Source organism: Podarcis melisellensis (genome assembly GCF_964234715.1).
Source record: "Podarcis melisellensis genome assembly, chromosome: 5".
Lineage (NCBI taxonomy): Eukaryota > Metazoa > Chordata > Lepidosauria > Squamata > Lacertidae > Podarcis > Podarcis melisellensis.
This window is the reverse complement of record NC_138537.1, coordinates 39,709,794-40,204,486: the sequence shown is the minus strand read 5'-3', so window position 1 is coordinate 40,204,486 and position 494,693 is coordinate 39,709,794. Positions and strand designations below refer to the sequence as shown.

The following is a 494,693-nucleotide window of genomic DNA, read 5'->3' as shown; positions in this document are numbered from 1 at the left end:
TCTTTGACTAATCCCCTACTATAGGGTCTTATGTCCTTATCATCCCAAGCCAACAAAACCTGTCCCAAAGGACTATTGGGATCTATGGGGTCCTTGGTCCCATTACTGGGGCCCCTTCTACATGTACTCTGACTCTTTCCCATACTCTATTATGTCTCTTTTTCGTTCACTCACACAATCGCGCGGAATCGCCTGGCCGTTTCCCTCGTGGGAGAACGGAACCGCAAGCTAATCCTCCCGCCGGGGTCCCAGGCCCCCCGGTCCACACTCACGCGTCCGTTTGGAACCTCTCTTTCATACAGAGACCACACACCAACAACACCCAATATTCCCCTTCCCAGGGATATATTACCAAGATACTCACCCCCTTCAGTCTAGTGCCTCCTTCTCGGTGGCTGGTAAACTGGCAGGCGTCCCTGCAGGGCGAGGCAGTCCCCGACTGCGGCGGTCCCAGACCACCAGTCTTTCAGAATATCTTAAGTCGGTTCTCCGTCCTTCCAGCTCCCGGAACCTGTCACCGCGGGCCCTGAGCAACAGATCTCTCCGAAAGTCGGAGTGCCGGCTGATCCGTTCCCCAGCCCCCGCCGAGCAGGTCGTCGAGAGCCCCACGTTGGGCGCCAAAAATTGTGAGAAGTTTCTTACGTGGACTTACAATGAGACAAGGAGACACCGAGATAAGGTCTATTACTTCCCTTTTATTATAACGCGTTTGCAAAGGCGGGCTCCTCGTCCCAGGGTGGTACGAAGAGCCCCGAACAATGGACGGGCAAGTGTATTTATCCCTATTGCTGCCGCCCTTCATTCGAAGCTTGGCTTACAATCTATCTAATCATCAAAGACATGGTACTAATACATCATCCATTCTACGCTCTCTAAACCTAACCTTATTTAGAGACTCTTTCTACTTCCTTATCTTGTTGACCTGGCTCCCCCACCGCTGGAATTTACAACAGCCCAACGCTGGAATTTACGACTGAGTTCGAGGCACACCTTTTTACTCCTTCTCACACACCCCTGCAACCTAACATTTCCGCCATAACTTGTTTGCTTTGTGGCAGTCTCACATATGCCCAAAATGAAAAGACTGACCACGAAATGGGAGCATGAGGAGGGAAAGACAAGGGATACTTCCTATTTCAGATATATTACGTCTGATGAGGAGTAAAATGATTAAGTGTTATTTATTTATCTTATTTGAAAAATGTACTTGCCACTAAACATTTCTGGCAGAAATCCCTAAGTAGTCTACATAAATTTATAAAATAAAAATGCCAAAAATGCAATTAAAATACAAACAAAAGTTCACATACATACATTGTTCTGAAAATGAGCCACACTCCCCCCACCCCCAAAATAATCTGGCTTGTATAATTGCATTTTTATATAGATAGAGAAGTGGTGACTTGAGACCTCAGGAATTGTGCAGCATTTTGGTAGTTTTTGTAAAAGGATCCCCCATGCTTCTTGACAAGGTGGTGCTGGTTGCCCAGTGAGTTATTCATTGTGAGATAAGTCTAGAGGTTGCATGTGATTTTAAGATTATAAAAAGCACTGGATGCTACCAGAGATTTATGGGTGTGGGTGCGTTCCATTTAACAATACCTCATTATAGGGGTGCAACCTATATTCAGGTTTGGCTTAAAATTGAAACAACACAGTACATTTAAGACCCATAATTTAAAACAAGTCAGTTGCTGAACAGGATAAGACTCTCAAACTTCCAAAATAGGCCTGGGGAGACAATTGGGTTTTTAGGAGATGTTTGAAGGACATTCCAGAATATCTTTTTGGCGAGGGCATTCTACACAGGAAAAGAAAGTGTCTGAGAGGCTGAATGCAAAAAAAGAAAAAATGAAATGTATTAGCAGAAACTAAAATCCCCAAAGGGAAAGCTTTGCCAAATCAGTTAACCCATAAGAAGTCAGGGGCGAATTATACTCCCCTAGATGGTTGCTGCTCATCAGAGGAACACACTCATTGGCATTTACTTATTTTATTTTTTATATATTAAATTTATATACCGCCCTTCATCTGTAGATCTCAGGGTGGTTCATTGTAGGGAGGCGATGAAAACCTGAGCTTCTTGAAGAAAGGGTGGGGTAGCTAGATTACACAGCTATTTACGAAAAGGCTGAATCCTACCTGGTTTTTAAGGGGGAGCACAAACTCCTCCAAAATAAGCCATTTACTTACTCCTAGATCACTAGAATCTTTGTCTTATCTGGATTAAGTTTCCACTTGTTTGCCCTCAACTAATTCAAAACTTTGTATTAATTCTGGATGTTCAAGATCAGGAATGTAACCCAAAGCTGCTTATGAGGCAATGGTAATGCTGCAGATCCTCATTTTTATGAATTTGGTATTTGTGCTTGCACTCTCTCACCTTGGCCGTGTAGCGAAAAAGCTGTAACGCATAGTAGTAGCTGCTCTTGATTTAAAGACCAATATGCAGGAAACCTTAATAGACCATTCTAGGGGTACATGCAGAAACGCAAGAACTGTGCATTTCCTGTACCGAGGCCTAATTTTAATAGAGATCACTAAGCGCCATTTGCCTTTCTTCTTTGTTAATTCTCCTAACTGAAATGTCATTTCAAACCACATGGAACAAATGCGTCTCCCAATTTCAAAACACTGCTGGGAATTCCCGGTTCAACAGTGCAAGTGCTCCACCTACAGTCACCATGGACAATACTGTATTCCGATGAGCAGAAATTCATGGAGGTGTTGCTAGCCTGTGTCCTTCTCCTTGCTCTTCTATGCCCACAGCGGCCCCTGGTGTGTAGAGCAAAATGCCTGCCCAAAGATGTTCAGTGCTAAGCCCCAAAACAGTTTTGTTTTGATTGTCTCACTGGAAATAATTGAACAGATTGTTCCATAAGCCTCTGGCATGCAGCTGGGAATCATGTGTGGTTATCAGCAAGTCAGGAAAGACCAGCAAGCTGGCACAAACAAGATGGAGAGCATATAAGTCACATAACCTGTACATGATGGGTCTAGCTCTGCAACTTGGAAAATGGACCTAAATACTTGATGATAATGGACCTACTAAAAGACAGAAATTCCTCCCAAAACTGGATCTATATGCAGGAAACTGGAAGATTCACAGGCTAGCTGTTAAGATGCCACTGCTTAAATACTGGTGTCTGGAAAACAGAGCAATAGAAACACTTATTTCCTGCTTTGCAATATTTAAAACTCCAAATGAATAATCAGCAGTGCTTCCAGCCCTTGACTAAGTAGAGCAGGAGAGCAGACTTACCAGTGTACTTTCAATAGTTTATGGTTTCAGCTTACAGTTAGCTATATTTTAGTTAATATACTGGCAACTGGGTAATCTATCCCATCTGGGTAATAAAAGTGAAACATTTAGTTAAAGCCTATCTTGGACATGAGCACTTCATTGTGTAAACTCTTCATATGACAGAATACACCGCATATAGTTACCTTTGGTTGGGTATCTAGGGCTGGGAGCTGGCATTTTCTGCCTACACATACTCTCTCTGAAAAGGTAGAAGTAGGAGTGGCATTTGTATAACATGGATGCAATTCGCAAATGTACACATGCTTATTAACATGAGAACTAGATCCTGGCTACAAAGCATTAATGGCATGCAATATTGGGCAATGTAATGAAGAACAGGTAACCCAACACCTTGAATATTTTATTATAATCGCTGAATGGGAAACCCCATGATACTTTTGAGTTCCCTGCAAGAACTGGGTAGAAGTGTGAATTCTAAAATAATTCTCTCTGCTCTTTTATGGTTATATTCCATCATTTGAAACCTGCTCTCATGTGTTCTGTCAAGTCATTTACTCATTTAAATAGTAGTCTGAGTTATGCATTCACCCTGAGCCCATGACACAGCAAGGACAAAAAACAAATAAAACGTCTCACCTGAATGGCCAAGTTCCTTTGATACAGTGGGAAGGACAACCTTTTAACTACTGGAATACCTCATACCACTTTTCAGTGGCTAACAGAAAACCCTGGCACACTGCAAGGCTTTCTCAGATAGAGTTAGATTCTGTAAATTCTGCAGACCCCAAACTTAGTACATTATCAGAACCCAATAAATCAGAACAACATTTGTTAAAGAGGAACAATGAAAATAGCTTTATTGTGTTTAGCAGACCTGGGAGGATAAATTATAACCTGGTAACATTCTGAAGGTACTGAACATTTTGTACATCAACAGATATGAGGAGCTTCACTCAGCACATTATTATTGAATGGGGACACAGCTGAAAGAGAAAAAGGTATATAAATGCTGCAAAAAAACCTTTGCTCATTCCCATTTTAAGCCCAACAGCTAGCTAACAATTACTTCCATCTCTGACTTTCATGCTTTAAAAAGAAAGGGTGGGGGAGAGAGAAAGGGAACTGCTGGAATTTCTTTTGGGGTGGGCAGGGGAAAGAGAAGAGCAGAAATTACTACAACACAGGCAATCTTCAAAACAGAGTTTGCAAAACCAGCTTGATATTTAGGTCTCAAGGACATTAAAAGTACAAATAGGGACCTGTCTATTTGTGCTTACAGTATTCTGTACAATGAAGGTTCTATAGTGCTTTTGTAAGCCAGCATTATTCTTCAACCAGTGTGATTTAATTATTACTAGTGCCGTTTTTCCAGGTCTAACAGATAGGGAAGCTTATAAATGAGCCGATATAAATAGTAATGTACTTATAACCCAAGTAACCCAGCAGTGCCATCCTTTTAGGAGAGAATGGTTTGTGCAGGGACATGACCACCATAAGCTGTGTAACTACTGTAAACCAAATTGCTTAATACAGCCATCTAGGTCCCTTAGCTTTGTTATCCCTTTCACCCCTCCAATACCTGAGCCAACCCACTTTATCTGATGGGCCTCCTGATGGGCATAACTACTCCAGGTTTCTAAGCTTCTCCTCCATACTTAAGGGAGAGAAATTGAGCATGAAAAGCAATGACCTTATGTGGATCCCTTATCAGCTTGCCTCACCACCACCCTGCACACCAGATATCCCCAGAATCCCTTACTAGCTAAGCACCTAGGTTCCCCCTTCAGCCAGTTGTCAGGATGCAGTAACCTAGATAAGGAGCCAACAAATACAGATAACTGTAGCAGATTTCCTATGAAATGCTTACCTTATTTTTCAGGCAATGCCCTAGATTTAGAAATAAGTTAAGCACTAAGGTTTAATGTGTGTAATTATGTCAAAATAACACAGATTTTATCTATAAGTCAGCCTGAATATTTGTGTTCTGCACTGACTGGCAGGGGCTGGAACTTTGTGTTCTCCAAAATCTTTAGGTGAAGGAAGTTCCCTCATTTGGGGAGAGCCCTCTTCATATAGCGTCATAATGCACGGATGGTGAACAGAGACACTTTCTGTTGAACTTCAGTCTTATAATGGGACATCGAGGTGGCTGTGAATCTGAGCAAATATGAATGTCTGCTACCTTTCAGTTGCCACAGATCCCATGTGATGCAGAGGAAGCAGAGAGAACATGGAAGAGGCAACTGCATCAATAGCCTCTCTCATTCTCTCTTTCCTTTGTTCAAGTTGTGAAACCTGACAGAGGAGTTGTCATCTCTTAAGGAGCTTCAGAACCCACAAGTCTAAAGACAGAGCATTGTTGCTTGATCACCACCCAAACTGGGGGCAAATGAATGTTAAATAAGGGGGTGGGGGAGAGAATCAAACTGCCAATCCTAAAGAAACGGCCGTTTAGAAAAATATTGGTTTCCATTTCCTTATTTTTATACTTCGATTTTCTGGAATGCTAACACAACCTTCACACACAACTGGAAAACATTTCACAATGAACTTTAAAAAATCCTCTTTATGAAGCTAAGCAAGCATATAAAGCTGTCTCAATAGCTGCAGCAAGTTTAATAAATAGCTTTCCAAGTGCCTTTCTTTAAAATAGCACCGTAAGTGCTATACTTTATGCTCTATTGGTGGCGCACATGTCAAGAAAATGCAGTTCAATTCTGTTCTTGTTGAAATCATGTCACCCCTAGCTCATTCAAGAGCTAGAAAATTACACATTTCTTCTATAATTATATAATTGCTCACAACTAGAGGGTTTGGCATATCACCCTGACTAGAGCATCTGCAAATCTTCACACTGGATCATGTACACCATATTTCAGAAGGTAACTGTGTTCCTTTACAATCAGCCCTCCTGGTGTTTCCATAAATTTAGCACTACATCAAGTCATTTGTGTACCAGCTGAATTACCTTCACTGAAAGTTGGATACACCTAAGCCTGAGCCACCTACGCTCCACACTCTTTCTGATGTGCACGGTCTGGTATCAATCAGAAAGGCATTTGGCAGCAAGGTGACATAGTATCCATGTTGTGTAGAGAGTATCAGGTGTGGTGGTGAAACTATTTTGACCTTCACGAAACTGAGATAAGCAGCTCTATGCAGAAGGCGAGATTTAGGTCCATTTTACAGGCTACTTGAGAAGCACTCTATATTTACTGCTTAAGTCCTCCACCCTCAGCCCAATATGGAGAACCTGAAGAACTTCTTCTCCATTATCAATGGACAAAGAATTTTTTCACCCACAGTCAGTGAAGGCTCATTACAGTCTGTTTTCTCAAAGAAGCCCTGCTCACTGGTCAATCTTTTGGAAACAGCCCAGAAAAAGAGCATTTGGGTAGAACATATTGGAGAGGGTCCATGTTCCTCAAGGCTGTGGCTCACCACTTTGGGAGCCTAACCCTAGGGATATTTCGGCTCTTGTATATCCCCACTTGTGTAAAGATTGTCCTTTGGATTAAAAAAAGAGACTGGGTAAAACAAAAGCATGAATTCTGGGCATCCAGAGGGCTGTCTACCCTATTTGGCCTTGGGTGTTTCTGGCCAGCCCTCACCTTTTGCAAGCAAGTGTGTTAGATGTCTTAGGCAGCTCCTGGGAGGTAGGGGAGGAGAGACAGCCCCTGTTCTCTTTTGGAGGCATCTCCCTCTTTGCCTCATTTATCTTCAGAAAACTCTGGCCAAAGAAAAAGCCCATCATGCCCTTTGTTACCATTAATCTCCCCTGAGTGTTCTTCTTTTCCAGCTCAAATCAAATAGGGAAAGGGCTATATGATCCGCCTCAATCTACGGGATCCTTGCTACTGCTGAGCAATTTATTTGGTAGGCATGGAATCCCCAGCAGGGGTAGGGATGTGAGACCAGGTCTACCTGTGGACTTTCAGGATGTTGTGCTTCCTACACTGTGCCTGGATCTGGAACGCTCTGATCTGGACCCAGGTAAGCTAAGGGAACTCATATGGAAGCTGCTGGATGTTGAGTATCAACATGATGTTTTTTGTCTGCTGCCCATCTATGTGGGAAGCGGCTGGTGTGTTCAGTCCAATATTCTCTTCCCCAGCTGATGGGGAAGGCAGAACCAGATGTCAGGACAGAGGGGAAGATGAAGGAAGAAGCTGCTCTCTAGTCATCTTAAATTTATTTAACCCCCATTATAATTTCCCTTCCCCAACCATCTGGTCGCACTGAAATAGTGGGGGGAACAATAGCAAGTACTCAGGGAAAAAGTGAAAAAAGGTGAAATCCGAAGACAGAAGATGAAAGAACTCTGAAAAACACCCTGCTTCCTTGCTATGAGCCAGGGCCAGTCAGGGAAGAGGAGCTTCTGCCCTTAGTGAAGTTAAAAGAATGACCTGGTTTGATAATTTTTGTGGTGATTTGACAAAATTTTTACAATCACAAATGGCTGTTTAGTACATCTCAAACATGGTGGTTTTGTGCCAGACTTGCCTACTTCATATGAAATGGAGATTGTGGCGGTGGAGGGAGAGTTATTGGAGATAGAAAACGAAGTAAAGTACAAGGTTGGTTATCTCCTTCAAAGGTCAGTTTTCTAGAGGGAAATGTTTTCCGCAGCTGGAAACCTGGCCCAAACAGAATTTGGAAAGTGTGAAAGCAAGAGAAGACTGACATTTTATAGTAAGATGCATTTAAGGAAAAACTGAAATGAAGCAATTAGGAAGGGCATGGAGCCCACGAGAGGAGGATTAGAGTGTAAGATTTAGGAACTCTAAGGCTTTATTGACCTGAAATCACTCGTGTTTGAGGGAAAATAAACTTATGAAACTTACAAAATCAAAAAGCTTCCACAGTTTTGCATAAACAAAAGTACATTCATGAGAGCCACAAATTCACAGAAGTCTTAATGCCCTACTAATTTTGCAGTCTTCAATAACAACTCTCTTAGGTCTGCAATGAAAAAAATATTAGATGCCACACACAGTTTGCTTCATTAAAATATGCATTCATTTGTAATGTATATTTCTTGAAGTTGGCTGGGTTGCTTTGAAATTTTGCCTTACAACAAATGAGTTATTCACAATGCATTTTAAATAGAAGGAACTGTAGTTCTTCCAGAACTGAAGGTGTAATTTTCTTTTTTAAAAAAACCTGAATCCGTTTGACATCTATACCTGTGTAATTCGATTCAAGGCATGACAACAAGCCCTGTTCAAACCTGAAAGAGTTGGCCCTACCTCAATCCACAAAGGAGGGCAGTGCCTGTGTATTCTCAAGGTTTTACCCTCTCAGAGTAATACCTTTCTTCTGGGCTCCTGAGAAAGGCAGAGGTGACCCAGAATCTCGATGTCCAGTGGTGCAGTAGCCAAAAAATAGATGAAGAGACTTGCTGCTTTTCAGCATACATGAATCATTTACAAAACTGTATAGTCCTCTGTGGGCTCCTCCATCTCTTGCAGGCATAAAGAAAGATAGTTCCGCTAATCCCAATAATCCAGATTCTATTCCATCAGCCAAAATCAAATTCGAATCATGTGTAATACAGCTTGTCACCCTCCCCTTCAGTTTTTCTTAGCAGTCTTGCGAACATACTAGAAAAAACTAGCATTTGATAGAAAAATTGTCTATGAAATAGTCTCACATGGTGGGTCACCATAGATCATAATTCCATATGCGCTGCCATTTCTGTGGAAGAGAAGTGGAGAGGGGGAATATGTATGAAAGTTACATAACCATGACTTTAGAACCACTTTTTAAAAAGCAGTTAATATACTGATTTTCCAAAGGTCAAAATAACTGAGGGACTGACTACCATTTCTTCTAGTGCAGACGTCTCACCTTTGGCACAATAAAACCTGCATAGTCAGTTATCACAGGTTGAAGTTTAAATGGCTCACTATAGTATATTTTCTGCATTTATGCCTTAAAATGGTCCAATTTGAGCTTTTGTGTCTTAGGAAATGGGCAGACAACTCCATCAGCAGGCACACCTGACCTCAGTGTACAGGTAACAGCTGCATCTTAAAAGCAGTGAGGGAAACCAATTACCTTCTCGACTTTGTGGTTTAGTTTCATTTGTCTCAAAAAGCGCTCCCGATTCTTTTTCTTCGTGGAAACGCCTAAAAAGCTGCTTAATTTCTTGATCGTAGTCCTGCCACTCAGGGACGATTCTCATCGCCGCCTGCAGCTTTGGCTCTTTGGTCATTGGGTTATTGCACTGCAACACAACACATAAGTCATTGCCAATAAATCTGTGGCCTTTCATACATACAGGGTAAACTTACTGAACAGTGCCTGTGTAGCTCAAGCCCTGAATATGATTGGACAGCGAAACTATGCTGCTCATTCTATTTTAATTTCACTGTTATTGGTCTGATTCACATGCCATGTTAAAACCATAGTTAAAGCAAACTATGGTTTAATAGGAATACCTGGCGTGCTGGGAAGCAAGTCAGAGTCTGGGCTTGAGCTTGTGGTTTGTTTCTTTCCAAACAAACCTTTGTTACTAAATTAAACCATAACTTGTATTTAAATATGGTCTAATGTGATATGCGAACCAGGCCACTAACAACAGTTGCAGTTTTTCCAATTTAAACACTGTAGAGTTCCACAAAATTTAGGGGATGGGTCTGAGATCCCTGAACATAGTTTCAAACATATGCATTGCTATGCCAGGTTGCATATGGTCCACAATTGTGAAGCACTCACTGCCAGAAGGCAACAACTTTACAAAGAGGTCACAATTGATGCTTTTGGTCCCCAGGCCAGTCTTTGGAGATTAAATTACCTCCTGGGAATGCAAAATCTGAACACAACACCCCCCTTATTTAACTTATGAAGTTTTTCTTTGAAAAAGTATGAAAGCAGGAAAGCTAGAGAAAGTACCCTTACTGCTGTGATAAAATTACAGAATTTAAACACACTGAAATCTTACTGATATGTGGCACGTGCCCCTTCCTGCTTTGTTGTGTACAAAGGAGTCTTACCAGATCAATGGTTTTTGCTCTTTTCTTCGAAGCATCATCGCACCACGTTTCACACCAAAGCCACTCTTGCGGGAGTGATTTAATGGGCACCTGATGGATCATGTTGTTTGGCAAGTCCTTTTGGAAGGAAAACAAAATTGCAGTTCTTTTAACCCAGTAATCATATGAAAACTAAGAATAGTGCAGGCACAAGAAATCCTGGAAAAGCAAGCATGAACACAAACAAACAGCCCTCCAAACTTTAACAGCAAAAACATGACCAAAAAAAATTATACGCTGGAACACAAATCTAGCTGAGATCACCCCATGTGGTTTTCAGACCATAAAAGATTCATGAAGAAGAGACAAGAATGATGGATTACAGTTATAACAACATGAAGACATTGGACAGAATGAGAATTTGTAAGCCCTCAGTATCTAGCTGTTTTTCTTTTTCAAGCCTGGCAACTATCAAACCATAAATTATTGGCTTTTAAAAGCAAAGAGCTCTAGTTCCGTCTAAGTGACCACGTTTCCTCCTGTCCCACAACTGATACACTTGGTTGTCACACCGGTCCTAGAGCCCACATGCCACAGAAGGTCCCTTCAGTTTATGGTTATTGAGTTCCACTTGGCCATTCACCTGCCACTAGTGCTTTATGTGTCCTATTTTGCCTCCATACCAACCTCAATATGTGTCCTCCCGCCATCAAGCACCCATCTTAATTACCGTATTTTTTGCTCTATAAGACTCGCTTTTTCCCTCCTAAAAAGTAAGGGGAAATCTGTGTGCGTCTTATGGAGCGAAGGCAGGCTGCGCAGATATCCCAGAAGCCAGAACAGCAAGAGGGATCGCTGCTTTCACTGTGCAGCGATCCCTCTTGCTGTTCTGGCTTCTGAGATTCAGAATATATTTTTTCTTGTTTCCCTCCTCCAAAAACTAGGTGCGTCTTGTGGTCTGGTGCGTCTTATAGAACGAAGAACACAGTACCTATGTGCTGACCCTGCAGCTTTCCAAAAGACAGAATTAAGTTGTTTAAAATTATTTTAAAAAACACAAAACTGTAATGAAAGCATAACAAGTACCTGATCAAGGTTGGAGAGACTGTTGGGATCCTGGCTCAGGCCTTGATATTGTCCTCTAAGCCGATCCCCAGCAGCTATCTTCCGGAACTTCTTCAAATCCACAACATAGAGAGCACTAAGAACAAAGAGAGCAACTGTTTCACTGACTGCTACCTTAGGCGGTAAAATGCAAAATGCACAGATAATATTCTCAAAATAAATATATCACAAGCAGGCAAATTGGATGAATGTTCTAAAAAACAGAATGCATCACATTAATCTATTTGCGTTTGTTCCTGTCAAAGGTAAACCCATATGTCTTATGATAAATTAACCTATGACAATGAAGATTTTGTGTCTACAAAAGGAAAGCATACAAGAAATAGACTACTATTGTCTAAAATGTCAAATGGGCACTCTTCATTTTGTGATGGAACTTCCAATACAAGAGGCACAAATCCTACACACAAACACATGTTTTCAACACCATTTCACCATCACTAGACAGCAGCAGTTGGATGATGCAGCGCTTTCAAGTAGTACTATAAAAAAAAGCAGAAGCAAACAGCAGCACAGTATCAGGAACAACAAACTTCTATCACCTGATGTGGTATTTTCTTCCTGCCAAGTGACTTGCCCAGTATCCTGACTTCCAGAATCTGTATCCATCCATCTCTCTGCGACTTTCACAGAATGGTGTGTAACCGTAAGGGGCCCCGTCCAAGTTGAAATCTCTTAGCTCCTTGAGGTCTGTACGCACAATCTAAAGAAAAGTCATTCATACCCCACTTTCAATTTCAGTTCTGTTGAGAATGTGGGACTACAACCTCCAAAAGTTATGAGAGTTATTAACTAAAGGCCCATCAAGATTGACAGGTGAGATACACATGACAGTCCTGGCTTCTCAACTTCGCTTTCATCTCCACTACCAAGGCCACTGCCATAGATGGGAACAACTCCAGACCCGCTTTACCAAATCAGGATCTGCCCTCTGTTTCTCTGACTGAACATGACCCAAGATGGCAATGAACTCTTCCTTCCCTCCTCCTGGGAACTGTACAGCCTCCTTCCACCATCCTAACATGGGCTCTGGGTGGAGAGAAAGAGCAATCAGCCACAAGCAGATGTTGGTAGAGATATGGGATAGGCCTAACATCTGCTGAAGGCACAAAACTTGCTCTGTTTTGCCTCCCAGAGCGTTTATTCCCTGGTTGCTAATTTCTCCATTTTACTGCACTTTTCTGAGAGTACCCTCTTGCATGTGCCAGCAAAGATGTATGGCACTGACCTGGTAATTTTTGAAGCTTGAAGACCACTTACCTGGTCAGCATCTACAAACAGGAATTTATCAACAGCAAGGGGGAACAGCACATCCAGAAAAAGAATTTTGTAGCCCCAGATGATGCGCTGCTTCTCTGTTTGCTGGTGAAGCCATCGTGGCCATTTGTACTGGACTAGTTCATACTGGAAATTGTATTTTTCAGCCATATATGGGATGAATTCCTGGAACAAAATAATGCTTTGTGGTACCAACAGTTTCTGATACAAAATGATATTTAAAGTACAGTCATACCTCAGGTTACAGACGGTTCAGGTTGCGTTTTTTGGGGGGGTTGCGGACCGCCAAAACCCGGAAGTACTGGAATGGGTTACTTCCAGGTTTCGGCAATCGCGCTTTGTGCATAAGTGCCGCATTGCAACCCGCACATGCGCAGACGCGCCGCTGCGGGTTGCGGACGCTGCAGGTTGCGAACATGCATCCCGAACAGATCACGTTCACAACCCGAGCGTCCACTGTACTTTATGCTTATAGCAACACAAAAACAAAACCCAATAAAAACCTTAAAGGAACCAGATATTTATTCCTCCCCGGGCTGCTTTGGGAGGAAGAGCAGGATATAAACATGACAAGAAGCATCTATTGTCTCTTGTATATTTTAAATGCTTTCTTGTTTTTGAGAAAATAACTTAAGAAATTTAATAAATAAAATTACTACCACTAATCTCTCAATGATAAAGGTGCACGTGCAAGTAGCTGAAGATACACAGAAACAGACATAGTAGAGGGAGAGGGGCTGGGAAGCTTCGGGCTTCCAACAAATAAAATATAAAGCAAGTTCTTACAACAAACCTTAAACGTAGGTGACAAATAGTTCTTCAGGAACCAGAACTTCACTGGAGTTTGTGTGTGTTTCAGCACAGATAGCATCATTATCCTGTTAAGGCAATAGACAGGCAAAGGTGATTTAAAAATAAATAAATAAATCTAGAACTAACCCAAATTAGCAGCGTACAGTGTCCTGCTCTCACATCTCGCTCCTTCAGGAAATTTGTATTCATGAAATTACTGATGGCACCACGAGAAGATCAATATTATATGACCCTTGCTATATCAGCATACTTTGACCAATTGTATCTTAATAATACATACCACAAGGCAAGTTATGTGTTGTTTTTTTTTGGTGCTGCATTATGGCTATATTCATACAGGGGGGGAAACCCACAAGGTTTTTAGATATATGGTCTTATATTCCAGGTACACAGAACCATAGAGTTGGAAGAGACCCGAAGGGTCACCTACTCCAACCCTCTGCAATGCAGAAATGTAGCCTATAAAGGTTATCTACAGAGTCTCTTAAACTGTGGTTTACAAGTAGTAGTAATATGCTTTCCAATTTGAGTCATGCACTACTGATTCTAGACTAACCGGAGAAATCTCTCATATAGATGCCCTGATGCCACAGAAAATATGTTGATCACATCATCCTTTTCCTGCTTCACCTCTTCTTTCTTCTGTCCGCCCGTGAAGCCCCTTAAAAAGGAGGGGGGGAGAGCAATGTTTATACTGCAACATCACATAAGACAGCCAGGTTTACACTTCCACTCTATATTCTCCACCTAACCAACACTTGTTGGGACTGTAGCAGGCATTGCCTGCCTGCCTGGGATGCTTCATATTATCATAACCTCAAGATGGGAAACCTAAAGACAGAAAATCCAGCCTCTTTTGAATGTGAAACATTCCATTCAAAAACAAATGCGCTGATTTCATAGAACTTTCCAATGGAAGCTCCTGCCACCAAACGTTAATCACACTCGCTGAAAAAACAATGAACAATTCTGCAGACAGCATTACAACTCTTCTCAAATTTATTCACATTTGATTTAGTGGCAAAGCAATACCTACTCCTATGAAAGGATGGCATCAAGTCATTCTTAATCAAAAAATTAAAAAGTACTCTAAATTTAGTGATGTGGTATTTAATTATAACGAGACACATCAGGATTATATGTATTCTGTAGCAGCTACAAGGATCAAGGAATCTTTCAGGTTAGCAAACTTGAAAGGCAGTGAATGAAGACAGCCATGCCCACCATTTAAGAGATTCCCAAAATCCAGATTCGTTTTCGTTTGTTCCATCACTTAGCAAATCTTCATTCAGCATATCCAATTTCTTCTGAACCTGTGAAGAAAGAACAGTGAATTAGCTTAAGCTTCTTACTAAAAGCTTCTTTTGAAACACCATCTGGCTTGATACATTTTGTGTTTTCCCCCCAATTAGAATTGTGCCACACTACCAAGTAAATTGTAGACAATGACACCTTGAGGGGCAGGGAGGATATGTTTGACTAAGAAATCTCAAAATGAAATTCCAGCTAGTTCTTTGGCTTGAAGGAAAGGTGAAACATTCAATTCGAGTAAACTGCATCTCCTACAATATCACTTCCGGATTACCTCGCATGATGAGAAATACTAGAAGAAAAGATGGGCGCACTTCCTCTTTAATATATGTCAGGGGTGGGGAACCTGTGACCTCCAGGACTGCAGAGCCTTTCATCCCTGATCTCTGACCACGCCAGCTCGGGTCGAAGGGATTTGGAAGCCATCATCTGGAGGGCCACAGTCTCCCCATCCTTGATGTATACAAGTAAACTCAGAAATGCAGGTTTGGCAACTATATTCAAACACAAAAGGTTATTAAATATATTCTAGGACTTGCAGTGTGTAGTTCTGTATATATAGGCCACCCTTCCGTTTGCATCTTTCCCTACCCCCTCCTGTTCATGGGGTGTGTGAAAGCTTGGTTTCCAATGACCCCTTCTCCATATCAGCATCCCATTCTGTGAGTTGGCAGAGCATTTGTAGGGCAGATGCTCCTACCTAACAGACAAATAAGGAGCCAAATGGAGCTTCCTTTTGCTCTTCTAATAAGCTGGGAAGTATAAATTCTAGGAAGAGGTGTTGCATTACGGATGATTATTCAGATGTTGTCCCATCTCCTAACTTACCCGAAACTTTAAAGGATTGCATTTCTCTGTTTTGTCCAGAAAGCCCTCTATAGGAGGGCAAACATTGTCATATTTTTTTATAAATATGCGGTGAGTGTGTGCATTTAAACAAATGTTGCTGTAATTACTACTTTTATTGTGTCTTTTTCAAACTCACCTTCACTTTAATAATTTTGCTCTTGAAGTTGTTGATAACAACAACAACATCACTGGCATCTGGTGGAGAATCTGTACCATCGTGGCTAAAATTGATCAGAATAATTAAATTAAATTAGCTCAATAATCACTGTAGGAGGAGTGCTGTTTTGTTACTAGTTCTGCTAATTCTTTCCTACTTTTCATCATGAACCTATATCAAACAATGCTTTTCCTTCACAGTACGCCTCCCAAGTATTTCAGAAATAAATATAAACTGAAAACATGAAACACATTTCACACAATTCCTAATTTGTTAGCTTCGGGAGGTGAAGAGAACCCAGATGTGAACTCGTGTATTGCCAAGTAAGAGAGAAAAAAACCCTGCTCAACACAATGCCATGCTGAAAGACCATACTAGCCCAAATGGATTTTAACCAAAAACATACAAACCCAAGAGTTATGCTTTTTACCACCTCACCTGTAAATTCTGTAGATATCATCAGACCTTCCCTTTCTAAGTCTCAGGAACCAGGAACCAGGATTGGCTTTCAGCTGGAAGTAGCCCTGTGAAGGGAAAAGAGAAAAGACAAATACGCGTGATAGATAACTTGCTTAGTACTGAGCATCACATCAAGATGAGAGAGAATAAAATGCTTCCCTTAATTAGCAGTGGTTACACAGCAAACAAGCTCCCGAGAATATGATGGCCAACCCACAATCAGAATGCTCTGTTAACTCTGTCTTCAAATTAGACCTTAGGAATTAGGCACTTCCAACACCAGAAAATTTAGGCTTGCCTCTTCCCATATTAAAAGCATAAGTCACTTGAGTGGCCAATTGGAGCACTCAGATCCGTTTCAACAGGTTTTCCACTTTAATTCAGTGAGGAAAATAGTCGCTTACTAAATTGGCCATAACAATGGTGTCGACAACCACGGGGTTTGTTGATGTTCCCAGTGTGAACTGGAGCCCTCGCGGGGGCTGCCCTGTCGTGATATCATAGCAGTGCCCTTCCAAAAGGAGGTGCTCTAACTCGTACTCAGCTGCCACAACACTCTCCACCTGGGAAAAGGAAAACCTATTTTTTAAGCAGTCAAGAAACATAACAAGGTAAAAGCTGAGGCTGGTGGCAGATAAAGTCCAAGAGCACCTGGAGGTCCCCAGGGCCCCCACCCCTTTCTTAAAACTAATACAACAGCAGCAAAATGGCTTATTAATAAGAACTCCCATATGCATGGTGAGGAAACCTCATGCAAGAAAATGATCTGCACTGATTTCAACTGAGCACAACTGGCTTCAGTTGTTTGTGGTTCTTGCTGCTATCAGGCAAGGCACAGTGGTCTGTCCTGAAACAAACAAACAAACAAACAAACAAACAAACAAACAAACAAACAACATTTGGCAAAGGGAGGAGTGTGTTTGTGCAGTTTGCTCTCCAAATTTAGCCGCACCAGTTAATTAGAGCAATTTTAACCTGAAATTAAGGCTAAAGTTGATTAAATGGTTTTGTTTGCAACCCAGCCAGATGCATGGGGTATAAATATTTTTATTTATTATAATTACTAGTAGTAGTAGTAGTAGTAGTAGTATAAATTCTGAAATATACCCTCCTCTTCAGATTGGGACACACACATTGACTGGACTTACCTCCGCTAAATAAATGTTGTCAAGATCATACGGTGTCCTTACTGACTCCACCATCCAGCTCTCAGGCGTGTTTAGATTCAAAGTAAACAAGGGGGACTGGGGCATATCCAAGAATTTGGCTACTGGGCCAGGAACGAAGAGTTTCTCTGCACTGAAAGTTATTTCTGGCTCCAAAACGTAGCGATAAAAACTAAAATTTAAAAATGACAAGTATCAGAATGTTTTAATCTCAAATCCTGCAGGTGTCACAGTCAATTGTCTTTATGTTATGCCTTTCAAATCTGTAACCTTGATAGCCTCTGCATGCCTAGCATTTAAGATACACGGCTTTGAAAAAGCATACTGTTGGAACCCCACAAGCAAACAACCTTCTAGGTTCTGGTGCTTGAAGATGTGCCTCAGCTTTTCCTTTTCCTAACAAAACTCAAGCCAAGCATTTTAAAAAACTATGCACCTCTCATATTACTCATTCCTTTCTTCGCCTTTCTGTGCTTCTATTAAAAACAAAACAATGACTGGGGCGTAAAATAGAGAATTGAATTCCTATGTTAGCAACAACACCAAAGCATCAGAAAGTAGAAGACCGAAATGAGTCAGAAACTTCACTCTCTTTCAGCAGTCTCCTGAAATGCCATCCTGAAGATTGACATTCCATTATGCACAAAAAAACTGCAACATGAAGAGAAAAGTCCCAACCCCCATTGCATGAACCTTTATTGTAATAAGGATTAATTTTCGTAATTTCTGCAGATCTACTACAAAGCTGACAGAACATAGGATGGCTTTTATCACTGAAAAGAAGCCTAAGATCACAAAACAAGATTTATGTGGAGGCAATATTCCTTTCAATATGGAAATCACACCTCAATTGAAGGGGAGGCTAATGCAGCTCTCTTGAAACTCACACAGCCCTGGCCACACAGTTTGAATCTACAGTTTTCCAACAGTAGTATCAAGAGGCAAACTTGCAGTATTTTTTAATAAGCAGTGTAGTTTTGCTTCCCACTTGATTACATTTTATAAAGTTAGCCATTCCTCACCTTTTCAAAGGCATGTCAGAGAGTTTGGACTGGCAATTCATAAAAACTCTGAGGTTCATGTTTATTAGTTTGTTCAATACCTTAAAACAAAACAAGGGACATAGAAAGTTAAATTCACAGCTAATTGTGTACATTTCTTGCAATGCCCTGCAAATCTGCAAATTTGTCTCTTTCTATTGGCTAGCTAAAGCTGAAATGCTCAGATAACTTTCTGTGCAGCAGCCACACTAAGGTTATTTAGAAACGATCTGGGATGAAAGAGAAAGGTTAGAAGGATCGATTTTTAAAAGGAAGAGATTAGAGGGGTGAAACAGAAAATCTTGTTACATGATGAGCTGAGGTTCCCATTAAACAGGTTATATTTTATTTAAATAACCACCTTAAATATTTTAGTCTTCTCCATATTGATAATAATTACTTTCCAATGTAAAACAACTTAAGTTCCGGATATTAAGCTTTACACAAAAGGCAATGTGTTTTCAAGAGTGATGAAAACAACCTTCTATATCAAGATAAGGAAAGGTAATGTTTGGTATATTATGAAACATTCTTCAGCTACTGGTTATACTGCAAACTAATAACATATTCACACCATTAGTAGTGGAGCAAGTCTTTGTGCATCTCTGGTAGCAGGGTCCACAACAGCCACAACGTCAAAATACGTCTCTCCTTCCTTTGGTCTTAATTTAATTGCGCTAAAGAAAAAGAAAAAAATACAAACTGACATTTGCATGTTATGTTTTAGCCCATGAGAGAAATATAAGCAACGCCTACCCCCAATCCCACCAAGAAGTGCATAATATATTCATCAATGCCTTCTATAAACAGAGATTGAATTGTCAATGCATAGGAAGAAGCAATCAATTTCCTATTTAGTCTTACATCCCAAATGATGTATTAGCATTCTCTAATTCTAGCAAATAAAAAAAACCAAGTTAATGTGAAGCTTTTTGAAGATTATAAAGCAATTTACATAACCCATATACATAAAAGCAGAATACTGTATATCCATATATTTACCTGTATCGGTCCTCAAAGAAGTGGTATTCAATTCTTGCCTCTCCTTTTGGCTGAGCAGACAGAAGAGCATCCACCTTCATTACAAGATCACTTGCACTACAGAGACAAATTCCATCTGCTCAGATATTTGCTTTCCATGCTAAAATGGCCTAATCAAGTGATATTTTTAATATGGAAGCCAAGGACACACTAGATGCTTTAGCAAAAGATAAAATAGTAACTAGTTTGGATCCAGCAGTGTCACACACAAATACAGTGGTGCCCCGCAAGACGAATGCCTCGCAAGACGAAAAACCCGCAAGACGAAAGGGTTTTTCGGTTTTTGCGTCGCTTCGCTAGACGATTTTCCCTATGGGCTTGCTTCGCAAGAAGAAAGCCCATAGGGAAATCTCCGGGGACCTCTTTTAAATGCTGGCGGTGGGGAGCAAAGCCTTTCCCCCCCCCCTCCGGCCTTCAGAAGAGGTCCAGGAAGGCCGGCGGGGGCCGAAAGGCTTTGCTCCCCATCGCCAGCATTTTAAAAGCGGTCCGGGATAGCAGGGAAGCGCTTCCCGCTATCCCGGACGGCTTTTGAAGGCAGGCGGGGGGGGAGCAAAGACTTTCGCCCCCCCGCCGGCCTTCAGAAGAGGTCCTGGACCTCTTCTGAAGGTCGGCGGGGGGCGAAAGTCTTTGCTCCCCCCCGCCTGCCTTCCCGGGAGAGCGGAAAAACGCGCTGCGATTCTCCGCTCTCCCCAACGGCTTTTGAAGGCAGGCGGGGGGGAGCAAAGACTTTTGCCCCCCACCAGCCTTCAGAAGAGGTCCAGGACCTCTTCCGAAGGCGGGCGGGGGGCAAAAGTCTTTGTCCCCCCTGCCTGCCTTCCCGGGGGCTTTTAAATTGCCCCGGGACAGCGGAGAATGTCCCGGGGTTTTTTAAAATGCTGGCAGGCGGCAGCGAAGGATTCTTTAAGATCGCCCCGGACAGCCTCCGCTGTCCCGGGGTTTTTTAGAATGCTGGTGGGCGGCAGCGAAGGCTTCGCTGCCGCCCGCCAGCATTCTAAAAAACCCGGGACAGCGGAGGCTGTCCGGGGCGATCTTAAAATGCTGGCGGGCGGCAGCACTGTCGCCCGCCAGCATTTTAAAAAACCCCGGGACAGCGGAGAAGTCCTCTGCTGTCCCGGTTTTTTTTTAAAATGCTGGGGGTGGGAAGAAAAGCCCTTGTCCGCCCCCCCAGCCTTCAGAAGAGGTCGGGGGACAGACTGTCCCCGGACCTGGTCTGAAGGCGGTTTCCATAGGAATGCATTGATTGATTTTCAATGCATTCCTATGGGAAACCGTGCTTCGCAAGACGAAAAACTCGCAAGACGAAAGAACTTGCGGAACGAATTAATTTCGTCTTGCGAGGCACCACTGTAGAATGACCCTGCCTTTGTACTTGCACAAGAGTAGCCTGCTTCTGTGAAGATAAACCTCCCCCCCTCCAATGCTGCAAACCCCACCTGAAAGTTTCCCAGTCTTCAAGTATGGCTTGGGAGGGGAAAGGCAGAAAGGCCCTGTTCTGCAAGAGGAAGTCTGTCCTCGGTTCATAGAATCCAACCCATTATGAGAACTTACTTGGAACCTAAAAACTGGTATTTTGTACTAGTACAAAAATAAAAAGAATCTCCCTCATCTACTCTGTTCCTACTTATAGAAATCAAATGAACAAATGGAATCCCCAAGTTTCAAACTGTCATTGGCTCATTTTTACTTACAGATCTTCCTCCACTCCTAGCTCCTGAACGTGAGATTTTATTTTCTGCCCAGAAGTCTTTAAAATAATATTCTCCAACAAGTGAAAGTCATCCTGGTTAAAAAGCTCACCATCTTCCAATGGCCCAATGATCTAAAGATAAAATGGAAAATTAGGTTGCATTAGAACAGTAAGACGGTCAAGGAAAGTGAAGAAAACTGTGGCGGGACCATAATTACTCACCCCCTATGATGCACACAGTAATCCAACTCATATTACTGTTCAGAATTTAACCAGTCAAATATTCACTACTTCGAAAGTTCACATTGTCCGTCGTTGCACGAGCAACTGTGTCAATTGCTTCCTACCATGTGAACCTTCCCAATGAGGTCAACATCTGAGGTCTTGGCTTTCACTTCATGAAAGTGAAGTGGTCACACAAGACAGGGCCATTTTGGTGCTGCCTCAAAGGCTCTGTAATGCGCTCCTGCGAGAAGCATATTTGTGCTTTTCTACTACCACTACTACTCCTGCTACTGCTACTATTATTAAATTTATTACACACTCTTCACCAGCAGGTCTGGGATGGGTTACAATAATTTAAAATTCAGTATTAAAAAGGCTTAAAACAAATTATAGTCACAGGGATGAAACACACATCTCAAGTGCTAAAAACACACATCTCAAGTGTTGAAGGCCAGAGATGACAAGACACACCTCTGTGGGGAGGGAATTCTACAACTTAGGGCTGTCACAGAGAACGCCCTCTCCCAGGCCATCTTTGTCTTACTCCCTGCCAAACGTCTGAGGAGGCAGAGGTACCAAGAGGGCCCCCTCTGCTGATCTTAACATCCAAGAAAGTCCACAGGAAATGAGGTGGTTTCTCAAACATTTGGGGCCTAAGTCATTTAAGGTTTTAAACACTAACACGAGCACCTCAAATTGGGCCCAAAAACTAACTGGCAGCCAGTGCAGCTGTTTTAAAACAGCAGTTACAGATAATGCATTCTTATTTATCATCTGGTTGGTTGTTGTTTTTTGCAAAAGTTTTTTTTATAGTACAGATATTGTCAGAAGCCCTGGGGGCTTTGTTAAACTGAAAAGTATTATATAAATGTGGCAAGGAAGCAAATTTTCTTATGATCAAAACCATTTCACTGCCAATCAGTTAAGAAAAACCGAATTTCAGGGAAAGCAAAATAGACTGCTTATAATTGACACTGCTGCCTTTTTTATTCTTGCTGCTAAGACAAATGCAGTACATTAGAACAGCCACCCAAGTGCTCTTTGGATCCATTAGTTATGCATTCCCAGAGGACTGCTGTGGGAAAGTGTTTCATTCTGAGAAGCTGAATGCTGCTGTTAATTATTCAAGGTGGCTTTCACACACACACACACACACACACACACACACACGGATGTGGGGCTTATTAGGATAAACAGGTGTAAACAATAAAATTCCAGGCTCCAAGATACATTACTCAAATATATGGAAAACTCTGTTCATTTCCCAAAGTATGAAATCATACACTTCTATGTAAAACAACATTCAACCTTTTTTGGGCCTTCCATTACAGAACTTTAAAAATTATATAGGAAGTAGCTCAATGAAAGTAAAGTGAACCCAGCTATTAATGCCACCCTAAACAAAGACCTATCATGTACTAGTAATTTTCAACTAATTTTCAAAGACATCTCAAATCAAAAGACTGGATCCCATTATTTTTATTGACTAATATGCAAAGTTAAAATTCTCAACTCCCTCAAGTGTGGAGAATTAGGCGGGCTAAGCATGTTGAAACAGTTTCCTGGAAGTGAAACAGCTCTCTTTGTGGGGGGGGGGGGAATCCAGCTTACCCTGCCATTGCTGATCACTGCCCTCTGCCCTTTCTTCAGTTTAAGAACATCCCTGGAGTACATGGTATGTGAAAGAACAAAATCCACTTTAGGAGAGTCAAAGGCTTCCTTGAAAATATCAATATCCATACCCTGAAAGAAAAGAGACCCTGAGTAAAAGTAAGTTCAGAGACAAGACAGGAAAGCTGTAAATTAAAAAAAGAAACGGGTACTGCTGCTCCATTTTACTAGTGTACCACCTCACAGCAAAAGCCAGCTTGTACTTACTCCAACGGCAAATTCCGTAATATCAGCTCCAGCCTCCAGCATCTTTGCATTCTCTTCCTTGGCTAATTTTGTGATGAAGTTCTTGGCATTGTTAGATGTCTGCGTCTGTAAGGCTGCCCATATAGCCCTAGCAATGATTGTGTTGTTGCTGGTTGGGTCTTCACTGGGGTTGCTGATCACGCCAATCCGGACATGGTTACTGGATTTCTGCATAAAAACAAAATGTGCATTAGAACACAGTTTGTCCAAGCACCAAAGGCCAGCAAACAAAGGCAGTGTTTAAATGTAGAGGAAAGCTGATTGTGCCTGCTTCCTGCTTGTGCTGGGTAGAAACAAACCATCATTCCTGGGCTTAGCACTATAGTTGAACGAGGGTTTGTGCAAACAAAGCACGATAAACAAAAGTTTGTTCTCAGTTTATCTGTTTTTCTTTGCTACGAGAAAACAAAGTAAACCCTGGCTGAAACATAATGCTAAGCCAAGGATTGTGGCTTGCTCCTCTCTGGTACTCAGATCTTAGGGTGAAGCAAGGCATGGTGGCATGAAAGAACAATGGGTTCCTCTTCCTTTAAACACAGAGAGCCTAGCGATTAGTCATACCTGTCCCTCAAAGGCACAAAAAGCAATCAGGTGGTGTAGCTCAGTTCCCCAGGTATGCTGACAATACTGCTTCCCTTCCTTCCCTTCTTCAACAAAGGCCGCTACATACCTGGTGTTTGATAGCATCATACAAAAGCTGCCTTCCAGATGGCTTGTCAAAGTCTCCCACAATCCAGAAAGTCACTGGTCTAACAAAAGAATCGTCTGTAAAAGGAACAACAACGCATTCAAGAAAGAAAATTGAAGCTGATAATATCATAATGCGCATTTCAACATGCAGTGTTTCGAAAAGTCATTCAGGCAAGATACAAAAAGATCGCAATGGTATTAGTATTTATCAAGGGTAACAGCATGTGTATATATCTCTGTTAAAATTAAGTTTATCTTTTAAGGTACACAAAATAAGGCACATGCATAATTCTGTTTATTATCTGGGGTTTATTTCGCTATTCATTTAAGATTTTTATTCTTTTTATCACAGAATATTTAAGCAACTTCAGTTTTCCTGTTAGCAAATAAACAAAACTTTTTAATGTGGACTCAAATTATATTTCTGGAAATATTTTAAAACATGCATCTATTTTTCATTCCCTACAGATTCTAAGGTCAATAACTAAGGGCTCTGAGCATGGTTTAATGTATTTAAATTAGTAATGCAAAAAAGGAAAGAAATGCACTCAAGCTCATTACCATAAATTTCCTTGGAGGACATGCCTGACAGAAGTAAAACAGGAAAGAGTGGGAAAAGATATAATTAGTTTACAGAATAGACCTTGCAAGTACCCAACAGCCACAGCAGGGTATGCATGACCCTTGTAAACAGTGACTAATGTCAGAGGCAACTATGAATTAATTCATTTCCAGCAATAGGAAACCACAACATCTCTAGTATTTCTCTAATTTTCAGAAGTCACCCCTTCCAAATGAAATGGATCTGTCATGCCTTGTCCTCTTCACACTGAAGCCTAGTTGATACACCTGACAAGATCCTATATGACACATGATTTTCCAAATACCTCCAGTTTTCAGACAGCTCTAGTCTTTAGCTGTATGTTCACAAGGAGTGAATCATGATGGCAGGTGTTAATTATCAATAACAGGGCTTATTGAGAAGGCAGTTGGGCCACAACTGGCCCCCGGGCCTTAGGTTGCCTACCCCTGCTCTAGAAGGTAAGATTGCTCGCGCAGGGGCAGTTTCATGGGGATGGTTTGACTACACACGTTTTTGCATATACGCTCTATAACCCCTGTGCAAGATGCATACTGTATACTGAAGATACTGAAGTCAAAATCTCTACCACATTTCTCACACTGATTTTATGTAGTTATCAAAAAGCATGGGTGACAGAATAGAACCCTATCCCATCCCAAAGGGTAACTCCCATAAGCGCTCCCCACACTGCCTTCTGAGAACTATCCAACAGGCTAAGTGGGACTGTAAAAGTTGTGTGTCCTGCATTTCCAATCCCACCAGGAGGATAGCATGGTTGATATTAAGTCATTGAGGGATACTGGAAAATGAACAGGCGCACAGTGCCCCATGCTACCTTGCAACAAAGATGATCCACTAGTGTGACAAGAACATTTTCTGTAACAAACCAAGGCCTGAAGTCAGGTTGACTCATTTAATCAAACCTAGAGCTAGCTGCCCAGCTACTATCTGCTCTTATCACCATACCTAGACAATACACATTAAACTTGCCCATAATTGCCAGGATCTAAACTTTAGACTCTAAAGGTTCCAGGGAGGCTTTAAAGGTAAAGGTAAAGGTACCCCTGCCCGTACGGGCCAGTCTTGCCAGACTCTGGGGTTGTGCGCCCATCTCACTCAAGAGGCCAGGGGCCAGCGCTGTCCGAAGACACTTCCGGGTCACGTGGCCAGCGTGACATCGCTGCTCTGGCGAGCCAGAGCTGCACACGGAAACGCCGTTTACCTTCCCGGTAGAAAGCGGTCCCTATTTATCTACTTGCACCCGGAGGTGCTTTCGAACTGCTAGGTTGGCAGGCGCTGGGACCGAACAACGGGAGCGCACCCCGCCGCGGGGATTCGAACCGCCGACCTTTCAATCGGCAAGCCCTAGGCGCTGAGGCTTTAACCCACAGCGCCACCCGCGCCCCAAGCGCCCCAAGGGAGGCTTTAGCTGTTGCCTAACTGTGGCTGTGTAAGGGGACCCAAAACCACATTTTCACCACAGGAGGAGATTAGAACCTGCCAAGTAGGACAAGGTTCTAGATTGCAGCTTGCTGGTCAGACTATTCCAAGGTTTTCACCTAGATAGTTGGAGATCAATATCCGAAACAATTCAAAAAACCACTGTAAGATGAGGCCAAGGGCACCTCTAGTAATGAGTCTTAATGAGCGGGTTCCTTAATGATGGATAAAATGTTTAGTTTACCCCTTTTTTAAGTTGTTGGTGTTAAAAGCCTAGACAGGCAAGAAGACTTGGTCAATCATTGATAAATCTACCAAAACAAAATCCCCAAACTAAGCTTTTGTAGAATGTCTCAAGTGCCCTCCCTTAGCTGTTATATTCAAAGTGACTTCTAGAAGAGAACTAAATAAAACCACACACACACACACACACACACACACACACACACTACAAAACAAACACATTAGATACTCCTACATCAAAAGCCAGAGAGGATCAAGAATGTTTTCATGTGTTGTTCAAAATCAAACAGGGAGCATGTTCTATATTTGTGGTACATCACTAGAATGAAGCAAGGAAGTCTGTTTCTTCAGAAGAATTGCTGAAGCCCACACACACAATCCAACACAGAATTTGACATATTTATGCTTCCTCTAATTCTTCATCTCTTACTTGCAACTTCACCAGGGTTATGAACAAGGAGAAATTTTTTTCAGGATTTATATTAACCAGGTTGTTGAGATTAGCTTCAATCGCAGTCAATAGCAATCTCTGGTTCGCATTATCTGTAGCTAAAGTTGGTGCCAACATAAGCCTTAGCAGAGAGACAGAAGAGAGGGGCTAAGGTTGGGAGCATGTGACTCCCCCCTCTCTCCCAGACTCATTACCTAAGCTGTGCATGGTTTGCAAAGGCATAATAAATCAGAATAAAGCCTTGATTTGACAATTTTATATGAAAATCCAAACCAAAAAAAGCCCATAATGGCTATAAAAGCCCAAAGTAATAACTTACACATATATGCAGAATTGCAATAGCACTATATTTCATCCCATTTTTCTCCTAAGCTTATTTGCTCCTTTGGCATATATTCAGTCAACTTGTAGTCTTTTATTGTTAAGCAATAAATAAGAAATGTGGTAACGAAGTGAAGAATTAGTGATTTTAGGGTGGGTGGGTGTGTTTTAAAATGTCTTAGCAACAGCTGCAATACTATTCTAAGCCCAGCAATTACCAACTACCATTGGCTGCTATTGGGCTATTTTCTAAAGCAATTAACACTTGCATTTTCTATAAGGAAACATATTGCTCATATATCCATATACATTAATAAACTAAGTGAAATTAAATGGTGAAGTTCCAAGCTAACATTTCCCAATAAACAAGACTAGCATTTGACTACTGTTGGGTCTACACAGCAAATGCAAGAGAAAAGGAGACTCTGAAAGTCTTTGCAACCTGGTGCGCTCCAGATGTTTTAGATCAAGCATGGCCAAACCTGGCCCCCCAGATGTTTTGGGACTACAGTTCCCATCATCCCTGACTACTGGTCCTGTTAGCTAGGGATGATGGGAGTTGTAGTCTCAAAACATGTAGAGGACCAAGTTTGGCCATGCCTGTTTTAAATGATAATTTCCATTAGCCCCAGCCAGCACAGAAGGCTGCTCTGCAAGGTGGTAGAAAATACACTCTGTGAGTAATAAACTAGCATAACAGGGAGCAGGCTGAGCAAGAACCTCTTGCCCTGCTTCAAGTACAGACCAAGCCTAGCAGAGGAAATCAATTAAGACAACAGAAAATATGATGCTTCCTGGAAGCTAGACAGGCCAAAGAAATGCCATGCAAATACTTTTTAACATTATGAACCAATCTGTACTGTTTTCTTCTACAGTACCTGGTTCTTCAGATTATGGCAAAGCCATAATGACATGCTAAATCTATGGAGCCTTTATGAACAACCGAAGAACTTGATCAGATAAAACTGGGTATACATTTAAGGATCAAACTGGAGGGCAAAGTGAGATTACAACTGGCACAAAGAAGGAGAAGTAACATGGCATCATTAGAAACATTTTTCAAATGCCTTGCTATGATTCACAATGCAAAAGGAACATTCATGTGAAGACTACAAAAGGGAAAGAGACAGGACTCCGATAATTGTACCTTTCTTGGTCATGTAGGTCATGCTGTTGGCTATAGCAGCTGTCTTGTGCTTGGAATCCATGAATGTAAATCTAGCATAATCATCCACAAAGAAATTATCTGCAAGAAAAATATTAACTCATCAACAATCACCACTTTAAATCAAATTCTATTAATTTTATTTTAAAAAGAAAATTACCCTCTTTGGTAGAAAATTCCCAATAAAAATGTTCCTACAGGGCATGTTCCTAAATAATTCATCGTAGAATTTGGACAAGGACAGAGATGAGCAAAGGCTAAGAATGATAAAGCACAGGCAAGAACAGCTGCAAGGTCAAGGAACAGGGGCTAGGAGTGAGAAAGGGCAGAAAATCACCCAATAAAAGTACGGAGCCCTTGTATTTCTCCAATACAAAATGCCTGAAAACTTTCAAACTCTTAAACAACATTTACCAGTATACCTGAAGGAGCATCTCCACCCCCATCATTCTGCCTGGACACTGAGAACCAGCACCAAGGGCCTTCTGGCAGTTCCCTCACCGCGAGAAGCCAAGTTACAGGGAACCAGGCAGAGGGCCTTCTTAGTAGCGGCACCTGCCCTGTGGAACGCCCTCCCATCAGATGTCAAAGAGATAAACAACTATCTGACATTTAGAAGACATCTGAAGGCAGCCCAGTTCAGGGAGATTTTTTAATGACTGATGTTTTAGTGTGTTTTTAATCTTTGTTGGAAGCTGCCCAGAGTGGCTAGGAAAACCCAGCCAAATGTGTGGGGTATGAATAAATAAATAAATAAATAAATAAATAAATAAATAAATAAATAAATTGTTTGTTTATTATTATTTAAATACAATGCTTGAATACAGTGTTGTCTGCAGGAGGCTTCAGCTAGTGAATTCCTTCGTCTCCCCTCCTACTCTGCCACATCCATGAGGAGGAGACTGGAAACATTTATTTGCTTCTGTTTTAAGATTAGAATAATTCTATTTTTTATTTGTCTTGACCAACCACAGTTTAAACTAACTGCAGTTTGTCCAAGTTTGGACAAAACAACAAACTGCACACTTAGTTTAACATGGAAGTGGGTATTTCTGAACAGCTTGTGGCCATGCCAGAAATGGGGGGGGGGGAGAGTACAAACTAGTGTCCAAATCAGATCTTATTGTCCACTAACAAGTTATTGTTGTTGTTATTAAAATTTTGTATGGATTCAACAGCAAGTGTGCCTTACTAGTTGCGGTTAAATCTAGGTACTCTCTGTCAGACATCAAGATCCGTGAGTTGATTCTTGGCACAACATTAGGCTGGTTCATGATATATTCAACCACATCTTGATCATTTGATAATTCACCCTGAAAAAGAAAGAAAAAATCAGATCTAATACCCTCAAACAAACAAAAAGCATGTTTTGGAACTGGTCTGAAAATCAGAATAATATTGAGAAGTCAAATCATTTTTTAAAATTTTTAGTTTTATTCCTTGTTCTCTCAGAACCTCCCCTTCAAAGAGGTCATTTAAAGACACAGTAGCATCTCAATATTTTGTAAGATGTTAAATTGCTTCTTATGTGCAACCCTTTGGATTTTTACAATTCTTGGAACAGCAGAACTGTGACATAGTAGGTTCCTCTGTGGCAACGAGGGGCTGCCATATGGGAAAGGTAAACCTACAGCCTGCTTAGAAGCACAAAACTAGCTGCACAGCTCTTTGAATCTTAGCCATCATCTTTAAGCACCGAAGAGGTCTTTGATATCCCAGACTACAAGCAACATGGCTTACCAAATACACAGCCCTCTGGAAAAAGCTGGTGGTTTCTAGTATTTTATGCATTGTCACAGTTTCTAGTTCGTCGGGATCTAGTTGTTCCTTTTGAAAGGGCATTCCGTTGAAAAGCACAATAGGTAAGGGCCCCACACCTGTCTGTTCATAATAGCCACGTCCTTCCTGAAATGTACAAAAGATACAAATAAGATTTTTTTCTTTCTGCCTCTACTGACTTTATCTATTGCAACATAGTCCATATTTCCAAAACAACCTATGCGAAAGCAGGTTATGGGGGGTAAATACTGCTGTAACTGGCCCAGAAAATCCTGTTGGCACCTCTGATCACTCCAATGAATAGTTTGGCAGAAATTTTATTCCACAAAAAGAGTTATGGGGTTTGAAATCGGATAAGCCAGACATATGAACGCCTTACCTTCCTATTGTGATCATAAGCAGAATCAACTCCTAAGATGCTGTTCACTTCTACGTAAGGATACTGCTTCTCAAGAACACTAACCACATGCTCCACCTTGAGTTTTTCTCCTGTATTTACTTTGTTGTATATCTGTCAAGAAAACATTGACACATGCACAGTTAAAAACATTACCTCTTCTCCTTACACTTCAGAGGATCACCAATAAATCAGCTGTTCTCTCAATTTCGCTTTGCCTGCCCTTATGTATCAAACTCCCTCCAGGAAGACCTCAGCAGTGCCTCTTCTCTCTTTCTACTAACCCAATTTCAAAACCCACATTATCCATGAAGCGTTTGGCTTAGTCTTTTTGTCCCATCATCCCCAGGCCTAAGGTAAACAAAAATGACAAGTAGCAGCCTCATTTTTTGCTCATGTGCAGTGTTTTATAGAGCAACGTAATATCACTACAGCCCAACACTTGGTGTAGGCTAGACCTGCAAAGCTGATGTCTGCAGGAAAATAATTATACATATCATACAGTACAGACAGATAGATGGCTGTATGCATGCATGCATTACAAACTGCTTTGGTTATCTATTTTACAAGGTCTTACAGTGAAAAGTTTCTCATGAGTTCTTCCAATATCTTTATTTTCCCAAGATGTTTAAGTGCCCAGCAGAATGTCATGAGGGGAAGTAAATTACTGATGGTGGCATGGATGAGCCTCTAAAAAAGGCCGATCACTATTATGAACCAACTTTGTTAAGAGCGAGTTGAAGGCTAAAATCAAACTGCAGGGACAACAGGAAAGGGAAGACAGCACATGGCACACAATGTAGGGCAGGAAGGATGGAGGAATCCACTCTTACCCACTCCCCCCCCAAACACATACAAGCCTTGGCCAAGAGACAAGTATGACTGTGGCAACAAGCTCTCAATTGCACAGGTACATCAGCAATAAGGTAGAGGGACCAGAGTGGAGACAGGAGCAAGGGAAGGGCAGCATTAAAAGCCTCATTGTGGTGCCGAGGATGATTTCTATTCTGCCCCCCTATCTTCCAATCCCATGCTGCCATCCCTATAGTTACAGGATAAGGAGAAGATGTGAAAATGCACAACAGTGTACCAGATTGTTCCTCACCTTACCTTTCTATTACATTTACATCAGGAATGCACAAGAGGGAGCACATGTAACTTCGATTTTACAGCTTAACTTGGAGAACAGTGCAGTGGGAGAAAAGTGGCTTTGGCAAGAAAAGTTATCCTTCCAGGAAAGAGATGGTCAAGAACTCACAACAGAACCTGCCCTCATGTCACTGACAGCAAGTACATTACCACTTTCATAATCATTAACCCAAATATTCTGAAAAGGCAAACTGCTGCAACAAGAAGTGTCTCTTCTTGTTGCAACAGCCTCAAGGCTGACGTAAACAAATACAGCTGCATTAATTCTCTCCAAAGCACTCACAGATATAACCGTCTGGAAGGCAAAATTATTATCAACTTCTTGCGCAACGTAATTGTAGGCTCGAAGGAGGGCGACCCCAGCATCTTGTAAACCATCAACATCTTCAGAGTCATTAACCACAAAAACCAGTCCAATCCTATTAACGAAAGAAAAGAAAACAGACTAAAATCCAAATCAGATATTCAAAAGCACAGCATCTGCAGTGGAAATGTTTAGGTTTGTGAACACAAGTGACACTAACCACCACTAAATACTACCGATCCTTTATCAGTGGTGGAAGGGATGTAGGAATGCGCTGTCGGATTGTGCCCTTTCCCCTGCAACCCCTTCCTCTCTTGATGCACAAACTAACCAAGGTTAATGCTAACCAGGGTTCAATCCTAACCAGACAATGGAACTAACATCAAGCTCTGGTTTCAAATCCTGAGATAGGAGCCAGACCTGGTTAGCATTAACCATGGCTGACAGTGGTGCAGACATGGACTGAGCCATGAATCTGGCTGGTGTGAAGAAGTCATCCATGAGGAGGAGGAGGCATTGTGGTACACAGTCATTTAATGTTACATCTGCATCATTCCTCCCTGTCTGTGGTATTTCACATGTGTGCAAAACTCACATCATAGGCATAAGCATGTGCCCCATATCAGATTTCCCACAGCCCCTTGGTACAAACCAGGACCTCCAGATACCTCCCATATGTGACCAGACCCAAAAGGCTCCTCTCTCATACAGTTAGGAATAAGAGGTAGTGGAGATGGTTGCTCAAGAAAAATTCCCATCATGCCAAATATGTACTTTTCATAGGTTCGGAAAGGTGATCAGCTGTGAACATTAAAGGTAAAGGTAAAGGGACCCCTGACCATTAGGTCCAGTCGTGGCCGACTCTGGGGTTGCGGCACTCATCTTGCTTTACTGGCTGAGGGAGCCGGCGCGCAGCTTCTGGGTCACATGGCCAGCATGACTAAGCCACTTCTGGCAAACCAGAGCAGCACACAGAAACGCCGTTTACCTTCCCGCCGGAGCGGTACCTATTTATCTACTTGCACTTTGACGTGCTTTCGAACTGCTAGGTTGGCAGGAGCAGGTACCGAGCAACAGGAGCTCACCCCATTGCGGACATTTGAACCGCCGACCTTCTGATTGGCAAGCCCAAGAGGCTCAGTGGTTTAACCCACAGTGCCACCCGCGTCCCTGTAGCTGTGAACATTACTCAGCTTCAAAAATAAAATTCTAAGTTACACACACACAGAAACTGCAGCATTACCTCAATGGTATGTGGTTACTAAGGAACATTTCAGCCACGCTAAGCAACTCCGCCGAGCTCTCATGGGACGGGTCTACGATGAGCACCTGAAAGTCATAGCAAAGTAGGGATTCAGATGCCATTACATCACTTCAGAAGGACTAGAACTATGTTTCACAATTTTAATTTTAAATATGCTTTAGATCTCTCTATGGATTCTTATTTGAATGGGTTTTTTATATTGGAACAGATATACTAAGCTAAATATATAGGATTATCTTAATTTTAGTGGAAAACGTATAATAGAAATTAATTAAAACATTGCATACAAATAAAATCTTAAGTTGCCCAACTCTGGAAATCTTAGAGTGACATTCATAGACCAAAATAAGATACCACTTACAAAATTATGGAAGTTTTTCCTTATTTGTCTGATTACACCAGGGAAAGTCGGGCGCAGCAGCTCCTGGACACTGGAAGGCCACAAATTGTATCTGCTGTCAACTTCAAGATTATTGATCCACTAAAAAGAAAAGAAAGTCAAACAAGATAAATTAAAAATACTTGTTGCTTGGATGATTAGAACTTATTTCAATTTAGGGCCACTATTTAGCGATTCAATTGCAGTGGAAGTAACTGAACTGTATGGATTCGTATGTTGAACTAAAATAAGGTTCAAGACTTGCCTCAAAGAATTTACACTTCAGTAAAGCATGTGCACAAGTGTTCCAGGATATATAACATACTGTGAATGATTTTTTTTACTGATCGATGGAAATCTCACCCCACATACTCACTGAAATAGCAGGACTTCTGATATCTACAGCATAGTCAGAGTCCGATGGCTGGATGTTCAGCTTTAACACATTGTGCATGGAAAGGCCAACAATTCCCAAACTATGCAGCCCTTCCATAACACGAGCTTCGTTCCTCAAGACATCAAACAAACTAGAAAGAGCACAGATCAGATAAAACTTTAGAACGCCACCGGCTGATAATACTGTAGCATTTTATATTGCTATACTGTAACCTAAGTTAAGAAGAATCTGAAGAGTTCATACCTAAATATGTCCTGTGTGTCTAGATCTATGTGCAGCCCATTGATGAACAGAGCAGAATCCCCGGATTGTAAACCTAAGGTTCCTTTGAAGTACTGTGGAAAAAGTGCAACAAAGACATTAGTAGACTTTTTAAAATACAAGACTTGAATAATACATAACTTAAGATCAAATCTTTTCAAAGATGTGCATTTAAAATGTTAACTGATCCCAGAAATGGAAATTCAGTTGGTCCTGCCTTGACAGCAAATCAGCTATCAGTATTAATCTAATGCAGCACAGAGTGTGGATTATCTTATGATAAAAATAGAATGATGAGGTATTAATAGAGCGATCCAAACCCCTGATCCACCACACAGGAAGGAGTCTGGATGAGGAGGTTTCCCTTTACCTGTATTCATGCTCTGTCATTAGCAGGGCTCACCTACCAATGAAGTTTCAACTGAACTGGAGTAGCCAAGTACAGGGGTTCCATTCCTGGCCCCTGCGCACCTCAGCGGAGTGCGCATAAACCCAACCCAAACCCTGCCCTGTTCCAAAAGGACCCACACATTGGTGGATGCATGCAAAATGGTTGCTGCCTGTATTCATTGGTGTCTAAGTAACTCCAAGTTAATCCAGGCCTCTCTGTTGCACAAACCTGGAGCTGGTGCCACTGAACTAAACTATTTTCCTACCCATCACACCTTGCACCCTGCCTGGCACAAGCAGAGAGACTCCAGATGCTATTGTAGTACCTGTTAAGCCCTGCTGCGAACCACCAGGGGTTTGGATTGCATGCTAAATAAGGCCTGCTGACTGCCCATTCTTTGATGATGTGGAGCAATTACAAGCTGTGCTCCCATTTCAATTACTGCTCTTCTTTATAGCATCCAAAGTTCTATGCAGACACAGGGAAGTAAAATGGATCAACTACTTACTTGACCTCAAGCAATCTGCCTACACACTTGACCGATAAATAAATTTAACAAAGTGGTTTTATCATACTCTAGAATCATGTTGGCCATTTTAAGGAATATTTAAGGAGGTATGATATATGGCTGATATATGATATGGGGGAGGCAGCTTACTAGCTGAAAGTATAACAGAAACTGATGTGAAAGGGATGTGAAAGGAATAAAGTCAGTGTACCATAAGCAAAATATAAAGGCCACTATCAGTGGCCATCATTTGCATTCAAGCCCAGATGAAATCAAAATGTGAGCACAAAGCTGTCAGAGGTCACCTCTGGGGGCTAAATCAAGCAAAGAAAAATAATCTTACCAAAGTTACTTCTCTCACTTCAACCAACCTACGCTCAAGACTGAGATTCATATATAATACTAATAAGCATTTTTTTGTGCCATGGAAATTGCAAAGTTCAGTCCTCAATGTAGATTTAGAGCAATCTAGGTTGCAATCCTATACCCACTTATTTAGTGGGGCTTACTTTTAGGTAAACATGTCTGGGATTGCACTGTTAAATCCTGTTATGCTGAACTGTTAAGTGGTATTTGTATTCTGATATCTGAACAACATTCTGCCCCATTGTTTCTTTTCTAATTGTTGTGACAACCCAGTTCCTCTGAGGTAATTCTTTTCTAGAATGGGACTCTTCTGGGAGCTTGTTAAGACAGCATTCCTGATATTTTGCACATTCACCCTGACATTTCTTACAGTAAATAGATATGCAGATAGATACATTATTCCCTTATAGAGAAAGTTAAACAGATATTCTGCAGCAGATTCAATTACACTGTGATTTCAGTCTTAAACAGAGATAAAGAAGTCAATTGAGGGGATTGTACTGCTCCTGCTGTGCCAATTGTTAAAGTTTCTATTTGTTTAATCCCCAGAACACATCACAGAAGCCACTAAGTTTCAAGTTTGACACGCAGTGGGACTTATTCAAAAGCAAGGCAAAACCCAAAAGGCCAGGTTCTCCTTGAGCAACTGCTTGTGACTATTCCCTGGGAAATATCCAGGTAAAACCAGTTAAGAGCCACTTGGCTCATAGTTTCTGAGCTTGTGGAATATAAACCTTGCACAGAACAGTGTTAGGGTTCACTGGAACAAACTCCCTCAGAAGGTAGTGGACTCTTCTTCGCGGGAGGTTTTTAAGCAGAGGTTGGATGGCCATCTGTCCTAGATGCTTTAGATGAGATTCCTGCATTGCAGGGGGTTAGACTAGATGACTCTTGGTGCCCCTTCCAACTCTACAATTCTGTGGTTCTATGATATGATGAAGAACCTTTCCTTCTAATTCTGCCCTAGGCTGTAGCTAGTACAACAGTACAACCAGAAACCAACAAAACATTCTGGACATTCTGGAAGAAGAACAGCACTTCAAAGTATTTAGAGCTCGATAAAATGTACTTTTTAAATACAGAGAGGCAGTGTGGCTTAATGGCTAGTGTCAGCCCAGGAGACCTAGGTTCAAATCCCTATTTTGCCAAGAGGCTCCAATACAATAAGGCTCCATACAATTACCTTTTGGTTCTCTTCAATTTCTGATCTGAGTTCTGAAGAAACAACTGTTTTTGTTATTGCCCTACAGAAACCAAAAGAGTCACATGTTATCATTAATTGCCTGTCCTACCTCTTCTTTTGTTTTTATATCTGTTCCACTCCAACATGTCCCACTAGGGCATACAATTGTTACCAGTAAACAGATATTGGAATTCATACAGTATAGAAAACACTGCAACTGCAAGGTCAACAATTAATCTATTTCATTTAAGCTCTCTAGTGCAATCAATTGGGGGGAGGGACTCCACATATTAAACCCTACAAAGTTTGACATCTTCAAAATTTGTGCCAAAAATGGTTGCACAAGAATTAAGTGCTTTCAGCTTTTAAATCCAAAAGGACACATACCAGGAGGAAGTTATTATCCCTTAAAAGAGATAGGTAATCTGAGCCAACTATGAACTTAACATCTCTTATTTAATAGAAAACACTAATATGCACTTAAGATTACAAATGCTGTAGTACCGATGATGCAGAAATACTGACTTTTCTGATATAGCCTGCCCCCCTAACTGCAGATATGATCAGTGCAGGTTGTTGTTGGCTGTATAGCTGCCCGGTTATGTCTTTCCTGCCCCCGTTCTTCACAAACTGATTATGAATGGTTTTCTTATTCCTGGCTGAACGCAGGCATTTTCTCCACCTCCAGCACCTTTCTGTATATGTGAATTCTTTCTGCTGTCAAATTGTCTCTACTTTATCAGAGAAACACCCTGCATTTTCATTGAACTTCCAAGGTGGCCAAATTTAATATTTTCAAATATGCAAGGGGTATTTCACTGCGAATTCATACCAAAGTTTTCAAGGTATTAAGAGCAAAATTATAGCAGAGATGTTGAAAAGCAAGTTTTCCCTTTTAAAATGATCTAATTCCACAATTGCTCGTTTCTAAACTATCAGTTAGCTGGTAGAAGCTGGATGGACCACACTGGGGCAACCATTTCCCCACAAGTAAGGGGGCCAAAGTAGTTTGTTTCCGTTTCAACAACCAGGATCCTCAATCTGCTCTGAGAGCTTTGATCACTTTCACCAAAGTAAACAGCACAAAAAATTATATTTGCTTAGCAGCAGCAGCAGGAGTTACCTAGCCTTTGTGGGAAAATTCTGACTTAGATCTTTCATGACCATCAAAGCATCCACCGTAGGAGCAGCCAGAATACGGGCAGCAGTTTGGAAGCTCAGATCTAAAATTGAAAAGAGTTCAATCATAAGGCAGTCCTCCAAACCTGGAACATTATGAAGCTTAACTCTGCTAGGTGCCGAGATCAGCCTAATCTCTTGAAGCTCTTAAACACCCAACTATTCCTCTCACACACTTTGATGAAGTTGCTCACATGGCTGAAGCAGAGTTCATGCGTAAGGGCATCCCTGGATCAAGCTAGCACATCCACCAATGTTCTGTTCTTAGCAGAGTACACAATTCATACAACTGGATATAATGCTGAGAAGCATTCACCAGGTGAAAATGAATCAGAAGGATTCGGGAATTTTACCACGCAGGTTTACTCAGAAGGAAACGCCACTGCATCCAATAGGGCTTACTCCCAAGTGTGTTCAGGATTGCAGTCTTTTGTCACCTTATCTATAATGCAACTATGAGCCGTAATTATAAGGCAGCTGCGAAGAATGCAACTGGCAAAAAGAGAAGGAAGAGGCACTGAAATAAGAAGAATGCAAAAGGAGGAACTTGTTTGCTTAATGCCAACTAACAGAGCAATCCAAAGCCCTAGCAGGCAGTGGCAGGGTTGTGTTGTCACCACACTGGCAGCCTTCTTGCTTCCGCTGGCCACAGCAGAAGAGGCAGGCAAATCACTGTGGCAGCCTGGAGCTGGTGCAATGATTTGGCTCGAAGACATCACAAGGCAGCAGTGACAGTCATGGGGCTGGCTCAGTCCCTTCTCTAGAACACCCCATATAGGGGCTTTCCATGAGCTACCACCAGGTGGAATGAGGAGCTGGGAGTTGATGCTGGTATCATTCTGTGGGTAGAGGGGCACCTTCATCTAATCAAAGTCCATCCCAGCCAGGCACAATGGGGTTTTGGATTGAAGACACAGAAGATGAACTCCAGGTGAATGCTCTTAGGGGCAAAGTTTTCTTCTTCAAAGTATGCAGAAGAGCTGAAGCAGTTTGCAGAAATATTGTACTTATCTGGCACCATGTGGAAACTACTTCAGCTATTCTATGTAATTCAAAAGTTTAAGATGGTTGCTGAAGAAGGAACCTGTGCTTTGAAATATGCTGGCATGTAAAAAACGCAACTGCATTCAACTCAATGCTTTGCACAAAGGGAAAATGCCTTGGGGTGGTGCTGATGGAAAGTGTCTTCGTGCTTCTATCTCTTCCAGGAACGGTTGCATTTATGGATGCTTCTGCTGACACAGGAGCACTTCACAACGAGGTCATAATAAATTTATTTTAGTGTGTGTATATAAGGACTTAAGTGCAGCGTAAGAGCTCCTAGGAAGTTGAAGTTCACATTTCAGATTTGCAGGAGAGGGGTCTAATATGGATACTTACCTTGTAATTGCCACACTTTTAAGGGTGCCATTTCATTGGTGCTTTCAACAAGATGTTTTCTTAGTTCTTTCAGTTCTTCTTTCAAACTGGGGTGCAACTGCCTGGAATAAAAAATGAATTAAGGAAACCTATTTTATTAAAGGTAAAGGAACCCCTGACCATTAGCGGATGACCCTGGGGTTGCACGCTCATCTCGCTCTATAGGCTGAGGGAGCCAGTGTTTGTCCGCAGACAGCTTCCAGTCATGTGGCCAGCATGACTAAGCTGCTTCTGGCAAACCAGAGAAGCACGGAAATGCTGTTTACCTTCCTGCACAACTGCCCTTAATAGATGTGGATTTGGGTCCCTTTTCTTAATATTTTGTAGGCTTTAGTCGGAAAATGCAGCTAAAAGTAACAGAGGAAGCTGCTGTATACAGTTTAGTTGGCCCATCTAGCTCAAGATTGCCAACACTGAATGGCAGCAGCTCTCCAGGGTTTCAGGTAGAAGTCCTTCCCATCCCCACCTGCTGATGCCGGGACCAAACTTGGGACCTTTCACAAGCAAAACGTGTGCACTATTACGGAGCCCCCTCCCTGCAGTGTTCTTTATGTATTTCCTTGCAAGTCATTTCTGGAATGCTTTAGGTGGAAAAGCCAAGGAAAATGAACACGTTTGTCAAGAGTATGACGTACCTCAGTTTTCCAAATAGAAATCCCTGCACTTCATCAATGGGGTCATTTTCACCTATTACGGTTGCATTCACATCCGCACCTATAGAAACATGAAAAAACTCCTGGTTATGATACCATTTAGGAAACGATCAGTCATAAAGAGTCTGACAAGCTTTGCAAGCCTTCAGCACACAATATTAGCACTGCAGACAGCCATGACAGCAAGCACATCTTGTTTCTAAGATAAGTAGACAATTGCTGCAATTTCTTACAACAGACACCAAAGTGTAATGGGGTTATTCCCTGGTGAGGGGGGAACAGTGACATTCCTTGACACTCATTCCCTTCTGTCAACCAGTGAATAATCTGGTGCTGCTCTCCACTGCCACTGTGAAGAGTCTCAGAGTGAGACTCTCCTCACTCTGGCTCCAGAGGGAGCAAACGTCAAACACTTTTTTCTAAAGAAGTGGCTTGTCGCACAAAAAAGGGCAGAACGATGATGACACTCCTCATTCTGCCTCTGCATGTTTTTACTTAGTAGCCAACACCATGCTAGTAGCATTTGAAGCCAACAAACTGGTGGAAGGGAGGGATTAACACAAAGTAGGACATACAAAACACAGATAAAAATTATAATGGCTTTTCCTTCATTTAGAAAATGTGCTACTTTTCATGCACCACAGCTTATTATCATAAAAAAGGATCTGGGAGTAAATTAAACATGTGTGTAAGAGGTTAGGCAGCTTTGCAAGGAAAGCAGAAGATGAAGAATGAAGTGTGAGGCAAGACCCTGAAACTGGGGCCTGAGGGGAAATTGGGCACACAGATTGCTAACAGCCAGGGAGAGAGCAAGTCCAGACAAGTTTCCCACTCCAGCTTGAACTGGTAACCTACACAATCCTGCCACGTCAAGGGAAGCTAATGGGTTGCCTGGGCAAGTTGCCTCATCTTAAAGTACATCAATATATGCATGAACCTTCCAGTCCTTAAGAGTATCAATCCAAAGGTTGCCTAATCTAGCTTCAGCAGCTCCTGTCAACGTGCAATCAATTCCAGAGTGATTGCTACTCAGTGGGTTTTCAATTATTTTTATTTGGCTTGTTACAAGCCATTTTGAGCAGAATTTCCTTGTGGAAAGGTTGTATATAAATAAATCCGAATGATTTAGATTACTGCAGCGTATTGCTAATATACCCTGAAGAAGTGATTCAATTCTAAATAGAATAACAGCGAGAGCATATGAAGAGAATTTTAAAAACAACTTTGGAACATATGCCAGTTCATGGTGGAACCATCACTGCTCTTAAGGTAGGAATTCACCTTTCACCTGGGTATCATCCTTGGCCTTATATTCTGTGCTTTTAATGGCCAGCTCCACACCATAGCCTGACAGGTAGACTCTTTCTTTACTTGGATTCTGCAAGAGAGGAAGGAGTAAAAGCAAGGTAACATGGGCACAACAAGGCATTTGCTAGGTTTATCTCTCCCAACTTTGCCAGACCATAATCACAGGCAGTTGGACCATCTGATTTAAACTTGGAACAAGTGCCCAGCTGTGTTGCAGCTCAGCTATAAACACCCACCCACCCACCCTCTCTGTGATAAGAAAGTTGCAGCCCAATTCAGAACTCCAGCTGGTAGGAGGATGACAAATGTAGCTTCCATCTAAGAAGCTCTTGTAGTGATTCCTGCTGTCTTGGCAATGCTTCTCATGCTGGCATTTACATATCTGGAACCTCAAATTTCATTGCACATTGCCACAAAAGTCATAAGGGGCAGTAAGACTATAAAAAGAACGGTAACCAGAAATATCCTGAAACTATTACCTCTTCAAATTGAGACCTAACAGCTTCTAGATCTTTAAAACAGTGAGTCTAGATTCAGCTTCACAGTTGTCTTGTACGAACAGAGGAATAAATCTTTGAATATAATCAGAAAAGATAAACCCCTCTTCAAAACACATAAATGTTGCAATATTGAAAGCAATCAAAACCCGGCAATATGGTTTATATAAAAACACACACGATTTTAGAACTCAATGCAAAATATTCTTGAAGTGGCACCTAAATAACTAATATTGCTCCTGAAAAATACTGGAAATCATGTGGACTTTCCTAAAATTGTTTTAGTACTTACAGCGATGTAATGCCTAAGAATGTAGATGATTTCTCCAGCATTGACTTTTGATACAAGTAGTCTGTGAAATCTAGACATCTCCTCAGAGCCAATCTCAGCATACAAGATTACCACAGGACTTTCAGGGTCTGAGACTGGGTATTTGTGGTCGCCTTTGAATATAAAAGGCTTTGGCCTGGAACAAGACAAACACTCCAATATAAATAATGTATTTAAACAAGATTAGATAACGCTTATGACTGCACTGAGCATATAGAAGAGACATAAATAGGTAACTATGACAGTCCTTATACTAATGCTTGAATCATTAAATGTGATTCATGAAGAATTAAAATAAGATTTCCATATGGAAATCCCAGCACTTTATTGCTCTGCTTCTCACAATTGTGGAACTGAATGAATTCCTAAAATGTTGTAACTTACAAAGCCATTGCAAATGGAACTGAACAGTATGCATTTTATAATTGTAATAGTTTTATCTATTTGTATCTTTGTTGTAATCTATTGTTGTAACCCACCCCAGAATCTTATGATTGCATCCCACTCTGGGACCTTATGTCCAAAGTAGCAACATGTTAAGATTGTAATCAATCATTTAATCAGAATATTTATAAATCACCAACTCATAAAAAATTAGCAAAGCAGTGTACAATAAAATTATTTAAACATCATGAAACTATGAAATAGAATTATGTAATACAGAACAAATGACCAACACTGAATCAGATTGCCCTATTTTAACAAAATAAGCAGCAGCATAGTTGATGCCTTGGTACAAAATAAAACTACCTTTCTGAAGCTGTTTGTAGAAGCATTTTGAGTTTGTCAGATTCACAAGTCTTCTCTCCGTGTACAACAAAAAATGCATTACATCCCTCTGGTGGGGGCTCATCAGCGGCTATCTGTATTAAAATGGATCTATTATAGTAAGATGTCAACCTTTTTCAGAGGTGGGGAAAATGGCATCATGGTCATAGTAACAGGATCACAAGATACTCTGCTTCTAATAGATTCATCTGTGCATTGTCATTTTTGATCCATATGAATGAACAGTACAGCACTGAATCACATCAAAAAAACTGGCCACGACTTGTGGAATGGGAGCATTTGCACAGCTTTTCTGCTTCCAGCCCAGATGGATACCAGCGAGGAAGGTAGAATAAACTTCTTAGATTCTTTCAAAGACAAATACCACACAAAATAAAGATCGCTCCATTTTATAATCAATCAAGAAAGGTCTCCTGCCTTGGAGCTAAATGAGAGAAAGAGGGATAATCTTACAGCAACTTTATTTGTTCCCTTCCCTCCCCCCCATCTCTCTCCCCTCTTTTCTTTCTCTCAGCCTTGTTTTGTGTTTATTATTATTGCTGGGTGAGCAGCTATTGAGGAATCGTGGGCGAACAAGATGGTGGGCAGGATACTGAAGCCATTCCTTTTAAATTTAAGTTTGTTTTTTTTAAAGGAACGTAAATATCCATGTGGTAACTTTTGCAGCACTGGTACCATGCCCAATACTTCTCTGGGCAGTGGTCAGGAAAGAGGTGGAAGATTGTCAATGCCTAGACACCCCACCTAACCTTGGTGTCTAGGCTGGCAAGCAATCAGGGAAGGGGATATTATCTGTCAACTCAATAAGGTCCATCAACATATTACCACTCCCAATATACACAGTATAGTCAGTCACTGTCAAAAAATTAGTTATTGTAATATGGTCAAACACAAGGCTTAGGTTGCTAGTTCAGGGAGAGGAGACACCCAGTGTTTCCTTTTTGCATTACTGTCTGTATGAAAACATCAGAATCAGAAATGTTCCAAAAGCTATATACTAACCTGCTGGAAGGCTTGAACCGTAGCTGAATAAGAGCGCAAAGACAAGGCAAATTTCAACAAGTTCTGTTGCAAAGGTGAAAGATTCTGGGAAGCTGCTTGCAGCATTGCATAGTAAGAGGAATAATCAATACCTGCCAACCCATAAAGTAAACTATTTAGTTTTTTATGCAAGTGCAGAGGGATTTTAAAAATCAGTGATAACTGTCGTCGTGGTTCATACTACAACTGTACACAATTTAAAACAACACAAGGAATCAGCATCCTGTGCAGTCATCAAGTTGGAAATATATGACTACAAGCTGGTAAACACTGTGATCCTAGGCTACCTCCATATAACACTGCATACAGAAAATCTCTTTCTTTCTTTCTTTCTTTCTTTCTTTCTTTCTTTCTTTCTTTCTTTCTTTCTTTCTTTCTCTGAACTTGATTATTCATACTCATTGGTCACTACTACAATTGCTAAGCACATAACTGCTTTTAAGATATACTTGGAATTCATGTGCATTATAGATATGACTGCTGGAATGTGTCTGATCCGTTTAATGAGATATCCTCAATAGTAAGCAGTTCTATTATATTACAACATAATTCTATTACAACAAAATATTATATATTTTCATTAATAATAATGATGTCTTAGTTACTTTAGCTTGTTAACCTTGCAAAGACATATAAATTATAAATTACAGTCATTAGGCTCTAAAGAGGTGGTGAACTATCTCCCCACCCCTGCAAACACCACGTTCCCTCATAGACAGTGACTGGGGCCAAAGCATACATACACAAAGCTCTCTCTCCCCCCCCCCTCCCCATGGCATTCACACCTCTCTCACATACATATCCAGCTGCACAATAAGAAAATGGCTCCTTCTTACTGCACAGCACTGAAATGATAGCCAATCAGAATGGCAAAGCACAGAACTGTCACTGCTTCCACCAGTCTGATTGGCTTCTGTACTAGATATTTAAAAGTGTTTTGTCCACAGTTCAAGTTCTGGTGCACATGTAAAGGGGGAAATGGAATGGGCAATTAGCATGTGGGAAGGAAAGAGTGTATCATCCTATACCTAGTTTTTCATCCCTTAAGAGTAGGCTTGTATAACTTGTGACTCAGCAAGATGAACGCTGTCCATTATGTATTGTGGCATGTCAAAATATATCTGCTTTTGAAGACCAAAGTAGGCAGCAACGCAGATAAAGGCTCTGAGAGTGGGGAAATGCAGCTAGCAGGTTTATTTGGCTTGGTCAGTCACTAAGTTCTACAGATCTGCCTTAAATGGCCAATTTATATCTGCATAAGCTTTCACTGGTTACCATTTTCCATTAAAGTGTAAAGCATAAATGAAAATCTTTACTATTTTTATATTTAGCATTATTCTACAAATGGAAAGAGAAAAACAAGTTACAGTCGTACCTCGACTCCTGAATGCCTTGGGAGTCGAACGTTCCGGCTCCCAAACGATCAAAAACTGGAAGTGAGTGTTCTGGTTTTCGAATGTTCTTTTGGAAGCTAAATGTCCAATGGGGCTTCCGTGGCTTCTGATTGGCTGCAGGAGCTTCCTGCAGCCAACCAGAGGCCGCGCTTTGGAAGTTGAATGTTTCGGAAGTCAAATGGACTTCCGGAACGGATTCTGTTCAACTTCTGAGGTACGGCTGTATTAAGTGTTTGTCATTTATACCAATGAGCCTTTACAAAGAATTTAGCACAGAGTACCCTATCTGATTACAAAGCGACCAAGGAATGCAGTAATTACCATCATGATTGGATGATCCAAAGTCCTGACAGGTTTCAACAAAGCTCCAAAATTTCTCTTGACCCTCTTCTGCTAAAAATTCACTGAAGAAAGGAGGGGAGAGGAATCGTTACATTATGTTAAGTTTTATTTGTTTGGGGGTTTATTTTTTAAAAAAAAAAAACTATGACACTGCATTTCACAAGTCCAGATTCAAATTCCATTCAGTAATTAATTTACTGGGTATTTTTAAGGCAAGCCGCTGTCTAAGCATCCCTCATTTTTAACATAGGGACACAAATTATATGGGAGATTACATATGTAAACTATTTTTTAAAAAAACCATTGAGTTAGCCATCTTGCTTACCTTGCTTCAAGTAATAAAGGTGTGGAAAACCACTTAGTAGTCAAAGAAGTTGTCACTGCTTTTGAATCTGCTTTTACCAGGGAGAAGCTCACCCATATTCCAATAAGTGCAATTAGAGTTCCCATCTTATAAAAGAACCTGGAAACAAATGAAGACATTTAACTTAAGCATTGTATTTCAGCAGAAATAGTTAAGCAAGTGTATGCTTCTGTAAATCCGCAGGTGTGCAATCAGTTCTAAGGTATATATCTTGACACAAGCCATCTTGCTGAAGCTAAGCAGCACCTGGTTGGATAACCACCTGAGAATAAAATGTGTGCCACCTTGGGTTCCATGATGGAAGAAAGGCAGCATATAAGAAAATAAATAAACAAAATCTGGGAAAATAAAGAGGCAATTCTAGGACTGATTCAGAGGTAATGGGCTGATTCACATGTATTGGGGGAACACGTGTTGAAATGCCTACACTGCAGAGGGTTGGACTAGATGACCCTCAGGGTCCCTTTCAACTATACAATTCTATGAGTCTATCATGAGCTAGTGAATAAACAGGTGTTCCAGTCCCGCTTCTTATTTTCCCCTCCTGATTCCAGTTTCCTCTTCTGTATCATGTCAATTAGATTGTAAGTCTATTTACAGGGACTGACTTCTCTCTTAATACATGCACAGCCCTTAGAAAATGCAGGCACTTTGTAAGTGAATAATACTAATTTTACATTGCAGGAAGCGCAATATTAAAACACATATAAAAGCCTCATGGCAATTCTAACATCTGTGAAGTTGGCCTGAGAGAGTAGAGAAAGGGAGGACTCAGAAGAATGAATCCTTCCCAAAAACGTATCAAATTTGTCCCACTTGTACTTCATACTGTAAAGGTAAGAAGTGGCACTGCAGAAATTACATAAGAAGCTGCTGAGTCAGACGCTAGTCCATCTAGGTCATTATCATCCAACCTACTATCTCCAAAATCCTCAGCAGGAACGTGTCATTCTCAGCCCTGCTACTCAGTATTTTTTTAAAAAACTAGTGCTTCCCCCTTGATCTAATGCATCCTACTGTGCATTCACGGTCTACTCTTAGCACCATTATGGGACTCCACGACGCAGGCATGTCCAGATATGGCAAATGATGATACTTCTGACCATGCCAATTGCTGTCACAAATCCCATTGTGCAGGTAAGATTTCAGAAAGGCGATCCTGTCCCTCTGCTGCAATCCAAACACCGAATCCAAGAGCCCTGGGGCTCACACCCTCGTTTGTTAGATCTTCCTTTCCGTGCATAGTTTTAGCAAAAAAAGGATTCCAAGGAGCTCTGCGAATAAACACCCAACTGCCAACCGCATCTCTGTCCTTCGGTTCGAGATATCCGAATCCTTGGCAACGCCACAAAGTTGCCGGAATTCGGGCTGCAATCCTAACCCTGCTCGCCTGGGGGGTGAAACCCAGGGGATTCAATAGCACCTGAGCATCAGAGCCGACTCCGTCAGGATTGCAGCCTTAAAATCGCGCGGCTGTGTTGCAAGGCTGGAAACACGAGCTTGCTCTGGTTAACCACCCCGAATTCTCCGCGCCCCGGTCCCTTAGACCTCCCGCTTTCCCTGCCCGTATGGACTCCGCCTCCTCCGCTCGAGCCCCAGGAGAGCCCGAAAAAGGAGAGGCGGCGGCGGCGGCGGCGGCGTCTTCAGAGGCGGGTGTCCGGGAACCCAGGCACCCCACTCACCGTCCAGTGCTGGGGAACCGCACGGGGGGGGGGAGGCGATGGTGCCGGTGCCGCGACTTAGCCAGAGGGCGCCTCCCGGGGCTCTCGCGCCGTGCGGATTATTATTGCGCCTGTAAGCTACCGCCACGCTCCTTTCCTGCTTCAGCCGCCGCGGCTCCTTCGGTTTCCTGACAGCTCGCTTCCGGTTCCGGCCCCTCGCCGGCTACCAGGAAGAGCTGGGGCGAAGCGGCTCTTTGCCCTACGGAGGGAACCAGTCTGGGAGCAGCCCTTGACGCTCGCAGCGCCATTTTGGCTATGGGCAAACAAAGTCCCGCTCAAGGCGACGCTCCAGTCGCCCAGCAGGGGCGCTGTTCCCATCACGAAGCGGAATGCAAACTGCAAGCAGGCGAGCGGGGGGGGGGGCAGGCAGCCGACGGTACCGTGAAGCTGTACCCTACCCTTCCCGCTTTATTGTCTGCCGACATAATAACATCTCCCGCTTCCACCTCGCCACTGAATTATTATTATTAGTATTAGTAGTAGTAATATTTCCCCACCCTACGCACAAATACGCACACGCACAGTCCGCTGCAAGAGACTTGTGGCTTTTTCGTTTCAGGGTAACTCGATTAGCGTTAGATAGTACTGCACAGGCTCCAACCCTAGGAAGATCCTCTTTAGGACCAGGCAGGAAGTCGTCCTCCCGAGCCCTTGCCAGGCTACAGTACAGCTCTGCACTTTCATAGTTCTGCATCGTGGAGGAGGCACCTGTTCTCCAAAGGTGGTTGAGACGACAAGCGACCGACGTCCTCGTGCCTGGGCTCCAGCCATTATAGGAGTTTGAGTCCAACAGCATCTGAAGAGCCTCACGTTTCCTTCGCATCCCTGTTCTACGCTGCAACATTGTTTCCTGCAGGGCTTGAGACTGCAGGGCTTGAGACTCCTTTAATAGCAAAGAGATAAATCACTTCAATAGGGACCTTCTGCCCAACTGCACCCTTTTTCAGGATACAGTACTTGATTCCATCTCCTATCCCCCACAACAGTCTGCATGAGTACAGAATCCAAACCTAGTATCTACGCTACCCCTTGCTTGAAAAGACATTCCTTCTGCCTACTTATGGGCCCCCAGCTGTGGAAAAGAATCAGTCAAGTCATCTGGTCTAAACGCAACCCAAGCCTCACCCATATATTCAAAGCCAGTCCCAGGTTTTCAAGTGGCAGAGCCCTCAGCAAGATTTATTCAGTGGGACTACCAACTTCTGTGAACTAATTTTTTGACAGGACACCATCTGTAGTAGTGTCTCCTCTTTGTCCCCTTGCTGCCCCTCCTTCCTGCTATACCTGGCCCTTGCTTATATCATATGTTTATGATATTGTGAACCCTCTTGAGCGGGATATGCCCCCAAAAGGCAGCCAATTACTCACCCACCCAAGTGGGGAAGTAAGTTTGTGGCAATGACAGCAAGGAGCACTGGAAGTAGGATCAGTGGTTATTTATTTATATTTTTTCGCAGGACTTTTTAAAGGGGAAACTCACTGAAACTCACAGCACCTCTCAGGTGGGCACCATTGCCATTCTAAGAGAATGAGGGAGGTGTTCATGGTGAGTTCCGGCACCTCTTTTTCTAGAAAAATAGCACTGTATTTTCTTTATTTAACACTTTCATTCCATTATTCAGGCACAAAGACTCCCACAGTCCCTTACAGATTAATTAAAAAAAAAAGCACCACAAGACAATTCCTGCCTTACTGTTTAAAATGCATGATGCCAAAGGGGGGAAAACAAATAAATTCAAGCACCATTTTGTAACAGTTACAAAGGTCATAAGGTTGTTCAAACTGAAACCAAAAATGAGCTGGTCTCTCGGAAGATCCAATGGAGTTGACCTGCTTCCCATTGCTCATTTTGCTGCAACCTGATAGATGACAAAAAAATTAAAACCTTGTAGATCATATAATATGATATGCAGTGCAGACTGTTGGTCATATAGCCATAAAATCTGGATTGCTTATTATTATTTTATTTATTGAATTTATGTACTGTGCTATACCCGGATGTCTCAGGGTGGTTCACATATCAATATCTAATAGTACCCATTGTCATTCTAATATTGCTTGCCAATATTCATTCACCAGCATTGCCCACATCACCACCTCCCCTTCTATGAACTTGAACAACCTATATATATTTGAAAACTTCCCACCGAGGCTCCCCATTAGCTCCATATCTAAAATCCTCTCACGTGCAACACCACCTAGTCCCTCCCAATCCTGCCAGCCACAGTGTTGCTTCACACAAGTCTCCTTTTTTCATAAAGGAACGGCCACCTCCACCATTTCACATTCTTCCCCATCATTAGAAGTGTTGGCAGATCATGTACTCTCCACCCTCCTTAAAACTGCTGGTGGTGGTTTAAAAGAAGGTCTTGGGCTGGGGTGTTTGGAGTTTGTTTTTGTTGCAGGGGGTTGTTGCTGTTGCTTTTTTGTATCTTTATTTTCGAGATTGTGATTTATGTGAAAATTGTTCAGTTTGGTTGTGTATTTTCTAATGATTTGTTAATTATGAGTACTTTTGTTATGTTGTTGTTATGTATTTTTCACGTTGTAAGCCACCTTGAGCATGGCTAAAACTGCAGAAAGGCAGCATACAAAGAAAATAAAGATAAAAAGTAAATGACCCCTGGACAGTTAAGTCCAGTCAAAGGCAACTATGGGGTGCAGTGCTCATCTCACTTTAGGCCGAGGGAGCCGGCATTTGTCGACAGCTTTCCAGGTCATGACGCCAGCATGACAAAACCGCTTCTGGCGCAGAACTTCCCTGCCCTAAGGAACCATTTACTGGGCTGAAGTTGGTTCAGTATTTATTACATTCCTCCAAGGAGCGCAAAGTGGTGTACAACCCCCCCCCCATTTATTCCTACAGCAACTTTGTGAGGTAGAATATGGAAATTAGTTTATGGAGCTTCACCATTGAGAAGGGATCCGAACCTTCCCGCCCACCCTGGCTTTCTCTGACACTGTACTGGCATTGCAATATACTCCAGTGGGTATAAGAGTGCCACAGGCTGCACTAGGGACCATGAAGGCCCTTCCATTGTATATGACAGCCCAGTGTTGACAATAGTCCAACAGTACACGCCTGTCCATTATATTACATGCATTACAATATTATTAATATTAGCTCCGTTCATAACCAGTGAATGAGATGCTGCTAAAATGCAGAGAATAACAAGAGATCACAGCAACGGGGCAATAATAAACCTTTTATTAAGGGTCAGGCAGGTACCGTTAAATGTTAGGCAGAGCGGGAGCAATGCGGCTTCGGGGCAGCTCCGCTTTTTGTTTTCTTAGCTTGGGTTCGGAAGTGGGAGCTGGAAAAGGAACTGACAGCTCCCAGGTCGGTTTCCCGCCATCTCACCAAGCAGCGGACCGTCCCGTTCTCCATCTAGAAGCCATTTACTAAAGCGCTCCGAAGAAAGCCGACCAATCCTAATCTTGGTGGGCGGAGGCAGCTAAACGCTCGTCCCGCCTCCTTTCAGGCGGCCAATCGGGGCCCTCTCGCTTCCCCCAACCTCTCGCGGCGTTATCTATGGGCGACGCTCAGTTCTCGAACTACAGCCCCCAGGAGCCTCTGCGCAAGCGCCGCCTCAGCCAATCGACGCGCCTAGCGAGGAGAAATTATCACCGCTGTGGGCAGGACTAGGCGAGACCCAATCAATCGAAAGGGGGGAGGGGATGCTTTGCTGCGGCAGCGGAAGCAACACTCCCGACTGAGCCCCCTCAGCGTCGGCGAAAGAAGCGGCTCTGGAGGCTACTCCGAGAGGCTCCGCCGCCCCCTCGGCTGCAGGTAACTCGGCGGGCGAGGGGAGGGCTCGTTCTGGGAGCGGGGCGCCAGGGAGAGGCGCCGCTCCCTCTGGCCAAGCCCCGCCGAGAGTTACTCGAGCTGGGCGCCCGACTCCTCCTCACTCACGGCGGCTGCTTGGGGCGTTCGCGGCGGCCGCCGCAGCCTTTTTATTCTCGCTGAACATCCGGGTCCCTGGCCCTGCGCGTCTGTTTCACATAGTGATCAGGGAGGGAAGGGAGGCGGGCCCTGGCTACTCCTGATTAGCCATTACCTGTTTTCCCATTGGTAGTCAGGCGTAGCCTGTGCGGGCTTTCCCATTGGTTGGCAGGTTGTGCTGCCTTCTACGCTGGGCTGGCTCGCCATGGGGAAGTGAGGGGTTCCCATTGGCTGCCCGCAGAGGGGGGCGGGCCTCGGGCATGCTCTAGTGGGCGGAGCTTATGCCGAGAGGAGAGCTCCGCCCGAAGCGAGCGAAAGGGGAGGGGCCTCGGGAGCCGCCCCTGACCGGCGACGGGCGCTGCTCCCTTTGCCGTCTTGTGCTGCGCGCTGCGGCGTCTCCGCTGCTGAGTGTCGGCTTCTCCCGTCAAGATTCCGCACTATACTCGCCCCGATCGCGCCTGTCTCGGAAGCCAAAAGTTTGCGGCGGGTTTGCGGGCGGGTGAGCCGGCCCAGCTGTTGCAAGCGGCGCTGTTATAATCGTATTGATCGTAGTGGCCCTTCCACGACCAGCGCAGTTTAGGGTCGGGGGTGCGGGGTGGGGCGAGGTATTAGGCTTGTTTCCCAGAACAAGGGGAAAAGAGAGCATCCCCGAATAAGGAGCTGCTCCTGGATTCCCCTAGATCTCGCACTGTGCACGTGCAGTCATTATCCCTGATGACTTCATGCTAGCTGCGTTCTGCTGCCAAGCAGGTAATTGAGATACTGTAGGTGTTGCCTGCAATTGATGTTAAAAGAGGGAGACAAACACATGAAAGTTGAATTTACGTTTGTATTGCGGTGTCATAAAGAGATTTTGGAGTTGATGGTGATGTAGAAGTTATGATCGTGAAGGGTGTGAAGACTGATTTAGTCTTCCCTAGCTTGCTACCATCCAGGTGCGGTTTGACTTTATCTCCCATCACTCCTGCTAATTGGCTATTCCAGCTGTCACTGATGGGAGCTGGAGTTCAGAACTGGTTTATGTGATTACTGTACTGATGTCAGGATCCAACGCCTAACACTCCATTATGCAGCCCAAGATTTGCTTATATGGGAATAAGTTCTCTGTTAAGTGGGGCTTTCTCTCTGGTAAGTGTGCACAACAGATGCTTAGCTGTTCAGTGTAGTTGCATTGTTCTGCGTAGTTGTACACTTCCTCTGGTTTTTGCATGGCTGCTGTCAACAGAAGTATATAGTAGTTTGTGTAGAACTTTTGAGTTGTTTGGAAGCCCTCTGCCTGAGATCTTGGAAACTAGACAGTAAAGTAAACAATGCTGATATAATTAGATCAATGGTCTGGTTTTACAGTTATAGTCACTTTCAGTGTTTCTATGTAGCTTGCTCAGCTGTTGCACAGAATTAGCTGAGTCTTTCTGATTGCATTTGGGTACCTGTGTGTGACAGCTGTGTTGCTCATCATTACATTTACTGTCATGTGTACATGTGCAATCTTTCAATATAGATTTAGTATTTAATACCAGCCTCACCTCCTTTGGAACTGCACGAGGAAAGAGTATAGAGAATTATAGCCATTTACAAAGTACAAGATAATTACATCTATCATTTCATTTATTTAAAGCATTTCTGCCCTGGTCTATAATCTTTAAACTGTATTTGTTTTGTGTAGTTGATGGTATGTTTAATTGATGTTCAGTACACGATTAAAATACTTTGATATAGGTGTCTTACACAGATGTTTGCATACTACTAATGCTAATATTGAGTCTTAATTTCATAATTATAGCCCTGGTGTTTTTTTCAGATAGTTAGTAGAGAGGTCCTAATGTCAAAATATTGGAAGGTTAATATCCTCTGTAAACATTTCTGGGAGTGAGATTCATTGAAGACAGTGGGACTTATTTCTCAGTAAGCATAAGTTGGCACTGTAAACACTGGATTTGTGCCAGGCCTATGTATTGGTACTTTATTATTTGCATGTGGTGGTTGTCACTTGAACCTGTGTTACTATTTTTATATTTCAGTATATTAACGCACCAACATTTGTATATTAAGTTACTGAACTTGGCTGAACTGTTTGTATTTTGTATTTTAACCAGATGGAGAGCTTGCATATCATTTGTCAGTGGCTACTCTGTGCAAACATACGTAACCTAACTGAATTTGCTGGGATTCCTCAGTAACAAGGGCTTCAGTAATGTGAATGTATGAATTATTTGTAATTCTGTGTGTTCCATAGGTGGAAATGAGTTCTCAGCAGTTTCCCCGTTCAGGACCCCCTCCTGCAAGTCTAGGACCAGCTCCAGCTCCGATCTCTACCAGTGGATCTACTGGATTGATAAACCCAACAACTACAGGTAAGGCAACTACAGGATTTCTACTAAGGCTTCAGTATACTTTTTTTGGAAGTAAGTTCCATAGCAATCAAAGACAGCATTCCTGTGCCTTGCCTGTTTCTAGTCCTGTTTTCTTTCTAAAATTTCACACATTTTTCTATTTAGTGAGTGATGAACCCAGCCGAGAAATGGAAGTTGCTCCCAGAGATCATGTGGTCCCTGGTGGCTCTCTGCAGTCCCGTGAAGAGAAGCAGGAAACAGTGGTAGTCCGGCCATATCCGCAGGTGCAAATGTTGACTCAGCACCATACGGTACAATCTGGTGTGCCAGTTACAGTAGCAGCTCCTCCAGCACATTTAGCTCCAGCAGTGCCACTTTCTTTTTCTGAAGGTCTTATGAAGGTAATGAGAGCATTGCTTTTCAAGTATGGAATAGGGGTATTTAATAGCACAAATTTAATGCAATGGCAAAGTTAGCTCAGGCTAGATTTAAGTTTAAGTGCAACTTTCTCTTCATTTTAGCATGTACTTGTTTATATATTGCAACTGCCTTTGATTCCCTGGGACAGAGAAGGTTGAATACTGTTATCTGGTGCTTTCTAAAGAAAATCTACTGAAACCTTTACCATTGAAGGCAGTCTGACAAGGGATTGGACTAGTACATAGTTCACAGTGATGGAGCAAATATGTTTTCTGTTATGCCAGAGGGGTAGGACTTGAACCAATAGGTTGAAATTACAAGGAAATGCTCCCCATTGGTACAAACTGTGCCTCAGAAGATGGTGGGCCCTCCTTGTTAGATGTTTTAAAGCAGAGGCTGGTAAGCTAACAGTTATGCTATAGCAGCAGATTTTCTGCATTAGCAGGAGGTCTACGTGGTGTTTTCAAGTCCTTTTCAACTCTGTGAAACTATGAAAAACTCAGTCAAAATATCCTACTGCCCATCTCTTAAACATGCCACTAAATTCTTCCTAAAAAGTGCTGGGCACACTGGTCATGCCCTTGCAAGAGCATTGTAATTGTCAGCTGTGCTGGCTGGGGCTAATGGAAGTTGTGATACAAAACATCTGGAGGGTACCAGTTGCTGAAGGCTTCTCTTTGCCATGCATGAATAAGAACTGTCAGAGGAGGAGGAGGAAGAGGTTCTCAGTAGTTAATTGGAAAGAGGCATCTTGTCCCTTGCATCATCTTCCCCGTACACTGAGGCTGGCGGTGAAATGATAATCATTGGTAATCTTAATCCTAAACAGTTTGGCCCCACAGGTTTCGAGAGTTGACTGTCTCTGTTCCAGCACAACCAGTAGGGAGTTGCATAATTTCAAACCCTAGACCTAATTTTTGTTAAGCGGGAGAGAACAGAATTACAAAACGTTTCAAGGGAATTGGTTGATGGGGTATGTCTGTCTGTATAATTATTTGTGTACTAACTCCCAGTAGCTGTCTCCAAGATTAAAGCTTTTTGTACTAGTGGCTTGATCTTAAGAAAGCAATATTATTGCACAATGATTCATCTTTTCATATGATTCTCTTCTGAGGAATAATGTGTATAGAGAAATTCAAAATAATTTAATTAGACTCTGGCTACCAGTAAATTTGTTACAGGTTTTCTATTCCCCTCAGGGTAAACTAACTGGTGCATACTTGTGTTGTTTTTATTTGTTCTGTTGCCACAGATTTCTAAGAACCAGTAGTTGTATCTTTATGTTCTTTGCAGCCTCCCCTGAAGCCTACCATCCCTAGCCGCCCTATTGCACCAGCTCCACCCTCTCCTCTCTCCTGCCCCACCAAAGTCCCAGGGCAAGTTACTGTAACAATGGAGAGCAGCATCCCACAGGCCTCTGCTATTCCTGTAGCAACAATCAGTGGACAACAGGTAATCATTTTCTTCTTCTAAAGTAACTTTTTTGTTTGTTTAAAGTCATGGAAAGCAAATGAAGCACTGTGAACCACAGTAGCCACAGTCTTGGTTTGTATCTCCTACCATAATAATTCATATCTAACCTGTACTTTCAAACGGCTTAACTGTAGTGTGTGGTTGTATATGAAGCCTTTCTTGTAAATTACATCTAGACGATTTCCCCACACACAATCTGTTACTGTCTGCAGGGACATCCCAGCAATGTGCACCATATCATGACAACCAATGTTCAGATGTCAATAATCCGAAGTAGTGCTCCTGGACCACCATTACACATTGGAGCGTCTCACTTACCTCGAGGTACTTAACATAATACTTTCTTGGGATGATTGATTATGTAATAAACTTATTCTGGACAATGTTTATACTGTGGTTAATGCATGCGTCAATACCTTGGTAGAGTAGCTATAAAGATAATGGCTGCAATCTAAAGTAACTATTTTTAGCTTCTTGGTCTTGGGAAAGTGTAGGATATAATTAGGGTTACAGTAGAATATGGTGTGTTGATCATTTTTTAAAAAAACAACAACACACACACCCTCATATGTTTTAGAACAGGGGTGCCCTTCAGACATTGTTGACTACAAATCTCATCATCCATAGCCAGCAAGGCCAACAGTTCAACCAGTGGGCAGGGTTGATGAGAGTTATAGTCCAGCAACATTTGGAGGACACCATGTTGGCTGCCCCTTGTTTACAATATGCTGTGGATCACATGCTGTCTACATTCTGGGCAAATCCACCATCTCTAACTGCAGTTAACATTAATACTGGTGTCATCTGCAGTTCAGATGAACCAGATTAGATTAGGCTCAATTCAATATTCCTGTAAAATAATCTGCAGTTCAAGCCAGCTGGATAAACTTGATGCATCTGAAGGGAGCATGAGAGAATGCAGCTGAGGGATATTGCAGCTATACAACCCTGGTTGATGTTACCACTTTTTCTTTCTTTTATGCAAATTGCTTTGTTTAGCCAGCACTACTAATAGCACTCTTAATTCTTTGTGTCATGCATAAAGAGTCGTGGCTGCTCTTACACTTTTTGAAAAGTGGACTGTCTTAGGGATTGTCTCAGTTTTACGTGGGATTTTCCTCAGGTGCGGCTGCTGCTGCTGTGATGTCCAGTTCTAAAGTGACAACTGTCCTGAGGCCAGCTTCACAGTTGCCAAATGCAGCGACAGCTCAACCAGCAGTTCAGCACATCATTCACCAACCTATCCAGGCAGGTGACAATTGTGCAGTATGATTGTTGTTGTTGCTTTCTGATTCTTTTGGGCTTTTCTTAAGTGGGAAACCACTTACATAGTTAAATGAACTGTGAAATCTGACAACTGGTTCTTGTGACTCAAATTCTTCAGCATCGCAGGCCAAGATTTAAAGAACCTGTAAAGGGAGCAAACTAATAATATTATCCAAAGAGTGAACTTCAGATTAACTCCCCCAGTTAAGAGCTTTCCATTTTGTTTGAAGCCCTCCTGTTAATGGTTGGTTGGCTTTTAGCTCCATTTGTGTGCAGTAGTGGCTGGCGCAGGTGGGGCTGCATTGCTTTCCTGACTTCCCAGTGCTGCACTTTGCTGCCAGTTACTAAGGGGGATAAGCAGGGCAGCTGAGTGTGGTGCAAGCACAGTTGTGGAGCCTACCATGCCAAGCTCTCTTTATATGTAAAATAGTTCCTAGTTTGTAAGGTTGCCAACAGTTTTTCTTTATAATATGTTTACAAAAATGATCTACATATTGCTAAGGGAGAAAAATGTGTCTGGCAATCAAATTACCATATTTTTCGCTCCATAAGACGCACTTTTTCCCTCCTAAAAAGTAAGGGGAAATGTGTGTGCGTCTTATGGAGCGAATGCAGGGGGAGGCAGGCAGGAAAAGCCCCCAAGAGCCAAACACAAGCTCCGCGCGGCTCTTGGGGGCTTTCCCCCAGGAGCGAGAAGGGACTGATGCGGCTAGTCAGTCCCTTCTCCCTCCTCATAGAAAAGCCCGCAGAAGCCGTGCGCTCCTTAAAGGGTGCGCGGCTCCTGTGGGCTTTTGCGGGAGGTGGGGGAATTGCCATAGTCAAGCGCAGCCTCTCCCGGCCGGAGACGTTGCGCGCAGCTAAAGAGAAAGCCAAGACAGTGGGCGGGATGCATAATAATTTTTTCTTGATCTCCCCCTCTAAAAACTAGGTGTGCCTTATGAGTGAAAAATATGGTATCTGACCCTTAGGAGACTCAGAGGTCCATTTTTACAAAGTTTTGCTATGTGTATTTTCTTTACGTTTTAGGCAGTGAATGATTTTTTTAAAATTATTGGTTGAAAGCCCTAATGTAATACTTTTTCCTTACCTACCACAGTCCCGGCCTCCTGTGACAACTTCAAGTACCATCCCTCCTGCTGTAGTAGCAACAGTGTCGGCCACGAGGGCCCAATCACCTGTTATTACAACAACGACAACACATGCCACAGAAGCTACCCTCAGGTAACCAGTATACCCATTAATAGTACAACCATAGATATGTTTATTTGGAAGTAAGTCACTCTGTGCTCAGTGGAGCTTACTCCCTAGTAAATGTGTCTTGGGATTGCTTTTTTAAATAAAAAAAGGTACATTTGGTGATTTAACTGAGGGCCACTTTACACAATATGGCCATCTAATGGGAGTTGCTTCATACTGCCTCCCTAGGCAGCTGCTCCATGAAAGGAGCCATTCTGTGTGCACCATCTTGCTATGCAGCTAAGCACCCTTTCACATGGTGGCCATATAATGTGAAACAGCATTGATTGAACTGTCCAGAAGAAATGCTGTTGGTGCATTAATTCATGTAATGCACAATGAAGAATTCTAAGCTCCATTGTGGTGTCTCTTCATAAAATGAGTCGACGGACTGTTAAGTGCTTTCAGAAAAAGAACCTTAGATTGTCTTTTCCAGCCGGCCAACACTGTCAATTCAGCAGCACCCACCTTCTGCACCTATCAGTATTCAGCGCCCTGCACAGCCACGGGATACAGCAACCAGAATTACCCTGCCGTCCCATCCAGCCATAGGTACACAGAAACAGCAGCTTCACACCATGGCTCAGGTAAATATTATAAGTGAGATCAGCGCAGTTTCTTCCATGTTGTTGTCTGACTTTTACCATATGGTTTTATAAGGTAGTTGAATGAGGTTTCATGACATAGCATGAAACATATTGTTGGCCTGGACAGGGGGTGGGAAACTTCCAACCCACAATCCTCCATTCCTAAGTCTGGAGCTTCTTTCCTTTCGGGAACACAGTCTGCCTCCTTGCTTTCTTTAATCTGCCAAGCAAGTCTAGCCTTCCTTTCCTCTTCTAGGCTGCTGCTTTTCTACTTGGTGTTTGATATACCTAGCATCTTTCTTTTGCTCAGTCCTCTGGTGTAGCTGTAAGAGGCTTAAAAAGCCCTCTTGGTTCATGGCATCCTGCTATGCTGTGGCTGATAGTCTAGGTAGCTTGTGGACTCTCATGAGCTGGTCACTTAGACCAACAATGGAAGCCCATCTACTCCAGCTCCTCTGTAAAGCATCCGATCAGGGGAAGTGCCATCTCTGTTCCAAGATGCCAAAATATGCCAATCATAGTTTCTTGACAGACAACTTTTTTCCCCTGCAGAAAACAATATTTAGTACTGGTGCTCCAGTGGCAGCAGCAACTGTGGCCCCTATTTTAGCAACCAATACCATTCCTTCGGCAACTACAGCTGGTGAGTATCTACAGCTCAGCATTTCTTATGCACAAATACAAAAACCATTAATAGGGTTGACGTATCCTGCTTTAAAAAAGCCCTTTATCTCTGATAATTATTGAGTGGCACAATAAAATTAGTGTATGATTTTAACATGTGATTTTGGAGGCTAGACACACATGAAAAACACCACCCCAGTTACTGCAGGAGCAGGCTAGGGGTCTAGCTGTTCTACAAGGAGCAACAGAAATTTCCCAGCTTAGAAGTGATATACATTTTCTGTCAAAGGCACAGATTCTGAAGAATGTTTAATTGTGTGTGTCCTTTTCTTCCTTTCAGGTTCTGTATCCCACACTCAAGCACCTACAAGTACAATTGTCACAGTGACTATGCCCTCGCACTCCTCCCATGCAACGGCTGTGACCACCTCAAACATCCCTGTCGGTAAGAGAGCATTAGTTCTGAGCGTCATTGTCCTTTGATCTATCATTTTATTTTCTGCTGGGGCAGAATGGACTAGGTACATCAGGGGTGAGGAAACTTCTTTGCTTCCCACAGGGCAACTTTGACAGGTGTCTGGTTCCACCTACCTGCTGAACCCCCTTGTGTGGGGTTTCCAAGCTTGAGAACTACAGCACAACGGGTGTTGTCAGCCCTGTGCTTTGCAACCCTCCCTGTGCTGCTCCTTTCCGCCCGTCTTGTTAAAGGTGAAAAGTAGCCGCACTGGGTGGCTTCAAACAGTAGTGCTGGGCAGGAGAAGCAGATTCCCCTCCTTGAGCAAGCCATACTCCTACTACCCACCAGTTGAATGGAGGTTGGGAGTGCATCTTGCTCCAGCAAAGGAACAATCAGTATCTGTTTCCTAGTATGAATCTACTACAGTTTACTTTGTGAATAACTGGGATGTCTTTTTTCACTGCACAGCTAAAGTAGTCCCACAGCAAATTACGCACACTTCCCCTCGCATCCAGTCTGATTACACTGCAGAGAGGAGTAATCTCATTCCTATATCTGGGCACCGGGCATCTCCAAACCCAGTTGCCATGGAAGCTAGAAATGATAACAGGTAACTGAACGAATTTACTCACATAGGATAGGTACTTTATCATCTTGGTTATATTGCATGTATGTTATACGTGAGGACATCTGCAAAAATATAATGAAATGTGTTTTGATCTCTCAGTTAACTTCAGTATCCAAAGCTAATCCTATGCGCACACATATCTGAGAGTAAGCCCAGTTGAACTTGGTAAGATTCGTTTCTGAATAGATGTGCATAGGATTGCGCCAGCTAAGACTTTACATATTTCTGATGAAAGAAGCGCTTGTGATTTTGGATTGATTTGAACCAATCGGGCTGAAAAGACATCTAGGTAACCAAGCCACAATTTATGCTTCCAGTTCTGTGAGTTATGGACAGTGCTCTTCAAATTCTACAGTTTGTTTAAAAGGGTGTGGATTCAGAGAATTGTCAGGTTCCTGAGGAGCAAATAATGCTGCTTGTCAAATTTGACTCCTGCATTTCAGGGCAGCTGTAGATGAAGGGAAAGGAGCTGCATTGTTAGGAAGTGGAAATAGTGTCAGGTGTATACATGTTCTACAAACAGACTACATAGTGACATGAAGTATGTGCAAATGTAGAAACTCTTTCACTTCACTTCTTCTGTTTACTCTTTATTGAATTATACTGTTCAACATTGTCAGGGTATAGAAAGAGGGTTTGAATTTGGAAGCTTTTTGGGTGTCCTTCCAAGTAGGTAAATGTGATGACGCACAAAGAAGCTAGCAAACCAGAACAGTCAATTGCATTGCAACAAAGGTTAATTAACAATCACTGCTACAGTTCATTTGAAGGCTACAATTATACTGTTGTGTCTAACATTTAATTTATCTTCATTCCTCTAGACAGTCAGTACCTGTTCAATTCCAGTACTTCTTACCAACATATCCACCTCCTTACCCTTTGGCTGCCCACACTTACACACCAATTACCAGCTCTGTATCCACTATACGCCAATATCCTGGTAAGGAATCTCCAAGTTTGATTTACAGAAGAGTTTTAGAGCAGCTAAAGTGGGGTTCCAAAGTACTTTGGGAAACAAGCAAAGTTATCTGGCAAATTTAATATTTAAATAATTAAAAAACCCTCTCTGCAAAGCTTGCTCAAGTCAAGATAATGATGAAGCAGATCATTTTGCTAAAGACTTCCGGCTTCGCAATGGGTTTTTCTCTCCCTCTCCTCTTCCCCATGCCCTCCACAAATCTGCTCACGAGAATTGGGAGAATCCCCAGAAAATACTGGGGGGTGCACTGGGGGCCGAGAAGGAGAGGAAATTCCATTGCACAGCTAGAGCTCTTTGTGCCAACAGAACTACTTTGGTGGCTACCGCATATGGTCTGTTTTTTTGACCCCAAACATAGTGACTACCAAGGGGAATTTTTAATCTAAATGATTTGGGGAATTCTGCAGTTTTTAAGTTTTGGTGATTTGCTGTTCTGAAAAATTGGTATTTTGTAATTACTCTCAAATTGACTTGTTTGTTTCTTGTGATTTGTATTACAATGGCTACTGCTACAAACAATAACAAAAATCCTCCTGACAGTCCTCTTCCACCCTTCTCTTGGATGTCCTGTTGTTTTTGGAAATGGGGGTTTGCTGTTAAATCTAAATTGGCAAATTGTGGTTTGTGCAAGCTCTCCAAACCAGGACTGACAGTGTGAAATAACTTCTAATAGCTTGACAATTGAGGTGAAAGTTTAACTGGCGAGTCTCTGCTTTGTGTTCTCAGCCAAACTATTGGAATATCCAGTAATAACCACTTCTAAATTACCTCAGCTAATCAGAAAACTTGTTATAGCTAGACCCTAGCTGTGAAAGTGCCATATGTTTTCCTTGGAGTATTGGAATACATCTTTTTCTTTGCATATATAACCTCAACAGTCCTCATGAGGATTATTATAATTCAGCTTTAGCATTATGAAGCCACTGTTGCTGCTGTATAAACGTAATGCTGGAAGGGCTGTCTTATGAATCTTATTTAATCTGTTGGCATCTTCAGCAGGACCACAGATGTGTGCATAAACTACAAGTATTTAAATACAAAATCTAACAATGCTGCTTGGCAACACAAGATAATAAATTGGCTGTTTTGTGTGGAAGTAATTAAGTCTATTGTTTGGTATTTCCAGTTTCAGCTCAGGCGCCAAATTCTGCCATAGCAGCTCAGACTGGAGTAGGAGTGGCCTCCACAGTTCATCTTAATCCCATGCAGCTGATGACAGTGGATGCATCTCACGCCCGTCATATTCAGGGCATCCAGTCTGCACCAATTGGTGCACAGGGTATACAACCAGCACCCATCAGTGCACAAGGAATACAGTCTGCGCCAATTGGAACCCAAGGGCTACATCCAGCTGCCCCAATTGGCACACAGGGTCTTCAGACTGCACCAATGGGTGCTCAACAGCCACAAACTGAAACCAAGACATCAGGTAACTAGCCAAGAATGCTTGTGTTGCGAGCAAAATTGTCCATAACTATTCCTCTTGGGGTTTGCTTTTTAATTAATCGTGTAATTATGGCTGCAATACTACTATGAACACCTGCTTAGAAGTTCTGTTGAGCTTGGTGGGGTTTATGATTAAAAATGCATAGGTCTGGGCTGTCACTAATGTGGACAACTGCCATTTCTGTTTCTGAATCAAACACACTGCTAGAGTCACTTAAGCATTTTATTTTGTTTACCAGTATCTGCTGTTCCCTATCTCCAAAAATATATGATCAAGTTTGTGGGTGGTTTTCTTAAGCTATGGCTAATTAGAGTTTTAATCCTGTGTATACATTTTTGAGAGAGCCCCATTGAACACCTTGAGTTAACGTTTGTAGAACTGAGCAGCAGATAGTTTTAAAACACTCAGCCTGCTATCCAATTTTGGTTATACTCTTAGTAGAGCAATGTAAAAAGACGGACTCAAGTCTATTGAGTTCAGTTGTTCTTCTGCTCCTGAGTATCATTTGGATGGCTGTCTCCTTAAATTTGGCATTTGTTGAGCAAGCATAGAATGGAACAACATTCCCACTTCTTATTTTAAGAGAAAGAGTTTCTGGTTAAATTTCTCTTGCTTTTGTCTGCTACCTCCCTATAACCTTTTTGTTCCTTCCATCAGTGGTCTTGGCAGATGGAGCCACTATTATGGCCAATCCAATCAGCAATACATTCAACACTGCTCCAGCTTCAACTACAGTGGTACAAACCCATAGTCAGAATGCCAGTTCTAGTACACCAGCCCAGGGTTCATCCCCTCGCCCAAGCATTCTCCGGAAGAAACCCACTACAGATGGGTGAGTAAAATTGCACTTGCTTTGATGATGTGCAATCTGCTTGCCACTGTACAAGAAATAGTGTCGTATCTAATAAAACCATCGTGTTGGTGCAAGGATTTGTGCCTGCGCGACGGGATTTCCTCTCCCTCCGCAGCCCCGCCCCATGTCTTCTGTGGGTTCTCGTCCTCTGTAGGAGATTTGGGCCAGGTTTGCAGGGGTGGGAGAGGGAGAAGTCTCATTGCACGGATGAAAGTCCTTGCACCGACAGTACAATATTGTTGGATACAGCCTTGTAGCATTTTGTTCATCAGTCATCTTATGTATGCTGAGCATTATGACAGAACCAATAAAACATGTGAGAACTCATGGAATATGTATTTATTAGTGAAGACTTATACCCTGCCTTACCTCCAGTATGTAGCTCAAAGCAGCTTACAAAAACAGAGAGGTGTGTATTTTTTAAAAAATTCAAAACTAAAAACAGAGTAACAGATCAGTAAAATAGAAGAGTAAAAACACTTCAACACAGGGACCAGGCAATTTCTTAAAACTAGCCACTGCAGGGGGCAACTGTATTTCTTCAGGAAGTAATTTTCATAGTCTGGAGTTAACGGTGCAGGGAGCACTACAGAAAATGCCTCGTCTCATGTCAACAGCCTCCCAGCATTTTATGTGTGTGTGACCATAATCAGGGCCTCAGTGCTGACTTCAAGGCACAAGTTGGACAACATAGGGAGAGCTGTTCTTTTAGATAACTAGGTGCCTGGTTGTTCAGGGCTTTATATGCTAATAGCAGAACTTTGAATCAGGCCCAGTAACTCACAAGAAGCCAGTGCAGAACCTTAGAAATTAGTGTTAACATGACCCAGGCTGTCCAGCAGCATTCTGCACCAGCTGTAGTTTCGTAACCACCTACAAGGAAAGAGCTCTGTCACCTGTGTTTGGTCAAACCCGCTTTACATCTTAAGTAATCTATGCTCTAGCCATCTTCTGACATGTTTCATTGCCCAAAGTCTCTTGGGAAACCAGGACTGGAGAGGGCCCCTAGGTGCAATTGTGTCAGTGGCCTATATCATCTTGCTTTTCCACAGCAAGACTAGGGTCTTGACAGGAGAGGCAGCTGTTCTGTTTGGAAAACTTCCCTGCGAATTCAGGAATCTTTTGGATTCCATTAATCTGCCGGAGCGAACAATTCTAATCAGCCCCCCAGCTGGAGCCTATATAGGATAAATACAGCAAAGGAGAATAATAGTACACCGCTTTTAAATTAAGCACCCTTGGCAACTATTGTAATAGTTTTGCTTTTCAGAAACTACTATATTCATGGCTATTTTGCAGGTTGGCGGTTAGGAAAAGCCTCATCCCTCCGCAGCCATCTGAGGTATCTGGCGCTCGAGTGGAAAGCTCAATGAGGAGTGCATCTGGATCGCCAAGACCAGCTGGGTAAGATCTCATAATAAAAAGATATGTAAAATACTGTAATTCTAACTTGGCAAAAAGGTGAAAGAGATGCTGGCTGTTCTTACCCATTGCAAAATAATAAGCTCCGTGGAGACACCTGTTGCATACTTACTTCTGGGTAAATGGGAGTTCAGTGAAATATTCAGTGATGATCACTGAGCTGTGCAAGCAGATTAGGACCTGGGGAACATAAAACAGGGAGCTATTTTAAGAGTATTGAATTACTTTTTCTCAGATCACTACAATATGCACATATTGGCCATGTTCAGATATAAGCCTATGCAAAGCCATAGTTAGGCAAGATAGTCTTGCCAATGAGCCATATGATGCTGCCTTCAGTTTTAGCATCCCTTGTTTTTCTCTCCCCTTCTTTGAGTGGGAAAACATACCACAGAGCAGGCGGCTTAGTGGATCAGACAAAAATGTGTCGTCCAAAATGGGGTCCAGTGTACTTTCTTATCTTGATGGTTTTTAGCATGTAAATTTGACTGGCTTACTGTCAAATTCTGTCCAAACCAGCACACCTGGTTCCTTTCTGCATTTGAAAAAAAACATGACCAGGAAGCCAATGTTCTTGGTTTCCTGAATGTGATTTCTTGGGGAGAAGCAAATCAAAGGTTCTGATTCAGGCATAATGCTAAAACCTCTTTCATTTTGTACCTCATTTTTTGATATAGCACTGGAACCCTAAGCTTGTTGCTTTCTGATGTTTTTACATGGTATTGTCAAGATTCTGAAGAAAAGGCATTAAACTTGGTGACTGTATTTCACCATTTCTGGTGGGCTTGTACTACTTAGATTCTGGAAACCCAGACTTCCATCTACTTATGTGATGTCACCATATTGCAAGATATGTTTCTAGAAAACTGGGGGGGGGGGGGAAACCAGAACAAAATTAGGCTCTGCATTTCTATACAGTCATGGTAGTAGGATCTTGAATAAGTGAACCTGCTAACTTTTTCCTTTTTTCCTTTTGGTTTGTTTCATCTAGTGCCAAGCCAAAACCAGAAATCCATGTGTCTATGGCCACTCCAGTGACTGTATCTGTGGAGGCAGTATCCATTCAGAGCAATGAACAACCTCCAATTGCAGTCCCCACTTCCCAGCAGCCACCAGCTGCCATTCCAACCATCATCACAGCAGCTAGTCCACCTTCGCAGCCCACGGCTGCCCTGTCAACCATTCCAGGAACTGTTCCTGCTGCTGCACCGACTTCAACCACAATTGTGGCAGCTCCTCCACCTCCACCAGCCATGGGTGGCGTCCTCTCTACAGTATTGGGCCCCGTTGTGCCAGAGATAAAAATAAAAGAGGAAGTGGAACCCATGGATATAATGCGGCCAGTCTCAGGTAGATTTCTGCTTAAGCAATCACAAATGAGATGCTCAAAGTAGGTACAAAAGCTCCACAGCAGATAATAATTAGAAAGATTGTTAGCAGCTTCATTTTTAATTATATTTTGTTTGATTTTAGTAAAGAGGTTCAGAGGTTATTAAGAGCAGGGCCATAGCTAGCATGTCACTGAAAGCTACAAGAGTTGCATAGTTAAAATGGCAGGTAGAAATAAAAGAATACAGTGGTACCGCTGGTTATGAACTTAATTCGTTCCGGAGGTCCATTCTTAAGCTGAAACCATTCTTATCCTGAGGCGCGCTTTCACTAATGGAGTTCCTGCTGCGTGATTTCCGTTGGCATCCTGGGGCAAAGTTCGCAACCAGGAGCAGCTACTTCTGGGTTAGCGGAGTTCGTAACCAGAAGCAATCATAACCAGAGGTACCACTGTACACTTGCTATTAAAGTTTGTGGAGAGATCAAACATTAGTGCTTAATTCTGCTCTGTAGTAAACACTAAGAGAACAGTTGTGCAGCCTTATAGTGAGAAGTCTCTGTTCAAGGCTTTCACTCTTAAATTCAATTTGTTAAGGAATTTCCTAAAAGTTACTTTTGCCGTAGTAGTTTGCATGTCAAACACAAACTGCCAATCGATTGCACTAAAGGTGCCTTGCAGCCTTCTTGGGAACTGAAAGAGCCCAAACGCTGTCATACTAACCATAATCCCAGAAAAAAAGAGACCAGGGAGGACTGAAACAAAAGACTTTGTTTGCTTAGCTCTGCTCACTCTTATTCATGACGTAAGGCCAAACCATTCAAAAGAAAATCAGGGGAAAAGTATATATAAAAGCTCTAAGATCCTTGAGAGGAGGGACTCTAGAAAAACAATGTTCTCCTCTTACAAAGGCACTGCACTGGCAGTTAGCATCTCGTCTCTAGCATTGCAGTCTTCGGAAGACAAGGGTGTTGGCTCTAAAGCTGCCTTTGTTTTACCTGTCAGTCTCTTAAAACTTGTCCCTTCCTGTCTTCTCTTTCAGCAGTTCCTCCACTGACTACAAATACTGTCTCCCCGTCTCTTACACTGCTGGCCAACAACCTTTCAGTGCCCTCAAGTGACTTGCCACCTGGTGCCTCTCCAAGGAAAAAACCACGAAAGCAGCAGCACATAATCTCTACAGAGGAAGGGGATATGATGGAGACTAATAGCACTGATGATGAGAAATCCACTACCAAAAGCTTGCTGGTAAAAGCAGAGAAGCGCAAGTCACCTCCAAAAGAATATATAGGTGAATGGAAATAAATAAATTAAATAATAGGTTGGTCGTCGTCTTCTCCAAGTAATACCCATCCACCCAAAATGTAAGATTGCCACTAGAAAAGGAATTTGAGCTAAAAATGATCAACTTTGGGTCCGTCTGTCCCCCACAAAGATCAGTTTTTCATGGCATATTATTATTGGGGTGGGGGGAGAGCTGTTGGAGCTGAATTAATCTCTAATTCAAAGTATGCCGGCCCTATCGTGGGATCACATTTTCTTTCCTAGCTCAAAACGCAAGCACCTTAAAAGAGGCTTTAGTTATTTTTCTCAATCTTGCTTTAGATGAAGAAGGTGTGAGGTATGTGCCTGTACGTCCTCGGCCACCCATAACACTGCTTCGCCACTATCGCAACCCATGGAAAGCTGCCTACCATCACTTTCAGCGGTATAGTGATGTCAGAGTGAAAGGTATGTCTTCCTGTCATTACATTTTGCATGGGTCGGTGAACAGATGTGTTACAATATTAGACAGGTGTCTACTTGCAAACATTTAACCTCTGATATAGGATGTGCAGCAAATTGCCTAGAAACATATCCACCATCTAAAGCCACTGTAATATTTGTACTGCAGAGGCAGTGCTAATACATATCAGTTTTCCTATTGTTACTGAGGTTTAGTTATACATAAGGTAATCGAGAACCTCAACTGACAGGAAATAGTCCCCGTATAGTTGCTTGCTCTCTGTGTGTCTGACTAGCAAAATGAATTATGCAAGAAAAGTGGGTGCAAGGAGACTTGCTTACTTTGCATTATGTATTTATTGAATTTGACTTTTGGGTTTCTACATATATAGTCCCTGGCTATTAGACAAACTAAGTTTACCAACACTAGAATACAAAGATTCAAAGCAAGCCCCACTCCACCCCTGTTCAGATCACAAAATTTGGCTGTTGCATTATTGCACATCTGACCCTGGACCCCTGTTCCTGCATTCTACCAACATCTGCGGTCAGGTTTCACATACCAGGTACACAAATGACTGCTGCAGTAAACTTAGTATTTTTGTAGCTCAAGGAATAAGGTACATTTCACCTTTTAAAAACTCATTATTTGCTTGTGTCTCATATTTGACTCTTGTTCTAGAAGAGAAGAAGGCTATGCTGCAAGAGATCGCTAATCAGAAAGGTGTATCCTGCCGTGCGCAGGGGTGGAAGGTCCACCTTTGCGCAGCACAGCTATTACAGCTGGTAAGTGGGGGAAATGGGGTAGTTTCATATAAAATGAGGAAGAGATTCCTCCACGAAAAAGCCTTAGCCCAGGAAGCTTTCTGAAAGGTGATACAAAACTATATACATATATATATATATAGCATTTATATTATTTTTAAAAATTACCACCAGATTGACAAGACTATTGGAATTGGATTCCCTTCAAGATTGAGGGATATGTTGTAGGTTGCAGTTGAGTATATGTATATCAGGTATGAATGGAGGGCTTGATTCAGGCATAAGAACGGATGCATTTTATACAGATGCTCAAAACTGGCAAATCCCTCTGGGATTGTGCTGCTGACTGGAGGAGGCAGCACTGTTCCACATTCCTGGATGCTTCTGTTTCAGGTTGAGGTGATGTAGGTGCTTTGTATTCTAGCACCAAGCTCCCAAGGCCATGAGGAGTACTATGGAAATGTGACATTACATTGTGTATGTAATTTAGGAGTGCTGGGGCTGCTGATGGCATGTGAAACTAGGTTTTGATCTAAGTATAAGAGATGATGGTAAGAGGACTAGAACCTCAAAGGATATCTTTCTCAGGCATTGGATGACGGTTACTTGTATATAATAGGGAGTTACTGTTTCCCTATTTCCTCATTCTGAAGTGGGACAGCCCTGCTTCATTTTGAAGCATATTTCAGAGAGCATCCTACTGCAGTTGCAATAAAGATGACATTGTAACCTTAAGAAGAGGAGCACTGTTCTGTCAGCAGTGAATAATAGTAGTGAATCTTTTGAAAGCAGTTATATGAGCAGATGGAATTTTTATAGCTTATATGAAACAGTGAGAAAATGTTAGGTATTCTTGCCAAATTCTAATATTTTATAGACCAACCTGGAGCACGATGTGTATGAACGACTCACCTCCCTGCAAGAAGGGATCATTCCCAAGAAAAAGGCAGCAACTGATGATGATTTGCATCGAATAAATGAACTGATACAGGTAAAGGCTTATTGTTCACTCCTTCAGTCTGGTGATTTGCAGTTGATATTTTTTCTTAATTTAAATGGTGGGACATGTTTTTTAAATGTGAAACAAAGAACTGTTAAAAGAGGGAAGTAGAAAATGAAGCAGACTAAACAAACCACACAGTATTTTAGTATAGCCACTCAAAATATTAAAAACAACCACACATATGGTTATTTTTAAAAATGAATAAATAGATATTGACAGGTTCCATGGTCCCATGTATCATTCATAGCCTGAGCATAATATATAATTTCTAAAAGTGAGGGGACACAGACACGTGGGGGGAGACAGAGAAAAGAAGAACTAGTCCATTAGTCACAGAAACCTCCATCCTCTTTGTGGCAGCCATAAGGAAGATACCCATTTTTAATTAACTGCAGTTTATTATTCCATTCAAATTCTAAATTATGATTAATATTAATTATGGTTAGGGAAACAAGCCAACTTAATCAACCATGGTTTGAAATTGGCTTGTTTCCCTAAACCATAATTAAAAATAACTGTTGATCCAGGTTTGGACATGACTCTCCTCCTTGCCGATATGCAAGAAGTGGAAAGGGGAGTGGGAGAGCGCACAAGCTTCATCCAAGCAGCACTAAGTTTAGCATTGCGTCCAAATGAGGTTGCTTTCGCCTTGAAAGTCCACCATTATTACTATGTGTCTTGAAATGCAAATGTCTTACATAATACATTTGATGTAGAGAGTCTAATTTCCCAGATTATTATTAGCAGAAAGTGGAAACATACTTGTTCATCTGTTCCTAAACGGCTGTTTGTTTTAAAATTCTTTAGGTCATGTACTCTCTGACATTTCAATGTGGTTGTTTAAAGATTACTTGTGTGCCTGTGAGGCATTCAGCTGTTTAATATCAGTCCTGTGTTGTGTTTCAGGGGAATATGCAGAGATGTAAGCTCGTAATGGATCAAATAAATGAAGCTCGAGAATCCATGCTAAAGGTCTTGGATCACAAAGAGCGTGTTCTGAAGCTTCTCAATAAGAATGGAACTGTCAAGAAAGTATCCAAATTGAAGAGAAAAGAAAAAGTCTAGAGCCAGAGGTATAAAGACTCTGGAAACAAAGGTTGTACAGAACAGTGTTAAGGCTCTTTTAATTGGGGGTTTGTTTTAGAGAGCTACATCTGAGTAAGAAGGACGATGGATGGATACGTTGGAGCCCAATGACCTTAAGGGATGATTATTGATCTATCAAAGAAACAAAGATTTTTCTCAGGCTTGTCCCTGTTTAAACTCTTCACAGTCACATTTTGTTTAGCCCTCTTGATGTGCCAGTGCCTATTAATTGGAACCATTGATGCAAACGTGATAGACAGTCCTCGCCCTTCCATCCTACAGTTTTAGAGATAACTTCACAGGTTTGTACAATGGATTCTGCAGCAGACCTCAAGAACCATCTGTCTTGAAACTGTTTGAAGATGACACTACTTCCACGTAGCCAACTCAGTTTTTTGCTCCTTAAGATCTTGCAGTGGCTAGAGCAGCCTTCATAAACCCAGTGCCACTTGCACTGGTGGTTCTGCTACATTTAGAATCTTAAGTGGTTCTGAAGTCTCTAGCTGTCTATTTTTTAAAAAATACATTTCAAAGTGATTTGTAGTGTTGTGGAGTGTGTGCGTGTGCCCATGTTGGTGCTCTGGGATATTGTTTTCAAAGTACTCTCATACAGCACAGTACTTCCTGTAGCTGGTGTGATGCTCTTCATTGTGTTACATACAATTTGTGCTATATGACATCCTGGAAACATGAATAAAGGATTTGGAGGATTTTGTATAATAACAGGTGCATCTAATTCTGTGCTACAGATCCCAGCAAAGAAAAGCCAGATAAGAACTATAGGGAAGTAGCTGCTTTTGTTCAGGACATTTAAAAAGAACAGATTGGTAATATGGACAACAATTACACTTTTAGCAATCTAGGTTAAACATATTTTCATCCACATTTGCTATTTCTGTAATAAGCTGCTATCAGTTCTCTTAGTACCATATATCCATATAGGATATAACAATGGCAAAATCCAGCACGTACAAATTCCATTCAGTGGAAGGGGCCACTACCAGCCAAAAGAAAACAACTGCAGTGGGAGGAGTGCAAAGGCACACACATCCATAGCAGTCCCACTTGGAGCACCCAGTCTAGATGCAGCTCCGAGCAGGTACAATATCACCTACCATGCACACTGCTGGCCAGGCACCCAATAGAGCACCCACCCATACTAAGGCAGAATGAGATGAGCTACCATTAGCAAAAGCCAGTGGGTCAGAGCAAGCCTGCTAGTGCAAAGATAAGGCAGGCCAGGGGGAGGTTCACTCAAGTGTAGATTGCCCCTTGACTACAAGCTCCTCAAATTCTTCAATTTCCCTTGAAGCCCATATCCAAATAGTAGCAGCGGGGGCAAGGGGATGTTTCTGGAGATCAGGACAGTGGTGCTCCAAAATCTGGGGGAAGGGGCCTGGCTAGGCAGTCAGTGGGAGAGTAGCCGCAACAGTTGATGGACCTTGGAGGAGTAGCATGCCTGTATAAAGAAAGGCAACTTATACCAGGGATGGTTCACAAGCTCATTGCACTGGAGCATTGCCAAGCACACCTTTTTACACCTTTCCAGGAGTGCTGAGCAAAGCCACCTCCAGGGTTCGATGACTTTGGGGGAGGGGATCTGCAGCTGGGCCAGCTGGTCAGCCTCTTAGGCGCTGCCAACTCCTTTCTCTGCTTCTCTTAACATGTCACCACCATGTCCATTTCCAACCTATCGGGTCTGCTCCATACTAATGGTATCAAGAATGTCCTCCTGGGCTTGCATTACCCAGTAATAGGGCATTTCCAATGGAATGTGGCATGGGTAGTCAGTCCACCCTGTGTCCCATGAGGCTGCACTGCCAGGCTTCTGTGAGGTAGAGCGTGCAAAATTAGATATGTGTTCTATGAAACTGTTAGCTTCTGTCTACGCAATCTACATGATGGTGATATGCAATACCCAGTGTCCATCTCAGGAATGCCACAATGCCAGAAAATGTTCCTAACTTCTAGATTCTTAGTTTCTAACCAGCTACATCTGCTGGAGGACCACAGGGGGCTTTTGGGTAGATGTGTGAGATGGATTAACACATAGCAACATCCAGACAGGAGAGGCCATTGATAACCCTTTTACTTCCCCAGGCACACAGCTGAATACCCATGGGTACTCAGTGAAGCCCTTTATTCAAATAGTCATTGGGGACACTGAAGATGTGATTCCATGGCCTGCATCACATGGTAGGGCAATGTGACCCACTCTCCTGAGAAGGTATCCAAAGTTGTGATGGCCCGTGCTATTCTCTATATTGTCATGCATAGAAGGCTATCCAAGGGCAAGGATAGTGCTGGGCTGCCACACCTCACTGTGGAAGGAACAGACATGATTGACAAGAGTGAGTTGCATAGGGTTGCAAACTTCATGCTGCTGTTACTTGGGACCACATAGGTAATTCATTTAGAGACAATCCACTTGACTTGTGCAGCCCTTGCATGCTTTCCTTTCTCCCCCCATGCCCACATTATCCAGATTTTAATAACAGGTTTTGCAATTACTTGCATTTCTTTCTAACAGACATATTCCATCAGCAGTGTGGGGTGGTAACCAAGTTAAGTATCCCCAGAGTTCAGGATGATTACTACCAAAATGCAAGTGCGTAAGGCCTGCAGCTCCTTCCAACCTAGCAGTTCGAAAGCATGTCAAGTGCAAATAGATAAATAGGTACTGCTCTGGTAGGAAGGTAATCGGCGATTCCATGCGCTGCTCTGGTTCACCAGAAGCGGCTTAGTCATGCTGGCCACATGGCCCGGACAAACGTCCGCTCCCTTGGCCTATAGAGTGAGATGAGCGCTGCAACCCCAGAGTCATCAGTGACTGGACCTAATGGTCCTTTACCTAGCCATCTGTCATGTATGATCTAGTTGAGATTCATGCATTGCAGGGAGTGAACTAGATGACCCTCGGGATCCCTTCCAACCCTACATTTCTATGATTCTTTTAATTCTTAGTGTGAGCTGCCTTGGCTGTTTGTTTACAAATACAGTAAATCAATCGATAAATCCTTTGGCCTTTAAGCTGCTAAAAATATCTTTGTGTGTGTGGAGATATTTCTGCCTGCAGCAGACAACCACATGCACCGCACTGGAGTGCCTTATTCAGGCTGCAGTTGTAAGCACAATTGCTGGAGACCAATTCCCCTTGACCTCAACTGAACCTCCTCCTGACTCAAGGCGTTTGGGCGTCAGAAGTACACGGAACCCCCGCTATAAACAACAGAACTCAGGCGACATTTCTAACCCATGGAGAAAGACATCGCGTTTCTGAAGCGAATGATAGCGCTCCCTCTGCCTCGAGCTTCCTTCTCCGTCTAAATAACCCGATTTGGGGGGGGGGCAGGCGGCACGTTGAGTCACGTGACCTATTCAGACCTTTCCCCCCCCCCCTCCCTCAGAAGACGGGGGCAGGGAGGAAAGAGAGGCGGCTTCTATTTCCATTGGTCTCTTTCGCGCCTTCACGGTCTCACATGACCCTTCCCCCCCCCTCCAACGGATCAGGCGTCGGCGGGCGGAAGTCCCTCTGCTCCCGAGGATCTATGGTTTCTTTGTAGGAGGCGCTCCCCGCTGCGTCTATGGTCCTCGCGGGGCCGGACGGGAGGCTGGCGGATCGGCGTGCACATTCCTCCCCCATTACCTCACACTCGGCGAAGGGGCCGCCGGGATAGTGGAGGACCTGCGCTCTGTGCCGCCTTGCTTCAGCTCTCTCTGTGTAGCCGGCGGCGAGCCCGGGATTCCTCTTCCGATTTCGCTGTGCGGTTTCCCCCCCTTCCCCTCCCCCCGCCCCCGGGCCGCCTCGTCCTCCCCTGCCCCGCTGGGTCCACTTCTCCGGCTCTCGCCCGCCTCGGCCCATGGCTCCATGAAGCGCGGGGCAGTCGAGGTGGTGGCGGCGGCGCTGGTGGCGGCGGCGGGGAGGCAAGAGCAGGAGCGGCGGCGGCGGCAGCGCTGGTGGCGGCGGCGTTGGTTGGGCTGAAACAGCGAACTGGGGAAGGGAGCCGTCTCCGCTCCGGGGAGAGAGAAGGTGGGGGCTCTCACGTCCTCGCCGCGGGGGGGGGGGCTGCTCATATATTACCCCCCCCCTTGCGGGCTCACCTCACATTCCCCTCACCCCCCCCCGGGCTTCATCCTCCTTTGCGCCGCTCTCGCTCCTTCTCTCTTCAGGTCTCGACTCTGGGGCGTCCCTCTTATCTCTCCCCCCCCCTCCCGCATCTTCCTCTTCCTCACGTCCTGCTCGGCAGCCTCCCCCCCCCCCCCGCTTTGTTGCTTTCCCCACGCTCGTGCACGGGGTCCTTCAAGCTACTTATTCGCCGACTCCCGGCGTGGTGCAGCGGCTACAGACCGGGGCTTTGGACCCGGTTCAAATTCTCGGTTCACCCGCCTGGGTAGCCTTGGGCAAGCCCGGCTATCCTTGTACATCTGTTGTGAGGATAAATGAGACATAATACCTTGTTACGGCGGCGGAAATGCTTATGGAACAGGGCTAGTCACGTCCTCCTCTTGCATTCAGTACAGTCACGTAGGTCGTCTCTTCGCTCCTAAACAGGTTTACTCAGCTATAAGCTCCGTTTCAGTTCAGTGGGACTTGGTGCCTAGCGTGTCTTTTAGGATTGCAGGCTGTAGTCTTTTGCCATAAGGTCCTGTGTATTTGTACCATCCTGTTGTGTCCAGCTGGGTTTTTGCTTCCAGATAAGGGAGCGTAGGATTGTGGTCTTAATTAGGAAATAAAGTTCATTGGAATTAGGAAGTAAATTATTAGGATGTAAAGTGCATTTTGGAATATATATGCTTGCTCTGATGGTTTTCTGAAACTATTTCCGTAAGACATTCAACTGCTGGTTTTGTCCCCATCGACTACTCCAATAAGTGTGTCTACCCTTTGCTGTGTCTTCCTGTTGCTAATCATTTTATCTATGTAATCTGCCTTCTAACGCTATCAGTGCCATCAGCTTTGTATATGTCTGAGTTAAAATAGTGAAAGAGTTGGATCTCATACTTGGAGATGGCTTCAACATTTTATTCAGCTTCACCAGAGCAGACTACCCCTGTTTTATCTTCTCTGCAAGTGTGGCTGATGTGCTAGAGGAGATAATTAGCCATGCTGGTGTATTCTATCCCAGTGTCAGTGTGGTCTTAAACTAAGTGAGCTAAGATGACAGTACATGTCTGGTGAGGATCATCTGTAGAGGTTCTCCTGGTTATGCCAACATGCATCCATTTGGAAGTGTATGTTTTCTGTAGTGCCACACGCTATGAAATGGTCTCTCCCCATCACCCCCACCCCAAAATAAGGCACATGCCAACAGTAAAGCAGTTCTGGCACGTGCTGAAAACTTTGCTTATCATGACATTTGCTAGCTACTGATGCCAGCCATTATAAGATTCTATAAGGATATTCTTATTGTCTGTCTGAAAGTATTTTAATGATTTTGATTGCATTTGTATAATATTTTATATTGTTGTATATCTCCTTGAGATGCCTCTGCCAAAGGCAGTATATAAATATTTTAATAAATAAGGCCCAAGCACCCTGCACCTAATAGTTCTAGGGTATTTCTTCCTGTATTAGCTCTTTCATTTTGCTTCTTTCACTATCTTTTGTACACTATCTGTACAAAAGTTCCCCCACCCCATAAGGAAATACAATAACATTGTCTTTCAATGGTTTCATAGCAGTAGTTTCTCTGAGTGCATGTCATAGTAGGAGTAAGATGGACTTTGGGTCAAGAACAGAAAAGATAGAAAAGCCCACATTTACTTTGTGTCTTGTACACTGTGTTAACCTAGTATGCCTCTTTCCATCTATTTCACTAGCAATGTGGTAGTGCATTTAGGTAGTGCAAGTCGTAGTAGTAGTGAGGTAGTGCAAGTAGTAGCTGATTCAGTGTTTAATTTTGATTCAGTCTTAATTCAGTGTTTAATTTTGCCTAGATATTATTTTATAGCCCTTTTTTCCTGAATTTTTTTTTTTCAGAATTGGGGAACAGGAATGGGCCGTGAGAAAAGAAAATTCATTCCAGATATAAAATAGCTTCCCCTTCCACTTGTCCATCTCCCCCCTTGGCAATACAAGGTTTCTGCTTTCAGTAAGTATTATCTCAAGCACAATATGTTGAAACTTACGGCACAATGATGCTGCGAATACTGGTGACTGGTATTACCAAAAATCATATGAAAGGGGAGAGCTTTACCCACCTTACAACCTCCAATGTTACTGTATTCTTTCTGCACCCCGCCCCAACCCCTAAGCTTGGTGTGTTTTTTACAATTGCCACCCAGTTCCAAAGTGATGCCAAGGTTAGATAATATCCTATATATTTTGCAGCCCTGTTTCAGTAACAGAGCTCAAACTGAGATGAAATAGGGTGTTCAACCCAATAATTAGCAAAGCAATAAAATTATTTGATGTAATGTTACAAGAAATCGCTGCCTATAAAACCCTTTTTCCATATGCTGAGGTGACTGTAGTCAGGTGGGGATAGGATGGCGAGTTAATTGTTGGATAAAAAAAGAACTGAATAGGTGATTCATTGTTAAATTGTTTCTTTCTCTTTGCTGGTATTTACAAAATGTTAGCATCTGAAATGCACCTGCCAGTTTCATCTACATTTGCTTTCTGGCCATTTGCACATATGGAATAATAATTTTCTTATAAAATCCCTTGCAAATATCATACATTCTGTGCATGCTTTGGATTGACTTCTGAGTAAATGCGCCTAGGTTTGTGTTGCAGTTCTGGCCAGCATGCTAACTAGGCCATTGACACAGGTGCAGCCACAATTGTAGAATTCTCCCTCCTCTTTCATAGCCATTGTATAACCTTCCATTTACAACTAACACTTTTCAGCCCCAAACCAATACAAGGGCATTGGTCTCAACATTCTCTTTATGTAAAGAAGACTGAGGCCTACACTCAACAGAGAAAATTGTCCTGTTCAGTTTTTAATTTGAATTTAAGATAGTAATATGCAAGAAAGTTCAAAATCTAAGGCTGAAGGTCTCATTTCTATCTGTAATCTGTGTTTTGTTAGAGGGATCTTTGATCTCCCTGGTGGTTATTTGTATTTCAGTGATAATGGGCAAATTGCACTAATTCCTAAGAAAGGGTGGCAGCAGTAGACCTGCATATGGGAATGTCCAAGAAAGGAAGACTCACCCTCTTGACTCTACCAGGCTAATAACTAGCATAGGAGAGGTGATTGGCATACTGCCTTCTTCCTCCAAAGTATTTATGACACTGGGAGCTTTCTCCTACTCTTTTTGCCCCAGTATATACCTGTCTCCTGCTGGTGGGTATAGGGGCTAGCTTGTACTATCACTGCTGATTAGATTTTCCCGAGACAGGTGTGAGCAAGGAGTGGATAGAAAGAATAGCCTCTATGTTATAAGATTGCACATCTAGAAGATAGTGAAATGGCTGCAGCCTTTGTTTCAATATCTGAAAGACTTCACAGTTCCCTGTGCCTTAGGCCTTCTTGGACATAGTATTTTGCAAGTGAACTGAACCCCTAGGTTGAAAGCAAACTAAAATTGCAAGCATACAGTGAGCACTTTGTAGCACTGTGGCCGTTCAACCAATTGTATGTGTGATGATATCACTGAGCACATCTGGAATGTTTTTCTTGGGTTTATCTAGCAGCATTCTGCCTTAATGCAAAGATAGTCCAGGTTGAGGACTACTCTCCATTCCTATTGCTGTATGAGGTACTAAAATACGCAAATGGTCTGCAGTTACATTTAACTTTTGGATCACATGTTGCTCATGCAAACTTCACGGTAATGTTCCTTTTCATAAATAAAGTCTACATGACCTTTGTAAAAAATGTCTTCATAACTGTGCGCATCGGTCTGCTTTCTATTTAGTTTTCCAGTCTTGTGCAGTCATATGTGAGCTTTCTTATGGAACTCGGGTTTTTAATGTGAGAGCTGTAGTTTTCTTACTGTGGAAAAAATACATCCTTATAATTTGCTTTTCTTTAAGTATAATGCTATGTGTTGCATATTGTGTGTTTTGCCAGGGTTCTACAGTACTCCAGACAGCAAGTGCTGAATCAGGATGGGAAAAAGACGCTGTGTTCCTCCACTTGAGCCCAAGTTGGCAGCAGGCTGTTGTGGGGTAAAGAAACCCAAATTGTCTGGAAGTGGAACACACAGCCACGGGAATCAAGCCACAACCGTGCCAGTCTCTAGTTCAGGTCCTCTTCAGAACCACCAGCATGCAGATGGGGGCAATGGAAGGGAGAACGTATCAGATTTGACTTTATGCCCTGGAAACTCTCCAATTACGCGAATGAATCCCACTTCAGGAGCATTGAGCCCACTCGCCCGGCCTAATGGAACTGCCAACAGCACCAAAAACCTAGTGGTGACAGCGGAGATGTGCTGCTACTGCTTTGATGTACTCTACTGTCATCTTTATGGTTTCCCTCAGCCAAGACTTCCTCGATTTACCAATGACCCCTAGTGAGTAAATCCATGGGCATGGGAGGGAAACTGAAAATTCATCATCCAAAGTTCTTATGTTGTAGGGCTATTTGGAACATAGGTAAACTGTGAAGAAGGAATCTGCAGTGCTGTTTTGATGTTTGTAGGATGACATAAAATTTGAAATGAAACTGTTTTAAATGGTGGAAGCATAGGTAGATTGATCTATATTAGGCAAACATTTAAAATGGGCATGCACATCCTACGGGGCGCATATTCAAGCACAGGGCCTTTGACATTGTAGCACTCTCAGTAACTAAAGAAGGTTAAGGGATTGGGAGCAGGCCAAAGGATATAATGCTCCTTCGCTTCTCCAATGCAAATTCCCCAGCCAAAGCAAGCCTTATGGTAAAGGTTTATCATGACACCCATCTTATCCATAGTTAATGCTACTCCACAGTCGGTATTAACCAGACTTGAGATCAGAGGGGTCTGTTTTCCACCCTTAAAAGAACAGAGAAGGGTAGTGTTTTATACTGAAGTCTGATACTTTGTAGCTGTGTTATATATACTTTACAATATCAATATCAAATTCAGTATCTTTCTTTGTTGCAATGAGAATCTTCACGTTTGCACAGCATAATTTGTAAGTGGCTCCATTATAACATGACATATTCTTTATTATTGAGAAAAGTTGCATTTGGTGTAAAGGTTATATTTGGGGAACTAGGAAGCAGGAAAACAGCTTTTAGAAGAGGTTTGAAGTGAAATGGAATGAGGAGGTAGCCTTGCTTTGTGTGGCGTAGGTTATGCAGTGCATGATATACCTTATACTTATTAAATGGCAGCTCTTTAAGAATATTATGAAGAAGATTGGAATCTGCTCCCCTAGAACGCCATTCCAATTTTTGCTCTAGCTTGTTGTTTGAGTGATGTGAATATTGTGAGTCTCCAACAGAAAAAATATGTGGCTGCCTGCTAGAGCCAAGGGTGAAGCAGATATTTCAAAAGTAGCATGGCTGTTCCCGCATTTGGATCCCGTCCTTGAAAAGATAACTCGTGTCTTCTTAACACTTCTTAGCTTAGATTGTGGTTTTCAAATATTTAGATCATTTGCCTCTAATGCAGATTTCACTGGAATTTTGTTGAACCATGACATGATTATTTTTTTGGTAAAGAGTATTTGCCCCACATAGCTGTCTTTTAAAACAAAAACAAAACTATGCTTTCCAGCCATAGGCCAGCCACTACTGGCTCTGCATGATCAGGGTTGGTCTTGACTCATGGTCTGAAATCTTCTATTTTCCTAGGAAAATGTATTGAAATGACTTTAAGGGATCCGAAATCCCCCCCCCCCAAAAAATCAGAAGCTTGATAACTTGAGATTTAAGCCAATATATTTGCTGGGGAAATAGTGATTGATCACTTTTCCTGCATTATTTTCTCTACAGACAGATTGGTCCAGTCTGGACAATTATATATTGGCTTAATAAGCCAAGATATGCCCCAAAATTTTACCCACGCATGCAGCTTGCCCTTTATGGTGTACCTGAACACAAAGTGGATATCATCAGTTAACCATTTTTTCTCATTTTGTCTGAACTGTAAAACTATGATTACCAAGTCAGGAACAAGCCAGAAAAATCAAACTGTTGTTGGCAGTTGGTTTAAGATCTTGGCTTGTTCTGAACCTGGTTGTGGGAGTTCCCAGTTGGAAGAGATGGACACTGTTGCTAATTGAAGACTTGTACCTTGCATTCAGAAACACCAATGAAGGAAGTGGCTGCTTGCATTGGTACCAGCTTTATTCATATCTTGGTTTATTAAGCCAAGATATGATCATCTGAATACAGCTAAAAATAGAAATAGGTATTTCTGAAGGTGATCATTGAAACCCAGCTTTATCACAGTAACATCATATTATATCACATCTGCAGGCATATCAGAATGAGTGTCTTTGCCTGTGCTTTCTGTGGAACAAATCTGGATAAACTGGCTAGAAAAATCATATTGCCCTAGGTTCCTATAATCTGGAAGCTAGTGTTGAAAAATGCTGATTTCTCACATCTTCCCCATTCAGGAGCAGTATCAAAAGTTTGCTGCACATTCATAGGAATTTGAGTTTAATTTTTATAGCCATACTGTAGTAGTATGTTGAAATTATGGGGGGTGGTGGAGAGAGAGAAAATCAGCGAGTAAAAGTCCAGAGTTTTTGATTAGACTAAACAAGCATTTTTTTTCAACCCTAGAATTTGGAGTTTTTCTTGAGAGTGAGAAATCTCGTGTTGTTTGAGCCATCCCTTCGTCTTGGCTCCCCTGATTTGCCCTCCCTTCTCTTCCAGAGATTTGTGCCTGTGGAATTAGCACAGGAACAGAAAGTGGATGTGGTCATTCTATCTTTAGTATTCACTTTTTTGTGTGTACAGCCTAGCTGTACATGCTCAGACCCCTGTTGAGAGGGAAACAAAACTTTGGAATAGTTTACCACATAGCAACACAAGACCACAAAGGGGTATCCTGAGGAAGTGGCATCTTAAAGATCAGAAGTTACCACCAGGTGGGTAACAGTGCTTCTTACCAGCTAATCTGTGCTCTTATCTGTCAAAGTTTGGAGCAGTTAACTCAAGATCAATCAAAAGGATTACTGAAATTTTCACACCTTCTCCCCAGAACTGTCCAGTGTACAGTCTTCTGATAACAACGTGCTTGGAACCAAAGTGACCATCCATCCATGACCCCTATGGTGCTTTTAGAGCCTCTTTGAAGTGGATTAGTCACTTCTAGACTGCTGATCAATGGAACCTGATCTGATCTCGTCTATCCAGAAATAAGTATGCACCAGCTGTGCACTCTGTCACTTCTCTTGTTTTTCCTGTAGTTTTGATGTGTGTAATATATCAAGAAGGCTGACTGAATGCTGGGCTAATCATCTCCCCAGTAGTGGGAATCTGAATACAGCAGCCAAGTTAAACAGTCTGCCCAAGGACATGCCAGCAGAGAGTGATATGCTTCTGCTGTGTCAGATTGTGTGTGTTGTTTTCTGTTTTAAAGGCCAAAGACTGTAACACAGAATGCCTTCCCCAACCTGGTGACCTCCAGATGTTTTGAGCTACAACTCCCATCATCCCTTACCATTGATCATGTGGGCTGGGGCTGATAGAAATCCTGGAAGGCACAAGGTTGGTGAAGGCTAGCCGATAAACTCATGTGCAGTGTGATACTGAATTGGCAACCCTGATTGCCTCTCTTATTTGTGTGTGCAGTTGGTCTCTACATAAGGCTGTATGTATGGCGTCAACTACATAAGAGTTCGACTTCTCCCTCTAAGATGAAAAAGCATGCATCACGTAGAGGGAGATACCACTACATATTTCAGCTTTCTTCAGCTTGGTGTCCTCTAGATATGTTGGATTAAAACTCCCATTATCCTTACAATCGGGCATGCTAGCTGTGACTGATGGGAAGTATACCCCAACAACATCAGAAGGGCACTGGGATTGGGAAGGGATGGTTTATTACTCAGGTGCTCTCCTGGGGAACATTGCTGGTTGCAAGAGGTGGCATATTAAGGTTTCATTTTAGTCACAATTATTTAGAACTTGAAATAACCTCCTGAATATTTCTTAGGAGAAGCTTGTCTTTTCAGCACTTGATAAAGCTGCACTGTGCTGGAAATTGCATTCCTTTAATACATCTCTCTATTCTTCCAACCTAAATAACCAGATGATGCCTCCTAGATCATAGTACCTGTAATGATTTACTAGTACTTGGGTCCAGGAGAATCCTACACATTTAAATAAAACATTTTACCAATTGTGTCATTATTTTAATACTTGACTTCAAAAGTCAGACCTGTTCCCTGTGTGGCTTTGTTTTTTGCATTAAAAACAAGTGCTGATACAATTTGTTTGATGAAGGGTCATGGATCCAGTTTCAGGTTTCTAAGTATAGGCATGGCAGATTTGTTTGTATGAAGTTTATGTTCCAGGGTAATACCTGAACTTACCATAGTATAATTTATTAGGCCAGCTGAAATATCCCAAAGGTAGTGTTCAAGCTTTCAGGTTCACCAGATCTCTTTTTCAGGCTGGATATTAAGTCAAAAGGGATGGGGGAAGATGTTGATGATTGTGATGAGAGAGCTCATGTCTGCAACTGAACATTTAAGATGGAATAGAGAAGATCCTAAATACACTTACCGAGGAGTAAATTCCATTGAACTTAGCGGGGGCTTACTCCTCATGAAATCAGTTAGCGTTTTGAGATTTTATTTATTATTAAATTTTCCACAGTGCTTTTATCATTGCAAGTGCATCTCTGTCACTGGAGGAGCCAAAACTGGATGGTGGAATGGGAGGATAGGAGTGGTGTCAAATTCTAAACACCCCTTGTACCTACTACAGGTACATCAGCCTGGCATCCTGCGTTGCAGGGGCTTGGCCTAGATGACCCTTGAGGTGCCTTCCAACTCTACAATTCCATGGTTACACCAACAAAAGAGGTGCAAGCCATAACTCAATTAACCCATTAAGCTCAATGGAGACCAAGAAACTACCCTACTCTGTCCTGGCATAGTATAGGATTCAAACTAAGTTTGCATTTAGTCACAGCACATCCCCACCAACATCTAACACCCAAACATAACTCAGATGATAGCATTTGCTGCATGGAGCTGTACGGCTCTGGTTCCCGCATTAAGGGGGAACTAGCACTTGTCACGAGCATCTTGGACTCAGAACACATTGCCGATACTTGTTGTCTTAGAACCCATACAGGTATATCGCCTCAGGACACAAGCAGCCAACAACACCTCTCATCTGTAGCCAAGGATGCAAGAACAAAGCACCTTGAAGAGGTAAGCAAGGGGAAAGGGAAATCTTTTCAAAGTGTAACTGGTGCAATCTTGCTATATCTTGGCTAAACTATATTGGTGGAAGGATCCTTTTTCTCGTCATACCTAGAAACACCTTTACAAAGAAGCACAAGGCTAAGCATACAGAAAGGGGTGCCCTGGTGGCCATGAAACCCCCATATGCAAGAAAACTCTATTAATGAAGGACAGACCATAACCACACATGCTCATGATTCTTTTTGTCATACAGGGTCGTGACAGCCTGGACACATGGAACAAGACAAATGCAGTACCCAGAGTTCTGTTGTAACTCCCTAAGAGAGAGGTAGGTATTGTCTCAGTTTCTACACTTTCTCACCCAACAGAGGGAGGGAGGTTAAGGCTAAGGGTATTGGATGAGCACCTAGGTGATAGCACTCACTCAAATCCCCTCCTCACAAACACCTATTACACATATAGCTCCAGAGACTATGCTGACTATTACTTTAGTGCTCTCCTTTGTCTCTTCGATTTTCCAGGTGCAGAGAGAACAGGACACATTCCACTCCCAGTGCCATGCAGATCTCAAGTGAAGCCTAAAGCGAGACCGGCAGTTGCGACTATTGTGATTCTAGCCATATATATCAATCCAGCTACCTTGAGTACTATATGTAGAAAACGAGATTCTGTAAATTGAAATACCTGATACTGTGCAATAAAAGTTTTCATTTGCAGCAACAAATGTCTTTGTTTTTGTCAGTGTGGATGGCACTAATCCCATCTGCCAGTTCTCACTGGTCTCAAGATGGGAACTCTGACCTGGAAAGGGTTGGCTTATTATTAGAGCTCAGGGTCTGTAATGGCTCCATGCTCAAATTATGGTAGTGGGTACGCTCCTCAGAGTTTGCAAATGGCCTGATTACTACAGTAAGTGAAGCAGTCATTTGGCATTGAGGGCAAAATGCATGATGAGGTCTGGTACAATAAACAGCAGCTGGCTAATTATGCCGATCAATTCAGCATTTTCCCTGATTGGATGACACAGCACTTACTCAGGTGTTCCAGTCTGAACATCTCCCAACAGTGACTGCTGAGAGGCTATATCAGTGGCTTGAATCTGGAACTCCTTGCATACCTGAGTAGTAGAGCATTGGAGTTGCAGGCAGAAGGTTCTTGGGATCTCCAGGTAGAGCTGGGGAAGACTCCCTGCTTGAAATCCTAAAGAGCTGTTGCCAGTCATTATAGACAATAATGAGCTTGGCAGATCAATGGTCTGACATGTTATAAGATAGCTTCCTATGTTCCTTCAGCTTTTCCACAGGGTATGGATTCCTTATGTAGCCCATATGCTCCTGATATAAATGGATTCTAATTCTGTCTATTCCTCGCTCTTGCATCTGACATGATTGAGAAAGGCCAGGCATATTGACTACCGCAGTATGTACAGTCCATCAGCCTTGCTTAGCTCATACACAAAGCACTTCCATTTCATCTTAAATCTGTTTAAACTAGACAAGTTTTTTCATCTTGCTTTCTTTCTCACACATGTACACACTCTTTGGTTGTTATTTGCTTAATATCCATCCTGGAGAAAACATCTGGTGAACTCAAAAACTGGCTTGGTACTTTGTTGTCTCTCAGTTATTCCTCACAAATATATTACACTGTTGTTGAATTTGGTTCTTTCAACACAAACATGTTTTTTGTCTGCATTGTACGGTAGGTTATTTTAAAAACAAGGAATACTATAATTGAAATGTATTTTTTAAGATAACATTATTTTGATTACATTTCTGTCCACCCTGAGTGGGATTTTGTTCCATTAAATTGTTAGTGGAATGTAACATAGGGTTTCCCTGCTAATTTTTTAATTCTAGAAATATCCAGATTTTTACCCATTCTGCACCCTATTAATTTTTTTGGCATATCACAATTCTTGCAACTTGTTCAGATTCAACTACATAGCTGAATCCGCTCAAGAGATTTGCAAGTTCATTTGGAGAACCAGATCTGATCTTAGGATCCGTTGCTCTTTTCTGGTGCACACATAACACTCAGGTATAGCTTGTTTAATGAACCACAAGTCTCATAGGTCAAACAAATCATGACTAGTTTCTCCAAAGTTTGTCCGCCCCCCCAGCTGCTCTTTCTGTCATGCCTTTGTAGCCTGGTGAGGATTTGTGGTGCGGTGATTTAGGAGGAGTGCTGGGTTCACACACATCACCAAGCCATAGTTATTACAAATCAAGTTTTAGAAGCCAATAAGAAAATACAGCTTTAAATCATTGTTGGCAGTAAATAAACCATGGTTAAGTTGCTAGCCAGGGTTCACACATAATGCTAGGTTATGGTTTAATAGACCATGGTTTAGCATTACGTGCAAACCAGCCTACTGAAAATTTCTCAAATGCCTTAGTAGCCCAAAGCCAAAAAAATCCTTTTCCCCAGCCACAGTCCCAATCCTGATATGCCAATCACAGTTCTAATCTGGGGCAAATAACAGCTGTGGAGAGGGGTGATTGGATTGGGACCATAGCAGGGAAAGTGTATACTTATAATTGAATCAGAAAAAATGGATGTACACTATTGTTTTTAGTTTTATTCTGATTTGTTCTTTCATTGTGGCCCATCATATATTCTTTTAGCCTCCATATGAGATGCCCCTTGAAATCCTGCTTATACTGCTTTATAAGTTCTATTCAGTGGTTTGTGGCTGGAGCAGTAACTGAGTTAGGCATTCTCAGTACTAGAGTTACGGTTTGCTCTCTAATGTCATCCTGCACACTGCCTGCATGTGACTTAAGTACTTTCAGAATTGAGGCAGGGAATACTGTGGTCTTTTAGTATAAGCTTTATATGCAAAATAGGGAATGTTATTGGTACCGTGGTTAGCACTTGAGGTTAGAGAATGTTACCTCCAATTTTGTATGCATTGGGGAAAGAGAGATATGAAAATGCTAGAAGAGATTTGAAAGTGTACCTATCTACCTACCTGCAACCCAGGATAACACTTCATGTATCTGATAGTGGACTGTAGTCTGTGAAAGTTTATGACATAATATACAGTATTTGTTAGTCTTTAAGGTGCCACAAGATTATTTCTTGAATTATCCTCATTGAGATAACGTGGGAGCTGCATCCCAACACTTGTGCCTTAATTATTTACTGTATTTTTACTGGTGCGATCTGTATCTATTCAGAGCAACCTTTATTAAGCTAAAATACAAAATACTCAAATAAAACAGCAGAGGGCATAGCTCTCAAAAAGTACTGCCTTTGGAAAGAAGACAAAATAAGAAAACTGAACATTTCAGAGTTCAAGGATGACTACAGTAAAGGCCTTGTCCTAAAAGCAGATTTGTCCCAAGACTACTAGAAACCAGATCAAAATGAATCCAGATAATCAGCTTCATCCAGGAGTCACTAGAGTTATCTATCCCCTACCCAACCATGTTCCCCCAAAAGACAAATTTGAGACATATGCTAGTTGTGTAAGAATAAAAAATAATGTTTTATTACGGAGAGGCCTCACAGCCACCTTAAGTGTAGCTAGGAAGGTCTTCCACATTTGTGGACAAAGATTAATTTGTAATAAAATTAAGTGTGAATGGATTGGGTGTGTTTAACCTGGAGAAGAGATTATTAAGAGGTAATATTAAAATATTTGAAAGGTGCAGCAAATTTATTATTTTGCCACTTCAGAGTGTAGGACCTGAACAAATAACTTCCTATCAGTATGAGCTGTTTTCTCAGAGGCTGGATGGCTACCTATCAGGAATGCTGTAGTAGTGAATTATTTGAAGATGGAGTTTTTGTGTTATGCATTTTCAGTCCACTCTTTGTGACATGGAAGACAGGGCGAGACAAGAGACTTCGGGGCTGCATCGGAACTTTCTCTGCCATGAATCTTCACTCAGGACTCAGGGAATACACATTAACCAGGTAAAGACATCATCCATACTGCCTCAAGTCTGATGGGAAACCAGGCACAGTGGGGCATCCATGTTGTGATTTCCTATGTCTTGTCTGAGGCATCATGTATCCTGCTGCTCAGGCAGATGTTCTCCACCAGAATTTTCTGCTACCCAAAATTAGAATTGAGGAGTCACTGTTGTAGCTGGCTGTATATTGTACTATGGCTTCCAGTTAAATGGTACACTGCATTCTTTTGTTTGGGGCTGAAAAACCATCTTCAAAGCATGGTATAGCAGTTCTTTGATTAGCAGTGCACTGGATTCCTATAACCTACAGGCACAATGTAAGTTAGTGGTTTATTGTTTTCACCCATGATGGGGGTTTCAAGGGTGCACACCCACTTTGCAAAAGCACCCCTCCTCCAGGGGGAATATGGTTGGAAGAAGGCATAAGGCTGCATAGCAGAACCGAATAGCAGGCAGCAACCCTGCTGCTGAGATAGGCAGCCACGTCACTAGGTGGCCAGTTCACTTGAGCCAGTAGCCTGCATAAGGTCAATAGCCTGCATAAAGTAACGGTATGCTTGTTACTAAGGCAAGGTATTTTCTACTAGCATCAAATCCAATTTGTCTTGGTTCTTGGCAGAATGTGAGTGTTTTGGGAAAGCATTTCAATCTCTTCCCATTTCATCGTTGTAATAGTCATAGACAGAAATCTTAGTGCATGGCTCTACCTTTGGTTTATCTGGTGTTCCATTTTATATTTTATTTAATTCTCCATGTAATGTGCTTCAACCTGTTCTGACCTAAAGTGATGCCCCTTGTCCTGGGATGAAATGAGGCTGCAAATGTAAGAAAATGCTTGATTTAAACCTTATGGTGCTTGTTTTTGGTTGTGTGTGTGTGTTCTGTTCCCCTTCTATAGTGCACTTAAGGACAGCAGGTTTCCACCCCTGACTCGTGAGGAGCTGCCTAAACTTTTCTGCTCTGTCTCCCTCCTCACTAATTTTGAGGATGCCACTGACTACTTGGATTGGGAGGTGAGAACAGGTGCATTTGGATCTCTGCATCACTGTCTCATACCATTTGGGTTCGGGTTAGTATATGGTAATGTGTCTGTTTTATTATCAGGGTAGATTGTGGTTATATAGCTAGAAAAATGAGGTTGGAAAGATGGAAGACTGACAAAGAATGCAAAAGTGGAGTAATATATCAATATTACTTCAGTTAAGCGTATGAGAAGGGAAGGTAATTATTAGACTAACGTTGCAATCCTAATTCCACTTAACTGAATTCAACAGAAGTAAGTCCCATCAAAGTTCCTGACATGATTAGGATTGCACTGTTCAGGGTCATCCTGTGCACATTTATATGAAAGTAAATTTCATTAAACGCTTTGGGACTTGCTTCTGTGTTACAAGCATAAGACCATACTGTTATAGTGGCATATGGGGTGAAGGGCATATATTTTACGTTTTGAAATAGTGGGGCTTGCTGAAACTAATTAATTTGGTCTGCCTTGGAGAAATTGCCTCTGGGGCCAAAAGAGATGGCAGTACACAATAGAGTTGTCCTAGGAAATGACTTATGATATCGCAGATGCAAGAAATGGAAGCAAGGTGGAGGCCTTTATCCTGACAAGGTTGGACTGCTGGTAGGATGCATGGCAGCTGGAAAATGTTTTGTACATTGTTACAGGAACTACATCTCAGTTGACGTTTATGTTTCCATTGCTAGGTGGGAATCCATGGAATCAGAATTGAGTTCATCAATGAGAAAGGTGTCAAACGCACAGCAACATATTTACCTGAGGTTGCTAAGGAACAAGGTGAGTTTGAAACAATCTACACTGAAGGAAAGTGGTCTAAATATCAGGATTTGGATTGTGGATTTTGGCTTATACAGCAGCAGTGGAGGTCACCTAAAGCCATTAATTATATATGGCTGAATTGTTTTTAAAATCTGCCCTTTAAAATGCTCAAAAGGTACAGTGCTAGTTATTCATTCAATGGCACATGTTTTTCCCCCTAAGACCAACCATGTCTTAAAAGCAATTTTCTTTATTACTGCTAAGACTTTGGTGTTCTTCCTCCCATCCCCTTGCCATAAAGAATGCCTGGCTTAGTTTACTGTTGAATCAGGTTTGGCCCTTGTGAGGTTTTTTTCAACATTGTGTGTGGGTTTCCTCTTCAGCCTCACCTGATCGCACAAGCACAACGTCAGATGACCCTTCTATCCTCCCTCAGCACTAGGTTTTGTGCTGCAAACATGGACAACAGTTGACGAATCCAGCAGTTGCCACCACTGTAATTGTTCAAAACATTTCTTCCACCATTCAGAGGATCACATCTCCTCCTGGAATTGAGTCAAAAGACCAAAGTGTAATTCATTAAATCAGGTCTCCGCACTGCACCATTACTGGAGAGTAGTGGATTTATACTGTGTTTGATGTGCAGCTGTGTCTTACTTTGAAAATGTGACTAACTTGATTGCTATATATGACTAAAATAGGATAATTGGAAATGTCATATGACTTTGTTAACTAAATTGTTGTTTTCAGTTGGAACTGAATTTGTTGGAACAGTTGGAACAGTAATTTGAACTTGCTTATCTTTCTTTTGAGAGCATATCCCTTTTTCTTGAAATGAGCCTGTATTTAGTTCACTGCTGCTTGCTTTTTTTTTAACAGATTGGGATCAGATTCAGACAATAGACTCCTTGCTCAGGAAAGGTGGTTTTAAGGCTCCAATTACCAATGATTTTAGGAAAACTATTAAACTCACCAGGTAAATGACATATTTCACTTTTTGGTAGTTGTCAGCAACTAAAGTCATTACTACTTTCATTGCTGATGGTAAGTTTTAAGATTGCTCTTTGTGCTCCAGATCCTGCAGTTTTCTGAATTTCCTCATTGCCCCCAACAGTGGTGCCTAAATCATGTTGTTTTGTTCAGTCACTGTATTTAAATTGTTGCTTTTAATTTTCACAATAACAAATACTGGCTGCCAGAGCCAACTTTGTTTTTGCCTGGGCAATGTGTGTGTGCGCGCGCACACACACACACACACACAGGTTACTGGGCTGGCTGGGACACACTCCTCCCCACTGCTGGCAGTGATGGCTGCTTTCTTTTTCTCTGCCATCAGTTACCATTTCCTCCTTTGTATGCTTTCTTTTTGGGCCCACTGGTGTGATGGTTAGGCAGCAAGACGAGATGCAGCATCTACTTCCAGCTCCTTATGCCTGGAGGGAGAGAGTAAGGAAGCAAATGGAAGCCGCTCCTGCTTCTCACCTCTGCTATCAGCAGATTTAGGCAAATAGGAAGACGAAGCAAGCACAGAGGAAATGAGTGAGTGAGGGATCTGGCAGTGAAGAGAAGGACCTGCCATCACTCTGCAGCCATTTAGAAGGGCTCCAGTCGGCAATGACTACTGAGCCCCTGTGGATTGTGGGCCTCATCCGTATTAAGCTGGAATTGAAATAAATAATTTGAAAGGTTAAACAATTTTTGTTGCTACAACAGAATTCCGAATACAGCTGTTGGTGATTTGCTGACTTTGTTTCGTTGACAAATATATATTTTTTAAAGATCCAATGCTTTTTTCTTTCAGATACCGCAGTGAGAAGGTGACAATCAGTTATGCAGAATACATGGCTTCTCGTCAGCATTGTTTTCAGAATGGCACTCTTCATGCCCCGCCCCTCTACAATCATTACTCCTGACACAAGGCTGCATGACCAGTCCCGCCCCCCAGCTACCACTAACGGCTATGACATCATTGGGGCAGATGCCTCCTCTTCCTGGTCCAGTTACTTCTATTACTGCACCATTTTATGATGCTAGCTTCCGTTGCCAAGTCTGCCTTCCAGCTGACTGAGGGATGGGGGATACCAGTGAGTGCAACTGAACTTCAGGGGCCCATGCCTTTCCTCATCCTTCCTTCAGAATGAGGGTTCAGTTGGACTGAGGCTCCAAGACTAACAGTTGCAGTTGGGTAGAGAGAACCTTGAGGAACGGCAGTACCGCTTCAGATTGCTCTGTGTGTTAAATTGCACTGTGTTCATTTGAATTGTTAATTGTGGCAGCCCCCTTGATTAAGTAGGAGAGTTCTCCTGGCAGTCTGGGCAACGGAGTACAACAACATATTTTTAGGTTATTTTTAATTTTTTTAACCTCTGATATTTATCTACCATGAGCTGATTAGTCCTTATACACCCCAGGCGAGCAGATGACATGACGTGTTACAAGGATGTATGTCAGCAAAGATTCCTCCCTCCTCCTCTTCGCAGAAGATGGCAATTGAAAGGGGAAACAAAAATTATTGCAGATGAAATTTACTGCGTGCACAAATCCAGGAGGGTTCAGTTCGCACACCTAGCTGCTCTTGGTTTTGACGAAGAAGGAAAGTAGCCCACTAGATAGGACAGTAATGCATAAATGAAGGTGAACTGTTCTGGGTTATGTTTGGGAATAGCTTGCTTTTCCTTGTCTCCTGGAAGTACAATCTCCCTCTCCTTTGGGGGTTTTCCCTGGGTTTCTAACTTGAAATACAAGCAGCATGGTCTGCTGTTGGATTGGGGCTGATATTATTCCCCACAAAGCCATCGTTAAAGCAATTCAAAAAGGACGTGAAAATTGTGTATAGGAAACACTCCATGGGACCTGTGTTTAACTGGCAGCAGTTTTATTTAGCATGACCCTGATATCCAGGTAATGAAATACACAGTAAATGTTAGCCTATAAGTGGTTATCTAATATAGGTGCCATCGCTGCACTGGTGCTTCAATACTAGATACATATAATTGGAAGTCATTCAGATTGATTTAAAAGTACATAGCCTCCAGATAAGTGTACTTAGAACTGGAACCTAAGGAATATTTTCAACCCATACCTCCCCAACCTACCCCCGCAAAGTTAACTCACAACCATGTTTAACTATCCTGTGGATTTTAAAATTGCCCTTCCTATTGTTGCTGAATAGCCGGTACATCAAATCATAACTGGAAAGCTCTTTTTTCCCATTCAACTATCCTAATTCTCCTGTGTGAGTCACTATGTGTTATCATGAATGCAGGCATTCTTAAATGAATCCACAGGGACTATAAAATGGTAGTGCAGGACTTGTGGAAATCTTGGTAATCAGCATTGATAGATTAAAAAAAATGCAGGCGGAGAGCACAGCATTATGAGAATTTGATACCTTATATGCAGTATGTGTAAGGACAGTAGCTTTTATGGACGGCTTATGGGAAGCCAGGAATTATCTGGGAATTATCTTTTACTGTGGGATGCAAGTTTCCAGATTCTTGGTGAATGAACATTACCCTGGTGGGGAGGGTGAGGGGAGATTAATGCCTTCTATCTTGAAGCAAAGCCTCAAAGGCAGACTGAATAGATGTTGGATTACTGGAGAGGTAGACATGAATAGCCCATATGAACTGGTGAGCACTATTTGCCAGTATCTGGCTTGGTTGCATCTAAGTGAACTGCTGGCTAGAAGAGGGCAATCATATTATCTTCCTGGCAAAAGGACTGTTCAGAGAATCTAGGAAGCCTCCAAATTACTTACTTTTCTACCACTATTCCTCCTGTCTCAGAAGAAAACCTAACCTTAAAATTTTGCTTGTCAATGAACACATATCTAGATGGTTATGGGTGGGAATGAGAGAGAGAGAGGAGCTCATATTCCAGATATCTGCAGTACTGCCCCAGCTTTGGTTTTGTATCAGATCATTTGTATGGATTACCACTTTTTTCCCTTCTAATGATGATGAAATGTGTTTGAATGTGAAGGGACTGTTTCATGATTTCCTGCTACTGAGAATAAATCAGTCTTCTTACAAATTAGAGTGATTTGTAGTTAATGTTCCAGGTGCCCTGGACTGATGGGAGATTGTAGATGGGAGAGGAGAGTTCAGCTGTGGTCATGCCATCCATCTCTGCTCTCAGACAGTATTGAAACATAGGGCTACACTAATTACTATTCAAGTGTTCTACTTTAGAATTTAAATTGTAAAGATATTTTTAAAAGCAAAAAGGAATAAAAATGGTGCTAATCTTTCACCCCTGAGCACATTCGGTGAGACTGGTCATGCAGGCATATAGTGCCAGGCTATTCAATATTGCTTTTTTAAAAAAAAAATGTTTGCCCTGTTACGTGTCTTCAACAGTGTATAGTGTTAATTACTTGGTTTCATTTTAATGGGTGTGGGAGTTCAGGAGCCAGGTGGGGACCTTAGTTGCCATTTTAAAGAACAGACTTTTAGGAGTGACTTGACCTACTTGGTTTAATTTAACCATTTCACTGAAGTAAGCTAAATTGGTTTTGGAGTGAGAGGTGGTCTCATTCCCTGCCCTTATTTCCATCCAACCACCTAGTCTGTATAAATGGAAATGCCTCTGTTAAAGTTGGATTGTGGTGTTTTCTTGTACTAAGTGGAACAGCAAGCAGGCCATGAAGCACGAAATAGTCCTGAGAAATGGGAACATTCAGCGTTGGTCTCATAATGGAGTTCAGTTACAGTATCTTTGAACAAGTGTGTTAGTTGTGTCATTCCTGCAAAATGTATGGGGCAGAATAAGTCGTCTGCAGAAGATGACACTATATCTGGCTCATACATAGCAGTGATGCACCAAGATGAGCCAACACGGATATTTGAGTGATGTGGGAACCAACAAAATAGCTAAAAGAGAACAGCCTGTTCTGGAGCCGTAACCAGTTGTATTTTTCAGCTGATTAGTGAGTAGCAGGATTGTATAAAGACCTTAGCAATAGTCTTCTGGTCTGATTGGGAACTGGCTCATCCTTAGCTACAAGCAAGTGCCTTTTGGTCTAGATGGGTTTATTTCAAGACAACTGTAGTTGGGAATCTTCCTTGCTGCAGCCATGTATCTTTAGTGTATGGTTTTTGTTTTTGTTTTTTCTCTCCAGCAGATAATGTCTTTGATCACTGGAGTCTCACTGTTCCCCCCCACCCCTTTTCATAATGACAACGAGCCTATCTTGATAGAGGCATTTTGGTCAGAAAGATTTTATGGTCAGTATATCAGATCAGCAGAAAACTGCACCTGAAGACCATAAAGGCGAAGTAATCTGTACATTTCAACCAAAATTTTAAGTTTTGCACATAATTGTTTTCCCCGATTCATTGTTAACATTGCAGTCTTCATTGACTGAGTGCTGTTTTGTTTGATTTCTAGCACCAAAATGAGTGACATTTTGGGGTTGTTACTTTTCTTTTCTTTTTCCTTTAAAAGCAAGGAATTTCTTTTGACCTTCAATGCAGAGATGTCAGACCAATTCTTTGTTATTACACTTGGTTGCCTCCTAGCTATATAACTTCTGGGTGTAAATCATTGAACTTTACCCTCTAATGAAGTATTGTAGAAAATAAATTGTAATGGATACATTTTTATCTTGTTCCTCTTTTATTGGTGTCTTTGCCGATTTTGACTTTTCACATTACAATCTAATACTAATAATTCATTTTGTGTTGTTTCTTTTTAATCCTACAAGGAAAATTAAAGTTGAAAGGCAAGCAGTGTGGATTCTTTAACAAAATTAGGAAATGCTCAGAAGTAATGAGATTGGAACTTGTGTTTTTTTTTAAATTAAAACTTTCATGCTTATCTGGTTGTGGTGAACTGCCTGTTCTCATTAGTTTGAAGATAAAAAGTGATTTCAGGGTGGTCATTTTGAAATTGACATTTACCAAAATTATGTATGCAAAGTGCTTTAAAAGCACAGCTGCAACATAAATGCTGAGAAAGCGTTTACAGTTCTGTATCACTTAGATTATGCATAGCAATAGTCTTAACTCAATATATCTGTAAAAAAAGAAAGCTGAGCCTGTCAGACTCATAGGTAGCAAGTGCCATAGGTATTTCCTTTGTGTTTTGGTAAAGAATGCCAGCAACAGTCCCAGATCATCTTCAGTTGATAATACCAACCAAAAAATCCCAACAGGAAAAGACTATTGTGATTTTATACCAATTAAGTGTTAAGCGGTTCTTTCTTGCTTGAGGGTGTTTGGCCTGAAGACAAGTACCACTAACCTGTCCTGATGTGCAGAATGAGCAGTAATGTTTCTAATGGAAGGATACATTCTGCTTTACTGCTGCTGCATTGATTTGGAATCAAACATTCTCTAATAAATAGATTATTCTATCCCTTAAAGCAGTGTTTTTCAACCACTGTTCCGCGGCACACTAGTGTGCCGCGAGATGTTGCCTGGTGTGCTGTGGGGGAAATTGAAAAATTCAAAAGATTTTAAAATAAAGTATTTTATAATTTTTCATATTTCTGTTTACTGACTATTTCATAATAAAGTAATTATAAAATACTTTCTTTGTGTTTATTTGATTCCTATTCAAGAGAATTACTTTGTATATAGTCAATATAGGCACAGAGTTAAATTTTTTAACATTTTCTAATGGTGGTGTGAAGGGACGCAGGTGGCGCTGTGGGTTAAAGCCTCAGCGCCTAGGACTTGCCGATCGAAAGGTCGGCGGTTCGAATCCCTGCGGCGGGGTGCGCTCCCGCTGCTCGGTCCCAGCGCCTGCCAACCTAGCAGTTCGAAAGCACCTCTGGGTGCAAGTAGATAAATAGGGACCGCTTACCAGCGGGAAGGTAAACGGCGTTTCCGTGTGTGGCTCTGGCTCGCCAGAGCAGCGATGTCACGTTGGCCACGTGACCCGGAAGTGTCTCCGGACAGCGCTGGCCCCTGGCCTCTTAAGTGAGATGGGCGCACAACCCCAGAGTCTGTCAAGACTGGCCCGTACGGGCAGGGGTACCTTTACCTTTACCTTTAATGGTGGTGTGCCTCGTGATTTTTTTCATGAAACAAGTGTGCCTTTGCCCAAAAAAGGTTGAAAAACACTGCCTTAAAGCACTTAATCTTATAAGACAATTGGATTCTACTTGGGCAAGCTCTGGAAAGTTTTGTTTTTCAAAACTAGTAAAGTTATGAAAGTATGGTGTTTTGTGATCCGAGTGTTCACCTTCCCCAGTGCCATGAATGAACAAGGTAAAATGTTAAAAGTGAGTAAAGAGTGTTTCATCAAGCTGCTAGTCAAAATTCTTTGAATCTAATTTCTCATCATAAGCTACAATATATATTTGGGACCTGTGATTTACTGTACGTTACTTTTGCTTCAAACACAGACCTGGATAAGCCAGCAAGAGACAAAATACAGTATTATCTAATATCTATTGTTCACAATGGGAATGACCCATTGGCTTCAATGCCTCAGTTACCATGCAGAATTTGAGCCTGGTTATTGCTGGGGTGGTCATGGCTATTGCAGAAAGACTCCTCATTTATGCGTGACTCTTGGATAACAGAGAACATTTGTGAATTCACATAAATAAAATGTGAATTCTGGCTTGTATCAATTGATAGCTGAATTTAAACCTCTCGAGCACATTGTGTGCATGAGACACAATATCCAGTGCATAGGGCTATTGATGATACTATTTTAATGCACATTTGACCAACAGACCTATTCTATATATGTTTACTCAGAAGTTAGTTCCACTGGTTTTTAAAGTGGGCTTATTTCCAAGTAGGGCTGGAACAATAGGGTACTCATAATGCAAACCTAAACATCCTAAGGATTGAGTCCCACTGAACACATTGGGAGTTACTTCTGAGTAAAAATGTTTAGGATTGTCAGAATTACTTCCCGACCCTTTGATTGTTTAAGCAATCATATAAATATGCATGCTCTTGGAAATTGTAATGCATCATGCTTTCCTGAACTCAATGTTATTACAGGTGCACACTTGCTCAAAGGCTGCAATCCTAACCCCACTTACCTGGGAGTAAGCCCCAATGAAATCAGTGGCACTTCTCAGCAGATATGGTTAGTTAGGAGCGGGATTTAAATGGAAGAATTGACATCTGGGGGGGAATTACCAAAAGGCGGCACTTGGCACTTTGTACTGGATCTCAGGCAAATAGGTGCTTTCGTTTAAAAAAAAAAAAAAAAAACTCAACAACTTTTGGAGTGTCCTGGCAACCCTACCTATTGTTGCCTTTGACTGGACTTAACTGTCCAGAGGCCCTTTACCTTTTTACCTATTAGTGACTCCTTCCACTCCCATTCAGAGGGAATTGTGAGTTAAACTCTTTAGGATTATATTAACAACGTGAATAAGTTTCTGCTCAATGAGGTGCATGCTCACTTGGGTTTTTTTCCTCTCTTATCAATGGGTAATGCAGAGAGTGAAATGTGTTTGCCACTTGTCCATTTTTCACCTGGACAGCATGGAAATTGCACATCAATATTTGACGTCTAATGGGTGCCTTCGCTGCAAAAGGCAGTTGGGTTAGGGCAGGGCTTTCCCTTCTCTGCTGTCACTTTAGCAGCAGTGGTACTGCTCAGTTCCAGTGGCGTAGTTAGAGAAGGAGAGAGAAACAATTGGTTAGGGCAATGTTTGGGTCTTGACTGTCACTTGGATGCACCAGGGCCTGTGGTTCACGCAGCTCTGCTTGCTGGCCTAGAAGTATTGAGGGGAGAACCCCTTCGCCCGTATGCGCCCTAAGCAAATCAGTTGCAAACGAAGGAAGGTGAGCTTGAAGCAGACAGGGGGGACCCACAACAAACAGGGACCCTTCCAATGCCACATTCTCCCTCTTGCCAGCCTCCTGGCCTACCTGCGGGTTCTGAACGTGGGTCACGCTGTTGCATCTAACCCAACATTCCGTTTACGAACCGGCTCCCTGCCAGCTAGGTAGTTTTGAGGAGGGATGGGGGCCGTGAGCACACAATTTTGCAGGACTCTAACCCCTGACTATCGGCCATGGCGGCTGCGCTTGAGGGGAGTGCAGTGCGATACCTCGAGGGCTGCTTATTACCCGTCGCGCTTTTAAGCGCCTTTGGGGGGCTGCCCCATTTCCTAGCCTGCAGACTTTGGGTACTCCAAGACGCTTCAGCGGGGTTTCAGCTCTGCGTTGCTTCCTGGCCTAGAAACCTGCTTCCCTTGTGAGGAGCACTAAATATATACAATTTTAAAAAATTATGGTTGCGGGCGATCGGGCGTTGTCTGTCAGGTCTGGAATCATTTACTGACAGGATCTTGCTAACAATCGCGGGAACCGTGTAAACCCCACTGGATTCACGCTTCGCAATCCTGAACACACTTGCTGGGGAGTAAGCCGTTCTGAACGTGATGGCATTTACTTCGGAGTAAGGGGATCCAGTGGGAGCGGGCGCTTTGAGGCCTTGCGACCCTATCGCTCTCCTCCGCGAAGCTGCTCCGGAGAGAGAACTCGCCATGTTCAGTATAGCTCGACACACTTTCCCCCCTTTCTCTTTCCTTCAGCACAAGCCGAGGCGGCATCCGGGCCGACTCTTTCCCCGCCAGAGGGCGTCGCGGGCACCTGCTCAGGCCTCCTTCCTTCCTTTTCCGGCCGGCCGGGCGCTTCGGGTTTCCGGGGCTGGCTGAGGCGATGGCGGCCGGAGGCGCCGATGCTGTGGATGTGGAGGAGGATGCTTCTCAGCTCTTATTTCCCAAGGGTGAGCGGCTGGGCCCTCGGGGGGGCGCAGGAGACGCGTGGCGCTCCCGGCCTTGTCCCGGAGGAGACCTCGGCTTGTGAGGGAGCAAAGAGGCAGCAGGAGCCTTGCCTGGAGGGGAGCAACATTCCTCATTCTTGGCTGTAAAAAGCGCTCGTGTATCGCTAGCCTCACTCGCACCATACGTTGAAAGCGACATGGTACCGCTTTAATAATAATAATAATAATAATGGTTCCCCGCCGCCAAATAATTCGGGGAGCTGTGGTTTGTTAAGGGTAATTAGACTGGTTAGGAGACACCCCTATTTCGCCTCACGGAGCTACGGTTTCGGAGTGATTTTAACCAACAGTTCTTCACAGGGAACTATGGAAATGCTGATATGGGGAATAAGGGTCTCGGCGCCCTTAGAAAAACTACAGCTCCCAGAATTGTTTGCGGGAAGCCCTGTTTGCTTAACGTGGCACCATACTGGTTTTAAATGCACGGTGCGAATGTGCGTTTCATGCGAGTCTTCCTCTCCGCTCCTGTTATCCGAGGGAAGTGTGCAGCAGTTTTGAAGTTGAGCATCTCTGGCCCTTCCCTGGATGGGAGGCTGTTTAGTATTCTGTTGTATGCTACATATACAATTGTTATATAAACTGTAGATAAATATATGGCTCTGTTTCTGGAGTCCATGCCATGCAGTTACTTTGATTGTTGGTTTATAGTTCACACTCTCAGAACAGCTGCCTTGAGCAAGCAACAAAACAGTATGTTTGTTTGTTTTGTTTGCTTTTTGTCTTTCAAAGCAATTTGAGGCCCTTTTTTAAGATTCAAGTTTTATATATGCTAGTACTTTGGAAATATTTTCACATTTACATGTGTGTTGAAGTATTCTGGAGAAGCATATGACTGTATTGCACAAATAATTGAGCTGGAGAATGATCTCCTTTTTGTAAATTTGGCAGGATGGGCCAGATAATTATTATTGTTTTTACATCAAGAGGCATAATCTGTGTATAACTGGATCTTAATATGGGGTAGTAGAATAAATGGTACCACTTCAATCACATGTTTGAATGCTCCCACAGGTACAGCAAAGAGAGGATTCATCTAGAATCTTTCTTTCATATGTTTTCTCAATTGAGTGAGTCGGTTTTATGTGTCAGATCATTCAAAAATAGTATTCTCTACCCACCACCTGAAGTGCTACCGCCATATGTGTACCCCAGCTTAAGTGTTACCAGTGGTGGTGTGTTTCTCTGTGCCTTTTGAACTATCAGTTTCTTCCTCACCCATCTTTGCATATAGAATTTGAGACTGCCGAAACCCTTCTAAACTCAGAAGTGCACATGCTTCTTGAACATCGGAAACAGCAGAATGAGAGTGCAGAAGATGAGCAGGAGCTCTCAGAAGTATTCATGAAAACCTTGAATTACACTGCTCGCTTCAGCCGCTTCAAAAACCGGGAGACTATTGCTAGTGTCCGCAGGTGAATAATTTTTCAAATAAATTATTATTTTATGTCAAAGCACTCAGATAAACCCTATGTTTCAAAGTTGTTATAGGCAATGGGTTGATACTTGTCCAAGCAGTTTCTTCTTTGTAATTCTGTATATTTCCTCAGAAGTAAGTCCCATTGAGTTCAATGGGGCTTACTCAAAGGTATGTGGGAACAGAATTGCTGCCTAAATAGATGTAGAGTTGGTACTTACTTACATTTATTAAAAGCAGTGTGAATTGACAGAAACATTTGGAAATCTAGTGGGTTCCCTCTTGTTGATGGGAATGCCATCCTTCTGAAATCCTAACCAGATTTGTTAAAGAAGTAACTTTCAGTTAAAGTGATCTATCTAGGAATACTAATTTTGGTGGAGTAAATAGTAAGCTACTGTTACTTTTTCTTTGAAGCATGTTACAATATAAAGCCATGTATTTACTTTTAGTATTTTTGTGATACTTTTCTGTGATCTTTTCATAGACTATATATATACACCAGGCATAGGCAAACCTGGCCCTCCATATGTTTTGGGACTACAACTCCCATCATCCCTAGCTAACAGGACCAGTGATCAGGAATGATGGGAGTTGTAGTCCCAAAACATCTGGAGGGCCAAGTTTGCCTATGCCTGATAAAAATAAATCCCTAATCCTTTTTGAGTAGCTGTACTGTTTTTTCTGCAACTTCTGTTCTCTTCTGTATTCCATTTTTTACATACATAGTTTATTTTATTTGTTCCTGCAGTTTGTTACTCCAGAAGAAGCTCCATAAATTTGAATTGGCGTGTTTAGCTAATTTATGTCCTGAGACAGCTGAGGAGGCCAAAGCTTTAATTCCCAGGTGAGTCACCCCAGGTGAAAGGATTCACTTCATGTTCCAAAGGGTTTGTAAAGCATGAACAACTAAAAAGTCAGAGTAATGGTTCTACAGTTGGATTTAAGGTTAGCATACCAGCCAGTTAACTGGTCAATATATTTTCAATTGACTGCCTATTATTTTGACCATGATCAAGCATCTCTTGAAGCCCTGATGCTTGAAGAAGTGGCCTGCTGCCTATTTAGCTCAACTGTCTTTTAAAAACTCGTTATCTTTTTTAAATAATTGCTGCTACTATGTTTTGTTTTTATTTCTTTTTTAAATGTAATTTATAGATTTACCTTTGTAGGATAATGCCCAAAAGTACAACCCACATTTGCAGAAATCTTACCTGCCATTGGCTACACCGAGACAATCCTCCGGACCATAATCAAATCAGATATGAGCCCTGTGCTCTTAACACTCCCCCTCACCATGCAACTTAATACATTATTCATAGTTTTTCCCTTTCAGGAAAGCTTGAGCATTAACCCTTAAAAAAAAAGAGAGAAAAACTTAACCATTGCTTGCTCCTGTCTTTCAGCTTAGAGGGTCGGTTTGAAGATGAAGAGTTGCAGCAGATTCTTGATGACATTCAGACCAAGCGAAGTTTTCAGTATTAGAAGGAACAACCAGACCCTCCAAACTCTGAACATGGAAAAAGAGAAATCTAAGAATGTTCATTTGTTTCTATACATCTTTGGATCAGTCCTGACTTATCTCTCAATAGAAAAGAGAAGCTGGTGTAGGGTGATGACATGCTTTTAAAAAGGGTTTCTTAGCTCTTTGGACTTGTTGAATGAGTTGGCAAGACTAATGTGGCATGAGCCACAGAACTCTGAAAAGTTTGCCTTGATTAGTTTAATATTTGTTTCCAAACTTTGTCTTCCTCCTGGGAATATACAAAATGTTTATGGGGCAGACAGAATGAACATACATGGCCCAGAATGAACATACATAGGAGAAACTTTTCCTATTATGTTTTGAGAATTGTAATAGTAGAATCAGGATAGATAAATTTGTGTGGTTTTTTTTATCAAAAGCCTGAGTTTTTCTTTTCAACAATAATTTTGTACAATTGTTTGTGAATTAAAGTATAGTATTTCTAATGAGGGGTCTGTGATTTGTGAATGTTCTCATTCACTCATTGTTTATACAAAAGTCCTGTTGCCTTGAGGAAATACTCTGCACACAAGGAGCTGAAGGAATTTGTTGGATTATTAAACTGCATATAATATTTTTGCTGTATGTTGGTAAATTGATGTAAAGTTATTTATTGTATACATACGTTGCTATAAACAATAATTGCACATACAATGTATGTATGTCGGAGAGAAAAAAATAATACTTTTGTGTTTTGGGAAGTGTGACTGGAAATGTCAAACTGAGTGAATGAGCTACCATAAGTAGCACTTCTTAGTTTTGTAGTGTGAAAGGAAACTGCTGGCAGAATCATGGGGCTCATAAAGGTAGAAACATGATCCATTCCCTACACTTAGGCGGAAATGCACTAATGCTGCAGAAATTGCATGTTACGTCAGTCAGCTGTCATAAATGATAAGATGTCCCTCATCCAGCTGGCAACAGTGACTGAGGAATGAATTGGCTTACTCCATTCCCTCCACCTGCAGAATCACTTCTAATGTTATTTTATTTATTCATTACTTTTATTTATTAACAGCATTTATATGCCACCCAATAACCTTATCCTACAAGCATTAAAACATTAAAATACAGCAATAAGCTGTTAAAGGTTTGTTGAACTAGTCTCTTTACTCAAACCTGACCAAGTGAATAAAACAGGCGAAAGTCAGGAGTCATAACCTCAGCATTTAGTAAAAAATATCAGTGTGTACAGAAGCAAACAAGTTGAAGCAATCTTCTTTCTGCTAGACAGTAACCAATAATCATCACTCACAAGCTGCAGCAGTGGAATGATTACACTGGAAAAGCTTATATATGAAACCACTTGTTTTTGTACCAAAAACCTAGCATTAATTTGTCAAGGAGTGTTAAGATTTTTTTTTAAAAGACGTAAAACCTTGTAAAATTCGGTCTGATCTCAATCTACTGAGAATCACATTGAATTTTCCCCCCCGTTGAATCTTGCTTGAAAACTACTCATGCAATACCACCAGTCATAACATCTTCCATAAGCTTTTTATCTTGTGCCTGAAATATGTGGGGTTTTTTTTGGGGGGGGGGCTGCCCAATTGTTCTGCATAATGATTTGTAAACATAAAATCCTAAACTTCTTGGATTCTACCTTTTCCACCTCTCTTAGTAAAAGTTGGAACCCTCTGGGCTATTCCAATGCAAATATTAAACTAAATTTAGGGAATGAGAGCTACTTTATATCACACTTCTAGTGGCCAGATTCTTTTGCCCTTTTGGAGATGCTTCCTATTCTCTTAGTTCCCTTTCCAAATTGTGTGTTGTGACACATTAGTGTGCCAGCTGCAGCGTGTAGGTGTGTCCCTATACATTTCATTATTAAATTTATGTATGTTTCCGTATCTCTTATAAGGGATTAGTTTAACCTCCAGTTTGCTAGTAAAACTGAATTACTGTGTCACGAAATGATGCTTGTATAAAAAGTGTGTCACCAACATGAAAAGTTTGGAAAGCTCTGCATTAGTTCCCAGCCATACCAAGCTGAGGCTTTTAAATTGTCTTGTGCAGAAGACTGATTACCAACTGACAGAGTAGGCAGCACATCTTTTTACTGCCATGGAAAGCAGGGATTGCGTAGTTTGACTGCAATAGAAGACAGACCAAGGGCTGGTGTAGATTTGTGCTCGTTACTGGAGCATATATAAGGGATACAAAGAGACTTAGAATGTGGCAACCTTGCACCGCCCTGTCTCACTCCATTGGCAATACACACCAAGTTTCCATAAGCAGTGTGGTCTTGATACTTCACCTCCATTTGCACTGGCTACCTATGGCCCTTTAAGCTGTTTTGTTAGGGTTACCTTTACCTTTTTACCTGTTATGGTTAGGATTGGATCCTTAACCCCCTAGTTTTTATCTGCTGCAGAAAATTGTGCAAATTGGCCTTCCTTCCCATCTTGTATTTTTACATCCCAAACCTATGGAATTATTAGGCTTGCCTAAGTCTACTGACTGCATTAGAGATGATAGAAAACCATTGAGGTATTATCTTGATTTCTTGTGATGATTGAGATAACGCATTTATTAAACTACTTTGCGGGCTTTTTTATTGCACCATACAACCCTCTCCTCTTTAAAAACCGCTTTTATGTTTGCTTTCTCTCTTCTCTCTGCACCCCCAATCTTGGTTTTTCCTGCCAGGACATCAAGGGAGGGGGGCCTGTGGTCGGTCAGGTGTCATTGGGCTCCAACTTCCACCATCCCTGGCCATTGCCATGCTGGCTGGGGCTGGAATCCTCCTTTTCTCATTCCTCTTCTGGACTATAATCAGCACAGACATAATCCTTCTAAAAGTCAAAGAATCACCACTATTTGGAGACCTTTTGGGAAGTCTAATAAGGGTTTCAGCTGCCGCTCCGGCTCCCCGGCCTGCTTTCCATGGTAAGCCCTTCCCTTTCCGCCACAGCAGCCGGAAACCCGTCTCAAGAAGATGTCGTCACTTATTCAGAAGAGGCACGCGCATGCTCAGCGCCTTCGCTCTCCTCCCTCCCTTTGGCTGGCCCCTCACACGCGCGCGCGCGATGACGTCGTTCATGTGCACCGCCTCCGGTCGCTGGTGGGGAAGATGGCGGATGGTGGCGACGGCTCGTGAGGCAGCAGCTTCCGGGATAGACGAGCTCTAGGTTTTTGGGCCCCGCGTACGGGGCTCTTGTGAGCGGCTGCTTTGTGAGTTTTTCTCCTTGAGGCGATTGGCGGTGGGGAGGCGGGGGTGCGGGAGGGAAGGAACCCCGGCGACCCGGAAGACCGCCGCGGCTTCCGCCATCTTTAGGCCGCGAGAGGTGCCGCTGTTACGCTATTGGCGGCGGAGGGGGCCTGTGGCTGAAAGCCGGGGTAGGAGGAGGACGTTGTGAGGAGAGCGGGAGAGAGGCCGGCGTGGGGTTAGGAACGAAAGTTTCAAAAGAGCCGCAAAGTCTTCAGTCGAAGCCCGGTAGGGGAAAGCCGACCATCCATCTGCCCTGCTGTTTCGGGCGCAATAAGTAATTTCGGCCTCGCCCTAAGATCCACAAGAGTAGCTGAAGAGTGCCTTGGGTGCAGGGTAGCAGCTGTGTGGGGGATCGGCGCTTTGGGATCCTTTCCACTCAGAGCGCCCCTCAGCCACTCACTCGCTAGGTGTCCCTAAGATCAACGCCGCCTTACCAACCTCATCTCGTTTGCAAAGGACGGGTGTGTGTGATTATGATAGGCCACCTTACAGGGGTGTTGTAAGGGCCAATCACTTGTAGATGTGTAGGACGCTTTAGGGACCTTTAACGTATGCTAGGTAGATGATAAATACAAGCTTCATATAATTATTTTGGAGTGTAACTTCTTGGTGTACAAACATGCAGGGTTTCATTTAGAGACCTTTAATGTATGCTAGGTAGATGATAAATACATGCTTCATATAATTATTTGGGAGTGTAACTTCTTGGTGTACGAACATGCAGGGTTTCAAGTAGCATTCGATTTAAGCAAAACAAGTAGCACCTATAACTGTAAGAACAAGGTCAGGCTGTGTTCCCGAGTGCACTATTTGGCAGAAGCTCAAATGATTACAATGGGACCTAATTTGAATAAGCATGCATAGGATTGCGCTGTTGCTGTCAGTTGTTAGTTTAAGAGCCGATAAGATGTATTAACAATGCAAACATATTAGATATATATTTCCATTGTGCAGGAATCTTATGAATATGTTAGGAAAGACTAATACTTTTGCATTTTTTAAATGTTAGAACAGCATATGCACTGAGAAATTCAATGCAAGTTCCAGAAATTGGTTAGGATCAGATTTTTTACCAGTTACACTCTTACGTTGAATAAGTACTTGCTAATTTATTTTATCAAGAAGTCATGATTCCACAATTTTCAAAAATACTCACTGTGTGAGTAGGGCCAGTGTGTGAGTAGGATCATGCTCAGACAACATTCCTGCCATGTACTACTTGACATACATGCATTTGTTATAAAAGTTTGTATATAAACATTTGTTATAAAGCCTGTAACTTTCTAGTTTCTAATATATTCAGTATTAAAGTAAATTTCACATGTTCTCAGAACACAGGTATCTACTTTAGAATTAACTGAAACTTAATACTACAGAATGTTTCAGTTGTGTGAAATGTTTCAGTGGTGCAGGAAGTTAGGATGTAAGTTTACTTTAAAACTTACATCCTACCTTCCTGTACCACTGAAACATTTCACACAACAATGTTTGAGATAAACATTACATTTTTGCTGGTAAGCCATAGTTTTGTTCATTTCTAATGCTTATTAATCATACATAGCTTACACTTCAAATGGAATAGTTTAATCTGTTAGTTGAAATAGTAGCTAACATCTCAAATATGTAAATATGATACCCTTTGAAATAGTCATGTATTAAATTCCATGTTACATAATTCTGCGAAAGGAATTAGTTTGACTTCTTAATTTTGAGCTTTTATTTTTATTCCTGAAATTTGGATATAAAGCTAATTTGTATTAATTGCATGAACAGTTTTCAGTTGTTCTGCAAACAAATCCAATGGGAAGTGGAATGCCCAGAGAATGCATAGTTGGTACACTTACTGAGCAATCCTAACTAGGCATGGATATATGCAAGGATTTCCAGGAAACAGACACACTGATGTCTATATTATGTAAGTTGAATTGCACCCTAACTGCTGCTGGCCATGGTGGCACAGCCAGAGTTTGGGGGTCCAGTATAAACCTTCATTTTCTGACCTTTCCTTGCCTCTAGTAATTACAGTTGCTTTTTTGGTGGTGTAAATTAAAGCAAATTCTGTGCATGGGACAAATGAATGAATGAAATTAGGGCACCATGTAACTTTTTTATCTCTCTGTTCAAGACATCCATCCGCACCCTTAACATACACTATTTTGTCCTTTAATTCTGGTAGCTTATTTTGCCTCAATAGGGCTCTCCCTTTGCCAGAGTTAGTAGATATGCCAGAGTAAGTAATGTGCACTGGCCAAAGTGTGCAGTCAGCAAGTGGAGAGTTATGTCTCATCCCAATCTCTCCCACCTGGTGTATCTGAGGGTTAGGATTGCACATTTAAATTTTGACATGTTGAAATATTCACTTTGTCAAACAAGCTATGATGAATACCATCACATTGCATGCTCTCTTTAGTTATCCATATGTTAAAAAAAAAGCAGGAGTATCAATACTATCCACTTGAATCAAACTTGCTCTATAATTTTTTTAAATTACAAGTTTGCTGCTCATTAAGTTATGCCTTCACTTTACTGAAATATTCTAACAATGCCGGGCAAACCCAGTAGTGACTTTCTGCTCACAGAGGCTTGCTTTCTATGAATGGAAGGAATTTTGGTCCCACAGAGACTTTCGTAATGGGAGAAGTGATTTTTGATAGTTCTCCTTTCCCGCCTTCAGTGCCCTTTCAACTGTTCCAGAGGGATCTCCAACCCTCTTGAATATATTTGAATGGGGAATTGGCAAAAAGTTCTTACCCACCCCTTCTTCAGTCAGTGGATGATAGGAGCACCCTTCCTGTGTCCAGAACTGGATCTAACCTGCTGGTTTGCCTCACAGACAGTTCCTCTCTGCTTTATGGAGGAAAAAACCATGCATATATTTACTCAAACTAATAATAATAATATTTACAGGATATCTAAAAACATCATAAAAGCAACATCATCAAATAAAACCCTGATACAGGAATGCCTTCAGGTGTCTTCTAAAAGTTGTGTAAGTCTTTAAAAAAAAGGAATATTGTTTATTTAAGTTGTGTAATTCTTTATCTCCTTGACATCTGAAGGGAGGGCATTCCACCGGGAGGGTACCACTACCGAGAAGGCCCTCTGCCTGGTTCCCTCTAACTTCGCTTCTCGTAGTGAGAGAGCTAGCAGAAGACCCTCAAAGGAGAACCTCAGTGTCCGGACTAAGGGATGGGGGTGGAGATGCTCCTTCAGGTATACTGGGCCGAGGCCATTTAGGTTGCCACATGCTCTGTTACTGAGAACTTTATCAGTTGGAGTGCTGCTGTTCCTGACTGATACTTTCAAAATGTCTTCTGTTTGGAAGTCCCTTACCAATGGTTTGCTCCACTCTTCACCCCATCCTGCATCAGAATGCAGAAGGAGTTGAGGGTGATTCAGGGTATACCATTGTTTGGTCCGGAAGATGTCTAACTTTTTTCTCTATTTTTTGTTGTGGTCTTGTGGGTCACCTCAAGGCACACAGGAGATCAGAGTCATTGTTTATTTTAAATAGAATTACTTGAAGATCCAATTAATTGCAGAATTATTTTATTATAAGCACAATATCTTTAAGACTATAATCTGAGCATAAAAAATTAGAAAGGCCCAACTAATTAGATGAGGAATCAAATCTAGCAGATGCATATTACAATTTTGAAATTTGTCTCACAGTTTCATCATTCCCCTGAAAATGAGATTTGGTGTGACTTCTTAAGTAGTTGTCTTCAACAGTGTATTGAGACACTGTGAAGTGAGGTGATTGTTGTACTAGGTTTGAGAAGATCCAGTTTCCAATCCCTGCTAAGCCATAAAGCATTTTAGACCAGTCACTTTTTTTTTTACATTTTTTTTTTTTTACATTCCAGGATCTAAAGGTTTTAAATAAAAACACATTACAACAAATTTCTCTGAATAGAACCAGTTACTTGAATTATGGCTTTGCAGAAAAGCTGGCTTTCTAGCAGTCTTCAAGGAGCCTGCTCCAGAGTAAGAAAGAAGCCCTGGGAGTTGCAGTCTGTAGAGATTTAAAACCAGTTTGCTTCTAATTGTAAACAGTTAGTGTCTGGGGGAAATGCCTGGCTTTCTGAAGTTAGATGGGATTCATTATCTTCCACCTCATTCTACAAATATTTTGGAGAGCTTCATAATTAAGTTACCTTCTGCACTCTGGCGAGATTATATGAGGGCACGTACATTGTTCCTAAGACATGCAGGGTTTATAATAAGAAAATGACAAAATTCAAATTGTCTGCAGAACAGTTCATTGAAGAATAAAATGGGATATTTCACTTCGGACATTTGTCTGCGTAAAATTCAGGTCTATTTCTATTTAAAGAAAGTGATTGCACATGAAGAATAAATATTAATACGCGAGAATCCTGACTAGCAGCACAACCCTAATCATACCTATTCAGAAGAAGGTCCTATTGAATTTAATGGGGTTTACTCTCAGGTAAGTAGGGCTAGGATTGCAGCCTAAGCAACAAGTGCTAGGATTTAGAAATATGTTGAACTTGCTCAGGTGCAGATACCAGGTGTGTTAAACTATGCCATGAACACTTAAAGTCAGATTTCAGTGGTACAGCATCCCACACTTAACCCCTAAAATGGGACTTCTCTCAAGCAGGAAATGTGAAACATAGTATTCATCGGTGGACTAGCTTATGTGCAATCAAATTACTGATTACCGTATTTTTTGCACCATAGGACGCACCGGACAATAGGACGCACCTTTTTTTAGAGGGGGGAGAACAAGAAAAAAAATTCTCCCCCTCTCTGCCCAGCGCCCCTTCAGCGAAGCGGCAGGAGGCGCTGCGCAGAGAGGGGGAGAACTTTCCCCCTCTTGTTTTCCCACTCTAAAACAAGGTGCCGTTTAAGGTGCGTTCAGGCGGCTACCTTGGAAGCCTGGAGAGCGAGAGGGGTCGGTGTGCACTGACCCCTCTCGCTCTCCAGGCTTCAGGTTCCTTTCGACCTGCTCTTTGGGGCTGATGGGGGGAAGCCCACCACCAGCCCCAAAGAGCAGGTCAGGGAGCAGTGGAAAGGCGCAGCGGAGAGGCTCCTGCCATAGCTGCGCGTCACCTCTCCAACCGGGAGAGGGTCGCAGGGGGCTGCTTTAGCCCCGCACGTGCTCTCCCGGCTGGAGAAGTGACGCACGGCTATAGAGGCTCCTGCCATAGCCGCACATCACCTCTCCAGCTGGGAGAGGGTCGTGGGGTGCTTCTTTAGCCCCGCGCGCGCTCTCCCAGCTGGAGAGGTGACACGCGGCTGTAGAGGCTCCTGCCATAGCCGCACGTCACCTCTCCACGTCACCTCTCCAGCCGGGAGAGGGTCGCGGGGCTATGGCGTCTTCGCTCCATAGGATGCACACACATTTCCCTTTCATTTTTGAAGGGGAAAAAGTGTGTCCTATAGAGCGAAAAATACGGTAATCTGTTGCAGAGAATCTGTTCGAATCTGCAATATTTTTACTAGTAATATTCATTATAATCCATCAATATTCATTTATAGCAGGATGCTAAAACCATGGCTTGTATAAGTGCCCAGAGGCAAATTAGTGTCCTAAGGTCATTGTTCAGTGTCTTTATAAACTATTTGGACAAAGGAATTGAGAGGATACTTGTCAAATTTGCAGATGACACCAAACTGGGAAGCATACCGTAGCTAATGCCACAGAAGACAGAATCAGGATTCAGGATCACCTTATCAAATTGGAGAACCGGGCCCAGACTAACACAATGAAATTCACTAGGGGCCAATGTAAGGTTCTAAAGTTAGGTAGGAATAATCAGAAAACAAAAATATCAGATGGGCACATGGCTTACCAGTAGCACATGTGAAAAGGATCTAGGGGGTCTTAGTAGACAACAAACTTAACATGTGTCAATAGTGTGATGCAGCAGAAAAAAGCAAATGCTATTCTAGGCTTACCAACAAAAATATAATGTCCAGGACAAGGGAAGTAATAGATCACTCTATTCTCACACCTGGAATACTGTGTCCAGTTATGGGCACCAAAATTTAAGTAGTACATTGGCAAGCTAGAACGTTTGTAGAAGAGGGTAACCAAGGTGACCCAGGGTTTGGAAACCAAGCCTTATGAGCGAGAGCTGAGGGAGTTCCAAGGAACCTGAAAAGGAGGAGCCTAAGAGGAGACTTGATAGCCACCTATATATCTATAGGGGTATCTCATGGAAGATGGAACAAGCTTGTACTCGAGCTAATGGATTCAAGTTACAAGAAAGATTCTGTCTAAACATCAGAAAGAGCTTTGTGACAGTAAGAGCTGTTTCACAGTGGAACAGATTCCCTTGGGAGGTGGTGGGCTTTCTTTCCTTGAATGTTTTTAAGCAGTGGTTGGATGACCATCTGCCACAAATGTTGTAGTTGAAATTCCTGCATTGCAGGGGTTGGACTAGATGACGCTCGGGATTTCTTCTAGCTCTACAATTTTATGATTCCATGATTCAAAGGAACAATTCTGTGTACTTTGGCTATAATTTTACTATCTATATGGTGCTACAAATGTGAGGTCCAAGCACCTCCTTTCTTCTCATTTTTGAATTTACTTATTTCTGGTTCTCAAAGACCCAACAAAGCATCTTAAAAGGAAAATATACTGTGCTATATTCGTTCCGTTCCGGAGTCCCATTCACATCCTGAAGCGAACGCAATCCGCGACTGCGCGGGTCGCAATTCGCCGCTTCCGCGCATGCACGTGACATCATTTTGACCGTCTGTGCATGCGTGAGCGGCGAAACCTGGAAGTAACGCGTTCCATTACTTCTGGGTCGCCGCGGAGCGCACCCCGAAAGCGCTCAACCTGAAGCAACTTCAACCCTAGGTATGACTGTATGCAACTTTCACACAGGTGTTTTTGTGCCCTTGCTGATGCAATTCCAGGATTGATGTTGGTAACACTGGTTTTTTTGGAAATTTTTCTGGTGTTCTAAATATATTAGAGTCTGAGTTAGCTTATTTACACAGTACATGGTATAATAATTTTGTTAATTACCTATTCATATATTTAGTAAGCATAACTAAAAAGAAATTCTGATTTTATGTGCTATATAAATATATCAAAAAAATCAATTTGCCAAAAAATATTTTAACTGAAAATGCACAATCTTATTTGAAATTTATATTTAAACAAATCCAAAACTTTAGTTGGAAATTATTTTTACTGTAACAGTTATAAATATTCCCCAGAATGGAAACTCTGTAGTACAGTGGAACTGTTCGACTTCCAAAACATTCGTAAACCGATGATCAAGGGGTGGTCAGCAAAATCCATTGAAAAAATGGATAAACATGCCTTGGAAGCCGTTCAACGAAAACATTCACTTCCGGGTTGTTGATGTTCAGGTTCTGAATTGTTCGTCGATGGAGACGTTCAGGAACTGAGATTCCACTGTATATACCATAGTTACTTTAATGCACCATCAAATCTAATGCGCACCTCAATTTTCAGAACCTTGAAACCAAAAAAGTATTTGCTGGCGAATGTAAATGTGCCATTGAATCTAATGCACACTTTAATTTTTGCAACGTTATTTGGCCAAAAAAGGTGAGCATTAGATTTGAGTAAATACGGTACTTCCTTATATTGATTACAGTTTGGGGGGAAAAATAAGGCACAGGAAACTTATCATACTAATTTCAACATACTTAAAAAAACTACTTCATCTTCATATTTGACTCTTAAAGCTAGTAATCTGAAAAAGTTATTTAAAACTTTGAAACTGCCCAATTTTCCTATACAGTATCAGACATTGCTTGAAATAGAAAAATCTCTTTAGGATTTTTTCCATTACACACAATTTTATGTGGGAACTTTGGTGGTAGAGAAGGAAAAACTAAATAGCAGTAACCTGAGTAGTGAAAGAGAAGATCACTAGTCACCTCTGCTTAATTCTTTGTAAGACAGTTCAGATGAGTGTGATTGGTTGGTCTGCACTTAATGCAGGTAATGTTATGTAAGGCTGTTTAGCAATTATTTCTGTACTGAGTTTGTAGGCTGTAGAAAGCCAGTTCTAATACTAGTGTTACATGGTTTCCAGCTTCATTGAGATGTTAAGTCTGTGTGAGCAGCTTGTACACATTGCTCCATCCCTTTGGATACTCTACCACCAAAAATGAATGCAAATAATAATAATTTGTTATTTTATAAAAAGTAAATGATATATATAAAGCAAATACATAGGGTGTTTCTTCCCCCAAAAAACAGATTGCCTAACAAAGTTTTCAAAAATCTACAAAAAAATCTTTTACAAAAAAAGACTTTTTTTTTTACTTGTGTGTTGGCACTTTCAGCTTGCAATCGCAACAGTGTTGCGCAGAAGAAAATTTGCCACTACTACATTTTCCATTGACAAAGACTTGTATAAAAAAGTATTGTTGCAAAAAAAGAAATAAATCCATAGCATAATGAATGAATGATTAATTTTTGTAAAGAAATGGTCCCTAGGAAGTATGTATGTGGTTGGCCTGGGTGACATATTGATACATCACCCAGGACCAATTTGAGGGCCAGAGTGTGATGGTGCTTTCACCTGGTGGTATATCAGAGGTGAAACTACCACTGTTCCTGAGGTTTCACTGGCAATGTACCATTGGGTGAAGGTGCCATCACGCGCTGGCCCTCAAACCGAGGGAGGACTAAGCCATGAGGTACCTTGGCATGCCAGACATTGGTGGTAGAGGGAGTCCCTCCACTGCCAGAATGCGGAGGAACAAGCTCCACCATGGCTTAGCATGTCATCTGAACCGAGGCTTATGGTTATCCTGTGTTTGAAGTAACCACAAGCTGTAACCTCCTGGTGTGATATTTATGCAACATATCTACAATGGAAAACACTATAAGGCAGTGGTGGCCAAACTTGGCCCTCCAGCTGTTTTTGGACTACAACTCCCATCATTCCAAGCTAACAGGACCAGTGGTCAGGGATGATTGGAATTGTAGTCCCAAAACAGCTGGAGGGCCAAGTTTGGCTACCACTGCTATAAGAAGTTTCCTATGTTCCTAACACAATGCACTTTTTATCATTTATAAACTGAACAAACTAAATGAAATCTCAGTTTATAAAGGACAGCATAATATTTATAGGAAGATAGTACTGTACTACTGGTACTTAGTGTTCATCATTTATATAAAACTTTTAATTTTATAAAGTACTCTGTAATCTCTATTGACACATTCACAACAGCTCTGATCAGGACACTTGTTTCTTTGCTACAGATTGGAAACTGGGGAAGATTATTGCCAGGGAACTGCCATCAGCTCAGAGGCGAGAGATAGAGGGGGAGATGTGTTACAGAGAGCCTCCGAAAATCTTGTAAAGCAGTTCCTCTTCCGGTGAGGAGGAAAGCCCAACCTCCCATGGAGAAGAGGTGCCAGGGGCAGAGGATGCTAGAGAGAGCCTTAACACTGTGCCTGAGCAAGCTGGAGAGGAGGGAAGCACACCCCTGCCATCCCCGGTCATGCACAGTAGTTTGAGGCGCAGGGAGGGGCGGAAAAGGCGCAGGGTGATGAAACTTATATGTTGGGGGGGGGTAAAAAAAAAGATCGCTCCTGGATTCTGCTAGCAATTGAGCCAGACATAAACTTATGACGCTCTTCACTGTAAATAGTTTGCACAAAATAAAGCCTGTAAAAGACAGGTCGGAGTCCTGCCTGGTTACTCTTGAGCAACCACAAGAGCATCTGACAATTATCTTCCATGACCAAGGTGAAGCTTGAACCCAGACAAGACCTTTGGTATACCCACTGGCTTCTTAATCCATGTTAGCTATATTTTAGCTAAACAAGTAGCCTCTTGCAGGTCTTTTACATGACATCAAAGTTGTTGAAATTTGACATCTGAATTTTCAAGCAGAAATACAGCAGATGACTAATTTGGAACTTAGGCATTTTAACACTGTTGTATTGCAACAGATGGTTAAATGGTTTCATATAAATAATAACTGCAAAATTATTTCACTCTAGCCTGTTTCTTGAATCTTGTAAATTCTGTAATTATAAGCTGTTTAGAACAAAGATGGGAAATGGTACTTGTACGTACTAAATAACTGGAATTATCATTTTTATAGTTTGGTTGCAAAAGTAGTTGTAATGGTTCTAGGGGTTGCTCGTGCGTAAACCGGTGCCACACCTGGCTGGGTAGCCTGAGTGAACCTCTTCTGTCTGGACAGCCACTTGCCCGTGGCTGTCTCAATCGCTGTCAGAATCCGTCAGTGGGCGTTTCTTGAACTTCTTCCAGCAAAGAAGCTCTTTGATGCCTAGTCTCCTCTTACTCTCCCTGCGCGGAAGCCTTCTGAGCAAGGAGGGTGTGGGCAGTGAAGGACCCTTACTCTCCCCGCTGGTCCCCAGCAAGGAGTCATGGGACCGCCTCACCGATTCCCCCATCTGCCCCCCTTCTCCACTGGTGGTATGCTGATTCCCTTCCCCAGAAGATGGGCTGCCTCTCCCCATCCCGGGATGCTCTCTGGAATCCCTCTGGAGCCCGCTCTCTCCCTCCGGCCCTGATGTCAGTTCCCTGACAGTAGTCTAGTCCCTTTTGTTTAGAAATGGCTTGCCATTGATATTATTGGGGTGACCCAGAAGTTTAGTTTTCTTACTTATTTCTTCTTACCAGTTTTCTTTCAAACATACACCTTAACATTTGCTCCCTGAAGGTAAAATAAAGGTGGCTGTCACAAAATATTCTAGAGAAATGCCATTTTGATTTTGTTGGTGGTTCTAAAGAGGGTGTCATTGTCCCCATATGGCCTTTATATATACAGATTAGGCAGCATGGATGCATTCCTGTGCCAGACTATGAGACAGGGGGAAAGTTAAGTGTGTCCTGACAACCTTTACTTACCGGGCTGTAAGGGAAGGGGGAGGAGCTGAACTGGTATGTACGAGTCACTAGATGCAGCCCTTATAGGATTCAAGCACTCTGACCAGGCAGTTGTAGCTGGCTCCTTCCTCCTCAGCCCTCTTCCAGATACAGTGTGTCATAGGATCTAATACCATCGTTTGCTACCTCTCTATCTTCCAAGAGGCGTTACAGTGGTACCTCGGGTTACAGATGCTTCATTTCACAGACTCTGCTAACCCAGAAATATTACCTCGGGTTAAGAACTTTGCTTCAGGATGAGAACAGAAATTGCACGGTGGCAGCGGAAGGCCCCATTAGCTAGAGTGGTACCTCAGGTTAAGAATAGTTTCAGGTTAAGAACGGATCTCCAGAACGAATTAAGTTCTTAACCCAAGGTACCACTGTATCAGAGTACGAGGACATGTTCCAGCCATGCAACAACACTTAGATGTGATACGGCGCCAGTGAGGCGGGTGGCCTTGGGAGAGCTCAAAGGCCAGAGAGAGAGGCCAAAGAGCTGCATTTGGCTCTGAAGCCTGAGGTTTCCCACGACTGGGCTAGATAACGTCCTGTATTTTCTTAGGGGAAAGATAAAAGGCCAGACTGATGAAACCATTTTTCATATGTATTTTTATTGATTTAAATTTGTATTCCAGTTCTTCACTGAAGTCCTTGAAGTGGCTTATAACATCCACAGTTCTGTTAAAAGCCTTACAGTGTAATAAGCATAAAAAATAAGTTAATCCAAGAGAAGTGAGTGTGAGTGGGGGAGAAAAGACATTAGAAAACAGGAATACCGAGCAGAATGGAAATGTTTTTTGTTTAAAAATAAAAAAATCCTGCCACACATAGAATATGTTAATTTGGAAGGGAGCTGCAGAAGGGACTGCTTGGAGCTGTTCAGAAGTAGGTGTATAATGGGACCTTTGCCTGCAGCCTCATCCCCTGAGTTCTCTCTTACAGTGAAGCTAGTGCTGCTGTGATGGGGAAGGTGACATCATAGCTGAACCCAGGAGCTTGTAGTGATGGTGTATTTGCCTGCCTGCCTGCCTCCAACAGAAACATTTTAAATTAGAAAAAATAGCCTTAATTTAACACTGACAATTGTTTAACAAACAAGAAATGAGCTTTCACTTTACAAGTGGAGTGTAAGAAAATTCATACGTTGTCCTTCTCAAAAATCGAAGTCAATATTTGTCTTTGGTTGTAGCTAAATACTTATTTAATATAGTATTAGTAACTTGTGCATTGCCACCTACAAGGTAATTACTGTGTTACTTTGCTTCTGTGGTGTGTGAGATCAGTTACTAATCGTTTTAATTGACTCACAAGGGAGTACAAACCTATTCTGGGAAGCCATATCCTGTTTTCAGTATTGCATTTTACATTAGTTGTACAATAGGAGGCCCTATTGATTGTTCCACCACTCTCAGAAGCTGGGGGATAAGAGTGGGAGAGGACATTCTCTGTAGCAACCCCTAAGTTGCAGAACTCCCTCCCTGCATGGATGTGTCTGGCATCTTCTTTATATAGCATTTGCAAATGCTGAAGACACACCTCTTTACCCAGACTTTGGATAGCTGATATGTATATTTTTAGGTCCCACCTTATTTCTGTGATTGTAAGTTGTTTTAATTGTTTTTACTATTGCGTTTTAGTTGTTGTAACAGCTCTGGGGCCTAAGGTGAAGGGTGGATTGATGATGATGGATGGATGAAATATTTTTTTCATAAGTTTTAAATTTCCTATTAATGATGGGCTAATGTTGCACATGTTAAAAAAGCTGCCTTATTTATGTTAGAAATTATAGTACTATTCAGATTTCTTATATCTTGGCATTCCTAGCTGAAACCTTCACTTTTAATTGCTTTATTTTAGATCTTCCAAAGCAAAAGACACCATGGCTACAGAGATTGGATCACCGCCGCGGTTTTTCCATATGCCAAGGTTTCAACACCAGGCTCCTCGACAACTGTTCTATAAGAGACCTGATTTTGCTCAGCAACAGGCAATGCAGCAGCTCACTTTTGATGGAAAACGTATGAGAAAAGCTGTGAACCGAAAAACTATAGACTATAATCCTTCTGTAATCAAGTATTTGGAGGTATGTTCAGATCCTGTTGTACCTGCAATTGTTACAAAATATTTTCCCTTAAAAGGCAAAATAAACAAAGAATTACTAAGCATGAATTTCTAGTTAGTAGAGATTTTGCCAAATATTTTGTGAAAAATAGCTTAAAATGTTGAGAGTAGCTATGGAAAAGGAGGGATTCTGTTAAACATTTCACACCAAAAATGCCCTAGAAAGAGGGCAAAAATTATACTTATTGTCAGCCCTCAGAAGACTAATAGAAACACCAGTTCATCTTTCATTTCAGGTATGTGAAACCTAGGGAAACGGTAACACTTAGGACTGTTGTTTACTTTTCCTGCTAGTGAGAGGTTACTTTCCTGCCCTCACTAATGAACGTTTAAGACTCAAGCACTAAGCTTTAACTGGTCTAATCTCTTTAGAGCACAGGTGTCTTAACCTGTGGGCCTTCAGATGTTGCCAGATTACAGCTTCCATCATCCTTGACCATTAACCATGGTGGTTGGCCTTGGGAGTTGGATCCAACATATATATTATGTGTCACAAGTTAGCTACTCCTGCCCCAGAACAGGACATTGAGTTCAAGTTCTTGAACTGATTTGCACTGATTTGAAGAAGGAAATTGCCTGTTCCTTTTAGAAAATGAAACACGCTGCTTTCCTTTTCCAAAAATAGCACTACCCTGCAGGCACAAATAGGCAAACATTGTTTCTTATTTGGTACAAGCGAGCTAGCATGTTTTAACCAAGAGTATAAATGAAAATGTTTTTTCATCTTTCCAGAACAGAGTATGGCAAAGAGACCAACGGGATATGCGGGCAATTCAGCCTGATGGAGGGTATTATAATGATGTAAGTACACATGTTTATTTATCCCCTGGACAGTAAAACATTTTTCTTCTTCCTGAAAGACTGAAAAATTGGTTTAAGCTGTAATTCTCTATTTGAGTGTGGGGGAAGTGAATAACAACGTTAATTGTACTATAGAAACTTGATTTCACAAGTGGGTTTGAAAGAAGATGAATTCATTTAGTCATATTCTAGTACAGTGGTATCTCGGGTTAAGTACTTAATTATTTCCGGAGGTCCGTTTTTAACCTGAAACTGTTCTTAACCTGAGGCACCACTTTAGCTAATGGGGCCTCCTGCTGCTGCCGTGCTGCCGGAGCACGATTTCTGTTCTCATCCTGAAGCAAAGTTGTTAACCTGAGGTACTATTTCTGGGTTAGCAGAGTCTCTAACCTGAAGTGTATGTAACCTGAAGCGTATGTAACCCGAGGTACCACTGCATGATGATCCTGCTAAAGCTCTAGACATGGATTCAAAGACCCTATTATGTGAGCAGAAGCCACTTTGGCTCTGTGTGTATGTGTGAGAGAGGACTGCATAGGAGGACTACTTCCTTGGTTTTTATCGAAGCAGAAGTGCCTTCTGTTCTCATGGTGGGATTTCTGGATCCAAGCCATATTGTAATATATTTCTGAAGATCAGAATGATGTTAGGTATGCTTTTGTAGTGTCTCCACCAAATTGAGATTCTTTGGCTTACTCATTCAAGAACATAAGCTTGCAAACAATTTTTTAAAAGACTGTTTCCACGTATTAAGTACCAAGAATAACTTTTAACAATTTTTCCTCTCTTTTAGCTGGTCCCTCCTATAGGAATGTTGAACAATCCTATGAATGCTGTAACAACAAAATTTGTTAGGACATCTACCAATAAAGTAAAATGTCCAGTATTTGTTGTTAGGGTAAGTATAGTGTTACACTTCATGGCACAGTGATGAATTGCTAAGAATATAGCATGCCAGTATTAGCTGTTTTATGGATTTTTTTTAGTTCTCTTTTTGTTTTAATCAGTGATATAATTCTGTTGTTTATCTTTTGTTGTCTGTTGGCGTGTACTACATTGTGATTTATAGATACAATAGATACTACTACTACTTCTAATGTTAATAATAATAACTTTTCAGAATGGATATCTTTTTATGGGACACGGTGACAGTGCAAAGTATTTTTGTTAGAAATGGACAGATTATTCATCCAGCAGTATTCAAGTACTGGAAGCAGGGCATGGGGCAACAAATAAATACCAGAATGTGGGATTGAGGGGTGTACAGACAGTGTGTAAGTGAACCCAATACAAGCAGAGCTGCAGAACTGCACACTACATGTTGTCTCCTCCTTGTGATAGACTCTGCTATAGTGTCAGGGCAACAATTTGTGTTCTAATACATCTTAATTCTTGTCTTCCAGTGGACTCCAGAAGGGAGGCGCTTAGTTACTGGGGCTTCTAGTGGAGAGTTCACCTTATGGAATGGGCTTACTTTCAACTTTGAAACAATATTACAGGTAAATCACTATCAAAGCTGTCTTGATCAGTATTTCTTTCAGTAATCTGCTTTCTTGCCACTGTAAACAGATGGAGAGTCAGCACCGTTTAGAGATTTTTGCTTCTTGCCTTTGGCTATTGAGATTTTGATTGATTAATTTAAATCTTAGCATTTTTGTCATTCTCTGATATGAGAGAGATTTCCATTCCATTGGTGGGGGGGGGAAATCAAATTTGTAGACAAAATACAGACTCATTACTAAGTAATACTTACTATAATGCTGCTGAAGCTTTGATAATAGTCCTCATAAAATGAATGTATGGATCTATATATAAGGCATTGTCTTCATTCTTATATCTACCTAAATTGAAATTAGAAAAAATTGTATTAAAAGAAAAGTGATGGTGCATGATATCATTTGAGTATGCTCACTAGAGGTCTTCCTTTATTTTTGACTTTGTAGGCTCATGACAGTCCAGTGAGAGCTATGACTTGGTCACATAATGACATGTGGATGTTGACAGCAGACCATGGGGGATATGTGAAATATTGGCAGTCGAACATGAACAACGTCAAGATGTTCCAGGCACATAAGGAGGCGATTAGAGAGGCCAGGTTTATACACAATATACCATTTTCTGTAGTTCCTATTTCCATGATTAGACTGTTCTCTAAGTGTATTCTGGGTGCAGATATGCATGGGTATTGTCAGATTCTGGGAAATGTTTTGCACCACATACACATATTTTCTTTTGTTTCCACAATTTCACTGATTTGCTGGCATATCTCTGAAATAGTGTTGTCCCGGTATCTGCCTCTGCAATATGTTAGAGATGTGTTTGTCTGCTGCATTTTGCACTGGTATTGGTTTCTTTTTATATATGATCACAATGTGTATCAGTTACTCTCTTTTTATGCTCACTTGTGTACGATGACAATTTCATTCCAAATAAAGAATTCAGTATTTAATAATATAATTGAATAAAATATAATCCAGAAATAAAGCAGCTGCATAGTTCTCACAACATAAAAGAGCTAAATAAAGTGAAGAACTGCTTGACTTGGTGAGTCCAAGATTTACAGTAGCATGTAGGACCCACACCAATTTCCACATCCAGGTTATGATTAATACTGAATGGGTTATTCAAGTTTGGAATCTAAAGCTGACAAGGCAACTTTAGGACATCTACCTGGTTCAGTGTCAAGTGTTCCAATTGTGCAAATGTATGCTCAGTATAACAAGTGAACTGAGATTTCCTTGCTGAGATGCATGTGAAGAATGCTTACAGTCTTTAGCAAATAATGCAAGTGGAAAAAATCTTACTCATTTAAAGTGTGTCTGAAGAGGAGCTGAAGAGGAAACTAGACCTACCTCAAAAGTTTTGGTGCTGTCCATTGGAGAAGAAGATTCATTACCACAGAAGCACTTTCTGCTGAATTTATCATTTTTCCTTTTGATTCAGGATTTTCTGGCAAAGTTTAACAAGATGTGCCCTCATAGGTGTATGCTATTGTATCTGTGAAGTGGATTTCTCCAAACAAAAAGTTTATCTCATATATAAAACGTTCCAGCAATTTCAGGGGGAATGACTGTTTGAATAATCTCAACAAGAGCATTACTTGATTCTTCACTGCATCACAAAGGATGCGGCTCCCCATCTGTAACTGATGATGGTCCAACCAAATGCCTAACATAGCTCAATAAGAAACTGATGTCTGGCTCTCCACAATTTACAACAAGCTTTTCAAGTTCTGAAGCATATTCTGTGACTCTAATGTTTCACTGGAGTGGCAAATCTCTTCTCAGTAACTTTTTCTGCATATATAGGCCATATGATATGTTTCTATTCTTATTTTTAGTAAGCAAATACTTTTACCTGTCTTCCCCCACCCCCTTGTATTTTGAAATGTTATCTGTGGATGAAGAAATAAGCTTAGTATTAACACTCTTGGGATTGCCTATTTCCATCCTTCTTTCAAAAGCATGGAATGCATGCTTTTGTCAGTTTCACATTTTATACAGATGATGCAGAGAATTGCAAATCTATTCAACTGCGGGTGGAACAGTGCAAAGTGTAAGTTCCCCTTTGGTTGGGGAACAAAATGCAGGAAAAAGTGCTTTTGCTGCATCAAAGTACAAAGCTGAGCTCTCAGTTATGCAAACGGACTCAATTATGTCAACGGATTGAAGTATATTTTTCCAGGCACAATATGTTCCAATTTCTCCATCAGTATATTAACACCTTAGCTAAATTTTGCCCTGTCTGAGAAGTTTAGATATGTTAAATGCTGACTTCTTTCCCCTGCTGTGTGTCTTCATGTAACAGTTTCTCACCCACGGATAATAAATTTGCTACATGCTCTGATGACGGCACTGTTAGAATCTGGGACTTTCTACGTTGCCATGAGGAGAGAATTCTTCGAGGTATGTGTACCAGAAAGTACTGATTGAGATATATGAATAGAGGGAAATTATTTGTAGTTGCCTACATAAGGACTATACAAAAACCTCCAATTCCAGCACCCCATCCTTAATAATTCAATCAGTTGTATCACAAGGTTTACAAACCTATTAGTTACTGTTTATGATCTGTTTAAATTGCTTTAACATTGGAGCATTGTGTACTATGATTATTCCCTACCCCTAGGACTGTTGAAACATCTGTGTAGGAAAGCAAGCTGAATGCCCAGTTTCATGTGCCCATTTCTGTATATAACAACTGTAATGAGTTATACCAGAAACACTTTCTCAAGAAGAAGGGGTATTTTCCCTCAAAAACGTAACTTGTTGATGCTATCCATTTTCATGTGCCTGTATCAGACTGTGCCACCTTATGGAAAGTGCAGCTTTTCATCAAGTAAATGCCATATAAGCACAGCATCCTTGGAATTCCCTGACTTCCCACATGGTGTGGACACTACAAAGTTTTAGGGAATGAATTACTGTTTCTAAGTAATAGCATAAAGTTAGGTAAAATACATCTTTTACTGAGAAGAAATAAAGTTGTCAACATATTCATAGACTTATTTATTTGACAAGATTTATATACTGCTTAATTAACAAAAACCTCTTAAGTGGTTTACATTACAAAAATTTGAAATATATACTAGACAGCGAGGAACAGGGATTGTAGCAACACTGCTTTCATTTTCATTATATCACATGGTATTTTAGTATTCATTCATTTTGTAGGAAAATTTACCTAGTAATTCTTTTAGCTTTGTAGCCTGACTTGATGTCAATACAGAAAACAAATAGCACACATTCAGAGACTATTACACTTTAGGAAGTAAAGAGTTTGTGGTCTGGTTTTGTGTTTGACTTTGGATGCATTATTACCTAATAGTTTAACTCTGAAGAAATCCTGAACTCTAAACTTTTATTTTGGGCTTCAGTAAAGTTCTCCTGTATTACTTTAGGAAATAGAAATCATTCATGAGAAACATTTCTTCAGAATTATATCTGAAACAGCCTTCCTCCAGTTTCTTAAGTTTTCATAATTGTCAGATAATATACACACACAGGATACAATCCATACATTGAGCTCTGTCTCACTTTTTGTAGGCCATGCATATACTACCTCTATTTGAAATACAAAAGTGGAAGCAAAAGAAATAAACATGCTAAATTTACAATGCTGTAAACCCTACTTTTGTTCTTAAAAACTTTGGGGCAGTAGACAGAGAAGCATATGCAGATGTACTTCCTCCCTTATCTTCTTAGAGCCTGATACTGGGTTCATTCTGCTACAAAATAACTTGTAAAAATAATACCTTACAATCTAATTCTATGCATGTTTACACAGAAGTAAATTCAACTGAGTTCTGTAAGACTTACAGAAATGTGTAAACATTTGAGGCTTGAAAGATGCAACTTCATCCTACTCCCCCAGCCATTAGCAACCTCCTGCAGCCTATCCTGCAACCATTTCCAAGCAGATTTGGGGAGAGGGTGCTGATGGGTGCAGAGGGAAGGAGAAGGCTGGAAAGCCCTGTTCCATGAACAACAGAAATTAGAATCTAAACTGTTGGGATTTGGCATATAAGCTTTATTCTCTCCCCCCACCCCACCTTTATAAATTAAACAAAGATCCATTTAAATTGGGGTTTAGGCCCAGTTTTGGCACATAACTGCTTTGGTGGCCCTGTATGATGACCTCTGAGTTAGGGATGGGTTGCACCACTTTGCAGTGCTTCCTGTTCCTACTTGGATGGACATTTCCAGAGGGTGATGCTTGGGGAGTTCTTTTCAGCCCCGTGGAGCCTTCAGTGTGGATTTCTCAGGGTTCAGTTTTATCCCCTGTGCTGTATAACATCTACATGAAACTACTGAGTGGGGTCACCCGGAGTTTTGGAGTATGTTGTCAGCAATATGCTGATGACACACAGTTCTACTTCTCCTTTACATCTGCAGGTATGGCAGTTGTCTTGCCTCAGTAATGGACTGGATGAGAGACAACAAACTGAAGCTGAATCTAGATAAGGCTGAGGCACTATTAGTGGGGTGGGTTGGAGGTTTCCCTAGACTGGATGGATGGGAAATTACCTGCTCTTGATGTGGTTACACTTCCTCTGAAGGAGCAGGTATGCAGCTTGGGAGTACTTCTGGATCCTTTGCTGTCTCTTGAGTCTCAAGTGGCCTTGGTAGTGCAGAGTGCCTTCCACCATCTTGGGCTAGTGCCCCACCTTCACCCCTGTCTGGACAGGGATAGCCTAACTACTGTTGTTGAGGCTCTGGTAACCTTTAGGTTAGATTACTGCAATGTATTATACATAGGGCTGCCTCTGAAGACAGTTCAGAAACTTCAGCTGGTGAACAATTCGGCAACCAGGCTGCTCATCGGGGCAAGACGGTTTGAGCATATTGCACAGATCCTGGCCTAGCTGCCAATTAGTTTCCAGGCCCAGTTCAAGTGCTGGTATTGACGTATAAAGCCTGAAATGGCTTGGGACTGCAGTACCTCAACGACCACCTCTCTCCATATGAACCTACCTGGACCCTGCAATAATCTCGTGAGGCCCTTTTTCATGTGCCTCCTGCGCAGGAGGTCTGGTGGGTGGCAACACAAGGATGGGCTTTTTCTGCAGTGGCTCCCCATTTGTGGAATGCTTTCCTCAGGGCAGGGTTTGCCTGGCACCTTCATTATACACCTTTAGGTACCAGGTGAAAACATTCTACTTCAACCAGGCCTTTGGCTGATTAACGTCCTATTTTAAATGTGCAGGGGGTGGGGGGGAGCAGGGGTTATTGGTTAATTTTGTTCTTTTTTTAATTACGTGTTTTTGTCTTGTATTTTTATGCTGTGAACCACCCTGAGATCTACAGATGAAGGGTGGTATACAATTTCAAAATAATAATAATAATAATAATAATAATAATAATAATAATAATAATAATGGTAGTTGATGCAAAGTTCCATCAAATTGTGTTAGACTGTATAGTCTGTGACCCTTTAGGTGTTGGATTTCCAAGTCCCAACTTCAGTCCCATTCAGCATCAGCAGACAGAGATGATGGGACTTGGAGTCCAACAACATACATGGGAGAGGCACAAAGGTTCCCCATAGTTAGCTACACATAAATTGTTTTTGTTTAAGGAAACTTACTTGGGTCATAAATAGAACAATTTGTGTTTATTAGAGCCTTCTTCATATATGTATGTAATTCCTGCTAAGTAAAAAAAAAATCCTGCTCCTTCCTACTTGTGAGTAGAAAAGATTGACCTTGATAGAGGTCTTCCTCCATGCTTTTGGTATATAACGCCTTTAAATCAGGGATTTCTAACCTTTTTGGGCTCAAGAACATTTGGAAATATAAGGAACTGTTGTGTGCACCACAGAATACCTGTTTTATAGAAGAAAAACTGACAATGCTCAGAACCCTGCAAAGCTGCCAAACCACACCCCCCCAAACAAATAAGACACAGACAAAAAGTCAGACAGTATTCTCCCAGACAGACAAACCCTCAAACAAAAAGCTTTCCATCACTATCTTTTGAAAATAAAAAATGAGGAGGGGCAGGGGAGTTTGGCAGTCCCATAGGGTGTGTCTGAGGGTGACAGCACACACTGTGTTGTGGACTCCAGCTTTAAAAATTGTTCAGAACGTTGATAGGAAAACTTAAATAGGTAACTTTAAGCAACTTCTTCCACCAGCCCCAAGGCACTGAAAGATGGCACAGTTTTATTTATGCAGGTGTTAAAAGTCAGCTCTCCCTACTTGTTGCTGTCCAGTGGTCCAGAACATTGGACCGCCTTCTTCACTGTCTGGCAAACAAGTAGAAGGAGAATTCTCAGGTAAGCAAATTATGTTTTTAATCAACTATAGATTAAAACTTGTATAGTGAAATCATAAGTATCTTTGTTCAGAAGTGACTCACACTCATTTTACTCCCTATTAAGTTTGTTTGGGGTGCAGCCTTAGCATAGATGTTAACAGCCAAACCTACATAGCACAGCTCTACCTAGTTCTATTTGTGTGGACTAAATGACTATCAGGGATGGTGTACTATGATAGACCCAGTCTCCAGAAATCCATCATACTCAGCTAGCTTATAACTCATAAAATTCCTTAATGTACCAGTCTTTTTTTATATTAAACTATAAATACTGTTTTGGGTACTCCATATGAATCTGTCAACAAACATGACATTTGATACACCAATAATCTTAGATCACACAACTTTACCTAGTAATTCTTTTAGCTTTGTAGCCTGACTTGATGTCAATACAGAAAATAAATAGCAAACATTCAGAGACTATTACACTTTAGGAAGTAAAGAGTTTGTGGTTTGGTTTTGTGTTTGACTTTGGATGCATTATTACCTAATAGTTTAACTCTGAAGAAATCCTGAACTCTAAACTTTTATTTTGGGCTTCAGTAAAGTTCTCCTTTATTACTTTAGGAAATAGTCTGTTTTTATATTAAACTATAAATACTGTTTTGGGTACTCCATATGAATCTGTCAACAAACATGACATTTGATACACCAATAATCTTAGATCACACAACTTAGGTGATACTACCTGCATCATAGAACAAAGAGTTTCTCCTAATCTTCCATGAGATTCCCAACATCTCATTCAAATATACTCTTGAAAATCTGCTTTGCTGAAGTATTGCAATTTAGAACTTAAAGTAGGAGAAACTGTGGAGGATAAGGCTCAGAGATCTGGGCTGTTACAATAAAACAGAAAGTTTTTCACTTAGGACCAGACAGAAAGCCTCTTTAAGGATAATATATGTTTATGAAATGGAAGCTTCAAACTAAGCCATCTGTAGTATTATTTGTATTTCATGATGGGTTTTTAAAAATTACCTTTCTGAAAATTGCCTTGTTTGATCCTCAGCTTTCCCTCTTGATTATTTTTATAAGTAAACTAATTATCAGGTAAAAAGAATTTTGTCCCGTGAATTCCCATCTAAAATTACCTGTTGGTTTTTTTAAAAATCCTAAATCCATTTTTCTACCAGCTTTGAAAAAGTATAATTATAAAAAGAGCATAGAAAAAGCAATTAGTTTGGTCACATAAGTGATCATGCTGGTTATGTGAATAGTGATGGATCCTATAAATGCATTCTAGCCATTTGTACATGTTTGGATGCCCCAAACATATCAAGCAGTGGTGTAGCTACTGTATAGAAAACTACAGCTACTTCGGTTGGCAGATTATTTGTGTAACAAATCATATTTTTCTGTTTCCCTATCTCCAATAATTCATTATGGGGAGTTAGTAAATGCATTGCTGCTGATTTAAGGCAATGAATTTCAAGCTGTGCCCAGAAAACCTGTTTTCTCAGAAATTTGTTGAGATTCCTCAGACATTATCAGCCAGGTCCTTTGAAAGATGCCATGCCCACTACTTGCCACTCACCTTTCTCTGCTGTCACTTGTCATTTTATACAAGGCGATGGTGGGACCCACTAGATTTGACCAACATGCTTCATGTATCAAGTATGTGCTCTAAAACACTTTCAAGAATCCTCTACAATGCACAGTGGTTCCTTGGCACAAAAGTTGATGTGGAAGGGGTTCCCTGAAACTAGAAAGTCTGAAAGCCAGACTGAAGAGATGTTTAAGGTAGTAGCACCCTCATTGTTAGACTAAATGGTACATGCAGGATCTACCTTTGAGGGGTTCATAAATTATACAGGTCATATTGGGTGTGGAATGTTATTTTTATGATAGTGCTCTTCATATGAGTTCACTAGGAGGGATTAAAAAGGTAGAAACAAATGAACTTTTTATAGGCTCATCCAGCCTCCAGCAGATATGAATTCTGAGGTTCTGGCTAATATAGTCAGTGTTGCACAACATACGCTTTTCTCCTCCCAGTAGTGTTTTAAATACTCTTTTGTGATTTTTTTGTGTGATTATTGAGCCTGTTAAACTTGGGTTCTCTTCATTTGGAGTATGAAATATACTCCATACATCTAAATAATCTGGATTTGGCATGACTTGATGGGCATTAGTTTGGGCTCAGATCTGTCATTGTATGAATCCATTTAACTAGGTACTGCTTTCCAGGTCAGAAACAGAATGTGTCAACATAGATAACTGATAGCAAATTTGATCACAACAGTCAAATACTGCTAAGAGAAATTTGGGTTGTTGGCTGGTTGGACACCGAATCTTCCTTTTAGGCTGGAGGGTGTCCTGTGGTCTAAACCACTGAGCCTCTTGGGCTTACTGATCAGAAGATTGGTGTTTTGAATCCGCCCGGCAGGGTGAGCTCCCATTGCTCTGATTCAGCTTCTGCCAACCTAGCAGTTCAAAAGCATACCAGTGCAAGTAGATAAACAGGTGATGGGAAGGTAAATGGTGTTTCTGTGCACTCTGGTTTATGTCACGGTGTTCCGTTGTGCCAGAAGCAGTTTAGTCATGCTGGCCACATGACCCGAAAGCTGTTTGTGGTCAAACGCCGGCTCCCTCAGTCTGAAGCAAGATGAGCACCGCAACTCCATAATCACCTTTGACTGGAATTAACCATCCAGGGGTCCTTGTCCTTTACCTTTACCTTTACTTTACCCTTAGGTCAGATGTTTTCTGGCTGTTTCCAGAAATCCTATCTTCATTAATTCCTCTGACAATGAATGGATTCATTCCCTTTTGGATAAGGTTTTGAAACAAGGAACTGTCTTACATCTACATGTCATGTAATTCTTTGCCCTTTTCCAAATAAGTGTTCAGAGATTAGCATGATAAAGAGATACGGCTTGTAGCCATGGTCAGCTGTTTACATTTTGAATTTGGAAGGACAAATTATCCCTTTTAATTTAGTTTATCTTTATACCATTGATGATGTGACTCTTGGATCTGTGTAGTACTTGCAGGGCCACAGCCTTATCTTGAGCTAATTCTTATATCTGGTAGGGAGATCCCAGACTATACACAACCTCTTCAAGACGTCCATAGCGGAATTATGCATTTTCATCTCCTAATCACTGAGGCTTACAACCTGGGGTACTTCCAACTGCATCATTTCTCCCTGGAGCTCCAAGATTGCAGTAGTGACAAGGGACATTTATGCCTTTCTCAGAAAGGACAAAAAAACCAACACCAGTTGGACTTGCCTATTGACATTCATATTTCATAGTCTTGACCTTGCAGTCCTGGGTACCCTTGTTGAGTTTGCAGGTGCTGAACATGCATTGCTTCTCCAGGGCCTGCAGTTTCCTTTAACCTCCCAGAAACATTTCAACGTGCTGTTTTTAACTAGTAAAACACAGCAATAAGTGTTCATATCATGGACATTACTTCTTTGTATGTGTGTATGACTCTGACCTGTATTATCTGCTGGGATCAAGTGCTTGGCAGTAAGCCTAAGCGGAATTGGTCCCTATGTAACAGGAAGAGACAAAATGGTTGTTTAGGTGATTTGGGAAGATATGCAAGTTCCAAATGAAAGTACTGTTCATTAATCTTTCCCAGGATAGATTAAATTTCCCTTTCTCGTGTTATCCTAGAACTGTAAAAATCAGATGCGCAGGGTCACTGAAACGTAGGATAGTCTAGATGTAGGTCCATTTTCATGAATTCTCAAATCCATGAGTAGAGGCATATAGAGAGGTATTCTTGGCTTTAGATTGCCTGACAGTCTAAACTTGTGGATACAAAAGCATTTTTGTTTAAGAAGGCAGTAAAATAATAGATACACAGGATTAGCTGAATAATTTCATTGGATGAACATTTAAATATTTGGAATTTTGTTCATTTCCCTGAGCATAATAACTTAAGAAATCTAAATAATTCTCAAACATTTAAAAGAGCTGCAATTCATGATTGTTCTTGTATTTTCAAAATCATAAGGCTGCTGTTGTTGGTAAAGCTGCTCACATAAGAGTAATACTTCTTGATGCAAATGTGTCTTTCAAGTTCAATTATATACATATTATTTATATTTATAAACTGCTACTGCTACTGCTGCTACTAACTTTGTAAACCACCTTGAGGTTTTTTCTTCAATCAAGGGGAATATGAATTTTGTGAAATAAATAAATAACTGCTTTTCTGCTGCTAACTACTGCTACTACCAAGTACTTTTTGAGCTGAAAGTCTCAGACACTTGATGCTTGTTTTTTGCACAAGTATTGATTTATCCATATGATGGATGACAAGTTAGCACAACAACCGCAGTTACTTATATGGCTGGCAAACCAGCATTTAGAGTTGGACTTGACTTGCACACCTCGAATGTTTTGATTAAAAAATCTACTCCTAGAGCTTCAAAACACACGGCAGGATTCACCTAATGTTCCCTGTCAGTGGAAGCAATTCTCTCTGCAGGCACCCCCAAGTTGGCTGAATGTGAGGGGTCAGAAGAACACCCAGAGCAACTTATGAGGGAATTGTGCCATCTGGCAAACTGCAATGTTTGCATAGACAGGGTGTTTGTTTTAGCAGAATGTTGAATTCCACCCATAATCCTGAGTTTCATTTCTATGAAAAATAAAAACTTTAGAATGGCCAAGATTATGGGACAGATATATGGAGCTCTAGGGACGCGGATGGCGCTGTGGGTTAAACCACAGAGCCTAGGACTTGCCAATCAGAAGGTCGGCGGTTCAAATCCCTGCGACGGGGTGAGCTCCCGTTGTTCGGTCCCTTTTCCTGCCAACCTAGCAGTTCAAAAGCATGTCAAAGTGCAAGTAGATAAATAGGTACCGCTCTGGCGGGAAGGTAAACGGTGTTTCCATGTGCTGCTCTGGTATGCCAGAAGCGGCTTAGTCATGCTGGCCACATGACCCAGAAGCTGTACACCGGCTCCCTCAGTCAATAAAGCGAGACGAGTGCCGCAACCCCAGAGTCAGTCACGACTGGACCTAATGGTCAGGGGTCCCTTTACCTTTACTATATGGAGCTCTAGTATCCTTTTCTCACCTGTGTAAACATGGTGATTGAAAGTGCTCACCCCCTAGATGCGGAGATCTTTTGCTGTCATAGCTGGGGATCAAGTAGATCAGGGGTGGGGAACCTTTTTGGACCAGTAGACCAGATCTTTATCCCACCCCCCACCGACATCGAGGGATCACCCAATAGTCAGTCATCTGACATAATTACATCAGGTGATTGACTGCTGTCAAAGTGCATCACTTTCCACAGTGCTTCCCAAATGTTCAGCTATCAACTGGTTGTCAGGTGCTGGGGGGCGGGGCTGAAAAGGCCTCACAGGACAAATTGAGAGGTCTTGCAGGCCAGAGGGCGCCTACCCTTGAAGCAGATGAAGGAAATTTATTACATATGATTCTATTCATGTAAAGTTAAGTTCTAAATGATCAAGTCGGCACAGTATTGTAGGAAACCGTATCTATGTATACTTGAGGGACGCTTTGGAATAAGGTACATAGGTTCTCCTTAAATATGATAATAAGATGAAACTTTTAAAACAATGCTGTGTGGTATATAACTCCTGAAGTTATAAGCAAAATAAATAAAAAATATTTCAAATACATATTGGAAACGTCAGAAAGAACCAGGAAACTATTCCCACATGTAGAAGTGTAATTTGTAAGCAATATAGGGCAAAGTTAATAGGTTATTTATTTATTTATTTATTTATTTATTTATTTATTTATTTATTACATTTGTATACCACCCTTCATCCGAGGTTTATGAAATCCCAAATGACCCTGTACTCCTGTTATTAAATTATACTAATGACTCAGTAAAGAATGAACAAGGAAATGGAGGTCTCAAGTCACACCTAGTATTACTGAATGAATAGATGAAATTAGGCACTTCACTTTACTGTCTTTTTGGCACATTCTTCTGAAGTCCAAGGAACCAGGACAAAGGTGAAATGATTCTGTAACAAACGGGATCCTGTTTCTCAAGTATTGTTAAAAGAACTTTCTTCTCCCAAAGATTCAGTACAGCTTTGAAATGTTCTGAATTTTAAAGAACCAGTTTTGTTTTCATTTATCAGTCTTGTATTGTTACTCAACTTAATTCATAAGCACTGTATTTAATGAAATTTCCCATTTTTTCCACTTTATAAAAAAAAGCGCCAAACCAAAAACACCCTGAGTAATAGTCTCTGCCTTTTAGACATTACCAGAATGCAGACATCTCTTCAATCTAAGGAGAGAATGAAATTTCTGCCAGACTTATCTTCTATCTTATTATGAAACAGCTTCATTATAGGGGGGACGGGACTCAAAGTGTAGTAGAATCCAGCAGATAAAGTTTTATCAGACCTTTTGGTGTTCAGTTTACCACTCTTCTGCTAGTATCTATACCCTGTTTTCTGATACTTTGTCTGTCTACCTAGTCCTCTGTTTTAGGACACTTTCCATTGTCATTGAGTTATACATGAGTGTCAAGGTCCTCATCGCTTCTTATTCTGCAAGCTCTACTTAGCCACTGGCTGAGATACGGTGGTGTCTTGGACTATCCACAAACATAATTTCTCAAGGAAAGATGGCAAAACAAAAATCAAAGGAGCAGAAATTGGAAAGTAATAGAGAAAAATAAATTAACCATCTTTCCAATATGTCCAGTATTTATATCACAGAATACCAAGTATTATACCTTATCGCTGCCCATTAATGCCAGTTTCTGGAAGATGTAGATTCAGGCTTTGGGGGAAAGAGTGAAGGTTGAGGAACAGCCATTGGGAATGCCTCTTTATGTGGCTTTGCATACTTGATTCTTGGATTCTTAAAGTTTATGACAGAACATGCGTGTACAGACAGTCTCATGAATATGCTTAGTCCAGACCCCTTAGAATTCTCTATGCACAGCCAGTCCAGACACTAGAGCACTTGTTCTGACAATTAATCCCTTTAGAAGGTAGTCTTCCAAACTGTTGCACAAAATTAATTAAAGGGGTTTAACCTTGAAGTTATGAAGACATGAATGAAGATTTCTAGGTTTACATCTGTGCAAAAAATACCAGTTTTTCCTCAGCAATTAGACTGACAGAAAACACCCATGTCTCTAGGTTCTGTGAACCTGAATGCTCAAATGGAGCCAAAACACTGGCAGTGCTGGGAATCCTGATACCCTCCCATGTCACAAAGCCTGCCCATTGACATATGTGCAGTCTTACCTGTATCCAGTCTTCAACCTTACCCAGATAGTTGGAGCGCACAGAGACTGTTCAACCCAAAACAAATGAAAAGGGGAGGTGGGAAAGCTGAATCTGATTAGCATCCTAATGACGTCCAGTGCTATGCTTCCATATCATTTTATTCGGAAATATCAAATGCGTACTGAGCAGGAATGACAGCTAGAGTAGTTACTCATCAGCACTCTCCACTTCCTGCTAAGAACAAACCAAATATATTGTTTTTCTATTATGGTTTCTATGAGTTATCTCCCCTAAAAAGAGCAATTTGCTCGAAATGCATTGGGAACTGGAATTGTTCCAGCAAACCTCTGTATACTTATAGGTGTTCATAGCTATTCGCCAAGTATAGCAATGCTTCCATTTTGCTCTCATCCTACATATTCACAGAGCTGCATGCGTGCAGGCAGAATTTAACTGCATTTAAATTCTCATTTTTTTCAGGTGACTTCCCACATGATGGTTGTAGCATACGGTTAAATAAAGGAGAATAGTGATCTAGTTCAACAACATTTACAAATTTCAACTATATGGTTCACAACATTTAGTGATTTTTAATTTGGATAGATGAGATCCATTTACTTTTGTGAGTGTCCTGTTTCAAAATGAACTTCAAAGAGTTATTTTAAAACTTGCAGTAAATGTCAAGTGTGTATGAATAGTACTCTGTTTGGAATTTTTTTCTCAGTGGTAGTTATAATGACCACAAAGGACTGCCATCTCATTAAAGAAATCTTAGTTGCTTTAAATTTGCTTATGAGTAAACAGTCATTCTGAAGAAAAATCCTGCTTACTATGTTCTAGATACTGTGTATTCACAGTATAGGAAGGAAGGGAGAATATCTCTTTTAAGACAGTCATTGATAGCCATGTTTTTGTACATCCTTGTGTGAAAAAGAAATATTTGGGTGCTCCAGATAATTTGATTAACCCAACTAGTTGGAAAAACACTGCAGTCTTGGCATATTTGACATACTAGGGCCAATAAAATTAGAATTTATGTGGAGAAAAAATATATTTTAAACATCAACATAAAAATCAAAGCTGTCCCTAGAAATACAGGAAGCAGTCTTATACCAGGTTATGTTATTTGTCCAATAAGTCCAGTATTATATACACTGACTGGCCATGGCTCTGTATGGTCTCAAGAAGAAGTCCTTCCCATCAGCTGCTACCTGATCCTTCTTGCTAGAGATACCAGGGGTCGAACCTGAAACTTTCACCCTGCAAAGCTGAATGGTGTGTATGTACATACAATACATTTAAAGCATGTAACTGCCTCAAAACGATCCTGGGAACTGCAGTTTGTTAAGGGAGCTGGATATTGTAGTTCTTTAAGTGGGAACTACAGTTCCCAGGATTCTTTGAGGGAAGCCATGTACTGTAAACATAGAGTATCTACCCAGCCATAGTGTTTATTTTTTCTTCTGTTTGTCACCACCCAGTGACCCAGAACGCGGAGGTGCTACCCAGTTACAGACATTGTAACCTGTGAAACACTCACCCTTTTTTATTTCTCTTGCCCCCCTTCCCAGTCTCTGCTGGTTTATTGGGGGGTATTATTAAATAATTATTAAATATAATTAAAGAAGCATGGATTGGGGAAAACAGACTAAACACTGAGGAATGCATTCTATATGATAGTTCCTGGTGATGAGTAATACACTTTTCTTTTTCCAAGTGCTTCTATTGAATCTTCTTTAGAATTTCAGAGGAATGTTGAGTCAAACTGTTCCCACTCAGTTGCTAGGTTTCTGGAGTATAGGATATCCAGAGGTATTTTTGGAGGGGCGTACCTCGGAATGAAAGAATATTTTCAGGTTTGACTTTTTTGGCTTATGATGACAACACCGTGCTAGACATTGTAATGGAAACCCTGAATTCTAGTCATTCTGCTAGGACATTTTCACATACTTACAAGTATTTTGTCATAAGGGAACTTTTTGCTAGCCACCAAGATCAAAACAACAAACCAAGGTAACATGAGGGTGAGAGCAAGTTTTCAAGTCTGCTCTGTTAAACTACTTTATTTTTTATTTTAATATTTTCCTTCCTACTCTGCTTTGCAGCCAAGATTAACTTACAATCATTCAAATCTATCTTAAGGGTACTATGTCTCTTTGGGTTATTGGCAATTTAGTATATGTGCTGCCGAAGTGAGCACAGGTTATTGGCAGTCAATAGGTTTCAGGCTCATTTTTCAAGATGGGAGAGGGTAGAAGGAGCTACAGGTAGATTCAGGGGCTGGCTGATGATAAAGACAATAATAGCCCACAGAAGCAATCATTCCATTCATCTGCAGTCCTTTTACATATAAATATATTTGTTTTTATCTCGATGTATTCTGTTTCCATGCTTAGGCTATTCTAGAGCTTAGTTAAAAGGGCAGCAGCTGACTTCTGCAAATATTTTCACACCCTCAGAAACCCCTTCCCTTCTTGGTCATTTAGAGGGGTCATGAAGAGACAAAAAAAAGTCATGAGAGAAATCAGGCATACTCATACTCTCACTGCATAGCCAGTCAGGTTTAGTAAAAGGGCCATACCATTTTGGATAAAAAATGCCCTCACATTGCCCTCCTTATAAATTATGGGGAGTGGGGGAGAGGAAACATGTGAGTATGTTGTCTGGTCAAGTGATGCTCCATGTCCTGCCACATTACACTGCAGTGGTTTCATTGCACGCTAGCACAGCCCAACAATACAATAGTGTCACTCAAGACTATGCCTTGATAGTGGCATAGTCTACATTTTCCCTCTTGCTCTATTCATAGTGCAAGGGCTTTTTTTGCCATTAGCGACATTACCGTGTAGCCATATTTGATGGATTTTTGTGACATCACATTCACTATGTGGTCCCTGATTGGTTGGGATCCTATAGCTCCTGAACCTTTGGGGTATCCCAACAGTGTAGTGGAGCACACCTCCTATAACTCTACTGGACTGTCCTTGGGTACACTAACTACAGTGGTGGAGCCACTTTGTCCAGGTAGTGCCTGTGGCTCAAGTCCCAGAATCCCAGGGTCTGGCTCCACTGGCTCAACAGTCACAGGTTTTGTTCCCTCAATACCTCTGCAGTTATTCAGAAAAGAACTAAAAAACCCAGTGAAAATGGAACTGAAGCAGCTTGAGTTTGGAATGCAAACGGGTGCCGAGAAGTCAATACCAAAATAGGAGAAGTGGGGATTGGAAATCACTTTACCCCTAAAAATCACACTTTTTATTTCATAAATTTTGGGAGTAAAAATTCTACATGGCCCCAATTTCTTTGGAAGTTATGTGCACGCACAGTCAATAAGATGCTGGGGACGTTTAGGGTACAAATTGCATTTTTTCAGAATTGATGGAAATTTGCCACCAACATTAATAGATAGGATTTGTACCAAACTATTCTTTATAATATTGGGATCTTTTAACACATTTTGTAATGGTTCTTTGATTTTCCTTTCGGTTCACTGAATATATTTAATTGAGGAGTTGGGGTCTAGTATATTAGGACACATGGCAACCCAGCCTTTTTGCTTCAGTGTTGGGGGCAGCTGCTAAAACAGATTTCCACTGCAGCAGCTCAAACAGCATCCTCTTACTTGGTGTAAAACTACCTATCAAGCTCCCAGGTCTTTTTAAAGAGCTAATTTATGCCAGAAGTAGCAATGACATCCCCATCTCATCTCATTCTGGAAATACCTGCTTATGGTGCTTATGGTGCCACCTTAAGGGGCACGGATAACTCAGTTCTGGAGCAGGGGACTAAGGCAATACCTCTGTTTTGTTAAAAAAAAAAAAACCAACTGGAGAAACAGTCATCCTACATTGTACTGAATGCATTGTCAGGTGTAGAATTAATTTTATTTAATGTTCTGTGACTTGATTCTCCAAATCCTTTGTATAATTACTCTCACAGTACTATTTTGAGGTAGATCTTTGCAAAAAGCATACATTCCTAATTATAATAGGAAGAGACCAGTGAGACCTACAATAAAATGCTGCAGTGTAGAGTGCATTTGTTTGGGGTTCCAGCCATTCCGCCCCATTCCTCTTGCACCCTCAGCAGTGAATCAACATTCCATAGTATTAAACCATTCCTCATTGGACTGTTTTGGGCACACCTCCTTGAGACTTTTTTCCTAAATATTTTGTGGTGCTTATGCAAACCTTGGAGTTCCCCAGAGCCTGTTCTTGTGCCTGGATGGTAAGTGTTGTTTTAGCTATATAAGCGGCATTGCTTACAGTCGTCAGGAAACAGAGGGAACCAGCCGTCCTCATAGCCTGAATATTGAAAACAGAAGGAATGAAGTAAACATGTTACCATGTTTTATTCCCTTGTTTCATATACCATGTGTCATAAATGTTCTCCTTCAGGCAACATGTATATCTCTTGTTCATGTGACTAACAGTAGATTGTGTGTTCGCCTGCTCACTCTTACAACAGCAGCCTGAAGTTCCATTCCCAAAACACGGGGGAATTTGTGACATGTAGAGTTATAAAAAGGCAGCTCATGATACATTGAACAGCACATGTACATGTGTAAGAAACTTGGTTTGATTTCAGACTTTGCTAAACCAGGGAAGGACAGTCAACAAAAAAGCAGAGAAATGTTCTGCATGAATTAATGTTGTGCAAAAGTGAAAACAAAATATAGTGTGGTTTAATTCTAAAGATTCTAAACATGCTAAAGAGAATGCTGTTCCTGTATTTGCAAGAAGCTACAAACCTTATCTTAGGCACTCAGAGCTGGCAAGTGGTCATTTCGTTGCACTGGGAGCTAAAAGACTTGTGCTCAGGTTCTGCACACTTGCCACTATCAAAACTGCATTTGAAATATCAGACATTATTGACTATCAACATATTAACCTATTAATATGTCTCTTGCAGACATGTATCTCAAACTTTCTCTCCCAAGCCACTTGAATCAGAAAAGACCATGAGTTGTTAGGGATTCTTTATTTTTGATTTCTGCATTGCAGGGGGTTAGACTAGATGACCCTTGAGATCCCTTCCAACTCTACAATTCTATGATAAAGGATGGTCCTGAAATTCCGCTAACTACTACTATTTAATAATTATTACCACTTTAATTACTGTTCACAGTTAACTGGGATACAGGGCCTGTTTTGAGTTTGTAGGTTAATTATTCCTTGTCTGTGTCACGCTTTAGTTTAATTACTGATAAATCATAAGATAACACATTTTCCACTGACTTGTAAACTTTTATTGTGAAAATACAAAATTGTTCATAATTTTAATCTGCGTATTTCCCATATAAAAAAACCTGCAAAAAATTAAAAGTAACCATGAAGCTTATTCTTTATTTTAAGTTTGAGACATAAAGACCGTATTTAAAGTGAAAAATATGGTCCCTGCTTTGCCAGCATCGCTTAAAACAGGGATGGTGAGTTTGTGCCCCACCAGGGGTTGTTGGAAATTATGTTTGGAGGATTCTTCTGTCAGAGTAAGCCATTTCCCTGTGTGTTGTGCTGGGGGGTTCTCTTGACCATAAGAGTGAATTAGTTCTTTCTGGCCCTATGGATCCAAAGAGTTACTTTAGGTGCACCCAAGGCTGCATAATGGACCCCCCCCCCCATTTTTCTTTAGTGGCAGACTCTATGTCATATCACAAGCAGTTTTGAAAAATTCCGTCACTTTCAAAAATGATTTCCTTGCTTTTGGGGGGAGGAGGCTGATGGATTCAAACGATGAAGCCCATAATATAAAGAATCAGATATTGATTTTTTTCTTCTTTGTCCTGTCTGGGTAGGTAAAGTGATCTCAACCTATGGATGTTTTCTGAACAGTTGTTTAGATCTCTAAGATCAATTAACAGTTGTTGTGGTTCTACCGCAATAATTCATCATTAACCAGTTAATGTTCTCCAAGAATCTAAGAACAGTCACCACTGTAATACCTCAGGGTTGTAGATTTGATCTGGTGAGCACACAAACCATTGCATTGCTTATGTGAGTGTGTCCAGGGGGCACTTCCTGGATTCACTTCCTGGCTTTCGCTATAAAAGTAGATCTGAGAGTGGAAGCAAGACCCAGTTTGCATGCAGGTATTGCAGTGCTGTGGCCCATGGAGTGCTGCTTATAATCCATGCAAGCAAGAGCTTTCGAAATTTGCACCTGTGCGGGCTGCTGTGGGCCATCAGACTAGTGCACCATCTGTACAATGAATTGAAACCTTTCCAGTCGCCACTGCCTGGCTTGTTGATGGCATACCAGCGCTAGCTTTGAACTTTAGTGCATACTGCTTTGAATATAATTCTCTGTTTGTGCATGTTTGTGTGGTTTGGTTAACGCGCAAAGAACTTCATTTCTGCATCTGGGTTTTTGTTTTGCCTGTGGTAAAGGAACTATGAAGTACCTGCACACTCCTTGTTCACATTAAACCATAGTGTATCGTAAAAAAAGAATAGAAAACCTAACAGTTTAACGTGATGTGGAAACTGGTTCAAAGTAGGGAAAACAGATAGCAAAGAAAATAATAAAGATCAACTTCCTGCGTTTATATCTGTGGTCTGCTTAGATGATCCAGTGACCTAACCTTTTGGTATTGTTTGAAAGTTCAAAAAAAAGGATGTTACCAATGAATAAATATTGATCTGATAAGAAAAGTTTTTAGGGTTTTTTGTGGGGTGCAAGTGGGGAGTCTAGAACAAACACTAGTTGTAAAATTATTCATAATTTTGCATGGAATTCATTCCTCTTCAGTAAATAAATAGATTGTTTTGTGTATACTTTGATAGCTGTCCAAAAAAGAGCAAAACAAATATTAAAATGAAAGAGAGCTTATTAATTTTGGCAGCTGTAGATTGAGTCATAGCACAATATTATGAAATGTTTGGTTTTAAAGTAACTTTAAAATAATCTCTAATGTCCATGTCACTTAATTGAATCATTTATTGCCTGTTACCATTAGAATACTGTAATGTATTTCACGGATGGGGAAACTGTGGGCCTCCAGATATTGCTAGATTACAATTCCCATCTCCCTGAATGTTGGCCGTGCTAGCAGGGACTGATGGGAGTTTGAATCCAACAGCAGCTAGAAGGGTCATTCCTGATTTATATGCATTATTGAAACCGATATATGAACAAATGTTATTCATGTTTAGATTCCAATAAGGAATCTAGACAAAGTTCATGTTAATACATCTTCCTGCTCCAAACTAGTTTTTGAACATCTATTGAAAGGTAATCACATATTTAATATAGTACAGCATGGACTGTATCCAAAACAATTTTGTATAACTTTGAAATCCTTGAAGGAAAACGAGCTGTCTTTTAGGGCAATAAAGACAAATCAAGATGTAACCTGTCCAAACAATTATGTCATTTCATAGTTGGGATAGATTGTTTCATTATTTAATTTTCTGTGTGAAGTCTCTTCAACAACAGTACCTTTGTATTTTCAACAGGCCATGGTGCTGATGTCAAGTGTGTTGACTGGCATCCGACAAAAGGTTTGGTGGTTTCTGGAAGCAAAGATAGTCAGCAGCCAATCAAGTTCTGGGATCCAAAGACTGGCCAGAGCCTTGCTACACTGTAAGTGCAAATGCAGTTGGTGCCTGGGCTCTTGTTGCCAAAAATTTCTGGGCTTTCAGCCTGTATAGATTTATTGAGTACTTGTTTAGAATATTATTGCTCAGTGCATTTGGAATAATGTGTGAGATGGCTGCAAAAAGTGTTGAAACAGCAATTGAAACAAGGGTTTAGCACAGTTTCACTGAGAAAATGCCAACGTGTTTAGATCTGTTTTATTTTTTATTCATTATGATGGGGTCAGGGGACACATTAGAAGTTTCAAAAAATTATGCATGCTGTGGAGAAAGTGGATAGAATACTTTTTACTATCTGAACGGTTTTGAAGACAAACAGTGGGTTGCTTTAATTGCTCATTTCTTTAAATTATGCACAGTTTATTCTTTTTATGATATATTCCAGTCATGCTCATAAGAACACTGTGATGGAAGTCAAATTGAACCTAAATGGCAACTGGCTACTTACAGCATCTCGTGATCACCTCTGCAAACTCTTTGATATTCGAAATCTGAAAGAAGAGCTTCAGGTCTTCAGAGGTCATAAGAAGGAGGCAACAGGTTAAATATTACTTTTGTGTCAGTTGTTTCTGAACTTGGTGGTTGGATATTCAAAACCCTTGAAAGTAACTATTCAAAGTCTGCATTATATCACGCCAGTTTCTATATCTGTAGTTGATAGGAAAGATAGCTAATACCATTGCTCAAATCAAGCATGCCCAAATCTTCTAGATCCTTAATCCGTTTAGAAAGCTTATAGCTTCTCCCTCTCTACAACGTTTTCCTTCTCCTAATCTGTCTGCTACTGTCTGCTACGTTTGAAGCTATTGATCACACTATCCCTCTTGATGTTAACTCTTCAGAGCACTCCTGTCTTTCTAGCAGCACCTTTTGTCCCTGCTGACAATTCAGTCTCCACCTCCCATATTACCCATTTTCCTACCCATTGGCTCTGCCATGCTGTGTGTGAACTTCAAGTTTGTGTATTTATTTCTCCATACCATATCTATTCTCTTGTATCTCCTCTCTTCCAACATCCTACTTGTTTTTGCTTTATTCTCTGCTTCCCACCAGTGAGCCTTTTGGCAAGCTGTTACTTAAGTAGCCTTCTCTTCATTCATTAAAGGAGGTGCCCCTCCACAGGTCCTCCCATGAGAACTCCAAAGGCTACTCTGAACTTTCAGTCTCTTTTCCTGCCCCTCCACTGATGCCTGTTGTCCACTGCTCATCGCTGCACTGTAATCCATCCTCTCTCATCTAGTCAGATCCTACGTTACTTCTGTTCTAGTACACCATTGGAAAAATGTAAATAAGTAGTATTAATTGTGAATTTCTTCATTGCAGCTGTGGCCTGGCATCCTGTTCATGAAGGGTTCTTTGCCAGTGGAGGGTCCGATGGCTCATTACTGTTCTGGCATGTTGGGTAGGAACCTCTGATGAGAAATTACAACTGAGAAGCCATCCATAATTTAATATTGTCTTTTGATACTATAGAATTATCCTTGTGATGATTTGTGAATGTCTCCATCCTGAGCTGAAGGGCTTTACTTTAAGAAAACTAAGTAAAATATTTATTAATCCAGAGGTTAGGGACCCTCTGACCTGCAGACCAATATTGACCCACCAGGGGGTCCAGTTTGGCCCACAAGGCCATTTCCCCCCAACCACGTCCACCTGCTCATCAGCTGACATCACTGGTAAAATCCTGCTTTGGTTGTGCATGCCTTTTACCAGCAAAGAACAGATGCATGCGGCCAAGCCAGCAGGGTTTAGTCACAGTTAAAGCCTGCTGAGTTCAAGAGAGCCCATTTTCAGAAGTTGAAACCTGGGCAAATAGCTGGCTGAAAGCCCTTTGCGAAACCAGAGGCAAAACAGAGGTTGGGGAGTAGTGTGAAAGTACTTTGCAAAAGTGCTTTCAAGCAGCCCAGCATTCCTATTGATGCTGTTTGCAAAGGGCTCTCAGGCAAGCCACAGTGCTTCTGTTTGAACCTCCAGGTTGAGCCTCAGGCTCAAACAGGAACCCTGGGCTACTTGTAAGAACTTTTGGAAGGCACTTTCAAACCTCCCTTCATGCCTGTTGCCTCCAAGACACAAACTGGTGGCTCAGACAGGAACATTGATGTCGCCTGAGAGGCTTTTGCAAACAGCATCCCTTGGTTTCATAGCAACAGTTGATTGACTGGGGGGGGGGGGTGACTCCCCACCGCTCCCCTGATCCTTGTGGCGATAATCATTAAATATATTAATTTTCTAGTGCAAATATTTCTGCCTGAAAGAATGTGGATATGGCTTCTCTTGTTTGTCACAGCAATCTTCCTAATTAAAACAGCAGTCAAAATAAGTGTGTGTGTGTGTACACACACACGTGCACACACATACAACCTCTTCTAAGTTTTCACATAAATAATAACTTCTGAACAAACAAATGCAGGTAAACGTTAAACATTAAACAAAATAAGTTTCATTGAAAACGTTGTATTTAAAAAGAAAAGAAAATAGGCCTTGATGCATCCTTGTTCATCCATTTAAACACTATTTTTGTATTATTTCAGGGTGGAGAAGGAAGTGGGAGGTATGGAAATGGCCCATGAAGGAATGATTTGGAGTTTAGCTTGGCATCCTCTAGGACACATTCTGTGCTCAGGATCAAATGATCACACCAGGTATTTTTATTTAAATATTTTGCTTTGCACTCATTTGAGCTCAGTAACATTTTGTTTTTCATTGCTTCACTTACATTTCTTTGTCGTCATCATGCATTTGTTTGTACCCACACGAACATATCCTGCCAAGAAGCTTCAAAAGAAAAATTGTAGTTTACTTATGCAGTGGAAGAATAAAATACTAAGAGTGTTGTCAGAAACTAGCACTCATTAGCTTTTAATATAGTACATTCCACTTACACATTCATACTAATGCAATCAGCTGTTATTTGTGGTACTTTACCTTTCATCATGATTAAAAAGAATACACTGTGAAACGAAATGAAATCAAATGTGATCATTCAGCAAGCTGGAAGATTTAACTAGTGAAAGAGATGGGGTGAAATATAGTACATTAAACATAGAAAAGCTGCAGGAGATGATTGTCTTGCCAAAGGCAAGGTGGTTTTTTTAAGATAGATTCAGAAGCAATACAAAATACAGAAGAAGATTACAGATTTTATTCTTTGACAACAAGCAATGTATACATACCAAGCAAGCACTTCCCTCTGCCCTTGGAAGCCCTCAAGAAGTGGCAAAGTGACTTCCCCAGGTAGCCTCAGTTTGCACGACGCAGGATCAGTCCCTGCACGAGCTTCAAAAAAACTCTGCCCAAACAGTCTGGTTTTATAGGTAGCCTGTGGCTTCCAAGACTGACTACGTGCAGATCATCCATTAGCCATCTCCTCCCAGTGCCTCACTTTCTCAAAACAATGTCCAACATCAAAGAAGGTACCCAGCACTATCCTCCGAATTGATTAAGGCAGCTGTGTGGGGGACTTCACCTCCTCCCAACATTCTCAGGACATTAAAGACTGTTCTCACACCATCAAAATACTTAACAAGAGCGGGGGAGGGGGCAGGAAGAGTAACCGTGTCAGATCACTAACTCCTTGATACATTTTTGTCTTCCGGATGCATTTCCCATACAATGATTTGACTGTTTTGAGAGTTTAAAAAAGACAAATTTATTGTATCATTACCACTGATACTTTGTGCCCCTTCTTATCAAGGTGAAAAGGACTACAGAATGGCCATTGTGCTCAAACAGTTATACACACCAGGGCAGATATTCAACAGCACAGTTCCCTTAGCATGGGGAGTTCCATTTGTTTAATGGAAGTTTCCATCCCCCACCCCCACCCCGCATCTGCTCCCGAGGATTGGGAGAACCCCAAGAACAGATTTGGAGGGGGGGCACAAAGCGAGATGAGGGAAAGAAAATTATGATGTGCAATAAGAACTCCTTGTACTAATAGGACTACTTCACTGGATAGCAGCCCAGATGTAACACATTATTGAACTAGATTATTTCTTTTGGCATGGGTATTGCTGAACGTAATGAAAGAGTAACTTGTAAGTCTGCTTTATTATAGTTTATTATTGTTTTTATCTCTTTTGATTGCTCTGATAGTATTCATACTTAAAGGGTGAAGTGTAATTTTTTAATATATACATTTTCAAGATATAGCAGAGTTCTGTACAACCCTGTTGGCACCCAATAATATGTGAAACAAACCTATTGGTTAAGTACAAGTTTACACCATTGTAAGATGTTACACAAATTGTATTATTAGTCTGGTTTTGGCTGGTAATAGTTTTCTACTGTGGCTGTTGATGCAGAACAGATTTCCCTTTTCTGCCTTAGAAGCAACTTTAGAAGCTTATTTAGGTTTCTTGGAACTATGTGCACAGCAAGGAGTGGGTACTATACCTCTACTCTCTACTACTGGCAGATGGTGAGGGACCACCCAATTCAGTAGCCATCACAACTTGAAGTGGTCCAGTAGAAAACAAGAAGAAGCTAATACACATTTAAAATAACTTTTTAAAATAAAACTTCAGAGTTAGAGGATGTTAAGAGTTACTGGCTCTGAGTAATGAAGGCTTAACTTATAAATCAACAGAGGATACTATCTCTTAGTTTTATTTTAACAGCAAATTCTGGACCCGGAATCGTCCTGGAGATAAAATGCGAGATCGTTATAATCTGAACTTGCTTCCAGGAATGTCAGAGGATGGAGTTGAATATGGTATATTTATTTGTTACACTTACATTTCGTCTTTCTTCGAAGGAATTCGTGGTGTCATACATGTCCTCCTCCCCTTTTTTACCTTCTCAACAATCCTGTGAGACAAGTTAGGCTGTGAAGTGGTGACTGGCCGAAGGTCACCTGGTGAGCTACATAAATGAGCAGGGATTTCAACCTGAGTCTCCCTAATTCTAGTTCAACACTAACCAATATGCCACACAGTTGCTTTCTTGGCCATTTGTACGGGAATATGAAAAGACAACAGACTCAAACTTAAGCAGTGCTTAAGGTAATCTTTAAATCGTTGTAATGTAAAAACACGTAGTTCCTGAAAACTCTTTCCCCCTTTTCCTTTGGTATTCTGTTTCTTTCAAGTGAGTTATGCATTCTAACACAACAACATAAGAACCATGGTTGTGGTCTTATTTCCAAATGTTTGTTCTCTTTTTGTCATCGCAGCACACCTAGTTGTTACCTTGTAAACACATATTTTACTCAATATTTATTTCAGCAGAAAGTTTGAAATGCTATATAGGTTACAGACTTTAAATTAGGGATGGGGATCTCAGGCCGGCGGGGGGGGGGGGGACAAATATGGCCCTCTAAGGTTTTCTTTTTGGCCCTCAGGACTCTCCCTACACCACATACCCTCCCCAGCCACACCTCATTTCCTCAAACCCTAAGATCCTGTGAGGAAGGGTGGTGTATAATAAATTTGATAAGTAAATAAAAATAAAAAGTCCCACCCTCAGATTGCAACCTACTAGAGTCCTTTTACCTGGCTTGATTCTGTCCTTAAACTCTGCTAATGTATTTTGCTTGGCTGAGTGTGGTTTAAAAGAGGATATTGAAATTAACCTACTGTATAAAGGTAAAGTTTACATATTTTATGCGAGCCACTTTTCACTGTGGCCTCACCCATCAAAAGCAACACTAGCTGAAAAGGGTTCTCCAACCCTGCTTTAAATCCTTGCCGGTCAGTAAAAGAGAAAATAATGAAATGGTTGATTGTAGGAAATTAAGTAATAGTGTTGAAACATCGCTGAATGGGACCTAAGAAATATCAAATATTTTGTTGATAACAGTTTACTCTCCCTTTCCAGATGACCTAGAACCCAATAGTCTTGCAGTGATTCCAGGGATGGGAATACCTGAGCAGCTGAAACTAGCCATGGAACAAGAGCAGATGGGTAAGAGAGAAATTGTGGCTGCCGTATTATGGATACTTTCCTTGGCGTAACTCCTTGAACATAGTGGGACTTGCTAATAACCAATAGCAAGAGAAATACCAATTGATAGGAAGAGAATCCCAAATAGGATTGTGTTGCTTTTCTGAAAATTTGCATGAATCATAAAGAAATGGGTTGGATCTTCTTTTCTGTTCCTTTTTGGCATCCTTTTGTGCCAAGAAAAATTTAAAATCAGCTAAAGGATTCTGCAAAAACCCCACCCCACCCCCCATCTCTGGACATGAAATTAGGTTTCCTGATGACTTTATTTATGAAGACATAAGTTGTTCATCATACTGTGTAGAAACCACTATTCAATTCTTTTCATTGAAGGGAAAGATGAGACCAGTGAAATTGAGATGACTATCCCAGGATTGGACTGGGGAATGGAGGAGGTGATGCAAAAGGACCAAAAGAAAGTACCACAAAAAAAGGTCCCCTACGCAAAACCAATCCCAGCCCAGTTTCAGCAGGTTAGTAACTTCTTTATTTATTTCCACGATCAGCACCTATTAGAATGCAAAACATCTTTATTTATTTCCACAATCAGTAACTATTAGAATGCAAAGTCCTCCTTGATGAATTCTTAAAAGGAGCAAATAGATGATTGACTTCAGCAGCTGGGCCTAAAATATAGTGCAGTTGACATAGTCTACTTTCATCAAGTCTCCAGCGTAAATGCACTTGTGGATTGATTCATCCAACAGGTTTCATTAACACTGTAACCATGCACCTTTATTATCCTATTCAGGCTTGGATGCAGAATAAAGTTCCTATTCCTTCACCAGCTGAGCCACTGAATGACCGAAAGGAAGATCTTAAACTGGAGGAAAAGAAGAAGTCACAGGCAGAGATTGAGCAAGAAATGGCAGCACTTCAGTACACCAACCCACAGCTTCTAGAGGTATGTGAAAAGTCAGGTCACTGATAATGTTTGCATAAATGCACTTACTCCCACCAAAAATTAGAGGAAACCAGTGAGGATATTGATAGGCCCTATTTGCAACATCACTGCAGCTATGGGTAACATAAACTTTTCTGGCTTAATGAATGGTCCCAAGTTACATGATGCTGTAAGTGGGTCTGCCCTTGAGTACTGCTTGCATGAGAGGCTATCTGGGAACCACATATAATCTGATCTGTGTGCAAGGATAAGAATAATGAATAAATGATTGCCACAAAACCCTCTGAAGAAAGTGGCTTTTTGTTTTGTTTTTTTGCTCCTGACCAGTGTCTAATCAAGTGGTGTATGCTGCTGAAGTAAACATTCTGTTTGAGAAGGTTATTGCCTTCTAGCTACATTCTTCATTTTGCTTTCGTTGAAAAAATAATTAAAATTAGAAATTGCCTGGTTAGTACATAATGATAAGCCATAATTTGTTTAGCCAAAGTGTGGCTTGTTTGAACATCTGAGTTCAGCCCAGAGAATAATTATGGTTTGTTTTCCAGTAACAAACTACTATCGGCAACCATGGTTTGTATTTGAGAGTCTAGCCATATTTTATCCTTGGATCGGCATTATCTCCAAACCCAGCAGTCTTGCTTAACTGTGGGTGGCCACCCCACTCCAGGCACTCGCCAAGCTACAGAGGCAACAGGCAAGAGCAGCTAGAGAATAAATCAAGCATTGGAGAAACAAGTCAAGGGATGTTTACTTTTCTGTGAGGCTTAATATTTGTTGAGCAAGCCATGGCTTAATACTAAGTGGAACAATCTACACAGAAAGTGTCCTTTGGTTTCCAATAGTTTGTCATAATTGTGTGGGTGTGTAAATTATTTTCTTCTTTTTTGCAGCAACTGAAGATTGAAAGGCTTGCACAGAAGCAAGCAGAACAAGGTCAGCAGCAGCCACCTCCAGGAGGACCTGTTCATGGACCCCAACATTTCCCAGGACAAAGTCCAATGTCTCAGGTGCCTCAAGGCTTTCAGCAAGCCCATCCACCTCAGCAGATGCCAATGAATATGCCTCAGATGGGACCACCTGGGCCACAGGGACAGTTCAGACCTCCAGGACCTCAAGGACAAATGGGACCCCAAGGTCCTCCTTTACACCAAGGAGGTGGTGGACCACAAGGATTTGTTGGGCCTCAAGGACCTCCACAAGGACTGCCAAGACCTCAAGAACTTCATGGGCATCAAGGAATGCAGAGACATCCTGGCCCTCATGGACAAATGGGCCCTCCACCTGGAGGGCCACCTGGTCCACAGACAAATTCTGGACCTCAGGGTCACTTAGGCCCACCAGGCCCACAGGCTCATTTAGGTCAACAAGGTCCACCAGCACCACAGACCCACTTAGGTCCTCAAGGGCCACCTGGGCCAAGAGGAATGCAAGGACCTCATGGAGTGCAAGGAGCTCAAGGGATACAGGGTCCTGTATCTCAAGGGCCCTTGATGGGACTTAACCCAAGAGGTATGCAGGGACCTCCAGGACCAAGGGAGAACCAGGGTCCTGGACCACAGGGGATGATGATGGGCCATCCACCTCAAGAAATGAGAGGGCCGCATGGTTTACTGGGGCATGGTCCCCAGGAGATGAGGGGTCCTCCACCTCAGGGTTCAATGATGGGACCTCCGCAAGAATTGCGTGGGCCACCAGGTGCACAAGGACAGCAGGGACCTCCGCAAGGTGCTATGGTAGGGCCTCAAGGAAACATGCAAGGGCCACCAGGGCCTCAAGGACAGCAGAACCCTTCAAGGGGGCCACATCCTTCCCAGGGCCCTCCACCCTTTCAGCAGCAGAAAACTCCCTTGCTCGGTGACGGTCCTCGGGCCCCATTCAATCAGGTATGTCTGGGAGGGATACTCTTCATGAGAAGAGGTCTGGTAGGGAAGAAATTAATACCATAATAAATTGCTGTTAATAGCATAATAAAATGATCAGGCAGGGCAGTGATTTCAGTGGTGTAAAACTCTTTTAAGAACAAAATTGTGGCTGTTGCTATAACCCTAGTGTAAATGAAATTTGATGGATTTGGGGACACATGCTGGTGTTTTTTGTTTTTTTTTGTAATCTCAGAATATGGGTGAAATCCAGCGTTGCACCAGCGAATATGACTGAATTCCCCTTCCTCCCTGCAGTCTCCCAACTGATTTATGTCAGCAGAAGTGAGATACCAAAATTGCACGTCACCTCATTATTTTCATAGTTCCAACAGACTGTTATGAAAATGGGGTTCACAGATATCTCAAGCAAGTTGAAGTACATAATGGCCAGTTTATCAGGAGATTTCAATAATTTTATATATTCACCAGATTCCCCCCCCCCCCAGGAAGCAGGTCTTATTGATGACTACAATCCAGAGTGTCATAGGGTGACACATTCCCACCTGGGCTGACAAAATTTTCAACAGCAACCGTTTTGCCTCTTTATAAGCCACGGTTGATTTTTTTCAGTATTTGATGCAGTATGAGAAGGTCTCTGATTCCTTATAGTGAACTGGAATGAAATATTTTTGTGTTATTGGGGGGGGGGGGCTGATAGAAGTGAAAAGAGAAGGAGGGGAATCTCATATATTACTCCATCTGCACTGTTATATATGAGTTGAACTACATCACCTGAGTTGTGTGAATGCTTTCTTAGGAACACTCACTCCCCCATTGGCAAATACATTTTTGTAAATTCCTAAACCTATGAGTTTGTGTATAGGGTGACAGATGCCAATGATTAAAAATAAAAAAGCTTACATACTTTTAAAAGGTATGTAGAAGAGGGAGTTCTAGCAGGGCAATTTGTTATTAAGGGCTGAGGAAAGCTGCACCAGCCCAAAACTCCTCTTCTGTACAATCACTAAAGTCAAGAAACACCCTTTTGCTCTTAGTCGGTGGTAAAGAATACAGGAATGTTTTTTGGTGGGATCTTATCCACATGGTAATTGCTAGAATAGGCTGCAATAAAACCTAAATGTTTCTTTGATTTTTACTTCATTTGTCCTACTTATCTTTTTTTGTCCAGTGTAGCCTGATTCCACAGTTCATCTTTTTTTTGTTTTGTTCTGCTCTATTAGCTGTTTCTAGCTAAAGTTATTCCAAAACTGGGAGAGAATTCCATTTTAATGTTGTTTGGATTTACCCTTAGAGCAGGCATGGAAAGCCTCCAGCCCTCAAGCCAAATTAGGCCCATCAAGAGTTCTGTGTTTTCCAAGCCATGCCAACCTGCCCCACACCTGATATTTTAGATCAGTTGGGAACTCCTAAATACAGTAGAACCAATCCCTACTGAAAGTTGCCATCAGTCAGCTGATCAGTGGTGACTTTAAACCCTGCTGCATTTTTTTTTTGGTGGCATAGTAGGAACCCAACTTACACTTACATAGGAACCTCCTTTGTAGCTGGGCTTGAGTTCAAGCAAGGTTATAAAGGAAAAATGGGTCATCTCATGTCCTGGTAACAGGTGATTGACAGATGGCCAGTCAAAATGGCTTGCAGGGGGTGGGAGAGTTCAGGACCTGGGTTGCTGGCCCCACTTCTGCCTCATAATTAGAGGATGAGAACCATATACAGTGGTACCTCGGGTTAAGTACTTAATTCGTTCCAGAGGTCCGTACTTAACCTGAAACTGTTCTTAACCTGAAGCACCACTTTAGCTAATGGGGCCTCCTGCTGCTGCCGCGCCGCCGGAGCCCGATTTCTGTTCTCATCCTGAAGCAAAGTTCTTAACCTTAAACACTATTTCTGGGTTAGCAGAGGCTGTAAACTGAAGCGTATGTAACCTGAAGCGTATGTAACCCGAGGTACCACTGTATTGCCTGTTCTACGTAGTAGACACAAGGGATTTCTGTTCTGTTCTGCTCTGCTCTGCTTTGTTCTATTCTGTTCTTTCCATGATTCATTAATTTCTAGTTTTTCTTTCTTGCAGGAAGGACAGAATCCAGGTCCTCCACCATTGATACCAGGACTGGGACAGCATGGAGGCCCAGGCCGCCATGGCCCTCACAACCAAGGACCTGGTCCTAATAAAGGTAATTAAATTTAGAACAAATGGCATAAGCTCACTATTATTGCAAAGCAAGCTTTAGCACAATTCAGTGCTTTATAGTTCTTTGGGGCTTTAATCCATAGACTAAGTCAGGCAACATGTGTCTTTATTTTCTCTCTTACGATACGCTGGGTCTGGAATTCTCTCCCCCTGTAAATATGTTCATTCTCTACCCTAATGATTTTCTGTCATAGGTGAATATTTCCTTGTTTCTTCAGGTCTGGAGCAGTGGGTGGTGCTGATTTAGGAGAAATTGTGCTCTTTGTTGGGTTATAGTATAATGTATACTGGTTTTAGGTTTATATTTTATGGTTGAAGGATTTCATTTTGTGATTTTTTTTATTGTTACATTTTAGTGGAATAGTTTAAGGTGCTCTGTGAACCTTTAAGTTGAAAATTAGGGTACAAATTTACAAAATTAAATGATTAGTAGTGGCGCCCACCCGGTGGAACGCCCTCCCATCAGATATCAAGGAAGTAAACACCTATCTGAATTTTAGAAGACATCTGACAGCAGCCCTGTTTAGGGAAGTTTTTAATGTTTGATCTTTTATTGTGTTTTTAATGTTCTGTTGGGAGCCGCCCAGAGTGGCTGGGGAAACCCAGCCAGATGGGCAGGGTATGTATGTATGTATGTATGCATGCATGCATGAATGAATGAATGAATCATTGCCTTTTGGCACAGTAGGGACCAGTGCGACAAATAGCACTCATATACTAATATATAATATACTAGTATATAATATACTAGTATATAATATAATATAATATAATATGATATGATATGATATGTGTACCATTAAAACGGGTAAAAGTTTTATAAGAATATTTTGCTGATAGTTGTAACTTCATTGTCTGCACTTACGAAGTACATTCAGTTATACCTTTTATATTATTAATATTTTGTTACAAAGCACACACACATATTTCCTTTATCTTAAGGTGATTCTCGTGGGCCGCCAAACCATCACATGGGCCCTCTCTCAGAAAGGCGGCATGACCAGAACAGTGGTGGTCCTGATCATGGCCCTGAGAGGGGCCCCTTCCGAGGTGGCCAAGATTGGGGTGATGGTAGAGAAAATAGGGGCATGCCAGACAGAAGAGGACCTCATCCAGAGTTCCATGATGACTTTGATCGACCAGATGAATTTCGTGAAGACTTCCATCCAGACAAGCGATTTGGCCATCGCTTACGTGAATTTGAGGGACGGGGAGGCCCACCCCAAGAAGAGAAGTGGAGACGAGGTGGTCCAGGCCCACCTTTCCCCCCTGACCACAGAGAATTCAATGAGGGAGATAGCAGAGGTCCAAACCGTGGACCTCCTGGGCCTTGGGAGGGACGGAGACCTTCAGACGAGAGATTTCCTCATGAGCCTGAGGATGCACGGTACCGAGGAAGAAGAGATGAAAGGTAAAAATCATACAGTTTTTATTATTCGATGATGAACAGTTATCTCTTGGTTTCATTTTAAAAGAAATGAGCCTCATTTAAGTGAATTTGTACATTTTATGAAAAAAACTTCCTGTTTGTAGGAACTCATCAAATCATTTATTAATAAAATAAAATTATGAAAATGACATTCTACAAAGTTCAGTTTTACTAAAGTGGGCACTAGGTCACAGCCAAGTGGACTTATAGAATCCAATTGCAGAGTTGGAAGGGATTCCGGGGGTCATTTAGTCAAAAACCCCTTTATTGTAGTAATCTCAACAAAAACATCCATTACAGATGGCCATCCAACCTCTGCACAAAAAACCTCTTGCACAAAAAACCAAGCTTGCTCCATCTTCCATGTGACAGCTCTTCAAATATTTGAAGATGGCTATCACCTCTCATCTCACTCTTCCCTTTTGCAGGCTAAACATACCCAATGCCCTCATAAGACTTGGTTTCCAGACCCCTGTTCATCCTTGTTGTCCTCCTCTGCACACATTGCAGCTTGTCAATATCTTTCTTAAACTGTGGTGCCCAGAACTGGACACAGTATTTCAGGTGTGGTCTGACCAAGGCAGAATAGAGTGGTAATATTACTTCCCTTTATCTGGACACTATACTTCTGTTGATGCAGCCTATAATAGTAGTAGCTTTTTTTGCTGCTGCGTCACACTGTTGACTCATGTTATGCTTGTGGTCCACCAAGACCCCTAGATCCTTTTCACTTGTACTGCTAGTAAGCCAGGTGTCCCGCACCCTATATTTGTGCATCTGGTTCTTCCTGCCTAAGTGCAGAACATTACATTTGTGCCTATTGAAATTCATTTTGTTACCTTGTGCCCAGTTCTCCAATCTGTTAAGGTCATTTTGAATTGTGATTCTGTCTTCTGTGGCATTAGCTACCTCTCCCAGTTTGGTGCCATCTGCAAAATTGATGAGTATCCCCTCAATTCCTTCATCTAAGTTGTCTATAAAGACGCTGAACAATAACGGGCCCAGGACAGAACATTGCGGCACCCCACTTGTCACTTTTTTCAGGATGATGAGGAACTATCAATGAGTACTCTTTAGGAGTGAGTAGCAAGAGGCTTGGGTATAATAATTTAATTAGGATGATTGAAAAGCCGCTTTTATAGATAATGACTTTCATACAACATAACATGTATTTAAATTTGGCTGATTAAACAACTGGAAACCAGACAGCTAACTAAATTATATTCAACTGGTTGAAAACTTTAGTTTCTGATTCCTGGCAAAGGTACAAAGTAAATAATGTTTTTTAATAATACAATCCCTTTCCAGCAATGCGGAGAAATTGGGCATTTTTTTTAAGTAGTTGGAATTTCTGAATAGACAATGGAATTTTTCAGCATGGAGCTATATAGCTTCAAGTATATTCTTATGCTAATTTATATTTCTTTGATTCAGCTATAGGAGAGGAACACCCTCAAGACATGAGGGCCGGGGATCCAGGGGAAGGGACAGCTTTTCTGGGCCTGATGACTTTGTGCCAGAAGAAAAGTTTGACTCCTCAGAGGATAACACAAGAGGAAGAGATCATGGTGGCCGGGGGCGAGGTCGGGGTGCTGCTAGAGGTAAGAGAGCTTTGATGGATAATTTATACTCAGCTGAGGAATGTATTGGTGCAGTTAGAATTTTTATAATTGTTCTTTCAACTTCTTTGCATCCTTTGTCCATTCATTATACAGGGGGACGGAAAGGTCTGCTTCCAACGCCAGATGAATTTCCTCACTTTGAAGGAGGCCGTATGGATGGAAATCGAGAACCAGGTGAAAATATATTACTTTATGCAAGACTGACCACCATCAAATGTGCTGTCCCTTCTATTTTCCAGTTGCAGCTTAATATAGTTGTTACTGTACTTCATAAATAGCCTAATGGCATCTAGAAGCACTTCACCAGATTTTATATTAGCATTTATCTGAATACTGTATTACAAAAAGGGGTGAAAGCTGAATAGGCTACCATATGATCTTTCTTACTGCTTTTAATTCCTAGATAGATACAGGTACAGGTACAGATACATGGAACTACAGATTAAAACTGGCCTGGATTTTCCTATCATGATCCGATGGTCCTCAATCTGTTTTAGATTTCTCCAAAAAGTTTCTCCAGCAAGCCCCTTCAGTTCCCTGTCGGGTAAGGGGTGGGAAATATTTAGCACTCTGGCTGAATCTGGCACACAAATTTCAACCAAACCTCACACATAAGAAGTTAATCAGCAACAGATTGCAGAAACTATCCCATTCTTACAGAGAAGGCAGATTATTTCAGAGAGACACATTTTTCCTTAATATAATGGACTGTACAGTTCAGATAATTGGTAATGAGACAAAGTTGCTTTCCCATCCTTGCTGGGTGCTGCAAAAGAGGTTTCCCTTTCTCAGTGCCCAGCATGCAAATGCAGAGGAGGTTCCTGTAAAGGAAGAATGAGGTCTGCTGCTTGAAGTTTTTGATAAGGGAGGGGTGGAAAGAGGTACTCATGAACCATAGAAAGCCACATTTTTACCATAATCTACTCCCCCAGTCTCCTTCAGTAGCACCAAGAGCTTGGTGATTTTTCTGCAAGCACTGTTCTTGTTCCTTTCTCACAAGAAATATGTCCATTGCCTGTTTCCCTATCAATCTCTATCCCTTCTCTGTCTAACGAAAGCAGAAAGTACAATCTCTACAGCAGCTCGCCTGGGGTGGAAAGGGGGTAGAACCTTCACCATCAGAGATAGTGGAACAGGAATTATTTGTGTGCTTAACTAAGAAAAGACAATGAGCCATCTTCCTGAGGTAAATTGGACGCTACAAAACATTTATTTCGTTGTAATATTTACAAAAGATATTGCTAGAAGGGGTTCCAAGAAGAGATTCATTGCTGCACTGTACCAACATTTGTCTCTCTTGATTTTTTCCCCATCATGGTTAGGTCCCCGCCAGGATCATCCACCTCATGATGGTCATTCTCCAGCAAGTCGAGAACGTTCTTCCTCAATCCAGGGAATGGACATGGCATCACTGCCACCTCGCAAGCGTCCTTGGCATGATGGACCAGGAACCTCTGACCATAGAGAAATGGAAATTCAAGGCGGGCCTCCAGAAGAGAGGGGAAAGGGTAAAACATAATTCTTTGAGATTAGAGAATTGTCTCTAGAAATTTTAATTTCAAATATTAATGGAAATATCAATTTGGAAAAGGTTGATTTATTTTTTACTGCATTGATATCAAAATTCCTATACGCAGTGCTAATTTTCCCTACCAATTATCTTTAACTCTGCACTGTTTCTGCAGTGGAACAGGAGCCAGGAAACCGAGACACCATACTTTGATCTTCTGTATTGCATGACTGGGAGGCAAACAAACTAGTGCATTTTCTTATTTTAGTTTGCAATATTTTTATTCCAGGGCGTGGGAAGTCAGGACCTTCACAGAGAATGTCAAAATCTGGGAGATCCAGCTCTTTGGATGGAGAACACCATGATGGATATCATAGAGAAGAACCCTTTGGAGGACCTCCAGGAGGCAATAACCCTTCCCGAGGGAGGAGTGGGAGTAATTGGGGAAGAGGAAGTAACATGAACTCAAACCAGTCAAGGCGAGGAGGTTCTCGAGGTGGCGGAAGGGGTCGATAGAAGAGGTTATGACTGGGCAAGTCCCAGTCTTTCTAGGACAGTATTTAAATACACCTATTGCAGAATCATTGAGAAAGTAATTCTGCAATCCCACAAACCTGGACTCTATGAATGGAGATAAATGAATGTGCATTAGTTCCTAAGAAGGTCTATTCAAAGATTAAATGCCAGCTAGTAATGCCATCACAACTACCTTTGTTTCATTCTCCTTGCCATCCCAGTCCCTCATCACTTCCATATTTCTTGCATTGATTTTTGAAGATAAAAGCTGGATTTTTTTTAGTGTTGTGAGACATGGAGCACCTCCACAGATTTCAGTTCATGTCCAGAAGAACTTGTTTCTATATGTACAGTTGTCAGGAAAAAGTTGAGTTGTTTTTGTATGAATACAGAATGCAATTTGTCCAAAAATTAACAAATGGAGTTTGTGATTTTTTATATACATATTTTCACATCTTCCCTCTATCATTCCCCACACAGTATCTTTCATGTAGTATAAACTGATGCATAGACTGCATTCTTGTTTCTGGATACAAAAGCATCCAGTTGTCAGAATCTTGGCAACTTACTGTTATACTGATCTTGAGGGATATCAAACAGAAGCAAAATTTCACAAAACAAGACGTTATTTGAACAATCAGTTCCCCCAAAATTTGTGTGAATGTATGCAGTGTCTATATTTGTTATTCACTGTGGACACAGAGTCACTGGAATTAAGGTATGAGTTGCAGAAACAATTCCTTGAGCAATCTTCTGACACAATCTTGAAAGTGCAATTTCAACAGCTAATATTACCAATGTTTTGGATTCTGGCTAGTAAAGAATACCCAGAATTGGCAGGTGAAGCTATTATCCATATTTCTCAACAATAAAAAAGGTAAAGGTACCCTTAACCATTAGGTCCAGTCGTGACCGACTCTGGGGTTGCGATGCTCATCTCGCTCTATGGGCTGAGGGAGCAGGCGTTTGTCCGCAGACAGCTTCCGGGTCATGTGGCCAGCATGACCCTTAAAAACAAAACAAGAAACAGTTTAGCTGAAGGAAAGGAGTTGCTTTTCTAATATCACCCCTTACTGGAATGAAATCTGGAAGAACAAACATGCTCAGGTGTTCCACTGAAAGTGTCTTTAAAAACAACAACATTGCTTTTCAAAAGCTTTTCTGTCTTTTTGCTAAAAGTCATTAGTGTTATTATTATTATTATTATTATTACTACTACTACTACTACTACTAAATAAGTAAACCATATATTGCTCTAAATTATTTTAGGATTATTAATGTACATTATTGGCATTATTAAGTATAAATCAAAAGTGAAAGTGGGTGCCATGTTGCAGGTTTGGACTTGGAAGTGGGTCTTGGGTCTGGACAAGTTTAAAACCACTAAGGGTTATACTGCATACCAAACATGGGGGGGGGGGGGGAATCACTGAGCCTTAAGACTTCTGTCACAAGGAATCAAGACTCCTTGGCCTAGGCTTTAATTATTCAATTTTATTAACAAAAATGACACACTGCACATATCTGCAAAGCAAGTGAACGTAAAGCACATACTGTACATGTTTCTCCATTTCTCTTTGGTAGACAGTTTATTCCAATAGTGAAGCCTACCCAACTGCAGAAGAAAAGAACTAGAAAACAGCATTCTGGTGAAGTTTATTTTGTGCTTTTAAGTTTTGTTAAGTCTTTGTAGACATATGTCTACAGGGAAGCTTTGCAGTCTCTACGTTATGCTGGTACATTTCTCAAGAGATGATCTGGCAATATTAAAATATCTGAAAACCTTTTGGATGTGGCCAGTGCAGAGACAATACTGGTTCCAGCTAGCTCTGGGAATGCCTGCTCCTTCCACCTCAACCACAGTTAAATGGGAAATACACATAGCAATCTTAAGCACAGTTATAACCAACCATCTAAAAAAAACCACACACACACCAGTAAAATATTGTTTTCAGCCCCTATTTAGATCTGAGGTTTTTTTAATGTCATTCAAATCAGTTTCACTTCTGAAAGTGCTATCAGCTAGTTCTGTAAACACTTCTACTGAGACCCAAAATACTTCAAAATAAGTTTGCAAAAACTGAATCTAACCATTTCTTTCAAATGACAAGGGACTGAACAACTATGTATCAACATGAATACAAAAATGTACACTAATACAAAAACCAATCACTTACAGCCCAAATCTAATGTGCCCTCCCAATGTTGGTGGCTTGTGGGAAGATAGAATACTATGCTTGTTACTCCCTGACGGCAAAGAGATGTGCTGCTGGTTTACAGGGTGGGGGCTCTACTATAGTGCAGGCTCCACCTTTGATGGGTGGAAAGCCAGCAATAAGACGTGAAATGGGTCAGGATGCCAGGGCTCTGGATCCTGTGCTTCCTCTGAGAGGCTTGATCTGCAGGCTTCTCAGCTATGCTAGCCTGGAGCTGGCACAGCAAAAATTTAAAAAGAAAACCCCCTTCCACCCTGGCAAGCAAAAGCAGCAGAGTATGAGATAAAGCACCCTCTGCTCTATTAATATCAGGGCAGGGTTAGCCTACCTGTTAGGCTATGTACCTCGTTGTAAGTCCCTTTTAACTCAGCAGGGCTTCCTTCTGAGTAAACAGGATTGCACTGATAAATGTGCTCTACAATGTGTCATGCTAATTAACACTATTTTTTAAAGTCCCAATTAAAAGATTTCAGAATATTTTTATCACACAATTTAACAACACTTAGCACCATTTTGATTCAGATCTGCGGCATCTGCCATAGCCTGATTTCACTACAATGCAGGACCCACAAATCTCAAGTTTGAAAATGTAAACAAATAGGCCATCTTAATAGCAGATCACAACCTAAAGCCATAATCCTATGCATTAATTTTTTTAAAAAGTCTCACTAGGACTTGCTTCTAGTAAACATGCACAGGATTGGGCTGTACATCAAGTAGTCAAAGTATCTATTCAGACATACTAGCTACTAAATTACTTTCAAGTTTTACACTTCATGTCCCCCACTGATGCAGCATTTGTGTTTGACGATAGTGCTCTAACATTCCCACTACAGCAAGAAGCCTTTCTCAGTAACGTACTTTTGAACTGGAAGTTATTTGCATATCATTTTTTATTGTTGTCAAAAATGTTTTATTGAGAGCTACAGACTTTGAAAAACTAATACTTTAACATTTGGCTGCAAACTCTAAGCCATTTTGCAAGGCTTACTTTACTGACTTCAAATAACACTAAGAGCCACAATTAAGAGGCAGCTTCAATGGTTAGTTTTAAAATTACATTATAGCAACTTACACCGCCAAAGTGTAGTGCTTGCAGCTGCTGTTGGTTTAAGTGGTTTACAGATTACATTTGTGGAGCAAAATGAACTTTACTCAGGTGATTTTGGTAGTGCATATTGATATATTAAATATGTCTATGTGATACCCATCCATCACACCACTTATCAATACTTCTAAGCTGTAGCAAGAACTAGGAGCCTGTGCAGTTCAGATTCAACCCTTGGGCTTACAAAATCTTCAATGCAAACATGGAATAAGTTATGACAGAATCATATATGGCAGATAGCCCCATGATCCAAAGAAGTTGAGGATAATATATTCAGGCACAGCTTTTTCACATATATTGTGATTTCCCAAAGTCATAACGAAAGCATTATGGCAGAATTAGGCCCCATGTCTATATTATACTTGTCTTTAAAATCACTGGTGTGAACTTCAGCAGTCTCATGGTCATGCCGTTTTGAATATGATCAGACATAGAAGTCATTGCTTGAATAGGAAGTATGCTGGAAGTCAGCCCAAGAAAGAACTTGTGTTATGGGTAAACAAAGTACTATATATACTGATACTGCTGACTTTTAGTAAGGCAAGAGGTTACATGGCAATTGGGAATGTTATGATGCTAGGGAACTGAATGGAAGCAAATCACAACAGCTTCCAAATTTATTTCCTGCTCTGGCTCTGAAAAGATGAAGAGACAAACTGATGATTTAGACCATCTCATTTTAAAAGAGTTTAAGGTTCAACTACTCATTACCAAAATCACACTTTTTGAGCAGCTTCTTCTGAAGGAAAAAGAGCTGATCAGGCAAGTAGTAAATAGCAACTTCTCTTTCCCCCTATAATGCATCAGAGGCTGGAAAGGGTAAGGAACCATCCAGTCAGTAAACCTCTAACACATACACACCAGAGTAGCCATCTCATCCTCACTCACTTGTGCTCTTCCTCTGGATGGTGCAGAGATGGGGACTGAACCCAGCATAGTTAATAGCAAGTGGGAATGTCATTCTTGCTACTATCATATAGTCTTTCAGCCACTCCACTCTAAGCAGCAAGAGACAGGCAAGTGAGGCTTGCCACTACTTGGGACAGACCATTCCAGAAGAAATGAACTATCTGCTTGTACTCTCTCTTTAAGCAGCGCAACAGACTGGTTGCTTCTTCAAAACAGAAATGACATCATTGAAAACACTTTCATAAAAGCCTGTTTGATATATTATGCAGTTGGGTTCTAAGACAAAGAAATAGGTCTGGCATCAGTGTGCACCCTCAGGGAATCTGCCAACACATACTTGTACACTTGGCTGGATCTGCCTGTTAAAAAAAAAAAAAAAACCCTCATCACCTGCCGCTGAGAGGGAATCTGTGTGGTTTCAGAGAGCAAGGGGAGACACAAAAAAGACCTTTACCCAATTAAAGCCCTTAATTGGTTCAATTGCTTGAGTCGCTTGTTCAGCCAAGTTCATACACCTTTGTTGCAATTAACTTCAACTATCCTTTTCAACTGCCTTGTGCGAAGGATGCAGTGTCCCGGTAAGGTTACTCAAGTGCTCCTCTGCCCTCGATTCGAAAAGATAAACAGTAAAGAAACGTTATCCTACAAAATGCCCCATGGGCAGTCGGGTCTGGCCTGGAGACGAAGTCCCGTGCTGCGCGTTGGTTTGGAGGCGGGCAAGGGGCTCTTTACCACAGACATCGATCTTGTTTTCCATGAAGGGCTTCGCCTCGACGACCGTCCTCACACGGGCAGAGTTTTAGACACGCTGCGCCGCACGGCGCCGCCCAAGAACCCGCCGACATAGCGCAGCCCGGTAGTCCCGCCAGGTACCGAAGACAGCAAGTAGACTCCGCCGGCTCCCAGCTGGACAACGGCCCCCAGCGTGGTGAGCAGGGTGCTGCGGAGCCCAAGCGCCGCGTACAGAGTGCCGCCCACCGAGGCTAAGTAAAGGAGGGCCAGGCCGCGGCGGTCGGGCTCGCCCAGGAGGCGGCTCGGGCCCCGTAAGAAGCCCGCGGCGCCCAAGGCGAAGGTGGAGCCCAGCGACCAGAGCAGCGCGAACTTGCGGAGCAACAGGAGCGACCCGTAGAGAGCGGCGAGGCCGAAGCAGAGCGCGGCCAGCAGCAGGCACAGCGCGCTCCCCACCAGCCGCTGCCAACGGGACAGACCCGTCGGCAGCCACGGATCCGGCTCCGGCTCGGCTGCCCACGGCCACGTCTCCGTCGCGGGGAAAGGGTTGATCCGGCCCAGCCAAGTCCCCAACCCCGAGCCGGGCTTCTCCGCCTCATCTCGCGGCGGGTTCTGGGGCGCCGAGAGGGCCGCCGAGCTGCCGCCCGCCTTGGACTGAGCTAAGTACTCCTGCAATTGCCGGTTTAGGTCCGCCATCTTGGGGAGAAGGCGAAGGGCCTTTTGGGAAAGCGCCGGGGTGGGAAGGCAGTTGCCGATTGGTCAACTGTCGGCCGGAGTAATGCACTTCCGTGGTTTTTCTTGTTGCCAAGGGAATAGGGTTTGCGTCATCAAGGACTTGGATCTACTTTTTCCTTTAGAGACGCTGAACTATAGAGATATGAAACTTAGAGAGTGGCCATCATCCGGAGAAGAAACGCCAGTCTCTTTGGACCTTGTTTTCCCCTTCCCCAGGGCGGAATTGAGAGCTGGCGGGGGCGGGTTCTAGAATTTTACTATCGCTGTGATAAGGCTGTGATTCAGTCAGAAACAATTACGTAGCGGTAACAAAGATAGATCACCTCATCTGTCTCCTGAGAAATCTCTATGTGGGACAAGAAGCTACAGTTAGAACTGGATATGGAACAACTGATTGGTTCAAAATTGGGAAAGGAGTACGACAAGGCTGTATTTTGTCTCCCTGCTTATTTAACTTATATGCAGAATTCACCATGCGAAAGGCTGGGCTGGATGAATCCCTAGCCGGAATTAAGATTGCCGGAAGAAATATCAACAACCTCAGATATGCAGATGACACAACCTTGATGGCAGAAAGTGAGGAGGAATTAAAGAACCTTTTAATGAGGGTGAAAGAGGAGAGCGCAAAATATGGTCTGAAGCTCAACATCAAAAAAACGAAGATCATGGCCACTGGTCCCATCACCTCCTGGCAAATAGAAGGGGAAGAAATGGAGGTAGTGAGAGATTTTACTTTCTTGGGCTCCATGATCACTGCAGATGGTGACAGCAGCCACGAAATTAAAAGACGCCTGCTTCTTGGGAGAAGGGCAATGACAGGCCTAGACAGCATCTTGAGAAGTAGAGACATCACCTTGCCAACAAAGGTTTGTATAGTTAAAGCTATGGTTTTCCCAGTAGTGATGTATGGAAGTGAGAGCTGGACCATAAAGAAGGCTGATCGCCGAAGAATTGATGCTTTTGAATTATGGTGCTGGAGGAGACTCTTGAGAGTCCCATGGACTGCAAGAAGATCAAACCTCTCCATACTGAAGGAAATCAACCCTGAGTGCTCACTGGAAGGACAGATTGTGAAGCTGAGGCTCCAGTACTTTGGCCACCTCATGAGAAGAGAAGACTCCCTGGAGAAGACCCTGATGTTGGGAAAGATGGAGGGCACAAGGAGAAGGGGACGGCAGAGGACGAGATGGTTGGATAGTGTTTTCGAGGTTACCAGCATGAGTTTGACCAAACTGCGGGAGGCAGTGGAGGACAGAGGTGCCTGGCGTTCTCTGGTCCATGGGGTCACGAAGAGTCGGACACGACTAAACGACTAAACAACAACAACAACAAAGATAGAAATGCTTGCTCTATCTTATTGTAAAAGTACTGTAATGGTATGCTAGTTTAATTGAAGTCATTTATTACTACAGCAGCTCCTCTTTGGGATGCCTCCCTGATTTCATTTGCCATGTCAAGATCACTATGAGCAATTTGGTCATGGGGCAGGGGTGGCAACTTTAATAAAATATTGGGGGTCCAGGTAAGCCCTGCCCCACATATGACCCGGTGAATGCACACTATTTGAATGGTAATGCCCATCAACTTGAGGCCCCCTCTATAGTTCTGCGCCCTTCTCATTCCTATAGAGGTTGGGTTTGGAGATAAGTGACCCACTGATTCTCTCCATTACATCAGGCTTCTGTTATGCCCACAGTGCTGTCCTGCTCACTCCTGCTTGCTCATCTTGGCTCAGAGGCTTCCAGCTTTTGGCATATAAATGGTGTCTTACCTTCAAACGTATTTACCAGTTGCATTTCAGCCCTCTCTGAATTGCAACCATGTCCCCTTGCACTCTCGATATCTGCCACTCCCTAACTTGAGGATGTTAAATAAGAAGAATGCGCAAAGATTAGTTTCAATAAGGGCAATAAGCTTGTCCTGAGTAACGGCTGCAGATCTGAGAGGTTTATTGTTGAAAGGATAGCGCAGAGATTCTAGCATAACATTAGGTGGGAGAGGCATGTAATACAGTGGTGCCTCGCAAGACGAAATTAATTCGTTCCGCAAGTCTTTTCGTCTTGCGAGTTTTTCGTCTTGCGAAGCACGGTTTCCCATAGGAATGCATTAAAAATCAATTAATGCGTTCCTATGGAAACCGAACCGCCTTCAGACCAGGTCTGGGGACAGTCTGTCCCCCGACCTCTTCTGAAGGCTGGCGGGGGCGAAAGTCTTTGCTTCCCCCCCCCCGCCTGCCTTCCCGGGACAGTCCCGGGGGCTTTTAAAATGCTGGTGGGTGGCAGCGAAGCCTTCGCTGCCGCCCGCCAGCATTTTAAGATCGCCCACGGACAGCGGAAGACCTCTTCCCAAGAGGAGGACCTCTTCCCAAGGCGGGCGGGGGGCAAAAGTCTTTGCTCCCCCCCACCTGCCTTCAAAAGCCGTCCGGGATAGCGGGAAGCGCTTCCCTGCTATCCCGGACCGCTTTTAAAATGCTGGCGGTGGGGAGCAAAGCCTTTCGCCCCCGCCGGCCTTCCTGGACCTCTTCTGAAGTCCGGAGGGGGGGAAAAGGCTTTGCTCCCCACCGCCAGCATTTAAAAAAAGGTCCCCGAGATTTCCCTATGGGCTTTCGTCTTGCGATGTAAGCCCATAGGGAAAATCGTCTAGCGAAGCGTCACAAAAACCGAAAAACCCTTTCGTCTTGCGGGTTTTTCATCTTGCGAGGCATTCGTCTTGCGGGGCACCACTGTAGACTTCTGTGACTGCCCCTGAATGACCATAATAAGGATAAACCGAACAGCTTTAGGATGGGGTCTTCATAGCCTCCGATGTCCCTTTGGGGCTGCTCCCACTGCGGTGCTTACACGATGGGTTTCCATTCCCTACTCAGCCTACGGAGCACCAACAGCCGCGCCTTTAGCTCCCTACACGTCCCTCTCTTTCCCGCAAGCTTGGCTCGTGCCCTGCCGCCCAAGCGCTCCCACCGCCTGGCCCGCCCACCGGCTGGCCACGGCTATTTCATTATTTATTATTTCATTCCCTTTCTAGGAAAAGTATGTGCTGGGCCGAGCCGAGGGGCGGGAAGAGGAGGCAGCCCGTCTTCTGGAGGCGTTGGGGGGGCGGCCCGCCACCGCGGCTGACCCAGGGCGGAGGACAGGCGAGAGCCAAGCGGGCCGGGCGCTGCTGCCTGAGCCGGGGACCGAGTGGCTCTAGAGCGCGGGCGGGTCTCGCCCTCTCCTCACTTGTCAGGACAGCCGCGGCCGCCGCCTCAGCGCGGGGCCGGGAGCCGCCATGACGGGCAGGTAGGAACTGAGCAGCAGGAGAAGCCCTCGGGGTCCCCTCGCCAGCGCCGGCGGCGAGGATGGGCGGAGAGCGACTCCGCGGCCTCTGGCTCTCAGAGCGGGCAGTTCAGCCCCGTTTCCAGTCGTGAGCCTTCCCGCCGCCGGCAGCCCCCTCCTGGCCGGTGATATTATCACTTGCACGCTCGGAGCAGCCCTTGGGAGTGCCCAGAAACCGGCCAGCTTAGCTGCTCAGGCTTTTCGCCCTTCCCTTCGGGATAAAAAAAATGAAATGATGTCAGGGAGGTGTTTACGAATTGGGCTTTCCACGGAATTTGAGGCTGTCTTTTTTTTATTGCTGCAAACCGCTTTGTTAGGCCTTTTCAACATACAGCCCCTGAAAGATCCCTGTTCCACAATGCGTCCTTTTTAGGGTGCCCAAGACTCGCTGTTGCTTCTGCTACAACAGACTAACCCCACCCTGGAATGTGTGATGCTTGCCATTTTTGTTTTGTTTGGTTCAGTAGTGTACTGTATATATATGCAAAGCCCAGACACTTAGCTGCTACTAGGCATGTGAAGGAAATAATGAAGGGAGCATCTCTCCATCAAGGGCAGAGTGAATTTCCCTCAAGGAGGGACCGCAGAGAACTGGCAAAACAAAAGATGGTGTGGTTTGGGTACAGAAATATTGTAACAATGATAAAACAATCAAAGAGCCTTGTGGCAAATTAAAGACTAACAAGTTTATTATGACGGGAGGTTTCATGAACTCAAGCCCACTTTGGCAGATGCATGAAATTTAGTTGGCAGGTATAAAGGAGAAAATTTCAAGGTGGGAGTTGAATAGCAATGAAATGAAAAAATTTCAGTCAGTGAAAACTAGAGCAATTTTATTCTTTTTATACCTATCAACTTTCACTTTATGCATCTGAAAAAGTGGGCATGAGTCCCAAAAACCTTATGTCATGTTACATTTGTTATTCTTTTAAGGTGCCATAAGATTCTGATTGTTTTCTTGTAAGGAATTAACACAGCTGCACCTCTGTAACTGTAATTAGACATTAATTGCTAGTGTGAGTGACCATCCTGTGAATGTTCCCATGTTATCTGTGCCTTGAACAGATGTAGGTAGGAAGAAGAGTGGATTTCGAGATCCCAATGAAGTTTTGTGTTTTATGTATGAGCTGCCTGTGTGTATCCCATCTATTGCTTTCTGCATGGTTTTCTGTGATCCCTAACATTTTAGGGCAGGAGGAATCAGAACTTCTTATTTCCCACTCTGTGTAAAACTAATCCGGACAAATGGAGCACTGACCACATAATGCTATGCATGTTAACTCAGAAGTAAGTCCCACTATGTTCATTCGGGCTTACTCACAGGTAAGTTTGTATAGAATTGTATTTGAATGTGTTTCATAACATGATATTATTTCCCAGTTCTTTGGGCTCCCTGTAGCCCAGGTGGAAAAGTTATAACAATTGATTGTGACCAGAAGGAATTAAAGGAAGCACGTGTTTCACTTTCTCATACTCACCTGTTTGATTATATGGCTATTTTGTTAAGTAACTAAAAGGAGGAAAAGCTATAATCAGCAAACTGGATTCTTCAACAAACTTATATTTTCAAAGTCTTTCATAGGACCTGTTTTAAATAATACAATTTAAAAACAAGACATGATTGTTATAATTAGATTCTTAACAGTGTATTATTTAAAACAGGTCTTATGAAAGGCTTTGAAAATATAAGTTTGTTGAAGAATCCAGTTTGCTGATTATAGCTTTTCCTCCTTTTAGTTAACAAAATAGCTCAGGTGGAAAAGTTATGATGATTGATTATGACCAGTGGTCCTTGATTATGACCATTCTATGAGATGAACTGATACTCAGCTGTCCTTCCATTTTCTCCCAAAAGCAACCTTGCATAAGCAGTGTAAGTTCAAGATTGATAAGTGCTTGAAACAAGTTCAGGTATTCAGGGTCAGGTGAATTTCTTTATAGAATACTAAAGGAACTGGCAGGTATTGTCTCAGAAGTTATTTGTATCACCTGAGAAATTGTGGAGAACAGGTGAGGTGCCACAGAACTGGAGAAAAAGTTTGTTGTTGTTGTTGTTGTTATATCACTTATATGCCAAAGTGGCATGTTGTCTCAATCCTCAAAAATGGGTGAAAGGAAAATTTGGACACTCTATAGACTATAGGGTTGATTTTATAAGGTTAAAGTCAGATCAGTGCCTGGTTGAGATACTGCTTGGGAATTACAGAAATGCCACCTTGGGTTGTAGGATGGAAGAATGCAGGATATAAATGTAAGAAATTTAATATATCAAGAAATCCATTTGTGAGCACTTTGATAATGCAGTTAATAATAGAAGACAGCATTGATTTTTCAAAAATGTATATTGTTGGTTAACTCAGTACTTTTTTGAACATATTACTAGTTTAGTGGATTGTGGGAATGCTTTTGCATATAAATTATCTTTATTTTAGCAGAATGTTTTACAAAGCCGATCATGATATTTTCATTAGCAAACAGCTTAATGTTGGCTAGATGATAGCACTGTCAGGTGATTCCCAGAAGGTTGGAAAATTGTTCAGAGAGGGGTAATGGAAAGAAATTTCAAGTGGGGTGCTGCAGAGCTTTTCCTTTGACCCAGTACTCCTTAATGTTGGAATCAGTGACTTAGATGAAGAGGTAGAAGGCATGCTTATCAGATATGTGGATGACACAATACTGGTGAGGATACCTAACACATCAAAAATAAAATTCAAAACGACTTTTATCAAATATCTCACCTGGTGTCTTCATTAAACATTTTTAGGCACCAGGTGAAAACATTCCTCTTCAACCAGGGCTTTGGCTGGTTAACATTCTAGGTCCTTTAAATGTGTTTGTAGAAGGGAGGTTATTGGTTTGTTTTGGTTTTGCTCTTGTTTTTATGATGTATGTTGTACTTTTGTTTTGTATTTTTATGCTGTGAACCGCCCTGAGATCTTCAAATAAATGGCAGTATATAAATTTAATAAATAAATGGAAAACAGAAAAAATTACAAAATGAAATTCAATAGCAACAAATGCAAAATTGTAGGCTAAATAAATAAAATATCCAGGTACAGGATGTGGGATATCTGACTTGTCAGTGGCACACGTGGAAATAATATTGCAATTGTAGTCAATCACATGTTGAAATGAGCTTTTTGTGTGCTATGGCTGCACAAGAGGCTAACATGATTTTTGGCAGTACAGTATTAACAGAACCATAATTTCCAAGCCACAGAAAGTAATAGTTCTACTTTATTCTGCATGAGTCACACTTTATCCTGAGTACTGTGTCCATTTTGGGGTGCTGCACTTCAAGAAGAACATGGACATACTGAAAAAGGTTGAGAAGGGCAACGAAGTGATCAGTAGTGTGGAAAATGAGGAATAGATGAACTAACTGTGTATGCGTAGTCTGAAGAAGGAAAGACTGAGAGGAAACGTTGATAGGGCTCTTTCAATACCTGAAAAGCTTCCACATAGAAATAGGAGACGTTCTCTGCTTCCTTAGAGAACAGGGGTAGACCTAATGGGCTTAAGTTACAGGTGAGTAGATTTCAGCTGAACATTAGGACAAATGTTTTGATGGTAAGAGCAGTTTGACAAGAGAACTAAGGTGGGTTTGACCTCACTGGAGGTCTTCAAGTAAAGGCTGGACAGTCATCTTTTGGGAAAGTTGTCACTCTAGATTTCCAGGCACTCACCAGCATCATGATTCTGTGACTAATGGATTGAGAGAGGGATTAAGGCTGCATTATTATATGCATAAGCCAGGTGCACTAGGCCAATATCATGTTCACCTCCATATCTGTGAGTGGAATTTCAATACTCCCTGCTTGAAATATTTGGACCCATTGCTCTGAATGATCATGAAGAAAGCTATTGTTTCCGTGTTAAAAAGCAGGTAGAATATAGGAGGGAGTGATTTTGCCAGTACTTTTTTGTCTTTTTTATGAAATAGATTTTGGAATTGTCATTTCTTACTTGTAATACATCTAATTATACATCTGTGCTTGGCTGGGATACTGGGGAAACTTTTCTGCTACTTGTTTGTGCTTCTTGGTTTAAAGGACTGGTTTTCTGCATTGTTGAATTTTGCTACTTTTTCTTTTTTTGGCTTGGATTTTTATAGAGCCAGAATCAGCAATAGTAAGCATAATCGCACATAATTTTCAGTATATGAAAAAAGTTGTTTTTTTAAAGGAGAAATAAGTTGAGGGGGGTTAGACCTAGATGACCCTCATGTCCCTTCCAACTCTACGATTTGATGATTCTGAGGTTAGGGAGGTCTGGATCATCCAAACAATATAAACGCTAGTCATGACTCCAGCTTATGTAATGTGATCTCCCTAAAGTGGGCGTGGAATTAGTTGTGTAAAGGAACAGCTTGAGTCTGTAACACTACTGCATCTCAGAGAGAACATAGTGGGGAATGGAATGTAAAGTATGTGTCTTTTCTCAGCTTATTGATATTCTGACTGTATGTGGCTTTTGAAGTAAGCTTCAAAGCTAGCCTGCTGTTTTCCAGCATTTGTTTTCCCAAGTGGCAATCCGATCACTAGGTAATATAGAATTGTGATGGAATTGGTCAAAGAAGACTGATACGAAGTCTATTTCAGCAAGTAGTCTTCAGTATTAATTACTAAACAAATTTGGTGGGGGGGTTTTCTCTCAAATTCAGTTTTTTTGATTCTGTGATTTTAGTAAAGGAATCAAGGTTAAAAAAAAAATCAAGATTTTTTAATTTTAGTTCTTGTTCAAATGACTCTGAACAAATTACACTAATTCCATACTTGAAGAAAAGAAGGAAGATGCTGAATAGTTACAGAGCAGCAGCTGCCACATAAGAAGCACGGACTTGTTCTTGTAGTATTTCTGATAAAAGCAGTTATCCGAAGAAACTGCTTCCTTGAACCTACAGTGTTATTTGTGGACTGCTCTTCAGTTATCCTCATACAGCTTTTCTACCCAGAGGTAATGAATTCCATGGCTGGCGTGAAACTTCGGGGGCTAGCATCTTCCAAACTCTATCAACGCCGGCAAGATCGTCTGAGTGGCACAGGGTCACTATGGAATGATGGGAAAGACAGGGCAGCTGGGATATTTAGGTAGGTTATTTGGATAGCTGTTTTAGATTAATGGTCTCGGATTATTGGAATGTTTCCTTTGAAGCAGGAAGGAAGGCAAAACTAGACAGGCTGACACGACTGTGTTTCAGTTTCCACTCTTTGTTTGAAGAGGTATCTTTGGCTCTGGTATTAACAGTTCTGAACAATAGCAGGAAAACAACCATGGGAACTTTTGCCTCCTTGGTGATGCTGGGCAGGCTAACAATGTGGGAGTTGTAGGCACCACATAAACAAAAGCTAAGGCGCTGTGTAGTCTTAATAGTCTTGTGAAAGTTCAAGCTTTTGTTGACACCTGGAACAAACCAATACTTTTATACCACCCGAAATAAGTCTTTTCCATTGTAAATAGTTTTCTATGTTATTTTTTTCTTTCTTTTCATCATACTGTATATTGAATTGTCATACTGAAAAAAGAATAGGGATTTGCCCTTCCCTTAAGATCTCTAAAGCAGGGCAAAGTTCAGCAAGCACAGTGTTTCCTGTCTTTGTGATATGTCCCCATGGAATTTCGGTGGTATTCAAAATTCTTACAAGAAACAATACCCTTATCCCCTCTGGAACATGATCATATGCAGGATAAATTAAATAAACATGTTGATACCTATCATCACCTAGAAGACTCCTGCTCAATTAGGCTTTTAATTTTTTTGCCAAATAGTCGTCAACTCATGTCTATTGCAGGGTTGCCATATTTCAAGTGAAATCCAGACAAAAATAAAATTCATTGAGCTTTTATTGGAAGGGGCAAAGTTGTTGAGCTTTTTTTTGGGGGGGGGACCATTGTTTCGCATAACATAAAGCTATTTCTGCTCCAAGGGTTCACTGGATTGCATTTGGTCTGGTAGTAGAACCAGAAGGCTTTTCTTTTGTTCTAAGCAAATAATGTCTGGTCTGAATTGCACTAGGCTGTAGGCTCTGTGTCTTAATCTCATTTCCCATAGTAATTCATACACTAAAACGTTTCTGTTTTCGTGACTCGCTTACATCCCATATGAAAATGTGTGGTTTTGGTTCATGAGAGGGTATTGCTTTGGATGCAGGGGAATTAAAGGGGAAGATTCTACAATAGGAGGCAGGTTCATTTACTGAGATACTCCGGAAGAATACTGAAATAATTCAGAAGGGGAAGAATTGTAGATAAAATGGAAAGTGTAGGGCAGTGCTTTTCAAATTGTTCCACTCTCTGAGAGGTGTTTGAGCATGTTGTAGAGAATAGGTGGCATCAGTTGGGTCCACCAATTCTGTCTGGCATCTCAGAACCCAGAATCCTCAGCCAACTAACTTACTTAAATAAGATTTGTTTATGTACATTAAAGGTGAATCAGAGACTTGGCTCCTGAGCTCTTGATTTGTTTCTCTCAGACAGGGACGTGGGTGGCGCTGTGGGTAAAACCTCAGTGCCTAGGACTTGCCGATCGCATGGTTGGCAGTTCGAATCCCTGCGACGGGGTGAGCTCCCGTCTTTCAGTCCCAGCTCCTGCCCACCTAGCAGTTCGAAAGCACCCCTAAGTGCAAGTAGATAAATAGGTACCGCTTTATAGCAGGAAGGTAAACGGCGTTTCCGTGTGCTGCGCTGGTGCCGGCTCGCCAGAGCAGCTTTGTCACGCTGGCCACGTGACCCGGAAGTGTCTCCGGACAGCGCTGGCCCCCGGCCTCTTAAGTGAGATGGGCACACAACCCTAGAGTCGGACACGACTGGCCTGTACGGGCAGGGGTACCTTTACCTTTACCTTTTACTCCTGAGACGTGAACACTTACATCACAGCAGGTATGTGGAAGTGTTGTAAGTGCAAAGGTCTTTCAATCAACATGGATAGTGAGTATCTGTGAGGCAGAAACAGCCCTCCCCCAATTTTCTTGTCTGTATTGAAAGGTAGAATTAAGAACAGCCCCTTCTGAATTCTCAGTTGTGCAAACAAGACTGATTGTTTAACACAATGGCAATGAAATACAGTCCATATCTACAGGAAAAGGGGTGCCCCCACCCCAAGCATTATCTTCTTAAGGAATTAAATATAACATTGGTATGTTTAAGGAATTAAATATAACATTCACCACGCTTTTATGCTACATTGCCAACTCATCTTTTACAAGAGACAGAGATACTGTAATTCTTTTGTTAGAGTTCCTAAATATATCAGAGATCAAAATAAATTCTGGTTGTGGACTGCCTCTCTTGTGCCATCAAGCTCCCAGCTGAGTTGTCACAAGGACCTCCTGAGCAGCTGTGAATTTCAAGCACTGCAAAGCTCCAGGAGAATTAATAATAGTGATGTGTTTGGGTGTGTACTTGTGTTATTTCTAATGACCTCTTCCTCATGCTGATTTCCATGTATGTGTGAGCCACAGTGTGAAGAAAATTCCACAGACTTAGAGGTCTCTTTCGTTGTTGCCTTTTCTTGCTTTTTGTTGATCTTGACTGGCTAATTTGCACATGAAGACTTTTATACCCAAAACAGAATACCTTCATTGTATTAATTAAAACTGATGACTTTAATTATAAATCTTTTAAGCTATGCATATCTGATTATGCTTTGACATTAGACATCACACTTAGTAAACAGCCTTTCTATGCTATCTACACTGTGCTTTGGTTATGAGTCATCTCTCTGTTGATCTCCAGTGGATCGATGGGATGTGTTTACCAGTCCAGCACAATCCCAGGGACAATTACTGCTACAGAGCTTATGTTGCTCACTTTCAGTGGTGGTGCAGGTGCTGTATTGTCCTGTGTTGTCCCACTCCTTGGTTCTCAGGCACAAACATATGAGCTTTCTTTAAACCATATGGCACAGTCCTTTTGAGATATCTCCATTTCACTGCCTCTAGTCTTGTCATTAATAACTATTACTGTCCTGCAGTTTCTCCAGTGAAGCCTCAACATGAGTATGGAGTTGCTATCTGAAGCAAGCTGTCCTCCACCAAACTTTGCTACCAGCTTTGTGGCATGAATAAGTCTGAAAAGTTTATGCTGTTCATATAAAAGTGGGAAATGGATGATTGCTAGAGCTGCTGCAAAGGCTGAGCAGTCTTAGCAAGGGGCTGGCAAGCACAGTTATAAAAGTAATTAATAGTCTGGTTGATGGAGATGAGTACAGTACTTTAACAAGGTAGGAACAATAATGGAAAGACCTTTTGTAGGATCAGATGAGGGTAAGGTTGAAGAGTTACTTCCATTTGGAGATGGAGATGTATATTTAAGGGAATTTTATAACAACATCTGTGAAGTTTGCAGTTTTAGATTTGTCAGTGGCCAGGATAATAGCTCATTCTGTTTGATTTCATAATTATGTGTAATATTTTCTGAATTAATCTTGATTAATTTACATCAGGCTTTCTTTAAGGCACTGTGACTTCTGCATGGCCTGACCTAGCCACTGTGATCCACGCGACGGTCACCTCCAGACTGGATTATTGTAACTCGCTCTACGTGGGGCTGCCCTTGAGACTGACCCAGAAACTCCAGCGGGTGCAGAATGCCGCGGCGAGACTCCTTACGGGGTCTTCGCTGCGAGATCATATCCATCCGGTATTATACCAGCTGCACTGGCTCCCGGTGGAGTACAGGATCAGGTTTAAGGTGCTGGTTCTCACCTTTAAAGCCCTATACGGCCTAGGACCCTCGTACCTACGGGACCGCCTCTCCTGGTATGTCCCACAGAGAAATTTACGGTCTGCAAATAAAAACTTCCTAAAGATCCCAGGCCACAGAGAGGTTAGGCTGGCCTCAACCAGAGCCAGGGCCTTCTCGGCCGCGGCTCCAATCTGGTGGAACGCTCTGTCACAAGAGACTAGGGCCCTGCGGGACCTGACATCTTTCCGCAGGGCCTGCAAGACAGAGCTGTTCCACCAGGCCTTCGGTCAGGGCGCAGCCTGACCCCCCCTCCTCTGGCAATCGGCAATCTACACAGAATTTGCTTGATGGTTGCCATTAATTTGATTTTAATTTGGTTTACTTAATTTTTATAATGAATGTTTTTAGAATGTCGGATTATTTTGATTGTTAGCCGCCCTGAGCCCAGCTCCGGCTGGGGAGGGCGGGATATAAATAAAATTTATTATTATTATTATTATTATTATTCGTACTTCTCATTACCAACGACATTTTTATTTATAACATTCACTTATTCTGTTTACCCTTTATCAGTTTTATTACATCTCCGTATATCCCAAGATAGTTTTGGGATGTAGTACCTAATTACTCAGTTTCATTATAATTTTTCCTGTGCTCTCATAAGATTGTCTGGATAGCTGATGGTTTGTAAGATTCTGCTGGGAGTTATGAAAGCCTGCTGCCACTATGATGTTAAATATGATCAATCCTCTCACATTTGACATTTTTAGCCTGTTGTGTGTGGGTGGATGAGTGGGATGGATGAATTTAAGACCTGCATAGCTAGAATCCAGAAATGTTTCCAAGGACAAAAACATGGGCCTGCAAGGACACAGATTAATTATTTTGTCTCCTGGTGGGAGTTTTCATTTCTGTTTCGTAAAGCCCATTAGGACTCCTTCAGCTCTTGCATAAACATTCTTTCAATTGTGTTTGTGTCCTGTTCAGTATGTCCCACATTATCTGTATTTACCCATGCTTCCCTGGTAGTTTTTGCACTTTTTGTATATAGTAGCATAGGTGGCCTTGGGTGACTCTGCTCTGCCAAGGCAATGATAGAGGGCAACTGCTGATGTGTCAGGAGCCCTGGTGGCTGATTCCGTACTAACAGATATGACTTTGGAGTTAGATCTCTTGAAAGCATAGTATTTGTATTTTGCCTTTTGCACAGTTATCCATGCTTCAGAAAGTGCCTATAGGCTTAACTTTTCACATTAAAACTCTGGAGGGGTTTGTTCACTCTTTCACATCTGTTGAAGAACACAGCATCAAGGCTATCTCCAAACGCAGAAGATTACTTGTGAATTTTTATTTGCATGAGTGATGTTGATTAATAGTGTCTGGCTCTGTGACCCAGTAGCATTTCTAAGCCATAGATTATCTGAAGCAGATATGGCTGGAAACAAGACTGTCCAGATCAAAGAATTCCACACGCAGTCAGAGCATGCTTTAAAACCAGCCAATGGATTCTAAAGGTAATGTAAAGCACTTATCTGAAAGTGGACATTCAGTTATTTGTTTTTTCATTCCATTGTCTGCTTGAGACACTGGCATCTAAACACATTTACTGTAAATTTCCATTGCTTTCAGTGACATTTAAGACAAATCTAGACATCAGCAAAGTTGACTATTACAAAGAATATTCTGTAAAGGGCACAGAAAATTTATTGAGTTTTCTTGGTTTTCTTGGTTTTCTACTTGGTGCTAGCAAATGCCTTATTCAGTCCTCTTATGCAGTTTGGATTCAAATAGGCTCATAATTGAAGTTGACAGAAAATATCCCACTGACCTACTGGAAGATTTGGCTTTCTAACATGGAGGGGTTGATGAGCATATATGGAACCCTTCAATATATAGATTTTGTATATGGTAAAACATAAATAAATTTGTAAGCATGGACTTCTCATTGATTTGATTAATTTGACTTAGGTGGTTTTGATGGCTTCAATATGTAATTGTGATATTTCTTTTTCTGTTTTGTTCCCCAGTAACATGTCAGATGCCCTTGCCAATGCTGTGTGTGAGCGCTGCCGAGCTCGCTTTGATCCAACTGAGCGAATCGTGAACAGCAATGGGGAACTATATCATGAAAACTGCTTTGTCTGTGCTCAGTGCTTCCGCCAGTTTCCAGATGGACTCTTCTACGATGTAAGATCAGCATCTTTCTGATAGTGTGAAAAGCTACTTGACTTTTTCCTCCACTTACATGATTTTAAGAAGCTTTACTGAACTTTCTGTGGGGTTTGATTATCCAAAATTCATTTGCAATTCTTACATCAATGATCCCATTCCATTTCCTCCATGTATACAGTAATTTAGCTTTGATATGATTCAATTATTCAGTCATCAATGAGGTGTTGCTTTCCTAGGCAGGACACCAGTATTGTCAATAATGCCCTGCTTCAGACATAATGCTGAGTTATTGTTTAGTGTTATGTTATTGAGCCAGGGCTTGTTTGCTCCATCCTCCTCTAGAATAGCCACAAGGATGTGATTAGAAGCTTTCATTTTCATTCTCAGTTAACCACAGAGAAGCATTAACATCTGAACCCTAAACTGTGGCTTGTTTTAACTGTGGTTTATTGAAACAAACCAATTTCATAAACCACAGTTCAAAGTTGACTTGTTTTGATTAAGCATAGTTAAGACTAACCGCAGCTTGTCCTATATTGGGATTAGATGCTAAACTTCAGTTAGTTAAACATGGAAGCAACAGTTTCTGTTCTTTTATTTGGAGATGTATTGGAGGAAGTGTGTGGGGTGGGGGGAAGTGAGTAAGCTGATGAATTCAAGGCCCATTCACCTGTGGAATGCTGTCACTGCACTGACCCATCTCAACAAATGCAACATTGCCTGGTCCATAAGGGTACCCTGTTGCTCTGCCGCCCATCATGCTCTGTTCTGCAGCCATTATAATTAAAACGAGAGAGTGTTGTAAGAGTGCAGTACATGCTTATAGAACAAACATATTGTTATTAAAATGTTGATCCAAAATAGGTTGCATTAGGGATTAGCTTTCCTAAGAATAAATTGCTTCAAAGGAACACCAAAAACTGCAGTGATTGAGATAATGGTGGTAAATAGTTTGTAGAAGCTAGAACTTTGCACTTACATTCTGTGTAACAGTAGCTTCATACGCACCACACATTTAAAGCCCACCCCCTTCCCAAAGAATCCTGGGAACTGTGGTTTAAGGGTGCTGGGAATTGCAACTCTGTGGTGGGCAAACTGGAATTACATAGTGGAAATTTTGTAAAGATATGTTCTCCTGCATCTTTTTTTACAGTTTGAAGGGAGGAAGTATTGTGAGCATGACTTCCAGATGCTGTTTGCGCCATGCTGTGGGGAATGTGGTAAGATGCAGATCACTCAAGCCTTCTCTCTCTCTCTCTCTCTCTTTAAGGGAAGCTACACAAAGGTGAAAAATTATTAATGATGGATGTTGTTCTCATCAGGCACTCTGGTCAAGAGCAATAAAATAATTAGTTTTGAGGTTTTAAAGCCAAAGTTCCTGAGATTCAGAATATAGTTTTTTTATGTTTCAGTGGCATGGATATTAGTCCTGAGTCTGAAAAATTTGGGTATGAATTATTCAGTGGCCTTCATTAAGTCACTCCCACTCAGACTCAGTTTCTTCGATAATAGTTAATTGCAGGCTCATTCTGAGTCTAAGATAATTGTAAATTGCAATATAAATGATTAAAATATATCATCCATGGAGTTCTCTGTGGGGATGGCAGTGCACATAGAGAAGAGTCCTGAAATAAATCAAGTGCTTTAACTGAAGTGTGGTGCTTCTATTCTCAGGTGAATTCATCATTGGCCGTGTTATCAAAGCAATGAACAATAACTGGCACCCAGAATGCTTTCGTTGTGAGCTCTGTGATGTGGTTCTTGCTGATTTGGGCTTTGTGAAGAATGCTGGCAGGTAAGAAGGATCAGAGGACGGGAACATGAGATAATTCTTTGGATGTCAGGACCCCTTCACACTCTAGAAGGAGAAATCCCAGGGTGTGTAGTGGGATCTGCAAATGCATGCTTTAAATATGTGCACACCCAGAGAAGAAGATGCCAAAAAATCACAGGCACATATGCACTTTTGCAGAGCTGATAATGTCTTCTGAAACACACATTCATCTCTTTTAAGTATGATGGTTTAGCATGTGAACTGCATGCATATATGAAATGTGTGAAATGTTAAGCAGTCTTCTTGTGGGATAAGCAAGGAATCTGGACCTTGCTCTTAAATGCATTGAGGCATATAGTGGAAATGAACTGGGAAGGTATTGGCAGAAAACTAGAGAATGAGTGGAGAACCATCCTTAATTGTAAGCAAATTACTTTTAGACAAAATATGAGGGAGTAGATGTAAACATGAAGATTAGAGATTGGATAATTACTCACCAGAAGCAACTTGGTGGACAGACTGAACACACCATATAACTTCGTTTTTTCCTCTGAATTTAATAGTTTTTGATGTTTAATAAGTATAAACAATTTTTTTTAAAAGAAAGTATAAAATATGAAGCTAAATGAAGTAAAAATAGACACCCAAGCAAACGCCCTTCAACAGGGAAGTAAAAAAAACCCAGCCTAGTAACTGCGCCACAACATTTGAATCTTAACTTTTGGCATCACTGCATGCGATTTCTAGCTAGAAGAGTCTCTGAGTTTATATTCTCACTTCTTGGGTGGGCAGCGAATAGAACAGCTATGAAAGAGTGATGCAGTTTATCTGGTCATAGTATAAACCTTCTGAAATGGCCTTATACTGATACATTTCCTATGTAGTCCTGATGACTAGCCTAGTAGAACTGAGCTAATTAAAAGGGAACAACTTAGTATGATTTGTGCACCTTATTTCATTGTTACAAGGTATCTGTAGTGAATGCAAAGTCTGTTATAGGAAAGCAGTCATGATTCCATAGTTAACAGGCAAGTTGCAAGACTTCATAATATGGTAGCTGAACATTTGCTTTTCTTCTAAATAAGGGTAGAATGGGGTAATTTTTAATTACCTCACTGAGGACTAAGCTAGACTGGTAAAGAAAAAGTGATTTATATGTGTTGTATGTGTGATATAACATTGTGCCACCAGATGGCAACATAGAGCCCCATTTTTCTCTACCTGTTCTCCCTGTTTACAACTCTTTCAAATGAAATGCTTCTTTGATGTGTCCAGATCCAGCCAGGGCCTCCCCTTTCAGGTAGCCATGTGCATTACTACAGTTGTGACGCATACAATTCACATTTCTCTTCTCCCCGGCCCCTACCCTGGCCGTGCTATGCTGTACAACTGCTTTGTTAGAGCATCAAACTATCGGTTTGCCAACCTGATTTAGAAAGAAGAAATACTCTGAGCATGTGCCATTTCACATCTTCATGACTACAGGAATAATATGAGGTTTGCTTATGCTTCCCTGATGATAGACTCATTTACCTGTAGAAAAAGACAATGTATATTTGAAATACAAAATAAAGAATGAGCTGTAGCTGTGCATATGGCTGGCCAGCCACCCTCTCACTGTATAACTATATATATATATATATATATGCTTTCGTAGATTTTCACGGGTACAGGAATGCAGGTTTTGGTGTCCTCGGGTGTCTTCCCGTGTAAAAGTTGGGGTGTCTAGGCGACGTTTCGACGAGGTCTCACTCGTCATCTTCAGGCTGGTGCTTTCGGCTTCTTGTTACTGGAACAGAGCAGGATCTCAGTGTTTGAGTTCCTATAAATACTGTTGAGGGGGTGTGGTGTATAGCCTCCAATGTTCTGGGCAGAGAGGAAGTTCCCAGGCTAGTGTGCCTTTTCTTCTTTTGTTCCTTAATTACTTGAGGGATATCTTGAGTGATTTCTTGAGTGATATCCTGAGTACCACTTAGGTGGGTCATTAGGTGTGGATTAGTTGCTAAAGTCTTTGTGTCTTGACCTCTTGAACTTTGTGAAGAGTTTTTCTGAGAAGATGGCTGTACTGCACTTAGTTGTGCTCTGGCTTGGCTTCGTGTATAGGGGCGAGCTGTGGTTTTGTGGCCTGTGTCAGCCAGATCTGTGTAGGGATTGCAGGGGGGTGCAGCATCCGGAGGTGCCACCATGGTTTGGCTACTGGATGGTGTCTGTAATTTATTTGTGGAGAGGGTCTGGGTTTGGGTCTGGTGTGGTTGATTGGTGATGGCGTTCTGTGTGCCTCTGGATCTGGTGTCAGTTTTTGTGGGGAGGGCTAATTTCCAGATGTCTGGCAAGCGGGATGTGTCGTCACGCTTGTTCATGTTGTGAGGGTGTTTCTCTATCTCGATGGCTTCCATGATTATTCTCTTGTGGTGATGTTCCATGTTAAAGAGCAATTTGGAATCTGCAAAATTAATTTCGTGTCCTGTTTCTTTCATGTGTTGGAAAAGAGAGGAAGTTTTTTCTTCTTTTTTGACGGCATTCTTGTGTTCTGCGATACGTGCATTTATTCGTCTGTTTGTTTGTCCAATGTACGTGGCTGGGCAGACTTTGCAGGGTATTTCATAGACCCCTTGGTTTTCCAACTGGATTTTATCCTTGGGGTTTCTGTACACGAAGCCAAGCCAGAGCACAACTAAGTGCAGTACAGCCATCTTCTCAGAAAAACTCTTCACAAAGTTCAAGAGGTCAAGACACAAAGACTTTAGCAACTAATCCACACCTAATGACCCACCTAAGTGGTACTCAGGATATCACTCAAGAAATCACTCAAGATATCCCTCAAGTAATTAAGGAACAAAAGAAGAAAAGGCACACTAGCCTGGGAACTTCCTCTCTGCCCAGAACATTGGAGGCTATACACCACACCCCCTCAACAGTATTTATAGGAACTCAAACACTGAGATCCTGCTCTGTTCCAGTAACAAGAAGCCGAAAGCACCAGCCTGAAGATGACGAGTGAGACCTCGTCGAAACGTCGCCTAGACACCCCAACTTTTACACGGGAAGACACCCGAGGACACCAAAACCTGCATATATATATATATATATACACACACACACACACACACACACACACACACACACACACACATTGAGGTGACCACCATTAGAATGTATACTCTGGCATGTCAATACCTGCCCAGGTGCTGACGTCCGGTCTACCCATTTGCTGCTGTGCTGCTGCCCTCATCACCTTCCATTCTCCGGTGATAATTTAGGGGGTTGCCGGACTCCAGGGTCATAGATTTAGGCCTAGCTGTACCACTGCTTCCAAAAAAGCTATGGCACCAAGAGTATAAATGATTTCTTGTACAGCACGTAAGTGCTTAGGATCTGGGTGTAGCAATTATCAAAAATTACAGTGCAGACTTGACATACCAGAGTTGTAGCAACTTTACATTGAGACAGCAGGCAAAGGTTCTGGTGAAGTGGCTCTTGACTGAGGATTTTTGTTCTGTTAAGGTGGATATGGTAGGTACAGTCTGCATTAAGCAAGGGCAATTGCATCAGTAAGGGTTGCATCCTAATAGTTAAACTGAACTAGATTACTCATTTGTAGCAAGCTCCCTAGAAATCTTTTAGTCTTGTGCATGTGATTCATGAACCATATACTTCATATAAAAACTTACAGATAAAATGAAACAAGTTGTGTCATGTCATTGTTTCTAAATGTTACTGAAAATAAGAGCTGCAGCCAAGGCTGTAACAAAAGAGAGTTTTACGTTGTAATGTGGTGTTTATATCAAGTTTAGTGCTGTCCGTAGTCAAAAGGTCAACAATGAGATGATTGAGCTGTCTAGAAAATCAAATTGTTCTCCCTTCTTGCAGATGTGTTGGAGGCTTTCCTTTTCTTATCAGGTCATGTCAAAATCTATATGCACAATCTTCTCAAAGCTCTGCGGATGTAAATTTCGAACACCTTTCTTAGAGAATATCAGGACTATTGAATCTTAGCTGTGCAGTTTGCTTGTTTGATAACTGTGAAGACGGAAGTATTTGCCTCAGTTATTTCTCAGTACAAAAATATTTCATGGAGCAATCATAGCTTTATTAAGCAAATGCTTTCTTCCTTTATTTTTCATGTCTGAAGGCATGCTGGTTATATTTGTATACATTGAGATTGCAGTCTACCTTCTGCTGAGAATTAGCACTTGCTGGTGGTAGCTGTGCAAAAATTACTATCTGTTACTCGTTTTCTCAAGAAAGAAGCGTAGATCAGAGTGTGCTCTTGGAGAAACACAGTTTTGCTATCTTGGAGATTTAATTGTATCAGATAGAAAAAGCCTTTCTTTTAAAAAGCACTTGATTTCATTAGTTACAGTTCAGTTTTAGTGCTCAAGGAGCTGTCATTTGTTTTCCCATCATAACTTGAAGGTAGCCTTGCAGCTTTTCTGCTGCAAAATAAACCACATAAGGCCTCTCGGAACTTCTCAGCTACAAAGAAATACATGATGGGATCTAGGGCACCGTTCAGGCTGGTGAGGCAGGAAGTAATTCGGTTGCCAAGAGCCAGAATCCGCTGCATTTCACAGGAAGTCTTCACACCATCATAATTGAGAATGTAAATGTAACGGTTGATATGGTAGGGCACGAAACAGACCAAGAAGATCATGAGAACCATTATTATCATTTTGATGGCTTTTTCCTTTAGATGGTTCTCAATTCGGTTTCCTTTTTTCAGGCTGCGTATGATCAGCAAGTAGCAGGTCACTGTAGTAAAAAATGGAAGAGTAAATGCCACAGCCAGTGACACAAGAGCATGGCGTGATGCCTTTTCTCTGTAGAGCTGCAGGCAGATGGTGGTATTGTTCATCTCAGCCGTCTGCACACTGACCAAAAGAGGCGCCATGGCCACAGCAACTATAACCCACAGGAAAGCACAGGCCAAGTGGGCATAGAGTGATCTGCGGAGTTTGAGGGACTTTACAGGGTGCACGATAGCTAGGAAGCGATCTACACTGATGCACATGAGGAAGTAGATGCTGGCATACATGTTGAGGTAGAAAAGGAAGCCTGTGAGTCGGCAAGGGATCTCTCCAAACGGCCAGTGATTGCCGGAAAAGTGGTATACTAGCCGGGTTGGCAAAACTAGCACAAAGGACAGATCGGCCATGGCTAGGTGCATCAGGAAAACGTTGGCTGGGGTGTCTGACTTTTGGTCCCGGATGAAAAGCCAAAGAGCCAGAGCATTGCCAACAAAGGCTAGGATGAAATCCAGAAGGTAGAAAGTAGCAAAAAGGATGTTCTCTGTATTGGTCTCTTTGCCACATTGTTCTGAACTTTCCAGTGAAGTGTTGAAGAACAGGCCTGAAGAGTCAGCTAGGTTGTTCATTCCTCACTGTGGGACTTGAAATATGAACCTGAAATAATAAAGAAGAAAAAGCTAGAGAAGAATATTACAACATAGAGGAGGCAACATGGAAATCAGCCAAGCCTGCTGGTTTGCTTATGTTTGTAATGAATGTTGGCCAGGATCCAAAGCATCCTAGGTTATGTTCTGCATAATTTAGAGGGGTTTCCAGTTTTTCTCCTGACAGCTTCCACTCTTAAAAAGCCACCCCCAAATAGTGAGGGGCTCCTTTAAAGTAGCACCCCGTGAGATAAAAGGGGCTGCCATCAGAAGTAAAAATTGGCCAAACCTTGTACATACTCTGTTTGTATGCACACAATAGCCTTTCTAGATCTTAGCCACACTTTTTCTGTGCTCTCCATGACCATTAAAAGTGTATGTTCTCTACTTTGTTTTAGTAAGTTTAGTTTTTAAAAGTTTTGCAGTATAATAAACTGGTTCTTAGAATCTCTTAATTGTTCATATTGTGGGGGGGAGGCTAAAGCTGTAAAGTTTACAGGATGATATACAACAGACAGGCATACATCACTTTATTGCGCTTTGCAGATCTCGTATTTTTTTACAAACTGAACTACTGGAGGAACAGCTACTGCTGGATTGCAGACAAGGCTGCAGGAGCCTGTCCTTACCACACAGTGGCTTCTGCTGCTCCTTACAAGAGGATGCGTAAGATGAAATGAAGACTCAGATAATGGATAGCATTTTTAGCAATAAAGTACTTTTAATTATGGTGTTTACATTTTAAAAAAAATAATAATGCTATTGCACACCTAATAGACTACAGTATATATATATAACTTTTATGTCCAATTGGAAACAAAATAATTGTGTTTCTCGCTTCATTGTGATATTTGCTTTATTGCAATATCTCCGAGGTATGCCTGTACAGTGGTACCTTGGTTTACAAACTTAATCCGTTCCGGAAGTCCATTCTTAAACCAAAGCCGTTCTTAAACCGAGGTGTGCTTTCCCTAATGAGGCTTCCCGCTGTCGGTGCCCTTCAACTGTTCAGCTTCCGCTCGTAGACTGAGGTAAAGTTCGCAAACCAGGACACTCCTTCTGGTTTTGTGGAGTTCTTATATCGAATAGTTGGTAAACAGGGCTGTTCTTAAACCAAGGTACCACTGTATACCTTTTGCAGACTAATATACTATGAAACCAGGTTCATCCCTTCAAAGGAGTGATACTTTTCATGAACAACTACACAGTGTATCCATACTGTCACTTTTAGATGGATAATAACTATAATGGCTGCAAAGAGAAGTATCTTTCAGGTACAGTGGTGCCCCGCAAGACGAATGCCTCGCAAGACGAAAAACCCGCAAGACGAAAGGGTTTTTCGGTTTTTGCGACGCTTCGCTAGACGATTTTCCCTATGGGCTTGCATCGCAAGACGAAAGCCCATAGGGAAATCTCGGGGACCTTTTTTTAAATGCTGGCGGTGGGGAGCAAAGCCTTTCCCCCCCCCTCCGGACTTCAGAAGAGGTCCAGGAAGGCCGGCGGGGGCGAAAGGCTTTGCTCCCCACCGCCAGCATTTTAAAAGCGGTCCGGGATAGCAGGGAAGCGCTTCCCGCTATCCCGGACGGCTTTTGAAGCCTGCCTAACCGGGGGCTTTTAAATCGCCCCGGGACTGTCCGGGGCGATTTAAAAGCCCCCGGAAGGCTTTTGAAGCCTCCCCCCGCCGCCCGGCTTCGGGGCAGGAACGCCTCCCCCAGCCGCCCGGCATCGGAACGATGTCCCGAAGCCGGGCGGCCGGGCGGGAAAGCCTCCCCCCCGCCGCCCGGCTTCGGGGCAGGAACGCCTCCCCCAGCCGCCCGGCATCGGAACGATGTCCCGAAGCCGGGCGGCCGGGCGGGAAAGCCTCCCCCCGCCGCCCGGCTTCGGGGCATCGTCCCGATGCCGGGCGGTGGGGCAGGAACGCCTCCCCCAGCCGCCCGGCTTCGGGGCATCGTCCCGATGCCGGGCGGTGGGGCAGGAACGCCTCCTCCAGCCGCCCGGCTTCGGGGCATCATTCCGATGCCGGGCGGTGGGGCAGGAACGCCTCCCCCAGCCGCCCGGCTTCGGGGCATCGTCCCGATGCCGGGCGGTGGGGCAGGAACGCCTCCCCCAGCCGCCCGGCTTCGGGGCATCGTCCCGATGCCGGGCGGTGGGGCAGGAACGCCTCCCCCAGCCGCCCGGCTTCGGGGCATCGTCCCGATGCCGGGCGGTGGGGCAGGAACGCCTCCTCCAGCCGCCCGGCTTCGGGGCATCATTCTGATGCCGGGCGGTGGGGCAGGAACGCCTCCCCCCGCCGCCCGGCATCGGAGCGATGTCCCGAAGCCGGGCGGCCGGGCGGGAAAGCCTCCCCCCGCCGCCCGGCTTCAGAACGATGTCCCGAAGCCCGGCGGCGGGGCGGGAAAGCCTCCCCCCGCCGCCCGGCATCGGAACGATGTCCCGAAGCCGAGCGGCGGGGCGAGAAAGCCTTTGTCCCCCCTGCCTGCCTTCCCAGGGGCTTTTAAATCGCCCCGGACAGCGGAGAAGTCCTCCGCTGTCCCGGGCGATTTTAAAATGCCGCCCGCCAGAAGAGGTCGGGGGAAGGCGGTTTCCATAGGAACGCATTAATTGATTTTCAATGCATTCCTATGGAAAACCGTGCATCGCAAGACGAAAAACTCGCAAGACGAAGAGACTTGCGGAACGAATTAATTTCGTCTTGCGAGGCACCACTGTATACATCTTCTCTTAACATTTTGCAAACAAAACGTAAGGGCACAGTATAAGTGAGAATTACAGGATTGTTTAAATGCCAGACTCTATCATGACCCATTAGAACAACAGCAACAGCTGCATAAAATGTTTCATTAGAATTAAGTAAAAACATCACAAAGCAGAGTGTAACTCAAAAGGATGGAATGGAAGGATCTGTCGAATTCAGTTCTCTGTATCTCATTTTTCCAATCTTAAATTATGTGATCCACCTTACTGCAGCAACTTGCAATTTAAAAAACAAAACCAGCATTTTAGTGCAGATTTCTCTTAATGAACGCATGTTTGTATGCAGTTTTGTCAACATTTACATGTTTGCAAGCTTTTCTCTCTAATAGGCATTTTTACATTTCCCCCCCACAAATGTATCCATTTTCCTGCACAATATTCCCTAATATGTGCATTTTTAAAAACATTGGTCAGAGAATTGTGTCACATAATTCAGCTAAGTATGAATCCCAGAGGATAGCTTTATTGTGGTTTGTGCATTGTTTCAGGAAGTGCCATTTTGGTACATAAGAAAATGCAACATCCTAAGAGCCTGCTGGATCAGGCCAACAACCCATCTACCCTGTTTCCCCGAAAATAAGACAGTGCCTTATATTAATTTTTGCTCCCAAAGATGCGCTAGGTCTTATTTTCAGGGGATGTCTGATTTTTCCATGAAGACAAATACAGTACACATTTATTGTCTAATTGTGAGTCAGCCAGACTCCGTCAGGGCAGAGCGAGCAGCAGGCGGCAGCTTGTTCTGGCGGCGGCATGGGCTCTCTGATTTAAAGAGACCTCGCACTGCCTGAACAGCTCCGGCTGCGCTGCGGCCACTCAGTGAGCTGCGTGGCGGTGCCCGCCGCTATGGTCCAAAGGACTCAGACGCCTTACAGTAGCTTCAGGGGCCTTATATTTTGGGGAGGCCTTATTATCGGGGAGGTCGTCTTTTCGGGGGATGCTTTATATTACAGCGAGAGGCAAAACCTGGAAGTAGGTCTTATTTTCGGGGGTGTCTTACTTTCGGGGGGAAACAGTAGTCCAGCATCCTGTTCTTACAGTGGCCAACCAGTAGATTAGCCTTTAAATGTGAACAGAATAAAATGTCTCTCACATCCTTATATGCCAGTCCTATTGAACTCAGTGAACATGGTTAGGATTGCACTGTTCATTAACCTATACCATGTGTGGTGCAAAGCACTCTCAGGTTGCTGCAAAGCATGCTGGGGTAAAGGTCCCATGGCTCCTGCTCTCTGAATACAGTGGTACCTCGGGTTACATACGCTTCAGGTTACATACACTTCAGGTTACAGACTCCACTAACCCAGAAATAGTGCCTCGGGTTAAGAACTTTGATTCAGAATGAGAACAGAAATCATTCAGCGGCAGGCCCCATTGGCTAAAGTGGTACCTCAGGTTAAGAACAGTTTCAGGTTAAGAACGGACCTCCAGAACAAATTAAGTTCTTAACCTGAGTTACCACTGTATGTAAAAGCTGAAAATTGTTTGAGATCTTAACTTGAGCTCTAATTGGGACAGACTGCTCTTTTGTAATAGACTTAAGTGTAATTCCTTCATCTGACCACAGAGTGCTCTCTTGTACAGCATTTTTAAAAAGAGGCAAAATAAGGAGTTTCTTCCCCCTACACACACAAGAAGTCAGCCTTCCCCTTGTTCAGAAGAGAAAACTTTCCCTTCAATGTTGGGCAACAGGACATCTCCATCAAATGCTTTAGAAATTCTCTCCACCTGTTTTTCCCAAAGTTGCAATAACACAGCAGGCTTTTAATTCCTCATTTTTCATAGACAATTTTGATGGCTGACATTAAACAATCTTCAGTGTTAACTTAAAATTATTTAAAATATGTATATAGCAAATATCTACAGCACAATTAAATGTCACACACAGGAATCTTGCTAATTATTTCCATGTGATCCCTAAATTAGGAGCTTGTTATCGACATGAAAAATATTTGGCAGTGTACTCCCTAATAAACCTATTTGTTTAAACTGCATCCTTATTTGACTTGTTTATCTTAAAACTATTCCCTGAAAGGGCTGGCACATGGAAGCTCGGTAACATGGTACAGTATTTGTCTAGTGGCTGCCTCTATGCAACGACTCTGGAGAATTTTTCACCATGAGGCAGTTTTGTCTCCACTGTTGCTTCTGGACAACTTGTTTAATCAGCATTCAGCCTGATTTGTCTGCAGAGAGTTTAGGCAACACTGGCTATTAAATGAGCATTCAGCTTTATTTGTTTATGGGGAGATTAGACAATGCTGTGTCAAGCAAGTGTTATCCCACACTTTCCAGTACACTTGCAATCCCTTCCTTATCGCAGAAAGTCCATTATTTTAGGGAAGTGGGTTTGTTCTGCAAGAGCTCCAAATCAGCTTCATTTGTGCAACTTGAATCTGCAAGTTGTGCAAAAATAGCAGTAGTCTGGAAACACCCCCATACCATCACCAAACAAACTTATCGGTGATGTGGAGAATGCTGAATGGGGGCATCTCCTCTTTGTGTTGAACCGCTGTACCTGCACAGTTCTTCACTGGATGCAATTTCAAGCAGCCTCCATTTTGTACCTTTCCATGTGAAATAAACAGAACCTTAATAACTGTCTGAAAGATTTTTGTGGAGCAGCTACCTCTGTAGAACACATTGAGATATTCACATGAATAGTTCTTGTCATCACTTTCACTGTCTTAAAGAACGTGATCTAGAAGAGGTTTTAAAAGCACTCCCTCATTCATGTCTTTGACTGGTGTAGTTAATGCATTTGCGGGATTTTAAGAATATGACATATAAAACATTTATACTTTTTGGAATTATTCGTATTGGCTGAAATAATAAATAGGAAATAGGAAAATGACTGGCCACCTTCTCTTAGATTGTGTTACTAGTGAGTTGTTAGGGTCTATAGCAACAATTGCTTTATCTATCTATCTATTCAGTTCTGTTTTAGGAGTAAGTTATCCACAATTTTCCAAATTGCATGAACAGTAGGTAGAAGTGTAACTTGGCACACAGCTGCTCATTTGTTTTGTGTGCTGTGCATTCAAGTCTATTTTATGCAAACTCATTTTGTGTGTGCAGTCTTCTGGATCATTGCTACCGTTTTCACAAGAGTCTTTACGTTCTTACTAGTATTCCAACATGCTACTTCTGTTAATAAACTTCATTTCCTGTCAGGGTTTGTATATCATTCATAAGTGTATATCTAGGTGACTTTGAATAAATGAAAGTAACATCATTACTTGCACACGATAACATCAATCCATTGTTACTAGGCCCCCAGAAATCATAGTTTGTGAGATATCAAGGAGAGTCTGCTTAGGAAAGCAGAATGATTTTTCAAAAGCGTAGTGGCAAGAACATTTTGTCAACTGGAAAAATCCCAGGCATACGCTATTGTTACAGTGCTGTTGCTCTGTTCTTATGACTTTAAGATACTGTATATGTTCATCAGAGGAGCTTTAATTGGCTGTTGCATGCTGTTTGTGTCTAGTTTCTAACTGCTAGACCATTTTCACACAAGTTGCTAAAAAGTGCGTCACTTGCACTGTCTGTGCAATGCATACCCATCATTAAATTAAAGGCAGAATGCAAAAGAAAAGTGGAATGCACTGTCTGTGTTGCAGAGCATTTTGAGCATAAAACTTCCAACGTCAAAACGTCCTTGCAACTCCTTGTACTTTCCCTTCTAGCTTGTACAATCTGTAAGCCCTGGGGAACACTATGGTGCTCTGTGAGAACGTTCTCAATTTTCACACCCCCACACCCCAAGGTTGTAATTCCCATTGAAACCAAAGTGCTTACCTCTTGCAGCTTGCAGTCCTGTAGAAAAGAGAGGTAAAGATCTTGTTAGCTTCTTAGAGTGCCAGCAAATGTAGGTAAGACAGAAAGGCCAAAAACAGTGGTGATCCAGAAGATGCAGACAGTGGCAGGTTCAGTGGAAGGGTGAGTTGCACTATATAGAGCCCTGTTGGAGATGATAGTCCATTATCATCTTGCTCACATGAGAGGAGGGTAGATAACACATTTGCTGTGAAAGACAGTTTTCATTCCAGCTGGGCTGTTCGGAAGGGGGGAGTTGCTGTGGTATTTATGAATATTCCAATGTTTCTCTAGCACTCTCTCTCTCTCTCACTCTGAACCTCTGCCTTTTACGCTGACTCTTTGGATCCCTCTGACCATTTTAGAGAGTTTGGAAAGCGTTGCAGAAAGGGAGAGGAAATTTGGTGTTGCAGACACAACAGGACATTTCAGAAGGGGATAATTCCATAATAGTGGGAGTGGGGGTGAGAAGGACGGCTGCCATAGAAACGGCTCTGTGATTCTAAGACCTCCCTTTGCTTCCAGTGGAGGAGGGTCTATAGGATGGTAGGGGGGTGCTTCTGAATGAGCCTTGCTGATAATGGGTTGTCAGTGGAAAGGGCTTAAGGCCCCTTATTCAGTTGAATGAGAGGGGGCTCTTTTTAGGACACTTGCTATAGGGGTCTCAGTGTCCTGCCCTGTATAATTAGACTCCGTTCCACAGTGCGGAATAAAATTGAGGCCTTTATCCTGAGATGAACACAGCTGCATGCCCCCATTTATAAAGGAACGCTGTCTGCTTTCTTTCTAGGGACTGTGGCTCTTGTCTGGGACAGCAATATCTTCAGCTCTAGGGAGGAACAGAGTAGAAGACTTGTGAAGAGGGAGTGTTAATAACATTCCTTTCCACTTATGCTCACTGGGACTTTCTATTTGAGGCTTGTAAAAATACAAGGCTGTACAACAGCCTTGTGACACTGAGATTTATTATTAGCTTTATTTTACTGGTAGGGACCTGGAGGCTAAGTGACCTGCCTGGAACTCTCAGGAAGCCAGTGAGACTGCCTGGAATAAGCCCAGGGTCTCTCTGCTCCTTTCCCAGAGGCATTTGCACTGTTGCATCTACCAGCTGTCCTCTGTGACTATGCACTTCGCTCCGCAGATAAGCAAACCGGGTGGGTCACTGGAGTTCCATATGTACAGAGGCATACATTGCATTTGGAATTGCACACGCTGGCATTTCCAAATTGTATGTACTAAAAAATGTGTATTTGGAATGGTCTAACCATTTATGCTTCTTTTTGTTATGGATATCTAAATTGTACTAGGAGAGCATGAGTAGGGGAACCAATAGTTTTGGTCATGAAAAAAAAATCAGCTTGATGCTTGCCATCATTGCCAGTTTTAGACCATTCATGCAATCTTTTTGTCTCTAAATATACCCTACTGGTTGCATTCACAAGAAGCTCTGTAGCCTAGAAAGCAACCTTGTGTAGCTTATACCTGTATGATGTCTCCCAACTTTTTTCTTTAATTCTTGCTCTAGGCACCTCTGTAGGCCTTGCCATAATCGTGAGAAAGCCAAGGGCTTGGGCAAGTATATTTGCCAGAAGTGCCACTTGATAATTGATGAACAGCCTCTGATGTTCAGGAATGATTCCTACCATCCAGATCACTTCAGCTGCACCCACTGCGGGTATGTCAACTCTCTTTCAGCTAGGACTCTGGAGCAAGCGAAAAGGCATAGAATGAGCAATTGTGGGGTCTTGCAAGGGACCTGAGTGATCTTAAGAATAAGCTTTACTGCATTTCTGCAGACTGACTAACAAGAATGCGGAAGTTCAAAAAGCATTTGAATAATAAAAAAGAACCCCAGAGGAATGGTAGTGATTGTGCTGAGCTGTAATAAACTTCGCCTTATACAATTCATTGTTCAGCTGGCACTATTCCTGACGGGTCTTAACATCCTTGGAAAGAGCCAGTTGTGAAGGCTCGTTGTTACAAAAGCAATGGCATTCGAACTTAGCCGCAGCTTGATGGGCCCTACAGTTTACAGTATTTTAGAATCCCTGCCATTTCTGATGGAGCCTGCTTATCTAAACAGATTTCAAACTGGATTCACAAAAACCAAGAGCCTCATTATAAAATAGCTTTTTGTATGTCAAAATCATGTTGATCAGCAGGCAAAGGAAGGATGTTTGTGTTTAATGTTTCCTTTTGAGAGCTGCTCTTTATCCCTATTTGTCAGGAGAGTGCCTGGTTTATTTGGGCGGAGTGACCATCAGCATGATAGTGTTGAGGACAAGCTTTTTCTGCTAAGGTCTTGATTATTCCGTCTGTTGTGTGCAGGAAGGAGCTGACAGCTGATGCCAGGGAGCTGAAGGGGGAGCTCTACTGCCTGCCTTGCCATGACAAGATGGGCATCCCAATCTGTGGGGCCTGTCGCAGGCCCATTGAGGGTCGAGTGGTCAATGCTCTGGGGAAACAATGGCATGTGGAGGTGAGAATTCTCCTGTTGTGCTACTTGCTCTGGGATTCATGTTACAGAGAGACTCCTGACACAGCCTGTGTTAATAAGTAGATGCTGCCACAGTTCCTTTGAAGCCATAGGAGCTGCATGCCATTGTTTCAGGTGGCTTATCCATTATTATTCTGTTTATTTAGATCTCTAGCCTATTCCCCAAAAGATAACATTTAGGTATCAAATCACATATCAAACATATTACAAGTAATAAAGCCACATCCCTGCTGCTGCTTCTTTTGCAAAGCATTACATTTCAAAAAGATTTAGTGAGTCATCAAAGAAAGGAGCTTCACAGTTGTGGGGCAGTCACCGGGAATACATTTCGGTGTGCCAAACAAAGATATAAAATTGACACAAATATTAATCCCAGTAGGACAGTCTTAGTTTATCCATAGGTGAGAAAACAGTATCTTTAGTATGCTTTGGCAGTATATTAAATTACTCTATAGAGGTTATAAGCAGTGTGGCTGGGAGAAAATCTGAAGCCAGAGCTGATGCTAGAGGGTTGATATAATACACTCCAGTGACTAATCCCCATCAAGAGGCAAGCTGTGCTGAAACATCTGTCCACCACATGCTGATCATTCATATTCCTAAATGCTTTATACAGTGGTACCTCGGGTTACATATGCTTCAGGTTACAGACACTTCAGGTTACAGACTCCGCTAACCCAGAAATAGTACCTCGGGTTAAGAACTTTGCTTCAGGATGAGAACAGAAATCGTGCTCCAGCGGCACAGCGGCAGCAGGATGCCCCATTAGCTAAAGTGGTGCTTCAGGTTAAGAACAGTTTCAGGTTAAGAACAGACCTCTGGAACGAATTAAGTACTTAATCCGAGGTACCACTGTACTCAAACTATTATTAGGAGTCTGTCTAAGGTGTGGTTCATATTTGCTGGCAAATATTTGCATACTACTTATTTTATCCAGGCACTTTTTTGGCACAAAACTGCCTGTAGCACAGACCCCTGGACCCTGACATGTCTTTTAACCTTCCAGCATTTTGTTTGTGCCAAATGTGAGAAGCCATTCCTGGGACACCGGCACTATGAGAAGAAAGGTCTGGCTTACTGCGAGACTCATTACAACCAGGTAAAATCTGCTCTTATTTGAACTCTGCACTCCCAAACCCCCACTCCCCCCCCAAAAAATGAGCAAGAGATAAGAGGTTGTTTCCCAATGAGGGATTTAAGAAATCCCTGCTGTTTGAACTGAAAACACCTACAAATATGAGGCGTAAGGAATTTCAAACTTTTAATATCTTAAGAGATTCAGCTGAGTGAGGCTGCTAACCCTAGCGGTATCAACATGCAAATTTAAAGAACTTAAGCAACCTTAACCATAAATAAACATTATTTAAATTGACTAGAAGAAGCTATACCCAATACTGTAGCCTCTAGCACTCAGGAAGTGGGGAACATGTAACAGTACATACCTATGCCCGTTTTTCTGTATCTCGCTGAGCTTCAGATACCATGCAGCCTCATCACTGTACGGGATTATGCATGCGCTGGAAGGCCAGTGTCAGAAGGAGCCAGTTGAGAGGGGAGGGAAGACAATGGGCTTCTGCCCATTAAGCACAGGGGTGGGGTGGGGCTCATTGTCTCTTCCTACTTCTTTGCAGGGTCACTCAAAGTTCTTTACCTTACCCTGCTTAACTTGTAGCTGTAAAGCTGCATTTGGAAATACTTGAGATTGGAGCATGTGTGAGGCTTTTATTCCACCTCAACAGTGCCATTAATTGCTGCACATTTCCTTTCTCTTACAAAAGTTAAAGAGAGACACATCCACTTTGGTGGGAGAAAGTAAACACAGACTGTCCTACTGATGGCACTTTGCTAGCACTCCATGTAAGGCACTTAGCAAATCTGTAAGGGGAAGAAAACAGACAACTGGGTACACACCTGCAAATTGTCTTTGATGCCAGGTTGCACTGCACTCAGGATGGAATGAAGCAGACTGTATAACAAAATTGCTTGGAGGCAGCATTTAGGGACAGCCCATTCCTGCCTCTTGCAGATCAAACACCTGTGTTAACATTAATTCCTGAGTAAGTGAAACCCTGAAGAGAAAACACAATAGAAACCTTGTGAAGATGGATCGCAGGCACGTTGCCCTCCAACAGATCCTCGGCCTGTCCCTTACGGATTAACAGATTCAGAATGAGCAATAGCCACTATTTTGTAAGTCCAGAAAACCCAGTACACATCCTCTCTTAGACAGATATTTCTGGTCCCAAGGAACTGGGTTGTTGTTGTTTTTTAAGCTCACATTTCCCCCCTGACAGGTATACCCTACACAATACTGTGGTGTGCCATTCCTATCAAAGGATGCAAAAAGCAGCCTTGGGAATGCAAGTTTGATTGTTATGCAAATGTGTGAGAAAAGCTATTTAGGTGCCTGAAATGTGTAAAGTAATGTGGGGCACTATTGTAGAGGCACTAAATTAATCCATTGTTGGGACCAAGTTGTCTGATTTGATAAAGAGGGGCAGACAGACCCCCTCCATTAGTTTAAAAAAGCTCATTTTGTTTTGCTTTTTTGTTTTTCTGCACAGCTCTTTGGAGATGTCTGCTATAACTGCAGCCATGTGATTGAGGGGGATGGTAAGTTTAAGCCTGTTTGTCAATGCAGCTGTTGCAGCCCTGCACGGACAAGGCCTCAGTGATTGATTTCCCCCCACATCTGTCCTTGCTCAATTTGGTACAGTTCTGCAGTTTGATAACCCACCCTTGTTTGATATTTTCCACTAGTGGTCTCTGCTCTCAACAAGGCTTGGTGTGTGAACTGCTTCGCTTGTTCCACCTGCAACATCAAACTCACATTGAAGTAAGTGGCCAGCAAAGGCTGCCCTGGGGGGGAAGGTAACATGACTCAGGGAGTTACTGCAGTCTGGCAGTGTTACATTGTGGTCAGAGTAACTGGCTCAAGTTTGGCAAGAGAAGCGTGTAAATCAAAGGAGACACTCCTTGAAATCACTGAGAAAATATGTATACAAGTCAGTGGCGTAGCGTGGGTTGTCAGCACCCGGGGCAAGGCAAATAATTTGCGCCCCCTAACCCGTGGATTTGCACCCCTAACCCTAACCCCCAGATGTTGCGCCCGGTGCGGCCAGCCCCCCCTGCACCCCCCACGCTACGCCACTGAAACAAGTATACACTCAAACAAGTGTTCCATCACCAACAAGTAGTTTGACATTTCTTTTTGGGACCAGATAGTCCAGACTGCCACTCCTTATCTTGCAGTGTTCCTATGCTAGTCCTGTTACATTTGCAACTAATGTGTGATGGGAACAGTGCCATAATTACTTTCAAGGAGGGGACATGTCATGTCAACTTGCAAGGTGGAGGGCTCATTCATAAGATTTGCTTTCAGATAGTCACTTAAGCCTGCCAGTAGGGTCACTGTATGCATACCTGTAAGCAAATCTTCTATCAAGATAGGCTTTATTCCATTGTGTCGATTGGCTGGCCGTGGCACTTGCTCACTACCCAATCTGCTTGTATTTTGATTTCTCAGTTTGTTGATTGACATGACAGGCTGGAGCTTGCTCCACCAGCAAATTTTGTTTTAGAAGAAGTGCCTTTCCCCCTGCCCCAGGCCTGCTGCTTGAAGTAGCAGGCTGGAGCAAGCATCTAAGAATATCTAGTCACAATTGAGCACACTTACCTGGAATTTCAAGCACTGAGTTTATGAGACATATTCATTTTATGAAAAGATGTGAAAAATGCAAGAGAAAGAAGCAAGCGTTAAACCGATACCCTTTCAGAAATCATGAAAAGTCCACACACTCTGATCCTAGCCTTCTTCCGGAGCAGTCACGTTTTCTTTCTTTCTTCAGAGAAAGCTCTGATTGGGATCCTTTGTATCTCAGACAGAGAACAGAAATGGACAAGGGAAGCAGTCTGCATCCAGTACCTGGCAGGCAGTGGCTCCCCAGTCTCACTGGCAAATATATTTGTTTGTTTTACCCTTTTAAACCTGCGATGCTGAAGACTGGACGAGAGATCTTCTACTTGCATAGTTCTAACTCATTCATTTGGAACAGATTTTATATTGGCAAGTTTTTTTAAAAAATGAAAGGAATGTATACCACATACCTTACTCACTTAGATGTTAAGCCTCACATGACTTCCTAACTGAAAAGTAAATCCTTCTGTATTTCTTTGAAAGGAATAAGTTTGTGGAATTCGACATGAAGCCAGTGTGCAAGAAGTGCTATGAGAAATTCCCTTTGGAACTGAAGAAGAGGCTGAAGAAGCTGTCTGAGTTGGCCTCCAAGAAAACTCACCCAAAAGCTCTGGACTTAAACTCCGCTTAAACAGGTCTGTACCCTCTGCTGACTGTATGCACCCTCACCAGCTACAATCTGCCTCAGCTACTGATCACAAAAGGAACTTTTAAAAATGGTTTCAAGGACTCAAGACAAACAAAAGCTCACCAGTTATATCTTGCACTCTGAATGTTTATTCTGCTCAGGTATAGTGTGTGCAGAGGCTGTCCTCCAGAAGAGAATGGTGGCAATATGCAATAATGCACTATGTATAAGTTGTGTATCATGTTCTCTCACTATTTGCCCATTTTGTTTTGAGATTCAGGTGCATGTTACACACTTACTTGAATTCTTCTGTCTTCTTCCCCCTTCTCTCTCTCTCTCTCTCTCTCTCTGCTTTTATACCAAAATTAGCCTGGCCACACTGCAAGTGGGAACACAGGAAGGTTGGGTAGAAAAAGACTACTTAGCCCTTTTCTTCCAAAAACAGCACAAAACACATTTATTTTTCATTTAACATGCCTCTTGAACATTCTCTTAAAATTGCAATGGACTAATCAAAACCAAGTAATAATTTTCCTTGCAATTGTTAGTTAACTCATTTTAATAGTTTGACATTATTTAGCATAAGCCTGGATTGTTTTTATTATCTGGCTGACCTTTCCTGCTGTAGTAGCTAAGCTGCATAGGCCAGGATTGCATAATATAGAATCTGGATGGACCAAAGTAGCTGAACTGTAAGCCTATCATTTTTGAAAGAGACTGTTCATTTTTTAGATTTCTGAGTGTTTAGACCAGGCTTCCTCAACCTCAGCCCTCCAGATGTTTTTGGCCTACAACTCCTATGATCCCTAACTAGCAGGACCAGTGATCAGGGATGGTGGGTAGTCTCAAAACATCTGGAGGGCTGAGGTTGAGGAAGCCTGGTTTAGACCTCTCCTCCATATTAGCAAGCACTCTTTTTTTGTCTGTTGTGACAAAGTTTAAGTAAATTCCTGGAGTCTTAACCCAAACGTAGTCTTCCTACAATCAACATTCATTTCAGTGGAAGTGGGAAAGCAATATTTTTAATGGTCTCTGAAGCTGGAACTATTTATTACCTCAGCAAATACATGTTCCCAAACATAGTTGATCTCAGCAAAATACATATTCTAGGACACATCTGAAAACAGCTTTGTGTGCTTAATCCTTTTCTCCCAGCCACTTTCCTGTCATTTCCAGTCTTGGAGCTCAGGGTATGTGCCAGAGGAGAGGGATGGTATGGTGCAGGGAGGGAGAGGTTGCTGGGTATGGGGAAAGTGGCAGACAGTGGAAGTATGAAGCAGTCCTTCACCTGCCAGTTCTTCACTGTGTGCTCCTTCCCACCCTATCATTAGCAGTACCAGACCATGTGAGTTTGGGAGCCCTGTGTTTCTCCATAATTTTGTCATTTCAACCTACGTTCTCCTCAAATTACACCATAGTATTTCCTTTCCTGTAATAGGAAGATAAACACTAGCACAGAACAAGACTGTTTAATACAGAAAAGCATAAATCTTACTTACGGTATTTACTACTATGACAATGTAAGTTAAGAATCATGTACTGCTTCTACTGATGGGAGAGGACTGGTTTTTCTATCCTCTTCTCCCAAACTAGTCCTCAAATACCATTACTTATCTGCTACTTACTTACTAGCACTAAGTTTGTATTGTCACAACTAATAGCACAAGAGGATTGCCCATCTCTTGATTTGAGACTATCCTCCAAGCACAAATATAGAGGAACATGTTTCACAATGTAGGACACAATTTTCTTAGGTCTCTAGGATAAGTACTCCTAAATTTGGACTCGCACTGAATTGGTTGTCAGTCTCATCCAGAGCCCTCTATGTGCTCCATTTAAAATGGTACACATGTATATCTGCTGTCATATTTAAATGGAGTTAAATACAGAACTTTGAGTCTATGTGGTTTGCCCACAACACTGAAATGAAAGTGATATCCCTTGTGAGTGGAGAAGTTGTGTGAGAGCATTGTGGTTCCCATTCTTACTAAGGCAGTGATGGATATGGCAGATCGCACTGCTGTAGGAACAAAGCACAGGGTCTACTGTCAAGAAGTCAAAACACAATTCATGCAGAATCTTCCTCTGCAACATACCTAGACATAGGTGCCAATTCCCTGGGGCTCTGGGTGCCGGAGCACCCACAAAATTCCCCATGAAGGGGCTGGACACCCACAAATTTTGGGGCCAGGGCCATGCATGCTGCATGGCACCCATGGCCCCAAGCATCCATGGTTGAAGGGCCAAGCTGGCATTCCTGTACCTAGAGAACACAGTTCTAATGCCTTAGAACAATGCTGGTTATGCCTTAAAATGGCATATATGTGACTAGTGGAGATGCATATTTGAAAGTAAGTAAAGCAATGTAGATTTATGATACAGATTCCTCATCCAGCAAGTGATATAGATCCGCTTTAACGATTTTAATGTAGTGCTCCATAGAAAAACAGATTTTATTATACTATTCTTCCTAATGCAAATATGCCAAGACTGGGTGCCATATCAGATAGGCTTTCAGGCCAGCTTTAACAGTTTAAGAAATCAGTGCTATCCTTTCAAAATGAAATGTTAGGCAAATACATTAAAACATGAAATTTGTGATGAATGGAAATGTCCTGTTACAAAGATGGATTAGGGAGAGATATTTGAAATGCCATAGCTCAAATTAATCTTAGGAGACCTTCAGGAAAGTAATCACTGTGGTACAAATCTCCAGAGTTATCTAATATGAAGTATCAATTGTTTGCAGTTTTGTCACAATGTTCATCTTCCAAATACAGCATCTGTCCATTGAAAAAGCAACAAAATTGATTGGCTGGGAAATAATTTACTTTTGGGGTAAGTAAATGGCTGTTTCAGGGCAGCCTAGTGAGAGTGATTAGAAGAGCTGAACCAAACCAGAAGCCTGAGTTTGTAAATATTTTGTGCCCCTTGAAAAAGGACCCCATCTTTGGGTTAAAATGGTGTACGTGTTAAGGTGGCGAGCAACATTGAACTTTTACAATGAAGTACTATGAAAAAGAAAGTATTGGCTGGATGTGCAATGCAATGTGCATCCAGCAGTGAGTGTTGTCTGCTGGAATGTGTATTTGGGTGTGTACTGGAATGTGTAAATCCAATATAAGTTCTTGTGTGACTGTAGCTTGAATGAACTTCAGAGGGAGGGCACTACAGTCTCATTTGCTCTCACTGTTGTCACCACAGAGTCTAATCAGACTGATTCCATGAAGACATATTGTTCACAATGTGGTTTCTCATTGCCACTCACTTGGTGAATGGTGGAAGAAGCTGCCTTGTTTAAAAATGGCACAGAAGCAGCTCATCAGGGGAACCAGGGCTGTGAGCAAGCATGAAAAATGGCATGTAAAGGCCAAGCATTTACGCAGAGATGCTGCTGTGCATTGGTGTTATCAAATGTGTATATTTATTATTAAAATAAGTAATGGGGGGGGATGGAAAGTAAGGGTGGAGTTGCTTTTTTGCAACTGTTGAAAGCACATTTTACATCTTAACTATAAACAAGTATTAGTTTGTTACAGCTTTATTGACCAGTCTATGACAAGCGACTTTTGCTCCATCAAGGCAATCTGAAAGTGCCAAAATTATAGGTAAATAGCAATTTAATTCATATTACGTATATTATCCTTCCAGTAATTGCACTGAATGTAGATTTAACTACTTATAATATATTGTTATAATGATATAGTTTTTGTATTAACATATTTTATATCACTTGCTACTAAAAATGACTCATTTTGTATAAGATCCCATTCATACAATAATGCATAGCATCACACTTTTGTAAGACCTACGTAGTTTCCTGCCAGTATTTTGCTCCAGGATCTTGTAATTTCACTAGCAAAAGGGTACATCCTGATGATTAAAATACTGTATTCCTCCATTTTACCATATACTCTTGAAATGACAACTCACTGCTATATATCTTTTAACTCTTCACAGTAAAGATTATTTTAAAACTGCACATCTTGGATTGCTTTTATTTGGTGCAAGAACTTGCTGCAGTAAGTTATTTTGCAAAAATGTGCAAATGTTACTGAAATGTCATTAAGACGTCTAAGTAATGTAATAGTAAAGGTATAGCATTGTAAGCTGCTCTGGCCAACAGGTGTTCTGCTGTAGTTACTGGACCATTTGTTTGGTCCTGATGGAGCTACCAAATATTCAGCATAATATGGTTAAATGCCTGCCAGCTTTCACTAGTAAGGAAATGAAAGAAATGCTTTAAGATATAGTATATATTCCAGAGTGTAATGTTGCATCTTTCTTCTGCAATGTGCAAATGTACGTATTTACATCTAATGTAATGCCCCATAGCTGTGAGACCCTTATCGTTAGAGGATTCCAGCTTTATTGTGGTGTCCAATTACTTGTGAATAATCAGTTTCTGTGACAAAATACAGTTCCAGCCCCCAGGCCACTGTGTGGAGAAAGAGTAGCCCTCAAGAATACAGAAGCTGGTCATCTCCTTTAACTAAAGCAGAATGTTGATTTTACTGCTTAATGTATTTCACTGGAATTACAGCTGTTGTGCAGGAAGGATTCTTTGACCAAGCTGTAGCCTTAAGCATTTTGACAACAGAGGACTGAGGTAAGCTGTTCAAAAGTTTGATTTATTCTTAGATATACATTTCTAGAAGAAAGCTGACAATATCACTCCCATTACTTTGCAATTCTCTTTAGAAAGTGGAAACAATTTGGCTGTTACCATTAACAGAAAGCGGACACTCAAAATATTTTAAATCAAAAACTTCAAATTGAATTTACATGAAGAATTCAAAAATACAGTACAATCTTGAGCCCAGGTAAGCATTCCCTGCCAGCAATGGATGCTGTGCATGGAATGTATGGATGTTCTTTTTCAAAGGTCAAGTACTCTGAAAGGTGTGGCACTCATTTAGCTGCACAAAGTTACTGAAGCTCTAATCCCCCAATACCCAAGCAGGAAAAAACCTTCATTGCAAAACCGTGCACCTTCTCCTAGATTGAACAAAGACTAACTATTGTGACTACTTTGGCAAATGACAGGGGGAAGCCAACAGTAGTCTTTCCTCATCTGGGGAAAATGTGAGGACACTAAAGGCAGCTTCACTGCTGAAACTGACAGAACACAATCCTACGCATGCATCCTAGCAGACAGCAGAAGCATGTTTCTTAAGCTAAGGCAACAGTCACGGAGTAGACCGACACTTCACATCATGAAGATGCTGCTTCCATTCATTTGTAGTACTTCTCCACGACTTAAAAGGTAACAGCCACCTTTTGCCATGTGTGCTGCAGGTTTGTGCTGATGCCTGGCACATGCCAGGACTGTCCTGCATTCCTGTCCCTGCTCAGTAGGAAAGGATGGCATAATTTAGTACAGGATGTACTTCCAGAAAAGCAGGGGGAATTGGAAGCTAGCCTTGTTGAAATCAATGAGTCATAAAATGTTTTAAGCTGTAGTTAGTTTATAAACAAATACCTTTTTGCTACAACAGCAGCTTTTGGTTCACTCCCCCTAGGGTCAAGAAGAGGTAAAAATAGAGACTGCGCTGACAAATGTAAAGCTAAAAATGAATTCCTTCCAATATTTGACATATTTTCAGTTTGGCACAGCCTGTGAATGATGGTCTCTGCACATCCTTAGGCAGGGAGATGCGAATCCTTCTGTTTGTTTGCAGCGTTCAATAACAAGTTCACATATGACGTCAACAGGTCATCCATTTTGTATCCCTGAAGGAAAAATAAAAGACATTTAATGACCTACCCTGGAAAGAGCAAGACAGACATGAGATCCTTTAGCAGTCATGGAATGTTTCACAATAGTAGACCAGCCAGCAGCATTGTGTTGCTACTCCTGCAAGTACTGTTGGCTTAAGATATTAACACTGCTAAGCAGTGTACAAAAAACTTATGTTTTCCTCTGATAAAATTGGAATCCGGTGGTTTGTGGAAAAGCAACATAAAATATAAGTCACAGGAGATGGGTTCTAAACTGGTTATAAAACATTAATTGGGCATTTCAAGGGTGAGGTAAATGATGCCCTTCCCAACTAATTTGGTGACTGCACAAGTAGTCTTAAGGATGGAAATTTATCTATCAGAATGTCCTGGTTGATCATGAGACAAAGAAAGCCACTTTAAAAATAAATTAAAAGTTAATAATGGTTGCTGATAGACAGTTTTTTAAACAAGATGTATATATCTGTCAAAGTAGTTTGAGGCATTTTAATTTAAAACACAAAACATTTCTCTGTGTATGTATTTTCCCTTTTGATTTAGAAGGTTGACACTATGGCACAGCTGTGGGAGCTTTGACTCCACAAGAAGTGAATCTTCTACCCCATATACTTTTTGTAGTAATATGACATGTGCCTGAGTTCCCAAAGCCACCAATATGCACATAATACAAGCCAGTTCTGTTTCCTCCACAATCCAAGCCCGTTGCAATTACCGTATGTTTTGCTCTGTAGGATGCACCTTGTTTTATGGGGGAGAACAAGGAAAAAAATCTCCCCCTCTCTACCCAGCACCCTTTCAGCGAAGCGGCAGGAGGCGCTGCACAGAGAGGGGGAGATTTTGCCTCCCTTGTTCTCCCCCTCTAAAACAAGATGCCATTCAAGGTGTGTTCAGTCACCTTCAGGCGGCTACCTTGGAAGCCTGGAGAGCAAGAGGGGTCAGTGTGCACCGACCCCGCTCGCGCTCTCCAGGCTGCGGGAGCTCCCACTGCGCTCCAGAGGCTTCGGGTTCCTTTCGACCTGCTCTTTGGGGCTGGTGGGGGGAAGCCCACCGCCAGCCCCAAAGAGCAGGTCAGGGAGCAGCAGAAAGGCGAGCACCCTTCCCACAGCTTCGTGGGGCTGCAGTCCCCCCTCCCAAAGAGCAAAGAAGCCAAGACAGCGAGCAGGACGCATCCCGCTCTCTGTCTTGGCTTCTGCCATAGCCGCATGCAACCTTTCCAGCCGGGAGAGGCTGAACGGGGCTATGGCTTCTTTAGCCCCGCACAACCTCTCCAGCAAGGAGAGGCCGCGCATGGCTATGGCAAAACCCCCACCTCCCGCAAAAGCCCACAGGAGTCGCGCACCCTTTAAGGAGCACGCAGCTCCTGTGGGCTTTTCTACGAGGAGGGAGAAGGGACTGACTGGCCGCGTCAGTCCCTTCTCCCTCCTGAGAAAAAGCCTGCAAGAGCCGCGTAGAGCTTGTGTGCAGCTTTCAGGGCTTTTCCTGCCTGCCTTCCCCCTGCATTCATTCCATAGGATGCACACACATTTCCCCTTCATTTTTGGAGGGGGAAAAGTGCATCCTTTAGAGCGAAAAATACGGTACATCTTTCTGCTGTTTAACACACACACATACCCTGTCGTCTCAAAATAATAGGACACAAATATCTAAGGCAAGAAGAGACTTCATCTGTTTCAGGATTTTCCCCCAACTACCCCCAACTAGCTGTTGAACTACCCAAGGCAGAACTATTACTCAGGTTTGAGAAAAGTGGAGCAATGTGTAAATATTTGAAATAGCTCTTGGTGACATTTACTCAGTGCACCATTAGAGGAAGGAGAAAAAGGGTTAACCAGTAATTACCAGGTCCTTCCTTCCTTAGTGGATGGTCTTGAGCAAATCTGAAATCATAAGCTTTTCTTACCAGGGAAGTCTCACAAAGGATCCGGCTCCCTCGTACCAGGTTCCCTATGGTCATGTGGAAATATGTGCTACCACTGCTCCAGTTGGAGATTTTAGTGAAAGGGTAAACTGTCAAGATCTCCTGCAATTTAAAATCAAAATAAATGCTACATGTAAGTTTTATTAGAAGGAACAACTCAGGTATTTCTCTACAAAAAGAGACACGTGGCACATCTGGTTTTCCAGGAAGCAGTTCTGTGCTGATGCCTCATCAGATTATCTTCTGCAATGTTGCCTGAAGGATCCTTCCAAGAAGATACCACCTGAGTTTCTCCTTCCTGGGTGTGCAGGTCTCATGTTTATCCCTTCTTTATAAAATTGTTTTCATTTCCCTTAATGCTTAAGGGAATACTAGATAAATGTCTTGAGGCTGAAAACTAAATTCTGTTGGCCACTGTACAGTTCTGCTTCTGTTGAAGAAAAGTACATTTCCTGCTGGAATCCACAGCTCTCATCACATCTCCCTATGCCTTTACCTTAAACGGTTTTTTGAAAGAAACTTATGGCATAGCTCAGTGTGTGTCTACCTTTTCCAATGGGTAGGTATGCTGTCAAGTATCAAAATATGACTCTTACCTTAGACTTCATATGTATTAGAGAGACGCCTTGTTTGTTGATAGCAATCAATACAATGTCAGGGATATTTGGCTCCGAGGTTTGCTAGTAAAGAAGAAGAAAAAATGAGTGATAGCTGTTGAACTATTTTAAATCACCAGCTGTCAGTGTCCTCTTATTTGCACAATAATCTAAAGAATTATCAGTCAAAATGTATGTAACAATAAGAAAATCAAGTGTGTGTGTCATGGGAATACTACACGCTGCAAATAATGAATGTTCTTACAAACACTCAGTGCCTTACTCCTCCCATATTTGGCTTCAGACACATGGGAGCTATTTGGAACTGGGAACCAGTTAAGGGAGAAATGGTTGAGCTTCATCTCCTCCTGCAATTTCAACCCACTCCCAAAGTGGCTTTTCTTCAGAATGGAGGTAGCATCAATGCTGAGGATGCCACATCACAGGAATGGGCCCTAAGTAGACTCAAGAGCTTTAAAGAAGCAGGACAATAGAAGAAGCTTCTACTCTGCAGAAAGCAGCTTTCCAAATGGAGGCACACATAAAAACAGCACCTTTGAAACTCACCTTCACTTCGAAGAAGGCTGAGCCAAAAGTTGGCCAACGATGTATGTACTTCAAGAAGGCAATCTTGGCCTCGTCCACAGTCTTCTGTTCATGTTTGCTGGCGGCAGAAGTAATATTCTGCATAAAAATACACACGAGTCAAAACGGAGGGGCATCTTTCTCTCACAGTAATGAGTCTCAAGTAATTGCTCCCAGGTATGAAGAATGCAAAACTTATCTAATGCTCCTTGTTACATAAATTTATTTACTGAAGCACCTCCCCACCCTTGGATTAGAATGATAGAAAACACCCATCCTTTGGGTCTTCAGGTTTGAGTGAGTTAAAATCCAAATAAAGTAAGTACAGCATGATGCCTGCCATTTTTAAAGAGTTTTAGCAACTGTGGTGACTTCAGAGGGTCTCTGAAAGGACTGCCATCAGTAGGAAGCTTTGTGGACAGCAAAATTGGTTTTATTTGCTCATAAACTGGGAGGGGGTACTATTGAGGCATGATCAGTAGCCGCAGAGTGGTCCCAACCCAAACAAAAGCCAGGACAAATATAAATTTATGACACTCTAGAGTTCTCAAACCTTCAACCCTCAGGGCCTACTTGAAAAAGTTACTGAGGCCACCAGAAACAAAATGGCAGTGCAGGAACACAGTCAGTGGCAAATGGAGTCAGAGGGCAGGCCCACTGATGGGCCCCAGCCCACTGTTCATGAAGCAACAATCAAATGATTCTTCTTACCCGTTTCCACTCCTCTGGAGATGCTGTTCGGATCATGTTCTCAGGCACTAGTTCCTTCAATATTTTGGGAATTGCTGCAAATTGCATTCGATCATTGTTATAGTTAACCTTGAAAATCAGCCCAGCTAATTGGATGGCATCCTCTTTTGAGCACTTGTGATATCCGCGTAGATACTTTGGTTGCTCCTGAAAGATACAATTGAAGACACATTGATCTGTTAACCCTACTCTCTGCAGTGTGTGTGTGTGCGTGCGAGAGAGAGAGAACGAGTGATTGTGCTTTGCTTTTGGTTTCAGGGTAGGCGCTCTATTTGTCCCTGTAAAATTAAAGCAAGGAACTTAGTGAGAGTGAGGGAAAGCATTAAAACATCTTAAATTTTAAATCAAGAGACCACACTCAGTGCTTTATAACATTTACTGGTTTGATGATGAGACATTTTCCAGGAATTGTAAATAACCACTGTCCACAAATCATGTGAATCTTCATCTCATATCAATTCTCCACAAATCTGTATGACTCAGAGAAACTACAGTGGGTTCAGCAAGGACAGTCCTTAGTACATTCTATCTGCTCTGGGCATTGGACTTGCAGCCATTCCTATCCAGCAACAAGAGGGAAATGATTACAGGAGAATCCCAGATATCTCCAAGATTAATCTCACCTGTGTATTCCAAAAGATCTACCTCCTTCAAACCAAGTAACCCATCAGTTCCTTTACCTTTTAGTATGATGATTAGCCTTCAACAAAAGCACTTGCCAAGGTAATTGTGCCGCCCTCCCTGCTCTGGAAAGTTAATGAAGTGATAAAGAACCTTTGAAGTTTTACTATTGTTTGGAACAGTTAAGCTCAATTTCAAATGGTGGAGAGACAAAGGAAGCATCCTTAGGAGAATTCCTCCTTAGGCATCTTATCTATGCTAATCAATTAAGCAAGCAGAGAAACCAGATCAAACATACATTGGGGTGGAATTCAACTAGAAACTGGAAATTAATGATCATTACTAAAATAGGTCTTCATTTCAATGGGTCTACTCTGAATAAAACTTAGTTGAATACCACCCATAGAGCTTGATTCCTTCTACCTGCAGCCTCTGAAGTTGCTGCTTTGCCCTGCTGCATCTGCCGCTGGTAGAGAACCATCACCACCATCAGTGCTGATTTGGGGAAAGATTGGATTGATTTTGGGTGAAATCTCCCTCTCCCCCCCCCCCCCGCCAGATAGTGTGAGATTTTGAGTGCTCTGCAAGCTCTCCCCAAATGGATATGATTCTGCTGATGGCGGTGGTGGGGCAGGTGGGGCACCCATAGGCATGCTGCCTGCAGGGCCTCTGCCGCTTGTGTGTTGTGATGGGACAGGACTTCACAGTTGGTTAGTAGAAACTAGGACATTACTATCAAAACTGGCCATGATTTGTAGACCTCTCATCATTATTGTTATCGTTACTGTCAGTGGTATGCTATAAATATCAACCCTGTTAATTACCTGATGATAATGAAAGATGCAGTCAGCCTTCAAGTCCTTCCCAGGAGTCACATTCAACCATAACTTTCTCATGAAATACACCTGGTAATTCACAGTGGTGGGAGCCACTAGGAAAACAGTGTTATTTACATTTAAATGGGGAAGAAATCTTGTAACACTCATTTATATAGTCTGATTATGCATAAGTATTTTTTTATGCTTCACATTACTCTCAAGAAAGCCAGGTGCCAAAAATACGGTCCCTAGCCCACCCAACAATGAAACTGAATCCAAATTTAGAAGTTGGCATATACAACAAACGAAGACAACATGGACTCAAAATTTAGCCTTAAGTGAAAGACTAAGGAGAAATTGTGAAAATAATTGGCTTTTTAAAAAGGAGAGCATTTTCTTCTCCTGCTTCAGATAAGAAGCAGTCAGTATAAATGAAGGTACAGTAGGATTATGTTGATGAGCAACAAGATTTAGCTGAAATGGAGTGCACTTTTCCAGAACAGTTTGATAAAAGGAGGGGGGATTTTTGTGGGAACAGTCTCTGAACTGGGGGCAAAATGTTTCCATCCTTCACAGTGACAACTGCCACTTTAAAAGAGGTCACTGTGTACAGCACAGTCTTCCCCTCCCATGGCAAGTGCTGGGGGTGGTATTGGGATCTGCATATTGCTGTGGATGGGGCCTTCCTCAAAGAGGCAACTCCTGCTACTTGAAGGAAGGCAATTTGCTGCATTGCAAGCCATGGGATCCTTCTCCTTTCTTGACAAGTATTTTGTCAGGAGATAGGAACAGGGGCCTCAATTTTTAAGGAAAAGGTGAATCCACTCGCTTTGGAGAATGCTGCATTTTCAGAGAAAACTTGCACCTTTCTATGCAAAAAACTAACTGCATGAAAATTCAGCTCAGCCCTTTAAAGGAATATTTTTACCCCCTTTTTAGTAACGGAACAGTGGGTGGGAGTCACCTAATTAGCACCATCAGCAGAAGCTCTGTGCAGGGACTTCCCCACATGTGCAACATGGCTCCCCCTCATTCTCCCCTGCACCCCCTGAAGTTGGCTCAGGAGTGTGCTCCATCAGGAGAACCCCCAGAGCAGCACATAGAGGAAGGAGATCATCCCATTCTGCAAGCTGCAATGTTTGCACAGATGGAATGATTGGAAGAGCACAATGCCAAATTCCACCCAATGTGCTTAGGGAAGCTGTAGAATTGTGATGCTCAAACGTTTTAAAAAAGAGGATGGATAAGCATCTGAGGGATACAATAATACATTGAGCAAGTCCTGCTTTACCTGAAAGATTTAAACTGAATAGCAATGCTCAAGGTTGTCGGCAAACACACTAAGAGTTTTAGGTTTGTTCAGGAAATGGAATTGTGCTGTCTCCTTTGAGGATGTGGGGGCTTATGATCTCTTATCTGGCAATGAACAAATTTCAAAGTGGAACAAGCAGTTGCCAGATCCACCAACTAATGTGGCAAATGAAAATTATTCAGTTATTTAGTGTGTGGACTCATTCCACTATTTTTAAATGAGCCTTTTTGTCAAGCTGAGCCAGCTAATTCATGCCACCAGGTGTAGACACAGAACACACACCAGAGAGCAATGATAACAAAGAGAGAACTGATTAATTATGGCAATAAAATGGGTTGCTTCCTGAACTCTTCCTGTTTCCTAATAGCAGAGCTGTCCCTGGTAAACAAACACCCAAGAAGCCATCCACCCATTTCCATACCCTCTCTGCTCGGCCTGTTCTTCCGCGTCCAATCAGTCACCTGTCTCAAAGAGTCAAAGAAGTAATCTGCTTCATTCTGGCTGATCACCTAAGAAAGAAAAGATGAATGAGAGGGGAGTTTGAACAAAGAATCAGTTCAATCCCCATAGTTCCCGTTGCAGTAACTGCAGTAGCTTATGGAATTAAACACGAGTGATGCTGGCATGTGTTACACCATGGGTCTTATTAAACAGGTACAGTAACCCCGCAACTTACAAACATTTAACTTGTGTGCATTCAGCTTTGTGTGATAAATAAAAGGGGTGGAAAGGGGCAGCATCAGATTTAGGGCAATGCACAAGGCGCCGAGCCAAGGGTGTGCAAAATTGAGAAGATCCATTTGGGGGTGCCAAATTTTGGCCTTGCAAAGTGTGCCATAATGCAGGTTTGCCAAAGTCCACTCCTGAAAGGGCAGGGTTCTGGGGGAAATGACTTTGGCAATCCCACCTGCCACTGAATGTGTTTTTGAGTATACACAATTTTGGCTTTAGGTGCGATTCCTGGAATGTAAACCCTGCATAAGTTGCAGGCTTCCCATATGAAGGAAAGAAATTAAGCAAAAAAAGCATTATTCTTTAACCCAGAAAAACAAGTTGCAGCATGCATTATTAGCACACAGAGCTCACAGTGGATATGTGATCAAAAGGGCCCATCAAAGACACTCGCTTTATATGGCTGCCCTCTCTGCCAATTACCTTGTCTGCAGTCTTGACAAAGAGGCTGAATCCTTCCCAGGAACTCAGTTCCATCTGGCTGGCGATAGTCTCACACAGAGTCCGTACTTTTGTGTTTGTCCCTACCACAAATGCCTGGAACATAACAGAGGAGGGACCAAAGTGAGTAGACTGGAAGGAAAGGGAACGGAGGACAACTTGCATGATGCACACAAACCGTTAAGAGCGGGCATCTGCCTCCTTGGCTCCAAGCTGCACTAGAACCCAGTGAAGGAAAACATGCAAGTCCATGCTGAGAGGCAGCACCTCTCTCTATGTCCACTGGATGCTGAAGGCAAACGTGAGGAACTGGCTGTCACTGCAACCCAGTTTCTGAGATCTTCTCAAGGGCATCTGGTTAGCCGCTGTTGTCAACAATCCTGACATTATTGTTATTAGCGTTTATTGTCTGCTTTTGTGTCCATAGCATTTTGTTTAAATACATATTTTTAAATCTTGCAAATATAAGAAAAAGAAAAGCAACATAGACAGCTCACATTAAAAATAACCCATCAATCCTGATTTAAACATATAAATATAAGCAGCCCCAGTGGCGGAGCTTCATGCTCCAGCACCGGGGGGGGGGCAGAGAGCAGGCGGGGTGCTGGTACGCATCCTGGGGCGTGGCACGCCGCCTGTGGGGGCATGGCGCTCAGCGCAGGCGGGGGGGCAGCTGTGATGACACCACACCAGGATCGCGCTGCCAGGGGCGATGCGCTCACCCTGCACTTCTCTTCCACTGCCAGTGAGCAGCCCATGTGTTCAGACAGATGCCTGAATAAGTGGCCATGCCAGTTATGAAACATTATTAAGGAATGGTACCTGAATTTGCTAATACGAACAGTAAGCCCACAACCTATACTCATTTAGCCTGTGCACATTCAGCTTTATGCACCTGACAAGGGTGAAAAAGGGGCCGGGCTCCAGGAAAAATAACCTTGGCAACCCTCCCACCATTGACCCAAATGGGTTTTGATGATAATGCGATTTTGGCTTTAGGTGTGATTCCCCAAAATGTAACTCCCATGCAAGGTGCGGGCTTACTGTATTCATTCCCCCCCCCCCCATGTCCCCTTTTTCTGCAGTATCAAGTCTATTAGATTGTATGTAACTGTACAATCTGGGATGCAGGTGGCGCTGTGGGTTAAACCACAGAGCCTAGAACTTGCCAATCAGAAGGTTGGTGGTTCGAATCCCCGTGACAGGGTGAGCTCCCGTTGCTCGGTCCCTGCTACTGCCCACCTAGCAGTTCGAAAGCACGTCAAAGTGCAAGTAGATAACTAGGTACCGCTCTGGCAGGAAGGTAAACGGCGTTTTCGTGCGCTGCTCTGGTTCGCCAGAAGTGGCTTAGTCATGCTTGCCACATGACCCAGAAGCTGTACACCGGCTCCTTCAGCCAATAAAGCGAGATGAGCACCGCAACCCCAGAGTCAGTCAGGGGCCCCTTTACCTTTACCTTTACAATACAAAGAACAACCTTCCAATACATTTAACAGATACGGGTAGATCGCAGAGTTGGCCTCACCTGCTCTGTATCATTTGGAAAGTAAACCTTGTGGGAAATCTTTGTGATATTCTTCTGGATCGCCTCCACTTCCACGCTGTGTGGGGCCCACTTCCGACAGCCACTCCTGGAAAATAGCATTGCAGGTAGAAATCTCAGAGCTGGGCATTTGTTCATGGGCAGCTGCCATCCGTCTATTGCAACTCAGCCTTATGCCAAGTCCAAAAATTGGTCCACCTTGTTCAATCCTGTCTACACTGACTGGCAACAGCTCTCCAAGGTTTCAGGCAGAGAATTTTTCGCAGCTCTACCTGGAGATGCTGGAGAATCTGGAGACCTTTGCATGCAAAACAAGAGCTCTACTACTGAGCCAGGGCCATTCCTCAAGTTAAGCCACTAAACAGCTATTAAGAGAGCAGGAAACAGAGGCTTCTGATGGAAGAGTAACAGCTACCCTGACATGAATTTTTGTGCTCCTAGATGGCTCCTCTCTTACCCCAAGTTCTTCCTCCTACTAAGGGCTGCACCCTAAGACAGGCACAGGGCTCTGAGGTACCTGTTGCTTCAAGTATAGGATTTGTGATGAGGCTTCAGCTGAGGAACCAAACTGTCATAGAAACCACAGGGCTCTCATTCCTTAAATGTAATTATTTTGAATCTAAAATGAACCCCACTAAAGCAAGAGCCCTCCGGCATCACCTGCTATTCAGAGGGAGCTGCCTGTGAGTTCTGCAGAAAAGAGAAATGTGTGTATGTCTTGAGCACACCTGCATTATGCCCACATCTGTCATGCTATCAATCTCTCCTGGCATGGAAGGAAGGTTAGTCCCTTTCAACTTCTTTTGTACATTAGGTTACATGTTGCATATGCTTTACTGTATATGTTTTACATTTCCTGCCACCTTGTAGAAGGTGGGACTCTGCTGTTACCTTAGGGACAGAGGACACAAAACCTTCTCAAAGGATTGATAAAGCCTCTGTACCTCATCACCCTTTGCATCCTACGCCTGCAGTCCACAGCCAGGTTCTCCTTCAGACGAGTCTCCATAAATTTCTGAGCGTGACTCAGCAGGGATTTACTAGGAGGGAAAAGGCCTGTGCAGAGCCAGAGTAATTGCCAACCACTGTTCAGGCTGTACCTGTAGTTTTGAGGGAAATAATAATAATTACTTAGAAACATTAATATATTTTATTTACTTAACCCAACAGCTCTTGAGACTTAGGAAACTATCCATCCAAGCTGGCTTCTTTGTGACCCACCCCCTCCATTGTCACCATAGGGGTGGAAATGGCTTCCACTGCTGGATTTGGAGATTCTGGAAGCCAGATACCTCCGAAGTGCTAAAAGCTCAGTAAGTTCCTTTTCTGACAATGGCCAAGAAATACGGTACATTGATATAAAAAGGAACTGCCCTGTAAGAGATGGTTGGAAAGGTCTGGCCCTTGGTACCTGTTGGTGTTCTCTGTCAGCTGCTTCATGATCTGACAGTAGATCTCATCGCGCAGAACTTCCTCCTGAATTGCCACTACAAATATCTGGTCGGTGAGCTCCGCAGGGGACCTCTCCTGCTTTGAGGGGTAGTCTCCCATGTATCTCATGATAGGTGAGCAAAGAGGTAAGGAAAAGTTTGCAGAGGTGATGTGCAATTTCAAGCACCTCTCCTTTTTCAGAGAACTCCTAGTGACTGAGCCCTCCGGTGACAATTAGGCTGTGCTGCCTAGCAAAAGCAATTAACAGGTCACCTTACCAATTAGCACTGCCTTCTGTGACTTCTCTTTTGGGGGTGTGAATGCTATGAACCCCTCCATCATAGGCTCAGATTGTATATAGTATGAACCATTTATCATAAGGACACCACAGTCTCTGCTGTGCCTCATTTCCAAAGGAAACATGAACCCTGGAATATGGCACCACTTGGAAATTGGGGTGGTATGCAACCCTATCACCAGCATAAAGGATATCAATGAAGGACTGGCAAGCAAAGTCCCAGAGGTCAGAGTTGGTGCACACCTTCTTCAGCAAAGGCTGTTTTAGGGGTTCCCTAGAGTGAGCCCATAGGTGACTCCGCCCACGGGACTTGTGTAAGACCGCCTTGCTGATGGACTCCTTTTCAGGAACTCTGGGAAAACAAAAGAACATTTTCTTAAAGCACTGCCATTTGGACTTAACATTTGCTTGGGATAGGATAAAAAATGTAACAGAGAAAATCTATCTGGACAGGTATAACCTGGCAGCAGTATTCTTTGCTCTGGTAACCTCAAGCTTGGATTGCTGCAGTGCAGTACATGGGGCTGCCTTTTAAGACTGTTTGGAAATTGCAGCTTGTGCAGAATGCTTACCCCAGTAAGCAGGGGTAATACACCTGCGAAAAAGCTAGGATTATGGCTGTACCCTGCCTGGCATGGAGCCAACCTAAAATTCCCTGCACCTGCTAACATTTACCAGTACTGAACAGGTCACCCTCTAGCACAGAGATGGGGGACTGGACCCGGCCAATGGGCCAGGTGCCCCCCCCCACACTCTTGACAGCGCCATCTGCTGAACAAGGGAGTTCCTGATAGGCAGCTCCCTAGTGCAGTTGATCCCAGCAGCGCTTCCTATTGGCACCAATCAACTGAAGAGTATTAAGAGTGACTTCTGCTTGCCTTGGAACAGTTGGGAGTGCATGTTGAGCATGTTGAGCTCATGAATGCAGCCACACCAGATGACACATATGGCTTAAGGGGGGCATAGAGAAACAGCCTCACAGGCCAAATTATGACCCTTGCAGGAGCTAACTAGACCCAAGGGGAGGAGGTTTCCATTGTTTCTCTTACACTTCTGAAGATTAGGCCCCTTTTTTCTATGTTGCCAAATGAAGATTGGTGCCAACTCTGATTTGCATTTGAATATGGGGAAAATCCTGGCTGGAACAGTATCTCAGTGCCCATCAGCAGAGGAGTGGTCGACCTTCACTGTGTCCTCTGCTTCACTGCAGATAAGGAACAGCAAGAGGAGTCATTTCCATCACGTGGAAGATGGAGTGGAATGAATAACTAAAACGGGTTTAAGCGCAATAACATGCAACTGTTGGTTGAAAAAGCAGCATGACTTTCAGGAAGTAAGAGGCTCTGGGAGAAACTGAATAGGAAGCTGCAAGGCACAGGAATAGATATACCTGAAGTGCTCGTAGGAGAATTCTTCCAGAGTATATGGCTTCACTTTTGCTTCTTCTTCCTCATGCTCCTCTGTGCGAGAATTCAGTGACGCCAACCTCCGTTGTTCAGGCGACATCATCAGCAGGCTCTGAAAAGACACAGCCCCTTGAAGGCTACAGGCTCCTTGCCAAGATGTCAGACACCGACCACCCGTGCTGATGCTTCAGGAAAGATTTGTGGGCAGGATACTCATTTCCTGCCAGGTCTGCTTACAGACACTTCTTCAGAGCAAGGAAGGACTACCAGGCCTGCCAACATTTCCCTTAATGAGGGGAATAGTTCCCAAAGAATTCCCACAGGGACAAGCATTGCATTAGAAGAGGCCCCAAGAGAGCACAATGTCAAATCCAGAAATCAAGTCAATGTATAACTGGAACTACTGTTGCTGCTTCGATGTACTTGAAACTCGCATGAAACTGCTAATTGAAACAAATACTGTACTCAAAACAAAAAATATTCCTTCCAGTAGCACCTTAAAGACCAACTAAGTTAGTTCTTGGTATGAGCTTTTGTGTGCATACCAAGAACTAACTTAGTTGGTCTTTAAGGTGCTACTGGAAGGAATATTTTTTGTTTTGACTATGGCAGACCAACACGGCTACCTATCTGTAACTGTACTCAAAACAGAGAACAATGTTAAAAATGCAATTTAAAGTGCTTCAATAATAATTACAGTCCACAGCAGATCAAAAGTTCCCCTTTATGGGGGAATAACTTCCAATGTTCTGGTCTCAGTTTTAGTTTTAATAAGCATGTGAAAATTCTGAGCATGCTCTGCAAAAGATTTAGGAATTCAAGAGGAAGCCTGATTTCTACTCAAGCTCTAAAACAGGATCAGAGTTAGCTTTGACAATTTCCCCAAGGCTCCAGCAAGCCCTTGTTCAGTACAGCTATTTTCTTCCATTCCTCTGAAACACTCTCTACGGATTTTTTTGTGAGTTTCAGCATGTTACCTTAATAGAGGTCATATCCATGCCATACATTTAATGCACATGGCTCCCCTGAAGAATCCTGCAAACTGTAGTTCACAGAACTACAATTCCCAGCACCCTTAGCAACCTAAAGTTCCCAGGACTCTTTTTGGAAGGGGAATATGTGCTTTAAAAATATGATGATGATGTGAGCAGAGATGGGATGGAAGCCATTTATCTTGGTTATCCTTACCAGTAATTGACTAGAAGGTTTCGTAACGGTGGGGATGACGTAGATTGCATCTTGTGACACAAGCCCAGATTTACCAGTTCGCTCATTCTGAGCATAGATCCAGCCTTGGCTTCCTTCCAGTCTTCTGCCACGGGCATGCACCCTGCCTTGGCTTTTTTCTAGTCCTCTGTCCTTGGCTAAAATCAGCAAATCCCCCTTCTTAAAGGCCAGAATTGTGGAGTCATCTGGGAAGCAAAAAAAGAGAGAACTGCAGTAATGCTGTCCAGCCATTGCACATCAGAGAGAAAATCGGGGGGGGGGGGGGTTCAGAGTTAGACCAAGCCATGAGTCCTCATATTTTCTCACATGATCGGTTATGCGGGATCGGTTATGCAGCCATTTTGTGCAAATATTGATATCTGAGTTTGTATCAGGGGGGCCACTTTCTAGAAGCTGAGCCCTTTTGGTCCCCCTGTGATATTTTTTGGAGGGGGAGAGACCTGCCCTCTGTGGAGGAGGCCAAGTGTGGAGCTGAGCACAGTGCAGCTTCAATAGCCAGCTCCTCCTTCTCCTCCTCCTCCTCCTGCCACAGAGGGGAAGGAGCTGCTGGCCATGGAAGACATGCTGCCGACATGTTCCTCTGTGCCCCCAGGTCCTTCGATGTTGGCCCCTCATTCTCCATCAGAAGCTGGTACCTCTGGTTTGTATCAAGCATGTGACAAGTGAGCCATGAGAGTAACTTGCCATGAACAGCAAATCACATTTGTTTATCTTGTGAACTGCCTAAGATCTTCGGGTGAAGGGTGGTATATAAATTTAACAATAAATAAATAAGGAATGTCAAATTGTGTTTTGTGCTCATAAGGCTGTGTACATACCATACACTTAAAGCAGACACATCCTGCTCCAAAGAATCCTCTAGACTGTAGTTTAAGCCACACAAAGCTACAATTTCCTGCACTCTTACCAAGGGTTCTTTTTGGGGTGGGGTGGGGTGTGTGCTTTAAATGTGTGGTGTGTACAGTTTCCCTTCTTTCCCAATCTTGTTTTTACCTCAGTGACCCATCTAGTTTTTGTTCCATTCTTCTGCTACATCATTACCTGTTTCTGCTCACGTTTCTCACTGACAATTTCTCATGCCACCTCAGGGGATGTGGGAGATTTGTGACTGGATCTCTCAACACTTTCCACTTAAGAGTATTTATTAGAATCAAGTGGTATTTAATTGTGTTTAATAAATCAAGAACATGTTTTTCCTTAAAAGAAGGCAGAGAAGCTGAAGCATTTGAACTCAGACTGCAGGAAAGACGAGGAAAATTTGCCCTCAGTTCTTCTAATAGCAAAAGTCCATCCTCATCAAGAGCTGGGTGTAAAGCTAGGCGATTTGCTGTTTACGAGCCAGGAATGCTGCCTCATTTTGGTAAACAGTTCAATGACATCTTTCACTAAGAGGAGACAAATGATGCACACAAGTTTGGATGGGACCACACCAGCAGCTGATGGGAAAGTCATAATCTGCACCTGACATCTATCAGCAGAGAGAGAAGCCCAAACCAGCCCTCCATTGGACACACTGATTCAGTGTAACCTGACCCTTGGAAACTTCTCCATCTCAAAGCACCCTAAGTTACCTTGCTGCTTGTTTTCTTGCATTGCCACAGCATACTGTGACCTCTCTTTCAGTCCTTGCAGGAACATAACCACCAGCTCAGCAATGACAACGCTGTTGGCCGATGTCAAGACAAACTCTTCAGCACGCAAGGTGTTGAGGGTGCAACTTTGTCCGAATGCCTTGACTGCCCTGTGAAACACAGAAGTAATTTGTTACTTACTCTGGGAGATGCAGGAAAACAAAGCTCTACATCTACCTACAGCCTTCAGAATAAGAGTCCAAATGTCCTCAAATCCATTAATTCAAAGATACAGTAGAGTCTCTTAACATGGATCAAAAAGCAAGGGGTGGGAAGGACGAGACCTGATGTTTTCCAAAGCTAGAACAGAATCACCAACTCCTAGTGGGAGGTCAAATTTGTACATTCAGCCCTTCCATGTCTCCTTGGAGAGACATCTTATCCTGCAAGACTCATTCTCAAACAAAGGGGGAACAGGAAGCACAGTGCTATAAGGGAACAGTGAGAAGATATAAAATTTCATACTCTGAGTAAACAGAACTCCACACCTGCTCCTTGAAGAAGAGGATGCTTTTTAAAACTTTGGGGAAGGGCCATAGTTCAGCAGCAGAGTCTGACAGGACTAGGAAAGAACACTCTGAAATCTTGGGAGAGCTACTGCTAAGCCACTGTAGGCAGTACTGAGCTAGGTGGACCAGTGATCTGGCTCAGTGTAAGGCAGCTTCCTGCATAAAACCTCCCCCAGCATAATTGCCGAGGAAGGAAGACAGAAGAATCAAATGTGGCCAATGATATGAAGAGGAGGTAGGAGCTGAGCACCCTTTGGTTTCTTGAGAGTTCCAAGAAGAGACTCTGCTGCTCTGCTATGAGGGAGCACTCTGTCATGTCACCTGCCTCACTGCAATAGTCCCAGTGGAGTGCCAGCCCCTGCATGGTGTTTTTGAACCCCAAGTTCACAATCCCACTGACAATGGAAGACTTCTAGCACTGTCTCCCACTCAGTTCTTGACCTTTCCTTGCATGGTCAATAAGGGATTATTTCTCAAGCTTCCTACGATCAGAATGTGCACTTATTCCAAAGTTTCCCAAGAGGGTCCTGCGATGATGAAATGCATTTCAAATATTGTACAGAATGTCGGTGAGGATGCAGTACCTACACTCTCATGGGCCCACGGTGTCCCAGCAGACTTACCTGTTTGTGTGGATGCCAGTGATTTCTGGGAAAGACAGGTCTAGAAGTCTCTTTTCTGACTCATCTAGGAAGCAGATCCCTTTCCAATTAATTGCCACTATGAAATGGTTCTTGGGCAGACTTGGCCCTGTAAACACAATTTTTAAAAAGGTAGTGTGGTGACCTTTTCTTACCTCAGATGTTCCTCCCCTCTGTACCCTCACCCACACAAAAGGGGTTGACATTACCTGAAAATTTGGTGACCTCAAAGAATCTAGAAAAGAGCAGAGGCCACTGAAAGCGGGCAAAATCCACCAGCTGCTCCTTCACGTTCTGAGGGGGAAGTCGGTCCTGGGTATAAGGGGCCTGCAACATAGAGATGGAGAGGTGACTAAGTCTGCTCCCTTCCAGATTTCCCTTCAGTGACAGCCATCTCTCTTCTGTGTCTATGTAGACTTTTATGGGGAAAACCCTCAAAACTCTATTCAAGCCCACAGATTTAGAAATACTTTAAAATCCTTTGAAGTGGCAGAGCTATCTTTAAATACCTCCAAGCTGCCAAAGGCTAGATATGAGCTGTCTCCTTTTGACTTAGCAACAGCTGCAGCCACATATACAAATAAGACTGCAATTCCCTTGGGAAAACAGGTACTGACGATGCACTTCTGCTCTCAAGAGGAATTGCAGATGTGCAGGAACGTGGATATTTCCATGGGCATGCATGTCATCACTGCTCTTAGAGACTCTGGGATGCTTGACCACCTGATCATGGAATGTGGACCGAGTGTAGATTCTCAAGCGGACCCATGTCCAATCCATATTTCAGCCTGGAAGGTATGGATCAAGTGAGTCCAGTTTGGAATTCATGTTTGCTGAATTCCTCCAAATGCTCTGCAACGCATAGGCGATACAGGGGATTTCCTGGTGAACATCCACCGAGGATAAAATACTGAAAGACGACCGTCAGTTCTCCCCAAGTGTTTCAAAGACTGTTCACATCAGCTGCTATTGCCACCAACGCAGAGGGGGAAGGGCAAAGGGAAAGAGAAAAGCTGCAGGAGAACAGAAGAGGTAAGAGGGAAATCAGCAGCAGCAGCAGCGAATGCTCAGTGAAGTGAAAGAAACAGGGTGCACCATTAGCAATCCGTCACCCCTGTCAGGCCCATACACAATTTGTCAACTTGTTGAAACCTCTCAATTGTCATAATTTCATTCAGTGGGCCACCCCGCTCAATCCTCCTTAGTAAACCATAGGGGGCAAATATATTGGTCCTCTTTTCCTCTGCCACACTCCTCTAGGACACTTATTTTCTGTTCCAGAAGAAAGCACAGGAGGACAAATGCATTATAAAACAAAGTTATGTAAGATAGAAGCTATGGGTTATGTTAGTCCCAGTATGTACCCCTGGGTGTTCTTACCTTAGCGTGAGCATATGTGATGAGGCTCACCCACTTCTCCTTGGATTTAGACTTCAGCAGCTTTGCTGGGATACACTCCTGGAGCATGTTTTGAACCAACTCATTTTGGATGGACTCTCCAAACTGGACGTAGCAATATTTGGCTCCTATCTCCACCAAGTCCTCTTCCTATGACAATTAATCAGGTTTGGTGATTTGCTAGAAGAGGCTTTAACCTAATGTCAGTCATTGCCCAGGCTAGACAAATTAGATATTCATCTTCTCCCAAGCAGGTTTGATCCAGAGGTTTGTATAACACACATATACAGAAGAATGAATTGCACTAATGGCATTGAATAGAATATTGAAACAGTAAGGAAAGATCCATTTTGTCAAAGAAACACCGCTGGGAAGACTGATTATGTATACCCAAATCAATCCATTTCCCAAAGTGCCTTTGGACTCCATGTATTAGTGAATTAAAAACCCACCTTCTCACAGCGGTATTCTCCATATCGAATGCCACGGATGATTTGATGATAGATGAGCTCAGTGCTGACAGGATCTTCCTTAGAGTTGTGCCAGGGAGTGAAGACCTCTTTCCTGAAGTACAGACGCCAGGGAGTGTGTCGTTCGTGGCCACCCTTCTCCTTTTCCATTTGTTCACACTGGGAAATGGCATCCATTATGTGTTCCCGTTCGCCACCAAGCGACCAAGCCTAACAACATCAACATCACCCATTTCAGAGATAAATGAGGTTGTTTTCCTTAATGGATAGTCTAATAATCTCGGGAAAATGCCCCCAAGTCATCTCATGTAAGGGGATAAGTTGTGAGTGAAAATTACACAGTAAGTTATATTTCACCAGGATAATTAATTAGCAGCATGGTGTAAGGCAGCCTTCTCCCCATATGCCCAGACCCTACAATCACCATCTGATACCCTTCCTCCTGCACAAGAGGTACAGAAGGCGGCAACTTGAGAGCAGGCCTTTTCTGAGGTGGCTTGTGGAATGCTGTCCCCAGGGAGGTTCGCCTGGCACCTTCATTATACAGTGGTACCTCAGGTTAAGAACTTAATTTGTTCCAGAGCTTCGTTCTTAACCTGAAACTGTTCTTAACCTGAGGTACCACTTTAGCTAATGGGGCCACCTCCTGCTGCTGCTGTGCCACCGCTGCACGATTTCTGTTCTCATCTTGAAGCAAAGTTCTTAACCTGAGATACTATTTCTGGGTTAGTGGAGTCTGTAACCTGAAGTGTATGTAACCCCAGGTACCACTGTATATATCTTTAGGTGCCAGACAAAAATGTTCCTCTTCAACTAGGCCTTGGGCTGAATAACATTCTACAGCCTTTTATATGTGTTTGTGGGATGCGAGGCTATTGTTTTGTTGTTTCTGTTTTAACCAGTGCTTTTTTTCTGGGGCTTGCGGAGAGCTGCCTGTTCTGGGGGCTGGGGCTGGGGGAAACTCGGGCTTCCCCCGCCCCAGCCAAGCGCCTGGGGGGGAAAAATAATTCCCCCCCTTTATTTCCCCCCCCAAAAAACTAGGTGCGCCCTATGGGCCGAAAAATACGGTATGTGGGAAGATGGCAAACAATCAGGCTTAGAATATGGGAAATTGCATTTTCACATGTGAAGAGTTGGGCTACACTGATGGCAAAGAGCCCTCTCCCCCGCCCCGCCCCGCCACCCACACACAAAACATAACTGAAATTTAAAAGAGTTGTGTAGATGCCCCCCACGCCCTAATGCATTTTGGCAGATTTCACCCCACATGCTATGTTCTTTCACCTTGTCATACAATGCAATATAGAGAGAGAAACCAAATGTATCCTTCAGGTTAGTTTTCTCAGCAACACGCTGGCAAATTTCCTTTGCAATGGAGGCTGAATCTGCCGAGACTGTGATGCTGCTGCCATTCATCAGGGTCACACTAAGTGTAATCGGCTTCTTATTCTTTGTTGCCTGAAAGCCAAAGAAACACAGGGACAGAGTCACACAGCAACTTTCTCCACACTTGCTCTATATTGCAGCTATAATGAGAATCTTAAATCGTTACACAAATATCCACCTTTCAGATAAAGGGGAGAAACCTGACTCTTCTAGATGCTATTAGACGAAAGTAATTACCTATGTAGTAACATTCAGGCTTCTTCTACTAAGCCCTTTAGTACTGCAGGCACATTGCTTCTCTGCAATTAACTGGAAGTGTTTAATAATGAAAGTTCAGCACACCACTTAATTCAGCAGTGCTCTTGCTTGTGGCCAGCAAAGATCCTTTCCAATATTAATTTTTTAAAAATCTTCCCCATGATCCTGGATATAGGATTAGTAATATATACTGCCTTAATTGTCCCTTGAATAGCTTATCTTAACTGCCTTCATTGTTCTTGCAGGTGGAGTTGGGGTTTAATTACAAGTATTCATTTTAAGAGCAAAATATCAGTGCTGAATTTCACAATAAAAACTGAGATTCTACATAGCAAGATAGCATATTCACCAGAAATGCACTTCCTCATGGCCAAACTCCAAGGACAAAAAGAGAATAAATGAATACTTAAAGACTCGCCACTCCTGCCACAGGAATGGAAATTGGTACTGGGACAACCAAAAGACGCTGTTCAGTGGCTGGGGAGCATGCGGGGGGGGGGGGGCGGCACGAGACTCAGCAGTATGTTGCCTATCCACACTAGGAAGGTTGTTGCTGCAATCGCGTTTTATTGAAAAATTATATGTTTTTGCCATCTATCAGAACTGGAAAAACAAGCAAAGGAGACAAGACACAAACCATCTACTGCAACAATCTGCCAATGGAATCCACTGCTTCCACACTGGACACTTTCTCTGACAAAGCCACACTTTCCTCACTCACTTTTTAACGTGCATCTGTATGACATCATGAACAAGACAGGTCTCCCTCTCAAATTTTCCTTGTTCCGCTTTTCACATTTCCCCCCAAAACTCAGAAAAAAAACTTTTTTAAAAGCCCTGAATTCAATAGTTGCCCTATTTCCGCAAGTGCAGATGCCTATTGTGCTGCTGTTCCAGCTGATTAGACTGCTCTGGTCATTTCTTAGCTTGCACTCTGTCCCGTTCCTTCTGTATCATCTGTCATCAGTAGGAATCAAAACTATCACTTTAGCCTTTGTCTAAAGAGTAAGTGAACAGAAGGAATCAATTCCAGACAGACTAGTGCAGAAAGCAGTAAAACGCACAGACCCCTTAAGGAGGTTAACTGCCTTCTGTTACAACCCAGCAAGATTAATGAATGTGGGAAAAGGATAAAATGATGGTTACCTGCAGCTCCAGCCAACTAGGTGGGTCAGATCGTGTTCCATTCATATATGTGCGCTTCAGTCTTTCAGCACAGTATGGGACATATAATGTTGGTCCACCCTGGATGAAATTCAGTAGGTACTGGAAGTATAAAGCAGACCACAGTATTAGAAAGCAAAGAATATCCCCAAATCCTTATTAACCATCTAATACAGGTATGTAGAACTTGTGAAAATATTTACTCATGGTTTACACCTCTTCTCTTTCTGGGTTTTGAATATCATTTCCCAAACAACATGATATTTTTTGATACTCCTTGACCTCAAGGGAAGTGACATTTTGTTTTCTAGGGTTGTTAATGTGAAAGGAGGAATTTCTACCTACCCTACACTGCCACAACCACCATCTCCACTGCCTCCTCCTCATTCATCCCCTCTTCTGTGGTTGCCAGGAAAGAAGCCCCAAGATGGCACCAGGATCCAGGAGTGCCAGCTTGGCCCTGTGACCATGGGTGCCTGGGGGCTGGGGCCATGGGTGTCATGCAACGTGCATGGCCCTGGCACCGAAAGTTGTGGGTGCCCGGTCCCTTCATGGGGAATTTTGTGGGTACTTGGGCACCCAGGGCCCCAGGGAGTTGGCACCTATGCCAGGATCTTAGCGTTGCCAATGAGGTTATTTTAGGGTAACAGCATCTCAAGATGGTGAAGTGGTGGAAGGAGACAGAGTGTGGGGAGAGAAGAGAAGAGAAGAGAAGAGAAAAGAGGAGAGGAGGAGGTGGGGAGGCACCATGAGGGTGAGGGCAGCGGAAGGTGGTTGTGAGGGGCAGTAGCTGTGGGCTTTTGTCTTAGGCACTTTCCCCTCTCTATGCACACCTATCACAGACACAATCCGGTACATTCTTGATATTCTAGATTCCAACATACTGTAAAAAAAACAAAACCCCGCACAATAACTACCTTCACAAACTTGTCTGAAGGACAGAAGGAACTAAGACAGAGAGACAGCAGAATCCAACCTCTCAGATAACTGGTTTGGTTTTTATTCTCACTGAGTTGCTTGCAGATCTGACAGTAAATTTCATCCCTGTGAAAGAAGACTAATTAGCAAAATAATCCTCATCCCCAGTGACAGACTTTTTGCTAAACAGATCCATGTACAATTTCCCTGCTACAAGTGGGTGTACTTGAAGTCTGTTTGATTACATTGTGCTTTTTGTTTTGTAAGAAATGCTGCACCTAGGTACCTTATGCTCAATCTGGTAGAGATCTACACAATTTTTAATACATTTTTCTAAGGGCTATATGCAGGACTGGCTCAACACATTTTGCTGCCTGAGGCAAAGGCCCTCGTATCCCACATATGAGCCCTACCTATGCTACACTTCTACTTCATTCTTGTTCTTCCAAGAATGCCTAATTCAGGGGTTGCCAATGTGGCACCCATAGGCCTTGCAGAGGGCTTTCCTGGCACCCACAGGGTCCTTGCTCCCACCCCTCTCCTTGCTGAAATTAGGCTGGAAAGAAGCATCCCATTGTCACCAATTAAAAAAAAGCTGGTGTTCTGCATGTGGTGCCCATCTCAGTTTGCAAATGGCCACAGACCCACAAATGTTGGCCTAGTTAATATACCAGATATACAGAATGTTAAAAAATGGATGAAGTTAAGATGAACCCGGGCTTTTCTACCAGGTCATTTGGATATACTCTGTACAGTGGTACCTCTAGTTACGAACCTAATTTGTTTTGGAGGTCTGTTCTTAACCTGAAACTGTTCCTAACTAGAGGCGTGCTTTCACTAATGGGGCCTCTTGCTGCCGCTGCGCTGCCACACACGATTTCCATTCTCATCCTGGGGCAAAGTTCTCAACTCGAGGTAACTCTTCCAGGTTAGTGGAGTTTGTAACCTGAAGCGTTTGTAAGCTGAGGTGTTTGTAACTTGAGGTACCACTGTAATCTGAAAATGTAAGCTGCCCCTTAATATATAATACCTGATGGCAGGACGCTGGATAGCATTGCCAATAATGAAGTGCACTTTCTCAAGATTAGACATAGGTCCCTCAGACACGGTGCTTTCCTCCCGAAACATATCTTCCCCATTGCTCAGCTGGTTGGCCACCTAAAATGAAGCAGGAAACCATTTTCCACCTCTTGCCTGAAAGGTTATTTTCAATAAATACACTTAATTCTGGGATAGGAAATTGTTACATATAACTGATAACATTCTCTTCTATGGAACGATCCCCTTGCCTCTACACTCACACATACACAAATCTCCTATATATAGTTAATTTTAATTTTATTCACATATAGGAGCATAGGAAGTTGTCTTAGACTGTCAGTCCATCTGGCTCAGTCTTGTCTGCACTGAATATCAGCAACTCTCCAGAGTTTCAGTCTGGGGCATTCCCATCCCTACCTGGAGATGTCCAGAATTGAACCTGGGGCCATCAAAAACAGATGCTCTGCCACGGAGCTATGGTACTCCCCCTCATTTTATTTTGTCATTTATATACCTCTCCATTAGCCATGATCTTTGGGCAGTTCAGACATTGAATCATGAATGAAAACAACCAAATACAGAAGTAAGCACCAAAACAAAAAGTAGCACAAAAACATACAAAACCAATAGAAGGGGGGATAGCAAGGGGGGAAACACAGGAGTTTTAAAAACTAAAATACATTTAATCTTAATTATTAAATAACCTGAAAGGGAAAGAAGGGGGCTTAACCAGCCACTGGAGAGATCCTAATGCAAGCGATGGATGAGTCTTTCCGGGGAGAGCATTTCATAACCAGGGTGCCACCACTTAAAAAGTCCTCTCTCTAATAATCATAGAATTGTAGAGTTGGAAAGTACCACCAAGGTCATGTACCCCAAACCCAGGCAATGCAGGAATGTGGGGCTTGAACCCACAGGCCCTCAGATTAAGAGTCATGTGCTTTACCAACTGAGCTATCCCAATTGACATAATCTGACTCATTTCACTAGACGGGAACCTGGTTGAGGGCCTCTGATGAAGATCATATAGAAGGAAGTGATCCTGCCTCCAAGCCATTTAGGGATTTAAAGATTCAACTCAATGTTCAGTGAATGACTGAAGATTCAGGATAGACAAAATAAAGTGCTTCTTTACACAGTGCATTGTTAAACTAGAGGCAGTGATGACCACCAACTTGGATGGCTTTAAAAGGATTAGACAAATTCATGGATATGGCTATCAATGGCTACTAGCTGCATTCAGTATGCTTCTGAATACCAGTTTCTGGAAACTGCAAGAAATGCTATTATGCTCAGGTTCTGTTGTGAGCTTCTCATACACATCTGGCTGGTCACTGTGAGAACAAGATGCTAGACTAGATGGGCCCCTGTTTGCTCTCACAGGACTTGTCTTACGTTCTTAATTCTTAATTAAAACTGATGCACTATGAATGCTTATTTGGAAGTAAATTAATCTGTCCAGTCATATTTATTGCTGATCAGAGGATCAGCGCAAAAAAAATGTGTTTGGTGGGACTTGGTCCTGCAGCCTTCATTTCCTTTTAATTCTTGAGACATAATCCTCCCACCACCTATTGCAGGGGTCAGCAAACTTTTTCAGCAGGGGGCCAGTCCATTGTCCCTCAGACCTTGTGGGGAGACAGACTATATTTGGGGGGGGGTGAACGAATTCCTATGCCCCCAAAATAGCCCTGAGATGCATTTTAAATAAAAGGACACATTCTACTCAAGTAAAAACATGCTGATCCCCGGACCGTCCGCGGGCCAGATCGAGAAGGTGATTGGGCTGGATTCAGCCCCCAGGCCTTAGTTTGCCTACCCATGCTCTATTGTCTTTGTGCCTTCTTTATAGTGTTCAGCAAGGGGGTTGTGGTCCTTTTTGTCTTTTGAGTTCTGTGCAAGCAACCAAATTGTCCTACTCTTACAAACATTTCTTTTTTCGTTTAACATCAAGTCTGGTCACTTGACTCAAAGCACCAGCTCCCCGTGCTTTCAGAATGGACATGTTTTCATATGCAATTTTTCTATTAAATTACTGTTGCCCAGAGTACTTATTATTAAACAATGTAGTTCAATCCCAGGGCTTTTTCCCCAGCTGGAACTCATCAGAACTCAGTTCCGGCACCTCTCAGGTGGACACTATTGCTATTTTAAGAGAACAAGGGAAGCATTCGTGGTGAGTTCTGGCACCTCTTTTTCTGTAAAAATAGCACTGTTCAAATCCAATGTCAAAACATAGCCTACCTTTCCAGTCAGCTTGGAGTTGCGTGTTAGTTTCACAGATGAAATGACATTGGAAAACTTGTCCTTCCTGTTGTCCCTCTAAGACAGAAATGTTCATTATGAACTTTGATCCTCAAAAGTCAGTGGCAACGGCTAAATTAAGGGAAAATATTCTCTACAGTCTCAAGCACTGTTTCCTGAGAACTTTCCAGTCAAGTAGTACATGCAGGAATTCTGATGCAAAAGAAGAATGATTTGTTGTCCACAGTATATGTTATACTGGTGATTCTGGATTCCACAGTATGAAAGACACATGTGGATGACATATCAGACTATTGCAAACTTTCGGATTTAACAAGTTCTTCATAAGGCACAGGTAATCACACAAAGAAGTGGAGAGAAAAGATGCTATGGGAGCATGTGGAGCTTTTAGGCATGCATAGGACAGCCAGGCTCCAATAAATTCACCAGCAGATCACCTGGAATCAAAAACACTTTCTAGAATGTTGGGAAATTTTCATATTAAACATTTGGTTGAAGAAAACACTTTGAGGAGCAGAGCCAGGTTGTTCTCCAGCTTAGCCAAGGATTTTCTGAAACCACTTTTTCTGAAACCCGAACTCTGCTTTCACTGTAGTCAGAAGCGAGACAAGGGTCTTGCCAAGTACTTTGCAGATTTTTATTTTTAAAAAAGAATCAACACACTAGACTATCTCCGCCTCCCAGCACTATAAATCATGTACTGAGTAATGTAGATGGAATGTAGGACTTTCTTTTCACACAACAGAGTACTAATGAACTATGACCCAGTTTTCTTCCAAACCAAAATGGGTTACAATTAACAATGGTCCAATCATAGACAACTAGCCTGTCCTCATTAATTATACCAATTCAAGTCTGCAAGGACTAATTGCAGGAAATTAACAATTAAGCCCCAGAATCCAGCTACAACATGGAACAACCATCTGCAAAATTCCTTTCATCTTGGCCAATCAAACGCAGACCCCCTGGTCCATACACACTGTACCAGTTATATTAATATAGCACTTAATGACCCTCTTGGCTTTGCATCTCTGTGATGGCTGCAAAATCAGGATAATTATCAAGCATTCTTGGTGAGTGTGTTACTGGCAGGAGTTGCATGGGTTTGAATTAGGAGATTTGGCTCTAGTCTACAGCTGCCTGGTGTGTTGCACCTACATGAAGGCCATTTAGCATCTCCCCGTTCTGGGTAGACATCCCTATCATCTAGGTGGGTCATCAGATCCTCTAGGAAAGGAAGAACTGTAAGAGATTTCCCCTTTCTTATTAGGTCTTCCATGAGCAACATGGTTTTCCCAAGCAATGCTGTGTGCCTGTATCCTTTGGTTGCTTTTAAGTCCTGCCTCCTAGTTTCTCCTTTCGTCTGGACTTACTCCCCATCCCTGCTCTCCCAGCTCACCTCAGGCTGCTCCCCACAGCCCAGCTGTGACAGCCCCACATACAGCTTGGGAGTTTGGGGAGGTCTGCTTCAGTTCTTGAATGTAGCAAATTAAAATGCAGACCTCTAGCCTCCAATTATCAAGGTCAAGCTCAACATGCATTTGTAACTTAGCATGCTTTTTTCGTTTTATAAAACAGTTGTGAGAGTCCCTCAGGCCAGGCCAGGTTTGCAACACTTGGGGTGGGGTAAAAGGTCATCCTTCCTATACACTGACTTTCCCCCTCTGAGATCTTTCCCCACCCCAAAGATGCCACTGCAAATACAGTAGTACCTCTGGGGGCAAATAACAATTTTCTGGGGGAGAACAGCACAGGCGAAAAGGTTAAGATGCAAATACTTCAAGGGGAGTGATCTAATTTTCGTAAGATTATAGCTGTGAAAAACAATGCCTTCGTCTTACCACATCGGGACTATAGTTGCCTGTGGGCTGCAGCTGGTTTTTCTTGCCAAAGGTAAGATAGACCTGAGTCACTTCAGAGCTGCTCTTGCTGTTGGTGTTTTTTCCTAGCTCTGGTAAGTCACCCATGAACTGCAAGATGGTGGTCCAAACGGCTAGAGATGCCTAATACAGATAGGACACACAATGAGATAATTTTGCATAGTAATGGTAAAACTAACGTGTCACATATTTTACCGATGCACTTAATTCCCACAGAAGTTTGTGAGGTTCTGTGTGCCTGTACTGAAACCATAACAACTTTGTGATATAATCTGCAATAGTAGCAGTAGCTATGGCAGCAGCAGTTCAGTCTGTAGTTGGTACTGGCTTTTGCTAATATTGTAAAACCAGCTTGTTAGTTTGCCCTGTGTTGAGACACAATATGATAGTTTCTTTTATGGAGGATTGTAAACAGATTCAGTAAACCTTAGTCAATCTTATAAACTTATTTTATTAAATCTGCATATGAATAAATACATATTCTCCCTTTGTTTTTAGATAACGACTGCATAAAGCATTCCCTCCCACATGCGAGAGACGGTGGTATTTTTTAAAGTACCTGTGTTTTAAAAAAAGTTCTTTAAAAATTGCTTCCCAGTAAATTAGGTTTTTGCTTTTAACTGAACAAATATATTGTAAATCAATTAGTCTAGCAGTTGTATTGACGAAGGCTGCATACACACCATACATTTAAAGCATGTGCCTTCCCAAAGGATCCTGGGAACTATTGTTTGTTACGGGTGCTGGGAATTATAGCTCTGTGAGGGGTAAACTACAATTCCCAGGGTAATAAGGGGGAGAACATCCTTTAAATGTATGGTGTATACACAACCTAAATCTTGCATTCTAGCATCGGTGTTCTTTCTATTTTATTTCTAGAACAGCATTTTGTGGCCTGCAGAAAACTAAGGGGGGAAAAGAATAAGATCTAGGGTGCTCCTAGTGTTGTCAGCAGAACTTAAGCAGCACAGCGAAGAAGAGTTACACTACCAGAATATCATCCTTCTCCTCATGGTAGAGCAATGGGTGGCGCAGCGGCCGTCGAATGTGCGTATGTGTAGAGGAACCTTGGAAGTAAGTGGCTGCAAATTTTGGGAATGAATATTCTGCAAGACCACTCGTCTCCTCTTCCTCTTCCTCCAGCTCCATGGCCATTGGGATCATATCCAGGTCCACCTCATTCAGCTTGTACATTTGTGTCTTTGTCTCTAAGTCCTGCAGGGCAAAGAATCACAGAAACATCAGTGCTTACTAGTCCTGATGGCTACATTACCTCTGGGATCAGAGGCAGTGTTTGGAGAACATGAGTCAGAGAGCGTTGCTGCATTTATGTCCTGACTGTGAGCTCCCCACATGCATCTGGTTGGCCACTGCAAGAACAGGATGCTGGGCTGAGCTAGATGGACCTCTGGTGTGACCCAGCAGGGCTCTTCTTATACAGAGGCTCCAGCAAGGCTGTTTGCTTGTCTGAGGCATTTGTACCCTGCCTTTTAGCAAAGACACTCTACAAAACTGTGTCAATGTCGGCTATTAATAAGCATCATTTTAAGGTGTGCGTAGTGGACACCTTCATAATAATAATAAATATTTTATTATTTATACCCCGCCCATCTGGCTGGGTTTCCCCAGCCACTCTGGGCGGCTTCCAACAAAGTATTAAAATACAGTGGTCTGTTAAACATTAAAAGTTTCCCTAAACAGGGCTGCCTTCAGATGTCTTCTAAAAGTCTGGTAGTTCTTCTCTTTGACATCTGGTGGGAGGGTGTTCCACAGGGCGGTGCCACTACTGAGAAGGCCCTCTGCCTGGTTCCCTGTAACTTGGCTTCTCGCAGCGAGGGAACAGCCAGAAGAGCCTCGGCACTAGACCTCAGTGTCTGGGCAGAACGATGAGGGTGGAGATGCTCCTTCAGGTATACTGGACCGAGGCCTTTTAGGGCATTAAAGGTCAGCACCAAAACTTTGAATTGTGCTGGGAGATAATATCTCCAGGTGGCCACTTCATATGCTGTTTTCCCCCTGGGGGTGAACAGGCCTATGCAATACAGACTTTACAGCTGCTTACCTCAAAGCCCAGAGGAGCCTGTCCTTCTTGGCCTCCGATTAAAGAAGGTAAGAAACCAAATACTCTGTCCACCATTTCCTGGTCACTGATGACATCATATATTGCTTCATGTTTGTCGTCAACAGCATCATATTTCCTTAGCTTCTCAGCATCCTTTTCCAGCTGCTCCTGTGGATAAGTTATATGAATCCATGTAGCCAGCACTAGGAACTTGGGGGAATGAAAATCTGAACACATGCCAAATCCTCATAGGCACAAAGTGCAAGTTTGGCTTTCCATGGCCAGGAGGACAAACAGGTTTACAAAGTAAGTTACTAGAATGCATATGGGAATTCTCAGGAGCAAAGTATGCCAGCTACTCAGAGCATACAAAAATGGACCAGATATTTTCAAATGTTTCTAAATCTCATCTAATTCTGTAAGCAATCCATTCCTTATAAGCCTAATTTCTGTCACCTAGTTTTAGATTTCCAGGGACAGGCACAGTGGTATCTTGGTAAAGCAGATCTAAGTAGTAGATATCTGACCACATACAGTATATAATTATATACAATTAACTGTGTAATCTCACTGTATACAAATTGTACAAGTGACAATAAAGTATTTCAATATAACATGCTGGAACTAAGCTTGCTGAGACCCAGCATATGCTCTTGGATTCCAAGCAAATTATTTCATTTTCAAATACGTATAGGGAACAAGAAGATTTCATGGTGAAAATAATTTGCCTGGCTAGTAAAGGTAAAGGGAGCCCTGACCATTAGGTCCAGTCGTGACCGACTCTGGGGTTGCAGCGCTCATCTCGCTTTACTGGCCGAGGGAGCAGGCATACAGCTTCCAGGTCATGTGGCCAGCATGACTAAGCCGCTTCTGGTGAACCAGAGCAGCGCACGGAAACGCCTTTACCTTCCCGCTGGAGCAGTACCTATTTATCTACTTGCACTTTGACGTGCTTTCAAACTGCTAGGTTGGCAGGAGCAGGGACCAAGCAACAGGAGCTCACCCCGTCGCGGGGATTCGAACCGCTGACCTTCTGATCGGCAAGTCCTAGGCTCTGTGGTTTAACCCACAGCACCACCCACGTCCCAATTTGCCTGGCTACTTCTGACTTTAAAAAATCAGATGACCTTATAAGGAAAGGTGTGGGGCACCTTTAACCCTCTAGATGTTGATAAACTACTACTCCTATAAGCTCCAGCAACCATGGCCATCAGGGATGATGGAAGATGTAGTTCAGCAACACCAGGCAGGCAAAGGTTCCCCCCCCCCCAACCTGGTATAGAACCATAACACATGCGTGAAATGAACTTCACTTTCACAAATGGCAAAGTAGTGACAACAGGTACAGATGGGAGGACATTTGTTGTGTATGATGAACTTTCCTAATATTTCTGCACAGACAGAACTCTCCATCAACATGCATGTCTTTCTGCTTTGGAAATGTGTCCACTTGCATCACTGTATGTGACCTGCTGTGGAAGCACACATTTCTTCTGTGGGAGTTTCTTCTGCCTGAATGCCATCATACATGAGAGCCCGGCGGCCGAGAGAACCTACCTTTTCTATTCTAAGCGCTTCTTCCCTTGCTTTCTTTGCTCCAGTTATTGGAAGGAGATGCTTATCTTCCTTGAAGCGTAGCTGTCTGGCTTCCAGTTTGAGTTGCTGCTGCGGGTAACAGAAACTTACTATTGTTGTCTTTAGCCAGGTTTATCACTTTGCACTCCCTCGTTTCCAAATGATTCCCAGCCTAACATTTGCATATAGCAAGGGCAAAGGTCTCACTGTGGCTGGGGCCCCCTTCCAGACAGCCTTTCTATTATATGCATCCATGATGATTAGTGCTCATGATGATTAGTGCTCATGATCTTGTGGGGGAGCCACATGTGATCTCAATTTCAATACTCTTTGCACCTGGAAAAGTTTGGGGCTGGTCACACTGCTTCATTTCCATTCAGGGCATACCCAGTACCTTCCTGCTGAAATCCTGTAACTTTTTACACCAGGAACATTCTCGTTTATTTTTGTTCTGCTTTTGTTGAGCTATATCCTCTCCAGACAGCAATAATATGGTAGCAGTGGGGAAGCATCACAGAGCAACTAATAAAGCAGAACAAATGCACCACGAATACACTATTATTGCATCAAGAATCGTAGAGTTGGAGGGAACCACGAGGATCATCTAGTCCAACCCCTGGAATGCAGGAATATTTTGCCCAACGTGGGGCTCAACTTCATGATCATGAGATCATACTCTACCAACCGAGGTATCGCTGCAATAAAACACCAGTTTCACCTTTATAATTAGTAAATACTACTGTTAGAAACTAAGTATCTATAAAGGTAAAGGTAAAGGGGCCCCTGACCATTAGGTCCAGTCATGGCTGACTCTGGGGTTGCGGCGCTCATCTTGCTTTATTGGCCGAGGGAGCCGGCGTACAGCTTTCAGGTCATGTGGCCAGCATGACCAAGCCGCTTCTGGCGAACCAGAGCAGCGCACAGAAACGCTGTTTACCTTCCCGCTGGAGCGGTCCCTATTTATCTACTTGCACTTCGTGCTTTCAAACTGCTAGGTTGGCAGGAGCAGGGATCGAGCAACGGGAGCTCACCCCGCCGCGGGGATTCAAACCGCCGACCTTCTGATCAGCAAGTCCTAGGCTCTGGTTGGTTTAACCCACAGCGCCACCCATGTCCCTTAAGTATCCATACTGGTGTCCTTATAAATCAATAGCTTTCATTCTGTATTTTAAAGTTGCATTTGATTATGAGGTCTCCAAAATATTTTGGAAAATTAATGTCTTTTAAAATCATCACATAACATTTTGGCCGTGAATGATTTAAAACAAATTATTGCAAGTGCTAAAGGCAAAACTCATTCAGTGACATCCTGGTAAACCATAGTTAATGGTTAGTGTGACTGTGCCTAAGAGGACTTTTTCACTTCTCCCTGCTAGTACTGGGAGGAAACAAACCATGTACTCTGGATTTGCAATACATCCAAAACAAGGATTACATCTTGTTTCACTCCCAAAAAGGCATGATCGGCAGCCAAGGTTCACTGACCATAGTTTGTTGCAGTAAAACATAGTTCAGGACATAAAGCAAAGGCAAGAGATTGTGGTTTGTTTCTTCCATGCTCCAGTGAAGAGCAGCTAAACAAGTCTCTTAACCATGGCTTGTGACATGTGAACGAGGCCAATATATCTAACCCTGAAGACAAACAAATTGAATTGATATGTATTTTAAATAATTCTGTTCTTGTCAAGAGTTCCAAGACCTCACCCTCAACTGTAGTAAGCAGGGGGTCATGATTAAATGATTATGTAGTGTTCAGTTATTTTGTACCTTGAGGATACTAAAATCATCGCTAGGCCAACTCTCTATTCGCAGGATTTGGCTGCTGTCAAGCTTTCCTACTATGATGCATCATGTGCTGATTATGATCCAACTGTACCCACCTCTCTCTTCATTCTCTGGAAGCTCCTACGAGCAAACATTCCTCTGGCATAAGCTTGTATCACACACACAGCTTTCAGCTGCTCAGCTGTTTTCTGGCGCATCAGGTAACCTCGACACAAAGCTTGGAACTTAATCACACTTGCCCGGGCGGCCTCATATTGCTTCACAAGCTGCCTGCTCCGGAAAAGGGCTTGCAGGCGCTCAAAGCCCAACATGATCTAACCACACAAGAGAAGAAACGGAGAAGGTGAATGAACAGCAGGTTAAAAATGCTTCAAATAAATAAATATTCCATTGTCTTTGAAAGCATCTCATGGAGGTCCTTGCTACAGTGACAAAACCAAATTTATCTTATCCACCTCTTATCTTATCCATACACTAAAAGCACATCAGGAATACATGCAAGCAACAGTCGTCCCCCCCAGATAAATCAGCCATCTGTTAGACCTTAGACAGTTGTTGTGTTAAAAACAACAACTGAACCAAGGCAGGGATCCAAAGAACTACAGTGGTGCCCCGCAAGACGAATGCCTCGCAAGACGGAAAAACCCGCAAGACGAAAGGGTTTTTCGGTTTTTGCGACGCTTCGCTAGACGATTTTCCCTATGGGCTTGCATCGCAAGACGAAAGCCCATAGGGAAATCTCGGGGACCTTTTTTTAAATGCTGGCGGTGGGGAGCAAAGCCTTCCCCCCCCCTCCGGACTTCAGAAGAGGTCCAGGAAGGCCGGCGGGGGCGAAAGGCTTTGCTCCCCACCGCCAGCATTTTAAAAGCGGTCCGGGATAGCAGGGAAGCGCTTCCCGCTATCCCGGACGGCTTTTGAAGGCAGGCAGGGGGGGCAAAGACTTTTGCCCCCCCTGCCTGCCTAACCGGGGGCTTTTAAATCGCCCCGGGACTGTCCGGGGCGATTTAAAAGCCCCCGGACGGCTTTTGAAGCCTCCCCCCGCCGCCCGGCTTCGGGGCATCGTCCCGATGCCGGGCGGTGGGGCAGGAACGCCTCCCCCCGCCGCCCGGCATCGGGGCATCGTCCCGATGCCGGGCGGCGGGGCAGGAAAGCCTCCCCCCGCCGCCCGGCTTCGGGGCATTGTCCCGATGCCGGGCGGTGGGGCAGGAACGCCTCCCCCAGCCGCCCGGCATCGGAACGATGTCCCGAAGCCGGGCGGCCGGGCGGGAAAGCCTCCCCCCGCCGCCCGGCTTCGGGGCAGGAACGCCTCCCCCAGCCGCCCAGCTTCGGGGCATCGTCCCGATGCCGGGCGGTGGGGCAGGAACGCCTCCCCCAGCCGCCCGGCTTCGGGGCATCGTCCCGATGCCGGGCGGTGGGGCAGGAACGCCTCCCCCAGCCGCCCGGCTTCGGGGCATCGTCCCGATGCCGGGCGGTGGGGCAGGAACGCCTCCCCCAGCCGCCCGGCTTCGGGGCATCGTCCCGATGCCGGGCGGTGGGGCAGGAACGCCTCCCCCAGCCGCCCGGCTTCGGGGCATCGTCCCGATGCCGGGCGGTGGGGCAGGAACGCCTCCCCCAGCCGCCCGGCATCGGAACGATGTCCCGAAGCCGGGCGGCCGGGCGGGAAAGCCTCCCCCCGCCGCCCGGCTTAGGGGCATCGTCCCGATGCCGGGCGGTGGGGCAGGAACGCCTCCCCCAGCCGCCCGGCTTCGGGGCATCGTCCCGATGCCGGGCAGTGGGGCAGGAACGCCTCCCCCAGCCGCCCGGCTTCGGGGCATCGTCCCGATGCCGGGCGGTGGGGCAGGAACGCCTCCCCCAGCCGCCCGGCTTCGGGGCAGGAATGCCTCCCCCAGCCGCCCGGCTTCGGGGCATCGTCCCGATGCCGGGCGGTGGGGCAGGAACGCCTCCCCCAGCCGCCCGGCTTCGGGGCATCGTCCCGATGCCGGGCGGTGGGGCAGGAACGCCTCCCCCAGCCGCCCGGCTTCGGGGCATCGTCCCGATGCCGGGCGGTGGGGCAGGAACGCCTCCCCCCACCGCCCGGCATCGGAACGATGTCCCGAAGCCGAGCGGCGGGGCGAGAAAGCCTTTGTCCCCCCTGCCTGCCTTCCCAGGGGCTTTTAAATCGCCCCGGACAGCGGAGAAGTCCTCCGCTGTCCCGGGCGATTTTAAAATGCCGCCCGCCAGAAGAGGTCGGGGGAAGGCGTTTTCCATAGGAACGCATTAATTGATTTTCAATGCATTCCTATGGAAAACCGTGCATCGCAAGACGAAAAACTCGCAAGACGAAGAGACTTGCGGAACGAATTAATTTCGTCTTGCGAGGCACCACTGTATGTGAAAAGCACATCCAGGGGGATTTTTTTGATACTTTCCCCTTTGCACAGCAGAATGCCGTGCCATAGCACAACTTGCAACATTTCAAAAGCAGCCCACCATATATTTTGAGGTGTGTGAAGTTCCATAAATAGTTCCATAAGTAGCTGTGCAGCTGACTCTTTGAATCCCAGTCAAAGTAATGTTTGAGTGTTCTAGGTCTTTTAGTGTAAGAACCTATGAATAGTGTGCCTGGCTATGCAGAGCCCATTTTGATAACTGTATCTGAAAGATCCACGCAAGCTTTTTACCATCTTGAAGTTCTTCCGACAGCAATATCCCCTCCAGGCTGTCTGAATAACCACAGCACAGCGCCTCTGCCTCAGAAACTGTTTCCTGCAGGCAGAAGAAATTAAAACAAAAACAAAACAAACCTCAATATGCTAACATTAACCCCAAAATACAGTGGTACCTCAGGTTAAGTACTTAATTCATTCCAGAGGTCCGTACTTAACCTGAAACTGTTCTTAACCTGAAGACCACTTTAGCTAATGGGGCCTCCTGCTGCTGCCGCGCTGTCAGAGAACGATTTCTGTTCTCATCCTGAAGGAAAGTTCTTAACCTGAAGCACTATTTCTAGGTTAGCGGAGTCTGTAACCTGAAGCGTATGTAACCCGAAGCGTATGTAACCTGAGGTACCACTGTAGTGGGTCTAGTGGAATAAACCCAGAACTGCACCCCCTCCTCCCCACCTCACACAAAAAAGCCACTTGCACCGAGCCCAAGAAAAATGCAATTCTCTCCCCATAGGTAAAATACCCAAAGGAAATTAACAATCTGATTTCATTTTTACCTTTCCTTGAACCCTCTCAGCACTTTCTGAATTAGGATGGCTTTCTCTGTGAGTGCTTTGTCTCGCTGCACCTCCAGTACTGTATCATGATAGTCCTGTTAAAGAATGGAAAAAATAATAATTCACATGTTTATCACCAACCAATCTAATCTAAAAATGACCACATATAAAAGGGTTGTAACAAAACAGAACCAATCAGTCTGTATATAGGACAATATACGAGTTATTCTATTGCTCTTAGCAACAAAATGTATTAGAGAATCTGTGATGGAGATGGAGGAAACACTTCTGCTTTGTCATCTAGTGTCAACCGATTTAGATCCAGGTGAGGGAAACAAGGGGGGGCAAGTACAAAAATTAGGCTGGATGTTACAACAGCCATGAGGTCAGCTTGTAGACTCAGCTTCAAGATGGAGAGTAAGTTCCTCTCAAGCATGGGTGTCCACAGAAATAATTTGGGCAGGAGAAGACAAGGTCTATGACTTGTAAGTACAAGTTACTGAGTTGTGACTGAACTCTGTGCACCACTACATAGTGCTGAAGGGAAGTGATGAGAAACAATTCATAGAAGATCAGGCAAACAGACCTGAGGGAACAGTGCTCTCACATAGGCCCTATCTGCGCTATACGTTTAAAGCTGTGTCGTATCACTATGATCTGTCATGGCTTCCCCCAAAGAATCCTGGGAAGTGTAGTTTGTTAAGGGTGCTGAGAGTTGTTTGGAGACCCCTATTCTCTTCACAGAGCTACAATTCTGAGTGGTTTAGCAAACAATCCCTTTGGGGAGGGTCACTCTGTGAGGGAAATAGACGTCTCCTAGCAACTCCCAGAGCCTTTCATGATCTAAAGTTCCCAGAATTCTTTGAGGAAAGCCGTGGCTGTTCAAAGTGGACAAAACTGTTAGATTAAGCCAGTAACTTACTTTCAGGAATACTTTGGTTCTTCCAATTTTCCACTCATCATCTTTTCCTATCACCTTCTCACAGATGTAAATGCAGCACTGGCGAGCATCATTCTTCAGCTGAAATGTAAATCAATTGTCACATTTATGTTTGGTTGGAAACTTAAGAGGCCTCATGATAAATAACTAAGAAATGGGCACCAGATTCTGGTCATACTCTGAAAGTGCTTTTTTGAACTATAATTGGTGAGATTTATATCACTGGTAATATTGCCATATAAATTCTTGCAACTGTTAAAGGATGACTTAAGAAAAGCATAAATAAAGCAACCCCCTTCTTGGTGATGTGCTTACTGGATATGTATATAGCAGTAAGAAGGGATTTGAGTTTTACAAATCAATATGCCTCTTACTGCAGTAATAAGGTTGATCAGTCCTGCTAACTTGCCTGCTCACGAGAAGACACTGGCTGCAGAACTCGGTATCTCTCAAAGAATTCTGCAAAGCCATAGCGAATTGGGTAGCCAGCTTTCCTAATCCGGATGGTTTCCATCATTCCAGAGTAGCGCAGCTGACGGATACAGAGTTCTCGGTCAAACAGCTGAAAATAAAACACGCAGCAAAATTTAACACAAACAACCTCGGTTCTGTATCATATGCATTAAATGTTCCTGTTTATTCTTTTCACACCTCATCTTGGGTCTAATGAAAAATATATTTATCTCTTTCACATTTTCAGTCAAGTTGGGATACCAGAACAAGCACAGCAGGGAACAAGGGATGTCAATATTGCCGTACATTTGCTAGAGTCACCCACTTGCTTGCTTCTTATTCGTACCTGCCTATTAATACACATTTTCACCAAAATGAATGAGCCAGCCTATTAAACCCTGGAATGTCAATCACATAAAGAAAATTAGATCTGAATGTGCCATCTGCGGGAAACTGCCTCATTTAGAAGCACCCTGTCACACGCACCGCCTTGCCCCCGTGACTTGGGGGGGCAGGCAGGGCCACACGATGTCAGCACACCGTGTATGCATGCCCTGCTGCGTGCACGCATGGTGAAAGCATGCCCTGTGGCATCCTGGCGTGCTAACATCACCCAGTGGCATGCTAACATCACTCACACATGCTATGGTGTGTGCTGACATGTTGTACAGGTGCCCCGCAGCTTGTGCTTGTGACACAAGTGTGCCCCGCAACATGCAGGGAGGCTGGCCCTTCCATTGCAATTTTTTTTTTGAGGGGCTGGCCCCCACCCCCGCCTCTGTTAACTGTATACTTCCTACCAAACGAATGTCCTTTCTCTTCAAACCAACAGATGCTACAGACAAAAGCTTGATCAAGATATTTGAATGAAATATTACCATTGGCCTCTTGTAGTCATTGGGTTTGATACAGCGGATAAAATACGGCTGGCAGTTACTCAGGATTTTCATCAGCTGCTCCAGGGACTGTTTGAACTGCCCCCCTAACGTAGAGAGACGCTTGGTGGTATCTGACCCCTGGGAGAGCAAACCACATGTCTTGAATATCAATTCAACACCCACATGCATTGAATGACTATGCTGCGTATATATATATATGTACTGCCTCGATGACTGAACACCCATTCACAGTGCACTCCTACACAAGTTTACTCTGAAATAATAAAATGCTGATGAGGAACATTTTGCCTGATGTTGTGGTGTAGACAAACCAATAATGACAATGCTAATACAACCATACAGGGAAAAGCCCTTTCTTACTGCTTTGCATTCACATTAAAAACAATCCAAGCAATGCATTTTCAGAGAAAATGTGTTCTTAATATTGCTGGCAAATATGCCCTTAATAAAAAGCCATACTTTTTATGACTGACACGTTCTCTCTTTGTCTACTGTGTCCCCCTAGCAGACGTTTGTAATGTGTGTCTGAAGCTGTGGAGCATATACTGTATACCCATTGCCTCTCCTGTTATGTTTGTAGACCTGAGGTTCCCTTTTCAACATGTTTGTGGGACCTATTGGTTTTATATGTGAAGTACTACTGCCCTCCAATGGCCAAAATCACAAACCAAAGGAAATCATCCTTTTATAATACCAACAGTCAACTTGCTCAGAATTCTTCAACAGGCATAGATGTTTAATGGAAAAATTACAAATGTAAAAGAGAGGGTGGTATTATGTGTGTCTACTGGAGCTGACTTGATACTTATTGTTGGATATTTTGACTTCTTTAAACAAAGAACAGAAAAGTTTAAAGAAGAACTATGGGTAATATCCAGCATTACTCATATTCAGAATAGACCAATTAGTTAGAAATCACCCTCTATGAACTAGGTTACAAACAAACATTTAATTATCTCAACACTGTAATAGTGTTATTGTTAATGCCACAAAATGGTGGAGTGGCAACTCAGATGAGCAAATTCAACAGAGTAATAACATAAGGGTAGCTCTTGCCTGCTCTGAGGGGAAAAACAACAACTGTTGACAGAACAAAAGTCTAAAGAAGAAAAGACATGCCAACCAAGAGAATAAAGGAGGTAAAATGAAACAAAATTACTATGAATAAAAACATATTACATATTTTAACCATAGCAAGAATTATGCATGCTAAGGCATGGATGAACATTCAAAAACCCCAATGAACTTGACATAGAATCATAGAATCATAGAGTTGGAGAGACCACAAGGGCCATCGAGTCCAACCCCCTGCCAAGCAGGAAACACCATCAGAGCACTCCTGACATATGGCTGTCAAGCCTCTACTTAAAGACCTCCAAAGAAGGAGACTCCACCACATTCCTTGGCAGCAAATTCCACTGTCGAACAGCTCTTACTGTCAGGAAGTTCTTCCTAATGTTTAGGAAGTTGTGGGAACAGGTAAATACAGGCAAACTAGTAGCAATGTTACAAAATAATGGTAATAATGGTAACTACAGGATACATTAAAAAGTTAGGGATAGCAAGACAAGAGGACTTTTTATCGTTTACATAAAATTTTCCTATAACTTCAATATTTAATGTTTATATATTTTATTTTGGAGGAACTGATGCAAAAGAATTGTGATTATTCAGGATGTATTTACTCTATTCTGGTAATTTCCTTCAGTTTTTGAGCACTGGAAAGCTATATAAGCTTGAAAGTATCTGAATACAGTTGTGTATGTACCAGGAGTACAAATGTGGATGAATAAAACAAAACAAAACAGGATCTTCCATTCTGTATTTCAACGGACATCTATGCCCAGGGATGGCAAACCTTCAGTCTATAGGTCTAATTAGGCCCACCAGTCCTCCTACAGGAGACCATGTAGGCCAAGGCACAACCAACTGCCCAACACTTGACATCATATATACTATGTACAAGCCTGGCTCGGCCAAAGGGAGGTTTGCAGGCACCACCAACCAGCTGACCGTTGGTGCCTGTAATGCCATATGCAAACTGCTGGGGAAAACAGCACTTGGTAAGGGGCTCCTGGTTAAATTTACTGATTAAAATCTATCTTGCCCTTCCTCCCAAAAGAGCCCGGGTTCAGGTTTCAAACCCCCCAAAAAACACAGAAGCAAAAGATAAAGGAGCAGCTGTGTGTATACATAGATGAAAAATATCTGAATAGGGCAGGTGGCAGCTGCTTTTCAAGCAGCCTTGAAACCTTGCAATTATTCTGGAAGCTGCTGTTTTCAGAGAGGGATAAACACACAAGGTGCTTTCCTGCAAAGAAACAAGGACATCTAGGCATGGGCATATCTCTCAATGTCAGTTTCTCTCAGTGTCTTATTTTTACAAGCTTAAGTTCAGTTAGCATGAGCTTATGCTCCAGAATGGGGAAAATGTGGCTAACAGGACATGCACGTTCTGCAGGTAACTAACTACTTAGCAACCTTTGTCAGAGTTGCAGGGGAATGCCTGGAATTTTCCCAACAGTAGGCACAATCCAAAGGAAATAATTCCCATTCCAGCCTACTGAAATAAAATAGGAATTGCACAAACCCACAGCTGCTACAGAAATAATTAAAGCCAGGTGATGGCTTTAGGGCTTTTTTTTATTATTTCAGTCGTGGCATTTCTTCTCCAAGCAGTTTACCTGTCCAAAGGCAGCAGGTGATGTTCTGGATTGCACAAAACCCCGGCAGGACAATGACTGGTGGCAAAAGGACATCAAAAGGGAGAGCAAAAAGAGTAGAATTTTGAAAGAATAAAGGAGGAAATGAACAGATGGATAAGTACAGCAATTATTTGATGTTTCATTAGTTAGATTGAAGGTAGTACAGGGGGAAATCTGAAAAGAGCATTATGTGGATAAATCCTAAACACTTGCATTGGCACAACACCACAATAATGTCCCTACAATGCTATTACAACACGGCGGTTGTGAATTTACACAGCCACTGCGTATCCTTTCTCCAAGTAGCTGAGGACAATGTAAATTGATGTTATCTCATTTTATCCTCACAATAACCTTGTGTCTGAGAGATGTTGGCTAGTTCGAGATTACCCAATGACCTTCACAGGTGAATAGGGATCTAAGCCTAGGTTTTCCTGGTTTAGGGCCAATATTCTAACCACTTCATCACACTGGCTAAATGCTTAGAAATGCTTCATCCTGATTTGCCAGTGCTATGACTGCAAAATTGTAACACCTGCACTAGTTGGACTGGGCTTGCTCCTCTTCAGCCACTGTTTTGCAGTCAATAAACATGCAGATCCTCCCCATACCTGTCATACAAGAATTGCAGGGGACCCCATCCCCTCACAACAGGCCAAGGTTGTGTACAAACTATAACTTCAAAGCACATTCAAAGCCCCCCTTTCCTCTCAAAGAATTCTGAGCACTGTAGTTTGTTAACGGTTTGCTGGGAATTGGAACTACAGTGACCAGATTTCCTGGGAGGGGGGGAGAAATATGCTTTGAATGTGCTTTAAAGATATAGTGGGTATGCAGTCTAGGAGTGATTGTAACTGTAGAAGATGCTTTGCTTGCTATATATTTCTACTCTCCTGTTTTGAATCTGGTAACCCTAGGAAAACAAAACTGCATATTCTGAGCAAACCACTCATTCTAACTAGGAAAGTATTTTCTGAATTATAGGATAAAGCAGCTATATCTAATATAAATAGCTCGGGATCATTCCTACTATTATACATTTAAAATATGGCAAAGGCTTAAAATTGACACAGAAGGCAAAGTGCAGCTAGAATGTCTAAGAAATAGAGGCTGGGAGGACATCTACATTTCAAGTCAGTGCTGGGGGGCAGCTAACCTTGAGGGTGGGATCCACTCCTAGATGCCTGATGCTCCCACGGCCAAAAGGAATCACATTAACGGGTGTCTCCACCTGAAAGACCTGTCTGAGGAATTTGTTTTTGGATGAATGAATCATCTGCAAGATGTCAGAGCTAAGCATGTCACGGTTTTTCTCGAGAAAACCTATAACAAAGGAGAAGCAAGGTAAATTAATTTTTTCTGCTTGATGCTAATTTCCGTATTTTACTGAGTTCCCTTGGCCATTCTCCCTCCTCTCTCTTTGATAGTGGCCATTCCCACTCCATTGAAATGGATCCTGCCCACCCCTCCACTTCCGTAAAGTAATGAAACAGCTGTTTATGAACCAAGAATTAGTCTGACAGTATCAATCTGCAGGATTTGAAACTGGAAAAAAGGAACTCTTTTTGAATTGATAGAAGATATACTGCTGGGACAGGGAACTTTTATTATTGACTCACCTTTAGACTGGTAATAAACAACACCAGCAAAATGGTTGATACCAAAGACTGTGTCATGGACGCTTCTTGGTGGAATGTAGATTTTGCTTCTGCAGTGATGATTGTTGATTTTGTGCAACATGGTTGTGTCTGTTCCCTGGAAGCAAACCACAACATGAGATTAAAATGGGTCGGGGAGAATGCTTTACGTGCTCAAATGTGTGGCAAAAGACTTCCTGAGATGCGACAATGTGGCAATAACATTTTTAGAGTCAGGAAATATTTTAGAGATACAGAAACCTGAGGGGTCTCTGTTAGGTCGCCTGCACAGCAAATAGCTCCAGATGTTTAAAGCAAGAGAGCCAAGCTACACAGCTAGATTCACAACATGCAACACAAATCAATACAATATAGCAACAGAAGAAATAAAAACAAAGCTAATTCCCTGTGGCAGCCTGGAGAAAAACCACAATACTCACCTTAGGGAACCTGCTTTCTTCATCAATGAGTGACACAATATTCATGGGTTTGAGTGCAATCACTTCCAAGGCGGTACAGTTATCCGTGAAGTCAATGTGACTCCAGGTGATATGTTCAGCCAAGTATTCCTCCTGCTCTAGCTTGAAGACATGCGCTACGAAGAACTGCTGGAGATGCTCATTGGCAAAGTTGATGCACAGCTGCTCAAAACTGCAGGGACACAATTATTTCTTATTTATCGGGAACATTTATATTATTAATATAATCTTCCCTTTTAGTCCTTCATAGCCTTCAGATATTGAGGTGTGGGTAAAATATACACTTAAAGAGAAATACAACTGGCTGAGTAACCAATTAAAAGACAACTGATTAATCCACTAAAAATATTGAATCACCAGGCAGCTCTCATGAAATCTAGCATATATCAAGGGCAATTAATAAACACCACACACTTTCATTTCAGCATGAAGCTGTTTCAGTGGACCTCAATCATCTTCAGTGTGGAGATTAATTAACTTAAAATATAACTTCCATCAACACTAATGGTTACAATTTGTTTCTGAAATGGTGTGCTATTTCTCAAAACATCCCACAAAACAGTTAAAACTTGAATGTCATACCTGTTAGTGGTAAAATTTTCAAAGCCAAAGATGTCCAGTAGCCCAATGGACCTGCATGTTTTTTTATGACTCTGAGATGGTGGGTTGTAAATTGCAGTATTGATCTTATTAACTATCCAGAGGAAGAGGAGTCCATAGATCCCCTGGGTAAAGAAAAGGTGCATAAGAGCACGGCATTTAACACAAGTTGCATTCACATGCCATGGACAGCAAGAAGAAGCTGCAATTAATAAATAAGCAGACATCCACAGATGTAAACATGCCATCCCTCTCCCTCCACATTTTGCCATTCTGTGCTGAAATACCAGCTTCACTGACATCAAGAAAAACATGCAACGTTCACCATGAGAGTAAATGAGAGTAACCATGGATGAGAGCCAAGAATTATAATTTTTCTCCTTTATTTAGGAAGCATTATAGCTGTAGGCTTGTATAGATTCAAACTTCCTTAATAAATCAGATGCTAAAGCTGGAATACCAAAGAGGACATTGTTTGTAGGATTTTGTCTTTAGACTGTTATTAAACTTCAATGACATGTACAACCTTGTCATTTTTATTTTATTTCTTCATAAAATGTATGAACTGCCTCATTGTAGAAAACCTCAAAGCTGTTTACAAAACATAACTGAGAACCACACATGGGGAGAGCTGTTTATCTCCTTTACCTTTACGAAGGCGTCTCTCACATCAGCAGCCTGGGCTACACTTAGGGGCATAGAGACGCTCTCTCCCCTGATGATGATCGAGTGGTTTGTAAGGCTGCTGTGGAGTTCCCCAGAATCCACCTGTAGGAATGACAATTGAATTGCATCATTTTCTGTAGATGTAGGAGATCTGGCGAGAATGGGCAGCGCCTCCTTCAAGAGAAGGGATATAAAGACACTTAATAGAGATGCGGGTGGTGCTGAGGTGTAAACCACTGAGCCTAGGGCTTGCCGATCGGAAGGTCAGCGGTTCAAATCCTCGCGACGGGGTGAGCTCCCATTGCTCGGTCCCAACCTAGTAGTTCAAAAGCACGTCAAAGTGCAAGTAGATAAATAGATACCACTCTGGCGGGAAGGTAAAAAGTGTGTATGTTCCTACAAGAAGGGGGAAAAACTGGGAGGGGACAATGCAGTACAGTGTGGTTAGAATGTCACATTAGGAGCTGGAAGATCAGGTTCAAATCCCCACTCATCCATGAAGCCCACAGCACTTGCTATGGAGTGGGAAGCTATATTCACTGCCCTGAGTTCCTTTGGAGGAAAGGTTGTAGGGATTAAATAAAGAATATAAATAATATTCATGCGCAATGCCAATACCTCAAGTAGTTTAGTTGCAATGGAAAAGTGTGCAGAATCCAGCACAGCACAACAGTCCAAATTATCATACACGGCAGCTAGATAAAGGAAAAAGCAAATCTTGGTGATCATTTATAACAAAAAGCATGTAACACACTTTTGCTCATTCAAGAAGCAGCCATTAGGCTAAAGAAAGTAACAACACAAGAAGAATAACGCAATCTCCCTAAGACACCATGGTATTTGTGTTAATATCCATGTGGAAAATGGGAGATGCCACTTAAGTTATGGTCCCCGAACCTTCTTACAGGGAAATGTAATATATTGTTCAGACATTAAGCAGTGCCAGTAATTAAACTGGTGATTTTTTTTTTAACTGTGGCAAATAGAATCCTTGCAAATATACCCGCCATCCCCTGCCCACTTCTCAAAATGTTGATTCCTGAAGATCCCTGCAGCATTCATTGTTTTCTTGCTTTTCCACATACAGGCAATCTGTTCTGTGGTAACTATGTGAAATACAACTTTGACTTACCCAACTTCTCTAACTAAAATGTCCCCCCCTACACTATACACAAGTATCACAAAGCACTCATCTTAAAAGTGTGTATAATAAGGAGAGTCTTTTTCAGGGTAAAATATCTACATTCCTCTGCACTTTCTTATTTAGATAACAAAATGTTGTTTTCTGCTCAAGGTATAGTCTGGTAATTTCATTAACCCCTATTTTCTCCTCTTAGGTCAGTGTGTGGGTGTGTAGATGCACACGCTGGACTTACCTTCAAACTCCATATTCCCCAGATGCAAAATGGCTGCCAGCAGTTTGCTTATGTCCCAGTGCTCAGAATCAGAGAACATCAGGATTTTCATGGCAGAGCGAATATGAGCATATTCCTTAGCATCATTACGACCTTCACAGGAAGTGCAGTCGCCCTGGAAGACAGAACAGTGGTGACATTTTTATACTGCAATGATATGGGGTAGTTCGTTTGAATGATCTCTCAAGGATGGTATCATGATTCTGTGAATCTGGTTGCAAAGGGAGATTGCAAAACTGACTTGTGAACCTTAGCCAAGCAGATTTCCTTTCATTGGGAAGATTGGCAGTTCATCTATGCTCAATCCGTATATGTGTAAACTAGGGACTGTAACCTTGCTTATTTTGTTCACCCAACCCACCTACCTCCCTACGTCTCTTGCCAAAGCCACAAACCCTCCCATTCATTACACCTTGCCAAAGCCACCTGCCCCTCCCCTTCTCACCAAAGCCACTCCTCGCCTTAGTCCTCAGAGATTGTGTGCACACAATACATTTACAGCTAAGAAAACTGGCATAGAATCAAAGAATCTTAGAGCTGGAAGGGACTCAATGGTCATCTAGTCCAACCCCCTATAATGCAGGAATCTTGGCTACAGCATCCATGACAGATGGCAGTCCAACCTCTGCTTAAAAGCCTCCAAGAAAAGAGAGTCCACCACCTCTCATGGGAGTCTATTCCACGGCCAAACAGCTCTTACTGTCAGAAAGTTTTTTTGAATGTTTAGTCAGAATCTCCTTTCTTATAACTTGAAGCCATTGGTTCGAGTCCTACCCTCCAGAGCAGGAGAAAACAAGCATTTTCCCTCTTCCATGTGAGAGCCCTTAGGCTATTGGAAGATGGCTACTGTATCTTCTCTCAGTCTCCTCTTTTCCACCTGTACCCATAAGCAAGCAAACACAAAGCAAAATGCATTCTACTGTGCATTTCCCTTTTAATCTCTCTCTCTCTCTCTCTCTCTCTCTCTCTCTCTCTCTCTCTCTCTCTCTCTCTGTGTGTGTGTGTGTGTTTTTCTGTACTTCCTCATGAGCCACAAAGACCTTCAGACCTTTTATGCAATAGGCAATCTTTGAATTCCAGAAGTAAATTCTTCCCTGCCTAGTTATCAGATTAATTTCTACTTGCTTCATATTTTATTATGATTATGATTATTTTACTTTATTTATTAAACTTATATACCATCCTTCATCATAAGATCTCAGGGCACTTCACAGAATAAAATACAAGATAAAAACACAAGTTAATAATTAAAACAAAACAGCAAAACAATAACCCCCGCCTTCCCAGAGACACATTTAAAAGGCTGCAGAACATCAGATGTAACTGAATATTAATCAGTGTGACTGATTTCCAAGAAAATATGTGTCCTTTAGCAAATTACATTCTCATTCTGTGCTAGCTGGTGAAGCCCTCCTTTGGTTAAGATGGTACCAAAAAAACACTCTCCATTTTAGGGAAGTGCTCAGAGCAGACAAGAGTGTTTCCTTTTTAGGACCACATTCCTTTCATAAACATTTTACTTTCATGTATGTTTTTCTAAAGTGGGGAGGGGAATGGCAACTGGGTTTCTGTTTCTCATCTAAGAATGGTTTGCAGGTGCTCAGTGGAAAAAAGTGCCCAAAGGCCAAAGTACAAGCTTTATGCAAATACATAAAACTATCACCTGGGAGTTCTTTTCTTCTTAATTAACTGCTTCACTAAGCAGCAGTGGAAGCAGGGAGTGTAGGGTGTGTGAACTCTTCCCCCACTCCACACTCCTGTTTCTCTGCTCTAAATTGCCTCTTCCTCTAGCTTTCTTCCCTGTAGGGTATATAAAAATGCATCTAAATATATGTGTAAACTTTGTGGGAGGAAAAGCCTCTGTGTGCTGTGTGCTTATACTGGTGTGAAATGGCTGGTAAGGACCAGGCTCACTGATAGACATAAGGCACAACTTGTCAGTTTGCATTTCTTAGTACAGAAAGTATTGATCTGATGTGCAGAGATCTTTCCTATTCTAATTAATTTAAGAGGGTTTTGAAAGCTGCTCTGTGAAAGAATCAAGCAGAAGGCTCGTGATGTTTGGGTTATCCTTCAGAGAAGCTGAGTACAGCTGGCTTAAACTGCTCCTGTTATCTCTTTCTGTCAAGGTCATGCTGACAATAATAACAGGCCAGAAGGAGCCTGGGTTTCACTCTTTTTCTATTTCTTTCTGTGTTGTGTTCTGTATATATGCATCATGTTAAGTTTCAGTCTTCTTATAAGTTATTGTAAGTTTAAGTTAAGTCTGCTGCAACTGGACTTGTGGACAGTGCCAATCCTGAAAGTATTGGATTTGTGACTATTATGCTCATTTGCCTTCAGTAGCAGTAAAGCTCTGCTGGATGAAATACAATTGCCTCTGGTCCATTTTTTGGGAATCTTGCAACGTTACTCTGCTAACTATATTTTGGAGTTCTTCTCTGGATCAATATTGAGTAGAATTCCATGACACAACTTACCATAGTAAGATAAGTGTACTCTGAAGCTGTGCCCAGATTCAGCATCTTCTTCTGCTCCAGATTCATCCCCATTAACATGCAGTAAAAGATGTGATAGTTCCTTTCCTCAGGAGCCTAGAATGATAAGAAGACCCCCACAGACATAACAGCAGCACAAATGAAAATAGGAACACTGCCCCAATTAATGCGTGCTCTGAATTACCTGGCGACAAACCCGAGACTTCTCCAGAAGGAACTGTTCTATCCGAGCTCCTTCTATCACCCCATTTTGGTTGAAATGAATATCGATGTATTTCCCAAAGCGACTCGAATTGTCATTCCGAATTGTCTTGGCATTTCCAAAAGCTGTAAGTGAGTGAGATGGCATCATGAAGGGGAGGGTCACTCTTTTGCTTATTTGAAATCATTCAGGGCACCAAGATACTTGGAAGTACTTTTTCACAAAGTAAGAGGTGCTCATTTTATTTTATTTTGATTTATCGTCAACTACATCCCAAGATCTTGAGGGTGGTGAGCCATCTTTAATGTATAAACATTTCAGTAAAATAATCTGATTAAAACACCATTAAAAGTCCATAAACCTCTGCCAGATATTGACTGTTTACAGTGTAGCCAGCTAAAAGTACAGATGTATGTGCCATTTCTAATTTCTTTTAAGAATATTCCAGAACTGGACGATACTTTCTCCCCAATATTTTCCTTATGTGTGACAGCAAAGGCTGACTGCATGCCCTTCTCTATAAAGACATCCTGATATATTTAATAGCTGAATAGGGAATGCAAGTGGAACCTCCAGACTGAACAGTAGATATGACTGTATATGATGTACATTCTAGGGGTGCTTTCAGACATGCAGAATATTGCATTAGTTTTCCTGATTATAAGGCTAGCACTTCTGTTCCATTTTCTAATGTTCCTTTCACACTGCAGCACCTGCTGCGATACAGAACTGTGGCTTTTTTACCAATATACTGGCATGTTGAACTAAATTCCATTCACACTAGTGAGCATGGTATGTCACAATAACAACCATCGTTGGACGACGTCACTGCTTCACCACCCTTTTGCACATGAATGCTTCTGGTATACTGGTATACAACACCAACTTTCTTCACTTTACTCCTGCAATTTTATGGGTTAAGAGGCATGCAAACAGATTTTTTTTCTGGAATCAAATAACATGAACATGAGTGCTAAACATCCATTGGTTTTTCAGAAGTGGCTTTTACATCTCCTGAAAGCTGAAATATAATGCAGAAATTAACAGTCAGGGAAAGGTCAGGGAAATAGAATGAACTGCCATGTGAATGGCATTATATAGCCTACCTTCTAAAATGGGATTGGCCTCTAGAATCTGTTGTTCAATCCAAGAATGTTGGCCGCTAATAGCTGCTAAGAACTGCAAAATCAGCTTTGTGCTTTCGGTCTTCCCTGCTCCGGATTCTCCACTGAAATAAGTTATCAAATCTGGTGAACTCAGTGATGGACTCTCTTGACAAATTGGAATAAAAAGTGGCCTGTTTCTTCTTGCTCTTGAATAATCTTAAATCAATCGTTGCAGGAAAAGGGTGAATTTTGCTTTCCACAATCACACAAAATGGATATTCTCTGAACAACCGTTTAGCTGTGTTTTGATACCTCTTGCCTACACCTGTGTTCCTCTTCTTTTGCATTACTGTTGTCCCATTTAGAATGTGTGGCATTTGAGGGCATGTGCCTGTTTTTTCTGTACGCCTATCAAAGTCAGGCCCATGGTTACTACATGAACAAAACAGCTGGACTAGAGCAGAAGCAGACAGAGGGTCTTCTAGGTAGTGGCGCCCGCCCTGTGGAATGCCCTTCCAGCAGATGTCAAAGCGATAAACAACTACCTGACATTCAGAAGACATCTTAAGGCAGACCTGTTCAGGGAAGTTTTTAACGTGTGATATTTTACTGTATTTTTGGTTTCTATGGAAGCCGCCCAGAGTGGCTGGGGAGGCCCAGCCAGATGGGCGGGGTATAAATAATAAATTATTATTATTATTATATTATTATTAATTATTATTATTATTATTATTATTATTATTAGCAGCTTGCTGGGTGGGGCAAAGCCACTATGCTAGCATCCCAGCAGGTGGGTCACTGTTGCCTATCATCAGGGTGAGAAAGAAGCAAGGTCAGTGTGATGGAAATGCAACAACAGAGCCGATCCCACCTGCTAGGAAGCCAGCATAGTGACTCTGCCCACTGCCCACAGCTGGCAAGTCACTTCTAAACCAGAGGCCTTTTTCTTTTACACCATTGGAGCTAAGTGCCATAAAAATAATGGTGTTGTCCTTATTTCTACGCTGGGTGGTTCAATATGGGGGCTTGAACTGCAGATACATCATTAAGATATCACAAATGGGTAGGTGGCTGGCAAGTGGCTTTTTTATTTATCCTGGAAAAGGTAATTTTGGATTAAAAGGGCAGGGCGAATATGGTTTGACATTTTGATGCCAATGACACTGGACGACAGTGCAAAAAGTTTGCGTTCATGAGAAACGCAATAAACACCCATCAGGAAGCTTCCCTTAGATGTTGCTCTTTTTCTCCCACCCAACCCCACCAGCTATTCTTCTTTGGAATAGCATCAAACTTTCCCACTACTAATTGCCTCTACCTGATGATGCAGCATTGGTCTCTTTTATTTCTCTTCATGTTGAAATAGCAATTGTCAGCAATGGCGAAGACATGAGGTGGCAGTTCTCCAATCCTCTTGTTACAGTAGAGTCTAATCTGTTCCATGGTATACAGTGGCAGCACTTGGTATGGATTCATAGCTACCAAGATAGATCCTGTGTAGGTCTAAATAAATTAAGATGCTTATGACACAAACCCCAAACAATATTCTCATCACCTCATGCTCTGCCTTTATCAAGTATCACAAAACATGTGTAGGTAGATTAGAAGCTTTTGAAATGTAGTAGAAAGCAGAATAAATGAATGAAAGCGCTCTGCCTTTAGAGTCTGCCGTACACTACTACAGTATAGGGGTCAACAACATTGGACACATTATTCATATCATATAAACATTTTGGGCATGAGTCGGCTAAGTTGTTGCCTGCAGGGAGAAATGTCCACCTGCACAACAGGTCTCTCCCCACTCTTCTCCCATGCCTCCTAAAGCTGCTGTGGAGGATTGAAGGAATCTCCAGAATGGGTTTAAGGGATATGTGAGGGGAGGGAGCGTTTCATTGCACGAGCAGAACTCATCCCATGTACACATACCCCACTTAGTGCTATGTTGCATTTGACTCTACATTTTTCTTATCATTCATAATCAGTAGTCCAGGTGCACATTTAAACAGAGAATTCTGTTATCCCTAGACTGCAAATAAAGTCAGTAAAACCCATTCTTCCATCATCCCATCAGAGTTTCTTCCTTACCACTTTTCCATGTAGGCTCAGAAAACAATGTAAGTGTCAGCAGCAGTACTAAATTTTTTTTCTTGGGGGGGCGTGTTATGCTTTGTGGGGGATAACTCCCCCTAGCAATTTGAGAATAAATTGATAGGTTTCTGCCATGTGTGTGAGTGAAGCACAGTAAAGTCAGAAAGGAATTTGTTTCACTTGCTTTCCAGAACAGCTGTACATTTTTTTTAAAATGCCTCTGTAAACTTATTTGAGATTAACCTCAATAAACCCAGTGGGGCTTACTTCTGAGTAGATCTGCGCAGGATTCTAAGGCAACTATGGTGAAAACTGAAGCACACTGGTTTTTATTGCAGATTAGTTATTTCATGACACTTTCGTCTCTGGCTCTGCCCATCACTAGCTGTGCCTATCGCTGCTGGCATGTGGCAACTGTCAGACCAAAGGCATATAGTTCTCTAAAGAAATAGGTTGCCCACACCTTTGTTGATGTTTTTAGAGAATGTATATTGAAAATATTTATTTTACTTAACAAAATGCAAATTTCTTCATCAAAAAAATCTAAGTAGTCTTACAATCACATTGAAGTATTCCCTACTGGGTTTTTTTTGGGGGGGGGGTTATTGTTGGATATCAATTAATGTCAATTGAAGGGAAAGGAAAATGATGATTAATTCACTGAGAGGAAAATCTGTGATCAGACAAAATACAAGCTTGTATTTCACATTATTACTTGACAATGAAATGCCACATTTCTAACTTACATAGATGTTGTGTTCCTTGTAGCGGATAAGAAGGTTGCGCACCATGCCAGCTTCATTCATGTCTCCAAGACGTATCATATCTTCAACTCCTTTGACAGAAGTGGGATGCATTGGCCGCACATTGCAGATGTTCCGAGCCATGATCCAGTGTTCCTTAAATACAACTGCTTTTAACTAATCAGCTTAGATTTTATACACCACCTCAGGTCACTCCTAGGAACTAACCCTTGAGACACATTAGAGGCAGGCCATCGATCAAAATTATTTCAGAAGCGCATTCAAACACTATTTAAGAACAGATTGTTCAGATATGGGCCTCCAGTTAGTCCCATCTCACTGCATAACTAATTCACATAAAGTTCCAGCTATGAATCCTAGATTTCTATCAAGACCAAGAATAACTTGATCTCTGGTTAAAACAAAACAAAAAAATCCTTCCAGTAGCACCTTAAAGACCAACTAAGTTAGTTCTTGGTATGAGCTTTCGTGTGCATGAACACTTCTTCAGATACTGGAAGGAAAAAAATTTTTTTGTTTTGACTATGGCAGACGAACACGGCTACCTATCTGTAACTTGATCTCTGGTTGTGGCATTCAGACCCATCTCTAGCTCTTTCACTTTATGTAAAACATTTGGATCTGTTGAATAAATGTTGTGACACCTACCTTGCCTTCATCATCTTCCAGCAAGAACCGTCCAGAGTCAGAAATCTTTACAACTGCCCCAATGGGCACATTAAACTCACTTCCTGAAGAGGCCTCCAACCATATATGGTCACCCTTGTGGAAGAAAGGACATAAAATTCATTTACTTATTTGTGGATATGTTACACTTCTTGTGCTTTGGAGAACCGATTCCTCCAACTTGATGTTGATTAAACTGTGGGAACCTTTGCTATGGATCTTATGATAATTTTTCAACCTATTTAAGATTTCCTTCTTTAATAATGTTGTGAGTTTGGGGGGTTTAGAATGCATGACGCCTGAGTCCTTTCTAATTCCTTGAATCCTGGATCCAGCAAGGCTTAAAATCTAATGGAGGATTCCATTGATGAACTAGCAGGCAAGCTTCTTGGTAAAGTCTTAAGTATGGTGAATGGCCCTAAGTATGTTTGTTAGTATAAGAAAGGAAGCTGGCTCTGTGCCAGAGGGTAAATGGGCGAGGGCCCTCCCTCACTTGGCTGGTAGAGAGGACAATAGCCAAAGTGTAAGCAGTGGCAGACTTTGGTGTCTCAAATATTAGTGGTGCCCTGTGTGCTGCCAAAATCTGCCCCCCCACCTGCTGCCTCTCATCTTCTGTTGGACGTCTTCCATTAGAAGCCAGAGAGTGAGAGCTGTCTAACCTCAGATTCATTTTCTTTATTGTCTTATTTATTTTTCTGACTTAAGGCATGGCTGGTCAATTTCATAAGCATTTTGTTTTCTCAGAGCATTGTTGCAATTGCATATTGCCAAGGTTTATTACTATGGAACAGTTTACTGGTAACCTTTGTTATTTCTATTTCTTCTTTAAAGTATTTTATTAGCTTACCTTTTATAGGCAAACAATTGTAAAATATGGCAGCTGTTGCAGTACTTCATGGACTCATGCAACAAACTGCCAGAGGTGATTTCCACATCACACTCACTGGATTTCATTCTTTTTAAAAAATTATTAAGCAAAACCAAAGGCTGCAGATTTAAGTAGAATAACTATAGGGAGTGGGGACAGTTAGCTATTTCCCCTCTGTATGTAGGTTCAAAATCCCACTCCCCACCCTAGAGTTGGAACTTGGAGATACATCCTCTTATCTCATTTATATTTTTGGAAAGAAACACATATTGGATGTAAGATAGCAACTGTATTATAGTTTGCTACTTTTGTGCTATGACAGTTTTGTGTTGTATATAGCTCAGATCTTAAACTGCACCATCACCCCCAATGTATATAATGATGTGTCACACCAAGATGAAGGACCAAACTTACTTTTCTGAAAACAACCATCCTGCTTCAAGGTGATACATGCAGCCTGCATTCATAGGGAGAGAAACATCATAAGGAGGTCAAATCTTCAAGGGACAAGAAAATCATAATCCAATATGTAACAAACAAACTGGTTACAAAGTTTAGAGGAAAAACCAAATGGGAATTCTTTGTATGCTAGATGGAAAAGTGGCAAGTGAGACCAAGGCTAGATGTAGGAAATACCGGTACATTTAATGGCCTGCATAATCATCCCAGATTACCGAATGTTTTATGTACTTGCTGGCTTTAAGAGACAAATCCATAAATGTTTATCCATTTCTCTTTTTTTCTCCTTACAATAATTTATCAGCATTTTGGGACACATTTCTCCTAGCAGCAAGAAAGCGGGGAGTGTTTCCAAATCTGAGTAAAATCTATTCCCTAAACATTAAAAAATCAAAACAATCTTCCCAAATGATTAAATACTCCATAGTGCAATCTGTTAAACACTGCTCTTATGTAAGACAAATTTAATAGGAATATTCACCTGAAACTCTGAAATCTTTACATGTTTCTGACCTTAACATAGTATTATTATAATATGTAAAGCATTTGAATATAAAATTTCTATTTGGTACATCACTGGGTGGCAAAGACTCAAAGGTAAAACACTGGAAACATTTTTGAAATAACAGATTATCTTTTTGAAAATAGCACTTACATTCCTTGTAACACAGGATGCCTGGCTTCAAATATTAAAAGTAAATCAAATATTAAGAGTATGATTGAAAACACCCCAATAATTATATTTTAAAATTAGTTTTCTTGATTCATATCTTCCTCCAGGATGATAGTTGCTAAAATTGTGCCTTTCTGAAACACTGCAGTTCTTTGATTCAACTACAGGTATTGCAAAATTCATATTTTAAAGATTAATGGCCTTTGATTACTCATAAATGAGTTGTGATCAATGGGGCTTACTTTAAAACAATTTTGTCACATATTTTCATTAAAAAAACACAAATAAAAAAAACATGACTGCAATCTTAAAATCAGTTATAGGCAGTCTGTGGAGCCTTTGGAAGTTCCCGAAGTGGGTGCTGTGTCAGGAGCTCCCAGTATGCCCACTAAAAGCTCAATGGCATGGATGTACCACTGAGGGGAAACACCAGGGTTTGAAGACACATTGAGGGTGGATCAGGGGGAACCTTGGACCCACAGGTTCCCAAGTCCTTTTGATCCTCCAACACACCAAAGTCAAACAATACACAAAGCCCTAGACCTGATGCAGTTAATTTCCCTCCCTCCTATTAGTATAAGGGGAAAAGAGAAAACACTCCCCCCCCCCCGGCCGCCGCCATCTTCTGCCCTGGCCACCTCAAGGTAGCAGGGCATAAGAAGTAGCAATAGATTTCCCATGGATTCTCCTCCCTCTCCCCCTAGCTCCACAGGATTGCTCTCTTAAATTTCAGCCCCAGCCTCCCAGCCTGTAATAACTTTCTTACCCGATATGTCCACATCAAATGGCCATATTCCTGTGATAAATTAATAAAAAATAACTAAGATGGAGAAGGATAATTTTCAACCCTTCTGTGTGGAACGGCTTATAGGAAGCAATTTCTCCTTTGCTGTTGCATTTTAAAACCCACTATCCACACCAAATGAAAGAACAAAGAGTGTACTTACTCCCTGTTCAGAAGATCGTTATGTCGGATGGATTTCACGTCTCTCTTTTACAGAAGTAGTGTAATAAGAAAGGAGATTTAGCCACAGAAGGCCAGTTCTCAAGAATTCCACCCTGAAAAGACAGTCCTCTGTTCAATGAGGAAGAGAAGAAACGAATGACGTTCCCTTCGTAGTTATTTATTACAGGACTTTGCCCCCCTGTTCGAATATCTTCCATTTCTGCAGCTGGCATTTCAGTCAAGTGAGGTCAATTAATACCTTCATTCACAACTCTTTTGAGTGTCCCTGTAATTTTAAATTCATTACCCCAAATAAATTTGGTTTAGATATTTCTAAAAGGTATTCCAAAGAAAAATCTGAATGCCTGGTGCTTTTAAATAGAAACCAAAAACTCAGATGCAGTTGAAGGATATCTGGTGGTAATTATCATATACCCTTCTCTCACACCTAGAAATGACTGCCTTTTTTGAGATGGTGCCTGCTGTTATGCATGGTAGGGTCCACAGCTGATGCCTGCCCTGGAACTCCCTTCAATTGTTTAATTTCCTCCACCTGTCTGCCATCTAAATTTCCCACAATGCCTCTAGTTGGAGCATTGCAGGAAATTAAATGTGTGGCTTTCAGATATCCATTGCAGGCTACATTTGGAAAAAAGGGTGGGATATAAATTCAGTAAGTAAATTTTAAAAAACCTGATAGTGATTGGAGTCCTACTTCTTTGTGTCATTGCTGCTACCAGTCAAGCCGGTCAGGAAGGCCACTTATTTAAGGGGGCAGTTTGCTAATGGCCCCCTCAAACTTGGAACTAGTCCAGGAACAAACAGGTGTGTTCTTTTTTCTTAAAAATTATTAGATTCAAAAATAATTTTATAAATATTTTTAAAAGAACTCCTTTTCACCTACAAAAGTGGGCAACTTTAGCCAATTAATCAAAACAAATATGATTCATCAACTCAACTAAAATTGTTTACTCAGCTTATACCCTTATAAAAACCCATTCTGAATCTTGTAACACTTTCTCCACATGCATTTGTTTATTTGGGTTGCTGTTCCACTGTTTATATGTTCTTTCTTTTTCTTGCATTTCTAATTAGACAACTCTATATCACATATTAGGAGATGTAATTACTGCTGCTGATTGAGTGAGACAATTTATACCATCAGCAATCAATAATGATGAACAAGTTAGATAGCCATGTGCATGCTGAATGAGTAATGCTGAGTGACATTAATCCTGCTATTCTGGAGAACAGAAGTTCATCTGTTTGAACGTATACAGAACTTCTCAGCAGCTTCTTAATAGTCTGCTGCCATATGGATAAACGGGACTTAAAAAGCACGTGGGTGTTACTCTTGTTGTTTTTCTCTTTCTTGAGAAAATGCACAAGTTGTCAGTTGCACAGACTAAATTAAGGTCTGCTTCAGTCCCTATTGCAGTTATATGTCTCTGAGCTTCTATAATCCTGGACATAACACCTCACAGATAAATGCTAACTTCACTTTACATACTTTTTGCCTTCAGCAACTACGTATTAAACACTTCGCTTTACCTAAGCACATTTGTATTGCTACATTAGTGAATACTACTGTTATTTTTTTAAAAAGCTCATGGAAGGGAGAGAAAGAAAGAAAGACATACCAACAAAAGGTCTCAGGTATTTCCCCAGTTTTCTTGAGCATCTTATCTTTAGACAGATTTGCTTTTCGCAGATCATTTATGTTGCTGTGAGAAGAATATAATTGGGATAGATATTGGGTGCATGGTATTGCGCACCTATACACACACACCATCCAGGTGGGGCGTCTTACTCCTGGTGTTACAAGGTAGGTCAATCTTTCCTGTCATGCAATCTCATTAGGACCTGCGTGACATCCATCCTTCCCTCTGGGATCCAGCCAACAAAGTATTAAAAGCACGAACTGCAGACTATTTTGTGCCAAGATCTGTCTCATCAAACACAAGTAGGTGCACACATAACAAGCAGAATACCTTCAATAAGCACTCATACATTTGTCACATCGCTCATAGGAACTAGGAAATAAGTAAATAAACATAATTAGAATTGGACGTACTGTATTAGCCTTATAAATAATCAGGGTTTTTTTGCAGTATAGCCTCATTAAAATGATAGCAGGCTTGTTATTTTTAATGTATGAGGAATGCAAATACATTGCAATAAGGGGATATAAAACTTTGAAATATTGTATGTAAATGATCAATTACCAGTCTCACACCATAGCTCAATGGTAGAACACAAGCTTTCCATGCAAAAGGTCCCTGGTTCAATCCCTGGCATCTCCAGGTAGGACTGAGATACAACCTGGAGTCACTACCAATGGCAGACAGTACTGTCCTAGGTGGACCAATTGCCTCAGCATTAGGCAGCTTCCTATATAACTAAGTAGCTAAGTGTCCCGTTGTTGGCATAATACTAAATGGTTGCAGCACCAGCAAGAAAACATGTCTCTGACTGGAGTCTCAGAGCTGAGAATATATTTTTAAAAGTATGAGCAAAACTTAGGAGAAACACCTTGAAACACTTTGGGGTATGTCATGTGCGTTAATGGATAGTGAGCACAAAGCCTGAAAGCAGATGTGCACCCTACATTTAAAGCAAATCTAACACAGTTTAAGCACTTGACTCCCCCCAAATAATAATAATGGGAACTGTAGTTTAAGGGTGATGGGAATTGTAGCTCTGCGAGCAGCAACTAGTTCCCAAGTATCATTGGAACCCATGTACTTGAAGCATGTGTTGAGGGGTGCTTTAAATGGATGTTGTGGATCTGCTGGGTACACCAGTGCCAGGATGCACATTTTAAAAAACTTTATTTCTACCCTAAACATATTACTTCAAGATTTAGCAGCACAAATGGGGTCTGGCCGAGTCAGCTGTGTCATATTCGTTTGAAACTGGAAGGTTTTAGAAAGGGTTAAGTTGTGATAACGCCTTTCTTCCTTCTAGTCAGGGAAAGAGCTATATATGGGGAGGCTCCTCCGTCAGAGCGAGGCTCAGCAAGGTTACAGCGAGGCCACCCGGAGCCGCCGCCTTCTGCGTCGCCCATGATGTGCTCAAAACAACACCACCCCCGCAAGCGAAGCTGCTCCCTCGTCCCACAACACCCGCGAGATATTAACCTCTCGCGAGCAAATAGACGCCATGCCAGTCGCTCTCAAGCACGTGATCATTTTTCGCTGGCTCTCTGCGTAAGCCTGTAATAAATTACTCTGTACATTCATAGTACTGGATTCCTCAGGTCCTCCCCTCTCCCGGGGTGGATGTGAGAGTTCCTCACAGAAAACATTGTTAAAATCTGGTTTTATACTGGACTCCTTGGCAGGTTTTGAATAAACATACACAAATTTATTGAGGGTTAATATAGTAGATAAATAAAAGGATGTACAGTATACAGAGAATAACATGAGTTGAGAAATCAGAGAGGAGCTGAGGGAAGTCTTGGGGGGAGGGGTCTTTGGGAAGGGAGGGGGGAAAGGAGGAAATAATGACGATGATTTGTATTGATATGTTGAAATTTTTAATAATTTTTTCTATAAAAAAATAAATCTGGTTTTATATAGGGGGAGGGTGTATATATTTTATTGCAGGTGGGACTGGGCGGTAGCTCTTCCCTCCCTCTGTGCAAAAGGTAGCACCGTAGCTCTTTCTAACAGGCGTTCTGCTTCGCATGGGAGGAAATGTGAGACGAGCCTCGGCAAAGCCTTAGGAAGCGAGGCTGCTGCTCGCTTGCAATGGATCTCTCAGAATTTAAGATGGAAGGAGGTGGTGCGAAGGCGGATGGTGGTTGCTGCAACCTGAGGGATGCTTTGTATAGGAGAGCTTGGGCTAAAAAAAAAAAAAAATCCAACCAGCCTTAACCTAACTGGCAATTATTGTCACTGCAGGGCTGCTGTAAGCCGCCTTTTCCTAGCCGCCTTCGATATACGGACTTTAAAAAGTTTCAGAAGTGAGTACCAGTGGCAAGTTCAAATCCCCACTCGGGCCATGCCGTTTACTTGGGCCAGTCACGGCGTCTCTTCGCCTAAACTACCTCGCAGGGCTGCTGGGGAGATAAATATCTCGACATCATTGGGAGTAAATATGGGATGAAAAGCCAAATATTTTTAAAGCCAACGTTTTCTTTCCACACGAATAAGACCTGAGTTCGAAAGAGCAGCAGTTATTTCTTCATTACGAGGGTGCTGGGTACGGGAAATAACCGAGAAGTTAGCGCTTCAGACAGTGTGCTGCACTACTCTTCTTTTTTTCTATCTCTACGGCTCAGGCAAACGGCAGGACGGAACGCCTTCCCTCCCTGACGTCACAGCGATATGGCCTCAGACCAGCAAGCCGCGCACGCGCAGGAGCTTCCGGATTCCATTGAGGGTGACGCCATTTCGCGGCTGCGGAAGTTCCTAGGCTCCGCGCGGGGGCGGATGGGAAGGTCGTGGGTACTGTTGCTTCCGGCTTAGAAACTGGAAGGTGATTTTCCCCCTTCCTTCCTTCCTTCTCCCCCCCCTCAAACCCCCCACCGCGTCCCGGTTTCTGCGGTGCTCGCCGCCAAGCTCGGAGCCCCGCCCCCTCCGCTGGTCGCCCTGTAGTAGTGGGAGGCGGGGCTATGGAGACGGAGTATTACGGTGGGGAACCGTCAGGTACAGTCGGAGGAGCGGGGAGGTTGTGCTCAGCTTGCCTTAAGTGGATGAAAGACTGAGTGGCAGGGGGATAGGGGAACGGGGAACGGGCGCCCAGGGGGGAAAGTAGGGTGCTGGTCGGGGACTCACAAAGGCGATGCTACTCTGCTCTCACTCACCCCTTTTTTGTCGTGCCTTTTCATGATAAAAACTCGCGTGTGTATGTGCGCACGCACACGCAGCATAGCCTGTGACCCGTACAGCACGTAGCCTACGGCCCTTAACTTCCATGCAGTGTATTTGTGTTTTGCTCATAGCTGAGTCCTTATCGTCTCGTCACAGTCTTGCACCCATAGACCTGGTGCTGATAAACGCGCTCACAAATATTTCGGCTGCCTGCATCTGATTTGGATTGCATTTTAGTGGAATTTCTGCTTCCAAGTTACATACATGCCCCTCCAAATTGAGCCAAACAGGAGGAAGCCAAGATCACCTTTAGACCTGGCTCGTTTCTTTTAGTTGTGTGAAACTTAGGCTCGCCCTTCATGGAGACTGGGTAGGCTGAGAGAGCGAAAAGTACTGTACTTGTTTCAGCCCGCTAGCAGTTTTCTTGCTGCTTCCTCCATTGCTTATCCCGTCCGTGGGCAAAAAAACACTCAGTCGGTTTCTGCAGTGCTTGATCCATGTGCACTTTGTTAACCGTGCATCTTTCTGGATGATCTGGTTGGTCTTCAGCTCACTATCTCCAGTTAGTTGGTATAGTAGTGTAAGGGTTCCACAAAATGATTCTGTAAGCCATAAGCTGCTCCCTGCAGAAACTGAAGGCTCTTAGCAATTTCTCCTGTCTTCGACTTGCATCCTTGTTTTACAGCGATACCGAAAATTGCTTTGTGTTTAGGCACGGCTAGCAGAATACAAAATGCGTAAGTCTTTAATGAAGTACAAAGAGCATCCTTTCATATATATATATATACAGTTTGCCACATATTGATTGAGTCCTAGCCTTTGTGTTTTAAAGGAATATGGGCATCACATATGATCAGAGGTCTTGTTTATTTTTATCAGAGCACTTATACCCAAGCACAAAATGTAGACTGAATCAGTCCTCAGATGCTGAAACCCAGAGCGATCCTTGATATTTCAGAAAATGGGAATGTGCTTCCCTAGACAAGTTCTTTTAAAGCAATGTTTATTTCTATAGTCTAAAACAGGCATAGGCAAACTTGGCCCTTCAGATGTTTTGGGACTACATCTCCCATCATCCCTAGCTAACAGGATCAGTGGTCTGGGATTATGGGAATTGTAGTCTCAAAAACATCTGGAGGGCTGAGTTTGCCTATGCCTGGTCTAAAACAAGTGTGTTAGATGATATTGAAACATATTGGAGACAGTGTGGTTATATCATGAAAGGCTAAAACTGTCAGTGGCTGCTAACTAGGATGGATGTATTGTGCCTCCGCTATTGGAGAGTGTGTGACTGAATACCAGTTACTGGGAATTACAAGTAGAATATGTGCTGTTACACTTAGGTGCTGCTTGTGGGTTTCCAAGAGACATCCGTTTGGCCACTGTGAGAAAAGCATGTTGGATTAGGCGGACCTTTGGCCTAATCCAGCAGGGCTTTTAGGTTTGGGACTTCTTTTCTGAAAGCAGTCACCACTTGTTGATTTTGCTTTGAGTCTTTTTAATTCTGTATTCATCTTTTTTAAAAAAATGTCTACAATAGGAAGGTTAATCAGTCATGTCTTACGTTGTTTGCCACCTTAAAAGCTAAGAGTATGGTGAATATAAAAATAATAGTAGCAGCCTCTAAGATTGTCCAATTTGTTGCTAGCTTCATAGAGACTTTTTGGCTTCATACTGACCACATTGATGTCACCTGATGCTAGCTTTTTTGTATTTGAACAATACCTCACAAATTGTGACATTGTTTGCAAGTATTTAAAATTTTCGTTAAGCTTCATTCTGATCTAAAAACAAGTACCACGTTACAGATGATGGTGGAGCAACACCAGTGCAGGATGAACGTGATTCAGGATCGGACATGGAAGAGAACGGAAATGAACAGCACTCTGGATCAGAGAATGGAAGCATAGGACAACATTCAGAGGTAGTTGTGAAAGAGTTTCAATAAATCCTGGTTCTTATGCATAGGAAGAACACATTTCTTAATAAATGTTTGAAACAGCCCTAAATACATTGGGTGGTATCCAGCTTTCTCATCCTGTCAGTGCAAGGATTGCTACTTGTGCAACGGGAATTCCTCCCCCCCTGTGCTCCCTCTTCCATTCTCAAATCTGCTCCAGAGGTTGGAGGAACCCACAAAACAGAAGGAGGAGAATGGTAGGGAGAAGTCCTGTTGTGCAAGTGTAAATCCTTGCACTGAGGGATGGTTACTTCACACTATTTAATACAACACTTTGCTTTGGTAGGAAACAAAGGACACCACTTCTTTTGCAAGTGTTCACAGCTTTTTCCAATAAAATTATCAAGAAAATGAATATGCAATAAATAAAAAAAATCAACCTGACAATTTTGCACAAATCCGTGAAATGCATTTATTTGCATCGTACCATGTAATGTAGTGGTGCTTCTAATACATTTTAAAAAATGGTCATTAACACAGGTATTGTAAAATAGAAAAAGAAATTGGTTTGTTGGAAGAGAAGCCAGATTGAAAAATAGACGTGTGAACTGTTTCCGTCACCTTAAAAATGTTTTTCATAGTTACATTCAAGCTTTTTTTCATCTTTAATTTGCCTTTTTGTGGCTTTCCTGGAATTACTTGTTTTTTCCAGAATGAACTTAGTGATGGAGAAGATGACAGACAAACTACAGAACACCCCATGACAGACTCTGAAAACGAAGATACTCCAAGGCAGAAACACAGTGATTCCGAAAACGAGGATGCTCCAAATGATAATGTCAGTGACTCAGAAAATGAAGGGACTCATAGAGGTAAAGACAGTGATTCTGACAATGAGGATCACCCAGTTCACCATGCCAGTGACTCTGAGAATGAAGATGCTGTAAATAACCAGGCCAGTGATTCTGAGACTGAGGAGCCTCCTAAAGGCCATGGTAGTGACTCTGAAAATGAGGAGCCCCAGAAGCCCTTGGCCAGTGATTCTGAAAATGAGGAACCCCAGAAGCCCTTGGCCAGTGATTCTGAAAATGAAGAATCACACAAAGATCATACGAGTGACCTAGAAAATGAGGAGCCACAGAAACGTCCAGCCAGCGACTCAGAAAATGAAGAGCATCAAAAATCGCATGATAGTGATTCAGAGAATGAAGTAGCTCCAAAACCTCTTGCCAGTGACTCTGAAAATGAGGAGCCAAAGGTTCAGCCCAGTGACTCTGAAACTGAAGATATTACCAGAAACAAACCAGAAATAGAGACCGGTGATAGCAACAAAGAACATAAAGAGGAGGAGGAGGAAACAGAGAATGGTGCTCAGCTTTCAGACAATGAGCAACTAGGAAAAAGGCTTCAGGACTCTGACAGCGAGGAAGAAGACAGTCCTAAGAAACAGAAGCTAGTAGACAGTGATGAGGAAGAAGGGAAAGAAGAGGAAAAATTGACAAAGAGGAAAGCTACTGTCCTCTCTGATAGTGAGGATGATGAAAAAACACGTAAGGAAATACTAATTTTAGACCCCTTGATTATTCAGTACTGGTTGAATCCCTAAAGAATGCATTAGTGGACTTCGTTGAAAAGGTGGTGCTTGTTCTCTGATGGCTCATTCACACCTGCAGTCGCCACTTGCATCATTGGTTCTCCAAGTGATGAATATGCATATGTGAAATAGCTTAAGGATGGCTGGCTGAGTTTATTTCTAGTCCATGCCACTTGGTGTATGTCTTAGCTCCTGAGTTCATTCTCTCCCATTTATATTGCAGTTAATTTGCCCTAAAATATATATTATAAAACGTTGCTAAATTTTACACCGTGATCCGAAGTCTGCCTTTAAAATATGTTTTTTATTTTAAAAGTTAATTAAAAAAACCCAGCAAGGACAGTACAATATACAGAATTCACAATGTGCCTTTGAACAAAATGCCCCTGGGACATGATGACATGCTACCCTCTCAGGGACATTGTGTGCGGAAAATAGATGAGTGCCCCCATGGACCTGTACAGTTTCCCTGCAACGGATTTCATGTCATGTCCCTTTCAGAGTCACTGCTACAGAAGTGATATTCCAGCCTTGGCAGGATTTTGGATTAGATTATCTTTGAAGTCCCTTCAAACTGGATTTCTGATAATGACATTCATACTAAATCAGACAAATATATGGGGGAAATTGGTGGGACTATATACTACGTGTGCTGTAACGTTTACATTAGCCCAAAGTCATAGCAATAAATTGCAAATGATTAAAAAAGGGAAGGAAAGAAGCTGATACCAGCAACAGCAATTTTCACAAAATATCCAGAAGTAAGTAATATGTGTCTACTTACGTTAGAACTTAATTTGGAGGACTTTCCCAAAATAATTAATCTATGTCAGTTTACCAAGCAGACCTTGATCCAGTTTTGGCACCTGAAGCTTCCACCTTCTTTCCTTTTTACCTAATTGGATCAAGAACTGAGAGTGGAAATTGCTTCCCAGGCTGGTGCAGCAAAGAGGTTCAGAATCAGGCCTACTACAGTCACATGACAGGAACAGCGCTGGCTCAGCACCCACTGGGACCATGTGCTAGATCTGCATCTGAACAGCCCCATTTCACAAGCTTTTGCTGGCTATTGCCCTTTGGGGTGGACAGATTGGGGCTCCTCATCAGCAGGGATGAACAGAGGGACACCTCTGCCCCCTCCAAACCCCCTCTAGTACAGTGAATCAGAGGTTTGGTTTGCTGTGCTAGTCTAGCAGGGAGGAGGCACCAAAATAGAGTGTGCAAGTTTTCTTTTGGTGTTTGATTCTGGCAGTATTTTAAGAGCTGTGATTGATTGTGCCTTCATCCAGGAAACTAGATTAGGTTATTGATTCCATGTTATTGGTGGTACATGGGTCTTAAGATAGGCTCTCTGAAGTGTAATTGGAAGCTGATCGAGTCCAAAACCAAGTTCTAGAGGAAACAGATAATTGCTTTATAAAATTATTGTGACCGCTAAGTAAGAGATTTGCAGTACAGTACATCTATGATGGTATGTTTAGCCACAGGCTTATTATATGATTATTATTATTATTTTGCAAAGTTGAGGTTGTTGACTACTAACAACTTCTTTGAATGATAAGTGAAGGAGACTTTCCCCTCTGCAAGTGTTGACTGTTTTTGGCTCAGTTATTGATGCACTTCTTACTTTGTCCACCTATGTTAGCAGCTGTAAAAAAAAGCCGCATAATCTCAGATGGTGAAGAATCGGATAGTGATGCTGCATCAGAGAAATACGAGAAGCAAAAGAAACCTCTAGAATCTGATAGCGAGGATGAGGGTGACAAGGCTGACGATGGAAAGAAGAAAGAAGAGAAGGATCTTTTTGGGAGTGACAGTGAGTCAGGAAATGAGCAAGAGTAAGTGTCTGTCAAGTAACAGAGTGATACACTTGGGTCAGCAGTGGATGGGACATGTATGCTACATGGAACAAAGTTGATAAACTGGGTGGGGAAGAGGAATGCAGTTGCTGGAGTTCTCAGTTCTGTTAGAATTGAAGTGAACAAGGCTATAGGGAATTAATAAGAAAAACAAATAGCATATTTTTCTTGCAGAAACCTTATTGCAGATATATTTGGAGAATCTGGAGATGAAGAAGAGGAAGAATTTACAGTAAGTATGTTGAGAACATGTTTTTTTTCCTTATCTTTCCCATCCTCCCACCTTTTTTTTAAGGCTTCCTTGTCTATATCCATTTAGTAGAACTTGTATTCTATTGTTACTGAATTAAATTTCACCACTTCATCAGCCCTACTATGTGTTGGATGCAATGTAGACATCCTTGGAAAGAGCAGCCTGGATTAAATGGTATAGGAATTTTGAGAACTATTAAAAGGCTTATATGTGCGTTGTGGCAGAGTTGTATTTGGATGCATTGACTTGTATTGTCTTTGTAACTAAAGGGATTTAACCAGGAGGATTTGGAGGAAGAGAAAGGAGAAAGGAAAGGAGCAGCTGACGATTCAGACTCTGATGACAATATAAAAAGAGGAAAGCAGTAAGTGTTTATTGTGATTGTTACAAGAAACCAGATTTGATTTGTATACATATTTGCCTTAAAATATTTATATATTTTTTGTATTTTATTACATTTATATCCTGCCATTCCCCTAGGAAGCTTGAGAACATACATTGTCCCCCACGCCTGCAACCCATATTATTCTCAAAGTAGCCTTCTATACTAGATTAGACACAGAGATTTCAACACCACTTGTAGGCTGTTGCTTTGAAATGTCTTCACATAAAGCTTCAAAGAAGAGACTGCATTAGGATAAGGAGCAGCTCTCATTCTTATCAGAGTTCAGATGTTCAGCTTCCAAAAAAACTTTCGAAAACCAGAACACTCACTTCTGGGTTCGATCTTTCAGAAGCTGAAACATATGAGCACCAAGGCATTTGACAACCAAGGTACAACTGTAATGCTTCCAAGCAGATAAAGTGCTTGTGTCGATGCTGTTTTAATTGATACGTACACTTATAAGGCTACAGGGTGGCTAGTTCCAATCTGACTTCATTGAAACCTTCTGCATTACAGCATGGACTTCATGTCAGATTTTGACATGATGTTACAACGGAAAAAGAGCATGAGTGGCAAACGCCGGCGCAACCGTGATGGTGGGACATTCATTAGCGATGCTGATGATGTAGTGAGCGCTATGATTGTGAAGATGAATGAAGCAGCAGAGGTACGTTCCTTGCATTCAAGGCACAATTCACTCAAAAGAAACTAGGTTATGGGAAGCAATTTCTTTTGCAGGAGCGGCAATGAACAATTTGAGCTGAATGTTTTTAAATGCTGAAGTTTTCATCTGCAAACATTGAAAGCACTTATGTACAAAGCACCATAATGCTGCTTGCAGAGCATTGTCCGCATCTCACAGTCACAGTGGCAGAGAGGCAGGTGGAGGCAATGGCAACATAGCAACCAACTGGCAGAAATGCCCTCAATCTGTGCAGAAATGGCCCGTGTAAGTGTGGGGTGATTAGGTGATGGCAGCGGGAGCAGCTAATTGGTGGAAGCACATCTGTTTTGCACAAATATTCCAAACAAATAATTACAGGTGGATAAGATGGGGAATGGTAGCAAGAAATGGGGATTTTGAGCATTAGAGAGGTAATAGATGTCTGACAACAAGCTAACCTTATCACAAAGTTGAAGAATAGATCTAGGGCATAGGAGGAGACTGTAGTAGCAAGGCACTATCCAGAACAGAAGCTGAGTAGCCAGTGCTCTGCAAGCTAGTAATTAATAGACACCTTTCCCCCACTCCAAGATGCAGCAGGAGGGTCGTGAAGTTGTGCACACAATTGTTATGCGCTATGTCCTTCACAAATGCAGATATGTTGTCTTTGTGTTGTGAAAATGAGGAAAACCTGACACCTCTGTCAGGAAACAACTGCAGCAAAATAAGGTGTCTGGACTGTGCATTGTAACCAAACAATCATACAGTTTTCAAGACTCAACTAGTAACATGCGTGCATGAGTATAATCTCTAAGATTTTATTTAAGGCCATGGCACCAGGCCAGCAAATTTTATACAAATGAAATTACTTCCTTGGTTTGCTTCTTCCTAGTTATTCTGCTAGAGGAGAATAATCAGGCTGCTTTACAAGTCTTCTGAACTGGGATTTTGAGTGTTCTGCTTTTTTCTGCTTATTTTTTAATTACATCTATAACTTCCTGCAGGAGGATAGGCAGCTGAATACACAGAAGAAACCAGCACTAAAAAAGTTAACTTTGCTACCAATTGTTGTTATGCACCTTAAAAAGTGAGTAAAAGCTCATCTAAATTATGTTTCTACATGATGGGAAAGAGGGAACTTGATGTGTTTCTAGGGCTACTATTTCCATGTTAGAATGTCTTTTGTATTGGTTTTAGAACAGGAATGTTTGTGTGGTTGATGAATTGCCAAAAGGTATTCCCATTCCTGCTTCTGATAGATTTCAATTTGAATTTCCAGGCAGGACCTGAAAGAAACTTTCATTGACAGTGGTGTGATGTCTGCCATCAAAGAGTGGCTTTCACCACTACCAGACCGGAGTCTACCAGCACTGAAAATTCGTGAGGAGCTTCTGAAGATTCTGCAAGAGGTTAGTTTCTAATACCTAGCTTGTAGAATCAGCATTACTGATTCAGTTCTATGCCTTTGTGACAAGTTTCTGAGAGAGAAGAGATGAATAGTCCCATACAAGGAAGGTATATGTATATATCAGGAAGATGAATGGCACTGCAACAATAGCATCCAAGTGTCTACAGACCTGTTTTCATTCTAAAACCAGTTTTAAAATGGAGCTGCTCTAAAAGGTATAAAACCAATGTTCCATAAAAGCAGTTAAGAAGGACCAGAGAAAGCTGACGCAGTACTGAAATATTCCTAGTAGACTGAAATTCTCAAGTTTACCTGGGAAACTCATCCCACTCTTTCTTAATATTTTAAAAAAGTTTGCAGGTATTTAAGTCCACTTTGCTGAAATGTTTGCATCCTATGTACAGAATGCAGTCTTCAATTCTCAAGGTTTAGTAGGTGATGGTTTCCTGTGTGTGTATATGTCTTCAGTTGCCTAGTGTAAGCCAAGAGACCTTAAAGCACAGTGGGATTGGACGAGCAGTGATGTATCTCTACAAACACCCTAAGGAGTCACGACCCAACAAGGACATGGCAGGGAAGCTAATTAGTAAGTAAATATCGGCTTTCATGAGATGCACTGCACAGCCATCTCATACTTCAACATTTGCAGTTCACTGCCAGCATCTCACCTCCCTGTTAAGTGTGTATGTGCTACAAAAACCTTCAACCTTATACAAGGAGGATAGGCAGCTGTATGATATGGTGCTGTATGAAGGCTATATTTATTTTTCAAAGCTTGTATATCTCCGAGATTCCTTATCTTTCATTTCTTCATTAATAGTATATTGCAGTTAAGGGAGATAGGTATGACTTTAATGTAACTTTTGTCCTAACTAAATTAGACTTAAGCCAAATTAAGTACAAGGGGCTTGACAGCAACAAGTGTTAAAAATGTATATATTCTTATCTGTTCCAGTGTCTATCATTTTTGCTGATGGTGTCATATCTTTAAATATGGTATGATGAAGAAACTTTGGCCCCCCAAACTCAGACACAGCCAGAATAGTCAGAGGTCAGACATGATGAGAGCTGTAGTCCATCTGGAGGGCCACAAGTTCCCCATACCTGTTTAAATGCTAACTTAAAGTTCCTGTTTCTTCAGGCTACATTTTAGACTGTTAATTTGAACTAACATCTTAAGTATATTGATGAACAGGGTGGATGTTAAACTGCAGATACGGTGCATACTCCCCTCCCCCTCCAAATTTAGCCACAGTCATTAGGTCTAGAAACACTGCTTGAAAATAGAAACCAGAATTCTGGAGTTTGTAGGCTAAACAAAGATAGAAAAGCCATTCACCCACCCTGTATATCTTAAATGAGCTCAGTATCTGTGTTAAATAGTGAGCAGTAAGGCAAGATCGCCTGTTGGATAGTAGGAACTCCTAGCAGGTGCAGTATATATGTGTAGTGCTGCTGTCTGTACATTCACTTTTTATTTTAAAAACAACAGATGAGTGGTCTCGGCCTATTTTTGGTCTAACATCAAACTACAAGGGAATGACCAGAGAAGAAAGGGAACAGAGGGATCTGGAGCAGATGCCACAGCGAAGGCGGTTGAGCAGGTATCTTGAGCAATATTCTGCACTGCTAACTTTATAGCATGGGCTGATTTTCTTTCACACTCTGGACTGCATTCCCTGGAGTGTCTGGAATCTTAGCTGGTCGAGAGTCTTGTTTTTATTAGTATTCCGTTTATTTTTACTGAATTTTATGAATACCTATTCGTTTATAAATACTTACTAAATTATCTCTGTGTGAGAGAAATGGTGATTGTGATGATAATAATTCTCCCGCAAAACAAAATCTCTTTGTCTTTACAGCTCTGGTGGTCAAACACCCCGCAGGGACTTGGAGAAAGTATTAACAGGGGAGGAAAAGTAAGTCTTTTCTTTTTTGCCATTTTAGTATCTCTAGAGAAGCTTTATGCTGTATGTTGGGTGGAGCAGGGAGATGAGTAGAGAATAATTTGAGAGAAGAGATGCTAATAGCAATCTTATGTTACTTAGCAACATCTCTTGTCTTATTTCTTCAGAGCTCTAAGGCCTGGCGATCCAGGATTTTGTGCTCGTGCAAGAGTTCCAATGCCCTCCAACAAGGATTATGTGGTCAGACCCAAGTGGAATGTGGAAATGGAATCTTCTAGGGTAAGTGATTGAGAAGAAAGGAAATAAGTTTCTTCTGCAACATTGTGCCCGACCAGTTCTAGTTTAGATATTATGGAAATCAGTTGAGCCTATCCTCACTGTTGCTTTCCATTCATATATATTGCATATGCCTTAAGTCACTATCCTGTCCAAAGACACTACATAAAAATCTATCCAAAATAGTTTAGTGTCTCAAAATACTACTGGGAAGAGTTGAACATTCATTGTTCCTGGTAGTAAGAACCAGCAGTTCTATATTGATCTGGTTATGTGTAGTCTTGGACCCAGTAGTGAGAAACAATCTTCCTCAATACAATCCTTTACTTCAACCCACAATATTTTTCTGCACTACTTTTCCCCCTAATAGCCTGAGGATTATGAAGTCAGTAGGTTTCAATCCTCCAGTATTTTACAACATGGCACTGGATGAAGTCCATGTTGTTTATTTGCAAACTTAGACAAAGGAAGAGAGCAGTTGTTTAAATGTATTGAAATTTTCTATTCTTATTCATTGTTAGTCCTTTGACTGAGATGTTGTTTCTAGCCCGGGACTGTTAAGAAAGGTATTAGTCGGTTGGAAAAACACAAGAGGAAGTTTGCTGAACAGAAACGACTCAGCAAAGTACATCGAGCTGTCAAATTCAGCATTGAAGGCAACAGGATGCCCTTATAGCCCTGTAATTCTGCTTACCCCAGGTCTGAGAGGTATCCAGAAAGGATGTTTGAACAATGCATGTGCTTTAGCTGTTGCCAGTGTGCACTGTCAGACAAAGCAGCATGTCTCCACTAACTATAGCCTAGGAAACTTTATCCTTCTGGCACTGTGATTCACAGAGCAAGTCAGGAAAAACAGCTTTAATGTGCTAATTTAAGTTTCCACAACTGCATGATCTACTAAAATAGGGAAATCATGTCGTCAAAGATCATAAGCCCCCCTCCAGCAAAAAAAATCGAGCGAGCATTAAAAAATTACTCAAAGGGTACAAAGTCCCATCACATTTTAAAGCATGACTAATCTTCCCTAGGGATACCTAAGATAATTTCAATACAGTTCTCTAGTGAACTGGTGATGAGTTTGTCTCCGCAAGTTGAAGCATGAATATCTAATTTAAGTGTGCATATAGTACAATTAGACTACTTTGGGATATGAAGATGACAAATTGTGTAAACTTGCATTGCTGTTTTAATGCACGTAGATAGGAGAAACATGAAGTGTACTTGCTGACTTTCAGAGAGTCCATATAATAAATGGGGAAAGCTGATCAACTAGTTTTCATTAGTTAAATTTGAAAGTGACTGGTCAGCTATTTGGGGCGAAAAAATTTCTGTTTCATAACCTTATTAGCAACAGTGAATAGGAAATTGCAAATGCAGTGGGCAGTATCCAGCTAACTAGTTATATTTCAGACCAGGGCATCAGATAATTTTCTGATGTAAACTGAAAATTACACTTCAGTATTTTCTAGGAAATCCTGATCACTGACTTCGTGACATTGGACAGAATGCAGTCTATTATTACCTGCAAGACATTATTGCCTATAAGATAAGAGAAGAACCGTAAAGTGTGTAGCATTCTGAAATATGCTACAGAAATAATCAAACTTTAATATTTGGAGAGAAATGTTTAGAGAGATGGATGCCATAGCAAAAATGATAGATGGTTATTTTTAGATTTTGTAAGCCATTTTGAGAAATACTTTTTTGGAGGGTAAAAGTTAGATATTGTCAGGGGCTCAGGAGCAGAGGCACTGGAGAGGGAGGAAATGGAGAGCGAGGGGGAGGAATCCGAGGGGAGCATAAGCGATGACAGTGGTCCGAGGAATTCCCTGAGTCTCTCCAGCGAATCGGAAGATTCACAGAAGGGGGCGCCCATGGCCAGAGCAAGGGGGGTGCCTAGGGGGACACCCCAGGAAGAAGGGGCCAGAGGGGACTCAGAGAGCAGCAGTTGGAAATCAGGACCAGCTTCCCCACCAGAGCGCAGTGGGGGGGAGGAGTCCCAGGTATCGGGATCAGGCTGCTCACCACCAGCGAGAGGAGATGAGTCAGGATTGACCACGCCTCCATCGGAGAGCGCGGAAATGGTCGAGAGGAAGGTTGGAGGCTGGGCGCGCACGCCAAGTTCAAATGTACAGGCGAGCGGCACAGCAGGTAGCCCGGATAGGGAGCCAGGTCCTAAAGCCCGCCGGAAGGAGGGACAAGAGTCAGGGGGGTCAGCGTCAGAAGAGTCCAGAAAGGAGGAGAACCCGGGGGGGGGGCAGAAGGACCCAGAGGAGGAAAGAACAACGGAAGAGGTGGAGTAAGGCTAGAGTCTTAAACTGGTGTACAGGGGGCGGAGACTCAGACGGAGCTTCGCCGGTCTAGGTTCTAGACGTAGACCTGCACGCTGCGGCTTGTAAATGGAAACTGAACTTCAATAAAGACTTTTGTACATTACAACCGGCTAGCGTTGGTCCTCTGTGAGCTGGGACCTGGAGGCAGCTCTGACAGATATATATGTTTGTATAAATAAATAAATAACAGATGGCATAAAATGGGAGAGTTGCTGAGTTCACATTGTAATCGTTGCTTTTAAAAAAATGGATGCTGGGGCTCAACCTCTCCTGGTTGTCCTAAACATGGAAGTATATTTCTTTCAGGTATGTTCAAGCATGGGTAGGCAAACTAAGCCCAATTGCCTTCTAAATCCAGCCCGCAGACGGTCCAGGAATCAGCGTGTTTTTACAAGAGTAGAATGTGTCCTTTTATTTAAAATACATCTCTGGGTTATTTGTGGGGCATAGGAATTCATTCTCCCCCCCCCCAAAAAAAAACTATAGTTCAGCCCCCCACAAGGTCTGAGGGACAGTGGACCGGCCCCCTCCTGAAAGTTTGCTGACTCCTGGGTTAATGGGTAGTTACACGGGCTGACGGTAGTTATAGTTCAAAACATCTGGAGGGCACCAGGTTGGCAGAGCCTGGAATAGAGAGTGCATATCCCTGTTACAGTCTTGGTTTGAAAATATGCTGTGGGAATCTCCTGTGGCTTTATCAGCTTCTGTATAGAAGGATTGCAGTTGCTGGAAGAGTTTGGTGTGCATGTTTTGTCCTTGAAAAAAGCAAATCTGGAATTCCTGCCTCTTCGTAAAAGTAAGCCTAAGTTTTCTTTTAAGTTCCAGGCAAGCTCCAAGAAAGGGGTCAGCCGCTTGGACAAACAGATGCGGAAGTTCACAGACATCAGGAAAAAAAGCAGAACGTCCCATGCTGTGAAAATCAGCATTGAAGGCAATAAAATGCCATTGTGACTCCACCCAAGAAGGATATTTTCTGAATTCTGCTGTGAGAAGTGCACCTACAGACTCTTGGAAAGATGTCTACATTTTTTAAAACGAACTCTGGGTGTGTTTTTTAAGTGTATCTTCAGATTGTTGGTTCAGATGGTAGTAATACATGTTGGCGGAGGGTTGTGAACCCTGGATGTTGTTCATTATGATTGTATTTAACCTGGTCTCTCGTGTCCTTTGTACAGATGAAAGCTTGTATTGCTACAGACCTCAGACATTAAAATCTTTCTGATGTGTGGGGCTGTGTGGTGCTTGGTGCAATGAATGTATATTTAGAAGGTTCAGCACAAGCTGCTGAATCCTGCAGATTGATAGGTGTGACTACAGTATTTTTTTTATACAAATACACAGCCTGCCATTGTTATATACACATGTCTAGTGACTGACTTAGTTACACTAGTAGTCTTTTACTTTACTACACATGGGTGGGTGGTGAGATCAGTGTCTCTCTGAGCAGCTCCCTGCTGTGGATGTAAATTGCCCCCTCATTGTTCATCAGCACAGATCAGCAGAAAAGAGAATTGGCTATACCCCATTGTGTGAAGATGGCCCTTTGGCCAAAGAAAGCTAGCTATTCCTGCTCTAGAGAATTTAAAGGAATTATACCTCTCCTGTGCTGTTGAAGCAAACAAAAAACAGTATAGTAACATGAGTGGCTAAGTCTATGCCAGAATAACTTTCCATATTGGACACTTGAAAATTAATTTAATGATTTTTTTTATGCCATTAATCTGACTGGGTGCCAGGGAGAATCCCTGACACGTCAGACCAAGTATACATACATTTCTCATGCAAAACAGCAATTGCCTACAATTCTTATGTTCAAAAACAAGTCCAAAAATACGACTGTTACTTTGTAAAGTATTTGGGGTTACATAAGTCACCATGCTCAGCAAGGTGGGGGGCTGCAAACTAGATATTTAATGAAGTTTAAGTTGGAATAATTATGAGAAATAAATTGCCGTGGCTAGGTAACATTGATTGCTTGAGTCCTCTTTCATATCCTGGTTACTGCTTCAAGACTACTGCAAGATGTATGTGTGTAGAACAGTGAACTAAACTTACTACACACTATTACTCAAAGGAAATTGGCTACAAAATCTTCATTTAAAAAAAGTTATTAAAATAAAGTTATCCCCAGCTGAAGGTGTGTGTGTAAATTCTCCCATGCCTCATATTTCTGTATACTGGAGCAACTTTCAAGAACAGCTGAGGAAGCGGTCCTGCAGTGTTAACTGTGTACATAAGTACTTGAAAATAATTGTCAAATGTATACTAAAAAATTGCTTCTGTTACAGGGAACTTGAAAGTCCTTCTGAATCAGTTGTGCTTTCAATGGTTTCTTTTATCCATGAAATGTAGTTGGATACACGTGTGTAAGCCCCATATTTTCCCACTTCGGCGCAGCCTTCCCCCCAACTGACAATCCCCAGGAGATACCAAGTGCTGCGATAAGCTACAGCAAAAGGTCCTCCACTGTCTCCTTTACAAGCATCTTGTGCTTCTTCAGTATAGCCTGCACAAAACATGTTGTCAGTGATGAGCTTCTCGGTTGACGGCCGGCAAGTGTCTGCGCTCACAATAGGCAAGCTGACTTTCATGAGGAAGCGAGTTGACTTACCCTTGCTATGCGTAGCACCCCATCCACTAACCATTCCTGATGCCCCCTCTCCAATCAGTAAAGTAGTTAGCTGAGGGTTAGGAAGGCAGATGGGGAGTACGTGCTCGCTGAAAACCACACTGCTGGTCAGCTGGATCAACGCAATATCATTGTTGAAGTTTGTAGAGTCATACTGAGGATGTTTCCAGTACTGTCGAACTCCCACCTTTTGTTCATGCCGTTCTCGCTGATGTTTGTCAAAATCTCCTGAAAGGCAAATGAAATGTAAGAAGAGTGTGATACCTTTGTGCAGTTAGTTGTTCCTAATGGAAGCAGGGTAGGGGGCAGGGAATTAAAGCTGATTTTTAAATAAATAGGAAAAGGATCCAAAGAAACCAATTTTAGTGTGCAGACCCAAAATGTTTTAAGTCACAGTCTCTTACTCAATTAACGTTCTGCCATAAGTCTGCAGCTTATGTGGGTATTAGGTTCCAGGGATCACACCAAAAGCCAAAACTGTGTACAGGTGTCTCCCCACTTACGCAAGGGTTACGTTCTAGGACCTTGGCATGTAAGCGAAAATCACGTAAGTGGGGTGTACCCTCTAAAAAATCTCTAAATGCCCATTTTCTTCCTGCTCTCCAGCTCTCTCCCCAAGCCAGACCAGAATATCTGGAGTTGAAGCTCTTGGGTTGGCTGGAGGCTGGAGTATGCGTGGAAAAGCAGCGGCTACTGCTGCACTACCCCACACGACAGCTGTTAGGTGGGGCAGCTAAGCAGCCTAAACAAAGCCCCACTATGCCTCCAGGGCTTCCTCCACCCAAACTGACGTCCTCTTCAGGCTCTGGGGAGGTTTTCTGTAGCTCTCTCTTGCCATTTCCTGGTATGATTCTATCTATCTTCTATCTATCATCTATCTATCTATCATCTATCTATCTATCTATCTATCTATCTATCTATCTGTCTGTCTGTCTGTCTATCTATCATCTATCTATTTTCTTCCTGGCACTGGACGTATACGCTGTCACACACAGGTGGGGGCACGGGGCGTCTGTGTAGTAAAAAAACACTGGGTTCAATGGCAGGTGCCATTGCCAAAGTCATTTTTCCCATACAGTGGTACCTTGAGTTACAAACACCTCAGGTTACAAATGCCTCAGGTTACAAATTCTGCTAACCTGGAAGAGTTACCTCGAGGTGAGAACTTTGCCCCAGGATGAGAACGGAAATCGTGTGCCGGCGGCGCAGTGGCAGCAAGAGGCCCCATTAGCGAAAGCACGCCTCTAGTTAAGAACAGTTTCAGGTTAAGAATGGACCTCCGGAACAAAATAAGTTCGTAACTAGAGGTACCACTGTTAATTGAGGGTTTGCTGTATTGCACTTCAATATCAAGTCTTCCATGAAAGTGCATCTACAGGTTTAACTTAAAAACTGGCAATTTGTTGGGTACTGACAACAACATTGTAAAAGTTTGTAATTATATGCACTAATCTCAATGACCTTGAAGGCTCTTTAAAAAAAATAGTGAAACAATGATAGATGTAAGAGCTCATTGTATCTTCTTGGGGGCATGCTTGGAAAAGAACAAACCATGCAATCTTTTGATTGTCCTTGTGGCTCACCTACAGTAACTTGATGTGGGATAACTGTATCCAGGCAGTGTGCCGCAGTGAGCACCCACCGACTGCTGATTAAGCTGCCACCACAAAAACCGTAACCTCTCTTATTTTGGAGCAGTACCTGCGGGGAGAAATAACACTGTTGATTCACACAATCAAATATGCATACACTCTACACAGCACTCATGCCTGCCCTGTGGAACACCCTCCCATCAGACGTTGAGGAAATACTGTAAACAAGTATCAGTCTTTCAGAAGACATCTGAAGGCAGCCCTGTATAGGGAAGTTTTTGATGTTTGATGCTTTACTGTGTTTCATATTTTAATTCCTGGAAGCTACCCAGAGTGGATGGGGCAACCTAATCAGATGGAGGCATATAAGATTGTTGTTGTTGTTGCTGCTGCTGCTGCTACTACTACTACTACTACTGCAGGCATGTTCAGATAGGAACCTTTAACAAGTTATGGAAAGAAAACAAAAATCCAAGGAAAGGAGATAAATAGCCACTAATGTAGGGAGAGATGAAGGAATATATGTATGGGAATTTTCTTTAAAGGTAATTCAGTTATTTAGCTGTGAAACAAAAAGCAAGAAGGGGGTCTTATATAGAGATATAATGATGTGCAGCAAATGTCTCTACGTATGTGGGATACATTTGCAGCTTCCCACAGGATCCAGCAAACAGACATTAGGGGACAATGTTCCAACAAAGGCCCATCTGCATTATACATTTGAAGCAGGATCACACCACTTGAAACAGCCATGCTTTCCCCCCAAATAATTGTGGTTTGCTCAGGGTGCAATTTCCAGAGTAGTTTAACCATCACTCCCTCTTCTTGTGAAAATGGGAATTACAGCTCTCTGAGGGGAACAGAGGTCTCCTAACAATTCTCAACACCCTTATCAAAGTACAGCTCCCAGGATTATTTGAGAGAAGCCATGCCTCTTTAAAGAGCTTTAAATGTACAGTGCAGATGGGGCCATGCTGTTGAAGGGGAGGTGATGACAGATGCTCACTGTGCAGACACAGTGCTATTTTGCTGTGTGTTTAAAGTTAATTCACTGGCCATACGATCCGGCCCTACCATTGCACAACTACAACAATGTAAAGTGAAGCAATTTTGTCAAAACAGTATCTGTACCTGCCAGGGACAGCCTCCTGGGCGGCAGAATGAGCCTCCAACTACCCTGGAACCATCCATTTCAGCACTGTTATTGAAGTTGAGCCAGCTGAAGGAGTCTGTGAAGTTTCCTTTCATCTCTTCAGTGCCTTCTTCCTCAGCCTCTCCCTCCATCGTGTCATTCAGGCTTGCTGAGGAGTTGTGAGCCAATGACTGATTCCAGTGGGCCACGTTCTCCTGAGCAACTCTTGTATCTGTCCCAGTCATATCCCAAGCAATAGTTTGGTTGTACTCGTCTGATCCTTCCTTGTTAGAGCGTGTTGATCTCTTAACCAGTCCACAGGGAAAGCGATCTTAAAAGGGGTGGGATTAGACAAATTTGCTGTGTGTAAAGCAGTCTGTTTAGACAAGTAAATGAAAGTGGCAACACCACATGACATTTCCTGGCATTTATATCTCATTGCTTGTAACATGAAAAGTGAGGAACCTAAGGAAGAATAATCACTTTCAACACCACAGAAGATTTCTCCCCTACCCCTTCTGAATCAATGGAAAAAGGGGGTGGGGAGAGAGAAACATTCCCTACCTCCTTAACTGTACCAAATCCTTAGAGATAGGATTGGGAAGACCCAGGTTCAAATTCCTCCTCAGCCATGAAGCTCATTAGGTGACCTTAGGCCAGTGGTTCCAGCCTATCCTACTACCTCAAATGGTTGGTATGAAAATAAAAGAGAGAACCATGCACTTTGCCCTAAGGGCCTAGGTGGAAACGCAGGATATACCGGTACATGTAAATAATAAGCATTCAAAAACACTGTAATGTACAGATAGGCCAGGATAATTGGTTCCCATTTCTGAAGGGTGTGACTTAGTATTGGGAAACAGAGAGCCAAAAGGTTGGTGGTGTGGTGCATCCAGTGCTTTTCTTCGGGGGGGGGGGACACAGGGGTATGCATACCCCTAAACATTTTGTGAATCTAGGTGTGGCCTCATTGAGGGGCAGTATTTCAATATGAGTAGGAAAATGAGAGTACCCCTAAACATTTTTTTTTAGAAAAAAAAGACTGGATGCATCAGACAGGAATCAGCTGTTTGGAAATTCCTTATGGGGGTGGAAAGCTGAATTCATAATTTGGAGTGGCCATTAAGTGGCAGCAGGTGCAATTACAATTGCATAGCAAATAAAAACATGCTGCAGGATACAGTTCATTTTAGTGGGATGTTTGGCTCCAGGTGTTCACAAAATGCAAGCTTGGCCCTAGGCAAACAATGAAGCATGCAGTTAATACGGTATCTATGTTGCTAGAATGATTGTGCTGGTATGAACGTAGGAGATACTTTTCACAGAATTATAAACTCATTCTAAGTGGCTAGGAGCAAGCTAACCTTGCTTCAACTTTCAGCAGCAGGAGGGAAAAATGAGAACGAAGCATTTTGTAAGATGGAAAGCGCTATTCCAAAACATGAGGGGCATCTCAGTCAGTATTAAGTACCTGACGGTGTGCACCTCTCTCCATCTTCACTTAGCATATATCCCAACGCACAGGAACAGGTCACTTGAAGCGAACGTTCATTGTCCTGGCAATATTGCCAGCAGCCACCATTCTTGTACCAGCATTCAGATTTCTCTGCATTAGAAGTATACATTTTATTTTGGATCATTATTTATCATGTGTAATGGATGCTATGATATGGCTGCATAATAGGCAGTCATTATACGTAACATGTCATAGATGGTATTACATAATAGCAACAGGTGCTGTAATGCAGCTACATGGGCAACAGAAGGACTTCTGCCAAAGAAGTCTGTAAACTGTAATATATCCCTCAGAGATAAGAGTTCCCAGCACCCTTAACAAACTCCAGTTCCCGGGATTCTCTGGAGGAAGCCATATGTTTTAAATGTGCATGGAACTGTTTTCAGTTTTGTACTTAAGCCATTCAGTGTTATGGGCTGGCATATAAATATCTTAGGGAAGCAAGCAAACTAGGTAACAAATGTTCATATCAGCCCATATTCTGTACTCACCTATTTCACAGTGGCTCCCTCCAAATCTGGGAGGACAAGTGCAAACAGTTATATAGCGTTTAACCTTGCAGATGCCACCATTCTTACAGGGATTCTCTTTACAAGTGTCTAAATCTGTATGTAAGGAGAGAAGCTTGTGATAAAAATCAAGGCATTAAAAAGATGGTCTTGCAGGGGAGAGAGGTATTTATTTATTTAAATGCTTTACGCTCTGCAATACACAACACAGTTACAACATTAAAATTACGTACAAAATTAATGTCGGTAAAAATTTGTGACACTTAAACAAGGGAGATGGGGAAAATAATCTAACACATATCAGTATACATTTAAAAAAAACCTCAGCCTAGCAAGCCAAAAGCCTGGCAGAAACAAAAATGTATTCAATGAACAATGGAAGATCAAGAGGGATGAGACCAAATGAAGCTTCTGAGGGCTTTATTGGCCTTTACTTTGCATTAGGAACCAGTTGACAGCACAAAAAAGAAGGAAATGAAGATCTCTTACTGTTGTACATGAACCAAAACTCCACCTGCAAAATGGTAAAAAATAAAATATTGGGTAAACAGGCTGGGTAATCAGAAAGGACTTTCCATCTTAAAAAAAATATATAAATGATTTTCTGTATTAAATTAAGATACTTCTGATGGATGAAACTGCCTACTTCTATATATTGCCATCCCCCATTGTTCCAATGCTACAAATCTTTGCCTTACTAACTCAGGTTCTTACATAGTACATTTATCCCATTCATACTGGGTCTGGGTCATAGGAGAGAAAATAGGCAGTGACCCACCTACCTCTTTAGTATGACATTCCGTATAACCTGTGGAAGTTGGTGTAAAGCCCCACCCATCATACTTGAGAGTATGGGTAAGGCAAGACACTTTCGTTATGTTTAATCATTGATTTTATTTCTTGATTTTAGTAAGTTATGAGTTTGAGTTATATATTTTCTAACTATTTCCCCCCTCTTCCTTCCCATCCTTTCTTCCATACGTCTTTTAGACGGTAAACCTGAGGGCAGGGACGGTGTTCTTTTTTTTTTAATGTGCAAGTTGCTCTGGAAGGTTTTCCAGCTAAAGAGTGGGGTAACAAATAATTACAAACAATTATGATGTTGATCCATATGAGTGGGACAGCAGACTATTCTATGCCCATCTGATGTGATTGACTCTGTGGGGTATTTGGATAGGTATATCTCATTGTATTTCACAACTGTCCAAACCAGCATTAGATTTCCTCAAGTTCAATTCCTCACCGTTTTCTCCTCTGATTTGAAAATCTCTCTTGCCTCTTCAAACGAACACCTTTCTTCATTGCATTCTCTTTCCATATTTCCTTGGCGAACTTCCTCCAAGAAATGGTTGGCACGTTTATGAATTCTCAGGATTTGGCTTGCCTCGTCTTTTCTCAGAAAAACTACCGGTATGAAAGCAAAATGAGCTGGCACTATGAACCTTGATTCTTCCATTCAACCTGTAATCCTGCAGACTTCATTCAGCAATTTTATACCAACAATTTAGTAAATAAAAAAAGTTAAGTAACTGACCAACAGTGTCACAGATAACTCAGTTCTCTCCCCCCTCAACATAAAACCTGCCCCCCCAATAAATTCTGGCTACACCCATGTCTCTCAGCATAGCAAAATGCAGCTCCCTGCTTTTCCCGACAGCAGCAACAGCAGCAGAACCGAACACAAAATGAATGGACGCCCAGGAAACCCAGGGGAAAAGCACCAATCAGAAGAGCCAGAAGGAGAAGGTGAACCAATTAGATAAGCTGGAAGCAGGAAGACCCCTGAATAAGTTGTGGCTTGCTCTTTTGGCTTCTTTTGATCTAGGTGCTGCTCCTCTCTGGCTTCAAGTGCTGTTGCTGAGCTGCTGGAGCAGATGTCTCCCAAGGCAGGCCACAGGTATCAGCACTGGCATCAGTGCCAGTGGCGGCCACTTCACCTGCAGACAACGAGCAGGTTCAGTAGCAGGATCTGCCACTCCTGGATCACAGAATCATAGAGTTGGAAAGGGACCAAAACGTCATCTAGTCCAACGCCCTGCAATGCAGGAATCTGAGCTAAAGCATCCATGACAGATGGCCATCCAACCTCTGCTTAAAAACCTCCAAGGAAGGAGCGTCCACCACCTCTCGTAGGAGTCTGTTCCACTGCCAAACAGGATCCTGCCACCTGAGGCAATGGCCTTGTGACGTGTTGTTGTTTATTGAGTTTATATACTGTCCTATACCCGGAGGTCTCAGGGCGGTTCATCATAGTGCCGGCCCTGGGCCTGGTATGCTTTCATCACATACATGACAGAACATCAATTGTACAGTGACATCCACTTGACTCACTTTTGAAAGTTTGGAATAATGTTTCCCCATAGGGATCTGTGGTTTAGGCGAGGCAGTTGGGTAGAGGAAAGTGTTTAACAGGGGGGTGGGGTTATGTTCCCATGTTTCCTTTGAAGACCCAATACATTTAAAAAAAAAAATTCAAGCTGAAATCCTAAACACGTTTACTAGGAAGTAACACATTCAACACAATGTTACTTAGTTCCAAGTAAGCATGGATAGGATTCTGTTTCATGTCTCCTTGTGTGTAGAGCTAAGAAGTTAGGTAGGAGGCACACTAGGTCATTCCCCCACCCCCTTATGTAATACAGTAAGTGAAAGGGGAAAATATTTGCTGACAGTGATGCAACTCCAGGGTTAATCCCAGGGTAGAAATTTACTCCAGAGTAAAATGGAGGCCACAACAGTGATTTAGGATGGAATTCCTCTTGTGCTTACAGTTAAGTACTGATAGTGTTAGGTCTTAGTTATGGTATAGATATTCATATTGTCCTCTCTTTTTTACAGTAGGGGTAGCTAACCTGTGGCTATCTAGCTGTTGCTGGACTACAACTCCCATCAACCCCTGACTAATGGCCATGCTAGTTGGGGCTGATGGGAGATAAAAAGTCCAACAACATATGGAACACCACAGGTTAAGCCATCTCCAATCTACAGTCACAGTTGCACTCTGTGGATAGTAAGTACCTACCTGACAATGAACTTGGTAGGCTGCTGTAGAGGGAGTACACTAGTAAAAGCAAGGCCACACCTGAGGAAATTTTAGCCATTATACAGCTGAAGTGGGTAGACTATTTAGCGGGATTTGGCGTATAAGTTACCTACACATGGAAGAAAAAGAACACCAAAGTATTGCTCAAACACAGGAGATGAAAGATAACCAGGAAAAATGGGAGCAAAACCGGGGAGTAGGGGCTGGATTAAGGGAGAAACAAATATAGAAATAAAGGGATTAAAAGGCAAGAACAATTCACAACTTTGAAGGATTTTAACTATCGTCTAAAACCAGTCAGTTAATGCATAATGCATTGCAATAGTAACTCAGCTGCTCTGCTCTTACTGTCAAATCTGCATGTGGAGAAGATGGAAGCCTCTATTAAGTTCAAACTCAAATAGCAAAGAATAGTTGCATTTTATTGGTAAAGCTGATATCTTGAGCAGAGAAGCCAGTTCCTTTGACTGTCCTGTTTGAAGTCTGAGGAAGGCATCAGATTGGCATAGCTTATCCGTTGACTTTCTTACAGTTACTGATGGATACTAGATAAAATTTTCAAGTAACACATTTAATTCCAATCTTTACAGGGTAAGGGCATCAAGCAACTGAAACCTCATCAGAAATGAAATGGTATGGATGTTGAAAGGAAATGTGCAAAATAAAAATTCCAGGTTCCATCTAACACCCCTTTTCCTAAAGGAAGCAGCCCCCAGGACAATGTAAGATAAAAAGACTGTGGTCTCTTACCTGATTAGGAAGGACAAAGTGCTATTTAGATCAACAGCAAAGAAAGCTATGGGAATTTATCTGTTGATGATTAATCTACCACAAATATTGACAAAGTAGCCTGGGCCCTCTGGATGGGGTACCCTTTCAGCTGAAAGAAAAGAGTATTTAATTCAAAAGCTGATCAGATCCTAAAATGTCTTTACAGTGGTACCTCAGTTTACGAATTTAATCCTTTCTGGAAGTCCATTCTTAAACCGAGGTGTGCTTTCCCTAATGAGGCCTCCCGCAGCCGGTGCCCTTCCACCATTCGGATTCCATTCTTAGACTGAGGTAAAAGTTCACAAACCAGGACACTACTTGTTTTGGGGAGTTCGTAAACTGAACCATTTGTAAGCAGTTCTTAAACTGAGGTACCACTGTACTCTAATTATGGTGCTTTTTTAATATAAATGATCACACTTCAAAGGGGTGTGCCCACCATCTGAGCTAAGCTAGGTGCCTGCCAGAGAGAGGGCCTTTTCCTTCCATTTTTTACCCGTATGTTCTCAATCTGCTTTTCATGCTCCAGGTCATCGATTTCTTCACAAGTGTACACATCTTTTATATACAATGCTACTCCTCCTCCCTTCCTGTTTGATCTATTCCTTTTGAACAAGTTATATCCCTTAATTCCTACATTTCAGTCATGAGTCTCATCCCACCAGGTTTCAGTAATGCCTAGGTAAAGGTAAAGGTAAAGGTACCCCTGCCCGTACAGGCCATTCTTGACAGACTCTGGGGTTGTGCGCCCATCTCACTTAAGAGGCCGGGGGCCAGCGCTGTCCGGAGACACTTCCGGGTCACATGGCCAGCGTGACATCACTGCTCTGGCGAGCCAGAGCTGCACACGGAAACGCCGTTTACCTTCCCGCTAGTAAGCGGTCCCTATTTATCTACTTGCACCCGGGGCTGCTTTCGAACTGCTAGGTTGGCAGGCGCTGGGACCGAGCAACGGGAGCGCACCCTGCCACGGGGATTCGAACCGCCGACCTTTCGATCGGCAAGCCCTAGGCGCTGAGGCTTTTATCCACAGCGCCACCCGCGTCCTACCAGGTCGTATTTGCCATCCTGTATTAAAAGCTCCAGTTCATCTTGTTTGATTCCCATACTCTGTGCATTTGTGTAGAGACAACTGAAACCATGAATTGTTCCCTGCAGCTGCTACCTTCCTGTAGTTTCTTGCCCTTTAGCAGGTTTCTGGAGTGCCACCTCAGTTTCCTGTGCATCAATTAAGCTATTATCCCCAGTGCCAGGTGCTCTTTTGTCGTTCTTATAGTTTTCTCTCTGCCCCTCAAGATCTATTTTAAAGCTCTCCTGATCAGATTCCCAAGACACATTCTTGCCAACTGCTGTGAGGTGCAGCCCATCTCTCGCCAGAAGTCCTACTTCAAGGAAGCGGAGACCATGATCCAAGAAGCCAATTGCTTCCTGATGATATCACCTGCACAGCCAGTGGTTTACCTCAAGTATTTTCCTCTCTCTTCGTTGGCCACTACCTTCAACAGGAAGGAATGATAAAAAGGCTACCTGTGCTCCAAATCTCTTTAACTTCCTTCCCAGTGTCTCATAGTCCCTTCACTATGTGTTGCAGGCTATGTGTGGCAGTATTATTTGTACCCACATGAATCAGAAAGGGTTAGTGGTCAGTGGGCTTTAGAAGACTTGGCAACTTCTCCGTCACATTGTGAATCTTTGGACCTGGAAGACAGCACACCTCCTGTGACATACTGTTTCCTCCACACAATACTGCCTCTGTTTCCCTCAGTAGGGAGTCACCTATCACCACCACTCTTCTCCTCCTCCTCCTCTTCTGGGGAGTAGCGGGAATCATTCTATGGGATAGGCCTTCCAAAGTCTGCTTGGAGTGTTCTGAGGTCTGCTTCTGTTGTTCTCGAGTCTTCCCCTCTTGTTTATTGGATCTTATTTTGATATTGTTGGGATAAGTTACAAGCTTATGGTTTGAGTACTTCCTACTCCTTCCTCCCAGCTTGTCATCTCAAGGCTGCAATTCCCTTTCTCTAATGTCGTCTCCACAGAAGGTAGCAAGTACGTTATCAGCATACTCATCCATGGTCAGTAGCCTTGGATCTGATGGGGTTAGATCAAGAATGGAAAAAGACTCCTCCAAATCCATCGCCTTCTGTCTCTTTCTCCACTGAGGGTGGGGGTGGCAATAATTGTTCTGTGCACTGTACCTTTCATAGCCACCTTTGTGTCTTCTAAGGTTGGCAACTGCTGTCCTAGCCCAGAATCGGTGTCCAAGGTGAGAGCTTGGAAGCGATTTTGCAACTCTAATGACAAAGTGTGGTCTGTGACTGTCCTACTTCTGTGCGTCACATTCCTCCAGGGGTTAGACTCTTGCAATGGGCGATCTTTCTCCACCCTGGGGACACCCTATCTATCTTGGTGCTCAATCTCAGTCAACTCAGTTCTATCAAGTAATTCTGCATGTTGTCCTGTTGCTTGAGGTATGGCTAGGCAGGCCTAAAGTTGCTGCACCTTCTCTTCCAGCGAGACAACCAGCTTGCACTTAAGTGCACTGTCGCTTGTTTTCTGGCAGAATGACAAACATGGCACAGGTGTTACAGGTCACTGCAGCAACTCCCTCGCCCTCCATGTCTCTGGTCCTACGCACACTAAGAGACAGAACTCTGGGCCTCCCCCTTAAACTCCCCGCTAAACGAGCTAAGTTTGACTGCTGCTGGTTGCTAACCTCTTCCTCACTTTTATGGTGCTATTATAATTTGGTGGCTTTTACCTGCTGCTTCTTTTGGTATTTATATTTTAAGTGTTTGATTCTTTCTTGTGAACCACTCTAGAAATATGATTAAGATATCAAGACTTTAAATAAATAAACAAACCACTGCCTGAAATGCTTACCACAATCACGTCTTCTGAAGGCATTGTGAACTTTTGCACCAAACTTTCTACGCATCTACTATTTGCAGGCAAAAAAGATGTTTTCCGGAAGGCAAATGTACGTACTTCCTCCCCAGAGCCACAGTTATTTATTTTTATATTTTCTGCTTATAGCAGAAACCCATACTGTTAAATATTTGGTATTAGGGAGCTGGGCGACAGAATATATTGTTTACTGTGCGCTGAGACACAGTCTTTCCCTCAGGCGCTCAAGGCAGATATTTATATTATATTATATTATATTATATTATATTATATTATATTATATTAATAATTATTTTCAAAGCATTTTCAGAGGCTTGCTCAGTGATTAAGCAACTGGAAAACAGAAAATTGCAACAGGCAATAAAAATCCAGCATAAAAACAAATCACAAAATTAAAAAGGCCCAGGCAAATAGAAAGAGAATAAACATGGAGCCAGTCAAACCTCTCAGGGGAGAGAGAGTTCTAAAAATACTACAATGAAAGCAAGAAATGCAAAATGTAAACATTAAGACAACAAAATTCTTTTGGCTCTTGGCAGTCTCTTCAGGAACAATCTGACCTTCCCCTCCCCACCAGTTCTTTAAGTACAGTAAACATGCAACTTACATGGGGGTTACGTTCCAGGAATAGCGCATGAAGCCAAACTCACATATAGTCGATATACACTGTGTGCAATGGCAGGTAGGATTGCCAAAGTCATTTTCCCCCAGACACCCAACCAATTTCCACCTCCTTTTTAATTTTTTTTTTTTTTGCCAGGCACATAAATTGAATGTGCACAAGAGACTACCTTGGTCAGCCTGACCAGTGATGCCAATGGGTTACTGGGTGGTCAGTAGAACATCAGCATCTCCAATGTGTCTCTATGGCAGAACAGATCTTCTAAGCCTGTTCCAAGGTCAAGAGGTTAAAGAGGTGGTGTTATGGACAATAGCAACAAACTCTGTCCCACACGTGTTATTATGTGGGTGGCTGTGGCCGCAGTGATTGGCCTGTGGTTCCCAACAACCTGCCACTCCTGCATGTGGCCTTGGAACCAAACAAGTTGTCCACCTCCTGATTTAAGAAATGCAACACACAACACATACTCACTTTGTATACTCTGTATTTATTAGCAGAAGACAATGGGCATACCGAGTGTACTGCTGAAGTACTCCCTCATCCTTCTTTTGTGACAGTGTTTGGTGAGAGTATGCTATCTTTCATTTGCTGATAGATCCAGTCAAGATATGCACTGACTCTGGTGTAGATTCCAAAGTTATCAATTGCTCCACAGCCTTCTCCCCAGCTCACAAGTCCAATTAAGAACCAGGTGTTCTTGAATTTGGTGACCATAGGGCCACCACTGTCTCCATGACAGGAATCCCGGTTATCTCCCAGTATCCCGGCACAGAGCATGTTTTCCGAGACAGAATTCAACATAGAATTCACACAGTCATTCCGTGGTGCCACAGGGATTTCAATATAGTTGAGAACAGAGGAGTAATTCACCTTCGAGTCCTCACTCTGGCTCCCCCAGCCTGTCACCACAGCCTGTGTCGCTTCTCTCTCCAAGTGCTCTGCCAGCTTCTTGGAAGGCAGGCAAATAGGAATTGTGAACTTGTTGACAAGAACTGGGCGTTGTAGGTGCAGCAGTGCAATGTCATTTTCAGAGGTAAGTTCAGAGTAGTTTTCATGAGGCAATAGCTTGTCTGCAAAAATAGTTTGCTCACTTTCTTCTGTTCGCCGGCGATAATATTTACCTGTAAGGGCAATAGGGAAATTTGGAAAGTGTCCTTTCTCTTGGGATCTAAGTCAACCTTACCTCTCTCAAAATACTTTAGCAGAACTCATAAAGAAGAGGTAGTATTTCTTTCTTGCATTTTAGGCTCAGCAAAATCCAAATCCGTAACAGGAACAAGTGGCAGTATAAAAAAGGGCCTGTATGCCTGCAGAATTTATGTGTAGAGTATAAAAGGCTCGTGTCCCTGCAGAATTTGTGTACATTCAGCAGAACTGTATACCACACCGTACTTGTAACAGTGAGGTTGTACCATAAAAAGCACATAGAGAAAGAAAAGGAGAGAGTGCAAATATATATATCCAGATTTGGATTGAATCATGGCCAGGGAGAGGATTCTTACAGTTCATAAGCAAGTAGTGAATGAGAAGAATGGTTTTGTGCACTGCAGGGCTGTACTACTTAAAACTAGAGGTCAGAGATCATATGCTTGAATGTGCCCTTCCTGCATATAGAAAGCAATACACCGGGGAGAAATGCCTGACTAGCTGTCTTCCAGAAATACTGTTTTGGGTTTTTTTAACTGTGAGACCATCAGGATGCAACAAGAGCTCTGCTGGATAGGCCAAAGGCCCGTCTATTCCAGTATCCTGTTGTCAGAGAGATGCCTACTGAAAAACCACAAGCAAGGCTTAAATGCAACAGTACGCTCCCCTGCTGCAATTCCTAGCAACTTGTACTCAGAGGTATACTGGCTTCTACAATGGAGGGAGGACTTAACTAACATGAATTTGTTTCAGTTACAGATAGGTAGCCGTGTTGGTCTGCCATAGTCAAAACAAAAAAAATTCCTTCCAGTAGCACCTTAAAGACCAACTAAGTCAGTTCTTGGTATGAGCTTTCGTGTGCATGCACACTTCTTCAGATAAGAAGTGTGCATGCACACGAAAGCTCATACCAAGAACTGACTTAGTTGGTCTTTAAGGTGCTACTGGAAGGAATTTTTTTTGTTATGAATTTGTTTAACCTTCTTTTGAAGTCACCAAAGTTGATGGCTATCACTACATCCTGTGAGAGTGAATTCAATAGTTTGAAGATGCACTGTATAAAGAAGTATTGAACTATTCTGAGAGAGGGAGAAACACTCTCTCCTTTCTACATCATGCAAAAGTTTATAACCTCTAACATGCCCCCCTTTGCTTGTCTTTCTTCTAAACTCAAAAGGCTTTTGTCATACCAGCACCAGGAGTCATGCCAGCATGCAAAACCCATAGCTGCAACATAAGGAAATGTTTTACCATGTGATTTGCTGATGTATAAATTCCATCCCTACTCAATACAGATTCAAGAAGGCATAGAATTTTCAGAAATTAATTCCTTCTGCTATCTTTCCAAAGCAGCACAAACCCAAGATAGATTTTTTATTCCCTTTATGTCAGGTTTGCAGTATGGTAACTTCCATAATTTCAGCAACAGGTGGCCAGATCTTTATATCTAATCACATGTGTTAGTACCAGTCACCACATTTAGCCTTTTCAGTCTAGACTGGACCATACTCCCTGCATCTATGGCTTGGACATTACTTAGTTTGAAAGAATTTAAACAGTATCGATTGAGGGTTTTGTTGTCCCACATTAAAAAGAAATGCAGTCATGATTCTCCTTACCAAATGTCAGTTTGACTGTTCGTAGGCTTTTCAAACAATGTGCAGCTGTCAGCACCCAGGTGGGGTGAATGAGAACACCACCACACAAAAATCTGCCTGCACTATTGCTCAGCATAACCTGCAACGAAGAAGAGGAAGAAAGCTATTGACTTCATTCATGCATCCTTGACTGCGTGTGTCCAATACATCTGTGCTGGTTATTCTACTGACTTAGGTTCCTCCAGATGAGCTATTTATGCAGCATTCCTCCCGACTTGCTTGCACAAAGCTTCTGTGGAGTATAGATTATATCCGACCTTTACTGAGCATTTGTTCCAATTTGTTTGTGGGAAGGTTATATGAGCATTCATCATCATTCATTTATTCTGATTGACTTGAAAAGTGTTTATATGTCTTCCCATTAATCATTTGTTCATCCCACACTTTTCAATGCATTTCCTAACTGCAAAAAGTCTGTTTCTTTTTAAAAGTAGGCTTGTTGTGCTAGGGCGACAGAACACTTTAATTCACTATAATTGTGCAAACCTAAAATTTTCAGTATGCGTATGAATTCCACCAGCAAAATACTGACAATCTGGAGGAATCCCCCATATACTCAAGTTGCTGTTCTAGGTCTAGAATGACAAACATCTTCATATGGCTTTCTGATGCACATCATAAACTTACTTACAGAGATTGATGCATTAAAGTCTTTGGCAAAAACTGAGCTGGTTCCAAGTACTGCATCCACCAGTGAAAGCCAGGACAGGAGAGGGTAAAAAAAGAGTACTTACCTGAAGAAATAATACATACAAGTGGGATCAATGATGATATGAGCAGCCAGAAGTATGAGAACAAGGCCTCACCAGGGGGTCTCTGAAAATAAGAGACACCCCTGGGGTTCTGACAATCATTGAGACTGACAGAAGCAGCAGGGCCTGATAAGCCATTCAAAGGCTGAATATTTTTATTAGTTCTTACCTGCCAGGGACTCTGTCCTTTTCTTCCAGGTGTTCCCCCAATTACTTTAGCAGTCTTATAGATGAAATTATGGACTTTTCCACAGGCAAACTCCACTATAAAAGAAAGAAAAAAGAAAGGCAAGATGAAGGATAACCTAGGAAGGTCTGTACAATTTCTATCACTTTACGTCAAAAAGAATCCAGCCCAGCCTTCAAAGCTACTTTGCTGATTTCTGGAAGTTGTATAAATTATCTAAGCTATCTCCTTCCCACTTTCTCATTAGCTCAAGCTGTGGGAAATCCTGAATTCTTTTGGCTTTGTAAGTAATCTGTAGCAATAATATAACACACTAAAATGTTTTAAGTTGTGTTTGTTTGTTTGCTTGTTTGTTTGTTTGTTTGTTTGTTTGTTTAACTCCTTTGGTACCTTTGAGGCCAGAACTAGATGTTATGCCAAGATATACAGAATCTTAGCCTCTTTTATGCCAAATAACAACATTTTATTGTTCATATGTTTGCTGCTGTGGGCTTCCTTGGGAGGAAGGGTGGGATATAAATCTAGTAAATAAAACAATAATACTATTATTATAGGATCTGTTGGGTTCATGCATGTGAGCGGTCCCCCCGCCACCAGAATTCATACAATGTTGTCATCAGAATGCCATTTAACCCAGAGCTACCCTTTCAGGGGGAAATCAAGTAAAAACAACAACATGACAACCTGGTGTCCAATTTTATGTTCCCAAATTGAACCTCCACTTGGAAGCATCCACAATCCAGAGAATGTGAAATATGCCTCCGAGCCATTCAACACCTGCATGTTAGTTTAATCTTAGGTCTTTTTGTGTTCATGTGACTACAGTATTTTAATTTTAATCTATAAGCTGTTAATGTTTATTGTATATTATTTTAAATGTTTATTTCACTCTTGTGAAAGCAGCCTCAGTTGTGCTTCTGAACTGGTCTTTGACTGTAACAATAAATTATTATTACTAACATGGTGGTAAAATTCTGGACTCTACCACTTCAGACTGCATGAGGACTTTAATAATTTTCAGGGCACCCATTTTTTTAAAAAAAATCTAATTGCATATTGTACATAACCCGTCAGGAGATATTTTTAGCTACAGCCCATCACCCGAATGTGCCAATTTACTACATGCAGGGAATTTGTTCTTGTTATTCTTGTTATTATTAGAAACATGGGGGAATATATTACCCCACCTGAAGTCTTAGATGGTAGAGTCCAGAATTCTACAACCTAATTTTATATGTATTATTATTATTAGGTTTTTTTTCTCACACGGTGACCCAAATTAAAGACATCCAATAAAATTCTAAAAACACAGCTATACAGTGGTACCTTGGGTTAAGAACATAATTTGTTCTGGAGGTCTGTTCTTAACCTGAAACTGTTCTTAACCTGAAGCACCACTTTAGCTAATGGGACCTCCTGCTGCTGCTGTGCCGCGGCTGAATGATTTCTGTTCTTATCCTGAAGTAAAGTTCTTAACCCGAGGTAATATTTCTGGGTTAGTGGAGTCTGCAACCTGAAGCATATGTAACCTGAAGCGTATGGAACCCGAGGTACCACTGTACAGATAAAAGGCAGGACATACAGATCCCACCCCACTAAAGGCCACCATGCCACCCTTCTTTTAAATCTAATTTCAGCAGGGAGAGGGGACACTGTGGACATCAGGGGAGGCCTCTGTGGGCACCCACCTGTGCATATGCCAGAACCATGTTGGCAACCACTGCCCTAGTACACATGTTTAGGATGCCATGGAACTTATCTAAGCATGAGGTAATTCCTATTTGCAAAATGGCAGCCCGCCCCCATCTAAGTGCATTGTACTTCCTGAACATATACACCCCCCACTCTATTGCTGTACTGTGTATTTTGGGTCTATGGACCACAATAAAGCTGCGTGTGTAAAAAAAATAAAAAGTATGTTTTTTATGCTCTCACAGCAGCATAGCATGGGTTGTGGGTACCTGGCATCCACTTGAGTTGGCTCCCCCATTTTGCCTAAGGGTAGGACTGCCCTCATTTCCTTATACTTCATAGTAACAATTAAATACTTGTGAATGCAGCTAGAGAGGCAATACTACTGAATAGTATTTAGAGGCCCAGTATACCTGAAGGAGTGTCTCCACCCCCATTGTTCAGCCCGGACACTGAGGTCCAGCTCTGAGGGCCTTCTGGTGGTTCCCTCACTGCGAGAAGTGAGGTTACAAGGAACCAGGCAGAGGGCCTTCTCGGTAGTGGCGCCTGCCCTGTGGAACACCGCCCCCCCTTTCAGATGTCAAGGAGATAAAGAACCACATACCTTTTAGAAGACATCTCAAGGCAGCCCTGTACCGGGAAGTTTTTAATGTTTGATCGTATTTTTAATATTCTGTTGGGAGCTGCCCATAGTGGTTGGGGAAACCCAGCCAGATGGATGAGGTATAAATAATAAATTATATTATTATTATTATTATTATTATTATTATTATTATTATTATTACATGGCTATTCCACGATGCCACAGGCCACTGAACAGGAAGAAGGAAGGTGGGGGGGGGCACATACCTGATATTGCAAAGAGATTGAATTATAAAATTATGCCTTAAATAATGTGGCTGCCTCTGATTTGAAAAGCCAAGCTCGTGCTTATCCATCTTTCTTACCAACAGGTTCACAAGAAGTATAATTATCAGCCAGCCGATAGCCTGAAGCACAACTGCAGTAGCGGTACTGGTCATTGTCTTGTTGGCCCTCATTACAGAAATGTTCACAGCCACCATTGGAAATTGAACAGTTGGTGTAGTCAACCACTGGGCATCAAAAGAAGTAAAATACATGTTGAAAGAAGTCAGTCCTATTCGTTGAAGGAGCTATTTATGTCACTCAACCTTCTCCTCTTAAACTGTGCAGAAACAGAACAATTTGATGGCTGAACGTATTCTTTTCATTATTGAACATTTGTCTCCTCCCTCTCTTATGACACAGCATTAACTTTCTGAACATGGTGAGCTGTGCTGGAAATAATGATTCTCCTCGCAGTGAACTACTGGGGGTGGTGGTGGAATCCAAACTCAACAGGAGAACAAACTTGACTGACTGTGTTGCAGCTGGAGATAGGGGAGGAATTTGATATAGTTGCATTTAAAGGCAAAAACCTACTGAATCCTCACTTTCCCAAACAACATGCAAACAGAAACATCACTGAGTGAACCTCTGTCACCACGAGCTGCAGATTCATAGCTTGTCCTTCCAAGCTCACCTGAAGTGAGCCTAATGAGGGGCACCTTTGAACTGTGGGTCAGGCTGGGATCAGGTGGCTGTCAGATAGCTCAATCTGTAGTTTTAAAACTCTTCTCAGGCTGGAGAATTGTTTTCTACTTGTATGCTGCCCGCCCACCGTTTTTAGTGGGTCTGTGGCTCCTGCCTCAATAATGGTGTTTCCTGCTTGGCAGGGGGTTGGACTCGATGGCCCTTGTGGTCTCTTCCAACTCTATGATTCTATGATTCTACAATATGTACATAGATTTAACAGCCTATATATGAAGCATGTTTACTGAATGAATTGGATTACCAGTCACAATATGCACCTCTTACATTGCTGAAAGTTGCCACAACCATGGCCCTTAGCAAACACAAACCTTTTGCTTATTTTATTTTTTTAAGTGCCAAACAGGAAAGACCTTTCCCTCTGCAGCAATACCCTGGGGACAGGCTGACACGCTACTAATGCTGGATTAGAGAGCTAGATGGAGGCCACAAGGAGAAGGGGATGACAGAGGACAAGATGGTTGGATAGTGTCTTCAAAGCTACAAACATGAGTCTGACCAAACTGCGGGAGGCAGTGGAGGACAGAAGTGCCTGGCGTGCTCTGGTCCATGGGGTCACGAAGAGTCGGACACGACTAAACGACTAAACAACAACAAATGTGTTGATAACTGAGCACCACTAGTATGTTAGTCTGTGTGTCTCCTGTTCATGGAGGGGAGGGAGTAACATGACTGCAGGGGGAATTTCCTTAACTTCTCACTACTTAAAAAGAAAGAAGCATAACTTTTCCATTTGCAAGTTCTGTAGTTACTGTACATCAAGAAAGGGGCTTTAGAACAGCATGCATATTCTATACAAAATTGTTGTATTATCAATCTGAACTCGAAGGAATAGAGAAACCCCTTACACAAGAACAACAGTTGCATTTTGATAGTAAAAGGGAGAATTGAAGATTATGTTACCATATTGGCACTGGCGCCCCTCCCAGCCTTTGTTACAAATGCAGTCAAATCGTCCAATGCCGTCTCGACAGGATCCATCGACACATGGACTGGATTCACACATATCTCCATCTGAAAACACATTGGCAGGGAAACCCAGACCATATGCCGTATGTCTCTTTGCAAGGGAAGAGTTAACTACATCACCCCATTATATAAACTTGCTCTCTTGGTTATGCTTCATCTACAGAAAATATTAGCAGACACAAAAGAATGAACTTGCTTAGGACACAGGGGAACTTTACAGTGAAATTCTGCTTCCAGGCTACAGAAATAATAGGCTAATCTGTGACCTCAGTGCTCGCCCCCAAGGGTTAAATTGTAGAGATCTTCCAGTGTGCTGCGAACCTCGCTATTAAGGAAATGTGTAGAAAAGTCCTAATAAAACATATCTAAATATGGGGACACACAAATACAAGGTAGGAAAAAAGAGACAGAGGTTCCCACTATACTCAAAGGGATGAAACTTCTTTACTTACCAAAGTACTTTGTCCAAAACTCCAGCTGAAAGAAACAAAATCGAGGTTAATACAGTACTTGAAATGGAGTCTTCTCCATGATTCGATATGGGTTCTGCCACACAATCTTTTAGTGCAGACATGAAAATCAACCTCCTTGGAACGAATTATTATTGGAGACCATCTACCCAACTTGGCACAAAAAACATGACAGCTGATTCAGCATTTGGGGAAGCATATTACTGCTTTACAGGGATGGCCGACACATTAGTTTCAGTGAGGCAGTTGCCTCAGGTGGCAGGGCAAGCTGGGAGGGGCAGGAGATCTGGGCCCACAAGGAGCACACCGCTGCCATTTCCTGCATTTGCCATTCACAGCTGCCACTTGGAAAAGCGAGGCCACAGCTACCGCCACCTGCACCTCTCCAACCTATTTTTTTCTCCCCCACTGCCTGCAATGTGCTGGGGCTTCCCTGGCCTGCATCTAGTCACCTCAGGTGGCAACAGATGGGGGAGGAGCAATGGAGGAGAAGGAGGCGGTGGCAGGGGACACCATTTTCTGTTTTACCTCAAGTGGCAATGGGATTCAATACTTAGTTCCCAGTCTTTAGCAATAACTTACTGTTGCTTCCTTGGTTTCAAATATTTCACTGGCTTCCTCAAAATCACATACTTCCTCTCGGCATTCCCGTTCCAATGAGCCCTGCTTTAATTCTTCCAAAAAACTATTTGCCCGCTTCTGGATTTTCAGCACTTGATTTGCTTCTTGGCTGCTATAAAATACTTCAGGCAGAAAACAAAACAAAAATATCCATCTGGGCCATTTATAGCAACATCATGCTATCTGCAGTCACTTATTCACATTGTATTCCCCATTTATTTTATATAATGGATGTAGAGGAGAGGGAGAAGAGTTTTTAAAATAGTAAACACTAAATACTGAGGGATTACTAAAACTTGGAAAGGAGAAAATAATGTTGACTTTAGCAGTTTATTTATTTATTAGTCACTTTTCAGGGTTAAACCCTCACAGAGAAATGTGACAGCAATCAGAGTATGAAGCACTGAGTGAATGGAGTCAAATAAACATATGTAAGATGCTGAATTAGATCACCAACATTCACTTAAGGGAAGTCAACAGTGAAAAATGTTTTTAAGGTCTTGGATGCCAGACCTGAAAGGGCCAGGGAAATATTAACTGAAAAGATGTTTCACAACTGCAGGGCCAACAGCAGGAAGGCCCTGCCTCATGTGTTCACCAACATAACCAATTTCACCAGTGAGAAGAGAATATGGGTAAAATAAATCTTCAAAATAATCCAGTTCCAAACCGTTTAGGGCACCAGCACTCTGAACTAGGCCCAGAAACACACTGGTAGCCACGGCTGCCGCTAAACTATCAGAACAGTGTTGATGAATACTGGGGCCTACCTAACAGTGCTTTGCAATGAGATATACTCTATTGTACACCATTCCTTGCCCAGACTGGCTTCTCCTTGCCCCTGACTGGCACCGACATTCTAACTCCCTATGCAATCTGAAACTATTTTGAAGAGAATTCTATAGAGAGAGAATGCAACTGTCTCTGGGGCTTGTGCCCTTACTATCGTACCCATAGAAATTTCATAGGACACAGTGTATTTGATAAAGAGTAATACAGGAAAGAGGAAGGATATACCTGAGCCTTCATGTCCACTAGGCAATATGAAGGCAGCTGAAAACACCGAGAGGGTAAAGATTCTCCACATTGCACAACACATCACACACCTAAGAGAATAACCACCGAAGATCTGACCATTTGTTTTAAGGAAATACAAGCTCCTATAACACTATATATTTGTATCAAGATTTAATGCAGTTCCACATTTATAACTGTTATAGTTTACACAGGCATATATATCTTATGGTGGACAGTTTCATACTTATATTTAGACTTATGTACTCTACAGACATTGGAACATTTTTTCCACAGCCACCACTCCTGATCCCATTATGTATTTAACTAAATTATGTTTAGCCTTCACAGTAGCACATTCATCCTCCTAAAAAAAAAAATCTATGCAAAACACAAAGTTGCTTTACTGTCTTTAATATCATTGTTTGTTCCCAAAGCAAAAAGAACACCACACTCATGCATTGGGGGGAGAACGCCACACTAAATGTACTGCTGATTCTCTTTCCAGATTTCCCACTGTTATCTCTCCCACTTTTTACCTCTTCTGTTTTTGACTAGGTAAAAAAAATGTTTTAAAAAGGAGAATTAGTACTGGAAAAAACCCTTCCAAAAGACTTACTGATTTCACCAGCTGAATCACAGTTGTCTACTTTTCTGCCATCAGACTCTGAGAATGCTAGTTAATCCCTAACCTCAAATATTTACTCAGACACACACTCAGAGAGCCTTTGTTTCAGTCAAACAAAAACTGCTTCTATGGTATTTCTACAGAGCATTAAGGAAGACCAGGAATCACTTGCTTTCAAAGATTTCTCCCCCCTCTTTGGCCTTTTTCTCCAATTAAAGTAAATGACTAGCTGAAGTAAATGTTAGCATTCCATTAACACAGCTATGCTCATAATCCTTGTGGGATTTCCTCCTTCTTAGAAGAAACCTAATCCACTTCATTTCCATTTTAATCATTTGAAGTTCCATCTTTATCCACCAAGCAATTTCAAGTTGAAACCAGAAGGGAGCACTAGAGAGCTTCCTTTCCCTCAAGTCATTGGAATGGCACCCATGCCTGTGAAAGGATGTTGGTATACTGGTCTCTATTTTGCCCTTCTACCCTCTCCTGGTGTTTTTCCTGCCTTCAAAACAATTTACCATTTTATTTTGGTTCTCCTATCTACCATGTTCACTTGTTCAGTGTTTCAGCAAAGGAAAGCCCCGTTGAATTTTCACACAGCTCTTCTCACTAGTAAGCTGATCTTAAGTGTTTAGCCAAAATCTGTCCCTTTGCAATTTCCACCCATTGGTTTTAGTCCTGCTCTCTTCTGCATCACAGAACTTCAGGTATTTGTAGGCGGCTATCAGGCTTCCCCTAAAACTCATCTTCCCTGAGATAAAGATAACCTTCTCCTTCAACCATTCCTCACACAACCTTGTTTCCAGAACCCTCACTATCCTGACCATTGTTAATGTTCTTCTTTAAATGTGGTACTCAGAACTAGACATGGTTCTCTGGAAGCAGGCTGGCCAATGCAGACCAGAGTGGAAATGCTACTTGAGATCTGAATACTGTGCTTCTGTGAAGGCAGCTGCATCATATTGCTGGCACCTAGATCCCTTTCACATGTACTGTTACTAAACCTGCTCCATTCTATACTTGTGCCGTTGACTTTTAATACCTTTTACATTTCTCTCTGTAGCATTTAATCTTAATAGTTTTGGCCCAGTGTTCCAGCCTGACAAGATTATCCTGAATGTTGGTTTTGTTTTCTATGGTGTTAGCTATACCTCCCAGCTTTGCATCATCTGCACAGTTGGTAAGCACCCTCTCTACATCATCACCATTTGATGTTGTGCAGAACAGGGCCAAGGATTGAGCCTCAGATCAACCTATAAGTAATACTGTCCAGCCTACAAAGATATGGGATGCGGGTGGCACTGTGAGTTAAACCACAAAGCCTAGGACTTGCTGATCAGGAGGTTGGTGGTTCAAATCCCCACAACGGGGTCAGCTCCTGTTGCTTGGTCCCTGCTCCTGCCAACCTAGCAGTTCAAAAGCATGTCAAAAGTGCAAGTAGCTAAATAGGTACCGCTCCGGCGGGAAGGTAAACGGCATTTCCGTGCGCTGCTCTGGTTCGCCAGAAGCGGCTTAGTCATGCTGGCCACATGACCCAGAAGCTGTAGGCCAGCTCCCTTGGCCAATAAAGTGAGATGAGCGCTGCAACCCCAGAGTCGGCCATGATTGGACCTAATGGTCAGGGGTCCCTTTACCTTTACTAAACAAAGATATAACAGGAAATGCTTTACTGTTCTCACAGTATTGTTGCGCGCCACGCCAATCTCCAAGTGCTTTTAAGATTCCAGAGGTTCCAGGCACTTACCCAGGGTTCGTGTTTCCTTTTGGAAAAGAGGCAGAGTGGAGACTGTGGTGTCTTTATGATATATGGAGGCTACGATGGAGGAGCTCACAGCACCAACACCCCAAGGAGGTCTTCTTTCTCCCAAACATACATCAAACTTTGCTCTTTAACTTTGTTCTCCTCCTATCTCTCCAGCTTGCTGCTTTCCTTCCTAGGTCATATAACTGCTCTTCTCTGGCTTTATCTGTTGAGTGGCCCCCACCCATTTGCTGTCTCACACCGAGCCCCTTAATACCCCTTAATGTGTTTGATGCCCTGGATTCCTTTGGAAGGATGGGTGGGATTTAAATAGGATACATAATAAAGTGGGGTGCATCTTATCGCATTAAGATTTTGGTATATATCATTCTTAAACTTTGTAGTTCATTGTTGAAAAACTGGCTAAATGCATCAGTGCTGTCCCTGATTACTCCTCAGAAGAACAGGTTCCTGCTACAGTGCATCATAACAAAAGTAAACAAAAAGCTGTCCAAGGTAGGTCAAAATGAGTCCTAATGAAGGTAGTTAAATGTTTATGGACAACTTGCAACACCTCACCTCATTCGTCTTGTTGCTATTCATGACTTACCTCAATTTTGTTTATATGTTTATGGTACTCTCATAATGCATCTCGTATGATGGGCAACAGTCACAAGAAGAGAGGGATATGCCAGCTCTCACTTAACAGAATCATTCTGTACCTCTGTCTACTTCTCACTGCAAGTGCAAATTGGCTGTATGTTATGGCTGCAGCCCTTGTAAAGACAGAGATAAGGAATAATATTTATTGGAGATTTCTGTGTATCCTAATAATAATAATAATAATAATTTATTTATACCCCGCCCATCTGGCATTGCACAGCAGCACCTTCAGGTCATGTGGGTATCCCTTGCTGATTCTAGTATTCGTCCAGTCAGGACCAGACCCCGAGGCAGGGATAGTCCTCAGACGACGACTAAACCTGCCTCCTCTGTAATGACATGGTCTGGTCTTAGCGTAACTCCTCCTCCTAACATCTCAATTCCCAGAGTTTCCTGGGGTGGTGATGAAAAAATATGAAAAGGAGGGGAAAGCCTTAAAGAAAACAAATGTTTTTGTATGTGTCTTGTATGTGTCTAAAGAAGGAAAAGTTCTTCTGAAACCTATTGGGGATTTTATACAATAAACCTTTCTTTGGGGCACCTTTCTCATCTGTTTTATTGATATGAAAATACGGAATATTGAGGCTTTAAAGCAGAGGTTGAATAGCCATCTGTCATATATGATCTAGTTGAGATTCTTGCGTTGCAGGGGGTTGGACTAGATGATCCTTGGGGTCCCTTCCAACTCTACAATTCTATGAGTCTTTGATTCATGCCAGTGTGGTTAGTGTTGGCCTAGGACTGAAAAGCCTGGGTTCAAATCCTTGTTTAGTCATGAAGTGCTGTGGGTGGTATTAAGCCAATCACTCCTCCCAGCCAAACCTATCCCATAAAGTTGTTGTGAAGATAAAAATGGAGATGAAACCATATATGCTACCTTGACCTTCTTGGAGGAATGGCAGGGTATAAATCTAATCTAATTAATAAAGAGAAAACCCAAAGGGTCAAGATATACTCACAAGTTCTCTGTTTTCTGTTATGCAGAAGACTACCAAAAACTACTAAAATCAGAATGGTGGTTTTATGGTTTTGACCATGAGGTTTTAAACATATAAGAGTTGTATCCAATGTTGTGAGTAGACCCTCTGAAACTAATGAACATTGTGAACTTGAATTCATTAATTTCAATAGATCTGTTCAGAGTAAGATTTAGTTGGCTGCAACCCATATACTACCAATTCAGCAAAATCAACTGGATGAAATATAGCTATAATACCAAACACAGAAAATATATTTCTTCACTTGAAAATAAACTCCTCCTGCACAAAGTTTGGGATTGGTCTCATTTTTTTACAAGCTGCTATTAAATTCTACTGCCTGCTTGATAAATATAGCAACAGATCCATTATTGACAGGAAGCTCGGAAACAGGACTTTCTTTATATACAAGAACAATATATTTACAACAATCAGCTGCAAAATATGTACATACAAGAGGTGTCTCCATGGTAATCACTGTATAAATTAAAATAATAAATAGCACATTCTATTCTTAAGGCACGAAACCTTCTTCCCAAGACTGTACAGGATTGAAATGCCTCCCTATGCTTTTGACAGATCACCGGAATGGTTACAACACCCCTGAGGGAACAGTCATCAGTGGACAACAATACAGACATCAAATGACTTATAAAAACATTTTTCTTTCTTCTTTTTTTTTACATCACAAATATCTGTTAAGATACAAGGAGTTTTGTGTAAACAGTATTTAATTTACCACACATACTATATTCACCTTTAAATAATACTCAAAAAAACAATTTTAATATGATATAGGTGGCCAGAGCTTTTATTTTCAAGAGATACTGGCACTAAGTGCCTCTTTACAGTTCCTATCAGAGATGCAAAATCTAGTGGAATTAATATTTGAGTGTCCATAGACTGAAAATGTGAATATATCCCACTAAGATTAAACAGAATAAATAACTATGGCTACAATCATCCTATGCACATCTACTTGGAAGAACCATCCGATTGAGCAGGACTTATTTCTGGAGTAAATATGCATAGGATTGTACTGGACATAAGTCTAGTGCTTAATAGCTGCACTGAGCTAAAGATGGATATTTTGGGCACTAAAAAGTAATGTCAGCTTTAAAAAAAACATACTGAACCATGCTATTAAGATACAATCCCTTTTTTCCAAAGGAGTTCAGGATTAGCACTTTCTTAGATAAATTATTTTACATATATTCAATATACCCTTAATGAAATTTAATGGACCCAATACAAAACACTAGCAGGTATGATTCCAGTGTAGCGCCAAGCAAAATAGGCATTAAACACCCTAAGTTTTGTATTTTCCCTCCATGTCTTGTTTCCAACTCAAAATATTTCAAAGATGTAAAATGTCTGATGACCAGATAGTATGGTCACCTAACGCCTCAAGTGTCATCGTTTACAAAATCATAAACTATATAATGAAAGTTCTGAATTCTCACAGGTGAGATGTCTAGCTTGCCATGCCATTGTGAACAGTGTGCCTTTCCTCCATAGTCTTTTCATAGCATTTGCTTAGCTAGCAGACACATCTTTCAATAAATACAATCTCTCTAGATACCAGAGGCACAACTTTTGGTAGTTACTCATTTTGCCAACCTGATGCACTGACATTTTTATAAAATGTCTGGGATCCAGGACTCCTGTTTTGCACAAAGAGACCACCATATTTCCAGTTGCAATTAATAGAGTTAGAATGTGTCTTGGAAGTTTCTGAGCCTTAGACCCAAAATGTCAAGTGATCCTTACAAAGAAATGCATGTGCTGAAGGGGCAATACAAGTGCAGAAAGTTAATTCCTTGAGAGCACTGCAATGATGCAATCCAGAACTCCTTGCAAATATAGCTCTTATCAAAGGGTGATGACACCTGGCTGCAATACAGACTGCATCCGAGTCTACTCAGGAGCTAATAACGAGAGCATCTTTGCTTCTACATGAGATTTCAAGGAGAAGCACAGACACAAGCACTGTAGTTCATCCACAACAAAAGAATAGAAAATATCCATTTGTTTTGCTGCATCTTTCTCCCAAGTTATCACATGATGGTTTTGCTCCCTGAGAAGTTCACCAGGAAATGAAAGAGGCTTCCATGTGGTTATCACCATTAATAAAGTGCAGGAATAATTTTTACTATCTTCTGTTTGATGGTGGCAAATGTACACCTACATTAGCATAATAGAAAATGAAAGCACTGGGAGACTGAGTTTTCTGGTGAGTGAATACCTGTGTGCCTTGCAATTTACAATCCTCCAGATTCAGTACAGGGAGAGTAATCTACACCATTAAGGCAAACTGTATCTGCAAAACTGTGGTAATGGAACAGAGCCAGAGATGTAGAACCCAGGTTCAAGATTTCCTCTGTAAATCGTATTACAAGTTTGTCTTCTTTATAGAAAGCTATAGTCAGTGTTCTCCTGTACTGTAAAATAAATAGCCCAAAAGAAGCAAGACTTGATGGAATGATAAAACAACCACATAAGGGGGAAATCTGTAAAATTCAGTGGATCTACATCAGAATTTGGCAGTGGTTCTCCTAAAACAGAGAAAATGCTATGTACTGTATATCTTAAGCAACGATACACTGGCTTTGCAAAGTCTGGGAAACAGTGATGAAAAAAACACATTATTTTACCCTGCCTAAATCTATGCACAGAAACTTCCTTCATTGTTTCCCGAAGTGAGAATCCTATTATATGTTTTAAAAACTTAGTAGAATCAGAGTCAAAGCAATGTCATAAGGAATTAGTATATTCTCCCATGTTGGATGTACTTCTGAGATTGTTCAGTATTTCTAGGCACTTGATGTTTTAAGCCAGAACAACATGCAATCCCACTCCTTTGGCATCCACAAGCATTACAGAGCAAGAACACAGGAAACTGAGAATTTTTTTGTTTAAGGATAACTTATATCCTTGGAAAGGAAAAAAAGAAAGACTCTGCACTGATATATCACGCCACTATATCTGGCACCACTGAACGAGCACAGACTGAAAAAGAATCTTCCTAATTTGAGGTTGTCCCAAATAGTTGGCTTACAATCTTCTCAACAGCTGATTTTTATCATCTTGCATGCACGAGTGCTTTCATAGCTCTTAATATCTGGCACAATCCTTAGATCATAGGGTAACATTTGCTTCTGTGACGGTCCACAAAAAGTTTTTGGTCCACGGGCTAGTATACTGGGGTTGGCTGAATGAAGTCTAGCATGCAGTGAGTGTGCCCAGGCCTGAGTAAAGGTGTTGAGGAGGTGGTTGTTAAGGACAAAGTAACACTGGCTTTGAATACAAGGTACCACTTGAGTGGATTGTGGTGTACCCCACATCAGAATGGTAGCACCAAGAGAAGTTGGATATGAGCTCTGAACACTGCTAGCGTTTGGCTGATCCCTTGAGACGATTCTGATCAAGTCTGCTCTGTGAGGTGTCAGTTGTGCAGACATCAGGGGGAATGGTAGATACAGGCTCTGAAAACAGAAGTTAAGCCTCGCTGGCAGGAATATTCCTGCTCAGTTCCTTGATCCCATGTAATATCCTCTTCATATGGCCCACTTTGGTCACTCCTAGGTCCTGAAAAAGAATGCGAATAATAATCTTAGCCCACAAAGAGCTAGTCAAGAGCAGAACACTACGCAGCTGAATATTAAAAATGGAATTCGAGATAAACGACAACATGACAAATGTAGTACCTCAAACACGAAGCAGTAAGGTCATAGAGCTTGACATTGTAGCAAGTAATTATGGAATAAGCTCGAAGCAGCAAAAATCATCCAGACTAAACAGACATTCATAGATGCAAAACTCAGTTACTAGCTATGATGATTTGCACAAATCTTAGAAACAAATTCAGCACAACCAAAAACACAGGGCAGTAGTCAACTAAACAGTCCAGTCAGCGCAAGGATGACCACTACTGCAACGGGACTACGCCACACCCCCACACTACTCCCGGATATGCTCCAGAATGTTGGGGGGGACAACAGTCCATTGTACAAGGAAAAATCCTTGCGCTGACAGGACTGTAGCCTTAGAGCCACACTGAATACAACCCACAATTCAAAAAATGTATTTTAAAATACAGTTTCTCCTGTACCAGAGACACATGACAGATACAATATACAGTTTGTAATTACACACATCTTCCATTAGACAGTTCTACTTCCACATCAAAAGGGCATCACGTTAATCTCCTCTAGCAGAAACAGCATTTCCCCAAAGCTAGATAAAGCTTAGCAGAGAATGCTTCGTTGGACCCAGTGTTGTATTGCCTACAGTTGTGTCTGCAGTTTTTGCTGCCACTGCTTGATTGTAAGCAGTGGAAGCAAAGCTTGAAAAGGTACTTTGATACTGCAGGGCGTATGGTCCACACAATTCCTGAAACCATCCAGATCCTGGAACAATAAATCACATTAGCAGTTGTGCTGGGCTGCTGTGTGGATCCTGCTGCTTATGCGGGTTCGGTTGAACTCTGCATGCATCCAATCTGAAACTGTTCTACATAAGAGGAGCCAATGGCCCATCTAGTCCAGCATCCTGCTCTCACAGTGGTCAAACAGATGCTTGGTCAAACAGAGTGGTCAAGCAGGCTCTGAGCACAATAGCACTCTGTCCACCTGTGATTCACAGCAACTGTATTCAGAGGCACACTCCTTCTGACAGTGGGTGGAACATGACCATTGTGCCTAGTAGCTATTGACAGCCTTATGCTCCATGAATATCTCCAATCCTTTCTTAAAGCCACCCAAATTGGTGGCCACCACTGTCTCCTGGGGGAGTGGGTTCCATAGTTTAACTATACACTGGCCGTAGATTGCACCAGTGCAGGCAGTGCTGGCTCCAATGCCACGTATTTCCTCAGTTCACTCAAAACTGTATATGAACATTTATGAAAGAAGGCCAGAATATTGATATCTTTCAAGTAACAGTATTCAGAAGTTCAAATCGTATAATTCAATGATTAACTGCAGGCCTTGTCTACAACTTTAGAAGTCTTGGTTTGTGGATTTTAAAAGGCTTGGGTTCTGGATGAAGAGTTTTCCTGTCTGATCTGACCCTGTTAGCCCACAGCTGTAAAATACTCTTGTTACTCTGTCTAAAGCCACCTAGAACGGAGAGTACGCAGACCAGCTCCAAGCACAGTCAGCACAGACGGCCATGCAAATGTAGATGGCTATTCTTGGTAAGTCGCTCATGAAGTACCTTGAGGTCTCTCCGTTCAAGATGCAGGAGCTCAGAGCCCCGGACGTCATGCCGGATGAAGATATCCTTATACTCACAAAGACTGAGGTGCTCAAGCCAGGCCGCAACCTCCTCCGTTCCCCAGAGGTGAACTGTCAGAGATGGAAAAGCAGGAGTGTGTTGAGTACCCAAAAGCCCAGAGGAGAGAAAAAAGGTGATCACCAGCAAACACCAAAGTAGATCAAAAAGAGAAGGGGAAACAATACTAAACCTCACAGTAGAAGGAATGACAAGTGATTCAACAATTCCAGAGCAAGAGAAAGGAAGCAAGATTACAAGCCAAGACGTGGTTTTAAATGGAGGCTGGATGTAGTGGAAGCTGTTTTTACCTAGGACTCATTTTATGCTACTGATAGTATGCCTGAATGGACGCTTGCCACACAGTCTGACCAGCAACTTAACAGGATAAAATGTGTGAATGTGAACTAAACTATCAAGTAATTCAGCTAAGGTGAATATCAGTTTGCCACAAGACAAATCTGGACATTCACAGAAATAGTGCAAAATCCCATCTTTAAAAGCTGGGATAAGAAAAAGTCTTTTGTCCATGAATATAGCCCCTTCCCCTTCCTTTGTAGCATACATGAATTAAATATGGAAACCGAACAGGGAAACTATGGCTACCAGCTTTTGAACTAGCCAGGATCTTAGACCAATTCCAAACTATGGTTCAGATCCTGGCTTGTTTCAGAGATGGTAACTATAGTTTCTGGTTAGAACAGATGCTTCCTAATTAGAAGCTACAGTCAACTGGAGACTTGGGTATATTATTCTGGTGTGCTGTGAAGGGAGAAGAGAAGGGACTGCATGCATGGGGAAAGGGATCATTCACACATTCTCTCTCTCTCTCTCTCTCTCTCTCTCTCTCTCTCTCTCTCTCTCTCTCACACACACACACACACCCCTACCTTATTACGACAAGATACAATAGTCAGAACCCAATCCATCTGTTCCCTAATGCCATGCCCATGAATAAAGGAAATAGAAACCCTGATACTTTTATCACTTCTTTTCAAGGCAGTAAGTCTTGTTGCACATATTCTTGGTTAGCAAACTCATTTGCGTCCCTTATAGGCACAGTGGCAATGCCTTTTTGTTCCTCTAAAGGGAAAGAAGTTTTGTCATGATCATACACAGCCTCTCCACTAGCCTCGAAATAAGAGAACAGAACCTTAAGGTCCAGAGGAAAGCGAGAGAATACGGATATGCCACAAAATTAATGGGAGAGAGGATGGTACTATTAGCACCATGGAACCAACAGAATTTACAGATGTAAAAGCCAGAATGTTTTCATAAGAAAGAATATAAGTCAACAAATCAACTAACAGCTGGAAAGGAAGTATTCTGATACCATTTGAATTATTGATTTCAAGGGGCTATTTTTAATATCATACCAATCAATAAGGATTAAAGCTAGGGATACACCAGTGATGATGCAGAATTCCCAGACATTTAGACATGAGGACTTGATTGAAGACTGAGAGTGAATCAATGAGAGAAAATCATTAACCAAATCAGTGAGTATTAGCAGTGGGAGATCTGGAGTTATGCGGACTTGGGCTCCACAGTCCTTTTGCTATCTAAAGCTACAAATCCTTGAATGAATTGCATTTGAAAGTCACTGAAGGTATCTTTGAAGGATGTTCTCAGTTATTTTTATATATTTTAGTGCTGTACATTTTCTAGGAGAGAACCCAGCAAGTGTGTTATTTTGCTTGGGGATAGCTACCTGATAAAATAAATGAAAGGGTCAAACACAAAAGAGTGTGGGAGGAGAAGTAGGGAGTGTTCAGAGAGAGGCAGAAGAGAAGGGTTTTTGCATTTAGTGGGGGCGCAGATGTGCAGGTGCACATATGGCTACACGTGTGAAGAAGGGCGAAGAGGAAATACACAGACTGGCGGTACCCGGCAATCCCAAGCTGCTACGAGTTTCTTTATTCTTGTTGTTCTTCTCCTTTTTAAACTTTGTCACCAGACGAAATTTGCCGCTCCGGCTGCGTTTAGAATAATCCAGCATTTGGTTCTGCAGGGCGGGGAGAATAACAATATAGACATTTCATGATAAGCAATGTCTATGAGTAAGGTTTTTTTAGGAGAGAAGTGAAAAATTGCCATCTCAACTAATTAAGTTTAATTCAATTTAGTTACATTAATTTTATTTAGATTAGCTCAGGGTGCTTTGAAAGAGGAAGGCACCAAGCCCATTATTCTCACATTCCTGTGCTATCCCAATAACAAATCACAATGAAAGGCTGCCAATAGCTCTACCCTCCTCATCTGACGTTACCTCTTCATCACTGGGTTCCATTAGCTGCCACAGCCAAGGAATGTCTGCTAGCTTCCTCATATGAAAGTCCATTTCTGCCAGTGCTGCTAGGAGCTGCTCCTTCTGTGGGGGATCCAACTGCTGCATCAGAAATAAAGCACACAAGCACACCTAAGAGCTGCACAGCTTAATGGAGAACTAACCACTATCAAGACAACCAGAGAGTCCCTAATGAACTGTAATTTCCTATTTTGTCTAAACAAGGGAAAATATGGTTACCAGATTCAAATACCCAGGATTTTATACCAACTTCAAGATCAGGCTTGTTCAAAAGTTGGTAACTATAGTTTCCTGGTTTAAACAAAACAAGGAACTATAGTTTAATTGCATCTTGTGTGAAGGAAGGACTGAAGGAGCTCTGTGCACAGGCAAAAGCCTTATTCACATCTTAGCCAAGATATGATTGTCCAAATGTTAACACACGTCCTCGTGCTGTAATTTGGCTTTTTAAAAAAACACCCTTCTACTTTGTCAAGCCCAATTACAATGGAGGTTTTATTTTGCTGGGTGAAGGGGTGCTGCAGCAGCTGGGTTAGACTTTCCCTTCCCCAGCTGTCATCCCTTCTTCTGGACAAAAGACACTTCTGCCACAATTAGGCTTGGAAGCTTTCTTTTGTTCCAATAGAAGCCTAATTGTTGCAGGGTGTGTGATCTTCCTGGAGATTGGAATGGAGGAAAGGTTAATTCTGGACTTCTCAGCTACACTGTCCAAGAAGATCACTCCTCCACTACACTACATTTTGCAAAATACACACCCACTGAACCTAACTTCTGGCAATGGGAGGAATACATGCGGTTCCAATGTGTGTGTGGTGTGTACACAGTTTCTATGGTTTGCAAATGCGCCTATGGCCCAAAAGGGTTAGCAATGAATTCTGACAAATGGAATTATATTTCTAGAATATATTGGTATCTATTCTTCTAAAGAGCTCTAGCATGTGCTGGCTGCATCATGGAAGATAAAACCATGGATCTAATGTTGCTAAATTGCAGAAATAGGAAACAACAATATTTAGGGGCTGGATGAGGGAGGTAAAGGCACTGTCAACTGTGTGACTGCCTAGCTGTGGACTTGAAAAAACAGGGAGAATTATGTTCTCAGCAAGGGCAAAAAAGTAACAGAAATAGCTAACAAACACCTTTCCTAATATTTATCCCTTACCAGGGCCATTTTGCCAGCCAGGAGCAGTTCTGTTTCATTATGCAGGGCTTTAATATTATTCGCCATCTCTACAACAAGGTTGCAGTTCAGGCCCTGTGGAAAGACAATAAGCGTAAGGACTGGAAGTCTGAAACTCCAAACCAATATAAAACTAAATAAAATAGTCACAGAGCCCAAGCTACAGGAACAAGTTGGGTTCAGGCAAAGAGAAACCCGCCCATACCTCTGTAGACTTGGACTTGGCATATACTTTGTCCATAGACTTAGAGCTAGCATTGACTGCATGAGCAAGTTCTTGTTCCATGTCCTGGTACGACTGAGCTATTTCCCGAATGCTGTGGGTGGGAAGAGGAGAGGTGAAGAAAGCAATAGCATCTACTTTCTGGGCTGTTGTCTCATTCTGGCACCACCACCTCCAAATGAACCCGAGAAGAAAAGAAAATGGCCTCACCTGTGAATCAGAGTGCCCGCTGCTTGGCAAAACTGATTGATCTGGGTGGACTCTTCTTCAGATATAATCTCTGGATGCAGGGAGAAAGAAGCAGGGCGGGGCAGCTCACATTTTTGTTTGTCTTCCCAGGACTTTAGGGTGCTCTCAAATGCCTGGAAAAAAGGAAGGAAGGCTATCACTATTCCATGCCATCTGTGATTATTTAGGAGAAACTGGTATCTTTATATTATACTTTCTGCATGCACAGAAACATTTCCTCCCATCTCTGTAAAATCTATCATGATTTTATTTACCAGATTTTTAGACCAACCTTCATCACATGTAGTGATTTCAGGGTAGTTTCTAAAATAACTTATTCCATTCAGCACAAATATATCACATTCAAGAACAATAATATGAAATGCTTAAAACCAATCATTAATAAAATACTACAGGAAAACCCTAAAATATTAGACAGCATCCACTAATTTCCCTTAAAGGCCTGGGAGAACAGATAAGCTTCCATTACCAAGTGAGAACATAGCAAAACTGTTTCCATTTACACTTCCATGGGAAGGGAATCACACAATCAGGGTCCTCTCCCTCAGTATCACACAGCAGGCTAAACCCACTGGCAGGATGACAAGAGCAGCCCTCCCAACCACAGAGTCCAGGACTGACGATATTCCACATCAGCCTTGGAGTGGAGGAGCTCAGATTTCTCTTTTGCTTGGCAGGTTCATCTCTCAATGTATAAGAAGGTTCCTCTTACCCTATCTCTGGTTAGTGTCTGTGCCCTGTTTTTATGAACAATCCAAATATATCCTGGAGGTTGGATCCAGGCCTCTCCATCAACTTGCACAGGAACTCCTTCGTCTCCCAAGATTGCTATCTTCACTGTCCGGCACTATGAAAAATCCTTGTGTTAAACATATCCTAAATCATACAGCATGCCATGTTTTGTTTACAGCAGCCCAAGTATCTCCCTATGTCCCACAGTAACTAACAGTTTCCCCAGCTTGTTTCCTCTGGTGCTGCTAGATGGTTCTACCCAGCTCAGTGCAATATTGAGAAACCAGCCTTTGCTGAATGCTGTTGATCACTGCCTTTATTAGCCTTGAACTATATCAACCACTGAATGCAGAGTTATAGGCTATAGACTTTATGGAACAGATAGTAACTTTTTGGTTCTCTCAAAGAAAAACAGGTAATGTGCAAAATCACTTGTGGACCGCAAGCAGAATACTAAGTAGCATGGACTGGCTGGATGCAGAGGCAGGGTGGGAGTCACCAGCAGGGGAACCCACAAGGGAACCCTAGAGGAAGAAGGCTCAGAGCCAGGAAACTGGTGGTGGGACAACAATGAGTGGTCAGAGGGAGAAGAAGGGGCAGACTAGGAGAAGGTGGTGTCAGAAGCTGAAGAGGCAACAGGGTTTAGTGAGCAGGAAGAGGCTGGGGCAGAGATCAGTCCAGAATCAGAGGCAGGAGAGGAGGGGGGCCAGGAGACAGATATGAGGGAGGCTGCGGAAGAATCCAGGGAATTTCTCCCTCCTGCTCCCCTCCCCTCTGGTCTCCCAGAACACATAGAGGAATTAAGAGAGTGGAGCAATGAGAGAATAGATAAAGGAGCCTGAAATTTCTCCCCCTTCGAGGGAGGAAGAGTCTTAAAGAGCGGTAGAAAGGCTGGGACCTTCAGTCCTCACAACTCCCTCCTTAGGGCAAGTCCTACTGGGAAGGGTTGCTGTGATCACCAAGCCTGCACTCTTTTGGTTTCTTTGAATAAAGAGCTATCTTCACTGACACTGGGTGTTTTATTGCTGACCTATGCCTGACTCCCGCTCCTGACAGATACCTGGGCAATTCGGTGATGCTGTAGGTTAATCACACGTGAGACAGCCATTTGCATACTACCAAACACTGCTACCACTTCCAGGATCTTGTCATCGAAAGAAGGAGCTGTAAATGTCTAAGAGAAACAAAGAAAGAGAAATTAATTCAGCTTGACCTTCAGTTATAATGGCCTCCTTTGCTTCTCACTAATGTCAGGGCAAGATACAGCTATATATCCTCCTGACATCCCTCTCTTCCCACACCCCATCCTAGTTGCTGCTAGTATAGTAATAAATCAAGTAGTGTTGCTGCCTGGTGGAGAATAATAATAGTGGAGTAGAACGAACATATCAGCATTAAAAACCAGGAGACCTTTGGCTGGACTGGTGAATATATTCCCTCAATCTGACTCATCTTGTGGAGGCAAGTGAGAGTGTGCCTGTACATTACACACACTGAATTACTGTATATTCATATAGGGCAAAATCATGCAACCAATTCCTCGGGAGAAAAATAACATTTGTGCAATCTTAGCCCATCATCAGAGATAACATTACAATGTGGCGCTCATATTAAAACAAACATGTATCTAAAACCCTCTAGCTATGAGTGTTTCATCTGAAGGTTTTTGGTACAAAGAAGAATAAATGGAAGGTGAATGACACCTTCATTTGCAAAAAATTTAAAGTACTCACATCATCTTCCTTTGTGCCACCCCAGAAGTTGGTGCCTCCTGCATAGCTGGGAATGTTGAGTACGGCAATTCCCTGAAGACTGGGCAAAGGAATTGGACGTCCATCACACTGCATGATATAAATAAATTTGTTTATAGTATGTAAGATTCCACAGGTTTCAAGGATCAGTAGGTTACTAGCCTTTAAAAGTGCTTAAGAGATTAGCAATTAATCAGAGTTTATCTCAGGGTGAGAAACCTCTTTCAGACACAGGATCTCGTTTTCTCTTGGCCAGCCTTCCAAGGGCTGTGTGACAGTGGCTTCTGTTGCTTAGAGAAAAGTGGGTGTGGCCAAACTTCCCCCAATGCATAGGGATATACACACACAAAGTGCACATGCCCACACATACCACCCCCTGCCCCCCAGCAATTAGAGTTGAAAAAAGCATGTATTTATTTAGAGCATTTGGAAGCTTTTTAAAGCTTAATAGCAAGGGGGAATATTGTTAGAAATTGCATCTGGGCGTGGTTATTCCACCCCTTCCCAGCTGTATTATTCAAGAAGAACCTTCCACCTGCAACAATTAGACTTAAAAACCCCTTTTTGATTGCAGTCAACAGAAGACTTATTTCAGACCCAACTGCAGTTGGGGTAGGGTGATCTGGGGTTCACAACTGGAAAGGGATAATTAATTCTCCCCTTCTCAGCTGTGACCACCACTGTCAAAACAGCTCTACCATTACAATTAAACTTGAAAGAAACCTTCTATTGCAGCGAATAGAAAGGATTTTTAAAACCTAATTGCAGTATGGGGGGTTTGGGTGTGTGGGTACACAGCTGGGAAGAGTTCACAAGCAACAGGGAGCCCCAGCTGATGAAGTATCAGGGCAAGTTAAACAACCAAGCAACAAGAGGCTAAATAACACCCATTCAATTATTTAATTAAAGCAGCTCAGACTAGTAAGAGAACAGTGAAGTTGCTGTGCTAGCAGACAAATCCTGTAATAACTCATAAGTCATAACTCAGGAGCTAAGCTCTAGGGTTAGGAAGCAGGGAAGCATGAATCATACAAGTTAGACTAATGGTGCATGATAGCAAACAAATAATTTCATGTTTGCATAAACCAAGGAGGTTAAGGGCTACTCATTACCTCTAGCAAAACTTTTTGTTCTAAGTTTTTGTAAGTTCTGTGTAGCAGCTCCTTTGTTCCAAGAACTCCGTACCACATCATGTTCTTCGTACGACTTCTGAAAATGGAAAGCAAAGAATCAAGTGGTGCAATGGACCACAAATTGAACTGTAATTTATACTATGATGTTCAGATGAAACCTCGCTGCCTGAAAGAAAACAAAAGCCAGACACTGAAATACTTTATCCACTATCCTACAGCAAGAAGTATTAAAGGAGCGAAAAATGTGGTAAATTTTAATTGGTTTCTCTGGAAATAAATAACTTTAAAAAATTTTTTGTTGGACTTAGCAACACAAATCATCAAAGCACTCAGCCTATGGTTTGCAGTTCTTTAGAAGTAAAAGTGGCCTTATAAGCACATCTGCCAAAGCAGTTGTGAAATAAAAGAAGTGCTGCATCCAATTCCTATCAAAGCCTGCTTGTTATGAAGAAGATGAAGAAACAAATTACCCAGTATGCAGAAATTTCTTTTTAGTTAAATGATACCACTGAATGATGCATTGACACAGTCAAGTAGCATGATGAAATGTGAAGGAGATTTATAACTGTAGTTGACACAACAGGATACAGGTTTTTAAAATGTATAAAACAGCTCCACAAATGATTGATTACCTGCACTTTTCTGGATGCTCGTCACGCTTGTTGTTGAAGTCCAAAGAGATCTTTGCATCCAGTCCAATTCCAAAATAGTTATTCATCACACATTTCTCTACGTAACAATCGCTATAAAGAGCAAGAGAGACACCTTTGATGTAAAGTGGTGGGATATTTCAGCATTCTCCATATGCCCCTGTGCCCAATATGGCCACTGTATATGAATGAGCTGTCCACCTGTGCACTAGGAATAAAGCCTGTCAGAGGGGGCCTCTGGATTATGTCTCCTATTTCAATAACAAATGACTCAAGAACCTAAAACAAAGAGAAGCAAAATAAAATTCCTTTCCATTTCCTTCTTGGGTACAAAAATAACTGGATAGCTCAGTTGGTTAGAGTGTGGTGTTGATAATACCAAGGTTGAAGGTTTGATCCCCATATTGGACAGCTGCATATTCCTGCATTGCAGGCGGGGAAATAGATGATCCTCAGGGTCTATGATTCTAGGAAAAATTTTAGAAACCCCTCAGCCAGAAGAACATAGCCAGCTTTCTCATCACAACTAGCAGTTTCTGTCACTTAAAAAAACCTGAAACATATTACAGGCAACTCCTTATATACATGCGCTCTATTTTGTGTCCTCTATTTGTGAAGAGGGACACGGGTGGCGCTGTGGGTAAAACCTCAGTGCCTAGGACTTGCCAATCGTAAGGTTGGCTTTTCGAATCCCCGCGGTGGGGTGAGCTCCCGTCGTTCGGTCCCAGTTCCTGCCTACCTAGCAGTTCGAAAGCACCCCTAAGTGCAAGTAGATAAATAGGTACCGCTTTATAGCGGGAAGGTAAACGGCGTTTCCGTGTGCGGCGCTGGTGCTGGCTCGCCAGAGCAGCTTCGTCACTCTGGCCACGCTACCCGGAAGTGTCTTTGGACAGCGCTGGCTCCCGGCCTCTTAAGTGAGATGAGCGCACAACCCTAGAGTCGGACACGACTGGCCCATACGGGCAGGGGTACCTTTACCTTTATTTGTGAAGGTGTCCTCTTTGGGCTCTGGGGAGGTTCTCCGCACAAGCCAGAGGGGCAACAGGGCTTCCTCAACTGACATGCAGGGAAGTGGCAACTGTTGCTGTGCTATCCCTCACGTCAGCTGTTAGGCGGTGAGGCTGAGCAGCTCCACAAAGCCCTGCTGTGCCTCCAGCTTGTGAGGAAACCCACCTTGGAGCCCGAAGAGGCTCTGGGGTGGGTCTCCTCATGAGCCACTAGACTCTCCAGGGTGCCCCCTATTATAGGCAGTTTTGTGTATGCTCGTGGGGGACTGGAACAGAACCCACACGTAATGTTTAATATGAGACCAGCCATCACGATGGAGGGAGACTTTACTAGAATTCAGATAAGCACGTTAGTAAGTGAAGTCATCTCTTTTAAAAAAACAGGGCTGCTTTCAGTGTTACCACTTTCTGCAAAATCGAAATACTAGACAAGCTTCGTAGAGACTGTCTTGCCTTGTCTACACTGTAAGAAAAATGTTCCACTTGCTGTTAAAATGATTTATTCCTCAGTAATACAGTGGCAAAGGGAATTCAATTCCCTTCACTCTTATTTGAATACTCACAGATTTTCTGGCTCAGAGTTAAACGGGTCTGCATTGATCAACAACCGGCTGATGACAGAACCTCCAGGTAGAGAACCAGATGCCCCAGCACGGATATCTGTCAACAGAATACAAAACTTACAGGAAGCTGCAAGGAGTTTATGAAGCACACAGGACACAGCATATTTTCAATTGGCAAAACAGGATCTATTTTACCTCCAAAATCAACAGGATGTCACTTCTGGAGCATGAAACATTATCTCACACTTTCACTGTTGCTGAACAATGAGGAAAAAACAGGAATTTAGACCTATGAGTAACTCCAGCCTTAGTCCTTAAATCCTACACAGAAGCAGATTCAAGCAAAGAACAATTTATGTGTGCCTGAGAAGAAACAGAACTTTCTCTACCATATATTTTGATCTAATGATATCAACCTAGATGTGTTATTAAATACGTATGTTGTTTACATTTAACATGCATATTTTTAGAAATTTTAGATTGGGGCAGCAGCTGATGGGGAAGGGGGAGTTTAACCCTTTCTTCTCCAACTGTGGTCCCAACAAAAATAATTTTCAAGCTGCAATGGGTGGAAAAAACCTCCGCTGGTGCCAATGGTAGATTTCCTTCCAATACATATAGCAACTTCAAATGAAAAATTTTCTTCAAGACCACAGAAGGGACGAAAGGGTTAACCCCCGAATGACCCAAAATCCTTGTATGCTGCAACCCACATTTATCAGCCACCTTCCCTCTTCAGTAGCTATCCACATTTTAAAATGCACATTAAATGCAAACACAAATTTAAACTTACATCTAGTTTGGTTAGAAAGCTAGGAAAAATATGCTCAAAATTTTGTTCTGAAGTGGGACCCACTCAGCTTCCCAACTCCTATAAGGAAAATCCTCAGAATTTATATGGAAGTGCATGAATGTGGTCCCAAAACAGAGATGTAAGTAAAATGGGCCATTATAAAGCAGAGTTTGTCCTGCAGTTATTGGCATGTGCCTCTAAATATTGAATAATAGACCTCATTGTTTGTATAGCATAGCTCTTGTTCAAAACCAGTTGGTTTACTTTTTTCTCTCTGAACAACAATTAGCTCTCCTGGTGATGATCAGTTCATCTTAGGAGTAAGATTTTGAAAATCTGGAAGTTTTAAGCAGTATACCCTAATTTCATACTTGTTCTCACAGATGGGCTTTAGCTTTACCATACATGCCCCTTTTCCAGTGGTAGATAAAAGGAGACAATACAGAAAAGGAGACAATACAGAAAAGCTAACAAAGAAGACAGATATAAACGGAGCAGGGGTTAAGTTTGAGAGAAAAGGAAAAAATGGAAAGGAACTTATTTATGTGCCCCCTCCGCAAGAACAGGCCTTTTCTGCAGTGGCTCCCCATTTGTGGAATGCTCTCCCCAGGGAAGCTCACCTAGTGCCTTCATTACATATATTTAGGCGCCAGGTGAAAACATTCCCAGGCCTCTATGGTCTTTTAAACAAAAGGGGGGATAACTGTTTGTTATCACATTATGTATTTTGGTGTTTTTATACTGTAAACTGCCCTGTAATCCTTGGACGAAGGGCGGTATATATATTTAATACATGATGAATATATAAATAAAATAATAATAAAGAGAGAGAGATGCTGTACTGGGCAAGGCAGGGAACAAACTGGGAGCAGAGTCAGCTAACCTAGTCTAGGACCCAAAAGTTGGCTATGTGTTCCCTGCCTTTCTGGGGTGGTAGAAGGAGCTAATTTATCAGTAATGGATTACAGAAAAACCATGTTATGTCCTCAGTGCCAGAAGAGGTCATCTCTGGTTTAGCTAGACGGGAAGAGTGTTGTTGCACTCACTGGGGTAGATGATCTTTGCATTCAGCATTGGCAGATTATCCCGATTTCCTGCCTGGGGAGGAAGAGAGGCAGAGCTTCCCACTGATAAAGTTCCTTTACTTATTAATCTTTCACAAGGAGACTTGATAACTACAAAATACAACAAAAATCACAGGTACCATTAGAATGCTATGAAATGATGAACAGAGAAAACTTAGGTGTAGTGGGACACACTGTTTGTTAGTTACAAATTGTGCTATGAAAACCAACATTTTCAGCTAGGTACTCTTAATCTGGGCAGATTCATTATAGGTTTTTATATTGTAGCCAAAGAACAAGCCTTAGCTGGAATAAAGATGTTCTGAAGTGCTCCCAGTTCAAAATATAAAAGAAACTTAAACTAACAAATGCTATGCAGTTCTCTCTGCCATGATTTCCTGTGCCCTTCTGTTATTTTCTAACATATTCTAGCCAACACTGAAAGTGTTCCAAGAAAGACCCATCATGATGTTGAAGCCAATATTAAAATACTGTATATTCAATCTAAGAAATCGTTGTCATAATTAAAATATTTGAAAGTCCAAGGAGATCTGTAAGTATATGGAATTGAGGACAAGCTTCTATTAAAAACTAAATAGTGGGTTCTTTTGGAAACTATACTAAGTTATGCTTTTAATGAAACAAAGGGACATATGAAAGAACTATTAATTACTTAAGTTTGTTATAAATATTTAGAATTCCACAGACTTTGTGAAATTTTGATGCTTTTGAAAAGAAGATTTTTCTAACTTCTGTAGCTTCCTTTGCCCTACTGACCAATGCATTTTAAAATTACTTATGGTTATTCAGAATAAAGTGAGTCAATAGTATTTCAGGGAGAAACACAGCTGAGCTTATTAACAGCTGCTACTAAACTATGTACTGCAAATCCTGGATCCTAATAGCTTAGCTCCTAGCCCTATACCTAAGGTCATAATAACAACTACAAGCTGGTTCAGGAACTCAGGCTGAGATGATCTATTGCTAAAACAGCATAAAAACTGAGAATTTAAAGATGTATGTCATCCTTGAAGGACAGATTGTGAAGCTGAGGCTCCAGTACTTTGGCCACCTCATGAGAAGAGAAGACTCCCTGGAGAAGACCCTGATGTTGGGAAAGATGGAGGGCACAAGGAGAAGGGGACGGCAGAGGACGAGATGGTTGGATAGTGTTTTCAAGGTTACCAGCATGAGTTTGACCAAACTGCGGGAGGCAGTGGAGGACAGAGGTGCCTGGCGTTCTCTGGTCCATGGGGTCACGAAGAGTCGGACACGACTAAACGACTAAACAACAACAACAACAATATGTCATCCTTTGCTTATCTCACTATCCAACTGATAAGGGATGGTGTAACACTTGGAGCAAGATCTCAGACCCAGGGCTATGGAAATATTACAAATTCCAAGAAGGCTCCAGAAAGACACATTTAAAGATGTTGCCTTCAACAAAGGTTAACTAAGGTTTTTACCTTTCCGATGGCTCCTCCCTTTTGGAAATCCATAGTTGCCAGTGTGCGAAGACTGTAAGGAGATTTTATTTTCATTCCTTAAGTCCTTTCCCTCTTCAGCGGTAGAGAGACCCAAGAGGAAGCTCTCCTGCTCTTGGGTTTGAGCATTCTGTTCATCTACAGCTAAACAGTAAAACAGTAACAGAGTCAGACAGACTTGCTAGGTATCACACTGCACTCAGGGAGGGAACTGGGTAAGTGGAAGACAGCAACACTATTACATTTCATCCTAGAACCTTCATCAAATGGCTTTCCCAGATTCTGTAAACATCAAAACACACAGGCCACTGCTCATCTCATTTTTGCAACACCTGATGTAAACAACAGGAATTCAGCTGACTTGCACATTTCACACTTCTAGTTCCTGCCCACAAACTACATCTATGTTCAAGAATGAAGATAAGGAAGACTTGAAGGAGATAGGAGCCTTTCTAATCAAAATCAAAATGGTTCAACCAATGTGGAAAAAGGTGCAATGGTTGCACTTTCAAGGATATATTTCTCATGTGACCAAACCATTTCCAGAAGACCTGTCTTTATTTGCAAGAAGCATTTGGTAACCAAACAAATGATACTAAAAATGGAAAACAAATAAAGGACACTAAAGGAACAAAAGGATTTATTCTGCTTATTTACCCTCTGTGTGATGACAGAAAAAGTCATGTGAACCTCGTCCTAAGCCAAGCTTAGAAATACAGTTCCTTAGTTTTCAAATATTTATTGTTAAGGTCAATGACCATCACAAAACAAAAGGAAACAAAATAGGAAGCACTTAAACACATACTCCAAATATGTAGAATAGAGTAAAATAAAATAGACCCCAAAAAACCACAGAGCATGGTTTTAGCTACAGAAAGCCAGCATACAAATAAAATGATGCATGTATGTATGCACATCTGAAAGAAAGAAAAAACCATAAGCACTAATTCACATGTTACAATAAACTCTTGGTTTGTTACTCCCAATTTGAACAGAGTGAAATGGGAGTCATTCAGCTGCATGCACTACCATGCTGCTTGTTTATTACTTAGCATGACAGGTGAACATGGTCAGTCAGCTAATATGTTCGAAAACGGTGATCTGATAAATGTTTTTCTTACTTCTGAAAAGCCTTTGACATCAGAAAAAATGGCAGCTTCATGGTGAAAACCCTACACAGTCTACAGAATTCATTTCTGACTTTTGAAAGAATTATACGGCCTATTTAAAAACGCAGTAGTTGAATCCCAATTCTTGTATGTCTTGATAATACAGTAGCATATTTCCTTCCATATAGCACTTGAGGCGCACTCAGGATTTTCTAGTCCTTACCTTTTTCTGCATGCTCTATAATCTGACGAATAGCTTTTTTCAGACTGTTGGCTCTCAACATCAATTGCTCACGTGGACGAAATATCTGAGGACGGGCAGTGCAAGAGGAGCCTACTGAACGCTCACTAGAAGAATCACAAGCACTGCCTGAACCGTCACCATCTTCTGTCTCTTCTGCTATGGTAGGAGGCGGGTTTGGCAAAGATGACAAAGCTTGAGATTCTTCATTCAGTGTTTTCAGAAGGGAGTCGAGCTTCTCTTTCAAAACAGAGCACTACAAGTACAAAGCATAAAGTTTTATGGAAATTGTATTGTGTGTGTGTGTGCGCACGCGCGCGTGCGTGTTGGAGAGAGAGGAAGGGAGAGATAGATTTGAATTTCCTTTCCCCCCAAATACCTTTCTGGCCATGACGTCTGACTCCTCAGAGCTTTCCGGTGCTTTTTCGTAGGCCTTCCCTACTCGAGCCACAAAATCCTTCACAGTCTCACAGAGCACCCTAAGTGAAATAGAACAGGTAAGCAATAATTATTTCCCCAACAAGCATAACATAGCAGACTTCTTTATACCACCTCTCTCTGGAGCACTTACTTGGCTGATGAAATGACCACTGAGTGCTGGTCGGATGTCAAGATTTTGGATAAATGAGCAGCCACAGAATCTTCATAGAAGAGAATCTGCTGCACCTTGTCATGGTTAGAAATGGATAATTGTTATCACCTCATCTGGACTTGCACATCACAGGGTCAACATGGAACAGTACATGCTATATTCTTGGCTCCCCATAAAGGTGTAGCCATGATTTCAGTTTACTCTACAGTGAGCACTCACAAAACATACAAACAAGTCAAGCAACTTGGTACATTATTCACTTCATTGTGGCTTCAGACAAGGGAAATGATTGCAGTTTGTTTGTTTGAGCTATGGAAACAATTAAAAATACTTTTTAGCCTCTCTTGAGTCCTTTCTACATATCTGAGTATAGCAGCCATGCCTCCCCTTAGAGCTATTTCCCCATGTATCTATCTCATAGGAGTTTTGCTCTGCTATCATCTAACTTTTTTAAGTTCATTTTCATAGTCCCCCCGATGTATACAACTACCTCAGAATCTTCACTGAAATCTTCAGTGACTGTAGAAGCAGATGCTTGTCGAGGAAGTTTTGTTTCATACACCATAATGCTCCACCTATTGAAAAATAGACATCACAGCATTTAATACAAATTAGATACCCTTAAAAGGGTTTATGAAGAAGCAACAGGAAGTGGATGCTTAAGGCAGATGATGATAGAAAGAACACACTTTTCCTTCTTACATCTCTGTATTAAAAATGAACAGAGGAAATTGATCCTTTTGACTTTTTTTGTTCAGGTGCAACATGTGTAATGAGGCAGGGCCAGCAGGATGCCTTCACACAGAGACAAATCCCATCTCTTCACACTCACAAAAATACTCTTAAACTATTGGGAAGGAAGGAGAGCAACGTTCCTGAAAAAGCAACTCCTCCTAAAATTAGGGAATCCTGGGATACGTAGGAGGAACTATTCAGCATAGTTATTACTATATTGACTGATACAGAAAACAGCTGATGTTAAAAGAATGCCATACAAAAATCTTTCAGGGATGCCTTCCTCATTTCCACTGCTTTATCACACAGCTCGTTAAACACCCACAACCCAATAAACAGACTCAGGGCAGAGTAAAGCAGATCCACTGACAAAAACCTCAGACTTTGGGCCATATCTAGCACTGAAGCTCCAGAAGTGCAATGGACTTCCATGTGCACATTTGGTGATTCTGACTATCACTGTGTTAGGGAACAGGACCAGAATCATAGAACAGCACCTACCTGTCAAGCATTTTGGTACTGGCCCTTTCCAGCTTTTCCAGTATCTGAGGAAGTTGAGTGTCATCATCACAAGCAGATCCCCAGCCTAGCACACGGGCAAGATCATTGCCTGTGCCCAAGGGCAACACTCCCAACTGGCACTACATAGGAAGGGGAGAATAAGAATAAGACTAGCCCAAAGGGATTCACTGCCCACACCAACTCTGACCACTGAATGTTTTCTAGTTGATTTCTCACAGTAAAGACGATGTGAGAAAATTACACAGTAAAGAGTCCAGTTAAAAAGAAAATATGTCGTTAATATTTCACCCATATTGTTTCACCATTTTCAAATTATTTTGTTGTTTTATTTTTTGCAGATTAGAGCCCCCCCCCCCCAGATCCTTAATTAAGAATTCCTACCCATTAAAAAAATAAATATTTCCCCAGCTTTCCATTACAAGGAATGGTGGCTTATTCCTATTCAACATCTACAGGTCTTTTTTAAAAAATATGGAGACCCACTGTGTATGTTGCTGGAGTTTACAACAATAACAACAAGAAGGATGCAATGTAGGGATGGAAACAGTCAAAAATAGCTGATAAGAAATCTGTTTCTAAAAAGTTAAAGTGTGAGAAACAAGAGTTCAATTACAGCCATGACATTGAACAATAGTTGAAAGCTTTGTTAAAGATCAGTATTTCAGTTAACCACAAAGTGGTGCTATTGCCATTTTGAAACAAGAATTATTTGTTATCATAAAGGCAATACTTCCATTCCAAGCAAATAGCTATTTCAAGAACTAGGCATGATTTATATGATCAAGTATCAGCCCAACGATAACTTCGAAACTGCCTGCACAGAGGCTACTCTACATGGTTTGTGCCATGAAACTGTGAATTGGAATGAAGGGTTGGAAGACTGCAGCGGCATAAGGAAAGCTGAAAGTTACGCATGGTGAACATCTACACATGAATGAGTTGCTATGCGGAACAGTTGCTATGCTAGACTTAAACAGGGCCTTGTGAACCAGCCCTAAGCAAACAAATACATAAAAGACTATACCCTTTAAGACTTCCTGAGACCAGAAAGATATTTGGCTGGGGGAAGATATTGTGATAAACACTAGGTGGGGGCAACACCTACTGCTGCTCTCTTGCAAATGAACCTTACTCACATTCAGTAAACACCGAGTTGGGAATCCCATGTTTGTCATGCAAACTTTCGGTCTTAGATATTTCGTTATTTTAGGCAAAATTGTATTTCATAAGGTCCTCCTTGCTCTCTTTTGTCATTTAGCCAATCCACATGTAGAATGGCAACTTAGAGAAATTACCTGTTTATGGAGACTAAGGCTGTCAATTTCAGAGAGAACCCATCCAACGCTTCCATCCCCACCACATACCAGAATTCGGAAGGTGTCGAATTTCTGGAATAAACGTAAACTGCACAGGAAAAAAGGTATATCTGCTATAATGTATTATTAAAATATGAGAGAGTTTAACAACTAAAATCTATTCGACAGGAGTAATAAAGGCTTTTGTTGGATTTCAAATTAATCAGAATCTGTATTTGCAGGGGCAAAGTAACAGCAGTGTACCAGTTAGCCATCTATGCAACACAAAGACATAAGTTTGGGTACTAGAGTATTTGGGTTTTTTTAAGCAGATGCTTTCTTCCCAGAACAAGAACCACAGAGAGTGGTTTGCAATTCAACAAATAAATGAAAGGTTCTATGGAGCTTTGTAAGGGGTACTGTATCCCTGCAGTAAATGTAACAGAATGAACACATACATTCTGAGACCATAGCTAAGTGTGTTTACATCAAGAGGTCTCTAGGCTCACTCACCTGGCATCACCAGTTAAAGCAGCAGATAGCTGGTAATGTGAAGGACCTATGCCCCAAATCCTAAAGAGTCACTGCCAGTCAGAGTTGGCAATAGTGGATTAGATGTACAAACAGTCTGACCTAATAAGGCAGCTTTCTAAACTTTAAAGGCGTTCTTATTCAAAGACACAGAAAAGCATAAATTACAGTAAGTCTGCAACTTGTGTGCATTTAACTTGTGCACATTCAGCTGTATGCGCATGGCAAAAAAACAAGATTTACAAAAAAACAACCAAGGCGCGGCTTCCAATTGGTTGCAAGAGCTTCTTGCACTTCCGCTTGAATGCAAGAAGCTCTTGCAACCAATTGGAAGCCACGCCTTGGTTGTCAAATGTTTCAGAAGTCGAACGGTCTTCCAGAACAGATTACGTTCGACAACCAAGGTTTCACTGTATACACATTCTTTTTCTTCAATATTGCCACATTATATAAGCTCATGCTCTGTCCCTCATGCCTGGGGCCACTCTAAGTATTTGCAGGCATCTGTACATAAAGAGAGCATCTCTTACCCGAGGTGAGGTCCTCCATTCATAAGATCAAAGACCTGTGCAGGATTCAGCAGTTGTTTGAATCTTCGTAGGAACTTTACTCCCTGGTTGTCTCCACTTTTTGAGTTAACAAAGACCAGCAAAGGGCTTGTGCAAGAAGGGGGACAAGTGGCTTTCCAGAACCCTGAGAGGGAAAAGCAAAAATTAAGAATAATTGAGCTCTATTACCACAGGGTGGCTAACAGTCTGCAGGTCTTTAAGTGATCTTTAACCAGCATAATACATGGAACTACATGGCTGTTTCAATTTACTGTTTTTTTATTCCTTTTTAAAAAAATCAAAATATTCCAACGGTGACATTTTAATTCTGACTTTTAAGATTTGGAGAATGGGTTCATTATTAGCATAGTGGCTGCACTAGGTTGCATTTAGTACAGAATGTTGCAGCACGATGGCTGATAGGATTGAGATTCTCTCAGCATATGACATTCCTGCTCAAAGATCTGCACAGGCTGCTGCTTTGTTACTGGGCCAAGTTCAAGGATTTACTAATGGCATATAAAGTCTTTAACGGTTAGTGGTCAGTTTACTTGATGGATTGAATTGCCCCAATGTGGTTATTCGATTGCTCTGATCTGCGGACCTTGCACTTTTACAAGTACCTAACAGTTGTTCCAATATCTTAGTGTGACAACACCTATACTAAATTTGAGCTCTACAAATTTGCAGTCTAGGTCTCCCGTCTTTGTGACTGTAAGAAAGAAGATAAGGAACGAAACAAGGAAGAAGGAAAGAGAAAAAGATTATGGTGCACATAATGAGTATTAGGCACTATAATGAGAATAACTGCTTTATGTGTTATGCCAACATTGGTTTTTTGAGCTATTTGCTTGATTGGCAAAGTGTGAAACAAACACTGAAAAGCATTAGCTGATACCTACCATCCGAATCAATGCTGTTGAGAGCTGTAGGAGGGATGACAGAAACTTTGCAAAGGCCAAGCGGGCATTTGGTTGGTAACAAGTCTCTGCATGAGGTATGTACCTGGGGGAAAAATATATTAGCTAAAGTTTTGCTTCTATTCAGGTGTTTTAATGAAGAAGAAATTCACAGGAATGGAAAGGAAAAGAAATATACACTGAAATCACAAACTAGCTTAATCTTGGGAGTCCAGTCCATGATCTGTGAAACACAGTGGTTACAAGTCCAAAATTAAACCACAGTTTCCATTTGGGACATAACACAAAACCTGCCAAAGCAAGCCCACAAGGAAAGGAGCAGGGTGGGAGTTCCCAAAGCAGGGCCATTACATCTGAACAGGCTTTAGCCCTGTAGTGTTTTGTTTGCATGCATTTACAAACCTGTGTGCATAATACAGGATGAAATAGTTATACCAACCCTTAGTCTATCCAGCTCAAAGGAATATAAAATCATTTCCCTTCTTACAATACTTGGGACACTTGATTCTGAAAGTTGTATCCTAAGAATACTGACTTACAGATCAAGAGATTGGTGAAGAGTAGGTTTGTTAAACTGGAAACACTGATGAAAATGTAGGAGTAAACAAGAAATTCTACAGTCGGCAAGAATAAATAATGAGAGCAGGACCTTAAACAACGGGCACAAAAAAGCAACTGATCTTTCACAAAGGCCCAAGATTTTTTCAAAAGTTTTGTAGTTAATTGCATATCATTTTCCTTAAATAATTCTGTGAACAACTATAAAACATCAGAGGCCAAATGGTTTATCTGGACATCTTACGCCTCTCTGGCTATTTGCTTACATTTCAAATACATTTTCCACACACACTCATGTGCATGTAGAATGCCAAGAAATTCATTATCCTTAGGATTTACACTTAAGAATCAGCGAAGTATCCAAAATAATTCAGTGCTATTCTGCTTGACTGTCAAGGAAAGGCAGGCCTTGCCAAAATAATATACGGCTTGTTAATAAGCGATTCCCAGGATACAAGAAGAGCATATATTTAGGACTCTATATTCTGCATCAGAAAGATCTGTAATACATTTATTATTGCTTTCAGATGTGACCTTTATTTTCTGGCAAAGGACCAGTAAGCAAGCAATCTCTATTAATCTAATTCTGTTTATTCAACATAGTGAAATTTCCTTAGGCTGCTGTGGTAACATCATGACAGATCACCGACATTTCTACCCATCTTAGAATCAGTGGATAAAGAGCCTATAGATGGCTACACATTTTGCTATGCTTATCCGCGACTATGTAAAAGACTGGTAATTGGCAAAAGCAGCATAAAATCTTTTAAAAATATCTAACAGCTGGCTTATTTTAGTTGAAATCTAACTAGCAAATAAATAAATAAATTCAGTGGGATGCCTTTGAAACTTTCTGCTTACATAGTAGCATTATCAGAATACACAGGCACAGTGCAGAAAAGGGAGTAAAATTGAACAGCATTGCAACATTAACTGACCATTGCTTTGCACCAGAGACAGCGCCAGTCTTGCAAGCGCAGTACACTGCCACATGTTTTATCACACACTGTGCATTTGGCACTCACAGGCAGGTTTCCTTCAAGCCACTGGTGTGGCATTGAAATCTGCAAACAAGCAGAAAATAAATCACTTTCATTATAGGGCCGTTACTAGACTCTATGCCCTCTTTGAAATATAGAGCAACACTCACCCTTCCCATTGCTTTATTATTATTATTAATATTTATTGAATTTGTATACCGCCCTATACCTGGAGGTCTCAGGGCAGCTCACAGAACAAAATCAAAATATAAAACCACAAAATATATAATCAAAATAAAAACCACAACCCAATAACCCCCACCGTACTTTAAAAGTAAGTATACATGTTCCTCTCTGAAGTCTCTAAAGAATCTAGAGAATCTTAGCAGAAGCAGAGGTGTATGTGAAATGCCTTCTATATGCCTGTTAACCTTCCCTACATGAGAAATGGCCTCATACATACCCCGTCTTCATCCTCAATGATATCTTTCCCAATAGATGCTAGTGTTGTCCATTTGCAGTTATTAGTTGCCCGGACAGCACACCTCTTGTGGGCTTTAAATTTGCAGACTAGAAAAGCCAGGAGGAGAGGGAAAGGAAGAAAGAGAAGAGTAGATATGAGGTGAGCTGAGCGAACACTCCATGTACATCTACACGAAACCCAGTGTTACAAAACCTATTTCTTTTCTTCTGCTTTTAGCATCACTAACCAATCTAATCTAAACAAGGAATGTACAGGAAATCTTAAACCTGTTCTAATTAGGAATTAATTATCCTCAGGAAACATTACATATACATTACCAAATTACAGATTATTTTATTTGAATCAGACATATTTTCTGAAAAATATTCTAAAACAATCCAGTAGGGAATAGTTATGTTGATGAATTACCTGCAGAGAAAAAATAATTCATGTCATATTTCTAAAATATTCCTGAATTTAATTGTGGATCTTAGATGTATTTCTCCCCTTATATCATGTAACGCCCTCTAAGGATCTAACCTGAGAGAGGTTGCTGACCACAAAGCCCAACCACAGTTATCTTTAGCAGCCAGGTTTCTGCAACACGCAATGAAGATTTGTGAATGTTATATAACATTAACTTAAATGTTAGATGAAGGTTTTTTGGTTACTGATTTTATTGTACTAAACCCTCCTGGAATCTTTTATATATGCCAACAAAGTTGAGATAATTTTAAAAAAAGAAGAAGTTATCCTTCTCATTCATAAGGTTCTTTGCTCCTATAATTTGACAAAAGTTATGAAGCACAATAAATATAGAATCAAACCTAACCAGATTTATTTTGTACTGTAGCTAATCCTGTTTTGGTATAATTTTTCTCAGTCATTGCATAAGCAGGATTTTTAGATCAAGGCCTATTTCATTTGCAAGATGTCAAAGTCTGGCAGGGAACATTTCAGGATCATACGGTTATTCCCGTCTTGGAATGGTGACCAACCAATGGGGTGCGAGTCTGACCAATGCCTTCTTGGAAGCCTAACAGCTTTATGTTCCAAGCACAAAATAATGAAAGGATTTTACCTTCGCAGGAGAGTCCGTGGGACGTGACTCCAGATAGTGCCTCCCGACACACATTGCAGTATGTTGGCCGAGCATGCGAACAGGCGTACCAGTTATGCATCCCTGAGAAGTGGTCCATACTGTACTGTGTAGACTGAAAATGAATTTATGGTAACCAAATGAATATGACATCCCAATGGGACACTGATATAGATATTAAATTGTGCTAACTATATATTTCTGGGGCAGAATCTACACCTGTATAATCTTTGGAGCATTGTAACCACAGAAGAACAGAGGAACAAGAATGCCCTGCTGTATGTGGGGGTGGGGAAATAAGCAACAATCTGAAAAGTACATCAAGGGGTGAAATGGTAAACTTCATCCCACACAGTACAAGCACAATGAGAGGAATGTAGTCTGGGGGCTGTAAGAAATGTAAATGAAATGCCCACCAAGCATTTTTGCACAGAACTATGGAGTACAATCGGCTTGAAATGGTCTGGATTGGTAATTCGAAAATTTGCCAGCTGCAAGCGAGAAAGATAATAGAATCATAGAAATGTAGAGCTGGAAGGGACCCAATCCAACCTCCTGTGATGCAGGAATAGCAGCTGACAGCTAAGTCCACCACCTTATCATTAGAAAGTTCTTCCTAATCTTTAGTCGGAATCTCCTTTCTTGCAAATGGCAGGCATGAGGGCACCAGTCCTGACATGTACTGCAGAGTGGGGCAAAGGCACCTAACCCCCACATCAAGGTTCTGAAATGGATCAGGTACTCTGCACCTGCAATTTGCTAACTGCATGCATGGAGTCTTGCCTAGTTTTGCCCTTATTAATAGTGAGAAATGGCATCAATACACAATATTCAAATACTGTATTCTTTCTCATACACATTAAACATTTTTACTATCTTAAGTATGTTAAGATCTGAATTCTCATGGCATTTATCTGCTTGGAGTTTTTTGTGTGTGTTTACTGTTTTTTAATTTATGTAAATTTAATTTTTTATGATTTTTTTTATTTCTCAATCTGTAATTTTTCCCACCGAGGACACTCCAAAAAAACAGCAGCCATTACAAAATCACATCTGTACCTTAGAAGTGGTGGTTTCCAAAATAAAAATAGTACTTTTGAAGTTCTAACTCTTTATCATAACTGTACTAATCACAGTCCACATAATTTACTGTTTGTACTCTTGCAAAATAAAAGTCATCACTCCACGTAGTACTCACTTACGGGAAAGTGCAACTTTCTTTCCTGATCTTGGATTACTCATGATGACAAGGCCTGAATGACTAAAGTGAGCAATCACTTTAAATTCAGACAGTTTATATACATGTTCTGATGACCACTGACTTCAGAGAGTATTTAATTATAACTGCTGAAACAAGCAGCATATATGAACAGTAAACAGTGTATGCATTGGGGGTGAGGCTGTCACTGCATTTAAAAATAAAGGGCAGATATACATCTCTACCTAACCTATTTCATTACCTCAAAATGTTCACGATTCTGTACAGTCTTCAGTGCTGCAATCCAGTCCTCCATTTCTTTTCTATTATCTGCACACAAGATGAGTTTCCGACATGGAGTAATGACCTGTAAGAGAATAGTCTGGTACTCTTAACTCCCTGAGATACTAACAGAAGAGGAGGATAGCAAAGAATGACTGTTTCATTCTGACTTAAAGGTTTCTGGAGACATGAGACTACTTCAACAGATGCAGGAGAAGGTAGACAACCAAGCTTTGCAGTTGAGCAACAAAAGGGAAATAAAACCTAGGACCTTTCCAGGTGACCAAAATAAAAAATCCTGTGCCAGAGACCACATCTTCCAAAACACTTTATAAATGTGTATTGCAGTGCTCTTTGCCACACACAGACTATGGTTCTCTGTGCTTTGATGCTATGTAGTTTATGGAAATTATGAGTACTGAAGGAGTCTATTCAAGTCTTCCAGATGTCCTAACTTTGAAACATTATTAAAGTTCTTAACTCTAGCACAGATTTCCCCAACTTTGGTTCCCCAGATGTTGTTGGATTACAACTCCTATAAACCCTGACTACCAACTCTGGAGGCTAAGGATGATGGGAGTTGTAGTCCAGAAACACCTGGGGAATCAAGGTTGGGAAAAGCTACTCTGGGGTAGTTGAGCAACTGAAGAACTTGCCATAGGCACATTATTCTCCTGATGTTTCTTAATCTAAGACAATGCAAGTTGGACATCTTTATTTCATACTTACGCTGCATACACAGTCAACCTAGGATATTGAGCCAAATGATATTAAGAGCTCTAACAACAGATTTTTTTTTATTTGTTCTAAAATCTACCCATCAGTAATGCCACTATGGGTTTTTTGTTCTCATTTAATGAATGGGAAAGCATTAAAACAAGGCTCTGGTTAGATTAGAGATTGTGCAAAATGTCCAGACTCCTAACTGCAAACAAATCCTTCAAAAAGCCAATGAGAGAGTTCTTGTGAACTTTCTCAACACACTTTATAGTTGGTAGCATTAATACCCTGCTGAGAAGTTTATTTCAATATTTTACAAAATTAAATGTCTTTTCTACCCAATATGAAAATGACAAGTTCTAAACAGCAGTTTTATATACACTGAAAGCTGAAGCTTTCTAGCTCTTGGGTATGATTGCTGCTGTACCAAATGCCTAAATTTATAGGTCTGAGATGCTATGCAATTAAAAGTCCCGGCCGTTATGTGGGACAAATTGTCCAGTGTGGCCTAAGGAAGCATGGCTAGTTGGAGAATTAGTTAGAGAAGATGCCTTTTGTGTAATATGTACTCACAACATTCCCAGCTGTCCTGTGTCTTTTGTCCCATTCCTCCCCCAAGTGCCCAAAGCTTTCCCAGCCATTCCGAAGACAATTGGAGGCTTGTAATTTGCTGGAGTAGAGGTGCCTATTACACTTTCAGCTAAAACAGATTTAAACTAACAAACAATGAAAGCGGGGAAACTGTAATTGTGTAGACCTAACTAAAAACAGCAAAATTAACAGAGTAACTGAATTATCAGGAACACTAAAACAATACAATTAATTAACACCAGCTATTATTGATAATACGGGAGGCTTCATATGGCAGGTAAACCATATACAAAAACACATTAAAAAAAGAAGAAAAAATGTAATGAGGATATGGTGTTAAGTCTGCATGCAAAGTAAGTGATCTACTACTAAGCTATTCTTCCTCCAGTGAGATATAATGGTCTTTTATAGGGTAGGGAAACACAAAAACTGTAACAGTCCCCATATTAGCTGACTTGAGTTTAGTTTTATAAAGCACATTAGGTACAAAACCCCAAAAAACCTAAACAGAATCATGTGACCTAGTGGCTGGAGGAGTATGCACTGTACCCCTCAAACCAGAAGTGAGCAGACTTCCAGTTTGTGGACCTTTTCCTTTATTTTTGCCACATGAACCAGGATCCACGAAATGCCAATCAAAGTTACCTGATCACAATGCAGCAAACCAAATCCACATCTCTGTTAATACAGATTTGAAAAGTCACACAAAACTTGGTTATAGGCAAACAAGTAAGACTATCATTTCATGCAGATCACCAACACTGAGAGATAAATGTTAAATCAAAGCCAAGAACTTAATCCATGGCAGCAGCCGCCCCCTCGCCATTTATTTTTTCCCCAGCAGCATTTTAAGTCAGCACTCTTATTTATAACTTAACAAAATAAAAACTGTTTATAATATCATGCAAAATATTTAGTATTATGGACATGTTTCTTTTAAAAAATTTGTTGGGTTTGCATGGAATTCTCAGCATCTACGATAGGGCATTATGGGTTTAGCAACATCATTTTAGCCAAGTATGTTGAATGAAACCATGGCTACGAAAGGCAGACTAACACTTTTCACAACCTGAATTAAAGCAGCTACTGTTTCTTTTAGAGCTGTTAATGGGGTAAAGATAAGATAAATCATTGGAAGGAGTAGGGTAATAAATGCAAAGAAAGGAGAATACCTCTACAAACATAAGCAAACAACTCCCATACAAAGGGTTACTAGTGCATATTGTGTGCCTGCTGCAGTAACATTACATTGAAAACTGAATAGAATGAAGACAAGGGGAAATGGAAATATGCTAAACCACAGCCTGGAGAAGAGCAACTCTGGCCACAAAATGCCATCCACATAAGTACATCAGACCTGCACAATCAGAAAGCAGGATAATGCATACAGAACTGTATTTCTGTATTCTGTATAATACAGAATCATAGACTTGTAGGATTTGAAGGGACCACAGGGATCATCTAGCCCAGGGGTCCTCAAACTTTTTAAACAGGGGGCCGGTTCACTGTCCCTCAGACACTGTTGGGGGCCAGACTATAGTTTGGAAAAAAAAATTGAATGAAATACAGAGCTACAAAAACAATATAACAGCAATAATGACTAATAGTGATGATGCACATTAAACACAGGGAAGCCCATTTTAAAACCTGGTCATGGCTTCTAAAAGGAGTAGTATGTGCTTCAAATGTACGGTACTTTAAAGGCATTGCACATGGAGCTGAAAGACATTTAAGGATGAACAACATGCATAGGTGGCCCAGACCAAAGCCCTTTAAAGTCTCACGTGACCAAAAGTCCTTAAAGAGAATTTACATCCTCAGTTTGAGGGTCCAGGGACCCAGAACTTGCAAGCGGAACAAACAAAAGGGGGGGGGAAACCCCACTGAGTTTGGACACTGTGTGAAAAACAGCTTTTAAAAAAATAGTAATTCTGGGAAGCGAGGGAAGCGGGCTTGGTGGGTAGAAGCGTATACTGATGACGGGAAATGGGAGAATGAAAAGCAAAATGTGGCGCTCAAAACCAAATGACTGTTGAGGGAATAGTTGAGTAAGAAACTGCCTTTGCATAAGAAAGACGAAGAAAAGGAAACCGGGGAAAGAAAGGGAAGCAAGAGGAGAGGCTTTTTAGTTGAAACTGCCAGGAAGCAAAGCGGGGAGGGCGGGAAGTACCAAGTGGAGAAAGGAGCGTGGAGTGAGAGAAAACATTGGGGCTCAGTCCACAACAGCCTCGCCGCTCCTGGGGCTCCTCCATACCTCATCAAGCTAGAGCAGCCTCTCTCCCGGTCGATGGGTCCTCGCCTTCCCCAGCCCTCTGGACCCGCGTGTTCCCTGGCGCCGCCCACCATGTTCCTGTGCCACTAAAGTTTTGGGCCAAGACCCATTAGACAGTTGCGGGTTCTGCACTTGCCGGGCGGGCTGGGTTCAGGACCCTGGTGGGCCAGATCTAGCCCGCAGACCGTAGTTTGAGGACCCCTGATCTAGTCCAACCCCCTGCAATGCAGTAATCTTTGCCCAATGTGGGGCTCAAACCCACAACCCTGAAATTAAGAGTCTCCTGTTGTACTGACTGATCTATATGATGGCTATATGCATATAGCCAATGCATATCATCACAGAATTCAGGACAAAAAACCAATTTTAGGAAATATTTTCCTGCTTTACAGATATGGAACTCTATGGCTGAGATTACTCTCAACGTCAGCATGTGAATCTATGATAGAAAACTCAAACATAAACTGCCCTTTATCAGTATTCCCACTCCTATTTTCAGCAGACATCACAGACACAGGAAACACAGAGACACAAACATTCTGCAAAATAAACACAATCCAAAACTAGCTGAAACTATCAAAAAGGCATTGAAATAATCAATCCTATAATAATATAAATTATCATAATTTCCAAGTACAATTAAAATTCCAACCCTGTCCTGGTGTGTGCAGTAAAACTGGTGGGATGACACACTGTCACCTCTCCCACTCACGAGCCACTGCTGCAGCAGTGCGTGAGCAACGCACATGCACACACAACACACTGATGAAGAGAGCTTACTCACTGTTTTCTTCGCCACTGTCTAGTTGCCAAGCTGCCGCAGTTCTCTTCATTACTAAAATGTCCAGAAATAGCTTACTCTCCACTCACCGCTCACCCTGGCATCACCAATCACAGATAAGGAAGACAAGCCCACAACGCCAATCACAGAGACAAGGCAGCTTGCAGACCTGCCCAGCTATTGCTACCACCACTGCCACTAAGCTCAACACAGTATGTATGTGGGTTCTTCACGTAATCATATATGAATATCATCATCATCATCATCATCATCATCATCATCATCATCATCGTATTTCACTTTTCCAACCACAATATTGATCTCAAAGTGGCTCACAATAATGCCAATAGCATTTTTTGCAATTATCTGACCCTTGCTGTGTCTTTGCAAGGGTCGGAACTCACATGAGATCAGATTTAGGACAGATCACTAAGCATGATATGAGAGCTGCATTTAAGGAAGGGTCAGCAGTCTACCACAACCCATCCTACAGTAAACCAGTGGACTGCCTTGCCCCTGTCTTAGGCAAAGTCCTGTCTCTCTAGATGGTGCCCACAATGAACTAATCTTCATAAATGTATGCACTAACAATTTGATTTTCTCACTTCTCCTGGCTAGTTGTTATCTCTGAGTATTAAGACATAGCATCCTGCTCTTGGCAAAACTATTCTCATGTTAAAATAAACAGGTTAAATGATCTGGATAACTACTAGCAAAAATAAGGAATAACTACGGTAATTTTACTTAAGAGCAGAAAAGGTATTCTTCACCAATGAGCAACTGCAAGCATGAAAATTCATGAAAGCAGCTGTTTTTATTCCAAAACATTAAGTAAATCCCCATGCTTCAATCTCTCTGGTATTTGCTACCTTTTCCTTCACTCGTTTTCGCTATGCTGTTTATATTAATTTCCTCACTTGATTTATATCAAAAGGAATCCTTACCCATTGTTGTCTCCAGGTCTTTCCCAACATTTTTCAGCTGCCCTGAAAACTCTCAAAATGAAGCAGTGACTTTGGCCAAGCATGTAGTGAAATGTCCTTTTATCAGAATAGATGTCACATTGACCACAACAGACAGAAAAATAACTTAATGATACACTGGCTGGGTTTTAGATTAGCTTGAAATACACAGACACATACCAAGAGATAGAGGTGGTCTCAGCGCATCTGCTAAATATAGCTATCCTGATGCAGCATTCTTTTGCAAGCAGCCAACACTGGAGTGTGATAGGGACTGATAACTATAGCTGTTTCCTCTTTACTCACATCCTGCTTGAAAACAGCCCTATGAACAATTTGTCAACCTTGAGCTCCCCAAGAGACTGTCAAGTATTTATAAACAGCAAGAAGCATAACGGAAGCTGCTTATTTTTGTAAAATAAAAAAAATCAGTACATATATCCCATTAATACTAATAGGGCTGAAGAGTTTGTTACTACAAGGTCAAAAACATATACCGGTATATATGACAAAGCACTTTAATATCACTTGGGAAAATTTGCAGCTTCACTTAACATCGTGCAAAAGTTATGCTTTCAATTTGAATGCACCCCACTAAATTTAACCTTGATGTTTGTTCATAGCTGGTCTGGACTCTGACAGAATCCTATAAAACTGTGTAATATTGTCTTTCTGTATTAACTACTGTTCCTAGCAATGCAAAGCAATGGCAAGCACTGTTGTCACAGATAGAACTTTTATTCACAGGTGGCATAAAAATCACATAGCTACTGGTGGATTTAAAAAGATGATACAAATACAATTAAACTGAATTTCTGTTTTCACAAGGCATGCTAACAGTGGATGAGACATGCAAGAGTTCTTTAAATAGCATGTATGAAATCAGTATTCAGTTCAAAATTTCACTCACTTTATGTTCCAAGAAATATCAATCAGTTGTAGCGCTTAGATTCTTTCCCCCACTCCTGTTCACTTTATAGGCCACCCCTCTGTGCTACCAGGGCACAAACCCTGGTCCAGAACCTGTAGCTTGAGAACTGTACAAACATAATGGGAAAGAAAAAAGGGGAGCCTGGCTGTGTCTGTGGAAAAGCCAGATACGTCTGTTTTCCTGTTTTCTAAATACAGCTGCTTCCCTGGTTCTACGCAAGTAAAAAAACTGACCATACCAATTCACAGGCAGATTCTGGATTAGTAGTGTGTTTTACTAGAAAAGATGAAATAAAAACAGAAATATAGGAGAATGGAAATGGCAGAGCATTTCTCAGTGGAACTGGATAGCCTGGATTGCCTCATTCAGGTTCAGTGATAGATACATGCCATTCTTTGTATCCCACCTAAGGTGGAGGCACTGCTGGTGTCAAGGGTCTTTTCAGTACTTGTCCCATATTGTGGGACACTTTGCTCCATGAAGCATGGATGCTCCCCACCCCCACTCTGCCTCTCCTCCTTTGGCTAAGATTTTTATTCTGGCAAGCTAGCTTGCTAAGGTCATTTGCAATCTCTGCTGTTGTCACTTTCAAATTTTGTGCGTTTTATTGTTGCATTTTAATTTTTTTATTGCATCGCGATTTAAAGTTGTTGAACAGATGCATGCAATATATAGTAAGCCCACAGTGTGTGTACATTTAAATTGTGGGCATTCAGCTTTATGCATGTGGGGGGAAAATAAAAATAAAAAGGGGGGAGAGGTTCTGGGGGAAATGACTTGGGCAATCCCACCCGCCATTTAACCCAATGTGTATACGTGATTTTGGCTTTAGGTGCAATCCCCAGACTGTAACACCCATGCAAGATGTGAGCTTACTGTAAAAATAAAATAAAAGTAGAGGAAAGGTAATATTGGGAAGGATCCAGACCAGGGCATGTGGTCATTCTACTTGTGGGCAAGAGGCTCCAAGCTGCCTCCTCTAAGAAGCAGCACCCCACACCTCCTAAAAAGCCTTCACAAAATTTGGGAGGCCCTCCAGAGTGGCATCTCATAAAGGATGTTATTGGTAGGCATCCGGGCCTGCACTGAGTGAAGAAGTGTTTCTGCTTGAAATGAGATCTCTCCTTATGTTACTCATCATTATTTATGTGGTAAGTGCTAGCTAACAGGTGCCCACAACAGCTTTTACACACATCTATTTCAGCACTGCTGACCACACACTGCTGCGAAGTAGTTTCATTTTTTCTTCAAGGCACTGCTTGAAATGCTGCATAAACTTGCAAAACTGGTTTGACTGAAAATATGGCGGGACAAAGGGGAAATGAATGTTTGAACAGTAAGTAATGAGGGCTGCACAATGCTACCTTCAGGTCTCTAAAAAGTTATCATCTGCACACTGGCAGAGAAAAAAAGGCAGTTTTCTTAAGACATTCTAGGAACAAGTGAAGTAACTTTATGGTTGCTTCCCTTGCTAATATTTATATGTCAGTCATGTCCACAGATAAAGTTTATATTCCATCTTGCTGTCTCTGTCTCTTTATCTTTTCTGAGGTTACCGTGGAACAGCTGACACGAGACTGCTTTCTCTGGGAAAAAAGTAATCTCCCAACCCAGGGTCAAATTCCTTTCTCCATCTGGAAGTTTATTCTGAACAACTCAGAATTTCAACAACTCCAACAACAGATTCGTATTTGCAAAAGTGCAATGAAAAGTGAGAAGTTAGCAAAGCAAAAAAAGAAAAGAAAAAAGCAACTGCACTGTTCCCTATCCATGGAAACTAAAATTTCATTTTCAAGTCCCCAAACTGTATTTTGCAACTCAGTCTGAGTAACACAGACCAATCAGGTGTTTTTTTTTTAATGGACTTAGATGTGACATATTCATCATCACACTTCATAAGCATCCCTCCTGCAGTCTCCTTTTAATCTCAGCCCTTGACCATGAGGTGGCCACCCAGACCGGTGATCATAATCTGAGGTCCTTCTTCTTGTGCAACACAAGAATGGGCCTTTTCTGCAGTGGCTCCCTGCTTGTGGATTCCTCTCCCCAAGGAGGCTCACCTGGGGCCTTTGTTACATATCTTTAGGCGCTAGGTGAAAACATTCCTCTTCTCCCAAGTGCTTGGCTAATTAAACTATCAATGGCCTTTTAAACTGTGGGGGGTATTGTTTTTGTTTGTTACTATGTTTTTTGGTGTTTTTATATTGTAAGCTGCCCTGTGATATTTTGGTGAAGGGCGGTATAGAAATTTAATACATAACAATAACCTATTGCTTCCAGCATTCATGGCCAGCATTATAGATCACTGACATTTGTTTTGTACTTCCTAGGACAATGATTCCAAACCACTAGGCCGCAGGATCTTAACAGATGAAGTCCTCTGGTACTGGTTATAGAAGGTTGCCTGCTGTGTAAATCAGGCATAACCAAGTGCTAGCAACTGTTGTTGAGCTATTGAAAACACTTTCACTGTCAGCACAGAGAAGCTGAAGCTCAAACATCACTACCGTTCAAAACAAGAGGTGTTATGGTATCTTAGATGTATCTTTAACTGGGCATCCTTCTTATGGGTAGTAGGTTTATTTGAACAGAAAATGTGGCAGACATATTTAACTCCTAAAATAATAACTCAGGACCTCATATTTGGGTTTGTGGGCCAATGGAGTATAAATGAATAGGTGAGAATGCAAAACAGACAATAGATAGCTGAAATGTGGAACATGAATATGGTATGTAACTTCAACCAAACTTTTGCAACAAAAACCACTGGGGCACGGCATTTACCTCATTTGGACATAACTGTAAATAATTGTTTAGAGTGGTGATAGCTCTTCATTTACTCCATCCTGCATGACCACAAGAAGATCAATAAGCATTTACTTCCATTTTCAACTGCTCAATTTTATGTCCAAACTGGGAACTGCAGGTAGTACTTACTACTGTTTATCTGAACAAGCCAGGATTGTAAACCAGTTTGAAGCTGGTTTGTTCAGACAAACCTTAATTAAACTAACAAAAATATGTTCTTGTTTGTAAATATTAATAAAATGGGGTTAGTTGAAACCAGGAAGCAAATGCTTCTGATCTCCTTTCCCTGCTTTGCTCAGTCTTGTATTTTATGTAAAACTTTTTGGAAAAAAGAGAAATCCATTGGCATCATTGTAGCATTTCTGTCTCAAAATTCTAGTTGTTGCCTAATGAAAGAACTTCAAATTTTCATCACACTCACCTGTTCATATAAACAAACAATTGGGACCAAATGTTTTGAAAAACTGAAGTACATTAAAGCATTTTATGTTGAACATAGGTTACCAACCAGCCAGCCATGAACAAAGGCAAAGATTGGGTGTTACATTATCTACCAGTAAAACAACTTTCCTTTCCAAGAGAACAAAATCTTTCTACAAACAATCTCAATCTCCTTTTCCTTCCCATTTCTTTACTCAGCGATGAATAACCATGATCCATCTCTTCTTCAGTTTGACGGTTCCTGAAATGTGCCAGAATGGATGATTCTGAGTTGCAAGTTGGATATGCATTCATAGTAAACTGTACAGAAACACCCTTTCAACAGTAAATAATTCCATAAAGTACTATTGTCAGAGATCTAAAATAATCCGCAGAGCAATTCTTTGGTAAATACTGATTAAATATTTCAACCTTAACTCATGAAACTAGAATATGTTTACCAAAGGTCTGCCTCTTAAGTTACACCTTCAACAGAAACACTGAGCTATTGAGACTAGGCAAATGATAAAACAATATCTAGAAATACTCACATTTACCAGAATCTAAGCCACCTGCACTGAAAACAGTGTAAGATGAAGTCATCTATTTCTAGCCCTATTATTTATAGACGACAAAAATATTGTGCATATCTTACTACTGAAGTTGTTAATGCTAACATCAAGGATTACCAACTTGGAAATCAAGTCCACACCCGAAGGCAATTTTCTGTGGTTCCCAGTAGCTCTACTCTTTTTGAATTAAAGCCATTTTTCAGGTGGTAAGCAACTTTGCTGTTACATCCATCTTTCAAATTTGAATGCAGCAAGTTTGTAATACGTAAATATTTTTATTTTTAGGGGATGCGGATGGCGCTGTGGTCTAAACCACAGAGCCTCTTGGGCTTGCTGATCAGAAGGTCGCCGGTTCAAATCCCCACGACGGGGTGAGCTTCCATTGCTCAGTCCCAGCTCCTGCCAACCTAACAGTTCAAAAGCACGCCAAAAAGTGCAAGTAGATAAATAGGTACTGCTCTGGCAGGAAGGTAAACGGTGTTTCTGTGTGCTGCTCTGGTTTCGGTGTTCTGTTGTGCCAGAAGTAGCTTAGTCATGCTGGCCACATAACCCAGAAAAACTGTCTGCAGCCAAACGCCAGCTCCTTCGGCCTGTAAACCAAGATGAGTGCTGCAACCCCAGAGTCGTTCAAGACTGAACTTAACTGTCAGGGGTCCTTTACCTTTTACCTTTTTATGTGTACACAATGCTATGCCTTACCACCTGGTCATTTTTGATGATCCCTCCCCACACTACAAAGGGCAGAATGTGCTCCCATCCAAGAATCTATAACCTGTCCATTACTGTTCTATATAACATTACCATATTGTGAAAACTACATTACATCTTCTCTCTTTCTCCAGGAGAGACTATAATACAGTGGTGCCTCGCTAGACGAAAAGAATTCGTTCCGCGATTCTCTTCGTCTAGCGGTTTTTCGTCTTGCGAAGCAAGCCCATTGACAGCTTAGCGGATTAGCGCTACAGCTGTCAAGCGGCTTCCAGCAATCAGCTGTTAAGCGGCTTATCAGCGGAACAGCTGATAAGCGGCTTAGTGGCTTAAGAAAAGGGCGGAAAAAGCGGAAAAAACCCGCGGGGGGGATGCAAGATTTTTTTCGTCTTGCGAAGCAACCCCATAGGGAAATTCATTTTGCGAAGCGCCTCCAAAACGGAAAACCCTTTCGTCTAGCGGGTTTTTCGTCTTGCGAGGCGTTCGTCTTGCGGGGTACCACTGTACATATTTTCTGCGGATAAAACACTTGAATGTTATTTTCACAGGAGTTTTATTTTCAAATGGAGAACTATTTTATGGACTAAAAAAGGAACAGGAAAATGTAAAAATGCCTCTGGCCTCTGAGCAGCAAGGGGCCACTTACTATCTCTACACTCCCAGAATTAGGTCAATTCACCAGCCAGCTCCACCCCCTTCCCTGTCCCCCTTCCCCAGCTCCCCAATAATATTTCCGGAGTAGTAAAACAAGTAGTTAAACAAGCAAAAATCTTGTTTCATGGTGGCAGAGCTGATATTTGAGTCAAATAATACTTCCATATCTATAGGTACAGCCTGGTAAACAAAGCTAGGTAAAGGTAAAGGTACCCCTGCCCGTACGGGCCAGTCTTGACAGACTCTAGGGTTGTGCGCTCATTTCACTCTAGAGGCCGGGAGCCGGTGCCGTCCGCAGACACTTCCGGGTCACATGGCCAGTGTGACATGGCTGCTCTGGCGATCCTGCACCAGCGCAGCACACGGAACGCCATTTACCTGCCCGCTATAAAGCGGTACCTATTTATCTACTTGCACTTTTAAGGGTGCTTTCGAACTGATGGGTGGGCAGGAGCTGGGACTGAAAGACGGGGGCTCACCTCGCCGCGGGGATTCGAACCGCCGACCATACGATCGGTAAGTCCTAGGGACTGAGGTTTTACCCACAGCGCCACCTGCATCCCTAAAACAAAGCTATTCAGGAGTAAATTCCACAAACTTTGTGCCAAACAAGCTGACCAAAACCTGCCCCAAAAACAGTTTTGCTGAAGCCTGTCAACAGTGTGATCCCTACTCACCATTCTCCCTCGCAACAGCCAAGGTAGTGTAGTGGTTAAAATTCACTGGGTGGCCTTGCATAAGCTACTAACCTACCTCACATAGTAACCCGTAAAGTACCCTAAGCCAGTGTTTCCCAACCTTGTGCCTCCAGCTGTTTTTGGACTACAATTCCCATCATCCCTTGCCACTGGTCTTGCTAGTCAGGGATGATGGGAGTTGTAGTTCAAAAACAGCTGGAGGCACAAGGTTGGGAAACACTGCCCTAAGCTACATTATAAGGGAGACTAAAATGTTACTATGAGTTCCTTGGAAGAATGGGATACAAATGTAACAAAAAAAAATGTAATATGTATAACCTAGCATAAACAACGAGTGTACTAATTCGTACAGAAATGTGCTCTGTTTGCAAGCCTGAAAACAAATTATCCAGATTTGCCAGGAACAATGGAACAAATCAGAACTTAATGCTCAGTGCTGCTATTTAACATAAAGAAAGAAACCTTCAGTATTTGATTTCTCTTCAAACAAAGCAGAACATATCCATTTCATCAGAGAAGTAGTAAAGACCAAGGTCTAATTCAAATGTCAATATACTATATTGCCTACCTCATCCTTACCTAGTTAAATTACATTCAAGATAAGATAAACAGTGAAAACAAAAATGCCTAAGTCCAAGAATAAAGCAATATATAACTTATTCATGATAGGGAGAAAGTAACAAATTTGACTGCTACAGCCCCTTACGCAGAACTAAAACTATGGCTACTTAACAACAAATGTGCAAAACAAAAGCAGACCCTCAACAAATACGTGTTTGAACAAAGCCAAGATTCTGAAATTGACATTAACACAAAAGTAGTCAAACAGTCAGACACCAAGGAAGTGTCACCTCATTGCTTATTTTTAGCATTTGTGAGTCATTTTGAAAAATATTTTCAAAGTGACATGCAAAAAGATAAACTAGTAACATTATATGATTAAAATACTAAAAATCAAGCATTATATAACAAGGAAGGAAGGAAGGAAGGAAGGAAGGAAGGAAGGAAGGAAGGAAGGAAGGAAGGAAGGAAGGAAGGAAGGAAGGAAGGACCAATTTAAATAGCAAACAGCAATCCAATCAAGAGTGGATATTAAAATGCACTAAACCCCTATATCATTAGGGGTCAGTTAAAAGCCACATTGAACAGAAAATCTAGTGTCTAAATTAAAAGAAAAGAAGGTACCTCACAGATCTGTTCAGGAAAGGGTAGGGCAGTTCAGCAATATCGGGGGGGTGGGGTGTCAAAGCCTACCCGACTCTGATTTATAAGGTGTCATCACTGAAAACAACCTCTCCATAGTAGCCACCAGATCAAGTGATATATACCACTGATCCCTACTTCTTAGCAGGTATGGCTACTTAAGAATGTATTTTCTCCATATATTACAACAAGTGGTTATAGGTACCAGTATAGCTTTTGCCTCAGCCTGTTTCCAAAATTTGTTTCTCTCAGATTTCTCCCTATACTGCCCAGGGACTGTACATTTTCAAGATTATTAAGTGGGTAACTTACCAAGTCAAGGACTACTGATTGGCCTCTTAGCAGATTTTGCAGAGGATGAGGTAGGAAACTCAAGCTCAGGGGGTAGTGATTCAATGGTGTGGGTGTGTTTCCTTCTTTTTCTACAGAATATGGAAGTCAGCTAAATGCTGTTGAGATTGACTGGCTCTGTAGGCTGGAGTGGTAATTCTGCAGGAAGTAGAAATGCACGCCCCTCCCTGTTGGCAAACATACAGGTATTGGAATGTGCATTATTCTTTGGTGGTGTACAGGATGTGGGCAGACTGAAGGATTTCGGTTGAATGGCAACACCTAGAATAAAGAATTTAGTATTCTGGCAGACATGCCACTTATATTAAAATAGGGCAAATTGAATACTATGGAAGTGGGTGGGTTCCCAAGTGTTTGGTAATAATGGAGGACTATTATTCTATCACAAATTACAACTCTTATCATCTCTCCCACTTGATGAATGTTGGGATTGGTTTCATTGCTGCAGTGAGATTTGGGCATACTGAGGCAAGCAAATTCTGGTCCAGACTTATACTTGAGTGCCATTGGTGACAGGTAAGTGGGTGAAACACCTTATAGAGAATGAATGGCTAAGCAAGACCTTTCTTCCTCCATGTATCTTTTGAGGACTATTCCCATGCATACCTCAGTGCCTGGCTCTGTCCTAAAGGGTCCAGCCTCAGCCACATTCAGTTGGCATTTATGCTTAGAAGTTGTGGGCTAGGATATCAGTGGTATTCTAAGATGCCCTGAGCCCACTTTGATCTCCAAGATAACCAAGCCCCCGAAATGCAATTTCATTGCCTTTCTGCAAATATACCAATATTTTCCTACAGCAAATGGTTACAAGCCCTGAGTATACTCTCATACGGTAAAAGGTAAACACCCCTGGACAGTTAAGTCCAGTCAAAGGCAACTATGGGGTGAAGCGCTCATCTCGCTTTCAGGCTGAGGGGTGTTTGTTCTACTTGCATTGGTGTACTTTCAAACTGCTAGGTTGGCAGAAGCTGGGACAGAGCAACAGGAGCTCACTCCATTGTGAGGATTCAAACAGTTGACCTTTCAATCCGCAAGCCCAAGAGGCTCAGTAGTTTAGACCACAGTGCCACCCGCAAATAGATAAATAGGTACCGCTGTGGCAGGAAGGTAAATGGCATTTCCGTGCGCTCTGGCACTTGTCACTGTGTTCCGTCGCACCAGGAAAGCTGCCTGTGGACAAACGCCGGCTCCCTCAGCCTGAAGTTGAGTTGAGTGCCACACCCCATAGTTACCTTTGACTGGACTTACGCGTCCAGGGGTCCTTTACCTTTTTTACCTTACTCTCATAGGGAGAGAAAACATGACAGTTTTTTAAGTCCCAGTGAGAGCAGCAAGGCACATAGCACACCCTATATTTAAAGCAGATAAATTTTTAAAACTAAGTCAGGCTTATAGTAAACAAACAGTAACAAAGATATCTGTATGCCTTCAGGTTTATTTTTAAAAAGGTAACGTATTTAACATTTTTGAACAAATAAGCAACCTCTGATCTTGACTTCTTTTCTGGCACTAATGCATTATTAACACAATGCTACAGGATCAGGAACTTCCAGAAAACTCAGGCTGCAGTCCTATACAGTGGTACCTCGGGTTACATACGCTTCAGGTTACAGACTCCGCTAACCCAGAAATAGTACCTCGGGTTAAGAACTTTGCTTCAGGATGAGAACAGAAATCGTGCTCTGGCGGCGCAGCAGCAGCAGGAGGCCCCATTAGCTAAAGTGGTGCTTCAGGTTAAGAACAGTTGCAGGTTAAGAACAGACCTTCAGAACAAATTAAGTACTTAACCCAAGGTACCACTGTACATACTTACCAGGGAGTAAGGCCCATTGTTTACTTGGGATTACGATCAAGTAAACATGCATAGGATTGCACTCTCAGAGAGTGAAGTACAGAGTACTCACTCACTAGCCTCGTGGGGGAGGGAAACGAGGGACGGGACACAGCATGTCAAAGTACAGCTTCAGTTTCAAGTAAGAAAGCAGATATTTACTTGCAAGGCAGATATACCCACTTCTAGCACCACTAAGACTGTGGCAGACATTTTGTTTACTAGATTAAAGATAATGGGAAGCCTGCAAGAAGAAAGCAAGGGTGAGCAATTCCAGAGCAGGACCAACTCTAATGAGAAAATACTAATGAGAGAAAACAACAGCCACATGTTTTTCCTTACACTTCTTTCCACAAATGAGGAAGCTCTCTCATCCCCAAGACTCTGCTATTTTATAGACACTTTCATACAACTCTATAAAAACAACTCTTCTACTTTTATCTCATCTGTACGAGAGAAGAAACAAATAACCACAGTGTTACATTATGAGAGACCCCCAAACCCCAAATTTACAACCTTCCTGTGCTGGAAAATATGACAACATTTCTAATTTTACCTCGGGCAGCAAGGTCTGTTCCTGTGTACTTTCAGCCCAGAAAAACATTTACTTATGCAACTGTACAGAAGAGTGAAATGTGTCTCTATTATTAACTTCACTATAAATAAACAGAAAAGAGTCAGAAAGAGCCTGATCAACTTACTCTAAAGAATTTCTGACGGTTTCTAATAATAAAGAGCAGTTGTAGTCTTCAGCAGCGTCTGGTGGAGTACTTTCAGTCCACTTCTCTCGTCTTGTTTGTTACCATCTCACACACAGTATTTTTCTAATCCACATGTCTGACCTCATCTATATCTCCTCTTCTTCACAATGAGCAAGTTCCTCAGAATTTGATGCAGGTATTAATAGGATTATTCCTGCATTCAGCCAATTTTGAGGAATTCTGTGCAACTCCCCACAAGCTGATTAGCTGTCTGCTTAAGGAGGAGCAGGGACAGATTTGCTCCTACTGGCAGCAAACTCAGGAGACAAGCACTGACTGTGAAAACATGCTGTTTCCGGTCTGCGGTAGAGCTAAGAGGCACTTCCTAACTCAAGAGGGTGTATGGAAGTCTCCAGGAGTCTGAACTCCACCTCGTCACCAACTCAGTATTTAGAGAATAGGTCTAAGGTAAGAATTATGATTATTGACAGATCTGCTGCATGCCATGCATATGCAAACTCCAAATAGCACAGGAGTACCAAGCAAACTATCCTGCCCACTCACTTACTACATGTCTCAGTTTTTATTTGGGAACTTTCTCCTACATAATCTCCAACATCAGAGAATGTAAATGTGAAATTGATGTTGTTTTAAAATAGTTTATAATGGAGAGTAAACTGCATTGCAGACAGTATGTTTTGCTGAATTATTTTGAAGGAATCATATTTTAGAGTGATCGCCAAAAATGATTATTTCAGATGAGGATCTCATGCTGGATTAAATGATCATCTGGTTCACCCAATATTTGTAGCAGGTACAAATATCTTATAGCTGGAAATATATTTAGCTGCACAAAGGTCTCCTGTTCTCTTAAACAAACTCTGCCCATTCCTCCATGCGGTCTCTTTTAACTAGAACTCCTTACCCAGAACACTTATGTGGTGCCACTTCTCACTTTGAATCCCAGCTCAAGAGTCACAACTTCTGTGAAGCCTTTAACCTACATCAGTGCCAAATGAAATGAAACCTAACTACATGTTACTTCTTAAATGAATTATGTCCTTGTTACCTTCACTGTCCCATTATAATAAATATTACTCTAAAAGTCTACATAGAGGAGACAACAGTGGAGGATAAATGGGAAGGAAGTATGTTCAATTCAATTTGACACATTTAGCCTTAGTTTTACTAGGGAATGAGGAATTGGGGATTGTGCCAGAGGTTTCAGGGGGATAGTGGGTTCTGAGGAAAGATTTGAAGGAAAAAAGCATGGCAGCACCACACAGGTGTTCTGGGAAACAGTTTATAAGAAGGAGCAAAAGAGAAAAGGCGGATTAATTTGAGTTAACAAGACACTTCCAGATGACTGAGGGTGGTATTATTATTATTTATTGAATTTATATACTGCCCTATACCCAGAGGTCTCAGGGTGGTTCACAGAAAAGATCAGCATAAAAACCGCAATATATATATATATATATATAATCAAAATAAGAACAAAAACCCAATAACAGCCCCCCCCAAGAGCCACATTTTAAAAGGGCATAGGATGTCAAGCAGATGGCCTGGTTAAAAGGGAACGCTTTTGCCTGGCACCTAAATATGTATAATGAAGGCCCCAGAATTGGTAGAATGCTGCTCACGGGTAGGATATGACAGCAGAGAAATGCAAAGATGAAAGATCAAAGTACTGCCAAAGGTGGAAGGGATGAAGTACATAAAGCACAGAAGTTATCACCTATCCTTTCCTTTATTGCTTCATGGGTGAAGAGGATCTTCATAAATCACATCACCTAAGTAACTTCAAAACCCCCTACTAAAGAAATCTAAGAATGGCCTTTATTTTGGTCATTTAAACATATTTATATGTTACCTTTCTTAGTGTAACTTTTGCGATACAAAGCATAAAACTGCTGCCAACACCCCATAATCAATAAGCTAGCAGTAAAACACATTTCTATCATAATAAAAAAAAAACACAATTGCCACAATATTAATAGTTAGAAAACATCACAGTCAAGTGGATTCACTAAGACAGTATTCAACTTCCAGAATCTAGAAGGGGCTGTTTAGCATGCCCTATAAAGCTGAAATCCAGTGTTCTAATTTATTTTGCTAAGCTCACTAGTCAAGAAAAAAAGTAAGCTTGGTATTTTCCCCCTTCTCTCCACCAACAATTACTTCTAAGAGAGTCCCACAAAGTCAGGATGAATAAATATGTTTTAACATGATGTGTAACAAAGGCCAAAATTGAGAGTTGTTTAATTTAACTTGCAAGTTCCATGAACTTCAGTTTATTGGCCTTCATCCAGCCCATCACTACCTGCAGACATAATTCAGCACCTACACAACCTCTTCTGAATGGCATATAAAAGAGTGATAGAGGTGAGTATCATCCCCATATTGACAACACAGCAGTCTAAATATGTTTAATAAACAAATAATAAATAAATCTGAAAGGGTAGAAGCTTTTTACAACGTGGGTGAACAATATGATGAGAAATATGAAGAAGCAGGAAGTGATAGTGATAACTTAGAAAAATAATTTGTAAATATTGTCTGAATAAAATGAATATTTAATATACCAGAGATAATTCCATGTTAAACTAATGCATTTTATGTTCCTAAAGTAACAAAGTGACTTTCTGTATGTAAAGAGTACAGTATTGCACTGTTTCATTCCCTCCCAAAAGCTCCATTTGGGGGGGGATTTTATATTGCTAAGCTGGCCCTAAAAGAAATGTTATCAGCTAGCAGTAGTTATCCAACTAGTCTTGCATGTTTCCCTCAAATAGGAGAGAAGAGGAGGAGGAGGAGTTTGGACTTGATATCCCACCTTTCACTCCCCTTAAGGAATCTCAAAGTGGCTAACAATCTCCTTTCCCTTCCTCCCCGACAACACACACTTTGTGAGGTGAGTGAGGATGAGAGACTTCAAAGAAGTGTGAGAAGCCCAAGGTCACTCAGCAGCTGCATGTGGAGGAGCGGGGAAGCAAACCCAGTTCAGCAGATTACAAGTCCACAGCTCTTAACCACTACACCATGCTGTCTCACTCTCTCCCTCCATGAGGTTATTCCCCATCCCCTGGAGCCACCCTGTAGTCAACTCCTCTATGCTAGATTTCAAAACCCAAAATTGCCACCCTATCCATATAATCAGGCTACAGCAACAGCAATTGGTTCTATAGACTTGAACCAGATGTGCTCTGGACATGTCTTCCAGGTATGCATCAGCTTTGGTGCCACAGTTTACCAACAAAATATATTAACAATACAAATGCACAATGCCATGGTCTACCACAGGATTATAGAAAAACAGGCCTTTGACTTGAATAAACTATCCCTTAAGTATTCTTACAATATACTTTGGTCTGTGATCCTCCAAAATTCTACATACTATAAAAATAGTTCCATCCATCATCCTTTAAAATACATATATACTGCACAGATCCCAAAGACATGCAGAACATTCAAATGCAGCAGAGATAAAAACAGAATAAACTAAACCAATTTCCTGCCAGCATAAATGGAAACTAACAATATGACCATATTGAACTGGCTGGAAAAATTCAAGTACCTTCTCTTGCTGCAACAGGAAATGATGCTGTCCTCTTACAGAAGTGAACATCAGTAATATCAGTACATTTTGGCCAAGCTTTTAACTCTTTTTATATCACATAAAATTATCTGATATGTCACACTCAACATGCAAAAAGTATTATGTAAAATTCTTTGGAATTCAAGTCTATCTATTTGGAATTAAAGACTTCATAAAGCATGGTTTATCATCGCGAAAATGAGCTTAGCCCTCCTCACTCCTCTGGCATGGCCACAAGGAGTTTGAAAGCTTTCACTTTTGACTTTCCAGTTATAGTATGTCAAAATCCTAAACGATGGTAATTTTTACTACAGTTAGGTAAAATAAGCCATTTTCATAAATGATGGCTTGAGGTTAAGCTTGCTTTCACTAGCCATTGACCTGGACTCATTTTTGCAATGCTAAAATGTGGTTTAGCATTGCACCTGAACCAGAACATTCAGTGACACACAGAATTCCAGCTCCCATGTACCAAGTGGAGGCCCCAAGTAATTTCCAGGGGAGAAACAGCAGGTGTGTACTTGACCCTGGCTCATTTACTATTTTTTTTCTTTGCAACTCTCTGCCCTAACCACTTTCCCTACCATCAAGTCTAAGTGTTTATTGATTAAAATTGGGAAAATTAGCTGGGAAAAGATGTTGCACAGGGAAAATCTTCCTGTTTCTCCTGAAATGCTACCCCCTGATCCCATTCTGCACATAGGAGGCAAACATCAATATCAATGCCACTTGCTCCCACTATCTCCTATTCACTCTAATAATATTTGCCCATTACAGCTTCGTATATTATTATATTATTTACTTTATCAACAATGGAATTATTGTGAACAGAACTGTGATACTTTTATAATTTCATTCCAAAAAGTGATGAGTAATCCTACCGTGAAGCTGTTGTTGACATTTTTAGTGCTGGATTCTGCCACGCTGGCATCTGTCAGATCCACCTCATCAAAAATGATTGACTGGGAAAAGGAAAAATAAATGTAAAACTTCAATTAGGTTGTTTGTTTATTTCATAACTGTTACAAATTATATATATATATAATGAAGGGTTAAAAGAACTGCCTCTGTTGGTTGCTGCTGGCGAAGAATAAAATGGATTCTGCAAGACAAACAATCGGAGCTTCCTCAAAATCCTGCATGGTGTGTGTGGATGAGGGCAAGGCGAAGAATTTGCACAGCATCTCCCATAGAGGCAACCTATAACACTCCATTTCCCTGTCAAGCCACTGCCGTATGGGGAATTCCGGACATGACTCCTGCACTTCCCAAATTGCACAGTGAAGGTGCACCTTTTTACCCTGACCTCTGACCTCATTATAAATATAGTTTTAAACTGATTTTAATATTGCATTTTTAAGTAGCCGTAACCCACCCTGGGACCCTGTGGTGAATGGTGGGCACGAAATTGAAGAAATAACTATTCATTATTCCACAGGTACTCCTGAAATAAGCATCTGCCAGATGCTTTTAAGTACAAAGAAGCCCGTTGATTAAAATTAAATTAAATTAAATTGGCTATGTAATTTTTGATCTGGGGGCATTATAGGAGATGTCTATTTCAAGCATGGGGAGCCTCCACCCCATGGGTCAAATTAGGCCTGGCAAGCATCCTGATTTGGCCTGTGAGGCCGTATTCTCAAAGGCACAATCATCTGTTCCCCATTAGACATACATGATGTTAGGTGTGAGACAGGTAAAGACACAGCTGAAGTAGACCAATGGGGAGCCTTCAAATGTGCTCCTGACAGTTTGTTGGCAAGCAGGGTTTGCATTCAACACCTTTTAAATTTGGTGCCAAACACAAGCAGCCCTTGGTGCCAAACATGCAGGCAACCCCTACTTGCAAGCAGGGCTTCTTTGTAAACATGGCTTAAACCCAACCTGCATGTGCAAATGAACCTTTCCGCTTGCATCCTGGCTTGAACTTAAGTCACACTGCAAAGGAGAAGCAGGTGACCTGACATAACAGTAACATCAGGTGCTTGACAGGTGAGTCAATATGACCTACCAAGGGAGGGAGCAGGGAAAATCTCCTTCTGGCTGAATCCTAATCCTCACCCTAATCCTCTGCTATTGAGGATCTCTGCTGAGAAGATAAAAGCAAGGGGCAGAAAATAAAACAAGAGAGAAAGCAGCAAAATGATCCTTGGGCTTGGTAATGGACACACTTGGTATACATAGTTTTGGCTGAGGCTCTTTTGAGTACTAACTTTCTCAGTGAAATCCATGTACAGTATATCAAGTGCTTTCACTATCCAGTCACAAGAGACACCTATCCTTTCTGATCCTATGGGTGTTAGGATCAGTGTCAACCAATGTCATGTAGAAAAAAACTTTGGGGAGATCCAGCCTCCTTTTGCTCTTAGCAATAAAGGCCCCCTTTAATATATGTAGAACTTCTACTACATATAGAAATGTGATGCCAGTTTTTATTATCTTTGTAATAATTTTGGCATCAATGTTCTGCTCAGCGGTAAAGCATCTGTTTTGCATTCAGAAGGCACTAGGCTCAATCCCCAACATCTCCAAGTAGGTCTGAGAGAGACTTCATCTGCTGTCTGTCAGGGTAGACAACACAAAGCTAGATAGTCCAATGACTTGACTCTGTATAAGGCAGCTTCCTGTGTTTCTAGCCCTCATGGACACAAAGAAAAACAATCTATCAGTACTTAAGTAAGGGATAACCAGTTCCTATTTTAGAATAGTTAATAGTTTTACCAAAGTAAAGCAACAATTATGAACTCCTGAGTAGCAGGTTTGTGAGCGTAAACACTCTTAGTACCTAGTAACCCTTGTGCTGTAGTCATACAAACTGGATGATTCCTATTCCTTATTACCCTCCCATAATTTCATGGAGAGCCACATACCTTTGCTGTTTTGGCATAGTATAGAGTTCGTCCTCGCAATTTGAAGTAACGTCTCTTCCAGCGCTGAAATGAGCTGGTCTGTTTCATCAGCATGCCCTCTTTTATAATAGTCTAGAAGTCAAGAAGATATCAAGTCATAGAATCAAAGAATTGTAGAGTCAGAAGGGACCCCAAGGGTCATCATCTTGTCCAACTCCCTGAAAAGTAGGGATCTCAAGTAAAGCATCCAGGACATAGGGCCATCCAACCTCTGCCTAAAAACCTCCAATGAAAAAGAGTCTACTATCTTACAAGGGAGTCCGTTCCCCTGTTGAACAGCTCTTACCGTCAGAAGGTTCTTCCTGATGTTTAGTTGGAACCCCCTTTCTTGTAACTTGAATCCACTGGTTTGGGTCCTAGCCTCTGGAGCAGGAGAAAACAAGCTTGCCCCATCTGCCATGTGAGAGCCCTTTAGATATCTTAAGATTGATATCTATCTCCTCTCAGTCTCCTCTTTTCCAGGCTACCCAGCTCCCTCAACTGTTCCTCATAGGGCTTAGTTTCCAGACCTTTGATCACCTTGGTCACCCTCCTCTGCACACATGAAGCATTTCTTTATGAACAGCCAATTTTTTTCTGATTTTACCCCTCCCCAACCACAAAAAGAAGGAAAGTACTGGCTTTGATATCAATATTCTTTATTGTTTGACTGCCCTCTGCTGGAAATATCCAACACATTCATAAAACTGAGCTGCTGATCTTATCTATACCCAAGTGCAATAAACAACAGTCAAACACACAGTGCAGAGATTCCTTTCCTGTGTGAGAGAGATATTATCTTGGTGTGAGAAGGATACAATTCTTCAAACTAGTCAAGGTGATCTTATCAAGCTTTGATGAAGATACAGCAAACATTTTTAGAAAAACCTCAGTGCCTGAAGTCAGAGCTCTGTCCTGTCCAATTACGGCTCTGATCTCACCTGTTTGACTAAAGTGAGCACACAGCAGCCTGTCTCCTGTAAAGCTATCAGCATCTGACTACCACAGGAAATGGTCTGCATATTTAAGGGAGTGTGGAGGGCAGTAATAAAAAGACAGGAATAATCCTTCCAGCTTTTATATTTGGTATTTTTTTTCAGATACTCTTGGCTCTGACTCACTGCTTACTGGCTGGCTGGCTGGCTGGCTGCCATTTCCCAAGGCTAAAGTGCCAAGTCTGTCTACACACAGTTCTGGACATTTTCTCACTGCTCCACATCTAGCCCCACACACTATCATTCACATAATATGCATATCCAGGCTACAAGGCTATGTTTAACTGACATTCATTTAGTTCCTCTTTATAATACACATTTGTTAACCCAGCTGAAGAACATAATAAATACCAAAAGATACATTAAAATGCTACCAACACAGAATCTTAACAATAACGGAAGGACTACAAAACGAAAGCAAAGGTTAGTGCTTTAATTCACTATGAATACATAGCTCCTGCCAGTAGCAAGTGTCATAATATGGGGTTTTAATGCTCCATTTAATACTCCCCTTTTCCAAGGAAAGCACCATCTACAAGTACTTTAAGTAGTTCAATGTAGGAAAACATCATTAGGAGAAACTGCTGCAGGGATATCATAAAGCTGTCTGTTAGGTCATTCTGTAACCAAAGGCTACAAAAGCAACATACTGTATATAGAGAACAGCAGTGTTTTTAAATGTATTCACTGGAAGCCAGTATGACAATCAAGATACAATAATAACCTTGTTATACAGTCCCTACTAACTTAACATCCCACTTGAGAGATTTGAAAATTCTTCAAGAGATATTAAAAGCTGAAGTAGCTAAGTCTGCTGAAAATTCAGATTGCCCCCCAAAACCTTTGTTAGTTACTTGTTAGAAATCAAAAGTCAAGTTTTTTCCCACCTTGCAAAAGCTTTCCTTCCTAGCTGGTCAGAGACAATTCCTGTTCACCATAGATTATTAGGCAAATGTCTATTTGCAATCATAGGAAGTCATAACTTAAAGTGCCTGCCCTCCCTAACAGTTGCAGATTTATTTATGCTTTTTCATATTTTCCTTTGCCAAACTGCTGTTCACCAGCAAAATGCTTTATGCCAAAAATGTCATCTTGGCCTAGCATGGAACTTCTCTCTTCAAAATCAGAATGACCTGAACTATAAAGTGAAATTGCGAGATAAATAATTACTGTTTTCCTATGACTTTCAGTGAGATTCAACAAATATACAGTGAGGAAATAGGAAAGGTTTGGTACAACACACTCACCACACACTTTACAGAGAAAAATACAAAACAATTTGCAGACAAGTAAATTCTGAAATAATATAGGAAGATAGAACCAATAATCTCTGGAGGATGGAATCACTCAGTATTGGCACCTTGACTGTGGAATGCTCTCCTCTCACATATTTGACTAAGGTAAAAGTAAAGGTACCACACCAACCCAAATAGGTTTTCAGTGTCAGTTAACAACTCATTTATCCATCCAGCCTGTGGCTAAACTGGATGTGGAGCTGGGCAGCTTGCCCTCCTTGATTTACTGAACTACTCTATTTCATTATAATGCTATACTTTTATAAAGCACTATCCAACTAAGTCAGAGCAGTTCTGCTGAAATCAATGGATTTAAGTTCACTGATTTCAGTGACTCTACTTTGAATGTAACTAATGTTAGATATCAATCCTTGTGTATTATGTATTTACTTTTATATTATAACCTGTTCTGGGATTATTTTAACAAAGAGTGGACAATATAAATAAATAAAATCACTGGAGTCCTCAAAATGTTTTAGCATAATAATTGGGGTAAATAAATAAAGTGTATCAAAGCATGGTTTCCATACAGAAACGTTCTGCCTCCATCCCCCACAGCCTCAGGAATTGATACTTCAGCACCTCGCAAAGCAGAAATCCGAGAACTGAAGAAGAGGAGGAGGAGGAGGAGGAGGAGGAGGAGGAGGAGTTTGGATTTGATATCCCACTTTATCACTACCCTAAGGAGTCTCAGAGCGACTAACAATCTCCTTTTCCCTTTCTCCCCCACAACAAACACTCTGTAAGGTGAGCGAGGCTGAGAGACTTCAAAGACGTGAGACTAGCCCAAGGTCACCCAGCAGCTGCATGTGGAGGAGCAGGGAATCGAACCCAGTTTACCAGATTACGAGTCCACTGCTCTTAATCACTACACCACACTGGCTCAGCAAACACATCTTCCTACCTCCAGTGAAAACTGAAAGGGATCAAAAAGGATCATAAGTACCTCCCACAAGTCAGTCCACATAATGGCATGCCACAATCTACTCCTAGAAAGATAATGAGCTGAAAGTAAATGAAAGAACTGAAAAAGTGGCAGTGACTCTACCTCAAAGTGACTCTACCTCAAAGAATGAAAGTGATAGGCTACTGGAAGTGGAACTGCCATTTTGTGAGTTCCATGAGGTATCAGGTAAGTTACCAAGATACTACTATGGCAGGTTTGAACACATCTCCTAGTTCATACTCTAAACCCATGAAAAAATTGATATCTTCCAGAAAAGAAAAGAAAAAACGTATTGAGAATTTTTATTGGTGAGAGCCTGTGAATATTATGCAAAGAGTCCCAAACTTGGTCTGCAGAATAAGAAGATAAATGCCACTGAGGCTCTTAAAGAAACAACTGAAAATTATTATCCAATAGCCCAAAGACTTAAAAACAGGCTAAATATAGGCAAGGCTTGTGTGGTAAACATGAATAATAGTTTGAAGAACTACTGGGAGTACAACTGAATGGTTCATGATTTGATGAACTAAAACAGAAACAAATACCAGCCCCCAAAAGGGTAACAACAGATCCTAAATGATACAGTTTAGCTTGTTTTCTGGAACTTTCCTACCAACGCATCCTGATCAAAGAAATATTTCAGGCTCAACCAGCAAACTGCTGGTTTGATTTTGTATTTAATCAACCTGCAGTTTAAGCACAAGTTTGTAAGACTGATGCTCTGTACTCAATTCCCATTCTATTCTTTTTATTCTTTTTATTCATATATTTGTGAACCGATACCCCAGCCCTGTTTCCAGTCTATTCAGGGACTGAATTCATACCTACAGAACAAACTCACCTGTGCAAATGATGAGCACTCCTCCATCTCTTTTAAAGAATGCTCTTTCAAAGAAAACAACACCACCCAAAAAGGCTGCCAACATTCTTGTCCCCCAAAGTAAACCAATGCATTTTCCTGCATTAGACTATCTACAGGAACCTCATAGGTACACGACTTAAACATGAAAGGCTAGCAAAAAAAAAACAACCTGACATAGATGTTGGGCTGCCTCTCACACAACACAGATGCTGCTGGGGGAGAGAAAAAGCCTGTAGTTTACAGCTGCCCATCTCTGCAAGGGAGCTGCTTCTATTTATAGGCAGACAGCTTAGTAAAGACTTTGGTGGGTTTGGGCGGAAAGGGCTTGAGATAAGATCAAGATGACTTTATAGCATGTTTTCTTTTTCAAGCATTGCTGCTTTTCTTTGGCTTGATGTTCACTTCCCAGCTAGCATATTGCTCAGTCCTTTTGATACTGGTGAATGTTTCTGAGCAATGAGATCTGATGAAATGGTAACGGTTGAAAGCAACGTGACATGTTCCTTATCCTCCCTTTACAATCCTTACAAGAACTTAGAATCTATCTTCAACATCTGGTCATGTATCATTACGTGAACAGTGATCCACAGCAAATGGCTAAAGGGAGAAATCTTACTCTGCCTCCTCACTCAAAAATAAACTGTCTTATTATAGGAATTTATTCTTAAATCCCATAGCAACCAGTCAGTCATATGAAGCAATGATATTTTAATTATCTGCATCATTACTGGGAATAAATGCATGTACCAGTCAACTAAAAGTTATAACAATTACCAGGAATTAATTTGGAATTCTATAACCTCACTTCCCTCCCAAAGGATGCAATGACTCCTTAAAAGAGGAATGAGTAGTTGCAAAGAGTTGTTCAAACTGCTTTCTTTCCACTTGCTGGCAGCTGAGTGTCCTATATGAACCAAAAGACAGAGGCTGCATGGGATTTGTGCCTTCTACCACTTCCTGACAATGCTCAGGATCTATGGTCGCTTCCTTTATTTTATTATTGCAGGTCCATGAGGTCCTGCTTTCTGCCATCTGCACAGGAGTCATCAGGATAAACTTAAACTTAATCAAGTCAGATGGCTCTGATTCAGCTGGTGGTTTTTGTAGACCCATGTACATATTACTGGCTATACACATCTTATCAACAATATCCAGTTGAGTTGCAGGACTTTGCTTGTCCAGCTAATGTAGAGGCAACATTGTAGTGATAAGAGGGAGTGTTGTAGAAAGGGGGTGGCAGATTCTGTATTCCAACTGACTGCTGAAACCTATTCATTTTCCAGCCAAACACCAACCCTGGAACTCAACAACAACAAAAAGACTACTGTACTAATATCTAAATCATCATGTTTTAAGAAGAGCCTGTCCATTCAAACACGCGTGATAGATGTGTAAAATGAAACTGGGAATACACCAAAGTTGTGAATAAGTGTGTTAAAAAGTGAACATACTTCAATAAGTACTGCCTCTGGCATGCAGGGTGAACAGCAAGCCTTCCACCTAGATGTAGAAGTGGGTGGAATCATTCAGTCAGTTGTGTGGCAATCCCTGTCATTTCCAAAGGTGCAAGGAAGGCTGGGGATTGTCCTGCACCTCCAAGGTGAAGGCTCCTGAAGATCCTTAGCTACACAGGGCCAAACCAGTATGGTAATTACTTTCCACTCCCGTATTCCTGCTTTGAAGCAGGAAAGGTGTGGGCGGGGAGTATTAGGCACTGTGACCTGAGGGTGCTCTGTGTACCTTTGAGCACTGGCACTCAGTAACACACATTCCACAGTGGCCTTATCTTCAAGAATGAATGGATGCCACTACAAAGCACTTCTGGGATGCCTTATGCAAAAGCAAAGACTTTTCTCCAGCTTCTGCCACTCAGGAAAATATTAGGGTGGATGAGCTGGAGGCTACAATTTTTGGCTTGGCCAGCAAGACCAGCCAAAACCTGTGGACCCCGAGAGCTTGGAGCTGTGCTTTGTCCTCAAAACAACCCTTTAAAGTAAACTGGCTGAGACATTGTAACTTGCACCAAGTTACCCACCGAACACTGTAACTTGGTGCTGAATTTGGGTTTTCCACATCCAAGTCCAACACTGTAGCAACTACATACACCTCACTAGCTTTCAATTGCAGTCATGAAAACAGCTTTCTTTCCCCTTTCTGCTAGCCTATGTGAACCAAGAGACAGAGGCTGCATGGGATTTGTACTCATCAACTATTTCTCAAGCTATCACTAAGTCTTCAGGCAATGAGGACCCATTATTCTAAGCATCACATAATCTTTAAAGGAGACTCACAGTCAGGATACTAACTGAAATTATGATAAGACTGTCCCTTTGCAGTGTGGTAAAGATAAGTTAAATATTAGATTTCAGATATGATGACATCTTGGAAGATGTACTACAGATGAAATTAATCCGGTGGCAGCTTTTTTTTTGTATTCCATATTTAATTTTTTCCATATTAAGGAATAAGGAATGAGAATGCACACTATGAGCAGGATCCAGACTAGCTATGGATAGAACACCACAAGATGCTGCGCTGGAGGAGAAGCAATGATTTTTGCAGATTCCCCCTTCCCTCTGCAGACCCCTGAAAACATGCTCTGGCAAGAACAGCATGGGAGGTGGAGTTTTGGACTATAAGAGAAAGTTGTCTTCCCTCCTTCCTCCAGCAGGAGCCTTCACTAAAGCTTCCCTTCTGCTTTTGTTCACAGAAATGAAAGTCTGGATCCAACCCCATGTTGTTTGTGAGTTTGGAGGAATCCATTTGTGAACATAAAAATAAATAATGTCTGCTTCCAGATGACGTTTACTGTGCAATTGCTATGGCTTGTTAACTCATATTTAACAGGGGGTCCACATGATGCAGTCATCATTCCATAAATATACGGTACATTTTCCCAGTACTCATTCATCTTTTTTCTTATTAAAAAAAACTGACTTTGAGTAAAGGAGTGAAATAGAAGAGCAACCTCTCTGCAGTTGTGGTCAGAAAAAAATCGAATTTTGAACCACATTGGGAGGAGCTGACCTTGGGGTAGGTGAAATTGTATGCTAGGAAAATCCCTCCTTTCTGTATCACAATCTTTACAGTTTCAGTTACAGAGCTATTTCTTGCCCGGCAATGCAGGTCCTTTCCCCTGAAGAAGACAATTCCAATATTACACATTTTGTAAAATAAGTAAATGTCTTGAGGCGCTTAGAACTTCAAATGGGAGGGACACTGCAAAACAAGAGGAACATGAGAATTCTGTTCTCCCCAAACCACATGTCTAGGATTAGAAAGGAGAGATTCCACTAAAAATAGCAGTGTTTACTTCTGAATAAACATGTGTAGGTTCTGGCTCTAATCCTGTAAGGCCTCTTGCCCTGTGCTGCAGGCTTTAATTTTTTGTTGCTGTTGTTAAAAATAGTTCGGAATTATGGAATTGTGGTACAGTGAGTGGCAAAGCACAAGACCAGAAAATTAGGTGCATTTTTATTGGAGCACCTATGTAGCAGCAAAATATTATATCTGCCTACTGCCCATTTGAGCAAATCAAAGAATATTTTAGGGAATTGTTTCCTCAACTTAAATGAACTGTCCCCATCCTCCCTACTACGGTAGTTTGTTTTTTATGGTGGTAAGGGCATTGTTAGTAGGAGCACAGGTGGCATTGTGGTCTAAATCACAGAGCCTAGGACTTGCTGATCAGAAGGTTGGCAGTTCGAATCCCCATGACGGGGTGAGCTGTCTGTAAGCATTCATTATTTATTTCTTATATAACATAAATGCTAAATACATCAATTTTCATGTTTCTTTTTCAGGTGTGCAAGTTGATGTCATAACCTTCTGAAGAGGCACTAAAACACTTTAAACTAGTCAGTGAATCCATTCTGTAGGATGTCAAGTTCCAAAGGATTGTGATGTGCCCTGAAAACATTAATTGAGCTGCACATAATGCAGGTGCATGTAATGCAGGTGCATGTTATGCATAATGTTGATGGATGAGGAAACCACCATTAGCACATCAAACACCTGGGAGTAGAGAAACATCTTGACCTGGGGCTGAAAAAATAACAAAGTCTGCACTAGGTGGGTCTCACCAGGTGAAGCATTCCACAAACCAGGGAGAAAATGGGACTACTGAAAAGGTCCTCTGTGGTTTGTTGTTATGTCTTAATTCATATACTATTAACAAATCAATTAGGATCATTGCTTTGCCTCAAAAGGCTGCTACAACAAGGAGGCAGGAGTGAACTTGTGAAGCTGGATGCTGAGCCAGTGGGAAACAAGTGGGAAACAAGCATACAAGCAACCATGGTTTGTCTACTACACATCTGGAAGCTCAAACAATGGATACTTGACTATGGTTAGCACATACCACGGTTTCATATTATGCCTGCATCTGGTCATTTTTTTCCACTTTCTAATCATGAATTGAAAATACACTTCTACAGAAGAGGAACCATTTGAGAAAATCTGGAGCAAATATGACTGAATGTGTCATTGCTTCATTAGCCCTGGTCAACAACACACATACTGTACAGCAGTTTAAATAAAATATATTGTCTGAACTACTTTGTCTCACATTTCTATTTTTAGCTAGCTGGCAACTATTTTTAAGGTCTTTATTGCTGCTGGTCCTCACCACGTCCTGTTGCACTGCAAACTACAGGTAAACCGCACTGTTAAAAATAGGACAAAGTAATGATGTAAAGAAGACTTCTTCTTAATAAAACAACATAAGCGCCAGAAAACACAGTGAATTCTAAAGCAGCAAAATAGTGCAGATTGTAAAATATTATGCAACATAATTAATACTGGTTTAATTTTATTTAAAAATCTGCATTCACATTTCTCATTTACATACTTTAATGCACTAAATGTTTCATAATATTTACCTTCCCATGCAAGGGAAGTAATCATTATTCCCACATTCTAGATGGGTAATTGATGCTTAGGATACAATCCTACCCTCTATTTTGAACCACAGCCAAGACACACTTACAGAACATGTGATCTGCACCGAGAAGATCCCTGGCCTCAAATCTATGCATCTCAGCCATGGGGTGACAACATGACAACCTCAATGCAATGGAACCTGGCTTCTGCAACACACTGCCCATTTAAGTTAGACAAGCTCCAACATATATTATATATATTGTGTTGATGCTAAAATATTTCCTACTTCCACAGGGTTTCTCGAGAGGGTTTTCCAGATACTTGTGGGCAGCATCAGATTTCCCTTTGGAAAATGTGAAGGCAGAAATGCTTTTGAATACCAGTTGCTGGAAACCACAGGCAGAGAGAGTGCTGTAGTGCTCCAATCCGGCTTGCAGATTTCCTACAGGCATCTGGTTGGCCTCCGTGAGAACATGATGCTGGACTAGATGAGCCACTGGCATGATTCAGTAGGCTCTTTTTATGTTATTATGAACTGTTGCATCTGATTTATTTTGTTATATTTTTATTGTCATTATACATTTGCTATGGTATTTTGTAATGTTTAGTAGTTTGTAAATATTCCAAATAATAAGTAAACTCAGCCAATGACTAAAGGGAAGTCAGGAGCAACATGGAGCCAGTGTTGTGTCTATAACTAACTTTGTACAATTACTTCCTAAACATTCATATCAATTCACAGAAATGCTTCTCTAGTTCCTGGAACCTGGAAAACACAGAGAGCCATGGGTGTCAACTTGTAAAGTGAACTCTCTTTGGGAAAATCTGAGTCTTTGTTGATCCTTTTCCCTCCAGCCCAGCTTGTGCATCAGCAAAGGTCAGTAAAGACAGGAGTATGAGTAATACTAAGCAGGCTGTACTACAAATTTCAGTGTTTCATAACACCTAACACCTCTCCCAAAATCCTGTGTCTCTCTACAGGTCCACTGGAATAAAGGCATAGTACAGCTTTTAATGTCTAATGCAATATTATGCTTTTACTGAGTCTCTCTCTCACACACAAAACTCTGTTATTAAAGTATTGTACAGTGGTACCTCAGGTTAAGTACTTAATTCGTTCCGGAGGTCTGTACTTAACCTGAAACTGTTCTTAACCTGAAGCACCACTTTAGCTAATGGGGCCTGCTGCTGCGCCGCCGGAGCACGATTTCTGTTCTCATCCTGAAGCCAAGTTCTTAACCTGAAGCACTATTTCTGGGTTAGCGGAGTCTGTAACCTGAAGCATATGTAACCTGAAGTGTATGTAACCTGAAGCGTATGTAACCACTGTACCACTGTACTTCAGATTCACAGTTTTCTTTAACACAGCCAGTCTGCCTTCAGTTTACTGCTTTCATCACTAAGCAAGGCTGTCACTCGGGCTTAGTCTAAAAGGATCTTAAGCAGCAATGTTATATGTTAGAGCAGGAATAGGCAAACTCGGCCCTCCAGATGTTTTGGGACTACAACTCCCATCATCCCTGACCACTAGTCCTGTTAGCTAGGGATGATGGCAGTTGTAGTCCCAAAACATCTGGAGGGCCGAGTTTGCCTATGCCTGTGCTAGAGGTACCACCTGTTCTTTAGTGCACACTGCTAAATAACAGGAACCTTTGATTGCTTTGTGAGCGTGAATAAGAAACTAAAGTAAAAACAGAATCTTCTGGTTAGCCATGTTTCAGGCCTTCAGGACACTTTAGATCATCTTGCCAATGGTTGAGATGCAAGCAAAGCAGTGGCTTAGCACTTGAGATTTATTGCAATGAGCACTTAAACTGTAACTCACTGGATGATTTAGGAGACTAAATTCATAGCTGAGAACTAACACTACAATTCCAGAAACTCCTCAAGGCCAGTAATTGTTCAGAGTAACAGCAAGAACAAACCTAAGGTACCTATGTGGAAATATATGTTTAGAATATATTCTTGTGGTTTATTGGAAGCATACTGTCACGTGTATATTTCTCTTTTATTGTTCAGGACCTGTTGAACCTTCCTATATCTTAAATAGTCAACCTTATGTGACTGAGCAGCTATAAAGCTCAAATTAACACCAGAGTTGTCCTTTTCCCTGGAATGGCCATCTTTTCTTCACCAACCACTCTCAGATTATTACATTCCACTGTTTTTCTGTGTTGTTGCCCAGTGTTTTTTCAGGCCCAACTTGTGGCTTTTTCTTTTTGCAGCAGCAGCCTGTTCATCATGGACAGGCAACATGAAATTAGAGCTTTTAAGGGTAACTGTTCCTTTAAACAGAAAGCTCCCGTCTGCAGGTTTAAGCCCATTCCATTTCTACCCTGGCAAGTGCAGCTGCAGGAATAGTGCTGAGTTGCCCATTTGGCCAATTTCCCAACTCCCAAAGTGTGCATTAAATTAGTGGTTTCTCACCATTCCCCACTCTTTTCTTTTCATTATAGTAAAACAGCAATACTTTACTGTAATGGAAAGAAAAGATAAAAAGCTACAATGGAAGAGAAGTCATTAATTTAACACATATTACCGTCAGGGGGTGGGGGCTAACTAAACAGGGAACAAATGAGTATTAATCCCCAAACCACACTTCCCAGAAAGCAGTAACATGTCTGAACCAGCAAACATGAAGCTTGCCATTAATAATGTATAAAGCATCTTAGCTAGCTGAACTTAGATATGAGTAGACATTAAAGAAGTATCTTGGCCAAGATACTGGATAACATAATGCTATATTGAGTGCTGTGAAGAATCTGCCTTACTTCCACCACCACCTAATTGCAGAAACGCAATTCTTCAGCAGCATTAAAGAGTTCTAGCATGTAAGCAACCCAAGTCAGTTGTGAAGAAACCCCTCAAAATGACATGCCCAGTATACACATTAATCATGCATTTGTCTTCCATCTCTCATTGGAAAAGAAAAGGTGATCAAAAGCTAGAGCGGAAGTAAATGAAGAAATGTATACATAATTAAGATAGCAAGTCACAAAATAGAGCAATTGGTAATTCTAAAATTGTTATCTTGAGAATCCAGTACTGCTTAGCTCGAGGTTTTTGTTAGATTAAAGCAATGGAAGCTTAATGGCTATACACAATTTCTGTTTATAATCCTTGTACTTAAAATGTTTATATTCACATAGCACAAGCAGAGTGTTTAGGCTTTTTACAACCACACTGACGTAGGAAATGATGCAAAGCATGGCAAGTGATTAGGTGGGAATTCAGAGCGGAGTTTGGCCTTATATGAACTATGGCAAAAATAAAACGTATCCATCCATGTCACAGCTCTAATTACTGCAATTAAAACATTCTAATTTGGGAAAGGCTCATTCTTTGTTTTTCTCACTCACACCAATGCTTAGAGTCCAAATTTGAGACTGCTGGATCCTTCCCTATTCCTAAGGAAGTCACTTCAAGTGTACTATTTAAATATGATAAAAGCATTTAAGGAAGCAGAATTTCAAATGTCCATCTTCAAACAAGATGAAGTTCAGGAATTTTCTCCAATTGTAAATGTCATAATCACCAAAGTATAGATAGCGGCTCTGCATATACAAAGAATTTGGCTACCTGAGGTAAAAAGCAAGTAATCAATTAACAGTTTATGATGTCACTGCCAGTGACTTTAAATCAGTACCCCAGAAGAAAATACTTCAGCATTAATACTACAATGTCAATAGTAGGCTTAACTACATGTTTTATGAGGTTTCCTCCTGTTTCTTTCTTTCTTCGTTTGTTTGATCAATCAATCAATCAATCAATCAATCAATCTATATATACTATGTATGCAGCAGAAAATTAGAAGTGATTTTTCTATCTTAAACTTAAGGCTGTTTCCAGACTTAGTTTAATAAAGAAAAAAATGTGTCATTCAGAAACTTACCGGTAATATTGGTTGAAACCCCCAGTTTCCCCACAGAGTTCTCTCCAAATATATGTTAACTACGGGCCTCTGCTCACCATTCCCTCACTAACATACTTCCATTTGCTGAATATTGTGCCTAATCAAGCAATCATCCCAGCCTTCCACTTCTAATCTGCAGCCCCATTTTGTACCAAATTTCACCTTTCCTCTCATGCCCATGCCTTCTCCCCCCCTCCTCCTTTTCTGCAACCCCTATCCCAGAGTCCACCCCAGAGTCTTCCTCCTCCATACATTCTAACTACCAAGCACCCTTTTTACCTTCACCCAGTAATGAAGCCACCACCCGTTCCTTTTCTGCAGCCCCTTTTGTATCCCTGCTTTCATCTTCACTCCCATACCTATGCCAACTCCTCCTTCCTTTTTCTACAACTCCCCCTTTGCACACACCCTTTTTCATCCCTCCTCTACTGTCATTTCTTACAGTAGGCACTACCCCCATTTCCATGCCTCCTCTTTCCTCCTATTCTGCAGCCCATCAGTTTCTGCAGAAACCAAAATCAACGTCTGAAACCAAGATCAATGGTTTGTACGTAACAAGGAAATACTAGTGGAAAGTGAAACGTGAACACTGTGCAAGTCCTCAGTTCATCCATGTAGCAGAGGGAGAGGGGTAAGCGAGCCCAAGGCTTCACTCCAGCCAATTCCAAATCATGCACACAGTGCTAAACCATGCTGTTGGATTGTTGCAGTTTCCATTACCTCTGACCAAAGGCCATGCTAGTGGAGGCTGATGCGAGTTGCAGTCGAAGGACATCTGGAGGGAAATAGGTTCCCCATTCCTGGTTTAGCATTATGTGTGAACCAGCCAAGTGTTTCTCCTCCTGGATGTGAAACACATTGCTGAGCCATTTCAATGTCACACGACATTGTATGATGTAATGAATCTTTATAAAGCAATGATTTTTTCATCCTTCATTTTTGCTGTTATTGCTATGCAACCATATGGTATGAAGACTTCCAGTTGAAGTACATATAACACAGCGTCAAAGATACAAGTAGCATCCCAGAAGCTTTGCAGGCAGCAAATGCTCCCAGGATGCACAATAGGGATTTCGAATGCTGGGTTCACAACTTGAAACATAACCCATTATTTGCAGACTTCTGAGAGACACCAGGGGTAACTCCAATAAGATTCTATTTTTTTTTCCTAGTATGGCTTCATAACCATGTTGCAACACGTAGAAATTCAGTGGTTGCAGGTTTTCCTGGCAACCAGATGCAGCAATAGGAAAAGCTTCCCTGGCTGAATTGCTGCTGGTCATTCAAAATAATCAAACCGGTGCCAGAATAATGGAAATGTTCATGAGATACACAGCAAGGACTGCAGATGCACAGTTCATATAACAAGATGCAACACTCTTCTAAATTTCCAAATTCATTAAGGAATAAGAGTTTTTGTGGTAGTAAAATAAAAATGGGTATGGGACACTGCAGGAAGGCCTAGGGAGGGTTAAGTGGGGACATTTAAGCAGCTCTAATCATCCTGATGAAGCAGAGGAATTTGTGTGTGCACGCACATACAAAGTGTGACCAAGACATCAGGACTCAGCACTGTCGGGAAGGTGCCAAAGCCCCAACACACTTTGGGAGAGAACACGGGAATTGACCAACTCTCACCGAGGAAGAACTGCCACCTCTGACAGAAGGAAACCCCCTTGGGAGGTTTGGATCACCTTTGAATAGGTAGAGTCCCTCCTCCTTGTCTCTTTGCAGAAACACCTTCTCTTCTCCACCTCCACACAGACCCTTCTGCCCAGAGTCACTCATGACTTAAAGCAAAAATGTGACAGTTGCAAGAAGGAGCCACCTCTGCTCACTCACCTGCTCTTTTTCTAGGCTGCAGTAGAGATTGGACCCCTAAGACACCTAGAGGGTGCAGAGCTGAAGTAGCTGTTCCTTTCCACTTCACCACCCAGAAGAGGGAGAGAGAGAATAGAACTGAGCTGGACTAGACCTACCATCAAGGAAGAGTGAAGTGATACCCCTCCTTCATTCCTCCTGAGCCCCTGCCATTTCCTTCCTTCTCAGTTACCAGGGAACAAAGCTTGCTTGTTTGCTAGGCTGGATGAACGCTAGGTATCCATTGTATGCCAGGTGAGCATACAGTGGAGGTCACATTAGTTGCTGCCACCTGAAAGGAGCACTCACTTTCATTATCTGCCAGCAAAGACCCCCACCCTCTCTCTCTGGAATGACTGCTTACCATAACTTCTCACCTCCACATAACTCATTTACCTGCCCTTTTACAGCCAGGTGAGATGAGACCATGGCTCCTTACCAATGTCAGTAGTTGCTCACCTATCCAAGTGATACCTCTGTTAGGCCTAATCACAACCACCATGTTGCCCAGAGAAAGATTGTGCCTCCCCTTGATCACTGTTTCTACTCTTTCTTAAAGTCCTCCTCTGCCCAGTGGAGGGCAAGATAGCGGAGACAGCCACCGACTCCACTTAGTTGCTTACACTTTGCATATGGGCTGCACCAAAGTTGGATGCACTAACTTTGGGTGACATGGCAGCTTCTTAACTTACCACCTAGATAAGGAGAGTGAAGGAGAAAGAGACAGTGTCTTGTCACCTCTGACCTGCTCACCTAGTAGCCCCTCTGGGCAATATATTTGGGATATCACTGCCACATCAGAGAGAGATAGCGTGCAGGTAAATGGCTTACTTACACTCTCTCTCTGGGTGGCTAGAGCTGAGCCCGCCACACAACCCACTGAGAAAGAGAGTGAGAGACAATATGCTCAAGTAAGAAAGCTGAGATGATGACTCCTTGCAGGGACAGTTGCCTCCACACACTCCTCTGCCTTCTCCCTCAATTCAGTGTGACAGCAAGGGCTGGGCCTATACTATTTCTTATATATGCAGCTGTTTTGTATATGGTTTTTTATTGTGTGGTGAAACCGCCTCCACGGTAAGCCATTCGTAAACGAAATACATAGATACATAACTACCCTGGGCCCCAATCCCAACCACTACATTACTCAGAGAGCAAGCGCAGTCAAGCACACTGAGCGGAGGTTGGGGGTGGCGGCACGGAGCCACCCACCTCTATTGGCACCCTCCTTCTGGGTGTCGCAAAGCAGGCTGCCAACCCCCTCGCTCGGGAGAAGGAGCAGAAGCATCTTCTCCCCCAGCCCCACCTCCGCACCTTGCTCACTCAGGTGGACGAAATGCCAGGGCAGCGCAAGGACCAGCTGCTGCCTTGGTCCTTGCTCACCTGTGTGCCCTCTCGCCCTCCCTCATTGGGAGACCCAGCAATTGGGATAGATGGGAGGATGCAAGAGGTGGATGAGGGGTTCCCCACGACCACCATCAATGGCATATATATATATAAATAAAACCTGCAAAGCGCAGTAGCCATTGGAGGGGGGGGGTTGGCATAGACCATGAGGGGAAGGGCAAAGGGCGATGGAAGTGCCACCCCTGCTGCTGACGAAAGGGCCGGGTTAGGGGAACGCGCTGAAGGGCTGCAGGAGAGCCCAGGCCCTGCACAGCAGCGCCGTTCACCCGGGGCTGGCCTGGGGAGGAGAGAGTGGGAATGAAATGGAGGATGGGAAGAAGGCTGAGGGGAGGGGGAAGCGCATAACCACCTCCTCCTCCTCTTCCCTGAAGGCCCGACCCTTACAGCGCTCACCTTCTGGCGGATCTGGCCGGACGTGGAGACCTTGCGGATGAGTTTTTGCGGGGAGCCGGGCTCTTGCTCCGGCTCGCTGTCCGACGACTCCTCAGTCGCCACCGGAGGGGCAGCGGCGGTGGCCCCGGCCTGGGGCTGCGAGGAGCCCGCCGCCGCCGCCGCCGCCATGCTGCACCGTGAGGAGCAGGGCGGGCAGCACCACCTAGCGCCGCAAGCGCCGCGGTGCAAGCCGGCAGCCAGGGAGGAGGGAGCGCGGGCGGGCGGGGAGCTCGCTATGGGGAGCGGAGAGGCGTCCGTAGCGGACGTGGCCGCCCTCTGGCGGGTCGGTTCTGCACTGGTCCTGAGGCGACCTCCTCAGGCCCCTGAAGCGGCTTGAAGCAAATAGGGGGGAAGGAAAAGGGATGCAGCCTCTCGAGCGGGCTGTTAGTTCGCACGCGGGGAATTAAGAATGCGCCGCCCCCCCCCCCGCGAGCGCAAACAGACGCCCTACTTGCCCATCTTTTGCAGGGCGGGTGTATTGAGGAGTTGCTGACAATGTTAAGATATTGTCGTGTCCTCAGTGAACGTCGCAGCACATCGATCTGAATCTGGCGTAGGAGGACTCAGGGGATAAGGCCCCGCCCCATTGATTTACTTCACCCTGGCTTAAAATCTCCCCCTGTGATAAATCATGCTCGCCTTTACAACTCAGTTCATATTAAAAACAAATACACATTAATAAAAGACCTGGCGCATGAGGGGAAAGGGGATAAAACGGACTAGAATTTGTTCTGGGTTTTCATTTCTTTTGCTAACAGCAGCATTTTGTTTCGAACAGACGGGAGCATTAAAAATGAAGTTATTGTACCTGTAATCTGCCACCTCATAAATTTACCATATCATTTTGGTTTCAGATACAAAGCATGTCACAGCCACCTCCAATGTCCCACTGCCTTATACACACATAGTTACAATAACCCCTCTGTAAAATAGATACAGTGGTACCTCGGGTTAAGTACTTAATTCGTTCCGGAGGTCCGTTCTTAACCTGAAACTGTTCTTAACCTGAAGCACCACTTTAGCTAATGGCGCCTCCTGCTGCTGCCACGCCGCCGGAGCCTGATTTCTGTTCTTATCCTGAAGCAAAGTTCTGGGTTAGCGGAGTCTGTAACCTGAAGCGTATGTAACCTGAGGTACCACTGTATATGAAGACATGGCACTGTCCCCTGTGTTCATACGCTCATTACAGAACTTGCAAGTCATAATCTTTTAGCACATAAAACCAAAAAAAGCAGGCAACCTGCTTGTAGATTATTACACCCAACAACCAATACATGTTTATTTTGCAGTTATGCAGCTATTACATATGCTGCATGTTAGAAGTGCCTTCTGTGTAGGAATTTCACAAAGTACATGGCATTCATCAAACAGCATGAAAGGGCACTTGACACAACAGGCATTGTATGGTCCATACCATTAATACCACAACTTCTGAATCGGAGACATAAACCTGAATTATAGAATTGAAGAGTTGGAAGCAGTGGTTCCCAACCTTTTTTTTTTGCCCAGGCCCCACCTAAGCATCCCCAAAATCCTGATCCCCTCCCCAGTGACATATAATCCTTATTATTCAAAAAGAGAACTATTCACATGGAGGAAGCCTAAAAGGCCATTAACTGTTAATAACTCATTCTTAAATTGCCCCTTAAAAATCTAATTGCCCCCCTGTGAGGTGTGTGCCCCATGTTGGGAACCAGGGGTTGGAAGGGTCCCAAGGGTAATCTAGTCCAACCTCCCACAATGCAGGAATATCAACTAAAGCATCCATGACAGATGTTTATAGTGTAAACTATAGCAGCTCCCTAGTGTACATTAACCTGCTCACCTTCCCTCCAAACATAAAAAGGGAACATAGTGGCATCTGCTAGGGCTTATCAGTTGTCTCCGTCTGGCTTGCAATGCCACTTTCCTCAAACCGTGCACATCCACTCCACACCTGACATCTTATGTTGAAACCACAGCATTTCCCTTGAAACCACTGCTAAAATGGAGGTTCTCAGCTAGGGAGACCAGCATATTTATAGTACAAACAGATCAGATACAAAAACTGACATGCTGTATTGTTTTTACAAAGATTATTTTTATGTGCTATTAAAAAAACAGTGCATGCACACATATAATCTGTTTTACTGAATTTTATAGATCAAGCTTGTAAGGCGCTGAATACAGTCTTGCCCTCATTCACCAGCACATACATTCTTCCAGATTCTTGCATTTTACGCACAGTAAAATACTCCATACCTCTACCTCATACGAGATGACTGGGAACTAGGCCCAGAATGGTTGCATTACAAGTTAAATGGCAGCAAACCTGTATTTGCCACTATATGTACATAAAGCAAGGTGCTGTGGTCAATTGTTACTCCCTCACACACACCGACAGATGTAATGCCGATGATCAATACAAACACATGCTTATAGCCTCCAACATATTTAATATTTTTATATGAACACATACAAAATGTAATAGATGAAGCACTTTCAAGTTCTTTCTTGTAGGGTGAATGGTTTCAGTTCGTTTCTTTTTTAAAGTTCAAGCAAATAAAGTAGCACCCCCAGCCTTCCATTTAATTCAGGGACATGGGTTTGTTATGCTAAGCAGTTTTTTATTTTCTAAACAAATAATACTGGATTTACTCTTCATGCTGCAACTAGATGTTTATAGTGAGGCAACTGATTTAAATAAAAACCACCACCACAATCATCTCAAGTATTCCGTTTCTTTATTCTAAAAAAGGGAGGGAAGACCAGTGTTAACTGACATAAAAAAAGAAAACTCTCCTGCTGTTTAATAGAATTACTTCCCTCTGTGTTTGCCATTAGACACAAATTGTGTGGCTTCCACAGCTGGCTCAGCCTCCTTTTTCTGTCATTCATCATTTAGTGATTCCGCCTTCTCATCCTCATCTTTCAGCTGCTGGCGAGAGAACTCCTCAAACATGAGGTCACTAAGAAAAGATAAAGTCTGCTTTCAAAATTGCATTCTTCTTAATATTTGGATACCTCTGCATTGTGAAGCTCTATTTTTCTTTGGAACGTTTAGACTAGCACACAATCAGTTTACACTTTACATCATTTTCACACAACACAAAAATCATAGCTGTCAAGCGTCCCTTATTTGGAGGGACAGTCCCTTATCCCAGTGCCATGTCCCGCTGCTGTCCCTTATTGATGGATGTCCCTTAAATTTCCCGGGTTTCAAAGCAGCTCCTCTCCCTCCCTCCCTGCCGGCTAGGGAGGAGGGAGGCTCCAACTGTGTTGCTTGGCTGCCCGGCCTGCCCCCCTCCAGCCTCCTCTCACCAGCCTCGGCCCCCAGAAGCCCCTCCCCGCCGGGACTGGTGGGAGCCTCTGGCCTTCCACCATCCTCCTCCTCGCGGCCGCTGAACTGAGCGTCTCTGCCTGGGGCCTCCGCTCTGCCCGTCGCCGCCACTCGCGCTCCCGCTAGGCCATACTGCGGCTGTGCCGCTGAAGGACCCAAATGAGATGGGCAGCCTGGCATGATCTATGAATTGATGAGGAGCTTTGAGAGGAGAGCGAGGGCAACCATAGAGAAAGCAGTTCAGAGAGAGGAGGAAGAGGAGGAGGCGGAGGCATGGGCAGGTGTTCCAAGGGCTACAAGGGAAGGACCGCAAGTGCTTCTCCCATAGATTTCTAGTGGTAGACTAGCATAGATGGTCTGATCTGCGGGTTTACTTCGGGCACTATTCTCCCCCCCACACACACCTGATGGAATTGAGAGCTGCAGATGAAGCACGAGAGAAAAGATACAGAACTGCAGCAGCATCTTCATAGCTTGGACTTCGTTTTGCGCGAAAAGTGGTTGCTGCTTGTAGTTATTTAATTGCAGTGTTTCACCGGCTGGTGTCTTGAGCAGCAACCTCTGGAAACGAAGGGCTAAAAACTGGCGCTGCTCTCCAAAATTATCTGGTCCCTTTTAACTGGTTGACTAAAACCCCTTATTTTGGCTGCTGGTCCCTTATTTTCAAATCTGTAAGTTGACAGCTATGACAAAAATGCACTTTAGCATCTCTTGCAGTATTCATTTATTTAGATTTTTAAGACTGCCCTTCATCCAATAAGATCCCAGGGCAGAGCACTAATAGCAGAATCAAATCGAACAGCAGTTGCCACTATATGTAGTATGTAGCATAAATAATAAAACAAAATGATTAAACCATGCAACCATTCAGCAGCAGACATAAGAATGCCCACATCAAAGCTTAAACATGTCCCCCAATTGCCTGTGTAAAAAGGTTTCTCATTCTTGGCTCAGCTTCAGTAAGGTTGCTGCATCATTTCCTCACAATAAACCATTCTCTGGAGCTTAGACAGAAGTTTAGCAGGTCATCCCACTGAACCCTACCTTCTGACTATAACTAGGGCATTGGGCAACTGGGGCAATATAAGACTAACAATCCAATTCCATGCATATTTCCCCTATATGTAAATCCCATTAGATTTCATGGAGCACATTCTAAGGAATGAGTAGGTCCTATTTACAGGTACACATATGTAGGATTCCAGCTATATAATATCTATCAACATCTTGTGAGACAATAGCTGCAAATACTTCACTCTGCTATATCACACAGCTGTAGTTTCTCAGTGTTTGTATGCCTTAAAATGCGGAAAGCTCTGAGCTGAATCCAGCCGTGAAACAGAATCAATTTCCACTGTCCTCATGCTGCAACTTTAATAAAGTTTGTTTATGAACAGAGTCATTGCTCATGAAGGAATAAGGATTTCAGGGCAGAGTTGGCTAGAAATATAATGAAACAATACTTACTTTTCTTTTCCTGTAGTCATTGGTGCGCATTGAGAAGAAAAGCGGGAGAAAGGCTTAACTAAATACGTTGTCTTGATTTTGATTCCTTAAAGTAGTTGGCAAATATTGTAAAGTCCATTTGAAGGGGAAAGTGTAAGTTACAGTGCCCTCCAGGTACAACTATGCAACAGGTGTATGACCTGACAATACGTCAGTGACCCAGGCTCCTCGGGCTATGCATAAAGCTTGGAAAGGAGAGATAACAATCTGTGCCTCTATGTGCACTGAGGTGAAAGGAGGAGAGAGAAAGAAAGAAAGTCCTAAGAATAAGCAAAGTTTCATTCTCTTCAATGGATTTTCATTGAACCACAAATTTATGGCAATCATGAAAAAGAAGAGTTTGGATTTGATATCCCGCTTTATCACTCCCCTTCAGGAGTCTCAAAGCGGCTAACATTCTCCTTTCCCTTCCTGCCCCACAACAAACAGTCTGTGAGGTGAGTGGGGCTGAGAGACTTCACAGAAGTGTGACTAGCCCAAGGTCACCCAGCAGCTGCATGTGGAGGAGCGGGGACACGAAACCGGTTCCCCAGATTACGAGTCTATCACTCTTAACCACTACACCACACTGGTGTAGTGTGTAGTGGTCTCAAAGCTTGTCCAGCTGCTCTCATTGCACCAAAATATTCCTTACCATCAACAAACAATCAAAAACCATATTTGGGCAATACCTTAATCATGCCAGCCAAAATATAACAAAACAAAGGTTCAGTTTAATCCTTGTGCTAGTTGATTTGTAGTAGACCTCAAAATTATTGTTTTATTAAACTTTGAACATTCCATTCTGTTTCTTTGAAGCAGGAAGTGTTATTGTGTGCATTGTACAGATGCAAACTGAAACCTAACTGACTTGTCCAATATCATACCAAGTTTTGGTACTAACTGAGGAAAGTAATTCCAGAGGAAACATGAAACAAGTTAGGATTGCTCATATGACTGGATTCCAAATTGATTGATTGAAGTTTGAATTCCACCAGCTCTGCGATGCAATTAGAGCAGAGCTAGAGAATTGTTGGCTCTCCAAGTGCTGCTGAACTATGCCTCCCATATCTTTGATCATTAGCTGTGGCTGATGGGAGTTGGAGTCCAACCACATCTGGAGCGTCAAAGCTTCCCTGCACCTGATTTTTTCTTAATAAGAAAGTTATTGCAAGCATAAATGTGAGAGCACACATACACAAAAGATTTCAGGGTAGAGCAAGCCCCACTGAACTCAATGGGACTTTTGAGGAGACATGCATAGGATTGTGCTTCAAGAGCACAAGAACTTCTACTGGGAAATATGAAAGGAGAACCATCTAATAGCATCCCTCTTTCTACACCATCTGAAAACACCCCTCCCTGTGATTAAAATCTCCCTTAGAGCTGCTTACCATTTCAATGGAAAAATAATCTTCTAGCTTTTAAAAAAGACTTAAGGGTATCATCAGACTATTATAAACAATGCCCCAAGCAAGGGCAATGATATCCTACTGACCTGTTGTGTTTACCTCCTCTCGCTTGGGGTGCATGAGACGGAAGGGCAGTTCCATGGCCACCTCACTGTGTGGAGAGAGGAAAGAAAGTATGATGATACCTACATAGCACCAAACAACCTTAGCAGTTCCCCACACTATTTGGTTTATCCAGTCATTAAAGGTAAAAGTAAAGGGACCCTGACCATTAGGTACAGTCACGGACGACTCTGGGGTTGCGGCACTCATCTTGCTTTATTGGCTGAGGGAGCCGGCGTACAGCTTCCGGGTCATGTGGCCAGCATGACTAAGCCTCTTCTGGCTAAACCAGAGCAGCGCATGGAAACACCATTTACCTTCCGGCCAGAGTGGTACCTATTTATCTACTTGCACTTTGACGTGCTTTCGAACTGCTAGGTTGGCAGGAGCAGGGACCGAGCAATGGGAGTTCACCCCGTTGCAGGGATTCAAACCGTTCACTTTCTGATCAGCAAGCCCTAGGTTCTGTGGTTTAGACCACAGCACCACCCGCGTCCCTTTATCCAGGGATTAAAGGTAAAGGTAAAGGTACCCCTGCCTGTACGGGCCAGTCTTGCCAGACTCTGGGGTTGTGCGCCCATCTCACTCAGGAGGCCAGGGGCCAGCGCTGTCCGAAGACACTTCCAGGTCACGTGGCCAGCGTGACATCGCTGCTCTGGCGAGCCAGAGCTGCACACGGAAACGCCGTTTACCTTCCCGCTAGAAAGCGGTCCCTATTTATCTACTTGCACCCGAGGGTGCTTTCGAACTGCTAGGTTGGCAGGCGCTGGGACCGAGCAGCGGGAGCGCACCCCGCCGCGGGGATTCGAACCGCCGACCTTTCGATCAGCAAGCCCTAGGCGCTGAGGCTTTAACCCACAGCGCCACCCGTGTCCCTATCCAGGGATTACCCAGATCTAAATCTATGGGGGCTATTTAACTCAGAGTAGTCCTGCTGAAATTAATGAACATGACTAAGTTAGGTCCATTAATTCCAGTGGGTCTGCTCTGAATAAAGCTTAGTTCAGGCATAGGCAAACTCGGCACGGCTGATGTTTTGGAACTACAACTCCCATCATCCCTAGCTAACAGGACCAGTGGTCAGGGATGATGGGAGTTGTAGTCCCAAAACATATGGAGGGCCGAGTTTGCCTATGCCTGGCTTTGTTGAATGCTACCCTATACCTATAATCCTCCACAAGTATTTGGAAAATCAGCAAAGTGTTTCTTGTAAAGGCATAAGAGTCCAGGGTGCAGATGGGAAAGGCCCTGGGTCTATTTCTACCCCACCTTTCAGTCAAATTGTTCCCAAGGTGATTGTTGCTAACACTTTTTTATTATGATTGCTTTCCTCCTGCTGCATTCTTTTGCTATTAATTGTTGATGTAGTTTATATTTTTATTTGAAAGCAGTGTGAATTTTACTATAGAAAGGTAAGATATAAATGCATTAAGTGAGTAAATAATGATAGAATACAAATACAATAATTAATGACCAGTGCCTGGTTTCTGTTACTACACAAGTGCTGACAATGGGTTAACAAACGAGAATACTTGTTATCCAGCTAAATTTGACGGAAACCACTACTAGCATGAAGGACTGAAAATAACTCTGCTCTTGCTAGTTTATTGGCAATTTCCTATACGGTAGGCAATTTGAATTGTTCCGCCTTGACTGTCACTTTCACTTTTCCACACTGTCTGTAACCACTGAAGGGGCTGGCACTGCAGTTTTCGTTTATTGCCCAAGAAACTCCCACCAGAAAATCGTGTCCTGTTGGGGAGGGCATGAAAGGCGAACACACTAAAGAAACTCGCCTAACAACACTGGAAGTCAATGATCTGGATGCTCAATAATCTGGATGCTCAATAAAAGGAAGTGATGGGAATTCAGAGAAAAGGTATATTGTAGAAGTATTAGTGTTCACTCCTCTGTGAGTAAACATACCTCATACACAGAATATTGGGCCTAGTCCGTGGTGGAAGCTCATAGTTACAGTATTAAGCTAAGACTGTGAACACACTGTACCTTTAAAGCACATTCGAAGCGCATTCTTTCCCTCAAAGAATTCTGGGCACTGTTGTCTAACTCTCACAGAGTTACAATTCCTAGCAACCCTTAAACAAACTATAGTGCCCAGAATTCTCAGGGGTGGCGGCAGCTAAGAATGCGCTTTAAAAGGTATAATGTATAATAAGAGTAAAAAGAGAAGATCCATTTTCAAATAAGCCTAGCAATATAATCAAATGTTGCAAGAGCAATGTGGGGGGGGGGGGACAGAGAAAATCTTACAGATTTACCTGGAAATGAAATCTCCCAGCAGGCTAAGATAAAATAAAATAAAAACAATCAAAGCTTACAAAATTCCACAGCAAAGCCAGCCATATTTCATATCCTCTTCATACAGAATGTAGCTCAGAATTATCCATGCTTGCAATGCATTATCCCATTCCACATCATTCAAGTATTCCTTCTTCATTTGGCTTGGCAGCATCTACTTACTTTTAATGAAGAACATTCATACAAATATTCACCATTTTACAAGATAGCTAATTTATTAAGCATGGAACCAATGTGTTAAAATTGGCTATACAGTGGTACCTTGGTTTGCAACCGCTTTGGATTACAAGCGTTTTGGATTGCAACTACGTCAAACCCGGAAGTGTGTGTCCCTTTTTTTGGATTACAACCAATTTTTGGGGGGAGGCCCCATTGGCGAAAGAGCTCCTTAGGTTACAACCTGTTTTGGTTTACAACCAGACCTCTGGAACGAATTATGGTTGTAAACGAAGGTACCACTGTATAATCTAAAGTAATGAGGATGCCGCATCCTCATTTTGTTGCCATGACTCATCTTACTCTAACAAAACAAAAGCACCTATTACAAAAACTTTTAATATATAAAAAAATAAAAAAATTGTCCAGTAGCACCTTAAAGGTAAATGTAAAGGGACCTCTGACCATTAGGTCCAGTCGTGGCCGACTCTGGGGTTGTGGGCGCTCATCTCGCTTTATTGGCCTAGGGAGCCGGTGTACAGCTTCCGGGTCATGTGGCCAGCATGACTAAGCCACTTCTGGCGAACCAGAGCAGCGCACAGAAACGCCGTTTACCTTTCCGCTGGAGCAGTACCTATTTCTCTACTTGCACTTTGACGTGCTTTTGAACTGCTAGGTTGGCAGGAGCAGGGACTGAGCAACGGGAGCTCACCCCGTTGCGGGGATTCGAAGCGCTGATTTTCTGATCGGCAAGCCCTAGGCTCTGTGGTTTAACCCACAGCACCACCCGCGTCCCTTAGTAGCACCTTAGAGACCAACTAAGTTTGTTCTTGGTATAAGCTTTCGTGTGCATGCACACTTCTTCAGATACCTGCACACGAAAACTTATACCAAGAACAAACTTAGGTGGTTTCTAAGGTGCTACTGGACAAATTTTTTTTAAAAAAATTTCCGACTGCGTCAGACCAACACGGCTACCTACCTGAATCTAAAAACTTTTAACTACAGGATACTGAAAACCTCTCTTACCCTGAGACAGTGAGCTTCACCTTTATCTTGTAAGCAACCAGGATCCCCAGAACTGTCTTGTCTAGCCCATCTTTAATACTATTGGGGATAAAAAGAGTAGGATTATGACATGCAATTGAAGCAAGTTACTGTCCAACAGGAAGGAGGATCCTCCCAGGGCTGTTACACTAATTGAGAAGGCTCCAAGGCAAGATGAATCCTAGGGTGAATTCAACTAAGCATACAGGAAGCTTCTGCACTTACATTTCTTGCTTAACACAGCAATAGAAGATATCCTATTTCCATATTCCACAGGCTGTATACATGCAACATTTTATTCCAGAATCAGTGGGGATTGAGTAATTTTTTGTGTGTATGTAGTCCACAAACAATTTAGATCTACTTTTTTGACCATGAAAAGTACTTCTGAGGAAACTGGCTTCATTTTGAAAATAAACATTTATTTTGCATTACCCTGCTGTGTGTCCATTTGAATATGGATGTAGTCGGTACCAATGACGGTACCCAATGATGTTGTGGTCATATGAAGAAGAGGTTGGATTTGATATCCCGCTTTATCACTACCCGAAGGAGTCTCAAAGCGGCTAACAGTCTCCTTTCCCTTCCTCCCCCACAACAAACACTCTGTGAGGTGAGTGGGGCTGAGAAGTGTGACTAGCCCAAGGTCACTCAGCAGCTGCATGTGGAGGAGCATGTGGAGGAGCAGAGACGCGAACCCGGTTCCCCAGATTACAAGACTACCACTCTTAACCACTACACCACACTGGCTCTCCAAGTGATATGCCAAGATCATAATCATCATGTCTTTCTTCCTTCATTTGTGGCACGTGCAGGGAGGAAAAGGTGTGGGTAACTTAAGGAAGGGGAAGATTTTCAAATGCATATCAAGGTAGCATACTCAGGATCTAGAATTAATCTAGGTGGAAAGCAGCATCTTGAGGATGAGCATGAATGAATCCAGACTGAGGGGGGAAACCTACAGTTTTCTGCTGCAAACGGGTTATATGTCTATACATATTCAACTCACATTGTACTAGAAGCCAAGTTGGTGTCTTCATCTTTTAGCTTCCCATCCAGGGCTATGCCTAGTTTTACTCGATTGTTTGACAGCAAAGGCAGAACTGTTATAGTCTTTGAGATGATGCAGTTGGGCTGTATCTTTTCCCTGGAATGCACATTGCAGGGGATTAAATAGAATACAAGTTTAATTCTGGAACAGAAAAATAGCTGGCCAAAATTCAACCTTTCAACTTCAGTAGGATCCAGATGAGGGGGCACAAAACATGAGACCACAGTTGAAGAAGTGAGGGGGGGGGGAATATACATCATAGCAGAAGGATGCAAAGTTAGACCTCTGCCAGAGAGAAATCAGGAAGCAACACAATGTATAGGTGTGAATTTATATGTTCTAGTGAGGTAGGCAGCTAAAGGGAACGTAACAGAAGGGGAAACTGGCAGAACAGCTTAGGATGTACTCACTCTGCCTCTTCCAGAGCTACTGTCTTGGTGTAGAAATCACTGGAGTACAGGACCACATTGGCAACTTGTTCCACTGAGGAGGGAACGAGATGGGAAATTAACAACTGGAAAGCCAAGAGGGTCTAGCCTATTTCCCATAATTCTTCTGAGCATTCTGAAGGAAGTTGTCAATTCTCTTTATGCCTCTGTTCACCTCTACTCTCTTGTTTGTGGCATCATATACAAAATTATGGACTGGTAGTAATTTTGCTTTGGCAGAGTGCAGGGAAACATGCTTCCAAGGCAATAGCAATAGCAGTTCTTGCAAAACTAAGTGGAGATCCTTTCACACCGAAAGTGCTGGGTTATACCAACCCCACCATCACTGCCTGTTATTATATTATGGACCCCTCTAGATTGCTGATTTGTTGCAGGTGTATTCTGCCACATATTCTTGACAAAATACTGCAATAGTACATTAGCGGTGATTTGATTCTGCTTTAGTTTGTTTAGTGATGCTTCCCTAGTGCTGTCAGTGGGGCTGTAGTGCAACAAAAGCAGGACAAAAAGAAACCAGAACATCTGTGGCATAAAAAGTTACAAGATATCAGGAGGGAGTTATGGGATATACACTGATTGGAAATGGAGCAGGTGCAAACCATATTGAAAGTGGAATTGTGTGTGACTCCCTCAATAGCATTGTGGGCATAAATAATCACGGATGCTCAATCCTTCTATCCTGCTATTTCCTGATAACAAACATCTCATGGCATTATGGGGAAAATTAGCATTTTACCTGACACACTGATCTTCTTAACCACCTTATCAGAATTGTTGATCACAGTCACCGTAACAGGGATTGCCTCACCGTGGTAAAAGACCTGGAACAATTGGACTGACTTAGCAGGAGGGTTCATCTGGTCTACATAATACATTTTTCATCTTCTATGCATTTGCATGGTCAGCCTCTGTAGGAAAGCCTTGGGCCTTGTTTATATCTACTGAGAGTCAGCAGAAGGCTTTAATATACTAGACATCCAAAGGCTGATCCATACCATACATTTAAAGCATATCCCATGAATGTTTAAAGCACATGGTTTTCCCCCTCAAAGAGTCCAGGGAAATGTTGTTTCTCCCCACAGAACTACAGTTATCAGCACCCTTAAACTGCAGTTCCCAGGAGTCTTTAGGGGAAGCCATGTGCTTTAAATGTGCACTGGATGCCCTTTAAATGTATGCTGTGGATCTGTCCCCAGTTTCTCCCAAGAAGAACTGTTGTTGCAAATAGTTCCAAAGCCCTTGAGCAGTGGTCTCTTAAATAGGAGATCAAATAACTCAGAGATGTAAAATGCACACTTTTTAAAAGATAGAGCATTCATTTCCAAATGCGAGACCAGCTCACCTCTTTGCTGAGGCATGCCTTCAGGTGCAATGGTTTCTTTGACAGGAAAAAATGCCAGCTGGTCTCTGCATGAGGTTGGGGTCCTGGCACTTCTGGAGCATACTGGACTTTGCGGATCAGCAGGCGTGCGGAATTCCTAAGGGGAGAAAAACAGGTTTGTTTCTGTGCTGAACTGCTGGCGGTGGCGAGCAGTTGTGGAAGCAGTAGTGCCAAGCTGTGAAATAGGGATGAAAGAGGTAGCACCAAGGGCAGTGACAGAAGGTCTTTACTGCCATTACAGGTCATCCTTGGTAAAGCAGCGGTAGGGTGCAGGGAGCGGTACACAAAGTAAGTAGCCGTTCCTCTTCTCCCCCTGCCCAGAGATTCAGAGCAGGCTGTTAATTAAACATAGCTCCTTATTCAGCTGCTCCATTTCCCCCATTTTCCATCCAACATCTGTCCAACAAAATGTTACCTCTTGAGAACCTTCTCTTCCACATTTTCTGTCGAGAACGCTTTGACCTCAAAATCCACCCCGCAGCACTGCAAGGAAAGACGGAGTGACAGGTTATGGTTGTTGGGCTTGAGTATATTAAGCATCAGCATGTAAATGAACACATCCAATAGCCAATCTAAGAGTCAAACTATGTGTTACATTAGCTATGTAGCTGTGCTTTTAAGAGCAGTTAAACAAACAAACAAACCATCAAATTGCCATTGTGGGTATCTCGGTAATGTCCGGACATATGGCAGCCCTAGTGGTGGTGGTGGTGGTAGGGGTAAAGGTAAAGGGACCCCTGACCATTAGGTCCAGTCGTGGCCGACTCTGGGGTTGCGCGCTCATCTCGCTTTATAGGCCAACAGACAGCTTCTGGGTCATGTGGCTAGCATGACTAAGCCGCTTCTGGCGAACCAGAGCAGCACACGGAAACGCCGTTTACCTTCCCGCTGGAGCGGTCCTTATTTCTCTACTCGCACTTTGACATGCTTTTGAACTGCTAGGTTGGCAGGAGCAGGGACCGAGCAACGGGAGCTCACCCCGTCGTGGGGATTTGAACCGCCGACCTTCTGACTGGCAAGTCCTAGGCTCTGTGGTTTAACCCACAGCGCCACCCGCATAGGGGTAGGGTGCTTTAACTCTCTGCACCCCAGTATGGCCCCAGTCCATGTCAGGGGCCCCACACTTTCAATTTGCACAGGAAGAAAAGCTTCCTATGCATCTGCCATGGGTCATATGCACAGGCCTTTTCAATACAGGCGCACATTCATTGAGAAATCCCAACACCATGTATGCCTAAAGCAGAAAACATGCCATTGGGCCTTAACTAGAAGGAGATAGCATGCATTTTAAAATGGGTGTGCTCACTTGGTTTTTATAAACTTGTACTCCACCTGAGCACATCACAGAGTATCTTCACATGAGCTTGTTTTGTTGGGCCTGGGAAGGTGAGAAGCAAACCAAACACAGGGAAAAGGCCCTTGCTTAGCTACGCTTTCCTAGGGTGACCCATAATATTATCTAATACCATACACAAACTTTCACACGACATGTTCCTTTCCAGTATTGCCTGATATTTTTTGTTAAGAGAGTGTTGCAAAAGTTATTGTCTTCCTTGTTATTTGTGTCTATTTCTGTGGGACCAGCTGTGTCCAACATCCACTTGGAAAACAGTTCCCCTGAAACAAACTTCCACTAGGGAGCATCATGTCACCTCATCAGCAGTGAGAAAACATGGGAGCAGATGCTAATTCTTGGATTTTACTTTCTTAGTAAATATATACAATCCTGTTCCCACAGTTCTCACCTTCTCGACATCCTTGGGATGCTGCAAGCATACTGAGCAAGGTAGATAGTCTGGAATCTGTAAGGGTGAGGAAGACAAAAGACACTGGACACAGGTCATTCAACTGCATGCTACAGTTAGTTTAGCTGCTACAGAAGTTTAGTTCTTGAGGCATGGCCACATTCTCCACGGTCAGAAGCAGCAGGCAGTCTGCCTCTGAATGCCATTTGCTGGGAATCAAAAGTTGGGAAAGTGCTTTTGCGCTCAGGTCTTGCTTTCAGTCTTCCAGTGGGCACCAGGTAGGCCATTACACTAGAACAGGATGCTGGACTCGATGGGCCTTAGGCCTGATCCTGCAGGGATCTTCTTACATTCTTAAGGTGCTGCAAAGCACACTGCCTTAGGTAATACAAGAGACCCAGCTGAAGGTCAAACCTTACTCAAACCACCTCCTGTATTCTGCCCACCTCATGTATTCTGCTGCTAGATATGAAGCGAAGAGTTGATACAGGGTGGGGGGGATGAATGTATGGAGACACCTAAAGTGAAAATATGCTGTAAAGCCACTTTCTAACCACTTTTCTTTTCCCCCACTTAATTTATTTATTATAAATGTTGCAATACATATATGAAATCTTTACATATTGATACATATACATTATATTCATAAATTCATATTTTCACATTTCATTATGTAACAACATTTATCCATTTCTTATTTCTTACCCTGTGTCTTCCCTCCACCCGTGCGTGTCTTCCTTGTTATTCTTTTGTGACTTTATTATTGAGGTTGTAATTTTGTATCTTAATAATTAAACATTCAATCTTATATATCTGCTTAGCTGAATTTAACTTAACTTTGTGAAATCAGTCTATACATGTCAGGGTTTCAGGGAGAGAAGAGCAGATGGGGGAGGAGACAGAGAGCGAGGGGGAAGAAGCCCAGAGAGATGAGGAGGAGGATGACGATGACCAAAGGTCGTCCATGAGTTTGTCCAGTGAGTCAGAAGACTCCCAGAAGGGAGCCCCCCTGGTCAGACCAAAGGGGGGCCAAGGGGGAAGCAGGGAGGAACAGGGGGGCGAAGGGAGAAGCCTCAGTAGGAGTAGGACACAGGAGCCAGCTTCTCAGCCGGAACGGAGTGAAGGGGGTGGAGTTACCAGGGTGTCAGAGGGAGCAGAGCGTGAAGGAGACAGGGGGAGAAGATCGGAGCAGGACACTCAGCCGGAAGGGGTGGAGAGTAGCACCGGGAGCAGTGTAGCGGTCGAGAGAAAGGTCAGAAGCAACGTACGCGCGCCAAGTTCAAAGGTAGAGGCGCGCGGAAGTGAGGAGAGCCCTGGGGAGGAGCCCGGCCCCAAAGCGAGAAGGAGGGGGGCGGAGGCGTCAGAGGATTCAGCCTCGGGCGAGTCCCGGCGAGGAGGAACCCAGGGGGGCAGAAAGACCCTGCGGAAAAGGAAGGAGAGGAAGAGGTGGTCCAGCACAAGCCTCTTAAATTGGTGCAGAGGCGGGACAGATTCAGAGGGTACTTCAGCGATCTAACGGTACAGACGTAGAGTCACGAAGTTGGAGTGTAAACGCAACCATGATCTTCAATAAAGACTTTCTGTAAATAAACCGGATTGGAGTTGGGTCTCTTGTGAGCTGGGACCAGACGGGTGGCTCTGACAATACATATCAATAAATTCTTGTTGGAGCATCTTTTGGTCATGTATTTCTTCTACACATTTCCATTCCTGTTTGAGATTTTGATTAGATTGCATTCTAATTATTGCCGTCATTTTTGCTAATTCAATCATTTCAAAAGATTTATTATTTCTAACCACTTTCCTATCAAATTGTCAAGTCACAGAACTGAGAGGAGCCCCGCAGAATACTTACTGTTAACACAAAAGGATGTGCGTTTTTACCCAGTTTATTCAGTAGGCATTCCTGCAAGCTGGAGAGCGGTTTCTGGTTTTCTAGCGATGGGTATACCTGTACCATGCAAAAATAGAGGTCCTTCCGGAAAGTCAAGCCCATTATATCAATATCTTCTTGCCCATACCGAAAAGCACAAGTGAGTGTCACATACACTAGGAAGAAGACACAAGGAATGTTACAAACACTGTGCTAAACCAACTAGGGGTATCATCTGCCCACATGGAAAGTCTGTGCTTAAAGGTCTGAGAGTGGACATCTGCAAGCTGAGGGCCTGGGACAAAGCTCAAGGTTAAACAAGCTCGCTTTATGTCTGTCTCAGCTAGCAAAAGACAGTCAGAAGCTGGGTTCATTTGATGGCTGTGGTATTCCACTGCTTTCTTGGGGAGTGCAAGGTGCTGGGGTCACTAAGCTTTTTGGGCCAGTGGGCACATTTGCAAACCATCTAAAGTATCGTGGGCACAACACAGACATGCTGCAGCCAGGAACAATTTGCAATCTGTTATACTGGCTGCAATACAATGCTTCTTTCAAGCCTGATTTTAATAAAGATTTTGTCAGCATGCATCTAGGAGCAAACAGAAGATTTTATAAAATGGACATGTGAATGCATTTGGCACCAATTACTGTGTTTATACTAACATTTGGGACTAGAGGAATTACGTATATATCTGGTCCAATGACATAACTCTTATACACCTCTGAAAACATGCTTGGTAACCAACAGGGGCCTTTTCTTTTCCTGAGTGGAGTTTATTTGTGTAAATCTAGAGACATTTTAACTTTAAAGCTGGATATTAATACTTAAATCTCTAAAATACCAATTAAGTCATCTGACCTTTTTTATCCTTTACAATATCAGGATCAACCAACACCACACCATCTGTATGGAGAAAACACAGAAAGGAGCCATTCTGGGACACTGAATACTCAAGCTTTGTAAAAAGAAGTGTAAAAAAGATTTTAAAAACTTGAAATCACGCTGGGCTTACCCACAGGTTCCACCTCATCTACATGGTCAATGAAATCTCTCTTGCCTATGTAGACCGTAACCTGGAAGACAGGGAAACTCATGATTGGACAAGGCCGCTTCATAGCTCAACTTAAGGATGTGATTCTGTTGTAAACCAATGCCAAGCAAAGAGTGCACCTTCAGGGCAGACAAGACTACTCAAACCTCTTGATGCATCAGGACTCAGAAATGTAATAGAAGTAGAGTGTCCGGATGCATTGTACAAAACAAAATACCATATTTTTCCGTCTATAGGACGCCCCCATGTATAAGACCCCCCCATTTTTGCAGGCTCAATTTTAGGGGAGATGGCCCAAAGTTGTTGAGCCTCTCCCCCCCACGCAGCTGCAGGCAGGAAACACTCCCTGGATTGTTTCCCTTGCGCAGCGGCATCGGGGGAAGTTGCGCTCCCCCGAGAGCGCAACCTCCCCCGATGCTTCTGCGCGTGGGAAACAACCCAGGAAGCATCCGCCGCAACCTTTCCCAATGGTGCCACTGCTCGCAGGAAATGATCCAGGGAGCGCCCGCCGGGCGCAGCATTGGAGGAAGTTGCGCTCCCCCCGAGCTGGCTGGCGGTGCGGCGCTTCTCCTCCCCTTCCCCATGCCCCTATCTGTGTATTGGATGACCCCAGTTTTTTTTACATGATTTTTGAGTCAAAGAACCTCGTCCAATACACAGAAAAATATGGTATTTAAAATTAAGAATCAGTGTCCAGGAAAACATGGTTTAAAATACAGATTTGTAAGATGGTCATTACTATCTCCACAAATTACTTGGGGGAGAGCATTTCAGAGGATGGGTGCTTCCACCAAGAAGGCCTACTTCCATGCTCTCACCTAATGACAATCTGCTGGTTGTGGAATGACCAGTAGGTTCTCCTTGGAATAAATTAAAGAATGGCTTGGTCTGTACTGGCTTGGTATCAGAGATTGTCTTGGTCTGACATGGGGGACGAGGAAGCCTCCACTGGTGCCAATGAGCTCTCCCTGCTGCTGCCACCAAACCTCCCCTTGCTGCACACTGAATTCTGAATGAAAATCCCCCATGCCTACTATTTAATTTTTTTTACAACTCTGGTGTGCTTCCAAGCTTAGCATCTGTAGGGGAAACCTACATGGAAGACATTTTGTTGCTTGAGGACATAGGTATCAGTGTGTACAATTCTTCCTCCCTGTTTATTGGTACCGTGGGGCTTGGTTTGATTTGTGGTGCGCTGGAAGGCTGATTATGCTGACCAGGTGAGAGGAACTGAGCTAATAGGCCAGACCGCATGAGGCCACTAAGGGCCTGGAGTATATACACCTCTCAGATGGGTGTATATACTTCAGTGTAGGCTCTGATCAAGAGGGTGCTGTGTACTGGCCAACCGGCATCTCTCTGTTCTCAAACTCTGGAGCTCCTGATAGCAGAAGTATACCGTCTGGTTCTTGCTGTGTTGTTTCGCTTAAAGACTGCTTTGTCTGTGCTGTCTCTTTAATAAGAGCACCGAGCTTCCCTCCATTTGTGCTGCTGTTTGCCAGGGGTGCCCAAAGTCACTCTGGCTCCTGAGGTAAAACATACCCTGTGATGGGGTGACGTGATGAGGCTCTGAAAAGCCTTACCACCGGGGGGGGAGGGGTATGTCAAACTCTACAAGTGTGTCTGCAACACCTCCATCTTGCTGTATTGGGGAGAGAAAGGTGTTGAGCTTTGCCACTGGCCTGCCTCCATCCCTAGCAATGGAGAGAGACCAATGGCAATGCTGTGCAGCAGAATGTTCTGCTGCCATTGAAGCCTCCCTTGCTTCTCTGGCGGCAACAAAATTGGTGGGGCACCATGTCTTGTGTTTCTGCCACCTGAGGTGGCTGCTTCACCCTGCCTAATGGGTGAACCGGCTCTGGTTATTGTCACTGAATCCCAAAAGTGCCCTTGCATTTGGCAAGGCAGCATCACATGTACTTTTGTCTCTTAGAAAGAAGCACTTCTGTATCAGAAGCTTACCACTGAAACAACACACTGCTTCCAGTCCAAACCATTTGTCATGCTAAATACTCACAGCTTTGTCATGAGAGGTCTTCTTGTAGACATGAGTCTTAAAAGGCATAACATTCTTCAAAGAAATTTCAGAAACAGAGACCATCTTTGGAGTGTCGGGGCAACTCATCAATATGGTTACGTGACCTGGTAAGAAGGAATGTTTCTTGCATCAAGGGATCATTAGATAAGTGACACACAGCTATAAGACAAGCTGAGGATGGTTTGAAAGCATACTGAGGGCATGCAGAAAATCTTAGTAACCTTGTGTGGAGCATTCAACGGTGGCCCATGAGTCAAAATAGCATGTAGAGCAGGAGTGGCTGGCCTTTCTTGGCCTGAGGGTCACATTTACTTGTGGCATGTCATGCCAGCCCACCTCATTCTTGTACACATACTTGCATACACACAATTCCCTCTTTGCTCCTTGCATGAGTAAGCAGATCATTGGAAGGAGACAATTTTTTGTAAACCCATCATGATGCTGGGCTCCACCAACCTCAACCTTCTAATGTGTGTGTGTGTGTGTGTGTGTGTGTGTAAAGGCACTCATATAGCCCTGTATTAAAGGTTCAAGCTTGAGATTTGAGTGGTGCTGTTGAAATGTTAATATTGGCTGCTTCCAGACATTGGTTGCTTCCAAACTATCACTATTTTGCAGGATGGATTCAATAAAGCCAGCAAATGTAGGTTTGTGCCATTAAACCCATTAATATATAATATATATATATATTCCAGTAAGGCAAGTGACAGGTGGCCAACCAAATGTCCTTTCTGTGGTGTGTTCCTGATGAATTGTGCTCATGAGGGTATTTGGGTGGTTATACACAATCCCACTTTCAATACTGGCTGCGCTTGCAAATGTTTTGCAGAAAAACTGGAGAAACATTGAAAAGCACATCTCAAAGGAGAATGATGTGTGGACGGTTCTGTACCAATCCATTACTAATGCACTATTATTGCATCAATGACATGTTGCAGAATACGCCCACAGCTCTTCCTACCCCAAAGTCTGGAGGGGCTGGTAGAAATGCACTTGAATGTGTGGAATGGCAATTGAATAATGGAGAGTTGTAGAACCTCTGCGGCAAGAAATCTTAATAACTGCTCAATAAGCAGGTAATGTGGAAGCAACCTTAAAAATTCAGTTATCCTGCAGCACTTATGTTCTGTATGAGCACTGTCTGTTTATAGTCTACACTACAGTGATAGCTCAGTTGGCAGAAGGGCTGGAGCTTGCTTTGCCACAGTGAGAAATTTTATTGTCAGAATAATGCAGTTGAACACGGCAGGTGTGTGGGTGTGTGGGTAGGTGGGTGTACTTGCATGCACACAATTCCCTCTCTGCTCCTTGGATGAGCAAGCAGATCATCGGAAGGAGGCAATTTGTAAACCCATCATGATATATATGTATATATATTAGCACACACAGATTTTGGAAGGACAACATACTCAAAACAGCTTTTGAAGAATTTGTGACTGCCTGCTAGGATCTCATAGGAACCATCCAATAGGAGTGCTTCTGCTTGGCACCAAGGGAGCTAACTGCAGTGGTCAGGACGGAATACTGGAGCCAGGAGCTGCTGTTTTCGCTATTGGCTAGCAATGATTTGTCTAACAGCTATTCCTCCTTAATGGGAGCTATTTCTTGAGCGATGTCATCAGGCTGGCTCAACAATTATGCTCCAATTAAGGTCCAATTATGATGTAGAAAAACTAATTAGGCGATTCTGAACACATTATCTTTCAGTTACAATTCTATTAATTACAATTCTGATATGATTACATAATCTTATTAGCATACAACTGATTAACCAAAGTGTTACTGTCATAGCAATAAGAAGTTGTGTTCACTTTTAAAATGCATTTACATGCTTATCTCATACGTGCCCCGTATATATTCTTTATTGGATTTAAAAGCAGTTTAGATAATATTATAAAAGATACTCTTTTTGAAAAAGTGAAGTACGATTTATAGAATACGTTAATTCCCACCCCTTGTGTCAATGCCGTACATTCAGTAAGGGGGCGGGGAGAACCATTAGTACCTGTATACATGTTGTCATTTTCCCTCTCTCTCCGTCCCAAGATGGAAGCAATATTGTTGGTTATCAAGGGCATGATCCTCAAGAAATGAAATGAGCTTCTCACCTCCTTTCCATCTGTCCAGGTGAGCCAGACAGGGGTGTCTCTGTGGGGAGTCCTTTGCCCCTGACTGATTCTATATTCACATTATCTTACAAATCAACTTCATCACAAGATTTCTTACAGAAGCATCCCAGGCATGCTTCTTCTGAAATAAAGGTGCGTCCAGATTACCTACTTAAGAGCATTCATCCTCATTTGTTTGCAGGGAGGTTAGAAGACATTGTGTCAAAGCAAGCGTTATCCTAAACTTCCCATGCATTTTCCTATCACTTTCCTTTTAGCAAAAAAGTCCAACCTTCTGGGGAAACAGGATTGTTCCACAAGGCCTTCCAAGCAACTATAACAGCACAAACCTGAATTTGTCAGAATGTGGTTGAATGCAAATGGAAAATGGCGACAGCCTGGAAGCACCCCAAGTCTCAATGGGTTCACTGGAGATGAGCATTGCTTGCACCAGAGAAATCAAGAGTAGGACATTTACAGGACAATCGTAAACATTGCTTACTTAGAAATAGCCTACTAAATTCAATGGAGGCATTCTTAGGAATGCTGCAACAACAACAAAATATCATACCTGGTGGAATTCCAAATACCCCAGTGGTTGAGGGAAAGAGAAACTTCAAGGAGCAGTAAAATGAAGACCCAATCTAACCCAATATACAAAACAACATAATCCAGGCTGATGGAGCTTGTTTGGTCTTCTGTTCTCTAAGAAGGTGAAGCATTAGGCCCTTTAGAGGCCAGGGTGGCAATTTGTAGCGGATCTGGAAAAGGGATTTTAGTGCTTAGGGGGCCAAGTTTCCAATAGCGAATCCAGAGCCAGAATGTTATACCTGGATTATCAGATTGGAAACTGGTTAGATCAGCGGTGCTGGGCATTATCTAAGGGACCTCAATTCTACAATGTCAAGCTTCCCGATTTCACAATGCACATAGACAACACACAGAAGATTTAGCAAGCAGGTTATTGAAAGCAGCTTTATTTTAAACCTCTTTATCTCTTCCTTACTAGGGCTGAAAATCATCCCAGCCTGCTAATGAGCTAAAGATAAGCACTTGTTTGTGCATTACCGATTCTGTAATAGTTATAGCATGCCTTTATAAAATGCAAGCACCTTATAGAACTGTATGTGCCTCACTACCATCTCCCCAAACCAAAAATTCCTATTTTGCTTGTGTTTCTAGTTTTTCCAATCTTAAATTAATTTATCCACATTTCTGCAGCAGTTTGCTATGAAAAAAATAATATATCTTCATGAAAATTATTTGCATTTTTAATGAATTTCTCCTAATAAACATATTTTTATGTTTAGGTACACATTTATATACAAATTTATGCAAGCAATTTCCCCAATACAATATACCTTTGTGTGTTACTTTTACACATTTTCATTTTTATGCACACTTGCCTATAATGCATGTATTTTTGTGGACACTGTTTGATTGGAGAACTGCATCATAACATCTGGATAAGTGTGAATTTTGAAGGATGACCAATATATGGGGTTATGAAATGTGGCTTAGTATGAGCAAGCAAACAAGTCAGTTCCCAGATGAAATATTATAGCTGCTGTGCGCCTCCTCTGGTCCTACTGTGGCCACACTACCCAGGTCTGTTCCCATGGTTTGGGTTAGTGTTGTGCCCTAACCCTGGCTCATGGATTTAAACAGGAAGCAAAGAACACAAGTCTTGGTGACACGATTGGGGAAGGGCTATAGCTCAGTGGTAGAGAATTTGCCTTCCATGCAGAAGGTTCCAAATCAAAAATCGGTCTTAAATTGCAACACTAAGCGTAGTCCTGCATAGTGCAGCAGAAGCAGGATGGAGAAGCAAAACGGCCACAATATTCACTTCAGAAACCCGCACATTTTCTTGCTCGCAATAAGAAACTATGACGTGTAAGCTAGGCCAATGGCTTTGAGTGCTTTGCCATACACTTACTGAATTTTCCAACAAAATGAAACTTTTAAATTGTAGGGGGAAATGCCTTTTGGATGTTATGAAATGAAAAAATTGTGCTAAGTATGTATGCATGCAATAAACTTTTTCAGACACAGACATAAAAACGGAGGAATGTGAAGCCCTCAGAGAAAGGGAAGTAAGGCTTGAAGGAGGCCGAGTCATCTAGTGTCAGATGTGAATGGCCAATTTCATCCCACTCCAATGTTGTCTCCCATTACAGCGTTTTTCATTTCTTCGTATGAGAGGATAGAAGCTACCTACCTAATATGAGAGAAAGTAAAGCAGTGCGTCTGTGGAGACATTAGGGCAAGAACTTTATGTACCTCATGGCTCTGTGTTCTCCATGTTCTAATATGACTAGAACAGTAAGAACATTTCTCCTTTACAACTCAATGGGTGCTATGGAGAGCAAAGTCAGGCTCCATGTGCTAAGCCTACAATACATTCCATTTATTGTGTTTTGATAGGCTGTTGCAGCAGAACGTTGCAGAACCCAGGAACTGTTTTTAGTATATATTGGAAATGAATGTGGCACGTTTCTCTGTGAATAACTGATAGAGCATTTTGAATCATCTGCAGCCTCCTTGATATAGCTATCAGTTTGCCCACGCAACAGTGGATTTGGAAGCAAAGAACTGCTGCACATGTGTGGCACTGTCATTAGCTATGGGCCAGGGAGGGAGGCAGGGAGAAACAGAGAGCACATTCTGAAATACATCTTCTGCACGTGCATATTGGAGGCTGATGTGCACGTTAAGCTGAACTACAAAAATAGATCTGGGTGTGCTCAGCACAGACAGCATTTCTTCCTCACCCCACATCATCTCATGTGGTCCCCGTTAACTGCCCCCTCTGGATGGTGTGCGCAACCTCACAACCTGGTTAGAAATGCAATCTACTAATAACGGTCCAAATTTTCACTAAAAGAGGTTGCAGTGACATGTTTAATTTCTAATATTTATGACTGCTTGAGACAAGTGTGAAGCATTCTGAGGAACAGAATTCACAGAAACTGTAAAAATATAATTCACTCTATTTGGGATTAGCTGAATAATAGCTAGCAACCCAAAAGTGATTGAAAAGGAGAATGGCACATCTGAGAAGTACACGTTAAACTCACCAATGTTTAATCAATTTTTTTGGTGACTGGAGTAGTATTTTGTATTGCAAACAAACTGGAAGTGGCATTAATGTTCAAAGATTATTTTGAGATTATTTTGAAGAAGTCTTTCACTTTAAAAACCCCCACCCCCACATCATAAGGCTCACGACACTTCTATGGAAGGCAAATATGACTTAACTCATGGCAAAAATGTATTAAGTCCGGGGATGTGGGGAGGGAAGCTCCTTCTAATTAGTGCAAACAACAAAATTTCCATAGGGAGGGAGCAATTTGACATATTCCTAAGCATTCATGTTTGTTCAGACCTCAATTCTTCTGAGTTTTATTCCAAGGCTTTTTGCTGGTATTTAATAAAATTTATAATTCAATCATAATAAGGCTAAACAATAATACTGAACAATAAAATATGCTCAGTATCCCCTTCCAGTTTTAACTTTCTCTAAAATGAAAGCCGCAGCTCCTTAGTGAGGTGGTGTGTGGAGGCAGGACGTATAATCATAACTCTCCCTATGGAAGGTTGCATTGGGCCTCCATTTCACTGGATCCTCAGTTTTGTAGCACAAGACTAACCCTGCCTAGTTTATTACATCACACCTCACCACTTCCACCTCTGCCTGCACCATTCTCCTCCTTTGGAAACAATGCATAATCCTTAAGTAATCCTTCATCCCACTGATTCAGCACTAGGAACTGTCCTGGGTATTTGCTAGATCCCCAAGGTCAACTATGCAGAGTGCAGATGATAAAGGGCTGTAGCTCAGTGGTGGAGAACATGCCTTCCTTACAAAAGGTCAAAGGTTCAATTCCAGGCAACCCCAGCTAGAACTGAGAGAGCCTCCACCCAACCACACGAAACCCCCAAGTGCCACTACCAGTCAGTGAACAATAGCTAGATGGAGCAACGGTTTGAGGCAGCAATCTGTGTTGATGCTTTCTTAGCCAGGATATGCAATGTTAGATTTTTACTACATGAGGCGTCAAGGCACCAAACATACAGATTCCGTGGAAAGGAGGCAACTGCGGACATTTTGTTAAATCCATCTAACATTGTAACAGGTTTGCAAACCCTGACAATCCACTGAGTACACAGGTCTTTCCAGGTGACTGCATCTTCACCTGCCCCACGCCTGACATCTTGGTGGGATTAAGCTCTCAGGCCCAAAATTCCCACTCCTCCTCTAGCAGGAGGAAGACGGAACCCCCAACCACACCCCCATGTTTCTCAGCAGCGGCACGAAACATTGCACAAACGAGATGGGGGGGGGATCCTTTTGCTAAATGGGGAAGACTGGCATTCTCTTTACTACTGTGCAGCCGCTAAGGGCTCTGTGCACAATGGAAAAGCAACAGGCAGCCTGTTAAGCAGGTGAAAAGACAAAGGAGTCACATTGTGGGAGTCCACAGCAGCAACTTTGTTCCCCCGCTGTTCCTAGCCCTTCCTCAACCTGGAGGGTTTAATTCTACCAGGTTTAACTCTCTCCACTCCTAGCCACTGTTGCATATGGAACTGCTGCTGTGAGAAGACACCAGTCAGGTGCCCACCAACCTCGCTTACAGACCAGCTCAACCTTTTTTGCAGTGAGCAGCTTTTACTCTGGATGCTGCCATGTTGATGGTCTTTGGAAGAGGATGTGAAAATAATTCGGCAGTTTTGCTATGGAAACCTGCTGTGCTCCAATTCGTAGACAAGAGGTTGCGGAGGTTTGGATCAAAGGAAGGTGCTCCAGGCTGTATGTGTGGAATTGTCTGTTCCAGTAGACCTGAACTACGTCACGAATTTGTGTCAATTGTTAAATATCATCTGTGTAGACAGGAGGGAGAGAAATTAAAGAGAGCCACAATGTGTGCAAACTACACTGAAAGGATGCTAAACCTCTGCAGGCTGTGATGTGAACTCCCCCCTTTGCAGTATTAAACGAAAAACTCATTTGACCTCTTTACAAACAGATTCCTGGGTAGAATGCTTAGCTAGGCTGTTAAGTTCAGGTGAAAATTACCTGAGTCATCCCTTCTTCTGCCTCCACCACCTTCCAACAGCAGCAAGACACAACGGTCAGCAGCAACAAGCAGAGCCCACATGTAAATAGCTTCCTACTTCCCACCACATTATACTATTTAAGAGAAAGCCTTCTGCCATCTGTTCAGACACTTTTCTACACTTCCCCTGCCCAAAGTGGATAACAGAAGAAAGGGAAAGCAGCGTGGATTTAGAAGCAGGACACAGGTTTATTTATAACCGGTCAAGTACTAGTGGGCGGATTAATACAATAAATAAGATCTTTGTCCCGTGTCCTGTTTTCCTCTGCAGAAGTTGTCAAAACATGAGGGGTCCCCTGGCAAAACCCCCGGACATGAATAATTCCTGCTCACCTCTGCCATTCAATACAAATACTTCCCTACAAAAACAAGCTTAGGAAGGAAGCAAAATTATAAAGTGCAAATTAAAAGGCAATTAAATGCTGGTGGCTTGTCTCACAGCCCACTGGATGTGGAAAAAGTGTTTGGCTGCATCAATGTTCAGTGCCACAAGCTAGCCCCTCCCCAAACCATATTGTGCATTTGAATGCCGAGGGGCACAAGCCAACCACCCTGCTCCGTGGCAGAGAAGAGAGAGAAAGAGAGAGAGAGAGAGAGCTCGAACACAGGAAGAATATTGCACATTTTCTCAGTGGCAAGTGATCTGAATTTGCCAGCACCAGGACATTTACATTCAGGGCTCTATCCCCCCACCTTTGCTCCTCTGCACTCAAGAGGCTCCAATACAAGGAGGACAGCAGAAGTAACCGTGTATTTGGTTTTGGTGCTGAAGTCTTGCTAGTTGTACATTCTTCATCACAGCAGCAGCGCTTATCATTCTAGCTCACAATTAAAACCCAATACAAACTGGGTCACATTAAAATGCTTCCGTTCCACTGCCACCTGGAAAGCCTTTGGAGGATGCAGCATCTCTGAAAAAACAACAACCCTAGAACAGACAATTCCCTCAATGGCAAGTTATAATGATACAGGGCGCTGTGATTTAGTAAATGCTAGTGTCTCCCTCGACGCAACTGCCAATGTCATGGGCTTGGTCATATGAGATTACAGCAGAGCCCCCACCCTTCCTATGTTTCAGGATCCTTCACATCGCATCCTAAGCCAGCCCACAGAAGAGAACACAGGTGACAGCACATGCATAACATCAGGACAAACAGGAACTCTGCTAGAACACTCCAGAGCTTGAAGTGCCACTGGAAATTAAGGAATTGTTTGGCACTGCTGTCTGGTGTGGAAACTCTTTCCAATGCAGAGATGATACATCTTAAATGACTCCACCCAATGAAGTCAATCCTTGACGGAGGTTGAATGCTAGCAACGTACTTTCGATGGGAAGGGGTTTTCTTCCTTGGCTGATGCATCAGCAGCTCTTTCCCAGACCCAAACTTTTGTGTTTAGCAAAAGACTTTTGCCTGAAGTTAGACACTGGACTTCTGCCCTGTCCAGACAGATGCGGACCACTGCCCTCCCATGCAGGTTTTTGGCATGCTGGTTTTTGTGCTTTCACGTCAAAATTCAGACCACAGCACAGCCTTGTTTCCTTTGTCCACACTGACCACATGGGCTCCAGATGGTGACCATGCCACAGCATTGATTGAGTTGCTGAAACGAAGCATGAAATCAGTTTATTAGATTGCGGAATACACTCAGAGTCCAGGTTAAAGGGAAAAAAAAGTGCTATTCAGTCTCAGTTGATTCATTTTTTAAAGCGTGTGCTGCAACTTAGTTGAGCCACTCAAGTATGCTCGGATGTCATTTCTTAATCTCAATGCATACCAATGATACATTGAATTATGGGGTGATCCTAACCAAGTCTACTCAGATTTAAGCCCTACTGAATTAAATGAGGCTTACTTCCAGGTAAGTGGGGTTAGGACTGTTGCCTTAGTCATTAAACCAATCATTGAGGGAGTGTTAAACTTCAGCTTACAGGCTTCTATGTAACTACCTCACCATCACACAAGATCTCTGGCATTCTGACAGCATCATCTTGCCTCACCTGTGATGCTTGGAGAGTACCCTCTCCACTTTCCCAGTAAGCACATTCCAAATATAGAGTGACCCGTCTGCTGAGCCAGCCGCCACATAATTTCCATCAGGGCTGAAGAATCATGAGTTTGGTTCAGGGAAAGAGCAGAAAAAGATTCATTTATTTACCTTTTTGTCAAGATACTGGCCTCCACCACTGATTTATATTGTGCTCATAACGCAAAATCACTATGTAAGCTCACCCACCAAAGCCTCCCAGAAATGCAGCACAATAGCCATAGTTTAAACTAGAGCTTTGAAGTCATAAACTAAACAGACTCTCTTCAGAGAGTCAGAAAGGACTATAGTAGTGGTGTCAACACAAATTATTCAACACAAACTGCAGTAGATGAAAGGTGGCAAGGTACCCATGTTGCAGATATTTGGCAATTAATCTGCACTATTTCCAAAATTCCACCCAGCAATGTGACTATGGTAGAACAGCTGCTTGTCTAGCCAGGTGGCAAAGTGTCATAAAGGAATAGAATGATGGGGACACCCCTTCTGTCAGCTTGGGGAAGTGGGGGAAAGCACACATTTAGTTGCAATGCAATATAGAGTTGATGCTAAATTACTTTCTTCTTGTCTAGAGCAGCATAAAGAGTGTGCTCCACTCACCAGTACTGCAAGCTAGCTTAGGGGCTCTAGAATTCATTTTTTTTTTTTTCAGGAAAAGTAGTCCAGTTTAATGAGACACTCAACCTAAAATCTCTTCTTACTAATCGGTGGGAACAGAATCTTGAGACCAAAGCTTCATACAAGCACAGAACTCCTTATCTACCTTGAAGGGAGTGTACCAAGTTCATCTCTCCACTTTTGCTAATAAGTTTTATTATGTTTTTATATATGCTAGAAGCTGCCCAGAGTGGCTGGGGCAACCCTGTCAGATGGGTGGGGTGCAAATAAACAACAACAACAACAACAATCACCACCACCACCACCACCCATTGATCAGATCTTTCACTATGCAGAACCCAGTAAGCAGCATGTGCAAAAATAATAACATTCACACAAGGATGTTAAAGTTCTGAAGCTAAAACTGGATAACTTAATTCTTAGAATAAGAAATTATTTTGGAACTCTGGTTACTTGGACATGAAATGCAACATTACTTTTAATAAAGAGGATTACTCAGGATCTTGAGTGCATAAAATGGAAAGTATCACACATCCCTCTCAAGTGCCCTGTAGTTAAACTAACACTGCTGCTTACCTGAATACAGCTCTGTTCCAATCAGACCCGCATTTAAACCCTTGAGCACTGGAAGGAAAAAAAAAGGGTAAATAAAACTCTATCTTTCACATTTTACTTTTAGGGCAGCTATGAAATAATTGACATTTCATCTCTACAGACCCAAATATGAATAACCCAACAACAAGGGAACTCCTCACAGCACCCCTTAGATACACAAACCTGGATCCCTCCTGGATTTAACAAGCTTCTATATTAGTATGAGATGTACAAAATAGAGGTTTTTCCAGGACCAGACTAGCCTACTTACTACCTTTGCCAGTTATCATCATGGCTAACCCTGCAGTCCTAGTAGCAACACTACACATACAGCAGGCTTATAACTCCACAACCCACTTGTAAAGCAGTACTCACCTGAAAGTCTGTTTGACAGCACTGACTCTGAGATCAATAATCTTCAACAGGTCATCTCGTGAACAGGTGAGGAGTTCTGTTCTCTCTGGGTTGAGATCTAGAGCTGTAATCCTACCAAGCAACTCCATTTCCCGTACCACACACTCAGTTCTAAAAAAAAGGTGACAAGAGTTAGCATTTCTTTTAAGAATACTTTGCTCGGTGCACCCAGGCATATGAGAATGCAAAGCCTCGCTAGTTAGCAGCAGCATACTATAATAAGGGATGGAAACCAGATATCATGGTTCACATGCTATACACAGGATTAGTTAAATTCTGTGCTGTACCACTTGCAGTCTGAAACAGAATTAGTTTTTCCAAGCATGTGAGCAAGAATTTAAAGGCAGAGGAGTATTTTACGTAGTGGTAGGTGAGCTCATATCAGTTTGATTCAGAATTGGCTCAGCATCTATGAATTTTCTTGGAGAATTCCAAAAAAAAACTCATCTATTTTCCAAGGGTTCCTTCCCTAGCTCATGTTGTTTTCAATAAAAATTATCACCTCCTTTTCATGCATTAATAACAACTCAGACACAGCTGTGCAACATCCTGCAGGGAACTGTGCAGTCTGAACTATCTGCATAAATCACAGCTCAAGGAATCTCCCATGCCCTGGAAGCAGCGGAACTTCACTGATCACACTGCCCGTTACAAATGAACCAAAGCTAAGTCAGAGGGCCTTTTCAATGTCCCCTTACCCCAGCGCATCCTCCATCTCAAACTTACCTAATATCCCAAAAGCGAATTTTCTTGTCGAAGTGTCCACTCATCACACACTGTTCTGTGCAGACCAGATCATTGCAGCTGGAGCCAGCAAACACTGTTTTTATACCTTAAAAAAAGAAGACAACAACAACTATAACCCCCACACTCCAACCATACTCTTCTCTCAGCAAAAAAACAGTTGAACCCATCACTCATGCACCAAACACAATTATTGTCTTAATCCAATTTCACTAGAACTGTGACTGACCAGTAAGAATGCCAGCCCCATAAGTTAACCCCTCTAATCACAAGCAAAGTAGCTCCAAAGACGTTGTGAGCAACCTCACGCTGTCACAAGAATCTCAAGCAGAATGATGATGTGGTGCCCTCTTGCTGAGCATTATGGTAATACAACATGGTAGAACAAACTAGTTTTGATTCCAAGTAGATATCAAAATCTTAATAGAAGGGTCATCAGTACCAAGCTTGTACACTTTTGAGAAATAACAAGTCAATAAAAGTTTTGCTCTTGTGCCCTTCAACACATGCGAGACACACAAAAAACAAGGGAACTGCTATTGTATACGTGGAATAGCTTCCTTACAGACTTTGCTGCGCAGGTCCCACAGTTTGAGGGTTCTGTCGTGACTCCCAGATACAATGCGCGCATTGTCCAATAGGAATTTGGCCGACAAGACTTTTCCACTGTGCCCCGTGAGCGTGTGCTAGAAAGAGATTGACATCCTATTAGTGAAAAGGCTTGGCAACAGTTGCTCTCTCGAGCCATGCCATCCAACCATTTAGCAAGCACAGAACACTGATAATGTTACCCAGACTCAAACACGGTTTGAGATCTAAACAATCCTAGTTTGGTGTGCCAAGTGCTGATTTGCCAAGCACCTGCTGTATAGCAGACCGCATCCGCATCTCTTAGCTGGGTAAGGTGTCAGCAACCATAGAGGGTGGGCCTATGAGCCATGGTTGCTAAATGGAAACTCAGCATTCAGTGGGAGTATATCCCAAATTACCTGGTGCCAGGGATATGCAACAGGAGATGGCTTTCACCACTTTGTCCTGCTTCCCAGAGATATATGGCTGGCCATCTTTGGAGATGGAATACTAGTCTAACTAGACTTTTGTCTGATCCATAGGGAACTGCCTTATACCAAGTCAGACCATTCGTCTATCTAGCATAGTACTGTCTACACTGACTAGCTGCAGCATTCCAGGGTTTCAAGCAAGAAACTTCTCCAGCCCTCCCAGGACTTGCTGGGGATGGAACTCAGGCCCTTCTGCATGCAAGGCAGGTGCTCTAGCATAGAGTCACAGTCTTTCAGGGAAGCAATTCCTAGAATCTTGAGGCCTCCCCCCCCCCAGTTCACACATATTAGTATTTACAGTAAAATGAAGCTCCTTCTACTGGGTCCCTTTGAGCCTCTAGTCTACTGTCAACTCCAACTAACAGTGGAGGCTATTGCAGCTATCCTACCCTAGAAGATTTTGAACTGGAGTTGCTGGAAGCTGGACCATCTGCATGGCAGAGAGGGAGCAAACTAGAGAGTGAAAGAGATGAACGTGAAATGTGTCTTTATGCTTACAAAGACCAACTTCAAAATGCAAAGGAGAAATACGCTACTTTTATCTGTTCACCAACCTAGAATTGGTCTGCTTCCACCAAAGCCAATATCATTCTTCAGCAGTGTTTTAATATTAATGTTAAGCAAAATTCTGCAAAGTATAAAAATTTCTCAGGAAGGTTCTCCTTCAGACCCTCTTCTCGTTTGCTGATCTCTCAAACAGTACATTCTATCTGTATCAGCAATCTGCATATGCCAGGTTAACTGTAAGAGCTCTTTGTAAGTAAAAGAAGAAAAGAGATTAACGAGCCACTCAATTTTGAAAGGTGTCAAGAGCTGCAGTTAAAATCCTGCAGCACATCCCTACAAATTTCTAACACTTTTTGATATTTAGAAGACAAGTGAGAAGCAGGCATACATGCCACACCTGTGGGGAAAAGATACTCACCCGTAACCGATGATCATCCACAGTCCAGATCCTACTGGCAAAGTCATTTGAAGCGGCTAATAAATAAGAACCCTGGGGAAACACAATTTTAAACTCTTTCAATATGATCTTTCTTCTTCTAGAACAAGGATGGGGAACCTCTGGTCTTGCAGATGTTGTATGGACTACAACTTCCAGGCGACCTAACCAACTGTCCATGCTGGTCCACCACCAACTGGAGGGCACCTGGTCCTTTCATTGTTGTAGCAATGTTTTCTAGACTACCTGCTAGTTTTCTAGACTACCACTACTACCTGCATGGTCATCTGCATCAAAGGAATATTGTATCTGTCTGTCACCAGCTTATTTCAGATCACTGCTGCATCCTGCTACTTCTTCTTGACCTCCTATTAGGTCTCTTCCTGTCCTCTCTTTCGATGCTGAGACAGTGAGTACCCTTATTGTTGTCTTTAAGCTGCTTTCTGTTTCACCTTCTTACCTGAAGTTAAAGAACCTCTCACCCAATTTTCTTTACTCGTCTACCACTGCTCAATCTTTTCACACTTAGTGCCCCACCCCACCCCATTCCTTCTCCCACTTTCTTCCTGCCGCAGCTGATAACTTGACAAGAGCTCTTGAGAAAGATGTTTTGCTGCAAAAGAGGTCTCAGCTAAAAAATTGAGATCATATACCCATAAAGTGGCTCCAATACCTCAAAAACTCCATTATCTGTTTATGTTGGATAGCAATGTCAGTCACGTCTACCCAGTGCTCTAGAGTAACACAAACTGAACGTATCTCTATTTATCAGCAAATACTCTCCCAATCATAGCATGTCTAGAGTATGATGGAAGCGAAAATGCTGGGAGCTGCGATGGTAAAGGAGGCAAAACCACTGGGCAAATCAGACCTTTTACTGTTCATCACTGACCTCAGCAAAACACTGTTAGATATCAAAAGAAGCAGAGACGTATGCCATGTGCCTCACGAGTTATGAAACTGTGACATTTCATACCTTGGCAAAAAATCAGTGCATGTTATATACAAAAGTCATAAGCAAGTCAATCTTACGAAAAGGACAGTATTAATCAGTGCTTAAATGGCTCTAATTTTGTACCTATTTCTGGACGATTGTGTCATTTCCTCCCTTATCTATTTTGTGCTTATTTCAGAGACATGGTTTGGGAAGTGCGGTGGGAAACAGTTGCAAAAAAAAGGGCTATAATAAATACTCACCGCACTATCAAACTCTATGCTTGTAATCCCTGCATTACTGCCAGATAGAGAGCCTTTAAGTTCACACTTTTCTGTGGTGCAAGAAAAAAGAAACAAGAGTTAGGAGGCAGGAAAAAGATTGAACCCATGTCTATTTCATTCAGCCAAAAGCAAGAGCAACATGTATTTATTTCATTTCATTATTTTCTAAGAGGATTTAAAACTGGTTCTTCATTCAAAGAAATGTCAGGGCAGGGTGCAACAAAAATACACAATAAAATGGCCCAGAAAAATATCAAACCATCACAATAAATCAATTTATCAAGTCATGAATCATTATGGAGGGATACTTTGGGATGATTTCTGATGTTGTTATACAGATATTGAAGGAAAGTATTTGAAAAAAGCAACACCATAATGAAAACCCACAGATCTGATATTTCAGGATCACTGACATACAACTGTATGTAGCCTTTTCACTAGAAATGTTTGGGACCAAACCTGGAACCTCTTTCATCCAAAGCAAATACTGTCCCACTGGAATTATGAGTTCTCTCTTCTCTGAGTAGCGAACAGTTCTGGAGAAGACATTTATCATCATAGCTGAGTGGGGAGTTGAAGATGAGTTTCCTACATCCAAACCCAACATCCTAGTCACCATATGAGAATGGCTCTTTCAAATGTTCTGCACTGTAGCTGCAGATCTTCACAATTATTTTGAAGATGTCAACTATGGAATCAGTCTTAGGAGGAAGCTCATCTGTACCTATTTAAGGAACTTACCTCCACAAATTTCCCAGAGTTTGACTCTCCGGTCCAAGCCTCCTGTTGCCAGTAACCGGGAGCCAGGGCTGAACTGCACCGCATTCACCTCCCCATCGTGTGCATCCTAGGGGGGTGGAAAAGAAACAGGACATCAACAGTTATAGGTGGTATCAAAAGACACTCCAGTCTACAAGAGATACTGCAAGCTTGAAGCATGACCCACACTCACACAGTGTAACACCAAGTGGATCATTTGTCAAAACTACTATTTTCCTGTTTGATTTCAGCTACATGAAACCAAGCATATATAACAACCAGATCTCTAGAATAAACATCCCTAGAACAATGGCTGTGGTCTCTCAACCAACTAAGATGGTTAGGGGACTCCTGCCCATTATATTCTAGATGGAACGTATTTCTCCTCTCACCATTCACAATCACGAGGTCTCAGCTTGAAAACTAAAGATCATGCACATTAAGACACATCCCAAAACTACCGGCTCCTTGGCTCACTTTGTCAGATAGCAGTCGGCACCAAGCCGCTTACACTTTGGCAGCATGCACTGACTTTATCCGCATATTGTCAGCAGCCTCATAACACCTCACAGCATTACTAAAGTGTGGATGAGAGATAGAAAGCATAAAGCTGCTGGGAGCTGAGAAAGTAGCGGGTGTGCAATTCACCAGTGCAATCAGAGATTTATGACATCATCACTGACCTCAGCAAAACATCTATTAATGAACGAGTTTGTGACTTGTTTTACAAAACTCTAAAACAGGGGCCCAATTTTGGGCTGCCCTTGTCAGCCAAGCCAAATATTGTGGGCATCAGGACCCTGCTTCTCCCTCTGCCATGGGCAATCACTTGGCTCCTCTCCTAGACTCCAGGCCTGTTTTGCACAGCAGCCAGGTTAACCTCTAGCCTTCCTCCCAATCTTGGAGCTGGGGAGGGGTCAGGGATTCCCTCCCACTTCTGCTGCTCCAAAGTTGCGAGAAGGCAGGCTGGAACAGGTCGGGCTCACCAGCGGATGGTAGGACACTCACCACTGCAAGTGAAGATGTGAAAGCGAGAGAGGGACATCTGCATAAATGGCTACAATGACATAATGATGCCATCAGTAAACAAAAACAGATTCACCTAGAAGTTAAGCTACCAAGTTCTACATCTAAAGATAATGTCTCTCAAATATACTTACAAAGACACACAGAGCGGTGGTAGGGACTCGCACCTCTTTGCTTGCGCCTGGGTGTGCCTCCACGTTATCTTGAGGGGTAGGGCATGAGGATAAAGAGCGTCTCCTGAGAAAGGGCACAACCAATGCATATAGTTAGGCACAGGTGGGAACCAGCTCTGTCTTCAAATTATAGGCAGGGAGATGATCCCGACTACACAATAGGGTAAGAATGGGAGGGAAGGGGCAGAGAGACTTCAGCCCGATTCAGGTATAACAGCAGTTGGGTGGTTACACCCACAGAAATGGCTTTGCATGGTTGGGATTCCCCTGGCTGCTCTAATCTTTGCAACTGGCTTCTCCCGTGGACCTGATGGATGGCATGGTAACTTGAGGTTGCTGTTGGCCTGGGGAAGGACGCACCAACATTACAGCAGCCTTATGGAGTCCTGAGTTAAAACTAATCAATTCAAAGATCACTGCTAAGACAAGTTCCTGCAGCTTTTCAATTTATTTTAAAGAAATGTTTATTTTTCTCCCATATAAAGTAAATCCCACTGAATTGCAAAGGTATCTACTCCTCAGTCTAAAGCTCACATTGCATTTCTACACCTAGACACAGATGCTCAGCTCAGTGCAGGAAGGACTACAATGAAAGGCCACAGCACAGTCATTGCAACTACAGTTAACTTACAATTAATATTGCTCTTGCTTTTAACCCAGCCCTCATCTAAGAGGGTAAAGTGCACCTTTTAACGGGGAAGTCTTTTCACTGCTACAGTTAACAACATCAAAACAAGGCAGTTACTTCAACATCCCTCACTCACATGCTGGATTAAGTGTGAATAATTTCAAGCGAATTTTCACCTGGCAGTATCAGAAGAGTGATGTCCCAAAAGGGGAGACTCAGACAGACTGGAGGGAAAGATCAGAGGTCAGCACACAGCAGATGTAAGGAACAGGAAGTTGAAAACCAAAGAAAAAAAGGGGGCGGGGAGGCAGAAGCTAGAAAAAAAGGCTGAAATAAGGACAACTGTTTGCAATCCTTGCATCACTGGAATATCGGTGCATATTGTACTGATATGTAACAAAAGAGGCGAATGTATTCTAACCTACCCAAATATATTAGTGATAGAGTCCAGAAGGCCTCCAGCTGGCTGGGAGTGTCGCTTACTAAAGAGGAGGGGAGGACAGATTTAAATCTTGTTGTTCAAGCAGAGATCAAAAACACACATAGCCCACAGCATGCAACAAGGAGAGCATCTCTCCTCGAACCCCAACTTCAAGCAGGAAATTCAAATTCAGGACAGTCAAAAAAGTCACCACGTTGGAACTGAAGAAATAAAAATGCTTGCATCACCAATTATGAATTGAGCGCAATTCATGTTGGCCTAACAGCAGGAAGAGGAGGCTCCTTACAGAGGTTTAAGCCATTTAGACTTTGAGAATAAAATTAAGAATTTGTATTAAGAAATAAGTTTTCAGAGATAAAGCAATCAGGTGGTTATGATCCACAAGAGGAGCTTATAAAGAAATATTTTCATAGCCGAATATGAAACTGAAAGAGTAGCTTCATAAGAAAAGGATATATTTTTATTTTTAAATTAAAAATTGTGATAAGAACTTTGGCCCACTAAGGGTGGGGGAGATAAAGGTCTGTCTCCATCACTCTCTCTGTCTATCAGTCTTCCAAATACTTAAAGCCAGTCTGCTTCCTGCTTCCCTTCCACCTGCAGTTGCTGCCACTACTACAGGGCTTTGCCACACCCAGACACAGAGTGATGGGTTAATTGCAGCTCTCCAAAGCTGTGAGAGCCAATTTAGGTAGCTGTGCCATGGTCCTTTCAGTCAAGAGAAGAACTGTCTGCAACAGCTCCACAACATGCCTCCTCTTCATTGGAACAGGACCACAGACCTGACCATACTGCCAGCTCTTGGCCTCCCTTGCATTAGCGCTGCAGTGCTCCCTCCAGTTCCAGGAACAACAACCAGCATGGCAAAGGGAATTTGTGGAAAACAAGGCAGCAGCTGCTCACACTCTGTTTTCCTGGGAGAACATACAAGTCAGGAAATGGTAGTTCTGGGATACTTTGAATCATAGAATCAGAGTTGGAAGAGACCACAAGGGCCATCGAGTCCAACCCCCTGCCAAGCAGGAAACACCATCAGAGCACTCCTGACATATGGTTGTCAAGCCTCTGTTTAAAGACCTCCAAAGAAGGAGACTCCACCACACTCCTTGGCAGCAAATTCCACTGTCAAACAGCTCTTACTGTCAGGAAGTTCTTCCTAATGTTTAGGTACTTCCATTAAAGTATAATGATATTGTTAAAAAAAAAGGAGATCTCCCTAGCTAAAAAAGGTTCTGTGGAAAAGTGAGAGGTCACTCATACTAAAAACAATTCTGATACTTCACAGGGCTTCATAACTACTGACATTTTGAATGGTATGGGAATAGTTCACAGGACGTTTCCCCAATGAAATGAATGGAAACACAGAACTCCAACCCAACAGGGACTGCATAGGAGATATACTCAAGTACATTCATTGCTTCCTCAGATGCTGGCATTTGTTAGCCAAGAAATCACAAATACATCCATATTGGAAATAACAACTCTCTCAAAAGTATTTTCCTTTTCAGGATACAATAGCAGCAGTTCTCAAACTGCTACACCATTAAGGATATGTGCAATTCCTCCCCCCACCCTTGGAATTCTTTGTTAGCTTCTTGTGGGTCAGGGTGGGGGATCCATTATTTTATCCTCATTCTTCTTACCTGGCTGTTCGATTGACAGCACGCACCGGAGATGTCTCATCAGCAGGGTCAGAGGTTTCATCCGCCAGCACTTCAATATCGTCATCCCTGGAGGACAGGACCGTGCCTTTTTTGAATCATTTGAGAGTTGAAGGACATTCAGGCATTTGGGCTAAGCAACTCCCTGCCCTCTCAACAGAATTCATAAGCTTGCTTCCTTATATGGCTAAAGGGAAAGTGCACTTTTACAGACACCTTCTTTATGCGCACTAAGGAATTAATTAGCCTAAAAGTAAGGAGAGTTTTGCCACTGATGTTTTATTTGCTTTTTTGTTTTTATTACCTGTTGATTTTTTGAGTATTTTTACTGTTGGTTTTGCCCAATCCAAACCTAAGTTGCCTTGAGCATCTAAGTAAGGTGGAATTCTACCCATTCTTTTTAGTCAAATTTTGCCTTTGAAATTCAAGCTGAGCCCACATACATTGTTTACATTTTACAAAGTGTGATTTTTGTGCACTCCAGGGATAATAAAAGAAAATGAGAGAAAGCAAATTTGGACTCTAAGTCGATGTAACCTCAAGCACAGAACTGATCAGCTTTCACATACTAGTAATTTAGATCAATATTTTAAAATATTTTTGATTGTAGGTTATTGTTTTTTTTAAAAAACCTGTAGTAAGTATAAACTAACAGCAGCTTGTTACTTTCCAGGAAAGTAGGAAATTGAATTTGAAGTGGAAGCTTGAGGTGTCTTCCCAACCACTGCCTTGTGAATTCTCTCAAATCAGCAAGCCAAGGATAGCCCAGAATGGTTGGCTGGGGGTTCAGAGGTGTGCATGGACCACAGGTTAGGAACCCATGATGTAGTGGAAAATTTCTTGTTTCCAAAGAGGCTGCTGAAGGAGGGGACGCACCACAGTAACAGCTCACCGGCTTCCTTTTTTGGCTGGTCCCCAACTGCATTCCCTAATGCTCACAATGCAGGGACCTCCAGTTTCCTGATCTCACAGGGAAACCCTTCCCATCTCTTATCTATCTCATCCATTTCTACAATCAAGTAATGCAACACTGCCAACTTAAAAGTTGTGAGCTTAATTTGCATTCCTCCGTTCTCTTACAGGTAAAATTAAGACCCTTTCCCCCCACTTGACCGCACACTTCAAAGTGCAGAATGCTATAGTCAAAATTTAATGAAGAACATTCAAAGCTTGAACAGACCAGTAATGTTCATTGTGGGGTCTGTGTCTGCTTCCTAGGACTGGCACATGTAGACATTAGGGAAGAATGAGGTGAGGGAAGACTTACTGTTCAATTGGCAGCGGCTCTTTTGCAGCTTCTGCTAGTTCCTTCTGAAGCTTGGCTTGCCGTCTTCTATGAGGGAAAACAGAAATGCTAGGAAATCCTGTCACTGGCTGACATTCTCTGAAGGAGTGTGCAAATGATTCAAAAATATCAAGGGTCCAATAATCAGAGGCTGAAATCCCAACCATCTTACTGAGTTCAGCACAATCACCAAGAAGTGCTTCAATAAATATCTCTATGTCATATTGACTTCTACTGCCTTTCGAATTCTCTCCCAAAGGAGGCTTAGCCGATGTTCACAATTTTTTGCATTGTATCTTTGTGTACCACTCAAGATGTTTGTAGTTAAGTGTCATAGAAATTGTTTAAGTAAACAAATAAAAAGTACTCCAAGCAACTGAAACCACATGTACCGCCAGTGACATAGCTAGAACCAAGGATGCACCCAACTTACACACTTGCTCTTTCAGGTAGAGTTCAATCCCATTTTCAGAAGGTCACCTGCCCAATTCTGGGACATGAGAATCACCAACCGACAAGGATTCAGTCTCAGTTTGTTGCCCCACCTCCATCCCATTACAGTGCCCAGACATCAATTCAGTAATCACATAGCCTTCCCTGACTCAGATGGCACAAAGAAATACAACTGGGAGTCATCAGATGGTACCCAGCTCCAAACTTCACCTAATGCTTTCACTCAGGAGACAAGATTAGCATTACAAGCATGCATGCAAATAAGGCTAGCGAGGAGCAATTGAACAGATACAAGCTGTATTACATAAACCATTCTTAAATTGCTCTACATTCAGATCAACTTCAATCTCAAAAAATGCCCTTCGCCAGGATGCACTGAGTCGTTAAGTGGCCAGGATTACTGGAAAAAATACTGAGATCTACTCACAGAGACACAGAGTTTCTATGTTCACCCAGAAAAGATGGGGATAACATTTGGGGAAAATAAATTTTGGGGAGGGGCTTTTATTGCATATTTAAGCTCAACTCAAAGGTTTTAACTTGCTGGTATCATACCTGGAATCTTTCTCATTTTCTGCATTGAGCCGATTAGCTTCTTGAGCTTTCTCTGCCATCCAGCGTGTTACCAGCTCTTGGTTATCTTCCGTAGTTTTTCTCAGTTTTTCCTCAAGGGCAGTAAAGGTAATCTGGAGTGCATCATACTCATCCTTAAGAGTCTGATTGGCTCTTTCAAGATCTTGTAGCTTGTTCCGCAGGTCCTGGCACTCTGTCTCTAGTTCAGATATCTTCTGCAAATATTCTACAATCCTTTAAGAGAGGCAACCCATATATTTATTATTTAGGTGGCACTGTGGGTTAAACCACAGAGCCTAGGACTTGCCAATCAGAAGGTGGGCGGTTCGAATCCCCACAATGGGGTGAGTGCCCATTGCTTGGTCCCTGCTCCTACCAACCTAGCAGTTCAAAAACACGTCAAAGTGCAAGTAGATAAGGCGGGAAGGTAAACAGAGTTTCTGTGCGCTGCTCTGGTTTGCCAGAAGTGGCTTAGTCATGCTGGCCACATGACCCGGAAGCTGTAAGCCAGCTCCCTCGGCCAATAAAGCGAGATGAGCGCGGCAACCCCAGAGTCAGTCATGACTGGACCTAATAGTCAGGGGTCCCTTTACCTTTACTTTACCCCAGGCTAATGCTTAAACATGACTCAGGTAGCTCACTACACTTAAAGATCGCTTAAATAGTATAACAAAACCGAAGGAAATAAAAACAGGCAGGCAGACAGACAAAGCACAGTATTCAAAAAAGCCACCAGCTACCTGTCAGGGCAAAAACATGTCAGAATAAAAAGATATTCACCCACCAGTGATAGCAGGAGAGGTGGGCATCCAAATTTCACGAGGGCAAAATGCTCCACAAAGTTGGTGTGGCCACTGAGAAAACCCTCTGACATTATTACAAACCGTGCTTCTGATGTGGGATATAAATAAGGGCTTCTTCACCTGTTCTTAGACAACAGGCAGGTGAGTACAAAATAAGTCAGTCCCTTCACTTATGATGGACCCAAGACATTTAAGGCCCTAAAAGTAGTCACCAACACTTTTAATTAAGTCCAGAAGCAAAATGGGAGCAAGTGCCGGCTATGCAAGGCAGGTGTAGTAAGATACCAAGGGCACCCACCCACCAGCCTCCTTGCTGCCACATTCTGGACTACTGAAGCATCTGAATACTCTTAACAGTAGCCATATGTAAAGCACTTTGCAATAATCCAGTGTAACCAAGGCATGTGTTACCACAGCCAGGTCTGGCTTCCCCGGGAAAGGGCAGAGCACGGGCACCAGCCTAAAGTGGGCAAAGACACTCAGTTATAATGAGAATTCAACCAAAAATTGGCATCCAGCACCAAAATCAAATTCTGTTAGTAGTAAATGGGTTCTACTCACTTTGTATTATTCGTTTGCATCTCACTGTCCTTCTGTTGTATTTGGTTTTTCAGGTCAATCACAGACTGGGCCAGCTGTGAAGGAAACTATGTTACTGAGGAAAAACAACTATTAATACATTCTACTTTTTGTGTTTGATTTTCCTCTAACCTCAGTGTTTCATTTTTTTCCTGAACACCCAAGCATACATACACCTGCCAACTTAGCATAACATTTCATGCATGCTGAAATCGTACTATTATTTATTAAATATTTATTAAAACATTTATTACAAATATTTACTCTAGTCTTTGAAAACATATGGAATATTTGCTAGACCCAAAGAGTTGCATTTAACTAATTTTTACTTAGAGTACATTTACCAAAAGTTATAACTATGACTTAGGTCTGTTGATTTCAATGGGTCTACTCTGAGTAAAAGTTAGCTGAATACAACCTAAGTGTCTTTATTGTTTTTCCTTGAAGAGATACCTGCGTCATTATTAACCAATGTTACAATATTAGTATACAGTCAAACCTTGGTTTTCAAACAGCTCCGTTTTCGAATGCTTTGGCTCTCGAACACCAAATACCCGGAAGTAAATGCTTTGGTTTTGAATGTTTTTTGGAACCCAAACGTCTGACGTGGCTTCCGTTTTGAGTTTCCCTATTGAACTGAGGCTTCCGCTTTCAGTTTTAGAACGTTTCGGAAGTCAAATGGTCTTCCGGAATGGATTACGTTTGAAAACCGAGGTTCTACTGTACAGAAGTTAAGTTTTCAAACTTCTGAATCCCACAGTAAGCCTATAATTACTCTGGTACCACTGCAAAAGAACAGTATTGAAATGTTACACATGGATACAATGGGTGCTCCTAACCTCGCCACGCTTCTTGTGCAGCTCTGTCAGCTCTTCTTGATGCTTAATTCTAAGCTGGGCTATTTCTTGCATGTGAGAATCATTCCTTGCACCATCATGTCCTGGACTGGAATTTCCCAGAGGATGAGAAAAGAAAAATTCTCAGTTTTTAATTCACAAAGCATTTCAAACTACTTTTTATCCAATTGCCACAATCCATTTTTCTATCAAACTTTTTGTTTCATATGGCTATTCCTATATTTAACATATTTCACTTCATTTAAAAGAGTAAAATTAATGTTTCAATGTAGAACTTAGATTACATAAGCAGAGCACCGTATCTCCATATCAAGATTTTCTTTTTTTTCCTGTTCGGTACACCAGTGATTTTATGTACTTTGTTGACCATTTTAGCTATGGGTGAATTGATCTCCAAGATAAATGCCCGCAGTTTCTGCAGATATAGTGAACATCCATTCTCTCTTCATACCCTATAGATATCCTATATGGCTCAAAATCATACTAGCTAAACTTTTCAAAAACCTAGTATTACCAACACATTTAGCGTATCATTTCTATCACTGGATAATAAATAATATGTACCCTTCGTTGGGAGTAAGCCCAATGGTATTGAGGAGTTACATCCAAGAAAATATGTACAGACAATAAGCATTATAGCAGTTCTTAACAGTACAGTGGTACCTCTGGATGTGAACGGGATCTGTTCCTGAGCCCCGTTCACATCCTGAAGGGAACGCAACCTGCATCCGCGCGTCATGATTCGCTGCTTCTGCGCATGACGTCATTTTGAGCGTCTGCGCATGCGCAAGTGGTGAAACCCGGAAGTAATGTACTCCGTTACTTCTGGGTTGCTGCGGAGCGCAACCCAAAAACGCTCAAGCTGAAGCAACTTCAACACGAGGTATGACTGTAGTTTTAATAACTGCTATACAAGAAAGCTAAAATATACCGTATTTTTCGCACCATAGGGCGCACCGGACCATAGGGCGCACCCAATTTTTATTTGGGGGGGGAAATAAAGGGGAAAATTATTTTCCCCCCCCAGGCGCGGGGCTGGGGCGGGGGAAGCTCGAGCTTCCCCCGACCCCAGCCCCCAAACAGGCAAGTCTCCGCAAGCAGCGGGAGCGCTCCCGCTGCTTGCGGAGAGGTCCGCGAAGCCTGGGCGCGCTGAGCTGAGCGCGAACAGGCTTCAGCATGCAGGCAAGTCTCCGCAAGCAGCAGGAGCGCTCCCGCTGCTTGCGGAGAGGTCCGCGAAGCCTGGGCGTGCTGAGCTCAGCGCGCACAGGCTTCAGCATGCAGGCAACTCTCCGCAAGCAGCGGGAGCCCAGCACTGGGCTCCCGCTGCTTGCGGGGAGGTGTGCGAAGCCTGGAGAGCGTGAGGGGTTGGTGCGCACCGACCCCTCTCACTCTCCAGGCTTCAGCGAAAGCCTGCATTCGCACCATAGGATGCACACACATTTCCCCATCATTTTTGGAGGGTGAAAAGTGCGTCCTATGGTGCGAAAAATACGGTATTCATATATTAAGAACATGAAAGCCTTGCTGCATCAGACCAAACACCCATCAATTCCAGCATTCTGCATTCAGTGTGATCAGCCGGAGGTCTATGGGGAAGCCCTAGAAGGACATGCATGCAACAGCACTCTCTCACTAATACTGAAAGCAGTACATAGCCATTATGACAAATAGCCATCGTTGGTGGAAAGGGAACAACACCAGACACAGTAACCATCACTTGTACTGATTCAGCAAGTACCTGATCTCATGCCGGCTTGGCAAGTCATATTTTTCCACTTGTAGCTTGTCAGCCAGCACTGAATGGAAATCTGACTTCTCCAGGAGCTTGTTATCTAATGAGAAGGAGTTCAGTTAAAAACAAAAGAAACCACCAGTTTTACAATCCAGCAATAGGATAATAATGTTTTACTTACTTTAACCTTTGCACCGGAAAACAACATTATAAAAGCAACGTTTTGCATACATGCTCTTATAAATATAAGGCCATTAAAACAGGGCTGGCTACTTCAATCTGACTAAGAAAATTTCAAAAGACTTTCACCCAGACGACAAGTTGTTTACAATCCCGCAAAAATAACCTTCCTCACACACTATGGCCTCTCACACACAATCATTTGGTTGGCAGTCAGTTTTGAACAATGTATGCTGTTGGGGCTAAGCTGGAGACTTTCAAGCAGCCACCAAAACCTTTACTTACACTGCAAGATAATCTCTTCAAAGGCCTGTCTCTGCAGCCGGTCCCGTCGCCTCAATTCGTCCAGTATGTGCCGCTTCCAGGCGGGGAGGCTCGCTGCCCTGAGTCCAGAAGACATCTTGCCTTCTCAGCCTCCTCAAGAGTTGAGTCGCCGGCCTGGCAACACCTTCTCCCCCCTGCGAGGGGCTCTATGAAAGCGAAACGACGAGCCCTAAGAAACAAGCAGCCAGCAGAAGAGAAAATGAATCAAGCGGGCGCGGCGGTCGGTTCAAGGAAAAGAGAGAAAGGGAAAAGCGAACAGGAAGCACCAGAAGGCGGCGGGATGGGGAAAGCATGGAGGGGAAAGGGAGGCGTCCAGCTACCCTGAGCCGACTGGGGCGGTCGGCGGGAGAGGGACGGGCGAAGAGCTCACCGCCAGCTACTGAGGAGGAATGGCGCAGCCGCGGAGCTTCCCTCCTCTGCAGGGCCCCTTCGCCATTCTTCCCCCGGGCCGCAGCCCCCATCCAGCCCCACGGCAACTTCCCGCAGGCGCTCCGTTGGTCCCGGTCGTATAGCGTCAGGAGGGACCTTCCACCCTGGAGTCGCAGGTTAATGACGTCAGCATCCTAGTTGGCTGCGCCTGACTGACCACTTCAGCGCCATTGGCAGCGTCATCCCGCCGTAGCTGCATGCCCCTGATATTCTCTTTTACTGTGTATCCTCCTCGCACTCCATCCATTGCAGAGATTTTGCCTCATTTAGGAGAGTGGATTTAACAGACTGGCAAATGCGCAGGTCGACTCTGTAAAAAAAATGGCCGCGGGCAGAGGGCTTCCCTAAGCTGCTCCGTTTTTTGTTTTCTTTTTTAATAGTCTGTGCACCGACCTCCTTCCTGGGAACGGATCCTGGGAAGAGGCGTCTCCGAAGCCGCCATCTTAGGAAGCGAAGGGGCAAAACAGATTTTGAGAGTGTGGACTATTGCGTAATACGGAAATTTCAAGCTCTTTTCGTTTGTGGCCGTTGTGGTGAGCGGTTGGTGGAGCTTGAGTATGTCTTCCCACAAGACTTTCAAGATCAAGCGGTTTCTCGCTAAGGAGCAGAAGCAGAACCGGCCCATCCCGCAATGGATCCGCATGAAAACTGGCAATAAAATCAGGTACAACTCCAAAAGGAGACACTGGAGGAGGACCAAGCTCGGCCTGTAAAGAGAAGCAGCTCCAATCTTACCGGCACAACCCTGAATCTTGCATCAAACTCTCAAGCGCCAGAATGGTCTGTTCCTACCAACCTGCCACGTTATTAGGGTTGGAATTCTGTTTTGTGCTGTGCAGTCTCCCCCCTTTGTAAAAATATTTGTTATTACAAATATTAATGAATTTAAAACTGAATGATGGAGGCGGGGGAAATAGGGGAATTTCAACACGTTCTTCGCCTCGCCCATACTCTGGCCGTCTGCAAATGAAAGCTGTGCCTTGTCCATCTGAGCTGGGCAACTTTTTCCCCGTTTCAAAACATGCTTCTTAGTTAACCCCCCCCCCGCACCGCCCAAAGGCTCAGAGCCTAGACAGCTGCTCCACTGATCCTCCTCAACAGAAAGAAGCAGATTTTCCACCCCCACCCAGGTCATTGCAAATTAGCCCCACACTCCAGATGAGCACGGGTAATGTTTACTCAGAAGTAAACCCTAGTGCGTTTCATGGGACATAGTGCCAGGTAACGGGCTCCGAAGGCGTGACCAACGTTTTAGTCTCTTGCAGCAAAAGCAACAAAGAATCTCACGGCACTTCAAAGACTAGCAGGACTGAACTTTTCGTGGACTACAGTGGTACCTCGGGTTACATACTCTTCAGGTTACAGACTCCGCTAACCCAGAAATAGTGCTTCAGGTTAAGAACTTTGCTTCAGGATGAGAACAGAAATCGTGCTACGGCAGCGCGGCGGCTGCAGGAGGCCCCATTAGCTAAAGTGGTGCTTCAGGTTAAGAACAGTTTCAGGTTAAGAACGGACCTCCGGAACGAATTAAGTACTTCACCTGAAGTACCACTGTACTGTGTACTGCACTTCATCAAATGTATAAAGTGTTGTCTTGAGTTGCAGGTACATACACTAGGGAAGCGGGGGAGAGAGATTGTAAACAGTGTAGTCAGAAGGAAATGAAATGTCATAAAATACATGTTCAAGGAAATCTTAAAGTGTATCTGTTGCAAAGCAAGCCTCATCGTATTCAGTATACCTAGGTGTGGGTGAACATACTTGCACCCTATATTGATTTTGAAATCTTTGTAATTTCAATAGGACTCTGAAACAATGAAAATGTTTCCTTCCTCCAAGGAGCCAAACAGTGAGCGCATGCAGTGGCTTTTGTAGGAATTAATGATGCTTCTAATTTTTAATAGGTGGTGAAAGAACACCATTTCAAGAATCATGACTCAGAGTGTATAAATAGCTCTTCTGAGAGCACAACAAAAGCACTGTCACTGTCTTGCACAGCAGAGTCAGAGTACATGACAGTTTAATGGGTGTTTAGTGCAATAAATAGCTAAATGCATGTGTACCATGAAGCATGTGCTACTTTGCATGAGTTTCAGAGGAGCTGGGGATTTTAGTTGCTACCTTCAGTCTATAATAATATTAAAATATGCTCCAAAAATACTTGTAGGCAACCTGCAAATAAAAGTCCCACATTTTAAAAAATGTCATGTTGGTATTAGGAGAACCTCACTGTTATGCCCATCTGTGTGAGGAAAGGAATCTTACCTCCTCCTAAGATATTGCAAATGTGGGGAGACAGCAGGGCCTTGTCAATACTGACCCCATTTTTCTGGATATTTCTGAAGCTCTAACATGCATGTTAATCTTAATAGAAGCTGCAGTTTGTTTACCTTGGAATAACTCCCTGGTCCTGAATGGGGTAACTGTCCCTCAAGGACCAGGTGAGCAGCCTGGGAGTCATTTTGGACTCATAGCTGTCCGTGGAGGTGCAGGTTAATTCTGTGTCCAGGGCAGCTGTTTATGAGCTCCATCTGGTACGCAGGCTGAGACCGTACCTGCCCGCAGACTGTCTCGCCAGAGTGGTGCATGCTCTAGTTATCTCCTGCTTGGACTGCCATGCGCTCTACTTGGGGCTACCTTTGAAGGTGACGCGGAAACTACAACTAATCCAGAATGTGGCAGCTAGACTGGTGACTGGGAGCGGCCGCCAAGACCACATAACACCGGTCTTGAAAGACCTACATTGGCTCCCCGTACGTTTCCGAGCCCCTTTCAAAGTGGTGCTGACCTTTAAAGCCCTAAACAGCCTCAATCCAGTGTACCTGAAGGAGCATGTCCACCCCCATCATTCTGCCCGGACACTGAGGTCCAGCGCCGAGGGCCTTCTGGCAGTTCCCTCACTACGAGAAGTGAAGTTACATGGAACCAGGCAGAGGGCCTTCTCGGTAGTGGCACCCACCCTGTGGAACACCCTCCCCACCAGATGCCAAAGGAAAAAACAACTACTAGACTTTTAGGAGACATCTGAAGGCAGCCCTGTTTAGGGAAGCTTTTAATATCTGAAGGACTATTGTATTTTAATATTTTGTTGGAAGCCGCCGAGAGTGGCTGGGGAAACCCAGCCAGATGGGTGGGGTATAAATAATAAATTGTTGTTTGGGTCTGGACAATAAATCTTGCTTGGTTGGAAAAATGACATACCCAACAGTGCTAATATGGCACTGGAATCAACACTACAGTAGTTCTGGGCAGATTTGGAGAGGGGGTAGAGTGCTGGAGGTGGAAAATTAAGCAAGGAAGCAACTCTGTAGCATCTTCCCCTTTGCATCCATTCCACTTCTGCATTTCACATTTTGGGCTGCAGCTGGATGAGTGTTTGCCGATTGCAGCATGAGTAACATAATTTCATTTTTTTTTTTTTAAATAGGTCCAAGAAATTACAGACCTGTCAGCCTTAACCCTAGGGCTAGTGCTAGGAGGGGAAATCTAGATAACTAAAAATAAAGCAATTTGAAGATTAGAAGTACAAATCCATAATTTATTTGCAACCAGAAATGAAGTGCTTTAGGAAAAATCTTAAAACCGAGGGCTTGCCTTACAATTAGACTTCAGGGCACCTGGACTCACCACCTTTAAGTCTGATCTTGTAAATTTTAACTGTACTCTGCTGATGACATGCCATGCCAATTAATGGACTGCAAATGTATTGCAAATTCTCTTTTTTAGCCAAGTTCCTTAGGTGTAAAGGTAGTCTCCGCCATTATGGAGATCTCATTTCACCAATGGATCTAATGGTAGGAGTGTAATGTAATGGTAGAAGTGTAATGACAGTGGTGTGCGTGTGCATGTTTCAAATTTATTTATTTAAATCAATGACTAGGACAAATATGTTCAGGCATGACAGAGTGCTCCATATGCTTGCTTTTAGATACAGTCTTTCTGTCAAAATTTAAGTGTTTTTTAACAACAGCTTTGAACTACACTTCCTTTTTATGTTAATTGTTGTGTGATTTTGATGATACTGAAGCTCTAGCATGCATGATATCCTTAATTGAGTTACTTGGGGCAAAACTGCTTTTGCTTGTTAGGAGCTGAAACAAAAATAAAAACAGAGAAAGAAAAGAACAATTGTAATTAAGCATAAATTCATGCATATCATTCTAAGCAAGGAGATAAATCTGTGTGGGTGAATGGCTTGTATTGTGTGAATGCTTTTATTGTCATTCTCACAGCTTTTGTTGTGCTGCTTATTGAATCCACCGTAGATGTGAATTGTAAATAAAGTTTGCAAGGAAAAGAAGTACAAATTAGCAATTATAGTGTGGATTAGTTTTGTGTCCTGGCCTATGTTGTACTATATTGACTATATGCTTCTGCAGTATTTGACACAGAGCAAGAATACACCTTAAATTGGGGTGGGGACAGTGCTTTCACAACAATATATTTTGAACAAATGTGGCATAAGATTTGTCTTTTAAATTATGTCAAGGTTTTCCACATGCCTAAGAAAACTCTTTGATGCTTTCATCAACTGAAGTAAGCAACCAAGAGGAAGTCTCTGAAAATTACTTATACGCTGAACTGTTATTATGAATAATTGCATAACTTCTTGAGAGAAACTTTAAATGGAGCTCTTTACTAACGGAGAAAAGGGCTTGCTATTAATGGAGAAAAAAAATACTTCAGCAATCAGCAGGAAACAGTGGCTCTACATGGCTTTTAATATAGCACATTATTAATATCTATCTTCATGTCCAAAATCTTTCTATAACATTTTCTCGTCTCATTTAGCAAAGGTCCCCTGCAATGTTAGTTAGAAGCTTCCTCCTTCCAACTCACCTGATTATTTCTGTTCAGCACAGTGTTCCTTAATTTTTCTGTAACTTGTCAGTTGTTTCTTATGGGGTGGGTTGTCAATTACTAGCTTCTAGACTTTCAAATCATTCATTGCAAAACACTACTAGTGATTAAAGCCCCTCCCTTCCACTTGCACTGTTTAAGTCTCACAGTAATAGCTGGTGACATGAATGCTTGGACTGGGCAACGACCAGTGGTGTAGCGTGGGGGGTGCAGGGGGGGCCGGCCACACTGGGTGCAACACCTGGGGTTAGGGTTAGGGGGGGCAAATCCACGGGTTAGGGGGCGCAAATTACTTGCCTTGCCCCGGGTGCTGACAACCCACGCTACGCCACTGGCAACGACACTTGCCAAGTATGGGAGAAAATGGGTTTTCCATCAGAAGAGTTTACCTCTTTCCCCATTAGGGATTCTGAAGAGCATGGAATTAGTAAAGTGAGATCCCGTCTCTTTTTGTCCTTATTTTTAAGTTCCATCTATGTATTTGTAACAGGATGGATAGAGATGCAGAAACGGATCTTCCTGCATGTATTGGATGAAAGGGTAACAATGTGGTAGATTTTTTCATTCTCTCATAGCCAGCAATTTCTTATTTTGAGAACTTCAAAAATTCTCACTAGGCCTGAGAGTGATCACGTGCCAGTCCAACAATAACAATTTTTTAATCACTTGGACTAATACCACCAGTGATAGTTCCTACAGATACAGCAGCAGTATGTGTGGTAGTGCAGATGGGCCACTGCTGCTGCCTGGCTTCTGATCACAATGTGTTGCTGGCCCTTAGCAGAGAGGAGGGACGAGACATGGGGCACTCGGTGCTGTGTGGCATGGCACAGCCCATTTGACTCTCTTGCTGTTATGTGTTAGCACAGCACCTCACTCCCTACACCTTGCCCCTCTGTCTCCAATAAGTGCCAACAATATGCCATATTCAGAAGCCAGCAGAGCAATGGTTTCCCCACCTACTTCACTGCATGGGATGCTACTGTAATTTGAGTCCAAGAAAGCAAACAATTGTGTTGAAATAGAAAAGTGGAAGAAGGAATAAACTAGCTTGCAATGTTCCCTGAGGATATTTTTCTTCGAGGACCATTTTTGACTTACCTGGAAATCGTTGACACAACAGCACAAGTAATTAGACTCTTCATGGTTATCTCTAAAGCTGCCTACCCAGTTAAACAAAATAACAAAAGTGTGCTGCTCAGAAATGCACTTTAGCTGGAGCGATAAGGAAACGGGGGCAAGACGATTCGCTAGAAAATGTCACCTATATACATGTGCACAGAGGGTATTAAAATTCATTGCAATCTACAAGGGATTTGATTTAAATCTTCTAAATTCAAAACATAGCCCCATGCTCTACAACTGCTTTGTCAAGTCTGGTATCTGATTTGGGGGACCTCTGGCACGCAGGGTCTCTGAAAAACTGAGTGGGAATGGATATCTCTTTGGAACTAAAGTCGTGAGATGGAAACTGGAGTTTACTTGAGTAGGTAGAACAGTAAGGAATTCCCACAAAATTCCGAACCTGAAGAAAACAATGTGCGAACTGTGGCATCTGTTGTCCTATAAAGGGTGCAGTTTTTATACTTTTGAACCCTATAGTTCAGATATGAATGATGCTTGAGTGTGTGCTGATCCACACAACTTACAGTGAAAATTGCGGCAGGCTCCTACAGCGATTGCAGTGGTGTCCTAGGAAGAGGTACCTGACTTATCTTTGGGACACTTCCTGCTTTTCCTGCCCTACATGCAGCACTCAGCCAGAAGTCTGGGCAAATAGATATCTAGATAGGACCTTGTTTAAGAAGACATATTCTACCTAGCTCCCCATCCTTGAGTTTTAGATATGGCTATAAAATCAGGCAGCTCACAGATAAAGCTGATGGCACAGCTCACATAGGAAATGGACCATTTAAATGTTTCAGATTGACTGGCAATCAAATCTGGGACCTGCATTCTTTAGGACTGACCTGAGAGTGACAGGTAAAAGCTGTGCGAGCGATCTCTGCTGTGGGGGAAAGCAATCATGCTTTTAAAATGTCATTGCATTCTACATGTTACAAACTGTAGCTGAAAACCTTCAAGCATCCCTGACAGCTGGATCTCCATGGAAATACGGCACACTGAAAGAACACAGCTATTTTAAGAACTGGGCTAAAGTTGGGAAGCGTATCTGTGGGAAACAAACTGCGTTAGAGCACTCACAGTAATTTAACAGGGAAATGGCTGGGATAAGTGGTGGGAGTGTGTGGCAAAAGCGGCGATATTTGATCCTGAGTCTCCTCTCAATCAGATATGACCTTTCTAGGCAAAAAGCAGCAGGAAAGAAAGAAAACTGATCGTCCTTAATATATATTTCAAGTGGCACTTTGAAAGATTCCTAATCGATCTGCCAGCTGGCTGTTTACCTTCTTCTTTTCAAAGCCAACAGTGTATTAGTAGGGCTATTTATAGATATAATGTTACTGGTACTGAGCCTTTGGTCCAAACTACACGTTTTGTGAGAGATCCATGGTTAATACCTTTCTCAGAAGAGCTGACTTTTGTGATCTGTGGGGTCTCTAAGATTCCCCATACCCCTCATTCCTCCAGAAACTACCTCCCCATAGCTCTACAGTTTATTTCCCCATGCTTTCCCCCAAGTTGTGTAAGCAAATGAAATAAATTTTACAGTAAATGAATATTGATCACCAGTGGGGGCGGTGTCAATTAGTTTAAAAGCCATTACTTAGGAGGCTTATGGAGATATGAAATAATGAGTGCTAACAAGAGGCTGCCATCTTTCGGTCTGAGGCACAAATGCTCTGCAGGGCTGAGAACTGATAGCACAGGTGACAGCAGGTTTGTTGAACCATGACGATATATAGCTAGCTGTGATCTTGATGCATTCAATTTATTTCGAAGTGGCATTCCATTTACCTACTTTCCTTTAATTTCAACACAAATTTTGATTTCCTCCAAATCAGCTAGAAGTGCTGTGCTGTCAAGGGGTTGGCTAGTCAATGTTGGTCCCACGAAAGATGGCATTCCTGTTTTCATTACACTCCCTCTGAAGGAGCAGATATGTAGCTTGGGGGTCCTTCTGTATCCATCACAGTTGCTTCAGTCGCTGAGTGCCTTCCCTTAATTTTGGCTGGTGGTCTAGCAATGCCTGAACAGTGATAGACTAATTTATGTTGTCTATGCTCTAGGTTAGTAAAGAAACGACCGTATTTTTCGCTCTATAAGACGCACCCAACCATAAGACGAACCTAGTTTTAGAGGAGAATAAGGAAAAAAATATTCTCTCCCTCTCTGCACAGCGCCCCTTCAGCGAAGCGGCAGAAGAAATGGAGCCCCTTCCATTTCTCCTCCCGCTTCGCTGAAGGAGTGCTGCGCAGGGAGGGAAAGCTGCGCAGCGCCTCTCCAGCGAAGCGAAGCCAGGAGAGCAAGAGGGATCAGTGCGCACCAACCATAAGACGCACACACATTTCCCCTTACTTTGTAGGAGGGGAAAAGTCTGTCTTATAGAGCGAAAAATACGGTAATTTTTATTATTCATAATTTTCATGCCAGTCATTTAATTCCTGGTGTTCACACTACATTTTCTGTTAATGTAATTTTTACATAGCCCATTAGGTAAGTTAACACACTCTCTGCATGGAGGAGAGGGAAGATCACTGCCTTTTCCTTTCCCTACCTTGGCCCTCAGATCCTCTCTACCAGTATGGGGGTGTGGCATTAGCTAGTACTGTGAGTCTGCCCCTCAAATGCTTTACCTAGAAATGTGGCTGTCCCACTTAACAAGGAAGACTGGCTACAGGGCTAGATCTGGGAGATCACCTGAATGATGTGGGATAAGAAAGAGGGACAGGAAACTGTCCTCCTGTGAATTTCATCACATTGCATGCCTTAGAATGCAAGCCAATCCATTTCACAAAAAATTGGAGAAGTGCTCCAGGGCTTCCAGCCACTGGCTTGCAGAAGCATGCTGCTTCCTACTGTAGAGGCATAGATAGCACAGCTATCATAGCCTTCGATAATCCGCTCCTCCATGCTTCTGTTCCATCATACAGAACCAGCTTTTCTCAAGTTCAGCCATGGAGACAAAACAATTCATTTGGATAGAACATGGCAAGCGTGCTTCCCAGCACCCAAATAATGCTACATCTGTATTTACTTACTTGATCATTCAGTATATTTTATATCCAACTTCTCTCCCAAGGCAGTGCACCTTGAGTACCCAGGTGGCAGCTGCAGACCCTTTATAATTATCAGCACATAAAGACAAATTATCATAATTTTTTATTTTAGCAACACATTTTAACAAAGTAGACATTAGAAACTGCACAATTTTATGACAAAGCTGTGCACGAGGGTCTGAGAGAGAGAAGTAAAAAGAAACTAAACATTATCGCTGACGTCATGTTCAATGAAGTCAGCATGTACCTAATGCCACTAAAACAACCAGGAAGACATTCTACTCTGCAGTAGGATTGACTTTAAAAAAAATGCTAGACTAACTTCTAGTGGTCATTTTAATTTGCTTCACATTTGTACTTAAAAATTATATTTTAAAAAACCTCCACAATTTTTCCTACTTACTATTAAAAAGCCCCACAAGGACAGATCAGATTGCTAAGGCTCTTCTGGTATTAATACCTAGGAATCTTTCTGTACCTAGTAAGGAGCCCCTTTATCCCAATCCATGCTACCCATCAAACTAATTGGAAGAAAAATTCGGTGGCAGCTTACTATTAATAGACCTGCAGTTTCAAAGGACACACATACTACCAGAAAATCCATACTCTTTCTGTCCTAATCCTGTGAAAAATACAAAGTTACTGCACTTTTGACAGCATTGTTTGTTCTTGTTTTTGCACTCCACTGAGGGGAGGAATGCCATGAAGCTCTGCCAATTTCAAGATGGTTCCTGCTGAGAAAGAATTGCCCTCATTCAGGTTTGAAATACAGTAATCTACAAGCTTGTGTATGCAGAGCACTTTTGGGATGTACCTAACTTGTGCTTTCCCCCTTTTCCCATCCTTAGTACCTTTTGTAACACAAATGTCCACAACTCCTTTGCTCTCAAAAGAATTACCAAAGCTGCAATGTAAAAAAATCTATTATTATTATTATTATTTTAACCATTACGGCATTTGCTGGTATCGGACATCTTCATGTATCTTGGTCTAAAGTAGTCTTGCATGATGTCTCAGGAGATGTGTACTGATAGATAGAGATTATCTCTTTCAAAAAATTAAAAAGAATTCCAGGGCTTTGTGAACCAGATCAGAGGATATAGACATGAACTCTCGGAAATGTCCATGCAGGTTCACTTCAGGACTCGTTTCAAGGTCTCATCTGTGAAGTTGTTGTTCACTGCAAAGACAAAAAGAACATCCACTCTTCAGCTTACCTACAGAATAATTATATAGCATTGACACTGCCCAAAGGCAAGGACCCTACATCTTAACCTAATTCTAAATGTTAAGCCAGGCCCTCCACCAAAACATTGTTTGCCTCAAGCAATATCTGCCTTGTAGATGACACTGGGAGCCATTGTTGGTGGATGCATTTTGCATTAAGCCCAAGTTACTGTTTGCTTTGCAAAAGCACTATCTGTATCTGCTCTGGTGATGCTCTTGTGTAACACCTCAGCAGGTATTTTATCTCTGTGCAAAGGGACCCTCAGATATAAGACTTTAGCTCCTAAAGTTTTAAGCAGCCAACAAATACTTAACAGTTGTCTCTGGTGTCATTGAGGCATACAGCTAAAAAGTATTCTCCTTTATCTTCTTCTCACTACCCCAAAGCTACCAGTGCAGTAGAAGACCTGAAATTGATTGGCTTGCAGTCAGGATCTTCTCTAAAATCAAGGAAAGGACCAACACCAGCACTTTAGCAGGGTGCATTATCTTGTCCCTAAACTCGCTGCCTGTTACTACTAACATGTTTTTCAAAATAAGTTTTAACCATTGTGTCTCCGGTTATCAGTCTAATATTTGCATTATTAGTTTATTCACAACCCAAAACCACTTTGTTCTTTGGTGGTAAATGAATTGGACTCTCATTTACCACCCAAAGGATTAAGTGGGTTTGGGTTTAGGGAACTGACTGCTTTTAATGAAAGGGCAGGTGTTACACTGTTTTTATTGTAATTATTGGTATGGTTTTAATAGGTTTTATATATGCATATACAGTAGTTTTACTTCTATCAACTTTTTTCATGATCCCTGTAAGCCGCCTTGAGTCCTGACACAGAAAAAAAGCGGGATAAATATATAATAATTATTATAAAGTAACTAAAAATGCAAACACTGTTGGTAAATGAGAGTCAAGCCTTTTGGTTCTGTGTGGCCTTACAGCAAAAGTAATCACCAAAGCACGGCAGCATCCTGCCCCAATTAAAATTTGGCCCCAAAACTTCAGCAGGCTGTTGAAGCACATTTGCAACAAATGGCAAGTCCCTTTCACTACAATGATACAACACTTCTAATAATTGCAATGCATCACACTGGCTTACAACAACAAAAAGCAAAGACAGTAGCTCAGTGGCAAAACACCTGCTTGTTACGCAAATAGCCGCAGGTTCAGCCCACAGCATCTTCATGTAGGGCTGGGAGAAATCTCTGCCTGAAGTGCACTGCATAGCAGCTGCCACTTCCTGCAGTCCTATTCTAAACGTACCGGCATCGTTGTCCGGCTTACAGGTCCATTGTCGTTTTGGTGCTTTCTGTGGTGTGGCAGTTCTGAGCTGTCTCGATAATCTTTCCCCTTGGTGTTCTGCATGTCAAGCACCACTTGACTCTTGGATGGCAGAGGTGGCTTGCCGTGTCCTACTTCAGACCTTGAGAATTTGACGGGTTTCTTCAGTGGTGGCACTAGGGGGTCTAAGTTGGAAGAGGGCTTCTGCTTGCCAAAAGTCTTTTCAGGCCCTGCAGTCTTTCCCTCGGTTTGGTTGGAATAGGTGTGACAACGAACTCTGGATGCAGGGACTGGGAAGGGTGGGGAGGATTGCTGTTTGTATGCCGATTTGCTACTGTCAGGCTCCGGTAACTTGGGGAAAGGGAAGCTCTGGTCAGGGATATTTGGGAGCTCTTTTCGAGACATCTTGGAGAATTCCTGCTCTCTCTTGGACGGCACTTTGTCCTTGGTTTTTGCAAAGTCATATAGTGGGTTATCAATCATCTCTGGTTTAGGGTACATGTCATCTGGTAGAAATGGCTCTATCATGCTTTTCCTCACCTCGGCATACCTGCAATGGGAAAGGAGTGGGGGAAATATCAAAGGGAAAGCAAGGACAGGTTAAACCAAAGAAATTACCGTATTTTTCGCTCTATAACACGCACCACGCACATAGTTTTTAGAGGAGGAAAACAAGGAAAAAAATATTCTAAACGAAATAGTGGTTATATGATTTTTGTGGTTCATGCTGTGGCCACAGACATGTGATCTGACAGTGAGTTTGGAGTGGCCCAATGCAAAAATCCTGAGGATCCATGTGGATCCATGCTTTGTAACCACAGAGGAGGGAAGGAAGGGGAACCATGGATCCTCTGCTCACGACTGCAGCAGATCCCCCCGCCACCTGCAGGCATTCGCTCCATAACACGCACAGACATTTCCCCTTACTTTCTAGGAGGAAAAAAGTGAGTGTTATGGTGCAAAAAATACGGTAAATGAGGCGGGGAAGTAATCAAAATGACTGTGATAAAATACATGAGAATAAAATGCTGGTGAAGACTGAACTTTATACAAAACAGTGGTATTAAAAACCTGTTCACCACCACGACAGTGCTCAGATTTTAAAAAGCGCCTTCAGCTGGGCTGGAAATGATTTATTGAAATTAGATGTACCAACTATGCACTTCAGAGAGGTTACTGTGTCTGCTTACTAGGAAGGTGGTGAAGCTGGTGGCACCTCACTTAATATTTTCTACTTTCTATGGTTCACGGGTGGGGAATCTGATGTTCTCGAAATGTTGGACTACAGCTTTTTTCAGCCGCAGCAAGCATAGCCAGTTGTCTGGATTCATAGGAACAACTGGAGTGTCATAAGTTCCCAATCGCTTTTAACACCTGGCACCTACAATCCAGTCAATCTCTCAGATGCTGATGAATCACTCTGTTAAAGAGCAGGTGAATGAGGAGGAATTAGAACATCTCTAGAGGGTGTGCAAAAACTCACACTTGATCCTTTCGATGAGTTGTAGACTGAGTGGGTGCTCTTGGAGATCCGGGGGACTGGGTGGAAGGCGTGGTGGGAGACTCTAGCCCCATCAGACAAGTACTGTCTTTGGATTGTAGGTCATAGTTCCATGCAGCAGGCAGTTGGTCTGGTGAAGGGATCTGCTTAAGCTGGCCTGTTGCAGGGAATTGTTGAGAGGCAGCTGCCATCCGTAAGTAGCCGGGATTATTGATATCTGTGGTCACTGTACTTCTGAGGAGAAAGAGTTGCGGAAGACAGAAAATCAGTCAGAATACAGAGTTAGAGAAGCGAAACCCAACCCTTAGCATAGAATATCAGTAGCTGGGAAGTGCAGCTGGGCATGTTGCGCTCATGTCCAGTTTATAAGCTTCTTACAAACATCTGGCTGGCCACTGTGAGAACAGGATGCTGGACTAGATGGGCCACTGGCCTGATCCAGTGTTCTTAATACAAAGTTAGAGAAGCAAGGTTTTTATCTAGAGCAGCTTTTCCCAACCTAGTGCTCTCCAGATGTTCTGAACTCAGCTCCCTATCAGCCCCAGCCACCACAGCCAATGGTCAGGGATGCTGGGAGCTGGGAGTCTAGCAATATTTGGAGGCTGCCTGCATTTCCAGGCTCTTCTTCTAGGCAGGAAGAATTCTTTAGTGAATACAGCAAAGCACACTAAGGTAAAAATCACTACCGCAAAGGATCAGTCTTGCTCGGTTCATCTAGAGAAGTTGTCGCCGTTCCTCGATAGCGGGCAATAGCTGCTGCTTCTTTGGCCATTATGTGAGTGGATTTTCTGCTGGAACAAGGCTCCCTTTCAGGGGAAGACAGTGCGTTAGTAGGTTCCATAATCTGATAATTTTCAAACATAATGGCAGCATTTTCTCCATGCAGCCATTTCTCACATCTGTTACTTTATTTGGAGATAGTTTTCAATGCTCTTATTATATTCTCTTGGTGTGCTGGGGAATAATACATGTAAACAACTTTCTTGTTTATTCTGCAATGCACACAAGCTCTGACAGATCCATATCTGCCTGAGGGCACGTCACCAGCCAACACGTCAGTCATCTTTGCACACATAAATTAACTGCCTTTACCCTACCTATTCACCGGCTCCCACTCTTTGGCATAGTCTACACAGCTTGAGACCCTCACTGGTTTCTGGCCAGCAGCCTCATCCCGTTCAATCTTCACGAAGTCTAGAGGAAAGAGACAAAAGAAATACAACTGTGCTTAGGGCTGCAGTACAAGTTTGTAACATTTAGGTTCTAAATCCCTGAGATGCAGTCTCCAACTAAACAGTTCCACAAGCACAAGGAATTTTTGCCATGCAATGGAACTTCCTCAGCCTCTCCTCCCCCGGTGTGACTCCTAAAACTGTCCCAGGGGTCCCAACAGGCGGGATTCAAGACCAGGCCCATCTGCCTCATTCTCTAGTAGAATTTGGGTGGTTAGCTGAATTCATCTCCCCTCACTGCCTACATAGGCCTGAGAGGGTCTCTGTACTTGTTAAGAGTTACATAAATGGGAAAAAAATAAAAATCCATTCATCCTAGTGTAACATGGGGGTGGGGTGGGCAGTGCCATTCTCTTGGCAGTACCAGGGCAAAGATGAAGCAATGTAGTGAAGGGGGCAGGTGAGCTCCAGGGCTGGCACTGCAAATAATAATAATAATATAATAATAAAATTTTATTTATAGAAACCGAAACCCAGTTCCTCAGTCCTCACCACCACCTCTCCTTGCTCCATCTCTGTCATGATGAGCACATTGCTGCCAGGAAAACATCACTGCCTCCACTACCCCTCACAAGCTACCGTAACATTGTGAGAACCACAACTAGTGAAATGGCCCTATGCTGGAGCCACTGGCACTACTGGGACAGGAACAGCTGCACCTTGGAAAAAGTCCCCCTCCAAGTATCTCTTGAAGGTACAGATTGAATATTCAAAAAGGTTTGATATCTGCAGGTCTTTCCAAGCACTATAAGGCATTTCTTTTTCTCAAGAAGAAACAAAGCATAGCTACTTCTCTTCCATGAATGATATTTGATATCAATGCTTTTCTATCAGGATTTTAATTCTATTTCGATTACGTTTGACATCTGGATCAACAATGCCAAAGACCACTAATGTTTTCAAAAAGACAACAGCTATCTCTGCATTTTAGAGCCAGTTTGGTACCCATTTTTCAAGGTATCTGATGAAAAGGAGAGGGAGGGAGAGAGAGAGACCTGCTCCCAGAGCCTGATCAGCATTCACATTTAATTTTTAAAAAATTAAATACTGCACCCTGGATTGTGACTGGCACCACAGCACATGGGAAAGTTGAAACCTTCCCACCCAGCCAAATTATCAGTAAAAATCACACACAGCTCCTTGCACTTGCAGCAATTAGTACTGGAGGTAGGGGAACATAGAAAAAAAAATCTTTTCAAATGCTTATTACCAGAAACATTCTTCAGGATTTTCACAGTGGTTACGGCTCTTCTCTTTCACACACTGATATTCCCATTACAAGGAGATTATCTCCATATCTCCCTTCAAATATCAAAATGTCTAAAGGGCATTGTGGGTTTTCCTCCTCATTCTAATTGCTGTGCATGGGTGTGTGTTATTTTTTACCAATATAGGTGCTGGGGAGGGAAAATTTAAGCCACCCTCCCCTGTGATGCTGATGACAACCCCCCTGTCCACCCCCCCAGCACATGCCTGTTATTAAATTTTTAAAAGCCTATGACATGGCTGCTAATCACATCATTCATATAATACAGAGCGAAAATAAAGCAGAAGCATGTGAAATCTATATTGCTGACCGTCAGGTAGAGGGCTCCCTCTCGCTGTTCATTTGGTTAGAAGCAGGACAGAAGAGCCATAACTTTATTCCGTAGATCTCCTGTATATTTGTTTATACCTCAGTGTGGGGGCGGGAATTACTTTTCAACCCCAAAAGCCACAGTGGTTTGTTTTTTTTAATGCTTAAACACTCCATTATCAGAGTCAATCTTCAGGTTCTTCACAATAAGGCTTCTTCACACACTGATACTCTCCTTACAAGGAGAATACCTTCACACAGGAAAACATCTCTTCTTTTATATATATATATATCAAAATATATAAAGGGCAACATGAGATTCTCCCCTGCCATGTATAAGCGATTTTAGCAGACAAAGACTCATGCTACCCGTCACATATTTTCTGCTTATGGATGTAACACACAAACAATGGATTGCCATTTTGTGAATGAACCTTGGATTCATGGCCTCCCTAATCCCTGAGAAGAAGATCAGAAGTATTCACTTCATTATTTTTTTTTACTAACTGTTGCTTTGCATTATGTCTGAACCCAGAAAAATTGTGGTTAGGCTTATCTATGGATTACCAAAGCAAGTCAACTTCAAGCTGTGGTTTATGAAGCTGGTTTACTTTAATAAAACCTTAGTTAAGATTAGCCACTGTTTAGGGTTTGCGCATAACACTAAACTATGGTTAATTGAAAATGAAGTGAAAACTGATCTTCTTGCAGACAGGCTGAAACAGGAGAGGGGGGGAGAGCCCATGAGCCCATTGTTTGTTCATGTAAATTGCCTTACCATATAGTTTTTCTCTCTGTTTCCCTTCAGATGTTTGCAGCTTGAATTCGCCTTGGAAGATGCCTGTCTTTTCCCCATGATGTGTTAGCATAGTTTGGATTGGGACTTGGGATTCTGTAGCTCCACTTCGAAGGGCAATGCAGCCTTCACCTAGAGAAAGACAAGGGAACAGATAATGCCAGAAGGACAGGTTTGCACAGGCAACTTGTCGGAGGGAGACTGGATAAATCCATAGCGATTATGTTCCTCCTTTAAAGAACCACAGTCCTCAGCAATACTTAAAATTACATTTTAAAAAGATATGCTGTTGTAAAATGTTGCTATCGTAGAAAAGAGATCCTAGAAACCTAGAAATTCATACATGCATTTTCTCCCACACATTGAACAACTTTGTGGGGAGGGGGAAATGTAAGGAGAGGTTGACTCATGTATAAGCTTTAGAGGCAAAGTCTTACCATAGGATTCATCACTATCTGATGATTTAATGCTGATCAGAATGTGCTGGTCTAGCAGGTACTCTGGATCTGAAATAATTGGAGTCAGCTGCAAGAGAAAGCTCAGAAAGGTCAGTAATACCAGAGCGGGGAATGTACCGTATATACAATATCTATGCCAGAAAGTAGCACATTTCCCTTACAAATGCAATTGTGTTAAAGTTAGCCTCTGTAGTCAGTCAAAGCTTATGCCATCAAAGCTCAGAGTACTACAGGACTCCTTGCTATGGTTTTCGTTACCCTTTTGGAAATTGCAATTAAGGTTGCTATCCTACTTGCGCTTTCATAGGAGTGAGTCCTATTGTGATCAGGGGATTTACTCTCAAGAAACAATGTTTAGGATCTCAGCCTAAGGGTAATATCAGAGCTGCTTTTGAATTCCAGTGTTACAATTTTTTACTTGCTGAACAAAAATTACAATGACTGAAGGACCTACATTGTAGCCAGTCCTGGATCTCCGATTACTACATTTAGATAACATACAAGTTTTCCGATACGTTCATACGTTGCATTTTAGGTGTACATGCTTATAAATGTACACCTAAAAATATGGGATGTGAAGCAGCCCTCAGAGAAAGGAATGGTGGAAATCCTGTAAGTGGAAAAGAGACAAAGCTGGAAGTCCCCAGTCTGAGCCTTGCCTCTGTGAGATGAACTCACAAGGTAGTCCTAGGTAGAGATGTCAGGAAATGTGAAGTTCTTGGAGGGTTGTTGAAAACACCTGTACACCTATAAGACAATCTTATTCCCTGTAGAGGGCATTCTGCAGATACCATCATATCGGGAAGACTGTTTCACACCATGTTGGAATCAGGCCTTTAGTGTGGCATTACCTTCCCTTTGGAACTCCTTCCCACTTGATAGCAGAAAGGTGTCTTCTCTATTGTCTTTTCAGCATCTGCTGAAGACGTTCCTTCTAAACAAGGACAAGCCTTCTAAAATATTTATTCCAATTGATTTCTCTTGGATTTGAGTAGCTTTTATGTATGTGCTGCTATTGTTTCAAACTGCTTTTATTTTTATATTTGTTTTTAACTGATTTTATATGTGCAGTTCTTTTAGCTATTTTTATCTATGCATGCTGTGTAACCCTAATCTTCATAGGAAGTAATTTAATAATAAAAAATAAAAATAATAAAATAACAATTAACTAAGTTATGTGACGTGCTTTGGACATTAAAACACACTATATAAATGCCAAGCAAATGTATTAGTGTATCTCTGTCTGCCTTCTAAGAAACCACTGGTCCGATTCTTTCTGACATTAATGACTTAGGATGATTTGCTTGTGCACTTTTGATATCACAACTCTAAAGCAATTATAAGTTAAAATATAACATTTTCAATGAGACACAGTTAACGCTGTGATAAAAGAATGTTAGAATTTCCCTGATGATATTACAACACACGTATTAGCAAAGGTGGAAACAAATATTCCATTTGACCAACAATGGTTTTCAAGGAAGAAATCCCTGTTATTTGAAGCCGCATCATATAATCTCTTTCATCTTGTAGCTGCTTTAATATATTCTTCAGGTTTTTAGAACATCTGGTTACAAATATCTGAAAGTGATGCCCAACTCCAGTTTCTGAACTGAAAATCTGTGAAGGTGAGACCATGTATGGCCATCATACATGAAAAATACATCATACACTGGGTGTCATCATCATAACATCCTGTTAAAGTAGAAGGGAGAATCAGCCATCAGGTCTTGTCCCTTCTTATGCTTGTTATGTAGGAGTCTGGAATGTAACACACCACAAACGGCTAACTGGGGCTACTAGATTTCTCTTGGCAGCCCTTAGCTGCAAGTCCTTTTAAGGATACCAGTTGGAATGTCATTTCAACATGTTCTTCCAAACTATTTAATTACCCATATGTTCATTTAGTATAAGTATTTGGAGCAGGGCTCCTAAGAAAGCATTCTATAGCCTATCTAGAAGAGAGAGAGAAATTCAAAAATTGGGAGATCTGAACTTTTGATTATGTGGAATCGTGAAACCTTAGTGTTAGAATGGATCTGCACTGTGGGTTGTTGAAGAAGATCTAGAAGTTTTTCTCCCTAGTAGGACTCCTGTTTTGGGGGAACTGCATTTTCACAGCAGTCAAATCTCAAAATGTTGGTGCAAGGAAAATGCAACTTTCACCCCAACCTTGTCATCCCAACACTTAGACGCACTGGGATGTGCTCATCAAGAGTGACTTGTGACATAATAATATCTCTCCCACATGATTTCATGATTATGTGTTAATTTTATTTATGTAACTTTATTGTGTACCTTGTTGTACCTTTTATTTCAGTATACCCTCCATCTGGCCCTGCAATCTTAAAATGCTTCCCTGCTTTAGCACTCAAGCAATGGGGAGAGTGCTTGCTGAACTAACAAAAGTGGTGGTATATACTCAGCAAAACGACCTTGTAATTTTGAGGATTTCCCCCCTAATTATTTTTTAAACTTCCTGTGCACCTCCTCCTCTGTTGCTGAATGTTAAAAAAGAATTTGGTCAATTCCACTTCCCTGCTGTTCAGCAGCAGGGAAGTGAAACTGACACAAACATTTCTGTGCAGCAAGATGATTCCCTTGTCTGTCTATTGAGTACTGGATGTAGCACAATCAGAGAAACGTGGAAGGATTGTACAAGCAACAATGGTGACCGAGGATGAACTTTGCACAATCTTTTGTGCTTTTATATAAACTGCAGCAAAGCTACAGATGGAAGACATTTGTTAAAATAAGCATGAAACAAGGCTACCTTAGGAAGGGCTTCAACAAACTTCACCACTAGTTCGCCTTCATTTCCTTCCTCATTTTCTCCCTCCTGGCTCTTTACAAAGCCTGCAAAAGTGTGAGAAAAGAAAAATCATTTGTCAGCTGAGAAATGCACAACAAGCACACACATTTGCAAAACTAAAATTAAAAAAGCTTGGCAGCAAATGGAAACTGCTAATTATTCTGCTTTCTGGACACAAAAATGGGAAGCATTTGTGTGTACAAGAATCTGATTCTGTCAGAATGTTTGCAAAGTCCATTTATTGAGTCCACTGAATGACCTTACTATCTTGTCTTTTTATTATTTCCTTTCATTTAAGAAAGGTGTTAGAAGTCTCAGTGCATGCGTGGACAAGAGGATAAGGAGAACATAACAGCTCTTCCTACGCCACTCAAGATAGCACATTTTTGAAATTCTAATTTAAGATTCCTAACACATGGTTTCCATAGAAATGTATGCAAATCTCTGTATATTCCCCCCAATTTTGTGTGTGTGGAGCTGGATTAATCGATCTCTGTGCCATGTGAATAAGAGTACAGCAGAGGCATGCTATTTTTCTTTGCAGAGGAAAGAATGGTCAACAGACTTTGGGCATGTACTCTCTCACTGCATAAATGGCTCAGATTCAGGAATTCATACAATTTCCAGCATTGATGTACAGTTCTGCTTACAAAACAAACAAAATGATTGTCTCCCAAGGCATCAACTGTTTTTATTGGCTGCAATTCACAAGGCGATTAAGCTGCAGCATTCCAATTTAAGTTCTGATAAAATATAAGGCAATTCTCCCAGTCTTGGGAGAATCCATTTACATGGCTACCCCTAATATTTTTCTGCCCAAGTTGCTCTGCGGTTGTGACAAAGGAGGCTCTGAATTGCTTGTCATGAAGATAGAAAACTGATTTTGCATGCCACTGCAAGCCTTCCAATATAAGGGAGAGAGGTTTTGTGCAAAGACTATGCAATCTGGAGACAAGAAAAGCAAAAAATGATCTCTCTCATACACACACACACACACACACACACACACACGAGAGAGAGAGAGAGAGAGAGAGAGAGAGAGAGAGAGAGAGAGCAAGTTCATTCTCCTACAGTGAATATAGTCATTCCACCAAATGCTGTGTACTACTATTGTACAATACAGAATTAGGTTTAGGACTAGAAATGACATCTGTTGACTGCACTATGCTACCTTGAATGGGTTCAATAACTTGGTATATGTCCAATATAACATAGCAATGATGGACTACATCCACATCACATTTTCTTCCAAGCTCAGACCAGCATGTATAGTATTTCCCCCTCTCTTCTTAACCCTCACAATAACTGTGTGTTAAGTTCCAGAGCATGGTCTGAAGGTGCAAGATGCAGCAACCTTGTTGAAGCTAAGTAGGTCTGGTGAGTTCCAGAATGGGAAGCAACCCTCTGAGAGCACTATATATATCACCTTCTATGGTATAACATAAATTAAAATACATGATTTATGGAGAAATATAGGGATTTGCCATGCAGCAGCAGCAGACTAAATTGCAAGGTCTGTGGCTAGTCTCAGTTGCCTGGCTGGCTTGTGCCCTTTGGATAATAGAACTGTAGGGCTTTTTTAAAAGGTATACTACATGTATGAAACTTAAGTGATAATAAGGGAAACAGCCCTGATGATGAAATTTCAAGGGAAAGCAACAAATAAAAATTGGCAAAATACAGCAATTAACACCAAAGAGTTACTACAACAAAGAATGAAGTATTTCAAAAGACAAAGTGGATATATTCTGATTCTTTCTCTCTCTCTCCCCACTTTTGAGTTTGTCAATAGCCCCCCTTCTGCAATATTGTCCCTTCTTGATAACCTAAACATCATTAGAGCTTCTGTATAATAAAGACAAAAGGTGGAAGAAACAGTACTTTCTAGGCAGCTGGAGTAGAACTCAATGTAGAATTTTGTCTGAGACTTCGTCTTAAGGGTGGCACTGCAGCGCAGGAACTCAATCTGTCCCAGGGAGTCTGTGTACTTATCATCTGGAGAAAGGAGGACACTTGTTCAGGTTAAAGATAATAGTTTTAAAGCAATGAATGAGATTGTTTTCTACTACATCTTTCTTTATTAAGGGCAGGGAAAGCTTGCATTGCATTTGCTTACCATTCTTTGAGACAAACTGAGAGGTGACAGCAACCTCAAACGTAGCAAAGACAGGACTGTGATCACTTGTCATGATGTCACTGGTGCATCCTAAGAGGAAAGTCAGATTCTAAGCACCTGTTTGTCTTGACCTCCCAAGGATGGAATAATGCAATTGTCTGTCCTATACTCAGAGTTATCTATGGAAACAATAAGCCCCATCTCTCCAAGGGGGTTGTGTACTAGATGGATCAGTCCATCTAGATGGATCAGTCCATCTAGTACACAAAAGTTTTCTGACACAGGCTTTGGACATGGTTACTTGAAACACCACATGTTCCTGAACAAATCAGTCCAGGTGAACCTTGGGGACCTTCTTCAGATTTCACCCCTCTCTGAAATAAGATAGGTGGTGGCGGCCAATTGCGGGGCCTTCTCTGTTTTGGCACTACACATTTGGAATCCCTTCCCTAGAGAGCTTTATCTTATACCCGTTTTAATTTTCCTGTCATCACCAGGTCAAAATGACCTCAGATTGAGTACCGTATTTTTTGCACCATAACACTCACCTTTTTCCTCCTAGAAAGTAAGGGGAAATGTCTGTGCGTGTTATGGAGGGAATGCCTACGGGTGGCAGGGGGGAACTGCTGCAGTCGTAAGCAGAGGATCCATGGTTCCCCTTCCTTCCCTCCTCCATGGCTCGCTTTGAAACAGCAAAGTGGGAGAAGAGCCGCTGAGTGGGGAGGAGAGAGGGACAGAGAGCCTGCTTCTTTAAAGGAGCAAAGCGGGAGAGGAGCCGCTTACACAAGTGTAAGCAGCTCCTGTCCGGTTGGTTCCTTTAAAGCAAGCAGGCTCTCTGTCTCTCTCTCCTACCCACTCAGCTCGCTAAATAGCACCAAAGTTTTTCAGCTCTCTAAGCCGGGGATGAGCGGGGAGGAGGGAGAAAAGCAGAGCCTGCTTGCTTTAAAGGAGCAAAGCGGGAGAGGAGAGGAGCCTTCTCCCCTTATACCCCTCTTCTTCATTATTAGCAGCATCCTTCTCCACCCACCCCACGCGTGTTCCTTCTCCCCATAAACCCCTCTTCTGCATTATTAGCAGCATCCTTCTCCACACACCCCACACGTGCTCCTTGTCCCTTGAGTGCTTTTCCTTCCCTCCCCACTTAAAACGTGGTTACAAAGCATGGATCCACATGGATCCTCAGGATTTTTGCATTGGGCTACTCCAAACTAACTGTCAGATCACATGTCTGTGGCCACAGCATGAACCACAAAAATCATACATCCACTGTTTCATTTAGAATATTTTTCTTCTTCTTTTCCTCCTCTAAAAACTACGCGCGTGTTATGGTCGGGTGCGTGTTATAGAGCAAAAAATATGGTATTTGCTGTAGAACTATAGTTTTACAGCATTTCATGTTATAGTTTGCTATATATCATGATTTTGATAAAATATTTCCTGTGATTTTATTTTATGTGTGTCGTTTTGGTAAGACTCTGACAGCATTTGCCGAAGAGCTGCTTATAAGCATTTGATTGGGAACACATTAAAAATACATTTAAAAGACAAACAAACCCAGAGGCCAGAACTGGGAACCAGGATTAAGACACACTAAACCACCAGCAAAAACAAAAAAAAAATTCCTTCCAGTAGCACCTTAAAGACCAAGTTAGTTCTTGGTATGAGCTTTCGTGTGCATGCACACTTCTTCAGATACCGAAGAAGTGTGCATGCACACGAAAGCTCATACCAAGAACTAACTTAGTTGATCTTTAAGGTGCTACTGGAAGGAATTTTTTTTGTTTTGACTATGGCAGACCAACACGGCTACCTATCTGTAACTTAAACCACCAGCAGCCCTCTAATGCTACACAGCTTTTGACTCAGGGAAAATGGGCTATTCTACAGGTTACTGGCGGTAGTGAGGTTCTTCCTGCTTAGTGACAGCGGCCTAAGAAGGTGTTCTAACATCTGCAAGGTGCATTCCCAGTTATCACACAGCCTATTCTCTCCCCACTACACATCCAAGTTTTAGGAGCAAGCATTCCAAGCCAGAAACGACAGGGTGCATCCGTTGCTGAGAACTTGGCAGCGAAAGGCAATGCTACAGATTCAGCTCTGAATCATTTCCGTTTAAACCAGCTTTGCTGCTATTCCCAATCTGTTCTCTACCCACCATAAGATTGACACACCACATGCACCAGGGGATATGATTTCCAGAGCACTCGATCACACCAGGATGGCAAATTGTATTTCACCTGCAAACAAAAGGAGAATCAATATCGAAAACACATCACTCCACAAGAAGGAAAGCTCTGGTGCCAAAAAGCCAGCAGCTTGTTCCCAATTAGAGTTCTTTCACGGTGCTCCTCTATAGAAAGAGGAGCAGTTCTGGCAACAGACACCATTTGAAACATCGTAATATGCTGGAAGATATGGCATACCCCTGTTGCTTTCTGCTTGGTGTAGACATAATGCTCCCGGGTGTTCCTTTCAAAGCGATAGGTTGGGGCAAATGTTATTTCTTCCTCTTCTGAAAGAGACAGATAGCTAGTTATTGTTTTAACCAAAACCTGGGTACACATGTCAAAGCACATCATGCAGGTTACTTCAAATCAATGTATGGGACAACTCCTAGAACACAGTTAGCTGTTAGTATAAATGGTCTCTCATGATATGGATCGGGCAGTTTTCTTAACGCAAATAAATCAATTGCATTGCAAAGAAAAAAAAGGATTGTCACAAAGAAAACATTTACCACATGTGTCAGTTTCTATACAGAGCAATTTAAAGCAGGTAATCACTCTCTCTACTGAGATTACTCTCTCAGTGATTACCCCTTTAGAAGGGTATTTTTCAATGGCAGAGTAAAAAAGGGCAAAGGAATAGAAGCAGAACTTACCAAACTGCAGAAACACCTTTTGATCCCTCTTTTCAATGAGAAGCTGGTCGTAAGGCAGTAGCTCTGTGTACTGCATCTGTTTGATCTTATGGACGATATTGTCTGCTTCCTGATAACAAGGAAATGTCATAATGGCAGATGTACCACTCTCTTTTCTTAAAAAAAACAAAAAAACCTTCCTGGTTAATAAATAGCACACTAGCATCTGAGGCCACAAAAATCTGTTACTGAGGCCCAACTACATCTGATACGCAACTGGATCTCCTGACACTTTGATTCTCAAAACTGGTTGATAGCAGCGGTACATTTTCCAATCCAATTTACGTACATTTTTCAAAGTTGCTGCAAGGGCTAAGAGCAACTTGGAACAGGAGTGATTTAGATCAGGAAAATGACATGAGGAAAAGAGGAATTTTTTTTTTTTAAAAAGGATTTTCAAAAGCCACCCCAAAGTGTTCCTGCTCTGATTCCATTTGAAGCTTCCTGTAGCAAGTTTTAAATAACAAACTAAGAACCTATCAGTTGTTATCTGCATTTTGTGTAGTTCCTATCCTTAGTTGCAAATGCACCATCAAAAATGTTATCACCCTGGAATAGAGTTCAATGGGGCTTTATGCCCAGGAAAGTGGATATAGGATTTCAGCCCTCAGGTGTTTAGTTTACTAGGACCAAAATGTATTTGCTATACTGATCTCTTGATTACACTGCACCCAGGATCAGCACCCATCACGCCTCTCGTAACACCCCTAACCATCCCTTGGTGCTTTCCCACATATCCCTAACAGTCTTCTTCCGGCTTTTTCTTCCTGCTTGGTTACTCAGCAGCTGCAAATAGCCATGCTTTCCTTTAGGCTCCATGATACTTGCTTGCTTCAACTTCAGTAGCAACCACATATCCAGAGAAAACACAAGTCTGATTATTGGAAGAACAGGTTTCACCCAAGCTCAAGGGGGTGGTGTATGTGTGAGCAAAATGTATGGAGAATGATTCTAACGTAGGTTCATCACTAAAATCATGAATGTCTGCATGAACCCTAAGAGTGTGACCTAATTCAAATCTCATCCCACCCAAAAACTCATTAGGTGACAGGGATTCTCTCAGTTTCAGACCTTTGCTTGCTATATGAGGATGGTGTTATATGTTGGGGGAACCTTGCTAAACCCCAGAAATTAATAAATTGATTATTTGGAGTATTGAAGGGAAGATTGCAGGCCAGTGGAAAAATACAAGCAGTGCCTCACCTGGGATAGAGGCATTAGCCCTACGAAAGGTGTTGATGGCCCATCTAAGAGGAATCTTGGGCCTGGGCAGACAAAGATTTGCCAAGGTGATGTTGTGTGGGTGTGAGGTGACAGGAAAAGAGTGTCTTTAGCAAGGTGTGCTGGGAAGAAGGAAGAGAACAGAGAGAGAGGTCCATCTTGGGCAGGCAGAGAGAGAGAGAGAGAGAGAGAGAGAGAGAGAGAGAGAGAGAGAGAGAGAGATATGCCTTTGACTCCAGCACTGAACTGCTATGGGGAACAAGCCCCTCTTGAGATGGCCAAGCTGTAAGATGGGAACTCCCTCCATGCAGAGTGAAGGTGTAAACATATGAATAAACCACATTTCTTAAAAGTTACGACCATCTCCGCCACGTCTTCAATCCTCCAAAGGAGGGTGGGTTCTGGGTGAGTGCCTGGAACCCCCTGGAATTTTCCTACTGCTCAGCAGAGAGTGGAAGTAGTGCCCAACTTTTGTAACTATATAATAACAGAAGTCTACTTTGCAATGTTATTGTAAGGATAGCCTGGTTAATGTATGTAGAATGCTCCACTCACTCACAAGAGTTCTGCATATATGCAAAGTACTATTAGCTAGTAGCAGAGTGCTGGACTAGGACTTGGGAAACTAGGGTTCAAATCCCCACTCAGCCATGAAGCTTACTGGGGGACCTTAGGCCAGTCACTCTCTCTCTCAGCCTAACCTACTTCAGAGGTTTGCTGTGAGGATAAAACTAGGAGGACAAGGACTATGTACACCACCTCGAGCTCATTGCAGGAAATGTGGGATAGAAATGTAATAATAAAATGCAATAATAAATAAACGGGCTCTCTAACCGCTGTGGGCAACTCTAGGCGATAGTTCAGGTCTCCCAGCCAAAAGAGATGAGTAAACCGGTGGGTGATGTTAAATGGACTCAACTTCTTGTCTCCCAGTGACAGAAACCGCAGAATACTTGTGTAGTTCTGGTTCCGCCTATTAAAACACAAGAGCAACATTTGGTATACCATTTTATTATATGGCCTCTCACCAGCAGCATTATCAGCAGAGACAGTTGGCTCAAGACAACAGTGGACTAGATAAGCCCATGAATCTTTCCCTGTCTTGGCTCTGGCTAAAGCCTCAGCTTCCCAAAGGCAATATACAGCCAGACAATCTGTTCAGTATAGCTATAGGAGTAACTTGTCTCTGTGCATTATTATGGAACTATCTGATCCAACTAACTGATCCACTAGCTTGGCATTGTACACATTTAAATGGAAGAAGTAGCTGCTTGGTTGCCAGAAGAAAAGGTTTATGGGTTCTGTTTTTCTGTTTCCTACTTATAGTTAACCGACTGGTGAAACTGGTCTAAACTTGAAGGGTCAGCAGCTTGTGGTATAGTCCGTTTCCTCTAAAGGAAAGCTTTTTTTAAAAAAAAAATGGCATTCACTGTGGAAAAAAGAGAAAGCACATTTAAATGCATTGAATAAAAAGTGAGATGAGAGCTATTTAAATGCCAGGGAGAGAATGGAACCTTGTGCTATTTTTGCAGTATTTTAAAAGGGGCATCTTTAAGTGGATATATACACACACATTTCACTGTAGGACACACAAAAATTAAGAAAAATCTTTGGAAATAGCACTGTGTGTATATGTATGTGCAGTCATACCTTGGATCCCAAACGCCTTGGTAGTTGGACGTTTTGGCTCCTGAATGCCGCAAACCCAAAAGTGAGCGTTCTGATTTGCGAACATTCTTTGGAACCTGAATGTCCGACGGGGCTTCCTGCAGCCAATCAGAAGCCGCGCTTTGGTTTCCGAACGTTTTGGAAGTTGGACTTCTGGAACAGATTCCATTCAACTTCCAAGTTATGACTGTATGTGCACATTTGCCATCAGTAGCACTATACAACAGCTGCCTTAAACATCTGCATACAATGCATTGCAATAGTGCTAGCTGCATTTCTGAGAGCTTCTTGTATTTGCCTCCTGCTGGCTTCCAGGTATACCTTGATTTAAACTGATTGACCAGAGAATATGGTACAATGCAAAAAGAAATGCGTATAGGAGCAATTCAACATTATTGCTTCCAAATCTCTGAAAAGTTGTTGCCTCTACACAACCAAAAGGGCTCTGGGAATAAGATCCTCCATTCAAATGCCCTAATGCAATCGAGTGTGCAGAAAAAGTGGCAGCTTTAATTTACCATACATACTGTCTCTGTGTGAATTTATTTATTTTTTATTTGTATTTATTTTCTGCTAAGTAGTCAGGAGTGCTTCAATACCTTCAGAGCTACTGCAACATTGGGCCTTGCGCAAACAAAAAATACGGGACAACCACCAACCCTGGGGTACCTTGTTGCAATCTATGAGTGTGCCGGAGGACAGAAGGAAGACCTTGAAGTATGTGTTGCCATGGGAATTTGCAACTGCTTCAGGAAGCAAAAATTGGGGCATGTGAAGACGGAAAAGTACTGCGATATAACACAGCTTGACTCTTCTGCTTTATATTGGCATGTTTGCATGGTTTCTATTTCTGGAGCACACAGCAAAGGGAGGGCTATACATTGAGTCAACAAACAAGCGAGACCTGTAAGCACAAATAGTTACAACCCCTCTGTTCCTGTTTTACTGGAATGTTCCCTTCTAAACCACAGGAAGAAACAACAATGGAAACCCAATCTTCAGCTATTCACTTGTTGTTTTTAGAAAAAGAAGAAATTGTACAATCACAGTTACAGATTCTTCAGCTATCTAGCTACAGTTTGTAGCCTGTGTCCATGCCCATGTGTGTGTATTACTGTTAAGTTGCACATGGTGGGGAGATGCTGTATAGCAACTCTCTGGTGCACTGAAATTTTCACCCCAGAAAAATGAAGACATGTTTAAGGTGCCTAGGACTTATGTATCTGCCAATGTTTGTGAATTTTGTTTACACCACCAGCAGGACTGCAGCCTCAGGTCTTTGGTCCAAATAACCATCTGGGCCAAGATAAATAATCTGTGCCTCTTTGTATAGAAAAAAAAGCTTTTTGAATACATTCTATGTGTTCCATACTTCAGTGGGGCTTCTTGTTCCAAAGAATGCAGCTCAGGGTCATTAACAGCATGCTTAGCACTGGCCACTTTCCTTTGTCAGAAAAAGCAGCTGCACAGGGCCCCAATCCAGTTGGGACTGCAGTGCATGGGAAGAAGTTTTTCTTTAAAAAAAAAATTCCCTGTGCAAAATTCCACCCCACACCTTGGTGCTATTTGCTGTCCAAATGTGCTATTTGCAGAAACCAGCACCTTTAGTGAAGAGGTAAACAGAGGAAAGGATTATCCCTTTCCATTGGGTTCCTCACCCCTGAACTAGATGGATTGTTGATTTGCTCCAGCTGGGGCCCCTTTATGCTATTATATTCTTAAAATTGGCGGGTGGCACTGTGGGTTAAACCACAGATCTTAGGGCTTGCTGATCAGAAGGTGGGCGGTTCGAATCCCTGTGACGGGGTGAGCTCCCGTTGCTCGGTCCCTGCTCCTGTCAACCTAGCAGTTCGAAAGCACATCAAAGTGCAAGTAGATAAATAGGTACCAGTCCAGCGGGAAGGTAAACGGCATTTCTGTGCGCTGCTCTGGTTTGCCAGAAGCGGCTTAGTCATGCTGGCCACATGACCTGAAAGCTGTACGCCAGCTCCCTTGGCCGATAAAGCGAGATGAGTGCCGCAACCCCAGAGTCGGCCACAACTGGACCTAATGGTCAGGGGTCCCTTTACCTTTACTTAGTAAATGCCTAGAGATAAGACATGCAAGGGTGACTATTTTAAATCCTTCCCATGCGTTTCTTTTCTTGTTCAAATAATACCCACCACCACTACCAAGCTGTCACATCTAATTTGAATATTTGTACTGATCGGAACCTCTCTGTCAGCAACTGCAAGGTTCTCCAATGACCCTCAGAATTTTACCTGTGTTTTTTCTCACTTCCTGAAGTCAAATGGCTGTTCACAAAACCAAAGGAGGTTCCATTAAACATGAATGACACCCCAACAGCTCCTTTGTTGCCTGAGAGGTAAAACAAAACAAGAAACGGAGAAGATTGAGAAATCAATCCAACCCCCAGGGCTAACTAGAACAGCAAAAGACTTCTAAAGTGGAGTAGTGGATGCAGAGAAGAGGAAACCAGAACAGCAGGACTTCACATATGTAGTGCAGAGTTCCACTGAATATTTTCTTCCAAAAGCTTAGGAAAGAAAGTGAATTATGAATTTCCCTCTGCAATTGAACAAAGTTCTATTCTTCCAGTTACGGATTTTTCAGCAGAGCAAGAAACCCTGCGGTTTTCATTGATGGGACTGTTCCTGCAAATTATTCCTGTGAATAACATTGTAGTGAAAAAGGATTTATATATATTTGCAAGGATGCAAGGCATTCCTGAATTCCCATCATACTCACATCTGATCTGACTTACGACAGTATCAATGGAATTATTTGTGGGAGCACATCGATGAGCACACCTCTAACACTGAGAGTACATTATTGCATGTGAGTACACTAGCACAAATCACTGTAGGATTATATCAGCTATTATAGTACATTTCCAAAGGATACATACCAAACAGTATCAGTAATTTTGCTGACAAAGTTGAAAGAGGAAGCAGTGACTTTCAAGAATGGTCATGAAAAGCATCTTACGATACTCTTTCATATTCTGTTTCAGTCTTTGGCTTCCTCCCATTTATTTGAATGTATAACCTTTGAGATCCAATGTAGGATTTTTTAATTTTTAATTTAAAAAGGATCTATGTGGCCAAAAAAAGGTAAGCCTGCCCTCCATACCTTCTGCCCCGGTAAGCCAGCAAGGCTTTGGAAGTGGTCTTGCCACTTCACACACAGAGACAACCCCAAATCGCACCGTTAGAATAGTGCACAAATGAACCTTTGGCTCGGGTGCATGTTTTAGGGCAGGAAATCCCATCGTAGGAATCGGGTACTGAAAACACCTCTCTGCATATCTTTCAACCTTGGGAGACTTGTTGTGATGAGAGTGTCTGTCAAGTACACTTTGTGCAAGCCTTACCCAGTCTGTTTGCAATTCCTGTCTTCACATTGTCAATGCAGAGGTGGCTTATGCGATTCTCATGTTCTGGCTTGGCCAGGACAACAATCCTGATGTTCCAGAGGGTATGGATTGCTACCTAATCAGGAAAAAGGAAGTCAGCTGTCACATAGTTTGATGCAGCTGAACTGTAATATAGCCTAAAGCCATAGTACAGTGGTACCTCAGGTTACGTACTTAATTCGTTCCGGAGGTCCATTCTTAACCTGAAACTGTTCTTAACCTGAAGCACCACTTTAGCTAATGGGGCCTCCTGCTGCTGCCATGCCGCCGGAGCCCGATTTCTGTTCTTATCCTGAAGCAAAGTTAACCTGAACCACTATTTCTGGGTTAGCAGAGTGTGTAACCTGAAGCGTATGTAACCTGAGGTACCACACTATAAAGGTTATTTGTATTATGACAGACAGAGGTCTATACTAAATCCTCTTCAAACAAACCTCTGATTCTCATTTTTTAGGGGAACGGCTGTAGTTCATTGACCAAGTACCTGCTTTGTATGCAGAAGGTCCCAGCTCAACCCTTGGCATCTCCAGGTAGGGATGGGAATATCCCCTATCTGAAACCCTGGACAGCTGCTGCCAGTCAGTGCAGACACTATTGAGCTAGATGTACCAATGGTCTGATTCAGTATAAGGCAGTTTTCTATTGTCTAAGCATGCGACCCAAATGAGAACGCTACTGAGTTGTAGGCCACATCCATGCTAAAGCACATTTAAAGCACATGACTTCCCCCAAAGAATCCTGGAGACCATGGTTTGTAAAATGTGAATGAGAATTGTAGCTCTTTGAGGGGTAAACTACAGCTCCCATTATTCTTCAGGGGAAACTTTGTGCTTTAAATGTGGGGTGTGGATTGCGTACAGAAATAAACTACTGAATGGAAGTTGGGTTCAAAATATGACCTGCTTTTTGATAACGACTGGCACAACATATTCCTGCTTATGGGGACAGCATTTATAGCAATAGCATAAATTCAAGTGAAGCACAGGGTGCCCCCCCTATTATACCCAAACTGTATTTTATCTAATATTACAGATGAGAAGCAGAATCAATTTTGATCTTTAACATCCAGCGTAGAACGATAATTAGTGGCATAAGATTTTTGACCCAAATAAAATATGTGCTGTTGAGTGGCTGGGGAAACCCAGCCAGATGGGTGGGATATTTATTATTATTATTATTATTATTATTATTATTATTATTATTATTATTATGTGTCTAATATATCTAACGGGACATGGGTGGCGCTGTGGGTTAAACCACAGAGCCTAGGGCTTGCCGATCAGAAGGTCGGCAGTTCAAACCCCCGCAACGGGGTGAGCTCCCATTGCTCGGTCCCTGCTCCTGCCAACCTAGCAGTTCGAAAGCACATCAAAGTGCAAGTAGATAAATAGGTACTGCTCCGGTGGGAAGGTAAACGGCATTTCCGTGCACTGCTCTGGTTCGCCAGAAGCAGCTTAGTCATGCTGGCCACATGACCCGGAAGCTGTACACCGGCTCCCTTGGCCAATAAAGCGAGATGAGCGCCGCAACCCCAGAGTCGGTCACGACTGGACCTAATGGTCAGGGGTCCCTTTACCTTTACCTAATACATCTAACAGCCTTCAGAAACAACATCTAAATTTTCTTCAAGAAGCAAGTATGCAGGCAATGTGGATGATATACATTGCTAGTGAAGTCTACTATCCCAGTTTTGCTTTAAGCGTCAGAATAAAAATGTCTTTCCTTACCACTTTGAAGCTGATACTTGTAATCTCTTGCAAGGATTGTCTTAGAATCTCTTGCCATTCTTTCTCTCCCAGGGAGTCCTCCTGTGTGCCAATCACATAGATGTCATGTGGAATGTAGTCAGCTGTGTCATCTCGGGTCTTCCCCTGCCCCTTAGAGAGAAACCAGGAGCTGATCTTCTTTGGTGGAGGAGCATCACCTAGATGGACAAATCCAAAACCAATATGAAACTGATCCATCTAGTGCAGTATTGTAGTTTCCCCAGCCCTTCTCAGAGGTGCTAATGACCTTCTGAATGCAAAGCAAGAGCTCCACCACTGAGCTGTCCTGCAACTCTCCACTAGCCTAGGAGGAGATAGCTTTTATATGGTTTACTACATGCAGAATCTCACATGGACATACACACATGTCCATACACACATGGATAATATGCTTTGTGCCACATTTTATCTGCATTTCTCTGATGGACAAGTCACCACCTCCTTTCCTAGCAGATGTTTAATTCAGCAGAAAAATCACTGTGGGGAGGGTTCTCCTTTTTGATTCCCCCAGCCTGTCACCCAGCTCTTAGAAATAGGATCCTCCGTCAGAAAAGGAGTAGCAATTGAGGTGCCCTTGAGATGCTGTTGAACTCCCAACTTCCATTAGCCCCAGCAACACCATCAATGGTCAGGGATGACAGAAGTCCCATAACATCTGGCAAACACCATGTTTGGATATTCCAGGAACAGATGAATCTGCCTATCTGATGATTCTCTTATACAAAAGAAGGCCATACATTAAATGACAGAGATGTTCAAGCAAGCAGCTTTGCCAGGGTAGCTGGCAAAGCTGTGATATGGTTTCTTTTGAACCAAGCAGCACAAACATGCTAAACTTTATTGGAAATTCATTGAGACAAAACTTGTAGGAATCTAAACAGCAAAGATTGGGACACAAAACTAAAATGTATACCCAGGTTCCAGGTCCCAATGAAGATGGTGATCATATCAGGCTCTGGCTGCTCAGAATGCTTATTCTTCATCTGCTGTAAAAGTTGGCAGAAGCCTTCTCTCTTCTAAAAATGGAAGAGCAAAATACAAAGAAACCTGGCTAATAAGATTACACTTGTTACACGGAGGCTGGAGCAAATAACTCCCTCATGGTGGCGTGCCATGTGGCAAGGACTAGTTATGCTGGTGCTGAATTTTGAAAAATTCAGATTCTTCTGAAGTTAAAAACCAGGATAAGTATGTGAATGCTTGGGTCTGGGGCAGCCAATATGGTGCCCTCCAGACCATCCAGTAGAGGTCTAATGACTATTACAGTCTGCAATATCTGCAGAGTACCACATTAGCTATGCATCCGTTCCAGTCATTCTTTTACTTAAACTACGTGCAGATTGAAGGCAGTTCAACTAATTTCCACTAAGCTGCTCCAGAGTTGAAGTTTGTATTCTCCTTTCATCTATTACAATGAATGAATGAGATCTAATCTGCCAATTTCCTTGACCCTGTGCAAACACAAAGGATAAGCATGACTCATATTACTGCATAATTTTTATTACAGACTCACTTATGCTTAGAAAATGTTCTCTGGATATATCCTAGCTTTATTTGAACTGAATCGATGAGAGCCCTTAAAAGAATTCACTTAGTTTTCTCTTTGATATAGGGTAGGGGGAGCCAATGTGGTGCCCTCCAGATGTTGCTGGGTGACAACTTCCCTGAGCCCAGCCAGCATGGCCAATGGTCAGAGATGATGGGAGAGTACCATGTTGCTGGCAAAGGCACACAGAGATGCCAACATTCTTCTCCAGAAACTCACATATGGAATATGTTATTGAATACCATGTAGGGGTGCCATCTCCTAGGAACAGAACCTTTGGGGGGGCAATGTTTTTTTGGGAAGGGGCCAGCCCCACAGTGTTCAAATGGGGTGGAGGAGACCAAGCCTGGAACCAAAAGTGGTGTGGCTTCAGTGGCAAGCTCCTTCTCCTCCTCCTGGGCACTGGCAACCGCCGCTACACCACTGGCCAGATTCTCTTACTGGGGATGGGGACTTAACTTGATTATTTTCTCTCTTTACATTTTCCTCTTTTTAAAAAATAGCAAAACAATGTCATAAATAGCAGTGCCTTGCCTGCGTTAAAGGGCTCGTTGTGCACAAGTACCCATAGTGAGGAATTTACCTTAGAATCAGCAAATACATATTCTTTTCGGTGTGTTTTCTCTTTTTCTGTTTCCAGTACAATTACCAGCTTGTTAGGAAACTTCTGAGACTTGATGAGCTGTAGAACTAAGAAGAAGCAAGAGAACACTGGTTCTGGCAGCACAAATTCTGAAATGAAATGTACTACAATGCTGATACATGTCTGTGTATATGAAGTTGTAAACTCCAGTGCTATTTATAACCTCCTGGTCTATGATGAATAAGGTTAGATTATTTTTTTTAAAAAAGACAGCAATTTAGACAGCCTGAGCTACAAGTTTGTTATGGTTTCAAGGCCTAACTATTGCTGGAACACTTTCTGGTCATGAAACACTGAAGCTGCTCAGCGCAAAGGAATATTGTGTAGGCTCTATGGCCCCAAACACTTGAAGGGGTTGCCCACACTAGAGTTTATTGAGTGTTTGCAGCTGTTTACTGAATGTTTGCATTCCTCTTTAATTTGCGTAATCCACATGACAACCTCAACCTCAACATTTCACCCCTGTAAAATTGGGTTTATCTGATATGCAGCTAATCCAATAAATTGGGGAAAACCAGGTGCTGAACTGCTCTATTCAGTGTCACAGATTATTTGTTTGGGTGGGTGTCTGGCGGGGGACTCGATATTCCCTTTCTGCTCTCCCCTTTCCACTACTTCCTCTTTTTTAAAAAAAAATAATATTAAAGTTTCAACAAATTTATAATAACAAACAAAACAAAATAACACAACAAACAAACAATAAACAATAAAAAACACCCAAACCAAACAAAAATATATGCGTTCAAATCTTAATTTCATATAGCTTACTTTCCTGACTTCCTCACATCTCCCTTTCCTGTATTCCGATTTCCAATTTAGTTTCAGCAAATTCTTCCTCTATTTTGACTGATTTTAATATTCCTTAATTTCTTTTAAATTAACCATTCCCACTGCTATCCACTTATCTTCTAATCCCCCATCATTTGATTAATTTGACTGTGTTTCTTTACTTGTAGTTCATAAAACATCTTTGCACATTTCTTTCAGCTTTGTCACTAATGCCACATTGTCTCACCATCCTGCATCACTTTAACATTCAAATAATTTACAATGTTTTTGCAGATAGTCTCACTACTTCCTCAAAGCTTTCATTTCTTTTTCAGCTGTGTCTCTACCTATTTCCTTTGCACTCACGAATGGAGGGTGTGTGTGTGTGCCCCCCTAAGATTTGCTCAAACCCAAAAAACTCACAAGTAAACAACTTAAAAAATTGTGCACTGAGAATTTATAACTGCCATTGTGAAACACATTTCCTGTACTGTTGGTTGCCAGATCTCTGGAATATCAGCAAAAATATTCAGTGAATCCCAGCGTTCTCACATATCTCAAATGAGCCCAGTATCTTACTTTTATTGTGAGTATAGAACTTGTCTTCAGGGCCATCCTTAGCTTTCTTGATAATGAGTTTTCCTAACTCAACATCAACCTTAAGATGTATTTTGGATGGAATTCCAAGAGAATCAGTTTTCACCTATGAGAAAAGGAAAACAATATTCATAAGTGATCCCCCCTACCATTTTGAATGAGATAACTAGCTCTTAACTCTGCATAATTACATGCAAACACACACACACACACACACACACACACACACACACACACCTATATATATATCCAGTATGTAGATTTTCTTGCGGCACTGTACTGTATTGAGGAACTTTGGTTGAGTGAACATGGAATGTTATTTTTTGTAAGAAGGAGAGCACTGTACCCGTGAATTAAAAACATCGGGTTATAGTCAATGTAGGGCTAGGCAGATTGCTCCATCAGCACACAGATTTCTCATTATTCTATAGAATGACCTCCCCCTCTTCTCCCACCCATCCCCTATTTGTTCTGCGGTTTTCTCCGAGCCTCCAGAACAGATTTGGGTCTAGCGCAGGACACACATCCTGGGGGAAGCAAAGGTGGGCCCTCTTATGCTAGTCCTAATTCTTGTGCTAACCCACAAATGACATTTAATACCACTCAACGTGCTGTTCTGACAGTCATGGTGCTTCTCTATAGCATTATAAAAACTTACTATACTACTGGAGGGGAAAAATAAAATTCACCTCAAAAGTTACAGGAGGGATAAGTGAACGTCGATGTGTTGAGTCGGGCCCTTCAATCAACAATTTTTTCACCTATAAAAATGCAAGCACATAGATTTCTATTTGAAAGTCCTAAACTGCAATTGGAGAGATCCCAGATTAAGACAATCCATGTCATAATGTGCAGATCAGCAACAATAAATAAGCACTCTGATTTAGCGACAGAAATTCAGATTGTCAAATTAATTAGGAAGAAACTGAGATTATTATTACTGAGATTAAATTACTATATCACCCTTCATCCAAGGTTCATAGGAAGGTTTACAATATACAAACGCAAAAATACATAACACAATAACAATAAAAAACAATTAACCCCAGTTTAAAAGGCCATATACAAAAACACATACTAATGTAAAGTGTGCATTAAAATGCATCTATTAATGAAACTAGAATACAAAAATATATTAAGAAAAAATTGCACTAAATTGTTGATGAATTTTCATGAGGACTTTAAAAATAATAGTGATCAACTGATGTGGAAATGTGGATAATTGAACATAAGATTGGAAAAAATGAGAAACCGAGTGTCATTTGCTAAGGATGTTAAGAGTGGTTAGGGGACCCCAATTCTGTTCAAAGAAATGCAATTCCCAGAGTGGTTTTTAACCATCTATCCCTTTTCCCATGGAACTCTTGTAATTGTAGCTCTGTAAGAGGATCAGTTCTCAGCACCCTTTAACGAAGTACAGCTCCCAGGATTCTTTGGAGGGAAGCCATGACACTTTAAGGTGGTATGATACTGCTTTAAATATATGGGTATGATACTGCTTTAAATGTATGGTGCAGTTGGGGCCCAGATCTATGGAAAGGAGAAGCTTGGGGATTTGACCTATGCATTGTTTGAAAGGAAGGAGGCTAGACACCTTACAAGAGCTTTTAGTTCCTGGCTAGCAGAAGAAAACAGAATTTCATGTCAAAAGGTTTCTGGCCTCCCCACTCCCACCCTATTTCCCTCAATAAGCACTGGGATAAAGAAAACATAGACATAAGAATGACAGGTGTGTGAATAAAGCTACTGGAAAATAAAGAGGGAGCAATGAAGAATTATTGTTTCCAGTGCTGAACTCATTACTTGGCCTTCAGCAGCTGTTCCAAGAGTGGCTTAAAACATTTGAAAGTTCAGTATTAAAAGCAGTTAAAATTAATTAAAACAAACATTGCCATACCTTGTCTTCAATGGAAGAAAGCAATCCAGTCAGCTGGACAAGTTTTCCACGGGTGGCGTCACAAGATGGCTAGTAGAAATAATGCAGAAGGAGCAAAGTGTTAGGTACCAGTGAAGTCACTCCCTCCCTCGTGGAAGCTTGAAATTGTACCACAAGCATAGATCATCTGTGATACGTGTCAGAAAAAAGAAAGACAAGCCAGCACTGGAGTGTCAGCAAATCTCCTGCATCCTGAAACACTGCAGCCTGGAATTTAAGCGAATTTGCTGAGCAGATATATCAAAGACAATGCATTTCAAACTTGGCATGTTGAGGCTAACGAGTGATGCAAAGGCAGTCTAGAGCCGAGCCATGTAGGAAAACTGAAATGGTGACATTTACAGAGCCACAGGTGGAAGAAGTACTTGGAATACCTGATTTATGTGGGCTGGTGGAAGGAAAGTTGTTCTGTATTGAAGTTCTCACCCTGGCACCAGGGGTATTGTGTATATAGCTTTCACTCAGGTCCACGTCAGTTACTTTAGGCGGGAAACCCTGGGTTGTTATTGCTACAATGTTGATAGCTGGCTGCCTATAAAAGCAGTCCGGCTGAGCTATTTGCTGTTCAGTTCTGTTCCAGCTTACAAATAAAGAGCTGCTTTGGAAGAATCACTGTGTCGTCTGATATGTTCACCCACAACTTAACAAAAGTCTTGCCAGAGGAATGCAGAGGGTCCATCCAAATAGCCTGCTTATTTAATATGCATCCTGATTTGCTTACACGGAGGTTGGACCATACCTGAGGATGCCAGGGAGGCGGCGGGTGGACCGTTTGGGGCAGCGCAGAGCCTGCAGGCGCCCAAGCCACCATGTCACTCCCAGGAGAGATGTGTGGCTTGGGTGCACTGCAGGCCCCACCGTGAGTGCCACCCAGCATTTTGTCACCCCTCAATGGTGACACCCAGGGCGGCTCACCCCACCACACACAACCTTCTTCCGCCCCTGCATGGGGGACGCTGTTGTAGAACAGAATGTCTCTATTTTCATCTGAGGAATGTTGGAAGGTATGCTATATCCCTTCCCCTAAAAGGGGGTGAAAAACTATACACTGAGAGATGTAACAACAAACTTGCAGTCTTGGGCCTGAGGAACCTTGCTGCACTTTACCTTATAAAACTGTGGGAACTGAGAAAACAAATGCTAGCACAGTGCAGCTGACCCTGCTCCAAAGCTTGCAGTGTGCTCCATCCCTTGGAGTCAAGAAACAATTTATTTGGCATAATCATGCAGTAAGTGCTTTCCCACACCCCCTGCCAGTTTGATGTTCTCATTTCGACCTGCTCCACCTCCTGCCTCCTCCAGCAGATCATACCTGAGAATGTCGATGGAGCCCTGGAGGCAGCTGCTGGTCAAACACCATCTGTAAGGACTCCAGAGAAGGAAGAGTCCGAGACACCTCACTGAAAGCAAAAAGATATGAATTTGAGATTTGTGGTCATAAGAACCTCTCTGTGTAGTGCTAGACAGACAAGCTGTTGCTAATCAGCCCAAAGGAGTCTGCTTGAAATTATGCCATGCTGATTTTCTGCAGCACAAGCTGCAAAGGCCAGTCTTTAGAAACTTGAATTTAGTTCTAGGATGTATTGCTAAATAAGCAAGAAGCTCTAAAAAAATGCAGGTCTTCAATACAGGATGTGACTGTGTGGGTAGAGCTGCAGAACTGATAACAAGAGTTAAGCTGATAGTAATTCCCATGTGTGCTCAAAAGGGAAAGGAACATCTATATTTGTCGGTCAGATTCTGCAGCAAACAGAGTAGTCTCCCACCAAAAAGAACAAGGTTTACAGCAGGATTGCTTCAGTAAACTAGCCTTCAGGAAAGGCTTAACATACAAATTCTGTACACACAGAATTTCCCTGTTAGCTACCAATCGAAATGTGCCTCCAGAGTCCAGACTAACTTGTGTTTACCTGAAAAGTCCTTTGCAAAGTGTTCCAAGCAATTTCTTCAGCTGAGGGAGATTCCAAGGCGCTTGCTGTACTGTCTCAAGATCACTGGTGACATGAACTCGCAAATAATCCTGGATGAGTTTGAAGTGCTCTTCTGGAATACTGTGAAGGAAAGGGGGGAAACTGCTTGGAAGAGCACTAAGGCTTACGAGCTTGCAAATGGGCAAAATATCCTAGTGAATGAGAGCTAGTGTGATATCAGACCTGAGAACAAAGGGGAGGGAGGGAAGCAGGGGAGGCAGCTGTGGCAGGGAGAAGGTCCCAATTCTGCTGCTTATCCTTTAAAAATTGATGATTTTTTTCTAAGGAAGGGAGCTGTCTGGGGGGGAAGGTGCCAACAACACTTCTCTAATGGTAAGTCACAATCATATAGTGATTTTTGGAGTGTTCAAACTACTTTGTTCAAACTACTTTTTCAAGGTAGGTAAATAATGCAGATAACAGGGGCAATAAAAAGTGAACACAAAACTTTGTGTTGTAGGCAAGAATTAAAGCAGGGGCACCTTGATTTGTAACTCAGTGTTGCACAGCTTGGTCCTATGAACCTTTACTCGGAAGTAAGTTCTACTGAGCCCAATGGAACTGACTCCCAAGCATGTACACAGATGACTGCAGCTGTGACCATGATGCTCCACTAGCTATTTATCTCTTTCTTGTTCATTACTATGTTATGTATGAGTAACTCCTTATACTGAGGGAAGGAAGGCGTTCTTCCTGTCTGCAACCCACACAAAAACAACCCTTCTAACCTTTTCCTGAGAGGACTCCCAGCCGGCTCATTTAGCTGCCATCTGCAAAATAATTTTGAGCCCCACCTTCTTATCAGGTGGCAGACTTTTGTGTTTGCAGTATTAGGGTTGACAGCCTCCTGTACCTTTTATATAGGGACAAAAAAAGAGAATTCCACCACATGCAACGTCTCCTGTTACTGCAGCACCTAGTAAAAGGATCTCCCTTGGGGGCCCTATTCAAAATGGCTGTAATAAGCAAAACAGAGTAAAATACGTTTCTAGACTTACTGTTGCTACTTCCTCAAATAAATGAATGGCTAGATCTCACCTGCTGGTGTCTTGGTGCTGTAATCGCTGGAGCAGGGTTTCAGAAAGGGATGGTTTGCTCACTTCCACCACCTGGGCATGTTCATTTGGAGGAAGATCTTCTTTTGCCTCAGTTGCCAGAGGTGGTGCTGACATGCTGCGTGGAGGTAATAGAGGCGGCACAGGTATAGGATCTGTCGCAAAGGGGAAGGAAAGAGTAAGATCCAAAAGCTCTCCAGCTGTCTTTCCATGCTACTTTTAAATGGCTTTTTAAATTTTCAGTTGGGTGCTATTCTGAGGGTATCTGTGCTGTACTCTGTGTAAGTCAACAGAATTTACACTGGCTTAAGCTAAGCCAGCATATGTTGCCCCAATGTCCTGAGCCTGGAAGTGGGAGAACAAACCTTTAAGAGTTTTACTTATACCACCCTTTTGGCTGGCCTAAGTTCTGCTAGGTTGCCAGGTCATGTGATAGGACTGAAATAGGTGTTACACCCATAGGTTCCACAGGCTTTCATTCCACTGGCTAAGCACTGGCTGAGCCAGACAGCCCAGTATCTGCCTATTCCAAACTCACTCATCCTGGAAGTTCTTGGGTTTTGATTGCACTGTTAAGAGGATTCTAATCCCCACTCAGCCATGAACATCACTGGGTGACCATGGGCCAGTCACTGTCTCTCAGCCGGTTTATGCCACAGGGGTGCTCTGAGGCATAGGAGCCAACTGCTAGGAGCCAAGGTCCCTTTGCCCCCCCATAAAATATTTGAGGGGGCCAGGCCCCCCCCAAAAAAGTTAATGGGCATTGCCACTGAAATGGTGTGCATGGATCACATCATGTGATTAATTATGTGGGGTGGGGCTTACCTGCCCCCCATATTTCATTCAAGTTGGTACCCCTGTTCTGAGGATACAAGGACTGGGGGACACACCCCATGTATTCTTGAGCTTCTTAGAGGAAAAGTGGGATATAAATGAAATAAATCATTTTACATCTCATGGTAGATTGACATCAGCAAACACACCCACCAAGCGGTGGGAAAATTTACATCCTTGTAAAATACATTCTCTTGGGAACCAAATATCAATGAAGAATTCACAAATTTCACAGCCAGAGCTAGTGCGGCTTTGAAGAGGTTTCATGTACAATGTACACCTTCAGACCAAAGTGGAAGTGTACAACCTTAATTATCAGCTTCTTTTCTTTAAGCTTGCAGAGCAATCAAAATACAGCTGGCATATTAAGAAACTGAACCATGTAAATTTAAGTAGTAGATTAGAATTTTTTTTAATGATCTTGCTGAATTCTAATTGTCAAGAACTGCAGCCAAGGTTATGAAAACTTAGCTGGAAGCAATATGGTATTTTTAAAGTAGTGTGGTATTACTTTTCAGGCTCTTTCCCCTGCTAACTTTGGTTGCTTCTGCCTTAGCTGTTTTGTCAGCAACTGCCAAGCTTCATTTACACACTTTTTACACAGAATATAGATGACCCATTTCATGCCAGGTTTTTATGTGTTGTCGTTTTTCAGGCCTGATTTGTGGTGCTTGCTATCACTTTAGATGCAATAGCAGTGTCAGCATCTTCATTACAGACTGGCAAGCGGTTACTGGGTTTTTTTCCAGGGCTACTTGGTTTTTTCCAGGACTACTGTGCCTTTAACTATATAAGCTTTGTCTTCGTGACTTCTGATCCTGTAACTGCTTTCTGTTCCATGAGGGCACAGCAATACTGAATTGCCTCTCAATTAATCAGTTTCTCTTCCCAAAGAGGGAGAGGGGTGTGTGTGATTGAACTATTGCTTTCCATTTTTAAAAAATTCTTATTATTTTGTTTTTAAATGGTGAAATAGTAATTCAAGGCCCACATTGGTAGGACACATAAACAAAATATTAAACAACATTTGAAACAACTGTTTTAATTGCAGTTCCAAATGAGTGTACTGTATAAAAATTATGTTTTAGCAGTACTAAATGGGACGCAGGTGGCGCTGTGGGTTAAAGCCTCAGCGCCTAGGACTTGCCGATCGAAAGGTCGGCGGTTCGAATCCCTGAGGCGGGGTGCGCTCCCGCTGCTCGGTCCCAGCGCCTGCCAACCTAGCAGTTCGAAAGCACCTCCGGGTGCAAGTAGATAAATAGGGACCGCTTACCAGCGGGAAGGTAAACGGCGTTTCCGTGTGCGGCTCTGGCTCGCCAGAGCAGCAATGTCACGCTGGCCACGTGACCCGGAAGTGTCTCCGGACAGCGCTGGCCCCTGGCCTCTTAAGTGAGATGGGTGCACAACCCCAGAGTCTGTCAAGACTGGCCCGTACGGGCAGGGGTACCTTTACCTTTACCTTTACCTAGTACTAAATGACCCTGGTGCGGAAGCTGCCTTCTGCAGCTTAGAAGCACAAAGGAACATTCAAAACTGGAGTAAGAAACTTTAATGAACAAAGAACAATGAGTGTGCTAAGTGAATGAGAAAAATCGGAAATGGGAAAAGAATTATAGATGCAACAAAAGAAAATTATTAACGACACCTCTGTGGAAGTACTGAACTAAATATGCCTTTGTTACAGAGAATTTAAAATGCACAGCCAATGAACCTTAAATCCATTACAGGATATGTAGCAGCTTATTCCTGTTACTTAAAGCAATTAGCTGTTGTATAACGTTATGTATTACCCTAAGCAATGAGTCTAAGCAATGGTCAAAAGGGCAGATATTTAGAAAATTAAGAACAGTTTAAGCTGTTGTCCTGCAAACTTGCAACAACAACAATAACAACAACAAAACAACAATAATATTGCCTAGACTGCACAAAACTTGTGCAAGGTGAATGCAAGCGAGGAGCAAAATCAGAACATTTATTGAGCCCCTAAGAGGCTGGTCACCATACATGGATGGTAGACTACCCTTAATTCAGTGAGTCAAAATTTCTACTGGCATGGCTTATATATTTGTGGTACTGCCCACCTGCTCCTTGAAGTGTGTGTGTGTGTGTGTGTGTGTGTGTGTGTGTGTGTGTGTAAGAAAGACAGCCTTTATAGTGGGGCAAAGGCTAAGAATTTACAATTCCTTCTTCAACTGATAGGTTTTATTGATTAAGCCTGGACAATTTAACACTGTTATTTCCAATACACTGACAGTCTTGGGAGCACAAGCTTCTGTGTTTTGAATTTCTTACCCATATCCTCCTCTGGCTCCTCTGCTGCCTCCTCCTCTTCCTTCTGGACTGGAAATTTAAGGCTCCGGATCAGACCCATATTCTCTTTCTTGTAAAACTCTATCAGATCATCCAAGTTGTTGAAATACTGCACCGGAACACCTTCAGATGCCTGAAAACACCCCACAAAGCATAGATGTCAAATATTGCTAAATATCATTCCCACCAAAAGAAAGAAAGGGCATATAGTGGTGGACAGTAGTAAAATGAAAGCTCAGTCCACACAATGTCACATCCTTTGTCATTTTTCCAATTAAGTCTCTGGCACTACAGCAGCTAGGGATGATCAGAAATGGAAACAGCAACAGCCACTGCCACAATTCACATGTTCGTCTAGAGTCAGGAATGCAAATCATGCAATGAACACAAGCAGTATTTGCTATCGTTAATTTTTTTTAGTCCATAAATGTTATGTAACCAATCATCTGCAGTTTGTTAAGAGTTGCTCTGTGAGAAGTAAACTACAGCGCCCAGAATTCTTTGAGGGAAGGAATGTGTTTCAAATGTACTTTAAAGGTATGGTGTGCGTGTATGCAGACCAAACATGACTATTATCAGCTATAGCCCATTGCCTCCCCAGGAACAGTTTTAAACAATGGGCAGCTGGTTAACTTACTTACATACAGAGGAACTCTGTCTTCACAAAGGAATAGCAAGATCAATAGTGTACCCCTCTGCCCTCTTTCGTTGGAAGCATAAAGCCCCATTAAACTCAGTAGGGCTTACAGTATTTCAGATGAGACAGGATTGCACTGTAGGTACATCAGACCAGACAAGCACTCTTTTGTTTCAAATGATACAAACCTATGCAAAAGCTTCTCTTCAGATGAGTCAGGATACATACACAACAAATATTTAGGCACCCCCCCAAAGAATCCTGGGAATTGTAGTTGCCCCCCCAAAGAACTGTTAACAAACTACAGTTCTCTGGATACAGCCTAAGTCAGCAGCGTACATTTCCCCCTCACACTTGCCTATGCCTTAAAGGAGAAAAAGTAGAGGTTTCCAATAAAAAATTCTGGTACAAACAGATTATGGAACAGCCTTTATGTACAGTGGAACCTTGACTTACATACGGCTCTGCTAACATACAATTCCAGTTGTAACCTTTGGTAGGTGCTTCGACTTATGAACTTTCCTCTAGATATGAACAGAGGCCTTGCTGGCAGCCCGAAGCTTGCCCGGCCGGCTGCAGAGCAGCACTGGGGCCTCCGCTGCCGGGGAGAGGGCCCCCATTCCACCCCCCAAGCTGTGGAAGAGGTGCCGCCTGCAAGAGGAACAGCAGGGCGCAATGCAGCCCCCCCGAAAGGAACTAACCTGAGGAAGTCCAGAGAAGAACCTGGCCTGGCAAGAAAAAAAAAGTGCCCCTGGCCAAAGTGAATCAGCTCTTTACTGACCCTTGCCCCACCCCCAGCTTGTAGCCAGGTAAGCCAGTGCACCCTCAGTGCTGTTTTAGGGGGTGTTTTTCATTGTCTAGAATGGATCAATTCACTTTTCCATTACTTTCTATGGAAAAGTGCACCTCTACTTATGTACGTTTCTAGTTATGACCGGACCTCCGGAATGGATTATGGTTGTAAGTAGAGGTTCCACTGTATAGGCATTTCATTTGAGACAACAATCACAAGAGTTTCGGTTTCTTCAATTCATTGAGAAGGGATTTACTTCCTTGTCCCTTAAATCAGATCACTGTTGTCCTTTCCTGGCTTTCAGCAAACAGAAGTTGATAATCTATGCACCATAATCTTTCTATTCTGGGAAAAAAGAGTGCTGTGGCAGCTACCAATCTGTCTGGGCCGACTTCCATTTACTGCAGGCACAATCATTTACTGGTTCGCCCTATTCTCTCCCCACCCACGTTTAGCTTCCATTTACTACTACAGTACTAGCATTTTCATTCCCCTTCCTCCATCACTTCTTTTAGACAACCTACTAGAAAAATTACCAGAGCTAAAGCCAGGAAGCGGATCCAAAAAGAAATCTCCTATTTCAGCCACTTCACACCAATATTCTTGGATCCCCTTACATTCCCACCACAAAAGAAAATTGTCAGCATTTGTACTCATGCATCTCTATCCAATCTTTGCATTCATTCTGCAGAACGTAATTAATTTTGTAGCCAAGAGGCACCATCCATATGAAACCTTAAAAGAATTGTCTCTCAGACTTGTAGAAACTAAGTAGCTGCTTTCAGTGTGTGAAAATAACTTGCCACATTTCTTCTGAAATTACTGGTTCACAAATATTAACCCTACTTAACCTTCAGTGTCAATCCCTTTCCCCTTTACATTGGTTCATGCCTACATAACAATAGCTTGTAGACTGTTGGCAAAAGCACTTTGGGAGATTTTAACCTCGACAATATTTTTTCTAGCACACATTCTTGATCTGCTTATGGTGTGTGTCTCCTATATCAATCACTCCAACGGCAGCCCATCTATTACGGAAAGTGGGGTACTGCTCTACCAACCTCAGCCAGACCCCATCTATCTTCCTTTCTTCCTACTTACCTTCTTCCTAGTCTCAGTGTTACCCTTGTAGAAGGGAAGAGGATGGGGACAAAACTAGAATTAGTTTATTCTCTCTCTCTCTCGTTAAGACCACATTCACACCATAAATTTAAAGCACTGTAATACCACTTTAAACCACCATGGCTTGACCCAAAGAATTATGGGAGCTGTAGTTTGTTAAGGGTGCTAAGAGTTGTTAGGAGACCTCTACAGTGGTAGCTCAGGTTAAGAACTTAATTCGTTCTGGAGGTCTGTTCGTAACCTGAAACTGTTCTTAACCTGAAGCACCATTTTAGCTAAATCTGTAACCTGAAGCGTATGTAACCTGAGGTACCACTGTATTCCCCCTCACAGACCCACAATTTCCAGAGTTCCCTGAATATAAGATGAACTTTTAAGAGAATTGTAATTTTGTGATAGGAATAGGCATCTTGTAAGTTAACAACCCTCAGCACCCTTAACAAGTTGCAGTTCCAAAAATTCTTTGTGGGGAAGCCATGACTGTTTAAAGTGGCATCATGGTGCTTTAAAGGTACAATATGAAAGCAACCTGAGTCTGGCTCCACCTCCTTTTTGGGCTCCCTGCCTTGTACCCTACCAGTCACAATGGGCACCAGCCACCTCTGAATTCCCACCCCCACCAGAGAGATCAGTTCTTCCTCAGTATGGCTTGGAGACAGGAGTGGACATAGCAATATTTATCCCATACAGACCCAGTGAAAACACCAAAAAGTGCTATTAGTATCATCAGGGCTGCAGCAAAATCTTGGGGAAAATATTGATTACATTTAATATAAACCATCTACGTAGGAATGTGGAAAGTTGAGGGGAAAAGTGTACAACATGGATTCTGGCTCTGGGTGTTTTTACTTTTTTAAATTTAATGAGGAACAGAAATGGAAACAAGCAGTGGAAGCAGAAGTGAGAAATGCACAACCGCAGAAAGCAAGCTGGGATGACGACTGAGGTCCATGAGAGTCACTATCTTTAGTAGTCAAAAATCACAGTTTCAAAAGACAGTCTCTTTTCTCCCCCTCTGCTCATGTTTGAAATGCAAGCCCATATATATGGGCACAGCACACTTGCTCAATGTGTAGAATAAGGCTTAAAGCTAACACAGAGCAGCCGGTCAGGGGGTTAGGGTTGCTTCACCGATGTGTTTTAAGGTCATCTAGCCCAAGTAAGCCAGATCACACCATCAAGCACATGGCTTCCATCAAGGAATCCTAGGAACTGTATTTTACAGAGCTGTAATTCCCAGCTCCCTTAACAAACTAGAGTTCTCAGAATTCTCTGGGGAAAGCCATGTGCTTTAAATGTATGTTTTGGATGTGATCTGTCTTATTTGGGCTAGCCATGTGTGGATCACTATATAACTGTGAAGGTCCACACTCCTTACCTAAGACATGCATAGGGATATTTGCCACATGGAGCTGGGAGCCATTAGCAGAACCACTGATTGGCAACTAAAAAACCTCATCATTGCCCACTCCCAATATGCCCCTCTTCCACCACATCATGCCTACTAAGAGCTCTTCAATAGCAGTCCCAGGTTTCCATCTATTTACTATGTAACACCCCCCCCCTTTTCTACATGCCACTGTTTGCTCTCCAAATTCCCCAAATGCCAACATTTGATTCACTGGATCCACTATCCATTATCCAGACCTTTCAATCTGACTTCAAACCAGGTTTTGGTACAGAAACTACAATTCAGTGCAGATGTAAAATGTATGGCTCCACACATTAGAGCACATGGCCCCCCCACCACAGAATCTTGGGAACTGTAGTTTGTTAAGGGTGTTGGGAACTGTAATTCTCTGAGGGGGAAACTACAGTTCCCAGAACTCTTGGGGAAAGATATGTGCTTTGAATGTACTTTAAATGCATGGTGTGGTTCTGCCCTTGTGGTCACTGGATGGATAGCAGGGGGAATTCCACTCTCACTGTATCATTGAGACCTGCACTGTAAATTTTTAATAGAATGGGGCGGGGAGTTGATGTTGAGATGTCCACTAGCAGCCAGTTTTCATGGCCCCAAATGGAGTGTAGCTAAACTGCCACAGACAATGATGCTGTCAGAGCAGGACAGGACAGAGGTCACATCTTCCCCTTAACAGAATAAGCAGGAGGGATCCCAAATGCAGCAGAGCTGTCATACAACGGTTCTGAAGTGAAGCAATACACATTAACTTGTAAAAAATAAATAAAGAATCCCTCCCCGAGTAAGGCCACTGAGTTTAAAATTATCTTAATTCACCACAGGCCAGAGAATGCACTTTAGACCTCAGTAAGCCCCTTGAGCAGAACCCCAAGAGCTGGAGAAGTGAGATCTCACCAAAAATAGCTGTCATAGCCACTGCTTTGCAAACACCACCCACAACTTATGTAAAGGAGGCTTTGACAGAGGGGCCTTCGGTGGTGTTGGGACAGCGGTGGGATGGCAGCTTCCTGTTTCACCTCAGGTGGCTAAAAGGGACAGGCCGTCCCTAGGTGCAACAAGCTCTGCCCCCCACTGTGGGTGGGAAACACTGAGATAGCATTTGACTGGAAGTGCTCATGTGTGGGTGAACATGCACAAAAACGCACATGCGCATTAGTAGTCTAGTGATGTGCAGCCTCAGTGTGTGTTTGAGTGGGTGAGAAGGAAGGACCTGTGAAGCAAGGAAGCTGGGGGGTTGGGAGAGAGAAAGCTGTTGGGGAGGGCGAAAAGGTTATGCAGGCCCTGCTCCCCCCGTCTCCTGCTAAATATGCTTTTGTAAACATCATTTACTAAATCTAAAAGCCCTGAAACCCAATTGGGGCAAAGCAATTCCAGAAGCCTATCACAGTAATGTGACCTTAAGATGGGACTTGAAGCTGGAAGAAAAAGCTGTTTCCCAAAATACAAGCCAGCCGCAAGTTTAGACTATTTTAAATGCAACTTTGCGGGTGGAAAGGAAAGTGGAACTGAATGAGGATGACAGGGGGAGTGTGAGCTTTGTTGGTGTGGCTGACAGCAAAGCTGTGCTCATTACTTGTACCGAGGTTTAGCTGTTCCTAAAAGCCAATGTGTCGAAATCTCATGTTCATCTTTCTACAAAAGTTCTCACTAACAGCAGATGAGGTAAACCTGTTTCTGGGCTGCAGCACTGTAGACTGGAGGTGCCAGTTCTCATGACTGAGTGCACGAAAATCTCCCTTTAGATAGAAACCTAGCTTTCTAGAAAGAAGTCTAGGCTAGAAAACTTCCCTTTGACATCTAATTTTTTGATAGGGAGGGGATTTTTGTACGCAGGAAAAGTCTGTAATATGAACCCCCGACCTGCATGTACAACCTGAAGTGGGCACAAAAGGGAAGCATTTTTTACCTCCTCTGCTGTTCATGGTAATTGGGATAAAACTAAACACGACGTTTCCTCACAGTGCAAAAACGGCACCAGGGGCTGGGGGAATGTGATTTTAACTGGGACCAAAACCGGGCTGTGGGTTTTTCCTCCCGGTCCGCTGTGGCCCCCAGTGCTCCTCGGATCCAGCTGTGATGATTACTTGCATTTTTTAAAAATGCTCACATTAAAGAGGAATATAGGCAGCTGCCTTATACCAATAAGACCATTGATCCATCTAGCTTAGTACTGTCTACACTGACTGGCAGCAGCTCCCAAGGTTTTCTGATGGGGACCTTCCCAGCCCTAGTTGGAAATGTGGGGTTGAAGCCTGGACATTCTGTGCATGAAACATATACCATACCTCTAAGCTACAGCCCTTCTCCATTTTAACATCATATTTAATCTGGGCCTGGTTTAGTCTCAGAGCTGCATTCCCTCCCTTCCAAAGAGCAGATGCCCGTGGGGGGCAAGGCCAGAGGCAAAAAGTGGTCTGAGCAACAGATGTGCCTCCCACCTTTGCACATTAGTACCTTTTAGCCATGCAGAGGTTTCTATCACCCACCCAGACAAGTTAAAATGCATTATCACAGTTCAAGTATACATTCTAGCCAGGTGAGAGCACAGAGCAGGGATGGTGAATTGTCCGGGGAGATGAGACATGATCAGGGGAGGGTCTCGAGGGCCAGATCGAGAGGCTTGGAGGGCCACATCATACCCCTAGTGTTCCCCTCCACTGCTTCAAGCATTTATCGATAGCACTGAGTGATAAAAATGTCTATAAATTTCTTCAGCTCCAGGTGTTTTTTTTAATGCAATATGTGTTTCTTTAAGGCATCAGCTCCTGGGTTTTGATTTTATTAGGGTGCAATGGCGGTGGGGACACTCTTATTCCTAAGTCCTTATAGAAAGTAATATTGAAGACACAAGCCATTGAAATCTTAGAGAAAGATAGAGAATGCAACAAACTCCCTTTTGATTTTGTTTGGGGAAATAATTTACAGGCAGTCACATTAATCTATCAATGCTGGTGCTGTTTTATTATTTCAGTTGTTTACAATAATCATGTTCACAGGATTGTGTGCGACGAAGCTGTATCATTAGTGCAATGATTTCTACCTGCACAATAGGAGTTTCTCTCCCATTCTTCTTCCCATGCCACCCCTGCTCCGGAAAATTCTATTCTAGTGGTTCCCCCAACCCACTGGAGCAAATCTGAGGTGTGGGGTGCATGTATGGAGAATGGAGAGGGAGAGGTCCCATTGCACATGGATTTTTTTTCCTAGTGGGAGGATTTTGTTGGATACAAACCATTGTTTTCTACTAAAATAAATTGCATGTCTATCATTTTCTAATTTCCTGTTAAGAGTAAATCATGTGGAATATATATCTTAGCTAATTTCTCTTTTCACGGTTTCTCTAATATTGACGATTACCATCACTGCCTTTCCTTTTCCTGACATTAGAGATGCCCAAGGGGTAGGGGTCATCCCCAAGTAGCCACATGCAGCTGTTGTTAGTGGTACACACTGCATTTCCTCCCCATTCATAAATGCCAGAAATTTGCTTTTAAAATAAATGTTTTTCACAGGTTTCCAAACAACATCCCGTTGTTTATGGAAATGTTCTAGTTGCCCTGGGTTACCAGGAAAATGGGTGCTTGCATGCTTCTGATAAGCACCTAAAATTTGAAAATAAGCTCTTTAGAACACTCTATTCTGTGTATTCCCTAAAACAGTTATGCAGGAGACTATGTATGTAGTTGAAAAATAATTATCTGCCAACATATGCATTATAGTACAAGCGCACAGCATTTACGGAACATACCATGCCGACATTGTCTAAAATACTGTACTTAGGGAATGGGTAATTAATTTTTAAAAAACATACTGTAATTAAATAACACATGGTACTTCCTCTTTCCAACAAGTGTTGGCATAAAGACAAGTAACACCACTCTTTGCGTTTTCAAGCGGTTCTGTCATTTGAAAAGCTAAAATAGCAGTGGGGTGGTTTTTTTGGCATGCTGTTAATCTGAACTCCCAAATGCAAGGCATGAAAAGATTTATATGTGATAACAATAGCTGTAATGCACAGTGACATATGTAATCAATTGAATCTCCTAAAAGACAGAAGCATCTTCCGAAAGCACTTTGAGATTATTTACACAGTCAGTATCCAGAGATTATTATTGCAAGATTGTCATACTGAAACAGCAGCCTAAATCTACATGAACCAGGTATGTATGAGCTGTGCAAGGTTTTCTTTTCTTTGCTTTAGTATATCTATCCCTAGGCCCCAACTGCACTGTGCATTTAAAGCACTATTCCATGACTTTAAGCCAGGGGTCCCCAAACTAAGGCCCATGGGCCAGATAAGGCCCAAGGGACTCGTTTATCCAGCCTGTGGTGACCCCCGCTGCCCACTGCTGTCGCCCGCTCTTACCGGCACTGCGCTGCGCAGATGCCCACTTTTGGGTCGGAGGAGCACCAGAAATAGCTTGTGCACATGCACAATCGTTATTTCCGGTGCACATCCAGGTCGGAGGAAGCCCGTGCACATGCACACAACCTATTTCTGGTGCTCCTCTGACCCAGAAGTGCACCGGAAATAGTGTGTGCGCACGCGTATGGGCACATGCTCCCCCACCCTCCAGCCCGCCGCACGATCGGCGCTGGAGACACCGCCCAAGCCATGGTAAGTTTGCTGATCTCTGCTATAAGCAGTCATGGCTTCTCCCAAAGAATTCTGGGAACTGTAGCTTGTTAAGAGTGTGCAGAGTTGTTAGGAGACCCCTGTTCCCCTCACAGAGCTACAATTCCCAGAATTCCCAGGGGCTGATTGTTAAACCACTCTGAGAATTATAGATCTGGGAAGTGAATAGGGGTATCCTTACAATTCTCAGGGGGGGGGGGGAGTGTAGAAAATGCATACAATTTTAATGCATTTTTGGTGCTTAACCCCCCCCCCCCCACCAAGCCCAGGGTGGAACAGACCTATGATTGAGTGTATTCAGAAGTAACACAGAATGCAAACAATTTGATCCATCTATCCCTAACTGACATACAGGCTCATGTGGAGAAAGGCAATCCTCTTTGTATTCCTGCCTTGGGTCATGCAAATCTTTAAAAGCCAAAATCAGCCATTCATTCTCTTTGGCCATTAGCAGGTCACTATGTTCTTCTATGGAACTGTGCATCACCCACCAGAGGGATGGATCCTACTCATATTTTACATGGCTATTTTCCCCAGGACACGAGAGAGATAAGCCAGGGGTTCTTGGTCTTGCTGTGAGCAGGTGACTTTCTCCACTCACTTCAGTTCTTCAGTGGCTGCGTAAAAAGGCTTTCAAATATGACATTTCCAAAAATGATGGAACAGAATGCCAATACAGTACACACAAGCTGAAAACTGAATGAACTCTTGGTTTTCAATACTGAAAATATGAAACTGCTTAGCACAGGGCTTCGGGCTCCCTATGGGAGCATACCAGAATTGTTTCCAGGTGTTTGTGCTCATATGGGCAAATATTGTGAAATGGAATTGGTACAGACAGCATTCTTGCTTGCCTGGGTGCCATATTACATTTGTCACCATGAAGGTGTGACAGGAGAGAATCAAAACTACTTGTATTAACAAATAATAATTGTGTGAGCCAACTCAGTTACTGCTCCTACATGCTGTAAGGAGGCAACATAGGGTTGCCATATTTCAAAAAGCCTTCGAGCTATAGTGGTACCTCAGTTTACGAACTGGAAGTCCGTTCTTAAACCAAAACCATTCGTAAACTGAGGCACACTTTTCCTAATGAGGCCTCCCACCGCCGGTGCCCTTCCACCGTTCGGATTCTGTTCTTAGACCGAGGTAAAGTTCTCAAACTGAGACACTATTTCCGATTTTGCAGAGTTTGTAAACCAAATCGTTCTTAAACTGGACTGTTCTTAAACCGAGGTACCACTGTATTTTGAACTATTATTTACGAGAATTGGCAAAAACGGCACTGTCAACATGGCTTGCCATATGTCTGGAATTTCGCGTACATATAGCTGATTTCGACTCAGACACTGCTATTGACCACAGTATTCTGTGTATGTCCAGGAAAATTCTGGACGTATGGCAGCCCTACATTATCTCGTGTCAAACAGCCATCAGCTGTGTGCAGGATAGGTCACATAATTTTTAAACAATGGAAAGATAGCTTCCTAAGTCATTATCAGATGGTTGGAACAGCAAACTAGAGGGTGGACTGGCAAAATTTCCAGGGCAGGAACTGGCATACTTCCCAGTATAGCCCTTATTCCCATTTCCACATAGAACTGACACGGGAGACCTGACACTGTGTCTCATTTGCACAGGAAAATAAAATAAAATTCTGTCTATGACGTCAGTGACAAGGCCAGTTGCAGGAAATACAGGATCAATTCTAAGCTGCCAAACTAATCATACTAGGGGAATATACTACATATATCTGCACAGACAACGAGGGGGGGGGGACTGGTGTGATTGTTGACTGAATCTTTTTACTTAGGCAGGAGCAAAATTTTCTAGCTGTTTTGTAAGTTATGTTCTGTATGTTTTATATTTTAATGTATTTTGGTTTGTTTGTTTATTCCATTTGTATACTACCTGTCTGCTAAGGTACCCAAGGAAGTTTAAAGTTTAAAAATACTAAAATTAATAAATTGGAAGGTAGTAGGTCCCATGTCCAATCTCTGGCATCCTACCTAGTGGATGCTAATATTGATATGTCTGCAAGACGCTTCCACGACTCTCATAAAACATCAGTTACAACGGCTGACTTCATGGCTTTGTTGTTGTTTAGTCGTTTAGTCGTGTCCGACTCTTTGTGACCCCATGGACCAGAGCACGCCAGGCACTTCTGTCTTCCACTGCCTCCCGCATGGCTTTAGCATCATGCTATCTTTCTCTTTAGCTTGTGGCTATATAGCTCAGTTGGTAGAGCATGAGACTCTTAATCTCAGGGTTGTGGGTTTGAGCCCCACACTGGGCAAAAAAGATGATGACCCTTGTGGTCGCTTCCAACTTTTTAATTCTATGCTTCTATGCTCTTACCTCCCTGTGGACAGGCATGGGGTTGAATATATATATATACAATTGGAATTAATGCGCCTAAACCTGAGTTATTCAGAACATTCATTTGGAGAACTGTGTGTGTGATATCCAAATAGGTTCTGAACACAAGCTCCATTTATTACAATGTGACTTGTAGCCTGGCCCTGTTAACATGCAGCACAGTTCTTATGTTTTCAGTGGGGAATCCAACAGGAAAAGCACCTTCATGTATATCAGGCCCCATCAACTCTCCAGCAAGCTGATAGCTTCTAGTGTGATAAGAATGCATAAGCATCCTACAGTTTCAGCTTCTTCTGGTGAGCAATGAGTCACAGTTGCTGGGCTGCTTTCGAACTACGCACTGTGTGTCATCGATTTCCTGTTACACAGAGTCCCGACCTCAGAGGCGGAGCAGGAAAAAAAGTGACCAGATGCGCAAAGCTTTCATCAGTCTGTGCAAGGCCAGAAACTACCGTGGAATCTTGAGGTCAGGAAGTGCTGAAGGAGAGCAAAATCAGAGCCCTTTCATGTCAGGAATGGGAAGGATATCCTTAGACGACATTGGATGAATGAAGTGCTTATGAATAATGCTGGGCATAAAAGGCAATTATTCAAGTGTATGAGCAGCCCAGTCACATCCCTGCTTTAGGTCAAATGATGGAAGAAGAACGATGCATGGCAACAGGTAAAGTAGTTTCCCATCTCACATAAATGGACCAGATATTGCAACTTTGTCATGCTTGAAATAATAATAATAATAATCATATAATTTCCCCCTATACTCAATGGGATTGCCCTTAGGATACGCCTCAGGCATTCTCCTTCCCCCAGAAGACTCACTGAGCAGAAAAGCTGGATTATATAAAGGCCTTTCCCAAAGGGAAGAAAATGCTGCATCTGGAAATCAGAGGCCAAGTGTAGTCAGTGGTTTCTGATGTCCCATGGTGGGGAAAAGGTAGGACTGTGGATGGTTCTACAAGAAATGGTTGAAAGGATTGTGTGTATTTAGCCCGGATAAGAGAAGTTTATAGGCTGACACTTACTTATTTTAGACATTTATATACGCCTTAATTATTTGAATTTCTAAGTGGCATGCATAAAAAATAATCCACAGAAAATGGGAAAATAAAGCAATAAAGAATTATCACAAGACCAAACGCTACCTTAAAATACCAGCTGGAACAAGAAAGTTTTAGCCATTCACCTGAAGGTCAGCAAGGAGGGTCCCTGCTGTCAAATCTCAGTTGGGAGTTTAGGCCCAATTCATTGAATGCATGGTTTCTGGTAGTTATGAGCTGTGCACCTGAGCCATGGGAGACCACCATCAGAGAATGCCCTAAAGGTATTAGTAGATCAGGAACAGGTGTCCCTTAAGATACCCTGGATCCATACCATTAAGGGCCTGGTTAATTTATACAAGAATGTTGAACCTGGCCTGGTAACATCTGGGCAGCCAGTGCAAGCTTTTATGTGCTGGTGATTGTCTCTCCCCATCAACAGTCCAGCTGCAGCATTTTGTCCAATCACAAAGTCTTGAGGTTACCAATGCATGAATCACCACAACTGTGTGATTCCATGATAGCAGTCTTTCTACAATCACAGAATTATAGGAATGTAGAAGGGACCCCAAGGGTCATCTAGTACAACTCCCTGCAATGCAAGAATGACATGTGAAAGACTGTCCTGCAGAAGACAGAGCTGTTTCACAGCGGAACATACTGCCTTAGGAGGTGATGGGATCTCCATTGCGTTCTGCACTGAGCAGAGAGTTAGACTTGGTGACCTCAAAGGTACCTTCCAATTCCACGCTGTGCAGTAGAGTGTAAAATGAGACTGCATATGGCTTTCCTGAGCAATCAGCAGCATTTATTGCATAGCCTAGGAAACATCTCCATGGCAATCGGCCGCCCACAGTTAGGGAATCCACTGTGAATAAAAATACCTAGAGCTACTGACACTAGGGCAACAGTGCACTTCCACTGCACTCCTCAACATTTTGTTTACCAACACACCACTCACTGTTGTCTCTGGTTAGTATCATATTTGAGATCCCTCTACAACACGAATGGTAAATCTGTGGCCCTTCAGATGTTCTTGGACTAAAGCTGCCATCATCCTTGTCCTCCCTCTTATGATATATTTCTCATATAAGACAACAGAATGTGAAACTAAAGTGCCATATTTAGCATTAAATGAGGGCTTACCTGGATAACTAGCTTATGTTCTTTATTTGGTAGAATCCTGTAGGTATACACACAGTTCCGATACCTGGGACACATAAGAGGAGAGGATGTTAGAAGAAGAAAAGGTAAGTCTGGCAAGATATGTTGATCACAGTGTTTATTGTTGTGTTGATGGTCTGTAGGGGTAGAGAACCTGTGCCTCTCCCAATGTTGTTGAGCTCTCATCAGCCACAGCCAGCATGACAAATGATCATGGCTGATGGCAGTTATAATTCAGCAATGTCTGGAGAAACAAAGGTTCCCCGCTTCTGGTCTGAAGCATACAAGGCCAACTTGATCAGTCTGAAAACTTTATTTTTATTTTCTCCTTGATATCTAACTGCCTCACCCCATTCCTGACTCTTGAGGTTGCAAAAATAAGCTTGAAAATGTCACATCGATACGTAATCATCAGGAAGGTTGTACAGTGACCCCACATTTATTGTGTTTTCAAATGTCACCATTATTCAAGTCCATCTTGAGATTTCAAAGGCTGTTTCTGGGATTCCAAAATTCTTAGTATACATGGAATATTGAGTCTGAAGGCCTAATCAGACTTTACAAGCTACAGAGCTGATCAGTATTTCTCTTTCTCGTTTCCACTGATAATGCCTAGTGTTACATCAAGTAAGAGTGAATGTCATCATGTTTCTCCTATGCCACAGATGACAGCTAATGAACTGAGCTGGGGACAAGGAAATGTTCAGCAAGCTGTTAGTAGTAAGAGAGGAAAAGAGATATGGTGTTGGAATGGCTCCATATGTATTAGTTTTAACATATTTGAGTTTTAACATCTTGTTGGCCTGGAATTCTATGGATTGGGGCTTCCAGGACAGATGGAATGGTTTCCGCTTTCTGCCTTGGACTTGGCATTTATCTCTCTCCATCCATTTCCTTCTCTTTTAAATTTTCCATTTAAAAAACAGAACCTCTAAGGGCTTGTGCCTTTGATTGCAAAGCTATGATGCCCACAGACGTGGGCCGGGCGGGGGGGGGGGGAGCAGGTTTCCATCATATCAAAAAGTGGAATTAGCAGAAAGACAGATTACCGGCACTTTACAAAAATCCACCAAAGAACCTAAGACCATTTTTGCATCCGCCACTTTTTTGGCCATGGTCATACTTATTTAGGGGTAAAAGTATCAAATCACAATGTCACTTAGGACAGAAACTGCTGTTTAGCAAGGAGAGAGGAGGCTATTTGTTTCAAAATGGGAAACTAATCTCTTATGCAGCAGAGACATACATATAATTGAAAAAAATGTCTGTGGTTGCATCAATTCTAATCAAAATACTAGCTGTTGAATGTGCCACTTCTCATAAGGTACATCATCTGTCTCCAGCCATAATCACATATTTTGAAAGACACTGTCTTCTGCAAAAAATTTCAGAGGCAAAGCAGAATTTCTGCTGAGAATGACTAGCTGTTCCGTAAGAGACCATGCTACTTGCTTCTTCATCACTTCCAGAAAATAAGAGCAAGCAGATCATCTCAGGATTTGTCAAGACAGTTTTCAGAAATGTCATGGGAAAACATTCTACACAGATATTTCTCCAACACTGCTGCTCTCCCAGTGTGATCGAAAACAGAGGTAAATCCACCAGGCTGAACACCTCAAAGCAAGGAACCCCTAAAAGTGAACTAGTGGGTTTCACCTTCTGAGACTCGGGTAAAGAAAGGACTTCTCACACAGAAAGCATATCCACGCCATACATTAAAGCACATTTAAGCACATGGCTACCACCAAATAATCTTAGGAACTGTAGTTAACCTTTGCAAAGCTACAATGATCAGCACTTTTAACAGACTACAGTTCCCATCATTCTTTTGGGGGAAACTATGTGCTTTAAACCTATGGTGTAGATGTGGCCTTAATCCCCACATGAACCACAGCAGACTCTATGCCCACTTGCCCACTACTAGAGCATTTCCAACTGCCTGTAAGCTGCTGAGGTAAATGAGGGGAGAAGTATGGAAGGGTCTGTTGCTGTATACACTAGAATGTCATTAAAGACTTTTGCCTCTTTCTCTGAGGTGCCTAATTAAAACCTCTGGTTGTTGAAAAGAATAGGGCCAGAAGTCATTTGATAAGGAGCTACACAGGGGCCAGATGAAAGCCCTCAGTGTATTTGTGCTGGTGCTTATTTTCTATGATAAAGTCATTTTGCTGCTTCTCTAAATTCAAGCATTCTTTTCCTTGGGATTCACTGTAAATCTCTGCTTGTGATTGCCTACCATTACTTATTTTATTGCTTAAATGTGCTTTAATGTTTTGCTCCACTCAGGATTCTATGTCATTGAATGCAGCGGGGCTTATTTCTAGGTTTACAACCTTAGGCTGAGAATTAGAAATAATTCATTTCATTTAAATTTATCTCCCAAAGAACACAAAGTGGCATATATACAGTAGTTCTCCCTGTACGCACGCCCCCCCCCCCTTATTTTCACAAAAGCCCTGTGAGGTAAATTATGTTGAGAGACAGTGACTGGCTCAAGTTCACTCAGTGAGATACATCACTGAGTGGTGATTTGAACCCTAGCCTCCCAGATCCTAGTCTGACACACTAACCTATCCTTTTTCAACCTTGGGTCCCCAAATGTTGTTGGACTACAACTCCAACCATCCCTAGCTAGCAGGACCAGTGGTCAGGGAAGATAGGAGTTGTAGTCCGACAATAGCTAAGCACCCAAGTTTGGGAAAGGTTGCTGTAACCACTACACCAGGATTCCTCAACCTCGGCCCTCCAGATGTTTTTGGCCTACAACTCCCATGAGCCCTAGCTAGCAGGACCAGTGGTCAGGGATGATGGGAATTGTTGTCTCAAAACATCTGGAGGGCCGAGGTTGAGGAAGACTGCACAACACCATATTAGAAGTGGATCAATCTGTCAATCTCATTTTCTCTATTTCTCTCTCTCTCTTTTTAAATCTTATATTCAGTTCTCCATATTTCTGCATCATTCTGTGAATTTACTTTTAAAGTCAACATGAAAATGTGCCAGCATTTTAGTGCAAATTTCTCCCAATGGGCACGTTTTTGCTGGCATTTTTCCCTAATAAAATGCATTTTATATGCTATTTTCACTAATGTATGCACACTTCTGTACACATTATTTGGTTGGAGAATTGCATCATGAAATTTGAAGAAGTGTGAGTTTCAAAAGGTAGCGGTGTTTCGGTTTGCATATTGTTTCAGAAACTGCAAATTAGGTAGGTTCTTCTTATTGAAGTTCAAACCAAACCCAGTTTCTTCCCCATCCCTACTCCCCAACAGCTCATCAGTGGTGTTATGTACTGAGTTGAATAGGATCCAAAAGACAGCAGTCTGATTGGTCCTAGAACAATAGGATTCAGAATGCAGCAGTCTGATTGGTCCTAGAACAATGCAGTAGTATGATTGGCCCGCAGGAGCCACCCAATCCAGCTCCAGGTGGAAGTGAATCCGCAACCTGATTGGCCAACAGGAGAACCCCAGAATTAGCCAATCACGTGCGGCCCATTGTGTAAATGTATATAAAGCAGATATTTTGGGGGAACTTTCATTTCCTCACTACTATGAGCTGAGTAAAGAGCATGAAATCCACACTTGACTCTGAGTATATTTCAAGTAATATGACTGAAGAGTTGAGGACTAGGGAGGGAATTGGATTGCTCACAGGCCAAGATTAATTCTACCCACTGCTCTTTACAGAGAGACCTCCAAGTGTAAAGAACAACATGGGCGTGGAAACAGCATTGCCTCAGCCAGATCCAAAGAGTTTGGGCTGTTTCTGAGACTTTAAGAATAATAAAATGTGGATTGTGAGGTTTTAGGGATGCAACTATAGCAGGCATAGGCAAACTCGGCCTCCAGATGTTTTGGGACTACAACTCCCATCATCTTTCATGAGTCAGTTTCCAGAGTTGTTGTTTTTAAGAGGATGTTGACGTATATTGGCCCATAACCCTAAGCACTTTTATCCCTGTGCAATATACTTCCCAGTATCAACACCAGACTTGGGGAGAAAAGGATTCAGAGAAATGGATTTCAGGAATATAATGGGGACGGCGGTTCAGCTCCTTTCATCCAGAGGACACTTTTTATGTAAAAATCAGACCTATTACCACCCTCCCTTTATATGCAGTCCTGGCAGATATGTGATTCAACAAATGCAACATTTCACATCTATTTAGGTTCTGAATGTGTGAGACTTAAACTGAATGTGTGTGGCTGCACTCTGTCAATTCAGATGCATTCATGCTTTTGAAAAACTGATACAGTGCCTCTGGTCTGCATTGTTATAATGGTTATTTTCCTTGATGGATTGCCAAGTAATTAAATGATCCTTAACTGAACACAGAATCAAAACACCACCCAAGAGTATTCCCCTTCTGTTCTCTTTCTGTTGTATTATTTTTTTAACTCAGGGAAGAAAGAGCAGAAGAGTTTTATCTGAAGAGTAGAAAAGATCAGAAAGAGCCATTAAAAAAAACAACCAAAACCAACAGCTTTTAGGCTTAATTTCCAGACTTCTATAGTAATGGGAGTCTCACCTCCAAAGAGGACAATTAATGGGATGCTTTGTTTGGGGCTGGAATTATTGAACCAGCATGATTAGAATATCTGAGGGATTCTCACTTTTGACCGTGGGCTTTGATGCAGGCAGTTTTCTGAAGGTATTTTCACACATGACAATTAAATATATTTTTGCAGTTACTGTGGTTCTGTTTGAAATGTAAACCCGCCCTTGCCCTAGAATGTCTATTCACTTTCATATGTGGCCCTCTCCCATGCTCTGTTCTTTCCTGACAGCAGTGTAGTCAAAGGGCTAATGAATCTTAAGGGCATTTATAAATATATATATTTAAAACAACAACAACCTTCTTTTATTTAGCTACAGACAGTTCTGTTAAAGACAGGAAGAGCTCAGAGAACATACTAGTGCAGCTATCTGTCTCATCTGTCTTTATTCAAATTTTTATTTCCATCTCAGAACATGGTAGGAAAATTATTACTTCTTCCTTCACGGTAAGCACTATAGGACCTTTATTCTCTCTTCATTAAGCTTTGAACACTTTAGCTAGACAAACTAGTCCATTGAAAGGGTTTAGTTAGCAAGCTGTCTCATCCCTGCTTGAATTCTTATCAATAAGCTATTTTGACGTATGTTACGAAACCACATTTTTAGCTTACGCTTTGCTTGTGAACTTTTACAAGAACTGCTGCATTGAAGCATGATTTACGTCACAAACTGTTAAACACTGAATGTCCAGACAGTCTGTTGAGTTCCGAATATATTTGTGTCACTCATTTGCTATCATGATAAAAGTTGCCTACCTAATTCGCAGTTTCTGTAAGAATATGCAAAGTGAAACACAGCTACCTTTGAAACTTCCACTTCTCCAAATTTAAGTATGCAGTTGTTTAACCAAATAATGCATATAAAAATGTGTGCATTGAGGCAAGATGTGCATAAAAACACATATGTTAATGAAAATAACATCATAAAATAACATAATAATAAAAAATCATGCCTTGCATCCAACTAAGTCCTGCACAAAGTAGACCCATTTAAATTCATGAACCTGATTTAGACATGTCTGCTCTGAGTAGGGCTAGCATTGGCCATAATCATAGATGTAACCTAAAAGATCATATATATCCAATTCTACATGGGTGACCACATGATCACCCAGAAATTGCTGTTATGGTTGTACAGCAGCCAAGGCAAACATTTCTGTGACTTCTTTGTTGTCATTCTAACTAAAATGCTAATTCCTCTGATTTTGCTCAGTTGATGTGCTCCTTCAACAGCAGGCAGAAGAAGCTTTTCTCCTGCTTCTTCACCACAAACACAGCATCTTAAGTTATACGGGATATTTTGATGTCCCATATCAAAAAGTAGAGGGCATAACTGAAACATAGCAATGTTAATCTAGACAGATCAATGAAATAATTTTGCAGTTCATGGTGAAGCTATCAGGAAGCATTCTTAACATTTGCCGTTAAATAAAGATCACCAAACAAAGATATCTCCCACCCACATCTTGAATTTAAGCAACTGAATTTAAGCAACTGACACATCAGAATTTAGAAATCTAGATATCTAGATAAAAGTCATATAACTTGACCACCTGACTAACAAGTAAGCAGTACTAGTTGCACAATCCAACTGAAACACTTTGTTAAAACGATTCCTTGAAAGCTTCTCCCGGCCTTCCTAAGCCTGGTGCCCTCCAGATGGCTAGAGTCCTGGACTAGCTAGAGGAGATCCAGGTTCAAATTATCACTCAGCCAAGATACTCACTGGATATCATTTGGGCAGTTTCTCCGTCTAATTTACCTCACATATGAAATATGAAATATCTTAAATCTATACTATTTAAAGTGACATAATCATATTCTTATATTTACCAGAAGTACTCCCTTCATAATATAGCTGATGGGGGTACCCCCTGAATGCCAAAAATTGCGTTTAGCACCTTGTTTTGATTGAAATTATTGAAAGGATTTCAAGTGAGGAAGCCCATTAAAAGCCTGTGATTCTGTGGGTTTAGTTTAAGCTGCAGTTCTTAACACATATATTAGGAAATAAGCCCCATTGAACTTGGTGGGACTTGCTTCTGAAGAAACTTGCATAGGATAGGTCTTTTAGTTTACAGGATTTTTTAAAAAATGAATTACTTACAACCCCCCATATGCCCTCTAACATTTCAGGACCCCACTAATATACTGCTCATTGGATCAAGTTTTTAAAACATAGATGCCTAAAGCTGGGTCTCTAGATCCACATTTAAATGTTAGCAAGAGGTGTTGATGCCTCAAGCAATTTGTAGATCATATGCTTATGTTCTGGAGTCTATAAATGGATTTCGGCTGCTAATTTTGGCCTTCTTTTTTTCATATCTTGCCTGGAAATTTTTGTTTCAATGCATGGCTATGGCTGTACTGCAAAACACAAGCATGGTTCCTGAGAAGCCCAGTTTTCCTTTTTTTTTTAAAAAAAAAGGAATACTTTTAAGCTTCTACATTTGTGCAGGTAGGTTTTGGAAGGCATGGGGGGGAAGGCCCACTTTGCAGACGACATTCCACTCCTTGAAAGAGTGCCCAGTCCAAGTGTAGTTTAACATTAAATAAAGAAGGAGAGCAGGGACCTTGAAGTTCCTCACTTGGACAGTAGTCTGGACACCTCATCACCATTTCCCCCCACCGTGGTAAGATATATTTGTAGTTTTATCATAACAATTATTTCTAAATTTGCATATATGCACACAAATTAGCATGCGCACATTTTATGCAAATCTGTGTCCTCATTCATCCTTTTTCTTCTTCTTTTTCTTGTAATGCTTCTTTGGCAATCTGTGAGTGGCAGCTCTAAGGAGATGTGGTTATGCTGACATTTAAGATAGTGTTTTCTCCACTTCCCCAATGCTACAGTGTTGTGTTTCATACGGATGAAAGAAAGCTTGTGGTATTTTTCTCATATTTGTTTTACATAGCAGAGCATAGTGGAAGCCAATAGGCATCTGCAGCAGGGAACAAATCTACTGACTGATCTCAAGATTCCCAAAGCAACAGGGTAGACTCACTTCTAAACGGCTTCCAGTCCAGCTAAATTCCAGCTCAGAAACTGACCAAGAGAAATTGATGCATGTTCTTTGCTGTGAGTAGCTGCTGAATTAAGGATATGAAAAGAATAGGAGAGATCAGAGGTGGGTCATCTAGGCGACTGCAAACAGGCCCTTCACGGAGCAGCTGATGGGCCGTCAGTCTATACCATCAAATAATATTCATATTTCTTTACGATTGGGGATTTCTCTCCAAACTTCTGAGGCACTACCTTCCAGTTTCCAAGGTCCAAGAAATTATTAATTCAAACTTCCTGAATTTTGCCAAATGTCCCATTCATGTTAAGCCATGTTTTACCTCGACAACCACAAACTTGGCTTAGGAAGTGTCTGTCTCTGCAACTCTAATTTGAAGTGCCTGTGATTCATCTCCATGCTTCAGCTTTTGCTGGTCTCAACTACTTTGCATCCCTGACAGCAACAGTCAGTTGCACAGTCCGTATAGCTGATCTCCCAGTCCCACAGTAGGGTCAGTATCCAAAACATTCATTTAATGCATTCTCATGCCTCTTTCATAGGCTTGGCTCCCCCCCCCCCAAGAATCGAGGGAACTGTAGTTTGTTAAGGGTGGTGAGAATTGTAGCACTGCGAGGAGTCTCCTAACAGCTCTCAGCACCCTTAACAAACTATAGTTTCCAGTCTTCTTTGGGGGATGCCACAACTGTTTAAAGCGGCACAAGAGTGCTTTAAATGCATGGTGTTGATGTGACAAATAAATGGATTGCATTCAGGCCCTGCTTGTGGGTTTCTTGCAGGCATCTGGCTGGCCTAGATGGGCCATTGGCCTGAGCCAGGAGGCTGCTCTTATGTTTTTATGGATGATCATGAGGTAAACAGGTTTTCCCTTCACATCTTCCCAGTTGTGCACTGCAGCAGCGGTGGAGCATATGCCCGCACTGCCTGGGGTGGGCGGGCAGGGTGCCTGCCTGCGTGCCACAGTTCAGAGAAGGAGACAGGTGAGGAAACTGCTGCCCAATCTCCTCCTGCTGTCCGCTATCTGGTCAGCCAAGGCATCCCCTCTCAAAATTACGCCGGGGCTGCAGCACCCACAGCACCCCTCACGCTATGCCTCTGCACTGCAGTAGCCTCCAAGACATCCTCTAAATATGTCTGAGGAGTTATTCAGAAAACCAGCATGTTTGTAGTATGCAAAAAAACCCCAACACGCCTGTTATGGTTATATCAACTCGAGAGACAGAGAGGGAAAGAATGAACTGGTGGACTCCAAATTATCAGTCCAATCCTGTACACACCTACTCAGAAGTAAATTTCATTAAGTTCAGTGGCGCTTACTGTAAAGGACTGCAGCCTCAACAAATTAATGGAATTTTTTTTAAAAATAAAACAAAACAAAGCAAACCATAGGTGCAACAAGATGAAGCCTTACTGCTACCTACATAATTGTTTAAGAAATTGCACTTTTGCCACTGTCTCTCTTTAAATCTGCTCATGTGTAGCAACTCTTCTCATGTAGCTTATTCTGTCATGCCAGCCATACACCCAAGTTCTTTTGCTGCCTCCAGTTGAGCACAGGCATCACCTGTCACATACAGAGAGATCAGACCGTACTTTAGCTCCATGCACGGCTTGCTGCAGAAGGAGGAGAGGAGCCGCTGAGTACAGTGGAGGCACAAGCCATACTTACAGCAAGCACAGGGCGTATGCTGAGGGGATGGACTCACTGGCCCGCACAAGGAAGCTTCCATCCTTGCCTACTTTAGAGAGCAGGTCCTCAGCTCGTGAGCGGGTGATGGTTCCGTGGTACCAGCACTGATCCATGCCTTGACTCGCGAGGGAAGGAGCCCGTCCCAAAACGAAATGAAAACAAATGTTAATTTAAAAATAACGATAACCACCCAACCAGCAACTTGTGTGGAGATCCCAGAGCTGTCTGTGTGTAGTGCTCAGAAGCAGAAGCAGCTGCTCACTCAGCTTCCTGTTTCAAATTGTGCAGAGAGAGGGAAAGGAAACAGAGCTGAACTTCCTCATAGAAATCAAGAGAGAGAGAGAGAGATGCCACGCACACTTCCCTGGCCCCTCCCTCTGTGCCATGGCACAGCCCACATCAGACGGAAGCCCATTCTAGCCACCAGCTTTGCACAAGTTTGATGGGTACAGTTTGCATTGCAGCCTCATTTGTCCAAAAATGAATCTGACCCCAGTCAAGATAGCATTCTTCCCCCTTTCCCTCCAGCCCACCCCCACCCCCATTTTGCATGTCTCTCTGTCCTTGGACACCTCTGACTTAAAACACAATTGTCTTTTATCTGCTTTGCCTGAAGAAAGGCCCAGTTTCAATTCCTAGCATTTCCAAGTAGGCCTGGAAGAAACTTCGGCCTGGAACTCTGGAGAGCTATGGCCTGTCAGTATAAAGCAGGGGTGCCAGCTCCAGGGGGCCAAACCGTTTTGCCTCCCACCTTTGTATGGAGGCAAAGTGTGGAGCTAACCATGGTGGCCGGCTCCTTCTCCTTCTCCTCCTGCGACGGAGCGGAATGTCTGAAGCAGCTTCCTGCTGCTGGCAGCGCCTAGAGGAGGAGGAGCCACATCTCCTCCTGACATCATGCGCATGACATTGAGACGTCACATCACACATGTGATGTTGCCCCCCACCCCCAATTGCCTGCGTAAGCTGTTGCCTCTGGTATAGACAATACTGACTAGATGGACCTATGGCCTGACTCGCTATAAGGCAGCTTACTATGTTCCCTCAGTACAGTGGTACCTCGGGTTAAGTACTTAATTCGTTCCGGAGGTCCGTTCTTAACCTGAAACTGTTCTTAACCTCAAGCATCACTTTAGCTAATGGGGCCTCCCGCTGCCGCCACATGATTTCTGTTCTCATCCTGAAGCAAAGTTCTTAACCTGAGGTACTATTTCTGGGTTAGCGGAGTCTGTAACCTGAAGTGTATGTAACCCGAGGTACCACTGTACACCACTGTACTGAATATCAGGGGGGTCTCAGACTTTGATGCAGATAATTGTTGAGAGGGGAGTAATAGTTTAATGCTCCACAAATACAAGCTGTTGCTAGTAGTGGGGAAATTGTGCAAATGATTCTTGCCCTTGTCCTGAACATGTTGGAGGATTTCAGCATGTTGGTCAAGGCTGATATTAGAGGGCAATCTCAGGACCTTCTGGCTTTTGTGAGAATTGTGAATTATTCCATATAATAAATGGACTGACATACAGGTATGTGACAGAACATTGTGAACGTGTGCTCCAATGATAGGGATGGGTGAATCTGACCATGTTGGTTGTTCCCAGCTTTTTATTTTTCACAGTCTTGTTACATTCTCCATATTTCCATATCATTTGTGGCTTTTAAAAAAAGTTCTCATGAAAATTCAGCAGCATTTTAGTGCAAATTCCTCATATTTTGCATGCAATTTCTTCTAATATAATGTTATTTCCATGAATATATTTTAATGAACAATTTACCCTAGTATATGCATTTTGTATACAGCAGGAGAATTCCCTGCAAAATTCAGAGAAGTGTGAATTTTTGAAGGACAGCTGTATTTTGGATCACATATTGTTTTGAAAAGAGCAGATTCTGCAGGTTTGCCTTTAAATGTGAATTGAATTTGTTCCCTGTCCAGTGACTGAGGGTGTGTTGAGAAGACACTATTTGTGAGTGTTCAGAACTTAACTGGTTAAGTTGTTCTGAGTGTGCGTCACATTCCGACGTCAGCTGTTAGAAGCTGGGAGGAGACAGAAGCTTTTAGAAGCTAAGGGGAGGAGTTTTTCCCTGTACTTTCACTTCTTCTCTCTGTGTATCTGAGAGAGAAAGACGTGCCTTTGGACATGGCTGAAAGAAGCCCTGGACTTTAATGCTGTAATGTATGAATAAAGAGCTGTAAATAGACAAACCTGTCTATGTGTGCTTACAAGAAGCAAGACTGCTTTACACGCTGTGCTTCTACTCTGCAAAGCCGTGACTGAAAGAAGAGACAGCAGGAGTTATTGCGCAGCTTGAGAGGAAGCCTGCCGGACCGCTGTAGGTGATTGATGCGGATCGTAAAGCTGTCTGACGTCGCGGCTCTATCAATAAGGCAAGATCGATAGATATCTCCAGAGGTTATGGGGTCAGAAAACGCTCGTAAAGCAGCCGGTGTGAGCCCCAGGAACGCTTTGAAGTCAGCGTGGGTGCCGGAGAGCAAGAATGATTGATTGCCTGCTTCCGAGAGGCAGTAAGAGCTTCTGACACAGAGAGCTGAAACGCAGCTGAAAAATCGCTTCTCCAAAGACAGGTGCTGGAGGCTACTGCTACGTGAGTAAGCTGGGGCACTGGGGGGAGAAGATGGCGCAGTTCCAGAAGCATGGTTTTGGGCTTAAGCTACCATGTGAAAAGCTGACGCGCGAAGGCTGGTGGACGTGGAGTCTCCACGTAGAACTGTTATTGGTCGGAGAAAGCCTTTGGGAGGCAGTCCAGCCACTGCAGAAAGTGGCTGGAGCAGCAACAGAGCTGAGTGAAGCTGAGATGTGTGTGCTAGTATTTCTGGCAGAGAATGTAAGTGATGCGCTGAAGCCTATTGTCCTAGATGCTGAGAGGCCTGAGGTTGCATGGCTAGCACTCCGTGAGGCTTGTGAAGCAGGAGTGGAACGCCATGGCCTAGACGCGGCTGCGTCAGAAGGGGAGAGGCAAGATGGCGCTGGGCACATTCTTGAGAGTCAACACACAGCTGAGGGAAGCTGTGGGCCCCCAGAGGGGGCAGAAGGGACTATTGCTGGCAGCTGTACTAGTGCTGCACCGTGCTTGTGTGAGGCGTTAGCGAAAGGCCAGAGCCCAGAAAGCCCAAGGGGGGCTGGGACAGTGTTGGGGAGCTGTTGTAATGCTTCTACACGTCTGTGTGATGGACTGAGTCCTGGAGAAGCTGGACTGGCAGGCCCTGTTCCCGATGTCTTGGCCTCTAGGAGCGCTAGTGAGCAGATCGGGGGGGCGAAGAGTTCCAAAGGCAAGTTTAAAGAGCTTTCCCTTTGTGCTGAAGCAGAGAGGAGCTTCAGGGGGGGGCAGGCTGGTGGGAGGAGCCGTTCCAGAAGGAGGAAGGCCAGGCCAGCTGGGAGGAGCCCCGGGCAGTGTTTTTCCACTGGAGTTCAACGTCGGCGTGGCAATTGCCCCCACCGGAGCAGAGAGCCGATGCAGGATGTTTGCAAAGATTTTTCCCATGGGAATCAGGCAGGTTTCCATGGCAACAGGCCTGGGAAGACAGGCAGGCGTGGAGCTGAGCCAGGTGGTCGTGGTAAACAACAGGAAGAGTCTTATCAAGTTTCTGCGAGTATGGCAGTGTTTGAAGACGGCGGAGTGAAAGATTCCGGGATGGCCCTTGTAATAGACTCTGCAGCTAACCGCAACATGGTTCCAGAGACCCCTGCAGTCGAGAGGTGGAATTGCACAGCAGTTCCGAAGGGACAAACTATTAAGTTCGCGAATGGACAGAAAACTAGAGTTCGCAAATGTACTAATGCCTTTCTTTCTGTTTTACAGGAGACGGTGGATTTTTGTATTGTTCCAGAGATTCATCACTGTTTGCTATCTGTGCCTTATTTGTTGAATAAGGGGTTCAAAGTTTGTTTTGAAAATGATGTCTGCACAATCTCCAAAGGGGGGAGGTTACTAGCCAAAGTGCGGAAGGGACAGAATGATCTTTTCATTCTTAAAACGTCTCTTGGAGGTGAGGGGAAGGTTGAGAAAGCACAGGCGTTGCGTGCTACAGTTCCCAACCAGCGTACTACAGTTCCCGCTCATAATGTTACATGTGCATGCGTATGGCATCAGAGAACAATTCATGGGTCGGTAGAGGACTTGCAGACTCTGCCCGAGGTTGCCACGGGGTGTAGGATTCAAAATTGTGGAAGTGCCATTAATTGTGACACTTGCAAGCAAGCAAAGGTGAGAGGGTGCAGTTACCCAAAGGTGGAACGTGTGGCCACTAAACCTTTTGAGCTGGTACACATAGATTTGTCCAGTCCTGTCAAGGCACAGAGTCTAGGGGGGGCCAGATTTCTGCTAACTTTTCTGGATGATTTCTCGCAGAATTCCTGGACTCACGGTCTCAAATCCAGGGAGGATGCAGCACAGCTGATCAAGAGCTGGATTGAGGGGGTGGAACAGAGGTTCTCCACCAGGGTTCAAGCGATCATCAGTGACAGAAATGCTGAGTACACTGGTTCTGCGTTGCAGAAGTTCTTGCAGAAGAGAGGGATACGCCACACAGTTACTTCACCCCAGCAAGGGGGGGTGGCAGAGCTGAGGAGTGGAGCTCTGGTTAAGGCTGCACAGGTGATGCTGAAAGAAGCCAGGTTGCCTCCTGAGTTTTGGCTGGAGGCTACGAGGGCTGTGTCATTTACCTGGAATCGTGTCTACAACTCACTGGTAGGTGACACACCGTTCTCTTTGTTAAATGGCCGCAAACCCCGGGTTCACTTTCTGCGGACTTTTGGAACTCCTGCGCTTGTCGCTTTGCCTAAGGCTTTGCGAGGGCCAGATGGAGCCAAATTCCAGAAAATGATCTTCTGTGGGTATGAGCCAGATGCCCGTGCATGGCGTTTTGCCTACCCGTCAGGTGATCAGAGTAAGGTGCTGATCAGTAAACACGCTGAGTTCTTAGAGGAGGAGGTAAAGTCAAAGACTCCTGTCAGGCGTGATGTTCTCTCAGAATGTCTCTCTGACCCAGAAGACAGTTCTGATGAGGCAGAGGAAGAAGAGGCTGAGGCTGCTGATGACGACCAGGTCACTGACCAGGGTCAAGAGCAGGATAGGGCATCTCCGCAAGCTGTTAAGAGACTGCCCAAAAGTCAGCCTAGTTCTCCTGTGAGTGTGATGGAGAGGATTCGAAGACGCTTTAAGTCAGAGGGTGAGTTCCATGATGCAGAGGACACACCTGCTGATCAAAGTGAGTCAGAGGGAACACCTGAGTTTGTGCCTAGGAGGTCCAGTCGCACAACAAAGGGTATTCCACCAGAGAGGTACCAGGCCACAGGTGCATGGGTAAGTTTCGCACAGTGCGATTCTGAGAGTTGTGAGGTGGTTCCACAGTTGCCTAACAGGGACGCCAAGAGAGGGCGCAAGGCATTGGGGAAGGAATTGATCTCACAGAGTTTTGCTGAGGATGTTCCACAGGTGCAGTCGGAATCCAACGCAAGGGGGGGTGTGAGTGTTCAGAACTTAACTGGTTAAGTTGTTCTGAGTGTGCGTCACATTCCGACGTCAGCTGTTAGAAGCTGGGAGGAGACAGAAGCTTTTAGAAGCTAAGGGGAGGAGTTTTTCCCTGTACTTTCACTTCTTCTCTCTGTGTATCTGAGAGAGAAAGACGTGCCTTTGGACATGGCTGAAAGAAGCCCTGGACTTTAATGCTGTAATGTATGAATAAAGAGCTGTAAATAGACAAACCTGT

The 494,693-nt window shown here is 42.3% G+C and overlaps 16 protein-coding genes and 5 long non-coding RNA genes across 48 annotated transcripts; 8 read left to right on the top strand and 13 right to left on the bottom strand.

Moving 5' to 3' along the window:
• Positions 1–8,038: 8,038 nt before the first annotated feature.
• Positions 8,039–47,757, bottom strand: UGGT1 (UDP-glucose glycoprotein glucosyltransferase 1). 2 transcript variants are annotated; one of them, XM_081911531.1, is made up of 41 exons: positions 47,581–47,757; positions 45,860–45,997; positions 45,514–45,596; positions 43,760–43,890; positions 42,719–42,831; positions 41,930–42,104; positions 41,114–41,210; positions 39,815–39,893; positions 39,141–39,241; positions 37,705–37,804; positions 36,582–36,642; positions 34,116–34,207; positions 33,852–34,002; positions 33,458–33,577; positions 33,076–33,161; positions 31,812–31,947; positions 30,362–30,493; positions 29,944–30,108; positions 29,396–29,516; positions 28,186–28,284; positions 24,562–24,585; positions 23,981–24,075; positions 23,272–23,478; positions 23,005–23,136; positions 21,170–21,300; positions 19,443–19,538; positions 19,015–19,117; positions 18,423–18,502; positions 17,383–17,572; positions 16,639–16,797; positions 16,214–16,299; positions 15,755–15,839; positions 14,683–14,771; positions 14,015–14,119; positions 13,439–13,523; positions 12,628–12,810; positions 11,910–12,070; positions 11,329–11,443; positions 10,264–10,380; positions 9,326–9,494; positions 8,039–8,962 (listed from the first exon to the last, which is right to left on the bottom strand). In XM_081911531.1, the coding sequence occupies exons 2-41, from the start codon at positions 45,982–45,984 to the stop codon at positions 8,937–8,939; spliced, it is 4,605 nt and encodes a 1,534-aa protein (XP_081767657.1). In that variant the 5' UTR covers positions 45,985–45,997; positions 47,581–47,757; the 3' UTR covers positions 8,039–8,936. The 2 variants fall into 2 exon arrangements, with proteins under 2 accessions (XP_081767657.1, XP_081767658.1); XM_081911532.1 differs by lacking the exon at positions 24,562–24,585.
• Positions 47,758–50,844: 3,087 nt separating this feature from the next.
• Positions 50,845–71,916, top strand: SAP130 (Sin3A associated protein 130). Its single transcript, XM_081911524.1, has 21 exons — positions 50,845–51,409; positions 53,799–53,916; positions 54,061–54,296; positions 55,609–55,767; positions 56,001–56,112; positions 56,912–57,036; positions 58,151–58,275; positions 58,727–58,877; positions 59,430–59,520; positions 59,842–59,946; positions 60,427–60,568; positions 61,408–61,526; positions 62,692–62,994; positions 63,670–63,844; positions 65,165–65,269; positions 66,279–66,637; positions 67,657–67,905; positions 68,220–68,345; positions 69,022–69,125; positions 69,982–70,095; positions 71,014–71,916. The coding sequence occupies exons 2-21, from the start codon at positions 53,805–53,807 to the stop codon at positions 71,170–71,172; spliced, it is 3,171 nt and encodes a 1,056-aa protein (XP_081767650.1). The 5' UTR covers positions 50,845–51,409; positions 53,799–53,804; the 3' UTR covers positions 71,173–71,916.
• A 2,902-nt stretch (positions 71,917–74,818) lies between these two features.
• On the top strand, positions 74,819–95,778 carry AMMECR1L (AMMECR1 like). 2 transcript variants are annotated; one of them, XM_081913232.1, is made up of 8 exons: positions 74,824–75,223; positions 77,174–77,285; positions 79,218–79,662; positions 88,286–88,396; positions 89,294–89,408; positions 90,106–90,196; positions 91,058–91,154; positions 91,980–95,778. In XM_081913232.1, exons 3-8 carry the CDS (start codon positions 79,256–79,258, stop codon positions 92,089–92,091), a joined length of 933 nt encoding a protein of 310 aa, XP_081769358.1. In that variant the 5' UTR covers positions 74,824–75,223; positions 77,174–77,285; positions 79,218–79,255; the 3' UTR covers positions 92,092–95,778. The 2 variants fall into 2 exon arrangements, with proteins under 2 accessions (XP_081769359.1, XP_081769358.1); XM_081913233.1 differs by lacking the exons at positions 91,058–91,154; positions 91,980–95,778 and adding an exon at positions 90,562–91,051 and having other exon boundaries at positions 74,819–75,223.
• Positions 79,724–88,278, top strand: LOC309370961. 3 transcript variants are annotated; one of them, XR_014168766.1, is made up of 5 exons: positions 82,109–82,180; positions 82,294–82,454; positions 84,388–84,478; positions 84,726–84,804; positions 85,000–88,274. It is a non-coding gene; the product is annotated as an uncharacterized lncRNA (long non-coding RNA). The 3 variants fall into 3 exon arrangements; XR_014168765.1 differs by lacking the exons at positions 82,109–82,180; positions 82,294–82,454 and adding an exon at positions 79,724–79,744 and having other exon boundaries at positions 85,000–88,278; XR_014168767.1 differs by lacking the exon at positions 82,294–82,454 and having other exon boundaries at positions 82,163–82,180; positions 85,000–88,273.
• Positions 93,579–98,195, bottom strand: LOC309370962. The gene is made up of 2 exons (XR_014168768.1): positions 97,252–98,195; positions 93,579–96,539 (listed from the first exon to the last, which is right to left on the bottom strand). It is a non-coding gene; the product is annotated as an uncharacterized lncRNA (long non-coding RNA).
• A 1,467-nt stretch (positions 98,196–99,662) lies between these two features.
• Positions 99,663–103,331, top strand: POLR2D (RNA polymerase II subunit D). Its single transcript, XM_081913234.1, has 4 exons — positions 99,663–99,889; positions 101,178–101,358; positions 102,112–102,207; positions 102,767–103,331. Exons 1-4 carry the CDS (start codon positions 99,823–99,825, stop codon positions 102,843–102,845), a joined length of 423 nt encoding a protein of 140 aa, XP_081769360.1. The 5' UTR covers positions 99,663–99,822; the 3' UTR covers positions 102,846–103,331.
• A 2,572-nt stretch (positions 103,332–105,903) lies between these two features.
• Positions 105,904–158,924, top strand: WDR33 (WD repeat domain 33). 2 transcript variants are annotated; one of them, XM_081912513.1, is made up of 22 exons: positions 105,904–106,062; positions 118,837–119,062; positions 119,833–119,901; positions 120,695–120,799; positions 121,305–121,400; positions 121,845–121,996; positions 123,709–123,806; positions 142,367–142,493; positions 142,893–143,047; positions 143,831–143,909; positions 145,039–145,149; positions 147,127–147,221; positions 148,325–148,411; positions 148,784–148,923; positions 149,202–149,354; positions 150,245–151,237; positions 153,309–153,411; positions 154,371–154,839; positions 156,292–156,458; positions 156,573–156,653; positions 157,802–157,987; positions 158,279–158,924. In XM_081912513.1, exons 2-22 carry the CDS (start codon positions 118,859–118,861, stop codon positions 158,503–158,505), a joined length of 3,897 nt encoding a protein of 1,298 aa, XP_081768639.1. In that variant the 5' UTR covers positions 105,904–106,062; positions 118,837–118,858; the 3' UTR covers positions 158,506–158,924. The 2 variants fall into 2 exon arrangements, with proteins under 2 accessions (XP_081768639.1, XP_081768638.1); XM_081912512.1 differs by having other exon boundaries at positions 156,292–156,653.
• Positions 110,814–111,521, bottom strand: LOC309369464. The gene is made up of 2 exons (XR_014168157.1): positions 111,410–111,521; positions 110,814–111,178 (listed from the first exon to the last, which is right to left on the bottom strand). It is a non-coding gene; the product is annotated as an uncharacterized lncRNA (long non-coding RNA).
• A 1,060-nt stretch (positions 158,925–159,984) lies between the features above and the next one.
• SFT2D3 (SFT2 domain containing 3) lies at positions 159,985–164,515 on the bottom strand. The gene has a single exon (XM_081912262.1). The coding sequence runs from the start codon at positions 164,161–164,163 to the stop codon at positions 163,522–163,524; it is 642 nt and encodes a 213-aa protein (XP_081768388.1). The 5' UTR covers positions 164,164–164,515; the 3' UTR covers positions 159,985–163,521.
• A 2,420-nt stretch (positions 164,516–166,935) lies between these two features.
• Positions 166,936–199,072, top strand: LIMS2 (LIM zinc finger domain containing 2). 2 transcript variants are annotated; one of them, XM_081911955.1, is made up of 10 exons: positions 166,936–167,480; positions 178,229–178,388; positions 179,527–179,593; positions 180,048–180,168; positions 193,638–193,787; positions 194,441–194,591; positions 195,616–195,708; positions 197,174–197,222; positions 197,370–197,445; positions 198,790–199,072. In XM_081911955.1, the coding sequence occupies exons 1-10, from the start codon at positions 167,470–167,472 to the stop codon at positions 198,935–198,937; spliced, it is 1,026 nt and encodes a 341-aa protein (XP_081768081.1). In that variant the 5' UTR covers positions 166,936–167,469; the 3' UTR covers positions 198,938–199,072. The 2 variants fall into 2 exon arrangements, with proteins under 2 accessions (XP_081768081.1, XP_081768080.1); XM_081911954.1 differs by lacking the exon at positions 166,936–167,480 and adding an exon at positions 171,722–172,606.
• LOC309370332 lies at positions 180,685–184,261 on the bottom strand. Its single transcript, XR_014168520.1, has 2 exons — positions 183,254–184,261; positions 180,685–181,772 (listed from the first exon to the last, which is right to left on the bottom strand). It is a non-coding gene; the product is annotated as an uncharacterized lncRNA (long non-coding RNA).
• Positions 184,288–197,161, bottom strand: GPR17 (G protein-coupled receptor 17). 3 transcript variants are annotated; one of them, XM_081911958.1, is made up of 3 exons: positions 196,521–197,161; positions 192,095–192,112; positions 184,288–185,549 (listed from the first exon to the last, which is right to left on the bottom strand). In XM_081911958.1, the coding sequence occupies exon 3, from the start codon at positions 185,519–185,521 to the stop codon at positions 184,505–184,507; it is 1,017 nt and encodes a 338-aa protein (XP_081768084.1). In that variant the 5' UTR covers positions 185,522–185,549; positions 192,095–192,112; positions 196,521–197,161; the 3' UTR covers positions 184,288–184,504. The 3 variants fall into 3 exon arrangements, with proteins under 3 accessions (XP_081768084.1, XP_081768083.1, XP_081768082.1); XM_081911957.1 differs by lacking the exon at positions 196,521–197,161 and adding an exon at positions 196,052–196,510; XM_081911956.1 differs by lacking the exon at positions 196,521–197,161 and having other exon boundaries at positions 192,095–193,545.
• Positions 199,073–203,544: 4,472 nt separating the features above from the next.
• On the bottom strand, positions 203,545–262,669 carry MYO7B (myosin VIIB). 3 transcript variants are annotated; one of them, XM_081911937.1, is made up of 51 exons: positions 262,244–262,669; positions 260,605–260,732; positions 258,940–258,982; positions 257,640–257,753; positions 256,974–257,126; positions 255,458–255,642; positions 254,140–254,261; positions 253,016–253,158; positions 252,814–252,927; positions 250,295–250,448; positions 249,537–249,613; positions 248,901–249,020; positions 248,235–248,377; positions 247,614–247,824; positions 247,156–247,291; positions 246,693–246,859; positions 245,516–245,572; positions 242,811–242,948; positions 241,889–242,041; positions 241,462–241,560; positions 240,540–240,634; positions 239,998–240,082; positions 237,433–237,651; positions 235,535–235,639; positions 233,978–234,145; positions 232,906–233,130; positions 231,877–232,038; positions 230,015–230,092; positions 227,760–227,887; positions 226,729–226,855; positions 225,794–225,913; positions 224,288–224,461; positions 222,986–223,213; positions 222,516–222,683; positions 221,345–221,462; positions 221,118–221,244; positions 219,926–220,095; positions 218,316–218,539; positions 217,112–217,239; positions 215,916–216,073; positions 215,404–215,557; positions 214,937–215,092; positions 213,975–214,080; positions 212,432–212,545; positions 211,698–211,785; positions 209,971–210,077; positions 208,487–208,672; positions 207,758–207,874; positions 207,191–207,274; positions 206,577–206,696; positions 203,545–204,667 (listed from the first exon to the last, which is right to left on the bottom strand). In XM_081911937.1, exons 3-51 carry the CDS (start codon positions 258,955–258,957, stop codon positions 204,578–204,580), a joined length of 6,633 nt encoding a protein of 2,210 aa, XP_081768063.1. In that variant the 5' UTR covers positions 258,958–258,982; positions 260,605–260,732; positions 262,244–262,669; the 3' UTR covers positions 203,545–204,577. The 3 variants fall into 3 exon arrangements, with proteins under 3 accessions (XP_081768063.1, XP_081768062.1, XP_081768064.1); XM_081911936.1 differs by having other exon boundaries at positions 235,535–235,642; positions 262,244–262,668; XM_081911938.1 differs by lacking the exon at positions 245,516–245,572 and having other exon boundaries at positions 235,535–235,642; positions 262,244–262,668.
• Positions 262,670–264,930: 2,261 nt separating this feature from the next.
• Positions 264,931–279,225, top strand: IWS1 (interacts with SUPT6H, CTD assembly factor 1). 9 transcript variants are annotated; one of them, XM_081911946.1, is made up of 15 exons: positions 265,029–265,085; positions 266,106–266,157; positions 267,229–267,344; positions 268,033–268,870; positions 270,560–270,752; positions 270,948–271,005; positions 271,296–271,390; positions 271,928–272,078; positions 273,080–273,162; positions 273,355–273,484; positions 273,952–274,069; positions 274,976–275,087; positions 275,346–275,402; positions 275,558–275,669; positions 278,819–279,225. In XM_081911946.1, exons 2-15 carry the CDS (start codon positions 266,154–266,156, stop codon positions 278,948–278,950), a joined length of 2,199 nt encoding a protein of 732 aa, XP_081768072.1. In that variant the 5' UTR covers positions 265,029–265,085; positions 266,106–266,153; the 3' UTR covers positions 278,951–279,225. The 9 variants fall into 9 exon arrangements, with proteins under 9 accessions (XP_081768073.1, XP_081768072.1, XP_081768071.1 ...); XM_081911945.1 differs by lacking the exon at positions 265,029–265,085 and adding an exon at positions 265,092–265,255; XM_081911941.1 differs by lacking the exons at positions 265,029–265,085; positions 266,106–266,157 and adding exons at positions 265,092–265,255; positions 276,214–276,365 and having other exon boundaries at positions 278,819–278,958.
• Positions 279,226–279,674: 449 nt separating this feature from the next.
• On the bottom strand, positions 279,675–303,770 carry PROC (protein C, inactivator of coagulation factors Va and VIIIa). Its single transcript, XM_081912542.1, has 16 exons — positions 303,457–303,770; positions 302,841–302,929; positions 301,785–301,945; positions 301,185–301,209; positions 300,667–300,777; positions 299,100–299,246; positions 296,443–296,537; positions 295,483–295,600; positions 293,257–293,838; positions 286,621–286,781; positions 285,867–285,891; positions 285,360–285,473; positions 284,824–284,958; positions 283,352–283,683; positions 282,212–282,329; positions 279,675–280,856 (listed from the first exon to the last, which is right to left on the bottom strand). The coding sequence occupies exons 2-16, from the start codon at positions 302,920–302,922 to the stop codon at positions 280,282–280,284; spliced, it is 2,781 nt and encodes a 926-aa protein (XP_081768668.1). The 5' UTR covers positions 302,923–302,929; positions 303,457–303,770; the 3' UTR covers positions 279,675–280,281.
• LOC309370326 lies at positions 299,836–300,655 on the bottom strand. Its single transcript, XR_014168519.1, has 3 exons — positions 300,356–300,655; positions 299,956–300,178; positions 299,836–299,877 (listed from the first exon to the last, which is right to left on the bottom strand). It is a non-coding gene; the product is annotated as an uncharacterized lncRNA (long non-coding RNA).
• Positions 303,771–309,346: 5,576 nt separating the features above from the next.
• On the bottom strand, positions 309,347–375,746 carry DGKD (diacylglycerol kinase delta). 6 transcript variants are annotated; one of them, XM_081912428.1, is made up of 30 exons: positions 375,575–375,745; positions 359,005–359,115; positions 357,016–357,096; positions 336,314–336,418; positions 334,836–334,968; positions 333,755–333,861; positions 333,250–333,375; positions 331,736–331,838; positions 330,816–330,978; positions 329,755–329,863; positions 328,439–328,578; positions 327,690–327,777; positions 327,182–327,276; positions 326,990–327,089; positions 326,593–326,866; positions 325,243–325,404; positions 323,756–323,884; positions 321,917–322,013; positions 320,329–320,439; positions 319,676–319,772; positions 318,546–318,653; positions 317,873–317,986; positions 316,793–316,927; positions 316,042–316,193; positions 315,814–315,925; positions 315,591–315,683; positions 314,390–314,509; positions 314,008–314,125; positions 312,064–312,194; positions 309,347–310,434 (listed from the first exon to the last, which is right to left on the bottom strand). In XM_081912428.1, the coding sequence occupies exons 1-30, from the start codon at positions 375,740–375,742 to the stop codon at positions 310,345–310,347; spliced, it is 3,672 nt and encodes a 1,223-aa protein (XP_081768554.1). In that variant the 5' UTR covers positions 375,743–375,745; the 3' UTR covers positions 309,347–310,344. The 6 variants fall into 6 exon arrangements, with proteins under 6 accessions (XP_081768554.1, XP_081768555.1, XP_081768556.1 ...); XM_081912429.1 differs by having other exon boundaries at positions 327,693–327,777; XM_081912430.1 differs by lacking the exon at positions 375,575–375,745 and adding an exon at positions 363,100–363,119.
• A 2,152-nt stretch (positions 375,747–377,898) lies between these two features.
• On the bottom strand, positions 377,899–395,382 carry SAG (S-antigen visual arrestin). Its single transcript, XM_081912473.1, has 14 exons — positions 395,022–395,382; positions 392,966–393,026; positions 392,812–392,856; positions 391,935–392,128; positions 390,080–390,136; positions 388,750–388,817; positions 388,296–388,431; positions 387,690–387,774; positions 386,915–386,987; positions 386,463–386,600; positions 385,436–385,513; positions 384,211–384,234; positions 381,916–381,980; positions 377,899–378,561 (listed from the first exon to the last, which is right to left on the bottom strand). Exons 1-14 carry the CDS (start codon positions 395,127–395,129, stop codon positions 378,524–378,526), a joined length of 1,170 nt encoding a protein of 389 aa, XP_081768599.1. The 5' UTR covers positions 395,130–395,382; the 3' UTR covers positions 377,899–378,523.
• A 7,053-nt stretch (positions 395,383–402,435) lies between these two features.
• On the bottom strand, positions 402,436–421,912 carry ATG16L1 (autophagy related 16 like 1). Of its 5 annotated transcripts, none has more exons than XM_081912449.1 (20): positions 421,704–421,912; positions 421,345–421,552; positions 420,886–420,979; positions 419,130–419,235; positions 418,273–418,346; positions 416,891–417,142; positions 415,865–415,930; positions 414,580–414,666; positions 412,920–412,976; positions 412,671–412,718; positions 411,828–411,930; positions 410,650–410,755; positions 409,888–409,958; positions 408,673–408,744; positions 407,252–407,372; positions 406,669–406,774; positions 405,904–406,053; positions 405,511–405,558; positions 404,270–404,371; positions 402,436–403,872 (listed from the first exon to the last, which is right to left on the bottom strand). In XM_081912449.1, the coding sequence occupies exons 2-20, from the start codon at positions 421,457–421,459 to the stop codon at positions 403,779–403,781; spliced, it is 1,872 nt and encodes a 623-aa protein (XP_081768575.1). In that variant the 5' UTR covers positions 421,460–421,552; positions 421,704–421,912; the 3' UTR covers positions 402,436–403,778. The 5 variants fall into 5 exon arrangements, with proteins under 5 accessions (XP_081768575.1, XP_081768574.1, XP_081768577.1 ...); XM_081912448.1 differs by having other exon boundaries at positions 421,754–421,912; XM_081912451.1 differs by lacking the exon at positions 412,920–412,976 and having other exon boundaries at positions 421,754–421,912.
• Positions 421,913–422,303: 391 nt separating this feature from the next.
• On the top strand, positions 422,304–422,713 carry LOC309370580 (large ribosomal subunit protein eL39). The gene has a single exon (XM_081912501.1). It carries the CDS (start codon positions 422,370–422,372, stop codon positions 422,523–422,525), a length of 156 nt encoding a protein of 51 aa, XP_081768627.1. The 5' UTR covers positions 422,304–422,369; the 3' UTR covers positions 422,526–422,713.
• Positions 422,714–430,939: 8,226 nt separating this feature from the next.
• INPP5D (inositol polyphosphate-5-phosphatase D) lies at positions 430,940–489,257 on the bottom strand. The gene is made up of 28 exons (XM_081912434.1): positions 488,945–489,257; positions 479,673–479,736; positions 466,482–466,632; positions 463,339–463,510; positions 462,241–462,381; positions 461,643–461,730; positions 460,292–460,360; positions 459,084–459,155; positions 458,377–458,500; positions 456,970–457,076; positions 455,754–455,856; positions 454,802–454,998; positions 453,033–453,150; positions 451,921–452,017; positions 448,826–448,964; positions 446,732–446,840; positions 446,274–446,362; positions 446,006–446,087; positions 443,851–443,940; positions 443,616–443,729; positions 441,696–441,778; positions 438,902–438,989; positions 438,447–438,596; positions 435,958–436,054; positions 435,547–435,666; positions 434,843–435,094; positions 433,342–433,909; positions 430,940–432,033 (listed from the first exon to the last, which is right to left on the bottom strand). The coding sequence occupies exons 1-28, from the start codon at positions 489,076–489,078 to the stop codon at positions 432,031–432,033; spliced, it is 3,621 nt and encodes a 1,206-aa protein (XP_081768560.1). The 5' UTR covers positions 489,079–489,257; the 3' UTR covers positions 430,940–432,030.
• Positions 489,258–494,693: the final 5,436 nt, after the last annotated feature.

What these genes read in the sequence shown, in the direction of transcription:
- ATG16L1 (XM_081912449.1), bottom strand. Translation starts at nt 421,459, where the DNA reads ATGTCTTCTGGACTCAGGGCAGCGAGCCTCCCCGCCTGGAAGCGGCAC. An exon ending in TCTATCACTAATATATTTGG is followed by an intron (nt 412,719 to 412,919) that starts GTAGGTTAGAAT and finishes CTTTCCCTCCAG; the next exon opens with TCTGTCTGAGTCTCCCCTTT. An exon ending in TGGATGATCATCGGTTACGG is followed by an intron (nt 407,373 to 408,672) that starts GTGAGTATCTTT and finishes ATCTCTTTCTAG; the next exon opens with CACACGCTCACGGGGCACAG.
- LOC309370580 (XM_081912501.1), top strand. Translation starts at nt 422,370, where the DNA reads ATGTCTTCCCACAAGACTTTCAAGATCAAGCGGTTTCTCGCTAAGGAG.
- PROC (XM_081912542.1), bottom strand. Translation starts at nt 302,922, where the DNA reads ATGTGTTGTGCAATGTGGAGAATCTTTACCCTCTCGGTGTTTTCAGCT. An exon ending in TACTTCTTGTGAACCTGTTG is followed by an intron (nt 296,538 to 299,099) that starts GTAAGAAAGATG and finishes TTTCTTTTATAG; the next exon opens with TGGAGTTTGCCTGTGGAAAA. An exon ending in AGAGAGGTGCACACCGTCAG is followed by an intron (nt 283,684 to 284,823) that starts GTACTTAATACT and finishes ACCCCTTTTAAG; the next exon opens with ATCGCTTTCCCTGTGGACTG.
- AMMECR1L (XM_081913232.1), top strand. Translation starts at nt 79,256, where the DNA reads ATGGGAAAAAGACGCTGTGTTCCTCCACTTGAGCCCAAGTTGGCAGCA. An exon ending in AGGGAATACACATTAACCAG is followed by an intron (nt 88,397 to 89,293) that starts GTAAAGACATCA and finishes CCCCTTCTATAG; the next exon opens with TGCACTTAAGGACAGCAGGT. An exon ending in AAAACTATTAAACTCACCAG is followed by an intron (nt 91,155 to 91,979) that starts GTAAATGACATA and finishes TTTTTCTTTCAG; the next exon opens with ATACCGCAGTGAGAAGGTGA.
- GPR17 (XM_081911958.1), bottom strand. Translation starts at nt 185,521, where the DNA reads ATGAACAACCTAGCTGACTCTTCAGGCCTGTTCTTCAACACTTCACTG.
- SAG (XM_081912473.1), bottom strand. Translation starts at nt 395,129, where the DNA reads ATGAGTTGCCCCGACACTCCAAAGATGGTCTCTGTTTCTGAAATTTCT. An exon ending in GTAGCTCTGGAAGAGGCAGA is followed by an intron (nt 386,601 to 386,914) that starts GTGAGTACATCC and finishes TGTGCATTCCAG; the next exon opens with GGAAAAGATACAGCCCAACT. An exon ending in CTGGGAGATTTCATTTCCAG is followed by an intron (nt 381,981 to 384,210) that starts GTAAATCTGTAA and finishes CTCTCCACACAG; the next exon opens with TGAGGTGGCCATGGAACTGC.
- POLR2D (XM_081913234.1), top strand. Translation starts at nt 99,823, where the DNA reads ATGGCGGCCGGAGGCGCCGATGCTGTGGATGTGGAGGAGGATGCTTCT. An exon ending in TCAGCTCTTATTTCCCAAGG is followed by an intron (nt 99,890 to 101,177) that starts GTGAGCGGCTGG and finishes CTTTGCATATAG; the next exon opens with AATTTGAGACTGCCGAAACC. An exon ending in ACTATTGCTAGTGTCCGCAG is followed by an intron (nt 101,359 to 102,111) that starts GTGAATAATTTT and finishes TTGTTCCTGCAG; the next exon opens with TTTGTTACTCCAGAAGAAGC.
- DGKD (XM_081912428.1), bottom strand. Translation starts at nt 375,742, where the DNA reads ATGGCGGCGGCGGCGGCGGCGGGCTCCTCGCAGCCCCAGGCCGGGGCC. An exon ending in GCCTTAGTCTCCATAAACAG is followed by an intron (nt 328,579 to 329,754) that starts GTAATTTCTCTA and finishes CTTCCTATGTAG; the next exon opens with TGCCAGTTGGGAGTGTTGCC. An exon ending in AGACACTAACCAGAGATAGG is followed by an intron (nt 316,194 to 316,792) that starts GTAAGAGGAACC and finishes CCTTTTTTCCAG; the next exon opens with GCATTTGAGAGCACCCTAAA.
- IWS1 (XM_081911939.1), top strand. Translation starts at nt 265,222, where the DNA reads ATGGAGACGGAGTATTACGGTGGGGAACCGTCAG. An exon ending in GAGTCAGGAAATGAGCAAGA is followed by an intron (nt 270,753 to 270,947) that starts GTAAGTGTCTGT and finishes TTTTTCTTGCAG; the next exon opens with AAACCTTATTGCAGATATAT. An exon ending in GTTGTTATGCACCTTAAAAA is followed by an intron (nt 273,163 to 273,354) that starts GTGAGTAAAAGC and finishes TTGAATTTCCAG; the next exon opens with GCAGGACCTGAAAGAAACTT.
- WDR33 (XM_081912512.1), top strand. Translation starts at nt 118,859, where the DNA reads ATGGCTACAGAGATTGGATCACCGCCGCGGTTTTTCCATATGCCAAGG. An exon ending in GGCCAGAGCCTTGCTACACT is followed by an intron (nt 142,494 to 142,892) that starts GTAAGTGCAAAT and finishes GATATATTCCAG; the next exon opens with TCATGCTCATAAGAACACTG. An exon ending in AGAGGATGGAGTTGAATATG is followed by an intron (nt 147,222 to 148,324) that starts GTATATTTATTT and finishes CTCCCTTTCCAG; the next exon opens with ATGACCTAGAACCCAATAGT.
- MYO7B (XM_081911936.1), bottom strand. An exon ending in GAAAATTTTACCACTAACAG is followed by an intron (nt 247,825 to 248,234) that starts GTATGACATTCA and finishes GTGTCCCTGCAG; the next exon opens with TTTTGAGCAGCTGTGCATCA. An exon ending in CAGCCTTCTTCGAAGTGAAG is followed by an intron (nt 207,275 to 207,757) that starts GTGAGTTTCAAA and finishes CTTCTTTACTAG; the next exon opens with CAAACCTCGGAGCCAAATAT.
- LIMS2 (XM_081911954.1), top strand. Translation starts at nt 172,476, where the DNA reads ATGAATTCCATGGCTGGCGTGAAACTTCGGGGGCTAGCATCTTCCAAA. An exon ending in GCCATGCTGTGGGGAATGTG is followed by an intron (nt 179,594 to 180,047) that starts GTAAGATGCAGA and finishes TTCTATTCTCAG; the next exon opens with GTGAATTCATCATTGGCCGT. An exon ending in GGAAACAATGGCATGTGGAG is followed by an intron (nt 194,592 to 195,615) that starts GTGAGAATTCTC and finishes TTAACCTTCCAG; the next exon opens with CATTTTGTTTGTGCCAAATG.
- UGGT1 (XM_081911531.1), bottom strand. Translation starts at nt 45,984, where the DNA reads ATGGGAACTCTAATTGCACTTATTGGAATATGGGTGAGCTTCTCCCTG. An exon ending in TTTTGGGAATCTCTTAAATG is followed by an intron (nt 14,120 to 14,682) that starts GTGGGCATGGCT and finishes CTCCTTTTTAAG; the next exon opens with GGGCTTCACGGGCGGACAGA. An exon ending in TGTTTGTAGATGCTGACCAG is followed by an intron (nt 12,071 to 12,627) that starts GTAAGTGGTCTT and finishes ACTTTTCTTTAG; the next exon opens with ATTGTGCGTACAGACCTCAA.
- SAP130 (XM_081911524.1), top strand. Translation starts at nt 53,805, where the DNA reads ATGAGTTCTCAGCAGTTTCCCCGTTCAGGACCCCCTCCTGCAAGTCTA. An exon ending in GCCACAGAAGCTACCCTCAG is followed by an intron (nt 58,276 to 58,726) that starts GTAACCAGTATA and finishes TGTCTTTTCCAG; the next exon opens with CCGGCCAACACTGTCAATTC. An exon ending in ACCTCCAAAAGAATATATAG is followed by an intron (nt 67,906 to 68,219) that starts GTGAATGGAAAT and finishes ATCTTGCTTTAG; the next exon opens with ATGAAGAAGGTGTGAGGTAT.
- INPP5D (XM_081912434.1), bottom strand. Translation starts at nt 489,078, where the DNA reads ATGGATCAGTGCTGGTACCACGGAACCATCACCCGCTCACGAGCTGAG. An exon ending in GTTCTATACTCACAATAAAA is followed by an intron (nt 457,077 to 458,376) that starts GTAAGATACTGG and finishes GCTTCTTCTTAG; the next exon opens with TTCTACAGCTCATCAAGTCT. An exon ending in GAGTGGGAGCCGGTGAATAG is followed by an intron (nt 435,667 to 435,957) that starts GTAGGGTAAAGG and finishes TTCCCCTGAAAG; the next exon opens with GGAGCCTTGTTCCAGCAGAA.
- SFT2D3 (XM_081912262.1), bottom strand. Translation starts at nt 164,163, where the DNA reads ATGGCGGACCTAAACCGGCAATTGCAGGAGTACTTAGCTCAGTCCAAG.